Source organism: Anoplolepis gracilipes, chromosome 2 (assembly GCF_047496725.1).
Source record: "Anoplolepis gracilipes chromosome 2, ASM4749672v1, whole genome shotgun sequence".
NCBI lineage: Eukaryota > Metazoa > Arthropoda > Insecta > Hymenoptera > Formicidae > Anoplolepis > Anoplolepis gracilipes.
Window position 1 is genome coordinate 21,079,627 of NC_132971.1, and position 458,134 is coordinate 21,537,760.

General features: G+C 32.9%; 34 protein-coding genes, 2 long non-coding RNA genes and 1 pseudogene across 113 annotated transcripts; 18 read left to right on the forward strand and 19 right to left on the reverse strand.

The window, feature by feature from the left end:
- The first annotated feature begins 1,867 nt into the window (after window positions 1-1,867).
- On the forward strand, window positions 1,868-5,536 carry LOC140662934 (uncharacterized). Of its 3 annotated transcripts, none has more exons than XM_072886677.1 (11): window positions 1,868-2,138; window positions 2,272-2,412; window positions 2,490-2,647; window positions 3,039-3,287; window positions 3,358-3,422; window positions 3,496-3,901; window positions 3,985-4,168; window positions 4,245-4,365; window positions 4,456-4,739; window positions 4,815-5,021; window positions 5,104-5,536. In XM_072886677.1, exons 2-11 carry the CDS (start codon window positions 2,332-2,334, stop codon window positions 5,221-5,223), a joined length of 1,875 nt encoding a protein of 624 aa, XP_072742778.1. In that variant the 5' UTR covers window positions 1,868-2,138; window positions 2,272-2,331; the 3' UTR covers window positions 5,224-5,536. The 3 variants fall into 3 exon arrangements, with proteins under 3 accessions (XP_072742778.1, XP_072742779.1, XP_072742780.1); XM_072886678.1 differs by having other exon boundaries at window positions 1,868-2,067; XM_072886679.1 differs by having other exon boundaries at window positions 1,868-2,025.
- A 553-nt stretch (window positions 5,537-6,089) lies between these two features.
- Window positions 6,090-17,780, forward strand: LOC140662933 (uncharacterized). 7 transcript variants are annotated; one of them, XM_072886671.1, is made up of 17 exons: window positions 6,091-6,512; window positions 6,793-6,838; window positions 6,947-7,220; window positions 8,170-8,310; window positions 10,889-11,228; window positions 11,658-11,702; window positions 11,773-11,898; window positions 12,074-12,232; window positions 12,299-12,427; window positions 13,440-13,624; window positions 13,833-13,941; window positions 14,406-14,630; window positions 15,456-15,682; window positions 15,915-16,122; window positions 16,767-16,950; window positions 17,301-17,403; window positions 17,479-17,780. In XM_072886671.1, exons 3-17 carry the CDS (start codon window positions 6,966-6,968, stop codon window positions 17,554-17,556), a joined length of 2,514 nt encoding a protein of 837 aa, XP_072742772.1. In that variant the 5' UTR covers window positions 6,091-6,512; window positions 6,793-6,838; window positions 6,947-6,965; the 3' UTR covers window positions 17,557-17,780. The 7 variants fall into 7 exon arrangements, with proteins under 7 accessions (XP_072742770.1, XP_072742772.1, XP_072742774.1 ...); XM_072886673.1 differs by having other exon boundaries at window positions 6,091-6,420; XM_072886672.1 differs by having other exon boundaries at window positions 6,091-6,410.
- On the reverse strand, window positions 10,811-18,530 carry LOC140662935 (uncharacterized). Its single transcript, XR_012046195.1, has 2 exons — window positions 18,408-18,530; window positions 10,811-11,207 (listed from the first exon to the last, which is right to left on the reverse strand). It is a non-coding gene; the product is annotated as an uncharacterized lncRNA (long non-coding RNA).
- A 73-nt stretch (window positions 18,531-18,603) lies between these two features.
- LOC140662931 (uncharacterized) lies at window positions 18,604-38,549 on the forward strand. 2 transcript variants are annotated; one of them, XM_072886647.1, is made up of 19 exons: window positions 18,605-18,829; window positions 25,356-25,455; window positions 25,707-25,759; window positions 26,165-26,345; window positions 26,562-26,693; window positions 26,818-26,974; window positions 27,257-27,461; window positions 29,480-30,006; window positions 30,090-30,387; window positions 31,039-31,557; window positions 31,909-32,092; window positions 32,913-33,209; window positions 33,781-34,216; window positions 35,011-35,139; window positions 35,642-35,772; window positions 36,678-36,936; window positions 37,059-37,155; window positions 37,492-37,602; window positions 38,172-38,549. In XM_072886647.1, the coding sequence occupies exons 2-19, from the start codon at window positions 25,451-25,453 to the stop codon at window positions 38,258-38,260; spliced, it is 3,810 nt and encodes a 1,269-aa protein (XP_072742748.1). In that variant the 5' UTR covers window positions 18,605-18,829; window positions 25,356-25,450; the 3' UTR covers window positions 38,261-38,549. The 2 variants fall into 2 exon arrangements, with proteins under 2 accessions (XP_072742747.1, XP_072742748.1); XM_072886646.1 differs by lacking the exon at window positions 25,356-25,455 and having other exon boundaries at window positions 18,604-18,829.
- On the reverse strand, window positions 36,933-78,314 carry Lap (phosphatidylinositol-binding clathrin assembly protein lap). 19 transcript variants are annotated; one of them, XM_072886654.1, is made up of 19 exons: window positions 77,357-78,314; window positions 59,599-59,741; window positions 59,447-59,522; window positions 57,387-57,401; window positions 56,712-56,814; window positions 56,410-56,618; window positions 56,180-56,286; window positions 56,058-56,099; window positions 55,447-55,541; window positions 53,642-53,813; window positions 53,270-53,383; window positions 53,051-53,186; window positions 52,812-52,901; window positions 50,615-51,400; window positions 49,607-49,727; window positions 48,770-48,878; window positions 48,199-48,333; window positions 47,036-47,311; window positions 36,933-45,521 (listed from the first exon to the last, which is right to left on the reverse strand). In XM_072886654.1, exons 1-18 carry the CDS (start codon window positions 77,484-77,486, stop codon window positions 47,045-47,047), a joined length of 2,850 nt encoding a protein of 949 aa, XP_072742755.1. In that variant the 5' UTR covers window positions 77,487-78,314; the 3' UTR covers window positions 36,933-45,521; window positions 47,036-47,044. The 19 variants fall into 19 exon arrangements, with proteins under 19 accessions (XP_072742755.1, XP_072742753.1, XP_072742758.1 ...); XM_072886652.1 differs by having other exon boundaries at window positions 53,045-53,186; window positions 57,387-57,398; window positions 77,357-78,313; XM_072886657.1 differs by having other exon boundaries at window positions 53,045-53,186; window positions 53,642-53,762; window positions 77,357-78,312.
- A 1,260-nt stretch (window positions 78,315-79,574) lies between these two features.
- Window positions 79,575-83,818, forward strand: Selr (methionine sulfoxide reductase SelR). 3 transcript variants are annotated; one of them, XM_072887083.1, is made up of 3 exons: window positions 79,575-80,001; window positions 81,070-81,242; window positions 81,902-82,868. In XM_072887083.1, exons 1-3 carry the CDS (start codon window positions 79,916-79,918, stop codon window positions 82,042-82,044), a joined length of 402 nt encoding a protein of 133 aa, XP_072743184.1. In that variant the 5' UTR covers window positions 79,575-79,915; the 3' UTR covers window positions 82,045-82,868. The 3 variants fall into 3 exon arrangements, with proteins under 3 accessions (XP_072743184.1, XP_072743182.1, XP_072743183.1); XM_072887081.1 differs by lacking the exon at window positions 81,902-82,868 and adding an exon at window positions 82,886-83,818 and having other exon boundaries at window positions 79,593-80,001; XM_072887082.1 differs by lacking the exon at window positions 81,902-82,868 and adding an exon at window positions 82,922-83,818 and having other exon boundaries at window positions 79,611-80,001.
- Window positions 83,819-83,939: 121 nt separating this feature from the next.
- On the reverse strand, window positions 83,940-94,008 carry Pak (serine/threonine-protein kinase PAK 3-like protein). 4 transcript variants are annotated; one of them, XM_072887066.1, is made up of 9 exons: window positions 92,354-94,008; window positions 91,390-91,585; window positions 90,013-90,181; window positions 89,786-89,927; window positions 89,594-89,702; window positions 89,203-89,486; window positions 88,620-89,115; window positions 88,330-88,548; window positions 83,940-88,234 (listed from the first exon to the last, which is right to left on the reverse strand). In XM_072887066.1, the coding sequence occupies exons 1-9, from the start codon at window positions 92,407-92,409 to the stop codon at window positions 88,151-88,153; spliced, it is 1,755 nt and encodes a 584-aa protein (XP_072743167.1). In that variant the 5' UTR covers window positions 92,410-94,008; the 3' UTR covers window positions 83,940-88,150. The 4 variants fall into 4 exon arrangements, with proteins under 4 accessions (XP_072743167.1, XP_072743168.1, XP_072743166.1 ...); XM_072887067.1 differs by having other exon boundaries at window positions 89,594-89,711; window positions 89,786-89,912; window positions 92,354-94,007; XM_072887065.1 differs by having other exon boundaries at window positions 89,594-89,711; window positions 92,354-94,007.
- Window positions 94,009-94,477: 469 nt separating this feature from the next.
- Fntb (Farnesyl transferase beta subunit) lies at window positions 94,478-96,888 on the forward strand. 2 transcript variants are annotated; one of them, XM_072887079.1, is made up of 7 exons: window positions 94,478-94,620; window positions 94,853-94,960; window positions 95,123-95,248; window positions 95,369-95,607; window positions 95,714-96,014; window positions 96,092-96,333; window positions 96,419-96,888. In XM_072887079.1, the coding sequence occupies exons 2-7, from the start codon at window positions 94,856-94,858 to the stop codon at window positions 96,606-96,608; spliced, it is 1,203 nt and encodes a 400-aa protein (XP_072743180.1). In that variant the 5' UTR covers window positions 94,478-94,620; window positions 94,853-94,855; the 3' UTR covers window positions 96,609-96,888. The 2 variants fall into 2 exon arrangements, with proteins under 2 accessions (XP_072743180.1, XP_072743181.1); XM_072887080.1 differs by lacking the exon at window positions 94,478-94,620 and adding an exon at window positions 94,627-94,753.
- Window positions 96,889-97,281: 393 nt separating this feature from the next.
- Window positions 97,282-100,867, reverse strand: Abi (tyrosine kinase Abl). 6 transcript variants are annotated; one of them, XM_072887070.1, is made up of 5 exons: window positions 100,729-100,867; window positions 99,567-100,235; window positions 98,802-99,128; window positions 98,186-98,443; window positions 97,282-98,032 (listed from the first exon to the last, which is right to left on the reverse strand). In XM_072887070.1, exons 1-5 carry the CDS (start codon window positions 100,739-100,741, stop codon window positions 97,869-97,871), a joined length of 1,431 nt encoding a protein of 476 aa, XP_072743171.1. In that variant the 5' UTR covers window positions 100,742-100,867; the 3' UTR covers window positions 97,282-97,868. The 6 variants fall into 6 exon arrangements, with proteins under 6 accessions (XP_072743171.1, XP_072743172.1, XP_072743175.1 ...); XM_072887071.1 differs by having other exon boundaries at window positions 99,567-100,232; window positions 100,729-100,853; XM_072887074.1 differs by having other exon boundaries at window positions 100,520-100,822.
- Window positions 100,868-102,214: 1,347 nt separating this feature from the next.
- On the forward strand, window positions 102,215-104,872 carry LOC140663133 (TELO2-interacting protein 2). 2 transcript variants are annotated; one of them, XM_072887076.1, is made up of 6 exons: window positions 102,215-102,566; window positions 102,805-103,520; window positions 103,606-103,734; window positions 103,856-104,017; window positions 104,101-104,307; window positions 104,408-104,872. In XM_072887076.1, the coding sequence occupies exons 2-6, from the start codon at window positions 102,984-102,986 to the stop codon at window positions 104,678-104,680; spliced, it is 1,308 nt and encodes a 435-aa protein (XP_072743177.1). In that variant the 5' UTR covers window positions 102,215-102,566; window positions 102,805-102,983; the 3' UTR covers window positions 104,681-104,872. The 2 variants fall into 2 exon arrangements, with proteins under 2 accessions (XP_072743177.1, XP_072743178.1); XM_072887077.1 differs by lacking the exon at window positions 102,215-102,566 and adding an exon at window positions 102,571-102,691.
- A 2,374-nt stretch (window positions 104,873-107,246) lies between these two features.
- Cyp304a1 (Probable cytochrome P450 304a1) lies at window positions 107,247-112,728 on the forward strand. The gene is made up of 8 exons (XM_072911420.1): window positions 107,247-107,273; window positions 108,097-108,274; window positions 110,010-110,261; window positions 110,493-110,665; window positions 110,733-111,002; window positions 111,368-111,657; window positions 111,980-112,236; window positions 112,408-112,728. The coding sequence occupies exons 1-8, from the start codon at window positions 107,262-107,264 to the stop codon at window positions 112,584-112,586; spliced, it is 1,611 nt and encodes a 536-aa protein (XP_072767521.1). The 5' UTR covers window positions 107,247-107,261; the 3' UTR covers window positions 112,587-112,728.
- Window positions 112,729-113,133: 405 nt separating this feature from the next.
- On the reverse strand, window positions 113,134-115,402 carry LOC140676403 (uncharacterized). Its single transcript, XR_012048557.1, has 4 exons — window positions 114,890-115,402; window positions 114,603-114,657; window positions 113,654-113,836; window positions 113,134-113,214 (listed from the first exon to the last, which is right to left on the reverse strand). It is a non-coding gene; the product is annotated as an uncharacterized lncRNA (long non-coding RNA).
- Window positions 115,403-119,683: 4,281 nt separating this feature from the next.
- Window positions 119,684-124,194, forward strand: LOC140676293 (probable cytochrome P450 304a1; annotated as a pseudogene).
- A 589-nt stretch (window positions 124,195-124,783) lies between these two features.
- On the reverse strand, window positions 124,784-128,018 carry Twr (signal peptidase complex catalytic subunit SEC11 homolog C twr). Its single transcript, XM_072887062.1, has 4 exons — window positions 127,757-128,018; window positions 127,557-127,666; window positions 126,463-126,612; window positions 124,784-126,374 (listed from the first exon to the last, which is right to left on the reverse strand). Exons 1-4 carry the CDS (start codon window positions 127,802-127,804, stop codon window positions 126,140-126,142), a joined length of 543 nt encoding a protein of 180 aa, XP_072743163.1. The 5' UTR covers window positions 127,805-128,018; the 3' UTR covers window positions 124,784-126,139.
- A 1,676-nt stretch (window positions 128,019-129,694) lies between these two features.
- Window positions 129,695-131,813, reverse strand: LOC140662874 (phospholipase A1-like). Its single transcript, XM_072886562.1, has 7 exons — window positions 131,473-131,813; window positions 131,251-131,395; window positions 131,043-131,170; window positions 130,512-130,822; window positions 130,293-130,395; window positions 130,061-130,132; window positions 129,695-129,973 (listed from the first exon to the last, which is right to left on the reverse strand). The coding sequence occupies exons 1-7, from the start codon at window positions 131,643-131,645 to the stop codon at window positions 129,799-129,801; spliced, it is 1,107 nt and encodes a 368-aa protein (XP_072742663.1). The 5' UTR covers window positions 131,646-131,813; the 3' UTR covers window positions 129,695-129,798.
- Window positions 131,814-133,216: 1,403 nt separating this feature from the next.
- Hibch (3-hydroxyisobutyryl-CoA hydrolase) lies at window positions 133,217-136,402 on the forward strand. 3 transcript variants are annotated; one of them, XM_072887058.1, is made up of 9 exons: window positions 133,217-133,369; window positions 133,808-133,965; window positions 134,076-134,169; window positions 134,408-134,478; window positions 134,584-134,825; window positions 134,924-135,165; window positions 135,239-135,461; window positions 135,535-135,722; window positions 135,789-136,402. In XM_072887058.1, the coding sequence occupies exons 2-9, from the start codon at window positions 133,864-133,866 to the stop codon at window positions 135,932-135,934; spliced, it is 1,308 nt and encodes a 435-aa protein (XP_072743159.1). In that variant the 5' UTR covers window positions 133,217-133,369; window positions 133,808-133,863; the 3' UTR covers window positions 135,935-136,402. The 3 variants fall into 3 exon arrangements, with proteins under 3 accessions (XP_072743159.1, XP_072743158.1, XP_072743160.1); XM_072887057.1 differs by having other exon boundaries at window positions 133,218-133,408; XM_072887059.1 differs by having other exon boundaries at window positions 133,218-133,396.
- A 608-nt stretch (window positions 136,403-137,010) lies between these two features.
- Window positions 137,011-140,418, reverse strand: Sar1 (Secretion-associated Ras-related 1). 2 transcript variants are annotated; one of them, XM_072887060.1, is made up of 6 exons: window positions 140,261-140,418; window positions 139,570-139,685; window positions 138,418-138,537; window positions 138,043-138,108; window positions 137,716-137,951; window positions 137,011-137,606 (listed from the first exon to the last, which is right to left on the reverse strand). In XM_072887060.1, the coding sequence occupies exons 2-6, from the start codon at window positions 139,610-139,612 to the stop codon at window positions 137,490-137,492; spliced, it is 582 nt and encodes a 193-aa protein (XP_072743161.1). In that variant the 5' UTR covers window positions 139,613-139,685; window positions 140,261-140,418; the 3' UTR covers window positions 137,011-137,489. The 2 variants fall into 2 exon arrangements, with proteins under 2 accessions (XP_072743161.1, XP_072743162.1); XM_072887061.1 differs by lacking the exon at window positions 140,261-140,418 and adding an exon at window positions 140,076-140,203.
- A 417-nt stretch (window positions 140,419-140,835) lies between these two features.
- Window positions 140,836-147,502, reverse strand: Zmynd8 (Zinc finger MYND-type containing 8). Of its 11 annotated transcripts, none has more exons than XM_072887042.1 (8): window positions 147,210-147,502; window positions 146,516-146,813; window positions 145,560-146,032; window positions 145,097-145,430; window positions 144,807-144,987; window positions 142,748-144,727; window positions 142,381-142,661; window positions 140,836-141,846 (listed from the first exon to the last, which is right to left on the reverse strand). In XM_072887042.1, exons 3-8 carry the CDS (start codon window positions 146,015-146,017, stop codon window positions 141,718-141,720), a joined length of 3,363 nt encoding a protein of 1,120 aa, XP_072743143.1. In that variant the 5' UTR covers window positions 146,018-146,032; window positions 146,516-146,813; window positions 147,210-147,502; the 3' UTR covers window positions 140,836-141,717. The 11 variants fall into 11 exon arrangements, 9 of the variants coding, with proteins under 9 accessions (XP_072743143.1, XP_072743144.1, XP_072743146.1 ...); XM_072887043.1 differs by having other exon boundaries at window positions 146,516-147,315; window positions 147,393-147,492; XM_072887045.1 differs by having other exon boundaries at window positions 145,097-145,415; window positions 146,516-147,502.
- Window positions 147,503-147,580: 78 nt separating this feature from the next.
- Window positions 147,581-151,839, forward strand: LOC140663124 (myotubularin-related protein 9). Its single transcript, XM_072887051.1, has 7 exons — window positions 147,581-148,137; window positions 148,214-148,379; window positions 148,454-148,746; window positions 148,830-148,933; window positions 149,020-149,324; window positions 149,861-150,184; window positions 150,314-151,839. The coding sequence occupies exons 1-7, from the start codon at window positions 147,976-147,978 to the stop codon at window positions 150,715-150,717; spliced, it is 1,758 nt and encodes a 585-aa protein (XP_072743152.1). The 5' UTR covers window positions 147,581-147,975; the 3' UTR covers window positions 150,718-151,839.
- Window positions 151,840-154,921: 3,082 nt separating this feature from the next.
- On the forward strand, window positions 154,922-164,581 carry Spz4 (Spaetzle domain-containing protein 4). Of its 4 annotated transcripts, XM_072887055.1 has the most exons (12): window positions 154,922-155,144; window positions 155,405-155,571; window positions 155,837-156,189; window positions 156,536-156,824; window positions 156,908-157,113; window positions 157,512-157,722; window positions 157,930-158,430; window positions 159,789-159,970; window positions 160,994-161,143; window positions 161,277-162,176; window positions 162,473-162,595; window positions 164,012-164,581. In XM_072887055.1, the coding sequence occupies exons 7-12, from the start codon at window positions 158,401-158,403 to the stop codon at window positions 164,262-164,264; spliced, it is 1,638 nt and encodes a 545-aa protein (XP_072743156.1). In that variant the 5' UTR covers window positions 154,922-155,144; window positions 155,405-155,571; window positions 155,837-156,189; window positions 156,536-156,824; window positions 156,908-157,113; window positions 157,512-157,722; window positions 157,930-158,400; the 3' UTR covers window positions 164,265-164,581. The 4 variants fall into 4 exon arrangements, with proteins under 4 accessions (XP_072743156.1, XP_072743154.1, XP_072743153.1 ...); XM_072887053.1 differs by having other exon boundaries at window positions 156,536-157,113; window positions 157,492-157,722; XM_072887052.1 differs by having other exon boundaries at window positions 156,536-157,113.
- Window positions 164,582-165,533: 952 nt separating this feature from the next.
- Dlg5 (MAGUK family member discs large 5) lies at window positions 165,534-186,950 on the reverse strand. 9 transcript variants are annotated; one of them, XM_072887353.1, is made up of 13 exons: window positions 186,035-186,950; window positions 185,592-185,773; window positions 184,728-184,745; window positions 184,179-184,329; window positions 183,607-183,958; window positions 183,060-183,479; window positions 180,868-181,932; window positions 178,452-180,531; window positions 177,238-178,189; window positions 176,828-177,081; window positions 176,491-176,720; window positions 175,326-175,545; window positions 165,534-174,962 (listed from the first exon to the last, which is right to left on the reverse strand). In XM_072887353.1, exons 2-13 carry the CDS (start codon window positions 185,632-185,634, stop codon window positions 174,856-174,858), a joined length of 5,892 nt encoding a protein of 1,963 aa, XP_072743454.1. In that variant the 5' UTR covers window positions 185,635-185,773; window positions 186,035-186,950; the 3' UTR covers window positions 165,534-174,855. The 9 variants fall into 9 exon arrangements, with proteins under 9 accessions (XP_072743454.1, XP_072743459.1, XP_072743458.1 ...); XM_072887358.1 differs by lacking the exon at window positions 186,035-186,950 and having other exon boundaries at window positions 178,452-179,756; window positions 179,910-180,531; window positions 185,592-186,001; XM_072887357.1 differs by lacking the exon at window positions 186,035-186,950 and having other exon boundaries at window positions 178,452-179,759; window positions 179,910-180,531; window positions 185,592-186,001.
- A 4,284-nt stretch (window positions 186,951-191,234) lies between these two features.
- LOC140676092 (rap1 GTPase-activating protein 1) lies at window positions 191,235-329,506 on the reverse strand. 5 transcript variants are annotated; one of them, XM_072910771.1, is made up of 12 exons: window positions 275,401-275,847; window positions 273,177-273,901; window positions 240,873-240,969; window positions 240,603-240,695; window positions 207,697-208,011; window positions 200,449-200,631; window positions 197,627-197,865; window positions 195,577-195,855; window positions 195,253-195,418; window positions 194,798-195,100; window positions 193,297-193,854; window positions 191,235-193,197 (listed from the first exon to the last, which is right to left on the reverse strand). In XM_072910771.1, exons 2-12 carry the CDS (start codon window positions 273,443-273,445, stop codon window positions 193,036-193,038), a joined length of 2,664 nt encoding a protein of 887 aa, XP_072766872.1. In that variant the 5' UTR covers window positions 273,446-273,901; window positions 275,401-275,847; the 3' UTR covers window positions 191,235-193,035. The 5 variants fall into 5 exon arrangements, with proteins under 5 accessions (XP_072766872.1, XP_072766871.1, XP_072766873.1 ...); XM_072910770.1 differs by lacking the exons at window positions 273,177-273,901; window positions 275,401-275,847 and adding an exon at window positions 328,996-329,506; XM_072910772.1 differs by lacking the exons at window positions 273,177-273,901; window positions 275,401-275,847 and adding an exon at window positions 311,058-311,620.
- On the forward strand, window positions 278,054-282,169 carry LOC140676096 (fatty acyl-CoA reductase 1-like). Its single transcript, XM_072910778.1, has 8 exons — window positions 278,054-278,168; window positions 278,507-278,626; window positions 278,720-278,813; window positions 279,090-279,335; window positions 279,406-279,551; window positions 279,891-280,190; window positions 281,278-281,568; window positions 281,746-282,169. Exons 1-8 carry the CDS (start codon window positions 278,155-278,157, stop codon window positions 282,008-282,010), a joined length of 1,476 nt encoding a protein of 491 aa, XP_072766879.1. The 5' UTR covers window positions 278,054-278,154; the 3' UTR covers window positions 282,011-282,169.
- LOC140676101 (uncharacterized) lies at window positions 312,582-318,093 on the reverse strand. Its single transcript, XM_072910788.1, has 2 exons — window positions 317,934-318,093; window positions 312,582-314,656 (listed from the first exon to the last, which is right to left on the reverse strand). The coding sequence occupies exon 2, from the start codon at window positions 314,649-314,651 to the stop codon at window positions 314,421-314,423; it is 231 nt and encodes a 76-aa protein (XP_072766889.1). The 5' UTR covers window positions 314,652-314,656; window positions 317,934-318,093; the 3' UTR covers window positions 312,582-314,420.
- Window positions 329,507-330,089: 583 nt separating the features above from the next.
- Window positions 330,090-333,248, reverse strand: Cytc (mitochondrial cytochrome C). Its single transcript, XM_072910787.1, has 4 exons — window positions 333,096-333,248; window positions 331,221-331,278; window positions 330,906-331,047; window positions 330,090-330,732 (listed from the first exon to the last, which is right to left on the reverse strand). The coding sequence occupies exons 2-4, from the start codon at window positions 331,257-331,259 to the stop codon at window positions 330,587-330,589; spliced, it is 327 nt and encodes a 108-aa protein (XP_072766888.1). The 5' UTR covers window positions 331,260-331,278; window positions 333,096-333,248; the 3' UTR covers window positions 330,090-330,586.
- Window positions 333,249-333,660: 412 nt separating this feature from the next.
- On the forward strand, window positions 333,661-335,077 carry Tfb5 (transcription factor B5). The gene is made up of 2 exons (XM_072910789.1): window positions 333,661-333,798; window positions 334,897-335,077. Exons 1-2 carry the CDS (start codon window positions 333,764-333,766, stop codon window positions 335,075-335,077), a joined length of 216 nt encoding a protein of 71 aa, XP_072766890.1. The 5' UTR covers window positions 333,661-333,763.
- Window positions 333,788-336,140, reverse strand: LOC140676098 (meiotic nuclear division protein 1 homolog). The gene is made up of 5 exons (XM_072910784.1): window positions 335,992-336,140; window positions 334,603-334,842; window positions 334,423-334,528; window positions 334,187-334,333; window positions 333,788-333,993 (listed from the first exon to the last, which is right to left on the reverse strand). Exons 2-5 carry the CDS (start codon window positions 334,827-334,829, stop codon window positions 333,856-333,858), a joined length of 618 nt encoding a protein of 205 aa, XP_072766885.1. The 5' UTR covers window positions 334,830-334,842; window positions 335,992-336,140; the 3' UTR covers window positions 333,788-333,855.
- Window positions 335,140-335,714, forward strand: LOC140676099 (zinc finger HIT domain-containing protein 1). The gene is made up of 2 exons (XM_072910785.1): window positions 335,140-335,278; window positions 335,343-335,714. Exons 1-2 carry the CDS (start codon window positions 335,140-335,142, stop codon window positions 335,666-335,668), a joined length of 465 nt encoding a protein of 154 aa, XP_072766886.1. The 3' UTR covers window positions 335,669-335,714.
- A 297-nt stretch (window positions 336,141-336,437) lies between the features above and the next one.
- On the forward strand, window positions 336,438-341,693 carry Ipk2 (Inositol phosphate kinase 2). 5 transcript variants are annotated; one of them, XM_072910779.1, is made up of 5 exons: window positions 336,438-336,542; window positions 337,913-338,108; window positions 338,762-338,941; window positions 339,207-339,467; window positions 340,072-341,693. In XM_072910779.1, the coding sequence occupies exons 2-5, from the start codon at window positions 337,946-337,948 to the stop codon at window positions 340,785-340,787; spliced, it is 1,320 nt and encodes a 439-aa protein (XP_072766880.1). In that variant the 5' UTR covers window positions 336,438-336,542; window positions 337,913-337,945; the 3' UTR covers window positions 340,788-341,693. The 5 variants fall into 5 exon arrangements, with proteins under 5 accessions (XP_072766880.1, XP_072766882.1, XP_072766884.1 ...); XM_072910781.1 differs by having other exon boundaries at window positions 336,453-336,648; XM_072910783.1 differs by having other exon boundaries at window positions 336,453-336,595.
- Window positions 341,694-350,847: 9,154 nt separating this feature from the next.
- Dally (division abnormally delayed protein) lies at window positions 350,848-402,749 on the reverse strand. Its single transcript, XM_072910776.1, has 8 exons — window positions 401,720-402,749; window positions 398,463-398,603; window positions 392,527-393,103; window positions 391,848-392,049; window positions 371,097-371,380; window positions 356,307-356,454; window positions 352,913-353,108; window positions 350,848-351,382 (listed from the first exon to the last, which is right to left on the reverse strand). Exons 1-8 carry the CDS (start codon window positions 401,949-401,951, stop codon window positions 351,276-351,278), a joined length of 1,887 nt encoding a protein of 628 aa, XP_072766877.1. The 5' UTR covers window positions 401,952-402,749; the 3' UTR covers window positions 350,848-351,275.
- A 502-nt stretch (window positions 402,750-403,251) lies between these two features.
- On the reverse strand, window positions 403,252-406,875 carry Mcm7 (minichromosome maintenance 7). Its single transcript, XM_072910775.1, has 10 exons — window positions 406,694-406,875; window positions 406,312-406,520; window positions 405,941-406,104; window positions 405,665-405,845; window positions 405,394-405,531; window positions 405,117-405,302; window positions 404,831-405,044; window positions 404,205-404,682; window positions 403,911-404,062; window positions 403,252-403,767 (listed from the first exon to the last, which is right to left on the reverse strand). The coding sequence occupies exons 1-10, from the start codon at window positions 406,731-406,733 to the stop codon at window positions 403,352-403,354; spliced, it is 2,178 nt and encodes a 725-aa protein (XP_072766876.1). The 5' UTR covers window positions 406,734-406,875; the 3' UTR covers window positions 403,252-403,351.
- A 2,720-nt stretch (window positions 406,876-409,595) lies between these two features.
- LOC140663048 (uncharacterized) lies at window positions 409,596-413,457 on the forward strand. Of its 2 annotated transcripts, XM_072886908.1 has the most exons (3): window positions 409,596-411,302; window positions 412,848-412,947; window positions 413,093-413,457. In XM_072886908.1, the coding sequence occupies exon 1, from the start codon at window positions 409,788-409,790 to the stop codon at window positions 411,117-411,119; it is 1,332 nt and encodes a 443-aa protein (XP_072743009.1). In that variant the 5' UTR covers window positions 409,596-409,787; the 3' UTR covers window positions 411,120-411,302; window positions 412,848-412,947; window positions 413,093-413,457. The 2 variants fall into 2 exon arrangements, with proteins under 2 accessions (XP_072743009.1, XP_072743008.1); XM_072886907.1 differs by having other exon boundaries at window positions 412,848-413,457.
- A 1,248-nt stretch (window positions 413,458-414,705) lies between these two features.
- Window positions 414,706-416,731, forward strand: Bys (Bystin). The gene is made up of 3 exons (XM_072910672.1): window positions 414,706-414,968; window positions 415,107-416,032; window positions 416,111-416,731. Exons 1-3 carry the CDS (start codon window positions 414,825-414,827, stop codon window positions 416,349-416,351), a joined length of 1,311 nt encoding a protein of 436 aa, XP_072766773.1. The 5' UTR covers window positions 414,706-414,824; the 3' UTR covers window positions 416,352-416,731.
- Window positions 416,732-416,762: 31 nt separating this feature from the next.
- LOC140676040 (uncharacterized) lies at window positions 416,763-427,230 on the reverse strand. 5 transcript variants are annotated; one of them, XR_012048524.1, is made up of 10 exons: window positions 427,047-427,230; window positions 425,968-426,080; window positions 425,693-425,810; window positions 425,239-425,612; window positions 425,004-425,151; window positions 424,639-424,924; window positions 424,327-424,555; window positions 424,118-424,214; window positions 421,789-424,038; window positions 421,304-421,478 (listed from the first exon to the last, which is right to left on the reverse strand). XR_012048524.1 is itself a non-coding variant. In XM_072910669.1 (8 exons), exons 3-8 carry the CDS (start codon window positions 420,948-420,950, stop codon window positions 417,557-417,559), a joined length of 2,916 nt encoding a protein of 971 aa, XP_072766770.1. In that variant the 5' UTR covers window positions 420,951-421,044; window positions 421,304-421,478; window positions 421,789-423,968; the 3' UTR covers window positions 416,763-417,556. The 5 variants fall into 5 exon arrangements, 3 of the variants coding, with proteins under 3 accessions (XP_072766770.1, XP_072766769.1, XP_072766771.1); XR_012048525.1 differs by lacking the exon at window positions 427,047-427,230 and adding an exon at window positions 426,563-426,581; XM_072910669.1 differs by lacking the exons at window positions 424,118-424,214; window positions 424,327-424,555; window positions 424,639-424,924; ... (3 more) ...; window positions 425,968-426,080; window positions 427,047-427,230 and adding exons at window positions 416,763-419,151; window positions 419,223-419,424; window positions 419,510-419,737; ... (1 more) ...; window positions 420,099-420,369; window positions 420,468-421,044 and having other exon boundaries at window positions 421,789-423,968.
- A 523-nt stretch (window positions 427,231-427,753) lies between these two features.
- Mrf1 (mitochondrial translation release factor 1) lies at window positions 427,754-429,233 on the forward strand. Its single transcript, XM_072911454.1, has 2 exons — window positions 427,754-428,181; window positions 428,259-429,233. Exons 1-2 carry the CDS (start codon window positions 427,842-427,844, stop codon window positions 429,158-429,160), a joined length of 1,242 nt encoding a protein of 413 aa, XP_072767555.1. The 5' UTR covers window positions 427,754-427,841; the 3' UTR covers window positions 429,161-429,233.
- A 328-nt stretch (window positions 429,234-429,561) lies between these two features.
- Window positions 429,562-433,115, reverse strand: Hdac1 (histone deacetylase 1). Its single transcript, XM_072911453.1, has 9 exons — window positions 432,932-433,115; window positions 431,904-432,016; window positions 431,673-431,790; window positions 431,199-431,572; window positions 430,964-431,111; window positions 430,604-430,889; window positions 430,306-430,534; window positions 430,030-430,132; window positions 429,562-429,916 (listed from the first exon to the last, which is right to left on the reverse strand). The coding sequence occupies exons 1-9, from the start codon at window positions 432,969-432,971 to the stop codon at window positions 429,849-429,851; spliced, it is 1,479 nt and encodes a 492-aa protein (XP_072767554.1). The 5' UTR covers window positions 432,972-433,115; the 3' UTR covers window positions 429,562-429,848.
- Window positions 433,116-434,507: 1,392 nt separating this feature from the next.
- On the reverse strand, window positions 434,508-457,373 carry Stj (voltage-dependent calcium channel subunit straightjacket). 2 transcript variants are annotated; one of them, XM_072910636.1, is made up of 17 exons: window positions 457,074-457,373; window positions 455,521-455,722; window positions 454,856-455,395; window positions 453,182-453,589; window positions 451,894-452,190; window positions 449,287-449,367; window positions 448,303-448,377; window positions 447,974-448,078; window positions 447,700-447,771; window positions 446,446-446,593; window positions 445,389-445,440; window positions 444,060-444,220; window positions 443,788-443,926; window positions 441,058-441,332; window positions 439,756-440,102; window positions 438,637-438,885; window positions 434,508-436,624 (listed from the first exon to the last, which is right to left on the reverse strand). In XM_072910636.1, exons 1-17 carry the CDS (start codon window positions 457,154-457,156, stop codon window positions 436,238-436,240), a joined length of 3,621 nt encoding a protein of 1,206 aa, XP_072766737.1. In that variant the 5' UTR covers window positions 457,157-457,373; the 3' UTR covers window positions 434,508-436,237. The 2 variants fall into 2 exon arrangements, with proteins under 2 accessions (XP_072766737.1, XP_072766736.1); XM_072910635.1 differs by having other exon boundaries at window positions 445,389-445,455.
- Between the last annotated feature and the right edge of the window lie 761 nt (window positions 457,374-458,134).

A 458,134-nucleotide genomic window follows, 5' to 3' on the forward strand; every position in this document is an offset into this window, starting at 1 on the left:
CAATTTATTTAATTATACTTCAGGTACTGCTGATATGTTTGGATGTCTTATTTTAATAGCAGATGTCGATGCATCGTCGATCGCTTCTTCGACATTAGTAAGCTCTTGAATTCTTCGTGGTTTCCACGGTTTCCGAAATTAATGATTTCTCTCTGTTGTTCTCATTAGAGGTAACCCTCAGAATATAATGGGTCCCTTTGGTAAAGTTTGCGGAAATTCGAGACCTTCCTGATGAGTCCGGAAGTTACTGAACTCAACTAGATCCAGACCTGGTCGGTTATTATTCGGCTTGCAAAATTCCGTTATAGTGATTCACTCGTGATCTGTTAATACAAAACAATTAGGTTTTGTTATTTGTATTAAAAACATAGACTTCTTTCTCTGATAAATTTTTATAAAATACTAAATATAGCAAAAATATAAGAGGGAATAGAAAATAAAAATATATGTTATATTATTACAAAATATTAATTTTTTATTGTTATCTTTTAAAACATTTTTTATTGCACAATAATAACTCAAAAAACTAAATGCAAATGTTTTATATAACAAAATTAATAATTAATTAGTAAGTTATGTAAATTTTTAAATGCTATGTATTAATTATAAAATGTATCCCTTGGTGGAAAACGTGCGTTTGCAGGCAGCCTTTCCTGAAAGACATCTTTGGTTTCAATCAATTCTTTAGTTCTATTTTCATTCGATATGACTTCGTTATTGTTATAGACTCTACGGTAGCTCAATTTCTCTATGATATTGTACTTTTATTTACTTCGGACAATGCTTCCTTTTCTAGGTGCGGAGATTGTTCTGGAAAGAAAGAATTGTCGTAAATTCTTCGTCGCAGTTGAATCTGCGGTATTTGTTTTATTTTCATTTTGCTCGTTGTAATAATAATATACATATATTATATATTGAATATTAATATATTTATAGGCCTTGCTATTCAGTCCTTTCTTTACCTGTCAGGTATACAAAAAGTCAAGTTGTAATTAAATAAAATATTAAATTTAATCAAAACGCTAATTTGAGAAAATTGATACAAGAAAAAAATATTTTTTTAATACATATAAATTATATTTATTAAATATTTTTTCAAAAAATAGAATATATTTATATATTTTATAAAGATATAACTCGTTCTCATCATATTTTATTGTATTAGTTTATTAAATAAAATATAAAAAATTTTGTAAATTTAGAATATATTTGTGCAATGTTAAATTAATTTGTTTGTCACATATTTGAAGGCATTTATAAATTAATTTAAATTTAAAATTAGGAGGCAATTATTTTATATTAAATATAATGAGACAAAAACTTTTAAAAATATATTTTTTAGAGAAAAAAAATGTGTTTTTTGTGAATATATCATGAAAAAATTAATTTTATGAATGAATTGAACAAATGTACCAGAACACATAATGAATATAATAGAGCAAAAACAATTATTCTGCCAAAAAAATTAATAAAAAATATTTGATATAAAGTTATAAATTGTAAAATAGATTGTAAACAAACAAAAAATAATATTTTAATTATATATAATTGAATATTCCTGGCGGCTCTTAGCAAGAAAATCTTTGCATTGTCGGTAATTTTTTCCTGTCACACTAAACTCCAAGGTCGACGGTTCAGTATCTCGTTGCAGTGCTGAAGGTAAGAAAATCTTTGTACTGTCGGTAATAAAATAATGATTGAGTCAAAACGGTCGATAATGTCATAATTCTACAATTACCTCCGGGTCCATCCAGCCCATTTGCCAGTCACAAAAATTTATCCAGAACCGACGGTCTTTATAGTATCTCGTCAGTGGCAGAGCTGACGGTCTTAATATCTCGTTGGTGGCTTTACTATATATTTTATCATCTATGCCCGAATCCCTTCCTCTCCTCTAACAATAGAAAGTGAATAGGTACGATAGCTAACGTTGTTGTTATCGTGAGGTTAAGTAATTGGATGTTTTCGAGTGATCTTTGATAAAAGTGCGTGCAAAATCCTTGTGAAAAAAAGAACGTAATTGAAGTGAGGATATTGAATATTTATCGTATCCCTTCTTTCTGATTAGTACGTGTCTCGATGTGTTGCTAACTTACAGATAAAACACTATCGCTTCTACTTGGTTTTTCCTTATTGTTGTAAGATATTTGTGTTGCATTATTTTTTGTGAATAGAAAATGTTTATAGTGGCACATTTCCATCGTTTTTTCTTAATCTTATAAATATCAATGTGAAAAAGTATCAGTGACGCTTTTTTTTATTTTTTTATAGTGATTGACACAGATTTATGTTTCCTATGCGGACTATCGTGAGATTTATTAGTCAACAAAGATGGTTACCATACAAGATATTGGTCTGCAACTTACGAAACCAGTGAAAGAGTTGGCAAAATGGAATTTTCCCTTCTCGCAAGTATGTTTATGTTATTAGTTTTTTCAATCATATAATAGTAATGTTATGTGTATTAAAACTGTATTGTATTATTGCAGACTTTGGAGAAATATTATTCATTATTTAATACAACATGCAATAAAAATTTTGGCGAGGCTGGGCTTGTCTTACAAAACTCTGCAGCTATATATATACATAGACTCGATTCCCTTTGGGGTACAACAGAAAACTCTAGAAATTTATTATTGAATTATGAGTGAGTACTTTAATTATTAATATACTGGCCTTGTTTACACCTATTACTTAATACACGTACTAACAAGGAAAGATAAATAAAAACTGATTTTTCTCAAGAGGGTGTTTTACCCCCTTAACGGCTGTATGGGCACGTGTAAAAAAAATACACGTCTACTATTTTGACCTATACTATAACATATTCAAAGCACATTAAAATTGGAGGAGGACATTTCCATATCTTTCCTTGTAAGGATTATACTAGTCAATCATAGCTATTCTTCTGAATGAATGGAATGTAATTGGCCAGTAATATTTAGTACGCATATCAAAGTATGTTGGTATAAACAAGGCCATTGAAAAATTATTAATATAATTATTATAATATATATATTAAATTACTTCTCTTTTAGACATAAAGAAAAAACACACAATTCTACCAAGAGAAAAGATAGGAAGACTGACATGTGTTTTCAAGACTTTAAAATTATCAACTTTGCCAAAGAAATAGACAAAAATGTCAATATTAAAAAGAATCATATAACACATGTCAAATCAAAAAATCGCTGCTTTACTCAATTAGAAAAGGGTATCGCTCAACATGTTTCTATTGACATTTATGATGTAAATGGAGAAATTATTGGTAAAAAATACGATTTTCGGTAAGTAACTAATTATTTTTTTAATGCATCTATTTTATTCTAAGATAATAATATCTAATAATTATTGTAGATGCAATCAAAACATAAGTATAGATGGCGTATTGGTTGATACTTTGGTCGAGTTTGCGCCTCAAGGTATATAATTGATTGTGAGAGAGAATAAATTTCTGATTTAGTCTAATATTTCATAAAATTATTTCTGTTTCAGATTTTTGTTGCGACAGTGATAATTCTCAAGTCTTATCGACTACTGATACGACTTGTACAATACATGACGACAATAATCAAAACGATATTAGTGATGCTGAGTCTGAAAGGAATAATGACAATTCACTAGAAGAAGGAATTTCTGATTTATTAACACCTTTAGAATCGAGTAAACAAAATCTGTCTTTTGAAAATACTGGTACCAACAGGACATTCAACGATATCTCGAATGAGATGTATCCAAATACACCAAGCGATACCAATTCATTGATGACTCACACCAACAGCACTATTTTGTCAAATAATAATGATTTGGATAATAATTATTTGAACGATATCAGGAGAAGTATAGATGCTAGTAGTGTATTAGATAGCCCACCCGAGTCGGTAAATTCGAAAGATAGAAGGTATTTTTAATGTTTTTTTTGTTACTCGTGACATTTTACTACAATAAACTTGTGTGAAAATTTTAAAATCAACGATATTTTAGAACGTCATCGACGGACGATTTAGGCTTCATAAACGACATAAATGATGATAATTTAACTACCAACATTATACAAACTACTCCTTCAAAAATAAATTTAACTACCAGCATTATACAAAACACTCCTTCAAATAGCAGTACAAAAAATAAAATAAAATTGCAGTCTCCGAGATCTACATCAAAATCGGTATGTAATAGCGCTTACAACTTTGTTATTAATTTTATTATTAATGATTTAATATTTCTGACTTACTTATATATAGATTAAGCGAAAGTTTAATCGAATAATAAAGGACGAAATGCTTACACCGAGTAAGAGAGGACAAGGTATAACAAAGAAAAATCTTGCGCATATGTGGGAGGAATCGATTTCCTCGCGAAAAGGTAAATCCAGTATAGTCTAGAGAAATTATTTGAGATACAAATTTATAGATATATATTAAACGATGAAATTCGTTTCTTTTTTTTTTTCAGATAAACCAAATATGTTCAAAAAAAATTTAAGTACCTGCATAAAATATATACGAGAGTACAATCCTTTGCAATATAACGATGTAACGAACGTAGATATGGATCTCTTAGGATTTCAGTTATGTGTTAATGTGGAAGCGGATACAAATATTAGCGATAACAACATAACGGACACTTCGATTAATGACATTTCCGATCTTCGCAGCCCGAGTCCCATGGATATGTCGCCTCCGCATGAAAATTTCTGCGACATCTGGCTGCAATCGGACTCGCCGCATTTCTTACCAGTAAATCGACGATCAATAGAATTGTCCATAAGAAATATTAATTGTAAGATCTAATAAAACGAATGATGATTTCAGAAAAACGTTGACAAGTGGCACGAACTAATACAACCCAAGTTACACGAAGCCGAAAAAAGATCGACGTTTTGCATTCGCGATTATGCATCTCGAATTATGGAGACTCTGACGATGAATGATCAACAGAAACTCAGTTTTGACGCCATCATTCAAAAGGGCGAAAGTGGCCACGAAGTAGCCAGATATTTTTTAGCATTGTTGGACTTGGTAAGAGACGATATTTAGAAAAAAAAAAAAAAGAAAAGTGTTTATGTAATTGATGATTTTTGATCAAATTTTTTGTCCGCAGGCCGCGAAACAAAATATAGATATAAACACGGGTAAGGATCTCGAGCATAATATAGAAATTGTTTTATGCAAAGAGGATAGACAGTGTTTTACCAATAATCAAATGGATTCACATGATTAACGAATATAAATATTCTAGTTTCAAGAGCTTTGCATATATAAATTGTATATATTACATATATGTATATGTATATATATATATATATATATATATATATATATATATATATATATATGTGTGTGTGTATATATATATATATACACATATATATGTATATTAAAGAAAATCGATTTTTTTATATGTACCTTCGACTATCGGGGGAACAGAAAGCCCTGTTTGTACTGTGATATTTTATCGTAAGAGTGCAATTAAATATCTTCAATAAAAGATATATATCTTGTATTTGTGTATTAAATACTTTTTGGATGGGATACCTGTATATATCTATCTTTTATTTCTGTTATTCCTTTTATTATTTTTTATTTGTTGAATTTTAGTAATATATAATTATATGTATATAAAATGAAAATATTTTGTACGGTAAAATCGTGCGTATAAATTTCCAATAAATTGCAGACGTATACAATTTTACAATAATAATTTTAATACATATATGCACGTAAAATCGTGTACGCCTGCAATTTATTGGAAATTCATTATACGTTTCAGCTGCATGCAATATTTTAACTTAATCATTATCGAGCGGTAATTCGTTGCCGGGCGAATCGTAACGAGGCGTTACAAGAAAGCAACTGTTACAGCATGAGAGATTGATTTTTTTTAATTGATACTGGAACATATCCGTCGTCTACATCGCATATACCCGTGGCGGTATGTAACAAAATGACACAGAGCGTGTATTCACAAACATGCGGATCTCTCTCTCTCTCCATCGCACCCCACGACGCCACGCACATCTCTCACACGTGCAACGTATGACAATTGGTCGTAGTGTAATAATACAGGGAGAGAAAGAGAGAAATGCTCAACGCATGCGTCTCGTCTGTGCCGAGCCGACGACGGGCGCACCGGCTCACGGCTCACGGTTTATATTAGTTTACATTAGGACAGGCACATAGACACCGCAAACGCAGTGTAAATTGTGTTTCTGTTGACGCGCTGACAATTGCTTTCCCGCTTGATCGCGTTGAAAGAAAATCGTTTAGCGTCGCGTTCCGCGTGAAATCAAAAACGTCACGGAGTATAGACTGTAAGTTTTTTTTATTTTATTTGTTCTCTCTCGCCGATGAGTGGCCCGCGAAAATATAATTGTTAACGTTTAAGAAAATTAGTGTCAAGTGATTGCGGTATGTGTGTGTATGTGTGATAAAATTGCAAGTGTAAAAGAGTGGCGGAAAGATGTAGGAGAGATGGAAACACGCGGAGATGTTACAGAAGTTTAATATAGAGTTAATTCCACTTGATAGTAACCAATTAGACGACACAGATCTATACGCTTCTATCTCTTGATCTTTCTCTCTCTCTCTCTCTCTCTCTCTCGCTCGCTCTCTCTCTTTCGCGGTGCGGCAGAGATATTCAATTGAGATAGTTGCGTTCTCTCGTGCGTCTTCGCGTTCATACACTTGTATTATCATTCACATATTTGTGTGTGAAAAATGAATTACTATCGATCAACGATTTGACGAAAATTCGATAATTTAAATTTAATTCAATTTTATTATTTTATAGCGTCTCTGAAAGAAAGAGAAAGTATAGGAGTGAGTTATCTTATCGCGTTAGTATTTAAAAAATTTTTATTATCTTTCTCAATTTTTTCCTCGAATTTTTTTTAAGTACGAAATTGGCATAATTTGCTCGCTTTTTCAAACATAACTTTTCACAGGAAAATTAACTACATCAACATGAACGGCAAAAGTGCATTACTGGTGCAACGATGGATGCTCCAACCGCGCGTGTTACTCGTTCTCATTTTACTGCAATTTATCATTCAGTTTTTCACCTCTGTCTATCTATATAAGTACGTCACAAATGTAGAGAGAGATCTTCGCTTAGTAAAAAGTCAGTATCCACCGGAGACCGTGGCACTTCCGCGGCGAAGACGCAGCAGTGCATTGCCGACCGGCGAAGACAATGCCGTTTCTGACATATCAAGTAGAGTATGTATATATATATATATATAAATTATAATAATAATTATTATAAAAATTGTTTTTATGAAAAGTAGAAACTTTTAATTCTTTTTGTAAAAATAAAAGTCTAATTTTTGAAAGAGACAAATGGCTTCAAAACATTGGAAATTTTTTTATATTATCTCATAATAAAAAAAATATATCAATTATATACCATGTTTGATTTAAATATATATATATTTTTTAAAATTAATTTTTTAAGCAGTAGAATTTTATAAAAAAATATTCCAAGTAAAAGTTATTTTGTTTTGAAAAGGTCTATTTAATGATAATACTAAATAATTTCTATATTTTAAATAAAAATTAATAAATACTTTTAATGTGTTTTGTTTTTCCGTTTATATCTAAAAGCAACGCTATTAGTAACAATATCTTATGGTTATTTAAAGTCTCATATTATTGCACATTATCGAATTTATCAGATTTTATTAAATTTATTAGATTACCTGTACAAAATTATAGTATAAATAAATAAATACATTATATGTATATTATTCATTTGAAGAGTAAAATAAATATATTATTTCATTTGAAAAAATAAAATTTATTCAAATAATTGAACAACATCAAAAAGAATTATTTAAAATTTTTATGTAAACTAGATATATGGATCTTCTATTCACAAAATAACTTTTATTCGCAAAATATTTTTTTATAACTCTGTTATTTAAAAATATAACTGAATATATATACATTTAATCAAACACACTATATATAAAGAGAAAGAAAGAAAATGTTAACTTTGCAGTCGAGATAAATTTGATTTGTTAATTCTCTGTGAAATTAATCCTCAGAAAATTTTCTAAGAGAGTGAATTTCTTGATTTTATTTCATTTTAAATATCTCGGATCTCTCGTATACATATAATGAATTTCGTATATAATATCGCGGAATTGTTTGGATCACTGAATTACAGATTCGAGAGGATAAGGAAATACAAGGTACAAAGAAGGTAACAGCCTCCCCCATAATGGTATCTGGCTCCGCGTCTTCGCCAACGGCAGCCGGAGGTCAAGATCCAAGCTGGGTCTGGTTGAACGCCGACACGCGAATACAAGTGAGTTCTCTACGATTGTTAGAACTAGTTACCTGCTTCGCGATACCTACATCCTTCTCAACGCTCTCGTCAAACTTTGAACTTTGCCGCAATGTTCCTCGCCATGAGTTCCGTCACTTGTATAAAGCATCGCGTATGTATAGGATACGTGGAGATAGGAGACCTAAGTGTTCTTTAGACCTATTTCCCTTATTACAACAACGATAAGGGTTCGTACAAACATGTGAACACGCTTATATGAGCTTCTTATTATTTTAACGTGAGAATTAGATCTACCGGATGAAATATTGAGCTTAATATATTTTTTATAAAATAACTTATTTTATAATCCAAATATATATAGTAAAAGAGGGTAGATTAGGGGTCTGCGCAAAATGTGCTAATTTTTGCCTAGAAAGTAACGTAAGTAACATATTTTTTATAGTCTTTGAGTTGCTGAGTACGAAAATACCCGTTTTATTGATCTAAGTGAAAAAGTGGTCAAATTTCGCCTTAAAGGGGAATAAGTCACTTTTAATAGTAATTCAATTAATGTGTCGATTTTGCTATTTAATTATTTAATTATTTATATTATAGTTTAGTTTTATAATTTCTTTTACTGGAAACTGAAAAGAAACACTTTTAGTAAAACACTTTTTATGCTAAATCTATCATAAAAAAATCAATATAATATAAAAATTAAGAAGTAAATAGTCAATTTATTCAAAAATCTTAAGTCTCATCAGATACGCTTATCAAAATAATTAAATATTGAGGAGAGAATTTCAAAAATATAAAAGGAGATAGATATTTCCACTTTATACATATAATAGCGGATTCGATCAACCAAGAAACAAGATTAAGATTCTGATGACGAATAAAACGAGAGACGCTACACAGAAAAAAAGTAAGTGTCAAATCAAAACTTATATACTCATATGAACGGGTTCATTGTTTCATATATACGCAACAATTTATAATCTTCTTGGAAGAATTTAAAAATCTTAAATTTCAACGATATTATAATCTCATTTCAATATTACAATTGCCATTTCAAGAATAAAATAATTATTTCAACTCTAAGAAAATGATAATCTTCGATTTGAACATGTGTTATTTTCTATCCAACATTTTTTCCTCTCCATTCAAGAAAATTATTCTTAAATAACAAGAACATATTTTTCGTGGTTAAACAATATAAAATGTCTTCATCCAAGCAAATTTTCTTTGTTTAACGCGATATAATCTCATTTCAAGATTTACATTTTGAAACTAAAGATATTGTCAAAATAAGAATATTCTTTTTTTCTGTGTGTACAGTATAATAAAAGAAATATAATAGGGCTCCAGGCAAAGGTCTATAAAAAACTTAACGCGTCTCTAGGTGGAATTTCTATGATAGTGAAAGTCCATTTGAAGACATTTAAATCTGTACAATGTATACAGTTGCAGCTGATGAGGCTTAAGATTCTTTGAATAAATTGACTATTTACTCGAAAAAATAATTTTGCAACTTCAACAAAAAGTTTATAGGTGTAAAAAATTAACTAAAACAGATAAATTATTAGCAAATACTGTGATACTGCATATATTTTGCACTTAATCAATTTGAATGACAGAGACAGAATTTATATCTGTATTATTAATGTAATTTAAACAGAAAATTTTTCTGTGATAAGGCTTATAATTCAAGGACAATTATATTTGTGATTAATATTTGACAATGGGATCTAAATTTTCTAGAGGTATTGCTAGAATATTACTGCTATAGATACAAAAAGTAGCAATAAATTTTAATTGAGACATCTAGAAATCTATCTACATTAGCAAAATATTAACATGATGATAGGATATACTCGGCAATGAGAGCCCATGCGCGGATGTTGATGCGTAAAGAAATTAATTCTTTTCCCGAAAGAATTTTTTAAAATTAGTGCACAGAGCACATATTTTTAGATTCTCATTTTTGAGAGCTCTAAAAACCCCTCTATACCCCCCTAAAGAGATGTAGACGAGAAAAAATATCGGGGCGAAGTCGCTAAATCGGGAATTGAACCCGAGTCTTTCGCTTGCCGGGCGAAAGCCCATTAGCAAAATATATTTTTGACTATTTATTTTTTAATTTTTATGTTATATTAATTTTGCTATGTTAGATTTAGCATTTCTAAAGTGTTTTTTTAATTTTCAGTAAAAGAAATTATAAAACTAAATTATAATGTAAATAATTAAATAATTGCAACAAAATTGAATTAATATTAAAAATGACTTGTTTCGACCATTTAAGGCGCATTTTGATCACTTTCCCATGGGTTTAGGCTAATAAAACAAAAACTATAAGAAAATATATGTAACTTATGTTACACTTTCTGGGCAAAAATTAGTTTTATCTATCCTCCTTTATTCAATTCAAGATTATACAAAATTGAAAGCAACTATTGAACTAGACAATAAAAATAGTTAAAAAAAAATTATTAAAAAATATATAAATTTTACTATACGGTGAAAAGAGATTTTTTATATATATATATATAAACAATTTAATATAAAATAGCACTATACAATATTCGAGCATCTTGTATATCTACTCATCCTGTTTCAGTTTGATGCAATTGAGAACTTTTGCCGTTCATCCGCAAAGTACTGTCCACCGGGCCTCCCTGGCGCTCCTGGAAATCCAGGTCCACCTGGTGAACCGGGTCTGCCAGGTATCCAAGGACTAGTGGGACCGAAGGGGCCTCCTGGACAACCTGGCCATCCTGGCAACAGAGGACCCAAAGGCGACATCGGCCCACCAGGGTTTGATGGAAGAGACGGTGTGCCGGGTGAGCCCGGTTTGGATGGCATTCCCGGTAGAAGTGGTCTGGATGGCATACCCGGGACCAATGGTAAGCCGGGTATAAACGGCTCACCCGGATCGCCTGGAAGAAATGGAACGGACGGTACGTTCAGCGCAGTAGAATCATTTGACGAATATATTTTATAATTAAAAATTTGATGCACAAAGAAGGATGTGCAGGTTGAAGATAAACATGTGACTAAATGTAAAATACTTGATATGAAAACGAATATATGAATAGAGAAAAGCAGCTCTCTCTTAAATTTTTATATTTTAGACGAGTAGATATATTATACTTAATAAAAATGTTGCTTTTTAACTATTTTTATTTCTTATTTTTTTTTATTATATAGAGATAATTTTACCTCGCTGTTACATAAAAATGTCGGTTATTAATATTTTTATTATTTATTTCCGTAATATAGTGGTAAATTTCGTAACACGTCGTAATTCTACAATATTTTACAGCAAAGTCGTAAATTGTTCGTTACGTCGTAAATAAAAAATACATTAACATTTTGTATTTATTTAGGAAGACCTGGCCAAATGGGGCCTCAAGGACCAGCGGGACCTCGTGGTGGGTAATAATAATGTTCCAGTGATTTCTTCACTTCATCTATTTCACAAATGAATTTTTTATACATCAGGAAATGTAGGTCCGCCCGGTAGTCCCGGAACGCCGGGAAAAGACGGTACGCCCGGTATACAAGCTTACAAAGTGAATATCAATGATCATGACATGCGTGACATATTAATACCACCATCCATCCTAGGTAGGATAAAGACTCTATCGATACTTCACTCTTTTAAAGATTTATATATTTATTTATTTTTTGTTCCTTTTACCCAACTTATTGAGTTTTCAATTTTGACAAATCGTGATATTAAATTTATAAATTTATAAAAAATATCACAAAAGAAAGTCTTTTCGAAAATTCGACGTTTTAGAGATTTCATCGTCATTGGGTCTATTGAATGCGAGCAACGTAATTTCCGTGCATGAAGGCAACAATATACGACTGAGATGCGCCGCTGGAGGAAAACCGCAACCCGTTATACAATGGACCAAAACAGACGGTTCCGTGATACCTATGGGAACTTGGCATGGTATAATCGAATTTTCTAATCTAGATTAATGAGCTTTTACATAAAAAAAATATCTTACGATTCTAGTAAATTCGATTACGAGCCATACTTTTAATATCAGCGTGGTAACTCGGGAACATATGGGCGATTATGTGTGTAACGCTAACAACGGAATATCACCACCAAGTTCCAAAAAGTTTAGACTTCAAGTCAGATGTAAGCATGTTGTAATTTTATTAAAAAGAAAATTATGATATAAACATTTTTTTACCATCTCTCTTTTCAATATTATTATACTTTACAAATTTATAATAAAGTTTCTTTCGAATTTTATTTATCTCTGTATTAACTGCCCAAGTAGCAACCACACGACATTTGGACGTCAAAATATGGTCAGTTTGAACCAAATATGACGTGATGTAATGATGGACTAATATCAGACCGATGACGACATTTCAAGACGTTAAAAAGACGTGACCATTTTAGACCTATTAGTGACGTTTCAATGACATTGATCATGAATCTTTTCCTCTAGCTCGAACTCGTAAGAAATGAAAAATTTATTCACAAATATTGAATTCGTTAATAAAACTTCTCACTTTTCACGAGTTCACGCTAGAGGAAAAGATTCATGATCAAAATGTCACGATCAAGTCCCAGGTTAATAGAGGAAATTCATATTAGGGCCCTGAGGTATAGAGAATTGTGAATATCAAAATTATACACAAAATTGTTTTAATAATTTAAGATATAAAAAATTAAATGAGTTTTAGTTAAAAAATAGTAATACTTAGGCGATTTATAATAACGACTTAAGAATCATCACGATATTATGACGTTTTTTTACAACATTATTAAGACGTCAGAAAGAAGACGTTTTAAATTAGACATTATTTGGTCACGTCATTGAATCAGAAATGACCGGTTTTCGACGTCAAAATGACATGTGCTTGCTACCTGGGTGCTTCGATAAACGGTACACAAGTAAATAAAATTGTTATATCAAACTTAATACATTTTATTATGAATATAGATGATAATGCATTTAATGATCCTTTTTTGTAAAAAAAAAAAATTTAATAAACCTACTGAACTGTAACATAAACGAATATAACTTGTAGGTTTCAACATTATTATTAGAGTGAGTAATTTCGAAAGAACCGATATTTGATTCGAATCGATATAGATACAGGTAGAGACGAAACTGAAATAATCGATCGCGTTCTAGTTCCGCCATTTATTCGTATACGCAACCAAGTGGTCCTCGTGCGAAATCAAAATTTAGCGACGTTGGAATGCGAGGTGGAAGCCTTTCCCGAGCCAGTGGTACACTGGGAACGCGGTGACGGTCGCCGTTTGAAAATGTCAGATAAATACAGGCCGGAGGTTTATGACAGACGAGATAATTATAAGGTAATCTTTATCGAATACGTTGCATTATTTTTTGGACAATTCTCTTCTAGCCATTATGATATTTCAAGTGGAAAATGTGTATAATATTTGCATATTTCAAATAAATTCGATAATATGCGAAATCGTTCTCTTACTCGCTTGATAGTTATTTTTCATCGTTATAATAATTTGTGACTTTTTGTAATGCATGTAAAATTTATCCCAAAAGTTGAAGATGAAGCTAAAACTCATGAGAGTGACGTCGTCGGATCACGGAATTTACCACTGTGTGGCGAAAAATGATCTTGACATTACCAAGGGATCCTTTATAGTAGACGGTTTGTCTTATCATGCAAAATTTATTTTATTTTACTCAATATAACTTGATAATAAATAACAATGAACCATCGCAGGATTTACTAATTAATTACAATACTAAAATATAAAAGGTAGAGTCATGTTCTTCTATTATATCTTGATATCGAACCAAACGTTATTATTATAATTCTACAGAAATATTCGTAAGCAAAACTAATATTTAATATTTCTAATTCTCTCAATACTCAATGAAAAAGTACAATTTATCAAATTCAAATATAAATGAAATAAATTCTAGAAAATGTCGAGAACATCTGACTCTTGCTTTTTTATACTTCTTGAATAATTTTTTAAAGAAATTCAAGATTTAATTTCTCTTCTTAATTTAACTTCTTTCTTAAATATCTCCTATCAATATTTCCGAATATTAATTTTATTATATATTAAATTTCTTAATTAATATAATAATGATACATACTTCTAGACGATATGAGAGATGTAGAGAAACTGAAGTTAGGGAAGGAGCAACATGTTACATATGGTCATCCTATGCCCCAGAGCGTCGATCAGGAACAAGAATTATGCAGACAGCAAGAAACCTGCACCACATGCCCATCCACGTGCACGTACGCAAATATAATGGATGCACACGTGCACGTTCAAGCATTGCGTGGTGTTAACATTACGCGGCCACCGCTGCCTTTAGCCGGTACGTTTAATCATTTCTAACTAATGTATTCTAGCAACGTATACTTGTGTTCGGAGACGGTAGCTAAATTAATTTCAAGATGTAAAGAGAACGATAAAGTTGCAGCGTAAACACAGACAATAGTGTAAGTCAAATTATTACATACAGTCAAACTACGACATACAAAATTTTTATTTCAAACGTAACACTTTTTTGCAAATTTTTATTAAATAAAAAAAAAAAAGAAATATAGCACACAATAAAAATAAAATAAAAGTAATAAAATGTAACGAGTAATATATCCGTGCAACTTTATAAAAAGTAAAATCGATAAATTGCTTTTTTATATTGACTTTTAGCCATTTCAATATTTACATAAAAAAAATAAAAAACTTGTTTGGAATCAAATTATTTATTATTATTATTTTTATATGTTATTATTATTTAAATAATTTTATTTCAAGCAAGCCTTCTGTTTTTCTTACGTAAATATTGAAATGGCTAGAAATCAATATAACAAGCAATTTGCCAACTTTACTTTTACACATTTAATTCATATTTTAATTGGGTTTTAACTACAAGTTCTTCGAGAGCCTTTCAATTTATTTTAATTCACTACTACTTTTTCTACAAATATGAATAGTAGGTAGGTGAAGTGTAACAGGAAAATAATATAATTAATGAGTAAAAAGTGTAGTGTAATGTTTGCGGAAGTTTACGCAATTAACCAAGCAATCGTTAAACGAAAGTGCTGACGAGTGTCGCGATGAAAATTAAAACTTCTTCATGTCGGTTCTCCAACTTTCGAAACTCGAAAATTAATAATTGACGTTGGTAAATTCGCAGAAGGTATAATAGAAGCCGTGGGAAAACCTGTATTGAAAGGAAGCATGGACGACTACTATGGAAGTTGGATGCACGACACGTTCTCACGAGATCACGATATCATGTCCGATAAACTCTTTGTAACTCGCAATAATACTCGCGATATGTCCTACATCTACGAATACAAATCGAAGGAACATTTCAAGAACGAGACAGGTTTCCCGATAAAACTGCCTTATCCTTTTCAGGTCGGTAGTTTAAAAGTTCAAAAAAAAAAGACTCTTTCTCTCTAATATTACATTTATAGAATTTCTGAAGAGTTACAAAAATATAAATGATAATGAGAATATAAATATAAGTGTAAATGAAAAATATAAATAATAATAAGATAATAATGTAAATTTTTGAAACTATTATGTAATATTTGACGGATGGTAGAAATTTCACGTGAGAATTAAGCTTGCCATCGATATTTTTTAGGGCAACGGACATGTAGTTTACAACAAATCGTTCTTTTACAATCCCCAAAATCAGGCGAGTATCTTGCGATTCGGTCTCTATTCGGATTCCGAATGTCATCGACATTTCGACAATTGCGTGAGAGAGCTACCGGGCTTGCTGGTCAATAATAAGGATTTCCTCTACACGCACAATTTCACTTATGTGGATTTCAACATAGACGAAAACGGTAAAATGATAGATTATACCCGGTAAAAAATTTGTTATGTATAATCATATATAATATATGACCATATAAAATTATATAGAAATATTTAAATATTATATAAGTTATGTATAATTATATATAATAATATATGACTTATTGTATAATTATATATAATTTTATATTAATGTTGGCTAGACGTCAGTCAACGATAATACAAAATTATGCATACTATGCATACTATACATAACTATACATAACTTATACAGAATTTTATATATTTCTATATACTTTTATATTGTTATATATAATTATATATGAGAAATTTTTTACCGGGTAGCTTTTTCTTTCAATATATTTTTCGGATATTATGTAGATTAAAATTTATATACACAGATGTATAATTTAACTTTATTTAATAAAGTATTTAAACGTAAATAAAATATTTAATATTATAATTGAATTATAATAATATATTAAATACTTTATTTAATTATATATACATCTGTGTGTGTGTATAAATTTCAATTTACATAATATCCGAGAAATATATGGAAAGAAAAAGTCGATTTATTGTAATTATAATAAAAAAATTAAATTTATCATATATATATATATATATATATATATATATATATATATATAAAATATGTGACATTTGCGTACAGGTTTGTGGGTTATTTACGGATTATCGAACAATAATACGGCAGTAGTAAAACTGGATCCTACAAAGCTGACCATTCAGTATGCGTGGAACATCAGTATCGATCATCATAGATTCGGAGAGATGTTTATCGCGGGAGGGAAACTTTACGGTATACACAGTGTCACCGAAGAAACTATGAAGATACGGTAACGCGAGAAATATAAATTATTTTTAAAGTTATTTATATAAGAGCGCGACTATTCCGGAAATTTTCTTGAATATTCTTTTGACATGAAATACGAAATATCTTGTAAAATATTAATTTTTCGACTTTTTTTTTCAAGAAACAACTATGTATTTTCTTTATGATTATTATTATGTGCTAAAAGTATTAAAATAAGGTACAATAAAGAAGGACAATTGTTATAAATATTATTGCTGGAAATAATATGTATATTCAAGAAGCAGTTTCACGAATAATCGCACTGAATGTCTGCGCATCGCTTTTTCCAACTGCAGAATTTATCGTTTATTACAAGTCGACCCAATTCCGTAGATTCGCCTTCGATCTGTACCGAAATACAATGCGGGACGTGTCATTGTCGTTCACCAACCCGTACCACAAGACCACAGCGGTTAGCTACAATCATAAAACCAAGGTATACGTGTCAGATACCTTTCACCATTCCATTTATTTTTTACTCATTTTCTAAGAATTTTCCTTTCCTTTACAGGAGCTTTATACATGGAACAAAGGCAACCAATTAGCCTATCCCGTGAAATATCGTGACGAAATGGGAGGAGGCAATTAAGAGATAATTTTCTTCGCTATATGTATATTATTAATCGCCATTAATTAAGGAATTTCAACATACGGCATAACGTCTTTGATATTCTTTAGAACATTCTATTTATCTTGTATACATGCCAAAAATAACAATAAACAACATCAGTCAATGTGCGTAATTATTGTTTAGTTTATCGCATGCGCAGATATATATTCTAACGAGGGATCACTAACAATAAGTCTATATTTTTATCTAATTGTAGAAAAAAAAATAATATAAAATTATTTAATTGTACTATAATTATGTTTTGAAAAAGATATCAATAAAAAATATCAAAGTGTAATACTTTTTGTAAATAAAAATATCTTAAACTAACTCATTTATCAATAGCCGTATATCTACTTCATAATATTCACTTTTTTTCTTTAATTTTAAACGCGCTTCTTGCTTAAAATTAATGGAATTATGATCGAAAACAATAAAAAGATTGCTTCTAAAGAAATAAAAAATTAATATAAGAAACCCATTTAAATATATACTACTTGCAAATACGCAAATTTATATTCAATGTATATTCATTGCTTTTTTATCGCGCGAAATATAAGTATTCAGTCAGTTATGCAAACATAAGCATGTCGTAAATAGCGGTGAATTATCTTATGCAGCCGTCATCGTTTAAACATTTCGCTCTCAATATATTATATATATATTTTCCAATATTTTTCCGTCATATTAGACAATATTATTATGTGTCATCAAGAACGAATTAAAGCGACATCCATGATCAAGTTCAGATAAAAGTCATCAAAATAGCGATACGAATTCGTTGACACATTTCTTTCGTAATTATCTCGAAAATAAAAATAGTAAATTACTTTGTTTCACGAATAGATGAGCACTCCGAGATACGACGACGAAACATAATGCAAATAGCCTCTGGAAAGTTATGATAATCGCAATACCTGCACAAGTATTCCACTTTTATTATCTTGGAGGGGTAATCGGAGTACGTGGTAGGGAAGCGACAGAATAAATGCCTACATCAAACCATTTTGAGCCTGAGTGCGATACATTTCAAGGAGCGGATACATTCGTTAGCAGATTCGATACCTTTAACAATGATTGTACGGATTGGTGGTCATTGGTGATCATTAAAGACGATTAAGAAGAAGAAGAGAAAGAAATTATCAGTTCAGCCTTGTCTACATTAATTGTCAAATTAATTGTTTCTGCGGAACCATCGCATCGTATTCTCGACACCAGCAATGAGCGCAGCTGTCAGCACTAACAATTTGTGGTACGTCACTGTGAAAGTGAATTAGAGTGATATAAGTCGTCCCCCGGTGTATATTTTACGTCATGATAAAGTTTCCTCGTCTATCGCTCGATAACATTTCAATCAATAAAAGCGCAATAATCAGTTCTGAGTTCTCTCAATGATTTTCGAATGTATCGTAATCATTGAACACCAAGTAATTATATTGACCGATCACTAACAAAGTTTTAACAATAACGAAATTATCGCAGACTCATTGAGTTTATCATTAGTAATATTATTAATGTTGCGACGGAATACTGTTTGTTATAGTAAGCATTTAATCCAAACAACAATAACTGGCTTACCCCTAGTGTTTACGTTCTCAAAGATATTCGTCGTCCGCTTTATTTTGTCTAGACTGTTTATGTTTCTTCGTGAAAATTTGCGCGATCAAAATATATGCGGAGAGAATTTTACAGTAAAATTTACATGTAAAAATATGTATATTCTTTTTCGTAACATTTATTCTAAAACTGGAATATATAACGACATATAAAATATTTACGATTATAAAAATTGTAAATTATGCATTTGTTTGTAAAAATATTTTCGTAATTTCAATACTACTTTTTCTAATATGTATGTAATGTATTAATATTATTGAATAAAAATATCGCGTGGTTTTTCTGATATATTTTAGTGTGTTCTACGATTACAAAAATTATATTGTAATTTTTACTGTAATAATTTCTCCGTGTATAAAACAGCTGCTTTGCAACGTTACGCATCGTGTTGTACATCAATACAAAATTATTAATGCTGAATGCGTAGCATTCCATTTTTTTCTTTTTCCGCTTCTTCTTCTTTACTTCTTTTATTCGTGCTATTTTTTTTCTCGTCATGATAATTGCTTTCGTGAAAAAGACGGAAAGCTTCAAAGAAATAAACATAAATTACGCCCCCGCGATATAACAGTGATATCTACTTTGTAATGTCATGTTGTGTGATTTTAATACTGCTGACACAAGTGTAATATCGTTTAATTTCTACTTCCTTTATTCTATTCTTTCATTCTGTTTGTTCTATTTCTGTTTGATTACGAAGACGGTTTGTATAAGATAAGAATGAAAATAAACATATTTTTGTTTATAGAATAAATCACCAAATAAGTGACTTGCAATATTACGTTGTATGATTTTACCACCGAGTGCAAAACATCGTTTAAATCTTTTTGTTTTATTTATCTGTTTGTCGTGAAAATTATTTGCGTGACAAAAAGATACGAAGAAACGTATTTACGGTCACAAATTTATGTAATCAAAGTGGACAACAGAATGAGAGTTGCTTTACGATTTTAATGCGATGTTGCGAAGTATGTTACGTGATAAAGAAAAAGAAAACGTCTAATTCTTCTACATGACATATTTTTCTAGACGACCGTTGGGCAACCGGTTTGCTTGTAAAACCAATTTGTTAAGAATTTAAATATTATTAAATATTTTCAAGAAATTATGTTTTTCGAAATAACTATTCAACATTTACGATCGAGGGAAAAATACAGTCAGTGAAAATAGCAGTGAAGCGATGCTATTTTTACTTCATTGATACTGGTGGTATCTTTATTAACATCGATACTTCTTTAAATTTTTATGAAATCAACACTTTAATATCTTTCTTTTTCCATCACAAATGTCTGTTGGTTTTAGTTTGTCAATCATAGGAAACCTTCAAAGATTGCAAGCGATATTTCAAATGGTCAAGCCAACATTAAAGCCCGACATTTGTTGCCTCCTAAACGGTACATGGAAAAGATAAAACTACCATACAAGTCACTGAGTGAAATCGAATGCTTGAAAGTAGTCCAAAGAGAACTCTTGAAACATTGATTTTGACGATGCATATCAAGATACGAGAAGTTTACGTAAACGATAGTGCAGATAATGAAATTGTATTATTTTTATATAATTATATAATATATTATATATTTATATATAATATATAATTATATTAGTTGCTGTTTTTCTTTTTAAAATTTGGATTACGAAACTCAATTTGTCCAATATAATTTTCCAATTTATTTTTCTCGTTGTTTCCTAACACAGAAAAAAACTTTCTGATATACTCTCTTAATTAAATATTTAGAGAAAGGTGATGCATCAAGTATAACCATAAAAAATTGAAATTGAGATATATATATATATATATATATATATATATATATATATATATATATAAAATATATGTATAATGAAGCTGGATTTTTTGAAATACAATAAATGTAAAAAAATCTTTCTATAACATATCCAATACTTTTTGCTATACTTATAACATCGAGAATTGAATTGATTCGAGATGAATACCAATATCTATTTTGATACAAATTAATAGTTTAACAATTACATTTCTGTTTGTCTATACAAAGCTTGGCAAAGTGAGAAAAAAAACCGATACAATGTCCAGCAAACGCATTGGAAAAGTTACACACTCGATATATTTCGCAACAACAAGTTTTACGAACAAAAAAAAAAAATACTAAACTTACAGTTTAGTAAAAATTTATAGCTATTCCATTTAGTTAAAAGTTATTAAATTTATAGTTATAGGTATTTTTAAGTTAAAAAAAATTATGCACAACAAGTTAATAATAGCTTCCAAGAATTTGGTCGCTCTTCGAAGAATTGTTCTTTTTTTTTGTCTAGAAGTTTTATTGCTTAAACAGTAAATAAATGAAAATGAAAATTACACATCATAATTATAGAGTGATTAATTAAATAAGAATTAATTATAAATTTCAAATATTAAGAGTTTCATAACAATTCAAACGATTTAAAAATGCTTTAAGGGATAACGCTGAAATAAATAATGATTGTGAGTTGAAACAAATACGCAATAAAAATATGAGCAAAAAAAAAAAACAATCCAAAGATTGGAGACATAATATAGATAATATAGAAAATTTGAAAAAAAACTGCACATTAAAAAAAAATTTATTTAGGCTTAGCCTAAATAAATTTTTCAAATTTTTTGCAGTGTGCTTTAAACTTCAGTGCTATAATTACGTTACGTAAATCCCGCGAGTACACGCAGATTAGACACATCATGTGCATGGATGTTAGATATCAACGCATCTCAATCTTTGACGTAATAAATTATTTCCGTGTACAATAACGTTACACGCGTGAATCTGAGTACGCAATGTAATGAAATAAAATTGTAGATGATGTGCTAATGACATGTTACGCGAAACAAGCTTCTTCATTATTGTCGATTTGCCGATGGCAAAATGAACATTACAAATTACGGAGGAAAGACAAGAAATTGCCTCATTATATGTTAATAACGATTTCCAAGATTGTTAATCATACGAGGTACATAATTCATCTCATTGCAGAGATTTACGCGAATAAAGGAAATGCTACCTCACAATAACAGTATAGATAGATAAGTCCCTCATTGGTTCTACTCGAGTGCGATCTTCATCGTGTACCTATTTAAGAAAACTTGCAACATCATCGTACTTTTGCTGTCAAGATTCTTACGCAAGATATTGCAAATATATTTCTCGCATAACGTAAGCGGCGAATTATTTAAATTTCGCACGGTTTTTCTTAGTATTTTTAAGAAATAATTGTTAATTCATCTCTCGTATTTTCGTTGTTAGTAGATTTCTTGTTATATTATTCAGATTTGTAAATCTATGTAAATATGTGTTGATAACTAATTTTAATTTTTAATAAATCTTTCCATTACATTTTTATTCAGGAAAAATCGAGTTTGTCCAATAAATTATATAATTGTATTTCTTTAAAATATTGTCCATGCATATTTTGATATTTACACCCTCTCTAGATGCATATATAATCTATGTATATTATAAGTTTTCAAAATTATATCCGAAAGTATTAGTTGATAAAAGTTTGTGTTAAAAAGACTTAATAAAAATTCTTGAATTTAACAAAAATAAAATTTAAATTATTATTAAAATTGTATTTATGTATATAATTTTATTTTTGTTAAATTTAAGAATTTTTATTTACACTTTTATATTCTTTTATTACTTATATGTATATTATATTCAGATATCCAACTATCTATGAGATTCCTGTCATGTTGTCAACAATGATATTATAACAATAATACAATTTTTTTTTGGTTAGTAACATGACAGCAATATAATTAATCAATATGATTAATCACCGTTATCTGAATAGTTTATATGCGATAAGCTTTCTGCAACATCATCTTCCTACATAATAAAAATATTATTTATTTTTACTCGTTGAAGAGCATAACAAAAATCGCGATTTCTCCGATTTTATTAAATGCAATCACAACAAGTACCCTGACCTGCTTATTCGACTAGTTCTATAGTCGTAACGTACTGCTAAATGCTATTATAGATTTGCTAATACACTGTAAATAGTAAGTCAGTGTAACAATTAATTTTACACTGATCGATGATATAAATTTGATAAATTTTTATATTAATTGTCAATATTTTATGAAATAATCTTTTTATTTATATCTCTACTTGAAGATAATGTAAGTAATTTACATTACTTCCGCTGCTTTTCTTATCTTTTAATCAATCAATTAATGTTAATCTCTTTCTTTCTCCTCTTTTTACTAATCAATGTTTTTCTTTCTCTACATAAAACTATTAAAAAGTTATACTTTTAGCAATTGAGAATTTAAAAGTTATTTTAACTTTAAATTTGTAAAGCAGCATTTGGCATTTTTCAAAAATAAGATAAAAAAATGACTGAAGTATGATGCACTATTTGAATATTTTTTATTATACAATAAATACAGAAAAAGTACAATCAAAAATCAAATTAATAATTTTTTAGAGATATTTTCTCGCATTTTCTTCATATTACTAAGATATTATAAAACAAAAATATAAGTTGAATATTACATTAATTACTTTATTATGGCAAAATATATTCTGCGTGAATATTGCGAGATATTTCATGTTCACAAAAAACAACCTTACTAACAAGCATAAATGTACAGAATATATAGAAATCTACAGAAAAAAGAGAAAGTATAAATCCGGTAATGACGAGGAAAATACTATTTTCAAATTTAAGTTAAAATAACTTCTAAATTAATTTTTAAGCATAATTTTTTAATAATTTTATATAGAAAACTGTATCGATTAGTATATCTAATAGTATAGTATTAAAAAAAATATAATTAACTGCATTCATGTACAAAAATGCATAAAAATATAAAGCGTTTAAAGCCATTTTATTTTACGTTACAATCTTATCTTTAATCATTTTAAAGATATAACTTCATCCAGTTGCATAAGATACATCCTGTGCATGTATGTAATCTTAAACTTTCTCTTTGCCTTTTAAAAAACTAAGTAATTGCATACTACTTATGCATTTATACATAATAATTTTAATAATTTTAATTATTTAACTGCTTTTATAAATATATAAGTAGCGTGCAAGCTTTTTTTTCAATTCTCCTATTGAACTGACATTGGATATAAATATATCTCATGGCAATAAGTTATCACAGTTGTTTTTATCTTCCTATACTAAATATTTTTGTCTTACGTAAGAATGTAATTCTTTTATTTTGCGTGTTTTCATATTAAAATTGTTTTACCCAACAGAGTGTAATAATTATGCATATGTATAAATTAATTAAATATTTATACATATGCATTTTAATATAATAGCAAAACCCAATAACGTATATTCTGTAATAAATAATTCTTCAAAATGCATTGAAAAAAATAATTTAAAATAATTTAATACAAAAAGTTATATAAATAAAAATAACATTGTAACTGAAAATGAATTATTATTATTATATCCAGATATTGCGTACAAAAATTAAGATGTATGAAATGTTTATTATTCTGAAAGAGAGAGAGAGAGAGAGAGAGAGAGAGAGAGAGAGAGAGAGAAGGAGAGAAGAGGAAAAAAAGAAAGAACTGATACAATGTAAATATATAATAAGAGTTAGAAAAGAATATTAATACTTATTTCAACACATGATACAAGTCATCTATGCAATAATAATCAATCTGTTATTTAAAAACATGAGATCTATTGTGTATCAGCCTCGTAAGTGATAGCATGATTTGATTATTTTTAACTAAAGAATTCATAAATCTCACTTGTCACGAAAAACGTTTTTTTCTCTCGAGATAATCAACATTTTTTTTTCAACAAACAGAATTACTAAACGACACTCCTATATTGCTTTTTATGTAATAAGTGTATAATCAAGGCAGGAATTATTATATATCCCATGTCATTATGTAATAAGTGTACGATCAAGACCAGAACTATTATATATTTTGCTTGATCATTTAAATCGTTTATTAAAACGAAAAACGCCTTTCGGCTCTTCTGTTTTACAATCATGCGAAATCACTTTAATCTATAATTCCAATTTCAAACGTCATTGTAAATCATAGTAAATCATTTATCTATAAGTATTACCAACACAATTTTATCATCGTCATTTGCTTTCTTTGAAATACAAAAAAAATTATTATCTGATAATACTATTTTTGTGTATGTTATTATTATCGTAGAACGACGCTCGTATATCGTATAAAAGAATCTCGGGGGCAAAGGATTTTACTATTTGTGCACGTCAGTGCGATTACAACTGACAATCCCAACGACAATGATGTAAGTTTTGATTACCTCTATAAAAGGACGTCTATAAAATACGCTGGCGTACATATTTTATGCGTATAAATGAGATAAACAAAAATCTAGCATAAAGCTTTATGTAAATTTAGAAGCTTTTGACTCTTGATTAATTTTTTTATTATGATCATACTATATCAAGTATACGAAATATAAAATATAAATGAAAATAATTCAATTCAATTGATAACGTTGCAATTCCATCTAGTCTAATTTACATTTCGTTGCAGGGAGGATGGCAAAAATTCCGTCAACTTCACGATTAATGGAGTATCACACAAGGGTGTTGTATATTTTCTTCGGACATAATTTATATAGACATTATAATTATAAAGATGAAAAAGTTTCGACTCTACTGAATAGTAAAATAAATAATTACGATACAACTGAAATTGCAAAATTTAATTACAAAAATCTAATTATGATAGCGAAAATGATAGAACTTAATTATGACAATTTAATTATAATAGTAATAATGATTACATTCAATTATGAAAATTTAATTGCAACTTGATGGAAGCTTTAGCAATCAATTATGAAAATTTAATTTAACTTAACAGCTTTCAGAATACAGAAATTTGAAATATTAAAGTCGATACTATACATACATGTATATCATTTCGATGGTTATATATCTATATCGTAACTTTGACGTGTTCAAATTTTATAATTGCAAACTCGCTTTCAGTGTCTGGAGGTATACCAGCGAACACGTCCCTTAACGTTTACATTCGCGACTATGCGAAACTCCGCGGCACAAAAGCCATGTGCCACGAGGGTGGCTGCGGTGCCTGCATCGTGGCTGCGAAAATCAAGGGTGAAACAATGGCTGTGAATTCTTGCCTCGTACCGATATTAATTTGCGACGGGTATGCGCGTAATTTAATCGAAAACTTGTATTCATATTTCACTCTTTGTCAAAGAAAAAAAAAAAGAAATTATGCAATGAAAATTTTTAACGCACGACGCATTTGTCGTACGAGGTGTCTCGTCTTCAATATTGATTTTTGATCTTTGACGTTTTGAATTTTTTTTCTTCTTTTAATCTTGTCGATTTACTTCCTTTATCATATAATTTTTTTTAGATGGGCAATTAATACGATTGAAGGAATAGGAAACAGACGAGATGGCTATCACTCAATTCAAGCTGCGCTCGCTGGAAAAAATGGTACACAATGCGGATACTGTTCTCCCGGCATGGTGATGAATTTTTACAGGTATGACGAAGAAAATTAAAAAAAAAAAATAAGAGCATTCTTCCTAATAAAACATCGCATTCGAATATCCGTGTTTTAATGCGTCTCCATATCTATCTGATTTTTTTTCATATGTTATTTTCAGTCTCATGCAAAACAAGAAATTGACAATGCAAGAGATTGAAAATTCGTTCGGCAGTAATATTTGTCGCTGCACGGGTTATCGACCAATTCTGGATGCGTTTAAAGGATACGCCAGCGACGCGTCCCCTGCGATGAAAAAAGACATTCGCGACATCGAGGTAATTGCGCGCGATTAAAAAGTTTTGCTTCTAAAAATTGCATTAAAATTTATTCACCTCAATTTCAGAACATTATTCATTTTAGTTTTATTTAATTTTATTTCATCTTTATATACAATTTGTACTTTCTTGTAAAATTATATTTTATTTTTGTCTAATAAAATTCTAATAAATTAAGAAAATAAGATATTATTATTTTTTTTTTTTTTTTTTTTGATATTACAAGGCAATGCTTTTTATATCATTTACGGATTACAAGTGCAATAATATACACTTTTGTAGGAGCTTTACCAGATCAAAACCTGCCCGAGGAACGGATTGCCGTGTACAAACAGTTGCGCCGATAAACAGTCAAACAACGTAAAGTTGGATATAAAGTTGGAAGATGCGGAATTCTATAAAGTTTACACAGTCGAGGATCTGTTCGCGGTATTTCAACACAAACCCAGTGCTACATATATATTAAACGGCGGCAATACAGCGCACGGTAATTCCCAAGAGATATTTTTTTCATTTATACAAAGTAAATTAGTAAATTATTTATAATAGTTAATAAATAATTTATTAAAATTTCATACATAAACATAATAGAAAAAGTACAAAGCGTCAGTCAGTGTTTATCTATTTGGATAAATCTACATTGGATATTCCAAGTACGTAATAAACATGAGACTTATCATCATTTGCATTATTATTCATGGCCTATGTTAGAACTTTCTTATCATGTATGTTTCTTACAAGGTTCACTCAAAAAAATTATTTTACAACTTCAAAAATTTTCTAGGTGTAAAAAATTAACTGAAACAGACAAATTATTAGCAAATACTGTGATACCGCATATATTTTGCACTAAATCAATTTAAATGACAGAGACAGAATTTATATCTGTACTATTAGTGTAATTTAGACAGAAAATTAGTCTGTGATGCCTATCTTTAATTATATTTGTGATTAATATTTGGCAATGGGATCTAAATTTTCTAGAGGTATCGCTAGAATATTGCTGCTATAAATTCTATACGTGACAAACAATATTCTAACAGATACGAAAAGAAGCGATAAATTTTAATTGAGACATCTAGAAATCTATCTACATTAGTAAAATATTTTTTAATTTTTGAAGGATTTAAAAAAATTTAATTTGAAGGATTGAATTTTCGAATTTTTGAGTTTAAAGTCTTAAGGTTTGAATTTTAAAAGTCTGCAGTGAAAGAAATTTTTGGTTTTTCGAATTTTGTGTGTGTGTGGATTTTGGATTCTGGAATTTAGAATTTGGAATTTTGATTTTGAATTGAGAACTCGAATTCGAATTTTAATTTTAATTTTAATTTTAATTTTGATTTTAAGTTTAATTTAAGTTTAATTGTCATTTCTGATTTTAATTTGAATTTTGATTTCAACTTAAAATTCTGGATGAAAATAGATTGACAAGTTTTGTTTCAAGAAATTATAGATTATATAGTTAATGTATGTATATGTTTGTATATATAGATATTTATATTTTTATTTAGATGTTTATATATATATATATATATATATATATATATATATATATATTATATTTATTATATTTTCTATATTTTTATGGAATTATAGTTAAATTTCAGTTTAGTTAATTTTATTTTATGGGATATATTTTTGGATTATATTTGAAAGAATTAGTAAGCATATTCAAATGGTTTATAGAATTCAAGATATGAAATATGTTTTATGTAAATACATAAACCGTGTAAGCTGGAAGCCATCCTAAGCCGAAAAGCAAGGATTAAGAATAAATAATAAGCAGATAGATAATTCACGGATTAGCCAAGAATTCAATGTTATGAAAATTATCGTATCGTGTTAGAATTTTAAAATAAAAAATATTGAAGAAAGCAATTTTAACCATATTTACCAATCTATTGAAAGTAAACTAACAATGAGAAAATTATTTCATTAACATTTACAGAATCTAAAAGTATTTAAGAAAATTTGTTTACACTTTTTTTCAAAAAGTTTCTCTTATTTAAAATAATTTATTATTATCAAAATTATTACACATATTCATACATTTATATCAATAGCGATATCACTTATCAAAAAATTATATCATTTTGATTACTGTGAAATAATGTTCAAAAATTTTTAGTGTTTAGTGCAAAAATTGTATACAAAAAAAGTAACGAAAATTGTAACGATTCCTTACTTTTTGAGTAACAGTAACGAGTTACTTTTATAAAGTAACCTTCCCAACTCTGGTTCCTTACTCGTATTAATTCAAACTAATATGTTCTAATGATAAAATGAAAACCTTTCATTCGCGAATAGAGAGCTAATATACAGAGTATTTCAATTCTATCGCATTATTTTTTAACGACAGATTCTGTAATATATATATATATATATATATATATATAAGTGAGATATTTTGTGTATTTCAGTATATATACTTAATAATTTTCTTCCAGTCATTTCAATAAATGTTTTGTCGATCACCAATTAAATATGACATCTAAAAAAACCCAGGTATTTATCGAACGGGCAAAAACGATCTTCACATCGATATAAACAACATCCAGGACCTGCGTCGCATCGAGAAGACGAAAGAATCTCTAATCTTGGGCGGGAATATATCCCTTACCGTGGCGATGGAGGTCTTTCAGAAATATTCGTCCGATGAAGGATTTAAGTACCTGCATCACCTGGTCCATCATATCGATCTGATCGCTAGTGTGCCGGTACGCAATATCGGCACCATCGCCGGCAACCTGATGATCAAGCACGCGCACCATGATTTTCCATCCGACTTGTTCCTGATATTAGAAACCGTCGGTACCCAAATACATATTCTCAATAAACCCGGTAACAAGCAAAGTGTGATGCTGCAGGATTTCCTCAAGATCGACATGAATCACAAGATCATCTACAGCGTGGTGCTGCCGGCTCTGTCCAACGAGTACGAGTACAGATCCTACAAGATCATGCCAAGAGCGCAGAATGCCCATGCACATGTCAACGCTGGCTTCCTCTTCAAACTCGACGGCGGCGGCAAAGTAAATATATTTCGTAAACACATATTATGTTTCTAAATCGTTTTATTATCCATTATTTGTAAAAAATGATATTTCTCTCGAAGGTGCTGGAGAAGCCCAACATCATCTTCGGTGGTATTAACGAGCATTTCCTACACGCGAAGAACACCGAGGAACTGCTGGTGGGTAAATCGATTTTCGATAAAACCGTGCTAAAAACTGCCCTGGAGACTCTGCACAACGAACTCCAACCTGATCACGTGCTGCCGGACTATTCGCCAGAATTCCGTAGGACCCTCGCTGAAGGATTATTCTACAAGTGTGTGCTACACATCAAACCGGAGAACGTGGATTCCAAGCTTCGCAGCGGTGGCACTATTTTAGAACGAGGACTTTCTTCAGGTAGAATGATCAATAAATTTCGAAGGATATATTTTTTGTTTCTCTTTCACGCTCTCCAGAATTTAATTTGCTTCTCTAAAATTTGCAAGGATCGATTAAAAAGTTTGACATTTACTTCATCTATAAAGAGTGACCCCAAAATTCGCCTGTTTTTTTACCCTTGAATTCGGACCTAAATGTGATGCTAAATAATAGTTTATCATGAAACATTAATCCTCTGAGATTTTCAAATTGAGCCTACTTTCAGATTTTTAAAAATTGAGAGGAGAGGGGGAAGAAAATTTTTATTAAAGTTGCAAGATCATTTTTTTGAGTGTGCCTTTTCGGCCGTTAAGGGGATGAAACGCTCACTCAAATAAATGATCTTGCAACTTCAACAAAAATTTTTTTCCCCCTCTCCCCTCAATTTTAAAAAAATCTGAAAGTAGGCTCAATTTGAAAATTTCAGAGAATTAATGTCTGTGAAGGGTGAAAAAACAGGCGATTTTTGGCCTGTTTTTCAGGTGACTTTTTATCTTATTAAATTTTTGAAACTTTAAATCAAACTGTTAATGTTGAAGCAATTTTGATATTAAAGATGTAGAGAAAGATAGATGTACTGAATGAATCTGTTGAAAAAAAGTCGATAAATCGCGCATGAAAAAAATTCAGGTACACAAGACTATGACTCGGACAAGAACATGTGGCCGGTGAACAAGCCGACGACGAAGCTGGAGGCGATTCAGCAGACGTCGGGCGAAGCCCAGTATTGCAACGATCTACCGCCGTATCCTGGAGAAGTGTTCTGCGCCTTCGTCACCACAGAAATCGGTAACGGCAAGATCGAGAGCATAGACGCGAGCAAGGCGTTAGCCATGAAGGGCGTAGTAGCGTTCTTCAGCGCCAAGGACGTGCCCGGCAAGAATCTGTTCTCCGCGGCCGTCAATCAGATGATGATGCTGATGCACGATGAAATTCTGTTCGCTGAGAAAGACGTTCTCCACGCCGGTCAGCCAGTCGGTGTGATCGCCGCCGAGACACACAATTTGGCAAACGAGGCCGCGAAATTGGTGGAGATCAAGTATAGCGAAGCTTTGAAGAGGAAGCCGGTGATAACCATCGAGGATGCGATCGCAACGAAAGACGATAACAGAATCGTAGCAAGCATCAGCGTCCCGGCGAAGAAGAAAGGTAGAAACTGTGTTACACAGAGTGCTTCTAAACATGGCAGAGTCCTTGGATAATTTCTTGAAGAAAAGTTCTAAAAAATTTTTTAAAAATGATACTGATGCTGAAATCATGAACTTTTCTTCAAGGAAGGATCACCCTCTAAAATTTTTCCTATATATTTAAAAACACTATAAACAATGATAGAGATATTTAAAAGAGTTTCAGACTTTTCAATATTGGAAAATTATAAACAAAGAGGATATTAAATTAATTAATAATAAATAAATATATATCTAGGAACTCTGTGCAAATTCTATCGAGATTAAAAAAGAATTCATATAAAAACGGTGGCGGTTTTTCGTTATTTTACAGGAGAGAATATTAAGCACGTGATAAAAGGCACCTTAAAGTTGGGCAGCCAGTATCATTACACTATGGAGACTCAGTCTTGCGTATGCGTTCCCGCGGACGATGGTATGGATGTCTATCCAACTACGCAATGGATAGATTGCGTTCAAGTAGCTATCGCGACCGTCCTTAATGTCAAGAATAATAGGTGAGTCTCATTCATCTCTCGACTATGAGAAGATAGTTATCTCAAATTCCTATTAATTTCTGTTATAACGTGCGAGCAATGCTTTCAAAATACACCTTCTCCATTTCGTCATATTTATAACATTGAATTTCGTAATATAATCATGATAATTTTATGAAAAATATTTTATAGGGTAAACTCGGGTAAGATGGCCATAGTTCTTTAAAATGCAAAAAACATACTTTTATTTTTGTTATTTTTTAATAGTGCTTGGCATATTATATATATATCTTCACTCAAGCTTCAATTACGTAATATTATCGAAATTAAAAGGAAAATGTTTCATAAAAATTTTATATTATCAAAATAGTACTAACTTTTAAGGAAATAATGACCATAATATTTATAAAATTTATAATATGTCTAACGTCGATTACGATAGCTTAACTGTAATTTATTCGACGTTATAACAGTTTTTAGTGGACAAATGAAAAACTTTGCGGATAGTTAAAAGTAAAAATATAATATAAGATTCACAATATCGTTATTTCGAATAATGTATGCACATAAACTACTGTAAATATCGATCATCTTTGATAATGACTAAAAAAACGCCCTATGTAGCGATTATTGAAAAAAATTACAGCCTATGGCCATCATACCCTAGTTTATCCTATTCAACTGACGAGGAAAATGTGATACGGTACAAAAATTGACAATAATCAAAATAGAAATTTTTTTTCAATTCTCTCTTGAAATAAATAAATTAAAATGAGTTTAGGAGAAAAATATTTTGCCAAATTATTTTGTAATATAATCAAGTAACTTTAATTTTCATCAGCATCAATATCTCCGTGAAACGAATCGGTGGTGCATACGGGGCGAAAATTTCGCGCAATACACAGATCGCGTGTGCTTGCGCCCTGGTATGTCACAAGCTGAATCGCCCGGCACGTTTCGTCATGTCAATCGAGGGTAATATGCAATCGATAGGCAAGAGAATCATGACACGTCAAGAATACGAGGCCGGCGTCAATGACGACGGAGTTATTCAGTATCTCGATTCGAAAATTTGGTGCAACAACGGTTGCAGCTTTAACGAACCCCATACTTGGGTGGTAACGCATCATTTGGCTAGGTGAGTCGTCAAAATTAGAGCGAATGATAAGCAAAAGTGCAACGTTTCTCTGATAGTGATATTAGCCTCATATTTTAATTCTCTCATCCGTTTTTAAAATCTCTTTAAAATAGTTTAAAATTTAAAGAAAATTTTATTTATTTACGTCTTTTGATATTTTTTCAAGTGAAAAAAAGTTGAAAAAAAGAGAGAAAAATATTATAAAAATAAATTGAGATTTAATTTATTTTTTATTTACCTCTCGCCAAATTTTAATTGTAGTTTTTTCATACATAAAATTTTCAATAATATCTCCATAAAATAAATCGGTGGAAAAAAATAGGAAGACGGAGAGAGATTAATTTAAATAACAATGTATTAATGTATATATTTAAATAATATTATGTATTTAAATCAAATATTAATATGTTAATTAAATGTAATAAATATGTCCCAAGACTAGATTTCTCTAAAAAAAATAGCAATAGTTGTTTGCAATTGGAAAATAGGTTGTTCGAATATGAGGCTCGGAATACTTTAACAAAGTTTAATTAAACTACATGTGTGTGTTTAAATCACCGTTTGTTAACAGCTGTTACGCGGCCGACACTTGGACAATAAACGGATACGAGGTGCAAACCGATATCCCGTCAAACACGTATTGTCGAGCGCCGGGCTCCTTGGAAGGAGTGGCCATAAGCGAGCATCTAATGGAACACATTGCAAGGGTGACGAAGAAGGATCCGTTACAAGTCAGATTCTCGAACATGAACGATGACGACAAAACTGTGATAGAAACAATGTGGCGCGAGCTGTCAAAATCGGCCGATTACGAGAATCGAAAGCGAGCCGTCGAGACATTCAACAACGAGAATCGTTGGAAGAAGAAGGGAATCGCCATCGTACCGATGATGTATCCTTTCATGTTTTGGGGACAATTCAACGCTATGGTGTCGATTTGCGCGCGCGATGGTACGGTCTGCGTGACACACGGCGGGATCGAATGCGGCCAGGGTATAAATACCAAGGTATGACACATTTTTTCAAGAAAATATTCCTCCCTTCTTGTGGGAGAGAGGAGCATCGAAAGAAATTTATATTATAATTTGTTAAATAGTTATTAAACTAACAGATGCATATAAATTAAAATTAATTTTTAAAAAAAATACAAATTGGCTATTCAATTTGCAAAGAGATTGACAACTTTTTATCGATCAAATGCAATTTTTCCAACTTTTGTTTCATTTCAAATGCTTTCATTGTCAGCTGCATAGAATTACAAAATAAAAGGACGTATTCTCATACATTGCAATGCTATAAATGTCAATTTATTTCCAGCTGTTGTCTATTGTATTTTCTCTATATAAAGTTTCTGGGTTTATACATATATGTACGAGTAATTGCAATGCAAATAATACAGATAAAAATATTTCTCTTTATTTAGCGGTACTAGTTAATTATTTATAAGAATAATTTAGATTAGAAAAAATATTCTAATATATACGTATATCTATAAGTCACTGGCCAAAAGATTTTTTTATCAAGGAAATTTAATAATTTTCTTTATAATTTAAATAACAATTAATATAATTTAAATTATAGAAATTGAATTAAAAAATATAAAATTGAATTTAAAAAAAAATAATTGAATTAAAAAAATAGTTAAGAATAAAATTGGATTACGATTCGTAACTTAATTTGGAGGATACTTATGGAATCTTTTTAAACTATGTACTTTTCACAGAATGCAAAAGTTACGATTAATGATTAATTATTTACCTCTGTTGCACTTTATCCCTATTCATATCATTCTCGCTTTTAGGTCGCTCAAGTGGTAGCTTATACTCTAGGGATCGACCTAAAGTTAGTCAGCGTGAAAGCAACTACTAACATAATAGCACCCAACAACGCGGTTACCGGAGGAAGTGTTACCAGCGAAAGTTGCGCATATGTAAGAAATCATTTAATCCATCTTCAACGCTTCGCGAAAAATATCGCTCAAAAAAATATTTTGCTAATGTAGATAGACGTCTCAATTAAAATTTATCGCTAGAATATTGCTGCTATAAATTCCATACGTGACAAACAATATTCTAACAAATACAAAAAGTAGCTACCTCTAGAAAATTTAGATCCCATTGCCGAATATTAATTATACAAGGACAAATATAATTGTCCTTGACAATAGGCCTTAAAGATAGGCATCACAAATTTTCTGTCTAAATTACACTAATAGTACAAATATAAATTCTGTCTGTCATTTAAATTGATTAAGTGCAAAATATATGCGGTATCACAGTATTTGCTAATAATTTATCTGTTTCAGTGAATTTTTTACACTTAGAAAATTTTTCTTCAAGTTGCAAGATCATTTTTTTGAGTGTAGTGCAATGCGTTGATTACCAATAATACTAAATTGATTAATAATAATCAGATCCGATGTGTGATTTCAGGCCACAATTCAAGCTTGCAAGGAGCTCTTGAAAAGACTCGAGCCAATCAAGAAAGACTTGAAAGATCCGAGTTGGCAGAAGCTCGTTTTTGCAGCGTATCTAAAGGATGTTGATTTATGCGCGCGACATATGTAAGCATCGCATCATTAATTCATATTTTTAATGCTAATATCACGCAAATAAAGCTCTTTGATATCTTTCTGAAAATATAGGGTAAACTCGGGTAAGATGGACATAGTTTTTTAAAATGCAAAAAACATACTTTTATTTTCGTTATTTTTTAATAGTGTTTGGCATATTATCTTCACTGAAGCTTAAATTACGTAATATTAAAAGGAAAATCGAAATTAAAAGAAAAATATTTAATAGAAATTTTATATTATCAAAATAGTACAACGTAAGCATTGGCCATCTTACTCAACTTTTAAGGAAAAGATGGCCATAATATTTATGAAAAAATAGTGAAAACGAAAATCAAAATTATAGGTCGTATAACAATTTACATATCTTTATAATATGTCTAACGTCGATCACGATAACTTAACTGTAATTTATTCGACGTTATCAGTTTTTAGTGGACAAATGAAAAACTTTGCAGATAGTCAAAAGTAAAAATATGATATAAGACTCGCAATATCGTTATTTCGAACAATATATGAACATAAACTACCGTAAATATCGATTATTTTTGATAATGATTAAAAAAGCGCGCTACGTAGAGATTATTGAAAAAATTACAGCCTATGGCCATCTCATACCCTAGTTTACCCTATTATATCTCATCAATTGTCCAAAAAAATCAATCTTTTTCTTTGTACATAGTTATTAATGAAGAATATTATAGTTCATAAAGATTTCACTTGCAATTTCTTTTTGCTTTGATTGAAACAACATAATCAATATAATAGTTTCCGTTGAATTTCGACGGAGCGATTAAGCTATATTAAATTTGATATCTATAGAATGCAAAATATGTGTGGCAATTTTCATTCATTAATTTCTATTTATTTATTATTCGTCGCACTTACCTTGACAGGTACGCGCCCACGCAGGACAACACGTTGAAGCCTTACAAAATTTACGGTCTCACCATCGCTGAAGTCGAGGTCGACCTGTTAACCGGCCAGCATGTTATTAGAAGAGTGGATTTAATGGAGGATGCTGGTATGAGTTTAAGTCCGGAGATCGACGTCGGTCAGGTGGAAGGTGCTTTCGTGATGGGAATAGGATATTGGACTTCCGAGGATCTGGTGTACAATCTTACAACAGGAGTATTGACAAATGACAGAACTTGGGTACGTGAGCTTTATTGAGTTTTGGTAACGCTTCTAATATCTCCAAAACGCGTCTTCCCGCGATTCATCGAATGCTAAAGGGGGAAGATTAAATTATCACGAGTATTCTATTCTTGTCGTAGAACTATAAACCGCCAGGAGCAAAGGATATTCCTGTCGATTTCCGTGTGTCTTTCTCCAGAAACACGAGCAACGAACTCGGTGTCCTCCGTTCAAAGGGTAAGATCCAGAAACCGCGTTAATCCTTTCCGATTTGCGTTTATTATCAAAGAGAGATTTAATTTTTCTACATAATGGTCGCGCATAATTTAAGAATTTTTGGACAATCTCTTTGAAAAATTTTAGAATAAAAAAAAAATTATATTTATTTGTAGAATGAAATTTATGCGTCTTATCAATTAAAAATTTAATTAGCCAGTTAACAGAATTATTAATAATTGCAAAGCCTAAAGAGCTCATGATTTTGTCTCGAACATTTCTCGTGGCAGAAATGAGAAAATGTGCAAATCTAAAAGGATTAAAGATTGTCGATTAATCACGAATATCCCTTTGTAGCGACCGGTGAGCCACCACTCGCCATGGCTTGTGTAATTCCGATCGCGATCCGCAAGGCATTGAACTCGGCCAGAGCGGAAGTCGGAAATACGGACGACTGGTATCAATTGGGTAAGTCCTAAGCGAGAGGATGTAAACGATATACTCGTGCACTTGACAATGTACAGGGTGAATCGCCTACTTTGTGGCCTGAATACAACATGCACAATTTTTGCAAGTTGTAGTCTCGCCATTGTATTCACTTCAAATAGCGCTTATATTAATATAGAAGATGTATCTTTTCATAATTGTGCTCGTTACATTCTGATATTTTTTTTCTTCTCTTTTTTGTAAAGCTTAATTCGACATACTAATAAATTCCTCAATCGAGAAAAAAAATAATAGTTTAGAAAAAATAATTGATAAACTTTTCCTAAGTAATTTCACTTAATTATTCCTTCCAAACTATTCTACGCAAAGATTTAATATTATTCGCGATATGTGCGTCACTCAAAGCCATACAACGAATAATATAACAGTTTTCATTTGCAGCAAAAAGTAAAATAAAATAAAAAAAAAAGAAGTTTTCTAGATTATAGAATTAAGAGCGTGTGTGTGATTCAGCCTGTATATAAATTCTTATAATGTATTATTATATTAATATATACTCGATTATTTTTATCGCTCTCTTAATTTCGCAGATGGACCTTTTACCAACGAACGTATACTTCTAAACAGTTTAACCAGCAAGAACAACATGATGCTTGAGAGCAAAAGTGTCAAAAAGTGATATTTGCTCGCGCGTGAATATAAAACAGTGCTTAAAATAAATCCTATAATTATTGTCGTTCGTCTCTTTTTAATCGCTCTTTCTAACCAGAATAAATTTAAACGCCTCGTACGACTATACAAGACAATTTTAACATCCGCGTTTTTCGCCGATACAAGTGATTTCAGGATAATAGCGGCGCGATAGTGTAATGTGTAATTAAATTAGTTAACAGGCTTTTAACACAACTAAGGCACACAATTTCTGTTTTCTGGTAAATAATTTCAATAAATATCTCTATTAAACGCCATTGATGTGCTACATAGTAAATATTACAACATATCTGCGGTGTATAATTTGTAATTAATGGTAATATAATATAATAAAGTATATGTCGGACAGAGAAATAATAATCTCTCGTATATATATATATATATATATATATATATATATATATATATATATATATATATATATATATACCTCTCTCAAGAGAATCTACAGCAACGATTACCATATATATATATATATATATACATATATACGCGGACATCAAACGTTAAACACGTCGACATCGTTTGCATTATTTGCACTTGAGGGTGGATGAGAAAAAAAATTTGGAGAATAAAAAAAAAAAACGGAACGAAACGAGATTATGGCATTTCGGAGGTTTGATTCGTAAAATCATTTAATTAACGCATAATGTGCATTGCCGCAAAAATGGAGAAAAACATGGAATGTATTCCTTCCACGGCACCACTCACGCCATTCTCAAGACGTCCCGTTCGCTCGAAATAACCGCTATTTATGTGTAGCGAGGGGGAGAAACATGCCAAACTTAACTCAGAGCGCGCAGCCTTAATAATTAAAAATTCTTAGCGCGCGCGCGTAACAAATATACCGAACATTAAGCATAAATAGCGAAGGTGTCGAAAAGACCGATGTAATTTCGAAGAAATAAAATTTCAACGCTGCGACGCGCGTATAGACATCGTGGGTCTTATCATGTTTCCCCATAAATATACAGAGATAGAGATCATTTTCACGATAATTATATATATATATATATATACAGCATTGAGATTCGAATTTCTCGAGATTAAATCGATTTTTTCCTCCCCAATAACTAGTATCGCGATGCACGAGCATGTATTCGTCGTTCTTAACATCCGTTCTCTGTCGTTCTCGTCACTCCTTGATAATGCTGATCACGAAGAGACGGAGTAAAGATTTCTTCTTTCAGCTGAACACAAAACGCTCAGAAGCAACGCCGCCTCTCCCTTCTTATACATCTCTCTCTCTAATCCGATAATCGTCGCGAGCTACCTTAAACGCCGTGTACACTATATAGAAAGTAGAGCGGTCCCTTTCGTTATTGTTTGAACGGAGGATAGTGATATATTTTTCGCGCTTGTCTTTGACAGCCGCCAAGCACGTGGTCGAACAAGAAAGCAGGCGGCTGTGACGACTGTAGTCGCGCGACTCGGACGAGACCGATACAATGAGTTTACGCAGACAACTTTCTGTAGAAATTTACACTTTTTTTTTCACTTAGTCCACTTACTCGGATAATTGTGATATAATGAAAGAATCGATATTGCGACGAGTAAGCGCATGCGTTAAAAATAATGGCCATAATGAGTAACACATTAGTCGCATTTTTGCACGAGCGTTTGATTTTTACCACTTGTAGAGCACATGTCCTCCAGAAGCCAAGAAAACGAATTTAGAACGACTAATTGTAAATTTTTTATTTTCTCGAATATATTTTCTTTTTCATTGCCTGACCTAAATAGAAAATAACGTTTAAAATTAATTGAAAGAGAATAGTTATTTATATACTTTACATTATTCGCTTCAAAGCTTGATTCGTTAAAAAAAATAATCGTTTTCAACCACAAATTGCTTTCTATCGCCGTTGAATAAAACAGCCGTGACTTTTCTCCTAATTTAATTCCTATATTTTCTATATTTAACAAAAAGTGTCTCCTGATTTTCAGAGAAACATCTCGTATGAAATATATATACATGCATATATAATTTATTTAAAGATTAATAAAATAAAATTAATTTATACAAGATTTATACTATTAATTGCTAATTCATGCTAATTAGTATTAATAACTATTCGATTTATTTCAGTCCCATCCAAGTCGCGACTCTAGTCACCACTTAATTATACTTTTTTTTTGCCTGTCGCAACACACGGCTATATATATATATATATATATATATATCATATATATCATCTTTTTTGCATACTATCTATGGATCTCTATGCATATTCTTTCATTTCTTTTCGCCTATTATTACAGCAAACACTATGCTGATTTGTATGTGTGTGTGTATATATCTTAAAGTAAATATACGCCGCGAAAGATACTGTGATATTACGATTTTTGCGGTTTTCTCTCTTCCTCAGCTTTTCCTCGACATTTGTACAACGAGAAGGCATTATCGTCATTATACGCTCACTCACATACGATACAGAGATCGCTCTGCCCTGTTATTGAAACCGTTTAACGATGACGCCCGGCGGGTCATCATGCAAAGGCTGCCATTAATAATCAGCGTCACGAGTCAACGATAGTAGTACATCACGCAGTACGTGTACGCACACGCGCGCACACACACACACACATACACATATATATCGCGTAACATCGTTACTACAATCACAAGGTAAACGCTTTCGGCGGCGGACTTGTCTCAATTTTGCCAAACGCATCGTATAACGTGAATCGATCTGAGTAACAGCTAGTCTCTCTTACTCACAAAATTACAATAAAAAAAGAAAAAAAAGTCTATATACATTTTTTTTCTTTTTTAGTAGAGTATAATAAAAAGGAGAAAGAGAAGAAGAAAAAAGCAGAGACATATTAGAATAAATTTTACAACTTATATATCTTACATTATAGAACAAGATTTTGAATTTTATATATTTATGAAATATAAAATATAATGTGACTCTCTCTCTCCTTCTCCCTCCCTCCCTCTCTTCCTCTCTCTCCTTAAATAATTTTCGAGACATTCGATCAATATCGTGACATATCGTGTACGTGCGTGTACGTCTGGCGTTTGTACGTCTATGCTCTCGTCTCGGAATAATTCTCGCATTCTAAATTGAAATTATTTAATATCGTCTTACGATTCAGGATCTTTCTTCTTTCGTCTCTCTCTTTCTATATATATATATATATATATACTACAATGATACATATACAAGCAAGATGAAATTACATTAAAACTAAATAACAGTAAATTTCTCTCTGTGGAAACTTCGAGCTCTTTCTTTCTTTCTCTTTGTCTGGAGAGAAACGTGAGAAGCGTGAACAAGCCGTCCTTAGAGCAACAAGAAGACATCTCGATTAGATTACGATGAAAAAAACATTGGAAATACGATATATAGCGCTAATTTTTCATTTTCTTTCTCTCTCTTTCTTTTTCGTTCCCGGACTGTTATGAATAAAATTTTTATTAGCTCGTCGGACCGGTTAGCTATCTTATTCTTGATAAATATATAAGATCCTTTCTATAAATACTAACAATATACAGTGTGTACCCTTACGGCCGAGAGGCTTTACATAACTATGCGGGCCGATAAGGAGTTGCGACAAGAATATCTTACTAGTTTACAGCGAGAGAGATAGAATACAGTTGGACTATCTCGTTTTACACACCTTTCTATAATATACATAATAATCATATATACGTAATATTGTCCTGTTACGCTCGGCGACGCCGGTAGCTTTAGGCACGAATGTCTCGATCTCGATGAGAAAAAATAAAGAAAGGAATAATCTAAAGATATTATACAACGAGGATAAGCGTGAAAAAGATACTAGAATGTATCGATTAGCATTGTAATTCGATATCGCAAACCACTGTTCGTTGGGTAAGCGAGGAAAATTGTGTGTTTCACATGATAAGCAAGAAGCATTAAATTATTGAATTTATTTAATTATTTATAAAAGCGTGCATTAATCGATTAAAGTCAATGTATGATACATACAATTATATTAATTATATCAGAAAAGAGATTTCTTCCAAGTATATAATATACTCTCAAATATATATGTTAAACCGCACGAATTTTCCTTTGCTTAATCGATATAAATAATATAAATAATTTTAATTACATTAATATACATTATGCATTATTCATTTTTTTTCATATTACACTAATGCGAGCATTCTAAAGCTACCGGCGCTATCTTTAAAGAACTCGCGCGATCTCTGCTCGACTCGAAGCTATCCCGATTTACAGACTAACTAACTAACTAACTAACTGTCCCCGCGACGATCATAATTTACTGTTTTTTACGCTCTCAGAGAAGATCCTATATACGTTCATATATTTATATTATATAAAAGATACGCTCGCGAAAAGAGTGAGAACGCAGTCGGAACCTAGTGCGAGCGAACGGAAATATACATCGACGAATGAAGGGAAGCGATTCGTTGATACCAAGCCTAAATATCTGGCCGCTTCCTCCGCCTCGCATCTGCATCCGCCCGCGAAACGATATTTCATTAATCTTTCTTCTTCGCACAATTCGATTTTGCAGATATATACTCGTTTCCTTCGAGACAAAAATGCTTCTCATCTATATCTGTGTTGTATATACAGCTATATTTATGCTTATCGAGATATATACGTACGCGCTAGCGAAAGTAAAAATATCGAGACGAAGAGAGTGAGAAAGGTTCGCACCTGAAAAGTGTTACCTCTAAAAAAAAAAAAAGGAAAAAAAAATTAAGAAAAATTCAATACCTACAACGCGCCAGTCAAAGTCCCTCTTAATAGTCGATCAATCCCGCTAACGTTGATTAACATTAATCGTAACTCAACTGAATCTTTCATTCCTATCTGTATTATTAGAGTATTGTAATCTAGAAAGAAATAGAAGAGTAATCAATTTACAGTGAGAGTTAATCACGTTGGAAGAATTGATCTTGTGTCAGTCCTCGATGCGGGATTAATGAATAAGTGAATAAAAAAATGGAAAAAAAGATTAGAGACAATATTAAAAACGAATATTTGAGACCGATAACGCATTATCCTGTATGTGTGCATACATGTGTGTGTGTGTGTGTGTGTGTGTGTGTGTGTGTGTGTGTGTGTGTGTGTGTGTGTGTGAGAGAGAGAGGCCTCAACGAAAATCGAACAGACTTTCATCGACTAGTACTGCGTACGTTACGTAAATATCGTCATATTTTTTTATTTAATTCCTTCTTTCAGCCGCGGTCCATTCGTTCATTCGAGCGAGCGATCGCGGATAAATAATAGGATCGATTAAATACAATATACACGCTACATTGATAGATTTTTCATTTTCTCAGTTACGACGACATTTATATAATTTAACAGGAATCGCGAGTGTGTGCCGACAAAATCCCAAAACGAAACGACCGCAACAGGATATTGACTGCATCGATAGTACCATGTACATTCACGTTGTTGTATTTCATAATTATTTTGTGTGAGCGTCGTAGCCTTAACTCGTTTTAACATACTTCGTTAACTATCTAATTAAGATATCCTCAAACATTATACGGATAAAGAACATTTAATGAGTCCACCTATTCGTTTCATACATATATATATATATATATATATATATATATATGGTGCATTTGGTTTAAGTGTACATACACTCAATTATTTTTTTAAATAATAGAGTTATAAAAAATGTTTGGAATAAAAGTCGAGAAAAATTTTTAATTAATTTGTGTTTTTTTTTAATCCTGATGACAGTTTTATTTTTTTAATGAAATAATATATCTATTTTAATACAGTTTTGTACTACTCGAATATTTTATGATATTCGATAATATGCAATAAAATGGTGAGATTTTTAATAATCGTTCATAAGATATTGTCATTTGTGTTGTTTTTAGATATGAACGGCGAAACAAAATAACTTTATCATTTAAAAAAACAAAACTTTATTATATTTGAATTATTATTATTATTATTATTATTTAAACAAACTTATATTTTTCAAAATAATTATTAATTATTATCGTTAAGTATTATTCAAAAAAACAGAGTGTGTACACCCTTAAACCAAACATTGTATGTTTATATATATATGATAATAATTATCGTATATCTTTTATCATATTAATATTTAATACTTTTCTCGACAGGAAAAAGAATATGCCTCAAAACTCTCTCTCTCTCTATTTCTCTATTTCTCTCCTTCGCTGCATCGTCCCGAAACAACATATCCATACATATCGCAGACCTCTGCGAATATTATTTATTTTATATTATATTATATTACAACGAGGATATGTGCCCGATGTGCGAATCTCTATTTCGATTTTTTCTGCTTTGCGCTTTTTTTTGCGTTATTTTTACCGATTTGAACATTAACGCGATAACATTGGTATACGTGCAATCGTCAGCTACGTGTGTGTATATAATCTAACGCGATATTACGTTTAGAACCATGACGAACCACCGGAAGTGCTCTTTATCGATAAACGCGCTCTTGCCAATTCACGCACCATCGATTACGCACAATCTCCCCCCCCCTCCCTCCCTCCCTTTCCCAAATGTTAAAAAAATTAATCTTTACCTAAATATCGCTACGTAATTACGAAAATTCTTCATCGAACTTAGAAAATGCATCTTCGATAATAGGCTTGCTCGACGACGAAGTATCAACGAAGAAAAACTGCTTTGCGCTTACTAACAACACGAGCGCAATACTATCACAGTTCATCCTCATGAGGAAGATATTCACCGCACGCGTGCACGTTCGTGTCATTCTAAACGCAACTCGCGTCCGGAACAACTAATTCATCTAAGCTACATAATTTATGCTCGGCTACGGATTTACAAGACGGAAAAAAACGTCGCCTCGCTCTCTACGCTTCTATGGATGTTCCCGCGAGCATTGGCTCGAGTTAAGAATTCAGATTCGATCGCCAGACTCGATTTGTTGTCTCCTCGAACAAAGAGAAGGATATTAGCTTAAACGACGTATTCATAATCATCGACGTCAATGCTCACGGGAACCATATACATTATATTATTGGAGTAATGCGTACTGCATGTTGCTCGGCGAGCATATTACAGGAAGTATGATACAATTTGCCGATCGTATTTCACAGTGATTTGATCAGATGACAATCAATGATTCAAGATCGCGATCGGGCCATGCCTAACGGAAATAAGCGTGATACATTATCCTTGTTTCTTTTCTCTTTCTAGGCATATTACACGGTATTTACAAAACTCCGCTCCGTCTTCTTAATTCCATTTGAAATCCTGGAACATTCATTGGTAGTGTGCTTTACTACATAAATGCAATACCTTTTTATATCAAGATACGTCTATGTATATATCTATTTTTTCCATAATAACGATAGATATTTACATGACTATCGAGACAGAGTTAATTATTTTTTAAATAATTTATAATCATTGTACATTGATGATAAGAGCTGCATAAAAGATGAAGAAAAGATGTGTAAACATACGTGTGTGCATTATTAGTAATATAGAATAGCCAGATTTCGTTCATTGTAAAATTCATTTCAGTTAACTTGTAATTCACGACAAAATTAATATAAAAAAATTTTTTTTTAAATTAATAATTACATCACGTATATGTTTTTATAATAAAAATGTATATAATTTTTGACACTTATTGTTAGTAATATAATTCTGAGATTTGAAGAACTGTCTAATTACCAGCGATGGGAAAGTTACCTTTAAAAAGTTACCGTTATTCGTTACTTATTATCAAAAGTAACTATTCGTTACTTTTTTAATGTTAAAACAAAATTAAAAATTAAATAAAAAATATACTTTTGTAATATATTTTATTAAAAAAATTAATTATTAAAATATTAATAAAATATCAATGAATTTTTTATTTTATTAAATTTGTAAAACCATAAATAATAAGGAAACAATTTTAAAACATTCAAAGTATAAATAAAAAAATTTTAATTTGCATTAAATTTATAACTAATCAAATACACAATATATTTTTTACTCTCATAATTACGATTCGTATTCAGAACGCGCTTACAAAGATGTTAGCGCGTTCTAAATACAGATCTATATGAATATCTGTTGATAATTGAAGATTGAATACGAAAATAGGAAATATAATATGTCATAAAAATAGGAAATAGGTTCCATATATAAAAAGTAACGATAAAAGTAACTCTTAAATTCGTTACCGTTACTAAAAAAATGTAACTACGTTACCGTTACAGACAAAAGTAGTAACTGTAACGATAACGGCGTTACAAGTAACGCTTTACTTCCCAACCCTGCTAATTACTATATTATTATAATAATTATATTTACAATTTCGTTAATAAATAAAAATTATAGATGAAATTTTGTTTCACGTTATAAATCATCCAAAAATCAAATGAAAGTTAACAATTCAGAAATGCCGGCGTTAAAAATGCTACATGATATTCATTATTAATCACAAATACATATAAGTGACAAAGAGATTATTTTACATTATTACCCTGGCTTCACAACGACACCCATTCAAAAAGAATTTGATAAGAAATATAAAGCTCGTTTGTGTATAATATATATACAAAATTATCCAATGTTTAAAATTAGAGAGTAATCTGATAAAATCTGCTCTAGTAAAACGTGGGGTAAAATTCAATCCTGTCGCGCGGATTTCGGAATTTATTCGCGTTATTTTTAGCCGGCACAGATCCCTATTATAGATCGTTCCATTATGTGCCACGAGGTTCTTGACAACGATAACGAATGGCGTAGAAATGATAAATGAGGATAGGTACCTAATCCCTTCACAGAGCACCAAAAGGATCGAGTTGAACTGCATTGCCTTGTGGCTGAGCGGGTGCTACAGCGGCTTGAGGCTGAGATTGCGGCTGCTGCAGATTAGGACCAGTCATCATGGGATTTGCACCGGGCATGGCCATCATCGGCGCAGCTCCTCCCGCAACCATCATACCGCCACCGGCGGCGGAAGCACCTGGGATAGTACACATCATCGGCCTCATACCCTGCATACCCTGCATGCCCTGCATGCCCATCGGCATACCTTGCATACCCTACAGACACCAGAGAGCGAGAGAAATAAGATGTATGTACAAAAGGAAGCATATGTGCCTGCGAAAAAAAAAATTTTCTTTTTCCTTTACGTCAAAATATAACTGACCATCAATATTATAATTAAACTAGAAATTTGGATAAAACTAATTTAGGCGCTGACTGGAAAAAAGATAAATGCATTTAAACCCTATTTGATCTTATAAAGTGTTTTAGAAGCGATTTTGATTACACTAACATTGGATAGAATTGCATACGTCGTCACACGAGATTGGATAAGATAAGTACTTTATATATAATAAATACATTTTTTTTTTCTAATAGAGGCCACTCTCCCTAGAGATTCTTTTTCATTTTACATTTGCAAGGACTCTCTAGAAACATATAATGTAGCTTAATCTAATCTACCTTTGATAACACGTATATATTACTTGCCTAGGTAACAGACGTTTATAATCAACTTGTCTACATTGTCTACATTAATGTCAAGCAAATTACAGCCAACGTACGTAGAAAAAACAAATCAATCTGAAATGTAAATCGCTGCGATAAACTATATACTACATTCTAGAAAAACGTGCACCAAAAGTTACATATCTATGCACAAGCACACAATGCGAGGAGACGCAATGAGATGTCTGAATGTCGAGCTGGAACGTTATCTTCTTCAATGACTTTCGCTTGTCGCTTCAACGAAAAGTGGAGAGACCGGTACAGTGTATAATTTGTATAATACAAATGACAATTATTGACAAAAGTGAGTTAGTGACAAGTCATGTTATCACACATTATCCAGTGTGGTGAATTTTGATGACGAATTATGGGGTTTATCGTGTTAAACGAGACTCGTTCGTCGAAACAAAGACGCTCGTGATCTCGTGAAACTTACCATGATTGCAGGCTGTGAGGGAAAACCCAAAGTGGTGGTGGTTGTAGGTAGAAGTTGCGTCATTCCTTGGCCCTGTAACACAGCCGGTAACATGCCATATGCCGGTGTGCATGCATCACACTCACCTAAAAGGTGCTAACTGACCAGAAAATTACTTATGGTGTTACACACAGCGCGAAAAAGTCCCACGGCGGACGATGACTTAATAATATACTTAAGGGTTTAAACAGAAAGCGCTGAGGGATACTACGTGAACACTATACGTACTTAGCACGCCGCCTAATGAGCTAAAATAATTCACTGAACCGTGTGATAAAAAATTTCTATGACAATTTCTATAACAGGGCGGCAACATTGAAAGAAATCCTGTGAGAAATAAACGACCTATGGATCTGCATCGGTAACTTACATTTCATAGTGTTTTACCAGAAACTAAACAGTTGTTTCTTTTTTTTTTTGAAAATAATGCATAACAATGATAATGTGTATATGTGCGTATATTCTTGTGTACCAACAATCAAAAAAAGCGTGCTGAGAATAATTAACAGAGGAAGAAACCGTTAAGACTTACCATGGGCCGATATCCAGCACCGGTGGTAGCTGCCATTGGCTGAGGTGACCATCCGCCAGCTGAGCCGCCCGTTTTCGCGGCGTTCTTCGGTGAGTTCCATTGCATTCCTCTGCAAAAAGAAGGAAAAATACTCGTTAATTCAGAAATGTCGTAAGTTGTGTATACAAACCCGATTTTAGATACATCACGTATTGTATTATTATTACTATTATTATTTTTAAATTTATACCATTTTGAAGATTTATGGAACTGAACTTTACATCGAATATGTTCTAAATAAAATTGCTTTTATATTAGAGAGTATTTCAATAAATAAGATAACATGAGTCACCAGAGTGGATACATATTCATATAAAATTACAACCTGTAACATGTCATTATACATATTATTTTTCCATATATTCCCTATATGTGACCATGTATTTGTTCCACTGATGCACCAAGGCATCGACTTCAATAGCGAAAAAATCAATGTCAAGATCTTGAAATCAAGGAGGCAGGTGCTGAATCATCCACTCACAGCCCTGACCTTGCATCAAGTGATTTTCATTTGTTTTGAAGAAGCACTTGGCTGAAGAGTGATGCAACTGATGCCACAATTGAGCAAGCTGTAGTGTCTTAACTGTAGGACTTTGACATTGAGTTATTCGCTGCTGGAAATCAATGCCTTGATGCATCAGTGGAAAAAATAGACATATGGAGAACATGTAGATAAGTAATATGTGCATTGATATATTAGTACAGTTATATATGAATACATATGTTCTCATGACAGGTCTTGTTATTTATCGAAATACCATCCTATATATGAAAGCGTGGTCAATGTGGTGGACTTACTTCACTTGCTGCTGTGCGCTTTTATTGATGGTCAAGTTCTGCGCAAGGCTAGCGAGACTACTGTCCAAGTCTCCGGTCAAAACCTTGCCAGTGGCAGCTGCGCTAACCGGTTGCCCCGCGGCTGAAATAACATTTAATTCAAAATCAATTCATCATCGCATCGGTATCAAAAAATTGTTAAAAATTGTAAGCAACATCTACGTCAGGCAAAGCTCTTCAAATATAAAAACCACGTGAGGATTAAAGCAAATTGTGAAAATTATTTAAATTTACAAAATAAAGCATAATATTCAAAAAAACATATTTTCTAATAAAAAAATAATTAAAAATTTAATCTGTCAAAAAAACTTGTAAAAAGACCAAAATCGTCGCAAAATTTGCAAATAGCAGCGTGCAAAGCTTCTAAATAAAATAACATAGAATTATGTTTGTACAATTGTACAGTGATTCATGAGCATGCGGATTATCATAATTAAATTATAAACTAATAAAGTAAACTAACGATCACATACACATATAATACAAAGGTTATCGCGCGTTTTAAATAAATATTAGCAATGATTAACCAGAGTGATGTAATTATCTATTTTTCTCCAATGATTTTTACGGTTATCTAAAATGCTATAAATAAAAGCACAAACACGTTTATCTACTAGTGCAAATGGCTAAAATTACATCACACTTATCTATCGTTCTCATCATATCTCTAAACATAAACATTCAATGTGACCTTATTGCTATCGAATAAAATATACATAAATTGAACGTGCGATATCCAAACAATATACAAAAAATATCCGACAGATATCCAAAAGACGTATCTTAAATCTAGACGTATTTTTCTTAATTATCAGAGATAGATTTTTACATAGTTGGGATACGCAATATTGTGCTGACGCAAAAAAAGCTGAAAAAGAAAAAAAAATGTACAAAACTTGGAAAAGAACAGAGCAAATGAGTAACGACACTCATGCAATTAGCGTGGGTTAGTTTAGGCATTCCCGTCACCTGACATCGGCTGCTTTGCCGGCGAGCCGTACCCCACGGGGACTTGGGCTTGGGTAGGAATACCGTAGCCGACCATCGGCGCGCCGGTCATCATGGATTGTTGGCCGGCAGCGTCGTTTGCACCGCTGAATATACCGGCACCCGCCGGCGGTATTTGTTGTTGCAGCGGCTGCTGTTGGCCGGCCACCGCAGCTTGTTGCTGGACCATGGGCGCTGGACGTGACGGAGACCCGCCCAGTGCCATGCGGATGCTGTCGTTGAGATCATCGAAGGCGCTCTTGTTAGCGGGGGGGCCTGGGGCCGCCGCCGTCGCCGCCGCTGGTCTACCATGTGATACTCCGGTCGGAGATAATGCACGCGGTGCGGCACCAACGTTTGCGGCAGCAACGGCGGTCGCGGGTGGCGGTGGTCTAGGTGGCGGCGTGGCAGTAGAGGATATCTTGCCGACAGCGGAGGGTGCCGTCGACGCCACCACCTCGGCCGCCGCAGCGTCCCCGTCGCCGTTCGTCGTGGTCTTCAGCATCGCGGCGGACCCATCGCCCCCCGCGAAAAGATCCGCTTGACCGGCACTGAAGAGGTCTCCGCCTGGCGCCGTTGTTGTTGCTGCTGCTGCTGCTTGTGCCGCCGATTCGTGCGCGCCGCCAACAACACCACCGCCGGCGTTTTGATCGAAGAATCCGAAGGCGCCCGCGTTCGTCGCCGCCTGTTGACCGCCGGCGGTACCGAGGGACGGGAAATCGGACATGAAGGGATTAGGTACGGACGCGGCCGTTCCTGGGACGCCAGCTTGCGCAGAAAGTGATCAAGGTGCATAAGTTAGCTTTTTCTTCCGTTCTCACATTCAAACAGCAATTCGCTAACAATTTATGTAATGCCTTGCGATTATTATACGGCCACCCGTTAATACGTTAGTAACAGAGAGAACAAAAAGAAGAGATACGTATTTGAGTACAACGTTAACGCGACATGACATTGTATTCTTTCCTACTGTCGCGCGTTAACATTATACTTTGAATGCATTCGGAGAATGTATCGAGTAATCAGCGCTTATCAAAAAAAAAAAAAAAAATCATTTCACATATAAAAGAAAAATAATACATAACAGGGTGAGGAAAAAATACCGGAATCCTGAAAAATCTCGAAAGTTAAAAGTTTTACAGAAAAATGTTTCAGGTAAAAGTTGTATGGTTTCAAGGGGACCATAAGAAGGTACCATTGGGTTGACCTTGAATAGTCATGTGAAGGTTACGTGATGACAATCTTTAATTTCTTAAATGAAACACCATACATATTTTTACAGATTTTTACACATTCCTTAAGAGCTTTCTAAAACACTATAATAAAGTATTTTTTTGTTAAACACTTTTCTAGTTATAAGGCTTCAAACACATATTGTCTTTAGGATAAAAATATAAATTTGCAACTAGCAATACACATTTTACTTTAAGATGATTATCTGTTTTAATTACAATAATCCGTCCAATTGATCCGTCTCATTATCCTGTGCATAAAATTATTAGGGTAAGACTATCGAAAAAGGAATATTTTCTATTTAATATGAAAATACAACAACTTTGAAGCCTTATAACTCAAAAAATATATTCGATAAAAAAATATTTTATTAAAGTATTTTAGAAAGCTCTCGAGGTAAGCTACAAGAATATCTAAAAATATATAGGATGTTCCATTTAAAAAATTAAAAGTGTCCTTCAAATGACTATCCAAGATCGAATCAATGGTATCATTTTATGGTTCCCTTGAAACCATACAACTTTTGTCTGAACACTTTTCTATAAAACTTACATTTTTCGAGATTTTTTAGAGTCCCGGTATTTTTTTCTTCACTCTATATAAAAAGAATACACTAATACGTATTATTATTATTATCCATATAGTAGCAAAAATATTTGTTATAACGGTATAATCGCTGTTTCATTCGATACATCTCTGCCCATAGCGTTAAACGGCACGTGTGATTGCTCAGGCGCGTTCCAAGTATCTAAAGTATAAGATGTATGATGCAAAAATATCATAAAAATGGCCGCAAAAATTCTACCACAGAAAAGGGAGAAGAAATATACAGATGACAGAAAAAGAAAATAAAGGTGCACAGAATCGTCTCAATCGCATGTGAATGCGCTCATATATATGTATAATCTCTGCCTATATCAATTTCACTAATTTAATAAGCACTTACTAGATTGCTGATCCTGATTTCCGAATACGGAGGAAAAACTGTTATCTGTAACAAAGTTATTATTTGCTGGTGGCGCAGCTGGCGCGAAACCTAAAAGAAAAAAGAAATAAAGAAAATGAAAACTAAAAGAAGAAAATGATAACTAAAGAAGAACATATCATAATCAAGCGCAGTGATAAAAAAAAGCAGCAATGATCGAGACTATAATACTGAGACTTAAATGCTGTGCTCACCAGTACCGTTGGTCATCCACATGTTGTTCTGAGCGGCAGGTTGCGCGCCTGGTGCGGCCGGTTGCGGCGTCCCGAACATGTTCGCGAACGGATTACCCGCCAGTTGCAGCAGATCATCCGATGCTTTTTGCGAAACTTGCTGCTGCGACAAATAATCAATTATGGTTGCGAAAATTGCGCATAAACTATCGCACTAGTCAAATAAAGAAAAAGACATAGATATACCTGTTGATTTTCGGCCGTTGCTGCACCAAACAAATCTACGATAGGTTGATTGGCATTATTGGTCGGTGAACTGAGGAAGGGATTTGTACTACTCGATGGCGATTGTACTTTTGCCTGCAATATATACATTGAAAAACTTAATATCATGTGTATAGATACAAAAAAATATGCGTGAGTTGCGCGCTACAAAATATAGAAAAATATCTTAGTACTTGAAATGTCAAAAAAGTAGACAGTAAGCTGAAGGAATATTTTGACATTATAATAGCACAAATTAATCAGAGCAATCTCAACTTTGTCCATTTAAAACTAAAACCTTCTTTCACATCATGAGTTCTTAAATATCTTGATTTCTAATAGTTTGCCTAATACCTTGTATTGATTCATGGCGGCTTCCTCTTCCGCAAGAGCTTGCTGTCGCAGTGCCTCGTCGATATGGCCGTTCCCGGTTTGGTCGAGCCGTGCATTGCTGGCTGCTGTTCCGAACGCGTTACTGGTGGAAGACAGGGCGGACACTCCCGACTTTACATTGGTTCTATTGCTGCTTTTGGGCGATGATAGGATGTCGGAAATGTGTGGTGTCAATTGGACGGAAGAAAAAAAAAAAAAAAGAGGACGGACAAGAAGAATACGGAAGGTCCGTTTCAGCGAGTTCGTAAAATGTGGCGAGAGAGAGGAGCATAAAGGAAAATTGATAATTGAAAACAAAGGAGAAGAGAGACAAACAAAAAAACAAAAATACAAACAGTGTAGTACGTATAGATGTAACAATGCGCGTAAAAATGCATAGTGTGCATTAGCCATTCGTACACTCACATACACCCCCTTCTCTCTCTCTTTCTCTCTCGCTCTCTCTTTTTTTTTTTTTTTTTTTTCACTTGCTATTTCGCTCTCCAATTTTTTACTATATGTCCTAATATACACATGCATTTATTGGTGTTCTACTTTCTGTAAGGAAAAGTAGCGTCAAGCTTGCGTACCAAATCAAATCATATTATATGATACATTAATGTGTAAATATATCACTCACAATTATTTTATATAATAATTGCGTGAGTAGTGAAGTTGAACTTGCTACAATAATAAAAAAGCCATTTTGTACAGATAAATACATGTGCATTAAAACATTACATAATATCTTTTTCATTATTTCAAGATAAATTATTTTAACAATTAACGACGTACATCTGATTTCAAATTGTTGTTTAAGCTATATGAGTTTTAATCTACTACAACAAAAAAGTAATATAATTTTGTATTTAATAAATTTCACTATTAATTAAAGATTAAAATATGATTATAATTGAGAATTAAAATATGATTATAATTTATAAGCAATAAAATTAAATTATTGATTTACCATCAATCGCAATTAAGACAATTTATTTATACAACGTGCTTAATATCCAATAAATAATCAATAAAACTACAGGAAAACTACGTCAATTATCTGAACAGATTTCTAAACAGAAATTTTTTCATGCAATATATACAAATGATAATATAAAAATTACAATTACAATTTTCGACGAGAAATACATAAATTGTACATATATTATACATATATGTAAAAATTAAATACCAAAAATTTAGAGACGTAACATGGATACCTTAATGGGTTAGGATATAAAAAGAAATTTCGAAATTTCTAAATATAACTAAATGTCAAATGTCAATGGAAAAAATTAACCTTAAGTATCCAGAAGATACCATGGATAAACTTTTGACAAATTGATAACGATTGAAAAACATATTTTTAAAAATATTGGTCAACATTTTTTACGTTTATTTAAAAAAAGAACATGATGTATTAATCTATATGTGGGTTCAAGATGAATTAATTGGGAAATGATATCCGATAAACAAATGCAATTTTGTGTCATAATTCTTGTGCATGTGCGATAAAACATATTTTGTTCGAGTACTCGTATTAAAAAGCTCGTAAAGATGTGTATAGAAAAAAGTGTTTTTGATCTTAAAAAAAAAAAAAAAATGTACAATGAGACGAAAAACGGTGGATTTTGGGAAAAGTAGAGAAGGAGAAGTATATCGATTTTGATAGCATTCAGCGTAAGGAACGTTTTTCTTTTTTTTTTTTTCTTTTTACTTATTCCTACGTCGATCATTATGTGAGATTTAAATGAGTCGAATAAAAATGAGAAAAGAACTTAGCATACCTTGCTGATTGCGTCGGTGTGTTCGCGGCGGATCCCTTCTTTCCTTCCAAGGAAGCGAGATGTTGCTCCAAAGCGTCCAATAAACTACTCGGTGCCTAAAAAGCAATTTGTCAGTTATTCATTCATAGAGCATCGTTAGAATCGTCGAGTGAGGTGCAAGATAGAATGAATCAGCTGTGCATTGGACTCGGAAAACATTTTTCTGCGCTAAAACGCATGCATTTATATTTTAGAAGATTTCGTGAGTTTGACATAAATATTTTCAGAAAACATGATAAATTAATTTTTGAGACAAAAAGAATAATCGACTCACAAAATCTGCCAAAATAAATATCGCCAATTATCTCTATACTGCTCTATACTAAATCATACTAATTCTACCTCGTTAGATAATCAGTGATGTTATTACCTGTCAGTAATGTACAATAGGAAGAAACAAACGAAAATATTACTTTATCGATTGGCTACACATTTTTTTTTTCACTCATTGTTAATTATTCTTTAAATAACCGATAATTATATACAGATAATCAATATTTCTTCTTATTATTATAGGAGTATATAATGTAATAAGATAGAGAGATAATGAATAGTATCGTAGAAGTACGTACCTTCGTCAGATCTGGTATGTCTCCTTTATCGATGCCGACGTTCTGTAAACAAAAATATATCTCAGTTGTGTCAATTTAATGTTACCGGCCGTTTTTACGTTCAGATCATATGTACAACTTACTTCCGCGACTTTCAGGAATTCTCCGACCCTATCCATACGTATGAGGAACTTTTTGTAGAGATCTAAAGCGTCCCGACATTGTTTCTTGTTCATGTCGAAATATTTCTCTGAAAGATCACAATCGCAAATCGTCCGATTAGAGATTACATGTAATTAATCATTCCATCCATCCTCGAATATGCATTTATTACACGTGATTAGGAAAAGCGACTATATATGTACTGCGTTACCTAACAGATTAATGATGCCGTCATTATAGCAAGCGAATAACCGGATAAGATCTCGAAAGAGGAGCATGAAGGCCATGTTTATGACGCCATTCGTGAGGTCGTTAGCCGTGCAATCGAATTCCAGCAACGCATCGAGTTGGGACTGCAGTACTGGCAAAGTTTTCAAAAGTTTCTCGGCATTCATTGTGCGTAAAGTGCCATCCTCCTTCCTACAACATCGATTATTATGTAATAAGGATGAATTATCTCGCTCTAAATGTAAATAGTAGAATAAAATTATGACAATATTTCTTAGCACATACCCTCGTTTCACTTTGCAGAAGTCGAACGCTACCGTCCTGTAGGAAAGGGCCTTCTCGTTGAGATACTTGGCGTATCGCCTGATGAACGGCGACATGTCATATCCTGATCGACGCACAGAGAACAAAAACGGCAATTACTCACTTTTGTTCACATACCGTGGAGATATAATGAAAGCACTAATAGGCAGTGCGACGCAACAATGCGTAAAAGTGAAATTAGAAAGTCGGCAATATACACCCGGGAGATGCGATAGCATTAATTTGATAAAGTTATATAAGCATGCGCGTGTCGGACCCGATTGAAAATTGTTTTTTATCAAACATGTAATGATGAAACTTATAACGTCCGCTCTGAATGTAATTAATTTACAACATACATCAAATTATGCACACATGTACACATGTATATAGGCATTGACAAAATTATTAGGCACTCTTAAATTTTTTAATCTTTTTAGTATTTATATACTATTAACAGAATAAGAAATACGGAAAATTTAAGAGTGCCTAATAATTTTGTCAATGGCTATACATTTATTATAATTAACGCGCGTAAAGTTTAATTTCAAAAATTTAAAGTCGAACATGTATGCATGAAACTACAAAGCAACGTTAGTATATTAACAAAAAGAACAAGAAGGAAACAACATGTTTTACAATATTATCAGAACTCACCCACACGTATTCCTGCTTCGTGTCCGAAGAGATAGAAAGTTAGTCCAGGTTAGTAAATCGTATACACAGGTGTCAGACACATGGAAAAAGAGAAAGATTTTCGCATTTTCCATATGGATGATGCGAGGAAGTTAGCGAGGCGGAAAAAATTTCGCGTGAAAAAATTCGTAGAAAAACGTTCACGTCTCGTTTTAAAAATTTATGATTATTCTCTAAATGTTATCTCGATGATCGATCTTACGTATTATAATCTCCAATCGATGACTCGAGTTCATGTATCTCGTAAACATTCTCGGCGTCAAGGTGTCCGCGATTAGCTATTCAAATTACGACATGTTGCAATTTTCCATGCGACGCGTGCATATTAAATCAATTCGCTCGAATATTGACATACGAGCTTTTAACTGAATTGTTGTAACGAAAATGTTAAATGTGTGCGAAAAGCCGTGCGGTTCGTGCTGCGTTCTTCACGATGATTTTGTTAATACGGAAACAAGTGTTAATTCTTCCGCTTTTCAGGTAAAGAAAATGCATTTTGAAATTTCAAATGACGAATCGTCACGAGAGCGGTTTTTTTTTCCATTCAGGATGACGCAAAATTGATGGAAAATAAACACGTGGAATTTACAGTCAATTGTAACAATCGTAACAGAAAAATCAAATCTGTTAATATATTACCAGGATGTCTGCTCAAATTTTGTAAAAAAAATTATCTGAAAATTCTTTGATTTTATATATTTATAATATATTATAAGCATATAATTCATAACTTGATTTATCGACAGATTACCGATTGCTTTCAGTGTAAGAGCAAAATTATTAAAAACATTTTTAAAGACTATAGCCGAATAAGCATACTAAAAGTGCCCCGACAAGTTTTCAAATAACATTTAGCCAATCACGTTCTCACTGTAAAAAAAATGTTTCAAAACTTCAGCTCCTTAACTTTTTTATTTTCTAAATTATCGAGAAAAATGTCATTTTCAGTTTTTATTTTTCTTTTCTGTAAATATTTGATCCCATATCAATTTTTTCTGAATATTTATCAACAAAAGACACACAAAAAATTTTTTTTTTTATTAATCTCAAATAAAAGCTCGATTCAAAATAAAAGAATGGCCTTTTTAACATGTTTCTTTCGAGATTCAATCATCAAACTTTTATAGAGTACTTTTTTTACATGTCGCAATACTCTCAAATTTTTTCAATTTTTTCGAATTGGTGCAACATGGTGAAAAAAAAAATAAAAATCTTTTTTTTTATTATTTTTTATAGGAAAATAGGACAGAAAATTGTTTATTTTCTTGTAAGAATTATAATAATAATTATAATAATTATAATAGTTATAATTATATTGCAAGATAAAAATATTTTTTATGCAAAAAATTTAAAATTTGTTTAAAGGTTGTATTTGTAAAATTTATTTACTCTCTAAAGTTTGATGATTGACCCTCGAAAGGAACATGTTAAAAGGGCCATTTCTTAATTTTAGTCTTTTTTTTTAAAATCGAGTTTTTATTCGAGATTAATGAAAAAACATTTTTTTTGTGTCTTTTGTTGATAAGTATTCAGAAAAAAATGGATATGGGATCATCTAAAATATTTATAAACAAGAAAACTGAAAATGACATTTTTCTCGATAACTCAGGAAATAATAAAGTTAAAGAGCTGAAATTTTAAGGAAAATTCTTTTTTACAATAAGGAAATGACAGGCCAAGTGTTATTTTTTGAAAACTCGTCAGAAGCACTTTTTGTGTATATTTTTATCCGGCTATAGCCTTTCTTGAATTGCTCAATAAAATTCCAGATTTTTCCAGGGAGTAGACAAATCCTGATTATTATACGTATGTGAATTATTACATATGTATAATTATTTTTTCTTAAATTAAATTTAAGAGATACGAATAAATAATGATAGAACATTATTTGCTCGGAATTTTAGAAAGAATAACGTTATACGTATCAACGTGTCATCATTTTCCGTCATCCAATTCCGGAATATCTTACGATATACCGAGAAACGCAAAGCCGCCCGCTGATATAATCGTAAAATAATCACCTTGTACGCCGCTCTTGTCGAGAAAATTACTAAGCTGAAATGTGCTATTGCTGGAGGCAAGATACTGTGTGAACCTCTGCAAATAGAAAAGTCATTTTAGAATAATACACAGACGTCTCGCGATTCGAACAAAAGCGAAAAAAGGTATTTACCTCATTGCCATAACACATCATATGATGCACGGTGATCAAAGCTTTGAAGACTACCGTCCAGTTTGTGTTCTGCGAGCGTTCTATCAGAAGATTAGCGAGCTGCGGTATGGAGACGTTCGGTTCATTGGTACAATGGATTAAATCTGAAACGAAAGAGGGTCATTATTTTTGACATATATATTTTGGCAAAAAACGTCACTAAAAAAAAATATATTAATATATTTTTTTAATTAAAATATATCGCTACTTTTCGTATCTGTTAAAATATTGTTTGTCACGTATAGAATTTATAGCAGCAATATTCTAGCAATACCTCTAGAAGATTTAGATCCCATTGTCAAATATTAACCACAAATATAATTAAAGATAGGCATCACAGACTAATTTTCTGTTTAAATCACACTAATAGTACAGATATAAATTCTGTCCCTGTCATTTAAATTGATTAAGTGCAAAATATATGCGGTATCACAGTATTTGCTAATAATTTATCTGTTTCAGTGAATTTTTTACAGCTAGAAAATTTTTGTTAAAGTTGCAAGATCATTTTTGTGAGTGGTTGGAAATATTTTTTCGAAATTAATCGATCTCTCGTGCATTCTTGACTCCGAGAGAGACGAAATCTTGCATCATATGCAAGCCACAATGAGAGGCATCGACCTCCACCTTATAAGATTACATCGTAATTTACATACTACGTATGATTCACAATCATCGTCGGTGATGATATTATTGTATTGTGAGAATCTCTCACAAATGTGTGTCGTTTCGTCTCGTATTTCTTCACGTTGCAGTTCTAATGAAACTATACTTTTATACATTCGTAAACTCTTTTACGGATACGTTCAACAATTATACGTAAAAGTGCGAGGTAAAAGCGAATTAATATCCGAATCGCGAATAAAATTACAACTGCCTAGCTTAACGATCTATTAAGTGTAATTAAAAACCACTGACCTCTTTTTATCTCTATGAATTCTGAACTTAATAAGAAACAAGTATATCATTATAAGTAAAAGACGGATGTAATTTCTAAAGTGAACCAACCGTTTTCATTCTGTAAAATCCAAAAATGAAACAGAGACCTGCTAAAATAATACTTGTTTTAGATTGTAGATATATCATATGATATCAACATGATTAATCGTGCCTCCCTCCTTTGTATTTACGATTATTTGATTTAATTTCTATTTTTACTGACTTGTAAACTCTTCGCCTATTAATAATCTGTTTTTATGTATTTTTAATATTTTTATAAATTTAATATTTATATATTATTCATAAATGTAACATTTTAACGTATTAAATTTAGTCTTTTAAATTCGATTTTATTTATTTATTTATATTTAGTTTGTTGCTCTTTAAGCCCTTGTATATCTCGATGATTAATTGTGTGAAAAATTTTTTGTAAAATAATTTTCTCATGGAATTTCCAGTTAAACTTTCAGATGATTCAGATATGTAATTCAAAGAAATCGAATGATTCAGATTCGTATAATTCTCATCATTATTCTCTTTACTAATTATTAGGCGTAATAAATTAAACGATAATCATAATGCACGCTTCATAATTTTAAATATATATGTAATTTTATTTATATATGTTATTAAATATGTATATTTATATTATATATAAATTTATTTCGAAAGCGCAGACAAATATATAATATGCAGTATATTAATAGAATAAAAACAGAAATATAACTTTTATCCAAAATACATCTATACTAAATTATTGTGTACAGACGTAATTTAATAAGTCGGCCAAAAAATACAAGCATAATATAAATTAAAAGAAAAGGATATATTTTTATTTTCACACTCGCATATAATTATAATTTAGATTAACGATTAGTTAGACGATGTTTTTCTTACCCATAATTATACAAAATTATATATATAATTTTATATATTATAATTATATACATATAATATAAAATTATGTATATATAATATATAAAAATTACTATATAGAATTATATTATTGATAAAAAAAGAGAAAGACACACACACAGAGAGATTCTATCCTCGAATTACAAATTATCTAAAAACGACCGAAAAATTCGATACTCTACAAACGATCGCGGTCCATGCTACTTTGTATCTAAAAATGGGAATATAGGGGATGCTATCGATTTTCGCAGCTCGACTCGGCTGACTCTGACCTGCATATGAACTGAACTCGACGTTCGCACAAATATGTCGCGAAACTGGCCATGAAGAAAATATGCACCAATCCATGAAGTAGACGGCGGCAATCTACGTGACGTCGATCAATCGCGATTGATTGACGAAAGTAACAGCCACGTCAGAAGAATACCATTTAACAAGATTAACAATCACGTCGTCGCTCGATTTCGAACGCAATGACGTTTAGCATATTATACTACTATTACTGAAATCGTGATCATATATTCAATTGATTGCGAAATTGGCACATGGTTGTTCTATGAGCTCTCAGATGGCCCAGAATACATATTAGCATATCGTTAATTGAACACTTTAATCTCAAGGTTGAACCTTTGATTAAAATGTAAAGGCAATTTACCCCGAAAGTAAATCTTCTCAAAATTGATCAAAGAATTATTAATATATTAACATGTCGTTAATTGAATTCTTTAATCTCAAGGTTGAACCTTTCATTAAAATGTAAAGGCAATTTTCCCCGAAAATAACTCTACTCCATATTGATCAAAGATGGAAAAAAAAAAAAAAAAAAAAAATGCAGACACTTTATATAAAATACAAATAATATATTAGATAAACTACACTTGACAAAATTTTAATATATAAGAGTTGACATATACTTAACCCTCAAACTGAACACGTGGGTTTTTCGTGCCATTTTTAATCCATTGTTTTAAAAAAATATTAATAAAATCTCGAGGTTGGAAACTTATCAAAAAAAAAAGTTTGTGTCAAAAAGGACTTATAACTGAAAGGACAATTTAAATAGTTTATTCAGTGCAAAGTGCTGGCAAATCTAAATCTGAAGCGGACACAAATGACCCACGTATTCGCTTTATGTACATTAAATAAGAAAGGATCAATAAGTAAAATTTAAAAAAAATATTGTTACTGTTAATCGTTTTTTATAAAAATAAGTTATAAATTTACAATAATAATTTCCTTAAAAAAGAAACAAATTGCTTTAATTTTCATGCTAAAAATATCTTTTATTAAATCAGCATGATAACGAGTAACAAACAGGGGTTGTATGTATTAATCAATTTTGATACTGTAGATTGTAATGTAAATTACATTTTCACTTTTCTTTCAAATAAATTACCTGAAGATTAAAAAAAATTTTTCCTCAGAAAAAAAACACTTTTTTTTTGTATACTTGAAAATTATCCATTTTCGCTCATGCAAATAATCATATTTTTTTAAAGCCGTGGACATATAGTATTTTTTTTTCGTAAACTTTGAACTTTGAACTAAAAATTCCTAGAAGCCCTTTCGTTCAAAATTATTTTTTCAAATTTTTATTAATTTTTATATAAAACATCTATGTTTCCAAATCTTGATCTAACAAATAACAAAAATATAGTATTTAAAAATATTTTTTCTTTAACTCTACTGCATAAACTTTTAGTTTAAACTTAAAAGAAGATGTGTAAATTTTTTAAGAATTTTTTTTAAGTAATTTTAGAGTACAAAAATTAACTCGGACTCCAGTTACCCACGCGTTCAGGATTACGGTGCGAAAAAAACGTGTTCAGTTTGAGGATTAATAATGTTTTAGCATATGAAGAAAAGAATTTCTTATCACACATCGAGTAAGCCTGCGTTCGAGCTTGTGACGACCGGCTATCTGTTATCATATCTGTTTATAATTCGCTAAACGTATTTTCTCTTCGTAATAGGAGAAAGATCAACGCTTATTCGATCGACGTGAAAAACGACGGGTGTTAAACAACATTTTACCGCGGACGGTTTCCCACGGCTTTAAAGCGTCTCTCTCTCTCTCTCTCTCTCTCTCTCTCTCTCATCTAACCGACCGATGATCCCGCAATATCGAAGTCACGACAAGAGGGCTTCGAATGAAAGTGCAACGCGAACGGGCGGAGGGGAGCACCGGATAAAGGCGCGAATGAAGCAGTGAATCAGCAGCGAGCCTTCGGACTCTATCCATTCTATGAACTGCACAACATTTCCATATGGTTATCGCGCGACAAATATATTCAGTGTTATCACGAAAATATCTTCTAATTGGCAGACTGTTTTTGCAAACAAAAACATGATAATTATTCACGCGTGAATTATTATCTGCGTGATTGATTTTAATCCAGAGTAAGATAGAAAATAAATTAAATTTCTACTTTCTTATTTTTTTCGAATTATTTGATCCCCTTTTCTAACTTTATTATTTTTTAATACACTGTATATATAGTGCGAAAAATAATAAAAACTAAAAGAAGAAGAATTAAGATTGATAGTGTCTAAGATAAATATAAGATGAAAGACATAAATATAAAGACTTAATAATTTCAAAACTCATTTTAATAAGAAATCGCGAATCCAGAAAGTAATTCCAGGATGTCTGCTCAAATCTTGTAAAAAAATTTTTTAATCGTCCAGGCATTTTTGTTCAAAATTCCAGATGAAGGAAATATTTTAAAAAATTTTTAATGTAATTTTCTAAAATATTTTTTATTGTATGCGTTTTTCTAATACTTTGCATTCATGCAGGAAAAATATAAGGCCACTTAAGTTTCAAGTACTAAATTGTGCTGAAAAAGCTGAATAGCTTTCGTAAAATAAACATTTTTCACTTGCATAACATTTTCACTTTTTTATCATAAAAAATTACAACAGAATAAACATGTACTGCATATCCAATATTTTGTTAGACATTAAATTTAAATATATAAATGTATAAATATATAAATTGAATATAGAAATAGATATTATAAGTATGTACGTTCAACTGAAAAAAAGTGGATTAACAATAAGATCATTGTGCCATAAAAGTTTCAATCTATATTTTAATTGAACGTATATCACATATTTTAAACATAATTTCCAACTTGGCTTATTGGCAGATTGTCGAATGCTTAATACAATATAAGAGCAAAATTAACAAAAAGAGAATTAAAAAAAAATTCTCCGAATCCCATTAAAATTCTATAAGAATTCCCTAATTTTTTCAATACAAGAAAAATTTCTGAGAATTCCATGTTTTCGAAAAAGTAGATATCCTTAATTGAAATAAAAAGGATATATTGTCCTATGGGATACATTGCTGTGTAGAAAATAAATAGTTCGTAACGAATAGAAAAACTGCATGCAATGAGTAACTGCAATATGTCTCGAACGACGTGTAAATGTGACCTTGCGCGGCTTCCCATTCTAATTATAATCTCCCAAACACGGACGGATTTAGCGACCAAATGGCGTCCGCGTTGGCATCGTCATAGACTGTCAAAAAGAACGTTTCTCGAACGCGTTCATTCAAAACCTCGTGGCTGATTCACAAAAGAAACGTGGGTCTCGATTTTTATCGCTTTGACGTACGTAAAACAGGTGCAAACTCGAATGAAAAAAGTGTAGCGTAACGGAAAGCCAATTAACTTTGACACTATGATGTATCACCCGCAATCAAACACAAATCAAAATGTTGATATTCCCAAATATTATGTAATAAAGATTAATATATATTGCAAAACGTATTAAAATATATATATCAAAATAATCATATATATTAATATGATATTAATTCTTGTATTTTTATACATTAATATATTTTCAATTAAACATTATAATATTACTAAGATTAATATAGATATTTTAAAACATTAGATATATTTTAAATATTTGTTTTAATATTGGAAAATATATTTAGTAGCCGCAAATGAAATTTAATGTGTTTAATTGGCATAAGTAATGTATGTTTCGCGCGACACACACAGCTGATAATACGCAGAGAGCTTTTAATAAATCTTGCCGATAAAGTCACGCGATTGGCAATCGTCGGAGGATGTTGAATGTGCGTGCGCTGGTGAAAAACACAACCGCTATCTAGGCTGTATTGAAGGGGTGTACACCGACCGACTGACACTGCATGTGTATCTCCAGACGCGGACGGGGGCGTGTGCGATAACGCGTTTTGGCAACACGAGCGATTGCAGCTGCGAGTTACAAAAATCAGCTTTACACCGAGCGAAAACATTGCAGGACTTTCCCATCAAAATTCAAGTACCGATCATATATCGTCAAATATTTATGCGTTTATGCGAGATATTCTAGGAAATCTCTCCGACGCAAAGCCTCGGTAGATTTTCCGTGTATTTGGTCTATTTTTATTCAGAAGAGAAACTTTATTTCTTACAATATGTATATATTAAAATATTATGTCACCAAACATAAATGTAAATGTGTGTGATATACATATAAATTATTAATATAAATATTCAATTAAGTTGTTCATTTAATTAATTTTTCGTTGAATTAAAATTTTAATATCTCGAATAAATTGATATTAAAATACTACATGATTAGAAATTTTATCTCAAAGAGCAAAATGTAGTGAAAAAATTAAATGTATATAAAATTAATTAAAAATTCAATCTTTTTCGAAAGTATCAAAGGGAGCTAATTTAATATACGTATATACATATGTATACGCTTTCACAGGATAGAAATGTTTTTTTTCCCCCCCCCCTGTACACATATAGTGAAAGATATTTACACGTGCGCACACACATACACACAGATAAAATTCTTGCCATTTACTGCGGAAAATAATTTTATATCGCATACTTGGTGCTCTACGCTAAACACGATACTAAGAACGTAACTGGCCATTCTCTTTGGAGAATCTTGGCTCGCGCGGCCATCGTCCTCTCGGGGTCGCGACTCGTCCCTGGTATATATTCAATTTCTGTTTCCCTTTTTCTTTTTATTCGTCTCTCACCTCCACTTCCTTCTCCCTCTTCGTTCCCCACGTGTTCTCTCACAATCAGTATCAACAGTCTCCGGTTCACAAAGGCCTCTCGTCAAAGGCGACACACGTGCACTTGACGCGATGAATATATGACACGTTAGTTATATGTAAATTTAATCACGCAGAGAAAAAGGAGGAGGATACACCTATATGCTCGAATTCTCTCGCGATTATAATCGCGAAAGACTCTCTCCCCCCCCCCCCTCTCTCTCTCTCTCGGAGTATTCGCCTCCCACACACTGTTGAAAGACAGCTTTGTTTGGTTTGCGCGTTGAATCCTAGTGGTTAGAATAGACTGAAAAATAAACAAGTGCTTTAGCGGGTTTCGGAACAAAAGTGATGAAATCTCACACTGTTTAACGCACCCTCAAAAGTGAGAAAACCGGTGTAAAATTATCTTTTCTTTTCTTTTTTCTCTCTCCCTTTCTGACTTTAGTTACGTAGACACATGGCCGAGAATAAAATGCGCATAAATTAAAATAAATTTGAAAAAAAATACACATGTTATGACATAATATAGATACATTTGTAATTCTTATAAGGAAATTTTAAGAATTCTAAGGTTGAGTCTGATCTAGCTTTTGTGATGTTATTTTCGACGAGAATTTGCCATTTTTTCGTTGCGAAATCTCCGATCAAATTTCAATATGTTTTATACTCGATCGATTCTATTAAAAAAATGCGTCGTGCCGGAAATTGGTAAAAATGTATTCGAATATTTCGAGTAAATAACGGCGACGAAAATGGCAGAAATAAAAACAAACGGACTTTGTGTAAACGCGCGAGGCATGCGTGGATAAATTCCATTTTGGAGTAAGTGGAGCGTACGATAAGGCGATCGTGATTGCAAATTCAATTCGATCGCGGACAGTCGTAAATTGCGAAACGTCGGTAGGGTTTCGTATATATAATATATCGTACATGTATCGCGATGCAATCGATGTTTCATGGACAATTTCTACATCGTATGATTAATACATCATGTTTATCTTACTATAATGCAAGCGATTTTTTTCTCGTCTTGCGAAATAACAATATTTTTATAACATTTCGCTGTCTTTAGAGATCCTTCTATATTTTACGTTTCTAGAAGGTAAAAATTTTCAAATATTATTAAAGAAATGTCAAAGAAATTGTACATGAAATTCTTTTCAAATTAATAAAAAATTATAAAAATATCTAAAATATCTATAAAAATGTCTATAAAAATTATAATTATATACAACAGAGAAGATTAGAAATAAAATTCTGTTAAAGTAGGCTTAAAAATATTGAAATAATTAACTTTCAAAATGTTAATTTTTATCATTACATTTATATGTGTCCAATAATTAGAATAGAAAAATTTGAGAAATGCGGCTACCCATTGCTCGCGCTTTATCAAAGACTCCTTTTATAAATGATTGCCGCGTGTACTGAAAAAACAATATTCGTCGAATCATATCTCGCATAATAGATGCGCTGTTGTTTTTCCGAGCGAAAAATAGAGGTGCTATCGATTGACCTCTCGTGTGCATTGATACACGCTACGCAACAGAGGGAGAGAACATTGACCGTGACCGGATAAGTTAATCCTCAAGGCAGTACCTAACGTTTATTTGAGAAAAATTTCAATTCCTTCTCCCAAAAATCATATTAAAATAATGTCATTACATTCCAAAGTGGATCACTTTTAAACTATATGCATATTATAAATATACAAAGAGCTGTAAGTCACAAGATTATTGTACGATAAAAAGAGATAAAAGATAAGTTAAGAGATAAAAAAAGAAAAAAGTCAAGTGGTTTCGAGATAATTGATATTGTTTCTTATCACGAGCATACTTTTATTTTTATTTATTCGTATCGTAGACGATTAAGTTTCATTTTTATTTCGAATCCTTGTATGTATATCATTCATTGTAACAATTCTGACTAGCTTTTCGTTTTCGTTTAATAAAAAGATATTATGCAATGTTTATGAAAAGGGATATAGTAAGCTGATTCAAGGAAATTAAATCAGATCAAATCGTCGCGGGCAAAGTGAAATTAAAAGATCCACTTTCCTACATCGATACATCGATGTAATCCTCGCATTTTTTACGTGACATTGTGTCAGATTTGCAGCGTTTATAACAAGCGCGATATTATTGTCTGTATCGATTAACCCCTCTGAAACGCTGACACGCTGTTCAGCGAAAAGAACATTGACCATGAGGGACGTGAATGACTTTAAAGATCCATTTTCGCCAACAATCTTTTTAAACGCTCGTCTACATACGCGAACATGACGGTACAACATCGATCGAAAGCATCAAGGTTGTGCAACGCAGAAAACGTCGGCCTTGAAAGATGCAAATCACTTTAAGATCTCTTTTTACGCCAACTAACGAAATAGCATTTTTTACGTAACATTTTGTCTGTCGAACTTTAGAGATTTAATAAGAGGACATGGGCTACTTCTTGCTGATTGATCAAGAACGAAAATGGCGAACCTAAATAAAAAGTATATAAAACAACCAGTCATTTTTAATAAACCCTTATATAAATATTACAGAAAGAAAATTAGAAATCTGACAAGCAATATAAGTACATTGAAAAAAAAATCATCAAATATAGTTGAAATTTATTTTATTAATTCAACAACATTATTAATCAAATCAATACGTGGCGTATTAATTTGATTAATAATGTTGTTGAATTAATAAAATAAATTTCAACTATATTTGATTATTTTTTTTCAGTGTAAGCGTTATGTAAATATAGATGATAATTTTATTTTTTTAAATTGATATAAAAATATTAAATATGTGCAATTATTAAAAAACAAAAAATATTTATATTAATTTAAATTTTATTTATCTTTAGTGTAAAAAAAAAACCTTACACTTTTCACATTAAATCTTGTCAAAAAAACATTTAACCATTTTCCAGTATCCAGATCCAGATCCAGATTCTTATTAAAGAGCTCGATCGAATCCTCGCTAATACCTCATAACAGGAAAAAAATCTTTTGGCAAAAATCACAGGAATCATAAATAGAATGGAAAAAATGAATACAGCAAAAAAAGGCTCTGATAACCAAAAAAGGCTTATATATAAAAAAGCTCTTTTTACAATCGATACTTAAAATAGATGACCTTAAAGGTCCCGTACAGAAAAACAGGCATTGTACGAGTCTGAAATATAGGAAGATAAAAATGGACAAACTTAATGTGATAAAAAATAAGAATCTTTAGTTATAAAATGGAATATAAATTGAATATAGAAAATAAATTTCTGGAATATGTGAAATATAATTGAAAAGATTTGCATCGAATCACAGCGCGCGAGAGAGAAAATATAATTTTTTTTGAATCTGTATCACAAAAATATATGATCTAGTAATAATATTCAAAACATAGGGTTGAAAAAATTATAACTTTATAGAAGATAGAAAAAAAAATCGATCAACAGATCGAAGGTTTTGAAATTATTTGACTTGCAAGAGAGTAAACCTACTTTTATATATTTCACCAATGAGTCATCGGGAAATCATTCACAGTATATAACTTAGCACCCGTCCTTTTACTTAACTGCAAAATGACAACTGTTGTTCTACATTCGAGTCATCTCGAGGAGATGGTTGGTTATAGCATACAATTAACGTACAGTTTAGCACATGGCACTTGTCCTTCTGTCTTCGTGTCGCGGAAAATGACATTGACTGTTTCTCGATTTGAACGACATTCTCGAAACAACAACTATTCTCATTAGTGACAACGAGATGGAACCGCAACGTGGTTTTCATTATCTGACGTGTTATCCCCCACGTGAGATTTTATATAGAATAGAACGTAGGCTGTCATATAAATAACCGCGAAAAATATCGCGCAATATCGATGTGTATAAAAATTGTTCATTATGCAGTTTCGTATTTTTATTCAATTATAACCGCTGCGGTTGCAATATACATATGCATGTATATGCACGCAATGATCATAAATATTGACTCGTATTATCGTTCCATATATAACACTTATTTTAGAATATAAAAACTCATATATCATGACGGTATCGAAAATAAAGATTGAGACAGGTATAATTCGATGAATTCAATAACGCGATAGCGGCAACTTTTTCTCACAAGTATAAGAGTGGAAATAATTCTAATTTGTAGTAAAAAATTCAATTTAATTAAACAATATCGATTTCTATTTTCGTAATGAAAATCACGTGACGTAAAGACTGTTATTCGATAATTTTTATATAGAGCAACACAACGAACGGATGTTTCATCATTCGGTGAGATTATTGATCGGCCGATAGTGGCTTTGTGTATCGGTCTGGCAAATCAGCAGCCCGAGAATCAGGGGTTCTTCGAGGAGAGAATCCGGCTCTTTTATTAAATAATTCTTTGAATTATCGATGTAAGTCACGAATCCCTGATTTAATTGCGCGCTCCCGTGTTAATATAAAGTCGTTCGTTACGCGGATCTCCAAGGATTCGTGCTACAAACGGAAGAAATTACTAATTGACATTGCGACATAAGTTAATAACGAAAAAGAAACTCATGTGAAAGCTCATAATTGCTCTGCGACACGATAATTTCTAAGTGCGATAAAAAAGACAATCGTATCTTCAATGATTATATTATATTATATATTATAGATATTACAATATATATTACGACACGTATGCTTATGCAATCTATAAGTTGTAAAAAATATATAAAGTATTATCTTTTATATCTTAGTATTAAAAGAGCTAAACCGTCGTTTTGATAATACATTAAGGAATTTTAATATTTAATCCTCAAACTGAACATGTTTTTATGGCACCGTAATAATCCTGAACACGTGGATAACTGGAGTCCGACTTAATTGTTGTACTCTAAAATTACTTAAAAAATTCTTAAAAAATTTACACATCTTTTGTTAAGTTTAAATTGAAAGTTTATGTAGTAGGGTTAAAGAGAAAATATTTTTAAATACTGTATTTTTGTTATTTGTTAGATCAAGATTTGGAAACATAGATGTTTTATATAAAAATTAATAAAAATTTGAAAAAATAATTTTGAACGAAAGGGCTTCCAGGAATTTTTAGTTCAAAGTTCAAAGTTTACGAAAAAAAATACTATATGTCCACAGCTTTAAAAAATATGATTATTTACATGAGCGAAAATGGATAATTTTCAAGTATAAAAAAAATGTGTTTTTTCTGAGGAAAAATTTTTTTTAATCTTCAAGTAATTTATTTGAAAGAAAAGTGATAATGTAATTTACATTACAATCTACAGTATCAAAATTGATTAATACATACAACCCCTGTTTGTTGTTCGTTATCATGCTGATTTAATAAAAGATATTTTTAGCATGAAAATAAATGAACACAATAGAAATTAAAGCAATAGAAATTAAAGATTGGCAGAACATTTTAAACATATCATGTGTCTGTGATTTATAAAAAAAACGATTAACAGCAATAGAACAATATTTAAAAAAAAAAAAAAAAAAATTATTTAATTACTCTTTCTTATTTAATACATAAAACGAATACGTCATTTGTGTCCGCTTCAGATTTAAATTCGCCAGCACTTTGCACTGAATGAACTGTTTAAATTGTCCTTTCATTTATAAGTCCCTTTTGACACAAACTTTTTTTAGATAAGTTTTCCAACCTCGAGATTTTATTAATATTTTTTTAAAACAATGAATTAAAATTGACATGGACACGAAGGATTCACGTGTTCAGTTTGGGAGAGTTAATATCATTAATATTTAATAATCCGATAAATTATATTATTGCTATAGATCTCACAGTTTAATAAAACGAAAAAAAATCCTCTTTAAACTCCAAATTATTATACAATCAATATTTAATTAATAATAGTAAAAAATTAGTAATTGTAAAAAAAGCATATATATATATATATATTATTTCAATTATATTTTTATATTTTATATTTATATTTATTTTTATATAACGCATGGAAATATCGATGGCAGATTAATTCTATATATGATGGAACGAAATTCTCTACATTCCTGTTATATATTATATTCTTACCATCGTGGAAGTTTCATCATGCAAAGCTTATAACACGTTTCTCCCTCTTTCTCTCTTAATTTCTATCAATAACAACAGATTTAAGTTAAATTGAAAGGTCTATACTGACAAGGACTCGATGGTAAATATTATTCTATCGCAAATATATATATATATATATATATATATATATATAGCTAGAGATGTTAACAAGATATGATCAACAGAGTCAAAATGGAAAGTCGATAATCGCGCGTGGCATGAAAAATGCTTGGACATGCTCGTTTAAATTAGGACAAACTCATAAATTAGGCCAAATGCAAATTATCACACAAGTCTCGTGTATACGTGTCTTAAAAATAAAAAAGGCGTGTAAAACTGAAAATCTAGAAAATTTGTTTTATCATGATAAAACGAAGAAAGAGAATATGTACAATAATTTCGGCATTTTTTACAGCAACGAATCAGAAATGTTTTGGCACACCCCGTAGATCTATATAATATGAAGCGTTTCGTGCAACTACGCGCCAGCAAAATCGATAATTAAATGGAACTCGTACGGTTTCGCGACTTATCAGGTCAGACTAATACAGTTTTGTCGACGACTATTCGTGAAATATGTTTATCTATTTTTATCAAGCCGTTTCTTCGATATTTGCAAGACGTATTGACAACTTAACTCGTTCATGAAAAATATTGTAAAGAAAGATACGCAGACAGGAAGGAAATATGACAAATTCTTGACATATATGAGTTCGTAAAACAAGAATATGAGATATAAATACGAGAAAAAGGAATGTACATATTACTTATATATCGGAAAAGAGATAGAAATTTTTTTATCATAAAAAAAATAGTCATAAAGAGAGAATTATCTACTCTATTGTTTTTTTTTTTTTTTTTTTTTTTTTTAATTCTGAACTACATGATTTCAATATTATTATACATAATACACATTATATATTTTTTAATTTTCATTTCGATCATTCATATACTCTCACGTATCATAAATTTACATTTTGCACATGAATCACGAAACTATAAATACTGTTAGGCCGCAGTGATGAGAAGATTCATTGACGAACCAATGTCAAAGAATGACATCATGCGAAAGCATTTATCTCAATTACGGACATATGTAAATTTCAAATTTCTCGCCGTTAGCTCTCTCTCTTATCCAGACATCGACATCTATTTTTTGAATTAAAACAAATCTATCCGTCAGATTTTATCTTCTTCATTCAGCGTCCGCTGATTCATTCTAAAAACTCGTTTCAACGCGCGTGTATGCGCGCAATATGATATCTCTCTATTAAATAATGAGGAAAGGATTACCTCTTCCGGCTGATCGAAGAGAGAAAAGTCGAGCCCCGGTAAGGGCGAAGGCTGAAATAGACGTCGATCGATTTTGCTGAATGCGGAATGGGGTTCATTGAGATACGCGCTCGCGCCGAGGTCAGATCGTAGGAGGGACGGAGAGGGCGGTAGAGAAAAAGAGAGAGAGAGAGAGGACTATCAATCGACTATCAAAGTCGCTGTCATCCGTCCACCCCGGCACGCTTTCGTTCGCAACGGAAGGAAATTACCAGCGCGATATGTAATCGGTCGACATGACTAACGACAGTTGCCGCTACCGCGAAAGGTTCGTCACCTTGTGAATTATTCCATCTTTCGTTCAAAGAAGGAAACCCGCGCGAGGTCTTTGTTAATTCTAAACACGATGTATAGGGTAAACTTGGGTATGATGGCCATAGGCTGTAATTTTTTCAATAATCGTTACATAGCGCGCTTTTTTAATCATTATCAAAGATAATCGATATTTACGGCAGTTTATGTGCATACATTGCTCGAAATAACGATATTGTGAATCTTACATCATATTTTTACTTTTGACTAGCAGCAAAGTTTTTCATTTGTCCACTAAAAACTGATAACGTCGAATAAATTACAGTTAAGTTATCGTAATCGACGTCAGACATATTATAAAGATATGTAAATTGTTATACGACCTATAATTTTTATTTTCGTTTTCACTATTTTTTCATAAATATTATGGCCATCTTTTCCTTAAAAGAGTTGGGTAAGATGGCCAATGCTTACGTTGTACTATTTTGATAATATAAAATTTCTGTTAAATATTTTCCTTTTAATTTCGATAATATTACGTAATTGAAGCTTGAGTGAAGATAATATGCCAAACACTATTAAAAAATAACAAAAATAAAAGTTTTTTTTTTTTGCATTTTAAAAAACTGTGGCCATCTTACCCGAGTTTACTCTACTGTTATGTGTGTATACGAAATACTTGTGTTTACGTAGCTAATGTATGTGTGTCTCGTAGTCGAAAGATTTACCGTAGATAAATTTCACCGGAACAATACTGTATTGTACATTTAATTAACGTTATACACGATGCGTGATTTCGTACGTTTAAGTTTTATTAAAATTATTGTAACTTGTAAATGTCACTTCTTTATATATAAATGATGTTTGTTCGGGTTATGATACCCGATTACGAAAGTGGTTCAAAGTCACACATCTTTCATTTTGAAATAATCACCCGTTGCTCTTTGCGTGTGTTTAAAATACACTTGTTGGCTTAGCTTAAGAAAATGCATAGATATCTGTTTCGTGTTTATCTTTGAATAATGATAACATTTATTTTGTTAATATGAAAAAAAAAATATATAGATTAAATAATTTTGTTTATAATTACACAACAATCACGTAATAATTTAGATACGTATATTGAAGCAACAGTTGAGGAAAATTGTGAAATCTTGTTGCTCTCATTCTGCACCATATTGAATTTGTAATTTAAATGTAAGTTTAAAAAATGTAATTTGTTTGTGAAATTGTTCTGAGAAATATGTGTACATAATCTATAAAAATTTACAATTAAGGGGATGAAAGTGCTCTTTAACGTTGCAAACTTTATTTTGAAAAATTAACTTCGATCAGATTAGGGTGGTAATTAATTAAGCCGAGAGTAGAAGGTTCTTATTTGGATCGCGTGTTGATGATATAAATGAAAAAAAAAATGTAATGAAACTTCATAATTTTACATGTGACATAATTTTATATGAAAAATTCATAAACAGCTGTTTTAGATGTTCTAAGCAAAATTTACTGTTTATAAAAAAAAATACACGCACATATAATATAAAATACTTGTACATGACAAAACTTTCTTAATATTGTTCTTATTGTTAGCTACGTTCTCTTGAATATCGCTTGTTTCTTGAAAGATAATAATTTAAATGAAACTTAAATATAAGAATCAAGCATTGTGTAGCCTTAATTGAGTGTACAATACATTATTGTTCCAGTGAAATTTATCTAACGTAAATCTTCAGACCATGAGAAGATACATACATTAACTTGTGTAAACACAAACGTTCTTGATATTGTATAAAGTCGAATGCGCACAAGAATTCATGTCTCTTTCGGACAGATACAAAGTTCTAAAATCGAATTCCTTGCTCGAGAATAATGTCCTGCTAATAAACCAGAATAGAACAAATCGTCAATAAATAGGCGATTCCATCCTTTTCCACCGCGCATTCTACAGCTTTCTTCGTTTCTCTTCTCTAGTAAAAAGAAGGAATCTTTGTCACAATCGTAACATAAAAATGTGCGAAAACTTTTCGTGAAAAAACAAGTAAAAATATCTGCTCGTGTATGAGATTTTAGTACAAGTGCTAAAACTATGCTATATTATTATAACATAATGTATGCTAACATAACATCTAGTGCATAATAATAGCAGAAATATAATACTAATTTTGTAATTATAATAATTAATGTTTCTGCATATGCATGACATGTAATTAACAGTAACTGACGTTCCGTATCCGGCTGTCAAAAGTAGTGTTAACGATCGCGCGAGTGGAAAGGCCACTTTCAGGAATGGAACATACACCGTGAGTAAAATGTCTGTGTCCTTTTCACACTCCCCACATTTTTCTACAATTCTTTCTTTCCCTCGTCTCTTTATTTCGTAAAAAAACATACATTTGTTTCGCCTTTAATCGCAAAAAGATTGCTAAAAAAGCATTCTCTAAACGGACTCTTAGATTCCACCTCAAGATACTGCACGATCACTGTTATTATATCGTGCAATGTTTCAAGATTCTATCTTCCGCGATGAGTTGGCCAACACACTCATCGCGTTTCTAATCGCTTTTCTGATTTGCACACATTTGCATTTTTATTCGAATTTTTGAGCAAACGAAAAACGTAGGATAAAAATATATTTTCAAGAAATGCGGTTTAAAATACATGTTAATTATTTGATTCAGAGTAGAAAGGAGGGCTTAAGCTGCTCTGAAGTCAGTTTCATGCGATTATGCTCGTCAGAGAATTGATTCCCGTCAAAGAGAATGCCGGGGTTCGCGCCAAGACAGTGGGGAGGTGTGAGTCAAGCACGAGTCACCTTCTTCAACGGCAGACAAATGGGAAAGGTGAGCGACTCGTAGCTTAACTTGCGGCCCCTCTACACTCTTTCGCGCGTACCTACTCTCGCAGTGCGTAGACAGTGGAACGAACGTACTCGAAATCATCCGAAAACTCAGAGTACGCGGGTACACCCTGCCTGTTTCACGCCGAGAATTTCAATCATTCACCTTTCTCTCGTCGACGATCTCGAATGAATTTTTTTTTCCTCTCTTTCCTCTGATACGGATTTTAAATTTAATTAAACATGAGATAAAAAGGAAAAAAAGAAAATGCCATCTAGTTTGAATTGGCAAATTAAGCGAGCGCCGGCTCGATATATCCAAGGAACTTTCACTCTCTTTACTTACAGTCAAGATGCTTCTTTTTGGGTCCAATCATCTCCTCCGTGGTAGCCTTGCAGACGGACTTGGCAAGGCCCTGGCCGGCGATGCTGTGCCTCGCGGCCAGCAGCCTGTCGTTGATGGTCTGTCCCGCCATACTGTCCCACTGTCACACAGTGAATATCAGCAACAGTCAGCAATAGTAATTGACGTAGAATTCGGCAATTTATCCGACACGACGGAGTTACTCCCTTCGTACACAGGGAGAACGAGAAATGCGGGCGCGGGCGCGGACGAGAGCGAGGGCGAAGGCGAGGGCGAGGACGAGGGCGAGGACAACGCGAGGAATCTCGACGGTCGCGAGAAACGGGGTGAAGTCGGCCGTCTTCGGCGCGACGCGGACGGACGGACAACGGGTTTTCGGCACTGCAACTAACTTCACCGTACACGATGACACGAGAATGACACTGGAGCGGCGTAAACGAGAGCCGAGAGACGAGGCGCGACCGCGCGAGGCGCCCGCAACGTCCCGCTCACGTTCCGATATTATACTTTGCCCGCCGCGCTGCTTTTCCGGTACCTCTCCTCGTTCTCGTTCTCCTTCTCTTCCTCGTTCGCCACCTCCGTCTCTCCTCTCCTCTCCTCCTCCTCCTTCCTAGCCGGTATCTACGTTCGCGCGACGCGAACAATAAGCCCGCCGCGATTTCTCCGTGTTCACCAGCAGCGGAGCCAGACAGCTCGCGCTTAGCTTTGGCAACGGCTCAGCTGGACGGTGTAACGTCGGCGGCTGACGGCCACAGCAGGCTGCTTCTATCTGCCAAGATGGCGGCGGCGCTCATTGCCGACCGTGCATCGTGCCGACTATCGCGCCCCCACTCCGCCGCACCGAGCCCAGCCGACCAATCACGAGCGCCCGCCGCGACACTTGGCGCCTGCCGTGACGTCATGCCGACTAGTCGGCGTGACCAAGATTTGAGAATCGAAGATGTATACTTAAAGGAAACCGCATGCTCGTTCGGATCAACGATGATTCTTAGCCCTTGATCAATTTAAAGAACTACTTTATTTATCGAGGGACAGATATTTTATTTATTCGCTCAGTTTTATCGCGATATATGTATGATAACGATATCAACGTGATTTTCTAAGCCGTTCGATCATCGATTAAAATATATAACGTGAAGTTATGTACTCGTCGCATGGACATTGCTACCAACGTGAAGGATATTTTCCAAAGCCAACAAGTCTCCATATGGACACTTTTTCGAATATTTTGTGAATTTTCTCAAGCAGAAAATGTATTTGGTCAACATAATTTTGTAGAAAATTGTTATGGAAACAAAAAGAAATGAAACGTTTGAAAGTTATTTTATTATATTTGATATCTGTTTTAATCGGAGAGACGCGCTTAGAGGATGCTTCGAGAAATGTATTACATTAGCCAATCAAAATAAAGAAATTTTTAATCTTTTCATTCTGATTGGTTCAAACGCATCTCCAACGTTTTTCCGACCGCAACCATTTACGTATTCATCCCTTTGTTTACGTTTTACTCACTTTAGAGAGAGGGCGTTAGTCCACGGAGAAAAATCTTCAAATTACGTAATTCGCATAATATATAAACGCAATTTATTCTATGTTATATCAATGTTTTTCTTCGTTATTATTTAATATATATTTTTGTGTGAAAAAATTTTATTAATAAAACAATGATAATAATAAGAATAATTTTGAAATATAAAGGTTGACTGCCTAATGGAATTCATATTATACCGGCGGTAGATAAAATAGATAAAATATTCCTCAAGTAAGCCGCCAGTATATTAGAAAATAATTAGAAATTGACATAACCAACGATCGTTGATTAAATTTATGATGTTACAGCAACTGACAGTAACACACGCATATGTTAGAAAATTTGGCTCAGCTTCAAATGTACCCAAAAAATACAAATTTAATATATTCTATCAATTAGAATAATCAGTTTTATTGTATATACTTTTTAATTTCAAATTAAGTTGTAATCACGAACTAATATTTATTAAAGTAAAGTAATCTCATAGCAAATATTATAATCAATCATATAAAATTATATATACTTTATTGTTCAAAATAATTACAAAAAGCCTTATTTTAAAAACTCTCGTGTTGCATAAGGTATCCATTTTTTAAGGAAGGAGGTCGAGCTTGTGGATGACTTTTTGTAGTTATCGCGCGGGACACCGTCGTCGCGTTCCGCGGCAGTGCTCGTATCGGTGACTGGAACGTGACTGGAGCGCCAAAAGCTCGCGAGTTATCGCAGGAAATCCGGCATCGCCGGTTCGGAGCGCGGTTCAGTCGGGTCCGGTGCGGCGAAGTTGGCCGATATCTATAAGGGTGCGCGTGTACGTACTCGAGAGAGCGGCTTCGATGCTCAAAGTTCGAGCAGAAAACCTGACGAAAGCGCGGCAAGATTGTCCAACTCTCAAGCTCCGAACTGTCACGTGAAACCGCGTGGCTTCGCGCGCGTGTATTCGCCTCTAGCGAAATCCGATCGAGACCCGTCTCAAGATTCTGCGACTCACGCTCTCAAGCGCTATCAGGAGGATGACGACGATGATCGACAAGGAGGAAGCGCGGAAACGCTTGACACCGCTGCAGTGGCATGTGACGCAGGAGAAGGGCACGGAGAGGTGAGGTTGTTTCCACGAAGAGGCGCGAAACTAGAGTCAATTTTTTTCGTAGAAACCGTGTCAGCGAAAACCACGACGATATCGGTTTATTTTGACGTTAGGTTCATTTTCGCGTATCTACGTCATCCGAAAATAACCCGAATGAAAATTGTACGAGAGCTTCGAATGAAGTTTTACGTCGCGTGGTAGTCACTTAGCTTTGCCTTGATTAATGAACGAGTGTTGGTCATCAAATTATGTGCTCGCGAGAATAGATCTTATTCGCAGGCGCGACCAATTTCCTGTCATCACGCTCCGATGACATTTGATTTTCCTTCGTCAGAGAGAGAGATGATGTCTGCCGATTCTATAATAGTCGAAGCGTATAACATATACAGATAGTTGTGCAACAGCGATAACATAATAGAGACTTCGAACTATGCTAATTATATTGGTGACATAAACAGATGTTACTTGCGTCGCGATCCATATTTACACATCTGCCAGAAAATTTCACCCCACTCCGTATTTTTTACATTTATTTTACCATAATGTCATTTAAATTTTTAAAGCAAGTTTTCATTTAAAAATATATTTAATATTTGAAAAATATAAATAAATTAAAAAAAAATAAAATACCAATGGCACAGCATTTTATGGTGCTTTTCGAACCAAACAACTTTTATTAGAAACATTTTTCTCTAAAATGCTTTATTTTCGAGATATTCGACCGTTTCCGGACTTTTTGAAAACCCTGTATATCTAGCGGTTAAAACGTGACTATCATATCGATATCTGATTTTTGTAAATAGGCTCGCGATATGACGTAATTTACTGCAAGATATATGTTAGAAAAATAGAAACGCGTAAAGTCACGTTCCCGCGCGATTAAGTACTTCAGTCTTATTTCTTATTGTTATAGATGACGTAACACCGAAATAACTTTTTCAAGAGCGCCTCGCTTTGAGCTGCCCCTCACGGCCAGCAAGTTTAAAAATAAACTATATGTGTCACGTACAGTTCGCTCCCCTTTTATTTCCCCCTCACGCCATACCAACTCACCCTCATTCTTGTTCTTTATTTCTGCAGGCCGTTTAGCGGTTGCTACAATAAGTTTTACGAGAAGGGAACCTATACCTGCATCGTGTGCGACCAGGAATTATTCTCCTCGGACACCAAGTACGACAGCGGATGCGGTTGGCCTGCATTCAATGAGGTTTTGGATCAAGGACGCATTAAACTGACCAAAGACGCCTCTCATGGTAAGCAATTATGGTCTTCGTTAGTGTATCTTTTATAATGCAATTCTCACAGAATGGCATTCTCTGGACGTAATATAAACATTAAACATTGCATAGTTCCTTTATAATAGTACGCGGGTACACTCGAAAATATATACATTGTAATAATTATTAATAAAGTCCTGTTGATAAATTCTTGTACCCGTTTACTATTTAAAAGTTATAATCATAACGTATCTCTCATACATTATATTATACACTTGCATAACATTATTAAACCTATCCTAATTATTTCACCCGTTTATTTTCTGCTTAAAGTGTAGAAATCTCTTTATATATTCTTGCAATATGTTTCTCATGTAAGATTAAATTTTTTCATACACGATAAAACTATCGCAAATTTCACAAAAATTGTGTAACTATAATTTCATTTCCACTCGCTCTTGTGTGCCTCTGATAATGTATATTCACGAATGTAGAAACTTTTTTTTATGCACATATATATTATGTTTAAAAAAAATATGTAGATATTTAAGAAAAAAGCAGAATCTACATGATACATTTACATGTTTTTACATAGTTTTATTGTACATATATAGAATGTTATATATATTAGACGAAAATTCTTGTTCTCTCTCTCTCTCTCTCTCTCTCCCCGATTCCTGCATGTACTTGCTTAGAGTGTGATTGTGTTAGACTTACATCATTTTTTATTAAACTAATGTGCTACAGTATATATGAAACATTGAAAAAAAAAGTACCATTAAAAAACACGATTAAAAATATTTACTTATATACTATTACTTTAGAATGCTGTACATAACTGTGCTACAAAGTTTTCGATGATTGTTCAACGAACGTAACTTATATTCTTGCAATGTGAATAATACGTATCTCTTTTTTTTATCAGCTGCAAATTCTTAATGTATAGATATTGCTTTTTTTACAGCATATCTTTTTGATGCAAATAAAATTCCTTTGCTTTGATGTAGCCGGTAACAGTTGAGATAATAATTATATTTGATCATTTGTATGTTTTAATGCTCACAGCTAAATATACAAGCTAACAAATATTTCTGCTTTTGCAATAATATAAACACATTTGATATAAAGAAATATATTTATATATACATTATATATTATATAAACAAAATATGATAGTTAAAAATAAAATGTAGAACGTGTAGTATATTGTAAAGTTGCGTAACGTTTTTTCCAAGTAAACGAATACATCAATCGGTTAATTGATAACGATTAACGCGGTCGAAAAGATCAATTTCATCTATAAGACCATAGAATAAAACCGTTTCGTATATATGTACGCACTTTACCATTATTATTCTTTTAGTATCATATAAATGTTACTTATTTTTCTCACGATCGGGGATCAACTGTTCTTCTCTTATTATAATCCAATAGCTCTCTTTAGATCACTTCTATTACTTCTGAAAAGTGTATCGCGAGAAGGGTGTCGGTCTGCGTCTAATCACACTCTATTCTTTCTCCTTTTGCCTTCCTTGATCACTCCTTGGCTACTACTACTACTACTACCACCACCACCATCACCACCACCACCACCACCACCACCACTCTTCACTCTCATCACTGAAAAAAAAACACCACTGAAAACCGCGCGTCACGTCGAATTAAACGACGCCAACTAGTCGGCGGCAATCTACTACTGCTGATCGCAAACCCAGATATGGTGCGGACCGAAGTGACCTGTTCAAAGTGCGACGCGCACCTGGGACACGTGTTCAACGACGGGCCGAAACCTACGAGGAAGCGTTTCTGCATCAATTCCGCCTCCATAAGCTTCCACGCGGCAGGAGAGGAGAAAAAGTCTACGTAAAAAGAAACAAAAAAAAAAAAAAGAAAACTGTTGTCCTCTTATTGTTTTGTAATACTTCCGAAATTTATTATGTAATTCACATGTGTGAAGTCATATATATATATATATATTTATACCTCATGTTAATTATAACAATTATAAAATACCTCCGATTTATATTTATATGCATTGTAAAGAGATAGAGTATAATAATTATTATCGCCAATACCGAATAGGCTGTAAAATAAAAATTTGTTATTAATATTATTATTATATATATATATGTATAAGGAATATTTAATGTTTCATAACTTTTGATGCAATATGGATATTATATCGTCATTAACTAATCTTTCCATGTCAATTATACTATGATATATATATATATACTATTTTATTTTAATATTTGATTATATATGACTTTTGCATATAATATTCGCGAATATTCTTTTCTACGTTACAGCTTCTGCAAAAATTACTGAGTATTTTCCTATTTATATGCAGAGATAAAACGTTTCCGACCGACTTTTCACACGCGACGAGAAACTAATTCTATATTATCAGTTCTAAAATCTCTGCATTGTGTATCGCTTACCCTCTCAATATTACATATACAGCATGTACATATCTGTATTAAAAGAGAACAAAGTTTAACTCCCACACAAGATGTATGTATGTTACGAGGAAGCGCGTGATATTGAAAGGATGATGAAAATGTCTAATCGAAGAATGTTATTTTTTCAATAAACGCCACATGTAAAATATACCCCACGTATTCTAATTTAATCAACACATTATATCAAACGAGAGATATAAAATAGAAAATCATTTTTCTTAATATTGTCAGGTAGGGAGGATGATATTTTTCATACGAGAAGAAAAACATGTTTGTTATAAAATGTTTCCTTATATTGTAACGTTTCAAAACAAACTGAAAGGTGTTATAGTACAATATATGCGCAAAATTCTAGGCATTATTTTTTACAATTCATTACTCCTTCTGTGGTTTTCTTTTTGCACTCCTTTTACTTTAAAACTTTTATATCGTTACACAAAAATTTCAAATATTCTTCCTGAGAGACCAGATTTCTGCCAAATATTTTCCGATAAATGCGTTTCTTTCTTACAAAAGTTAAAGTCGAACGAACCTTCCTCCGTCGGGGAAGGGTCGAAGCTTCTTTTTTTTTTTTTTTTTTTTATTTCAATCTCAGCAGTAAAATAGCGACTTTGTTACTATAGGCCTACTACTTCTTTCTTTCATTCGGAGATCACAAAGCATTTTCAAAAACATCGTAAAACGTTACGATAAAACATGCATACACACACTTGACATGATTCACATATCAGGAACCTATTTTTAAGAACCTAAAAATAGAGACGAGATAATACACGTAGTATAGTCCACGTAGCGTAACAATTAAATGCAATTGGAAGGATCATCAAAATATGGATGAATAATCGGATGCAAAGATGCCTGCATTTTCTTTTACGTTGAAAAGATTCGCCTGCTCGTATTTTTACTCAGAGCCCTCGGTACGTTTGCGATTCGTTTGTCAATGTCAAAAAATAATGAGTACTTTCGTGATGCATCACTTATTATTATTACGATAAGGCATGCTTGGTACAATTTTTGTACTTTTGTTCACGCGATAAAAGGATCATTCGGTACCATTATCAGCGAACGTCTATCTACATGCTAAGATGCGCTTCAATCAGGGTGTGCATCGATCGGGTGATGATATTTCATGCAGGCAGTTTTGCATCTCGCGCGACCCGATTCGCGTAAGTAAAATTAGACATTAATTATAATAGCTGCTAATATATATATATTATATATAAAGCTGTAGTATATATTTGTTAAAATATAACTGCCGCGAAAAAAAAATAAAAATATAGAGGAGAAAGTCGCGCGATATTTGTGAAAATGCAGGACCTCGCTCTTTCTAGTGCTTCTGATCGTCAACTTTAACCCTGGGGATCGCACCATTCTTTAGTTTTATATTTGTTTTTTTTTTTTACACACTCATACTTTTTTTTTCTTTCGTTAATACTAAGACGTGCGCACGTTATTTTGTCTCTTGTCGATCACAATCCGATCGATTTTAAGAACGGACGCCGAAGCAGAGATTAATGCGAAACATGTTGCGATATGTTCGCGGAATACTGAAAAAAGGAGAGTTTAATTAATACATTCTATTTCACATAGGTAGTTCCTGAAGTTATTCTAAAAGACTGCATCGAGTTTCCTTCAGGCATACCGACCTTAAATTCGATCGTGAGTGTCGATACAAACTGAGCTGCTTCCGCTTTTTCTCGATCAAGAACAGTCAAACATTATAAAAATCTAATCAGGCTTTTCTTCAAAAGATGATACTATAAAAAAAAAGGAAGAAGAATAAAATAAACTTGTCGAAAAATGGATATCGTACGATTATCAAATAATATATGGGCTCCTCCTTTTCCTTCTTTCGTCTCATGTCGTATGCAATATAAGTATATCGTTAATTTCTCGATTTATAACTATCATAATTATATTTTCACATGGTTCAGTTAATATTAATTTATATACGAGTCCTATACATACATGTATAACGAAAAAACCTGTCGACCGAGAGTCATCTATCCATCGCGTGAAAACTGGAAATGGCACAAGCACGTGCTACTTGCGTACTCTTTCGAAACTCGAAAGGAGGAAAAAAAAAATGTCGAGCTTGTGTTATCCGGAATGGAACGCGGATGTTCGTTTAAAGAAGTTTTCTTTTTTTTCTCTTCTTAATTTCGACATTTCTTTTTTTTTCTCCTTGCCATAGAGTCAAAAAAGCTCACAAATAATTCTCTCGCAATTTCGACATTCTCGCATTCGAAATCGTCTTATGATTGTATTAATGTTACGATAAAAAATTTATTTACGTCAAGACTTGCAAATTGGCTTGTATTCTATCTGCGCTTTTTATCATGATCTTTATCGACAAATCGTCGCCTTTCTTTGCTTTTTTCACGCGACAGATATTTCAGTCGAATAACGGACGACGTAAAATGAAAAAAAGAAAAAAAATAGAAAAAAGAACAATACGTAAATCTAATAATCACGATATTACCTAAGATATAACTAAATGTATTTCTAAAGATATTCGTTTTTTTCGATGACGCGATGACGCTCGAATGATATATAATACAATATTAGGAAAGACGTATCTCGATAATGTTCGATGCAAATACAACCATACATACGGAACCACAAATCGTTCTACACAAAACGTACAATACAACTCAATTTCATTATATGTATGTGTGTGTATTCGATTTTGTTTCTTTTTTTTCCTTCTCTCTCGTGGTGCTAAAACGAAATATTACGTATCGTAATACGGTGGTTCATAAGAAATCTAACGCGAGTTTTCTTTTTTTTCTTTTTCACGTCTCTAAACGACAAGACAGGCACTTTATAGTGTCACAAAATGCTTCTACGTCTGAACCTTGTTTTACAGTTTCACATCAATCATCCGTTCGTTCTATCATCTTTTCTTTCTTTTTTGTTCCGCAAGACACGTTAAAGACAGTTACGTTGGACTTACAGCGAAGAACACACGTGATGCGGACAAATTTTGCCCTCGGAAAGATGTTCTTATCGACTAACAATAAGTAGTAAATCTTGGTAAGTTTTATGTCTTTTAACGTGTCTTTCTTCTTTTTTAACGGCGCAAATGAGAAAAAGTCCCTCATCCCTTCGTCACAAGAGTTATAAGCTCTAAGTTAGCGGCCTCAAACGAGATATGCAATTCTTACGCAATCAGCATCAGAGCACATGTGAACCAATTTTTTTTATATTGTAAACGCCAACATATAAATTGTGATACTTTTAGGGAAATAATTGCTAAAATAATTTCTCTCTTCAGTATAAGGAAACTGAATTAACAATCAAATATAATCAATGATCAGTACGCGATTCTTGAAAACGTTGGAAACAAATTATATTCTATCGCTTACACATCTATTCGTCGCGCTAATCGGATCAAAACACACCAAAAACATATTGCTCTGCTTCACCGCGTAATCTCTGTCGAAAAATACAAGTCCGACACGAAGACCAATCTTTTTCTGTCTACGATCTCTCATTAAACAATAATATATTAGAATAGGTCCTATGCACTTGTTCACACATTTGTTTGTGGTATTATCTATTAAGATTCTCGCGCTATAAATAATATGCGTTTCTTGCTAACTCTCTCTCTCTCTCTCTCTCTCTCTCTCACACACACGCACACACACTTTCTCTCTCTCTCTCTCTCACACACACATACACACACACTTTCTCTCTCTCTCTCACACACATTTTCTCTCTCTCTCTCTCTCTCAGATTTGAATTTTTTTCTTTTTTTAAAGAGAGAGTTAGTATAATACTAGTTTTATATTTTTAGAAAATAACTGACAATCGCTTGTATTTCCTCGATGGGAATCTATCAAAATTGCGGCAAAAGCTCATCTCAAGCAACAGTGCACACGTTATGGAACACGTTTCATTTTTTTTTATTTACTTCAAAGACTAAGCTAACAATAAGACTTTTGTGACTCCAGTTTTACACGCCCCAATTGTAATTAGATTTTTTATCGAGGAAAACAAGATCTCTGCCATCAGATCGCTCATAGCTCTTTCTGATTTAACTTTGTTGTTCGCGCTCGCAACATGCGAGAATCGAGCATTTTTTTTTAAAACTGTGCAACCGCTTTCTCGATACTCCACGGTATCGAATATGTTCTATCTATCAATCTATATGTATACGTAATGAATATATGCATGCGTATGTGTATACATGTACATGACGCTGCAAATAAAATAATATTCACACACGATATACACATATGTATGCATACATGTGTGTATATATATATATGTATATTTATTCATTTATATATTCATATTTATATATTCATATATATATATACGTTTATATTTATTATTTATTATATATTATTGAATTATTGTGCCGTTTCCGTTTTGGGAGGGTGATTCATTATTTCTTCCTTTTTTTTTTTCGCGTCGCATTCGCATAACCGCATCATGTCTCTTACGATTACAATTTCATCGCATCACTTGCCTCTTTTAATGACCTTTGGCGGCTTCTTTCGCTGCCATTATTAAAGGTGTTAACGAAGCTAGTGGCCTGGCTAATTTCAGAAAAGGATGCTGCAATTTAATTTAAACACATTTCGAATTAAATCAACTCGAGAAATATGAGGAGAACGTTCGCGTTCTGTATCAACAATAATAATTTCACTTACCTTTAATAGTTCGGAAGCTGCGGATCGTTTTTCCACCTCAACCTCCAAACATTGATCTAAGAAATCTTGAAATATGCCCGATAATTTCTCCTTTTCCTTGATTTCCGGCTTGCCATTCGTCGCGATCAAATACAACGCTCTCAACGGGTTTTCATTCAGATACGGTGGTTCCCCTTCAATCATCTCGATCGCCATTATTCCCAATGACCATATATCAACCTGCGACACCAAAGCACGATTGATTATACGCTTTCAATTAATTTTCAATAATAACAATTGATGTGATATACCTTAGGTCCGTACTGCTTTCGTGTCACCACTTCTGGAGCCATCCAATACGGCGTGCCGACCATCGTTGTTCGTTTACTCTGCTCCGGCGAGATTTGCGCGCAAAAACCAAAATCTGTCAATTTCACACCTCCGTCCAGACCCAGGAGGATATTGTCGGACTTAATGTCCCTGTGTATAACCTGATTACAATGAAGGAACTCAAGTGCCTGCAATACCTCTCTGCATACCGCGGCAATTTGACCTTCGTCCATACAAGTTTCGGTCACAACATCTGTCAAACTGCCACCTGGCAAATATTCCATGACTACCCACAGTTCTTCCCCGACTAAATAACTATCCAAATAATTTACAACATTCGGATGCTTGTTCTCCCGCATTACCAGAATCTCGTTTATTATAAGCTCTTTCTTTGGCTGTTGTGATAGATTCATCTGTTTTATTGCAACTTCCATGCCAGTGGACGTTTCTATCGCAGTATATACTGTTCCCGAAGCACTGCAAATTGTTATCATCATGTTAATCAGTATAATATACTTTCGGTATAATTATTCATGTATAAACCATTGTCCTCTCGTCTCTTACCCTTGTCCGATCTTTTCCATTTTTGTGTATTTTCTATTAGGATCTCCTACGCTCACAATTGTTCTAAGTTTTTCTAATATTTCGTCGTCTGACATTTTCTTCTTTCTAGCTTTGTCACCTTGTGCCGGTCGCGTCTGATCGGTCGTTGTTGACGTCGGGGTCGCTTGATTCTTATTTCTATCTAACTGAGACTGGGGTTGTTGCTGTTGCATACCGTTTCGTTGCGGCGAGCCTAGTGTGGTCGTCAGAGGTGGTGGTGGTTCCTCTTCTATAGGTTTCGTATACTGCGCGATAAAAAGTAAAACGTTACAAATAGTTGTTCAAAATAGTCACCAAGTGGGCTAATCAAAATCGTACATTTTTTTTTTAATCACAAATGCACAAAACTTACAATCGATTTCGTACGTTCCGGTCGGGCGGAGATCGGCGGAGGCGGCGGCTCGTCCTCTTGCTCCGAGCTGGTCGCACACGCGTCCGTCGGCGTGCTGCTCGGACTGCTGCTGCTCACCCTGTAATCGTTGCCGTTTCTCAGAAAATATTTAAACGATCAAAGGACAAACGCGTAAAAGTGTAAAAGACTCACCTGCTCAACGAATGCTGGGAGTGAGAACTTCCAGATGCCTGGGACATTGCTTGGCCACGAATATTTCCCACACCCGTGCCGATACCAATTCCCATACTTCGAGGACTACTCGCTCTTTCGATCGGAGCTAAAGAGGTTTTATCTAATCATTAGTATAATCACTAGTAATGTACTTTTGTTAAATTCAATTTATTTCTTTGCAAACAAACTGACATCTCGATACTTACCAACAACTCCTACCATTTTGGTTGTAGTCATGTACTTGGAGCCCTTTGCCTCCTTACTGCTACTATCATACCAATTTAATACGTCCAACACAGCCTGCGGGTTCTTCTTCTGTTCCTGCTTACTAATGTTACTAGACATAAGCAATCTTGCCCATGCCTCCGGCATACCCTGGGAAAGGAACGCATACCGTGAGACAATGATTATTGCATTTACATAAAACAGACAAGTGATAAGTAATTCAGCAAGTCTGGCAAATTTAATGCTACTGCCTAGAGCGTACCTCTATAATAATCTTAGATTTTGATTTTCCAACATGCACTATATGACGTGTAAAGGAATAAAGATTAAGAAATATTTCTGTGTCATGTATATTTGTAGATATTAATAAATTTAATTCAAGATATAATCAGAAACCTATATTTATTTTTTGTCATTCATAATTCAAAATTTTTATGTATTTCTTTTTTGAAAAATTTTGTTAATTTATTTATACAAAAAAAAAAAAAAAAAAAAAATTGAAAAAATATACTCTAAATTTTGATTATTTAAATATTTTAATGTGTGTACATATATTTAAAATATAATGTGTATTTTTTAATATAAAAATCACCATTTAATTTTCTCTCATTTCTATTTAAATACATGCATAGTTTCATAATTTGAATAGAGAGAACTAACATAATATATAATTAAAATTTACAAAATTTTATACAATTTAGTTATCTTATCCGCTGTGCCGAAAAATCATTCTGTGAGAAAGAAATGAATACTGTTGAATGCAACGTCGACTAAAGCTTGTATCAATCTACAGAAGCGACTATGTATCGACGAAACTCGACGTACTCAATGGAAAGTAAACATCTAATCTCATAAAAAACCGCAACGGAAAGAAAGTGTCGACCACGTGGTGTATATGTATGTACAACAGGCACAAACTAAGCGATATTAATTTACTTACTTTTAGTGGCAGCTTGGAAAGAAATACGTGTCTTGTTAGTTTATTTATGTGAAAATAATAAGGTATAAGAAGCGTCGGACAAATTACCAAAGTACCGTTCTCGACACATTTGAATATATGTATATGTGAACCAGTGAACTCATATCTCATTTCAATCAGGTACGGAAAATCCATGTGATTCTCACAGACAAAAAAAAAGGATACAATAGAAAAATTAATATGCAGAAAGATAGTAATTTACATGTAGAGATCTCTTTTTTTTTTTTTTCTTTTTTTCTTCCTCCATCGCATCTCCCTTCTCATAGATAATCCGCACCGTGATACAACAGCGAAGCGGTAAGCGAGTGCATTTTGAACAATAGGGTGTAGAGAGGCGACTGTGCGAACCGCGTGTGGAATCGTGGAGAGAAAAACCTACCGTGAATTCGCCGGTGACAGCGTCAAATCCGACGTGCACGGTGTGCTCGAAGTTCGTGGGGTAACTAATATTCGGTTTGTCCTTGTTCTCCTTCACCTTTATTTTGCCCTTTAACGTCTTCTTCTTGCGTTCATCAGAATCCGGCTCCTTAGGCAGCGGACGCATGTCCACCGGTAAATTAGGCGCTGATTCCCCCCTGAAAAATGTAAATAATATTAACGGATCTCAATCACAAATTAATACTTATCCAACTATCTCTAGTCTTTTGCTATTAATCTTGTAATTATAGTTTAGATTTTATTTTACCAAAACTTAAAAATTCTTAATTCATTATTGCCGATTAATTTTTATATATCTTATAAGCATTATAATATATATAAAAACTTGAATGTTTGTGTATATATATATATATATATATATATATATATATATGTATGTATATATTAAATATATTGGAAACAATGTTGGGATTACTAGATATCTTTTATGATGGTCTCCCACAGAAGAAAGTCAGCAAGAGATATTATTTTTAGCAACCTCTAGCTTAATACCTCTCTATTTTTGGAGAATGTAGACTTTTTATACATATTGCATAAAAGACATGAAAGTTATGAGGAAATTTATAATTCTGAGAATTACATGTGCATTATATAAATTGTTTTTTTTTTTTTTTTTTTTAATTATCTATAAATTCTTAGAATATTTATAAATGTTGTAAAACAAATTGCAATTTTACACTATATTATAAATTACTGATTAAATGATATACTGATTAAATGATTGTTATCTGGATGATCTTTCTTTTGATGCAAAAAATGTCTAAATTTTATACATAAACATATGCGTAAAGATCAAGACAAGACCAAGTAGTATCTCGCAGTATCCAATGACCTCTCGACAAATTAATCATCAATACAAATTTAAACTAGATGAATAATAATATGAACAATAATGCAAAGTATACCTGTTTGATGTCAATCGAACAGGGGGTGCCGGGGGTTTGTCTTCCTCATCTGACATGTTGTATCCGCTTCTGTTCCTTTGTTGCCAGTCTATCCTCCGTTGCTGCGTCTCTACGTTTTTAATTGAACCCGCGTTCTGTCAACGCGTGCGTCTATATATACTTAAATAGATATACCGCACCTCTTGTTGTTCAACTTTCACTTTTAACGAAAATTTCCTCAGGAAGAAGAAAGCCTTGATCCTCGACGACGATGTTGCCACCAAGTTTCCAGACACGACGATCGTCCTCGATCGTCGAAAGGCACACCCGGTGGATTTACAGGTGTAGGTATCCTCTCTCTCTCTCTCTCTCACGGTGCTGCAACGACCCCCTTCATCACAAAAGACTCGATACCGGAACCTGAACGAAACTAATCACGATGACCGGTGACGGCATCCAGACCTGGAAGCTTCCTCGTGGGTGTCCCTTGGCTCGAGAAGGAGAGAGAAAGAGCGACGCCGCTTGGCTGGCCGCTGCTCTCCCTCAGATCAGGGTGGCCGCTGCTGCTAACTGTCGTCGGCGATGGCGTCCGGCGGTGACACGGGTCAATGTCGTGACGAGCACGGGGGACGCATTCGAGGACGACGAGCAGGAGCAGAAAGAGGGAAAAAAGAAAGAGGGAGAGAGAGAGAGAGAGAGAGAGCGTTTCTGAGGCGTGATTCACGCACGGGTGCCAGACACCCCGCCGTATCCACGGATCTTTCGCACGCCTCGCTCTCCCTCTCTCACTTTATCTATCTATCTCACTCGATCTGCGCCTCCCACTCTCGCTCCCTCCTGCGCGTGCGCCCTTTCCCTTTTTTTCCTTCCTGCCACTTTTCGTCCTGCACGCTCCCGACCCTCTCGACGTCGTCGCGAGTCGCGACGGCAACGGTGACTCTTATCGCGTTCCTCTTCGCGCGCAGACAGGCACTCACTCCTCGCGCTTGCGAGTGAAGAGATGTAACTGCTCGACCAATCGGAGTAGAGGACAGTGGAGTGGAGGTATATATGGCGCCCAATCACGGATTTAGACAACAATACCGAACGAACAGCGCTCCCTCTCGATGCTAAACATTAGACAAGTATATCCTCTCCGCGAGATATGGAACGAGAGGACCTGTAAACAGCACCTTGTTTGGCATATATATATATATATATATATGTATACGTATATGTATGTAATCCGGCTCCGATGGCGCCACTTTACGCGTTCGGGATTCTTCCTTTTACACGAGATTCCAATCTCTACGTATCATTTTTTTTTCCTTCCCTTTATTCCCTTTGTTCGATCACTATCCTGACGTCGAATTTGGGGTTCTTTGCGTGTCATCAGGGGTTTGACAGTTCTCGGTCTCCACGTTGCGCGTACGTAACGTTCACGGAAACGCACACGGTATACCTATGCGCGATTAATCAACGCACAGGTGCATTCTCGTCGTCGTCGTCGTCGTCGTCATCGCGCGACCGTCGCTCTTTGCGAGGATGGAATTCCACGACGATACCGACGACGGAACGAAACCGTACCGGACACTCTTGTCTCGCGATCTCTCGCTCTCCGCGCACCCGGACAACAAAGTCCGCGATTCACCACCTCCGTCGTCGCCACCCGCCGTTAGCGCTCCTCACCCTCGCCCTCGCTCCTCGTGAGAGAATGCGAGACCTAAGACTCGAATCGCATGATCGAACCTCGCGATTCGCGATGAAAACGTGAAACTTTCACGTGACAATATTATGTTTTATTGTACTTTTCTATGAAAATTAAAAATTAAAAAATCAAAGTTAATATAAATTTACAAAATTTTAATTTACAAAACTGGCTTGTAAATTGGACAATATATGCGCTAATGAAAATTGACAGGTATCAAATTTGTTTGATTAAATTTTTTTTATTTTGTATTGTGTAATTTTAATTTTAATTAAAATTAATTTTAATTTTTGTATATTTTAAATTTATATTCCCATCAAGGGTTACATTAATTATATAAAATTGGAAACAGATTTACAGTAAAAAAAGAAATGAAATTTTTCCGAAGAAAATATGTATAAAGGGAATTTGCAAGTTTCTCAGCCAATCAGATGACTCGCTTACTCGGTGAATTTGACAGTTGAAGCCATGCGATTCCGGCTTTACATCGCACTATGCAAGTGACACCAAAATTAGATAGGTTATGAGTATAACCGTAATATGGTCTGATTAACATTGTATATATAATAATATTTAGTAACATATTAATGTAATTTTAAGCGTGAGTACGGCATAATAATGTATTATATAAAAATACACGAGCCAAAATTTTATCAACTTTAATATGTAGAAAAAAGGGTTGTTAACCTCTAAAGGGTCTCTCCCTTTTGGCGGATATTTTGTAAAATTATAAAGTAAATTATCTGAATTATCGAAATATTTTATTTCGAACAACGAGATTATTTTTATTAAGGGATCGTGACACAGATCATTAATGCTATTGTCATTCACAGATTATGTCGGACTCGGAATTAGGCCTACACACAGGTCGAAGTTATGAGGAAATATTAAAACAGCGCCAAGATGACGAGGGATATAAAACTGCAACCACAAATGAACAGGTAGGCAGGTCTCTGTGCACAGAAATATACAAAGTAAACACACGCATTAATTTCATCAAATATATTATTTTCTTGCATTATATGCGGCTTTGAATGCTCTAACTATATATTATTTTATTAATATTTCTTATCTCGTTATTTACTATTGTAATATTCTTTTAGGCTCGTGTCGAGGAGACAGTGTTAAAATTTTACCGATCATGCAAAGACACAGATCCCATTTTACTTAGGCCGAAACATATTCAGTTTTTAAAGAAAGCAATCACTCATTTAAACGAAACTTATGAGGTATTTATTTGATATTTTCAGTACGAAACATTGTCTATAAACGTTATTCCCTGAGAGAAAATTTAAGATGTTTTTGTTTGTAATGACAAAGGATTTATCAAGTATTTATAACAATGGTAGTGCTTAGACTCCAGCAGACCATGGCTTTGTTTCTGGATATTGCATTCGCTTGCGATATTAGGAGAACGCTTGGAGGACGAGGAATATTCCAAGATAGCAGGCTTCCTAGCCAAATGTCAATCGCCGTCAGGCGGTTTCGGAGGTGGTCCAGGACAATATCCGCATTTAGCTTCTACGTATGCAGCGGTGAATGCGTTATGCACAATCGGTACACAGGAAGCATACGATATGATAGATAGGTAAAGTATACTTTATTATATTTTTTGTAATTTTGTAATAATTTGCAAAACTTGTCATACGCATCTTGTACATAATATCGTTAAGATTGTTTGATAATTTTTTTAGGAAGAATTTGAAACGCTTTCTATCTTCCTTACGAGGAGAGGACGGTTCTTTCTGTATGCACGAAAACGGCGAGGTAGACATACGGGGAGCGTACTGCGCCCTTGCCGCTGCTAAACTTACGAATGTATATACACCGGACATGTTTAAGGACACCGCCGAATGGATAGCTAAATGTCAAACGTGGGAAGGAGGTTTTGGCGGTTGTCCGGGAATGGAGGCTCACGGCGGATATGCCTATTGCGCTCTGGCGGCACTTGTAATGCTCGGAAAAACAGAGCTGTGCCATTTACCAGAGCTCTTGGTAAGATTTTTTTTTACAATCGCGATTTGATCTTTGTACACATCTTTATCAATTTTTTTTTTTTTTTTTTTTTTCAGAGATGGATAGTAAATAAACAAATGCGTCTGGAAGGTGGTTTCCAAGGACGTACGAACAAACTGGTGGACGGTTGCTATTCATTTTGGCAAGGTGGAACGTTCCCATTAATCTCTGCTATTTTATCAACGGGAAAGGCGTTCAATATTTCCGACCACTGGTTGTTCAACCAAGAGGCCTTACAAGAATATATATTAACTTGCTGTCAGAATCCGCATGGCGGTCTTTTAGACAAGCCGGGAAAGTACGTAATATTCCACATATTTAGGATCCATTATATATGATTTTAATTACTCAATGTAATGAAATAATTTTTTTTTCCTTCTCAGAAATCGCGACATATATCATACATGTTATGTTCTTAGTGGATTGTCAATCGCGCAAAACTCGCCGACAAAATCGATTATCGGAATGAGAACTGCAAATAAGGTGGAAGTAATCCATCCTGTTTTTAATGTAGAATATTCTGCTGCAAAAAAAGCGCAAGAATATTTCCCTACTCTACCAATACCCGATTGATTGAGTATTTTAGCTATTTACAAAAATATATTCATCATGTTTGTATGTTTTTCCTAAAAAGAAGAAAAAGGAAAAAAAATCCCAAAAAGGTGAAACACACTTGAACTGACCAATGTGTATTTAGAAAGTTATTTATATATGAACTTCCGCGCATAATTTTGTGATAAGGAAACATACAAAAGCCATGTTATTCTGATGCATATTGTTCAACATTAAAAATTAAAAAATTGCATTTTTTTCCTATTCTAATTTTATGTTAATAAAGTCTATGAAGAAATTATACAGTTGTTTATTTACATTCCTTCTATGGGATGTTGCAATTCTCTCATCTGAAATTCCTGTTTTCTTTTAATAATCGCATGTAATTATATTGCAAGTAATAAAACACATTCATAGAGGTAAAAGATCTATTGCAACATACAATCTCTTATACATAGGAATATACATACATATATATATATATATACACATATATAATACGGAGAGATACATAATGGAATATTTAGAATAAAATATACCACCACTATATATAATTTAATACCTATTCTCACGAAGAAATACTTAAAATGCAGAAAAATACATCTTTTTACGTTAATATAAAAATTTAATTTCTCGGTATTTGATTCGAAACTCTTGACTAAATTATTTTTGTCGCTAATCAAACATCTTATCATTTCTTTTTTGTTCATTCTTACATATTAAGATAACGTTATGATGACCAATTATCACTTGGCATTTCGCACGACTATAGGCGCGGCAAGAATCGAGGACGTGAATAAAACGTAGAAATGACGTAAAATCTATAAAGGAAGTATGTGCTACTTTGGATTTTTTCGCTCTCTCTCTCTCTCTCTCTCTCTCTCTGCACCGACTACTGCACGCATGCAGATTATTGATTGATGCATTTAAAGTGCTATACCACTTTTATAGAGCACTGATATTTAAATCATTTTAATTCTTTTTGTACATTTGTCAATAAACTATAAAATAACGCGTATCAAAAATACCACAAAAATAATATTTTCAATGAGCTTGAAAATATTGTTTCTTGTATACTTATAAATGCAAATCAATAAAATGATTGATTTGTCAAAAGGAGAAGTGAGATGAGTAACTCTCGTTTACATTATCGCGATGTTGATGATTAATATAAATGCAATGAATAACATGTACATGTATGATAAATGTTTAAAAATTGCAGTCTTCCGATAATTATTTTGATAATTAATTTCGATAATTATATCCAATTATTGCATGTAGTTATACACATGGTTCGACATAATTGCCTGGAAATAGTCCTGTAATTCCGTCCATAACACCTTCCCACCAACCGTCGTCGTTTTTCTTGAGCACGTAAATCACAGAACTCTCTTGAAAACTTAGCTCATCTTCTTTATCCGCATAATAATCATAAATGGCCACAACTGCAATTACGATATTTTTTTATCACACACACACATATTACGTTACTTACATATATATTATTACATTTTATATTTATATATGTACCAGATGGAACGTGTGTGTCATTGTAACAAATAATTTTGTTTAACGATGAAAGAAAGATGAAACGTTACCTTTCTCAATATAATTTTTTGGCACCCATCCGGGCAGATCTTCCTCATCCGGCACGATCGGCATTATAGCACCAGAAGACGGAGTCGGTCTCCCGAATTGTGGATGTTCGTCCTGTTCCGGTGGTGGAGGCGGCGGCAAGGGCGGACTATTCGCACCGCTGCTACGACTAATCTGATGTGATAATCGGTGTGGTAGAGTATGATGTCCAGTGTATTCCGTCATATCGCTGCCTAGTCCGACCAAGGGAGAGGGTGGAGCTGGTGCAAAAAAAATCACAATATATTTAGCAATGCATAATACATATTATACAGGGTGTCCCATTTTAAGTGTGCACCCCAAATAACTCATTTTTTATTTTAGAGAAAAATGTTTCAGACAAAAGTTGGATGATTTCGAGGGGGCGTGTTCCTCAAATGACTATCCAAGGTCAAATTAATGGTACCATTTTATGGTCCCCTCAAAACTATCCAATTTTTGTCTGAAACATTTTTCTCTAAAATAAAAAATAAGAAAGTTATTTAAAATGCACATTTAAAATGGCACACCCTATATAATTCTATGATGATATATATTACGTAATATTATATATGTAGGTCAATATTATCTATTACTTACGAGGCATACTATTATGCTGCTCCTGTACATAGCCCGCGGTAACACTAGGCGGTGCTGGCGGTGGCGTCTGCGGATGACTCTGTAGAGGATGTACCGTTCCCACTTGTGGCACGGTATGTTGATTGATGGTATTAGTATGCGAGTTATGATTGGCGTTGTGGCTCGCGTGGGACGTATTATGAGCATGTAATGGTAGAGTACTGTATCCTGGACCGCGATCTCGCCTGGGATGGCCGAGCGGATAGTTGGGCGCGTAGTGACTAGGAACTTGTGGTGGGGCTACCGCTGGTGGCGTCCTATATTCGCGCGATCCTTTACTCAACGTTCCTATACAAAGAATTTTAATATTATTTGCTGTACTCTTAATTCATATGACACATACACTTAACACATTGATTGTAACAGGTAGAATGGTGTAACATTTAGAAGCCGAAAGAAAGAGACACACATGCGAGCAAAGAAGCAGTAAATACCTTAGCGAAATTTTTAATTTTTTTTTATAACCGCAACTGAAAAAGTACACCTTTACAAGTTTGTGTAGCACTTGTTCAATTCCTAACACTTACGCAGGGTGTCCCAGAGCGTTTCTGGGACACCCTATACATACAGAATGTTTGACAATTTGTAGTGCATTATAGATTCTTATAAATGACAATCAAAACAAGTATATCTAGGTATATTCTATTTGTAACAAAACTGTAAAACTTGTATCAAACGTTCTGTACACATTATGTATATGTACATATATATATATATAACTCTTACCAGTCCTCACTGTCTGAGGTGGTGTAGGTGGTTTAGTGGTAGGAGCAGGTCCTACCATAGCAGTACCTAAGCCTGAACCAGTAGAAGCAGCACCTAAACTTTGAACACTGCCTTGACTACCACCTCTCTGCTTGCTCCGCGGTGTACCACAACTACGGACACCATGTCCAATATCATCCAAGATTGTATAATCAATACTCTTTCTGACATATTTAATCGGCTTTTCAGGATTCGCAGGAGCGATAATTTTGTACTGACGAGTCGTCATTTTGTTGGCTGTCAAGACGCCAATTTCTCTCCTAGCAACCTTCTCCTTGTGAATCATGACCGTCTGAGCAATATGATTCATCTGACTTTCCATTTCGGCAAGCTGAGACGTTTGCAAGTCCAACAGTTGCAGAAAATTGTAAGCCAGAGTATTTATCTGATACGCAACACTGGCTAAAGACTGAGTGGTGTAATTTTTAGTTTCCTCCAGTGCGATTCTCTTGTTTTCCGCTTGGAAGTAGTTCGCCTCGCAATATTCAGCCACCCTCTCCAAATTCGTATGGCTGTCGGCCAGATTGTTTCTTCCTTCAGGGATTTCATGTCGCAGAAGCGCTGCCAGTTCAGCCATGACTTCGGAATCACTGCCAACTCCTGATGACACGCAATAGGAACCTGATCCTTCTTGCAAATCATATAAGAGAAATATATACATATGTATCATGCAAAAAAAATTATACTATAAATAATTATTATTTTTAACGATAAAGCTTTAAACGATAAATAGAAATGATTATAAATTAAATGAATTAAAAAGACAAGCATACACACACCTATATATATCTTTAAAATATTTTTATCGCTATAAACAATTATTCTACGTTTACAAAATTAAATTACTTCATTTTTTTTGAGGTGGATGCAAAAGGGGAAATAGGTCAATTCCTATAAATTAATATACTTGCCACTCTCTTCTCCACGAAGGGAGTTGAATCGAAATATTAGATTATGACAGGGGCGGCGTCTAAAGGGATACGGAAAACAAGATGGACACTGCTAGAGGTGATCAGAGGGATAGAGGAGAGTAATGGACAGTGTTTGCTGTCACGCGAATTAAGGTACGTACAAACGCGACCAACGATCTAGAGAGAGATAAAGAAATAGAAAATCAACTAACGGTACTCAGCCATATTGCAACTACCAGCTACTACACAGCTTCATTAATTCATATATAATTACCGAAACTCTCGAAATTTATACATATAAAATATATGTATATAAAGTACAGAAGAGCAAAATGGCTACGACCTATCGTGCGAGCGATACAATCGAATCGTTGCGATATACATACGCGATGTTCACGAGATGTTCGCGATACAATCGATATCATCAGATTTGATCCATTTTTAAATTCAAATTCATATAAAAAAAAAAGTCAATTTTCAAGTAGTTGTAACTTTCTTAAAAATAATCGGAATAAGGCCCGGCTAACATTATTTTGGATCTAAGTGTTAAACATATGTCTATCTTTATTTTTTTTTTTTTTTCTAAATGAATAAAGACAGACGTGTATTTAAGTCTCGCTTAAAGCCAAAATAATGTTGATGCAATCGGATCTAAGATCAATAAAAAAGCGTTTCGAAGCTCAAAGTTTCTGCTTTTAGAATCTTTAAATGAATTTTAATTCTTTCTATTCGTTACAATTCGATGTCCATCGATTGAATAAATTTTTCAAAAGTTTGTCCAAGAATATCGAATTAAAAGAAAATCCTTTTGAACAAACTTTGAGACAAACTTTTGAAAAATTTGTTCAATCGACGGACGTCGCTTTTTTACAATGTAATTTTGTAACGAATAGAAAGAATTGAAATTCATTTAAAGATTCTAAAACTAGAAACTTCAAGCTTGAAGCTTTCTTATTGATATTTACATTTTGCATAATTAAAAAGTTACGAAAAATATTTGTCAGTAACTTTTGAAAAATATGGATATTAATGTAAAATCATTTTATTAATTTTGTAATAAATGTTATAATAAATATTATATTAAATGTTATAATATAATTGTTTAAAATGTCCAATTATTCGCTTCCAAACATTTGTTAATTCTTTCATTTTTTATCATGGAAGACTGTTTCCTAAGTTATATCAATAAGTTTCTGTACAAATCTTTAATTACGCAAAAATATAAAATGAAAAACGTTTTAAGTAAACGCCTTGTGATATTAAAAGAGCAGATCAATTCAAAAATGTGTGTGTGCAAAAAATAAAATTTAAATATATATTATTTCATTTAAAAAAAAAAGTGATAACTTTTTTATAATTGAATAGTATATTTAATTTTCTTCTGAATAGATTTCTTTTAATTCGATAATATAATATATTTCTTGTTCCTTTTAATTTGGACATTTTTCAGTCAGCTACGTCGTATCTAGAGACTATTTGTATGTCCATGACTATTGATTTAAAAAAAAGAGATTCCAAACTATTCTTCGCATCTATCAATTTAATATCTATGTTTATTTTTTATATATATTATTTTTAATTTATTATGGTCATATATAAATATATATATATATATATATATATGGAAAAGGAGATGGTTCCGTTTTTTTAGCTTGAACAAGACTCATGCGAGAATTCAGATTACGAGGCTGAATATATCGTAGCGACGTATCGATCGTCGTGTCGCGAGAATCGGCGAGAGGTTGTCATGCGAATTACAAACGGTACGTATATGTGCCTGATGGTGCACATACGTATAATAATGTGGATACACAGCGATCTCGACCTGTTAGAACGCTGAACCTTTCTCGTGCGCGTGATTCTTTTCGCGAGAGATGCGTGCATTTTTTGCGCATCGCTCTCCGTGATTATTCGCCAACCCGTCAACTGTCAATTTCGCGCGCTCACGTTCGTATCTGTCTCTGCCTGCGTCGCATCCAGTCCCATCAACACGTCACATATATACGCCGTAGACGAGACCGACCTAAAAATCGAAGCCGGTGCAATCTCGGTAAGTACGATTCTTCCAAGGCCGAGGATATGCGTAATTGCATCTTGTCGTCGAAAAATCGTCGCGATCCCGAAAATCCATTTTATCTATAAATCGCGCACGAATTATTATTATTTACATGACAGGTGAAATCTAATCTCGTCGTGGAAACTTAACTTTGATCCCGGCGATCAATTTTTCGCGTACTTACCTTGGGTACCTCCGATGATCCTTAGCTGGAAGATTTCGATTTTTTCAGATGACAGAATGTCCTTCAAACGGCTGAGGCAGATAATTGTTTCGGGAAACGATTCGCGAAATAATTTTCACGTGTGAGATACACGTTTGAAAGGGATTGCGACTACAAGGACCTGTGGTCTCGTTCGAATTTGGAGTCGTCGAGGCGTCTTGAAAATCTACGACTGAGTCGCCGCAAAGATGGATGATCTGCTGAAGCAGCTCGAGACGTTGAAGATCAGGGGCGATTTCTGCGAGGACAATTCCTGGACACCCTGTATAGATCTGGTTCAGAGGAGTCTCGCGCCCCAGAGAACAATCGGGACGGAACGTCCATGCGAGGAGAAGGATTTCAGGGAATACAGGCTCGTCGTGGAGAGAAACCTGCGAAACATCAGGTCTATGCTGCAACATATCTCCAACAGTTGCAGGGAGAAGAATTTGCAGTTATGCAATGCCACAGGGACGGTTAAAACATTCGGCTTGAATTTGTTATTACTTATCGGTGAGCACAATGAGAGGAATATTTGGAATACAGCCGAGTGTGTCTCAATTTCAAAAGAATTACTCGCCGGCTTCTGCAATCTGTACTCCTGTCAAAATGTCTCCCAGTTTTTGTCAGAGGATGAGAATTTGATTAGCTTATTGTTGTTGCTAAGACCAAAGTTATTAAAGGATACTTGGAAAACTTATCCATCAGCTGTGGCATGTTACAGATGGATTTTACACGAAGCAGAGGTGAGTTTAATTTTTTCTAGTTTGGATTTTATATTTTATACTATTAGATTATCTGTACACTTTGCTTTTTTCTGTTCTTTTATAGAAACCAACTCTATTTAATCATATTGGAGATGTTTTGCCAACTGCGCTAATCATTCTCGATGACTATTTTCCTGACAATGTAGCGATAGGCCTGGAATGTATATACCAGATTATACAGCACTCCTATATGGTAATTATTAACAAGAGTTTACTCTTATTACTTAGCATTTTACTAGATATATATATATATATATATATATATATATATACATATACATATATTTTTGTATTTACTTTATAAAATATTTTAGAAAAAAGGACTGATAGATACTGGCTATGCTAAAGCAATCTATCATACTCTGGAACTTTTATCCCGTCAAAAGGAAGTAAGATATGTTATTCCTTTGTATTCCTGCATGGCTAGTCTTTTAGCTACTATCGAGCATTGGGATAATACTATAAATCTATTTGAGGTAAGTTTAATTTTGCAAGTATGGATTATTCAGGAATCCATGTAGAGTATCATCGCAATTTTTATTTTTTTTTCATTTTGTAGTGGACGACACGCGATGATGTTCTCTCCACTTTAATAGACAATATGGAATTTGAGCAGAATATTGAATTACGACATGCATACATGTCGAGTTTACCTCAACTCATTACAAATATAGGCTGTGCCAAATGGTGCGAAGCGCTCACTCGGGTACTCGCTGAATACTGCGAACATCACACAGATTTAAGAACATTGAAGGCAACATTGGAGGTATAATATACTTTAAAACACCATGCTAGACTACATAGGGTGAAATAAATAACAGAGCATTTGTGAGATCATTTTGCATATTTATCTCCTCTTATTTTAGACTGCGAAGACGTTCCTCTTGATGTTCCGTCTGCGAGTGGCAGCCCACTGTGCTCCACTTTACACCGCGTTTTTAAAATTGCATTTTGATCTGACGGAGACACCAGTGTTCGATCGTGCGATTATGCAGAACCTGGAAGATTGCATCTGCATGCTATACCAATTGTCGCCGAACGTAGGCTATGCAGTAATGAACGACGTTCGAATGCGTTCGGTACTCAGCAGTACCTTGCCGGTGGTATGCCAGGGTGGTGATATCAAGTATTTCGAATAAACTTATGTGACGCGGGTGCAGTTGCGTATTTGTAAATAGAGTGTTCTATATTAATGTGTGAATGCCGTTCTGATAAAAGTATTTTATTCTCTCGTGTAAAACTTACGTAGTATAAAACGCAATAGGTACTTAGATATTTTATTTAGGATGTAAAAAAATTATTCATATGAATATAATTATTTGTAAAGTAAACTTTCTTTTTACATATCCTTCTTTTCCGCGAGTAAATATGTAAATGAAAATCGAGTTAGAAAAGATCTGTATATTTTTCAGATATTTAACATTGAATATATTGAATTTTTTTATGTATGTGTTATATATTTGTTCAATTTTATATTATATATATATATTATTTATATATATATATATATATATATATATATATATATAAGTAATATAAAATTAAACAAATATATATATTATAATACATACATAAAAAAAATTCAATATAAGTATGCTAAATATTTAAAAAATATACAGATCTTATATGTATATATACTTTTTCCTCAATTGAATTGCAATTGCAGATAATAGTTCAATTTGTATGTATAATCGAAATATTTGCATATATGTATGTGTATTTATAACAATTTAAAAACTATTATAATATTGGTTGTATTCAGAAAACAATGAAACAATTACAAGTAGTAATATTATCTGTAAAGCTGCTACACTATAAGACTATCAATATATGTAGAAATAAACATAATATTTTGAATGGATTATCTTGGAAGAAAAATAAACAGAATCAAATCAAATTATTTTTCTCTTGTTTTTTTTTAAAAGATCAAAAATATATTTATTTTTCTTCTGAAGACTTATTTCATTATATGCTACATACATATAAGAAAATGCATATTTCAAATTTTATATTAACAGATGACTATATTAATATGTATGTATATCTGTAATATAGCAGACTTTACTGGAAATATTATTTTCATTATGATTTCCATAATCAATTTTCCGAATGACGCCAATATCGTAACAGTCTGTTGACAATATATGTTAAAAGCAACACATATATATATATATATATATATAAGTAGGCATATAAATAAACTTATATATATGTGTGTATGTATATAGCGTATATATATATATATATATATATATATATACATATATATATATATATATATATGAATATGTATATAGATTTTTATAAAATTGAACAAATTATCTTGGAAGAAAATAAGCATAAGTTATTTTCTTCCTCGTGCAACTATTTTTTATAAAGGAAGAAAAACTGTGACAGATACGTTAAACATGTAATAAGATGATATGTTCCTTATTATCTTTTTCTTGTTGAAACACAACTTATTATTATATACATATATATATATGTATGTATTTATATTTTCCTTAATCCATGTTCTATACATGCTGCATGTGTTACATATAGGATGAGATATTTAACTTGCATGCCTTGAATAATTTGTAAATTATATGTTTTATGAAAAAATGTTACATAATTTCAAGTATATTATTACATGTAAAATAAATCTTTTTTATAACTACTAGAGATGTTTCAGTGATTTGAAAATCAACTTAATTTTTTAAAATGGAATCATCCCAATTTGTTTATACAAATCGATTCTTTGATATTTGGCATAAAAAGTTATAGGATAGGATGATCAAAAATTAAATAGTTTATAGAGACACTTTAATTTGACATAATTTTATGTAAACTATGAAATGTCTCGTAAACTATTAAATTTTTTATCATCTTATTTTTATAACTTTTTATGTCGAATATTGCGAAGAATCGATTTATATAAACAAATTAAAGTGGTTCCATTAAAAAACTAATTTTTAAATCTTCGAAATACCTCCATTTATAAAAAAGTACATGCCCAGATAACACAAGCTATTCGAAAAATATTCATTTTTATGTCACCAATTTTGAGTCCCTTTTAAAATACATATAGAATACATTTTATAAAATGTCCCTTTTGAAATACATATATAATACATTTTATAAAATGTATTCTATATGTATTTCAAAAGGGACTCAAAATTGGTGACATAAAAATGAATTCTTTTCGAATAGCTTGTGTTATCTGGGCATGACATTGGTAAAAAATGAATTCTTTTTGAATAGCTTGTGTTATCTGGGTGTATTCAATGATTCTTTGAAATTATGCAACTTTTATATGTAACAATTATTCATAAAACATAATTTACCAGTTATTGAAAACACACAAGGCAAGTCACTTTATATATTAAAAGCAAACATTTCTATATCTTTGATTCAATGTAGTCGAGATCGAAGGTCGAGTAGTCGTTACGCATTACTTTATAGCTCTGAGAAATATTCTTGTAATTTTATAGTACTTTTCTAGATAATGATATCTAAAAACAGTGTTTGAATGTAGGAGATATAAAATTATACAAACACTTATTTGCCATGTTATGTCTCTGTTTGACATTTAAATGAAAAGATATAAAACGAGGGCAGCCTATAATCTCTATTTGCTTGTTTTCTTATAGTTTTATACAGGGTGTCCCAGAATTAGCGAACACGGATTGCACAGCGTGATTGTCCAAACAAAAAGAAGGAACTTTTTCCTCAGCGAAAATGTCGAAAAAAGTAATTTTTTGCTAGTTTCTAAATTTTGCTATTATATATTTCTGTAACTAACAAGGAAAGGTATGGAATATTGATCGATCTGTTAATTGGTTTGTTTTTAAACAAAGCAAAATAACATAAAAAATATTATATATTAATACATATAATATGAAATATTATATATTGATATTTTAATCATCTATATACTCGTATATGTATTTATGCAATATTAGATATAACATATACATATACAAATGGCTAATGTATTAATATTACACTTATAAATTTTTACACTTATAATATTACGCAATAAATTTTTTATTTTTTATTTGTTATTCTTTTTTTGTAGAATTATGTCTCCTTTTTCATAATTATTAGGTATATAGATCTTTCTTACTTATTTTCGACATAAGATAATATCATATATAACGAAAAATAAAATATGAAACGAGAGATAAATTAGAAGAACACAATCATTAAATCAGTAAAAAATAATCTTAAATGTTATAAAAAACAAAGAAAAAGAAGCAGTAAAAAATAAAATTATTAAATTATTAACAGAAAAATTTTGGACTACAATATATTCAAAGCGCATTAAAATCGGAGGAGGACACTTCCATACCTTTCCTTGTAAATCCTAAGTAAAAATTTTAATAAATAAACTCCACCTGAAATTAACTGAAGAATATAATTGTGTTATTTTTTTTAATTTTACAAAGTTTGGTTTGCGAAAAACCCGTTTTTTTCAATTGCTTATAACAGGGAAATTATTGATGCCTCGACATTTTTGCTGAGTCGCTTTTTTTGTACCGACAATCACGCTGTGTATTTCCATGAATTTTAGGACACTGTATATCTACTGCACACTTTTAAAAATAAGATAGGCTTAAGAACGTTCCTTATTCAGTATCTACCACTCGTCGCGACAAGAATGTCTCCGCTTTTGATTGTGATACTTACGTTACTCGTGGTATATAAATTATACAGATTCGTTTACGATAAACCGCCCAATACACCTCCAGGTAAGCTAATATCAAATTTGCATACATTTGACTTATATATTAAATTTTTTATATTTAATTTCGATTTCTTTCAATCTCCAGTATCGATTATTGGATTCGTTATAATAGTGTATATTTTATTTTATTTTTATAATGTTACTCTTTTATATATGTTATGGACAATGTGAGAAATATGACATTATTCATAATGTCTGGTCATTATGAATAATAACTAAAACGGGCAGGCAATTTGATAAATATTGATTCATTTATTAAATTGACTAGACATTATGAGTAATGTTACATTGTCTTTCGGCAATTTGATTAAAAAAAGAAAATTTTTTGCGGCGGTTTCGTTTGGTTTCTGAGATACGCGACTTTAAAATATTATAATTTTCCTACATACATGTGCAATAGTACTAATGATAATTTTCATTTTTATTCGCATGGAGTAATTTCATTACACACACACACACACACACACACACACACGCGAGGCCTTCGGCCTTCCCCCTCCCGCACCTATCCCGTTTACCTCGTTTCGTATGGAAAGTTGCAAATGAACTTTGTTTTGTCTTGCAACGTACATGCAAAGCGAGATAAACGGGGTGGGTACAGGAGGGGGAGGGCCGAAGGCCTCTCGCGCGTGCGTGGTGTGTATGTGTGTGTGTGTGTGTGTGTGTATGTTACGAAAATATTGCAAATATTTTATTTCTGAATATGAATCCCGATATGGTCTCACTCCTTTTCCCAATCTGTCCCACTTCTTACATTGTCAAAAAAGTATTATTTATCACTTTGTCTAACTAGATGATAGCAATATTTATATTGACCAGTCAATATAATAAATTATGGTAATAAACAGCATGAAATTTACTACATTGCTCAGTTTCATTCAGCATTATTCATAATGATTAGACATTATGAATAATGTCCGTATTTATCACATTGTTCATAACATATATATATTGACACATTATTATAACAAATTATGGAACAAGAAATTTGGCGCTTAACTCTTATTTGTCTGTTTTTTTATAATTAATATTTTTTATTTCAGAGTTTTTTATTTATTTTTAATTTTATTGTTTGAAAAAGAAATTTTTATACACATGCATATAGACATGTATGTATGTATATATATATATACTATTATACAGGGTATCCCAGAACACTTGTGCCAACGCTGTGAGCAAGTAGGGCATAGTAAACTGAGCAAAAAAGTATTAGGTAATAATCACCCCAACTCTCTAGGGCAGATAGAGCAGGTCAAACTGAACATAAAAGTCCTAAAAAATATTAATTAAAATCGCTCAGCGTATAAGCGCGCGCCGCATATAGCGCTCAGCATACCCTGAGCGTCTTTAATTATTAGTTCAATAATTATTGCGCTAATCGCAAAATAATACAGGACTTTTATGTTCAGTTTGACCTGCTTATCTGCCCTAGAGAGTTGGAGCAATTATTACCGGACATCTTGTAGATATGTATAATATTGTTCGCTAAGCGTTTTTAATTAATATTTTAATAATAATTGCGAAAATCGCAAAATGGTAAATATAAGACTTTTTTGCTCAGTTTACTGTGCTCTACCTGCTCACAAGCGTTGGCACAAGTGCCTTGAAACACTTTGTATATGTTTTATATTATATTTATGTTTAACGAATATTCTTGATGAATAGAAGTCTACTTAGTGAGATCTATTTTATCGTGATAACTTTGGTTAATCGTTAATCTTATTTATTTGTTGACTTAGGTCTTATCAGAATTCCAATAGGAGGATCTTACTGGCTGTTACTATGGAGAAACTACAAATATGTGCATCTGGCTCTTGACTATTATGCGAAGAAACTAAAATCAAAGCTCTTCAGCTGCTATTTTGGTGATTATTTTGTAGTGATTGCGAATGACTATGCAAATATAAAGGAGATATTCTCGAGGGAAGAGTTCGATGGCCGAGTTACAAGCGCAGATTATATAAAAGATCGAGCTTTCAAAAAGGAGCTAGGTAATGCGCGTGAGAGTTATTCATATTCATTCGTTTATTTCCTGACCAATCACGATATTTTTGTATAAAGAGAATCTTTTATTTAGTTTTTGTTTTTCTTTCAAAATAAACATTTCACATTTACGTAACAGAGTAAATAATAGATAGTTATCAGATAAGTAAAACGTAAGATAGATTTCTTAGAAATATGATGAGAGAGATGGCAAATAAATATATTGTAAAATTTTACAGGTATATTTTTCATCGAAGGCCCACAATGGCAGGAACAGAGAAGATTTGCTCTCCGACATATGCGCGACTTTGGATTTGGCCGACGTCAAGACACGCTCGAGAGCGAGGTCATGGACGAGATGACCCTGTTCATCGATATTCTGAAAAACGAACCAATTTATGACGAAGAAAAGGTACAGATCTGTTTAAAGAGATATACGAATATTATCTTTTAAAATAAGGAAAAGTTTATTTTTGTAGAAAATAATTAAGGGTAACTTGGCGCTCTTCCCGGATATTTTGTACGCCTCGGCAGCTAACAACATATGGACTATAATGTTCGGTTACCGATTCAACAGAAGCGAGCACGATATCTTGCGGCATCTCTGTCGTTCGGCTTTAATGATGCAAAGAGCGAACGATCCGAGCGGCGGTGCGCTTTTTCAACGTCCAATTCTGAAACACTTTGGCAATATGTTTGGCTATAAGAATCATATAACTGGAAGTAACGCGATGATAGATGTTGTCAAGGTAGAACCTTTTATTGAATACAATTACGCGTAATATAAAATTTAATTTTGATTTAAAACGCTTTTGGAAAAGTTTTTAAAGTTTAAATAATCTAAATATTTCACTCAGAATTTTTAAAAAACAGCAAAATTATATGTTTATATGTGAACCGGCTCACATATTTTATTTAAATCTAAATTAATTTTTTTATTCTATATCAACGTGATATGCATGTATCAAACTTATATCTAATAATTTTATTAAACTAAAACTATCTCCATTTTACTAAAATTGTTAGATATACGATTTATATATCGATTATAAAATAAACAAAAAACTTTCTTATTCTTTCGAAAGATACGATTACATGTTTTACGATTTCGTAGAAAGCTCTAGAGCGTCAAAAAGCTACTCTAAGCGAAAACGTTAATCGGGGATTCGTCGATATTTATCTGAAAAAATTAAACGAAGATGACAAGTCACCTTATTTTACGGAGGAGCAACTGATCATTTTGCTGATCGATATGATGTTCCCCGCTTACTCCGCGGTACCAACCGCTATTACTCACGCTATCAAATACTTGATGCATCATCCCGAAATTATGAACAAAGTCCAGAATGAAATAGATAGCGTTGTTGGGACTGGCCGTTTGGTAACGTGGGCAGACAGAATAAAGTAAGTTAATGCTATATATTACGCATTTGAAGATTACGATATTAATTCTCAAATATACTCCATATCTGATTTCTTATTACATATACTGAATTAATTTTTTAACAAATTTCTTATCACATACAATTGAATATATACACGAATTATCTGCGTATAATAAGTGACAATACCAATTTTTTAATACTACACTGAATTTGTGTATATATATTCAATTTTATGTGATGAAAAAATTTGTTAAAAAATTAATTTTTTTTCTACGACACTTTGAGTCTGATTAAGCCACAGAAATGCAAACGTTTGAATATGGATTCGCTTTTTGTTTCAGTTTGCCTTATACGGAAGCGGCAATTCGAGAGTCATTAAGAATCGAGACTCTTGCTCCGCTTGGCATAATTCATAAAACTATGAAGAAAACTACATTAGGAGGCTATAATATACCGGCGAATACGCCGGTTATCGCCAACTTGGCGGCAATGAATAATGATCCTGACATGTGGGGTGACCCCGAAAACTTTAGACCTGAAAGATTTTTGAAGGAAGACGGGCAATTAAGTAAAGACTTGACGCTTACCTTCGGTTTTGGTGAGTCGATATACAACGATATGTAGATGTATCTAGAAATGTAAAAAGAGAGCACATCAATTTAAATTTCTTAATAATAATATACACATATATATATATATATATATATATATATATATATATATATATATAATGTAAAAGAATAATTATAAATTATTTCTATCTTTACAGGCCATCGATTATGCGCAGGGGAAACTTTTGCGAGATTTAACATGTTTGAGACGATAGCTCTCTTATTGCAAACATTTAACTTTTCTTTCGTTGACGGCGAGCCATCGAGTCTCGACGACAAGGTACCTGGCCTAATCATCAGTCCCAAAGAGTTGTGGTTACGCTTAGAATTACGTTAATTTCTATTTTGATCCCTATATTTGAATAAGATAAAAATGTATGTGTAAGAATATACATAATATATATTGTAGCAAAAAAATTTGTACAAACTTTGGAGGAGAGTTTTATACAACGAAATAATAAAAGAATATTATAATCGAACCACGCTAACTCGAATATGTCATTTGTTAACACAAAGTTTAGTTGTTTTAGAAACCAAGAAAAAAAAAGGAGAAGAAAAAGGGGAAAGTTGATAAATCTTTTTATTTCAAGTTGTAGAATTTATTGAAACTTCGAAATATAGAGGTCAATTCATATTTAAAGATTAGTTTTTTTTAATGAAACCTCAATTTGTTTATATAAATCAATTCTTCGCAATACTCGACGTAAAAAGTTCTAAGAGTAGGATGAAAAAATAATAAAATAGTTTAGAAATGCTTTAATTTGACATAATTTTATGTAAACTATGAAATATAAATTTTTACGTCGAGTATTGCGAAGAATCGATTTATATAAACAAATTAAGGTTTTGTTAAAAGAAAGAAAAACTTATCTTTAAATCTCCAATATACCTTTGTTTATAAAAAAGTACTTTTCAACGTATTATACAATCACAAATGAATCCATCATTCGGTATTCTGGGAAAATCTAGAAAAAAAGTTTTGTACAATTAAATATATATTTAATAAAATATATAAACATCGTCAATTATTCATTAAAAGCTGCAACTTTTTATTTCTATTATAAAGAAAAGATTGTTTTATTTTCATCGTAAGAATATAAGAAATTATCTTTAACAGTGTACAATGTTGTAATTTTCAATAAAAAATACAAATCTACTTTAAAATATGATTAGACATTTTTATAGTCTTAACCTAACTGTTTCATTCTATCATTTCTTTAAATTGACATAATCTATTTATATGTTTTATATAATAAGAATTTAATACAATCTAAAATTGTTTTACTTTACAACGCTCTTGAAAACAAAATTTATAAATATAATATTTAATGATATTTTTTATTCTATGTGTATTTTCAACAATTATTTTCTATATTTATTATAATTCAAAAAATGTTGAACAACCTTATCAACAACGTGTGCTCAAAAAACGAAATAAATCCTTCATTTGACAACCAATTGTTAAATTGAGGTAATGAATGTATTACAGTATCTAACCATTCATAGATCACTTTACGAGCTATTAAGCGTACTATTTTGCGTTTCTCCCAAACAGTGACCTTCATATCAAACATTACGTCTGAATCTCTAAAAATTATTGATAAGTAATGAATTTGTTGCAAAAGTTTCTGCTGCAAACTTGTAGTTTAACAATTCTATTCAATAATATTATGTAATTTAATGCGCTAATTAAAATGTACGAACGATTGTTACGATTATCTTCTTTAATTTAAAGATATAAAAAAAAATTTGATAAACTTTGATAAGAAAAAATAGAGTTGACTTTTATTGGTAAGTATAAAAAAAAATTTGATCAATTTTAAACTATAATAATAATAAAGATTTAAATCGAATTTTTGACAAGTGTAAAGAGAAATTAATAAACATGGCTAACTAAAAATGAACAAAATTGCTTCAATTATGTCATCCAAAAATTCATCTTTGCTGTTATAATTTTAGCTAATTTTTTAATAATAAAAATTTTATTAAGGAATATTATTAAGGATCTATTAAGAATTTATTTTTGGAACTATGCTTGTAGAAAATTGCTTGTTTAAAATAAAATTTTCTATAAAATCGCGTAGTCCGGCCGTTACATTGGCGGTGTTCTGTTTGCCAACCACCGTTTTGTTTAATCACATCATTTAACCACTAGCTTCGACATGATTCAACCAATGTTACAATGCGCACAATAATGTCATGTGTGCAATATGTATTTGCGCAATATATCATATGCGCAATTGTACTTTTGTATTTTTATTTTTTTTATGTGCGCCATAATGCATCTAGAAAGTCGAGATATAGACAATCGAAAATATCGATAATCTAAGCTGACGAAAATATATGCACATACGAAGCAGTTGGCAATCGGAATTATAGCCAATTGAGACCTCTCCTTTGCAAATATTCTACAAATATTAATAAAAAATATAATATAACATGCGTTTGTAACAGCATAAGGTAGGCACAAATAAGAGAAATATGCATATTTCTAAATTTTAAGGTACATATTTTTGCTTAACTCTGGCTTATTCTAAGAACAAACGACGTATACTTTTAAATTTAAAAGTTTTAAATGTCAAAGAAATAATATTTTATTAAATAATATAATATTTTATTCTAAAATTATATGGTACTTACCTATAAACAACGAGCTCTACGCTCACTGTAGATACATTTTTAAAAAGTGAGACTGGGATGGCGATATAATCTACTTTCGGAACTTTTTCAATATACTTTCATTCGTTTTTAAATACACTGTCATACGAATAATAATATTGTACGCAAATTCTGCGTGTGCTTTTAAAGGCCTCCGACATCACATTTGAACAGTCGTCTTTTCATCACGAATAACAACGAAATTAGTCACAACAACTGCCATAAGGCAAGTGGACATTACTGGTGTGGTTTCGAAATATGTCCAGTGCATATTATTTTTTTCAATTATCTCTTCCCTTATCAGCATATTTGATATAACACTGTAATTTCCATGATGTTTTACAGAAAAATGTCAAAGGTGACCAATGAAAACACATCAAAACATGGAAATAGTTGTCGGACTAAATATAGCTGAAAACTCGTTGCGGACAAGCATATCATAGATCTAGATCACATTTCAAAAACACAAATTAAATAACAAAAAATATTTTACTATTGCTGATATAAAAATATTTAAAAAACTAATGTATTGCGTGTGAATGTGCGAGTGTGTTGTGTATGTGTTTGTGTGTGTATTTCAAAGACGATAAAGTCACATAAAATCAAACAAACATTACGCTTTTAATTTGGACCGTCTTTAGCATAAATAAGTAAAATTTGTGTCTAAATAATAATAAAATTTTATTAATTATCAATTATTAATTATTTCTAATAGTTTATATGGAACAGTAACATGAATATGATGTTTCTTGTGTAGTAATTCATAACATCTTAAAAATTACTTACGAGAAATAATCCGTTTCATTTATATAAAAAACTCTAAATCCTCCTACGTTATCAGCTATAATGCCGCCAAAATTTATATACAAGACGTAGTCACCAGGTGATAGTTCATTTGCGAAATGAGCATTTGTTATGTGCCTTTCATTGTTATACCAATATGTTGTGGGGGGTTCAGTCACAATAATTTCTGTTTTATTTTTCTTAAAATTATATGTATCCTTAATTAAGAACATGTTAATTATACCCAGGTTTTCAGAAAAAAAGCTTATGTTTCTCGTTGCATTTAATATATTTATGGAAAGTGTGCATTCACCATAAAAGAAGTCTTCTTTAATAAATGGTATAAATTTAATATTATAATGGCGTGGCATTATCATATTGTCGGAAACAGCGGATAAAGGATCATAAGCCACCGCGATGCTGAATATTAGACTGCCACTTAATAACAGTTTGAACAACATTATTTCAATTTTTCCTTTTAACATCTGCATGAAGATTTCATATCGTTAGAGAAAACAAATAGAAAAGTAATACCTATAACATTAAGCATCTTCTAACTTAAAAATAAATAAAATATATATAAAAAAAGATATTTAAAAATAGAAAAGGAAAGAAAATCTTTTTCATTGTTGATTAATTAAATATTTTAACCAAAAAGGTCAAATATAAAAGACAAACATCTGTCAACCTGGCAAATAAGAACAGCGCGCAGATATTAATGCGTCATTAGAAATTAATTTTTTCTTCGAAAATTGAAACATGCACAAGGCATATATTTTTTTTGGTGTATTTACCAAGAAATTGATTTTCATTTTTGAGAATTCTATACCCCTAAGTTGATAGTTGTTTATTTGTAAATATTAAGAGCCTTATATTCGAAATATTAAATATAAATAAACATAACTATGTTTTTTAAAGACAAATATAAATATGAAAGAACATGACTGTTTTGTAGTTTTTTTTACATTAAATACATTTAATATGATTTCGGCTATTAAATTGTTTCATCACAGTTTTCAGAAATTTATGTGAAATTTCATGTGTGTTTTATTATAGAATTAATTTAAATACTTGTTGTGTATATAAATATTTATTATCAAATGTTCAAAATAATATATATATATATGACAAAATACATTTTTAGGCATTTAATGTAACAATGAAATATTATATAACAATTTTAAATTTTCGAAAATATTAATTTATTGATTTTAAAATTGAGTTTATATTTTAAAGATAATCTAATACACAGTTGAAATTTTTTGTTTCATTATAATTCCCTATGCTGCAAGTTAATAGTCTTAATTTCTTAAAAAAAACGATTAGGGATAAAAATATTACATTATTTCTACTTTCCAGTTTGTTTTGAAATTATTCAAGTTGTCCTCAACGTATAAATTGTAGATATTTTATTTATTGACAAAAAATATATATAAGTATTATTTCTTTGTGATAACTCACCTTGTATATTAAAATTGTCTGCTGATGAGAATTCAGTTTTGAAATAACAATTTAATTGTTTAATTACTAAGTCTTTATCTCTGTGAACTGTTAATGTCGAGAATATACCTGTATCTGTTTGATTTTGCTGTTCTTCAAAGCTGTGGAGATTTAACAACACTTGACATCATAATAAATATGATATATAAACAATTTTTAAAGTCAAAATGATAAAGAGGTCAGGTCAAGAAACGCAATCGACTATAGTAATAAATCAATATATGGTTTAATTAACTTTCTCACTATACATTTAATTTTAAAATAATAACTTCTGGAAAGCATTTAAGAGGAATTAAAAACTATTCTATACTTTTATCTTCTTTTATTATAAACAAATAATTTGTCAAAATTTCTGTTCTTTACTAATTTAGCATTATTTAATGATGTTACATTTATATAGTTGCAAATAATAGCAGGATCTTTAAAGCACGTCAGAAATCTTAAGACTTCATTCTTAGATTCGTTCATAAATATATTAAAAAGTTTCTTTTAAGTCATCATATTCGCCATCATCATACCGTTGCTAAATATCCATTCCTTCCATTTTGGCCAAAGCGGGCTAGATTTCCAAAAAAAAACAAATAATTTTTTATAAAAGTTCAAATCTTACATCTGTAGCAAAATATTTATGAAATACTCCTGATAAGAATAACAAAAAGAAGACTATTAAAAAATGGTGATTGAAAAAAGATTACTTGATTTTAAGACATTTGCGGCAACCATAGAGATAACGTGATAACATATATTTGGCCTTTTCTAAGCATTTTGGATGACCCATGATACATGCCCATTTGGCAACTTCTTGCATCAAACTATTGGCAAACATATCGGAATATTCCAGTTCTTTTTGAATAAACGTAAATAATGTTGCTCCTAATAAAACCTAAAAATTATAAATTAATGTAAACTTTGTATATTTATACACACAGCCACACTTTCTTTCTCTCTCTCTTTCTCTCTCTCTCTCTCTCTCTCTCTCTCTCTCTCTCATTCTCTCTCTTCTTCTCTCTCTTCTTTTTAATTAATAAGTAATAAATTTTTTGTATAAGTTTTTATTTATTATTAAGAATTTTGACTTATTGATAGTATTAAGTGAACTTGTTGCATATACAAAATTTATGTCAAAACTTTGTACTTTTTGCAACGCTTTTATAAAATTAACATATGTTTCTTTACGTGATTAAGACACTTTATGAATTTTGCAAAAAATAAATAAAAAATAATTTCTTTACAAAACAATGTACCTTTGGGTGTTTTAATAACGGAATAATTTAATAAATCATGTATCTTCCATTTTAGAATTTGACAGAATTTTATATAAAAATATCTAATAATAAGAGCATACTAGTATTTATTGTTGAGAGAAATATTAATAAATTAGTTTCATTTGACATATGCGGCGTCTAGTATTTAAAATGTTAAAGTTTACAGCATATTTTTTCTCTTATTTTTTAATTTTACATACATAAACGACCATCTATAAATGTAATATATGTAGATATATAATAATATATATTACACATATTTCTTCATGCACAAGAAAGAAGTCGATAATTATACCTTGATATTGTTACTTGCTTGAAATGGAAAGAAAGATGACGTATATTCAATAGCTTTCAACATAGGATACCATACAATATCATCTTTTTCTCGCGGTATGTATCTTATAATTTCTACGAAAATTGATAAATCGAGCTGGTCCGTCATCAGAAAATAAAACGCATCAACAATAATTTGAGCACGATTAAGAGCATGTATTTTAGTGTAATCCTTAGAATTCAAATACACGACAATATTTCTTCAATTTTCGTCATCGTATTGAACGCGATAGCATCCTGTCGCGACAATAAATACATTGTACGGATTATTAAACAATATTTCATCCAAAACATAAACTATTAAAGATATTCAGAACTACTGTATTTTTTTTTCTTAATTTGGAAATATTCAAAGCACGCGTTATACATAGAAATGCTACTTGTAGTTATAAATACTAAATTATGTTATATTAAATGTAAAAATAATATTATGCAAAATATTTTATCAGCTTAAAATAATCTTGTCTACATAAATATACATTACAAACCACATTGTATGGCATACTTTTTGTTACGTTTTTATGTAATGTGTTTTTGTACATATTTTTGTTTAATCTTAATAATATAATATAATAAGACCCTTTTTTTACTAGTTTTCTATCTTAGCTTTTACAAACGTGAAATTGAGTTTTTGCAATATAGCAAGATAAAAATTTCACGTTATATATTAACATATTAATATTAATACTCATAAAATATAAAATTAATGTTTTTTCATATTATTTATGATAAAATAAATTACATCAACTGTTATAAGTCAATTACGCAGGTATGATTTATCAAGATTTATAACTAAACATAAACATATAAAAAATGTGATTATATTTATGAATAATTAAGCAATGTAAGTTAATTGACTTACATGCATTTACATGATATACGTATGAATCTAATCATGCAGTTATGTAAGTATGTCATCAATAAAAAAAATGTGTTTTCGAACCAAAATGTAATATGAGATCTCTTTCTTATATTTAATCTTATTTTAAATAACATAAAAGTTAGCTATGTGCAGTAACGAATAATACAATTTGTAATAGGGCATTATTCCGTATTATTAAAAATTTATACGATGTAGCGAGTATAAAAAATATGTTTTAAAATAAAAATGTTATCAAGATTTACTAATTAATTTAATATATTGTAAAATAAATCAGTGTAATAATTGTTTTATTTAAAATTATAAAAAAATGTTCCAATCAGTGTCATTGTAGAATTGGAGTATTTTCGTCTTAAGTATTGTTTCATTTTCTTCTATTGATATGTGTAATAACCAAAAAAAATTTTTTTAAATGTTGAAATTACTGAAATCGGAATGTATCTGAGTCGTAGAGGAAAAAGGAATGACAAATTTTCCTTGTGTGTCAAAATCTTTAAATCTGATATTAATGATATTCTTTTCATCATAATCTCGTGTCACATTTAACGTAATACAATATTTTAACACTTTTCGATAGTTAACTTCATCATTTAAAATATAGTCCATGTCAGGAAATTTTTTATTAAAGGCAGACTGCATTAATGACCAGAAATTATCCATGAATAAAGAGTTATATCTGTTCAAAATGTATAAAATTTAATTTCAATATTAAAAATGGTATAATAGAAAATATATGCATAAAGTTAGGAAACATATAGGGTAGAAAATTGCTATATTATTAAAATATAACTTATTATTATAGTAATTTTAAATTTTTGGCAAATAAAAATATTAAATTATTTAAATTATAATTTTTATAATAAGAAATAATTATAGGTGTAAAAAATGAAGATCTGAATGTTTTCTAAATATAAAGTTATATTTTAAAGAGCCTGTTAAACGATTTATAATTTGTGACAAAATTTAAAATAAAATTCTATTAATAGAGTTTGTGTCGTGATGCAAAAAAAAATTTGTGAACACAAAGATACATACATACAAATTAAAATATATCAAAAAATACGTATAAGTACATTAAATTATTATATATTATATATTAAATTTTTTATTTTTAATTTCGATTTCTTTCCATCTCCAGTATCAAATATTCGATTCGTTATAATAGTGTATATTTTATTTTATAAATTTTATAAATTTTATAAATTTTATTTAATTTTATAATTTTACTCTTTTATACATACATATATTGACACATTATTATAACAAATTATGAAACAAGAAATTTGGCGCTTAACTCTTATTTGTCTGTTTTTTATAATTGATATTTTTTACCTCAGAGCTTTTTATTTATTTTTAATTTTATTGTTTAAAAAAGAAATTTTTATACACATACATATACATATGTTTGTATATATATATACTATATATTTTATATTATATGTATGTTTAACGAATATTCTTGATGAATAGAAGTCTCCTTAGTGAGATCTATTATATCTTGATAATCTCGGTTAATCATTAATTTTATTTATTTGCGAATTTGTTGACTTAGGTCTTATCAGAATTTCAATAGGAGGAGCTTACTAGCTGTTACTATGGAAAAACTACAAATATGTGCATCTGGTTCTTGACTATTATGCGACTATTATGAGAAACTAAAATCAAAGTTCTTCAGCTGCTATCTGGGTGATTATTTTATAATGGTTGCGAATGATTATGCAAACATAAAAGAAATATACTCTCGAGGGGAGAGTTCGATGGCCAAGTTACAAACGCAGATTTTATAAAAGATCGAGCTTTCAAAAAGGAGCTAAGTAATGCGCATGATAATTATTCATATTCATTCGTTTATTTCCTGACAAATTGCGATATTTTTGCATAAAGAGAATCTTTTATTTAGTTTTTGTTTTTTCTTTCAAAATAAACATTTCACATTTACGTAACAGAGTAGATAACGGTAGTTATCAGATAAGTAAAACGTAAGATAGATTTCGTAGAAACATGAGAGAGATGGCAAATAAATAATATTGTAAAATTTTACAGGTATATTTTTCATCGAAGGCCCACAATGGCAGGAACAGAGAAGATTTGCTCTCCGACATATGCGCGACTTTGGATTTGGCCGACGTCAAGACAAGCTCGAGAGCGAGATCATGGACGAGATGACCCTGCTCATCGATATGCTGAAAAACGGGCCAATTTATGACGAAGAAAAGGTACAGATCTGTTTTAAGAGATATACGAATATTATCTTTTATAATGAGGAAAAGTTTGTTTTGCAGAAAATAATAAACAGCAACTTGGCGCTCTTCCCGGATGTTTTGTACGCCTCGGCAGCTAACAACTCTCGCTCGGCTTTAATGATGCAAAGAGCGAACGATCCGAGCGGCGGTGCGCTTTTTCAACGTCCATTTCTGAAACACTTTGGCAATATGTTTGGCTATAAGAATCATATAACTGGAAGTAACGCGATGATAGATGTTGTCAAGGTAGGACCTTTTATTGAATACAATTACGCGTAATATGAAATTTAATTTTGATTTAAAACGCTTTTGGAAAAGTTTTTAAAGTTTAAATAATCTAAATATTTCACTCGGAATTTTTAAAAAACCCCAGCAAAATTATATGTTTATATGTGAACCAGCTCACATATTTTATTTAAATCTAAATTAATTTTTTTATTCTATATCAACGTGATATGTATGTATCAAACTTATACCTAATAATTTTATTAAACTAAAACTATCTCCATTTTACTAAAATTGTTAGATATACGATTTATATATCGATTATAAAATAAACAAACAACCTTTTTATTCTTTCGAAAGATAAGATTACATGTTTTACTATTTCGTAGAAAGATCTAGAGCGTCAAAAAGCTACTCTAAGCGAGAACGTTGATCGGGGATTCATCGATAATTATCTGAAAAAATTAAACGAAGATGACAAGTCACCTTATTTTACGGAGGAGCAATTGATCATTTTGCTAATCGATATGATGTTCCCCGCTTTCTCCAGCATACCAAGCGGTATTACCCACGCTATCAAGTACTTGATGCATCATCCCAAAATTATGAAGAAAGTCCAGAATGAAATAGACAGTGTTGTTGGGACTGGCCGTTTGGTAACGTGGGCAGACAGAATAAAGTAAGTTAATGCTATTATGGATTTGAAGATTACGATATTAATTCTCAAATATACTCCATTATGATAATCATATCTGATTTCTTATTACATATACTGAATTAATTTTTTAACAAATTTCTTATCACATGCAATTGAATATATATATATACGAATTCAGTGTAGTATTAAAAAATTGTTATTGTCACTTATTATCTGTGTATAATAATTATTTAACAGGGTGTATACTCAAATTCTGAAAAAAAATTCCCTGAGAATTCCAGGATCTTCCAGCTATTCTTGTTCAAAATTCCAGGTAAAATTCAAATATTTTTAGATGCAATTTTAAAATAAGCTTATTTATTTTAGCGTATCATTTTTTGACATAAACAAAAAACATATATTTTAAACAATTCTATATAGACATGAAGAAAAAATATATATTTTAAGCAGATTTTAAACTTAAAATATTTTAAATTTTTATTAAAAAATTTTAAAATAAATACTTCATTGACATTTTTTTAAATTCCCTGAATCCTAACGAAATTCCATGAGAATTCCATGATTTTTTAAGGTATAATAAAATTCTCTGTGAATACCAGGTTTTCCAAGTTTTTTCCGGGAGTATACACCTTGTTTAATATCACACTGAATCCATGTATTCAATTAGATGTGATAAAAAATCTGTTAAAAAATTAATTTACATATATATATATATATTTTTTTTTTCTTTAGTACTTCGAATCTGATTAAGCCACAGAAATGCAAATGTTTGAATATGCATTCGCTTTTTGTTTCAGTTTGCCTTATACGAAAGCGACAATTCGAGAGTCGTTAAGAATCGAGACCCTTGCTCCGCTTGGCATAATTCATAAAACTCTGAAGAAAACTACATTAGGAGGCTATAATATACCGGTGAATACGCCGGTTATCACCAACTTGACATGTGGGGTGATCCCGAAAACTTCTTGAAAGATTTTTGAAGGAAAACGGGCAATTAAGTAAAGACTTGACGCTTCGGTTTTGGTGAGCCAATATACAACGATTTGTAGATGTATCTAGAGACGTAAAAAGAGAGTCCATCAATTTAAATTTCTTAATAATAATAATATATATATAATATAAAAGAATAATTTTAAATCCTTTCTGTCTGTACAGGTCATTGATTATGCGCAGGAGAAACTTATGCTAGATATAACATGTTTGGAACGATAGCCCTCTTATTGCAAAATTTTAACTTATTTTTCGTTGACGACGAGCCATCGAGTCTCGTCGACAAGGTACCTGGCCTAATCATCAGTCCCAAAGAGTTGTGGATACGCTTAGAATTACATTAATTTCTATTTTGATCCCTATTTTGAATAAGAAATAGTATATATTGTAACAAAAAAAAATTTTTACAAACTTTAAAGGAGAGTTTTATGTAACAACATAATAAAAAAATTATAATCGAACCTCGTTAACTCCAATCTTAAGAGAACAGAAAATAATTCGAGTGTTATCGAGTGTTTCAAGTTATAGAGGTGGGAAAAAAATTCGGCTTATAAAAATTTTGATGGAATTTAATTTTTCGCTGTATTATTTAAGATGTTGATTCAAGGAGATTACTGACAATAAGACTCATTATTGTCATTTATTAACACATTTAGTTATTTTGGAGAATGGATAAAGAAAAAAGAAAGTAGAAGAAAGAAGCTGCTGCAGAATCTTGTTTTTACTTCGAATAATAAAGATTTTATTGCTCAATTCATATTGACCTCTATATCTCGAAATAATTCGAATTGTAAAGGTAGTACTAACTAAGGTTACTATAAAGTAGCTCAAAAAATACTTCGAGTTAATCTCCCATTTTTCTTCGATTTGTAGAGGTTTTCTAAAAAATAAATAAAAATTCGAGTTAGCAAAATTCGACCGTACATGAATAAAGCTAGAGAAAGTAATACATGTAGAATTGTATAAGAAAATAAAAAGGCTTTAGCAATACATATCATGTTGGATTCAAATATTACAAATTTATTTCACATTTGAGACAAAAATAATTACAGTGTGCCTTGTTAAAAACAATCGACATACGCTCATATAGACACGTATGTTGGAATATTTAGAATACTATCTATCCTTAGTTCTCACAGTGTTTTTCTCTTTCCTCTCATAATTATAACAAAATTTACTCATTTCACATTTAAGATTTTATATTTATATAATACACACATTGTCGTTTTATTTTTTCAAGTAAAAGCGGAGAAAAATTAATGATAATTTGTCTACTGTATAAACACTATACGCGTTACAAATACGCTTGAACAATGACGACTAGTGTCACTTTTATGAACTGTGTGATGTATAATTACCCGAGAAACAGAAATATCCGAAGGCCGCTCTTCTAAGAAATTTCTAAAAGATTTAAAAAAATATTTCTGTTATCCAAACAAAATGTGTAATTGGTTTACGAGATATCTCAAAAATTCGCAATTGTGATCCAGATTATCAGCAGCATAAAAATAGGGAGATCTCTTGTGTAAATAATCCGCAGTGATCTAAACATTGGATTTCATCGTAGTAGTAGTAGTAGTAGTAGTAGTAGTAGTAGTAGTAGTAGTAGCAGTAATTGTTCTCGACATCTAATCACTTTCATATCGTTAATGATCATCAGTAAAGGAAAAATAAAGCAAGTCACATGCTTCTTTTGCGTTTGAACAATCAAACGCAAAATCGAAATTGCTTGCTTTTCATTTGAGATTCCCAGAGCACTATCGATGATTTGTAAACAGAACAAATGTAGTCCCATATTTCGCGTATGTATGTACAACTTGCATAACAATTTCAAGTGCGGTTAATGGCCAGTTTCACACTTCGCATCGTATGCGTATTTATGTGACTAATACCTTCTTAATTGTACTGCAATTTTATTACAAAAAGACAGAATATGTATATATGTATATATTGTACATAACTTTTTAAACTAGAATACTACATATCGTAATTAATTACAAATAGATCCAAACATGATACATCTTGTATCGATCGTTCGTATAAACAATTTCATATCTTGATATGAAAATCAAGACAAAGTGTTGCGAGTATAAATCTATTCCCGAATAATTCAGCAAGGTTTTTAAATTCTTTTTCGGATTATTGATTTGAATACGCAAATATATGTACAGAGAAATGCACTTAGACTTGAATGTTTCCATAATACCTAATTAAGTTCAATGATGTACGTAAGAATTCTTATCGTACATAGCTCTTGCGTTTATATATATATATATATAAACAATCAAATCATGCATTTTCCTGGACATTACGATTTACCACAACATAATTCTTCAATTTATCGAGAGCATAACTTTATTCTCTATGTACCAAAACATACAGTCCAAGACATGCTAATACTGCATACTTAAACTTAGGATATTCATTCATGTATATAGTGACCATGCCAACATACGGTAGAAAGCCCCTCGCCCGACCGACCACATCCTTATGCGTCAGCCACAGCTGACCAGGGGCATACAAGCCTCGATCGTCCACGGAATTGTTGTCACCTTTCGTGAGGAACTTGACCGTATTATTTTGGTCACCCCTAGAAATTTGATGTTTTTTTTTATTTATGTTATGTTTAATTGATAAATAGTTTGATATATTTGTATTCCAAATTGTATGAATCTTACTTTTCATGAAGTTTAAGTACTCTGTGTACAATAGGTATATCTCTGCCTTCGACTTTGAAAACAACGATTTCGCCCACTCTCACTGGTTCATCCTGATAATTAGTAAGGAAGAGCAAATCCCCTCTGTGGAATGCAGGCTCCATGCTACCACTGTGTTAAGAATTAGCGCAAATGGATCAATATAAATTTATCATTTTATTCTACATGGATGTCTGCAAGTTTACTGAATTATCCTAACATGATGTGCAATGTAACGTTTGCTGTTATCAAGCTTTCTGCTAATATACATGTATTTCTAATTTTTAAATATCGTTTTACATGATAAGACACTTGTATTATACATGGTGTTTTTAAAGTGATTTCTATAGTGAAATTAGAAGTATTTTACAAAATTGTTACACTGGCATAATGCTACATCTATTGTTATATAAATTCATGTATTTATAAAAAAATGATCAATGCTTTTCATAAAGGATTTCAACCAAGAACAGCATGTTTATCTGATTTAATACTACTAGATTTTTTGCCTAAAATTTCATTAAATTTAAAACGTACTATAGAAGAATTAAAAAATGTAGCTGATCTTCAAAATTATTATTGTAACGGTTTAAAAGATAACACCTTTAATGCTAAAACATGTGTTTTATGAAAAGATTATAGAAGCTAATAATTAAATTACATCCATAATATATTTTATGTAATATATTTAATATGTATATTTATTCATCTATCTTAGAAAAATATGTTTTATAATTCCTAATATTTCGTAAAATAAATAATCACTTTAAAAGGTAACACCTTTAATGTTTAAACGTATGTTTTATGAAAAGATTATAGAAGCTAATAATTAAATTACGTCTATAATATATTTTATGTAATATATTTAATATATATATATATATATATATATCTTTTCATCTATCTTAGAAAGGTATGTTTTATAATTCCTATTATTTGGTAAAATAAATAATCACTTTAGGAACATCCAGTCAATTAGAAATTAACAGCTCTTATAAAGAAGAATTAAAAATTAATTCAAATACCTAGACAGTGGGGGAAGAGAAACTAGGTTAGATTTAGGTCTATTTCTATACCTTAACACCACGACGATAGGGCTCTCGCTGCCGGTGACGACCATCAGACCCTTCCATATCATCAGGGCGGACGAGACTATCATGCCAAAGCTCAGTACTTGATACAGAAACTGAAAATCAAAAAGCAGTGATATGTGGCCACCATATGCGATCTTTTGCTCGCGCGACACGATAATGATCGTGGAAGAGAAAAAATTTACCTGGCGTTTATTCATACGTCGCACATCGTCGAATATCGATTGCAACATGATGAGATTTTACAGAGCTCGAAGGTGAATCGGAGAGATAATAGCTTCCAGTTTCGTTGATTCGAATATAACCGGCACCCTGTACCTACCACCACAGGTTACATATAAATATGTCCACCATTGGCACCAAGATTCACCACGAACCACGACTATTACCACGTCACGTAAACAATGAACAGGGAACGGCGAATCGATAGAAAAAGCGGAACAGCCGGAGCAACTGGAGTGTCAAACTTGGATCATGGAATACTAAGCTTAGATAGAGCAGCCTGTTGATCAGTTGATCTTGATCAACTCGTATTAAGGTGCCTTTTCATGGTGACGCTCGACCCTCATTTTTGGCGTCAAAACAGATCACGTGATCAAAATTGACAAATTGGTATTTTTATTTTTGGTCACGTGATGTCTTTTGACGCTGAAAATGAGCGTCGAGCGTCAGCATGAAAAGGCACCTTTATGTAGACTGCGTTCAACAAAGAACTTTATTATAATTGGTCAAACGCATCATCAAGAATAAACGTGGTCGATTACAATTATGTAATTCAATTATGTATGTATATGTGTGAAATAAAAAATAATATATATGTGTAGTATATATTTTTAGTAAAAAAAATTTTTTAATTTAAATAAAAATGTTAAAATAAAATACTTTTTATAAATAAAATAATAGATTGTATTTTTTTAGTGAAGTGCAACTAACTTTGTATATATGTATATACTCATCGAAACAAGATTTAAATATATTCAATAAATTTAAATTAAATAATTTGATTTATTTATTGCATTAATTGCAAATAAAAAAATATATTTAGATAAGTATAGTATTTTTATAATAATATAAGTATATATTATTAAATTATGTATTTAATATAATTTATTGTTAGTAATATAATAAAAGTATGTTATATTTAGATTATAGAAATTGTAAATAAAAATAAATTAATAAAAAAGCGATATTATATAATAGCAAAATAATATGTCAATACATTGTAAACTTGAATAAATAATATAATTTCGTATTTAACATTTAATTTTCATTATTTTTAATCAAATTCAAAAGTTTATAAAATTTTACTAGTTTGCCTCATCCTGACTGAATGTTTTTTTCTCCCTTGAAAATCCCTAACACACAACTATTTACAGTGATCGCTGCTTAGGATTTTTTACTAGATTGAGCCAATCATAATGTAAGATGATCACATTATTACATCACGAATCCAATAATACATAAATAAAGTACTTATTATATAATTCATGTTTTTTTTCTCTCATTCTTATAAAAAATTGGCATAATACATTCGTACAATTGAAATGGCCGCGTAGCGTGGAGTCAAAATGGTGGCTATTTTTCCCCTAGTTGCGGTACTTTAATCTAGTAACTTTAGAACGTGAGCAATTGAATGTCATTTTTCTGTGAATACTTTTGCATTTTGTATTATGATTGTTCATAATTAATGAAAACTATGGTGTAAATTCTTTCCATCATGGAAGAAAACATGAGGTTTGTCTTTTATTCCTATACTTCTAAACTAGGGCAATATAAGTTAGAATAAGACAAATATACTTTTTCTCGTTCTAACTTACTGCACTAGTTCAGAAGTGCAGGAATGAAAAACAAACCTAGTGACAAGTGATAAGTGACATGGCTACTGTATGTGTTGTGATGATGGTGTTTCTCGCGAAATGTCACGCAAATTTTGATTTAATAGTTGATTAACAGTGATTTTTTGACAATGTTCTTTTATAAAAAAAGTTTACATTTGCATTTTACACACAAAAACAGAATGCATCTGCTCAATATTGAGCGAGGCGATCATCTGGCTTCGTTGCAGCCGATTCCCTTCTGTCAATAATAGAATTTGAGGATATCAAAAAAAGAAAAAGACAATATGCTGTGCTATCGTGCGATTTAATTGCTGATTTAAAACAGTGCCATTTGTGAAACTTTGTTTCTAATACAATAAGATAAGTAATAAGCTGAATTTCAAACTCGGTTACTGTTCTACTATTAGTGACTTGCAACTAAAAGAGTCTCGTGAACCAAAAGGAGGCTCCGAGTTAACAAACATATAATAACTGCCTTTCCTGAGTTTATCTTTTGGCCCAACATTGAAAATCTTGTAATCCAAGATAATGCAGTCGGTTGTAGTAGAATCAGGATAGGGAAGACTGCAAGAAAGATAAGTCATGATAAGTAGAACAATAGTTAAACAAGACAGAATTAATAAGTGATCTTGAGTAATGACTTATATTTACCCTCTGTAATTTTCAAATATATCTTCAACCATATTTTCAACTTTCGATATTTTGAATACATTTTTCAAAGTTCTGAAAAAAATCAGATAATGTAACCTTCATTTTTTCTGTTTCTTGTATTAAATATATATAATTATAAAATTATATATAATAATTGGTAAAAAGTATTTTTAGTTCTCCTTATGTTCAATTAAACATACTGATCAATTATTAAAAAAAAAAACAGACTTACAATGAATTTTCATTTTGAACACCAGGAAATACATAATTATTGAATAAATCAGTCAGGTATTCTATGGATCTGCTATGTGAGCACGGAATATTTTCCAGTAAACCTAAAACATAAATTTATTTATTCACAATATTTCCAGTGGATATTTTACTTTCTGTCATTTTAGTAACATTTAACATCTTTGAATTTATTTTAATTAAATATAATATCTTATCTCACCACAATCTGGTTGTTTTTTTCCACCATTAAACCACAAATCGATACGACCCATACAATATGGGATTCCGAGAATAGATGTGTGAAGAACTATTACATTTATGGCATCAGTTTTACAGAGCCTTTCATCGCAGCAATTAGTAGCAAACAACGGAGCCGCGGGATCAGCACCGAAAATACGCACAATCGTGTAGCTCGTCTCCTCCTGGATGTGCTTTGCAGCAAAACCACACACATGCGCACCAAGGCTGTGACCAACAAACGTGATTTTATCGAGCGGTATTTTGCATTCATCGATCAGCTGTATAACATATCTGAAAAAGAAAATTCATACGCTGAAGACATTTTATCTTCTTTATTTTATATAAGTAATTTCATTATTGAATACTATGTTTATCTAGCATTATTATATTAATTATTCTTGTTATATATTGTAATAATATTGGAGCGCATATCATTTGATATAAGAAACTCTGTTTATTATTATATTTATATCTCAATCTTTTTAACATAATGTATATAAAATAAGTATACTTCGCCATAAGTTTGCCTATTTCACGAGTATTCTTCACTGCTACGGGATATTCCAACAACTTAAGAACGGGTATTCCATTTTTGCACGCTGCATTGGACCAATCTAGTGAAAATACTGTATAGTTGTTCTATAAAAACAAAAGAATTTTTAAAATTTTTATTGAGTTTCATACTTTTACACTTGATTTTAATATCGTGTAATACCTACCTTGACCATTTGCTTGGCCAGTTCATAAGTGTAAGTCGAATTTGCATCGCTGATAAAACCATGGACTATAAAGACAATTGGTTTCGATGTATTAACATTATCGCAGCTTTCTGATACACCAATATTTTTGCCCTCAAGATTATCACTGAAAAAAATGTATATTGTATAATCAGCGTGAATATAATCAGCGCGTGAGAAATGGCAAATTTATTTGCGCTTTACTTATTGTATAAAACCATCGACATGGATGCAGGGGCGAAGATACAGTCTTGATTAGTGATCTTTTTTATATTCGACAATATATCGGGTAACATGATACTCGTCCCTTCATCTGCAGGATGTAAATACACGCATCGTACGAGAAAAATTACAAGTATCGTAGTAACAGTTCTCATTTCGATACGAATAAAGATATTACTGGATACTGATAAGAAACTGAATCAATTAATGAATTTCGCGATATTAAAAGCTAAACTCTTATATAGATAAGTTAGGTTTTAAAAAAAAATATTGACATTCGCAACATATTATTGGCGGCTGTGTAAACTGTTTAGCGAGTGCAAAAAATATGGAAGCGTGTTTTACAATACTAATGTATAAAATGGTAAATGATGAATAAATATCGCTACCGCGTACATATTTCTTCTCTTTGCAATTCGCTTTTATTTCTGACATTATCCGACAATAAAAGTGACATAGTGTGGCAAATATTATTTCATAACGATCTTGCCCTTGGTTTGACAAATTATTGCAACATATATATCACTCCATTATGCAGCACATATGTTAAACGTAATATGTTATACGTTTTGCATTAATTTATATTTTATCATAAAGTTTTTATTGCCAATGTTTCGAGGATTACGTATATTTTATGAAGCAGTAAAACTGTATCGAGACATGTAAAAATCGTGCGCGACGAAACCTTGAAAGATTGATTGAAAACCATAGGAAAAATTGAATCTTTGATGGAAATTTATATTTCTATAAAAATTTACAGAAATAACTAGATATACATTTGCGAATTTTTCTTCGTTTTTTTTTTAATTTGTTGAATAATTGCCGAAAGCAAAATTAATGGTAATCCATTTGCATTATATGTATTGTAAGAATGATTCTTCTGAAGGTATGTATATATATTTTTGAATTTGTTTGAATGGAATTTGATTATTTGATTTAAAATTTATTATTAATGTTTAATCTTCTTAAACTAATTTTTAAATATTACAATAATGATTACAATCATGAAGAATAATTATTGAATATTTTACTCGTTTCTTTATAAATTATAAACACATGAGTGTAAACAAGAGTAGAATATTTATGAAGAATTTTCAATGGAATGTTCCCTAACGTTACATATTCAAAAGATGTTTATAAGAGAAAATATGTTTTAACATTCTATGGATCTCTCATAAACATCTTTTGAACATGTGTGCTGGTTAATATAAACGTGCGACTCGACTCTTCGATTTCAATATCAAAAGTAGGTTTAATTAACTTTTGTTCCAGTTAAAAAACAATTGTAACTAATATATAATTACGTAGTTATAATTTAAATCTTTTTATTTAAATTTTTAATACAGACGGTTTAATCATTTTAATAATATAAATCTATATAATTTATATAAAAATAAATTGTATGTGTGAAACTGATTAGAGTAGTTTGGCACAGCATATACATTATTTTATGCGCGCGAGAATTTAAAATTCGATTGACTAATCAGAACAAAGAAATATTTACTGTAATTTAAAAATCATGTAAACTTTTTTACTAGTTCAAAAATAACACATTTAATTGATTGAACGTTTTTTTTTTTTTTTTTTTTTTTATATAGTCTGATACGGGTTATAAACAAGCTCCAGTTTCGTGAACAGTCTGGCGTCATTTCTGGATATTCGTACATTATGGTTGTTCAGATTTGAAAAAAACAGCGACTACTCATGATTACTATGTATACCGTGGCGACAGTCTTTCGCGATTCCGCGACTCGCGATGAGTGGTTATTTGTCGGTAGTTCGTACTTCGTAATAATAGTTTGAGTTGGCTCGAGTTGACAGTTGATTGACTTTCTGACAGTTATATTTTATAAAAAAGATAAACGGAAATTTTTATTAAGTTCGTATTTTTCGAAACTATGCAAATGTTTGTATTAACGTATGTACATATATTGCAAAAGAATATCATGCGATAACCTTTACGAATTTTATAACGGATGGATCTAAATTGCTAAATGTTCTTATATATCTCTCATAGTTTTTTTTAGACTGATTTAGAATCTTTCTTCTGATTTTTTTTTTTTTTTTTTTTTTTATGAAAATTATCTATAATTTTCGAGCAATTATTTAACAATTTAAATTTTTTAGCGGATTTAAGTTCTTCAAAAAAAAAAAAAAAAAATGGTTAATATAAATCGTACTCTTCAATCAATTTCAAATATTATTTTCTAATTTTAAATTTGTCGTAAAATTTACAACGTTAAGAATAAAAGAATAAGTAATGATTAATCTTTTCTTTTCGAGATTTGAAAATTATTCTTAAAAATATATATTTTAGAAGAATATATTCAATGGTTCTAAGACACCGTGTATATTTAAATATTTCATACACATATGAGCACTTGCGTACATAGAACATTTACGTCAGCTTATCTAAATCGACAAAAAATAGTCAGGTTTTGTTACATTGATTATCGCTTTATTATGCAAAAAATGGTAATTTCGACTTTTATAAATATATATGAATTAAATTTGCATCAGTTGCAATAAATATTATAATTACAATACAAGTACATTATAATTAAAATAAATATATAATTATCTAGATACAAAATATCTCAGGAAAATTACATCATTCAAGTGTCGCTGCAACTGCTATACGTGCTACTGTTAGATGGCTATCGACAAGTTCTCTGACAGGTGAGAATATAACTTTATATTATAGGGACAAATAGAGGAAGAAATAAGAAATGTACCAATAATATATTGTTAATTCATGTTATAAAAGTTTTTACAGTTTTTAAATATTATAATATTTTCTCTCTTTAATTCTTAATTTAAGAATATAAAGTTACAAAAATTAAAGAATCCTGTAGATTTTGGATAAATTATATACATGTACTGTCATTTTTTTTTAAATACAAATTCCATATTTCAGCATCTTCTAAAGATAGAAAAAAAGCAGCCAACATGCAAACAAACGTCGATGATGAAATCCTTTTAAAAGATGTATGTTTGCGCATATTATGTTTTAGAATTTTTAATTCTTGTTGAATTCTCTATTAATTTATTAGAATTAATTAAAATTATATTAATTAATATACATATAAATAGGTTGGAGATAACGGCGTAATAGTTTTAAATCGGCCTAAAGCATTGAATGCCTTAAATTTATCCATGGTACAAAAGATTTATCCCATTCTCAAGGAATGGGAATCTTTGAAGAAACTGGTAATAATAGAAGGTGCGGGTGAAAAAGCATTTTGCGCAGGTGGCGATGTCAAATCGCTCGTTTTGGCATTGAATGAACCAAAAGGAAATAATCTGGGCGCAGAATTTTTCAGAAAAGAATACACGTAAGTCATAAAAGAAAAAGTATCTGTTTAAATACAAATCAGTATCTTTTAGATATTTGTGAATAAATTATAAAGTATTTTTTTTCTCTTTCTTGTAGCTTAAATTATTTGATTGGAACATACAGTAAACCTTATATAGCTATAATTAATGGGATAACAATGGGAGGTGGCGTTGGATTATCTGTACATGGCAAATACAGAGTTGCCACGGAAAAAACGCTCTTTGCTATGCCCGAAACAGCGATAGGATTATTTCCTGATGTCGGCGGGAGTTACTTTTTGTCAAGATTGAAAGGAAAATTGGGCCTCTACCTAGGACTGACGGGACATAGATTGAAAGGTAGATGATCAATTAAATTTCAAATTGTATGAAACATATATACGTATATATAATAAATATATATTTTATCAAGGTGTTGACGTACTTCTTGCTGGGATTGCGACGCATTTTGTCCCGTCGGAGAAACTCGCAGATTTAAAACGCGACTTGTTAGCGTTGCAAAACACAACCGACACAGTTGACGAGATCTTAAATAAATATCAACCGAAATTAAATCATGAATTCAGTTTGGCGCCTCATATGTCACAGATAGAACATTATTTTTCTGCTCCGTCCGTCGAAGAGATAATTGAGAGGTAAAGCGCAGACATTTACAAATTGACATTTTTTAAATTTATAATTCAGGAATGTGTAATTTTTCTTGTAAAGGCTAAAAAAGGATAATTCAGAATGGGCGCAGAAGAACGTAGAAATGTTGCTGAAAATGTCTCCTTCTGCTCTCAAAGTTAGCAAGAAAGCAATCGATGAAGGAAAGGGAAAATCTTTGGCAGAGTGCTTAGAGATTGAATATAGATTGGCGTATACCGCCCTGAGCAGAGACGGTGATTTCTATGAAGGTAATTAAATAATTAATTTGCGTCCAACAAGTTTTCTCTTTGTTCTTCTCTTATATCTCATTTTAGGTGTCAGAGCTCTCCTGATTGACAAAGATCAAAAGCCGGTATGGAAACCGACATCCTTGGCCGATGTTACTGATGAATATGTAAATAAACGATTTGCAACACTTCCCGCAGAAAAAGAATTAAAATTGCGTGCTAGTAAACTGTGAAAGAAAGCTTTACTGTGAATATTGTTATAAAAAGATGTGCTTAGAAAATTTGTTATATTTTATAATTTTTTTGTACAGATTGTAAGATTTATATTAAAGCCGTTGACGTTATCTTCAGATTCAATTTTTCATATTTTTTATAATAGATCAATGGAATGTATTGTATAAATCAATTTATCAGATTATTTTCTAAACAAATGGCATAATATATAACTATATAAAATATAAAACATTTTATTTGTGTAAAATAATGAAGAAAACATAAGTACTTACAACTAAGTACTATCACGTAAAATATATTTCATATTTTTAATTTTTATTTTGGAAGCGACTCTAGGATTTATCTATGTAAATTAAATTCACCAACCAAATTTGCAAAATTTGAATAAGCCACTATATTTACATATTTATGAATATATTATGAAATTTTAACTTTTAGCAATAAATTAATTTACAGACAACATATAACTGTGTGTTCTATAACATGCAGCACGTATTTTATATATATATATATATATATATATATATATATATATATATATGTACATATGTATATATATTTTATACACATACATACACACATATCCATTATTTTTCAACTAACATATCTCATTGTTAGCTATAATTGAGATATATGCAATTTCATCATTTCCTATCTAAAAAAAAAACAATATAATTAAACATAATTTAACAATATCAGTTATTTTAATGGACTTTTATAACTATTGCAAAACAAAAACTGATCACTTGTATTCTGCATTTTCTGAATAATAGATTTTAAGAAATATACAAAATATTGGCACAATACAAATACAAGACTATGTAAGTAAAAATCAAATATAAACGCCTGCAATTAAATATAAAATACCATTCAGTAGTGTCAGACATTCATTGATATATTATTAATTTCATAAATTATTCACACAAAAAACAAAATATCAACCTGACTTTCATAAAGTACGTATTACATTTTTTTTTCAATTTTCCAGGAGCCATAAAACATACAAATAACTATTCACCGTTAAATAATACCATTGACCAAAAAGAAAAAAAAAATCTACAAAAAACACTTGGAATTCTTAAATAATTTATTAGTTTTATTTATCAAAACGTTTTTATTTCATTTTTTCAGCACGTATTAATGATATTCGTCTAATGTGACTTGCAAAATGATAGGAATTCCATGAAATCTGTATTAGAATTCGAAGTATTCAGAAAAAGGAATGACACTTTCCCCAAGTTGTATGCATGTCAATGTCAAATAAAGAAAATTAAAGTCCTATCATTCGCGTCTTATATTGGTACAATATTTTCAAGAATATTCGTCTCTATTTATGGAAAATCTTAAATTTCGTTTACTGCTTGGAGTCTATTTTTCTTTTCTTTTTTTTCTTTTTTTTTTTTTTTTTGAGATCGGTGAAACGATATTCCTCTCCTATGTTGCTGAATTCGCGTGAAGAATATTACAATTTCGGTATCAATACCGTTATTAGAGGAAAGATAAATGTATGATGAAACTGTCGAGAATCTGTCATGTGTACAATAATAGATACGTTCAATCGATATACTGTGCAAGCCAACGGAAGCCTTCCCCATATCCCTGTCGTTTCAGAACTGAGCACATAAATAGTTCCAGTGGACGGCCGGGTATCTCATTACGAGCGATTTTACCCTAAAAGCAAAAAATTATTATCGCGTAAATACTATAATAATTTAGCGCGTTTCTCTGTTACAATAATATAGCTTCAAAATGTTATCGTCATTCTAATTTATAAAACTACCTTTCCTGTTGTCTGCCCATACAAATTGAAGAAATTCCTAAGTTCATCCTCAGAAGCAGCAGATGGTTTATCAATTTTATTGCCTAGCACAAGAACTGGACATGCGCTGAGTTGTTCGTCAGTTAGCAGTGCATCCAGTTCGGCTTTTGATTCTGGTAATCTTGATCTGTCACTTGCATCGACGAGGAATACTATCGCGTCAACAGCCGGAAAGTAATCCTTCCATACACGACGTGCTGAGAAGATTCAATTGGCACAGATATAAAAATAATTGAACAATTATAAAAACAACATTTCATAAGGTGTGCATTTTGTTTGTATGTATACCTTGAGTATGGCCCCCCAGATCAAAAGTTGTAAATCTCATATTTCCAATAGACAATTCTTCGGATGCTAGAACATAAAAAAGACTAATGATAACTCAGCAATACAAGTTTAACTTTCATAATTTATTAATCAGTATAATAGAAATGTATAATCTATATTTTGTATTTTGAAATAGAAAAAACTACACATAGGAGGCTTTGTTATATAAATTTAGAAACTATAATAAATTACAAGTTTTTATTATGAAATGATAATTGGATTAGAAGAAGTTGTCATTCATAAAATATGCATTTTTTAGAAATTACAATATAAATAGGATCATAGTATAAGTAGTAGGACACAGAGAAAGAGATAAATTAGTCTAAATTTAGTTACTTGGATGCAACGTGGGTACATGTTGAGCTAAACGATCATCCTTGAGCATATGAAGCAATGTAGTTTTGCCCGCGTTATCCAAACCTAGGAAGAGAAGTTTGCCACTCTTCTTCCATAGTCCTGAAAATTACAGAGGAGAATCATGCAGATTAAAATCACAAACTTATAGGGAAATAGAATTTCTATCGAAAATTTATGTGTATAAATGTCATTGGAATTGAGTAAAATAATAAATATTACTTTGTCAGATAACAAATATATATGTAAATATATAACACAAAACACAAGTAATATTATCTCCTAAATAATGAATAAAATTTATTTTTTAATTATCTTTGTAATTAATTTAATTAAAGAAATTAGTTTAAGATTATTCCAATCAGACAGTCGTAATAGAGTTCTTTTAAGAAAAAACATGCATACAGGTACATTATCTCTCAACTTTGTATTATCATAGTATGATAGAATTATAGTATCATATACAGGGTGTTTCAAAGTTTAACAATCAAATTTTGCCAGCATGTTCCATGGGTAGAAATAAAAAAAAGATATCGACATAATACAACAAATTTTTCTATCTTGTTAAACATAGTCCCACAAACATTTTATTATCACATGATATTGAGAACAAAGAAGTTTATTTATCTTCCATTTCAAAATACTGCCCCTTGTTCCTAATGCAAGACTGACATATTGGAAGATTAAATTTAACATTTATCTTATGAATTTCATATTTATTTTGCTTTAGTAAATACATCCTTTCTATCAAATTTTGGTCACATATTGATTCTTGTACGGTACATTATCGTTTTTACATTTTTTTTCGTAGATAAAAATTATATAAGATCTGGCAGTATCGAGAGATAAACAAAGTAAACAGATTAGATTAACATAATTGACTTACTCTTACATCATAATGTATAAACAGCAAATTTGCTATTCATATTTGACATCTTCTCTGTTATAATATATTAATAATGTCTTCCCAGGCCTATGTTTGTATAATATTTTTGTCTCATTTCTATCCGTAAAATATGCTGGCAAAGTTAAACACTCTGTACCATGAAACCATACAATTCTCTTGAGATTTTTGATACAATTCTTCCAACAGTTGTGCAGGAATACATGAATGCAAAAGAAGATTCTACTCACCAAGATAATTCAGCACTCCGGCGAACCAGTCCCAAATAAACATATTTATAGCTGCGATTATATGTCTTCTACACCGTGTTGCGTGTGTATGTATGTGTGTTAACTAACGAATGACTCTGCAACAATAGTAAGATAAGTTAACGAGATCACCGTCTGCCAACGTGACCACGCGCGCGATGCAGCTGATTCTTTTAAAAACTCCTCCTCGTAACCCTGATTATTATGCCACGAAAGGGTGCAGGAGGTGCAAGGATAAACCGGTGGGTCGTCGTCGACCAACACGTTCGTGTTTCTGCGATTCATTCCCCTTTCTGCAACACCTACCTTTGAGCCTTAGTCTCTTCTCTGTCTCTCTCCCTCTCTTTCTCTAATTACATATTCATTTTAATCTTACACGCGAGGAAAGTGTAGTAAAAACGGAACGTGATTTGAGGAAATAACTTGAATTTTTCCTTTGACATATACGATACCGATGAATGATCTAGAAATCGAAGACGACGACTCACCGGACCTCCTTTCCTTCACTGACACAAACACACTTTATCGCACCGTCTCGTGCAAAGACTTTTGACACGCGGAGGCATGGGATCGACGGAGCGAACGTTCGGAAAAATCGCATACGGATAGCGTTAAAGGAACCAGCCGATTCGAGACCCGTCAGCTCGTGTCGGCAAATGTGTCTTTGACATACCCACTGTGAAAAAAGCGTACGGAGGCCGCGGGGACGGAGAAAAGTGATTTTCCTCCCATAGAAAGAGCAGCCCGACCACACTCAGAGCCCCGTTGGCTGGCGATCACTGGCAGTTGGCACTGGGTGACGTCTACTTCCGTTCGCCATGTTGCTTCTGAAATCAAATTACGTCACGGCCGCGAAACTTTGAATAGCCTACATTTTTTTTTTTTTTTTTTACTTACTCGGTTTCCACTTTTCCTGAAAAAAAAAAAAAAAAAAAAATATATTTGCGAAATCACGCTGCAAAAAGTTTCAAATAATGTCTGTATATGACATTGAGAGAATTAATCTTTGGAAGATTAAAAATATATTGTCTCATCTTTTAGTATATATTAATAAGAAAGAGATATACAGGATTTTCGAAAAGTTCGAAAATGGAATATCTCGAAACGCGAAAATAAAGCATTTTAGAGAAAAATGTTTGAAATTTTCTAAAATAGTTTATTGTCGAGATATTCGAGCGTTTCCGGACTTTTCGAAAACCATGTATGATGTATTCATAAGGAAGATTAGTAAATATAAATTCGGATGTGTCTTTGCTTAATAATTTTATTAATAAACGCGTTGCGAGATAACTTCAATTAGAGGTTTATGAAATTATTTCCATCTGTAAATCCACACGCGTTAAACACGTTGCTCAACGAAAAAAATAATTTTTTTTTTATTATAATTGCTTATTATACTTTATACACCATACGATAGTATCTTAATTCATTTTACGACAAAAGTGCGTTTATGAAATTGAAAAAATAATCTTCATCTCTTATATTTCGCGTTTCAAATGCATGTAGAGGAACAGAGGAACGAAAACGTTATGTGAAACACGTGACTACATACGAGACTAATGTTATTAAATTTCAATACGAATGAATTATTATTATTTATATTAATACTTAAACTATCAAATATGTATAATTACATCGCAACAAATCAGCCTAAGGATACTTGACATTTTCTTACTCGTATCATTTTGTAATTGCTACATCTTTTATATCTTGTATAGTAACTATTTAATTATAAATATTATTTAATACTAACGAATTAAATTAAAGAAGTAGCGTAAATTTATTACAAAACATTAATAAGATGTATGTAACATTATATTCAAGTCTTTTGTAACTTAATGTATCAGGAGTCATGATGTCAAAAAAATTGCACGATATCAACTACTATAATTATTTACATTTGCAGAATTAAAGATGTCTTTTTCAAGAAGAAGAGAATCGAACTACGTGTCCATTGTGTGATCTCGGGTTATAAAGAATAAATGTTTTAATGTAAGTTTTTGTATCAAAATTTACTGGTGTTTGCAACATTGTAAGATTGTTTATTTAACTGTAATGTAAAAGCAAAACTTTCTTTATCCTACAATTGCTACCGAGTCAGTTATCCATCACAAATAAATCATAATTTATCTAGCGTATATCCTGAATAGTTTCATTTTTAAGGGACGAAGCAGGCCACGATGACGGAATCTCGCTCAATTTGCTGGGTGGTAAAGCATACACCCTGCCCGCAGGGTCGTGCGTCATGGTCTTACTGCTCTGAAAAGTAAAGAATGCTGCTAAACCATTGCAGCACAATCAGTTGAAAAAAAAAAAAAAAAAAATCGCGCATTCAATCGCGTCGTAAGAATAAAAGTTTGAAGCGTCCAGAGCGTCAATAGTGTAAGTCAAATTGTAAGGATCGAACTTCGATAGGGGAATCGACAAAGTGTGAAATGTGCCAACAAATATATTGGTTTAAATATTTATCTATCTCGATATTTCTTCCTTCGCGGATATAATCATATCCTTGTATCATTGTTGTTTAACTTGTTTCATCACAATTTTCTTAAATTAAATTCTCAATTGTCATAAATTGACTTAAGCGCAGTATACTACCTAATCCAATTCGCTTAAACTACACAAAGTGAGCGAAAGAACTTCTAACAACATAGATTACATTAATATTCCCTTACGGTATTCTCGTATTATCGAACTTCCTCTTTGAATCGTCGGGACTTACACCAATCCACTCTAGGCCTTCCGTACGCTCGAGGTTGCTTGACGTGTGCTTAACACGAGTTTGGGCATCACCTGCTGCGCCCTCGAATTTGCGACGACGGTGGCATACGTGGCCTGCTGAGAACACGTTCGCATATGAACCGACCAATGTGACTGTTGACACGGATAATCGCAATAAGCCGTGTTCCAGCAACAGTAAAACATCGCTTCCCGTCCACATTTGGCGCACCACTGCTTTCGCTTCGTCTCCTCGATACATCGAAGCTTCTCCTCTTCGGCCTCTTTGCGAGCTTCCTCGAGCGATCGCAACTTTTCTGCCTCTAGACTCGCACGCATTTCGCGCAGGGTACGATCTGGAATTATTTAATAACCATAGTTTTCCATAGTGTTTTTATAGTGAAAAAATTCAAAGGAGGAGGGGGGGGGGGAATTAACATACCAGTGTTGTGTTTCAATTCGGCCAACTGTTGTTGATGCTTCCATTTCAGGTGTTCCATTTGCATCTTCAGAAAGTATATCCCCTGACAATTTTCAGCAGAGCCGTTTTCACCGTTAATATAGGGCTGAGCCGCCTCCTTGTACGCCTCTTCCATCAACTGGCCCATTCTTCTCGCGAGCTCGTTCGCATTTTGATACAAACGCGCGCTAATCGGTCCGGCTTGCGGAGGCAGTAGTTGATAAGTGGGAGATGTTTCTTGCTTATTCGGAGAAATCTGGATAATCTCGTCTGTATTGAACAACGGACGTGGAGTCATGTTTTGTAGATTACGTGGTTTGCTGGGGAAAGTTTTCCTAGCTTTACTTTCCTTTTTTAAAAGTGAGTTGTGCTCTTTCGTCACAGAAGACACGTCCTTGTTGCTCTGACAGTCGATTGTCGACGGTGAAGCTTGTTTCGCAGCTTCTGTCTTTCCGTTATTCACCACAAAAAGCACAACGGATTTATCCGCTACAGGATTGAGTATATTTGGCGACGAAGACGACGACGACGACGATGAAATAGTGTGACTAATCTTCGCACTCGGCGTCGTTGAAATCGGTGATAACGTTATGTCAATCTCGGGCATCTTTTGAACACTCGACAATGAATCTTTGTTGCTTAACAGCGATGCCCTGTTCATTATCATGGTCATATTCGCGCTCGGCGAATTCGGTGACGACAATTTCTCATTTTCTTTACTCGCGAAAATAGATTTCAGCGCTTTCTCTGCGTTTAGTTTATCGACCATTCTCGTTTTTGGTTTGTAGACTTTACTGCTCTTCACGACGCTCTTCGACGCGTTTTCCGTTTGCGAGAACGCCAACTTGGGGTTGATGATATTCTTCAAAAGACTTCTTTTTTGAGTACGCGTCGTGTTGGATACTTCATTAGCCGGCGGTGTCGAAGGCTTAGGCGAATTATCTGTGGACGATTTTGTTGTGTCGTCCTTCAATTTTGGCGAATTATTTTTCTCTGAGATATGTTTATTAAGATTAGAAGTCGTTGTACTACTACTTCCAGGGACATTATTCGTAACCAAATTATTTACTCGAGACACTAACGCCTTTGCATTTCTCGATTTCTCATTTTTTATCGTTTTATTTTGAGCAACTGTTTCAACTGGAATTTTCTTTTTCAATTTATTATCATTGTTTAAATTCGTCTGCAAGTTTTGAGTATCCTTAACGTCAACGATATCTGTTTTTTGTACTTTTGGTGTCGTAGTTTCGCTCGCTTTTTCATGTTTATCATCGTTTACGTTTCCTTTCGAACTAGTGTTTGTTTCGCCACTATCGATTGACTCATCATTCGGCGATTTCTCTTTAATCGGAGGATTCCGTCTTCTCAAAGGCGTCTTTTTCTTTGGAGTCACAGAGGGTTCAGAATTGGAAAAATAATTGTTAGGTTCAAGCGGATCGTAATTCGGCAGCATCAGCTTTATCTGCATCGGATCATTCGGGTTGTACTGCACTTTGGGCGGCGCAAACTTAAATTGACCGTACATAAGCGCGAGCTTTCTACAATGTCGAGTGATTTCACGCACGCATTCATCCATGTCGGATTTTCGTTTACGTGGAGACGGCGCAGGTGGTTCCTCAGAGTACAGATAAAGATCCTTCGGTGGTACCCAAGCGCGATCGTGCTCGCCGAAGAAGCGTACGTCTACGAATCCCTGAGAATTGACGCGTGGCATCGCCTTTGCCGGCCAGAACGGGAAACCCTTTAATTTCGCCCACACAAGCGGATGCGGTCGACGACAAGGCTCGATGAACCACGTCGGTTGAGGCCTCGGCAAATTTCGGCCATGCGCGTAACAATCGGGACAGGCCTCGATCTCCGAGACCTCCTGACGAGCTACTTTGATGATCTGCTTTGCCGCGTTTGTCAGCTTTAATGTGTCCGCATAAACACCACCACCTGCAAGATAGATATCGATATTGTCTACTCTTAATATTTAGAAATTTAAAGTTAGATTAGATTAGACACAGAATTTAAAAACAAGTGCAACAAGTAAACATACAAGTGTTGAACACGATGCAATTATGTTGGATCCATTTCGCGTCAGCCATAAACGCGTCAGTGCTGCCATAGAGCTTGGCTCGCACGTTCGATTCCAAGAGGCTCAAATCCATTGGCTTGACGACGTAATCCAGATAGTTTGGCACTTCCGCAAGGTCCACTGGTTTGGAAAATGGTTCAGACTGTGCATCGGAAATAAAAGAGATATTTAGAAATAAATATTTATTATATATAATGTAATAATATTCACATATTATGCATGTATTTAATGAAAAGTGATTAAGTACGTACACCAGGATAGTCGCGCAATCTCTCGACCACGTGTTTGAGCAACATGCACAATTGATCCACGGATAATTGTGCCATGGCCAGAGAACGCGTCACGGCATTCTCGGCTTTCAAGATGGTCGCACATTCCCCGCATATCCATTTCTCCAAAGAAGACGGCATGCCACCTATACATTTACGATGCCACGAGCGAGGACACGCGGTGCAATGAGCATCGACGTTTTCCTTGTGACATCGCCAACAGAATTGGTCGCTTGTGTTCTTTTTCTTCCTCTTGCTCCTGGTGTTGTCCTCAACAGAAGATTCCGTTGTCGTCAAAACGCTAGAAATATTAACACTTCTCTCTTCATATTCAAGATATAATATCTATAATTTCATTTGTTTTATACATCAATTATAAATCAAGTATCAATTGTTTTTATAAAGATTTAAATGCAATTTTCCCATGAAAATATATTATACTAACCTTAAAGATTTTCGCTTTCGTTTTAAGGCAGATCCTACTTTTGTCACAGAATCTTTATCATCTTCATTTTTAATATCTTTCTTTTCATCCGTCTTTTGAGAATCTGCATTTGATGTCTCCTGCTTTTTATCCACATTTTGTACCTCTTGCTTCTTTTTATTTGCCTCACTATCGTCCAATTCATTCTTAACAGTTACCGGAGTTTGTGAATTTGGATTAGGTTTGCTTTCACTTTCTACATCCTTGGTATCTTTCTCCTGTACATTTGTACATTCATTGCTTACATTCAGAGTTAAATTCTTCTTATCTTCTGTATCAACAGCATTAGTTGGTTCATTATCCTGCTTAACTGACAAATTGATCGATGGTTCTTTCTCATCAGCTTTCTCAGTTGTATCTATTTTATCTGCGGCGACAGATTTTTTCACAGGCTCTTCACAGCTTTCATGGGACGCCATTTTGGTTATTATTACCTTCAGCACAAAAAATCTAATTGGAGAAAAGTATCGGCATGCATCATACATACGTCTATATATATAATATATATATATATATATATATATATATATTTATATATCTGTTTATGTAATCATAATGATATTATCAGTACATTATATTATATAGTTAACTCTAACAGATACTATAATTACCAGAATAAGTTTTCATGAAAATATAAAATACATATTTATTGCAGCAACACTCAAATACAAAGATAAGCGGTAACAGTGTTATCTCTCATAAATTCTTAACGCCTATAAACGCTTCCTAGAGTGATAATGATGAATGCTCCTGTTAATAGCAGCAATTTAGGTGACTGTACATCTGGACGCAACATATTGCAGGACACTCTGACAGAGATTATCCCCTTTGTAGAACCGTCCAAAGTGCTGCTATTGGCAGAGGCACGCGAGTATACATGTGAGAGAGAGCTGTGGAGAAATAAACAGGAACTTTACCTTGTAAGGGGCTCTCCCCCAGGTGAACACGAGGTGCTCAGTCTGTTACCGCGTACTCTCAAAACATATTCGGCACCGCGAGCCGCGTTCGACGAACCGCCAACGATGGTAAATAACAGTGGTGGGAATCTTCGTCGTTCGTTTCTTATTCACTCATATCGGAGAAGTTTGCCTTCATACGCCAGCCTCGCTTGACCCATCAGTGGCGCCATCCCTCGGCAATTGTTCCTTCACGACGCTGGTCACGTGACACGTTCCTCTCCGGTCTCTCGCTATGTTTTATTCGCGTCGCTCGTCTCTGTTGACAGAGGAAGGAAACGCATGACAGACGAGTGTCTTACTTACACGTTAATTTAGATTTTTCTCTCTTCTTCATCTCATGTCATCGCCCTCTGCATCTCTATGGCATTTTTATCTCTCTTCCCCTCCTTGAACGTAAATTAATAAGCCGTTTCACTTGAAAGAAAAATTCTTCAAATTCACGCAAGACGAGCAATCTATTTTTACTTACCGTTTTTTTTTTTTTTTTTTTAACGATGACGAGGATGATGATGATGCTGTCGCTTCAGGCTTTTTTCGAACATCGCGATAATAATTCCCGAGATACGTCGTACCGTCGATAGTGGCGGAAAATGAGGTTAGACGTGGCATAGCTCACGTCTAGAGGAAACCCTGGACTAATTGCTATACGTACTGTTTGTCCGCCTCCTCCAGGAAGCGTTAATAATCCGGCTTTCGCGGGAAATTAAAATTCCGTCCCGACGGTCCGATCTTCCCCCGTGATCGTTCGATCTCGGAAACTACGCCAGAAGCAGAACGTTTTATGCGTAAATAAACTGACTATAAACAAGTAATCATACGAATATTAACAACGAACTGTCAATTCGTCATAAATGTCAAACTAGAGGCCTTCGTCATTTACGGGTAAAATACAGCCGATTTGAAATTGTACGATTATAGTATCACCTCCTTCGCCAGTGTTTAAATAGGTTATGTCATGCTCGGTCACGTGGTGTACGCATCGAGTCTCTCCCTCTCTCTCTCTCTCTCTCTCTCTCTCTCTCTTTCTCGGCAAAGTGATATCACGACCGAGGGTCGAGGCGATGTCAAGACGAACGGCTGTGACGGATTATGATTATGGATCGCATAGATAGTAAACAGTCGTTCGTATATACAACATCTGTGAAGCTTTATCTAGTCAGTTTGAGGTAAATGAGGATTATTATCACACGGATAGTGTCCACAATATGAGGACCGATCGTGGAAACGTCAATTAATCTCGAAGAGCGAGGTCGAGGCTACCGGAAAGGAATTATGTCTCGGAAATTCTCTCGTGACAGCTCGATGAAGTAGCCAGGGCCTCCTCTAGGTTATGTTGTTCCGTCAAAGTGTTCGTAGCCTATCGACGAAGCTATCGTCGACCGCCACGTAGAGAAGAGTACGAGACTGTATAATATAATATGGGCGACCATATCGGCGATAACATATTGATCCCGCAGGTCGACAATGTCGTGTTGATCAACAGGAGTGATGGCAGTAACAAGAGCATGGATGGGACCCTGTGCATCAGCGGTCACCATCTCATCCTGTCCTCCAGACAGGATGACGGGCAGGAACTCTGGGTAGGTATATTTATTGCTGGTTGATAGATTCAAATCAGTGCACCAATTTAATCGAGTTTTTTTTTATTCCCATCAGCTGATGAACCGCAATATAGACGTCGTAGAGAAGAAACTGAACGCCCAGAGCCCAGGTGGTAGCGTAATATTGAAATGCAAGGACTTTCAGATCCTCCAGTTAGATATTGGTTCTACTAATGATTTAATCAATGCCATATTATCCATAGAAAAGCTGATATCATTAGGTAATTTGATTGAGCACAATATTTATATTATTCACAGAAATGGGAGATATATAATTTTGTCGCTTACTTTGCAGATCAAACTCTACAATATCCATTCTTTTATCGGCCGCAAACAACCAACAATGCCATGGTGCAAATAGAGGATGGATGGACGGCATTCGCGCCTGTCTCCGAGTGGTCCAGGTTGTTGGCAGCACATGGGGATGAGTGGCGCATCAGTTACTTGAATAGAGACTACAAAGTGTGCAATTCGTATCCATCGGCGGTCATAGTGCCACGTCAAGTGGATGATAAAGTTGTCATAGCTTCCGCTGGCTTTAGGGATGGCGGAAGATTTCCTGTTTTATGTTACAGGCATGAGGGAGGGGTAAGTGTAATGAAAGTGAATGTTGTGCTTTTAAAATCATAAAATATATAAATATATACTTGAATGCGCATGATTCATTGTAGAGTATATTGTTGAGAAGCAGTCAGCCGTTATGTGGTGCTACTGGTAAGAGATGTAAGGAAGATGAAAGACTGTTGAACGCGGTTCTAGGTCCTGGAAGACGTGGGTAAATATAATTGACTACACGACTGTCTAAAAATTACAGCTATTATTTTTCAGACAATCATTAAAATCATTGTATTTTTCTTATAGTTACATAGTGGACACGAGGTCTATTAGTCAAGCGCAGAGTGCCAGAGCTAGAGGCGGAGGCACGGAAATGGACACTGCTTATCCACAGTGGCGAAAAGTACATAAACCAGTTCCTCGACCGCACGATTTAGCGGATAGTTTCTACAAATTAATAGAAGCTTGCAACGACGTGAATAGTTCCACTTCGCAGTGGCTGTCGCGATTGGATAGCAGCGGATGGCTAACCGCTGTACAAAGTGCTTTAAACGCAGCTTGCGTCACCGCACAATGCCTGCATCAGGAAGTCGCGGCTGTGCTAGTGCATGGTGTGTGTGCGTGTATATATTAAGGAGGAACTGGGTGGATCAGCTATGTCAAAAGTTCATATATTTAATAATTTCGAGATTCATAAATTTTATGTTACATAAAGTTTTATTTGTTTTTTAAAATATAAAATTAATAATTTGTAAGTTGAAGTAAAGATTTGCTCTGTAGAATTAAAATTTTAATTTTCTCCTATTTTTTATGCACCTTCCCTATAAAAAAGTTAATTTGATATAAGATAATGTTTATGGTTTTCGGATTAAATTGTATTCTACAGAGCAAATCTTTAACTAATAAATTAATTATTAATTTTATGTTTTTAAAGGATAAAATGACTGATAATTTCATGAATCTCAAAATGTATTAGATTTATAAACTTTTGACATAGCTGATCAATTGCAGTTCCTTCTTCAATATTAATAATATATTATTTAATATATCGTGGAAGTTTATATATTTGTATGACTTGCGTTTACACACCATCAGAGATCTACTTTGAAGTATAAAAATTGTATATAATAATATTTTTGATTTACAGGCAGTACAGGTAGAGATTCTACGTTAGTGGTAACTAGTTTGGCCCAGGCGATATTGAATCCCGATTGTCGAACGGTACGAGGACTTCAGGCGCTCATAGAACGCGAATGGTTGCAAGCGGGCCATCAGTTTTTTAGCCGAACCCGTTGCGGAGCATATCAGTCCTCGAGCTCGCAAAATCCAACGCACGCACCGACCTTCTTACTCTTCCTCGATTGCCTGTACCAATTGCATCATCAATTCCAATTCAGTTTCGAGTACACGGTAGATCTACTTATCAGATTGTACAAGCACGCCTATTCCTCAAACTATGGTACATTTTTAGGTATGTATGTAAATGATAAATTGTGTATTTCTGCTTTATTTACTTTATTTTAATTGTATATCATTAAAAAATATATATAATTTTCTTTAATACGCACATAACATATAAACCTGTTATGCTTTTCTACAGGCGATTCGGAAGCAGAGAGAATAAAACTACGGTTATCGGAACGAACTTACAGCTTGTGGTCCTATATGAATCAACCGGACATTTTAGAACAGTGGATAAATCCGTTATACGAACCGAACCCCGGAGTGATCTGGCCCAGCGTTGCCCCCATCAGTATTAAACTATGGAGAGAATTATATCTCGCGCATACGAACGCAGCTTCGTGGGACGGTATGCTTTCCTACGCGAAGCAGATCAAACAAAATCACACGGCGGTGCGCAAAGTGGCCGGACAGTTGCACGCGCAGATGAAACAAGCGCTGGAGGAGATACGATCAGATCCGGACATGTCGCGAGGGGACGTGGACGGTCAGGAGGAGCACCCTCGTATCGCGCAATTGAGTCTAGGATCCCAGAGTACTTGATATAGATTTGTAGAAACCGAGAAGATCTAAAGTCCACGCTGCTGTTCAACGATCTTGTCAATATGCCTTCGATTATACAATAGTTAGCTTTAAGGATCAACGGTTCCCGCGAATAGCCTGCCACGAATGCCGAAGCCTTGGTAATGAATTCTCAATTAATTCTTTTTCTTAATCTCTTTGAGATTAACAAAAAAATATATCTCTTCGTCTATAAAAAAAAAAAAAAATGGCTGTACGGTTTTATAAAGCGGATTATCTCTGTCGATATATAAAAGTCAATATTGTATATATATATATATATCTACATGTATGTGTAAAAGATATTTCCTATAATCGACATTACATCACATTACGATCTTCGCCTGTATAGTAAAATTCGCATCACTAAAAACGTGTTCTATGTAAACGATTCAAACAAGACGAGATGAATTGTGATATTTTTTATTTTACAAAACGCATACCTTGTATCATATATAATAGTTTTAGCAATGTATATATATTATATATAATAATTTATCAATTATTATATATAATACTTATATATAATTTTTTTCCCTCTATAGATGTATAATTTATTTATCCAAAGGTAATATAAGAGCAAATAAAAATAGACTGTATATTATTAATCCATCATTAAAGAGCATAATTGCGAGGGTAAAACTGCAGATTTTTCACTCGAGCGTACAGGCACAGTAAAGGAAATCTCGTTTGTTCGGGGGTATGGACGAGTTTTTACCGTTATTCGGGAAGGATGGCGGGAGAGGGCGGCGGACCAAAGAGAGAGGAAGAGAGAGAAAGAGAGAGAGGCTAAGGGCGGGATTGTTGCCGCTGCTCAGGCAAAAGGGGGAGAAGGTTGGAGGGGAAAGCGCGGCAGGTGTTCACACACAAAGAAACTGAAAGGGAATCCCACGGCCATTGGCTCCGCACTCAGGAATGCATCGAGTTTCGTCGGCATTCGCATTTCGCGATCAAATATACATATGTATGTACACATACGTGCATCGTCTTAATACAGTCATAAAACGAAAGGGAGAAAATATGTATGTACACATGTATGTTAAATGTGTGTCGAGTTGTGTAAAAATTGAGAAAGAGAGAGAGAGAGAGAGAGAGAGAGAGAGAGAGAGAGAGAGAGAGAGAGAGAAAGATAGATGAGGCAAAAATAAAAATTTTCAAATTACTTTATACTTTTTAAATTAAAATTTTAATTTTTAAATAACGATGATGTTTTCATAATTCTAAGACAAAGATGTAAAATAACTTGGGAATTTAATTTCAAATCCGTGTAAAGTGTAACAGAGACGAATTTGCGCGAAGGAGAGGATCCTCTAAAAATTTTTAAAACTTTGAATCCTCGAGATGAAAAAAAAAAAAAAAAAAAAAAAAAAAACGTTAAATTTCGATTTCTTAAGGCGCCTCTTCAACGCGTCGCGCGAATCGAGCGTAAAAAATACGGGGGGGTGCATTTGGGTAGACGCTATTAGCGCTAACATTGTCATTCTACCTTTGTTACTCATTAAAAGTTGAACAAAGCTAGAACGACGCTGTTAGCGCTAATAGCGTCTCCTCGACGCGTCCACGATCTTATTTACTCCCGCGTTTATCGCGCGTGGAAATCTAAACTCGGCCGACGACAAGGATGGAAAAAAGGAGGGCTCTACGTATATGCAAGCATAAATATAGGCATAAATAGTCTCTCTCGCGCGCGCCAAGAGACTAAATATCTCAAAGACTAGAACGTCCTTCGACGCGCTCGTGACGCCATTTAGGCATTGTGTCTCGGCAGCGCGCGCGCGCGCGCGCGCGCGAACGCGAGAGCAAACGAGCGAGCGCGCGCGCAGAGATCATTATACCGGTTTCGAATCTGCGCGATGGAGATCCGTGAGAAATCGCGACCTCGCGTCCGTGCAGACCGTTATCGCGTCGTACTCGTAATAAGCGAAATATGCTTTTTTTTTTTCTTTTTTTTTTTTTTTTTCTATGCATATATATATTTTTCCGCGCGTCTTTCTCATTTACCTCACAATTATCACTTTTTTTTTTTTTTCCCAGACGAGGCTTCTCGAGGAGACGAGAGATAGAGAGGGGAGAGAAGAAACAGGTGTCTACCACACGCGCGCGCGCACGTTGATCGGTCCTGATCGCCTCGAAGACAGGTCCAGTATCCTTGGATGAGTGTGGATCTAGTCACGCATATAATCGTGAAACGTGGACTGAATTCAAACCCATCCAGGGCCGCTGGACGGTTCGATCGACGACGGCGATGATGGCAATCGGGATGATTCTTTCTTCCTTCTGTTCGGCGCCAATCTTGTTCGGACTGATGTTGGCGGAAATTTTTCCCTCGTTCTCACGTCCAAGGGACACAAACGACGTTGACGGAGCCGGAAAGCGAAGTGATGCGTTCGTTCGGGAATGGCATTAGTGGCCTCAACTCAACAGTGGGGGCATTCTCGGAGAAGGGGACCTAACTCCGTTCTCCTGTCTCTCCCTTCTCTTTCTTGGTCCCGCGATCTCTCTTTGTCGTTCTCGCCCCATCGTCTTTCTCCCTTTCCGTCTCTCTTTTCTCTGCCTTCTCTTCGCAGGCAAGCACTTATACCGCCCTGGTGGGGCCCTTACGAGGAGGGAAGAGAAGGGTCGCTTTTTCCCAAGGCGTCCGGGGATCACAACAAAGAAAGATGCGATTTTCGAAGCGAAGAGCGGAGAACGAAGCGACCGCCGAGAGACGTTTCTGAAGAGCAGCCTGTGTGTGGATATATATATGTATGAGAGCGATAGAATATCTGTTTTTCTCTCTTTCTCTTTCTTGTTAGAGAGAAGACTTATACCGGAAGGCGATGCCGTTTTCTTGAATAAAACGTGCTCGCTCGCTCCGCTTCCGCGAATCAGCGAGATGAATGCCGGATTATCTTTTTTATCAGATCGCGAAAAGAAAGTAGTATACCTTGATGGAAATATTTTATTGAAAATTTAATGAAATTTTATTGAAAATTTCTCTCAGTCGATCCCGTTTCATCATTTCATTAATATTTCAATATTTCAACAATTTTTCATTTAAAACTACACTCTTTTCAATTTATTGATTCAGTAACATTCATGTCTAATATTTCTAAACTTGTCATTTTTATTACTTTTCAGCAGTATATATTTTAATTTTCTTTATATTCGCAATATTAAATTTCAAACGGAAAATTATATGAGTCATTTTAAAATATATTTTTCAGTAACTTTCATTTTTCATCGATTTCATATTAGTTTCAGCAAAATATTTCCATCTAGTTGTTATAAATAATCTTATTATAATCATTGCAGATCTATAAGCGTCAAAGTATAAATTCAGCGGACATTACATAATTTCGAGTCTTGATTTTGTGAAAAAAAAAATTTGTCGAGATGAGCACCACTGTCGAGAACAAAACTTATAAAGCCGACTCTGAGGACGTTTTCTTTTTACCTGAAATAATTTGAAAAATTTTGGTTACTATTGTAAGTGAAAAGAAAATTCGTCGACGAGAATGTAAAAGGTTGACAAGAATGCACAAGGCATTTTGCCTGATTTCCTAAAACGGAAAACTTACCTTTATGTCAAACCTTTCCTACGCTACACGGTAAAAAATTTTGTGTTAAATTTAAAACATTTCTCGTGTCCCAATTTATCCACTATAATTTTAATGTTAATTTAACAAAAGGCAAATATGTAAACAAATAACACAAATAATATGTAAAAAATTAACACAAAAATATGAATTAGTGTAAGATTTACTTGTTAATTGTTTTAACTCTTAGAAACGGTGAATATTAACTTAATGCAGAAAAGTTAAAATAACATAACGACAGTATGTTAGATTAACATAAGAGTATGTTAAAAATTTAACACAAAAATTTCTACACAAGAAACTTTCAACAAAAATACAAAATATTTTTTACCGTGTACGAAAAAATAATAAAAAAATAATGCATTTATATTATTTTATTTTTTTAAATAAAAATATTTAAGAGAGAAAAACAGAAAAGTAAAGAAAGTTGAAATAATTCTCGATAAATTTTGATTCGTTTCAATAAAAAGTTGGAAGATTTAATAATTATATAGAACGCGTATATAAGCTTCTTCAGAAATAAAATTTAAAAGTGTTTTATATCTTTTGTGCTCTAAAGATTTAATTTTAACACGATTCTTTTACGCTATATATATATATATATATATATCTTATATTATAGTTATGTTATTCAAATGTGACGTTTTATATTGGCGAATTCTCAGGTATAGGATGTCGATTGTGTTGCGCAATAGCGAGCGTGACCTTGAACTTCATATTCTTTTATCTTTCTCCCACAGCATCTTGAGAGAAAAGCTATCGCAGCGGTGGTTCGTCCAAGGAGATCACCGCGTCGTCAATTCGTCAATTCGTATTCAAATCACGATAGAGGTTTGCCCTTTTATTTTTGTCTAAAGGTTCACATTAATATAGTCGTAATTTCAATTGATTAAATTTTCAATCGTAAAATTATGAACAAATGTGTCTTGTCTTTTTTTAATTTTCATTTCCAACCTTGCTCTTCAGTGAAAATATCGCAGAAACTTGCATTCTTAATTATTAATTGATCGTATATCTTTTAACTATACTTTGCCTATCGAATATTTTATTTCATTATTACAAATCGCGTAACAGGAATATATTATTTCTAGATCCGGTTGCGAACCGCTTGAGACTAGAGGAGAGGCCGCTAGAAACCGAGAAAATTGTCTTGATAAAAAAGAAAAGAAAAAAAGGCAACGACAAAACGCACACAGGTAGCTGTAATCCAAGAAAATACTATACAGGTATCGCAAAGCAGAGTACAATAGCAGTTTTCGTAAGTAAAAAAATTTATTCTCGCTTGATTGAGTTTGAAACGTTATTTTATGTGGAAGGAATATTATTTCAAAATTTTTATATTTTACGAAAAATGCACAAAAAAAAAAAAAAAAAAAAAAAAGAAAAGACACGTAGTCGATGTAAAACAATTTCACGTGCGAGGGAAAAAATCGCAATTATCGATTTAAAGTTAATTAACGTATTTTTTTCGGATTAAATTGAATTAAAATCGGTATCCTTGAATTAGAATATTTTTTTTACAGAAAGTGAATGGATTGTGAATTGAACATCGTGGCTCGAATTTGACAAGAAAAATCAAGGCACCTCTACCGAGAGATAAAACTTTAAAGACGATTGCGAATCGAGAAGAGGAATAGCGAGAGAGAAAGAAATAAGAAAGAGAACGCTAGGTCATGGAAAGCGAAGAGGAAGGAGAAGCTCGCAAATTGTCGTTTCCATAGTGATTTATACGCTGAGCTCGACCTGAAGTGTCTTGGAGCGAAAAAAAATCGATGCCAAACCGATCTAAAAGTCTGATTTGAGCGCACTCTATCGGTCACAAAGAGAATCTCCAAGAGAATTTGCAACGTTATCTAATGAGAATGGATGGTAAAAGGTATTAATGAGTTTATCATCTGAAGATAAATTTTAGTATTGCTTCATGAAGTGAGTTATAAGGACTACAGATGACTCTGGTCGTATTAATGTTGAGGACGCGGGAATTGAAAAAGTCTGTGTTGCATACTTGAAAATTTTTTATAAAATTGTATTTTATTCGATCCATCTTCATCGAATGATTTTATCATCTATTTGTTTCTCTTTGATTCATCGTTTGTCAAATTGATGTATTTTGATGTATTTGACCAAGTTCTTAAATATTCACTTCATTTTCCTTTCATAATTGAAAAATCTGAATCAATTAATCTCTAAATTTTCTTTACGAATACTCTTTGTCTTTTCAGATAAAGAAGAAAGAGAATTTCAGAGTAATATTCTCTTCTCATAAAAGCGACTGACGTGCGCGCGAGTTACTACCGCCATATCTCGGTGATTAGCTTTCCTTTGCCTCGAAAGACGAAAGAGAGAAGACCTATAGTAGCACGTATGAAGCAGCGCGTTCCTTACATCGTGGCAAACTGGTATTTTGCCAACCAACAGCAATCGTGCAAAACGATGCTCCAATAATTCAATGCTATTCGGAGCTAACGGAATGCCGTTATCGTCTTCAACCGTGGTCGCGAATAACGTCACGTATTATTTATTATTATATTAATCGATTGTAATTAGCGAATTACGTTTGCGAAGATAATATATAATTACATAGCAGTTTTTAGGGAAAAAAAGAAAACTTTGCCAATTGATGAATTGTGAGTCGAGAAAGAGAACTTGGTCTGCGAATTCTAAAAAACAGGCCGTTCGATCAAAAGCGAAAGACCGATGAGAGGAGATACCGACGAAAGGCTCCAGAGCATCGCCGGCGCCTTCAAAAGCGAGAAAATTCAGTGAAAGAGTCACTTGATGCAGTGACAGTGCTTTCCAGGTTAGTAGACCACGCACGGCGAGTCTCGCTGTAAACTTTAAATCGTCGTTTATACGACCGTCTCTCCCGGCGCCTTTTTGCAAATACACGCTCAAGTCTCAGCGGCGTAGCCGGCTGACTTTTCCCCAAAAGTTCAACGACCACGTGTCGTGATTTATGCGACAGCAAATAATCTACGCGCAAAACATTTATATTTCCGTTTTTCGATGAAAAACCGCGTTAACTCTTCAGGTATTTCGGGGTAATTTAAAAGCAGCGCGAATTTACTATATATATATATATATATATATATATTAATCGTATACACGTGTGATTGTGAAAATATTAGGGGAGGAGGACGAGTGTTTTTCTCTACTGAGGAAGAATGTGCATCAACAGGTTTTTCCTCGTTTTTAAAGAGTAACACGTGTCGCAAAACCCAGGCTACGTCACTGGCGGGGTCTACCTCGTGACACAGATCAACGACGGCAACTATAACGGTATCCGTCAGTGACCTACTCTCTCGACGAAGTCTCTCGCAATCTCCGTCCTCCACCTTCGTCCTCTCTTCGTTTTGCGTCTTTCCTCTGGACTCTCCTTTCGTTCAGGGCCGAGTAGCCAGCAGGGCCTGTGCGTAAAATATGTATATTCAATCAATTTTACATAATTACACCAAAAAGAATAGGCGATTCCGTACTCTGTGAAACGAAAATATTCAACATCTTCCACCAATTTATAAAATACGCGATACAATATTAAAAAAAAAAACAACTCTACATATCCTCGCCCGACAATATTTCAACATCCAATTCTGTTCCTTCGGAACGATCCGAACAGGAGTATCGGACACCCGGCGTCTTCCGATCGCTTCGTCTACTCTTCTGCCCGACCGGAAATCACTGGAATCAGGACGTGGGCGAGGCAAGATGATCGGCCGCCACTGCGTGCCGTATAGCATCTTCTCTCCCGTACACGGCGGGCTACACTTTTTCTTCCACGTGAGAAGCATCGGTACGGGTCGTATGGGCGGACAACCGGACCGCGGCTGATTACGGACAGTAATGAAAGCGGCCTGCTTGCGCACGGTGGGTAGATAGGTAGGTGCGCGTCTCCTTCTGTCATGTAGCCGCCTTCCGCGCCTTCGTCGCCGAAGCCGTCAATGAGACCGACCAGCCATCGCCGTTGTTGTTGTTGTCGTTCCTCGCGCGTAGCAGGGTGACGTAGAGCCCGAGACCTTGCCCGAGAGAGAGATTCGAGTAGTTGATTGTCAAGGTTCAACCGCGGGTCCAACCGCTGGACCAGCGAGTTATGAGAGCGATCGCGCCCTTCGTTTTACAGGTGAGCTCCTGTTTCAGGTCGACTCTTTGTTTCTTCCTTTTTTTTTTTTTTTTTTTTTTTTTTTTTTTGTGAAGACGAATGAACAAAGTGTCCCAGTAAACGCTAAATATTCCTGATATATTATTTATAAAATGTTCCTAAAATTCAAAATTAACTACTTCCAAGGTTATTCCAAAACATTCCGGAATATTTAAAGAATCTTCGGAGAATATTCAAATAAGCACAGCGTCATTCTATCTTTGTTAATCATTAAAAATTGAACAAAAATAGAACAACATTGTTAGCGCTAATAGGGTCTCCCCGAACGCGCCCAAAATGTTTTGATTTTTTTTATCATTTTCTATACTGTTTTATTCTATTTTTTATTTCATTTTTACGTTCCATACATTACATCAAAATTTACACTGAATGTACCTTATTACAGGTAATGTTTATAGAATGTTCCGAATATTTCACAATTATTTGAACGTTCTATAAACATTTTTCTACTATTCCAGGATATACAGAACTTTTGGAATACAAATGGAATATTTAGTGTTTTACTGGGGTTTGTCCCGTATTAATTTGCCTGTAAAAGATGTATCAATCGAAAGAGGATAAGAGATATTCGTTTCTATGGTTTTGCCTAATTTGTAGATTGTTTGATTTTAATTGCTATTTGATTCTCTCCCTCTATCATTATTTCTAATTAATTCCGTTTAGTCATTTAAATAATTGTCAAATCTGTGTGAAATATGAAAACTTTTATTACAAAATGTGTCAACTTCAAGACAAATTAAACTTTTTTTTTATTTTCCCGATTTCGTAAATTTTTTTGCTAAGAATTAAAGTGAATGGATAAAGATAAAGAAGTGGTTCAGCGATTTTAATGTCGATTTCTGATTCAACAGAGCCGAAAGCTTCTTTAACCATTTATTAGAATCTTTTTTTCAAGTTTCAAAGCTCGTTTACTTAGTTAATTTAATGTATTCAATTTTATTAATCTTTAATTAATTAATTAGATTAATTTTTACTGAAAAAATAATTAAAACAGTTAATCGTACAATTAAATTATTCAATTTCATATTTTTTCTATTCCTGCCTGAAAAATGCGTCACTTTAATTTTTTTAATTACAATGATTTTTTCGACAATTTTAATTTCCATTACGATTTTTTTTTCTAAATTAAAGAAACTTCTTTAAAGATCGAAGAAACATCTATTTATTTATTTATTTCTAATCTATATTTAGCATGATATTATATTTAATAAATACACATGCATTGTCAACCATGGTAGTCATTTATTAATTGGCCTTTCTGTGTTTTAAGTTTTAAAATCAATTACATGGCAAAAGATACTTAACCATTCGTGTTGCAGGTGATTGCATTGCAGTTGACGAAATGTCAAAGCAGCGGCGGCGGGCCGAGCACGTTCGGATACGACGCGTCCTCGGCCTGCAGCAAGCCGTACTCGCGCACGGGACGCGCGCACCACGAAAATCTACCCTGTGACTTTCGCCGACAGAACTGGTGCACGATCGCCGGTAGCGCGTACCCTTGGTACTGTGTCCATTTGCGTATATATACGTCTCTTCCGCTTTTAATGATTGATATTCTTTCAACTTTCGCCCGTCCGACATTTGTCCGCTCGCATATGTACGCGCGCGCGCACGATGGTGCGGGGAAAGTTTCAGCGTCACGGGTCATCCAAAAGTAAAATCAAAATAAAGAAAAAAAAATATCTGATTTGGAATCGAAATCCAACAATAAGATTCGAAAGCAAGCGGTTAATTTTGTAATTTTTTTAAGTCTCCTCTCTTTTTCTCATCACACATTTTTCTCTATTTCGGATGTAAGATGTCACTTTGACATATCTTAATTTTGAGTAATTAATTTTTATTTTTTTGTCCCGTAAATTAATAATGGAGAAGAGGAAAAGTCTGTACATGAAAGTGTCAAAAATAATATATAATCTTAGAAAATTAGAACGTAACATGAAATACGTTGATTCTATTTTTTTTCAAACATTAATTTTCTAATACATATTATTATCTTCATTATTACTCGAAATAAACCACTCAAAAAAATATTTTGCTAATGTAAATAGATTTCTAGATGTCTCCATTAAAATTTATCGCTACTTTTTGTATCTGTTAGAATATTGTTTGTTACGTATAGAATTTATAGCAGCAATATTCTAGCGATACCTCTAGAAAATTTAGATCCTATTGTCAAATATTAATCATAAATATAATTGTCCTTGATAATAGGCTTTAAAGATAGGCATCGCAGACAAATTTTCTGTCTAAATTACACTAATAATACGGATATAAATTCTGTCTGTATCATTTAAATTAATTAAGTGCAAAATATATGCAGTATCACAGTATTTGTTAATAATTTATCTGTTTCAGTTAATTTGTTACACCTAGAAAATTTTTGTTGAAGCTGCAAGATCATTTTTTTGAGTGAAACTATGATATAATTTTCACAGTCTAATTAAGAGATTTTTATATGCGAGAAAATCAACATCGCTTTGTCAACTTGGTCAGTACAAGATTATGCTCTGTTGCTCGTTTACAGGCACGCGGTACGTCGGTTCGTGAAGGAGAATCAGGGGTTGATGAGACGCATGTACGGCGACGAGAGTTACATCAATATTCTCCGAGCGGAATTCGAAAAAAATGATATTGATTTTAAGTACGACGATTATCATCATTACGATGATCTAAGGTGAGTCTCCTTTCTCTTACGATTTTTGACAATTTTGTATCACTAGTTTTTTGGAATATTTTTGAATTTTAATAAATTTTAATATTCTCTTTTATCTCATGGGGATGAATATAAATTCTCGGATGATTTTCAGACACTTTCAATATGATGATGATTACGAGTTGATCGACAACTATCAGTTGAAGTTTAATGCGAACGAGGACGAGAGTCCTCGCGGATTCACCAGCCGCTCCTTGAACGATCCCATCGCCAAACGACTGAACAAATTTCCAAAGCTCAGCGAGTACACCAGGCCGCACTTTAGACCCACCGAACGCACCACCAGTTCGACTGCCTCGAGCACAAAGATTCCCTCTTTGATTTCGTCTTCAACGTCGACCAGTGCCACGACTTTCGATACACATACGTCAACCTCGACGACACCTGTGTCGTCTAACACTACTGTAATGAGTATAGTTGAAAAAAAGGAAGAAGAGATCAAGAATCAATCTCTCGTAACATCAATCTCTCCAAAGATTTCAAACACCACTGTCGAGAATGCTGATGGTGACGATGTTGCGGTGAACAACACGACAACGACGACGTTGCCGAGCATCACTGTAGCTCAAATCGTCAGAGAACAAAATTTTAGCATCAACGAGATTCCTGGGCAGAATGACAGAATCGACGAGGACCTGGAAGAACTTCAAGAAGTAGTCGTACATTCGGAAGAAACAACGATCAGGGAGGATACGACTTCGGAATCAGGCGAAACGACGACGACGAATGCCTCATCACCATTAGTATTGCAATCATTAGTCGATCAAGATGAGGAAGCGGAGATGCTTGATGCTACTACAAAGTCAACCATACACGAAGAAATAATAGCTGCAGCAAGTAGCGAACAACAACAACAGTTCAGACCGCGTCCCGAGTATCGACCATCGAGCGAATCACCGGCAAATGTCAATGGACAACTTTATCAGGATGTCGCGGGCAAGGATCATCATCATCATCATAATCACGAGCAACCGGTCCTGAAGCTAAGGGGAGTGTAAGTATGATAATCTCATATTTCTTCATCTTTATAGAAATTTTGGTTTATTATAAATTAAACAAAAATTGAAATAAAATACAATTTTTATTTAAAGAAATTTTAATTAAATTTTATAAAAAAATGTTTTTAAAAATTTATTAAAAAATTACACGGAAAGAAATTAATAAACTTTTTAGAGAAGGGAAGAAGAAAAAGATAAAAACTACAGAAAAAGTATATAATTAATATTAAATATCAGAGTCTTACAAGAACGTAAATTCATATCGAATCACTAACTTTTACTAATTATGCAGGAACGCTTGCCCCGTCAAGGAAGAAGTAGTAGCACCATTCTGGGCCAACAATACTCGCGGCGAGGTTTTGGCTCTCCTCAACCTCTATCCTTTCGAGCAGTATGTACATTGGGAAAAGTGCACGTAAGTGTCGTTCTTAGAAGAATGTTAGAAACAAAAAAATAAACCCGTAAAAATATTACTTGTCAGATACTTAAAATTATTTTAAATTGCCTACAATTTTTAATAAAATTTAAAACGACTAAGCAATAAAATTTTCACTCTACATTGAATTACCCACTTTTAATTTCTAAAATAAAGTACTTTAAAGAATAACTTTTTAGAGAGGTGTTTTGTCCATTTTTCACCGAGTTCTTACTCTTCATTTAATCTTAATTTTTCTGAATGAATTTAATAACGACACGTGAGTGTCGTTCTTAGAAGAATGTTAGAAACAAAAAAAAATAAACCCATAAAAATATTACTTGTCAGATACTTAAAATTATTTTAAATTGCCTACAATTTTTAATAAAATTTAAAACGACTAAGCAATAAAATTTTCACTCTACATTGAATTACCCACTTTTAATTTCTAAAATAAAGTACTTTAAAGAATAACTTTTTAGAGAGGTGTTTTGTCCATTTTTCACCGAGTTCTTACTCTTCATTTAATCTTAATTTTTCTGAATGAATTTAATAACGACACGTGAGTGTCGTTCTTAGAAGAATGTTAGAAACAAAAAAATAAACCCATAAAAATATTACTTGTCAGATACTTAAAATTATTTTAAATTGCCTACAATTTTTAATAAAATTTAAAACGACTAAGCAATAAAATTTTCACTCTACATTGAATTATCCACTTTTAATTTCTAAAATAAAGTACTTTAAAGAATAACTTTTTAGAGAGGTGTTTTGTCCATTTTTCACCGAGTTCTTACTCTTCATTTAATCTTAATTTTTCTGAATGAATTTAATAACGACACGTGAGTGTCGTTCTTAGAAGAATGTTAGAAACAAAAAAATAAACCCATAAAAATATTACTTGTCAGATATTTAAAATTATTTTAAATTGCCTACAATTTTTAATAAAATTTAAAACGACTAAGCAATAAAATTTTCACTCTACATTGAATTACCCACTTTTAATTTCTAAAATAAAGTACTTTAAAGAATAACTTTTTAGAGAGATGTTTTGTCCATTTTTCACCGAGTTCTTACTCTTCATTTAATCTTAATTTTTCTGAATGAATTTAATAACGACACGTGAGTGTCGTTCTTAGAAGAATGTTAGAAACAAAAGAATAAACCCATAAAAATATTACTTGTCAGATACTTAAAATTATTTTAAATTGCCTACAATTTTTAATAAAATTTAAAACGACTAAGCAATAAAATTTTTACTCTACATTGAATTATCCACTTTTAATTTCTAAAATAAAGTACTTTAAAGAATAACTTTTCAGAGGTGTTTTGTCCATTTTTCATCGAGTTCTTACTCTTCATTTATTCTTAATCTTTCTGAATGAATTTCCTTGAATTTCTGATTCTCGGTTACAGGAACGAGAACAAGCAAATGTACTGTCGTGATGGATGTAGATGCGAGCAGCAGTATCGGCTGCACCGGCTGCTGGCTTACGATCCCAACAACGAATGTCGCGGAATCTTCAGCGATTGGTTCAAGTTTCCCAGCTGCTGCGTTTGCCGTTGTTATGATCTGCCATTAGAGTTTCGAGTGGCATCACGTTCACCACGCACCTCGCGCCAGCGACGAATCAAGGTACAACCATTATCACGGGACCGTTATCCGTGATCCAATTGATTTCTGTTCGCTGGCCGATCGCCAAATAACACAGCGTAAATGTAAGAATGTCCCGCTAGATGAAATCGTATGCAAAATTCTAAAAAATACAGTACAAATCAGTTCTCTTATTGGAAAAAAATCTCTTCGTTCAACTCAATTTATAAAGATTGTTAATATTTATCTTTTTGTTAACATTTACCCCTTTGTTGAAATATCTTTATATATTTTTTACATGTACCAAATATTTTTCATATGTTGAAGTTTTACGAAGTATATGTTTGTGTAAGAGATTTTTTTTTATATATTTATAAATATTTATAAAAAGGATATTATTTATGTAGCGTTAATGTTTAATATTTTTATAATAAATTAAGCTAGAACAAACATATTTGTAAACGAGATGTCATTCGAGAAAAAAAAGTACATACACTAAATTCTAATATTATAATAGAAAGTTTATGCTATATATGCTTTTATACATATGTATGTATGTATGACAGAAAAAAAATCTTTTTTTATTGTTAATATATTTTTATTAGAATAATCTATTAGTTTATATAAAGTGATTTATACAAGATTTCGTTAATCCGGCAAAATTATTTTTACAAACATAATATGATAAAAAATAATAAAATTAAGTTAAAATAAAATCATCTTTGTTTAAAGAAATTCAGTTTATAATCATTTATAGAAATTTATGGTTTATGAAAAGATGATATATACATATATGTACAAATCTAAAATCACTGGAATATATTTACTGGTTTCAAAGTATATGTAGCTTTATCTTTTATATGATTATTGTATATTTAGAATGATAACAAGTGTAATAGTGAAAAGTGCATAAATATTAAACTAATTCAATGAATAATAATATACTGTTATACATTCTTTGGCAACTGTTATATACTAATCCATATACTTTTTTGAGATTTTAAGATCATGTACATATATCAATTTCACGTTATTTGCTACTTACGTCAGCGCCAAATTAAAAACTTCGCTCTATATATTTATATATTCTTGATACATAATTTAGTTATAGTACAAATAAGGCTCGTGAATAAAGTACGCCATTTTTATACTACTCATATATTCTTCTTGTTTTCGTAATCGTTATTTGCGCATTGTTTAATAAATATCCTCGTAATTTAAACTTATATAAGTTATTAATAATTACTTGATTTATTCTCTCACAACTTAATTAGTTGTACTAATAATTAACGTACGCGCGTTGGTATGTGGATTATCCCGAAATAAAGTAAAATAGCGTGCTCATTTTGTTATATATATCTGACTTTTATTTTTCTTACTTCCTTTACATATCTCGACAACGTTGTGTGTCTTACAAAGAAGAAGGTTCACAAACAGTAACGATCTTGAAAACGTTAATACTTTTTTTTTTCTGTTTCGGGCATTAGCGGGTGGCGCGGTGAATACAATATATAATACCGATTATATATATTTATATCTTATATATTACTTGTCGTAGACATTCATTACATGGTATTATAAACGTCATATTATTCGTATTCCGTCGTAATATATATGTATATATGTACATGTTATATATAGTACATATACAGGATGTTTCGTATTCGGTCGATATGCGACACTCTGTAATATTTACGCATAGAATATACGCGTTTTTTTCTTTTTTTTTTACGTATATGTAATCGTGTAATAACGCGTCGTATAGTAGTAAGAGATGTGTGTATATTTATAAATACCAGCTAAAACATTTGGTATCAAAACTATTGCAGGAAGAAGAAAATCAAACGTCTTTGACAAGTTAATCTCACTCGTCAACGCCCTTCTCGCGTTAGAATTTCATAATAAATATCAATATTAATTATTAATAAAAGGAAGTAATTCAAGTCTCTTACTTTTGAGTTTATGCCGAAAATGGTTTATCCGATTCTCTTTGGAAAAATAATTTAAGAAAATGATAAAACGTAAAATGTGTAACGAGATAAGACAATCAAATTTACAAAACGAAATCACTGTTATATATTGTACGCAAAAAGATTTAATGTAACATTTTAACGCTTTAATTTTGATGAATGAAGAAAAGTTTTTTTTCTTCGTTTCTTTTTTTTAATTAGAAACATGGCAGAAGAGAAGTGAAAGAGGGGAAGACGCGATTCTACAATTCTACGTATAATTCTAATGAAAAGAAAGACGTTTCATTTTCGACGCTCGGGACAAAGTATCCCACGATATTTTCGAGTACGTTGAAATTTTCTCGCAGCATGAATCAGCGTGAAATAATATTTTACAGTCAGATTGTCTACACACTAATTTCGCGCGTTCCGTCAAGAGTCGCAACGTTTCCTGCGGAAGACTATATATATAACCAATTTGTATAAAAAATATCTTTATTTCTTGGCACAATCACAAATCTCTGTTCGTACTGTGTGTTTCGCACTTACAATCATTATAATGCGTCGATATATCGATCATTGCACTTTTTTGACGAGTTCTATAAATTGCTTACGTATTATCGAGCTGCCTATTATTTGACGTCTTCACTCTTATCCATCCAATAGAAACGATGAAATGTTCTTTGAAACTATGCTACATACATCACTTTCGCAAATATAAAAATTACTTGATGATTGACGATTGCAAAATGAATAATCACATTGCTCAGGTTTCTCTTTAGAAAACCAAAAATACGCGGGATGAAACGTTTCTTTTTATTTTTTTTAATTATTGTGCACTATACGTAACGTCAAATATTCTTATGTGTATATATATATATACGTAAGTTTTATAAATATCATGTGTTCATTGCTCCATTTGAGATCCATATAAGAATATTTCATGACATTATATTGACATGACGTATAGTTGTGTATACATCTCTTTATTAATTTAATTTCTCCCAATATCCAAAAAAATGTATATATTAATTTTAATATACCCTCAACCTTAAGAATGTATGAATTAATTGGATAATAACAGGGTGTATACTCAAAATCTGTAAAAAAAATTTCCTGAGAATTCCAGCATCCTCCAGGTATTTTTGTTCAAAATTCCAGTAAAATTAAAATATTTTTAGATGCAATTTTAAAATAAGCTTATTTATTTTAGCGCATCATTTTTTGACAAAGAAACATATATTTTAAACAATTTTATATAGACATAAACAAAAAATATATACTTTAAGCAGATTTTAAACTTAAAATATTTTAAATTTTTATAAAAAAAATGTTTAAATAAGTACTTCTTTGACATTTTTTTAAATTCCCTGAATCTTAACAAAATTCCCTGAGAATACCAGGTTTTCCAGGTTTTTCCCGAGAGTATACACCCTGAATAAGAATACTTTTTCGAAAACTTTTTAATATAAATGCAATTAAGTAAAGAAGTATTTTTTAATTATATTGCACACCTATATGTGATATTAATTTACGAAAATTAAATAATTTAAATTTCTCACACACATTAATAGAAAAGATTTATAATTTATAAGCGAAACTTTCTTATATCATTATTATATGTAATAATGTCGAATTTTAATGAATAGTAACTTTGCGTATATAAGTCGATTATTTAATATAAAATCTCATAACTGTGAATATATGTATATATGTTGCTATATCAACTATGATATCATATATGAAATTGTGAAACACGCGTCGAGAACATTGGATAATAATTTATCAACATTAGCAGGAACGATGAATTCGTCATAATTTCGACGATATGTGTGAGCAGTTGTTCAGCAAAATTTTATTATATATTCCTTCATCTATTTAATAATAAAATCGGCAAAAAAATGTGACATCTCGTTATCGAGATCCTGCACGGCAGCGATGTTTCATTCTTATTTGTTATCAACGTTTGTCGGATTACTGATTAACTGTTATTAATTACGTGATGATACTTTACGTAGCACGAACCCCGTACTTTTTCCCCATCGTACCAAGTTAATTAGAGCGGAATATTTTTGCAAAAAGTACACTTGAAAGTTAATCGACCGTACTTCTTTCCTTCTCCTCTATAACTTGCGACGATATTTACGATTAAAACGGATACGAAAAAAAAAAATTAAATTCTCAGCTTTCTGCTTACAAAAAAAAAAAAAAAAAAAAAAAGACAAAGATAGAAATACTTGCACACTGGGATTCCGAGTTACTGGGATTTAACTGTGACTAACATACGTAAAAAGATCGGAGAGTCTCATCAGACATTTGTGTTGTCTCAGAAGATAATGATTTTTTAGAAAGTGTCGGTGAAAAAAATTTTTCAAGCAACGTAAGAAATGTCGAAAAAAAAAATCCTAATGTTTGCTCACAAATCTTTCCAGCCACGTGCTTCTCGCGCATAAACATTCCTGCCTCTAATAAATTTCTATTTCTATCTAATACATTTCTCAAATTCATGCGCGTTTCTTTGCGCGTAAAAGGCGTCTCGTCTCTCGTTACTTTCGCCTGCAAAAGTAATGATAATCTAGTTAATTGCATATACATATGTCCTTTTCTCTTTATTACACGAGTATAGCATCTCGGTATACGGTTTATTCTTGATCCAAGGACAGCTAACTTTTTTTTTTTTTTTTTTTTTATGTCGACACGTGAGAAGTGAACGCACCCTGCATATCCACTTAATAATTGAGTTAATATTTTAATCGCGAAACTTCTTATGTTATTCAGTATAATCCGGATAAGTTTAACTTGGATAACTTTGGTATTTCTAATCATCCCTAATATTTCCTTCCACGTATTTTCACCCACACTAATATCCGTGTTATTTCCATATTATAATAGGCAGAACACGTAACGACGAGTTTAATCTCGCATGCTTGAGCAGTCTCGTTTGTGAAAAACCGGATAAATAATTCTTTTCTCATCTTTTTTCATTTTCGCTCATACACTGCCAAAATTATCCGGATCCTACTGTAAACAAAGAACAGTTTAATGCGAAAATTACGAGCGTACTTAATATGTGTGTCAATATCTTCAGATTATGCATTAATTAATATCACACTTCAAACTACGAACAAGTATTTTCACTTAGCGTAAGAATCCGTCAACTGGCAAAATAATACACCACTTTCGTATAAAAACAGACATTTTTCCTCAAGTTTCTCTCTTTCCAAAAAAAAAAAAAAAAAAAAAAAAAATACTAATATATCGAGAAATAATATTTCGCTCTTTTGATTGCAACGATAAAAGTATAAATAAAAACATTTCGTTTCTAATGATTAATATAATAATTAATATAATTTAGTAAACTTTATATATACAAGGTACCTACTCAAAGCTTGTAAAAAAATTCCCTAAATATTTTCTGATATTTTAGTTTTTTTTTTTTTTTTTTTTTTTTTAAATTGCAGGAGAATATTTTAAAGATTTGTTGGTGTAGTTTTCTTAAATAAATTTTTCTAACACTCTTCACTCATACAAAAGAAAAAACAGAGACTCGCTTAAGTGTCAAGTACTAGATTCACAAATGTACTGAAAAAAAAAATTGAATAGCTATGTAAAATAAATATTTTTCATTTGCATAACATTTTCATTTTTTATCACTAAAAAATACAAATAAATAATATGCCCTGCATATTTAATATTTTCTTAAGACATTGAATGTATAAATAGAGACAAGTATATATTTATAATAAATTTTTACAAAGGTTCACAACCTGGTTTATCAGAAGATTGTCGACTGCTTATAATATAATAAGAGTAATTATCAAAGAGAACATTTTCTTAAAAAATTCCTAGAGTCCTAATAAGACTCCCCGATTTTTCTACGTACAAAACAAATCCCTGAGAATTCCAGGTTTTCCATTTTTTTTTTTTTTTTTTTTTTACGGAATAGACACCTTGATATACATATAAAGCAAATAATACATATATATATATATATATGTGTGTAACTAGGTACACGTTAAATAAAAATATAAATTACAATGATATATGTTCATCAATGTGGAAAATATATAATAAATTTTAAATTATTACGAAATTTATAATCTATGTATTAAAATTTTTCAATCACTAATCACGATTATTAAGACACTTGTACAATTCTCTTTTCGTGGCATATTCTACATGCATCTCAAGACATAAAAAGACAGAGAAAAAAGAAAGTTACGTGTATCATTTTGCCCGTTTCTTTTACGGTAATATGTATAGATGTAATGTCAATATAAACTGACAGGACAGATAAACAGTACGACGAGGAGATAGTGACGCTACAGAAAAAACGACGATAGAAAGCACTGATTATTATTTATCGTATATCGGACGATTGCAGTGCGATCGAGGCAGGTGGCAGGTCTTAGAGAATACTAATAAAGATCAGTCGTGATCTGTGCAAAGCCGCATTAATAATAATAACGCGAATAACGCGGCTTCGCGATTGTTGCTCTCAGCGTGAACGAGGGCAAGGAATAAATCGAACTCTAGGAGATAAAATACATACATGGAACAACTTTTGCAATTCTTACTGCGAAGGACTATTGAATAGTTTACTGTATTGGCTCTTGGTTCGATTAAGTGAGTCACAACCGAGCCATTGCAATTTAATGTGACATATTCGTGCTGGATTTTACCTGTCTTCAAAATTACTGATATCGATATCTGTATTATATATTCGCATACATTCGGTTAATCTTTTTTTTTTTTTTTTTGCATTGGAAAACCACGTGCTTATGATGAAAAATATTGAAAGTGCATTGTTACACACATTTGTGTATAACGTATATATCTATATATGTATAAGTATTGCCCAAAATATGTGTTTTATATATCGCGTATATGTATAATATATATTTATATATGTAAAAGGATTGTTAAGTTGATATGTCATCGAAGGAGTAATATGCTATTGTATCACAGTGCTGTGTGATTGTGAGAGTGATTATAATAACAGCGCCAAGTTTCTTTATTTTTTGTTCGTTTGTTCTCCTCGTTCTTCGCCTCTGATCATCGCGAGTGTTTCCGATTATTCCTCGATCTTTCACATTTACTGAAATTTCGTTTTCGCCATACGACAAACATATCCCATACAGCACAGATCATTGCAATTACATTGCAGAGATATAAATCCACAAAATATCAGCACAGTTGTTGCAACATAACATAAATATTTCGGAAAAATTTCAAAATCAAAATTTTATAATTATATTTTTTTTAGAATAAAACATGTAAAATATGAAAAAGTTGAACTTAAAATAAATGTTTGTAATAATATTTATCTAAGAAATATTATATTACAGGGTGTATACTCAAATTCTGTAAAAAAATTCCCTGAGAATTTCAGAATCTTCCAGATATTTTTGTTCAAAATTCTAGATAAAATTCAAATATTTTTAGATGCAATTTTAAAATAAGCTTATTTATTTTAGCGTATCATTTTTTGACATAAACAAAAAACATATATTTTAAACAATTTTATATAGACATAAACAAAAAATATATATTTTAAGCAAATTTTAAATTTTTATAAAAAAATTTTAAAATAAATACTTCTTTGACATTTTTTTAAATTCCCTGAATCCTAACGAAATTCCATGAGAATTCCATGATTTTTCAAGATATAACAAAATTCCCTGAGAATATCAGGTTTTTCCCGGGAGTATACACCCTGTATTATAAATTTACAAATAAATTTTATATATATATATATATATATATATATATAAATTACATATATAATTTTATATAAATTTATAATATTTTTTAGATAAAGAAATTATTACAAACATTTAAGTTCAACTTTTTTATATTTTATGTGTTCATATGCTTCTGATATTTATCTATCAGAAACAAAAATTCTTATATGCAACATTAGTCGACGATTGCAGTAACAATGCATTATTGCAAATTCAAACATTGCAATATTGCTATAATATTTTGTTGCAATCCCACAGCAATGATGCAGCAACATATGGCAGTGAATTTGCAATATTGCGGTGAAAGATTGTTGTAAAATGTGTATACAATCTTTCTGTGCTGTATCAGATTATTCGAAAAGAGAGAGCAATACAATTCCCAGTTTAAAAGAGACAATTTTATGTATGATACATATATATACTTCATATCACATACTTTACTCTCAACTCATAAAAAAAAAAAATATGTTCTTTCCATCAGAAAAATAAAATTTCGTTTTTAGAGATCGTTCGTTGGTATATAAATTTTGATGTCCACTATCTCTGAAAATATTCGCGTATAAAGTGTGATTCCTTTTTCCATTTTTCATCGAAAAGACACCAACCAATGCCTTGGTCCCTATACATATTTAAAATACACAAACGCGTCCTACACGCACGCGAAACATTTGAAGAAAAACATTGATTCCACAGGGCAAATACTCACCCTGAATATATCAAAAAGTATATAATATCTATTGCTTCTCTGTATTAAATGCGCCACACACGCTATTATAATGAAGTACCAGTAAATTTAATCACAATCCTTACGAATTAGCATTAGTATCCCTTTAGTTTTTGGTCTCGCTTCTAACTTATGTCTAGATATTGTCTCGTTGGAAAACAAAATGTCTCGCATGAAACCAACAAGCTCGCTTTTCGCGTTTCTTTTCTTTGTTCTTACTCTTCGTTATACGATCCGTGACAGATACATATATATATCCTTGTTCACGTAGATGATCATTATATCGTATTATCACAAGTACTGAACTGCTTCTAATTGCATTTATAGAAGATGATTTGCAATGAGGGAAGCTGATTTCTCGTAATGTCGAAAAGGTTTCGAACAAAGAAGAAAATATTTCATCGTGTATCGTGTATAGATTTTTACGTATACACCTTCTCACACGTGTATTCTTATTTGTCCCGTAATAATAAAAGAATCACGTCCAAATTACTATCCTCAAAGTATTCGGACGTATCTATTATGACAAAAAAAAAATAACAGTTCAGGTACAGATACGGTTAACTCATACGTACTAAACGATCGTAAATTATATAATTACATTGATTTAAAAAATATTTCCTAAATCATATATATATATATCTTTCTCTTTTCTTTGTAGAAAAATCGTATTTACAAATAATATTATATAAGAACGTACAAAGATACATGTATCCACTTTTGTGGATTTCTCTCGATCTGTAATTTTTTTTCATTTCTTTCAGAATACATGTAAATCAAACTCGTATAACCGCACCGTACGAAACGCCTATATATAAGCTCGTTTAAGAATAGCGTAGTGTAAATTCGCGAAAATTCCAATCTCAGGATGTACGAAAGCAATCGTGCGTATTGTTAAGAAAGAGAATTACTCGTCATTAAATATAGCAAGTGTTAGTTTTTCAATTTCATCGACTTCGCGTTTGGCTATTATTAGATATTACAAATCGATATTTACATTTCAGTGCACAAGAATAAAGTATTGAGCGTGCGTCAATTTCATTTTTCGACATTGACATTTTACTCTCTTATCAATTCCTTAATTTAATAATTCCCTTAACCCCTCAAACACTCGTTTAAAAAAAAAAAACGTACGCGCGGCGTACAAAGTGTCTCTCTCTCTTTCTCTCTCAATTGTTACGTAGTTAAAAAAAGTATAGCAATATACAAAGCTTAAATTATACAAGACAACTAAAAATTAATGTTATTAATTACAAATAAGTAGCATCTTCTTTTCTTTATATATGTGTATATAAAAGAAAAAATGCTATTGTGTAAATTGCTGAAAAATATATACACATATACTTTTAGCAATTTACATAAGATAATAAATTTTCCGTTAACTTGTTTTCTTTCTTTTCTTTTTGTATATCAGTTTTGGTTTGAGGAGTTAATTAATAATATAAAATAGCCATCGAAAAACGGCTATGTAATTTATTTTTTAATCGACAAACGGTTCGTCAATATTAATCCACCAATTTTCTAACGGGCCATAATACGACGAATGTTTTTATACCGATCCACTTATGGTCTCGTACGAATTATTGGTTTCATGAACCATTAGCTGCATTTCTCGTTGCATTGCTTGATTATACGCGATCAAAGATCGAAGAGCAAAAATTGAATATTGATTGTTTGATATATTTATCTAATGAGTAACGACGATCGAGTATTTACGAAAAAAACAAGCACCAATTATATAATGTTTCACTGGTTATCTCTTTAAGAAAGCCAATTCCGAAGGAAAAATAATCTCTTTCAATAATGAATTTATATACTTTAAGTGTAAATCTGATAATCACACATGTGCAAACGAACTCTATATATATATATTAATATAGCGATAATGCAAAACAAATCCACATAACTAAAACACGACATGATGATTTAGTATTTGGAGTAGCAACTTAAAGAAATGCGATAGAAACTGAAATACGATAATTTAACGAGCTAAATGCGCTAAAGCAAAATGGATTGTAGAAATCTTCGTATTATCACAACCAAATTGAGCGATTAGCACAATTAAAAGTTCTTCGTTAAGCGGAGGATTTTTGGATTGCGTCGCATCCTCCTCCGGAAAATTAAGAGACCATAAATAATACAAGTGATTTTGCGTAGCAAATCTTTTCGCATATGTGCACGACGTAAGGGCCCCCTGGTGGAATTTAGATTGACTTCCACTGCGGCTTGTGGGGGCCCCCCCTTTTGTGTCAGGGACCCCCTCTAGGAACCCACAGCGCTTTGCTTTGTTCCTCATCTACCGAGGCTTTCACTTGCGTGCATATATACGCCACGCTCACGCCTGCCGGAATCACGGCTGAAATATTATTAATTATAGAGTAAACATCCGCAATATATATGTTGATACATTTCGTAATAAACAATCTCTTTCCATTTGTTTAAAATTTTATATATATAACTTTCATTAATCTATATCATAAAACTAATAATGCTATTTTATTTTCATAAATTGTGCTGCAATAAATCGATGATATATATTCGAGATAAAAATTGGAGAAAAAACTAAAAGATATTGTGAAATAATCAAATATGAGAACACATGTTTATTAAATTAATCTGCTCTATAATGCATGCCATTGAAATGATAGCAAAATATGTATAAACTGCGGACATTTCTCTTATGCATAAAAACAAAATTAAAAGTACGATTTTTGCTTACCAGAAATATAGTGCTTATATTCTGCTTCTATCTTAAGGGCATGCTCAAACATTTCCTTTGCGGCTTTTGTACTGATTTTGTCGCTCGGATATCTGGAATCTTTTACCTCTTTAATTTGTGTTCTATCCTTGAATTTTATCAACAAAACGATAGGATAAATTTGATGTCTGTGAAGCCTCTCGATGGAAGCCATCGATACATCCAAAATACAGTGTGTATTCTACAACAAATATATAGATTGCACATTATTAAACAATACTACTATTTAATAAAATAATATTATTAATTACTCTATTTTTTACTATTATTATCAATTAAATACTATACAATATAAAGAAATTATTATTTATTTTCAACAATAATACAACACTAGTGATGAGCGATCTTTTTCTTTCAAAAATCGATTTTTTAAAATCTTTCTCCGATTTTTGTATAAATCGATCCTTTCAATAGAGAATCAATTTTCGTTGATATGCTTAGGGCCACTTCGACTAAATTCCGATTAATTCGTTTTCCTTTTCTCTCCAAGGACAGAAATCCATAGGAAAGAAAAGGAAAACGAATTAATCGGAGCTTGATCGAAGTGACTCTTATTCATCAATGCCTCTTGTCACGCGGTAATTTTCTTCTATTTTTTGAGAACCGATCTGTCAAATACACTTAAAAGAATACTAAAAAATGGCAGTAAATAAAAAAAGAAATTAAAAAATTAGTAAAAAAAAAAAAAAAATGAAAAATTTTTTAGTCTATGGTTACAACAACACTTTCTTTGTTTTTGTCAACTTTTAATTGACAACAATTGAAAGTAAAAAAGAAAATTGACCATGCATGACTTTCTAAATTATTGTGATGAAAAATGTTTCCACTATCATTTTTAAAACATACTTTATATGTAAATATACATATAATCATTTTTATATGTGCTGCCAATTAATTTTAGATTTAGTAGATTTATTAGATTTATAAAGTAAGAAGAAACATGAATGCTCATTATACGCGTTTTTAAAAAATCGATTTTTAAGAAATTAAGTCTTTTAGTTTGATTCTTTTAGTAAAATCAATTTTACTTATTCCGATTCAAAATTGATTCAAAAATCAATCTTTTTCTAAAAGATCGCTACTCCCATCACTAACCCACGCACACACACATATTTGCATATTTTACCTTCTCGCATATATCTTTAACGGCTTGTACAGTTGTGCATTCAAAGTAGCTGCCTTTTTTCCTGTAATCTATGTAGAGCGAATCGCGCAAGCCTTGCTCCAAAGTCGACTGCGAGCAATGCATTGCTTCCGCTAGACATCTAGTAAACTGTCCTGGATAATCCTGCAGAAGTTTCGTTACTACGCATTCGCTAAGAGGACCGATTATCAGCACAGGTCTCAAGGTAGGATCTGTTATTAATAATAAATCATTATTACATGTGTATAAAAGATATACTTCATAAACAATGTCATAAAATTATTACCCTAATCGTTATGATTAAATTAATAATACGTACAATCGAGTCTCTCCACACGTTGATAACTCGCCGGAAGAGTATCTTCGTTCAACGTTCCACTATCGCTGTACCATCCCAAGTTGACTCCGGTGAGATGCGACGATATTTCCTTGGTGCTGTCTCTACTACTGGCCGAACGTGGTTGCTGCTTCTTCCGTCGGAAGAAGCTTCTCCTTGCACTCGTATTGCTACGTTTGCCAGCATCCTGTTCTAAGTCGCCCAGAGAGCGTCGTAAGAGCAGCTCTTCTTCTACTCTGCATAATAATAATAATAATAAATTATGTATACGTGGTATCTCTCACTTTAAATTGCGTATCGATTAAAATAAATTATTATCCATAATATATATTATTTTCTCTTTTCTCTTTAAATATTGTATACAATGTTGATTTTATGAAAATATAACTTACTTAAATTTGCTAGGGATTATCCCACAAGTTTGTCTACGGCCGGTCTGATCGACTATCCAAGCACGCCAATGGCCTGGCGTGCCGTTAAACATAGTGTTATCCACATATAGAATGTCATCCTTGCTGAAACGCAGTTGCAGACTGTCGCCCACCTCAGCGGTTCGATCGAACAACGCCTTCACGTAGAAACTATCGCCCGGTTTGTCCTTCACCTCGTTATACCGTTCGGGCATGTACTGGGCGATCAGGGTCACCTTATCCGCCGGTCGAGCTAACTCGAGGGCGGCTTGCTCAGCGGTCGCCTGTCTCAAATCCACGCCGTTATATTCCAGGATTCGATCGCCGGCAAATAGGCCGGCTCCTTCGGCAAGACAACCCGGTTGAACGGAATGCACAAAGATACCAACGCCATTTCCGCCCACCAGAGATATACCGAGATTCGAGCATTTCCTGGTTTCGATCTGCAGATATCTAGGCTCGCCAGTCGGCGGTGGTGGTTTCCGGTTCAACTCCTCCTGCGTGGGACTTCTCATCGCGGTTTGCCGCTGCAATTGCGCACGGCTCAAACGATCCAGCGTGGCAGCGCTGCGTAGTTCCGGCTTGCGAATGTTGATGTCCAGCGACGCGGATGGTCGCATCTCGCGCTGTCGCTCTTGCGTGCTCCTCACGTCCAACGAGGCGGACGGCCGCATGTCCCGCTCGACACGTAGTGAGCTCATGACGGGTGCGGCGGTAGTGACGGCGGTGGCGGTGGCGGCGGCTGACGTAGTGGTGATGGTAATGGTAGTAGTGTCGCGCTCCGGTTCCACAGGCTCCAACGTTTCCATCGTGCTCTTTCGCGGCGCTTCCGGACTGTTACACGGTGTCGGTGAACCACTGTGACTTCTGGCCGCGGCTCCGTCGCCAGCTTCCGACGAGCTCGAGGATGAACCCGCCTCTAATTCGGTGTATTCTTGCAAAGAAAAATGCCGGTTATATGAAACACAAATCCCATATTGAAAGCTGAGCAGAAAAATATCCTGAAAAATTTCAATGTTTTTATAATCGAAATATATATATATATATATATATATATATATATATATATGACTACAAAGGAAATTGAGAAAGTGCGCGCAATCATGCCGTTAACGTAAAACATGCTAGAGATTCTGAAGTACGCCTTTCAGCGAAGATTGTACTATTTGCTTTGGTGCACAAAAGACAATACTCACTGTCCGGACTATACTGCACCAGCATTGTAATCGAGTTACCGCACTGACGTAGAACATTGGCAGCCAGCTGATAGGTCGCGCTCCGCATGTTGATGCCGCAAACCTCTAGCAACTGATCGCCAATCTGTAGACCAACCTGCGCTGCCAAGCTGTGCTCATGCACGGTGGACACGAACACACCGCCACTATTCAGACATGAGATTTGGATGCCCAGCGGTTCCACGGACTTGTCTATGTGCACTCTGCGCAATTCCCCAGGTGCCGGACGCGATTGCGAGTAACAGTAATCCGGCATACTGGCGCGCTTATGCTGATTGCTTCCTCTCACGGTGCCACCGCTGCTTTCGGTCCCACTGGTGCTGCCAGCGCCAGGGCTCAACACTTCTACGTGGAATGTCGGCATCGGACTGCCTCGCTCTGACGTTCTCTCTATGCTACCGGTGGACAATTTGCCGACACTGCTCTTGGATGTAACGCTGGTGTTGGACGGTATGCGAATCCGCTGATCTTCCTTTCGACCTGGCAGGGTGCCGCCTTCGTATGCGTGTCCATAAGTGGACGTGTCGCAGGGTATACCGAGCGTCAGTGCGCGCGACTTGTGATAGTGCAGATCTACGGAGGGAGTGTGCAGATGGCCAAAGGTGGCCACCGGGGTCACTGTGGTCTGCGAACCTGGTCCGGGACTGTACGGGGGCTCGAAACAGTAGGTACGTGCGTCAGGCAAGCCTATCGATTCGCCGGACTGCGCGGACGGCAGCGACGGCGGCGATGGATAACGCGAGGGTAAGGAGTGATTCTGGTGCTGCGTAGAATGCGGATGGGAGTGCGAAGACGTGACGTACGGATGATGCGAGGGAAACGGAAAGTTACCGGGTTGCCGAGACGCCGGGCCGCTGGTGGTCGATGCGGCGGACGTAGACGAGCCGCCGATACCCGACGAATAAAGCTGCGAGTGCACGCGATTGTGCTGCAGCGTGTCCGTCGTCATTTGCGTGTCGCTGCTGCTGCCACCGACGCCGCTTGTATACTTCTGCGGCCGTTTGGTCGCAAAGAACAAGTCGAGATCGCGGCTGACGCCGCCGGACTTGACCGAGAAGTCGATGCTGGTCTCGGACGGCGCCAGCCCGGAACCGAGTCGTCCAGTCTCCGAGGCGCTGCTCTCGAATTCCGTCGACGGTGGCTTCTTGCTGCCGCCGTCGAGCGGGATGTCCTTGAACTGCACCGCCGGAGTGAACGACGGGGATGACGACTTCTGATTAAAGAGCTGCTGTCCGGTCTTGGTGAAGGTCGGTAGCGGCGTCTCCACTGCTTTGTAAACGGTATGACGATTATTGACATTGGAAAAGTTGGTGAGGGAAATGGGATTGGAAATACGATTATAATTATAATTATCGTATTTCGGTAAGAATGCACTGAGGGGGAAACGTTCTTTCGATTTGCGTGGGTGCAATATAGTACCGGTCCCATTTTGTATGAGGGGCACGCCACGCGCCTTCGGCCACGTGCCGCCGTTCTTCTCGACCTTCTCTGTGTTGCGTCGCTTGCTGCGTTTCAGTACGCCGTTGTTACTGTTGCTCGCCTTCTTGTGATAGCTGTCGATCACCGAGTCGAGTTCTGCTATCGCATCCTGCTCCTGCTCGAACGTGTTCGGACTAGAATTGCGGTGGCTCTTCTTCTTGTTGTTGTCATCGCGCTCCTTACTGTGCTTGCGTCCCCGTACTATGTCAATCTTCTCCCGGAAGTTGTCCCAAGCGTTGCTGATGCCGCTCGACTTTTCGCCGCTCACAGATTTTGCGGCTTTATAAACATTTCGGTCGGCGAAATTCGTCGACAGATATCGCCTCTCGTAGTCGTCCGACGAAGCTTTCAACATCATTCTCTCCTGCTCGGTTTGCGAGCAGCTGTTTACCATTTTTTGCTTCTCCACAAAACCATCTATCGTGACTGTTTCCGAGCTGGCGGCAGACGCTATCGAAATACCCTTTAATGTCGTGATCGTTAACACATCTACGGTATCATCGTTTAAGATTGCCATCGCTTCGTGCGCCGTAGTAACAGTATCCATCGGTTTACTATTAATCTAAAAATAAATTTTTAAATCTAGTGTAAATTAGATGTCACAGTTTTAGACATAATGTATGCGTGCAAAACATGTATAGAATATTATATATTCCATCATAGAATCCATTTCTTTCTCTTTTTTAAACAAAGATAAATCATTCAATTTAAATCCTATTGATTTTAATTAATCTCTTTTAATCTAAGAAATAAAAAAATAGAGTATTTATATATGCTAAGACATTGAGATCTATCTTATTATATTATATATGAATTTGTATCGATAAATTAATTTATCGATACAAATTCATATATAATATAATAAGATAGCTTTATAACAAACTTCTATGTAACTTACGTTTAATACTCTATCTCCTACGGCAAGGTTTCCATCCTTGGCGGCTAAACTGCCAGGCGATATCTTCGAGATGTAAATTCCGAGTTCCAGAGTGATGCCATGTGGCACTGTGCCGATTGACAACTGCGTGGTTCTCAATGGTCGCCTGGTCATCCGGCGTCGTTTCACGATCAGGGTTGCCGGATTCACGGTAGACGAACGCAAAGTTTCCAGGATCACACGCGTCGACACGGATGTGCAGTCGACGTTGTTCACACGCACGATGCAATCGTTTAGCCGTAGCTTACCGTCGAAAGCGCTACCCTGCGCCACTTGTGCGACATAAACACCGGTGTCATTTGGATAGTACGGATTATCGCGGCCGCCGACGAGAATTAATCCCAGATCGTCGCGATCTGAATCTAAGCAAATTCTACCGGGCTCCACGTGGATCGGAATCATCTCCCAATCGTTGCTCTCATCGATCTGCGCCAACTGGCTGGTTCGCAACGCATGATCACTGAACTCGATCTTTTCCTTCAAATCCTTCAACTCCTTTGACGCCTCGTTTCGTTGCTTTTTGATGTCATCGGAGTCGCGCAGAGCGCCAGCCAGTTCGGAAACGGCGCGATCGCGTTCCTTTCGCAATCTGTCGCACAAACTTCTTATGCCTTCTCGCTCCAACACTATCTTGTCGCGTTCACTGAAAGCCCAGTCTCTTCTTCTTTTCGATACTTCGGCTTCTTGAATGGCCTCCTCGAGCTCCACCTGTAGCGTATCCACGGTTTTTCTGAGTTTATCCAACTCCAGGTTGGCCTGCTCCAGATTGTCCATGCGCTGCTTATCCCGTGTCGCGTAATCCCTCGGGTTTGTCTCCTTTTCGGCTTCTTTGTTAACGCTATCGCGTTCGCGACTGAGCGAGTTCAACTCCAAACGATGCTTGTAGTCTCTGCTGGCACCTTCGCTGGTGTATTCGCCGAATTTCTGTTGCAACTCATTGCACAGCTTCAGAGCCTCGTCCCTGTCTTGCAAAGCGGACGAGATCTCTCTCTTTAACGTCTCCATTTGATAAGACAACGTTTTCTTCTGCAAATAAATCGGCGTCGATGTAATTGTGTAAAAGATATGTCGCATTCATTTTTTTATAAATAATACAAGTCTTCGATTTTTTCTAAAAAAATCTTATTCAAATTTCTTTCATAATCCACGGAAATAAGATTTTCCTAGTTTTACTAATTTCGGAAAATAAATATGCGTAGTAATGCAAGGATTCGTTTCTTTTTATCTTTGATTTAGGGGACCCAAAATTACCGACAGAACATGAATTACAGATTTTTAAAATCTCTTTTTTGGCTACAAGGATTGACGCGGGGGCTAATAATTTCATATAAAAATGATAAAAAATTAAAAGATGACAGTTACATCATAACAATATTTATTTAATATAAAAAGTTTTACAGTATGTTTGTGCAAGAGATATAGCGTCTGCGTTTGGAATAACATAACAGAATATTAGTAAACTTTTGTAAATGACTTTAGAAGCCTAGTAAAAAAGATTTTCAAAATCTGTAAAAAATTACTCTCGTGCATCTGTGAATGTGCAAGATTGAAACACAAACTCACGTCAGACGTCATTTCAAACAGTTCACAAATATTTCTTCATGCAATTTCTAGCAGAAACCTACCTTATTTTGTGTATATAAATTGTAAAACTTTTATATTAAGCAAATATATTGTCATGTTAGATTAAATTTTAATCGATAATATAAAACAGCTTTTGGATCCCCTTAAGCATAAATACTCAATTTCTACAATGAATCACATAAAAGTTACGTGAACGAGTTTTGTGACAAGTGATTAAAAAAATGATTATAGAATTATAAATTTGTTTTAAACTCGTGTTTCGCAATCGTTCGCGATAAAGTGGGAGAGAATTAAGCTAAACGCTTCAATAATACCAAAAAAGTGCATCAAGTAGTCGAACTGTTCGAAAAAAGATTAAAGCTGATTAAGGTTAATATGAAGCTATCTTTTCCCATATGAAAGAAAAAAGAATCGGAAAAAGAAATATATGAAAGTTTTACTAATTAGAAATCTAATAATTCGTAAAAATTCTAATAATTCTAAAAAGAAATAAAAAATGTATACGATTTTCTATAAACATTCCTAGAAGGGATATATAAATAGTAAGAGAAAAATAATATTTTCATTACTTCATCCATGAGCTGCTTGTTCTGCGTTTCCAGATGCGTGACTTTAGAATACGCTTGCGTGAGATCGTCGCCCAACTTCTCGATCTCCTTGTGCACTGTGTCTCGTTCTCCCATAATTAAACTGTATTCCTGCAGAGCGGCGTTTCGTTCCTCGGTAAGTCGTTTCATATCCTTGCTGGCTTTCATGCGCAGCACCATCGCCTGGTTGATCTCCTTCACCGCTTCCTCGTGCTGCTGCTGCACCTTGGCAAGCGCTTCGCGATACTCGTTTCTTTCTCTTAATGCAATGTCCCACTGACGGATCGCGGCGGTACACTGTTGTTTCAGACCGTTGCGCTCACGGGTCGCGCTGTTACGCTCTTCCAAGACGGTGTCGTATTGTTTCTTGAGCCTCTTACCTTCCTCTTGCGATAACTCTAACTGCATTTATCACACATACAATTTTTCATAAATTTTTATGTCAGAGTAAAATGTGAGATAACGTGACATAAATTGGATATACTTGTTACAATTAAAATAACGCTATCGGATGATGTTATATACTTGCCTTATTAACTGTAGAGGAATGCGACGCAATCAAATCGTCGTATCGCTTCCTGAGAGAATCGTATTCGTCCTTAACAGCTTCGTATTTTCGTAACGCAGATAGATAATGTTGATTCATAGCATCATTGCCGGCGGCATCGGAGACGAGAACATCCTGGTTCTGTATGCGCTGCAATTCCGACAGTTCCTTTTGTAAAGTCTGCACCTCCCGGTCCAGTCGTTGCTTGTCATTTGCAAGATCACTATATTTCGCCCGTAACGCGGAGCTCTCTTGAGATGTAGCTTCCAATTGATTCATGACTGCTATATGTTGCCCGCGATAATACTCCAATTCCTTCATAGTATGCTCACACCTGCATTTTGTATATTTTTTTTTTAATTCACTTGAATTGCATTTATCCTAAAAGCAAAGTTTCAAGCGTATGTGAGAAAAATATGAAAAATGTGCATTTCAATGTAAAAAAAAAAATATATATATATATATATGTACACTAAAATAAAAAATGAGATGTAGAGAAAGGGATACAGCAGCAGAGAGCGAGACAAAAGGTGTGAAACAAAATCAAAACAAACCGTCTTATGGTATCGGAGTGCTTATGTCTAAGTAGCTGAAGCTGACGCATCGCCTGATCACATTGAGCCTGTAAACCGTCAAATTCGGCGCTACGACACTCCGGGCCACCGACCGGGCTTCCAACACTGCCGTAACTTCCGCTATCCCCCTCTGGTTTTATGCCACAAGTGTCAATTCCAACAGCAAACACGTTGAAAACATAATTGATGTAACCAAATATATAAAATGTGCGCATAAAATTAAAATACATTTTGTTTGATGTAATATTTTGTGATAAATAAAAATAAATAAATAAATAAAAAAAAATATGTATATATATATATATATATATATATATATATATGTATAAAAAGAAAGACTGAGGAAAAAGATATGTGTTGTATACCACTGTAATTAATTTAATCATTCTTAAGCAATACACATAATAATATTAAGACAAAAGGAGATCACATTGGGAATCTATTGAAAAAAAGATGCGATGTACATAGAGATGTGTGTCTATATATGCACATGTATTTTTATAACTTTGGTTTAAAAATAATTCTTACCCATGTTAAGTGCACCATCTGGAAAATTAATTATAAACACCTGTATTACTTCAAGACATACATACCGATCATGTATAAAGGGAGAAGAGAAGCTCAAAGAGAAGAAAAAAAAAGGAGCACAACAAGTAAAACAAGTAAAAGTAAGAATAATAATCGAATAGAACGCGTTAAAATTTCACAATGAAATTTAAAAGTCTGATATCTGCTTGTTACAATAGATGGAACAACATAATCAGATGTCTCGCTAGCTTTCACCAGGAAAGAAACTCTAGGTCACGCATTTAAGTATAGTATGATTCATTAATTTCCTTCAAGCAAGAGAGATCAATAACAATTGAATGACATAATATCTTTATCTGTTTTATCTTTAACGCCACTGCATCCAACATTTATTGGCAATAATATTCTTTCCTCGACACATCCACATGTGTGCAAATCTTTTGAAACAGATATATTAGATCGTACATTAAAAATCAATAGGATCTTGAACAAAATTGAAGATGAATTAAAATAACAATTACATGGAATACAAAAATTCTAATTTTTAAAAATTACTCTCTGAAATGAATACGCCTTTGATTTCAAAAGGCGCGTACATGCAAGAGAGTCCTCGACAGCCTTTCGCAGAGTTTAATTTTCCGATAAAAATATTTCTGCGGCGGCGACGACGAGAGCGATAACGCGTCGTCCTGACGTCGTAATTAAAAATACAATGACGCGCTGACGTTAGCCGTACGCGACGGAGAGACATTATCGAGCGAGCGTGCGGTGACCGTTTTCCTCTCAAAGAAAAAAAAAAAGGAAAAAAAAAAAAAAGGAGAGGCGAAGAAGAAAGAAAGGCGTTGAAAATAAAAATTGTCTCACCGCTACTTCCAGCACTGTCCAAGGAGGATGCACCAGAAGCCATGGTTCTCCGCGGTGAATCTTGCGAGCGCCGCGAGGAGTGAGAGGGAGAGAGAGAGTGCGAGCTGGGCGATTACCATCTACCAATACGGGCGCTCGTCCTCGTACGCCAGCAACCGAGTACGAAGCGGGGCAGGTATCGCCTGGAAAAGTAGTGTACACTGTCGTACTTCACGGAAGAGCGAGCCCTTTGTAAATTACTAAGAAGCAGCCTTCGGGATGACATTATGGCCACTATGCGCGACAGCGTGTACGAGTGTGTGTATATCGCTGTGTACATATATATATATATATATATATATATATATATATATATATATACAGAAGAGGGGAAAGGGGGGAAGGAGAGATATGCACCTGACGCGCGCGCACACACACACACACGTGTCGACTTATATACATACCTCCTCCCGTATCGCAGTCGGCTACATCCCAACACACGTGTCGCGCGACGTACCATCCAAGAGATTTTCTTATGCATCACTTCTCCCGCGCGAGCGAGTGCGCGTTTAGCGGAGGATATATAGGGAGTCGGAGAGAGAAAGAGAGAGAGAGGGAGAGAGAGAGAGACGAAGCTCTCTCTCGCGCGCGCACACACAGGCCCGACTAACTGACCGAGCAACCGAGCGCGACACACATGGGACGATGGGAGGGGAAAGGAGGACGTATGTTTTTCGAATGAACGTAATAGATGATATCTACGCGCGTCGATGGATCCAAACTCGTCGTCGGGTCATTCCCGCGCCGATTTCTCGTCGAGCTCCGTCCGCCATCTACCTATCTATTCTCAATCTCGGGAAACGTTTTTCTCCCTTTTTTTTTTTTTTTTTTTCCCTCCCGAGCTCAGCGCGTTGCACTCGCGACGAGGAAAGTCATCGTCATCGCGGGGTGGGTGGAGGGGGAGGGGAGGGGAGCACTCTGGGAAGCGACGTGTATCGATCCCTCGATCCCGCGTATCTATCGATGTGATGTATCCGTCCGTCGCGATGACGTCTCACTAATTATTTTCACGCCTTCCGAGCCGCGTCTCGCGTCTACCGTGCCCGACGACGATGACGTACGCGCGCACAGCGCACCGCCGTCCGATCGCTCACCTGTCGCACCAACAAGAGGATCCAGTCTGACAGTTGGCCATTTTGGTATCCTCGTATGTTGTCTATGCGCGTGCTTACCGCACGCTCTCTCTCTCTCTCTCTCTACACCCGTCGTCGGTATATATCTATGGTACGAACAGGCAACGCAAACTCCGCGGACGGCGAACGCCGACTGCCGTCGGTCACCGAGGCACCGCTATCGAGATAGCGCTCTACCGTCGAATCTCCCTATCCTGGAATTATCGAAACCGAGTTCCTATTCCCCTATTCTGGAATGGAGTCTTTCCGATCTCGCTCCGCTTTAATGCGCATGCGCGCTAGATGAACGTCATCGCGTTCTCCGTCCCCCATTCGCTTTCGCTCTTTATGTATGGTCACGTGATCGCACGGCACATGCGTGGCGGGGAGCAGCGTGAGAAAGGAAATTTCAGTTTACGGATAAACAGCTGATCCAGAACAATGGAGGATGCAGAATACAGGAGTGTTTTTTTTTTATGAGAGTGTTAAGTACGTGTATATCTTGTAAAAATGTTTGTACCTATACATTCATAGAAAATATCGTAGAATAAGAAAAAAACGGTGACGTAAGTAAGTACGGTAAAAATCAAAATATAATAATTTCACAGACATATAAAAAGAATAAAATAAAAATATTTAATTTAATAATATATATTATATATATATATATATATATATATATATATATATAATTATGTAAGTTGTAAGTACAAATGGAAAAATATTTTTAATATGTATTTAAAATATTTTCTGCTACGTACATATATTTATTAATGGATACTTTGGCAAATCCGAGATACTTTCTCTAAATAGATGTCTGCAATTTTCGCTTAATCAATATACGTAATTATAAGATGTCGATATATATTTTAAATCCCGCTCGTCAGGCAGTTTATAATTCAGGATAGAATTTTATTTATATAATTTTACGTATCATGCAATATATATATATTTATAAAGAAATAAAATATACATACACACGTATAAAATATGTATTAGAAAATATAAATAAAATTCTGTCTAGAATTTTGTCCGCGCGAACTGGACAAGAAAACTAAAAAATGGAAATTACTTCTCTTCCTAAAGATCGAAAAATCAAATTTCTTTCTTGGTATTAAAATTTCGCTTGAAAAATATTTCGCACCAACTTTAAGCGCTTACGTTTGTAATATTTAATGTAAAAATATGTAAGTTGATAATGAAAAAAATTTATATAAAATCTTCGATAAAAAAAATTAAAATTATTGAAAAATAAGTAATAACTTGTTTCACCTATTATTTTGCGTTTCTTTATTTTCTTTTTTTTTATATATAATATGTAAGCTTATATATATATACATATAGACACTACTCCAATAATCAGAGCTCATTACAATTTTTTTTCATTTAACATATAATTTCAGAATTGGAGTTTAATCACATTCATTTTGAAATATTTTCTGTATAGGACTGCGTTAAATATGGTTCTAATTTTTATTTAGTGACATTTACCCGGTGCATGTTTCCTTATAATAATTGTGCTTTGAAGAGAGTTACTGTTCGCCGTAAAAAGATTAATCACCGGATGTTGTGTAAAAAAAACAATTGGCGCAATTGTTGCATATATATTCGCGACTTTATCGTAAATTCGTCAAAATTATTATTATTTTTTTTTTTTTGTTATATTCTTTTCATATAGCGTCAGGGAAAAAAAATAACTATTGCACGTTCTTTTCCATTATTTCATACAAGGGTTTACAATAGATCTGTAGGATTCTACAACACATCGTTTTCACATTTTGCGCCAATTGTTTGAAGAATTGTGGATCGATAGACTTTCAATCAATTTCCTGAAACAGTTTTCACATTTGGTCCAAGTTTCTTGTAGAGTTAGAAGACGTAGAGTCCTGATTCTAAATGCAAATCTTTAGTGCAACAACGACCATTGAAAGAGTTACGCTAACGTTCCCCCATGTATGCGTATACGTGCATTTTTTATGCAGGTCGCGATACAATAAATATATATTATATAAGAGTTACAGGTTTTTTTTTAAATGCACGACCGCGAAAGAAGCGCTTTACGTATATATTCGAGAGCATGGACGTATCTCCCATCATTGTATATCATTGATATATTTTCTAAGACAGTTCAGTAAATATTGAAGTACTTTGAGTATTTGTGTTCAGTAGGAAATATACATTCTTCATATCGGAGAGTAGCTGTAGAGACAGATGAATGATTATAATGTCAGATACAAAATATATTTATATATCTGTAGCAATAGTATTTTCTATCTTTCTCTCCCTCTTTCCTGCCTTCTCTTCTTATTCTTTTCGCTTCTAATAATATATATAATATTATGAAAATTTCTCTATAATATAGATAATTTTTTCTTTGACTCTTTTCAAGGCCAGCATAAAAATCACACTACAGAGTGATGAAACTTAAGCCTCTAGAGATGTTGGACAATGATCTCTATGACTAAACGCAATTCTCGATGTTATGTATTTATGTATTTAAAGTAAGGAAGTCCCTCTCTAAATTCCTCACGAGTCGCAATATAAATTTCTTTAGATATCTAACAGTAGTTAGAGAGAACACATTTCCGAAAATATTCGCAAATCATACACAGAAAAAAAGAATATTCCTATTTTGACAATATCTTTAGTTTCAAAATGTAAATCTTGAAATGAGATTATATCGCGTTAAACAAAAGAAAATTTGCTTGGATGAAAACATTTTATATAGTTTAACCAAGAAAAATATACTCTTGTTATTTAAGAATAATTTTCTTAAATGAAGAGGAAAAAATGTTGGATAGAAAATAACACATGTTCAAATCGAAGATTATAATTTTCTTAAAGTTAAAATAATTCTTTTATTCTTGAAATGACAATCGTAGTATTGAAATAAGAGTATATAATATTGTTAAAATTTAAGATTTTTAAATTCTTCCAAGAAGATTATAAATTATTGCGTATATATGAAACAATGAACGCGTTCATATGAGTATATAAGTTTTGATTTGACACTTACTTTTTTTCTGTGTATACTCTATTATAATAATGTCCACAGTAACAATCAATATTCTTTTGATACTGGGTGGATCCTTGTCCAGTTAGTCACCCCTTCCACTAAATAAGTAACTAATTTTTAAAATTAAAAACTATTTCGAAAATTTTGAATTCTACAAGTTGAAAATTTTGCGCTCGTCATCCAAAGTAGAATTTTTTTTTATGAAGAATGATGAATGGCCACCTCTATTAGGCCACAAAAAATATTTCTATTTTGAATGAGGAGCACAAAATTTTTAATGTGTAGAGTCCAAAAGTTTCTAAATATTTTTTTTTTAATTTTAAGAAATTAGTTTCTTATTTTGTGAGATATAATATGCGTGCTCGTTGTAGACTCGATCGATACGTCGATTTTCCAGTATTCTTTGGTTTATCTCTCACTTATCTCGGATATTATCTTCGTCAAGTATATCACGATCGAATAATATAACATCAACAATCGATCGAAACAAATCGCGCATATTATTTTATATAGATCAACGATGTGTTTAAATTTTGTACATTTTTAATTTAATGTACTTTGAAGAATTTACAGATTAACTTTTTCCTCTTTTTCCCAAAGCAATATATAATCTCTTAACTGAAAAATACCCACAAATCTTTGACAATCTTTGTACAATGATATATATGTTATAAAATCACTACTAAGTGTCCTTTTAATGACAGTTTTTAGCAATTTTGCAAGAAAATAAGTTAATCATTTTTTAGATTTAAAAATTGAAAAATCAGATCTTTGCAACTTTCCAAGTGTTTTTACAATAAATAACTAAACAAATATGTACATATATATATATATATATTTATCATTAGCTTTAAACCAAAACAAAATTTTATGAAAGTAAATTCTACCTACATTTGATTAAGAAATGTAACTTAAATATTATTTGGCTCCAAGTTTTTTAGCAAAAGTTTTCTTTTCTTAATCGCTTATGACTTGAAAATTTAATTTCGAAATAAAAAAAAAATCGTGTCTAAATTGTCCAAAAATTCTATCATTAAATGGATATTCGGTGGTTTTCAAATATCTGTATAAAAGTTTACTTAATTTATTGGTGCTACGATAATCAATTGGTTTTTTGACTAATGAATGTACATACAACATAAGTACATAAAATATCAATCTGAAAAGTATATTTTCTATCCGATTGGAATGCTGGTTTTAGTATAAATTCGTCTCTGAAGTACTGCGCTTTAGCATCTGCAATTATTATACAGGTACGTATTAGTTTTACCTTTTTTTCCCTCGTATATACAATAAAATTATAAAATACACAAAACTATTAAAAATATATTTCGTCCTTTTCTTTTTTACAAGTTTTCTCTCATTTTAATAGACCAAGGTTTTATATATATTTTTATTGTAACAAAACCCAACATTTATTTTTACTATGAATATCGATACTATAGCGGCAGTATATCAGAAGTTGTTTTTTCAGTATTAAAGTCATTGATACAATCATGTTTTTTATAAGCAGTAAAATTGATGCGTGTATTCTCGAAAGAGAAATGTCGAGGCGTATAGGCAGTGATATATAAACGTGGTATTTTGTCAATCTAAGTAAAAAACGATATTTTATATTTTTTTTTTTTTTTTAACGAAAGCACGTTAGACAAAATAAATTTAATTTTCAGCAATTTTTATGGAAAGTGGGGAAAATAAGGAGAATGAGGAAGAAAATAAAAAGAAAATTGTGAATTTTTTACTACATTAAACTTTGGTATTATATATGAGTGAACGTCGTTGTTCCTCCTCTTTGTGCCGGTCTATTTAGCGCCTTTGAGTGTTTGCATATATCAACGATTATTTACAAAGATCATACAAAGTACAACGTAATCAAAGTTAATAAAAGTACTAATAATAATAATAATAATGGTAAAAATTGTATTAATACTAGTTGTAAGAGATAACAGAAGAATCGATGTTTGTCAACCAAGAGCAAATACAAAAGACTTAACTTAAACGGTGAGTGAGGACACACCTTTTGCTTGCGTGTGCAAAAAAGAAAACAAAAAAAGTCTACGCTTTGTGAAAATGTGTGATGCATGTACTTAAATGATTTGGTGCAATTGTTTAAAAATGGTTAGAAACCCCCAGTTGTTGCTGAAACTAGCACGCGGGGATAGCGTTTAAACGACGATTAAACCTCGTAGAGGTACTCTCTATAAAACTATTCTCTGGTATCTAATACTAGGAAATTAATAAACGGATAAATGTATGTCGCGGGTAAGTCTACCGTGACAAATACTGTTAACAAACTAGCGATACATATTTTTCTTTCTATAATCGCAATGAAAGATTGCAACAAGATCTCCCGATGTAAGAGCTCGCATTATTCAAGTTTGAAAGAGAAATTTTTCACAATTCTTTTCGATAAATTGCGCATTCTACGGAAGAATAAGCGGGAGTTATATATCGTTAGTTTTCTAACACGTAATCGATATACAGATGTAACACTTTCTTCAATGACCTCCAGTAATTTTTGTTTTTCCTAAATGTCAAGAATATTGAATTTGCCTTTCTAAAACAACTAATATTTCAGATATTTCTACTGTTTTATGTCCATATACGTATATTGACTACGAGTGGTCAACTTAAATCTATTAATAAATTAATAGATAAATATTACATGTATGTGTCTTATATAAGTCAAACAATAAGAGCTCCACAAACAATCTTGAGTTTATACTGCAAGTGTCCCGAGGACGCTTCGGTCACTATACACAATTTTTTGCAAGATTTTTTTACTAATCCTATTACTTCGTACATGACTTACACAACTTGTACCGATTTCTATCTACGAGAAAGAAAGCTTAATTTAAACAATTAATCTTTACGCTAAAGTATTTAGTTGCAAACTCTACATGCTTTTATAAAGCACTAACGGTAGACCTTTGGAAGTGATAAACAATTCCTGACGAATGAAGGTACGTGGTGTTTAAGTATCGAAACTTGTCAAGCGTCGGAAAGACATCTTTCGTTTAATCCTTTAGATTTTAGATTATTGGCATTCGGCATAGTCATTTGAGTAATCTCGATCTCCGGCTGTGCGCGAAAGTAACGTAAAACAAGTAGCGCGTGCATGTGAAGCTAGATGTTGCGACAGATTTCTAATAAAGATGAAATATCGCGCATTAAAGATAACTTCCCGAATCTATAACATACATAGTAATAACAACACAAGAACCTTTCCATCTCGTACTATAGCGTCTCGCAACTGCGCCTTAATATCGCGAGCTCTTTACACGGTGGAGGTTTGCTGGTTATTGTTGTCCAACGGAATGCTGCTTGAGCACTCCTTTAGCATCGCTCGCAGCCGTAGAATCTCTTTAGACGCTGCCGCTAAATCGGATTCCAGTTGCAGTTCCTTTTCTCGACGACGTTTCAGTTCACGTTGGCATGTCTGTGACATAAATTATATAATTATGAAATTTTTTTCCTTTCATCGCAATCTCTTTACAATTTAAGTATGTCTTCAATTCAATCTACTTCTTTTACCCACCACATTTTGTCGTAGTAAATCCAGCTTGTCGCACTTGAGCCTGGTGACCTCCATCCTCAAGGTATCGTTCTCCACGACCCCGTCCTTACTCGTACACCTGGCGGTATCGTGAGTTTCTGCAGAACTCATGGATTCGAGACCCGTGTCACTGTCGGGATATACGGCCTGATCGAGCTCGAGTTCGCTGTTGAGCGAACTGTCGTCGCTCTCTGAGATCACTCGTTGCGTTACTTCTGTCGTCACCGTTTTCTCCTGTGTACGCAGATTCTCGTGTGTCAGTCGCTGCACCGTTGTCGTCGATGTCGATGTCGGTACTGGGTTCTTGTCAACGACAGTGGCGTCACTATCGAGACAGACAGCGCTCGAACTCTGCTGCGATTCCCTGCGATCGTATTCGTCTTGCTGCAACGTCACTAAACTGCTATCCTGATTATCGGTATTGGACAAACTGCTATCCTGGCTGCCAAGGCTGCCGCGTTCCGAGTCCCTCCTCAGTGTTAGATCCGGCGAGCCGAGAGGACTGGACGGTTCCACCGAGCGCTTGCTATTACCACTCACCTAATTGTACAAAAGTATAATTTTTAATGTATTTCAGCTTTCTTTATTTATATATTAAAATAGTTGTAAAGGGTTTTCAAAAAGTCCGGAAACGGTCGAATATCTAAAAAATAAAACATTTTAGAGAAAAATGTTTCAAATGAAAGTTGTTGTTTGGTTCGAAAAGCGCCATAAAATGGTTTGACCTTGGATAGTCGTTTGAAGGTTATATAAAGGTCACCTTGAATTTCTTAAATGGGACACCCTATATATTTTTGCATATTCTTGTAACTTACCTCGAGAGCTTTCCAAAACACTATAATAAAACTTCTTTTGATTAAGTACTTTTCGAGTTATGAGGCTTGAAGGTTCCAATATTTTGACATCAAATACGAAATATCTGGTAAAATATTAATTTTTCGATTTTTTTTAAAGAAACAACCATGTATTTTCTTTATGATTATTATTATATGCTAAAAAGTATTAAAATAATACAAAATATTGAAACTTTCAAGTCTCATAAGTCGAAAAATACTTGATGAACAAATATTTAATTATAGTGTTTTGGAAAGCTACAAGAATATGCAAAAATATATAGGGTGTCCCATTTAAGAAATTCAAGATGACCTTCATATAACTTTCAAACGACTATCCAAGGTCAAATCAATAGCACCATTTTATGGCTCCCTCGAAACCATACAACTTTTGTCTGAAACATTTTTCTCTAAAATGCTTCATTTTCCAGATATTCGACCGTTTATGGACTTTTCGAAAAGCCCTGTATACATATTTTAATCTCTATTTATCTCTCTGTCATATAATCTCTATTTATCTCTCTGTCATATAATCATTCTGTAAAACTGTATTCCTTTTCTTATGCTCATAATCAATTACTTTGAAAGAATTTGATCCTATTCAGGATAATGAATACACGCTATCGCTCACTCAATTGTTCATTCCTCACCTTTATGGCGGTCGACTGTCGATTGCTCGGCGGACTGGACTCTGTCTGTTGACCTTTCTTTGCCAGTTGCTGCGGCACACTTTCCGTCGACGCGTTCCTCACGCGCGAGATCAGCGCCTTGCGTACGGTGTCGATGAAACGCGAGCCACTGCTTCCCGAAGCGGATACGTCGCTCGTCGTTGGACTAACCGGACAGACGGTTAAACCAGAGTTTCCTAGGCCGACCGGGCCGCCGAGAAATTCGCTCGTTTTAGTCTGCAATTCCTCCGTTAGAGATTCCAACAAGGCCGATCTAGTCCGTAGCTGCAAAGTGCGTAATTAACTTATTTAACACAATGTTTCTCTTCACGTTTTCAGAAAATTAACAGCTATTAGATGCCGTTACGCGGGAACACGGACGCTATCCGATTACACAGGACAAAGTAAGCAAGATGTTCGAAAACAGGAAGGCTTACCTCCAACTTGGAGAACTTTTCAGCTTTGTACGCAGCGTTCTCAGCGTTTACGAGCTTCGTGAGCAGGAACTCCTTGAATTCGACACCTCTGAGAAAGACCGCAGGTGTCGGCAGGGTTGGACCGAACCAGGGAACGTCGTCGCGCGCTGTCACGCTGACTTTATACCTTTATCATATAAAGTTAAATTCAATTATTATTTATTGCTCCTTGGACGAAAGATATTTAGATAAGTGGTTCGATAATGAACCGTTTGGACCAAGACCTCAACGGCAGAGCACAGAGGCAGCGCGTAGAGAGAGCAAACTACAAATCTAAGAATATACCTCGTATTAGGAGTGCAGGGGTCGATGACTTGTACGACGATAAAGGCGTGCAAGAAGTGGCTGGCAATCATGTCCGGACTGAAGGGCGTCGGTTCCTCCTGGAATATAATAGCGACGATGTCGTTGCCGATGTGCCGTTTACGTTGCAACTGTTGCGAGTCGCCTGGACTGTACGGCAACAATGAGGCCACATGAAACAGCACCTCCCGGCCCCGGAATACTTCATACACGGCCGAATCGCCGGTCTGGCCGTGTCGAGTGTCCAATCCACCGCGATAACTGAAATATTCCGTCGAATTAGAGAAATACAAATTATCTCGTTATGCGAATCGAAGCATGCATTTGGTAAATATTCAACAATTTAATTAATTCTTTTTATTATCATATACTTCATAGGGGAAAGGCGGGCAACTCTGGACATTTTTAATATCTCTAATATTAAACTGCGTAAAAAAACCAATAAAACGTTAAAACATGAGCAATTGCAAGTCAGTAATAATATGTACGCCAAGCGAATCAGATGTTATAATCAATTTTATTCCCGTTAAGAGTAATATTACGACGCCCGTCAAATTTTGTCGATGCTTATTGTTCATTAAATGTAAGTGCCGTTACATGTCTTATTGATTTTAATATTAACAATTAAATATGATTTAAGATTCTTATATATTTAATTAATTCTTTTTTTACATTAAACAAATTAATTAATAAATATATTAGATCGAGTCAATCGGGTACCTCCGGACATATTTATTAACTTTAAATTATAAAAATAATCCATTTTATTATTGTAATTATCAGTTTATACTATTTTATTATTAATAAATTATATACATCGTCTTCATATATAGATGAATTTGTTGTAAAAAGATACTAAAGATACTAAAGGTGCTAAAAGTTACTAAACAACGCAAAACAAAACAATCAAAATTTTGTTCATCAAGACACTCAATGTATCGCTTGCGGAAAAACCTTCGAAGAAAACTGGATCCAATGTAATAAATGTAAAGAATGGGCACACGAAGAATGCGTAGACATTGATCCTTCAAATATATATTTTTATTGTGATGTTTGTAACAACAAAGAACGAATAGATAATTGTTAAAACATATGTCCGGGGCTACGCGCCATTTTTTGACTGCTCGAAAATAGCAGCAATAAGTTATTGATTTTTTTTTTCTAAAATAGTTTAAGAAAAATGTTCTATATTTTGTTTATAATAAATAAAAATAAGTACAAAGTTTATTTTGCAAAAGAGTAATTTAATTAAAATCTGTTGATTATATATTATTTTTTGCGTTTTATTTGAGTGTCCGAGACTAGGGTAAACTCGGGTAAGATGGCCATAGTTTTTTAAAATGCAAAAAATATACTTTTATTTTTGTTATTTTTTAATAGTGTTTGGCATATTAGCTTCACTGAAGCTTAAATTACGTAATACTATCGAAATTAAAAGGAAAATATTTTATAGAAATTTTATATTATCAAAATAGTACAACGTAAGCGTTGGCCGTCTTACCCAACTTTTAAGGAAAAGATGACCATAGTGACGGAAAGATGGCCACAATATTTATAAAAAAAAAAATAGTAAAAACGAAAATAAAAATTATAGGTCGTATAACAATTTATATATATCTTTATAATGTGTCTAACGTCGATTACGATAGCTTAACTGTCATTTATTCGACGTTACAACAGTTTTTAGTGGACACATGAAAAACTTTGCAGGTAGTCAAAAGTAAAAATATGATACAAGATTCACAATATCGTTATTTCGAACAATGTATGCTACTAATAACGTAAACTACTGTAAATATCGATTATCTTTGATGACTAAAAATCGCACTTGTAGCGATTATTGAAAAAAATTACAGCCTATGACCAATCATACCCTAGTTTACCCTACCCGCCTTTCTCATATGTAAAATTTATTATTTATTTTTTTTATAATGACGCGCTCAAATTTACGCCAAGAAATAAGAATTCTAATGTAGTATATTTATAAAAAGAAAGAAAACAAAAATCCCATTTCTTGAAAAAGTAACTTTACCCCTTGTGATCCTTGAGATCGATCTTTTGACCGAGCAAATCGAGAAACTCTTGGAAGGCCGGTGTGATTTGCCGATTGCCAAAGAGTTGCTCCTCGGTGACTTGGCCGGCTCGCTGATGTAGAACGCCAAACTTGAACCTGGAGACCAGAGCATGCTCGTCGTATCGAGCAATCAGGGTGCCGGCGCCGGGACACATGACCGGCATCAGGGGGCTCACGTTCAAAGACTCGTTGATCGCCTGCGAACAATTTTGTTCTTCGATGAGAAGAATGATTATGCGTCCGATGCATAATCGACGAGCGAATTACGAAAAAGCAAGGCAAGGTCTTTCCTATATTTTATCGCGCTCCTTCCTTTTCTTTCCTTTCCTTCTCGCTTCCTCCTTCTACAGCCACGCGATCGCACACGTAACAGCTGAGAGATAAAGCATGCACACACGACAGACGTTAAATAATTCAGTCTGTTTATGCGTTTTTTTGCGCATTGGCGGAATATAGACCTCAAGGCCAGATATAGCCTTTCCATCGACCGGAAATAATGATTTTTTAACGATATTTCTTCGTAAAATATTTTATCCACATTTTTAAATGTCTCAATTCTTCATCGAAACTTTTACAAACAATATAAAACAAGACCAAATACATAAATGGAAGAAAAAATAACAATTCTATTTTTTTAATTTAATTTTTATTCGATTCTTTTTTACCTAATATTCAATCCTTTTATTTTTAATTTTAATTTAATAGCTACTTTGATTAAATGATATACTTTGCATAGATATAAATTCGAAAATTCTGTAAATTCTTGTTTTGATAAATGTTGATTTTCTTCCTTTTTAATGTGATTTATATTTTAATAGCTTTTCTAGGCACTTAGATAAGAAAAAGTGTGCAGGTGCGACTGCACGTTGCGTAGATCATCCGACTGTAGTAGTTAATTATTTAAACACACATATCGCTTACAGGGAACGAAACTCTCATCGTCGAGTTCGTTCTTCGCTGCGATGTATTCGATTGCACGAGCGATTGTTTGATCTTAAAACAACTTTGAAAAACTGGGCCTATAGTAAACGTTTCACATTGCTCGTGTATTAATATCGTTCTCCGTAAACACAGCGCGACTGTTGCCCCAGAAGTTTCTTATTATCTCTTCAAACATATAGGTAATCGAGTATGCCTGTCTCGAGTGCGCCACCCAGTATAAGCAACGTCTCCGATACGTAAACAGCGTATGATATATTGCACAATAGCTCAAAGTAAAGAAAGCATGGTTCTTTTGAAAAGTTTCTCTCTCTTTCTCTCTCTCTCTCACACACACACACACACACACACACACACACACACACACATACAAGTTTTAGAAATTGGGACAGCCTTTCCAAAAATATATTGTATACCTTACAATATATTGGATTTTAATTTTGCGAGTTTTATATTTTTTATGAAAAATAAATAAAAATACACTACGCAAAAAAATTAAAGGGCCACCTTTTTTTTCCAAATAAAAAAAGGCCAATTTTCAAGTAGTTGCAACTTCCTTCAAAATAATCGGAATAAAATCAACAGAAAGGCCTTTTAAAGCTTGAAGTTTTTAGTTTTAGAATCTTTAAATGAATTTCAATTCTTTCTATTTGTTACAGAATTCTGTTGTAAGAAAGCGACGTCCGTCGATTAAATAAATTTTTCAAAAGTTTGTCCAAGAATATCGAATTAAAAAAAATCCTAGCATGATTTTATTAATTGGGTGTTAAAGAGCAATTTTAGATTTAATTTCTTTTTTTAACGAATGTTTTATGATTTTTTTGTCGAGATATTCATTATTAAAGCATCAAACTATTGACTTTGAACGATAATAGCTAGTGAAAAAATGATCGTATAATAATCATTAATTTAAGTTTTTGAAATGTGTAGAAAAAACACTTTGGCCTTTTGTACGAGTAACTGGAACGCTTTTTACTTATAAACGTTGTAGAGTTTATGAAAATTTTAGCGTTTTTTCGTTAACTTTCATTGATTTAAATAAAAAAAGATAAAAGTGCAATTTTTACTTGATTTTTAAGTAATAATTACGCTTTAAAAATGAATAACGATTGAAAAAACAATAGGAGCATTTTAAAGTGCTAACTTTTCTCTTTAAATTGCTTTTTTAATGATTATTATACGCTCATTTTTTCACTAGTTATAAGCGTTCAAAGTCCACAGCTCGATTTTGCTTTAATAATGAATATCTCGGTGAAAACAAACCATAGAACATTCGTTAAAAAAATAAATTGAAGTTAAAACTCTGCTCTTAAACACCCAATTAATGAAATCGTGCTAGGATTTTTTTTAATTCAATATTCTCTTGGACAAACTTTTGAAAAATTTGTTCAATCGACGGACGTCGCTTTCTTACAATGTAATTTTATAACTAATAGAAAGAATTGAAATTCATTTAAAGATTCTAAAACTAGAAACTTCAAGCTTTGAAACGCTTTTTTGTTGATCTTATTCCAATTATTTTGAAGGAAGTTGCAACTACTTGAAAATTGGCCTTTTTTTATTTGGAAGAAGGTGGTGGCCCTTTAATTTTTTTGCGTAGTGTATAAAAAATAAATAAATAAAAATATGTTAAGAAAAAAAATTGTATAAATGCAATTTTACATAACTAACAATATAACATAAATTATAATTAATTTATTCACATTGTAATCCTCCTTAGAATTTCCGACAAATTTATATGTGTGCGTGCTTGCCTAGATGTCTCTAATTTGAATTTTATCGCGTGACGTTATTCCAACTGGTAAGGATGATTGTTGTAGGAGAATGATCGTTGTCATTACCTTGACCATTTTTGTCGGCGTAGGATTCGGGTTGAGATTCGAGGCGGGGACCAAGTCGTGCGTCGATCCAGCTCGTAATCGAAGCAACACCCGCCAATGTTCCTGTCCGGCGACCGTCTCGGCCTTCACCGAGACCAGAATCGGGCCGTTCTCACCGTCCCTTCCCACGAAGTTCACGTGTTCCTGTAGATAAAAAAAAAAGAAGTCAAAGCGATAAGACGCGTATTTCACGCTCGTGTACGGTAATTATGGCAGCAATTAGCCACGGTTTCCGGTACCTTCATTAGAAACCACACGTCACGTTTCTCAAGAATTGTTAAAAAGTTGAAAAAGTCATGGGATTCAACGTTGCAAATCGGTGTATTAAGAGCTCAATCTACTCTAGCAGTAAAAATTTATAATTCTGAAAAAAATTATTTTTAAATATTAGAAATTTATTTTTTTTTTGTTTTACAACATATGTTTTTACTGCTGTTTAAAACAGTACATTAGTATTTTTAAACCTTGGCTATTTAGTTTTTTTTTCTTCAATACGCGCCTTTGCGTGCAGAAATGTATGATTCGATAGTGTGACATGCCACTCTTCATATAATTGTCTGAAATGAATGGAAATTCTGTCTGGTTTTAGTCCATATTAGGACTTTTTGAAATGACTGAATCTAATATCATTAACAAAATTAAACACGACAAAATAGTGTCATTTTAAAATTAGATATTTAAATTTTGCTGAAATGTTTTCATTTCTTGAAGCTCAGAAAAATATCAAAATGTTAATTTTTTTAAATTCTAATTAAATCCCTGGTAAGTATCCCTGAAAAATATTTTACGGAATAAAACTAGACCAATTTTTTTTCATTTCAGACAATTACACGAGGAGTCGCACATTTTTGAACGTGCTACGCGCAGAGTTTCGCACTAAACAAAAAAACCATTAATTATCCAAAATTTAAAAATATTAATGTACTATTGAAACATGAGTAAAAATATATGTAAAACGCCAAGATCAATTTGTAATATTGTTCCAAAAAAAATTCTAAAAATCAATTTTTCATACTGCTAAAGTAGACTGAGTTCTTAAGGAAGCCTCGACTCGATATAAACATGAATAAAACAAAAATTTATTCGCTTGCAACAAGTTTTCTCTTCAGCTTCACAAATTAAAAAAATTTTACACTTTCAGAATTCTTCAATATATTTTCTACAATCTTAGCAAAAGAATTGGTAAATGTCTATAATTGCTGCTGCAGCGAAAAATCAATTTTTTTCAATACCACTCAACAAAACTACCATAGAAGTGAAATGTATAAATGTTTTAGGGAGGGGCATAACAATTTAATGAAAAATGTTACATAAATTTATTTATGTAATTTTGTTATTTATAACTTCTTAAAGAAAGACTTGCCCCTCCCTAAAAGCATTTATACATTTCATTTCTATGGTGGTTTTGGTATTGAAAAAAATTGATTTTTCGCTGCAGTAGAGAGCAATTATAAACATTTACCAAAGAATTATTAAAAAAAAGATCTAGAAATATATTTTCTTTAAATTTCGTTTATCGTAAAACTCAAGTAAAAAAATTCTCAGTTGGAAAAAAACCTGTAGTCGACGAACCATGTTGCAGTGCGCTCAATGTGCGACAGACATTAGAACAATTATGGTAGTTCGCGCGTTCCGGATTCAATTAGGCATTACGAAATTGCCGCGAGTAAAATAAGCGTATACACGTATGTAGGTGATTGCGGCCCTGAAACGCCACCGTATTACGCAGTAATACATCAGTATGTTTTTGCAAACAATACAGTTAGCGCGATTTTGCGCATGTACCCGGTGTCTCGCGCGAGACGTATCGAGGACAATGTATTATTACTAGGGAATACAATCCTGAACTGCATCTTCGATCCCGAGATTTCGGGATGTGTAAAATAATTTTCCGGGATCCCGGGATTAAAAATATTTTTTCGTTTAAAATTTAGATATGCCATTTGTACCAGATTTTTAATATTATATAATAAAATTAAACACGTTTCTCTGAACTTTAGAAATTTAAATTGATCTTTGAAATAAAAACAAACGTAGAAATAAAAAATATACTTACATGTATATCAATATTATTTAAATTTCTTTTATAAATTATATAATTCGTATAATTATATAACAGAACTAAACATTTGCGTTTGTATCTTAAACTTTAGAAATTTAAATCTTTTTAACAAAAATAACCTTAAAAATAAAAAAAAAATTGCTTACGTTAATAATTAATTCTCGTAATTGGTAGTAACTATTACTCATATATTATTTAGATTTTTGAAAATAAGAACGCAAAAAATAGAAGAGCATCTAAAGTTAAGGATCTATGAATGAAGATTCTACAAATATTTATATGCGAAATATAATTTAAACAATTCTTATAATTAATTGAAAATTGTTTCAAATTCATAAAAAAAAAAATATTTTAAATAGATGATTCTTAAAAATCCCGGAATCCCGTATCTCGGGATTATATTCCCTAATTATTACGTAAAGAGCGAGTTTATCAAAAAGATTGGTCGATTTACAGCTTTTCACGGGAATCTAACGTCAAATGTAGGCCAGTGATAAGCGCGTGATAGTATAACAAGTCCAAATTATTATCTGTAGCTTCGCGCGTAAAATGCAAAAACAAACGTGTGTTGTGCAATATATATGCGTACAAGTTATGCAAAGCTTTTTAAACACGATTATTTTTGAGGCTGGTACATATGTATATATAATAAAACGCTCAGTGTCCCTCGCAGAGACATCGGAATTCTTGAAAATAAAAAGCTTGCCAAAAAGCAAACATATCGGGTATGCATGACCTTGTTTCACGTGCAGATGTCGAGTCGGCTAAATTTATACGCCGGTTTCTTTATTTAATTTATCTGGAAAGCGCGCGTGCGAATTCTGCACATTTTGCGATGTTTCTCGTCGCGTGCAAAAAAAAAAAAAAAGAAAAGAAAAGAAGAAAAAGAAAGGAAAAACCGTATACAATCTCTCCCCGCGGACTCCAGGCTTCTCTCTTTACGCTTCTCGGATACGGAACGGCGGACAGCCATAAAAATTGCGATGCGAATAGCAAGTGTTTCCTTCGTTTTACGAAGCCGCGCGCGGGGAATAAAAACGGTGCATCGTCGTCGAGCGTGCATAGCACGCGAGCAAAAATCCGCTCGGCTTAGAGAGATACACGAAAGGTCGGGTCGCGCATAGAGAATGATGCACGATGAAATGCATACACCCCACTCCCTTCCCCTCGTGGTGTTTCACTAACCTTCGGATAGAATGGATGGCGTGGAGGGAGGGGGGAGGGGGTTGGAAAGGGCAACGCGCCCAGAGTTCACAAGAGTTCACGCCATCATTGTACGTACACATTTATTATTGTTACCATTATTGTTATTACCATTACCGTTACATTAATTAAATATAATAACAATATCACGCGTGTACTTACAAGCGTCGCACTATATGGCGTGGATCTTTACGCGATTAATTAACGATTGAATTGTAAATGAATTATGTAAGCTCGAAATTAATCGTACATTAAATAAATAAAATTCAAGAAATTTTAATTATAAATTTAATCCGTATACATGCATATGTATGTGATTGATAGAACCGAGTGTCTGGAAAAAATATGGAAAACTTGAAATTCTCAAGGATTTATTTTCTACTTGGAAAAATCAGGGAAGATTCGTGGAATTTTGTTAGAACTTGAAGAATTTTTAAAAAAATTGTCTCTAATAATTTTCTCTCTTATATTATATAAACAGTTGGCGATTCGTCGATAAATCATGTTGTAAATTATGTATTTAAAATATATTATAAATATGTATCTTTATTTATATATTCAATGTCTTAAAAAAATATTGAATATACAGTACATATTTTTTATTTTAATTTTTAGTGATAAAAAAAATGAGAAAATATTATGCAATAAAAAATGCTTACGAAAGCTACTAAGTGTTTTCAATACATTTGCAAATCTAGCGTTTGAAATTTAAATGGCTTTGTATTTATTCATATGAGTGAAAAATATTAAAAAAAGCATACAATAAAAAAATTTGTCTTAGAAAGCGTGAAAAATCCTAAAAATATTCTGTTGATCTAGAATTTTGAACAAAAACACCTGATCAGGGAACTTTTGGAAAATTTTTTACAAAATTTAAGTATAGGCTTATAGAATAATACGCTTACAAATTTGAAGAAATATCTCAATATCAATTCCAGACCAAGATAAGACACGAAGGAATACATGCTATTTATTTTTTTTCAGGTTTTTTTCCTCATAGATTTATAGAGATTTTTGTCTTCACGCGCGTTAATTCTTATCGAAATGTCTATACGCGTGCTCCTTTTCCCTTATCGAGCGTAATCCATGTCTCAAATGGCAAGTATAATACCTGTCTTGTGATATTACACCAACTCGCCGACGGCGCACCCTTCTCTATTGTAAGCAACGAGTTTTTACTCTGTACCCGCACTCTGTACATCTCCTTTGTTCCCTGGCTCTCGATTGATATCGTTAGCCGTTACTATCAGCTCCGAGGTGTGTAACGTTTGCTGTTATGGTTCGAATTACTCGCGCACCGTTGTAATCTCCCACAAGTAATCGCCTCCTTCTTCCATACGTGTAACCTCTGCGATTTCTCCTTCTTTTCTTTTACGCGTCTAACAAACGGCAATTACGATAGCACGCGATATCGGTATCGCGTACTAGCAAAGGCGGACGTCTCTGCTTAAAAAGTCCGACAAGAAATGATGGATTTAACGTTTATTGAAATTTTGTATAAATTTCTTGTAGCGTATCATTTCAATCGGACCCATTTCCGATGTGTGAGATATACAGAAAAAAAGAATATTCTTACTTTAACAATATCTTTAGTTGCAAAATGTAAATCTTGAAATAAGATTATATTGCGTTAAATAAAGAAAATTTGTTTGCAAATTTGAAGACGTTTTATATAGTTTAACTAAAAAAATATATTCTTGTTATTTAAGAATAATTTTCTTGAATGGAGAGGAAAAAATGTTGTATAGAAAATAACACTGGTTCAAATCGAAGATTATAATTTTTTTAGAGTTAAAATAATGATTTTATTCATGAAATGACAATTGTAGTATTGAAATAAGATTGTAATATTGTTGAAATTTGACATTTTTAAATTCTTCCAAGAAGATTATAAATTGTTGCGTATATATGAAACAATGAACGCGTTGTCATATAAATGTATATAAGTTTTGATTTGACTTACTTTTTTTCTGTGTATATAGAAAAGTTATTTACGAATAATATTTACAAATCAAAAGCACGATAAGATACAATTAATTCTGATAAAAATGTAGCAAGACAAATATTAACTAAAAACAATAATAATTTTTATGTAAATAAATGATAAAAAGCTTATCACAAATATATTAGATAGAAAATCTGATATGTACTTATGAATCACAGGTCGATTATATAAACTTTTTCTTTGATTCTATCGAATTTTTTAAACAGGAGTATTAGTCAAGTATGAAAAAATCAAGAATTCAAATTTTTGACAAATTAAATATATACTACTCCAATTAATTACAATTATCAAATAACACGTACAAGTTATTCTGTTTAGTAGGTTTTTTAATTTTTTAAACTAACAGGAAATTTAATAGATTTGAAATTTTATCTTTCTCCACAAAATTAATTACGGAAATTGCGGAATGAAAATTAAAAAATTACACGTTCCATGAATTTTTTATTTTTATCCAACTTTGAATTATATGTCTTTAGACAGGGAAAAATATTTCGAAAATCACAGTGTAAAAGTATAATTTATCAAATTCATGGAATTTTTAGAAGTCATTTTTGATCTGATTTTCTCATCGACATATATCGCGTTTACGTGCGTTAGATATCGCAAGCTGTATCTTACTTCGTACAGTTACGGATTTCATCGTTAATGTTGTAAAGCAGAAAAAAAAAAAAAAAAAAAAAAAAAAAAAAAAAAAAAAAATTACGAACCGGGCAAAAGGTAACACCGTCGAGTAACAATAGGCGGAACGGGAACTCATCCGTCGAGCCTTATCTAGAAAAACCGCGCGCACGCAATGCCGGAAGCGGAAAATAGTGTGCTCTTTTTCTTACAAACTATGCACGGCTTAACGATTCACTAATTAGCAGACTTTCCGAGCAGATGCACTCGTAAATACTCGTAGTATAAAATATTAGTAATATAATATTCTAAACAAAGACTTGAGTATAATAATAATTTATAATAATAATAATAATAATAAATAACGAATTTCTTGACTAAAAATTCTCAAACTTTTCCGCAAACTTTTCCCGATCTCACTTAATATTTTTCACATTTTCTCGACTGCTAATGCGCTGACATTTTTTTATTTTTAACAATTTTTATTTCTCTATGATCGCAAATTTTTATTGTCAATAATGTTTTTAAATCAAGTATTTTTTTTTACTTAATACGCGTATTAAGTCGCGTCTCTTTTTATTGCGTTTCTTATTATTCTCAGTATAAATTTTTCGCTATATAATACGATGATGCGACAACAGATAGAAAACGAAGAGAAAAGAATCCAGAGACAAGAGAGAAGAAGCGGAAGAAAATTGCGAATGGGGATCGAGAAAACGATCGACGACGATGTATGAATATCAGAGAAGGAGAAGAAAAGGATTCCCTCTTGGGTCTCCAGGCATCGGAGAGACCCTCCGGTGAAGACTATGAGAACGTTCCCACTCCCACGTCCAAAGTGCTCTTTTCCTTTTCCTATGTGCCTGTTTTTTCCCTCCCTCGCCCTTCTCGCCACCGCTGTCGCCCCGACTCATCCTTTTCTCCCTCTCGTTATCTCTGTCTTCTCCGATGCATGCGTCCTTCTTTCCTCGTACACCTACGTGCGTCGGTTGAGCGATCGCAGTTCATCACGGTTCTCGAGTTCTCGAATACGGTTGCAGGGACGGCGGAATAAGGTACGCGAAGCGCCCTGATCTCGATGTACAGGGTTTTCGAAAAGTCCGGGAGCGATCGAATGTCTCGAAAATAAAACATTTTAGAGAAAAATGTTTCAAATAAAAATATGGAATGCTTCCAAATAAAATATCAACGCATTTCTTGTTAATTATAAACCCGTATTACATTTTGATCGTTTCGTCATATTTTTAATTTCCTATTTTCATAAAGAAAAAAAAAAATTCCACAGATGTCCTATTCAGGAACGAGACGAAAAAGCACTTACCCTGCCGACGAAGAAGCGACGATAGCACTTGGCCGTATCGTCCTGGTCTATCCTGGGCTGCCAAGCCGGCTGCGCCGGTAGCAACGCCCTGCCAGCTGAGTCAAGGGTATGTCGATGATCGGTACCATCGACCCAGTATCCGGACGGCGTGACGACTAAGGGCGGTTGGGCGCCGGTCGCGGCCTGTTGTTGCAGGGCCGCTTCCATCAGCGCCCTACCCAAGGGCGCGTCGCCCACCGGCGACGGTGACAGCGCCGGAGTGTGATTGCTGGGCGCACCGCCGGGACTCGACGTCGTCCTGTCATCTCTCGGCGTCTGCAACAAAATTATAGATCGCCCAATTATTCATCCGGTCACATGTCATGTCCATGATTTATTTATATCGGTAGAAGGAAGGTGGAAATTCATTATCGCGCCCACTTTTGATATAGAGATTGTTAAAAAGTGGACTCCGAAATATTAGGAAACTGAAACAATTATTTTGTACAACAGTTTTGTTTCATTAAAATGTTTCTAGTGTATTTAAAATTTTGTAACTTTTTATTCTTAGTTGACACATAATTTTTGTAAAACATTTGCATAACTTTTCTTTATGCAACAATTTTTTTAAATTAAAATAAAATTAAAATGTATGTTTTTTTCATAATTGGTACCTTTTTTACCTTTTTATTTAACCCCCCTAATTAGGCGCAATGTTCCATGGGTATTATTTTTAAATTACTAACACATCGATTTCTTTATCCATTGTAATATTAATCAATTTGTTTTTTACATATTTATTGTTTTTTTTTACATATTTAATACCTGGTTTGTTAGCCAAGCGCTAAAGAAATTGTTTTAAAAGCAGGGAAAAATAACGGGGAAAATATTGCGCCTAACGGAAGGTTAATTTTGTTATTTTTAGGAATATATATATGCACAAAAAAGGTGGAAATTTATTATCGCCCTGTTTTGATAAAAAGAAATTGCTAAAAAGTAGACTATAAGGAGTCCTAAATTCATCAACATACTTTTGTCCTTCTCGACTTAGGTGAAATTTATTAAGATTAATTGATTTACTTATAATTACTTGGTATTACTTATCATAACATTATAGTTTATATTTAACATTAACAAATAAATGGACAAATTATTTTATTTAAAATAAACAAACTTAAGAGCTTAACATGTTTAATATTATGCGAACGTTTCGGTTAATGTTTCGATCTTTAGTAGATTTACAAAGTAAACTGTGGTCGTAGATTCAATAAATATAAGATATAAAATGTAAAACATTGTAAAAAATAAAACGCTTCGTAAAAATTCAATTATTACAATATCTTATCGCATGATAATTGTTAGCAATTTAAAAATATTTTTAAAAATATTTCCTCAGAGTTAGTAGGTCAGGAGGATGTTATGTATATTTTGTCGAAAACATATATCTAAACAATAAACATTGTCTTATCTCTTATAATAACCTCTTAAAATCGAAATTGTTAAAATTAGCGAAAAAAATGTAAAAAAATTTTAAATATCTTGGAACTCATGTGAGAGAATTTAGCGATTATTATAATACAAATATTTTTTAAGTTAATTATGTAATTGTCGGTAGGTTGACGGTGATAATACGATGATAACTGACAAATCAGAGTAATAACAAACAAGTAATAAATCTGTGTATGTATGTATATATATATATATACACACACATATATATATATAATGCCAACACACAAATATTGACATTTAAAATTTAGACATATCTATTACAACCTATCTATCCTGCATATACCGAATGTAAACATTCAGTATCTGTTTGCAAATTGAAGCTGTTTTTGTCATTTAGTATAAAAATCATTTCCGATATTAATATTTTTGTTATAAAAATATTTTTTATTATAAACTTTCAATTTCTTCTTCAATTAAATTTATAATTAAATTCTAGTCTATGGTTGGTAATTACAAAATTATTTGTTGTGTTTCATCTAAGACTGACGAAATTCTTCTAACAATTCTGTTTGTTTGTCCCAGATATGAAGCTGTACAATTTTTACAATTAATTTTGTATATTACATTAATCTGTGAGACATAAGAATAAGATTTTTATATGTTTTAATGGTATTGCTTGATTTATGAAAACTGTAATAAGATAATTTGACATTAACATTAAAATAAGATTTTTTTTATTAATTTACAAAGATTTTATTTTTATTTTATTTATTACTTATTCATTATAGACATTATGGATAAAAGTAATTATTTAATATGCACTGATAATCATGGTCAACCAATATTGGACGAAAATGGAAAATTAATATATTATTATATATTATATAAAAAGTGTGAAAAATTATGCTATAGTTAAATATTAATTTCATCCTGAAAATAAGAAAAAAATCATATTTAGTGTATAAATTCACTCAAATTTCAGAATATAATTCGGGACGATTATAATTTTTTTCCCCTTTATTTTCATTAAAGTTTTAATTTACCTCTTCTTTGCATGAAAGAAATGCTTATAAATTTCTACTAATGGTACCTCATCATTTTCGTCAAATACTTCATTCATTAAACTAGACAAATACCTTTTAAAACTCATATTTATTCTGTATGTCTCTTCTATTCGCGGTAGAATAAGAAAATATTTAATTATTTTTAAATAGTTTTGAATTCGTATGTTTTAGCGTGCTGGTGTGGTACATATTACCAGAATAAGTTTCGCCTCTATAAATAGCAACGTTGGTAACATGTACCAAGCGATCGGCAAAAATCGTCTATAATATTACCAATATTATTGTGATACAACCTGATGGAAAATAATCTCTACGAAATATCTCAATGTTTTCGCACAGTTAGAATGTCGATACTTGTACGTTCGTGTCACGAACTGGCTTTATCGGCCACTTGTTTATCAGTCGCCAATTTAAAGTGTTGAATCGTCCATTCTCGCAGCGACGTTGATCGCCTCGTGCTGTTCGTCTTTCCCGAGGCGAACACGATCGATCGACACAAGCGGAAGAAGCGAGAAGGAGCCTCAACGCGTGTTGCAAACATCGAGGAGAGATCGAGGCGAGTAGGTCAAAATGGTAGGCAGTCGGCGACAGTCCTATATACGGGTGCGCGTTCGTCGGGGAAACGGAAACGAAATACGTCCACGTGTCACCGAACACCGTGGGCACCCACGCGGAGATCTTCATGTGGACCAAGTCCGAATATCGACCGTTACCCGATAGATACTCGGGGACACGCGTCCCCCCGATGAAACGCAAGTAGGGTAAACTAGGGTATCATGGCCATAGGCTGTAATTTTTTCAATAATCGCTACAAGCGCGCTTTTTTTAATCATTATCAAAGATAATCGATATTTACAGCAGTTTATGTGCATTGTTCGAAATAACGATATTGTGAAGCTTATATCATATTTTTACTTTTAACTACCTGCAAAGTTTCTCATTTGTCCACTAAAAACTCTTGTAACGTCGAATAAATGACAGTTAAGCTATCGTAATCGACGTTTGACATATTATAAAGATATGTAAATTGTTATATGACCTGTAATTTTTATTTTCGTTTTCACCATTTTTTTATAAATATTATGGCCATCTTAAAAGTTGGGTAAGATGGCCAATGCTTACGTTGTACTATTTTGATAATATAAAATTTCTATTAAATATTTTCCTTTTAATTTCGATAATATTACGTAATTTAAGCTTCAAAATTAAAGTATGTTTTTTGCATTTAAAAAAAACTATGGCCATCTTACTCCGAGTTTGCCCTATCGATGTGTGCAACACAGATTTATTAATTATTATGGCCTTATTCACTATGAAATTTTAATATCCACTTGCGGGATGTCAACGATAAATTTCCTACGCACACATTTAATAATGAATGCAACTAAATTATTCATAGCGCGTATATTATATATACAGCAATTGACATGTTTTCTTAATTCCTTTGAAAATGAATAATAATGTAATTTGATTCAATTATTTTAATAAAAAGAAAGAGAAATAGAGAAGGGGAAAAGTGGATTAACAATGAATGGAGCTTTCGAACGAGTTTTCCACTTGCGATTAATTGCGCATAGTTGAACTATCATTCATGCATTAATGTAAATCGAGAGCATCAACGGATTTCTCCGCAGCTGCAATGAGCGCGTAAAAGCGGTCGCGTGTAAACGCGCATTTTCTCCTGATCTTCATTAGGGATGATTGCGACTTATTCATGTCACGTGGCTGTGTAATCGGCTGTTTCACACTCAGGTGTATCTGCTGAATTTGACCCCGATTCCCTGCTTCTGAAAAGTTTAAATATTAATGGCACTTGTCGTGCATCCCCGTCTCGCATTACTTTCTGGAATTTAACTCGAGTTCTGCATACTGCAATTAACTACAAACATTTCCGGGGAAATGCATTTCATTTCTATATTAATCATCGCTAATAAAGATAGAAAAAAAAAAAAAAAAAAAACATTCAAGCCTTGTAACAAGGTCTAGGTTTCCCACACAGATATATCTGGACTGGGAGAATTTAATCATAATCGAATCTTGGGAGTCCCGCGTTCCACGATCGATCGTGAAATTGATTTTATTATGACCTCTTTCTCCTTCTCTCTATCAACGGAATAATTCTATCTTCGTGGAAAGGTGCAATTCCGCGATAGCTTCATCGATCAATGACGCGCATCGCGAGCGGGATTACATTACCACGTGTATTATACACGCGCTATCGCACACAGGTGCATACCGCTAAATGCACGTGCCACTGTATGCACATCCGTTGCTACCGCGACATCGAAATATCGACGCGATTTAGTTATCGGATATCGCTCCGAAGCGAAATGGCGTAATTCGGTCATCTCGATCAAATCTCAATAGGAAATTATTAACGTGTCGATCGCGAATTATATGCGCGATGATTTCCAAAACGTCAAGTTACAACTCAGGATGTTTAATCTTGTACAAAATTCCTTGAAAATCCTTTCAGCTATTTTTTTTTCAAAATTCTAGACAAAGAGAATATTTTAAAGATTTTTTTGTTGTACTGTTTTAAAATAACTTTTTTCATTGTATGCGTTTCCTTTGGTCTCATATACAAAGAAAAAAAAAATATATATATATATATATATATATATATATACGGAACAAAATTGAATAGCTTTTGTAAGACAAACATTTTTTTCCTTTTCATCACGTGCGTAACATTTTCATTTCTCTATTACACTGGAAATTACAAAGAATAGGTACTGCGTACTCAATACTTAAAATTAGTTAAAATGTTGAAATATATAAAAGGAAATAGATGTACATATATATTTATAATATATTTTTAATTTTAATTTAAATACGTAACTCACAAACTTTGCTTACAATGTAAGAGCAAAATTATGAACGAGAAAATTTTTTAAAAACATTCCAAGGAAATTCAGAAGAATTTCCTGATTTTTCCAGAAACAGAAAAAATTCCTGAGATTTTCAGATAATAAATATCGAAATTGTTTCGTGCTTAAAAATGCTAATCGATTCTAAGAATTTCAAGAATTAAAGGTACTTTGAATCGTTATTATTTATTAGAAGAGACTGATTTTTTTTTTGTCTTAGATGAAATGCTCTTTTTTATATAGTTCTTCATCTTATACGTGCGAAATCGTTGCGGTCATCGCGGATTATTATTCAGACGCATCAAAGTTGCCTCAACCGAACGTTCACTCGAGACTCGATCTCGATGAAACCATTCTATTTCGAGTTCGGTTCCATTTGAACGGCGTGACAGAATGAACATGATAACGAGGCACGAGGCAAAGAGAAAAAACGCTAGAGTGATGTAAAACGCGGTTTAAAAGTAATGCGGATATGGCCTCTCGGATTACGTTTCTTCGAGGTCTTCTTCCTCGTCGATTTTTCTATGCTCTTCCTCTTTCTTTTTTTCTTTCTCTACCTCTCTCTCAAGAGCATGTTCAGCCATCGCGTGTCTTCGAGGAGAAACTCTCCTTTCGTCCGCTAATTTTAAGTGTCTCTAATTTCGAATGTGAACAGGATAAAAAAAAATTCCAAAGATGTAAAAGCTCGAAAAAAAAAAGTTAAAGAGAGACAGAGCGCAGTCTCCTCTGCCAAATATAAACTCTAGCGAGGCGAAGGAGTCCGGATAAAAGACTGGAGAAGGAAATACATAAAGCAAAACGCTTCGGTTTCAGCTATTAAACGAATAGACCTGCTCGTTATATTTAGAATATTTTCGAGGTTTGAACACGATCGTGATTTTAAATGGATTAGAGTTGACCGAAACACTCGAAAGAGTATATACATATATGTTACATACAGGGTGACCCAGAATTTTTAGTAAAAAAAGAGGCATTATCTTGACATATTTTACATTCAATAAAATATTTTGCTAATGTAGATAGATTTCTAGATGTGTCAATTAAAATTTATCGCTACTTTTTGCATCTGTTAGAATATTGTTTGTCACGTATAGAATTTAAAGCAGTAATATTCTAGCGATACCTCTAGAAAATTTAGATCCCATTGCCAAATATAATTGTCCTTGAATTATAAGCCTTAAAGATAGGCATCGCAGACAAATTTTCTGTCTAAATTACACTAATAGTACGGATATAAATTCTGTCTCTGCCATTTAAATTGATTAAGTGCAAAATAAATGCAGTATCACAGTATTTGCTTATAATTTATCTGTTTCAGTTGATTTTTTACACCTAAAAATTTTTCTTGAAGTTGCAAGATCATTTTTTTGAGTGCAGTCAATTTAGTCGAAATAAGGTAAAATTATTTTATAAACATGTGTCCGGAAATTCACTTCTTCTGAGCTACAGCCTTCCTCAAATTTCCCGAAAAAAATTCCTCTCAAAAACGATTTATCACGTGAAAAAAATCAAAGAGTGAAAAAATGTTTATTTTTTTATTCTCTATCATAAAATGTTAACGTATTTCAAATTTAGTGCATCCACACATAAGTTTTGGCTACACTAAAATGTAGCTTCTCTGCCTAAAACTCCGTTCGAAATTTTTTTAAACAAGTTTTGACACCAAAAATGAATAATACGTAAACATATGTATATGTACCAATTTTCGTAAAATTCGAAACCCAAGTTTAGACAGTTAGAAAATTCGAATTTTTTTGGGGAAACTGTGGAGAACTGTAATGCAGTAGGAATGCGTTTTTCGGACACATATTTATAAGACAATTTTATCTTATTTTGACCTGTAGAATATACCTCTTTTTTCTATCAATTCTGAAATATCCTCTATAAAGATAAATAAACATTTGTTTTAAATCAGCACAAGAATCATCAACATCGTTCGAAACTATAATTTCGATTAAATAAAAAATAATTTTATCTGTCAAAAATAAATCATTACTTAATTAAATAATTATTTTACGTATATTCGTCCTGCATATTATAATACTTTTTTTTATAAAAACGTGTAAACGTATTATTTTTTTCTCGACAAACTTTCCACATTAAAGCTGTTTGAACGAACGAGTTATTGATGAATGTAACATCTTTTGAAACACTCGACGTTCCAATATTGAATGGGTCTTGATAGGTCTCGAAAGTGTCGAAATAAGGAGAGCCAATCGCGACCCCGATAAAACGCACACACACGTTGCAATATTCAGCACATAACAGCTGCCGATATATTATTACCGGTACCACCTGCTGCGACGCCATGTGTGCTCGTATTATTTACACCCGCTGCCCGTTTTTTGTGGTGGCCATATTCACCATAGAATCGTATAACGGACGTATTTTACAGGTGACTTTTTAAAAAAAAAAAAAAGATTAATTAAATTGCAACGACGAAATCTCCAACAACGAGAAATACTTTTAATTAAGCGATTCTACAAAGAATATTAAATTAAAAATATAATATATAATTATAGTAATATTATAACATTATTCAAAGTTCAATTTTTAGAAAGAACATAAACATGATATATTCCACATTCACCGTATAATGTTTTCCTTTAGACAAACATATTTAATGATTATGTAATTAAAATGGTAGATAAGTTAAATAAAGTCGTGTGTCAAATGACCTAGTATTCGCAAACTTATCGTAGTAGAGTCCATGAATCTTTAATGTGATTTACTTCTTCTGTGTTCAAGTAATTTAATTTTCCGAGTTCTTGAAGAATTATATGCTGATGATCGATAAAATAGATATACAGCCATCGACAAAATTATTAGACACCCTTAAATTTTCCGTATTTCTTATTTTATAAATACTAAAAAAATTAAAAAACTAGCGATAGCACTTTAAAACTGAAATTTCAAGCTTTAAAATGTTTTTTTAATTTTTCATTTGCGATCATTTTTCGCCCAGTATCGACAACATGTCTGAAAAATACAGATTTAAATTCAAAATTATGTATCTCGGCCAAAAAAATTGTAGGATAGTTTAAAAAAAAACATTTTGTAGGCAAAATGTTGTAGTTTATGGAACTTGACTTCAATTTTTCGAGAGAAATTTTTTTATCGAGCTGCAGAATGTCAAAAATAAAATAAAATTTTAAGAAATAAAACAATGTTCTTTTTTAAAGCACAGAACAAGGAAAATACAAAAATTTTTTAAATTAACGATAGCAACTTTAATGCGTTATCAGTACATTAAAAAATTTTTGTAATAATTTCCTTGTTTTGTGCTTTAAAAAAGAACATTGTTTCGTTTCTTAAAATTTTATTGTATTTTTAACACTCTGCAACTCGGTAAAAAAATTTCTCTCGAAAAATTCAAGTCAAGTTCCATAAACTACAACATTTTGCCTACAAAATGCTTCTTTTTAAATAACTTTAACTTTCCTACAACTTTTTTTTGGCCGAGATACATAATTTTGAAACTAAATCTGTATTTTTCAGACATGTTGTCGATACTGGGCGAAAAATTATCGCAAACAGAAAATAAAAAAAAAAAAAAACATTTTAACGCTTGAAATTTCAGCTTTAAAGTGCTATCGATAGTTTCTAAAAATTTTTTAATCTTTTTTTAGTATTTACAAAATAAGAAATACGGAAAATTTAAGGATACCCAATAATTTTGTCAATGGCTGTACATGCCTCTCCGTGTAAAATTTCCGAATAATAATAATAATAATAATTCAGATATTAATTATTCATATGGAAATTCTGTATGACTCGAGCGCACCAATGTTGTCTAATACGATGTGTGTGCACGTGTACCACGCACTCTATTTCCGACCTGAAAAGAATCCGAGGTAAATCGCGTGCGCGTCTTCAATATTTACGGCAGTTTATTAGCGTGAGAGCCAACAGCACGTACGGTTACAAGAATAACGAATGGAATAATGTCTCTCGTTATGCGCTTTTCGTTGCGTACGTTTGCTTCTGTCAAACGGCACCTTTTTTTTCCACAAAATTAATTGAGTAATTAAGACAATACGTGTGAAATTAATTAAATAGGAAATTAACGCGCGGAATATCATAATATAGTGTATGTCATGGTAATTTAAGCACCTGTAACAATGTTATGACTCTTAATTATGCAATTAAACAATCTTAGGAACTTGAACAAGTTTATTCTAAAGTTGAGAGAATTGGGAATGTCTGAATTAATTTGAAATAAAATTGAATTAAAACTGAATAATTAAAATCAATTTTGTTCAAATTGATTAGATAAACGAGTTTGACAGCAACTTTTGCAATTTGCGAATTTTTTAATTATTGATTTCCCAGTGATTATTATCGCGCACAATTGCGAGAATTGACGTCGCTTATCTGTCTGTAATTAATTGATCTTGATTTAACAGGAAAACCGCACATCGGATTCTGGAGAAAGTTGCACTCGCATCTTGTAAGAACACAAGGGCCGATTGTATTCGATCGCCTTATCTAAAGTGATTCACGTGGCTGAGTCACACACGTGCGAGAGAGTGGAAGAGTCTTAAAGAGAAGACCTTTTTGGACCTCTATCAATTGAACGAAAGTCACACTCGGTACATAATTTGTATATAAGTTTTCTGTCAAATTTACATTTACGTTAAATTATTTAATCAGAAGAGAGAGAGAGAGAGAGAGAGAGAGAGAGAGAGAGAGAGAGAGAGAGAGAGAGAGCGCAACAACAGGAAATCTAAAATATAATCTTATTATATAATATTTCCTGTCTTTCGACAAACGACTTACATACTATGTTTGTGATTTATAAGTCACAATTTTTAATACATGTCATTATATAATATAATTAGAAATAATAATTGTAATATATAATTACATATAATTATAATTATTTATAATTATATATAATTATATATTAATTTTAAATTCTTCCCAAGTATTATTTTACGTTGAATACGAGTAAAATCATATTTCTATCTTCACTTTACTCGAGTCTTATTATTAGAAGCATCGTCGCGATTTGTGAGTTTAATTACATGCAATAAAAATGAAATTCATACGTAAGATAAAATAATAAACCAATTTTATCTCTTAGGCAACTCGGATGCTCAGGGAACCATATTGTTAATTAGCGTTCGTCCTCGGCGTGACGTATGTACAATCGCGTACTATCACCCGCCCATATCCGACTTACATAATATCTCGCTTCATGTTTATAAATATCCATGAGCGCGATAGAAAATGTGGAAAGCCGCGTGTATACGCGAACAATAATTATACCCTTCCGAATATCACTGATTGCCTCCTTTTGTTCGATCATTACTGCATTTTGAAGGCTAATTTGTGTGCATTATTCGCAACGTATAGAATTATAACAAACGTCGATTTTTGTGTAAATTCTACATAGAAAAAAAGTAAGTGTCAAATCAAAACTTATATACTTATATGAACGCGTTTATTCTTTCATATATACGCAACAATTTATAATCTTCTTGGAAGAATTAAAAAATCTTAAATTTCAACAATATTATAATCTTATTTCAATACTACGATTGTCATTTCAAGAATAAAATCATTATTTTAACTCTAAAAAAATTATAATCTTCGATTTGAACATATGTTATCTTCTTTCCAACATTTTTTCCTCTCCATTCAAGAAAATTATTCTTAAATAACAAGAATATATTTTTCTTGGTTGAACTATATAAAATGTCTTCATCCAAGTAAATTTTCTTTGTTTAACGCAATATAATTTCATTTCAAGATTTACATTTTGAAACTAAAGATATTGTTAAAATAAGAATATTCTTTTTTTCTGTGTAAGTAGACTCTTGTGAATATACTTCCAACTCTTTGGTATTTATAAGTTTTTCTGTATTTTGCGAAACGAATATATTAAACTATAAATTGACCATATATATATTAAACATTATAAAAAATTTTATCTCTGCAAAAGGATATTTTCGTTTTAAATGGTCTTGAATTATTAATGCGTTATAAATAATTTTTAATAAATATCATAATAGTACATTTTTTTAAAGTGTCTAAAGGTTTTTTTTAATTCTAATGAAATTAAATTTAACAAAAAATTAAGCCTTTCCTTTTTGCAGAAATGTATAAATCTTTCGATCAGTCCATATATCGGAAACAGCATTTTTATTATTAGAATTCAATATTTATACGCTATATAAAATAAATTATATATAATTATAATTTTAATAAATTTTTTAAAATTTAAATTTCCTTAGCTCTTATAACAAAATTTATCTCTTACGTTCAAATAAAGTTTTCTTAAAAACAATCTTTTTGAAAAATGTCGATGAATTTATATTCTTCTATATTGACATATTTGATAATTGTGATGATTGATTGATTGATTGATAGATTTATATTTTCTTGACGATTATTTGAAACTACATATTTATATACTTATACACATACGCATTTATAAATAGACTTGTATGAATATACTTGCCACTCTTTGGTATTTATAAGTTTGCTTCTGCAATATAATCGCATTTCAAGATTTACATTTTGAAACTGAAGATAATGTCAAAGTAAGAATATTGTTTTTTCCTGTATAGTAACGCCTTTAAATTATAAATTAACACTTTTATTAAAATTCCTGGAAATTATAAATGCGTGCGATTATTAGTTCGAAAGATCAAAGATCGGAAATGATAAATGTTAGCCGTAAGAGACTGACATTTCAATTAAATGATCAGAGTATCAGACAATGATTCAAGTTCAAGAAAGAAAGACAAGAAGAATCCCATGCATGGAATAGTTTACCGTTTTCCAAGGGCGGAAAGTTCCGAAACAGCATGACGCGTTTTCTCGTTTGTTAACGGCTTCCATCATCAGGGGAGTCCTTCATCGTTCAATAGTGCTTAGGTATGCCTGTATCTATATAGCTAACTAGCAATATCATCGGCAACCTCGATGTGATTGCGAACAATCGTCGGTCGGTAGGTAATGTCATTAGCGCACGTGCGTGGAAATTATTTGATCCGGATGAAACGTAAGGGGAAGAATGACGGAGGGATAAAGTGACAGGTTCTTGAGAAATAACAGCGTCTCTCTAGCGTTTGAAGAAACAACTAAATAATTTTTAAATCACAAAAAATATTGTAAAAAAAAAACAAATTATAAACCAAGTAAATAAATCGATCGTCAATCATACCATACAATTCGAAATCCATTTAATTCAATGGTACAAAGTTATACAATAGAAAAATTTCATAGATGCATCATGTGTACTCACAATGTTATAATCTGAAAGGAAGCATTGAGCCTTGAGAGGAGTGGACAAAACGGAAATATAGAGAGGCAATGAGCAGACAAGGACAGAGAAAAAGAGAGAGGATTTTATTATACGAGTAGGAGAAAAAGAGATAGTGAAAGTTGAATTACGGAGGTAGGAGTAGCATATACCAAGTTGTGAGTCATCGAGTTGTGGGCAGTAGGAAACCCTCGATTGAGTCAACAAGAAGAAGCAAGCGGATAGGTAAAATTTAAAGGATTCCAAGAATCGTAAAGATGGGATGATACAAAAGTTGACAAAATCCCACATTTTTTAGATTAAATGTATGCTAGTGATAAAAATCGATATTTTCCGGGACAAAAACTCGGTAAAAACTCTGAAAAGACTAACTTTTAAGAAAATCTCTTTTTCTAAAAATTAAAAATATTAAAACAAGTGGAAAGTCCTTTTATTGTTTTACGTTCATTAATTAAAAGAGTGTCTAATTTAAGCTTTATCCAAAATAAAATCTGCAAGAAATCAACGTTGCAAATAAATTATTTTTTTTTACAAAATATTGAATGATAAACGCAAATTAGGTCTATAAAAGTAAAAATGTTTAACTGTGTTACTATTACATTTTTCTTATTAAACTAAAAATTAATAAAATTTAGTAACATTTATATGTTCAAAATTCTTGCTTTAAAAATGTATTTAGCATAGTAATTTGAATTAAAAAAACTTTATTACTATAAATATATTACTTTCATTTTTTTAAACTACAGTAAATATGACTTTCCTATTACTTAAAGCGGAAATATCTTTTTTCATAAAGTTATATAAATTATATTTTAGTGTTACATATATTAGTCATATTTTTATAGTTTGGTCGTTCATTCCATTGGAGAAAGGGACAATAAAAGCCGAAATTTATGACAGTTTTTTTCCACTCACTGGACTTTCCCAGCCAACCGTACATAACTAATTGTTTCTAGAAAAAACTCGGCGAGAAAATTAAACTTGGATACTGATTAACTGTATAAAAAATGAATCAATTGATAATATAATAGTCTATATGTATATAATATAATTATACATATATTTTTAATAACAATACAAGCTATCTTTAAAATATAATCGTAAAATTTAGTCCTATATTAATTTTTTCTTAAAAAAATTAAAAAATAGATTAAATTTTCTCAACTTGAAGATTAATTTTCCCTTCCTTTCTTCCAGCTCGACAAAATTAATTCAAAATAAACTTTCTCAACTTTGTAGATTAATTTTCTCGAGTTCGTGAAAGAAGGGGTCGTATTGAAGACTTAGACGTTGCTCGCGATCGTTACAAAATTTTATCGTAACATTTAACGATTAAACGTAAAAGAGAGATCAAAGAGCAACGGCACTGTTTAGCAAAGATTGGCCACGCTTCTCAGGAAATGAAACACTCGGTGCGTTTCGCAACGTCCGACAAGCTACTGTAGCTAACGTAGCTATCGGGACGCGGAAGAGCGAAACACGTGGGAATCTTCCGCGTGCGCGCATATACCTCATCCCCATGTCGTTCCTCTCTTCAGAAACCGCGAAAGTGCTTGCGGATATAAAGGAGCGTTTCAAAGATAGAAAAGGGCGGACGCAACCCTCAAAATAGAGAGACAGAGAGGCCGTATATATTTTAACGGTATATCTTCTCTCTCAGAATTTTCAGGGAACGAATGCAAACTATCGCCGCAGGTGAACGATAGGGGGTCGAGAAAGCGAGAAACCGAGAGATAGAGATAGAGATAGAGAGAGAGAGAGAGAGAGAGAGAGAGAGAGAGAGAGAGAGAGAGAGAGAGAGAGAGAAAGGAAAGTTTCCTAGAGGCGGAGGCTGCGAATCTTTGCACGTATACGTTTCTTATACAATGAAGAGCCGTCAGTTTGCATCACCAGAATCGATCGGAGCAGAGCTAAGACTAGTTACGATAAGCGCGAGAGCAATTTCGCCTCTCCCCGAGTCATGTGTCGATCGCAATAGTAATGTCGGAAGGGCGTATAATGCCACGCTCGATGACGTAATTTATCGGTGGGTCGTAATGAGTCTTCCTCCGGACGAAGACGAGAGAACCCATAGCCAAATTCTTTCTTTTCCCCATATAATGGTACAAGGCCGGTAAATATGTGGACGGTTGCCAAAACGGTTCTGCTTTTATGACGTCAATTCTGCTTTATGGTATCGTCTGATTATGATTACATTCGGGGAAATATGAATTATTATTTCAATTCCTTGTTCAAGATCCGTGACATTTTACGATACGGCAAAAGAAGGGCAAAGATAGCTCCCAAGTTTGTTCTTATTAATTAATAACATATTGTTGCCTCTTTTCCGAGATGCTAATTGGTTGTTCTCGATGTCTCGTTGTCAAGTGCGTTATTGCGACTTGCTTCGCGCGTGTCGTCTGTAGCTGTCAAATTTTGACAGTTTATGTGACAACTTGTAAAAAAATTAAAGCAAAGTTAAAAAAAAGTTAAAAAAAACGAAGAAGAGAAAAAGAGAGACAAAAAAAGGTACATGTATTATATATGATGAACCTATGTATATATAAACTTTTCCCATGATTTTATATGTATATTTAAGATGTAATTTACATTTATGTAATTAATAGAAAAGAGAAGAGATGGAAGAAAGAAGGAGAGAGGATGTAATATTAAATAAAGAAGGAGAAAGATAGAGAAAGAAAGAAAAAGAAGAAAGGATGCTTTCTTAAAGCCAATTGTAAAGATTAAAATTCAATATTCAACAATCAATTAGCATTGCGAAAAAGAAACTTTAACATGGACAATGATAACCATACAACACAATATAAACATAACATAAAATAAATGGCGCGCGCGCGCTTAAAATGTCTGGTCTTTATAAATAATGCAAAAAGTATCGAGATCTTATATTAGCAAAATGATGCGTAAAGAAGAAGTAGAAAGTTGTCGTAATTATTCAATTATTCATCCGTTATGAAAGAAATTTGATAAACAATCAATAACACGTACAATCATATACATATTATACTTTAATAGTTGCTCTCCTCCTCTATAATTTTAATACAATTATAATTAATATATGCTATATTCACGCGGATAGCTCTGTTGTTTATATGAGTTTACTCTATCAGTGTTTGCCTCCGTTATACTAACGAACCGCTGCTCGGGCGTTAATGAGCCTACCTCCGTCGGGCTGATTAGTTGCAATAGTTACATCCTACTTAGTTACACAAGGTGGAATGAAAGCCCTTAAGTAGGAAGCATGACGCGTTCGTGTGTAATTACAAAAAGCGATTTCCTCATAAATGAAATAATGGGATTAATAACAGCTTAGAATATAGTCAAGTTTAACCAAGCTTTATCAAACCTGAGAAATTTACATTGAAAAAGTTTATAAAATGTAAAGTAAAATTGCATTAATCGAATGATTATATAATTTATACAGCATATTTATTTAATTATTACTAATAATTATATTTTGTCACTTTTTAATTTTAATTAATTATATAATTCTATTTTTGGTTTTGCATTTTATTCTTGAATAACTGATGACAAATTCAGTCTATATAAATTTCAATTTTTAATATATACTTTCACATAGATTATATCCCCTTTGATATATATAATACGATAATAAACCTTTCTAAATCTGTGACAAACGGGAAATTTCAGTCCGTTATTGCCTTTCACGAACTAACCGCGAACGACCAATTCATTGTCCTAAATGTTCGTCATCGCAGATTCATAATGTAAACGTGCACACGCACGTGCGTTACGTAAGACGTATAGGGGATGACTTTATGTGCCGCATGCCTTTCGTGACAAAGTGCCGTTCGTGATTAACCTCGATAACGATATCGGGCGATCCTTAACGCGGCCGCGGAAAATCAATTCCTCGTTTAGTTTAGAGTGATTCATTTCTTTCATGATGAGGGGGATCTTACATATTTAGATAAAAAGTTATCAGTGTAATAGGGCAATGTATAATTTATCATTTTTTATATTCTCATATCATTTGATATATTTCGAAAATAATAAAAAATAATTTGATTGTCAAGTATAAATTATAAAGAATTTTACATATTATATCGAATATTATTACATTTATTTTTATTATATTTACTTCTGAATATATTTATATTCAGAAATTTGTATGAAATTATATTTACATTCAGAACTATTTTTAAAAATTATTTCATATCCAGAAAAAAATATGTAAGCATTTTTCTTTCGATTAATTAATTGCTCAGCATAAGTTATCAATATAATAATCGCAAAATTTACGTCTAAAGTTAATCAAGACACCTACACATATCGGACGCTTAAATATATAAAAGAAATTTCTGTACATTCGACAGATTTTTGATCCCTAAAGTCAGATACGTAGCTGGTAGATTTTGAAATGTAACCGACATCTAATTCTCTATCGTTATTATCGCTCGTCCGAACACGATTACGCCTCGTGTCAAAGAGACGGTAAAGTCCGAGAACCGGTTACGACACGCAGAGGCAAACGTACTCTCTTTAGCGTTCGCGATAGAGCACGTACGCGTGCGTCGGAGGCGCGAAATAACCGTGCATCATGCCTCGCGTTTAAAATCACGTAAGCGCGATGATGTAATACGCGCTCGCGATGAGAACAATTATATCGCTCTGCCGACGCGCCGCAACTATCATTAACCGCCGCTCATCTCGGTGCAATAGACTCGCGCATAATCGAAGGAGGAATACGGGATATGTGGCAAGTCGCGACCAGACATTTCGAAGTTTCTCGTATAAAACAAAAATTAATCCCGCGATTCGAAATTACAATGTTATTGGACCGAACAGATTGACTATTTAAATTTAAATAATGTCAAACAAAATTCCTCAATTTTCTAAGTATTTTTGTTCAAAATTTCAGGTAAAGAAAATATTTAACGATTTTTTTATAACTGTTATTTTATTTGTCTAATTCTTTTTATTCATATATGAAGAAAAAAGTGCTAGATTTGCAAATGTACTGAAAAAAACTTAATAGTTTTCGTAAGAAAAACATTTTTCATTTGCATAATATTTTCATTTTATCACTGAAAATTACAATAAAGAATACGTACTGCATATTCAATATTTTCTTAAGACATTGTACAATATATATAAATAGAGATAGGAATATATTTATATAATATATGTAGTTTAAACACAACTCTGCTTATCGGAGGGGATTGCCAATTAAGTATACAAGCAAATGATCAAAGGGGGAGAGTTTAAAAAATTTTTTTGAGTCCCTATAAATTTCCATGAAAATTTTCTGATTTTTCCAGATACAAAAGAAATTCTGAGAATTTTAAGTTTATCCATATTTTTTCACAAAAAAAAAACACCCTAACAAAACTTTTCACAACTCATCGAAATTATGAAAATATGATATACAATTGATGTCATAAAAATACTTGAAATCGTTAAAATTATTACTCACATTTCTATTATTAGCAAGAACAAGAAGGAAATATTTTAAAACAATTTACAAGTTTTTCGCTCAGTGATAATAATAGTTAAGATTACAGAGAAATATTTGCCGTCTTTAATCTTTTCACGCATTCTTTTCTTTTCTGACGCTTAAAAGAGATCTTGTTCCAGAGAGGAGTGTTTCGTATCCTGTCGCAGAAAATGAGACATCTGTCGAATAAAACGCGATAATTTCGCGATACTTCTCTCTCGGCGACGACGAGACGGGTTATGAAGGGTCAAGGCGCTCGTGATTTTTTCATTCATCGCTTCTTCGTCGACTGGCGGTCTGCATGCGCGGATGAGGAGGAAAAAAAAGAGACGAAAGAGGACGGGAAGTCATGGAATACAGGAATCCCCGTCTCTATACGCGAGAAAAAAGAGAACCGAGTAGGCAGAGGAGACGGTGTATGAGGGAAAGAGGAAGATGAAGACGAAAGAAAGAGAGAAAAGTCGCTGACTTTCTCTCTCTGTCTCTCTCTCTCTCTCTCTCTCTCTCTCTCTCTCTCTCTCTCTCTCTCTCTATCGCGGGAATGAATAATTCAGTGCAGGCGTGCATTGTTGGACGCGCCCATGTACAGTCCCGTATGTACACGGACTCGCGAGGTGTGCCAGGAATGAAATTGCTAGATGTAGTCGGTGAGACTCCGATCATTTTCGTATGTACAACAATCGCACTTTTGTAAAAATCTCACGAGATAGAATCGCGCGAAGAAATTCTAACGAAATCGTGAAAATTGCAGTGTATTTCCAACGAAGTATCTTTGTCTAAAATTACTTTCTTAAAATTAACTATGAACTAAACTAACTAATCGTTCAGTTCAAATGTCACTTGAGAAACTCTAACACATTTGACAGTTTATTATAAAAATTTAATATAAGCTGTCAATCAAATTTTTTATATTTTATTATATAAAATTTAAATCAAACTTGGAGAAATGTTTGCTTCACTGTGATAAGAGTGGAGTTGAAAATAAAAAAAAAAAAAAAAAAAATACAAAATTTCATTAATTTATCCTTCGATTCTGTGTAATAGAAAAAAAAAAGATTTCAAGTTTTCTCAGAAAAGTGAAAACTGTGTTGATATACGCAGGTCAAGTTAGAGATATTTATCATCAGGCCCAATTTGTGTGAAATAAACGGTAAGAAATTATTTGTGATAAATGCCGTTATCGCGTATTGCTGCGCTAACGAGTCATAGAGCTCTTATATAGTAAATTATCGCTGGTTCATCCTGTCACCGTTAGGAATGGTCAACCAGGATTGAGAAGCAGGTCAGGGTATGCAACTAGATGTTCTCCCTGTTCTCCTTGTTTTTGCAAACCGATGCGTATCTGCCCGACTTTAAACATGACGTGAGGACAAGAGTGATGATAAACGTTAATTTACTAATTAAAATGATCTCTCAATTTTATATTTTTGACATGAAAATAGTATCTTATTAATAATTCAATTTAAGGTCATTGAAAGACTCGTATACTTTTAGATGAAATTATTGACAAGATCGATATATGTGAGACACATAATAATTTGATATGCATTTTTCTGTTATATCGAAAAGGTAAAAAATAAAAAATAATTGCACATTTCAGAGGAAGATTATTATTATTATATATCGTTACAATTCGTTCCGCTCCAAGTATCGCCGAGAATGTTTAATCGTTTGCGAGACTCTCCGCGGGTAGTTTAACCTAATCAAGCCTATCTGGCTCGAGAATAGATGCTTTTATCGCGTTTAACGCCTCCGATTCTACGCACGCGAAAACCGGGTTAAGGTCGAAAACACAAAGTCGGCAACCAATGAAACGTACAATCTTCCGAAAATCGATATACGTTACGTTTGAAAGAAATCTCAATTATTCTCACATAAATCTTTTTTACGATTCATCTCACGACAAAAGCTTAGTTTGGAACTACGGATAATAAATGCGTTTGGTTTTAGTACGAGTGATAAATGTTATTTTAAACACTAATATTTTGCGAGTTAAATATTAAAGAAGTTAGTGTTGAAGATCGAATTCTGGATAAAATAGATCGATTTTTCGTTAGCCGGAAGCCAGACGACCCGACAGCTGCGAAGTGAACGATACACCTGGTTGTTTATATAGGGTGGTGCCTCGTAACGTTCGCGCACCATTTCCCACCCAATCAAATCTAATTTTGTTTCTAGAAAGCTGGACAAATATTACGTAAAGCGAATTTTTTTATATATTTACAAAAAATCACACCAATCTTCACATATTACCAACTATATATTTATTTTCTCTAATTTTCATAAATTTCTTTATGTTAAATAATAAATCGAAATTCACATACCTATACACACAGAAAAAAAGTAAGTGTCAAATCAAAACTATATATACTCATATAAACGCGTTTATTGTTTCATATATACGCAACAATTTATAATCTTCTTGGAAGAATTTAAAAATCTCAAATTTCAACAATATTATAATTTTGTTTCAATACCACAATTGTCACTTCAAGATTAAAATCATTATTTTAATTCTAAAAAAATTATAATCTTCGATTTGAATATGTGTTATTTTCTATCCAACATTTTTTCCTCTCCATTCAAGAAAATTATTCTTAAAGAAGGAGAATATATTTTTTTTTGGTTGAAATATAAAATGTCTTCATCCAAGCAAATTTTCTTTGTTTACGAAATATAATTTCATTTCAAGATTTATTTTGAAACTAAAGATATTGTCAAAGAATATTCTTTCTTTCTGTGTAAGTAGACTTGTGAATATACTTCCAAATCTATGGTATTCATAAGTTTGCTTCTGATATATTACATAAATTGACCATATATATATCTATATATTAGACATTATAAAAAATTTTACCTCTGCAAAAGGATATTTTCATTTCAAATAGTCTTGGGTTATTAATGCGTTGTAAATGATTTTTAATAAATATCATAATAGTACATTTTTTTAAAGTGTCTAAAGATTTTTTTAAATTCCAATGAAATTAAATTTAACAAAAAATTAAGCCTTTCCTTTTTGCAGAAATGTATAAATCTTTCGATCAGTCCATATATCGGAAACAGCATTTTTATTATTAGAATTCAATATTTATACGCTATACAAAATTAATTATATATAATTATAATTTTAATAAATTTTTTATAATTTAAATTTCCTTAGCTCTTATATATGTAACAAAATTTATCTCTTATAATCAAAATAAAGTTTTCTTAAAAACAATCTTTTTGGAAAATGTCGATGGATTTATATTCTTCTATATTGACATATTTGATAATTGTGATGATTAATTGATTGATAGATTTATATTTTCTTGGGGTGATTATTTAAGACTACATATATTTATATACTTATACGCATTTATAAGTAGACTTGTATGAATATACTTGCCACTCTTTGGTATTTATAAGTTTGTTTCTGCAATATAATTGCATTTCAAGATTTACATTTTGAAACTAAAGATAATGTCAAAGTAAGAATATTCTTTTTTTTTTGCGCACACACATATATTTGAAGTTTGAAATAATCCTTAAATATGTATCTGCCTAATCCACAAATTCACGCGTAAAAAAAAATTTTGTTAACACCGGTATTTCAAAGGGGCACACTCTATATGGACACCCCTTAGAGTTGCATCATTAGCGATGATAATCGACCAAAATCTCCCTTCGGGTGCGCATCCGTACGAGTTTGTACATCGCGAGCTTGCTTTGGCTTCGAGAGCCTTATACGTCAAAACGAGGGGAGGACGAGAGAAAAAGCCGAGAGACACGCGAACAGCTGTGCGGTCCCTTTTGCGGAGTGTCTTTTAAAACGAGCTCGCCCTGCGATCTCGTCTTTCACGGTTACGTATGTAACGTTTTTTTCCTCGTGACTTCGAGCCGAATCTCACCGAAATCGTTCGTCTTTATTCAAGATTCGAATCGCTCTTTCCCGTTTGTAAGTATGAATTATGCAATGTCGGGGATGGGACGGAAGAGAGCTTTCGCGATGAAGATTGACGAACCCGTTTAAAGTTGCAACGAATAACGATCTTCTCCGTCTCGAATATTGAATAAATTTCATACAACAGTATGCGGTAAATATGTTATACAAAGAAATATCAAATTGACTTAAAAATATATCAAGTCTTTGATTTGTATAATATACTGCATGAATCATGATTTCTCGAAAGGTATTCAAAATTTTAAACAGTTGAACAGTTCGTTGATTGGATATAAGCACGTGTCACTGATAAATGAAAGTTTTCAAGACATGTTCAAGTACATATCTGAATCTTCGATGACGTTTTCAAGGATATCGAAGTAAGTTTCTCCGATCTAAGAACTACTTGATGTCTCAAAAGTAGAACGCTGTGAAGATCGCATAAACTGACACTTCGTTGACGAATTAATAATGATAAATGAATATATATCCGAAAATATAATTTTTAAAATACCATTTCTTGGTAATATTCCTCGTTTGTTTTTAATTTTGTCTAAATCTCCATACATCTCCGATCGAAAATCCTCCTCGACTTCTTAATTAAAACACTTTAGATCATCAGCGATAAGTCTCGTTTAATTTAACATCTGCGAGCCGTAATAGCCGATTACAAATTTCACGATGGAGTTGAGCACGAAAAAAGAGGGAACGCCACATAACTGATCGCACGCGGTTAAATCGTGCGTGGTTAAATCGGGCGACAAGTGTAATTCTCGGCAATCGGAGTTCTCGATGCCTCTTCTGCGGGGAATTAAAATGCCCGTCGTCGAGCACGTGCTGGCCGGTCGTTAAGCGAGCTTGCCTTTTAACTGGCTGCTCGAGCGCCGCGTCCCTTCGAATGTAATTACGATTGCGGTGCGTGCGCAAAGACTGGCGGTCCGTAACCGCGGACTTTTAAAAGACAGACGAAACGATCGAAATAACTATGGAGCGTCTCTCTGTAAATATCAGTTCAATTTCATCGACGTTTTTCATTGAATTTTCCGTTTCTTCTTATCAAAATTATTATCTCTAGTATTTGATTATCTACTTTATGAGAGAATCACAATTTCTTACTCTCTCTTAACGTGTTAACACCCCAAAAAATATTTTGCTAATGTGGATAGATTTCTAGATGTCTCAGGTAAAATTTATCGCTACGTCTTGTATCTGTCAGAATATTGTTTGTCACGTATGGAATTTATAGCAGCAATATCTCTAGAAAATTTAGATCCCATTGCCAAATATAATTATCCTTGACAATTATAAGCCTTAAAGATAGGCATCGCAGACAAATTTTCTGTCTAAATTACACTAATAGTACAGATATAAATTCTGTCTCTGTCATTCAAATTGATTAAATGCAAAATATATGCAGTATCACAGTATTTGCTAATAATTTATCTGTTTCAGTTGATTTTTTACACCTAAAAATTTTTGTTGAAGTTGCATGAAATACGTTGATTCTATTCTATTTTTTTTTTCAAACACAGGTCATCCAAAAGTAAAATCAAAATAAAGAAAAAAAATATTTAATTAGGAATCGAAATCCAACAATAAGATTCGAAAGCAAGCGGTTAATTTTGTAATTTTTTTAAGTCTCTTCTCTCTTTTCCTCATCACACATTTTTCTCTATTTCGGACGTAAGATGTCACTTTGACATATTTTCATTTCGAGTAATTAATTTTCATTTTTCTTGCCCCGTAAATTAAAATAGAGAAAAGGAAAAGTCTGTACATGAAAGTGTTAAAAAATATTTAATCTTAGAAAATTAGAACGTCTCATGAAATACATTGATTCTATTTTTCTCAAATATTAATTTTCTAATACATATTATCATCTTCATTATTACTCGAAATAAACCACTCAAAAAAATATTTTGCTAATGTAAATAGATTTCTAGATGTCTCCATTAAAATTTATCGCTACTTTTTGTATCTGTTAGAATATTGTTTGGTATAGAATTTATAGCAGCAATATTCTAGCAATACCTCCAGAAAATTTAGATCCCATTGCCAAATATTAATCACAAATATAATTGTCCTTGACAATATAATAGGATGCCTTAAAGGCATCGCAGACAAATTTTCTGTCTAAATTACACTAATAGCACGGATACAAATTCTGTCTCTGTCATTTAAATCGATTTAGTACAAAATATATACGGTATCACAGTATTTGTTAATAATTTATCTGTTTCAATTAATTTTTTACACCTAGAAAATTTTTGTTGAAGTTGCAAGATCACTTTTTGAATGTAATAATAATCTAACTCGTGTCTAACAGTTAATGATGAGTAACTGTTATCCAGAAATCATGGCAGGATTAAAACGTCGAGCAACAGACAGCGCTGGTCTAGAAAAAGATATATATCCACATATGGGAATGCCCTTTTTTCCTTCTATACATACTGCAGAAATCCGCACGTGCAGAAAACTGCTATTACTCGTGAGAAAATGGGACTTTTTAAGACGCACACGCCGTCTAAGGCGGCCTCGTACGCATATAACGGGCTGCATTAAGAAAATAATCAAAGCATCTGACCGACGTTACAGTTAACGCTCTCATTTCAGGATTTACCGCGTCTTTCTTCTCGCGACGTCTTTTCCGCTTTTTGTGATTTCAACTTTTTATTAATTTTGAAATTTTTGCTTAAAAAGAGTGCTCCGATAATTTTTCATTTACCCAAAAGCGATTCTTTGCTGGTTCATGTTAAAAAATACTCGTAGATTCCTATTTCTCATTATTAAATATTCCAAGTATCAATTTCATGTCTTTGACATGTTACAATAATATCATACTGTATAATTTATAATCTCCCTATATTCTATATCGTCTCATTAGTCAGTATAATATTTTGCTGTTCTCTATGTTAAACTATTCATTTATAATATGCATCGAGAGCTTATCAATCTCATTAAAAATGTAAAAAGAAAAACAAAAATTAACAAATTTAACGTACATAAAATTAGAACTTCTAAAACGTGTGTTTTAAAAAATACATATTTGCCTGACTTTTTTCTAGACTGGAAGAGACACCTGTATTGTATATTTAATGACGAAGAGGGAAAGGAGGGATGACTCACCTGCGATAGGAGCTTCGGAAAAGTGTGCGTGTGATTGTTGTGTCCAACCGATCGTTCCGATCTCTGTTGCTGTTGTTCCTGTTGTTGTTGCTGCGTCGCGGCCTCCGATCTTAGATCGTGCCTCCATCTCAATACCCCCATCATAACCGCGGATCACCGGATAAAAACCGTCCCGTTTAAAGAGACCACCTCTCTAGATCGCGATCAGAGTAAACGAGAAACGCTCGTCGATAATTTCACTTTGTCCGGCGATAACGCGCGTTCTACTTCAACGTTCCTCGCTTTCAATCCACTCTACCTTCGATTGTCGGCGAGAACTCTCGAGATCGAGGATCGCCGGGTTGAGAACTCGGACCTTGCCTAGTCTCTTGGAGTGGATAGGATTTACTTTCTATCCCGCGGCGTGTAGGTGGATAGGTAGGTGGGATAGGTGCAGTCTTGTCGAGGATAGCGTGTCACGAAGCACGTTGTCATAAATACTTTCAGGAAATTTGGGCCCGACAATGTAGAACGTACTATCACTAGCTACTTGGAAGATCAGCGATGTCCTGATCTATCTACTTCGCGCCTAGAGAGTCAACAATCTGTGCGTGCGCTTGTTGACGTTACTGCAAGATCTCGTCTGCGATTACATTCTGTTTTTCGACTCGGGAAGTTCGAAGAAATTCTTCAAGAATATACAGTCCTGTTTAAAAAATGGAGTACTACCCGCCGTACGACATACAGACTGATGACGGTCCCGAAAACGACGTAGAATCGCAGGGTCCGAACAACAAGTCTGAATTCAGACGATCGTCGTCGCCGATCGCGGTGGCTGTCATCCTGCGCTCTGGATTCCAACAAGTTTTTTCAGTCTTTCTCACTCTACTTTGCAGAGACAGGTCCCTTCGTACGAGTGTCGTTGAGCGAGGTCAGAGTAGAAAGCGAGCCAGATCGCGGAAGACGAAGGCGCGAAGAGATCCTGCTCGTTGCAGCGCGCGGGAGCAACTGATAGAATGCTGAAGGTAGGCACGCTCGAACGGTACCACGTGACCTTACGCCGTGAGTGCAAAGACGCGACTGAGCGCCTGGCGCGTCTGGCCAGTCTGGCGGAGCGTCGCGGTGAGCGCGTTTGCCGTCCCGACAGTAACGGACGAAGAAAACCGGAGCGAACGCCTCCTACTTTTGCTCCATGAGAGAGAAATAACTCGAATGAAATGAAATACGATTATTATCGACTTTATACAATCTTCTCATACAAAGTTTCGGTCGAAACTTTTCGAGAGGAAGAGTCAATCTCTTAGAGTATCTTTGTCTCTATTTTTAGTTGCACGTTCTTGTTAGTTTGAAATATTTATCCAAAATGATTCTTACATTTATAGAAGGTTTTAAGTAAACGTGTTTTAATGATATAGCATTATTATTTTGAGTATAAATAATTAAAAAAAAAAAAAAATATATACGAATTCTAAAAATACAAAAAGCATGCAATTTATGTCGCCTTCTTATATATCTTATTAGTTTCTTTTGCACGCGTATTTTTTCTTATTAAAAATAATTATTGTAAATTATTTTCAAGCAAACAAAAATAAAGAGATATTAAAAATAGAAGCCAATAAAGCACCTTCCTCTCTACATCCGTCATTGCATCGTACACACTGCGCCATACCACTCGTCTCGACAGTCCTCACTGACAGCTCCCCTTCTTCACCCCTCGGCGCATCGGTCTGTTGTCCAACCGTTCTTAAAACTACTCCCACCGTCGAACCACAATCGTTGCCATGGTCGTCTCATCGAGCACGTAAACTCGATTCTTCGCGTAACCGTATTATAAACTTCTTTCTAACCGCCCTATTCCCAATCAATTAGGTCAGGTCAAGTCAGGTCTCGTGTGTTTCAACATTTTATAGTAGTTTTCTCGACTCTTTTTCCCCGAAAAAGTCTAGACGGATCTGGCGACTGGCGCCGTGTTCAGGATTTTGAAAACAGAGATCTTTATCCAAATGCAGAAAGCCTTTCTTCACTTTGCTTGTTTACATGATTTGAAGAACCTTGCAGCTTTTGTGTGTAAATTGGCGTGGAAACGTGCTTCCTTTTGCGATGTCAATTTTTTTTGTTCCATCTATTTCGAGTTTATCGCAGTAAAATGTAAAACGTATATGTCTTAGGTTTTTACAGAATATTTAAAGTTCGTGTAATAATTTTATATTAAAAAAGAAAAAAAAAAAAAAAAAAAACCCAACACATTGCATATGTCTTGTAGTTGAGAGAAGTCGATTACATATAAAATTGAATCATCAGGGAAAAAGTTTCATCAAAAGACCTCTAGACCTCATTTTATTTACAAGATAAAAAAATGTATTTTTTAATCGGAAACGGTGTCCGCTAACGCAGCATTAATTAAACTTTAAATGCAACAACGAACATGCTGCGTGGTTGAAATTCGTTCACAAACACGGGAACCTTTCAAGAGCAAGGTGAACCCTTGGCATTCGCGTGGTAAGGACAGGTGGTGCGGAAGGTGAAACCAAGAGGAAACGGACGCCGAGTTTGTGGTAATGTAGGCACAGAAAACTAAAGGGAGAGATACGAAGAGAGAGAGAGAGAGAAAGCGAGACCGGATGTCCTTTCGTGGTCGACTTACTTCGTTGTCGACAAGGCTTCTCATTTCTTTGTGTCCACGTCTCTTTGTTTCGTTATTTCGCCCAACTTCCCGTGCTCAAAAAACGCGAAAGCGTCAAACTCGTCCCCTCCCACTATTTACATACGCGACTCTTCAAAATTGTATAGGCTTTACAAGTAGGTAGGTAGATGAATACAGATGAATACCGCCTCATCCAACCTAACGACCAACTATGTATATTTCTCTTTTTCTCTAGTGAAAAAAAAGGAATCTTTAAGGATTCAAACGCGAACAATATGTTGCGTTATATGTACGAACATAATGCCGAATGAATCGAATTTGAAGGAATCGGATTAGAGAGAGAATAGAATTGTAGATTCGAATAGGATTAGCGAGTGAATCGGATATTAAATTGTAACTCGCTTTATTCGATTTCAAATTATCCTCCGATAAAATGTGTGATTGTACCGATATCGTGCTATTAATTATGTACCGATCGCCAGAAGCAGTTGCGTCTAAAAGCGTAGTGATTGCACTACACATATTAATCTTTTATTAAGCGGAAGATTAGTTGAAACTCGAGAGAGAATTAGGGAGAAAGAAAGAGAGAGAAAAGAGAAGAGAAGAGGGGGAAGAGCTGATAGTCGAAAATGAATGTGAGCGCGCGTAGTAGATATCAATATCAGTTTTTTTACATTTGAGTTTAGTGGGGAGATAACGTGTATTAATGAGCTGTAACAGCTGCAGCCAATTTAAATCGCTATCAATGGAAACGATCATACGTTTGACATAACACCGCTTGTTATCAATGAGTCGAAGGAACAGAAAAAATTTTTGAAAAAAAATTTCTATTCAAATAAACTATCATAACTATCATTGTAAAAAAAATTGTATAATAAAATAGTAATACGGATTATATATAAAAAAATAAATCACTAAAAACAGGGTGTATATTCCCGGGAAAAATCTGGAAAACCTGGTATTCTCAGAGAATTTTATTATACCTTGAAAAATCATGGAATTTTCATGAAATTTCGTTAGGATTCAAGGAATTTAAAAAATGTCAAAGAAGTACTTATTTTAAAATTTTTTATAAAAATTTAAAATATTTTAAGTTTAAAATCAGCTTAAAATATATTTTTTTTGTTTATGTCTATATAAAATTGTTTAAAATATATGTTTTTTGTTTATATTAAAAAATGATACGCTAAAATAAATAAGTTTATTTTAAAATTGCATCTAAAAATATTTTAATTTTATCTGGAATTTTGAACAAAAATACCTGAAAGATCCTGGAATTCTCAGGGAATTTTTTACAAAATTTGTGTATACACCCTGAAAAAGTTTCCCCTGAAGATTCGTTCTTTTTTTAAAGACCATTTGATCTTTCCGAGTTTCTATAATGACATATTTTTGTTGGTAAATGTAAAACATATTTATTCATTCTTCTCTCTCTCTCTCTCTCTCTCTCAAATGTAGAACTATTATTAATTTATCCTTCACTCAAAAAAATATTTTGCTAATGTAGATAGATTTCTAGATGTCTCAATTAAAATTTTAAAATAAGTACTTCTTTGACATTTTTTAAATTCCCTGAATCCTAACAAAATTTCATGAAAATTCCATGATTTTTCAAGGTATAATAAAATTCTCTGAGAATACCAGGTTTTCCAGATTTTTCCCGGGAATATACACCTTGTTTTTAGTGATTTATCGCTACTTTTTGTATCTGTTAGAATATTATTTGTCACGTATAGAATTTATAGTAGCAATATTCTAGCAATACCTCTAGAAAGTTTAGAAAATCCCATTGCCAAATATTAATCACAAATATAATTGTCCTTGACGATAAGCCATAAAGATAGGCATCTCACAGAAAAATTTTCTGTCTAAATTACACTAATAGCACGGATATAAATTCTGTCTCTGTCATTTAAATTGATCAAGTGCAAAATATATGCAGTATTTGCTAATAATTTATCAGTTAATTTTTTACACCGAGAAAATTTTTGTTAAAGTTGCAAGATCATTTTTTTGAGTGTTATTTTTTTAACTCATACGCCGCGCGTTTCCCTGTTCATTATTCCCAGCCGTAATTCAAGAGAATACAATAATGACGATCTTTTGTGAAAAAAAGGGACCCATGCACGAAATCTACAATCTTCACGGCCACTGCGCAGAGGGCACAGATCTGAAAATCTTCCCGTTCGTTCGGTCATAGTACGACGACTCGAAGCGGCAACTTCCGGCGCTTACCTGGCCGAACGGAAGCACCGCGTCCCCCCTGCCTCGCCCTTCGAATAGTGCGTCTCGTTTTATCGCGTTGTGCAAAGCAGCGACGCGTTTCAAAGTTTCGGTTCATGCATATAATAAACCATACAGTTTGTTACTACTTGCATAAATGTTTAATTTTCCTATCGCATAATAATTGATAAATAACAAATTGATAGACGGTAGATTATGTTTGTTATTAACTTTTCTTTAAGTTCGAGCAAAGTTTTAAAAAATATTTTGAATAAATGAGACAATATTATAGTTGTTCAATAATAAAATTATAGTCACTACTAAAAAAAAAAAAAAAAAAAATGAATACTCGTCTAATAATTACCACAAAGTCCTTAAAAAATAATAACATAAAAGAAAATGCAATTATCTTAGAAAGTACTATAAAAATAACGAAAGTATATAATTTTCCCTCTGTTTTAAATTAAAAATTAAACTGTAGGTATAAACAAATATTTAATATAATGTCATTTAATATAATCTCTATTTTCAATTAAATGCAAATATTTGCTGAAATATATACGTGCGATAAAAATGTAAAGACACACTTGAAAGTACTGTTCGTAACATAATTCTTCTGCCATCTAGCGGTAGTATAAATCCCATAAAATACACTTTCTTCTCTAATGTTAATTAAATTTGATTGACAACAAAAAGAATTTAATTTCAGTAAAATTTTCGATTTTATGTTTATGTATAAGTATATCATTAATTAAAAGACAATTAAATTAATTTAAAAATTCTTTAAATCTACAACATAAATATATAGAAAGCTAAACACTTTTAACACAGTTCCTAATTATTTCTGTTATTTAATTAAATATATAATTTCTACTTTACATAAAAAATATAACACAGTATTATTTCTTTAGTTGTCGATAAGAAAGAAAACCTCATTACCAGCCTTTTTCTTATCCCAAGTCGATATCGACACAACAGGGATTTTCTACTATTTCGACCAAAACGTTCTGTATTATCGGCAGCAAAAAAATATCTACCGATCAGGCAGATGCGAAGTAAAGGCGGGAGAAAAAGAGCGAATTCGGTAAGTAAAAAAGAGCGAATGCTTCTCACGAGCTCGTGAGATAGCATGTGGCACACAGATGATTATAGCCCGTGTGTTGAAATCCGGATCGCGAATCGCCGACGAGAAAAGAGAACGAGAAACGTGTAATATTTCTCAAAAGTAGTTCCCATATGCGTAATTTCCTGCAGACGTATTATTTTCTTTTTTTGCCTATTCGCAACTTTTCCCACGAGTATAAAAGTCGCTTAATTTCTACCATTAAGAGAAAAGATCCAACTTAAGTCGACAGTAAAACGACGAACTGCAACATCATGATTGGTTAAATAAAGTGTGATTGATTCAATTTAGTTCTTGCCGTTTTACATATTAAATTCAAAATTAATTAAATTTTGAAAAAGCAAAGTTTTATTTTATATTCCAAGACTTTATTCGCTCAAATGTCAATTGAACTTTAGTATTAAATAATTCTTCAACCGTCGACACTTTGCCGTTAATTGCCAATTTATTAATTATATAAAAAGAAATCTCTTTAACTTCAATTTTAAATTCTAAAAACTGCGCCAACTGGTATTTCTTCTTCAATATTTATCGTTGAGAGAACATGGCGTTTTTTTTCGGAATTCTTTCTGTGTAACTCTCCTTTTGCAATATCATTTAGTTCTCTACATGTCAAGCGTTCGATCGATCATCGTGGAACGGTAACCCAAACGTGAAAAGAAACGCTTCTTTCTCTACGCCGATGTGATCTGGAGAGTGTGTTTTCTTCTGTCATATCAATTTACCACACGACTGCTATGATTTCACCTTCTTTCGAGACGAAAACGAATTGTCTCAGTCCGATCGTAGAAAATCAAACAGCGCGCGATCGAGCGATTCGTCTCGAGTTTTTCGTTTACATCCCGAGCAACCGTGACGGATCGCGTTGTTCATTCATCTTCGGTTCTTTCTTCCTTCTTGCTCGCGTTGTCCATTCATCTCCGGCTTGTTCGCGCGCGAACGTGCAGGCCGTCGTCGAATGCGTATAACGTTACGCGAAATTTACATAAGCGACTCCACGATAATTGCGCGCAAGAAACGGACAATTAAGAGTAATTTGAATAAATGAGCTTGAGAAAAGTGCGAGTTATCTCTGTTAAAAAAAATTAAAGAAGCTAATCGTTCTTTTTAGTAAGCTGTTACAACGAATGTAAAAATATATAATAGTTAAAAAAAATATTCTTTTTTTTATAAGATTTTTTTATACTTCTAAATTTTATAAGACTTTTAATAAGAGAATATTTGAAAAAAAAATGTTCTTTTATTCCTGTATTAATTTATGCGTAGCAACATTGTGATTATTTTAATTTTTAATATTTCAAACTATTAATATTTCTTATAACATTGGTCACGCATGATGTTGAGACTTTGGAATGATTGTTGATCTCATGTCAGGCGCGTCAAAGTGATTATTTAAGATTAAATTGGCTGTGAAAGCGTGAGATAGAAGCAAAGTGTCATAAAATTAGACGTAGTTCAGCTTTTGAGCTATTCGTTTGATTGCCGTTAAACGCGTGATATTTGAAAACCAGGGGCTAATAGTTTTATTCTTTCGAGATATACGGGCACCGGTATCGCGCAAGTATCATATGTCATAAGTAGTTTTAAATTGAAAAATAACGATCATGTCATAAACATTTTTAGATATAAATATATATGGTTATATTTATAATTAAAAAATGCGATAAAAAAACCGCTTGTTTTTGTAAAAATTGTTGTCACTCGTTTCATAGGAAGAATTTTATCCCGAAAGAAGAGCTTCCTTCTATGTTTAATATAAATTTTTTAATATAAAATAATCTCATCACACATACCTGAGAAAAGTATGATGGCAGAACGCAACGTTGATCATCGAGACGTGAACTTTGCACTCGCTCAAGTAACTCGAACAGATCCTGCGTTGTACTCTGTAAACAGATTTTGCAGAATGTCCTTGAATCTGCGGCTTATCTTTTTCCTTTCTCTTACTTCTTCCATTTTTTTTTTTTTAATAATTACATTTACATCCAATTAAATATAATCACTAAGTGTTTGAGAAAATTTCAATTAGAATAGACTTAATTAAAATAATATGTTTAACTCACTTTGACTTTCTCCGGATTGGAGCTTTGCCTGTCATCTTCCACGGTGGTGGTTCGTCGCGACTCTGACTCGTATACAGATTGTTCCAACTGCTGCCTTCTGTAAAATAAATGAGTCAGGTAAACGATTAGTAAGTAGTCTTTTCATAATCAAAACATGAAATCGTAAAAATGCAATATGACACATGACAAACACTGACACTTCAGTATGGTTTTTATAATTTATTATCAAGGAATAAAATCTCTACTTAAACCTTGTAAAAAAATTTCCTGATATTCCAGAGATTTTTATTCAAAATTTTAGATAAAAAGAATATCTCCAACAAATTTTTTGCTGCAATTTTTTAAAGTAACATTTTTTATCGTATGCGCGTTTTATAATACTTTTCAATTATAGAAAGACACAGAGCCACTTAATTTTCAAATATTAAATTTGTAAACGTACTGAATAGCTTTTGTAAAACATTTTTCGCTGCATAACATTTTCATTTTTTATCACTAAAAATTACAATAAAAAATATATGTACATATTCAATATTTATTAAGATATTGAATATGTAAACAGAAACAGATATATCTTTATAATATATTTATTACACAACAGATATATTTATATATTGAAAAGAATAATATGTTGAAAAATCAAAAGTAAGAAATCATAATATTTTTTAACGAAAAATTTCGATCACTAAAAATTATAATAATGAAAATATGTATATATTCAATATTTATTAAGATATTGAATATATAAATAGAAACAGATATATCTTTATAATATATTTATTACACAACAGATATATTTATATATTAAATTCCATATATTGAAAAATCAAAAGTAAGAAATCATAATATTTTTAACGAAAAATTTCTAAATAAATTAGTTTTTTGATATGCTACGCCAATCTTGTAAATTAAATTGCCATTGAAAATATATCAAAAGCCTCTCTTCTTTTTATTATTTCGCATCAGCAAATGCATGTGTAATTCGATAGTCAATTTTTTCGTAGTCGATCTCACCGGTACACTTCTTAGCCGAGTCTATCTCGAGAAGTGCACCAGGGTTAAACGCAGCCAGCGGAAAAACCTAGCTTATCTCTCTTGGCGCGAGGTAGATATTGGTCGTTTCGAAAACACGTTTCGATCGATCGATCGATCGATCGATCGATCGATCTGCCTGCGCGCGATCCCATAAGGCAAAGTGCATCATTACCGGTTGTTGTATATTAAAAAATAGGCGTATTAACATATTTCCGCGCGCGGAGGCACATAATAACTCGTTCCGTATGTAAGTTACACCGATATTATTATGAGACATACGTCTCTCTCTCTCTCTCTCTCTTTCTTTTTCTTTTTCTCTCTCTCTCTCTCTCTCTCTCTCTCTCGCGATCTCTTCTGTAGGCCGTAAACGATATTGCGGCGACGCGTGAGTAAATCTTACGGTGAAACGCTTTGTGAGACTCGACTCGGAGCAGCCATTTATGGGAGGAAAACCTGCGGTAGACACAACGCGCGATAAATAACGAAGGTAAAAGGTAAAGTGAAATATATTGTAGCGCGCATAAGACGCCATAATTCGCACACTATGTACGCGTATGTATGTGTGTGTCGCTGATAATGACGAGGTATTATCAAAACGGATAAATTAGCCACTTTATTGTTTAGCCAATTTTTTTTTTTAGCGAGAAATCGATATCAATAATTATACCAGATCTAGTATAAAATTATAAAAATATTAATGAGACTATAAAGGCATTTTAGTATGAAAGAACTAAAGGTTAAATTATTCTCAAATGAGCTAATTATATGTTGATGAAACTGTATCATGAAAGTTCATAAATTATCAAGAGTTCTAGCTTTAATAATTCTGTGGCTGAAATCTGCAAGTTTTTCATCTCAGTATATGTTTGATATTTCTATTTTTTTTTTTTTTTATTTTTTTAAAGGTGAAACTTTTTTAGAAATGAAAAATATAGAACCATAAATTTCTTAACGTCTACAAAAATTATACGAAAAGTCTCGCAAGCAAGGAACGAAGCGAGACACTATTTCGCGCCTCAAGAAATTTGAGGCAATTTCTTTTTTTAATGGCCAGAACAATTTGTCTAAATTAACAAAGGCTACATAGAGTTTTTCTTTTTTTTCTAATAAAAAAATAAAGAAAACACACTCTCAATAATTTACGGGTTTCTATAAAATAACATGTCAGCTTTATGCGTTAATTACACGTGTGCATTCGAAAGTTTGATGTTGGAGATTCAACGGTAAAAAGAGTTGCCGACAAAACCAACGATCTTTCGACAATGAAAGAAAGCAAACTGATCCCGGATTCATTAGGAAATACCCGACTGAAAGCGGCAACGTGCAATTTTCTGAAATACTCTGACTATAAATTCTAATAAGGCACCGGGACCCAGGTCGAATTGAGCCCGAGTAACTACTCGGAATGCTCTTCTGCATAACGTAAACTCTCTGACTGCGAAACGAGTATTCACTTCAGAGGCGTAGGTTAGTCCTTTTTTTTCTTTTTTTTTTTTTTTCATAAGAAGATAAAAACCCGGAATAGAAGCGTAAAAAAATTTCTACCTAAATCCTCATTTAATATTAAAATATCTTCTTTAGATTCGAAATTTATTATTAATATGAGCATTAGTAGCTAAATAGCTAGTAGTAGGTAAATAAATATTTCGTGCAAATATTTAGCTTTAAAGCGCTCCATGTAATTAAAAATTTCTATTTCAATATTATATTAAAATGTTTGCTTTAAAATAAGGCTAACATTAATTAAAAACAAAATCAATCATTCAATATACATTTCTGAGAATCGATAATACATCATTTTTCATATTCTGTACATCGCAATGTTATTCTCATGTTATTATACAGGGTTTTCGAAAAGTCCGGAAACGGTCGAACATCTCGAAAATAAAGCATTTTAGAGATGAAAAATGTTTCAAGTGAAAATTGTTTGGTCCGAAAAGCGCTATAAAATGATGTCATTGATTTGATCTTGGAAGGTCATCTTGAATTTCTTAAATGGGACACCCTATATATTTTTGCATATTCTTGTAGCTTTCCAAAACACTGTAATTAAATATTTGTTCATCAAGTATTTTTCGAGCTATGAGGCTTAAAAGGTTAAATATTTTGACATGAAATACGAAATATCTCGTAAAATATTAATTTTTTGATTATCCTATTTTAATACTTTTTAGCACATAATAATAATCATAAAGAAAATACATGGTTGTTTCTTTAAAAAAAATCGAAAAATTAATATTTTACGAAATATTTCGTATTTGTCAAAATATTGGAACCTTGAAGCCTCATAACTCGAAAAGTACTTAATCGAAAGAAGTCTTATTATAGTGTTTTGGAAAACTCTCGAGGTAAGCTACAAGAATATGCAAAAATATATAGAGTGTCCCATTTAAGAAATTCAAGGTGATCTTCATATAGCCTTCAAACGACTATCCAAGATCAAACCAATGGCGCACCATTTTATGGCGCTTTTCGAACTGAACAACTTTTATTTGAAACATTTTTCTCCAAAATGTTTTATTTTCGAGATATTCGATCGTTTGCGGACTTTTCGAAACCCTGTATACGCGTTGATAGAAATTTATAATGTAAGGATATTAATGTCAGAAAAACGGTTGATGAAAGCTTCTAGAAAAAGCTTTTCCTTCTCCTCAATTGTGCTTAATTCTCCTTAAATTGTATACAATTCAAAAACTCGAGCTTACGCCACTGCGTCCATTCCAAATACTCGCTGACCAAAACGCAACGAGCGAGATCGAGAGAGGCGCAATAAGCGAGATAGCAATTATCCAAGCTCTGTGTGCCGCAAAGAAATAATCGCTTCGTACGATCGTATTTCTATCGCGGAGAGAACTCGGCCTCGCCAAAGGATCCGAGAGGAGCGCACGAGAAAATCACGCGTAAGACGTAAAGCGTAAACGGCCGCCGTCGATTCATTGGTCATTCTTCGAAATTCAAGGGCGCGAGCCGGCTCCATCCGAGCGTTAAATTGTTGAATAAATCGAATATGTATATATGCGCGATGTGTGCAATCCGATTAATCGAAATGCTGTTATTAATTGCAATTAATTCAGCGAAATAAAACAGCAGAATTCGAAGAATAATTCTTCGATCGAATTAAATAAAATCACGAGTTGAAATAAATGCTAATGTGTTTGACATTTAGATGTTATTCGTCGACATTGTCCAAGTCTACAGTGAGATCGTCTAATTTGGGGTATTTCTAACGAACCGGGAACGAGCAGCCGCATCTGGCGACAGCTGCGGACTTTTTGGGACGGCAGCGATGACGACGTCATCTCGGCGGTGGCATCCTTTCGTTCGTGGTTCATTGCATCGTCCTCGTTCGAGGAAAAAGAGAGAAGAAGATTGTCCCACAATTGCGTGTTCTAAATGCGCCAACAATTACGCAAGCGTGAGATAAGAAATAACAACTTATATATCATTTTTCAAAACGTGTAATGTTGGTTAAAACGCAAATTTTATCTAACATTTAATTTTTTTAATTAACAATGCGCGTGTGTATATACTTATTTAATATTTTCTGTTTCTTTTTGTAATATTTTACAATAATATTAAATTTTTATTTATCATTTTAACGAGTTACGTGCGCATAATATATATAATTTCTAATATTTTTTAATATTGCAAATATTATTTAATTTTTAATAAATATTATCGTATATATTAAATATTTCTCTCTCTGTTTAACAAATGAAATATATGTTCAAGGATGCTCGGGTTTTTCGAACGCTAGCTTGCAAAATCGATGCAATTTGGATCAGTTTGGTAATGCCATCATCCCGTTCTAACATGCGGTGCATGTGGATGCAACGAGATGAAAAATGGCAAGAGTTCTTCGCGCGACATTGTGAAAGAGATTTTGTGAAAGCGACGATCTCGCGCCTCTTTCTCACTCTCACTCTTTTTCTCTCTCGACGGAATAAATCGCGCTTCTAAAACCTGTGATCTTTCCTTCTGCGACTAATATTTATTGTCGTATATCCGCCGATAATTGCGTATTTCGCACACCCGGTCGAAAATAAAGGACCGCCTCGGAACCTAAATTCTTGTCGCGCCACAACCGGGTTTAATGTCGGCTCCAAGAAAAAGCAACGGGAAAAAAATAAGCAAAAAAAATTAACGTCTCGTACTGTTGCTCCCCCCCCCCCCCCAAGATGAGTTATTTGCGAGTTTTATCCTTTGAAAACGACTACCCTTTTTTTTTTTGAAAAATGATACTTTTACAATATTAATAAAAAAAACATTTATTAAATGAAAACAAACATAGTTTTATAGATTAAATATGAGTTGAAGTATGATATTTCTTGATATACAGAGAGACCAACACCACTTTTCATCTTGACCCTTTTTCTCTTTTTTCACTGATTGTACGAACGACAAAGCTTCTTTGTTTTCTTCTTTTTTTTACAAGTTCAAGTTGAATAATGAAAAGGGAATGCCTATCAATAAGTCTCTTCGAATGTTCTCCTGCACTCGTTCTTTTTCCGGTTCCAATTGATTTTGCATGTTGATTGATAATCTCTTTGATCAAATGGACTCTGACATCACCAAATTGATTCTATTTTCAGGAAACTTTAAATTTTCCAAGGAAAATGAATGAAAAATATGGACATCTATTGGTTAAATTTAAAAAGTATACAGGGAGATTCAAAATAACCTGATGTCCTTAAAATGACATATTCCTGAGTAAATTCTGAGGCGATTTTTCCTTTTACAAAATTTTGTCTGAAGCTTAGTTTCTGAGTTATAATTAAAAATAGTTAGCTATTTACGAGCCAAGTACAACATGAAACAAATGACTCTTTTAGACAGTTAATAATATCATACAATAATAATAATAATTATTATTATTATACAATATTATTGTGCACCATCGTTTGAATTATTCATGCATTCTATACAATATTATACAATATTAATGACTGTAGGAAAGCCATTCGTTTCATAGCTAACTATTTTCAATCATAACTCAAAAACTAAGTTTAACAAATTTTGCGAGAAAATTTTGTAAGAAAAAAGTAAAAATCGTCTTAGAATTCGCTCAACAACGTGTCATTTTAGGAACATCAGGTTGTTTTGAATCACCCGGTATATATTCGCTGTCTTTTGAAAAAAAATCTGAAAACCATATATGTCTGTCGTCCTCAGAGTTAAATCTTAAATCAAATATCGCCTACAAACGTCGATTGTGAAATCTCAAATAAATCTCGACACGTACTTACCGACTGCACTAGATTTAACGATCGTAAATACCCTCGATCCTTCTCCGAACGATGGTATTCGTTAATTCTCGAGCGGACAATACAATCTCGTCTTGCGACTGACATTTATCGTTTATATCTATCCGTCGACAAGCCGTACATTCCGCCGCGACCGCCATTGTCGTTTTCCATTCCCAAGCCGATTATTACGCAAACGAGAGACCGCCGCCCCTCACCTTTTCACGTTAACCGGTCCGCTCAAATAATAATGCATAATTTCGCGCATGCGGATATTTTTATACGCTTCGCTCTTAATTTCCATAAGCCTAATATGTCGTTTAAATTTTTTCGATCGCAAAAAAAAAGCAAACTCCTGCATACTCCTACATTAAAAAAATAATGAGAAACCTCTTAACAATATTAATAAAATAATAAATGTGATGATATTAACTTAATGGAAAGTTTATAAAGTGCAATTATATATACTTTATGTATTATCTTGAATTCCCTCACATTTTCAGATGCTAATTTTATCCGATCTCAAACCTCATCTGAAAAATCTGAAACTTTTATGAGCCCGCTTGTCGATTGAAAAAGTTGGCGGTTTACGTCATTCGTATTCAACATGGAATTGCGCACACGGTTCTCATTGGGGGATCGTGTTTCTTCGAAATACTCCACGCGCGTCCGGGATCCACGGAATAATGGACGCGCCCAATTAGACGAGTTAATTTAATAAAACGCTCGAATGACGCTTCTCGGTCGAAAACCGTCGACGGCCGGACGCTCTCGACACAGAACGGACAAAGGAAAAATTAGCACACGCCAGGATGAACGTCCTAATAATTGCTGCTCGTAATCTAGTGAGTACACTCACAGAGATTACGCTCCAGGAGTTTCGTCCGTCTCTAATGTCTAATTTAGACAATGTGTTCCATTTTAAGGCCGCCACTTTTCATTTCAAACAGGATAATCGTGACAATCTGCAAATTATTAGCCAGATATAATATAATCTATTTTATCGTAATACAATAGCAAATAAACAGTGTAATCGTTGCTCGTTATACTCATTTTACCATCATTTTTATAAATTTTCTCTAAATGTAAACTATGTAATGTTGACAAAAATAAAATGAATAAGTAACGAAGCGATTTCACGGTTTTAAATCGTCAGTTTCTGCGTTTCAGGCATCAATATGCAAATACAGAACTGACGCAGCGTCGGCGATTGAAACGTCCAAAATCATTCACACATTTCGGTTCTGCGTAATAAAAAATTGGCGATAATTTTAAAAATGACACGCGCGCGACAGATTAACGGCACGAGATTTTTCATCTACCGCTTCGAGTCGTGCTCGGGCGCAAGAAAAAAAAAAAAAAAAAAAAAGAGGAAAGAACGATTAACATCCCGACCGTAGCCTCGCACGTTTACGGAAAGCAAGATAAAGAAAAAAAAAAAAAAGAAAAAAAAAAAATGCGAGCAAAGTATACACGCGAATGGAAAGTAACCGGACAAACGAGTTCTCCGCGGCAGACGCCGTGCCACTTGCGTGTTGCAAAATCAATTTTGCAATGCGCGCGCAGGATGACAACCAATCCAAAATCCCGAGCGAAGCTATCAAAACCGTAATCAATTTTCGCACAACAAACTACAAGTGCGCTAGCACAGTCTAAAAAAAGTGCGTGCAGCAAAACGAATAGGGTAAAACTCGGGCAAGATGGCCGCAGTTTTTTAAAATGCAAAAAACATACTTTCATTTTTGTTATTTTTTAATAGTGTTTGACATATTATCTTCCCTGAAGCTTCAATTACGTAATACTATTGAAATTGAAAGGAAAATATTTAATAGAAATTTTATATTATCAAAATAGTACATCTTTACCCAACTTTTAAAGAAAAGATGACTATAGGGACGGAAAGATGGTCATAATATTTATAAAAAAAAATAGTGGAAACGAAAATAACAATTATAGGTCGTATAACAATTTACATATCTTTACAATATGTCGATATTACGATAGCTTGACTGTAATTTATTCGACGTTACAACAGTTTTTAGTAGACAAATGAAAAACTTTGCGGGTAGTGAAAAATAAAAATATGATACAAGATTCACAATATCGTTATTTCGAACAATGCACATAAACTACTGTAAATATCGATTATCTTTGATAATGGCTAAAAAAGCGCGCTATGTAGCGATTGAAAAAATTACAGCCTATGGCCATCATACCCCTAGTTTACCCTATTATAATAACTCGAAATATTTTACTATTTTTTTTTTTTACAATTTTAAATAGCTATATTTGTTGTGCAAATATAGCTATTTAAAATTGTATTTAATAATTATAATTCTAATTATAATTCTTGTGTAAGATAATTATAATTCTTGTGAAATCTATTTTTAGCGAAAATTTATCTACGTAAAAAGTGAAAAAAAAAATACGCGTCATATTTTTCAGTAGAAATCAAAGTTATACATTTATTCGAGCGTGGAATTAAATTTCATGCAGAAACATGTATTTTTCTGCAAAATCGAGAATTACTCGTTTTTCGTGCATGTATCTCGAAAAACTAAATTGATTGCGCGGCATATTAGACAATATAAAGCAATCCGAGAACTCGCGGATAGACTCGCCACCGCGGTTGTTGCGTCTCGATTACTGCTCTATAAATCGCGCCCAGGCCCGAACGGGAATTTTATCTCGTGAAAGTTATCGCACGAGACTGTCTTTATTTAATAGATACACAACAGGTTTATCACTTTCGACAAAAATATTGTACAAAGACTAGAATAATGTTGGTAGGCGCATTCGGGAAACGTACGCGATTTGTATCTTATGATCAACGACTTATGATCACTCTATATACGATAAATTAACGATAAGACATTACAATGTGTTCTACTTCTTTTCAATTTATCGACGTGTAATTACACAGCTTAAGCAAGAGAGTTGCTACACTGCATTTTATCAGATTACAAAGCGAGATTATTCATTTTAACACGCGCATATCGCGCTATTTAATTTTAGAACAATTTATATTAAATTAGAATCGCGTTAAAAAAATATAAAAAATTAATTGGTAAATTAATTATATCAGTGACTTTACATGAGCGATATCTCGTGTATTATTACGGTAAATACCGTACGTCTATAGAGAGGGCTTCAGCTAATCGATGAGTATATATGTGTATATGTCCTTTACGCATTCCCAATACATACTCGATACATTCCATTACGTAATACGTCGGCTATTCTATGGGTCAAGTCTGATGTATCTCATCGATACATCGATCGAATCGATGGATCGATCCAGACGCAGTAAATCTCCAAGAAATATCATAGCAAGTTTATCGATATGTTATTCTAAACATATATCTTGTTTGATATATAAATGAATCAACTTAATGATCTCGAGTGCTTTTATGATGACAAATAAATGGTAATTTAAATGTCACGCGTGTTTAAAAATTTTAATCTCTCAATCACGCATTCTCTTTGCTTCCGCTGTCTTCTGTCCGACCGCGATTAAACTATCGTAAAAAAATATAATAAAATAAATATTTCTTTTTTTCGAAGGCGATAACCTCGCCCATCCGGTGTCGCACATTTTGCGACACAGAAAGGGCCCCAAAGATTGATGGACAGATGTGTCCAGGAAGTAATTCTCGCGCGAATATCATGCATGAATATGTTAATATACAGCACGTACACACACGCGTGTACACGTAACAGTAACATGTGTGTGCGTCATCCCGTGCGCAAACGCTTGTGATTGATCGCGCGACCGAAATCTTTCCCTTTTGATTTTTATCCCTCTCGGTTTGATCTCAAATGACCATACGGGCTCTTTTTGTTTTTTTATTCCTCAAAAAATATTTTTTTCGCTTTCATCTCGATTTTTCAAAGGCCGCCCATAAACTGTACAATCGACTTTTTTTTTATTGATATTTTTTTCCATACGTTTGTCTCGAGTCTCATAAAATCTTTTCTTGTTTCTTTATTTCTAGAAATCTTTTATGAATATTATTCGGAACCATTCGGTCGAATGTTGTATGTAATAAACGGGTTAGATTAGATAACGTGAGGGTACCCTTTGTATCGGTAAGCAACCGGGTCTTAGTAATTCGACCCACGTGTACCTGTGTCTCGGATAAACGCGGTAAATAATCCATTTGTCGTGCACAAGCATGACAGCACTTTTATTTACCGATTCTATTTGGCCGAGAAAAAAATTCAAAATTCGTGTAAATAAAAATAAAATTTATGTAAGTTTCAATTTATTTGGACTCGTATTCAAAGTATTATGTATTTCGACCCATTTAAAACATGCAAGTACACCGTCGTGTGAAATTGAACTTGGAAACTATTATAAATATCGCTCAAAAAAATATTTTGCTAATGTAGATAGATATCTAGATGTCTCAATTAAATATTTATCGCTACTTTTTGTATCTGTTAGAATATTGTTTGTCACGTATGGAATTTATAGCAGCAATATCTCTAAAAAATTTAGATCCCATTGCCAAATATAATTGTCCTTGACAATTATAAGTCTTAAAAATAGGCATCACAGACAAATTTTCTGTCTAAATTACACTAATAGTACAGATACAGATTCTGTCTCTGTCATTTAAATTGATCAAGTGCAAAATATATGCAGTATTTGCTAATAATTTATCAGTTAATTTTTCACACCTAGAAAATTTTTGTAGAAGTTGCAAGATCATTTTTTTGAGTGTTATATTATTCTAATATAAATTAGAAACAAGAATAAAATTATTAATTTAATTGCAAAGAAACCTATAATTATAAATTTATAATTTTTCTGTATACAAGTGCTTAGTTGCACAGAAAATTAATATTCTTATCATCTGTTGTATTAAAATTTAGTAATCTTTTCATCACGTCACGTTTGATTGTAAATATAGGTGTGTACACGTGGGCACGTTTAGTTTACTTTGTCGAAAATTTCATCGGGGCTCTCTCCCCTACGTTTTTGTCGACAACGACTTCATCACGGTAGCATGGAAATTCGACGAATCGATAAATCGGCGACGATGCGTTGACAACGTCAGTCCATCGTGATTTATGGCATAGCCCATATTAGCGTTACTGTTTTTTTTTCCTCTTACCGTCGGCAGAGATTTTCGAAGGCCGCGCCGCGCCGGAGCGATCGTTCATCAACCCTCGATGAACAAATCGAGCAACATATGCGCGAGCGAATTCACTATATTGAATATTCAGTCGTCCGACGATTATTATTTGTCAATTGTCAACCGAGGATTTTTTTTTTTCCAATATACATTTCCAATCAAATGATAAAGTAATTCCGCTTAAAAAAAATTTCGCAATAAAAGTGGTATTTCATTCAATATTCATTGTAATTCGCTTTGATGTCACATAATTTGCATAAGTGAATAAAAATGCGGAGAAATAAAATTTGGCTAAACAATTTTCTTGGTCAAGGCAACGGGATGTTTTTGTTCGAAAATTCTGAATTGTCAGAAAAAAACAATAGGTCGTCATCGACGATTACGAATATACTATGACAACGTCACGTTCGTGGGCGCAGTTTTCTGTCACACCCACGTGCTCGACTTCAAATGCAGTTTCGTGATGCGGAATAAACGCTCGATCGTAATGCAGACTCGCGCATTGTCCGACTGTTTGCATTTAGGTAGTAGTATATATATATATATATATATATATATATATATATATATATATATATATATATATATATATATATATATATATATATATATATATACGAGGCAAAGATCGAATAAGAAAAGGGACATATTTCCCATTTCCAGACTCTGGTGCGACTGTACACGAAATTTGAAACTTCCTTATTTATTTAAATACAAACTTTTTCACGAAAATATAGCATAAAATGCTCTGTTATTAAAATACCTAAATTTCGTTAAATTTGTTTAAAAAAAAACTATATGTATTCTAAAATATGTGTACGTCTGTGAGACTCACATGGACCGAATATATCTCAAACATACCATAAAAAATTGAAATTAACGCAAGTATTAATTATTGTTAGTAATATCATTATTTAAATTATAATAAATCATCTTGTAGGATATTTTTTTTTCTCGATGCCAATTAAGATTTCTTAAATTTTGCTTGAAAAATAAACATCCTTGTCAACGTTTTTTTTTTCCAAACTAATATGCAATCTCTGAATCACTTTATTTATTTTCAGAAAATGCATCGCGCAGAGAAAACAATTAAACGAGAATTAATACTGTCGCTCGTGTGGTGTCGCGTGTGTTTGGACAGAGGCCAAAAAGACAGGAGAGAAGAAAAATAATAAATAGAGTCCCTCGTAATTTAGGGGGTTCAGGGGCCCGCCCGCCCGTTCGAGGGGTTGACAGCGACGTGATATATGCGCGACAGCATATGTTGCGACTATACGTGTGTGCGTATACGTTGATACGTCTCTACACGCCGAGAAAATGTGCGACACCCTGTGCATAAGCGCGCGAGATACATCTTTCAGGGACGCAATAAGGCAGCAATAAAGCAGCAATAGAAAGCAGTTTTCGGACACATCGAGCAGCACGTGGAGTCATCTAAAATTTTATAGTTCCCACATTTCTTTTTTTTTTTTTTTGTCCACACAAATTCCTCAAAAAAATTATGCACATTTTCTTTTTTACTAGAAATTATTTTTCTCATAAATTAAATATCCTATTTTTTTTTTAAATCTCGTAGTAACGTTGTGCTGACATTTATACATAAAAAAAAATACATTGTATATTTTTATTATAAAAGTGCAGTAAAATATAATATCACAGAATAATAATACGTAATAGAAAGATAATTTAATTTTGCTACGCAAGAATTCCGTTACATAAATTGTATTTACGGATCCAGAAATTCTGCTTACACGCCTGCCGAAACACGTGGAGACTCGTCCTTTCATTTGCATAGCCGTATTTCTCCTCTCATTATCATTATTATAAGCACACTTTGGCATTGTGCATCGAGCATAATACCGTTGCACCCTGGCGTGGTGTCGCGTTGACATTTGCATTTCGACAAAGATAGCATTCACGCCTTCTTTTTTCATCTTCCTATATATATATTTCTCTCTCTCTCTCTCTCTTTTTCGTTCTTCCTATCTTTCCTCCGATGGCACCCTCGAAATTCTACACTCGAGAGAGCACTCTCGTTGCCGATTCACCGTGCAAAAGCGCCGCGTATAACGTATTATCGTTGCCACGCACTTTAGAAAGATGCATTTATACGCACGTGGTTCCTCCTACGTGCCGAATAATTGACGCAGTAACTAAAAAAAAAAAAAAAAAAAAGAACATTTCTTTTTTTTACGCGTTCAAAGCATTTATTTTACCTCTCGTGGAATTTTATCTCGACGCTGTTTAGCTAGCCATTAAATCCACTTTACACAATTCGTGATAGAATTCGGAAACTGACATTCCATTTAGAATTTTATGTACATTCGCGCGAAGATCAGAATTCTATTTATAATTTCACGCACCGTATATTCTGATATATATATATATTCTGATTTTTTTTTCTGCATTTTACACCATGCGCATAAAATTATAAATAGAATCTCCGTCGCGAATGAAAGCAATAACAACTTTTAATCGAATATCTCTCCCTTGTCGAAAATCCACAACCGCATACGTACGTACATCCAGATAGGATATATGTCCAGATTTTTATTCAACAGAATTGAGTGACATTCGTGGACGAGATTGTTTTTACAAAACAATGTTTCGGCTCGCCGACCAAGATACGTAGGAATGCAAATCGGACGAGCGAGCGAGAGTCGAATACAAATACTCACTTGGCGGTCAGCGTCGTAAACACGGAATCGTATTGCATTTACATGCGCAACCATGACTATACATAACGATATCTTATTAGGCAGCTTTCCCAAGCAGATGACATGGAATACAACGAGGGCTATACGAACAACACGCGGTATGGATTACATATCTCTGGTTTCTATCGGGATGTACGCGCGGAGTTTCTAGCGAAACGTACTTTCGTATGTGCCACGTGCGTGAAAAGCTCCCCTTTCTCGCTCGAATTAACGTCAGGTAAGGGGTTAATCGATTCAGATGTGAACCGAGTATACCGCGATATTTTCTCGATAATAAATGTTTATCGGAAAGTCACGTATTATATTAATAATTTCCTATTATCTCAATGGATAGTCATCACCTTTAACGGTTATTTTATTTAAGATCATTTTTTATATAAAATACGTAATATAATATGCTTATAATAGAAACTTGATGTATAAAATATTTTATATTTAAATTTCTAGAAAAAAATAGAATCTACACTTTGAAAATTATTTATCTCGTGTGATAAAATTTCTACAGATATTTTCTCTCTTTTCTAATTTTTTCTTGCTTTTTAGAAAAATTATCTTATTATAATTTATGCAACAAGAGAAAATAATAAAAATGTAATAAAATTATTTGAAAATTGAGAATAAAAAAAATATTTTATTTAATGTTTTATATATTATTATAAATTATTTAATTAATGTATTAATTTTCCATGCACAATAAAATATAGAGCGATATTGTCACCGAATCAAAGAAATAATTTTTTACTTTATTTTTATCACGATAAATATCTAATTTCTTAATTTTTTCCTTCTTTAATATATTATAGTTTTTTGGCATTCTATTATAATTAATTTTTCAGACTCGTACTGAATTTCGCTCAACGTGATTCACGCAAAAGATATTCTTGCGCATACTTCTGACATAGTACTGGACCAGCATTTGGTCGGTCGACTTATTCAACGATATATCCATATGGCAATGGGATTAGAATTAGAGTACTTATGTCGCACGTGCCGCGGAATGTGCGGTGGTAATTCGCTTTGATGCCCGCTGACGTTTTAAACACGACCGCATCGACACGCTCCGATTTCCATCGGAGACGCGTGCAAATTTATGGTCATGTAATACGCGTGTAATTCACGATTATTTACACTTGGTTTCCCATCCATATGGCGAATTTTGATATCTTTCCGTTAAAAGTCTCGAAGTCTCAATGTTGAATTAAAACAAATAACACATACGCATATAAAGTAGGGTAAACTCGGGTAAGATGGCCATAGTTTTTTAAAATGCTAAAAACATACCTTTATTTTTGTTATTTTTTAATAATTGACATATTATCTTCACTGAAGCTTCAATTACGTAATATTATCGAAATTGAAAGGAAAATATTTAATATTATCAAAATAGTACAACGTAAGCATTGGCCATCTTACTCAACTTTTAAGGAAAAGATGGCCATAATATTTATGAAAAAATAGTGAAAACAAAAATCAAAATTATAGGTCGTATAACAATTTACATATCTTTACAATATGTCGATTACGATAGCTTGACTGTAATTTATTCGACGTTGTAACAGTTTTTAGTAGACAAATGAAAAACTTTGCGAGTAGTGAAAAGTAAAAATATGATATAGAATTCACAATATCGTTATTTCAAATAATAATATTCACATAAACTACTGTAAATGTCGATTATCTTTGATAATAACTAAAAAAAAAAGCGCGCCATGTAGCTATTATTGAAAAAATTACAGCCTATGGCCGTCATACCCTAGTTTACCCTACATCGACATTTAAAACAGACTGAATTAAAAATAATTCATTGTTTTAAAAATAACAGAAGTTAATTGTTTAAAATTATCCATGCGCGATAATAAAACGATTACGAGAGTCCAGTCGTTTAGTCTTACAAAGCAAGGGAATAATTATTTTCCAATCGAATCGGACAACATGTAATTGAAATAATTGCGATAAATTAATTTGATTCGTACGCTCGGATCCGACAAAACAACTGCTACTTAAATACCGCGCAAGTAACGACACGGTGAATGAATATCGCCCCCGTTTTATCCTCCTATGATCGCCGGTTAAGAGATTAAATGCGCGCGTGGCGACCGATGATATCGCTTGATATGTGCATCGGTAACGCATCGCCTTACTGTCTTTCTCGTTCCCTGCCAAGCTGTTGGCGAGCCCTATGTATGGCATAAACAAGGCTACGGCTATCATTATACCGAGGCACGCACGCTTATTTCCACATAGTTTAACCGGTAATTTCGAAGTTTACGCGCCCAACACGGATTTCCCAGCGGAATCGCATACCTCCAGCTGTCTCGGTATAAACTGTTTGGAATTTGGTAAATGGGTATTTTGTAATTAAGCCAAGAATTTAGCAATTAATCGAATCATAAGGTCGCTTTGTGCAATTTAAATAAAGTCGGCGACCAGTGGATTGATGTAAGGTATATATATTTATTTTTTATTTTAAAATTTTATAGACTAAAGAATATATATTCTCTTGTTTAAATTTTCTCTGGAAATAAAGGAAGAGCGAAAAGGAATCTCGGTGGATTTTAATTATAACATCTCTGTATATATTTCGCAATAATTTTATCTTGATGCTTGTCGACTTTGATATAAGTACTTGCCGAATATTATTCTGAAAATAGAAATAAAAAGAACGCTCGAGTTTTTTACTCATGTAAACTAAAAAAAAAAAAAAAAACTTTGTTATTATACCCGAATTAAGTAATCAAAATTCGCCATATGAATGGGAAACCAAGTGTAAATAATCGTGAATTAAATATGATTAAAATTAAAATTGGTTATAAAAAATGTAATCAAATATATAATTTTGAATGAAAACCCGGATGTAAAATCGAATTAATATAATAACATTAAATAGGATGAAGTAAAAATTAATAATAGAATAACTGAAAAAAAAAATGGACGTAAATTTTGATTTTTTTATGCAATATTGCAGAATTGATCTATCTGCAACGGTTTTTGCGTGGGTTAATTCATGCGATCATATTTGCGATTGTCGCAAACACCAGATGTTTGATAAAACGAATACATATATTCGCGAAACAATATGACCGCCGAAGGGCGAGCCTGTTTACTAACTATACACAAAACGCATGACAAATTGATAAACGCATCCGGCGCGCTTTGTATATGCACGCTGTCGATACTCTAATTGATATTTGACTTCGTGCTGGATTCGCGAGCAAATAACGGATCACACGATTCGATGGACGTCCATATCCGTATGGTGACTCGTGTTATTAAAACACGAGTTCGAGAGAGCGGCTCTTGAAACGAATTACATATCGTGCGGCAATAATCTCTGGGATTGATTCCGGTCAAAATTTCAATGCACCGTATGCACCCCGCTTGTTACCGGGAGCGCTTAAAAAGGGTGCGACCAGTTCTTCTGGTCCATTACGTAACCGGACATATCCATTCCGGTGTATTTGTATCGCGCGTATATTTCTGGATTAAATCATAAATCATCTGAGAGAGTCGCTTACAAAACCGACAGACGGGTATTTATCTGTTCATATACGAACAAATAAATCTTTTGTAGGTGCGAAAGTGCATGTGTAGTACGAACCATACGTTCAATGACATTGATAAATTTGGAGAGATTAGTGAGAAATATTATCAATGAAAAATAATTTCTTTGGCGGTTTCATTGGCTCTAGGAACTTGTTTACTTGAAAGGCGTGAAAAGAAACGTAATAAAACCAGGAAATATTGGAGTTTTTCAAGATTTCGAGAAAATAAAAGTTATTTTGTTTAAGAAGATTTATGCGATGACTTGAATGCAAATCTTTTAATTATATGTTTTATTAATTACATTTAATATTAATTAAATTATATATTATTTTTTTTACTAAAATATTTATTTCACTACAATTTTTGTAAGGTATTTTTAAATTCGATAATGTGCAATAAAGTAAGATTTTTCAATATCATTTATAAAATATATTGTCACTTGTATTTTAGTATAATATGAAATATTGGTATAAGACCAGAAAACAATTTCTAATAAATAAATAAATAAATCATCTCCAACGAAAATTATAAAAATTAAAAAAATTTTTCGTTTACGTCATTATACAATATATATACATCTTAAACCTTTTATTCGAAACAATTTTTTATAATTTTATTATTTAAAAAAATAAATAAATGTATATATATTTCAAAAATGTATCGTTCTTCTTTCAATTGTGTAAAAAACATAAACAAAATATAGTACTCTAATTGTAAAAAATATATACAAAGAAATAAATAAAAAAAAATCTAGATATTTTCCAACTCGATATTTCATACGAGTATATAATAGTGCATCGTGAGTATAATACTGCATCAAGCTAGGCAGCGGCAGAGACATAATTAAAGAGTAGGTAACGAAAAAAAAAAAATTGCAAAGTATCCCCACGTGGAAGCGATAAAAACGTGGCCAAACCTCGCACCACAGGGGAGCGAGGTAGGGGCGGGGAGAGAGAAAGAGAGCGAGATCCCGATGATGATCTCGAGAAGGGTGCATCGCGCCAGGCGGGACGGATGACGCATGACTCACAAAATGCCCACTGTCCCGCACACCCCTCCGATTACCATTGCGACGCTATTGTATACACATACCTATAATATATGTGTGCCATTCGAAACGTGGCCCTCGAAACTTGGCCATTATGTCGGAGCTTCCACATGCGATGGAATTGCGGTTACAGCGTATGACTCCATTCAGACAGATTACGTGCTCGATAACGTCTGTTTGGCGCAAACACGAGCTCTCTTTCTCTCTCTTTTCTGTGCCACCGCTCGACATTAGTAATCGGATTGATTTAATAAAGCGTATACAGCAGGAAGCAAGCGGCGCGTGTCGCGTTCCCATTACGGACTGCGGCGGAAATTGGCATTTTGCTCTCTTTCTCTTTCTCTCTCTCTCTCTCTCTCTCTCTCTCTCGTGAAAATATAAAACCGCCTTGAATTCCTAAAGTATAATATGAAATATTGCAGACTCGTGTAAAGTTGTTATCTACCGGTTTTCTGACGCAGAGAATCGTCCGGATTAGAAGGAAAGAATTATACATCCGTTGCAATGTAAATAAGAAAAATAAGATGAAATTTTCTCATCTTCTCATATAATATACAAAGTATTTAAAATTTCAGTCACATTATTATTTTATTATCTCTCTCTCTCTCTCTCTCTCTCTCTCTCTCTCTTCTCTCTCTCTCTCTCTCTCTCTTTATCGAAATGCTTTTTAATTTAAAAATAAATTTAAAAAATATTAAAATTAAAAAAATTTTTTAAACAATCTCATTCATATATTACAGATCAAAATATAATTAAATATCTTATTTAAATATCTAATTATCAATCTATTGCCCAAATAAATATATAGTTATTTTGTTTAAAAAATTTAGATTATACAAATATATATAAAGGATAATAAAATTCTTACAGTATAAAATATTGTAAATAAATAAGAAAAATAAGATGAAATTTGCTCATCTTCTCATATAATATACAAAGTATTTAAAATTTCACTCACATTATTATTTTTATATCATAATCTCTCTCTCTCTCTCTCTCTCTCTTTTTCGAGATGCTTTTTTAATTTAAAAATGAATTTAAAAAATAATATTAAAATTAAAAAAATTTTTTAAACAATCTTATTCATATATTACAGATCAAAATATAATTAAATATCTTATTTAAATATCTAGTTATCAATCTATTGCCCAAATAAATATATAGTTATTTTGTTTAAAAAATTTAAATTATACAAATATATATAAAGGATAAAAAAATTCTTACAGTATAAAATATTTCAAAAATAAAATTGTAAAAATATTCCAAACTGATAAAATGTTTATAAAATATACTATTTACAATTGATAAAATATTTCAAACTTTTCACTGAAATTCCAAGGAATTCTATAACGATGAATCAATAATATCTTTCGTCAATTAACATTCCCTCGTTTCCGACAGTGCAATTCAAACTGGCTGATGTCTAAGATAAGTAATGCAGGGCTCTCTCGATGAACGAGCTAAAGTTTCAACTAAAAAAGTCGGACGTTTAACGCCAGTTGAATCACCAATTTCTCCCGTCATTCCGTCACATTCCAATGACGGCGATGATGTTACAGCGAATAACGTCTCAGGCCTCGTGCCGATTCTCGCATATATACGCATTTACAACCTTCTCCCTTCCTCACCCCTTCCCATACAGCATCAAGAAGCCGCCTAGCATGCTGCTCGCGCGAGATAAGGTCGCTCTGGCCTCTTAATTGCTCGTTTCCTGTCCAGAACGCTCCTTTGCCTCGCCTCGGCTTCGTCTTTGACTCGTCTGATGATCAACCTTCTCTAGACAGCGCTCTCGGTACCGAAAGAAACTTTAGGATATTTATAATCATAGATCATAAAATGCTTATACAATAATATTGAAATAATGACAGTTTTGATATTTACATTGCCCATTCAAATATTTTGTCGTGATTAATTTTTTTCAGTGTTTTTAGAGAGATACATATACAAAATTAACATTTAAAATATTGAAAATTATAGTTTTTACAATATTACAATATTATAATATTAGAATAATATTTTGTAAATTTTTTTTCAAGATTACGAGTTGAGCATTAAAGTTTTGATTATATGAGGCGTTTTAATTATTGATTAAATAATATATTTATAAAAAAAATTTTACACGTATATAAAATTTTAACTAATAAACAAATTTCTAGTACGTATATAATTCTGTATGAATAGATGATTTTCTATAAATATATTATTTAATCAACAATTAAAACGCCTCATATAATTAACAAAACTTTAATGTTCAACTCGTAATCTTGAAAAAAAATTTACAAAATATTATTCTAGCGAAAATTCAACAAACCGCGTTATTTTGCTTCATCAGCCGCCGATGGAGTTTACGTAAATTGCAATTACACGTTATCCTCGCGAAACCGGTTCGATCGCGTGCCAAAGCACGTACGACGAACTCTTGACACAATCGTGTCCGCTCGCTTGAAATATCATCACGTCCGTAAATACGGACATTACACGAAACGACGGATGACGCATTTTCAGCATAATCTCCAATTTCGTTCCCCCTCGACAATCCCCCGCATCTTCATCACGGTCCCCCATAGATTGCCCAAAACTTCCGATAATTTACCCTCTCAATAACCCCACTTCGAAGGGTCGACGTTTGTTCGTCAATATAAAGATCGATAAAGAGATGATTCCGCAACTATCTTGTTTTGAGGGAAACCGCATAATTTTGAGCTACATGGATGTAACGCAAAATATCAATATCTATGTAACATTTACTTGGCCAAAAAATGGTGTAAGAAAATTTTATTTTATTGTAGATTTTTATGTATTGTTATAAATATATTTTTAATGTATTACACTGTTTCTCTTATAAAAATTAAATGATGCAACAATAAATAATTTAATATATATTTGTTATTATATATGTATTAACAACGTATATTAAAGAGAGAGAAAAAGAGAAAGAAATTTATAATTATATTTTTATTGCTACTTGTTTTCGTATAAAATTAAGGCCAGCGTTTCACAACCGAAAAGTACATAAACTTCGAAAGATTTATGAAGTCGCGATAAAATGTGATGCAACGGTATATTATCTAAGCTTGTGTTAATCGTCGAGAAGTATTGGGCTACAGGGACCTTTCAACGGCTTAAAGATTTAATAGAGGAAAAAATAGACTAATGTATCATTGTCGGCGCTGTATAAATAAGATAGATAAATAAAAGCTGGACGCAGCGGAAAAACATTTCAATTATATCTGAGCTGAAAGCTAATCAATTTCAGAGATAAATTACAATTGTCTATTATTCTTTTCCGAGATTAGTTTACGTTTGTATTTAATAATAATTTTTTAATTTCTATCGACACGCGCGACGCTAATTACAGCATAAAGTATAAATTTATCAACAATACTTTACCACTATTTTCCAAATATTTTTATCCACATTCCGTCATAATTAAAATTAAATATTAATATACCACATAATTTTTTTTTTAATTTATAATAGATGATATATTTTTATGCGAGACATATTTTTATGTTACATACACATACATTTTATTTCACATTAAATGAAATATACCCTACGCAAAAAAATTAAAGGGCCACTTTCTTTCATATAAAAAAAGGACAATTTTCAAGTAGTTGCGACTTTCTTAAAAATAATCGGAATAAGATCAATAAAAAAGCGTTTCAAAGCTTAAAGTTTCTAGATTTAGAATCTTTAAATGAATTTCAATTCTTTCTATTCCTTACAAAATTACATTATAAAAAAGCGACGTCTGTCGATTAAACAAATTTTTCAAAATTTTGTCCAAAAATACAAAATTAAAAAATCCTAGCACAAATTCATTAATTAAATATTAAAGAGCAAAGTTTTAGCTTTAATTTCTTTTTTTAACGAATGTTTTATGATTTTTTTGTCGAGATATTTATTATTAAAGCATCAAACTATTGACTTTGAACGATAATAGCTAGTGAAAAAATGATCGTATAATAATCATTAATTTAAGTTTTTGAAATGTGTAGAAAAAACACTTTGGCCTTTTGTACGAGTAACTGGAACGCTTTTTACTTATAAACGTTGTAAAGTTTATGAAAATTTTAGCGTTTTTTCGTTAATTTTCATTGATTTAAATAAAAAAAGATAAAAGTGCAAATTTTACTTGATTTTTAAGTAACAATTACGCTTTAAAAATGAATTATGATTGACAAAGCGATGGGAGCATTTTAAAGTGCTAACTTTTCTCTTTAAATTAATTTTTTAATGATTATTATACGCTCATTTTTTCACTAATTATAAGCGTTCAAAGTCCACAGCTCGATTTTGCTTTAATAATGAATATCTCGGTGAAAAAAAAACCACAGAACATTCGTCAAAAAAATAAATTAAAGTTAAAACTCTGCTCTTAAACACCCAATTAATGAAATCGTGCTAGAATTTTTTTTTTAATTCGATATTCTTAGACAAACTTGTGAAAAATTTGTTCAATCGACGGACGTCGTTTCTTTACAACGTAATTTTGTAACGAATAGAAAGAATTAAAATTCATTTAAAGATTCTAAAACTAGAAACTTCAAGCTTTGAAACGCCTTTTTGTTGATCTTATTCCGATTATTTTGAAGGAAGTTGCAACTACTTGAAAATTGGCCTCTTTCACGTGGAAGAAAGTGGCCCTTTAATTTTTTTGCGTAATGTATGAATAAAATTAAATTAATATTTTTTATCGTTTTTCACGTTCATATACAAGAATTTGGTCGAGGAATGATTAATGATCGACTTCCGAAGACCAAGACATTGTACTCCACTTTATCGTTCGCTGTTATTAACGTTTTAAAAGGCTACGATAAATGAGTCATTTCCATAACATAATGTCTCGCGACAATAAAAAAAGGGAAAATCAGTCAGATTGCAGATTTGCATGCGAGTGTAGAAGTTCGCTCAATCGGACAATTTGCATAGCATTTTGCCGACACGATAAGAAACGAGTTTTGAACGGTGGTCATTTTGTATCCGCGTTGTTGCATTTATGTCCCAGTTATCCTTTCGAGGATCGGCGGCCTTAATGAGGTGCCTATCGCCGACGGACACGCGGTTATCTCCGCTCGCTCTTACTTTCTCTCTTCCATCTCTCTTACAAAGTGGTAGATGCTACCGAATGAACCGCTTCGCCAACTAATCACCGTACAAAGTTACGCGTTCATAATACTCTTCGTGTAACGATTATCATTAACGGTTATTAATGACTCCTCTGGTTTCGATGACTACTCATCAGCAAAGATTACGTTATATAAAAAAAAAAAAAAAAAAAAAAAAAAAAAAACCGTTTGAAACATCACATAGATATAAAGCAAAAGGAGATCAATATTTCAAGAAGCAAGTACAAGTAGACCATATTATTTAATTTTAAAATATCTTACAATTTCTGCTTGAATTGATCTGAATTTTTTTATTCTCGCTCGCTGGAATTCAAGTAACGTGATTTTTGCCGCTTCGTCTGCCAACATAAGCAGCCGTGGGCGAGAACACCCGCATCCTTCTTAACTTTATTGCATCGCGACGTTATCGGTATCGCGCGAGAGCCTTCGCGGAAACGAGGAATAATGAAATAGAATGGGCCATTGTATAATAATAGTAGCGACGATATTGCCACACAACGCGTACTACACGAATGTTGTTCGAAGATCAGGAGATTCGAGCATTCTCGACTGCTTCTTCTCAAAAGCTTCCTCGAAATGCGAAAGGTTCTCTATGAAAAGCGTTGGTGCAAAATTAGCACTTTATTTTTAGAATCAAGTTGGAGTTCTGATGTTAATGCAACGTGGAAATTACAATTAAATACGTGCGATGTTAAATATTAATTTAAAAAAAAAAAATTCTTTAAAAAGTAGTAATATTTATTTTGGCATCTTTAACCCTCAAACTGAACACGTGGGTAACTGGAGTCCGAGTTAATTTTTGTACTCTAAAATAACTTAAAAAATTCTGAAAAAATTTACACATCTTCTTTTAAGTTTAAACTAAAAGTTTATGTAGTAGAATTAAAGAAAAAATATTTTTAAATACTATATTTTTGTTATTTGTTAGATCAAGATTTGGAAACATTGATGTTTTATATAAAAATTAATAAAAATTTGAAAAAATAATTTTGAACAAAAAGGCTTCCAGGAATTTTTTCTTTTCAGTTCAAAGTTTATGAAAAAAATACTATATGTCCACGGCTTTAAAAAAATATAATTATTTGAATGATCGAAAATGGGTAGCTTTCAGGTATAAAAATGTGTTTTTTCTGTGGAAAATTTTTTGTTTAATCTTCAAGTAATTTATTTGAAAGAGAAAAGCGAAAACAAAATGTTATTCACATTACAATCTACAGTATAAAAATTGATTAATTAATACATACAACCCCTGTTTTGTTGCTCGTTATCATGCTGATTTAACAAAAGATACTTTTAACATAAAAATAAATGAACACAATAGAAATTAAAGATTGGCAGAACAATTTAAACATATCATGCGTCTGTAATTTAGGAAAAACGATTAACAGCAAAAAAAAAAAAAACAATATTTTTAAAAAATTTATTTGTTCACCTTTCTTATTTAATATACCTACATAAAGCGAATACGTGAATCATTTGTGTCCACTTCAGATTTAGATTCGCCAGCACTTTTGAATGAACTGTTTAAATTGTCCCTTCAGTTATAAGTCCCTTTTGACGCAAACTTTTTTTTGGATAAATTTCCAACCTCGAAATTTTATTAATATTTTTTTAAAACAATGGATTAAAAATGGCACAGACACGAAAAACCCACGTGTTCAGTTTGAGGGTTAATAATAATCTTTTTTTCCTTCTCTAAAAATTCTCTAAAAATACTTATTTAAAGAATGCGAGTATTTAGTTGTAAATAAAAATAAATTAAAATTCCCAGGAATTTCAAAATAACAGCGTTGATGTCATATATTTTCCGTGAAACATAATTAATTTCACGATAACTTGAGTGACTCGGCATTTAAGATAAAGAAATTATAATGTAGCACAATACTATTTTCCATTTAACATCTTGTTATTAATCCATCGATTTGTATCTATCGTGTTTACGTTACAGCAATACCGGACGAGTGTTTCATTGAAAGGATTACGCTTCTAGTATCCATAAGTCACGTTTAAAGCCGCTGTGACTGGGCATTCATTTCCATAACTGTACCCGCCACTCCGATATGATGATCTGATAATTCTTCGAGCGAAACGTCGGCACGCAACGTGAAAAAACGGAAAAGATCGAGCGAATCAACCGTTAACGACGTAAGTCTTTCGCCGATGAGATATATATAAGAAGAGCATCTAATCGCAAATCTGTTGCCGCAATATCCCGCGCCGCACGGTATATTAATTACTTCCGTATCAAAGATCTCAGATAACAGCAAACTCGCGTATAATTGCAAAATGTCATAGATTTTTTTCATTACTTAATTTTTTATCATGCGTAAAATACGATATATCTTTGCGTGGGAAGGACACTTTTCTCTCTTTTCTGTATAAAGTTTTACTCAAATAGATAAATCAAAGAAATAATTAACAAGATTGCAATTATACTTAAGAGACATTAGATAATTGCACAATTAGAGTGAGCAAGCGAAAATAAACAATTACGAAATAAATAATGTAAAAAAAAAAAAAAAAAAGAAATTAATCCATTTAATGAAATTGATCATATGAAAAATGATCATTGAATATCATGATAATTAAGAAATACTTTCTTCTCTCTTGTATAAAATATCACTCGAATAGATGAATCAGAAAAATAATTAACAAGATTGTAATTATACTTAAAAGACATTAGCGATAATTACAAACTAGAGTGAGCGAGGTATATAAACAATTGTGCAACAAGGAAAAAAAATTAATCGATGTATGAAATTGATTAGATGAAGAAAATGTAAATAGTCGTCGAATATCTCATGATAATTAACGTAAAAGCGTAAACGCATTAAGTACATGTTTAGAAACATTGCAAGTTCGTGTTATTCCACGCGATTAAAATGATTAAGATAGCGACAAATGTGTTGCTAATATACGGGTCAGAACACCGCTACTAGACGCTGTTCTAAAGTCTGAAAGTGTGATACACAGTACTTTGATTCATTATTAGAGGGGTTCCAGGAGAAAACGAGAAGAGGGCTAGAGAGAGAAAGAGAGAGAGAGAGAAAGAAGACCAGACGACGACGACGACGACGACACACGTGTAGACTGTAGCGTGGCAGCTGCAACACGCGTGAACCCGTATGTATAAGAAGACCGAGATGAAAGAAGAGAAGAGGGGAGGAAGAGTAAGCAAAATGATAGAGAGGAGAGAAGGAATAGTCGGAGATATCGCGAACATACAGTCACTTGTTCTTGGCTTACGTGTTAATATACGGCATGTATGTATCTCGCTATCTTTTCTGAACAAGACTGTAGAGTTGATTTTCGACAGAATCCCTTTTCTTTTTTTTTTTTTTTTTTTTTTTTATCACATAAAATTCAGCTGAAAGCAGCCTTGCTCGGAAACTTTCAATTTACAAAATTAATAAAGTTCCATTAAAAATATTAATGTAATCAGAGTTGGGAAAATTACTTTATTATAACTCGTTACCGTTACTGTTACTCAAAAAGTAACGAATCGTTACAACTTCCGTTACTTTTTTTGTATACAATACAAACTTTACACAATAATTTTTTTTAATACAAGATTAAATGTTTACATTAAACATTAAAAATTTTTAATCATTATTTTACATTAAAGTAATCAAAATGATACAATTTTGATAGTGCTATTGATAATAACGTGTGTAATAATTTTGATAATAATAAATTACTTTAAATAAGACAAACTAAAAAAAAGTGTAAATGAGCTTTCTTAAACTCTTTTAAATTCTGTAAATGTGAATAAAATAATTTTCTTATTGTTATAATTTACTTTCAATAGATTTGTAAATATGATCAAAATCGCTTTCTTCACGTCTCTTCAATTTTTTTTATTTTAAAATTCTAACACAATGCGATAATTTTCATAATATCGAATTTTTGACTAATCATTGACTTATCTGTCTACTTAAATTTTTTTTTTTTTTTTTTACAAAGTAGAAAGATACTAGAAAGAGATTCTATGCAGTTACTATGTGATACTGCATTTTAATACTCTTATCAATCCCAACTCTGAATATAATCACATTTCAGATTAAATATTTATTATTTGACATTAAAAAGATTTTTAAATACATTTTCTGCTAAAGACAAATTTCAATTTCTTTTTTAAATAAAAAAATTTGCTGCAATGAATACGAGATACCCTACAGACGTACGTCTCTTTTTCGTAGCCGACATGAGCGGAGAGATTCGTCGGGAAAATATCTGGGAATGTAATCTCAGACGCTGGAATGCGACACGAAGCAGACTATCGAAGTTATTCAAGAATAAATGAAGCGTGGAATAAAAAAGAAATGCGCGAGGTGCGAATTATATCTGTCGTCATACGGAGTTAGACGCGACGTCAGAACTGTTTATGCTTTGGGGGGACAGTGCCCCCAATTGCCCTTGTTCGAATATGTACGAAGCTCATTGAAGTGATAGGGAGACAAGATAAAGAAATTCTTGTTATGTGCTTGAGTCAATCGTAAACTTTAAAACATAATTTAAATTTCCTCGCGTGTATGTGGCATAGGAATCAATTTTATTATACATATGTATTATATGTATTGTTTATCTTCAATAATACAGGCATAAATAATAATAAAAATTTCAGTATTTTATATATACAAAAAAATATATATATATATATTAGTAATCATTTCAAATACATAAACTTTTAGAAAAGGCTATCATTTAAATTATTTTTTAAAAGAGACTATTTCGGAAATTTAATACTTTCAACATATGTCGCATTTCTTATCGAAAACTTTGTTTTACGATAAGAAACTCCCTTTTCATCTCCCATGGGCAATAAATATTCCAAGCTACTATAAATTGTTTTTCAAAGTTACATCCGAGCGATTGTAAGTCGTCTCGAATTACAAAGGGAGAGATATTTGCCTTTATACCTGCGTATCCCTAGGGATTACCCTTTTTATCAATCTCATTTTCGTATCCCTTTACTACTTAAATCAGTATTAAGAGTGACATTATGGCCTCGACACTACTCTTCGATTTTATAATTTTCATAATACAGACACAATGCATTGCTTAATATATATTTTGTACGATGTATAATACACGATGCATAATATTTATGCACTCTACGAACATTATAGCGTTAATTAGACGTGATCCAATAGCAGTAAATAGTAAACACAAATGTTAAATATATGTTATAATTTATTTATAAAATTAAATTAGATTAACAAAGCTTTTATTACTCAAATAAAAATAATGTACAAATTAATAAATACATCACTTTTTACATTTTATTACGTAAATATAAATTCAATATTTTTCATGTATCGTAAAAAATTTTTAAATAAATAAAATTTCAACATATAATTCAATCTTCATTAAAATAATTGAATTTTAATTTTGATTTTAATTTTGATCTTTTATTATTATTATTATTATAAGGGTCTGAAGTTTGAAACTATGAATTTATTATATGGTATTCTTCCATCGTCTAATTTCAGAAAAGTCTCGTTCTCGATTGATTATCGCTGAATCGATCACGTTAATTACGAAAGATATGATAAAAAGAATAATGATTCATCTTTGTTTGCGAGAACATTTACACGAAATATACAGAAAGTTTCCAGTCGTTATCTGTCAACGGTAATCGGATACTAAAAATTGTAAGAGGGTTGTTTAGAATTATCCATAACGTGACTGTGTGTAAATAATCAAAGTACATGGCTACGCGCGAATTAATATTTATGACGACTCGCCATGAATTATTATAATTCCGTTCGCGCGATGAATGCGCGACGGCTGAATATACGTCTCGCCGCTTGTGGACATAAAGGCTTAAAAACGACGGCCGATTTTCATCCCGGGATAATCGAGCTTGTAAATATTCCGGATTACGCAACAATCGTTAGACACTCTCGTGCGACTTATGTGACTCGCCTCGTATTTTATGTACCTCCATCGCGCGTTTTAAACCAACTAAGTTATTCATATCCGCGGGCAAATTGTCCCTCTCCCTCTCCCTCTCTCTTTCTCTCTCTCTCTCTCTCTCTCTCTTGAAACTACCATATAAATCGATCGTTGATACAGCTGAGGAAGCTTAATAGAGTATCGATCATTTCGGTGTCGAATACCAACGAGTATCACCTCCTCGCCCCCTACCCCTCTTCTCTGCCGCCCCTATTTATATACTATTTTTCTTCTAAACGTGATTACGCGCCGCAAGCGTTCTATGATTTATGAATGCAAAATAGTGTCGTAAAATTGCAAATTCGTGTTTAGTTATACAGTCTAAAAGGATAAGTATAAAAAGATGCAGTGTATATATATATATATATATATATATATACAATTCTCAATACAATAACCGGTAGAAAGTAATACAAATTGCAATGCAATAATTTCTAAATAACACACACACACGTACGAGAGTTAATAATATAAAATATATTAATAGGGAAATAAATGAATCAAATAGAATATTATTAGATATTTAATATCTCGCGTAAGATTAGGAGATACTAAAATAGAGAATTTGCCTGAAAAAAATATTACACTTTTTTGCGTTTAAATATAAAGTAAATGGTATTACAAATCTATTCGTCCTTTTTATTTTTGATTTCCATAATTTAATTTATTAAGTAGAAAAAATTAAAAAAATTCAAAATATTTGAATTTTTCTACGTGAAGGGAAAACAATTTTAATAGCTCACAGTGCGTGACGTCACATATTACATTCGGGTAGACTTGGGTCTTTCCGGATCGTTTTCGACACTTTCAAATTATGCAATATTTTAATATTTATTTTCCCGGTCTATTTGCACTAAAAAATTCCGAAAAAAAAATTACAATAAAAATCATATATAAATTATTGAATATAATTGTTTTTTTTTTTTTTTTTTTTTTTTTTTTTAATTATGTAAATTCCCTATTGATTTAATTCAGCCAATAGCTCAGTCGTGGTAAAAATATAATTTTCAGAAATTTTGGAACAGGTCGTAAAATTTCAGCTCTGATAAAGAAATGCATATTCACATCGACATTCTTTCCGTATATGGAGATTGTTCAGTGTCGTTCAAAGTTAAAGTGTACCCGTTACACGATCCCGCACGACCGGACTCTGCTTCTTTCTCTCTCTCTCTCTCTCTCTTTCACCCTTGATATTGCACGCGCGCGAGTGCAGCCGTGTAACGAGCCGTAATCTCGCGGTAATTTACGAAATGACAGTCCATAAATATTTCGTCCGTAAATTGTGATTACGGGTTTGATCGACTCTTGTGTTCCTCCCCCCTCTCCCCCCCCCTTCCCTCTCGCTGTCGTGTCTCTTCTTTCCGCTTTCGTACGCCTTAACTGTAACCACGGCCGCTGCGTCGTTCGACTTTAGCGAATCGCTAAAGGAGAACGGACACCGTTCAACGGAAATCGGAATACGGGATACGCGGATACGCGTGTTTAACGCGTCACGAATTCGCGGATTATCTGAAACGAGATCCGCGATGATGAGAGAAAAGCCCAAGAGAAACCGCGCGAAATCGAACACGTAAAGATTTCCATTTGCGTTCGGTTAATTTTTTATAGACCCAAAGATTTTACAAATTTCATACGAATATTGTAGGAAAAGCAAAACAGAATGTTTACTCAAATCTTGTAAAAATATTCCCTGATTTTTCAGATATTTTTGTTTAAAATCCTAGATAAAGAGAATATTTTAAAGATTTTTTTAGTACAACCTTTTAAAATTATACGTTTATTTAACGTATGTGTTTTCTAATATTTTGCACTCGATGAAAATACGATAAAAACTAAAATCTTTAGAAGACAAATATTTTTCAAGCATAATACATTTTTATTTTTTATTACTAAAAATTACAATAAAAATGTGTACTTTCTCTTTGTTCAATATTTTGTAAAAATATTGAACGTATGTAAAGAGAGATAGATATATATTTATAGTTCATTTTGAACACATAATTAGCTTATCAATTGTTTACAACACGAGAGCAAAATTATCAAAGAGCGAAATTTGATTTTTCCGACACAAAAGAAATCCCTAAAAATTTTAGATTTTTTATGTTTTTCCAATACTTTTATGTATTTCTAACACTTTGCACTCGATGAAAATACGATGAAAACTAAAACCTTCAGAAGACAAATATTTTTCAAGCATAATACATTTTTATTTTTTATTACTAAAAATTATAATAAAAATGTGTACTTTCTCTTTGTTCAATATTTTGTAAAAATATTGAACGTATGTAAAGAGAGATAGATATATATTTATAGTTCATTTTGAACACATAATTAGCTTATCGATCGTTTACAATACGAGAGCAAAATTATCAAAGAGCGAAATATGATTTTTCCGACACAAAAGAAATCCCTAAAAATTTAAAATTTTTTATGTTTTTCCAGGGAATAGACATCCTTGCAAGATATGAAATAGAGAGAAAAATTTACCGTTTCTTCGAGAGGAGCGTATAGGACTCCTTGGTTGCGGCGCAGATCCTCATCCGCATTTTGCGCACGGCCCTTTTGCGCACTCCACCTTCGAGAACTGGCATCCAGATGAACGGTCCCACTCTCCCACCACTTCCTCCTCCTCCACCGCTACCCTTCGCTTCACCCTCTGCCCGGCGACGGACGATTGCCGCGACGACACCTTCCCGATCACTTTGCGCCACGGGCGCGTTCTCCGCCCCTCGACGACGACGTGGTGGACCTCGCATTCGACTCACGTCGCGATCGGCATGACGCGATTAATCCACCTCCCCCTCGTCTGTGTGTGTGTCTCTCTCTCTCTCTCTCTTTGCGAAAAGAAAAAGAGAAAGAACGCGCACAATAATTATTTCGTCCGCTCGGCTGATTTTTCCGTCGCGGTCGCGGGTGAATATAATTTACAATCGGCGAGCTCCTCCCCGTTGCTGTCCTCCCTTATCTCGAGGTCGACCGTCCTCCGCTGGCGATTCTCGCGGTTGATTCTCGTTTTATTCTTCTTCTTCTTCTTCTTCTTCCTCTTACGCTCGGCTGTTCGCCTCTCGTCTATTCGATAACCATTATCGAGATAAGAGCGTTCTCCGGCGTGCGCGCACAGCCCGCGGGCTCGAAAGTACTTTCTTGATGGATCGCGCGACGTCTCTCGCTGCTTTCGTATGCTTTTGGCACGCGTGGATCGATCGAAGATCCTATCATCGGAAGATGGTGATAGATTGCGCGAGACTTAGATCTGATTGCATGGACAATCTATACGTATATTCGATGAGTCTGATTATTTGCTATTTGTTATTTAAATTAATAGCAAAGCTTCGTAGAGGGAGACGTGTAAAGAGTGTATGCATATCTTTTAATTAGATAAATTAAATTGAATTTTTTATCATTTTTTTTTTTATTTATTGACTTAAAATTTTAAACATCCTTTTTTTTCACAAATAGAAAAAATAAAATAAAATTAAGAAAAAATAATCTCTATTTCATTTTTATTATTACACGAGGTATTTTGTGTGAATCTCAATTTTATTAAAGAGGTTATTTGAAAAGAGTCTTTACCTAAGTACGCGATTTTAATTCTTGTAATTTCAACTTACAAAAAATATATAATTTAAAAACAATATTTTTAGAAAAACTGTTTATAATTTTTATCTTTCGCTTCTCATAAATCTTGAATATGTTTTTTCTTTTTGCAAATTAATTTAAAATTTTAAACATCCTTTTTTTCACAAATAGAGAAAATAGTGATGTAATAATAAAATTAAGAAAAAATAATCTTTATTCCATTTTTATTATTACACGAGGTATTTTGTGTGCATCTCAATTTTATTAAAGAGGTTATTTGAAAAGAGTCTTTATCTAAATATGTGATTTTAATTCTTGTAATTTCAACTTACAAAAAATATATAATTTAAAAATAATAATTTAAAAACAATATTTTTAGAAAAACTGATTGTAATTCTTATCTTTCGCTTCTCATAAATCTTGAATATGTGTCTTTTTTTGTACATACGTTTATACTATTTCTCTTAAAATTTCTCTTTTCAATTTCTTTCTGTTTCTTTGTAGTCTTTCAATTTCTGGAGATTTATATAGAGATAATAGATGACGTCTTAACATACACAAAGAGATTGCACATTGTCGGATTCAAAAATCTGAATGATTAACGATGTAATAAAAGCTCTACCAACAACTTTAATTTATTACACTGCTTTATGGCAAAAACAAAAAATATTTCTCAGAAGCGACATAAAACCTGAAAAACTTTTCCTGTTACATTCGATATATAAAATATGTATTTATAAATTGACAGCTACAAGAGAATTAAATTCAATAAATAATATTTTAAAATAATATTTATAAATTGGAAACTACAAGAGAATTAAATTCACATTAAAATAGTTAAAATGCACACACTCTCTTTCTTCGAATATATGTATATTTATAGTAATTGAATAATAATGAATAATAATACAATAATTGGAATTCAACATATCTAAACTTTCATAAAATAAAACGATGTTACATTAACATTCTACTCGATAATCAAATTCCAGTAATAATAATAGCGAGAACATCAAAATTCGAAATCGTAAAAAGAAAAAGAATCGTACAACATACAACACGTACGTAATAATAACAAATTGTACAACGTAAACAATGTTGATTTCCAAGAATGTACAGTCGAGTTACTTACGATCAACTTAAAGAGAGGCGAATAATCCTACGGGTGAGAAGAAAGACAACGCGCTATTATCTGCGGCTCTTGTATCTCCCAGATTTTTCCGAGAAACAAGAAGCTCTCGATCGAGCGTAGAGAGAGACCTTTGATTCGAACGCGCGTAGTTCACTCGGGTTCGTAATCGAGATCAAACACCCTATCGATGACAGTTGACCGATTAGCTGGCACACGTATTTGGTTAACAATTTACCACAACGGCATTTCTCACTGACAGAGATGGAGATTGAAAGACGAGAGAAGTGTGCGATCGGAAAGCAGTAACCGACTGTAACTGCTATTCGACGCTGTTATCGGCCTCGCATTGTCTTTGTTCGCGCGCCGGGTTTCGATAACAAACGGAAATATCTTTAGCACTGGATCGACACGCACTTTCATAAGAGACGATCACCCACGATCGCGTTGCAAAAAAAAAAAAAAAAAAAAAAAAAACTTCCGATTTCAGATTTCAAAATCACTCTATACGATTACACACATTTGCGGCGAAAAGGATTGTTTGCACGTCAATGCGGAAAAATGTGTACATCTCACCGACATGGCACGCGGGACGCGGGACACGCACGATCGAGAGTAAACCGAGACGATAACAAGAGAGATCGGTAGGACGACGCACGTGCGCGCGGACGGCACGACAGAACGAGTGTGACGGAGGAAGAAGCATGCGTCACGTCACGCACCGCGCGCCCCTCCACAACGTCGTAAGACCCCGGCAGTGCTCGCCGGAGGGGGTAAGAATGACGCGGTTGGAGGGGGAAGGAGAGCCGCGCGCACGCACACAGGCCCCCGGGGGAGAGTAACGTGCCCCCTGTTTCTCGCGCAACGAGTCTCGCCTCTCGCCTACTTACTTCCTTCCTTCTCCGTCTTTCGACCTACGTTCTGTCGCGTCTACCTTTCCTCCTGTGTTGTACGTGCGTTTTCTTTTTCCTTCTTTCCCCTCGAACCACGGGTACACGTTTATAACGCACCTACGCCTCTTCCTCTAGCGATATTACTTCGGGCGAGACAAGACGCAGTGCCTCGTAGTCGTTGCAAGAGCGTTGCGCATTCTTCAATGATTTCAGAATTGCAATCGTACATACTGTATATACTGGAGATTTACGTAAAGATTCGATATTAATTTGTATAAGGATATCTAGCTATATTTGTAGGTAAAAGAAAAATATAAAAATGTTTTTTTTTTAATTTTTATGAAAAAAAAACTTTTAATAATTTTAGAAACCTCTTGTCTTCCTGTCATCTATATATATTTCATGTATAATTGATCAAAAAATGAGAAATTAGTAAGGTTCTCAATGTGAAAATACAAATTTAAATTTACTGTGTTAACACGAACCGGATACGATGATAATGTGTCTGTTTAAAAAAAGAACACTCAAGAAAATATTTTGCTAGTAGATAGATTTCTAGATTTCTCAATTAAAATTTATCGCTACTTTTTGCATCTGTTAGAATGTTGTTTGTCACGTATAGAATTTGTAGCAGCAATATTCTAGCAATACTTCTAGAAAATTTAGATGCCATTGCGAAATATAATTGTCCTTGTCAATTATAAGCCTTAAAGATAGGCATCGCAGACAAATTTTCCGTCTAAATTACACTAATAGTACGAATATAAAGTCTGTTTCTGTCATTTAAATTGATTAAGTGCAAAATATATGCGGTATCACAGTATTTGCTAATACTTTATCTGTTTCAGTTAATATTTTACATCTAGAAAATTTTTGTTCAAGTTGCAAGATCATTTTTTTGAGTGAATGATTCGTTCTAAATAAATTTTATTAAAAATCATGAGGATCTTGAAATAAATAATCATTCAAAAAAATATTTTGCTAATGTAGATAGATTTCTAGATGTGTCAATTAAAATTTATCGCTACTTTTTGTATCTGTTAGAATATTGTTTGTCACGTATGGAATTTATATCAGGAATATCTCTAGAAAATTTACATCCCATTGCTAAATATAATTTTCCTTGACAATTATAAGCCTTAAAGATAGGCATCGCAGACATATTTTCTGTCTAAATTATACTAATAATACGGATATAGATTCTGTCTTTGTCATTCAAATTAATTAAGTGCAAAATATATGCAATATCACAGTATTTGCTAACAATTTATCTGTTTTAATTAATTTTTTACATCTAGGAAATTTTTGTTAAAGTTGCAAAATCATTGTTTTGAGTGAAACTCATTATTTTCAATGACACATTATCAGTCGTTTAACTCGTATAAAACTTGGATAAATTTAAATTTTTTGATAAAAAATATATTTTATACGGAAGAAAAGATTTATAGTAAGAAAAATAGATATTTTTAATTAATATTTAAAAAAAGGATAAATTTGATAGATAAATGGATAATTTTTAGAAACAATTTTTACGTCTTGCGCACGATTTTATGTTTGTGGTAACGTCAATGCAAGAGTAGTTTGCAATCGCCTGAGGAAATTATGATGAAACGAAGTAATATCGTTAGACAAGTAAATATCGATACTCGATTGACTTACTTAGAAAATGTCGAATCATCATTGCATATAACTTCTATTTAACTTGCCAATCGTCTGACACCATTCGTCCGACTTGGAATACATTATACACAATGAGATTTCAAATTCCAACAAGGTGATTTTCGTCAGTCAAAGTTTGACACTGATAACAGTGACTTCGAAAATTACGAGAACTCTCGAAGCGCAAGCATTTCCAGGAACCGCGATGCTCAATCAAATGTAAGATATATATTGCGACATTATTTTATTAGTTAATATACGTGCACGTATATTACGTATTATATTAACATATTTTTGCATGCAAAAAGTTTAATGTTGTAATTTCTGAGTAAATTACAGCTCTTGGATATCAAATATATATCGCAAAAAGCTTTTCGTGATTAATTCTAATTTTTTTTTTTTTTTTTTTTTTTTTGCTGATGATGTAATCAAGTGTTTCTACAGTAGCAGAGATTTCTATTTCAGGAAATAAAAGATTTAAGAAGAAAGTATGAAGGTTAATTATCATAATGAGTTATAAAAGCATAAATGTGAGAAATTATTTCAATGTTTTTCAGCGACGAGTCGTCAGTCAATACAGCGGAAAGTGAAATCGCGCAATTTTTCTCAGGCCGCAAAGTTCTCGTAACAGGTGGCTTGGGCTTCCTGGGGAAGCTTCTAATCGAAAAATTGTTACGGTAAGCATAAATCACCTACCGTCAAACTTGCAAAGAACTTTCTACCATAGATTATCATTATTTTATGCAAAATGTTGCGCATCTCTTGCATAGATCCTGCCCCAACATCGCAATATTGTATGTATTTGTAAGAAGGAAAGATGGAAAAAGTCCTCAAGAACGCGTACAGCAACTTGTCGAAATGCCCGTAAGATTTTCCTCTTTCTATTTATTAGCGCAAATATCTCATAAAAAAATATAATCTTTCCTTTAAAAAATAAATTATAAAAATGATACAATAATATTTATCATATTTTATATTATTATTTTATTAATATTTATTTTATTGTTTATATAATATTATTTAAATATAAAAAATTGTCGATATAAATATTACTATTATGTTTATTATTTATGTATGTATGTTATCATTATCTTTATTTATTTTAAAATTTGATTAATAAAGACTGTAATATTCTTTTAGTTATACGAGAGACTGAGGAAGGAACAGCCGAATTTCTTGCAAAAATTAAGGGTGATTGAGAGTGATCTGGATTCGACAAATTTGGGTTTGTCGCCGCAAGATCGAACCAGACTGCTCGATACGAACGTTATTTTTCACGGTACGACGATCATACGATCCAATCAAAAATTTCGTACCATGGGGAACGTTCATGTGCAGAGCACGAAGCAAATGCTACTATTGGCGAAAGAGATGACTGATCTCAAGGTAATAATAATTTTATATTGTGTGTAAGAGTTACATTGGGAATTCGTAATAACGATAAGTAAAATTTCAGGCCTTTGTTCATCTGTCGACCGTCTTCGCGCATTCGGCAATCAAATCCATCGAAGAGATACATTACCCCCCGCCCATAGAAACCGATCAATTATTGTCGCTGTTAAATATCTTGAACGACAACAAGCTGGAGGATATCAAACCGGCGTGAGTGTCATGTCAAAATTTAGGAAAAAAATTAAATATTTAGACAAAAGTACCAGAAGTTTTCTTCACGTCACATGGTTTGAGCAAAATAAAATGCATATTTTTCACGAAAAAATGCACAATTTTTCAATCGATCAAATTGTAAATACCTTGCAAGGAGCCTTTTTTTCAGAGAGTAGATTTTCTGGATCAGAATTGCTTCCACGTTAATTAAAATAATAACAACATGTACAATCAAACCGTATTTTTTCAGAAGACTAGAAAAAAAATCATATTTTTCCTATTTCTCCCCTTCCTCTGCGCATTCTCTTACGGGAAATTGATTGATTCATTCGATAGATTGATTGGCAGCTGGCCCAACATCTTCACATTTATGAAAGCAGTTGCGGAGGACACGGTACTGCGATACGGTAGCGGGATACCGGCGTGTATCGTGCGACCGTCCGTCGTGACTTCGACCTGGAAAGAGCCGATTGTGGGTTGGGCCGACAGCGTGTACGGGCCCGTTGGCCTCCTGGCCGGCTCGAGCCTCGGCTTATTGCGCACGATACATTGCCACACCAACAAAAAGCTCGATTTCGTACCGGCCGATTACGTGACGTCGAGCCTAATTGCCGCCGCCTGGTATACCAACGTGAGGTGAGCTCATTAACTCTTGAGTCTTTCAATAATTATTTTTATTAATTTTTTATAGGCGGCTGCGAAATAAGCACGAATAAAATGAAGAGAAGGCGATACAATAATAATATAAATAAAATAGCGAAATAAAATTTCATTGTCAACGAAAAAAGGCATATTAAATTAATTACTCACTCAAAAAAATATTTTATTAAAATTTATCGCTACTTTTTGTATCTGTTAGAATATTTATTGTTTATCACGTAATGAAATTTATAGCAGCAATATTTTGGCAATACCTCTAGAAAATTTAGATCCCATTGCCAAATATAATTGTCCTTGACAATTACAAGCCTTAAAGATAGGCATCGCAGACAAATTTTCTGTCTAAATTATAATAATAGTACGGATATAAATTCTGTCTCTGTCATTCAAATTGATTAAGTGCAAAATATATGCAGTATCACAGTATTTGCTAATAATTTATCTATTTCAGTTAATTTTTTACATCTAGAAAATTTTTGTTAAAGTTGCAAGATCATTTTTTTGAGTGAATGATTCGTTCTAAATAAATTTTGCTAAAAATCAGGAGGATCTTGAAACAAATTATCATTCAAAAAAATAATTTACTAATGTAGATAGATTTCTAGATGTCTCAATTAAAATTTATCGCTACTTTTTGTATCTGTTAGAATATTGTTGTCACGTATGGAATTTATAGCAGCAATATCTCTAGAAAATTTAGATCCTATTGCCAAATATAATTGTCCTTGTCAATTATAAGTCTTAAAGATAGGCATCGTAGACAAATTTTCTGTCTAACAATAAATTACACTAATAGTAATATAACGGATATAAATTTTGTCTCTGTCGTTTAAATTGATTAAGTGCAAAATATATACGGTATCACAGTATTTGCTAATAATTTATCTGTTTCAGTTAATTTTTTACACCTAGAAAATTTTTGTTAAAGTTGCAAGATCATTTTTTTGAGTGCTAAACATGATATTTTTTCTTCTTTAAACACGAAATTTATAAATGCGATGGAGATCTTTTTAAAGGACTTTGACACTTGAATACAATTTTTGAATACTATTTTTGCCAATAGGAACGTGAAGAAAGATTTTAAAGTAGACGTGAAGACCGGCATTGTACCGGACGTGGAAAGGATACCGGTGTACAATTGCGTGTCGTCGTGTCAAAGACCGATAATCTGGCAAACGTTCCGAAAACACGTACGCGACCAAGGATCGAAGATACCGGGTGCGAAGAATATACGGTTACAGTGTATGTTTTGGAACAGTAGACTATGGATACACAAGATTCTCATGTGGCTGTTCCACTTGTTGCCCGCGGTGACGATGGACGCGGCGGCCATTCTCACCGGCCGAGATCCAAGGTTGGCTATATTTCTTTCATCTTTTTTACTATCTAAATACACGTTTTATTGATCGCGAGAGACATTCCTGCCGTATAACGAAATTTTTACGACTTAGCGGTGTAAAAGTAAGTGTAACACAAGGATGTTTCTCAATTCTGCAATTCCCTCGGACGTTCTCCGTCATCTCTTTTATAGATGGTGCAAGACCTACGATCTGATACACGCTCATCTCTCGGTGACGTCTTATTTTATGACGCAACAGTGGTACTTCACGAATAACGCGATGGTCAAACTGTGGGAACGAATGAACGCGGTGGATCGCGAGATATTCGAGTTCGATATGAGCAACTTTGATTGGGTTGAATACGTGAAACGAATGACTCGTGGTATTTGTGAATTTGTCGACAAAACTCCATGGAACGCTGTGAAGGAAGGACTGGCTGAATATGTCGAACTCTGATCCCACATGTTAAAACTCCACTTGTATGTGGAACGCGCTTTCTCTATGTAATTTATATAATCAAGAGCTCACAATTTGCAACACCTAATATATTCTTTTCTCCTTAAATAATAATTAAAGATATATAGTGTGATAATTATAATAAAAATATGTATTATAAATGACACACATTAAGAATCAAATTGTCATAAGTATAAAAAATATAATTATAATTTATATATAATTATATATAAATAATATAAATATAAATATAAATTATATAATAATATAATAATATATGTAATTATTATACATAATTATATAATAATATATATAAATTATATAAAATTTCTAATTCTTCGTAATTAGATTATAATTTGTATTAGATTTTGCTCTCCACCTTATTATAAACAAATTGTATTTTCTTATCAGCGCAAAGACATCAATTAGAAAAAACAAGAAAGCAGGAAACAAATAATAAACGACGCGCGAGTGTCAGCCAGTGAAAGTGGAAGTATTCGGAAAAATCGGAAGCTATACACACACGCACCACGGTGGGGAACGTCACGGCGGTGATTTACCGATAGTATTTACGATAGCGTCGACCCCGTTCGGGATCACCGGGTGAAATCTACTATTCACCAGAAATGCAAGTATCGCGTATCTGCTGATATTCGAGCATATGTGCTGTACGCTCGTAAACCATGCCGACAACAATGCGGCCTCTTCGGTCTGATTGTCACTGTTCCAGAACGCAGGAGAGCACTTATGGAACGTCAACGACCACGAGGGACTCTCACGAGAGACGATAGATCTTCAGGAATGTGTAATCATCGTTATCGTAATACATATCACGTTCAGATTTAAGATATATGACTGCTTAAATACTGATAGCTTGGCGTATAAAATAAGATCGTATTAAGTCGTGGAAATCGTTAAATGAGCATCGTAATCTTTTGCACAATAATTAAACGTAATAATTAAAATCGCGCTAAAAAAAAGATGACGAGAAAACATTGACAGGAATATTAAATTTTAATTTAATAGTCGTCATTGAATTATTAAAAAAAACATAGTTATTCTTATAATAACATTGTCATGTTATTCTACTTATTACATTTTAATCTATTCTTACTAATTTCGTTACCGTTTCAAATAATAAACTTACAATCAATCTTTTCTTTTCAATTGTAAAAAATCATTACACTACTATCGTTTTATTTTCTCAAATATTCTGATTACTGTACTTGATCATATTAAAAACCCAATCTATTCGAGCAATTATGAGAAATTGAAAATTTTTAAGCAACTTTTTGAAGAATATTAAAAATTGATTTTTTTCAGCGTTTTGCGGATGTTTTTATTGTTGTTTAAACAATAGATCAGGGTTTTTAAATCTTGGATATTTAGCTTCTTTTATAAAATACATTTCAATGATTGTGTGACATGCTGTTCTCATACCTACAATTGTTTGAAATAAAAAAAAAGTCGGTCTAGTTTTATTCCGTAGGATATTTTTGAAATACAACCTAATTTCATTAGAAATTTAAAATTGAATATTTCATTTTTAAATTAGATATTTTAATTTTGCTGAAATTTTTTTACTTCTTGAAGATCAAAAAAATTTTTAATATTAAATTAATATTATATATTAATGATAACTTTAATTTATAATTTTAATTTGATTAAATATTCCATATTAATTATAAAATAATATAATCAATATAATATAAATTTTTAAAATATTAAAATCGAATTTTTTAAATTCTAATTAGATCCAGTATCTCAAAAATATTCTGCGGAATATAAAACTAGATAGACATTTAAACGAGGAGCAATATATCGCAACGTTGCGTCACAAAGGCTCATAATGAATAAAACAACTAAATATTCAAGATTTAAAAATACTGACGAATTGTTTAAACATCAATAAAAACATATGTAAAATGTCAAAAAGATTAATTTCTAATATTTTCAAAAAAAAAAAATTACCCTCATCAATTTTTCTCGCTGCTAGAGTAGACTGGGCTCTTAATTAAGTCTGATTCTATTACCGTAGTGCATTATTCCACTCGGTAACTGCATCTCGTGCATTCGTTTTAAAAAGAGCAGTGCAGTTGCAGTTGCAGCAGCATCTACCTACACGCGGCGTGAGTTCGACCATCTATCTATCTATCTATCTATCTATCTATCTATCTATCTATCTATCCATCTATTTGCCTACCTACCTACCTACCTACCTACCTACCTACCTACCTACCTACCTACCTACCTACCCACCTACCTACCTATCTACCTAGTCACCTACTCGCGCGAGCGACTTGTCCCGTTTCCGCGGCGTTTTTGCGCGTTCCGTTGCTTCGAGGCCGGTTTCTCGCGTGACGGATATTAAGACTCAATTTCGTAAAACCATGTGAACTGTTACAACTACTGTTATAAACTAAATTCCCGATTTGTCACACGAAGAAGAACATTACGGCCAATATTCGGTCGCGTCACAGATAAATATGTAGGAATAATTTTTGCATCGAGTTCAACCAAATAAAATTCCTCCGAATCATCGCTGATAAATAAATAAATAAAATATAAAAACGGTGTTTCCCGTGATGGGCGAGAAATACATTTCGCGAGAGAAACGCGATCGGTGAAACAGATCGTGTCGGATATTAAACAGTGCGAAGAATGGATTCTCGTTACGGAAACAATGTTCTGGAAAAAAATTGCCTGGGTACAATGGCAGAGAAGCATCACGAGAATTATACGTAATATATGCTAATATTCGGATAATATTTCCGAACGAAGAGAATATTTGCACATTTGTAAGTTCAATGGATACCATTACTACCGTCATAAAGATGTGCCTGATAACCGGACGCACACAAAGCCGATCGTTAAGATGATAATGATATTCTTTCTCTTATTGTTAGCACGGGCGCCCGCGCGCGTTAAATAATGACGGCTGAGAAACGCCTTGTGAAAAGTTGTCGACTCGGTTATTAAAGAAAGGGAAAAAAAAGAACGGAAATACAATGGCGGGTAGTTACGTAACTTAACGTATTGCAAATATTATGATGGACGACATACTTGCCATTGCGTGCGACCAACGTATTTACACGTGATTAATACATGAAACGGACAAATGTATCGATGTAGATTTTTCTTTTTATTTTTTTTTTTAATGTAAAATCACGTCACGCTTTATTGCAAAAAACGTTGCGAATAAAACACACGAAATACATTTTCATTAACGCGGTTATAAATAAATAGATAGCGAAAAATAATGCAGCGCAGAGAAATAACACTTTAATTTTATTTAATACATAGCTAATTGCGTGTCACGTTTGTCGGTTGCAACGGTATTTCGACAGCGAATTTGCAATTTTGCGAGCCGAAAATACTCGGTTGAAAAACGAGATGTACAAGAGCAAACAAACAACGCTCGAACGTTCGACAATTCTCTGCCTCGAGCGAGACTAATCGGATATAAAATGAAAAAAAAAAAAAAAAAAAAAAAGTGGAATACGGCGCGATGCGCGAAAACAATAAAAAAGTATCAAAGAGTCGGCCGATATACTCTGGCCCCTTTGACAGCAACGTCGTTTTGACAGAGCTTGACGAATCTTGACACGAGGAACGAAAGGAAACTCCCGAAGAGGGTTGAGGAAGACTGAACGAACAATTGAAATAATAAACTGACGCGCACTCAACGCGCATGTTTGGGCTGCAAAATGCATCGTCACATCCGATGTGGAAGTTCTTTTATTTAAATAAAAGAAAAGTTTTATTTTTATGTTTAGACAAGCCCTCTAGGTGTACCGCCACTTTTCAGTCGAAGAAGTGTTACCATATGCGTACTATTTATTATTTTTTTACTGATAGAATTGTTAACAAACATCACGTTGCTTTTTCATCGAAATTAAGAAGAATTTGTAGGTAGAGGAAAAAATTTGAAAAAAGCCCGCAATCTCTCGTAAGTATTTCAATATTTTCAATAGAAAATAAACCTTGAAACGCGCGGACGGATTTGGTGAAATAATGCGAAAATTTCGATAAAAAGGGAATAATGAAAACGCCCATCTGGAAAATGCTATCGAAACGAAGGGGAAGCGAGCACGCGGCCAGATTGGTCGGAAGGGTGCCCCCCTCCCCAGAAAAACCTGCCGCACACAAAACGCGTACACGGGACACTCGGTTCTTTCATTCACCCCGTATATACCGCGATCTCGTGCGGAGCAACTCGAAAAGAGCGATGCGTTATTATTAATAGCACATAGAAGAGAGACACGCGAACACAAAACTCCCCGGTTGGGGAGAGATTTTTCTGTCTCTTAGGGGTTGAGGGGTTGTCCCATTTCAATTTGGCGCACGCTGCAGTGTCAGAGTTTATCTCGAGAGGATTAATTTCGCGGCTTGATACGTTTCGAATAAACGAAGAAATTTTATCATTTCATCTGTCTTTTTCTGGTAATTGTGTCTGCTGGAAGATTCTAATCTCCAAAATATATACGGAAACGCTAATTTATATAGACTACAATCTCATATAATTAAAAAGAAAATCATAAATATATTCTAAACGTAGGCAGATGTAAATTATCAAAAAATGTATTTACTTTTAATAAAATAATTATATTGAAGATTTAGTAAATTCCTTTTTCTTTCAAACAATGAAAAAAAATATATTAATCTTTTGTTTTGCGGGATTTTATTTATTTGCTTATTTGATTCCTAAATCAAGCGAGTGTATTCTGAGATAGGATTTTACTCGTGATACGATCGCTAGATAAACTCAATTATGTAATGAATATCTTCCATGACACAGAGGAAAACCGCTTTTGTCACGTTTCCGCCGTTGTCACATCATATTTCGCGATTCATTCGACATTTATCATCTTCTCGAAGCATTGCAGGAATATTGATAAAGTCGAGATATTTTATACGTTTTATTTAACATAATGTCGCGCGTAAAAATAATCATCATAAAAAGATTAGCGTCTTAATTAAACGCTTGATCAAAAATGTAAAAAAATTTGCAGTTCTTAGACGATTTTAACAAAAATATAAAAGGATTTCATATGTGTGTGTGTGTGTGTGTTCAAGAATTCTAAGAAATTAAAAATTTACAAACCTTCAATCTTAAAATTTAAAAAAATTTAGATTAATTTTATAAAAAAAGATAGATAATATAATGTTTATAAATAAAAATATTTTAAGTTTTTATTCTTAAATTTAAATTTTTTTAAAATAGTGGACTTCTTTTACAATAAATCTTTCAATTAATAATAATTCAATTGAGTTAATCAATAATAATTAAATGTTCCATAGAAAGTTTTGTCTGAGCTACTGTGGCACTCAATTACTCAACTGTTCGACGCAAAGCAACCACGAGCAAAACGCATCTAATTGCTACACTTGCAAAGTTTAACGAGGGTTAACTGGTACACCTAAAGCGTACTATATATCCACCAAGGAGACCAAACGTTAGAATATCAACGACGCGTCGCAGCTCGTTTCTCCCGTTGTTACTTCCGGCACGCCATTTCCGGTGAATTAAATCTGAGAAGACCCATCAAGATATATCCTCGTGCCGCGCCAGGGAACTGGTAATTACAGTTAGCAACGGCGATAAGTATCATTGCTCGCATAAAGTATGGATCTCTCTTTTCGTCGCGTGTATTTATATAGTCCGGAACTGCTGGAATTAAATTATATGTAATTAATTACGTAATACGTAGAGTTTAATAGGCTCTTTTTAAAGGGAAAGATGCGTCTAATTTATTTTTCAAATTCGTTAATACAACATTTTTTTATAATGCTATTTTTTTAATACAGAGTGTCCCATTTTAAGTGTGCACCCCAAATAACTTTCTTATTTTTGATTTTAGAGAAAAATGTTTTAGACAAAAGTTGTATGGTTTCAAGGGGGCCATAAAATAATGCCATTGGTTTGACCTTGGATAGTCATTTGAAGGTTATATAAAGGTAACTTTGAATTTCTTAAATGGGACACCCTATATATTTTTGGATATTCTTGTAGCTTACCTCGAGAGCTTTCCAAAACACTATAATAAAACTTCTTTTAATTAAGTTATGAGGTTTGAAAGTTCCAATATTTTGACATCAAATACGAAATTTCTCGTAAAATATTAATTTTTCGATTATCTTATCTTAATACTTTTTGGTACATAATAATAATCATAAAGAAAATATATGGTTGTTTTAAAAAAAAAAAATCGTATAATATTTTACGAGATATTTCGTATTTAATGTCAAAATATTGAAACTTTCAAGCCTCAAACTCGAAAAATACTTAATAAAAAAATATTTTATTATAGTGTTTTGGAAAACTCTCGAGGTAAGCTACAAGGATATGCAAAAATATATAAAATGTCCCGTTTAAGAAACTCAAGATGACCTTCAAATGACTATCCAAGGTCAAACCAATGGCACCATTTCATGGCCCCCTCGAAACCATACAACTTTTGTCTGAAACATTTTTCTCTAAAATCAAAAATAAGAAAGTTACTTGAGATGTACACTCAAAATGGGACACCCTGTATAATGCTATCATTTCCCCTTATCTTTAAATATCTCAGAAATTTTCTTCAACTTTCAAAAACTTTAATATTTAATAAATAATAAATATTAATAAAAATTTTGTTCCGAATTTGACATGATATCGCGACAATCGGATTTATCGCTGGATGCGCAGTTAGAACGAGGCTGAAAAGATTTTCGAAGGTTGTAATCTTGACACACACCGTCAAGTCTTACTCGACCTGTATACAATGTTGTATTAAGGTATTGTAGATTCCATGGGATTAACATCGCGGCGAGAAACGTCGACAAAGCCGGCTATAGCGTGTGAACGTCATCGCGTCCTTTCCCCCCTCCCCCCCCCCTCCCCGCCTCTACACGACTAAAACGAATGGAAATCCTTCTTTCTGTCGACGCTTCGTAAATCGAGCTGATATCCCTTTCCATGGAGACGTTGACTAACGACGTATAAAGACAGGATGTAAAGGTATGTGCCGTTGCCGCACGCGCGCGAAAGGATAAAGGAGATCAAAGAAAACGAGACGCGCGCGACCGTCTTATTATCCGCGAGAAGTCCATTTATTTAAATCAATAGGCGTTTAAAAGAAAATTTTGCCGTTTACACCTCGAAGCATTTCAGTGGAAATTGAAGCCGTTATGTAATCAGCTTTTTTTTTTTCAGTATAATTAAGTTTTATTGTAATTATTTTTTTGAATTATAGAATAATCTTGAAACATTTTTCTCTCGATTTCCTTACAATTTCCGGGTTTTAAATTAGTTTCCTTTAGAATCTTTTTCTCTATATATTTGAAATTCCATAAATATTTTGCATGCCACCAAATGTTTCTCGCCTCTTAAAATAAAGATTTCTTTAATTAGTACGTATATAAAATTTTATTATTTTACACAGAATATATTATTGAAAAAATATATATTATATATATATATTTTTTTTTAAATTCCAAGTGATGATGTAAATTAAAGCTTTTATTTAATATTTATTACAATAAAATTTGCTCTATTTGATTTCTTGATGAAGATTACTATCCCATCTCGAGAAAAGTAGGTATTTTAACGATCAACTCAAGTGTTTCAGCGCAGATGGATATAATACTGATAATTACATCAGCCTACTTTTATCTATTTAATTTTTCTTTGCTGAGAGAGAAAGAGAGAGAGAGAGAGAGAGAGAGAGAGAGAGAGAGAGAGAGGAAATCTTTCATAAAAAAATAAAATAAATAAGAAAATAAAATAAAAGTTTTGTAAAATATATATTTAAAAAACTTAAAATATATATTTATAGCATTATATTATCTATCTTTTTCTATAAAACTAATCTAAATTTTTAAAAATTTTAAGATTGAAGGTTTATAAATTCTTCATTTCTTAGAATTCTGGAACACAAACACACACACACACACACACACACACACACACACACACACACACACACACACACACACACACACACACACACACACACACACACACACACACACACACACACACACACACACACACACACACACACACACACACACACACACACACACACACACACACACACACACACACACACACACACACACACACACACACACACACACACACACACACACACACACACACACACACACACACACACACACACACACACACACACACACACACACACACACACACACACACACACACACACACACACACACACACACACACACACACACACACACACACACACACACACACACACACACACACACACACACACACACACACACACACACACACACACACACACACACACACACACACACACACACACACACACACACACACACACACACACACACACACACACACACACACACACACACACACACACACACACACACACACACACACACACACACACACACACACACACACACACACACACACACACACACACACACACACACACACACACACACACACACACACACACACACACACACACACACACACACACACACACACACACACACACACACACACACACACACACACACACACACACACACACACACACACACACACACACACACACACACACACACACACACACACACACACACACACACACACACACACACACACACACACACACACACACACACACACACACACACACACACACACACACACACACACACACACACACACACACACACACACACACACACACACACACACACACACACACACACACACACACACACACACACACACACACACACACACACACACACACACACACACACACACACACACACAGAAATCCTCTTATATTTTTGTTAAAATCGCCTAAAGAACTGCAAATTAATTTTTTTACATTTTTAATCAAGTGTTTAATTAAGACGCTAATCTTTTTATGATTATTTTTATATCGCGCGACATTATGTTAAATAAAACGTATAAAATACCTCGAATGTATCAATATTCCTGCAATGCTTCGAGTAGATGATAAATATCGAATGAATCGCGAAATATAAAAATAAAAAAAAAAAACTTACGAAACGCGCAAGTTTTTTTTATTGCAACTTTATATATGTCGCTTGGCGTATCGTGTACATGCATGCCACTTTGTAGGCTGATTTTCATGCATTATTTCTATCGCTTCTCTCGTATCGTCGCGACACGCGAGATTAGGAAGGCGCGCCAGGATCGAAGCACGAGAATATACACCCCGTGGATATTTTCGTATTCAACGATTACCTGCGTGCAGAGGAAAGCGAATTCTCTTGCAAGTATTCACGGCAAGAGCTCGATATTCCTCTGTACGTTGTTTGCGAAACAGGCATGTATTTACGTATAAATATGCGTATACGCGCGACAGTGTACTGGGTGTCGACGAGCAACTGAATATTCCGTATACAGCCATTGACAAAATTATTAGGCACCCTTAAATTTTCCGTATTTCTTATTTTGTTAATAGTATATAAATACTAAAAAGATTAAAACATTTTAAAAACCTATCGATAGCATTTTAAAGCTGAAATTTCAAGCTTTAAAAAGTTTTTTTAATTTTTTGTTTGCGATCATTTTTCGCCCAGTATCGACATGTCTGACAAATACAGATTTAGCTTTAAAATTATGTATCTCGGTCAAAAAAAATTGTAGGAAAGTTTAAAAAAAAAGCATTTTGTAGGCAAAATGTTGTAGTTTATGGAACTCGACTTAAATTTTTCGAGAAAAATTTTTTTACCTAATTGCAGAGTGTCAAAAATACAATAAAATTTTAAAAAATAAAACAATGTTCTTTTTTACAAAAAATTTTTAATGTACTGACGACGCATTAAAGTTGCTATCGATAATTTAAAAAATTTTTGTATTTTCCTTGTTCTGTGCTTTAAAAAAGACATTGTTTTGTTTCTTAAAATTTTATTGTATCTTTGACACTCTGCAACTCGGTAAAAAAATTTCTCTCGAAAAATTTAAGTCAAGTTCCATAAACTACAACATTTGCTTACAAAATGCTTTTTTTAATCTTTCCTATAATTTTTTTTGACCGAGATACATAATTTTGAAACTAAATCTATATTTTTCAGACATGTTGTCGATACTGGGCGAAAAATTATCGCAAATGAAAAATTAAAAAAACATTTTAAAGCTTGAAATTTCAGCTTTAAAGTGCTGTCAATAGTTTTTTAATCTTTTTAGTATTATATACTATTAACAAAATAAGAAATACGGAAAATTTAAGGGTGCCTAATAATTTTGTCAATGGCTGTAGTCCTACATTAATATTATCGTATGACTTAAGTTATTTTAAACATTCTGAATAATTAACGTGTGAAAAAATTTACCTCCAAGAAATACGATTGGCATATCGTTCGGAAGCGATAAAAATGGAATCGATGACATTCGTGCGGAATTATAATTTATTTCGACGCTATTCATGAAATTTTTCAAGAATCGAGAATCGTTCACGGTCGCGGTGACGATTATATCATTATATGTATATTTCATTCGATTTCAGATATTTCAAAGGAAAACCATCGCTGATCTTTTTAAAGATAATATCGACGTATCAGAAGGCACAGACGACGACAATAAATTAGCTTTCCCCGGGGTGACCTCGATATTTAGCATTAATGCTGTCCGTCCCAACGGATGTGGTAAAGGTGGGTTTGCGAGATCGTTTAAAGGGTAGGTCGTACCATTACTCGCGAAAAGTACGTGTTTATACCTCAAAGCTGGAACAAACCGTGCGTTTCTAGGGTTTGAAAGTGGAAGGTCAAGTGTTCTTATCATTCGCCTCGACGGCGGATTAAAACATCTCTCTTCGTCGAATAACAGTAAACGTTAAAAAAACATTTCTTTAAGATGACGACGAGAGAACTTCTTTTAATGCCAAGCTACTGCTTCGTTAATTCACATTATAATAATATTGAGAGAGAGGAACAATTTTACTATCGCTTCATTTTAGATTTACAGGGTGTCTACTCGAACCTTGTTTGAAAAATTCCCTGAAAATTTCGTCAGCTTCCATTTTTGTTCAAAATTTCAGATAAAGAGAATATTTTAAAGATTTTTTTAGCGTAATTTTCTCAAATAAATTTGTTTATTGTGTTTCAAGTACTATATTTACAAATATACTGAAGTAAAAACCGACTAGCTTTCGTTTCGTTAAGATAAACATTTTCATTTTTTATCACTAAAAATTAAAATAAAAAATATTCAATATTTTGTTAAGATTTCGAATATGTAAATTATAATTTACAGTATACGAGTAAAAATATCAAAAGAGATTTTTTTTTTAAATTGCCTGAATTTCAATAATATTCCACGACTATTCCCCGACTTCTCCAGATATAAAAACATTGATACAACAATAGTAAGGATTCCAGGTTTTCCATGTTTTTCCAGTATAAATCCTGGATTTCATAAATATCGATATAAATAGCGCATATTTTTTTTTCTTATTACATAAATCCTAGCAATTCAAGATATGGACGAAACAGAACACCCCGTACATTCGCGTGCATAAGTACGCACGCGAAGAAAGTCCCGCGTTCACGTCGCGAGTGTCAAGAGATTATTGCTCGAACTCACGAATGTGTCGGGTCATAGTACGTTGCGTACTATAGTCGACTTCAAAAGCGATTGCCCATCGGCGAGATACATGTATATATGTATTTTTCATCATTTACATCATTTACGATCATTATTAAAATATGCATTCATTTTACATGTATATATAATTAGTAATGAATAAATAATCCCTCCATCTATATGTAAACTTGAATAACGAATATAAAGTGACAAAAACAAAATTAATTTGTCAAAAATTGACGATATATCACAACTATAATCTTAAATAAAAATAAATTAACAAATATACAGCAAAATTATAATACATTAAAATTAATGATCGTAATGTAATTTATAATAATGATTTTTCTGTGAAAATTAATTTGTCAAAAATTGACAATATACAAAATATAATTTTAAAATAAATTAATGTATAACGAAATTATAATATATTAAAATTAATGTCCATTAAGATCGTAATAGAATTTATAATAATATTTTTTTCTATGAAAGAAGAGATAAAAATAAAATAAAGTATGATGATAAAAGATGCAATATATCAGTTAAATAAATTAAATTCAACATCTTGCGAAAACCGATATATTTTAAAGTGATATTCTGTGTCTCATACGTGAATCGACGATAGAAACATCAAGGACAGAGGGGAAAAAGCGTAGCTTAGGCAATCAGGGATTATCTAATCGTGCAATTTTCTTCGCGTCTTACTTTCATCTGCAACTGGTTTTACCACTTTAACGTATAAGGTATACAGGCACTTGGAGCACGAGTCACGTCAGTCTCGATAATTATTATCACGTTTTAAGTACAGCCATCGTATCGTGTTGCTACCTAGTAATCCTCGGGATTTTAATATAATCGACAGTTTGTTAAACTTTTATTAACATGAAAAGAAAAGGTCTACTGGAATATTCCAATGCTTTCAGCCACATAATAAATAAATAAATAAATAAAAGAGAGAGAAAGAGAAAGAGAAATAAAAGCCCACGTAAAGTGGTTAGAAAAATTACACGTTTTTCTTTTTCATTGTCCGAGATAATAAAAGTCGTCTCAATAATTGTTAAATTATACAAAATAATTTTTTAATAATTAATAATTATAAAGCGTGTACAAGAACTGAGATTAAGAGTATGTAAGAAGAGATTTTACATTATTTTGTGCAAAATATTTTGCGATCTGTATACTTTATCGAAATATTCTTGACGTTGAAAAATTCTGCGATGGAAATATTTTACAGTTTAAATATTATCCTTTCCTCGATATCGAGAAACACACAGTATTGTAAATACTGACAGTAGCTTGTTGTCCTTCTACGTTTATATCAATTTTTCCGTTACATTATGGTACCTCGGCTAAAAAAAAAAATGTAAACGCCGGTCACACGCGATTCACCCCGACGGTTACATCCTTTTTAAAACGTCGAAAGACGAGGAGACGATTCTCGCGGAAGTAGGCGTGTACATGCTCATAGATCGAGAACCTGATTTTCTTTTTTTAATAGTCGACACGGCACTGATTTCTTATGCGCGACGGTTAAATTCACCAGTTTCTTTCATCCTTCCGGCATTAGCATAATTTTTCATTCATGTCCTTCATTTATTATAATTTGCATTACGTACACTTATAAATAGCGAAAGAAATAAAGTGTTTCAAATCATTTCTCTATTCGCTTTTTAAATCTACAAGAAGTTGGCTCGAAAGTTGAATAACAAATTTTCTACAAAGATGACATAATTTAACGAAACTTGAAATATTCAAAAACCTAGAGAGAAAGAGAGAGAGAGAGAGAGAGAGAGAGAGAGAGAAACAAGAATGCAGCAAGCTTACACAACTTGTAACATTCATTTAAATATTAATTTGCAAAGGATTAAGGTATTCGCATAAAATGTATCCTGCAAATTATAATTTTAATCTACTCTCTCATGCAAACTCTTTTCTAAAGTTTTAATGTTTTCCTCGAGATATCGCGAATTTTGTAAAAGTCTTTGTTGTAAAATCTGATTTAATAACAAACTAGCGCGAAAAAAAAATCATTAATTTTAACAAATCTTTTTAAATATTTTTTTACAAAATTATACATAAATATATATAAAAATAATAATTTATTAAAAAAAATTGTTTTAAATTGTTAATTAAATAACATTTCTGTCTTGATATCCTTCACTCAAAAAAATTATCTTGTAACATATTTTCTTTTAAATACCAAATCTAGTCAGATTTTAAAATTCTATAATAATTTATTTATTTCAAGATTCTCATGATTTTTAGTAAAATTTATTTAGAACGAACCATTCACTCAAAAAATGATCTTGCAACTTCAACAAAAAATTTTCTAGGTGTAAAAAATTAACTAAAACAGACAAATTAAAATAAATACAAACAAATAAATAAATAAATTGTTAACAAATGCTGCGATACTGCATATATTTTGCACTTGATCAATTTAAATGACAGAAACATATATTTTGTATTTGATCAATTTAAATGATAGAGACAAAATTTATATCCGTACTATTAGTGTAATTTAGACAGAAAATTTGTTTGCGATGCCTATCTTTAAAGCTTATAATTGTCAAGGACAATTATATTTCGCAATGGAATCTAAATTTTCTAGAGATATTGCTGCTCTAAATTCCATACGTGACAAACAATATTCTAACAGATACAAAAAGTAACGATAAATTTTAATTGAGATATCTAGAAATCTATCTACATTAGCAAAATATTTTTTTGAATGATTATTTATTTCAAGATCCTCATGATTTTTAATAAAATTTATTTAGAACGAATCATTCACTCAAAAAAATGATCTTGCAACTTGAACAAAAATTTTCTAGATGTAAAAATTTAACTGAAACAGATAAAGTATTAGCAAATACTGTGATACTGCATATATTTTGCACTTAATCAATTTAAATGACAGAAACAGACTTTATATTCGTACTATTAGTGTAATTTAGACGGAAAATTTGTCTGCGATGCCTATCTTTAAGGCTTATAATTGACAAGGACAATTATATTTCGCAATGGAATCTAAATTTTCTAGAGATATTGCTGCTCTAAATTCCATACGTGACAAACAATATTCTAACAGATACAAAAAGTAACGATAAATTTTAATTGAGACATCTAGAAATCTATCTACTTTAGCAAAAATATTTTTTTGAGCGTTATTTGTTCGCTTGATTTGAACGTGGATTAAGTGATTGTCTGAAACACTCTGTACATTCACGTACGTAGGTAGTCCCCGATGTACACGGAACCCTGCCTGGCAGAGAATCGTTTCCACGAATAAAGCGTCTCCAAGCACTGTGTCTATAAAGGAGAGTCCGACGCGGAAAACGGAGGAGAGAAAAGAAGGCTACATTCGCGCGTGAGATATAAAGAAATTTATCCTTGTGTCCCTGGAGGGAGGGTGCGGCAAAATATACTCGAAAGAATATAAAACCGAGGCGAAGTCGCCGATTAATCTAACGGACACGCCGGTGTGTAATAAAAGAATTCGTAATGGGAGCGGAATCTGCCATATATCCTTATAAGGATTTGCGGAAATGAAAATTTATCGAGCCGAGAAATTAAGAATTTATTATGATATACCCACGCGGAACTATCAGTCCAAGAATCTGATCGTGAAATTGAACAACAATCGTGAATTTAGAACAGTATGTTTGCGGCCGGGAATTTATGAGCAGACAGTTTTATGAAAACAAGGATGTTTGTGCGAAATCTGCGGGATTCGCGAAAACGAATATATCTACATATCTGGGAAAATAGGTTTCGCAAACTAGTGCAGAGAAATCTCTTTTCCCAAAAAGTAAAGTATATATACGCATTCGACCGAAATAATTGATATGTATTTTACAGATTTTCACGAGATATTATTCATGTAAAATTGTCATATATAAATATGATAGACTAATTTAACATCGCAATCTCTTTGATCAATGATTCAAGCATCGTTATAAATGACCCATGCGGGACATCGCAAAGCGATACATTATCGTCACATCATGTCGTTATCAACGTTCGTCATGGCATATAATCGCTCTTATTGCGCCAGTGTAACGTTGCGTATCGCCTTTCTTTGAAATCGTAATAAATAGCGCTCTCGGGAATTTTCATGCATTCCGCGGTTGCGTTTCCTGACTTGTTTCCTTGTAATTTCCTGTATCGCGAGGAACATTAGGACGAACAATACGATGACACGTTAATTGAATCGCATAAGTCGATCGACTTCCTACTGTCGTGTGAATCTAACAATAGATAGAAAAATAAGACATTTTTCAAAAGTAAATATCTAACATATTTTCTTTTAAATATCAAATCTAATCCGACGTATTAAATCAGATTTTTAAATTATAATAATTTATTTATTTCAAGATTCTCATGATTTTTTAGTAAAATTTATTTAGAACGAACCATTCACTCAAAAAAATGATTTTGCAACTTCAACAAAAATTTTCTAGGTGTAAAAAATTAACTGACACAGATAAATTATTAGCAAATACTGTGATACTGCATATATTTTGCACTTAATCAATTTAAATGACAGAGACAAAATTTATATCTGTACTATTAGTGTAATTTAGACAGAAAATTTGTCTGCGATGCCTATCTTTAAGGCTTATAATTGTCAAGGACAATTATATTTGGCAATGGGATCTAAATTTTTTAGAGGTATCGCTGGAATATTGCTGCTATAAATTCTATACGTGACAAACAATATTCTAATAGATACAAAAAGTAGCGATAAATTTTAATTGACACATCTAGAAATCTATCTACATTAGAAAAATATATTTTTGAGTGTCTACAATGAAATTTTTCCGGGAAATTATACCAAGTAAAGTTTTCCTGCAAATTATAAATATGTAATTTTACATGTTCAATAGTATTATTAATTTTATGTATAGACAAGGTATATATAATTTTATACATATTATTTTAATAATACAATTTTTTACAATACATACATGAAAATAACTTTACATCTAATTTTCTACTTTAATTTCTCGCTTAGAATCTGTCAACGTACAAGTGTTTCACACTTTATTTTATTTATTGAAAGAGATATATATTACATTTATATTCATTATTATTTTAAGCAATTAAATTTTTCCAAGAAATTATCAAATAAAATTTTTCTACAAATTAGGAATAATTTCACATATGCAATTGAATTATTTAATTATTTACATACATACATGTAATTTCTACTTTCTAATAAAATAAATTATATATATTTATATACGTATACATATAATTTCAATATATTATCTATTTGCATAAATTTTAATAATACAAGCAAAATATTAGGAAAATATTTTTTTAAGTATTTAATTACAAGTCTTTGAAATTAATATTATTGCAATTTTGCATATTTTAATCTCTAGTAAAGAGAAAATAGTTTGACGAAACTCCATGAACTATTTTCATGGCGTTCCTAGGCTATCTTTACTTGTCGAGTCGAATTGCTGGCACGGTGAATAACAAGCGTGTCGGCGAGCACGCGTAAATACGATGTTGGAAAAGTTTCACCGCGAGTGAAACCTTATTTATGATTGCCCGCTCGCTCGAGATCCGACGCTCGACCTCGTTCGATTAATTTGCCAATGTTTCGCACCCACGAGGCGCCCTGTCATTATATCCCGGATGAACGGACAGTGTGGGCCGACGTGGAATAAGCAGGAAATTAGAAATATATCCGCGTCACTGTGTGCAGATATGGCCGCGGAGAGGCAATTGCATCATTCGTAATGACCGTGTGTGTCGGATGCATTTTTTCTGATCCAATACAATACGCGGAAAAATGACGTGTGCGTACACGTACAACGACGACGAAGAAAAGAATGTAAATGATGGACTTGTCTTGTTAGAATTTTTATAAATTATACAATCGAATTAATTTAATTTATTATTTCATTTAATTCATAATACATAAACATGAAATAAACATAGTGTGTTGAAGTCATCAAATTATCATTAAAATATTATGAATTGATAAATATGCCCATTCGATCCATTCGTTTTTAAAGAGGCTGCATTGAAACCGGATAAATACGTCGATCGGAGTACGGTTCAACGTCGACCAAATTAATTCGTCGACGATAAGCGGCAGGCGGTAGAGCCTGGTTCCTCTCGAGGAGGACGAGAGTGCTCTATAAATTTCGTAGTTTCTTTTGTCGCTTTCGCTATTCGGTATATCGCCCCGAGAGCTGCTCTTAGGCCGTTCCAATTTTATCCACCAGCTCGGATCTGCATTAAACGCGCTCGAGAGGCAAGCGTCATTATACACCCAAAGCGGGAAAGAATGATCAGCCTTGTTCTCCCCGCGGTTACGAGTTCATTGGTATTCCGGATGCGCGCGTGATACGCGGGTCCCTACTGGCCGAGATCGGTGGCTACTCGCGCGCACCAACGTCAGCCCTAACGATTGTAATTTCATAATAAATTGCCGATGCAAGCGTGTCTTTCGTCGCGACGAAATGACGCGCGGCGATTGGTAGAAAATGTATTTAAATACGGCAATTTTTTTAAACGCGCGTACTTAATTTAATCAAACATTTTGCTTCGAAATTCCAGATATTATATAAATTAAATTTCAAATTATTAAATTAAATTGAAAACATGTTTAATTATTTTGAAGATTACGTATGTATAATTAGATATTAAATTATCACATACAGAGTGTCCCTAAAGTGATTATCTACGTTGGTGAATTAGAGATATTTTAACAAATTATTATACCGATATGTTTTTATAATAAATCTTATATAATTTTTTATTAATTTTTTTTATTTCCCTTTCAGATACATATCATTGATGATGAATGTGCAAGAAACAGGATTATGTAGCAACATGCAAGACAAATGGAATGAAAAACAATTAGAAAAAAATTTAAGAGAAAGTATCGTAAAACAAGTCTAACAAGTTATTTGTGAATTAATAAATAAATTTATGACTCGATCTATGTATAATAAAATTATGTAAAAGTTAATAATTAAATTAGGCCTGCAAAATATTTTGTTTAAATATACATACATATACTTATATTTTCATATCTTAAAATTTCTTTATACATAATTCCTATTATTTTGCAAAATAAGTAGGAATAGATAGTTCACTCTATATTATAATACCTCGAGCATCTTGACCAAATAACAATTAATAATTAACAAAACATAAACAAACAAGGTAAGAGTTAATACAAGTTTGATTAAAAGCTGCTGCGAAAGAGGATTAAGTGCATCCTGTGTATTCCTAGTAGTTACGCCTTCTAGATGCACACATACAACACTCACCCAGTATCGCCGATGTAATCCAGCATACGTATCTTCAGCATGTCGTAAGCTGCATCGGTCGGCGGCCCCTTACACGTGCGAGACCTCCGGTCAGAGATTGGAATCGTCGTCGATTCGTCGTCGATGTTGAAATAATCGCACGTCGCCGTCGACCGATATTCCGAGCGAGTCTAACGCGATTTATCCAACGGTATCACGTCCCCGATCCCTCGAAATCAAGCCGCGCGCGTTTTACGCGAGTCACCACCTCGCACAGGATGAGACACACATTTATTTGATCGATGCACAAGTCTGAATTTTTACAAAGTACTTGGTATGGAAAATTTAATAAATATACTGTAACACATTAGACACACATGGATTCGTATACGTCGCTTTTGATTACCGTCAATTTTGCCTGCTATTAAAATACAAATTCACGTTCGATATTTATATATATGTGTATATATTTGCATATATCATACAGCCATGGTCAAAAGTATCAGGAATCCTTAAATTTTCCGTATTTCTTATTTTGTTAACAGTATATGAATACTAAAAATTTTTTAAAACTATCGATAGTACTTTAAAGCTGAAATTTCAAGCTTTAAAATGTTTTTTTAATTTTTCGTCCGTCATAATTTTTCGCCGAGTATCGACAATATGTCTGAAAAAACACAGATTTAGTTTCAAAATTATGTATCTCAGCCAGAAAAAATTTAAAAAAGTTGAAAAAAAAGCATTTTGTAGGCAAAATGTTGTAGTTTATGGAACTTGACTTAAATTTTTTGAGAGAAATTTTTTTACCAAGCTCCAGAGTGTCAAAGATACAGTAAAATTTTAAGAAACAAAACAATGTTCTTTTTTAAAGCACAGAACAAGGAAAATACAAAAATTTTTTTAATTACCGACTTTAATTAGCAACTTTAATGCGTCATTAGTACATTAAAAAATGTTTGTAAAAAAGCAAAAACATTGTTTCGTTTCTTAAAATTTTATTGTATTTTTCACACTCTCTGCAACTCGGTAAAAAAATTTCTCTCGAAAAATTTAAGTCAAGTTCCATAAACTACAACATTTTGCTTTCAAAATGCTTTTTTTTAAACTTTCCTATAATTTTTTTTAGCCGAGATACATAATTTTGAAATTAAATCTGTATTTTTCAGACATGTTGTCGATACTGGGCGAAAAATTATCGCAAACGAAAAATTAAAAAAAACATTTTAAAGCTTTTGAAATTTCAGCTTTAAAGTACTATCGATAGTTTAAAAAAATTTTTTAATCTTTTTAGTATTTACATACTATTAACAAAATAAGAAATGGGGAAAATTTAAGGGTGCCTAATAATTCTGACCAAGGCTGTACATATAAATATAAAGCGCCACTTAGTATCAAATACAAATCCGTGTTCGATGTTTATAAAAAATTTGTATATATGATAAAGAATTGTAGAAAAAAAAGATGTGTTAAAAAATTTTGATAACAAACAGAACCGTTATTTAAAATATAGTAACTTGCCTGTTGGCAAGATAATATTACATTTGTTCTTTTCGAAAGGAATGTGCATTCAACGATATGTATAGGACGTAAATACTGGTAAATTAGGGCATTAAACGCAATTAGAGCAACGTAATAGCCACCGTGGCTCGTTAACTAACGTAAATAATGATTTTATCGAGAAATTGGTTTCCCGGGGGAGAAGTAGGCGAGATCTCTTCTCGAGAACCGACGCCGATCGAGTCCCGGGACATAATCTTGGGGTAAATTTGCAACGTGTGCACATGTGTTTCGATACGATTACACCCGCCGAGATAACACGGCCAGTCCCGTTATCATTCGCGATCGATTAATTCCCCTGATGCATTTCTTCGAGGCGTACACGGTCACCGCGACGCGGAAGAGAGGTGTTCGCGGATACCTTTTTTTTTCTCCCGTCTCGAGATCGTCTCGTGAATCCCGTCTCGCGAGCAGGAAGCCCCGATATGTCGCCTCCCAATTAACGGCATGCGTTCCTCAATTTCAAGTCTCGTTTCAAATTATCCGTTATATTAATCTTTCTCCAACTAACGTGCACCGTGATAATTTATGTAAATTTCCTGCAAAAGTAGATTAAACTATTCGCGTATCCATGTAGCTCTATTTCTTATTTACTCTCTTTTCGATATTTTTAATATAATTACTATAATTTTGAAGTAATTTCCATTTAAAATAAACATTGAAGAAAAAATATTTTACAGTTATCAAAATTATAGAGCGTATATTTTTCAAGTTATTATGACGAATAATAATCCAGGTCACGAAAGTGGTCTGCCTCCAAACTTGGACGGGTTCGAAAATATTCCTGTAGAATCTATGTATAGTCATCATGCAGAAACGGTTCATGAAAAATTCAATTCTTTTTCCTGATGAATAGACTCACGATCTTTAAAAGGATTCGCAAGTTCGTGACATCATCGGAAATCCGCATTGTTTTAAAAACAAATCAACGTGCGACGAACATTATTATTATGTCGTGAACATATAAAGGCAGGAATTTTGAACGATCTTAAAATTGAAACGAGTCATTAGCACGACGGCTTTCATCGTTTTTCCCATTCCCGCTCGCGTAATCCACGTGGGTTATTTGACATTTGACGAAGGTGGTTTCCCTCCCAATTATATGCGGTTGTTACGTGCATTCGACAACAATAAAATGAAACAAAAATCACAGAGCATTATTCGCGATTGCCTCTCGGCGACTCACGTGTAATTTACACCAAATACAACGATATAATAATAATGCCGATATAATGATAATCCTCCCCTCGACGCTTCGGCAAGCTTTTGCGGACGTATTCCATCGCGCAAAACTCGAATATTATTACATGAAACTTTTCTCTCTCAGCTTCGATAATAAACCTTTTGTACTTCAAATATATATTTCAATTACCCGATTCGATATATTAACTTTCACGTGCGTAGGTGATACGTGTGTTTTTTCCGGTTGATTTTTTCGCACCGAAAATCGACACCGATCGAGAGATCTTTTTCGCGCGCGATCGACACTTGGAAGGAAGAGACGACGAGACGCGACGGTGGATCGAAGCGTCCAACAACTGTTTAACGAGCCCGCTCGTACTTGCATCGTCAGTGGCACTCGTTCTCCCACCCGCAACAGCCTCCTCCTCCTCCACCATCTCCTCCTTCTCCAACGCGCTCTCTTCGCTCGGGTCTCGGGTCTCGGGTCTCGGGTCCTCCACCACCTCCGTCTTCCGCTTCTGACCGGGATCCTCGAGAGAAGGACTCGCGAACCACTCGCTCGCGAGAGTGAGTCTCGCCGGTCTTTCGCATCGTGCGATAAGATGTTTGCGCTCTTTCAGGAGCCATCAACGTCGACACTTTCGAGTGCGCTCGATTATTATCAATGATTCGCGCTACGATAACGATATTGCTCGGTTCCTTTTATAAGAAATATTTTTGAAAAGTTCTTGCAAATTACATTGTTCGTTTTTCTAGATTTTTTTAAATATATTTCGTATCTTTTTTATGTATTAAAATATGCTGTGGCGTAATAATTGAATTCGGAATATACGTGCTGTATAATTACTTGAATGCAACTGTTCCGTCATTTTTCTGTCCCGCATTATTTACATAAAGAAAAAATTATCCCGTTCAATAAATAAATAAGCAGAAAGCATTAAAACAATTATCCCGTTCAATAAATAAATATGCTGAAAGCATTATTCTATCTTTATTGTTCATTATATGTCAAATTTTTATTATATATCAAAAAAAAAGATAGAATGATACTTTCACTATGAAAGCGAACATTTGCAGTAATGATATGTCGCATTTTTTTACAGATACAGAATAAGATTTTTATTAATTATTATAAATTAAAATTTCAAATTCATTAAATTAAGTTTATTATTTATTATATAATATTAAAATTTGAAATTAAGTTTGTTCAAATATATAAAATTTATTAAATTAAGTTTGTTAAATTGTTGTGAAATTATTTGTTAAATTAAGTTTGTTGAAAGTTATAAAATTTATTTAAATAATAATGCAATAATAATAGAATAATATATATATATATATATATATATATATAATTATATTTTAATAACATTTTCATTTATTTGAATATTATATTAATGATTGACTCATAAAAAATATTAATATTTTTAATTTTTTTTTATTTCTATATTAAAAATCAATATCTATTATTAATAATAAAATTGATATTTATATTAAACAAAATGTGCGCGCTTGTAATGTTCTAATTTACATAAAAAAAAATTATCCCGTTCAATAAATAAATAAGCTAACTGTCAGACCGAGCGAAGGCTTTTAATCAGTTTTGATTTTTTCCCGAAAGAATATCGGTAGAAATTTTTTAAGATTTGTTAAGGGATCTTTATTTGTTGTAAGAGATTAGCCTAGAGGAAGGGTCAGATTAAGTTTAGGGTTAAGACGTTCCCGGTCCCTAGGCGTCCTCCTCCACGTTGATGCCATTATTCCGCGGCAAGACCGATCATTTTCGACTGGGATAATAGCACGGGGAAGAAACCGGCGGAAAATCACGAGACCAGTTACCGAACGTATATACTAATAGTATGCCCCGTTGTTTGACCGCGGAAGATCGCTTAAAGCCCCGAGAGCCAAAGTGCATTATAAATTTCACAGCGTTTGGCCGATCGCGCAAATTTTTCTCGTGTACAAATTTCGCGCGAATTTTCTTGGAGGATTTACAATGGCGGAAGAGAATGGCCAATTGGAATTGATTATAAAGTTATTATCAAATTATCGTAGGATAAAATTCAAGAACAAACAAAACACACAAACGGTAGATTGTTCGCCAACATGTGCGCCACGTTAATTCATTTATCATATGTATATTTGCGATAATATATTTATTCGCGATAAATTCCTCCAAGAAACCGCACTATTCGATAAAGCTTCCGGGAAATTTCGAGCTTCCTCAAGCGCGCAGGAAGCCCACTTTCCTTCCACGAAATGCCACGAACCACCCGCCGTTGTTCCACCAGTTTGATAAGATTGCCGCTTGAATGAAGTCATACATCTTTTATTCGCACCGTAACGAACCTGGAAGTCTAATGTACGAAGCGCCAGAATATACGAAACACCGATAAAGCTTCACTGATAATTGCATAATAATAATAATCACCCATTAGATATCGTCCTCATATTCATAAAACCATTAATAAATAATGTGTCATTTTTAATTAATCCTTATTGGTAAAGGTTTATACATTATAATTATAAATTATTAATGTTAATAATAATATAATTGTTGTACCTTTGTAATAAAATACATATAAAATAAAGTATAACATGTGATAATAATATATATAAATGTTAAAATCATTTATCATCTTTTGATTTTTGTCCTTGTATATTTTCATTACGCGATAACGTTATTTTAATTATGTCCCTTCGCCTTTTAAAATTTATAATTTTAACACACAGAAATATATCAATTAATTATAATACAAAAGATGTCGAGAGGCGAAGTAATATACAGTTGAGAGAGTGCTAAATGAAGATGGTAGAGGAATAGAGATGATGAGAAGAATAGAGAGAGAAAGAAAAAATAGGAAAGGAGAAAGTTAAACGAAAGTAAAGTGAGAAGGGTTGAATTTAGAAATTCAGTTGGGACTGTGCATTTTGATTTTGATCTTGATTTTAATTTGAATTTTACAATTTTTAAGTTTTAAATTTTTAAATTTTGAATTTTGAAAGTTTAAATTTTGAAAAAATTTTTAAATTTTAAGTAAGTTAATTTAATTTAATTTGAAGAATTAAGTTTTCGAATTTTGGATTTTGAATTGAGAGTTCGAATTTTAATTTTAATTTTAAATATGACATTAATCTTAATTTTAATTTTGATTTTAATTTTAAATTTAATTTAAATTTAATTGTAATTTCTGATTTCAATTTGGATTTTGATTTTAACTTAAAATTCTGGATTATTTTATTATTATTTTATTTTATGGGATATATTTTTGGATTATATTTGGTAGAATTAGTAAGCGTACTCATATGGTTTATAGTTTTATAGGATTCAAGATATAAAATGGTTATATGTAAATACATAAAACACGTAAACTGGAAGCCATCCTAAGCCGAAAGGCAAGGATTAAGAATAAATAACAAAAAAATAATATAATACAAAAGAATAATTTTTACGCTTAAGTTCCGAGAGGACAATACAGTTATCCCCTTCCGTTTTTCCCTAACCGAAGAAAAATAAACCCTTCACAGGACTCAATCGAGAATGGTTTTCAGTAGAAGGGATACAACCCCCTGAAGAGATAGTTAGGTCAGGATAGGGCATCCGGGTGCATCACGACTAGAATAGCCAATTATCGGCGCACGTCGCGCACATTTTTTTCTCGAGCAATCCCGGGTACCTCTATTGTACCCGTCAAATTTAGCGGAATTATTTTACGCGACCCTCTATTGCCATCATTAACATGCGGTCATTAATCTTCGTTCGAAATCGATGCGCGAAGAACGCACGCGTGACACCGGCAATACGTCAATTTGCATCGGATTCTTATTGTTGCAGTTGCAAACGAGGAAAGCCCTCGATAACGAACGAACCGACTTGTCTTTTAGCCTTGAGAAACATACTGATAAGGAAGACATTCGCATGTAATATTAAAGCTAACGCTAATTTTTAATAAATTAATAATTTTAAGAATTTTTAATTTTTAATATTTTAATAATCTTTCTTATTAAAATAAATAAAAGATCTTTTCATCGATATTGATGAATTGAGAGTGTTTTCTAATTTAAGCTTTATCCAAAATAAAATTCATAAAATATATTAGGAATCAACGTAGCAAATAAATTAGTTTTTTTTTTGCTACAAGCTATTGAATAGTAAACTAGATTTATATCAGTAAAAAATTGTAATTTTTTTGTTACTGTTACATTTTTCTCATTAAGCTAAAAATTAATATAAAATTTAGTAACGTATGTATTTATATCTCTAATGTTTTTTTGTTTTAAATATTTCACATATTAATTTGCATTTAAAAAGATTTTATTATTATAATTTTTTTAAACAAAACCAAAATATTATGGTAATTATTATGATTTATTAATTAAAACAAAAATATCTTTTATTTAAAGTTATATATAAATATACTTTAATGTTACATATTAGTTACTTTTATAGTTTTTTGTCAGTTTCCATTGAATAAAGTCTGGGACAGTAATAGCCGGAATTTATCATGGTTTTTTTTTTCATTCACTGAAAACTTTTCCGACCAACCTTACCCATTGGTATATCTATCATTGATATAACGTTAAGTTTACGAGCGTGAAAAAATATTTTTCAATGTCATGTGCCGTATGTTAAAATTTAGAAAAAATGTATTTATAAAAGTACAGAAAAAATATATAAATAATAATTACAAAAATCAAAGAGATAGAATTACATTTTCTATAATATTTCGTTTAATATAATTTTTTACATTTTTGTTTCTCTCTCTCTCTCTCTTTCTCTCTTGAGACTGCAATATATTACGAGTCATGATGGGAATCTTGCGAACTTAATCTTATTGACAGGATAATCAAATACGGCAGAAATCTATTTATCGAAATAATATTGAACGTCAATATCTCTCTCTCTCTCTCTCTTTCTTCTCTTATAGATATCTTCCGTGAGTTCATACAAATATTCTATATTGTACTATATATATATATATATATATACAATCAGACATTTTAATTCCATAAAAAACGTAAAAGAGATAAAAATTGAACGCTAGAAATTTTAGCATATTCACGTACCTACATCCATTATTATATCATTATTATTCATCAAATGCAGTAGGGCACTTGTGTGGATAAATAATAATGATATAATAATGGATACGTGATGAATTACATTTTCTTCCAAGCGAACAACACATTCTCTCTATCTGTCTCCCTCCAGGTAACAGAAAAAATAATTTCTAATTAAAATAATTGGCGGCATGTTTTTATTGATAGCGGGATCTCTCTCGGCTTATTTATCGCTCGGCGAGTTTACATAACGCGCCTCATTCATTCATCGTGACGAATAAGGATGAAAAGGGTGGAGGGGAGAGGGGGAAAGAGAAAAAGAGAGAGAGAGAGAGAGAGAGAGAAGTGAACGAGCGAAGCCTTTAAAAACCTAGCTGACCCAGTTCCCGGTGTTCCGGTCGCGCAACGAACGGCAGCTCCGTTAGCTAATCGAAATAGCGGGGTCATCCAGCCGATGGAGGTAGCGAGAACGCGCTGCTCCTCTCCTCAAGGTCGTTTCCGTTCCTTCTTCCGCCCTACACTGCCCGCTCTACTTGCCGCCGCTGCCTCCGCCGCGATCGCATCATTCCCGGCACCTAGCGAATCTAATTTATTACTCAACGATCATCTCCGCTCGACGGTCGATCGACGATCGCCCGCTAGGCCGACGACGTAGGCTCTGGAATGAGGATGTCCTCTCTCTCTCTCTCTCTCCCTCTCTCTCTCCCTCTCTCTCTCTCTCTCTCTCTCTCTCTCTCTTTCATAACCCCTCCCTTTTACTCTCCGCATAAATGATCCCCTTCGTTATGTAAGGCAAACATCACGGTATTTTGATGTATGTTAACAGATTTTATGCGAGAACTTAGATGTGGCATAGAAAATTAAGTACATGTAATGTTATATTCATGTGCATATTGCGGCCAATTGTATTATTAGAATTTATGCAAAATGATAATATATTGAAATTATATATATATATATACATGTATATAAATAATTAAATAATTGCATATGTGCAATTATTCCTAATTTGTAGAAAAATTTTATTTGATAATTTCTTGGAAAAAATTTATTCGTTTAAAATAATAATGAATATAAATGTAATAATATATCTTTCAATAAATAAAATAAAGATTCTAAGCGAGAAATTAAAGTGGAAAATTAGATGTAAAATTATATTCATGTATGTATTGTAAAAAATTGTATTATTAAAATAATATGTATGAAATTATATATACCTTGTGTACACATAAAATTAACAATACAATTGAACATGTAAAATTACATATTTATAATTTGCAGGAAAACTTTACTTGGTATAATTTCTCGGAAAAATTTCATTGTAGACCACTCTCACAAAAAAATATTTTGCTAGTGTAGATAAAATTCTAGATGTCTCAATTAAAATTTATCGCTACTTTTTGTATCTGTTAGAATATTGTTTGTCACGTATGGAATTTAGAGCAGCAATATCTCTAGAAAATTTAGATTCCATTGCGAAATATAATTGTCCTTGACAATTATAAGCTTTAAAGATAGGCATCGCAGACAAATTTTCTGTCTAAATTACACTAATAGTACGGATATAAATTTTGTCTCTGTCACTTAAATCGATTAAGTGCAAAATATATGCGGTATCGCAGTATTTTCTAATAATCTTATCTGTTTCAGATAATTTTTTACATCTAGAAAATTTTTGTTAAAGTTGCAAAATCATTTTTTTAAGTGATTATAGAATTTTAAAATCTGATTTAATATATGGGATTATATTTGATATTTAAAAGAAAATATATTACATATTTTTTTACAGCTAGAAAATTTTTGTTGAAGTTGCATGATCATTTTTTTGAATGAATACTAATGAATATAAATATAAATATATATATATATATATATATATATATATATATATTCAGATGTACATTACTTTTAGTAAATAAGATTAAGGACATGAAAGACGAAAAACAGAGTTTCAATAATAAAGCTTATAACCTTGTCGTAACGACACCTATGTAAGTAATGTTGATCGTAGCGATTGAATCTCATTCAGTCGCATGTAAGATATTTACACTCGGCCTTCGGAGAATAATATTAACGCCGGAAGCGTTCGGCTCAAGAGATATACATATAGGTAACACAATACATTAATAAGCCACAATGGCGATCTTGTAATGGCGTGGCTTTCTAATAGCTACGTCAGCGATATTATCGGAAATTCACTTCAGGTAAAATTCGAATCGCGCGGTTTTCCAAATATGCAATGTACAGCCCATTACCGTATATATAAAACGGCGGTAAACGTGCGATACAACAGGTATATATATGTATATGGGGGAAGCTGGAAAAGAGGGGCAAAAGGTAACGGGGTTAAGCACCCTACCTGTGGATCGCGACGCTCCGGAGCTCCGGGGAGATGGTCGCGCGGCTACGGCACTCAGCCGGGGGTGTGGGGGTCTTGAGAAGGTCGGCGAACGACAGGTGATGGCTGTAATCGCGACAGGACCAGGTGTATCCGCGCTCGTCGCCGCCCTCCTTCACGGACGTACGTTGTCGCCTACCGCCACCGCTGTCGGCCGTAGCACCGCTGCCGCCACCCTCGGACAGATGACGGGTCAAGGGTCGCCGCATGTCTCATTCAAAGATCGTCGACGATAATCTGCGCGAGAGAGTAGACGAATCGGCCGCGGGGCGACGAATATCGAATATCGTTTCTTCGCACGACCGGGTGTCGTCGCCGGATTCTCGTCGTTTTCGCGTGTCTCGAACGCCGATCCGATTTCTTTCGCGCGCGCGCGCGCGCGTAATCGGATATTTTTCTTGATACAAAAAAAAAGTCACTCGTCCACCGCGATCCGTGAGGCGCGCTCGCGCGCTCCTCTCTGCGATACCGGGAAAAGCGTATGAACGCGATACCGAGATGCGCGAGGAAAGACTGCGTGCGCGCGCGACCAACCGCCTACCGCCTCCTCCCGCCTGCGCGTTGCGCGTCACGCGTCACGCGTCATACGTCTTGATCCACGTGGCTGCCGCCCCCCTACGGAGATTCGCCACTCGCGACTCGCGACTGACTTGACAGATAAGGCAGGTCGCGCGGACCACTGTGTGGTGCGTGTGTGCCATTCGTATTAATAAATTATCCTTCTTTATTTCAGATTTCAAAAATAGAGATTGTACATGTAATATTTTATATTATATGTACAGAAGAAGAGAGAGGATCCAGAAAGAAAAAAGAAAAATTATTATAATTCAATTATATGTATTGTGCGTATAAAGACTATTTCTATTTAAATCTTTTATGCATGAAAATTCAAATTTTATATTTCTGCTGTTACCATCGGTACTTATTTTGCCTTAATGTTTCTTATTTTAACCACAGTATTTGCTGAGGGCGTTAGCGCATGCCACGTGTTTCAAAAAGGCCAACCATATGTACTTAATTATTTCGTCGATATTTCTATTAAAAGAATATAGAATTTCCTTATATTCTATGCAATTTTCATGCAATTCCATATATCATATATCACTCGCCTATACATATATTTAATTTTTAAATCTACCAATTATAAGCTTGAATTAAATTTCTTTTTTTCAATGAATTTTTTACTTTTGAATGTCGTTAATTTTTATCATATTGCTTGAATAAAAATATACTACTTGGTATTAATAACGAAGAACAGATTTATAATTAAAGAAATTATCGGCACAAAAATGAGCGCTCAGTAAATCATGTGACACTTGTAATTTTTATATATCTAACAATTATTTTTACCATAATTATATGTAATTCCTTTTTATTCATAATTTTATTTGTTCGCTGTATTTTACTTGCATGCTGTATATTTGAACGAGTTACGGGAATTGTTTGAAAAGGGGGAAAAAGCAACGGCACTCAGAGACACACGAGTTAAAGCAAATATTTTAATTTATTAGTGAATCTGCGCAATCATAAAATATATTCATGTAACGATCAACGAGGTATAACATCGATAGAGCTCGGCGTTGAACGTGACGAGACAATCAACGGGGGAAATCGGAATCGGACGTAATCGCGGACACCCTAGAGGAAGTCACGTGACTTCCTCGCGGACTCGAGCGGGGCGAATAAGGCGGAACAGGGGGAGGGAAGGGGAAAGGGGGAAAAGGGCGGGGGGGGGTAAAGGGGCGCACCTTGTTAACCGGGTCTCACCATTTTTTCTTCCGCTTGCAACGAAGCACGGTGCTTCGCGAAAAAAACGGCACATCTCGTCGTGTTTTTTTTTTTTTTTTTTTTTTTTTTTTTTTTTTGTGTGTGTGTGTGTACACGCTATATAAAAATAGAATCCACGGTGCGCAACTGTGGTGTACGGTAACGTCGTCGTCGGTTGAACAATCCAGGGCTACGAGAGAAACTGAACGGGGAAGATCCGCGGGATTAACAGATGGAAAAAAAGAAAAAAACTCAAACGTCAATCAGCTGTTCGCAGGGACGTCGCGACGCTGTAACATTCGTATATGTATATATATTATAGTTCGACTACAGGTCAACATCGCTATGGCAGACGTGTGTATTCAACGCCCGTAAGGGTGAACGAGCGTTTTTTTTTTTGTTTGTTTTTTTTTTTTTTTGTTTTTGTATCCGGAAGAGAAATCACTCTCTAAGCAACGAATCCATCCCCGATTACGAGGTTTAACGCTAAGTAAGGACCGACCGACCGATCGGTCGATTAATCGGGCTAATCGCGATTCATATTTCGCGAGTAACGTCACATATCTTTCTCGCCGAGGCGCAACCTTCTCCCCCCTCTCCCCCCCCCAACCCTCCCCTCGAATAATTTGCGAAACTGTTAAAATTTCACGATAGCGTTGCGGTTTCGCGCAAACTTCGAATTCCGTAACTCTCTCTCGTAATCGATTCATACATATACATATATGTACAAAAAATATACGATGTTACTCGCGGGGACATACGCGCGTGTTCTGCTCTGCGTGCGGCTGCGCGTGTTACTCGGGCCGCGCCAAATTCCTGCGGGAGAGGGTGAATTAGTTTATTGATTAGATCGATTAGATTGTAAAGATTTAATACACGCTCGTACGACTAAAGGTAAACCAGAGAAACAAATGTGATATATGGATGGAATAATAATGATAATAATAATAATAATAATAATAATAATAATAATTAGACCCTTCTCGCGACTCTAAATTAATCGAAGGAATCATTGAAGATTAGGATCGGGGTAAACGCATATCGTAGAGACGAGAAAATACACTATAAATCGCCACCTCAAGAAAGAGGGGGGGGGGGGGAGGCGGCGCCTCTTTATATTCTCGAAAAGACCCCTACTCGCACCAGGATGGCGATGCTACCCGGGCGCGGCCCAGTTTACGACATCTCTACGCGGCGAATCGGATCTCTACGACTCGCCATTCGCGTAACGCACTATAATCGAGCTACAACATCGGCCGCGTTCCTACGATTTATATTAATGACTTGGCCGTGTATAAATATATATATATATATATATATATATATATTTATATATATATATATGTTATATATATATATATATATATATAAATTGCGATGCGCGAAGGGGGACGAAACAGGACCGCCTGTGCGCTACGCGTGTCTCACGATATTAATTATTTAATCTGAGATTGTTTAAGATGTACGAATTCTTCTATCGACTTTTTTTCCTCTCTCTCTCTCTCTCTCTCTCTCTCTGTTTCTCCCTCGCAGACTCCGCGCTCGCGGAGGAGGACCTTAGCAGCCGACCTGGTGCAGCATCGACGCCAGCCGGAACACCCGCATCCAGGCGAACATACCGGTAGACGGCGAACGGCAAACAGGGGCCCGCGTCGACGACGACGTCGACGAGGTCTTGCGCTGCTCCTGGGCGACGGACGGCGACGTCGCGTCCATGGATGCGGCGTCACTGCTCTCCGACTTCCTCTGCTTCTGCTGCTGCTGTTGCTGTTGCGGCGAGTACTTCATGTCCGCTGTTATGCGATAGGAAAAACGATAAGGTGAGATTGGAGTTCAAGTGCTCTCGCGGTACTTTGTCCATCAGAGATGGAACTTGGAGAGCAATTATTTATTGTGGCATATCGGAAGAGGAAACGCTGCTATTTAAATATTAGATTTACAAATTTAAAAAAAAAAACGCACAAAAATTGTTTTTAATTATTTTTCAATATTTATTTATTTATTGTGGCATAGTATTTTATGACAGAAGCCGAAACGAAATTCAAAGCTGAGTTCTCGATCGTATCGTTACCATTTCAAAGATCGGAAGGGAAAACGCTGCTATTTAAATATTAGATTTACAAATTTAAAAAAAACGCACAAAAATTGTTTTTAATTATTTTTAAATATTTATTTTATCTACATATTTTTATTGAATTCATGTCAAAATATTGCATCCAACAATTTATTTAGTGCAGCGAATGATACGATTTTAATGCAAACAATTATTCGGCGACCAATCTCTACACAAATGCAATTATTTCGTTCGCGATGAACTTCGACCGTGGAAAGAGATTTGCGGGTCTCTTTGCGTAAATGTCGTATCAGCCTTGACTATGTTTAACCACGTCTATTCGGTCATGGTCGTCTCTCACGCACACACGTTACGAAGTAAAAAAATAATTACAAGGATAATCTCGCTCTGACGATATATAACAATCCTTAATTTCGAATAATAATGTTTTCCAAACTCAATTCAATTTTCTCTCAATTTTTACATAACTTTGTATTCCTATTATATAAGGGATACATATTTACATTTTTTAATCGACAATGCTTCATCATCATCTTCATCTAATGATTAATAAAGTCGCAAGTACTGAGTGTTCGTTCCTAAAAAAAATTATTTCTTGCTTTGAATTTCTTATACGCATGTCACACATGTCAAAAGAAACGCGATTCAGCATTACTCTGTATATTATACGGCTCTGTTTATTATACTGTTACGAAATCGCTGTGTTTCCAGGAGCGCGCGATTACGAGGTGGGCGTCTCAGCTGGCGCACGCGCCTCTTTCGACCAGCTGATTCCCTAGACCTACTTTTCGTCCGATGATGTGCTGACGAGCTGACATCATATATATGTATACACACGCCCGTGTCACTTTCGATGCCGCCTTTTCCTTCTACTCGTTCTCTCACGAACTGAAATACCATAATATATCGCTTCACAATCTGTCTTTTTTTTTTTTTTTTAATTTATTAGAGCCAACTGACTGAAAGTCTGTGATTCTCTATCTCTTTCTCGATTTGCCTCTACAAATAATCTGTTAGCTAAAATAATCGGTTAACTTTGACTCGCGTTTACGAGCACGATTGTACAATTCGTTTATGACGAGGTGGTCTGGATATCCATTAGTTTTCTGTGAAGATTTCTGTTTATGTCTTCTTTTTCTCTCTCTCTCTTTCTCTCTTTCATTCTGTATATAACCGACAGTCATCTGCATTACGCGATCGTGATGTCACACATCTCTAATAGCAGTAAATGCGTACGTCGTCATATATACACCTCGCAGCTGCAATTGCAATTAGATATAATTTTGATCGCTTCAAATGCAACCTTCAGAGATACTGCACATTTCTCGCTTTTTTTCTTTCTCTTTTCTTCAGAATATATAAAGAGAAAATTAATATAAAAAAAAAAAAAAAACAACCAAAGATTTCCCGGCCTTTATATTTTAGGATAATCTACTCTTGAAGATTCATTATTTTTCCGTACATTGACTTGAAGAAGAAATTATACTCGAGAGAGAAATTATATGAGCGCATTGTTCGCCATAGTACATGACATTTTTCTCTTCATCCATCAAGATTATTTCTATTTCGAGTAAATGAATTACTCCAGGGAATAACGTTATACGCACGCACTCGTTTTACTTTTGCAAAACAAATATAGATGTATATATTTGCACATACGTATAGTTGAGAGATTTCGTGCCCTGAATCTTGGTCGTTGTTCGAGGTCGTCCTTATACCTGCACGCGCTACTTCATTCAATGAGCTTTACTTGGTGCACGCGAACAACAAAGGTTACGAGTCATTGGCACCAGCAAAATATCAGTAAACATTATACAGCTGCCTGCACGTTGAAAAATATCATCACGGAAAAATATTACACGTGTAGGGTATGAAATCATAGAGGCGAAGATTAATTTTGCACACTCAGGGAAAGCAGAGGCCTGGTAGCCACCACTCGTCATGTTACATAAAAACACTCTAATAAAGAGAAATCATTTTCGTTATTATACGATATCGAAATTTCAACAATACCAATTGCAATTGGCCATTAATATGTCTGAGAGATTTATAAGATTAAATTTATATATTTATTAAATTAACAGAATCTTTTTTTCGATCGTACGCTTTAATAAGAAGAAAAATAATATATAACAGAGATTATTACGCATATATTTATCCCTCTCATCTTCGATTGTTGGGTTATTTCTGCATCTCAATAACGCGATATAATTATTTCTAGTATCGACAGTTCTGAGAATAGGTATTTGTTCGAGAAAAAGAAAGAGAGAGAAACTTTCTAGAATACAGATCCTATCTCGAAGAGTCCAAACGCTTTTCGAACCGTCCATAGTTGTCGGCCGATCATCTTAATTCACTAACAGCAAACCTAAGTCCTCTCGCATAAATTATTGATTAATTGGTAATCTATGATAAGCTGATAAGGAGTTTACCATGACAATTAGAACGATCTGAGAAGTGACTCGAGATATCTAAAAAATTAAAATTTGTTTTTTCTAGACAACTAAAGAATTAGAATCGCGATAAATATCTTTATGAATTTTTTTTAGTTATACCATCTATATAAAATATTATTAAAAATAAAATAAAACTATTCCAATAGCGTTTGAGCTTTAAGTAATATGGTGATGGTAACCATCGTCGCGCTCATAGTTTGCTATGATGGTTTCAACGGGAATAGATCAATAGTCATAAAATGTCAAAACCACGTTAAATCGATTACTGTTAACAGTAAGAATGTGATTTAACAGCTTAAGTGAAATATATTTATTCTGACACTTCTAGGATATGAAGCAAATATAAAACGGTGAATGTGATGAAAGAATATATATTGAACTCTACAACGTAAACGTTTTCTTATACAATCACTATATTGTATATATATTGTTTATTCTAGCTGGTTGTCTCTATAAATTTGTTGGATTCCGGAAATCAAATGGTTCTCCAAGTTCCCAGGACAGAGAGTCGACAGAGTGAATTTAAACACCGTCACTCACCTGATCGACTCGTGTTTGGTTGCTGCAGCTCGTTCGCCGAGCTCGGACGTCGATTTTCCTCTAGCTGGTGAACGCGCGACGTTCCACAGTGATTGCGTGCGCGGCGCGTAGCGTTCTGCGGAACACGACGGCGACGAGGTGCATCGAAACCGAGGACAGGAGAGGACAGACGGGGCACCTCCTCTCCGTCTCTCTCTCTCTCTCTCTCTCTCTCTCTCTCTCTCTTTCTCTCTCTCAACTTGTACGTCGACGCGATCGTTCGGACGGTGGGTGCTCGCTGATGGTGGGGTCGCTCGTCTTCGTCGTTGGTCGCGCATTCCGCAGCGCCGGCGCTGTATCGACCCGGCTTGGTTGGTAGTTTTTCGATGATGTACGAAAAAGCTCAAACACCCACTGCGACTGTCAAAAGGGGAACTCCGCAAGGATCGTTTGTCCCTTTCTCTCTCTCTCTCTCTCTCTCTCTATCTTAGGCTAAACTCGGGTAAGATGGCCATAGTTTTTGAAAATGTAATAAACATACTTTTATTTTTGTTATTTTTCAATAAGGTTTGACATATTATCTTCACTGAAGCTTCAATTACGTAATATTATCGAAATTAAAAGAAAAATATTTAATAGAAGTTTTATGTTATCAAAATAGTACAAGCATTGGCCATCTTACCCAACTTTTAAGGAACAGATGACCATAATATTTATAGAAAAATAGTGAAAACGAAAATAAAAATTGTAGGTCGTATAACAATTTACATATCTTTATAATATGTCTAACGTCGATTACGATAGCTTAACTTTAATTTATTCGACGTTGTAACAGGTTTTAGGGGACGAATGAAAAACTTTGCGGGTAGTCAAAAGTAAAAATATGATATAAAATTCATAATGTCGTTATTTCGAACAATGTGTGCACCTAAAGTACTGTAAATATCGATTATGTTTGATAATGACTAAAAAAGCGCGCTCTATGTAGCGATTATTAAAAAAGTTACAGCCTATGGCCATCATTCTCTAGTTCACCCTATTCATCCTTGAAATTTTTGAAATCTGCCCTACTTTCGTTAGTCAACTCATCTTATTCAAGTGCTACAACAAAACTCCAAATTGACATCGTTAATGTTATTATTCAATTTCAATGTAATTTATTTTAATAAAATTTGTGTACTCAGCGAAGGCTACGTCGCTTGTTTATTTCGAACGATTGCATTAAACGTCTTGAATTAGGTCAGATTTAAAATATTTAGGCCAATACTTTTTCAAAAAAAAAAAGGAGACAGATTTTTGTGGATTTCTGAAATTTGTCCCAATTTTGCGATAGAATTATTTTTTTTTTTTCATAAATAAAATTATATATAGTTATAATAACATAAAAGAACTTGTAGTTTTATCTTTCGCGTAAGGATAACAATTCTTAACATCGTTCTCTTCATTAAACTGAAGCGCTTAAGAAAAACTGACTGAGGCGAAATCATAAAACTTCGTCACCCTCTTTCGCCGCTTTGTTTGCTTTATACGAAGGCGATTACCTTCTATATTTGCATAGTCAGATAATCCCGTCCTACGTGACCCAGAGAGTGTACAGCACACATTTCCGACACGAGTCATTCAGATAATCCCTAGATCACCAGCTATTTTGCTCGACGACGAAACTTTGATCGTTACGTTGAGCCTTTACCATCTCTCTGATCTTTATCTTTTGTTATCTGACGTGGAATAATCGGTGTTTGATTCGACGCAAACATAATAGGTATCCATCTCGATCGATACATCTGTTCTTGGACTTCTTCCTGTATGTGGAGAGCCGCGCATGATTATGCATGAAACTCCGCGGTTACGTTGGCCACGAAATACGGACAGAATACTTAAATTCTTATTGTTAGATAACGATTTCTAAAAGCAATGATGTAATATAGATATCTTTTCTTGAATACTAATGCAAGAATAGAGAACAAATTTCTATAAATAAGAGGTACGTACTTGAATATCTCACTATATATAAGATTCATTTTTCGTTGATTCCTACATTTTTCAAGCAATTTTAACTCTCAATTTTAATATAAGACAGTTTTAATAAAATCATCTGGTTTCACGACTTATCCTTTTGAAAAATTTGGACAAATTTAATTTTTTTAAATTTTATTATTATATATTGTATTTACTATATTTACTATATATTAGAAAAATAAATAAATAAAGTGACGATATAAAACTGCATCAATTAAAGAGACATAACTCTCAGTTTGATTAGTCTAATATGAGACTCGCGTCTTATCATGTGATGCGAAAGTCATATAGCCACATTAGCGAAACCTGATTAGACAGCTTACACAGTGTGTTTTACAAACATTGAGCAAACGCTACTAATGTACACAGCAGCAAGTATATTTATCTATATTCCACGGGAATAATCTTTCATTATAGGTGTGTCGAGCGCTTGTCGGAGGTAAAAATAGTTCGAGTTACCCTTTGACAAACGCCATATTGTAGTTCCAGGTCAGCGAAACGCCCACAAAGAGTAAAAAAAATTATTCGTCGTATGATTTTATATTCGTGTTATTATAAATACCAAAGAGTGGGAAGTACATTCATACAAGTCTAAGTATATAAATATATGTTGTCTCAAATAATCACCGAGAAAATATAAATCTATCAATCAATCAATCATCAAAATTATCAAATATGTCAATATAGAAGAATATAAATCCATCGACATTTTCCAAAAAGATTGTTTTTAAGAAAACTTTATTTTCATTATAAGAGATCAATTTTGTTATAAGAGCCAAGGAAATTTAAATTATAAAAAATTTATTAAAATTATAATTATATATAATTAATTTTATATAGCGTATAAATATTGAATTCTAATGATGAAAATGCTATTTTTCATATATGGACTGATCAAAAGATTTATACATTTCTGCAAAAAGGAAAGACTTAATTTTTTGTTAAATTTAATTTCATTCGAGTTTAAAAAAAAACCTTTAGACACTTTAAAAAATGTACTATTATGATATTTATTAAAAATCATTTTACAACGCATTAATAACTCAAGACCATTTGAAACGAAAATATCCTTTTCAGAGATAAAATTTTTTATATTGTTTAATATATATATGGTCAATTTATAGTGTAATATATTCGTTTCGCAAAAATACAGAAGCAAACTTATAAATACCAAAGAGTGAGAAATATATTATTCATACAAGTCTACTTATAAATCCGTATGTATATAAGTATATAAATATATCTAATCTCAAATAATCACCAAGAAAATATAAATCTATCAATTATCAAAATTATCAAATATGTCAATATAGAAGAATATAAATCCATCGAAATTTTCCAAAAAGATTGTGTTTAAGAAAACTTTAGTTTGATCATAAGAGATAAATTTTGTTATATAAGAGCCAAGAAAATTTAAATTGTAAAAAATTAATTGCTAGGCAACAGGTAATAGCAACAGAGAATAACACAAGCAAGAAAGAGAAAGATCTTCCTCTTTCTTTTTTTTTGTCTGTTACTCCCTGTCCCTATTGCCTATTACTTGACAATTTGCAAGAACCTTAAAACGTCATCATTTAATTCAGCTAAATAAATTGTTGTAAAGGACAAAACTATCCTGTGGGCGTAATACATTAACAAGTTCTTTGAATAAAAATTATATTGTTCTAGCTAAATATTACGTTCTTTTGACAAATTCTTTATTCCGATAAATTAAATCTTTACTAATTGCACAACAACTTTATTCAAATCAATCCAGAATTTTGTTCGTTAATCTTAATTAATGGACTTGCTGATCATATATTTAATTCGTTTAATAAGATAATTATTTATACTAAGCGAATATTTAGTTATTTTTATTTAAAATTTGGTGAACGCTTTATTTTTTTTGGTTTTTTGTAATGAAAATTTAGTTGTTTCAACTCAATTTAGAATTTTCTCAACAAATTGTTTCTATCAACTAAATAAATCTTGATTTTGCTCTATAAGAATTATTCTATTAAATGACAAAACGTATTAATGCACCGATCACTTACATTGTTTATTGAATTACATCAGTAAATATAGGAACTGTGAATTGAAGTCATTTTACAAAGCTTTCAATTAAATCAAATGTATATTTTGTCATCTCTGAGTTTTCAAAACAAAATTTTATTTCCTTTATATTTTCATAAATATAAATATTAACTGTTTTTTTAATAAATAGAACTCTGAATTTACACTCATCAAACTATATATGTTGCAATTTTATAGTAATTATTTGTTTAAATACAAAGTAGTTTTGTTGTTCGGATTCAAGATTAATTTGAGAAAAACTAAAAATGAATCTTTATTCAACAGGAATAAGTTTGCATACCAAAAAAATATTACATTACAATATCTGTGTATGTTTTTATTAAACTCTTTATTTTGCTGATTCAATTAGTACTTTGTTTATAATAGCAACAAATAATTTTGTATCATTGAAATAATATTTGTTTGAATGTATCGGACTAAATAATTGGTTGGATGAAACACATTTTGTGTTTTTCAACAAATTTTTTTCTTAGCCCAAGGCGCCGAGTAGGTCTAAGTGAGCAGTTTTTATGGCCTGTCTTATAGCATCGAGATCAATTGGTGTAGCTTCCGCCATCAGTAGCATAGCAGCAACAATTATTACAACAGATGCCGAAGATTTCTATAATATTAATAGAAAATTCAATATAAATATTCTTTAAATTATTATTTTATTCATATTTAACACCTCATTGTAATTTTAAAGAAAAAACTTGCTTATAGCTTTAAATATATCGATATACTTTCCAAAATTAGGGTAAACTAGGGTATGATGGCTACACCGAAAAGATGGCTATAAGCTGTATATTTTCTAATAATCGCTACATAATACGTTTTTTATTCATTATCAAAGATAATCGATATTGTAAATATCGATTAAAGATTAAAAAAGCACATTATGCAGCCATTATTAGGAAAATTACAACCTATGGCCATCTTTTCTGTATGACCATCATACCCTAGTTTACCCTAACAATTCACCCTAAAACATCTAAATACTTTAATTATAGAATATCAGATTTTGAAACTTTTATAAATTTTTCTACCGCATAATTCATCTAAATAATATTAATTTTCTCGAAAATTTTAAGATTTTTAGATATATATTTCAAGATTTTATGTTTCACATTATTGATTAAATATCATGACATTCAGAAATTTAACACAGAAATTTGCACAGGATTTTCTCTCTTCGGGAATAATCATTCGATATAATGAAAATCAATTCTACTTACAAGGAAAGAGTTGGAAGTGTCCTCCTCCGATTTTAATGAGCTTTAAATATATTGTACTCTAGGTCAAAATAGGAGACATGTATTTTTTTATATCAGCTCTTACGGCCGTTAAGGGAGTGAAACACTCTCTTGAAAAAAATCGGTTTTTTATATTTCTGAGCGAATACCGAAACGATAAGAGATATAAAAAAAAGTTTCTAATAAAAATTTTACGGTTTTTAACTTTAAAACGGCATAATCAGATTTTTTGAAATCCCCCTTCCCCCTTCAATTTTTAAAAATCTGATTATGCAGTTTTAAAGTACATTAAAAACTATATATCTTTTATTTGAAACTTTTTTCATATCTCTTATTATTTGGCGGTATTTGCTCAGAAATATAAAAACTGATTTTTTTCAAGAGGGTGTTTCACCCCTTTAACGGCCGTAAGAGCACATATAAAAAAATACGTGTCTCTTATTTTGACCTAGACTACAACATATTCAAAGCTAAAAATCGGTGGAGAACACTTCCAACCTTTTCCTTGTTAGTTATCGGATAAATGATTAATCGGATTAATACTAAGTACTTACTATGAACATGATTGCACAATTTTCTCTTAAACAGTCTTATTCAGTTCAGGACTAACAATATTAATGCTTGTACATTTGTGTTGCTTCGGATTTCGACGAACATATTTATACGATACGTACCTGTATACGACGACAACTGTGCAAGCAAACACGCGATTGATTAATAATTAACAAAGATTACGTCTTTTTAAAAATTTTTTTTCGCCATTTTTCGGCAATCAGAATAAAGTTTCTGCACACTTCTTTTCAAATGAAGTATAACAATTTTTTTTATAAGACGCAGAATACAGCGTGATTACAAATGTAAGAAAAAAAAAGTAAATGTCAATTCGAGCCGAAATCGACGGCAATTCTATCGGTGTTAATCGGTAAATGATCTCATGCAAATCTGCAGTAGCACCTTCAAAGAAAGAAAACAAGAGGGAAAAGAGAGCCTAAGAGAGAGTCTTTTTTCTCCGCCCTCGAGCGTTGTGCTCGAGATGAAATCTTCGCTGGACCACGATCTCAATACACGATCGCGTTTATCTCTCGACACAGCACGACGAATCGCCGGTTTCTACGACAATTATTTACGTCTTTCTCTTCTGCGTTAATCAATGTGCATCGATATTAATATGTAAATTATTTCAGACTTAATAAAAAATGCATATTCAGTATTTATAAACATCTCTCCGTCTTTTTATGCATTTATTGGAAGACAAGGAATATTTGTCATCGGACTCCTGAAATACGGATTCCTGATGAATCCGCACTTTTCATGGGCTCTTAGATACGCGAATTTGGAAACTGATGCAACAGACTCGAAATGAGAGCACTGATTTTTTTTCGGACTTTTTCTTAATCATTTAATCTGAAGCTGTGAATCTGACGAAACTTTTTCGAAGATTAAAAAATCTGGACGCTGTTTTACTTTTTCGCTTCAAAACATGCAGATATATAGTTATATATATAAATAAACGGCCGTAAGTTATATATATATAATAAACATTTCAAATAGTTATTTGAAATGTTTATTAAATTATAAAATAAAAATATCTATATTAAATTATTTTATATATGTATTAAATTAGAAAGGGAAAGATTCCGCTATTTTTGTACATATAGATATTTCGAAATGTCAGAATATTAGTATACATGTGAAAAAGTTTTTAATAAAAATTTTTTAATTCTTAGAGATTTTTCAGACTTGTGGATTTTTAAATATTTAAATTTCTAAGCATTAAATTAAGAGGTTCTGTATGATTAATAAAATGAGATGGGGGAAAAGGCAATAGGAGCCAAACTCTGTTGTTGGTGAGCAAATTCTTATTTGTACAATACTTTAATTATGTTGGAATATAAAGTATAAATGTTATTGTCATTGATTCTATAACTGATACCATGTGAATCAATGTAAATGAGCGTGTACAACAATTTTACAAAACGCAAATGACACGAAATATATAAAAGCGTATGACAAAAAATATGTAAATGCGGACGTTTCGGTCAATTTTTTGGACCCCTTCAGCTCATAAACGAAACTTTAACACATAATTAAAAATGTTCGCAATAAATCATGGATTTGAAAAGATATGATAGATCGAAATACTAAAAATCATGGTCATAATAACAAGTTGTCATCTTCCTAGTTGGTAGGCCAGGGGTGTGAATCATGTCTGTTATGGAAATAAATAAAATTAATGGTAAATTACCTAAGTGTATATATCAAAGAATTCTTTTAAATATTTTGTTAGAGACACGTATTTACCAACGATTCATGGTTCTTAAATGCACAGATTACATTACATAACTTTATCTGTATTGTTGCATTTGAAACGCTTGTTGAAGACTAAAAGTCGACAATAGAAAGAACAATAATTATTATGTTTATTATTATATATTTTTTGAAAATCAAATTGTAGGTATTTTGTCTAAAATGTCATTATACATCGAAGGTAAACATTCGGAATGAAAATTAATTTTTTAATAGCATTTTCGTCAATATCCTGTAAAACAATATCTGCAATGATAGGAGAAAGTGAGGAGCCCATCGGTGTTCCGAATGTTTGTCTGTGTGCGTCCGTTAAATGTAAAAAAGGAGGAATCTACACAGAAAAAAAAGTAAGTGTCAAATGAAAACTTATATACTTATATGAACGCGTTTATAGTTTCATATATACGCAACAATTCGTAATCTTCTTAGAAGAATTTAGAAATTTTCAATTTCAACAATATTATAATCTTATTTCAATACTACAATTGTCATTTCAAGGATAAAATAATTATTTTAACTTTAAAAAAATTATAATTTTCGATTCTATCCAACATTTTTTCTTCTCCATTAATGAAAATTATTCTTAAATAACAAGAATATATTTTTTTTGGTTAAACTATATAAAATGTCTTCATCCAAGCAAATTTTCTCTATTTAACGCAATATAATCTCATTTCAAGATTTACATTTTGAAACTAAAGATATTGTCAAAATAAGAATATTCTTTTTTTTTGTGTAGAACGAATTTTACAGCAGATAAAAATTCTTGTTCTGATACTCATTCACATACTCCGGATGTGTGTCCATCTTTTCGATATACTAGATAGAACTAAACTTATAAGGGTATTCGTGAATAGAGAAATAACGTCTAAAGAAATTAAAATCTAATCGTTGTCTATCTGTGTGTATTCTAATTTTCGCTTTAATTCGAAACAGTTAGGGATATGACTGTTAGCAGCAGGAAAATTTTTAACCATAATGTTGTGTAAGAATGAAGTGAAATTATGTAAAGTGCTATTTGTTGAAGAAGCTATTATTCTAAACGGATAGTTTTCTTTGTGGATTTTTGGAAATCCGTAAGCTCTTGGTAACAGGCCGTCGCTGTTGTAATGAATGTGTTTATTTTTCTCTGGTGAAATGTATCCTTTGACTTTCCCTTTTTTTTAAATTGTGATAAATTCAGCTGTTAATTTTTTAGATGGATCTTTATTAACGATCGAATATGTTTCTTTATCGCTAAGTATTTCCTCAATTTTGTTGTAGTCCGTTTTATCTAATGCTACTGTGACATTCCCTTTGTCCGCTCGTGTGAATACGATGTGTTTATTGTCGTTTTTATGAATTTTTTAATGGTTGAAGATAATTTTTTTATTTCATTAACATCTACATTTTTAGGATAATGGCAATTTTTTAGTTTTACTATTGTTTTCCTGGCCTTATCTCTAACTATCATCTGTTTTTCTACAGGAAGTTTTTTTAAATTGTTTTCGACATCTTATGTATTCAATTAATATTTTATTTATGTTGTTTTCAGGTAAATTAAAATTGTGGCCTAACTGTAATAGGGATTGGATTTTTTCAGGCATACTGTGTGGGTAGAGAGATTCTTAAATCAATTCTTCTTAATATTTATGATTGTATTATGATGTTATTATTACTAGCTATTATTGGTTCTATATTAATCTTGGTGTGGAAGTAATATCTGCTATTTTTATGAGGGGACTTTCTGAGAGTAAAGGAAAGGTCAATGTTTTTTTGACAATAATAATAATTATTAATTGGCTCGACATTTTTCAACAGATATTTCCGTTGTTTGACTATTAGATATTCTAATTTTTTATCTAATCTTTTCTTTTCTTTTTTGTAAAATGCCCATAAAGACTTGTTTTGTTTGTAAAAGAAATTATTGCCAACAGACAAGTTTTTTTTTGCACAAATTACACTTTACACAAAAGAATCAAAAGACCCGTGTATGCATATATAATCAGTTGATTGAATATGATGTATTCGGTACTGGTCGCTGAATACACAGGTGTTTCTAGCCATTTGTACGCATAGATTACCCTCATTCGTCGTCGACTCTCGGCGACGACAGTATACTCGCTGACAATTCTCCAGTTCCACAGCCGAATGCGTATATGATAAGTATATAAATATATGTAGTCTCAAATAATCACTAAGAAAATATAAATCTATCAATCAATCAATTATCAAAATTATTAAATATGTCAATATAGAAAAATATAAATCCATCGACATTTTCCAAAAAGATTGTTTTTAAGAAAACTTTATTTTAATCATAAGAGATAAATTCTGTTATATATATATAAGAGCTAAGGAAATTTAAATTATAAGAAATTTATTAAAATTATAATTATATATAATTAATTTTATATAGCGTACAAATATTGAATTCTAATAATGAAAATACTGTTTCCGATATATGGATTGATCGAAAGATTTATACATTTCTGCAAATAGAAAAGACTTAATTTTTTGTTAAATTTAATTTCATTGGAATTTAAAAAAAAAAACCTTTAAACACTTTTAAAAAATGTATTATTATGATATTTATTAAAAATCATTTACAACGCATTAATAACTCAAGACCATTTGAAATGAAAATATCCTTTTGCAGAGATAAAATTTTTTACAATGTTTAATATATATATGGTCAATTTATAGTGTAATATATTCGTTTCGCAAAAATACAGAAACAAACTTATAGATACCAAAGAGCGCGAAGTATATTCACATGTCTACTTACACAGAAAAAAAGGATATTCTTATTTTAACAATATCTTTAGTTTCAAAATGTAAATTTTGAAATGAGATTATATTACGTTAAACAAAGAAAATTTGCTTGGATGAAGAAGAGATTTTATAAAGTTCAATCAAGAAAAATATATTCTTGTTATTTAAGAATAATTTTCTTGAATGGAGAGGAAAAAATGTTGGATAGAAAATAACACATGTTCAAATCAAAGGTTATCATTTTCTTAGAGTTAAAATAATGATTTTATTCTTGAAATTACAACCGTAGTATTGAAATAAGATTATAATATTGTTAAAATTTAAGATTTTTAAATTCTTCCAAGAAGATTATAAATTGTTGCGTATATATAAAACAATGCATGCGTTCATATATAAGAGTATATAAGTTTTTTGATTTGACTTACTTTTTTTCTGTGTATAAATGCGTATTTGTGTAATGTATAAATATATAAATATATGTAGTCTCAAATAATCACCAAGAAAATATAAATCAATCAATTATTACAATTATTAAATTGTCAACATAGTAGAATAAATCCATCGACATTTTTAACAAAAAGATTGTTTTTGAGAAAACTTTATTTTAATCATAAGAGATAAATCTTGTTATAAGAGCCAAGGAAATTTAAATTATAAAAAAATTATTAAAATTATAATTATATACAATTAAAACTTACCTATCGGCGAGATACCACATCGAGCAACAGGGGCTTTTCGGCGTAGACGGATTTTTTGGCGAGTATGTCGCATTGCTGCTGATCGACGATGACTTCGACGACGATGAAAAGATCGAGATTCCGCTTTCCGGCGTACGCGGTGATCGATTCTCTTCGCTGTCAAATATTCCCGGTTGCCACGAATATCTCATTTTGGAGGCGCGAGGACTGCCGTGACTAGGACTCGAGCCGCGCGAGCTAGACACACTCTTTGGACTCTTGGGACTTTTTAGTCCACTAGAACTTAAGATGCGACCTAATCGTAATCTCAGAGATGTTTTATCTTTCGGCCTTACGACACAATTATTATCGATGCTCGAAATAACAGCCCGATCGGGCGACTCTGATTTGCTCATAATTTCGAGAACAATTTATTCAAGCGCACTTTAATGTTTTATATATAAATGCTCATCTAATTAGAAATAAAAATTTATTATCATATACTTGTAAAGAATTAAAGTATTTTCTCGATACACACGAACCAAAACTCGACACTATCACAGAAAAAGAGAATAAAAGCACGAATTTTAAAAATAAGAATATAATAAATATGTAATTAAAAAATAACAAACTATTTTAAAATTTTTCCTCTTACGAATAACTATCATCGACAAGAATTAAAACAAATTTTGCGATTATCATTTACGTGTTAAATTTAATTGTAACAGCATTCGAAATATTCGATTATGTGAATCGCACGCACAACGCGTTACATCAGAACGATGTACCGAGAACAATTGCTATAAAATTTCATCAAGGAATCGGATAAAACGCCAAGTAAACCATACACTTCCTGCCGGCGTTAACCGCATCCTTCCTATTTAGTTTTTATCAATTTTAAAATTCCTTAAATAAAGAGGAAAGAGGTAATAAGATAGAGAATAAGAGTAATAATAGGATAAGGAAAGTATAATTCATGAAAGCGTTAACATAATCAAATATAGCATCGTTTGAAAATCATAACTTGTTAATGACAGCTAACGCCTCGTAATACTCAAGAATCAGATTGTTATAATCCGCTGAAAATAATTTGATGGATTAAAAGAACACAAATATAAATTTTCAATTGTCTAGTCTGTATTCTGTTCTTGATTTACAGATCAATACTCGCTGCATGATACAATTGGTATAATGAAAATAAATAATCAGGAACGCGCGCGGCATCCGCGGGATGCGAAGGAGTGGTTAAACGAATCGCACGGCGGGCTTTAGCATTCCTGAGAATAATTCTTCGATGAAGAAAAAGAGGAGAAGCAAGGTCTCAGCTAAGCTAAACCCCTGTGTCATGTTAATGTACATACTTGCAATTACCTACTTATATCAACAATAACAATTCATTACTATTTGACCACGTATTGCGAACGTTTTAAATATCATCGAGAGGAGAGTCCATGAGATGAACACGAGTGAGATGACGGGATGTGACGAGAGATGGTAATCATACTAATGTCGCGCTATGTGCCGTGCGTAAACATTTCGCGCGTGTTCGCTCGCGTTCGTCGTGACTTTCACGATCGGTGGCATGCACGCGAGAGAAGGGGTGCAGGACACTTTATTTCGTTGCTTGTTCAAGATAAGCAATAAGATCAGCTCGTTCCTGTGGCTTCTTTAATCCGGCAAATACCATCTTTGTGCCGGGAATGTACTTCTTTGGATTTTCCAGGTACTCGAATAACGTATCCTTATTCCAAGTGATACCTGAAAAAATAGTTTTACGCACGAATTAGAATTGAACGCCTAAATAAAAATTATATTTTTAAATATATGTAGTAATTAGAATTATAGATAATAAAACAATTAAATTGAATGCTATTTATAAGTTTAGTGTCTTAATTTATTGTTTTGATAAATTATTAAATATATATATATACCTTTCGCTTTATTGGCATCAGTGTATAGGTAACCTGGAGCTTGACCAGTTTTCCTACCTATGAGACCATGTAAATTAGGACCTACTTTGTGCTTGCCACCTGCTTCGACAGTATGGCACTGTGCGCATCTTTGGACAAAAAGCTAGAAAAACAAAATATACATCAGTAAGGGACTATTTATAAAACTATTATTCGTTACATTATCATTTATAAAACTATCCTTCATCACTTATCACATCCATTACAATATTGCTAACATATTACATCATGCTCACAGGACATTTAATTATAAATATTTAATTACATGCTAATTACCTTCTTTCCTTTCTCTGTATCACCTGCTGGAACACCCATATTTGCTTAATTTTTTAATCTGAAAAAAAAAAGTTCAATTATCTTGAAAGATTGTAAATAAAGAAATTAATCCTTATCACCTATGCTACATATTTTAGCATTATTGTTTAATAAAAATTTCATTATAAACACCATTTGTAACAAGTGTACACACATATACGATATAAAAGTAATATTAATAACAAATATATAATTTTATTGAATGAAGCTAAAATTCGAATTAAAAATTAAATTCTCTCAAATATAAATTCTTTCAAACAACAAAGATAGTCCTCGATAAATGACGACATTCGATTACAGATATGACGATATGTCGTTTCGCAAGAGCGATTTCGAAAAATTGGCGCCAACGGTAGAATAATTTTTACTACAATTCCGTGCGCTTCGCTTTGCCAACGCGAACGAAATACGCGGGCATTGATTGATATAAAACTAAAATATACTCTTAACCATTCTTTTAATTCAAATACAGCTGCATAAAGACGTCTCTTTTCTAATCTCTTCTCTCCCAAATTTATTTATAATTCTAAAAAATATTTATAAATCTTGAATCTATCTCTCACTTTTGATTTTAATAGCTTAACACATATATATAATTTAATTATATAACGATAAACTCTCTATCTCTTTCTATTATATAATTTAAAATTCTAATTTAAATTATTATATTATAAAAATTGTATATATTTCTCCCTTCATTTCTTAAAATATATTTGTAATATTACTACAAGTAGTCATTACGTAAGAAATACAACTCTTTCGTCACAATGTCAAAGCATGACGTGTCTAGAGAATTTTGAAAGCCCGTCACGTGGAACGTTTAAGACGAAGCAATTGCAATGCAGTATCGCAATATCAAGAGAACATTCGCTTTAAATGAAAGGAACTGTTTGCTGCACGTGACCGTACGTAATCTATCAAATATCACATTCATGCAAATCCATTCAAAAATCCCGACGAATACAAAAAATTATGTCGTAAGATAAAGAAAAAAAAAAGTATAGCCACGTACTAAGATAAACTTTGATCCTAATTTATTAACATCGATTAAGTCATCCGATTCCTGTTCTAAAACATTTATGACTATAGCAACAAGCTGATAATCACGATAGATTAGTGCTATTGAATTAAAGCGACCAGATATTTAGTGCTTCGATGCGGGACGCGTCCAAGAAAGCAAAAAAAAAAAAAAAAAAAAAACCTTAATAAAACACGTGTTTATATTTTTATATATTTAAAAATGTGTTTTAAAGTTGGAAAGATTAAATCTCTTTCTCTCTTTCCGGGACATTTTTAATGCTGGACAAAGAGTTAAAATCCGGGACGTCTGGTAACTTTATATTAGACCGAAGTCTCTCGAATGATGACCGTATTTTCGGCATCCCCCGGGACGACCTCCAGTTGTACCCTGTACTATCGTAAAGACAACTGGTTGGAATATTCTAACCATTCTAACACTGGCTCACGGCCAGGGTTAGACGTATTACGTAAGTCGCTCTCGTTTCACGCGCTTGCACGACAAGGTCGGAAACGAGAGAGAGAGAGAGAGAGAGAGAAAGAGAGAAAAATGGCATCGCCTACTTTTCAAATTTCTTTTCCAATTTTCGTAAAATCGTGCTTTCGAACTTGACAACTTGACAATTTGACAGACTCTGATTTTACGATCGACTCGGATCATATTTCATTGGCGCGGGAGGGAGCGAACACGTGGTATAAGTCATCGAGAGATCATTTGAGAAAAGCGAGATCGGAAAATTCGGAAAAGAAAAAGATGCTCATCTTCAATATATCGCATGGTGCGTTAACGCTTCTTACGTGCGTGCTTGTTCTACTCACCGAGTACTCTTATCAGAAAAATTAGCTAGTTCGACCGTGAACAGAGCGGTCCCGAGCGATGTAGAGCCACTGGTCTCCCACTGACTGGCCCCAAATGAGAATTCGGGATAATTCAATGGCTGACGCAACACCGACGCACGCGCTGCTCGTTGAGGACGAACGCATTACGATACGGTCACCGCTAGATGGCGACAAAAAATTGACCGCCAATTTTTGATTTTTGTTATTCATATTGTGTGTATTTGGTCTTATTTGTCTATTTATTTGATACTACATATTTAGTTGTATATAAAAATCATTAAACATGTAATTCATAATAATTATTATATATATATATATATATATATATATGTGTAGTACGTATACATGCAATTACGAGACGGTAGTTTGTGATTGATCTGCCATTTTTTATTCCCTAGATAGTTTTATTGATTGACCAATCAAAATAAAGCAATGGATGGTTTACCTATTTTAGTAGGAAAATCATGAATACCATTTCATACCATGTTTCTTTTCTAGTAAATTTTGTTTTATGTTCAGTTCATCCGATGGCAATCCAGAGTAGTAGTAAATCAAGTTTCTTTCGAGGGAAAGTATACTGCACTAAAAATAAAAAAAAAAACCGGTAAACCAGACACTTAACTTTTTAAAAAAGATAATTTTAAGACATGGTAAATGTCACAAAAGGTATCTTAGTCGAATGGTAAGTTTATTTATATAAAAAATAATTTGTTAATAATAAATTACAAACTAATAAGAATTATTCAATGTAATCCAAGCCTTCAGGAATATTAAATTGTTTATTGAGATCATTTTCCGAGATGTTAAATTTACTTCTGCACCAACTCCGTATAGCAAAAATATTGTCCATCCATATATTAGCTAGATCCTTGTTCCTCTAACAAAACATTATACGTATGATAAATGTAAAATAGTAGTTTTCTCGTCAATTTGAATAAAATTTAATATATTATTATGTATTTTATTAAATAGAATATACAAAAATCAAAATTATTATTAAGCAAAATTGTCACTTGATATTTATGAGAAAAACTAAATTATTAATTATTAGATTTATTTTAATGCTGTACCTGTGCTTTCTGTTTCATTTCTTCAATTGCTTCTGGATTGAAACTATTGAATTTGGCAATTTGATTCTTAATTTCTTGTTCCTCTTTCTTTAAGCGTTTCACTTCCTCTAATAAGTTTCTCTTCTCTTCTGTATCATTCTTTAATTTCTATGTAATAGATGATAATTATAAGATATTATAGTTTATGAATATATGAACCTAGTAAATTAATATATAATGTTAAATTTTTACATCACCTTTTCTTTTTCTATCTCTTCTTTTAGCTTTTGAAGCTTAAATTCTGCTTCAACTATCTTTTTACTCGTGTCAGCTATTTTGCGTTCTGTTGCAGCAATAGTTTCTCTGTAGAAAATTATGTCTTAAGTATTTTTTTTCTCATGGTTTGAACATAATATGTGATTGTCGTGGAATATTACCCTGGAAATTTCCAATAGTATATGGAATTACCAATTTTTTCAGATTTTACTAAACCATCATCCACCAATGCTTGTAGTACATCTGGGACAGTTTGCGCCACAATTTTCTTTTCCTTTGATGCAATCTTTTCAATTTCCTTTAGCGTAAAGAATTCTTTTTTTTCATGAAATATTTGTATCATTCTCAAACGTTTCTCATCGAGAGAAACACCTTTTTTCTTAGACATGGTATCTATGTATCTACAATATTACAAAGATCATTAAATAATTAAACAAAATTGTATGTATATTTAGTGATGCTGCTATGAAACAGTTTCTTCTACATTTGGATGAAACATCTGCACTGGGAAGGAAGTTTATAATTCAAGATCTGGATGAGAGACATTTATTTATCTCTGCTGATATATTGGAAACTTTGCAAGCAAAAGTAGACGATCTAATGGATCAGATATCGTTTACATTGGTGGAAAAATAAATGTGAACGAAGAAAACGTAAAAATTTGCTCTTTAAGATTTTTAATATTTTAAATACATAAAATGGCTCGAGAATCTGGTAGAATAAAGGATGCATTTCAAAAGAGAATCCTTGATGATGCTGCTCGTAAACGTAGGCAAAAGAAAGCTCTGGAAGCATTGGAACAAGATAATTTTCACGATGATCCACATGCCGATTTAGGTACGCCATGAAAATACACCTATCCTAAATATTTTACATAATTGACATTACATTCTTATTTTAGTGATGAGCAAAAAGGTACCAAAATTTCAAGAGACGCTAGACAATAGAGGTGGTAGTAGAAAAAAGAAAACCCGTTCTGCAGAATATTACAAGCAACGCTTTCGTAAAACTTTTGCTCAGCTTGTCGAAGAAGATCTTAATGTGAATCCTAATCCGCCAAATTATACCTGCGCTCAGGTACCACCATCTCGATTTCCCGAGAGGCATTTTTGCGCAGTATGTGGTTTTCCCAGTAATTACACATGTATACCTTGTGGTGCCAGATATTGTTGCATAAAATGTTTAGGTACGCATCTAGATACGAGGTGTATGAAATGGACAGTTTAAGAATTGGCGCAATTTACGTTGAAATAAACACAAATTATTTCTTTCACCGATCTCTCAAAATCTATAGTCACACTCTGTGACATCTGCCAACAGGTTGTTTAGAAAATATAAGATGCGCTATATTTGATGAAATATAATTGATAAAAATAAAATAGAATAATGTGCGACTGTAAAAATCGTGTGACTTTTGTGTTTAAAATTTGACATCTATTATCCGAATTATAAATAATTCTAAATTATACAATTTGTTTTTTTTTTTTGTCCAAATTCACTACATATAAAGTATTATTTAATTACAAAAAATAACTCTTAAATAAACTTACATGAATTTATAACGTAACAAATATTTGAACTGAAGATAATATATAATACAACTGTAATCAAAGTCACATGTGATGTTTACATGCGGTATCTTTCATCCAATCTTATTATAAACTTTTCATAACAAAGCTCTCTTTTTAGTTGCACTTTTTGCACTTAATCGCACCGCGCATTGAAAATTGAAGATTAAAGATGTGAATTTGACGAAGTAAAATTTTTTTATTCCGATTGGTCAAATTAGAAAAGGACTACAAAGTCGCTGATTTCTGATTGGTGGTTCCACCATCTAAATTAAAAAGTATTGATGATTCCACCAATGGCTATCGGCAGTCACGTTGAGCCTATAGCGGACGAGGCACCCTGTTGGGCACTTACGTCAATGGTTGGGCACATCTATGTTTACCACTACGTTTATGGTCTATGCTGTGTACATGGCAGAGCACTCTGACGGCGGCGAAGGCAAGGCATATATAACGGAATGGTATCGTGACGAGGGCGGACGGACGCAACGCAACGGAAGCTTTGGCAAACATATAGTCGATATACGTGAACGGTATTTTTGCTTATCGGGAGAAGATACGCTCTGTCGTCTTATGTGCGGTCACCGTGCGTTTTCGCGTTATCATTGCATTCGCTGTATAGGTTATAATGGCGCGCGCGTAAGATCGGGCTAATAACCGTTTCTAAAGAGAGAGAGAGAGAGAGAGAGAGAGAGAGAGAGAGAGAGAGAGAGAGAGAGAGAGAGAGAGAGAGAGAGAGAGAAAGAAAAAAATATATGTGCACGGCTAATATATCGATCCTTTGTTATTTTCACGCGAAACGTGCACGCGAGCGAGTAGAGTGACAGTACGGGAGAAAGAAAGAGAGAAAGAGAGAAACAGAGAGAGCGACAGAGAAAGAAGCAGAGTGAGGTTAGACGCGATTTTTTTTTTCTTTTATAAAACAGCTAATTTCAAGGTTGCGCGCGCGCGAGATTTATATTTTACAAACTTGACGTTCACGAGGCTTCAGAGTTGCCTGAAATTATTCGCGATATGGTCAGGCTTATCTCGTGACACTCACGTCAGCTGTCGGTGAACAATCACCACTCATAATCTACTTTTCATATGTCAACAATTCGATTCGAGAATTGCTTTTCATCAGAGACACATAACTTATTTATTATGGAGTATCGCCGGCGTGTAAGAGCGCGAAAATTAAACTAGCGTTTCCTCCGAACACTAAACGAAATATTTTTATATATATTATAAAATATATTGTAAAATTTATAATTATATATTATCACAATATATAATTATATATATGCGTAAAATAATTTTCAAACACCTACGATAAAAGATAAAAGAGCATCCGTAGGTTCCATAATATAATGCAAAAGCACGACGTTTGAGATTTATTGTATAATCCTTCATTGTTATTTGAAATTGTTATTTGATCACCGATACGTTATTATATATATCTATCGCGATAATTGCTGACTCAAAATTTATACTAGGATGCAAAAATCGATTAGAGCGATAGATAAAGAGATAACAGAAAGATAGAGAAGAAAAAAATAGATTTGTAGAACAGGGTGATTAAAGAGTGGAAAAGCACCGCTTCGAAAATTTCGTCCTAAATTATAACAATAAAATAATGAAATTAAATAATTAAAACCGTGTTAATTTCGAGATTAATGTAATATTACGATAATATACCCGCGATAAAAGACCTCTCGCATCGATCGCGTTTTTCTCTTTCTCTCTTTATCGTTGAAGTCACGGAAAAGGAAAAAAAAAATATATTGTATAACGTATTAATATAAATTCGAAATATCATAAATTATTTTCGCACATTTGTGGTATCGGATTGCGCGTTTGACGGAAGTGCACCGCCGAAACTCCCGACGTGATCTACGAGAAACGCGCGACTATTTAATTGCAGAGGTAATTGTTGCCGCATCTTCCGCTATTAATTATGACGACCCTAGAATCAGATGAGGGCCATCTCGATAAGCTGCCACATGTGGAATGGGACAATACGACCTCCGGATTGCCCGGGTGTATGTTTCCTGATGGACTGAATCCTCTGGAATGTCAGATGGCTGGCCATCCCTTTGATGGTCATAGACACACTATTGGTAAGGGCAATCGGTAAAGTTTTCGCACATTCCATTTGTGCAAGATATTTAAAAGTATATTATAAATTGAGTATGCATATATTTTTTAAAGAAAGAAACAATTATTATATATAATTACTGACACAAGTTCAAAATTTATAAAATATATTATTAATATAAAATGTAATAATTAATATAAGTTGTTAAGAGTGTGTTTTCAAGAATATAAATTTTTTTATTCTCGATATGTTAAGATTAAAATTAAGATCTTTTATATTCAGAATTTAAAATGTAAAAAATAATTAAAATATTTTTCTCTCTTTTTTTTTTATGGAAATGTGTTTTTCTCTCTTTTTTTATGAATATGTAAAATAATAAGAGATAACACATTATGTCACAATATTTTAAATAAAAAATGAATTTGAAAATTCAGAATTTTCCGAATATTGATATGATTGATTTAATCTGTTGGTTTAAAGCATAAACAGAGAAGTGTATTTTACTCTGTTGATTGTAAAAGACAAACATATAGAAACATTAATATTTTATATCAGTCGAATGTAATTACAATTATTACACATTTTTCAATATTTAATATTTATCAATATAATATATTAATATTTGTTTATATATGTATTTGACAAAGTTATAAAGGATCGTGTACACTTTTGCAGGCATGTTAGTATGCAGACAAACTGGACATATACTGAAACCAGCGACTAAAGCAATCCTCGGGGAAAGAGAAATTGCATTCTACGAGTACTTGAAGAATTCTCATGATCCCATGATAGTGCAACTAAAAAAATTCGTTCCACGTTATTTTGGCACGACAGAACTACGAGTCTTTAACAAACGTAAGGATTTTTCTACAATCCAAACACGATACAATATCTGTGACTAATATATGTTTAACTTTATCTCTTTTTTTCTCAAAGTTTTTTTCTTATATACAATGTATATAATGTAAATAATATAAAACATTAATAAACATAACTGAATTATTTAAAATGTACTATTAAGATTATAATAATTGATCACTTACTTTTTTATCTTGATTTAATATTTAACTGTACCCAATCGTTACATTTAATAATTACTAATCAATTTGTTTGACGACAGGCACGAAGTTTCTCAAGCTTAGGGATATCACGGAGGGCATGGCAGAGCCATGTGTGATGGATATCAAGATTGGCCGTCGCACGTGGGATCCTTTAGCCACGAAAGAGAAGAAGGCAACGGAAGAACTCAAGTATGCCGAATCGAAGCGTGCTTATGGTTTTTGTATAACCGGTTTTCAAGTATATTGTCTCTCCACTGGACGATTAAAAAAATTTGACAGAGATTATGGCAAGAAACTTGATGCCAAGGGCGTCGTAGAAGGTATCTGCTTTAGAGTTTTAGGAGACATACAAAGTCGATAAGAAAAAAAAAGAGAATATCCGTCTGTCACCCGATGCAAATGAATCCAAGATTTACAAATACTAAAAGTCTATTTCAGGACATAGGGAGTAGTGAGTTTTCTTAAATCGAGATAGCACGTTGTCCGCCTCCGATTCGAGCATGGCTAAGGCTAAGTTCTTTAACTCACTGGTGATCGATCGGAAATCAAAATTAGTGTACTTTCCAATTTGCAAATACTACACGAACGAAAGGAATTTTTACTCTGGAACTTTGATAGGATTTATTAGTAATTTTGTACATCTTTTTAAAAATTTGAAATAATTACGCGCATTCCATGATCTTTTCGTACATTGTATAATTTTTTCTTATTGTATAGGTTAAATCATATTATTATATTAAGCGATAATAATTCCACGTCAATGTTCTAGAGCGAAAAGTATCCAGTAGTAAATTAGACGTTAGTTTGGACGCATTAGTGAAAAGAAAAATCTTTACGATGTGTTCTATGACTTAGTGATAAGAAACTGTTAAGTTTTATTTATTCCAAAACCGCGTTAAAAATCTTCTTCTTATCCTCACGCAGCACTGAAAACTTTCTTGAACATAATACCTGAGAGGCCAGCCTATCGGCAGTTGATCTTCGAACTTCTGTCATTCTTGGGGAGAATCATGCTGTTCTTCCGCATACAACGGGCATATCGCTTTTACTCCAGTTCACTTTTGGTCGCCTACGATGCCCGAAAATTACGGCAGTGTTGTCGTTTTGACAACGAAGATTCCAACGATCAGATAGACTCCAGAGTTAAGTCTACCTACTCTCCGTCAACAAGTCGTACCAGTTCAGGCACAAATGTATCCGAGCAACCTCCGTTAATCGGGTCCGTTTCCAACACGGGGACGAAGAGAAATTGGATAGAGGCGCAAAGAAGTAGACCGCTACTCAAAAGGAGCGTCAGTCTCAGCGGGCCCATGCCAATAGCGCGTGAGCAGATATTGAATGGAAGCGGATTTTATAGTTCAGATTTCAAGATAAACCGCCTGTGTCGATCCTGTCCGAGCCAATTTTCGTTTCCATGCACGAACAACGTCACGATTAAGGATATCCGTAACATAGAAAACAAGTGCAATTGGATCAGAGTGAACATGATCGACTTTACTCATGTCTTCCCTGCAGACGACTCCGATTTGGATTTCAATTATTTGGAAGGTATCGAGAACTTGATCAAGCTTTTAAGTACGTTCGTCAAGCGTGTTCGAAAACGTGAGCAAGGCAACTCGTGCGCAACTATCGCGCAATAAAGTTTTCTTATCAAAGGATGATGTATTATTCGTGGTGATGTTTTCGGAAGCGAACGGACAAGATTAATTCAGCTGAAGAGTAGAATTGGCGATGTGTCGGCCTTATTACCGGATGATAGAAAGTAGAATAATCAATAGCGCCAATAAGACCTCTAACAACGACAATCGTCAAGCTGAAAGAGAGATAGAGATAGAGAGAGAGAGAGAGAGAGAGAGAGAGAGAGAGAGAGAGAGGACGCTGTTCACCAAGGAAGGCTATTACGAGAAAAGCGATTAGCGAGGTGAGCTTTTGGGAGAAAGAGGTGACTGAAGAAACATGAAAGTTATCGAATGTAAACGGGTAAAATACCCAAGAGACGGAAATTTTATATGAATTTGCAGCGACGTGTTTCTCTCGAAGGTTGGATTTCAGCAACAATTACTCGATACAGAGACAAGTATCGTGAAAAGAAGACTTTTCTGCCGAATTTAAAGAGGCAGCTCTTCAACCAATCAAACACACGATCGTTTCTGAATCTAAACGGATTCCAAAGAGAGAACGTCTTCTCTAAAATACAATAATTAAGACTTTTATACTTTGCCAAAAAAAAAAAAAAAAAAAACTAACATATTGTATAAAGCATCTAAAAATTTCGTACACAAGTTTTCTTTACATTTGTCGTATTATTAAAAAAAATTCAGAGCCGATAAAAAAAGATTGAGATACACCTCATTATTCGAGTTCATACTGTTACGACAATAAGTCGCACTTTATGAACACTACTGCGATGATAAAAATTTCTCTAAAATGATGTTACTTTATTACTGATTTTGCCGTGTCACAGATATTTATATTGTACGTATTACATGAAAGTGCAGAAATTATTGTAAGTATAACAGCAATAAATCATTATGATGTAAAGTGAATGAATTATTGAACGCTATTAATTATCGAACTATTGATTCTTGCGTTAATAAAATGAAATCTATGGAAAACAATAAGAATTTTTCTTCTTAGTTACATTTACATAAAAAAATCATTACTAATATAACTATTTGTAATTTAATATTCTGTATATGTATATATGTGCTTACTTTCTTCGATGAAAAAATTTAATCCCTAATTATGTTTCTATGATTTTATCAACATAAAATATAATTATCCATCATCCTCTTAAGAATGATAAAACGCGATAATTATCTCGATAATAATTTCTAATAATATTGTTTATCTCCTACAGCCGTTTTCGCGCGAAGGATGCATCAAGCATATACAGACAAGCTCTCGTGTTGTATAATATTTTATTCGCCATTCACTCGTAAACAGTTTTTACAGATCGTCGCCGATTGGCGTGCGCGACCGAATTTCAACCGCGATAATAATTAATAATAATTTGTTTAATCTCTCGTATAACACTTATAATAACGCGCAGGTACACGTTGTTCCTGTACGCGTGCGTGTGTAGGTGTATGTATATAAGAATGCGCAGACACACGTATGTACGCGCAGACACATGTATATACATATATAGATTGCTCACGATCATCGTTCGCATTTTTCTCCCTTTCTGTTACATTTTTTTTTCTTCTTTTACTTATTTACGGTCACTTTGCTAATGTTTTCTTGTCTTCAATTTGGGTTAGTGATTTAATCGAGGACTGTGCGTGTGATTGAAACTATATTTGACGTACACTGTGTATTTTCGTATGTCTAACTACGAATCGAAGGAGAAGGGAATTACTTTCACAGCTTGAATCTTGTTAGTTTGTCCATAATTTTACCGATGAAAAAAAAAAGAAAAAATGTCGAATTTAGAATCCAAAATAATAAGGCAAAGTTTTACTTTTATTACAAACTGATAGTAATGGAATCGTCACAATAAAATGAAAGAAAAAAAAATTAATCGGTTACAATCGCGATTGTATGCATATATAATTAACGTTATATCAAGCGCAACGAGTTTACAATCAGATCGGATGATCTGACGTAATTAAAAATAAAATAGTGTAATAAACGCGAATAAATTGGTTTCCTTTGCCCGATGCCACATGTCGGGAAACGCGCAATTAGATAATGAAACAAGAACGCGACAATAACGAGATAATAATATAAGTAGCCCTATATCACATAATAAACGCAAGGCGCAACAATAAATATTGCAAGACGCATTAAATAGCTAAGTGTGTAACGCAATAATTCCGTAAAAAACAACGGATCTTGTTAGTATATATACGATAAAATATGCATCATGCTAGACTAATAATTGTTATACAATGTAATCGGAACAGACACTCTCTCTCTCTCTCTCTCCCACACATACACAAACGCGCATTCTTTTTCATTCTTAATTACATAGGTATAATTACAAAGCGATTCGATCGAACGATTATAAGTTTGTTCGTGTATTTCGTTCGCGTCTCGTTCCCCGGATTCACTCTCACAAAATAAACGAAGAAAACCTTGATAAGGGGACAAACCGCTTCGCTATTCGTGGCAAATGGCAATAACAACGAGAGATGCGATACGCGCATTTATGGAAAAAAAGAAAAAAAAAAAAACAAAAAGAAAGCTTTCTCTGCTCCTTATCGATCACTCGAGTTTCCTTCCGCGTTCGCATCTTCGCACATATGTTTCCTTTACGCACATCATAATATAATTAGACTCGCTTCAACATTATAATTAACGATTATTTCGTCGACAATTACTTTAGTTGCTTTATTTAGCTGCTACTTTCATTTAGGTCGATATTTTTAACGTATATAACTATATAAATACAGTAGGCATTCGTCATGTATTTACAAATCGATCATCGCATTTCCCTCTTCTTTTTCGCTCTCTTTCTCTCTCTCTCTCTCTCTCTCTCTCATTCTCATTTCTATTTTCTTGCATCGCAACTCTCTCGTTTTCTAGAGCACTCGCTTTATTTCTCTCCTTTTTCTTCGACAATTTCGACGGCGAAAGAGCGGATCATTGTCATTAAATTAGCCATTATTAAATTAAAGCCGTATCACCGACATCATCCCCCCCTCCCCCCTCTCACACACACATTTTCAGTCTTATAAACCTCAATTATCTGATTACATTAATGACTTAAACGATCTTTAACGCGTAATTTTAAGTAAATGTATCGATATATAAGTGCTTTATAAAATCAACACGTATGGTGATTGTTATCTCCCCAATATTTGGATAATAATACAATATAAAATAAGGAAATAAGAGCGTTATTAATAGGGTAAACGCGGGTAAGATGGTCATAGTTTTTTAAAATGCAAAAAACGTACTTTTATTTTTGTTATTTTTTAATAGTGTTTGGTATGTTATCTTCACTGAAACTTAAATTACGTAATATTATCGAAATTGAAAGGAAAATATTTTATAGAAATTTTATATTATCAAAATAGTACAACGTAAGCATTGGCCATCTTGCTCAACTTTTAAGGATAAGATGACCATAGTGGACGTAAAGATGTTATAGTATTTATAAAAAAATAGTGAAAACGAAAATAAATATTATAGGTCATATAACAATTCACATATTGATATATTATAATCGATTATAACAGTTTTTAATGGACAAATGAAAAACTTTGCAGGTAGTCAAAAATATAAAAATATGATATAAGATTCACAATATCGTTATTTCGAACAATGTATGCACCTAAACTACCGATAAATATCGATTATCTTTGATAATGATTAAAAAAGCGCGCTATGTAGCGATTATTGAAAAAATTACCATCATACCCTAGTTTACCCTAATTCGCGCCGTCCGAATTGTTCGAAATATACATTATTATTCGTAGGTACGATGACAAATTAAATATCTGTACCGTCGAGATCGTGTGCATCACGCGAAACCGATATCAGCAACGTCGACCCCCAAGCCCAAGACGCTGTCGACGGACGACGGAGTCGCGCGTGCGTGCGTGCGTGCGTGCGTGCGTGCGTTGAGAGATTCATCTGAATACGCTGGCTAAATATGCCCGACAAAAGCCCGGCTACGAAATTGACGAATTACGACGGTAAAGTCGAACAATTGCGGGCCTGGCCCACGCTAAATTAGGGCTCTTTGCGCGGCGAACATCGCCGGACATCGCCGGCTTGCCGAGGCTCGTTCTCTCACCGGATTTCGATCTTATTAGCGCTCTGAAAGGAAGGAGATCTCTCTCGGACAATGGCGGGTCCGAGAGAGTGAATCGGGGTTCGTCACGGGCCGTTGTTCATCGAATCAATGGATATAAATGATCCAATTGGATCACCGTAAAACGGATTCAAATGTCAAATTTCCTTCGCTATGAGCAACTCGACGATAACGTGCCATTGTAACTTCATTCGGAAGAGAGAACGCCTAGATCCTTTTAAATTTATCATATATCCTATATACAGGGTGTTTCTAAAGTTATTATCTATTTTGGTGAAATTTGATACGTATTTTTTTAAAATTGTTGTACTGGCATAATCGTGTCCACTGTTGTACAAATTTATGTCTCCCTCTTTTAAAAAAGGCAGGTTTTTTACATATTGTTACCTCTTTTCCGAGATGCTGATTGGTTGTCTCGATGTCAAGTGCGTTATTGCGACTTGCTTTGCGCGTGTCGTCTGTAGCTGTCAAATTTTGACAGTTCATGTGACAACTTGTAAAAAAATTAAATTAAAGAAAAGTCAAAAAAATAGTTAAAGAAAACGAACAAGCGAAAAAGAGAGACAAAAAAAGGGTACATATATTATATGTATATTTAATATGTAATTTACATATATGTGTAATTAATAGAAAAAAGAAGAGATGGAAGAAAGAAGGAAAAGGGATATAATATTAAATAAAGAAAAAGAGAGAGAAAGAAAGAAAAAGAAAAAAAGAATGCTTTCTTAAAGCCAACCGTATATAAATATTAAAATTAAATATTCAAAAATCAATTAGCATCGCGGAAAAGAAACTTTAACATGGACAATAATAATAACCATACAACACAATATAATAAACATACATAAAATAAATGGCGCGAGCCTAAAATGTTTTAGTATTTATAAATATTCAATTGCTCGTGTTTCACGAAATAGTTGATTGCTTTAAGATTTATAGATATTGAAGTAATAATTAAATTAAGTGTCCGTAAAATATGTATTTTGTTTAAATATATAAATTTTTCATGTCGTAAAAGTATTTTTTTTTTAATAATTCCTATTATTTCGCAAAATATTCACTTTAAGAACACCCTGTACATTCTTTCTTTTATTTTTAGTATCTAGAGACTTACTATCCAATTTTGAGATCTCTGAAGAAAAAAAATATTGCTTTAACGTAATACTTGGAAAATTTCGTATATACAAATATCTAACAGTATACATCCATGAAGAGAAACATCTTTATTTTGAGATGCATATGCACATATTTTGCAAGGTAGAATCCTCAACACACTTTAAATCACATGGAGAACGCTTTTGGATTCTACGCCGCAAGATATCTCAAAATAAAGGCTATTGGTAAGATGTTATCTTTAATAGATATTTACTCAAGTAATTTATAAAATATATATTTAAAATAGTATATCGAATATTTTATATCGAGAGATCTGTATCTTATTGGCCAAATCGGAAACGAGATATCGTCCCAAAATAATTCAAACACACATCTCGTTACATTCTTAATTTCAATCGCATTTCTATCAACTCGCAAACCATCCGCTCTCTCGCCCACGTGGCGTGTTATCCTAACACAATGTTGGAATAAATGTTTGCGTATACCTGCTACAGATATCTTCGGAGAGCTCACTTAAAGGCGAGTATACGATGGAAGAAAATTACAAAAGGAGAAGAGAAGCATTTTATATATATATATATATATATATATTCTCATACATACACGTGTACGTTACGGCGAGAAAGAGCTCGATTCCGCACCCTTATTCGCGCACGGGTGGCCACTCGGGTTACTCTTTCTCTCGTCCAAAGAGCGACGACGCGACGCTACGGCCAGGGATATTCAGAAAGGCACTCACTCATCCTCAAAGATATCCGAAAATCAAATATACAAAACGAATACGGCGTCGCCGGAGCGTCGCGACTCTTTGCCATCTCGAGAAAACCAGCGGTGTCTCGTTTGTTGCTAACTATCATTTTTACTTTCTTACATAGAATCAATCAGAATATTCCACAACATTTTTAGATATTGTAAATTCGCAAATAAATCGAAACGCTTTCTCTTTTTATCAAGAAAAAGAAATATATAATTTCAGATAAAAAATTTAAAAATTGTTTTGATTGTAAGAGAAATATGAAATGATATGTAAAATGAAAGGCAAGGATATAAATCACTATTTTCTCGTAATTCTACGAGTTATAAATAATCGTCATTTATTAATAATATATTAAAGTAGTTAATATCATGTTAATTAAAAAATATATAATCATCATGGAATCTGAAAGGTATTCCGATTGATTTAAAAAGCAAACCAGATTCAAGTATCATGTACACGAAAAATGTCGAAAGTTCCTCGGTTTCGCGTATGTAACACAGCGGAAATAGTTTACTCTTCCGACTTTTTCCATCAAGTTAAATGTGCGAGTCACGTGCGCGCGAAAAATGACCCTAATCTTAATAATCAGATACAGCTCGGCTGGTTAATATCGTACTGTCATTGCTATATAAGAATTAGGATATCGATCCAACAAATCTTTTGCGTCATGAAACGCTCTGGATACTAAAAAAAAAAAATCAGTATTCAAGAGCTAGTTGCCTTTACTGAATCGCGATCGTGGATCATCGACGACAATCTCAATCTGGAATTATCGTCGAATTAATCGCGAAAATTATTCAAAAAATGCAAAAATCTCCTGTGACGAACAAGAAGTAACAATACAATAAAAGGGATCCAAAATCTTTAAAAAACGTTCCTCTTAAAAATAATCAAGAACTTGTAAAAATGTGTATAAATTCAATTTTCTATTGTTCCTTCTATAAACATACAGTATCATGATTGAAAAATACCAAGATTGTAATATTCACCAGGCTTGTGCGTGCGTTTGCACTCTTATTAATTATTTCTAGTCAATTTGTGCGTGGGAATTGAGTGTAGAGAGAACGAAAGAGAGGGTAGGAGTGTAAACCGATTTGGCACGTTGTTTATCTTCCAGTTGGTTAATACGTTGACGAAATTTGTGAAAATCACGTCTTTTATACAATACAAATAAAAATGTCACCGCGTATTACTTAACAATCGATCGCGCGTGTTAACGTATCAGTTCTGAATACATTAACAAATATCTTTTTTAAGAATATCTCTCTCTCTCTCTCTCCTCTCTCTCTCTCTAATAGAGGATATAAATGTAATCATACCATTAAATTTAATACTGTTCGCTATTGTCACGATACGTTTTGCGATCAATATCTCTAATGTTATCACACTAGGTATTGTGTGAAAAAATAATTATAAATAAAAAACTTTATTGTTGATTAGATTTTATTTTATACGCTAAAAATTATCAATTACGTAATTAGTTGATGGAAAATTTAGTTTCCCCCAACTTGTAAATTAATTAATAGTAAGAAATAAATAAAAAAAAAATATATATATATATTAATATTAATAAAAAAGAAATATACATATATTATTTTTTTGACGCAGATGTCGAATGATCCACGATGTCGATGATTTTTCGAGAGATTATTAATTACGATCTATACAAAAATGACGTACATATTTACGTAATTTCCGGCACATTTACTATCAATATACCTACTAGAAAAGTCGAAAATATTTCAGCGGGAGCGAGTCGCGTTTCTTTTTCGTTTGTTTGTTCAAATTTGTGTCTGCTGCATTAAAAAGGCCCCTTTTTCTAGGAAGGAAAAGTGAAAGATAAATCACAGAAGATTGTATACGCACACGCAGAGAAGACGCATCGCACACTATAGTGCATAGTACACCTAGTACAAAGGATCTCAGGGTTCGCGCAGTGAATAATAATCACCATTTCGAGTAAAAATCAGCTCTCGATTGCATATATAACTGGCATTTTGGCAGTTAACTTTCGTACGTATATAATGTATACATATGTATATATATGTATATATGGCATATATGTGCGTTATCACGGACGTCCGCGTGATAATATATGGCCTCCTCCCCCCTTTATCGTTTTCTAATAATAATATATCGACGACGGCATCCGCCGAGGCGGGCGAAAAAGACACTTTTCCCTGCTTTATACAGAAAACGGAGAACAGCGCGCGCGAGAAATACACGAGGCACACACGTTATTATTAACGTGCGACTGCTGTTTGGTCGGCGCGCGATTCGCGGCCGATTGACTCGAGGAATAATAGCGATATTTGCGTGCGAGTCGTACAAGAGCAAGTGAAGGTAAAATACTTTCGTTTCCACGTATATATGTACATCTGGTATTCGGTGCACTGAATGTAATTCATCGCACGACATCGAATCTGGGACTTTATAATTCAGTGATTTCGAAAAAAATTAATTAGAAATAAAAAAAGGATATGAAGGAAAAAATCTTAGATTCGTAGTAGTGAATAATATCAAGATTGAAAAAAAAAAAAAAAAAAACTTAATATTAGTGTTAAAAAAATTAAGACGCCTTGTTGTTCAAATAGTTGCGTAATTTTTCCAATATATTCCATGTTTTCTTACCTTTGTAATTAATGAAAGATGAGACGTAAATACCGAATAAAATATTCTTACAATTGTCGGAATAACGTGTTTTTCAATCAAAACATCTAGCTAGATTCCGTAAACAGGTCGATCCGCCGTATTTCTGGCGTTTATCATAAATATCCTACGCAGAGGCGAGAATACGGAGTCTGTCACCGGTTATCTATCAAAGTTATCGGCGCGCTATCAGCTCTCTCTCTCTCTCTCTCTCTCTCTCTCTCTTCATGAATCCTCCACGCGATTACAGTCTTTTCTAGGCGCTTGTTAGCAAATTTCATACATTATGTGTACTTGCAACTAACAAAATATACACCCAATGTAGCAGAGAAAAGACTACGTTCCTCGAAGCCATTTCTCAGAGCGGCGCGACATACTTTTCCCCTCTCGCGAAAGATAAACGGACAGCGAGACTCGTCGACCTTCGGATCGGAAGTTTCGTCCCTCCTGGAGCCGTGGCGATCGATGGCTGCCCGCGATCATCCTGCATTCTTATGTAACGCTAGCACGACCCGAAAAATTCTCCCACAAGCACGGAATAATTTTTCTCGAGAATTCACGCGATTAGGCTTTATTACATTATTCTATGACGTTTCGCGAGAGAGCATGCGCAAAGTCAATCGGTAAGAGATTTAAACGTGCTTGGTATTTCTAATTTAGAGATGGGGATGGTTCATATCCCCTGACCTATACCTTTTTGACTTTAATAACATATTATTTGCGCGCGATTCACAGCAATTTCTCGGGACAAGAGTTTTTTTTTTTTCTTTTTGTTTCTGGCTTCGTATTTGAGCAACGACGAATACTCTTAATACTTTCCACTATTAACTTTGGTTTACGATCGTATTTTGTTCGTGTAATTCTATCGCAAAATAAAATCGTAAATTTCTTTTGGAAAATTTACCGTAAAAAAAAAAGAAAAAAAAATAATAATGGAGAGAATACTGACCTGCATTCCTCTCAACAACCTAGATGGCGATTCTCGATCACTGTCTCGATACTCTGAGACTGAAACCAATATCCTGACTTGTTCCTTCAACTAGGAAGGATAAATATTTCACATCATCGTACAATCAATATATCTAGATTTAAAAAAAGCCCGCAAGTTTCTTCCCGAATACATTTAACTCTTGCGAAAAATCCTATTTAAATTTTAGATCCATAAATCTTGAATTCCACAGAGCAGAACATTACACGTTCCAGTTCCACGGTATCGGACTTCTATATATATATATATATATATATATATATATATATATATATATATATATATATATATAACGAACTAGCGAATTTTTTGCCGAAAAATTTCATCTCGGTAGCATCGCAAGATTTATCATCGCGTTTTACAACATCGCGACATCTCAGACGCGACTCGCCCGTCGCTCCTTTCCATTTTCTTCCGTTTTCGACGTTTTTTTTTTTTTTTTTTTTTTTTTATTTCTCTCTTTCTTTCTCGTATACTTTTACCAATCTGTCACCCTCACTCCCCGCGCATCGATATATCATTTGAAAACCGCCGCGTGCTTCCAGCGGGATCGCGGCAGGAACAGTACGCTTCGCTGCCCAACACGCCACCGATAAATTATCAATAGTGCGTTATATACGATTCCGGCGAGCATTGAATCTCTCCTTCGTCGACGTACACGTCGGAAGAGTCTCGTGTGAAACGGATCGGTTCGATCTGCTAACGATCTTTCCGATCGCAGTAAGATCTAGTCTATATCATTCCTTATCTACGTCTCGTCTACGTGTTGGCTATGGGGGGGGGGGGTGGCGGGGCAAGGGGGAAGACGATTGAAATCGTCCCTTCCTCTCTTCGTCTCAACGAGATATGGCCGATTAAGCGATAAGCGATGCGCAAATAATAGCGAGGGCGATTGGTAGCAAGATCGTCGACGATCTGGTGGCGCGATTCGGATCGGTATGGTGAGTTTTCGTCGATGGATCTGAAACGAAGAGAGATATGCATGCATGATATAATCTTGACGACTAATTCAATTTCAATCTTGGCGAAACGAGCCTTTTTTTTTTTTTTTTTTTTTTTTTTTTTAATTTAGCAGCTTGATAAGGAATCGTCTTGTTTATTTCATTATCGTAAATATGCAATCGCAGCTGCCCTCCCCCAGTTTTATGTCACTTGCTTTATCTGGAAATATTTAAATGTCACTCTGCGACACATATTCTCGGATAATAATACATGATTCATGCTTGCAAAAGTATGCACACGGAATTCATTTGATAATGGAATTTGCTGGAAATATATTTTGCAACCGCTTATCCGATAAAATTTTGATTGACAACTGAATTAATTCTTTCTTTGTATTTTTTTTTTTTTTTTTTTTTTTATCAAAAAGGCTCCTTTCCTTTCGTTCGAACTTATGTATTCTCAGACAATATATTCGATATAGGGTAAAAGTGCCAATTATGAGATACTTTTTTTTTTTAAAGCTTATATTTTCTTTAATTGTAATTTTTAACTCAAAAACTTTAAACTTTATGTGGTTTAATAACAAGTATAATACATTCAAGTTTTACCACTAAAAAGCATTAATAGCTCGAATGTGTATTTTATTTGCTACAATAATTTTCTTGGCTTAGAAGAATTTTGTTTTGAAAAAGGTATCCTAATATGAAATAGTAAGGTTTTCTAATATGAGACGGTCTTATATTAGGAAATTAAATGCAGAAAAACACACTTTCAATTAAAAACCGTTTCATTAATTTTTATTACATAAATATAACATCACAGGTACTTTCTATTATTAGTTAAACGATATAGAACTGTACTGCAGAACAGAAAACAAAAACTTTACTTTTTGGTACAAAAAAAAATTATAAAATATTTTTAAGATATTTTGTATATCTATAAAAATCTATAAAATTAAAATAACATATGTTAGAGATTCAAATAAAAATTTGTCTCTCTAACAAAGAGCGCACAAAAATATAGTGCAATATTAACGGTTTTAATATTTCAAAAGAACAACAACAAATAAGTCTTACTTTTGGCATAAAAAAATTATATCTTTCAAATATTTTTTACATCATGCGTCTATAAAATTAAAATAACATATCTTAAAGATTTAAATAAAAATCTATTATCCCAACAAAGAGCACACAAAAAGATATTATAATTAACGTTTTAAATATTTCAAAATAAAAAACCAACAAAAAAAAATAGAAAAAATAGAAATTTACATTTTTGATAATTCATTATTTGTGGGAGAAAAGTCCTAATAAGGTATCTCATATTGCGTTTGTAAAATAATTAGAGGTCTCATATTAGGGACCCCTCTCATAATTGGCTACTTTACCTTACATTGCGAAACCGCCCTGAGAACGAAGCTCCGTCGAATAACGATACGCATTGTATGCAGAAACCATCCGACAATGGAGTTTCACCAGGAATATATCGGCTGGATTATCGAAATGCAAATCAATGCAAGACATATAATACAGTTTACAGGATACAGTACCTGATGTGGTCGGACCCATTCCGGAGCCGGATGCCTCGTCGTCGTCGCGATCGTCATCGTGACCATCCTCGTCGTCGTCAATCTCGCTAGTGTGCTGCCTCCAAACCGGGCTGTCTCCGCTTCCGGAACCGTCCAGAGCCTCGTCGCCCAGGAAGGCACCGGCATCAGGTGACGACGCCAATTGCGTTTGTACCAGCTGTCAGGAGGACACAAAGGACGTCGAATATACAATCAAGTGAATTGTTAGCGCGTAAAATATCCAATAAGTTTTTTTTTTTTTTTTTTCTTAACAAATATTTATATATTTCTAAATTATTTAAAATTATTTTTCGAAATAATTTATATATATTTATAATCTCAAGAGAGGTGCTCGTATTTTATTTTTGAAAACAAATATATATATATATATATATATAAAATTATGTAACTGTCATCAATGAAATATGATTCGTTGCGTGTGATAGTTATAAATTATCTGTTTAACTAGACATAATTGAAATCATCGAGCAAGTAAGATAAAACGTAACAATTTTCTCAAATTAGCTGTTATCATAAAAAAGTCATTCATTCAGCTCAGTTGTATAATCATGAGAGAAATGACGGCGATTAATTTTGTCATTGGTAACTCGTTAAAGTGTCCCATTTACAAAGATCTTTATTAACCCATTTGACTCTAGATATATAAGTAACGTCCAATTAATCACCGTCACTCTCAATTTAAACCTAACTACATCCCGCGCACAATGTGGCGTAGATTTATATTCTGCTAAAATTTGCCGCCAACACAAGCCTTTAATTCCGCGTCCGCTCCATAATCATTACACATTATACAAATCTCACACCTGCCAATAATATCTCTAGCTCTATTTAACGGTTTTCCGACTTATATCGTATAGATATCGCGCCACGTGTTGCGTAGATATATATTATATGTATATACACGGTGGGTATCTCAATCTACCACGTGAATTTTTTTTTACAGTCGTTCTCAAGCATCCGGGAGATTTCGAGGGAATAATTTCGCGAGGTGAAAATTTCATCCCTACAGGATTACGAGATAACGAAACTATTTGAACGAGTCGTTTTTATCGGAGAAAATAGCCGCTCGCGCGACGTAAGCGGCAAAATTGATCGTAACACCGTGTATACATGCGTGTTTCACGACACTCTAATCAGAAGTAAGCGGCCCGATTTCTCGGCACGCGAATTAACATGCGTGTGGGCGCTATGCGTCTGTCCCACACGCGATGGTTGCCAACTTTAACAAGGTTTCCGTCAAAGAATACGAAACGAAGTTGAAAGACGGCAGCTACAACCACAGAATTTTTCTATAAAAAAAAGCGTTATATATTTCGAAATTTATCCCGTGTATATAATCTTCATTTTTAATATTTTCCCGAAATTTATATATGCACTCGATAAATTGACTTCAAACATTAGTTTTTTATACATAATCTTTTATTTATCAATCGTTTCTCGGGAAATATATAAATACAATACTTACACGTCTGTAACCATTTTTTTCTCGAATTAATCATTTTCTATAAAATTATTCGTCGTATAATTACTTCCTAGAATCTTTGAAATCTAAGAAATCTGATTGTATCGATTAGTTTAAAAAAAAAAGTCTTATATATTTAAAAATTTATCCCGTTATATAATCTTAATTTTTAATAATATTTTCCCGAAATTTACATATGCACTCGATAAATTGACTTCAAACATTAGTTTTTTATACATAATCTTTTATTTATCAATCGTTTCTCGGGAAATATATAAATACAATACTTACACGTCTGTAACCATTTTTTTCTCGAATTAATCATTTTCTATAAAATTATTCGTCGTATAATTACTTCCTAGAATCTTTGAAATCTAAGAAATCTGATTGTATCGATTAGTTTAAAAAAAAAAAGTCTTATATATTTAAAAATTTATCCCGTTATATAATCTTAATTTTTAATAATATTTTCCCGAAATTTACATATGCACTCGATAAATTGACTTCAAACATTAGTTTTTTATACATAATCTTTTATTTATCAATCGTTTCTCGGGAAATATATAAATACAATACTTACACGTCTGTAACCATTTTTTTCTCGAATTAATCATTTTCTATAAAATTATTCGTCGTATAATTACTTCCTAGAATCTTTGAAATCTAAGAAATCTGATTGTATCGATTAGTTTAAAAAAAAAAAGTCTTATATATTTAAAAATTTATCCCGTTATATAATCTTAATTTTTAATAATATTTTCCCGAAATTTATATATGCACTCGATAAATTGATTTTAAACATTAGTTTTTTATACATAATCTTTTATTTATCAATCGTTTCTCGGGAAATATATAAATACAATACTTACATGTCCGTAACAATTTTTTTCTCGAATTAATCATTTTCTATAAAATTATTCGTCATAAAATTACTTCCTAGAATCTTTGTAAGAAATTTGATTGTATCGATTAGTTTTGAGCACCCGTATGCATTTTCAGACGAGATCCGTCCACGCAGCGCGACACGTGCCTACTCGGCACACCGTCTGCGATCTCTGCCTGACTATGAATAATTCTAGATTAGACGAGAATTTATGATTCGTCTGGTACGTTCGTCTGGGAGTTACAGGTCACCGAGCAGGTTTTCTAAATCAATGAGTTATTGCGATAAGCGTTACGAATCGTTAAATAAACTGCATGCTGCGCGGTACAATCCAACATGGAAACAAAAAAAATGATATTTTTTTCTCGCATACGTCTCTTTAGGGGGGGGGGGGGTAAAGAGGGATAATAGAATTATCAAAAATGAGAATCTATTTCTTGGTAAAATACACCAAGTAAAACATGTGCCCTGTGCACGTTTTAATTTTCGCGGAAAAATTTAATTTCTAAGAAATATTAAAAAAAAAATGAAATTAATTTAATCAAATCGACCGACATTTCCCATTTTATTAATAATAAGAAAAATTTAATTTCTAAGAAATATTAAAAAAAAATGAAATTAACTCAATTAAATCGACCGACATTTCGCATTTTATTAATAATATAAATAATTATTATTCTAGTTACTTAATTATTTATCAAATATAGTTTTATAATAATTAAGACTGACGTAAAGAAATGTTTTCAGGAAACCTCAGGCAATTTTTTCGAGTCATACGTGACAGGTGTCTTCACCACCGAAAGCTCGGAGAGAAAGGAGGAACGTGACTTTTGCTTCCGCGCTCTTCTCATTCGAGAACGTCGCGGATTCGACGACGATCGACCGCCCGTCGTTTTCGTCGCACGGTATGTTTGAATCGACGAGCGAATGAAAATTGCCGCACGATTTAATCCGGGGGAGACGAATCCACTCAAGACCGAGCGATAAATTACGAAACTTGATGCACTCACCTGATTAATGTGCCTCAATTGGTCAATGAGCGCGCTGATGTTCGTGTTGCCGGCGTAGGTAACCGACGTCGACGATGTCGTCGTTAACGTGATTTCAGGATTGTATCTCTGGGCATTCGGACTGGAATCCACCACGGTTTTCGTGTAACTGAAATCATATACAGAAAATTGCGCGATCGTTACGAGATCGAATTCATTTCGCAAAATTACATCATAAACAGTAAGTGGGATAATCTTGCGGACACGGAAATCTTTTCCTCTTTCTATCTTTTTTTTTTTTTTTTTTTTTTTTTTTACGAATCCAAGCAATCTTCCAGAGTCTCCATTAGACTCGGAATTTAGCACAAAAAATTTAACTAAGGACATGATTAAGGGGTTACACCTAGTCATAAAATTCGAAAAATCGCATTTTTTTTTTTTTTTGTTTTCATAAAGTACACTGTCTCGAAAATATGTGTTTAAAATTTTATGTTGATGCTGGGAAAGGTCGACGAAGGCTTGCGTTCCTTTTGGACGCTGACGCGCTGAAAGCATCATTCTATCTTTTTTACTCATTATACATCAAACAGAGATAGAAGGAAAGAATGCGACGCAGACAAGAACAAGTCGTTGTTTTAGAGGCTATAACTATTGAAGAGGGATTACTTTATGGTATTGGAATAGATGATTCTATGTAAGATTAAAAAAATAATAAGTATCTTACTGTAATTATAACACAAAACTTTAAACGTTACTTTAAGCGTTTTTCAAATCGGTGACCACGATTATGCAAAACCTACTGAATCGATTCTCTTCAAATTTTGTGAACTTATTTCTTATATACTTATGCAGAGACTGGACAAAGGATTTCTTTTTATAGTGTTTTTTTTCCTTTTTTACCAACAAAAAAACAATCCTTTTTTTAAGATGAAAATCAAACTTTTTCTTCAGACATTTTGAAAAAAAAAAAAATAATTTTTTATAAAACCCTTCGTCCAGTCTATAGAATGTATATTTTTCAATTAATAACCGCAAAAAAAGTTTACTTTAGATGAGCCAATTCCAAACTACAGTGGTCACCGCAAAGCACCAAAAAAAAAGACCCATCGGGAGAGCGGCCATAATTCAAAAATATTTTGAAATTTTTAAAAATATAAATACACTAAAATTAAGTCCAAATATTGTATTATGAAATAAAAAATAATTAAAAACACCATTTTTCCTGCATTATGACTAGGTGTAACCCCTTAATTTAAATAAAAGAAAAATAAATGTTAAAAAGAAAAAAATAATTTTATACTTTATAGGAAAAATAATCACAAGTTATAGACTATCGTTTAGATGGCCAATATTATTTCGATATCATGCGTTGCTTCTATCTTTATTTATACGATAAATCAAGCATGATATAATCATGTATATTCATTAGAAACTTAATCAGATGTAATATTTCGACGAATAATTAAATTAAAGCGCTTTTAATAACAGTGGCAATTTCTCATCCGAGACCAACAAACTTTTCATCAAATGTAGAACTAAAAATTATAGTCCTCGCGAGTAATCTAAACGCATGTCGGTGTACTCTTTTCATCAGCACGTTCGCAGAAATAGCGACGTGAGAAACATCGATACACGTCGCATTTATAAGCGCGGTTATCTTCCGCGCTTCTATCTTCATTAATACAGCAGGGTGCTGACCGACAAAACAGACAAATCGCACACATTTCGCGGAATGACTCCTTCCGTTTTCGATCGCTACGCGATTAAGCGCCTATGAATCAATGAACCGGGAACATGTATGTCCGCGAATAGTCCAGAGGCCAGCAATACTTCATTATCACTTCACGCGAAGAGAGAGAGAGAGAGAGAGAGAGAGAGAGAGAGAGAGAGAGAGAGAGAGAGAGAAAGAGCGGCTATATTTATCATTATATTACATTTATTATTGCGATAGATAACTATCGTGATACGTGCGTTACAAGATAACGCATAGAAAATGATATGATAATTAATTCATCTGGTATATGCTTGAGCGACATTATTATCACCATTATTTTTATTATCTCGATATCGCCTCATATATATTTATATAACTTTTCTCTCTTTTATTTATACTCTATATCTCTCTAAAGATCTCCGTTACTTCATTTTTCATCTATTTTGTTTCGCTATTATTTCCGCCATCCGCTGTGAAAAATAATACATGAAGCGCCAAACAGGCGTTCCCCGAGTATTCAAGCACAGCGGTGGTAGATATAGTTGAAATTGAAATATCGCCAAAGTCGGAGATTCCCGAGTCGTCTCTCGGTGCTCCTGAATACCAGCCATTCACCGAACGAGCTTCTTCGAGAGGGAGAGATCGGCCCTTCGCCCCTCTTTCATCCCTCTCGCCACCGAGCACATGTCGCGCGCCTCAGTTTTCCTGCACCATCATCTTCCAGCGATTTTCCTTCCTCCTCCCGCTCCTCTTCCGCTAAATCGCACCCTGCGGCGACTCCCATATTTTCTATTAAAGTTTTATACAAGGTGCGCAAGTTTTCTTTATACATGTAAACTCTTGGGTCAATTCGTGGTGTTTGCAATTTTGAAGATGCGAAATACGATCGTGATTATCAAATTATTACTTATTTAGAGAGAGAGAGAGAGACGACAGAGACGAGACATGGCGTCCCGTTCTCTTTCGCACCCCACCTGTCGTTCCTTTCTCCTCTCTCTCTCTCTCTCTCTCTCTCTCTCTCTCTCTCTCTCTCTCTCTCTCTCTTTCTGCTCGAGTACCTCATCATCCCTAACGAGTACAATCCGATCTTCGATCTCGATGGCGCAGAGACGAGGAACCGGATAAAACGGACCGACAAAAACTGGTTCTCGAGCATCAAATGCGAAAACTACTCAGGCGAAAACTGTATTTCCACCTCGATGCACGTGTACAAGATATTTGCTAATTGACGTCGCAACCGAAAAAGAAACAAGAAGGAAAAAAAACCGGAAATAAAGTGGATAATTCTTCGTCAGGAGTATATTATACTTTACATGTTTCGAATGAATTTAGTTCCAGAAAATAATCTTGTCCCTTGATGCTCGACACTTTTGATCGACGCTTTTGTAATTAAAGCTGAAATTAAGCTTGCATTCAAACAGAGTTTGCCCGAGAGAGAAAGGAGTTGAATAAAGGGCATAAAGGCTTAAAACTCAATTCATGAAAGCTTTGATTTTCAATACGCTCATAACTTGGAAGCTCTTTTAAAACTCTCGACTCTCCTTTCTCGCGGAGGAACGCTCGCTGCAAATTGGTCAAAGAATCTGTGAATGAATGAAAGGGGGAACATTCTCTTTATATCCCGTATATAGGTGGTTCAGCTAAAAGCGTATATGCTCGCATCGATTTGCAGCTCGGCCGAGAGATGGAACGTGCTTTGGGGCAGATTAATATTTCAATGCCGGGAAAGAGCGCCGTTAGAGATGCCACCATTATTCACCGCGAATTCCAAAGGCATCCACGTGTAGAAGCTATATCATCAGCGTATACGTGATATGAGACATTAGAAAATTTGGTACCTTGTTTTTCATTTTAGCGGACAAAAAACAAATCATTTCTAGTATTTATATTTTTTAATACGTCTTTGAATATATTGCTAAATCAAATTAATAATTGTGTTTATTTCATTGTTTTACATTAACCCTCAAAAACTGACCACGTCCGTTCGCGCCATTTTTAATCTATTGTTTTTAAAAAAATATTAATAAAATCTCGAAGTTGGAAACTTATCCAAAAAAAAGTTTGTGTCAAAAGGGACTTGAAACTGAAAGGACAATTTAAACGGTTCATTCAGTGCAAAGTACTGACGAATCTAAATCTGAAGCGGACACAAATGACCCACGTATTCGTTTTATGTATATTAAATAAGAAAGGCTGAATAAGTAAATTTTTTAAAAAATATTGTTTTTTGCTGTTAATCGTTTTTTTTACAAAAATAAGTTATAAATTTACAGTGATAATCTCCCTAAGAAAGAAACAAATTGCTTTAATTTCTATTGTGTTTATTTATTTTCATACTAAAAGTATGTTTTTTGTTAATGATAACGAGCAACAAACAGGTTAGGTGTATGTATTAATCAATTTTTATACTGTAGATTGTAATGTAATTACATTTTGTTTTCACTTTTTTCCAATAAATTACCTAAAGATTAAAAAAAAATTTCCTCAGAAAAAAACACATTTTCTTATACCTGAAAATTACCCATTTTCGATCATTCAAATAATTATATTTTTTTAAAGCCGTGGACATATAATATTTTTTTTCGTAAACTTTAAACTTTGAACTAAAAATTCCTGAAAGCCTCTTTGTTCAAAATTATTTTTTCAAATTTTTATTGATTTTTATATAAAACATCTAGGTTTCCAAATCTTGATCTAACAAAGAACAAAAATATAGTATTTAAAAATATTTTTTCTTTAACTCTACTACATAAACTTTTCGTTTAAACTTAAAGGAAAATGTATAAATGAAAAAAAAAATTTTTTTAAGTAATTTTAGAGTACAAAAATTAATTCGGACTCCAGTTACCCACGCGTTCAGGATTACGGTGCCAAAAAAACGTGTTCAGTTTCCGGGTTAAGTAATTGTTATTCAGATAATTGATACGATATTAATATTTTATACTTTTGCATTCCTTGCGAAAAAGGATGGTCAAGTTTTTTTTGTAGAAGAAACTAAAGAACTATGAATCGTATAAAATATAAATAAAAATGGAATTTAGATTAATTCATCTCTCTTTGTCGAGTAGCATTTAATTTAACATTAATATTTTCGCAAAATTCAATAACGCGAACGAAATAGTAATTTTATAAAAGACCAATCCAATCAAGATAAGAGTGTCGTAAGTAACGAAGAATAGCTTCGTTTTAAAATCGCCTTAACTAAGCTTATTTCATGTAAGAAGAAGCGCTTTCGTAATTGAGCGAATGAACAACAAGAAGTTTGCTCGATTATCGCGGTTCGTTGATCACATTGAAGCGCTAAACTAAAGCAACTAAATTAATCGCGGCTAGTCTTCTTAATAGCCGGATACAACGTGTTCTCACGATTGTTAGCAGATACGTCCGATCGTTCGTTGAGGGAATTACAACTTGACAGGAAAGAAAGCCGGATGTGTGTCGTGAGTGAGAAAGAAAAATAAAGATTATTATTTATAATTTAGATAAATGTATAAAAAAATTAATTTTGACGTTGCGTCATTAAATAAGAAAAGGAAACAGTTATTTATTAATTTTGTGATGCGCTTTACAATTAAATTGTAAGGTGAAATTAAAAATCTTTACTTTCTATTCGAGACAGAATCCATTGGAAATCAAATCAAGTTTATCGTCGAAGCCGGATCCTCGGCTTACTTTTGAAAGAGGAGCATTTTTATTGAACGTCCTTGCGACAAATGGACCGAGTAGGCTCTCTATGAATGATTCTGCTATTCGTGCATGTTGCTGCACTAGAACATTGATATTCCAGCGGATGCTATCTCTAGAAGTCTTGGCGCATATACCGTCATCCGTTGGCATCACATTGCGAATGCATTATTTATAACATATATCGTCCGCGCAATTCGTTCCCATTCGAACGATGTATCGGATAAACATATGCTAATATATCGCCCGTGGTGTCCAACGTCAACCGAGCGTGTCGATGAAGCTGCAACTAAATTAGAAGTACGATCATATCGTTGATATGCGCGTGATACGCGTCGATGACGCACTGTGCGTGAGCATTTCTTACAAAGTCTTATTAAAAAAATAATAAAAAAGATAAAAAATGACTTTACACAATCAAAATAAATCATCGCGAAAAATCGCCATGTTTTAAAAAATGTTATATTCAATCTTTTCATTAAATCTTTTTATATTTAATCTCTTTTATTTATGAATAAAAATAAATATATATTAAAATATACACATTGTGTGATAATAAATAACAGATACATATAAAAAAAAAAAAAAAAAAAATAAATAATTTTTCTCCACTTAATTAACGCGTAGAAGCCTGCAATATTTTACAATTCATAATTGTGACGGTAAATGGATGAAATGCATAAATAAAAACGTAGTTTTGTCCGAAAAACGAATAAATATGAAACTTTTTATAATTTTACCGGGAGAGAGAGAGAGAGAGAGAGACAAAAACTACATTAATAACTAACGGATTACCGGCACAGTCTCCCCGACTACTCTACAAAATAAAAAGGACAATTAATAAATATTGTTTCGGGCTCATCTCGACTTAATTATAAAGTTTAATCTTCTCGCGAACCATGTCTTTCACTAATAATATTACTTGACTTTTTCTGTCGCACGTAATTGGCATAACATACACGGTCCAATTAAATCCCATCGTCCCGAGGCACTCGCTTGTTTGTCAGCGATCTTTCCTCGCGGCACAGGACGAGAAATAGAGATCGATGAATATGCGCGTGAGCGCTCGGCGCATCGTCATCCCGTCGTCAGTCGCGGAGGAGAGGTGTCGCGGGGGCAGAGCGAGAGAGGGGGAAGGGGAAGGGGGATTTCGCGATGTTAGATTGTACGTGCGTATGTATTCGTCTCGTCGATGATCCAGTCATCGTCGGGGAACTCGCTTTCCGAAGCGAGTACGTGATTGCCGGTGGCCGGTGGCCGGTGGCCGGCGACCGGCGACCGGCCCTCGCTTAGCGCGCGTCGCGAAGCTAAAAGCGGGGCGAGAGGCGAGGGGCGAGGGGTGAGGGACGAGGGGCGAGACGAGGCGCTCTTTCCGGCCGTATCGGGCACAGACGATATACGGTTTCACAGCTCGCGATTCAGATATCAGGTTCCGCGGTTCATCACGTCGCCGTCGATCGAATCGACACGGAGCGCGTGAAGCGTGGGACGCGCTTTCATAACGGAATTAATCGGATTAAACGTTCCTGCGTTTATTTAACGGACGCGCGTACCGCGTGCTTTACGCCCGCTCGCCGCAGGTATTTTAACGATGACATATCGAATTATCGCCAATTATGCGCAATTATTCCGAACGAAGAATATCATTGGCCGAATAATGAAGAATTTACCTCGCCATATGTCATGTTAAATCTGTATTTTCAAAAGTAAAGGCGATATAGAAAAGTTGTTTTGTCGTATACAGGGTATTTCTAAACACGTGCGAAAAATTTCAGGGGAAGATTTTCTGAATAATTTATCGAAAAAAGTACATATACGCTATAATGTCCTAAATGACGTAGTTTTCGAATTACGGGACATTTCCGGATAAAAAATAAGATTTCAGAAATTATATTATTTTGACAAAAACAGAATTAAACAAAATTATAGAAATTGGTGGAAATTACTACCTTCAGTCATGGTACATGAATCTGTTTTTTTTTTATTGATTGAGTATGTTAAAAAATACCAATCTTTAATTTTTTAACTCGAGTATAAATGAAGGATTTAAAACCCAAAATAAAAATCCAAGGCGTTCAATTCTGAAAACCGAGGGGGTCAAAGACCCCCTGCCTTATTTCGATATTTTTAAAACATCCTGTATTTCGAAAATAATGTCATTTAAGACACTGATATATGAAACCTGTCTTCAAGAATTACCTCCGAATTTTTTCGCACATCCTACACGTATGTATTTTATAATCTTTGTATTTAAAAAAAAAATACTTTAGCGGTGCCAAGACGCTTTAAAAATCCCTCCAACGCTCGCCCCTTAATTGTCTCGCGCAAAATCAAGGCTAACGAGGACTAATCTCACGCATTGCGGCGAAATGTGACTCGTTGAAGCGATCAACTCTCAAGAGCGGCACTCAAGCGGCAGCAAAGCGACGAGAAATAGCAGGGCGGATGATCTTGCGACATCGTGACCTCGTGGCTGAGATGTTTGGCTGGCTGCGTCGTTCAGCCGACGCATCGCGGACCGCGCCACGTACATATACACACACACACACACACACACACACACACACACACACACACACACACACACACACACACACACACACAAGGATGTAAACCTGTGTTGTACATTGTCCGTACAGTATCCGCACTCACACGGGTGCCGTCAGGTACCCGGCGACGCTGCGGCGCCCGTTTGCTCTCGTTGCCAGACTCTTTGGCGGCTTGGCGTCCTACAGGCTACGCCGCCGTTTCCTCTCTTCGTCACCCTTACCTCCTCATCATTCTTTTCCTCTTAGCATCGATCTCTCTCGCGGCTATCTCCCTTTTCGTATACCGTTTCCAACGACATCGTCTTCGCGTAGATGTCTCGCGTTCGAAGAACACAGCCAAGTTTTTTATTTTTTCTTTAAATTTTCACGCCTCTCTTTTCACTAAAATTTACAAAGATGATTGTCATCGAGCGATGAAAAAATTACTTTGAATTACACTTTGCGTGATTTTTGTTTAACTGAAAATTCAAATTATGTTAATTCTTTTAATACGACACCCGTTTCTTCACCCGTATCATTTCTTTATGCAAATCTGTTTATTGAAAAATATGAAAAACGTGCGCGCACTTTTTCAACGGTGATTTCAAAACAGCATGTTTATTCAAATCATCGTTGAACGTGTGACGTATGTGCGTGATGATCGTCAGACCAAGAAAGAGCACGATTAAAATTCATTATTGCATCTCAATTAATTGAATTCATATACCCGCGTGTAATGTCCAAGGTTAATTAAATTCGGCATTACGTAACATAAATTCATTCCGGGCGGCCCCTAAATATTACGAGAGGCTTTTTCAATCAACCCCTCGTGGAATCAAATTACCCGGATTGGCGAGCTTGCTCGATCGAGGGAGAGTAGCCGGTTTCACTTTCCGCTCCGGATCGAAATCGTGCGGAATCGCGACGGCTTCCTCGACGGATCGAATCTCATTTAGATTTCCACCGTGAGATACTCTATACTTATAGTACGCCGCTTGAGAGAGAAAGAGAGGGGGAGAGAGACAGAGAGAGCTCTTCCGGTGGAAGCCGTGGCACGCGAACGGCGCGGGCGCGCGCGCGCGCGCGCGCCCGCGTGCATTTCTGCGCTTGTGTGCGACTGTGCATACCGAGCGTGGTGACCGCACGGAAACTTCGCGTCAGCCTGAGTAAACCGGAATTTCAAGAGATTTAACAGCCACGTCTGCCGAGAATACGTTATCGGCGGTCCCTCTCTCGCGATGACTGCTGCAGCTGCAGCTGCTGAGGAAGAGACTCTTACGGTGCGCTGCCGTAAAATTGCATTCGCGCGAGATTCCTCCGCGTATCTCGCGCGCGCGCGCGCGCGCGCGCGTGATGTTTACACGAGGCCTTCCGCCTTGCGTGGAATACAAAGAGAATGAGATATGCGAATGAGAAGGGACGAAATTTCGCGACGAGCCAAGTGTGCGAAAGGTGTCGCGTAACATTTGTTAATGACTTCTTTTGTGCCTCCGTCAAGCGAGATGTGTTATTTTCGAGTGTATGCAGAAAAATAGAATATTCTTACTTTGACGATATGTTTAGTTTCAAAATGTAAATTTTGAAATGATATTATATTAATAATTTTCTTGAATGGAGAGGAAAAAATGTTGGATTGATAATAACACATGTTGAAATTGAAGATAAACATTTTTTAGAGTTAAAATAATTATTTTATTCTTGAAACGACAATTGTAGTATTGAAATAAGATTATAATATTATTGAAATATTTAAGATTTTTTAATTCTTTCAAGAAGATTATAAATTATTGCGTATATATGAAACAATGAACGCGTTCATATGAGTATATAAGTTTTGATTTGACACTTTTACTTTTTTTCTGTATATAAAAAAAGGGATATTCTTACTTTAACAATATCTTTAGTTTCAAAATGTAAATTTTGAAATGATATATCGCGTCAAATAAAGAAAAATTGCTTGGATGAAGATATTTTATATAGCTTAACAAAAAAAATATATTCTTGTTATTTAAGAATAATTTTCTTGAATGGAAAGAAAAAAATATTGGATTGAAAATAACACATGTTGAAATTGAAGATAAAAATTTTTTTAAAGTTAAAATAATTATTTTATTCTTGAAACGACAATTGTAGTATTGAAATAAGATTATAATATTGTTGAAATATTTAAGATTTTTTAATTCTTCCAAGAAGATTATAAATTGTTGCGTATATATGAAACAATGAACGCGTTCATATGAGTATATAAGTTTGACACTTACTTTTTTTCTGTATATAAAACACCAATTGGCGGCAATTTAGTTCGAAAGGATTTTTTCTGATTACGAGACAAAAAATATTCTTGATGTGGTTTAGTCGTCGTCACAATTTCATGAAGTAAAATTAAAACAATTTTAAAATTAAATCAATTAATCCTATTCTTCTCCCTTGAATTAAATAAGACTGTCTTACTATTTTGAGAGAAGAATAACATATACAAATCTAACAATAAGTTTATATATTCTTGGATTTAGAATAACTTGTTTTATGTTAGCACCAAGCTCATTTTATTTTAGATTTAAGAATTTTCCAACAAGATTAAAATATTGTTTCTTCAATAATAAATATAATGATATGTCGCTATATCGAGTTTATGATAGATCGAAGAGTAATAGCATTAAATCGGGAAATCTTTTCTCTGGATGTCCGGAATTTTTTTTTTGTAATATAGCATTCTTGTTTATTCGGAAAAAAGATGTCACGCATATATTTCATTATACATTTTGTAAAATAATCTTTGTGCTAAATACATATTTACATTCCATAAAAATTCTCGACGTAATTAATTTGCTTAAAAAATTGATTAATTTAATTATGAATTTAATTAGTTTGCTTTAAAATGAGATAATTTCGCTTCAAAAATGCTCGGTATGAGAAGTTTCTGTTTCTGTAACTGTCTGAAATGAAAAAAACTCGATTTAGTTTGGTTCCGCAAAATATTATTTTTATTTTTAGGGAATACTGTGAAACTAATTAAAATTTGAAAAATTAATATTTAATGAAATAAAAAGTCGGAAGGAAATATAGTTAATAAGAGTAAAAAATAAATGCATTTCTCTTGTATAAAAATTTTTTGATAACAATGAAATGTTATATGTATACTGAGGATGTGGTCCAAAAGAAGAACCGAAACGTTCATATTATTAAAAAGAGTTTTACACAAGATAAATGTATTTATTTTTACTGTGTTCAGCTTTTATTAGCTCTATTTCCAATTTAATGGAATTTATCAGAGTTATTTTGTGTTTTTACTTGTTTACTATTTTTTTGATTTTTCAAGAAATAAACAAATTTTTTTCAGCAAAATTGAAATATCTAATTTTAAAATGATACTATTTTGTTATTTTTCAATATTTTAAACTAAATTCAGTGTCCCAAAAACATCCTACGAAATAAAACTAGACCGAGTTTTTTTATTTCAGACAATTATACGAGAAACAATACATCACACTTTCGAACAATTTTAAATATTTTAAAATATTTTTAAATACGCTACGCCTTCATACTAAACAAAAAAAAATGTCTAAAATTTAAAAGTACTGACATACATTAAGTTTAAACATTTAATAAAAATACATGTAAAATACTAAAAAGATCAACTTCTAATATTCTTTCAAAAATTTTCAATTTTCATATTGCTATTACTTTTGTTAAAAAGCATCCGTAAGAGAAAATATCTCAAATTTTACGCAAAGGTAATATTTAAGAAATTTCACTTAAACGTTCAGCTGATATTCGACGTTCGATTATCTTTCGAATTATCTTCCGCGCAGTGAGTTATATATTATCACTGGAGCGAGTCCCGTTTAAATGCTATTCTCATTTCACGGTCGAGTAGCAGTATCTCGAATATCGGCCGCGGACAATAGTAATGACAAAGGCAGAAACGCCCATCTTTTTGAATCGTCACTAGTCAGCTGGCTCCTGTCCCTATTCGTCGTCGATATGGAATTAATTAATTAACGGACGCGTCTCGATTAGACGATCGGTCAAATTGGCACGACGGGATAATTTGACGCGAGAATCGATCGGTCGATCGGTCGATCAGACTCTAAGCAGGCTGTCACGAGATCCGGAGGGAAGAGGGAAAAGAGAAGTCCCGGTGTGAGGGGCACTTTAAGACGAGGCCACCCGGCCGTTGATTAATAAAAAAAAAAGGGTGCGAGAGAACTACCTTCGCGTTCCATTCTCTCCGAGCTGCTCCTCATCGTTCCCGCTTTCGCGTCACGATCGTTCCCACGCATTCCGCGGCGGCTCGGATTTTGAGCGACGGCGGTTTCGATTAACGAATCGCGCGCCCATTTATTCGCCATCGTTCATTCAGCCGCTTCTCTCTGTCTCTCTCTCTCTTTCCGCATTATATCATTTTCCTTTTGTTGCAATACCTCTCTTTTGTAACGCAGCATTCTTGTTTATTCGGAAAAAAACCAGATATTTTTAATTATATATCGTATAAAATAAATTTTATAAACTAATCTTTTTGTGCTAAATTGTTACATCACAGCCATTGACAAAATTATTAGGCACCCTTAAATTTTCCGTATTTGTAAATTATTTTGTAAATTCTAAAAAGATTAAAAAATTTTTAAAAACTATCGATAGCACTTTAAAGCTGAAATTTCAAGCTTTAAAATGTTTCTTTAATTTTTCGTTTGCGATCATTTTTCGTCCAGTATCGACAATATGTCTGAAAAATACGAATTTAATTTCAAAATTATGTATCTCGGTCAAAAAAATTGTAGGAAAGTTTAAAAAAAAGCATTTTGTAGGCAAAATGTTGTAGTTTATGGAACATGACTTAAATATTTCGAGAGAAATTTTTTTACCGAATTACAGAGTGTCAAAAATACAATAAAATTTTAAGAAACAAATCAATGTTCTTTTTTCAAGCACTGAACAAGGAAAATATAAAAATTTTTTAAATTACCGACAGCAACTTTAATGCGTTATCAGTACATTAAAAAATTTTTGTATTTTCCTTGTTCAGTGCTTGAAAAAAGAACATTGATTTGTTTCTTAAAATTTTATTGTATTTTTGACACTCTGCAACTCGGTAAAAAAATTTCTCTCGAAAAATTTAAGTCAAGTTCCATAAACTACAACATTTTGCCTACAAAATGTTTTTTTTTAAACTTTTCTAAATTTTTTTGGCCGAGATACATAAATTTGAAACTAAATCTGTATTTTTCAGACATGTTGTCGATACTGGGCGAAAAATTATCGCAAACGAAAATTTAAAAAAACATTTCAAAGCTTGAAATTTCAGGATTAAAGTGCTATCGATAGGTTTTTAATCCTTTTAGTATTTATATACTATTAACAAAATAAGAAATACGGAAAATTTAAGGATGCCTAATAATTTTGTCAATGACTGTGTATAAAATTTTTCCATTTAATTCGCTTAATTTTTTTTGAATAATAGCTTTACTAAATAACGTCCGTAAGAAAGAATCTCAAATTGTATGTACGTTTATAGAAATACACTACGCAAAAAAATTAAAGGGTCACTTTCTTTCATACAAAAAAGGCCGATTTTCAAGTAGTTGCAACTTCTTTAAAAATAATCAGAATAAGATCAATTAAAAGACGTTTCAAAGCTTGAAGTTTCTACTTTAGATTCTTTAAATGAATTTCAATTCTTTCTATTTGTTACAAAATTACTAACTAATAAGAAAGTGACGTCCATCGATTGAACAAATTGTTCAAAAGTTTGTCCACGAATATCGAATTAAAAAAAAATCCTAGCACGATTTCATTAATTTATATATTAAAGAGTAGAGTTTTAATTTTAATTTTCTTTTTTTAACGTTCTATGATTTTTTTAACCGAGATATTCATTATTAAAGCAAAATCGAGCTATTGACTTTGAACGCTTATAACTAGTGAAAAAATGATCGTACAATAATCATTTAAAATGCAATTTAAAGAGAAAAGTTAGCACTTTAAAATGCTCCCATCGGTTTTTCAATCCTTATTCATTTTTAAAGCGTACTTTTACTTAAAAATTGCATTCTTATCTTTTTTTATGCAATAAAAGTTAACGAAAAAACGCTAAAATTTTCATGAACTTTACAACATTTACAAGTAAAAAGCATTCCAATTACTCGTAAAAGGTCGAAGTGTTAAGTTCTTTTCTGTACATTTCGAAAACTTAAATTAATTATTATTGTACGATCAATTTTTTCACTAGTTATAAATGTTTAAAGTCAATAGCTCGATTTTGTTTTAATAATGAATATCTCGGCGAAAAAAATCATAACACATTCGTAAAAAGAAAAAAATCAAAGCTAAAACTCTGTTCTTCAACATCCAATTAATGAAATTGTGCTAGAATTTTTTTTTTTAATTCAGTATTCTTGGACAAACTTTTGAAAAATATGTTCAATCGACGGCTTTCTTACAATGTAATTTTGTAACGAATAATAAGAAGAATTGAAATTCACTTAAAGATTCTGAAACTAGAAACTTCAAGCTTTAAAATGCTTTTTTATTGATCTTATTCCGATTATTTTTAAGAAATAAGTTACACCTACTTGAAGATTGATCTTTTTTATATGGAAGATAGTGGCCCTTTAATTTTTTTGCGTAGTACATTTTGTATATTTTTACAACAAGTTTTACATCGTTTGAAGAGAGACGCACTAAATGGACAAATTATTTTTTATCATTACAAAAGGCAACGTATATTTCCAAAGTAAATTTATATATCAATGCACGGTAAGTCTTATTAATCTTCTACAAATTTGCACGATCCACCATCCTTATTAATATTAATCTCTCTAATCCTTTTAAGAAGACAAATCTCGAGTAATTACGAATATATTACGAAAAAGATTATGTACTTACTCTCCGACGTGTTCGCCGTTCCAGCAATGTTTACGGGGGTATTCGTTGCAGATCGTGTCCGCCAGCATCATGTAGAAAAAGCGGGACATCTCGAGGCCCGCCATAAAGTTACCTATTTGCTTGTGCAAGTTCTCCAGCAGGTTCTCGTGTACGCGTAACGTTAACGACGACGCAGCTGTATGCACCATGCCGGGTGACACCAACGATTTCGCAGCTGCATTCGAGGACGCTGGACTCTCCTCGTCCGAAGGCAGCAATTCCGAACGACCGCACACCTTTCTCACCTGAAACGCAAACATGATCCCGGTTCAAAAAATCGTTACACCTATCTACATGGGATTAAAGTATTATGAGAGTATATATATCTCTATTATATGATGGTATCGAATTTATCGAGACATTTGTGGTCTCTGCATTATTTAATAAGCGACAAATATATAGAATTTTTAAATATTATGAACATGATTTTTTTTTATGTAAAAACTGAAGAAATATCATATTATCAGAATTGGCAAAAAATTTCATATTATTTGATAAAATTCATGCCAGTAATGAAAATTGTTATTTTCCAGAAAAAATCAAATAAAAAATTGGTCTTTTCTATGAAAAATATTAAAATAGATAAAAAAAAAAACCATTTTTATCGATATTCGTTAATTGATAGTTTTCTAATTTAACCTTTATTCAAAATAAAATTCCAATTATAAAACAATAGATTAGAAATTTACGTAAAAAATAAATTGGTTTTTTATTACAAGTTGACTGGCAAACAAACATTAGCTCCATGTTGATATAAATTTTTAATTCTGTTACTTTACATTTTTTTGTTTTCATTAAACTAAAAATTATAAAATTTACTAACATTTATATATATATATATATATATATATATATATATATATATATATATATATATCTCCAAAGTTTTTATTTAAAATTAATTTGAATGAAAAGAAAACTGTATTAACCAAAATATCTTTTCGCAGTATAAAGCGGTATAAATATATTTTATTATTACATATTAGCTATTTTTATAATTTTTACCAACCTATTCCATGGAATAAGATCCGAAATAATAAAAAAAATCGATATCATTTTTTTTCAATTCGCTGTTGCGAGCTTTCTTTGCCAACTCTAAATATTAATAATTAATATTACGAATGACATTCTTTCGTTTTAGCTGAGAAGAAGATAGACTCGAATGGTAGATGGAAAAAAATCGCGAATGAAGAACGAGGCTCGCTGGGTGTCTGCTCGTCAATGCTGCTGCACCTGGCTACGCGTGTACGCACAAAGTCTCGCCACAAGAGAGCCAGGCACGTTGGAAAGTGTCGCCTGCGAAACGACTCGTTCCCGTTTCGAACGATGTCAATAATTCCTCGACGATTTAATAGGCGACGCGCCCTGACAGTTTTTACACTCGACCGCGTCACGGCATGTTTCGGCGCGTTCACGCGTTAATCAAGACATACGCACGCATACACTCGCATTATGATTGCGCCTTGAAAAGAGTGTCGTCCGTTCGAAAAAGCACCGCTCTCTTTTTCTCGCTCACATTTTTGCTGAAGCGTCGAAAAACACGTAAGAAACTTTACGACAGCTGATGATGATATTTCTATAGCGTCGTTTTAGGATTTCGCAAGACTTGTCGGAAAAATAGTAACGCGCGGGTCTTTTTATAATGTAATGTCTGTCTGCTGTTCAGAGCCCGAAGCCCGAAGCCCGAAGCCCGAAGCCCGAAGCGTGGCTTGCCAAAAGCGCAACTTTTCTCGTCTTCTTCTCCGCACGCCAACCTCGCCTACATATATGTATATATGTGTGTGTGTGGGTGTATGTCTGTATATACGTGCACGAACCTGAGATAATCTAAGGTACATTCACAACGATCACGTACAGGGACTGGCGATATTTCAAGCAGCTTAAGTTGCAGATTGTAGATTGTTATTTGTGAATCATGCACGAAACGGTTACGATTGCGATCATGTGTGCGAAATTATCAAATTATCAAATACTTATTTCAGTAAAAAACAAAAAGCGTAATTTCAATGGAAAAAAAAAAAATTAGAGACCCATATGTGAAGCTCCGAAAGTTAAAACATTGTCGCTTTAAAGCATCGTCGAAAAATTTAATCGCAAAGATAAAAGCGTTTTTTCCACAAAGCGAAAATTCTCTACTATTCTCTATCGAAATAAAACAAATTGTTTTACTTAGTTCAAATAAAAAATAAAGTTATCCATTTTTTTGAACAAACATTTGTACAATGAAATAATTTTTATAGAACAAAAATATATTTTCCAATTTTTTATTTCTTTTTTTTTTGTAAATTTGTTTAAAATGTAAAAAGCTTTTCTTACTTTCTTTGCAATTTTATTTTGCTTAACGAGACATCGGAATTATAAAAAAAAAAAAAATGATTCTTTATGAAAAGAAATATGCATCGAAAAATTTAATCGCAAAGATAAAAGCGTTTTTTCCACAAAGCGAAAATTCTCTACTATTCTCTATCGAAATAAAACAAATTGTTTTACTTAGTTATCCATTTTTTTGAACAAACATTTGTACAATGAAATAATTTTTATAGAACAAAAATATATCTTCCAATTTTTTATTTCTTTTTTTTTTTGTAAATTTGTTTAAAATGTAAAAAGCTTTTCTTACTTTCTTTGCAATTTTATTTTGCTTAACGAGACATCGGAATTATTTAAAAAAAATGATTCTTTATGAAAAGAAATATGCATTTCTGAGGAACTGATATACGTGACAGAAAATATTACAGAATCATAATATTTCGCTCATAATTTTAATCTTAATGCGTTTTATGACATATAAATGAGAGAATTTATTAGATGATTTAATATAAAATATTTCTTACAATAATTCATCTCTCATTATCAATTTCATCAGTCTTATTAAGCACATAATTCCTTTTAATTTTTTTAAAACGCTTTCTTTCATTAATCATTATTATGAATATCATCAATCAGTATAACAAAGACATAATTTTTATAAGAGATTTAGGTTTCTTTACTATACCTCTTTACCATCATTATTATATCAAGTCCATTAATGTAATTAATTAATTGTTATTATCTTTATTATCGTTTCTGAATTTTCCATTTCTCTCGCAACGACATAATATGTCGCGTTTTAAGCAAAGTGTTTCGATTGGAAATATTCCGCTATGATGATAATTGCTTAAGAATTAGTTTTGTAATGTTACGTGATAAGCAACGTGACCTTCCTTCTTCTCGTCTTGATCGAATCGCGCGAATCCAGCCTGTTTTTATCATTCTATCAGCCACAGCGCGCCGCGCCGTTTATACAATAGTCATTAAAGTTATCGTTGACATCGCGGTTCCCGCGCCGCCTTTCTGTCCTAATTACTTTTTAACGCGGCCCATAAAAGGAGCCGGGCACCGACGGTACAGCGGTCGGGCTCTTCGAGGCGGCATAATCGTAAAACCGGCCGGTCGAGCGTAATTAAGACGGCACGCGTGGGCGTTCAAACGTCGCTCGCCCTCTCGTCTCGTCTTCTCGATATTTTTTTTTTTTCTCTTTTTCTCTCTCGGTCGAGAAAGAGAGAGGGAGAGAGACAAGCGCGACTCTTCCTTTCCTCGATCTTTTCCCTTAACTACTCGAACGAAGCAGACGAAACACTGAGGCGAGTTTAAAAATGAGCTGATCTACCGAGAAGACTTTAATCAAACTCGATACAGCCTCGTTATGATTTTGTAAATGGTATTCTCCTACATATTGTCCCCCACAAACGAGTCATAAGTCATCACAAATAATAATACAGGGTGTGTGAATTGCATTGATTGAGCCTATAGAGGCTTTTCAATGGCTTCTTATTAAAAAAAAAAAAAAAAAATGAAGAGTTCTCAATGACATATTAATTTTATGAAAAATGAAGCACCAGTTGGGAATTCTAAAGTGCACTGTGTAGACAACGCTTGCATATTTGAAGCATATCAACGCTTGCATATTTGAAGCATATCAACGCTATAAACTTAATGGTTTAATGGCTTCTGTTTTACTTGTTTACTCTCGTTAGGGAGGAAGAAGAAGATAAGAATATTACGTGTTTCTTGGTAAGAAGTTACTAAATAAATTGCGCGCCAATTATATAAGCAAATATAAAAAATGTAGACATTTTTGTTACAGTGATTGAGTATCTGAATAAAATTTAAATTGCAAAAAAATAAATTACGAACAGTAAGACAAACTCGTTAGTAGTATATACAAAAAAAGATATATCTACACGTTTTTTTTTAAAACGATAAGATAAACTTTAAGAAATTTCCATTTTTGGGAAATATTGCCTTTCAACCAAAAATTTTTATCTCATCGTGTTGTCGAGTGAAAAATTTAATTTTGCGACTGACAATTTAATTAATTAATTTCGGGAGCCAAGATACTTCAGAACATATTCTTTATTAATTCTGCCCTCTTATTGTAGTCTTCGCTACATGTATTAATAATATGATTCTCAAACTGTTTTTTCAATTCTTTAAATTTATACAGCACAGATAGCATCGCAGCTTCTAAAAAAACACATCTGAATTAATGAGGGAGATCTCTGCTGCAAAAGAGAACCCTCTCATACAAAAACGCCGCTACAATTCCATCGTGCGAGAATATGACGTAATCTAGAACAAGGATTATGACGAAAGAGAGCGAGAGAGAGAGAGAGAGAGAAAGAGAGAAATCCTCCGAATTATAAACGGACAAACGAGGTGACACTATCAGCGTGAATAAATCGTTGGTGAAGCGCGCGCGGAATCTTATCGAGAGAATAACTTTCGCGCGCGCGTTCCCCCCCCCCTCCACCCCTCTCACATTCACCTACACGCAAAGCTTTGCTCCCCCGACGCGGGACCGGCTTTACCCTTGACCCGTTCCGCGACAAGTGGCGACAATGAGTTCCGCTTCTCACTCGTGGGACAAACGAGGCGGATTAGAAGATTAGGATGTTATCGCTTAACGTGCCCGGCTGCGCTCGCTCGCACGCATCGAATAATATCGCGGCGATCTCGAGGCGCCTGTGCCTGTGCGATGAATAATAACCGGTGGCCTCCCGAGCCAGCCAGGAGCTAAAAATTTATAACCCACGGAAAAAATCAAATAATATTAACAACAAATAATAGGGTAATCTCGGGTAAGATGGATAGTTTTTTAAAATGCAAAAAACGTACTTTTATTTTTGTTATTTTTTAATAGTGTTTGACATATTATCTTGACTGAAGCTTATCGAAATTAAAAGAAAAATATTTAATAGAAATTTTATATTATCAAAATAGTACAACGTAAGCATTGGCCATCTTATCCAACTTTTAAGGAAAAGATGACTATTGTGACCGAAAGATGGTTATAATATTTATAGAAAAATAGTGAAAACGGAAATAAAAATCATAGGTCATATAACAATTTACATATATTTATAATATGTCTAAGGTCGATTACGATAGCTTAACTGTCATTTATTCGACGTTATAACAGTTTTTAGTTGACAAATGAAGAACTTTGCAGGTAGTCAAAAGTAAAAATGTGATATAAGATTCATAAATATCGATTATGTTTGAAAATGACTAAAAAAGCGCACTATGTAGCGATTATTGAAAAAATTGCAGCCTATGGCCATCTTTTCCGTATGACCATCATGCCCTAGTTTACCCTATCATTCCAAATTATGCGTTTTAAAAATTGCGAATCATCCACTATCGGAATTTGCTATGCTAAATCTAATAAATTTAAGAGTCAAGTTTATTTCAGAGGAAAAAGATCGATTTTTTTTGCATTTTTTTAAACGCGACGAATGTCTGAAGAATGTCTCAAAATTGAAAAATTCGTAAAATTGACAAAGTTACAAGACTTGAAGTAGGGTAGCACGACCCTAGAAATAGACCTGCAAAACTTTAAACTATGTTTTTCTCAAAACACAATTTTCAAAGTTGGTGTGACGAATATCTAAAATTAATGGACTGAATTGCATCAATTTTTTTTTTACATAAAAAGGAACTTGAATGAAAGAGAACTCTTTTGAGTTTATATTAAATTTAAATGGTTTCCTCTCTTTCTATTTAAGTTTATACCAAGTTAAATATCAGGATAAAATTGAGCTTTAAAAGCAAATTTATACTAAACCTAAATAGAATTTAAAAAATTAAAAAATAAGATTTTTTTCATCTTTACAAAATAAATAATTTTAATAAAATTAAAATAATACTATTTTTCATTTTTAATTAAATTTTTTCTAACATAATAAAATTAGATTCAATATTCCATCCAAAATTAAATATCACGGACTGTTTAAATATTGTATAAACAGAAACATATATGTAAAAGATCAATTTTTCATATTCTTAAAAACAATCTTAATTAATTTTTTACAGAAATCTGCTAGAATAGGCTGCGCCCTTAAAGAATTGAAGAAATAGCATGAGACAAATCATATTATTAATGCACAGAAAAGATAATAAAAGCAGAATAAGTAAAGAAAATATATTTCCAAAAAACGCTCTTGGCTCGCTTCCAAATGAATTTTAAATTGTTATTCAAAATTAAATTTTACACTCAACATGACGATGATATAAAAATAGAGCATGCTAGTTTCGGTTGAAAGGAAATATATCTCCCGATGATATATCGATCTTTTACCGCGCATTCGGCGACGAGGGTGGTAATTGAGGATATCGATACCGCGCCGTCGATATCCATGTCAGCGATAAACTGTATCGATAACCGGGCCACCGAGGGAACGAACGCGGATGAGAGAAGAGCGCTCGAACATGCCCGTGAAACTGAGCACGAGGAGATCTCGTTCGTCGGATAAGAGACGAGAGGCCTCCTTTCGCGAAGATAGCAACCGGGTAATTGATATACAATGTGTGCGTGCGATTCAAATATACATGGAATGCGACAACTATTCCGCTGGGAAACAGATTATCGTTTGAAAGAAAAATGTTTGGGGTGACAAAATCGCGATATATTCATCGAAAAATAAACAGTACAATTTTAATTAAATGTCAGGATAAAATTGAGTTTTATAAAGCAAATTCAATTTTAAGAAAAGCAAGCTCTACTATAATTTATTATTCGTTTATTCAATTATTCTCATAATTTAATTATATACAATATGCAAACAATATCTTAAATTATATATATTAATATATTATAATATTTTAATTATATAATATATTAATATATATATTTATATCAAGACAAAAATAATATATATATATAATATAGATGAAAAAAAGATGTATGTATATATTTATATTATTTTTTTTTATTATTTATTCTTAATTCTTGCCTTTCGGCTTGGGATGGCTTCCAGCTTACATGTTTTACGTATTTACATATAACCATTTCATATCTTGAATTCTATAAACCATATGAGTACGCTTACTAATTCTACCAAGTATAATCCAAAAAGATATCCCATAAATAAGATAAACTAAATTAAACTATGAAATGAACTAAATAACTCTATAAAAATATAGAAAATATAATAAATATAATATATATATATATAAACATCTGAATATAAATATAAATATCTATATATACAACCATATACATACATAAACTATATAATCTATAATTCCTTGAAGCAAAACCTGGCAATCTATTTTTATCCAAAATTTTAAGTTAAAATCAAAATCTAAATTAAAATTAAAATTAAGGTTAATATCACGTTAAAATTAAAATTCGAATTCTCAATTAAAAATCAAAATTCCAAATTCTAAATTCCAAAATCCAAATTCGAAAAACCAAAAATTCACAACTTCAAAGTCCAACATTCCCACTGCAGACTTTCGAAATTCAAATGTATATATTTATACTGTCAACTTTTAATGTGCTAAAATATTTTCTCGTTAAAACAATTTATAATCTTAATATTTCCTTTGAGAAAGGGAGAAATTTCAAGTTGATCAAGGAAGTTGTCATTTGCAAATTCGAGAGATCGAGGATTCCTCGAGACATCGTGCTTGGCTATACCTAGATCGAAATTGAGATTTCCTAGATTGACAACAAGCGACGTGGGCAATAATACTCCTTCGGTGGAGAGAACATGGGATCGCGCCTCAACCGCTGATGAATAATAACGCATCCTGTTCCACCTACTACGAGAGACAATACCGATTCCAAGGATCCTCGAGTCGGCACACACATGCCTATACGTCGTACATCTCTCTCTCTCTCTCTCTCTTTTGCGTACGCGAGAAGAATATAAAATGCCTATACCTATTTTGTGCGTTCTTCCAGAACGTGCGACGGCGACGTCTACATCGAGTGGACTCGCGTCAGACGTCTCCTGTGCACTCGATATCCCGGTGCGATGTACTACGAATGATAAGCGGCCATTACGTCGAATCATTTTTTTGTCAAGTTATTAATTCAGGTGCCTTTGAATTTTTGTAAAAAAATTCCCTGAATATTCTCTGATTTATTAAAATATTTTCGCTCAAAATTCCCGATAAAGAGAATATTTTAGAGAAAGATTTTTCTCAATAAAATCTTCTAAAATAAGTTCTTTCCTTGTGTGCGTTTTCTAACGTTTTTCATTCGTACAAAAGAAAAACACAGAGCCTCTTGAGTCTCGAGTTTCAAGTGTTAGATTTGCACAAACGTGTGTACTGAAAAAAACTGAATAGCTTTCGTAAGATAAATATTTTCATTTGCAAAACACATTTTCACTTTTTTTATTACTTAAACTTGCAGTAAAAATATATATGTACATACACATTTAATATTTTGTTAAGACATTAAATATATATATAAACAGAAATATATATATTTACATAATTCACAATTTGATTTATCAGCGAATTTGAGTTTGCCGATTGCTTACTATATATATTAAAATATGAAAGCAAAATTATGAGAGAATTTTTTGAGCCTCAATAAAATTCCACCGGAATCCCCTGATTTTTTCCACAAAATCCCTGAGAATCCCAAGAATTTTTCAAATAAAACAGACACCTTGTAATCTCTCGCCATTTCCTCAGAAACAATTTACAGCAAAAAAATTAATTCGTTATTAAATACCGTTCTCTTTCTCTAATTTATTTTACTGCTGTCGGCGCGTGTGATAATAAAAGATAAATAAATAAATAAACACACAAGCGCAATATCCGTGAGATGAAGCTTGAAATAACTTCGATATCTGACGTACAACTTATCGAATCTATCACCTCCCGTGCCTGTGGTTGATATAATTATCCGACAAAAAGAGTTCTTCGCGCACGAAGACACGCGACAGATTCCACGAGCAGTTGGTCGAAACGAGCAGGGGACGACGGGGACGACGACGACGACGACGACGACGACGATAGGGTGATCGCTTGGCGGCTCAAAGTTCAACCAATTTAGCCGCGGTGACGTCAGAAGCGCGTGTTCACCGTTCGGTTGGAGCTCGATTAAAGAAAGAATCGTAACCGCCGTCGTCTGCGGCGGAGATCGCAGATAACGCCGGGATATTCAGCCTCGCGAACCTTACCAGGGTTGTGCGGGGATGGGTCGGTCGTGGCTGATTTTCAACGAAGAAATCGAGCGGTAACTCGCGATTCCCACGGAATCGATTAGCATTCAATAATCTCTCTTTCTTTCTCTCTCGGGAGGAGTTATCATTTATAAATATGTATGTAAAAATCTAAAAACAAGTTTTTGTAAATTTTCAGCCATTCTAAAATTGACAAGAGTTAACGCTAAAAGTATCCAGCGGTTTTCCTGATCAAATTATAGGGAATTTTGAAATTTTATAATTTTTCATCAATTATTTCTTTCATTAAACGATCGATAAAAAGTTACGAAATTTCAGAATCCTGTCTTTTACATAAAAAGTGGAATATTAAAAAATAGAAACAGTTAGAAATGATCGCTGATCCTGCAGCGTATAAATCTAAATAACAAAAACGTCTGAGAATAAAAAAAAAAAAATTAAATTAATAAGACAAAATTGCAGGATAATGACATTAGTTTTATATTTACACTTGTGATTATAAATTATAGAGAGAATGAATACTCTATTTCTCTTTCTCTCTCTCTCTCTCTCTCTCTCTCTAGGCGACGGATTCGAACGATTCCCGAGGTGGATCTTCCTCGAATAAGACGCACGAGCGAACTCGGGTCCCGCAAAATGACTACGATCGATAGTATTCGAGAGAGTTCGATTCTCGGACACTCGGCCGGGCCGGTCCGGTCGGCCCGAGTCAAAGCGGCCCGCAAACGGCGAAGGATGCGTGGAATGCAATGGGCGCGCCGTGAGGTGGTGCGCGCCCCTCGCCGCCTCCACCACAATCGTCTTTCTCTCCCTCACGACGAGCGACCCCGGAGAGAGAGAGAGAGAGAGAGAGAGAGAGAGAGAGAGAGAGAGAAAGAGAAAGAGAGAGAGAGAGAGAGAGAGAGAGAGAGAGAGAGAGAGAGAGAGAGAGAGAGACTCCTTCCGTTTTCTTCTAGCGAATTTCGTCTCGTCGCCTCGTCCTTCTCTCTGTTTTAAAACAGCTTGGTATTTATACGTTCGGCATTAGTCTTCGCCCTGAACATTTCGCGAATAAATTGTAATATTAATTTTTTTTTTAACACGCATCCCTCTTTTTACGATTCTTTCAAGTTTCATAATATTAAGGGGTTACACCTAGATCGTAAAATTCGAAAAGTCGCATTTTTTTTTCATTTTCATAAAGTACAATATCTCGAAAATATGTGTTTAAAATTTTATGTTGATCTGGAGAAAATAAATGTTTCTATATAAGTTTAAAAAAATAATAAGTATCGTACTGTAATTATAACACAAAACTTTAAACGTGTTTTTCTAAAAAGTGCATTTTTCAAATCGGTGACCACGATTACGCAAAAACTACTGAATCGATTCTCCTCAAATTTTGTAAACTTATTGCTTATATACTTATGCAGAGACTGGACAAAGGATTTTTTTTTATATTGCTTTTTTTCTTTTTTATCAACAATAAACCAATCCTTTTTTTAAGATGAAAATCAAACTTTTTCTTCAGACATTTTGAAAAAAAAAAAAAATAATTTTTTATAAAACCCTTCGTCCAGTCTATAGAATGTATATTTTTCAATTAATAATCGCAAAAAAATTTCACTTTAGATGAGCCAATTCCAAACTACAGTGGTCACAGCAAAGCATAAAAAAAAAAAGAAAAAAAAGACCCATCGGGAGAGCGGCCATAATTCGAAATATTTTGAAATTTTTAAAAATATAAATACACTAAAATTAAGTCCAAATATTGTATTATAAAAAAAAATAAATTGCAAAAAAAATTTATTAAAAACTTCACTTTTCCTCCGTTATGACTAGGTGTAACCTCTTAAAAAAAAAAAAATAAATAAATAAATAATCTTTTCAACCGACTGTTTCTTCTTTTTTTCCCGATATAGGGTTCCACACCTTCTCTATAGTATAATTTAGCGAAGATAAGAGGATTTCGCGAAAAAAGGTCGGATTAGGTGGATTTATGGATTTATTATTTCGCGAATAAGCGTATGCGCGCGCGAGTCACGCGTGGCGCATAATAAGCTACGAGACGCTACAGCGTAACGCGGAGATAAGGGAGGACGGTAAGAAAAAGAAGAGCGGTAGAAGAAGAGATGGGAGAAGGAGAGGGGCGGAGGTAGTCGCGACTTCGGTCCAGGACATCGGTTCAGAACAGAAAAATTGTCGTCGTTGCGTTGGCGCTCGCTCGCTCGTTCAGTTCAGCCGACCGGTACACACATAGCAACAGAGAGCCCTCGCTCTGCATTCCTCTCGCCCTCTCTCGATCGGTGGTCTTCCTTCTTCGGCTATTCCATATTCCGTCTCGCTCCCTCCCGATTCATCCGAGCCGACGAGATGCAACGATCGAGTGGGGAAGAGAGGAAGAGAGAGATACGGATTGAAAGAGGAAAGGGAGAACGCGACGAGCAAGAGCAGAAACGCATGGAAGGGACATACTGAGAAGAGAGGAGTAAGAAAGAGAGAGAAAAGCGGAAAGATCAAGAGGCAAGAGAGAGAAAGAGAGACGAAAGATGCACACAAGGTTTCTTCAGGTACGATAGGTTCGCTCGAATTCCCTTTTAGGAGCACCGTTCCAACTCTTCTCATTCCGATGATCTTTTAGAGATGAATCCTTCTGCCATTATCAATTTTGATGGCTTCTCTTCTTGATAGCTTCATCTCTTATATACGATTATTACGAATAAGTTCAGTAACATTTTTATCAACGTGTATCTCTCTCTCTCTCTCTCGTAGGATCCTCGAACAATGCTTATACTTTTTTTTCTCTCATCATTTTGGCTTTCGTTAAGGATGTATAAAGCATTTATAGATACAAATTTATTTGATAGAATTTGTTATAAAATGTATATATTTTTGTAAAATTTCTTTTTATATATTTTTAATATAAAGAAAGAGAAAAAAAAGTTTACAAAAATATATCCATTTTATAAAAACCTTTATAAACTTTTGTCATATTATTTTTAATAAAAAATTATCGCATTTTTTAGGATTCTCGAACGATGCTTATTTTTTTTCTCTCATCATTTTGGCTTTCGTTAAGGATGTATAAAGCATTTATGAATACAAATTCATTTGATAGAATTTGTTATAAAATGTATGTAAAGTTTCTTTTTACATACTTTTAATATAAAGAAAGAGAAAACAACTTTACAAAAATATATCCATTTTATAAAAACCTTTATAAACTTTTGTCAAATTATTTTTAATAAAAAATTCTCGCATTTTATATTTACAAATACTCGGGTAATAAAAGTACCAGAATGGCGTTCTTTGGTAGCATATATACCTATCGAGTTACGAAATCTCCCTTTCTTACGCGTTTCACATTTGCCAAACTATTTTCAGCGGAAGCGTCTGTCGTGAAATTTCGCAAAGTTTAACGACGATACTCCGAAGAAGGAAATGTGCATCGCGGGAAATAGATGGTCATGTTGAAGACAGAAAAATAAAGCGTTTCTTACAAATTTCCTCGATTCTACGACTGCAAAATCACTTCGAGGAATCGTAGTCAAAGGAGAGATAGTATCTAATACCATCCGCGGAAATAAAATCGTGACATCAGCCTGGCGAACCATCGACTTCTCGGAACATATTCCGATCACAATGGCACCTTGACTATAAATCTTGCGAAACGATTCATATTCATGCACAGAGACGCCCGATCTCAGATCGTTATCGGAGATTTTCTGTTCGCGGAAAATCGATATTGCGTTTGTCTCGATTTTAACCAAGATCTAAAAATAGCATCGAGCGCGAGGTGCACGTAACATTCGAATGTTCGCGGAAACGAGAACGATAGACACCGCAGTGTCGAAATCTAAAGCAGGAGTACCGCGGGCACGTGTTTCGTTTATGCTTGTCATAAGTTCGGTCTGTGGATTGACAAGTAACGAGCCACGTGGGCTTGCACGACGCTCATGCCTCGTATAAGCTCGCAGAAATATTAGCGAGTAATAGGCAGAAGTCCTCCATTCATAATCATTCTCAATATATGTATATCTTTATCTCTTTCTTTCGTAAAGATTATACAGGGTGTCTATTTAAATCTTGTAAAAAAATTCCTTTATCTTTTCGAGGTATTTTTACTCAAAATTCCAGGTAAAGAGAATATTTTTTTAAAGATTTTTTTATGCAACTTTTTGAAATAAAATTTTTGTTCTATGGGCGTTCTAATGCTTTTATATTTATACGAAGGAAAAATACAAAGTTATATAAATTTTAAATTTCAGGATTTTCAAATGTACTATAAAAACCTGGATACCTAACTTTCGTAAATATTTTTCACTTGCATAACATTTTCATTTCTTTATCATTAAAGAATACAAATAAAGAATATGTACTGTATTCCATAGTTTATTAAGACATTGAATATTTATATCATGAATTATCAAAGAAAAAATTTTTTAAAAAAATCCTCTGAATCTTAATAAAAATTTCATCAGTTTTCCAAATATAAAAGAAAATCTCTGAGAAATTCTAGGTTTTTTTTACGCGGATACTCTATACTACTATTATTATTATTATTATTATTTCATTTCAACGAGATCTGAATACCCCAAATTAAATGTCGAGATTGTCGAGAATGCAATTAAGAAACTCGTGGGCAGAACTCGTTCGCTAGAGCTTCTTTAGAGCGGATAACTTCTGTTAGAGTTGGCTCTAGTCAACGACGCCAAACGACGGAGATGATCGAGGGTGAAGAGGGGAGGACCAAGGGAAGGAAGTCACACGTTCGTCGTGCGTATTCGCGGCCGGTGGAACACGCAATTATCCGAAGTAGGCACCGAAAATACTGATGGAGGAATGGGTCATTGATTCCTCGCCCGGCACCGTGCCAATGCCTCTTTTCCACTTCCTCCATCATCATCATTATCATTATCATCATCATCATCATCATCATCTTCCTCTTCTTCTTCTCCCCCCCTGTCCCCCTCCCCGTTCACGGTTCTACAGTATGCACGCGTTGTTTCTCGTAGCTGGATGATTATATCGACCGCGTAGGAGGCTGGGTCGAAGCCAAAGAAACTGTGGCTCGCTCGTATATCTATCTTCAGGAAGAAAGAAGAGAGAGAGAGAGAGAGAGAGAGAGAGAGAGAGAGAGGAGAGAGAGGGAGAAAGAGAAGACCAGGATCAGAAAGGTCGAGAAATATTGTGATTTCCGCGCCAATACAGATGTTTATCGACAAAGATACACATAAATATGGATACGTGTGTCATCGATATCGAATCACCACGCCGTCGTCTAATGTCTGGACGGGCTCGCCAAGAACATGTCTTTCGTCTCCGACATCCGGATTACCGGCACGTATGAGCATGAAATGTATCATGGGATCGACGCGACTTTTTTATCCGATGATCTAATAATACGATATATAATGCATCTCTTTTATAAAATAACATTTTTAGAATGTTTTTGATTTTTAAACTTGTGTTTTTTTTTTAACCTACTCGTCTCTTAAATGTATAATTCATCAAATTTTAACCCTTATTCCGTACTGATGGATCATTTTTGTCTGTGATTTTTCCAACAACGTGTCAATTTCTCGAAAACAAATAATCATAAAATAATATATTTAAGTAAATTATTTTTCAAATTTATTATTTTAGTCTTTATTTAGAATGTTCAAAGAAGGTATACACATTTTTTCAGATTTTCTAAAACACTTTTACATATTAATAAACTTATCGAAAATACGCTGACCCACTTGTACAGTTAGAAGGTGCCAAAAATAACAATACGGAGAAAGGGTTAATTAATACTGCTTTTGCTTCTTTTTTTATTATATCAATTATATCTTGTATTATATTAGTATATAATGTGATATAGATACGTTTAAAAGCATAAGCATTATTAATGAAAACATTTACTTTGTAAACAATCCGTTTAAAGCCAATTACATGTCGTATTGATTATTTAAGTAAACTGTGTCTGTCGATACTATCGTAAATGTCAGGAGGCTATATAGAAATAACGAAAAAAGAGCAAGATAAAATTTAACTAAAATTGAAATTTATTAAATTATCGCTTCGAAGGTAATTATTTCAAAATTGACATTTAGCTATCGGATTTCATTAAAGTGGAATTATCCAAAATGACATGTCGCGAATATCCAGACTAATCAAACATATTCCCGAGATCGAATTAAGCGATTGAATTCGATAACATGTAAATACGTTTGCCTAAATTACACGGTAATCTGTCCATCACCGATCTGGGTCAAGCCGGGTAACCATGTGCGAGCTAAATCGAAATTCAAGCGATTTACAACGTCATAAAAAAATCTTATTATCGTTAAACATCCTCAAAACGTAATAATAAATCAAAATATCAGAAAAGCAAAAAATTGTATACCAAAATGGATTTTAATTAAATATTAATAAATTCTGCATTTATATGCGACACTTATGTATTGTACGTATCTTCTTCACGTTCTTCGAGTGTTAAAAAGAATTCGGAGGACATATATTACATTTACCCAAGTATTGATAATTTTCGGATTAGCGTTTTTCGGAAATAAAAAAATTCCAACGGATCGTCCACGACCTGGAACGAATGTCTTTGTGTCGCGAAATGTAGGTGTGAAAAAAGAGGATACAAGAAGAATATAACGACGAAAGATTAATTCCGCTTGAGAAGGGGACCGTGAGAAGAAAAGAGAGAGAGAGAGAGAAGAAAGCGAGACGACAATGCCTCCTTTTTCGTGTTCGCCCAATTATGGAAGCGCTCGAGCGAGATTGTAAGGATCTCAGGCGCCACCCGGGGATAAAGAATGTTTCTTTGCGAAGGATCCGCGAAACGACGATCCTACGTAAGGACGGATACTCGCTCGTCCTCGTCACTTGAGACAAACAGATCGCGTATAGAGGCTTTTAGAAGGAATTCTCTGCTCTCAAACAATTCAGTTAAATAGCGCGATACTCGAGAATAATTTGCATGTACTATTTAAACGAGTCGCTTGAGAAAAGAGAGATATATTGCTTTAAAAGTTTCATTTTTCTATAAAAGGAGGAAAGAAAATCCGATGGCACGTAAAATCACATAAATTAATAAAATTGTATAAAATCTTATTCCATTAATTTCTTTCTTTTTTGTATCAATAAATAAAATGGAGACTTTTCTTCCTACGTGCAACATTTACATAAAGAAAGAAACGTCATATATAGTAAAATCTGATTTTAAAATAAAATTCTTTTTAAATAGTTTCATTTTAAAGTCCGAAGAAAGAAAGAGAGAGAGAGAGAGAGAGAGAGAGAGAGAGAGAGAGAGAGAGAGAGAGAGAGAAATATATAATTTGACTAGAATTAAAATTTCGACAGAGTTTAAGTTCAGCAGACCCCAATGTCAGATTCATGCAAAAACTCCAACATTTTTATTCTTGTGCATAATTCAACGACCGTCGTTACAGCTGGCACAAAGTAGTAAGATATCCTTCCCTTAAATACAACTCAGTTTCTTTAGGTATTACTAGAAGAAAAAGTTACTGGCTCAGAAGAGATTCATTCATCAATAACAAAAGATATATTATTTTTTTCACTAACCATCTATATGTATATATGTTTGAGAAATTCCTTTTCCATTCATTATACAATTTACACGATTTACAAAGAAAAATAACAAAATCCTTTGTAGATTCAACAGAGAGATTACCAGATCCGTCAGGTTCCTCCCGCTAATCCCTTTTACTTTGCCCACTCTCTCGCTTTCGTCTCCCAGAATTCCCATGCTAATCCGGAACTGAGGGAGGAGTCGGTACAAGAGTATAACGTGACTTTTGTCGAACTGTTCTCGATAGAAATAAAAAAAAAAAAAAAAAAAAACAGAGAGAGAGAGAGAGAGAGAGAGAGAGAGAGAGATGGAGAATTATCCATCGGCCGGGACGGAATAAGTTAAACGCTCTCGTGTATATATAAGGGCGCGCGGGGCGCCGCGGGATGAATAATAATGAGGGACATTCACGGGGTTGCGGGGGAATACCTCGTCGGGCGCCTTTTCGTAAAAAGGCCGTTAAGGTGCTACCTTAACGATCCCCGGGGCCTCCACGGCCGCCGCGGCGGTGAAAAAGGGAGATCGAGGGCCTGCACGTGGAATGCAGACACGTAATGCTCGCAGAATGCGCCCGGGCCGCCGACCGCCGGGAATTATTAGTGCGAGTGAGAGAGACAGAGGTAGGACCCTCTGAATGCAGCGGGTCGAACAGGTCTATACGTGCGGTATCGGGTGTAGGTAGGTAGGTAGATAGGTATGTATATATACAACACGCATATAAACGCATACACACATATACATACACACGGAGGTACGAACAGGTACGAACAGGGGACCTGCCGCCGGTCTCTCTCACGGGGGCCCGCCATTCGCCTTCGCCCCCTCCCCCTCCCCCTCCTCCCGGTCCTCCTTCTCGGTTCGTAAGGCAGACCTTTGTTCGCGATTCGACGAGTCCGAAATCGATGTGCGATAAGACTCTCGCGATTAGAGGATATATAATAAAATATATCCTTTCTCTCTCCTGTCCGAAAAGAAATACACCGAGACGAGGGCCGCACAATTGGCTACGTCAAGTCGAAACAAGGTATCATCGACATTTCTCGGATATTATCTTTATATATATTCAAAAATCAAAATTATTTAAGTATCGAGTCTTCGATTATAAAGTCTGAATTAAATTATTCAAGGCGATTCGTACGAAATAATAATACGGCGAAGAAATGGCGAGAGGAATCAGCGAGATATGGATAAGAAAATGACTCGTTAATGAGAATCTATAACGTAAGATGATAAAGTGTTTCATATTGAAAGCGCACACGCACACACACACACACACACACACACACACACACACACACACACACACACACACACACACACACACACACAGCGAGAAGTGCAGCGGGTTAGTTAAGACGAAATGGGGTGACCGAGGACAATCGGCAACCGCGAATCGATTTCGGTGGGAACGGAAAGGAAGAACCGCAGAGAGACGACAAGCGGGAATCTGGCTTCTAAGCGAAGGATCGATTCTGTCGTCGCGACGCGGCATGACCGCCCGTGTGAGAAACTTTTAATTGCGTTCCGCGCGCGCGCGAGCGGAGCGGCCCATTTCGTCGGGACTCGGGGTCGAGAACCGGAACGAAGGGACGAGAAATAATCGTGGTATAGGTAGGTAGGTAGGTAGGTAGGTAGGTAGGTAGATAGGTAGGTAGGTAGGTAGGTAGATAGGTAGGTAGGTAGGTAGATAGGTAGGTAGGTAGGTAGGTAGGTAGGTAGGTAGGTAGGTAGATAGGTAGGTAGGTAGGTAGGTAGGTAGGTAGGTAGGTAGGTAGGTAGGTAGATAGGTGGAAGAGGGAAGAGGTGGAAGGCAAGAAGGGAACGAAGGGAGAGCGAAGGAGGGCGGCGAAGGCGAACGATGGCGCGAAGGCATAAGTTATGCGTGTTCACCGAACGAAGAATTGTCTCGAGGAATGGTAATATGGGGAATAAGGTGGTGGCGCGTTGTATGGAAGACGAATGTTGGGAAAAAAGGGGTAACGACTGCGGTGAAACCGAGTGAAGCGGTATATATGGCTCGAGGAATGCATCCGATATTGTGGGAAATCACATTTTTAACTTTTCCAAATTATTTATCTATCAAGTATAGGGTAAACTCGGGTAAGATGGCCATAGTTTTTTTAAAATGCAAAAAACATACTTTTATTTTTGTTACCTTTTAATAAGGTTTGGCATATTATCTTCACTGAAGCTTCAATTATGTAATATTATCGAAATTAAAAGAAAAATATTTAATAGAAATTTTATGTTATCAAAACAGTACAACGTAAGCATTGGCCATCTTACCCAACTTTTATGGAAAAGATGATCATAGTGACGCGAAAGATGGCCATAATATTTATAAAAAAATAGTGAAAACGAAAATAAAAATTTTTAGTCATATAACAATTTACATATCTTTATAATATGTCCAACGTCGATTACGATAGCTTAACTATAATTTATTCGACGTTATAACGGTTTTTAGTGGACGAATGAAAAACTTTGCGGGTAGTCAAAAGTAAAAATATGATGTAAAATTCACAATATCGTTATTTCGAACAATGTATGCACATAAATTACTGTAAATCTCGATTATCTTTGATAATGACTAAAAAAGCGCGCTATGTAGCGATTATTGAAAAAATTACAACCTACAGCCGTCTTTTCCGTATGGCCATCATACCCTAGTTTACCCTAATTTATTATAAATTATAATTTTTAGTTATATACATAGTTTTTAAATTATTTATCCCTTAATTAAAATTTAATAAACTTCATTTTTAATTATAATGTAATAAATTTTATTTTAATTTTTGTAATTTAATAAATTATAATTAAGAGAAAATAAATGGTTTGAAAAACCATTCAAAATTTTATAATGCTGAATTAACTGTATCATATCGATAATCGTAAACGTAGAGAAGGATATAGAAATAATAAAATAAAAGCAAGATCAAATTTAAATAAAATTGAAACTTATTAAATTATTGGTTCGAAAATAATTACCCCGAGATTGAGTCCACATATAATCTATTATAGGATTATCAGTATCATCGATATATTATATTACTATTCGCTGGAAAATCATGTAAAATGTTCGCGTGTGAAAATATTGAAATATTTTAAGCTTGTCTCCCGAAATATATTATGGATATATTAAAATGGATCAAATGGATTAAATTGGATTATTGTGTTAAAATATAAGCTATGATTACATTTTAACTTTTAATTTTAATGATTACTTTTTAATTTAGTCTTTCAAGTATGACGTTATCGCGAAGAAAATTCACAATTTTCTTTAAAGTCTCTTCAAATTGTCTTTCTGATGATGTAGCTGTATACAAAATACTTCAAGAATGATTTAAACAAGAGTCGGAGTTTTATCGAGAGAAGAGAATCTTTAAACTCGTGCCAAGATGGAACAAGTACAACAATCTTCCCCAAGTTTATATTGAAAAGTAGAGTTATTAGCTTCAGAAACACTATAACATAACAAGTCGAATTTGTGCAAAATTTGTAAATAAAATTTGTCATAAAAGATTTTGGTTCGCCTAAAGACATATTATACATATTCAACGGCACATTGATCCCAAATCCGGACGCTAGCATTCGTCATGAAAATTCTCCATCGGCCGAATTAGCCGTAGCAAATTGAGCTAGCCTGTTGAATATGAATATAAAGTGCTCTCTCGCACTTACCTTCTCCCCGAGCTGCGGGCCGTCCTCCATCGTGTGCATAATGACATCCGACATGCGGGTGTCCAACTCTCTGACGGCATTCTTGATGTTCAGTCCCAGAGGATTGTTATCGTTGTCCACTGCCCCGACCAGCCTGCCGACCGTTTCCACGTAGCCGGACCATGCGAGATCCAGTTCGTACGCCGATTCTGTCAGACAGCCTCTGCAACGTTTACATATTTGCATTTTTTTTTTCTCGTCGTTTCCTCTCGGAGGACGTGAAAACGCGGCGACGATGATCACGAATTATTACACGAGTTTATCAGAAATCGTTTTCTCCCTCTCTCTCTCTCTCTCTCTCTCTCTCTCTATCTATCTAGTAATTATATCAATTTCTCTATAATAATTACAAATAATTACAAATCTGACAAACTGGAAAAATATATATAATTTCTCGATTCGCAGGACATTAATTATAAAATAATAATAATAATAATAATAATAATTATACAATAAATTGAAATAATTATAATAATTATCAATTCAACAAGAGCAAAATTAATCAAGGAAAAAGCGTCGTTATTCGAATGATTCAGTGGACTGCCCACTGCGGAGAGAAACACGGATTTGCCACATTCATTTCGACACTCACAAAAAAAATTGGTTTCAAAAATTTTTCTAAAAATCATCCATGACTCACCTTACTACGTTTATACAAAAACCGTTGCAGGATTGCACGTTGTATCTGAGTCCTTTACATTTTGGACAATAGGTCATCCTGAGCAGGGCATTGTGACACGCTTCTTGCTGAGGACTATTGCTACCGCTGGTGAATAGCGCGCTATCGATCTTGTCAAGAAAGGACTCGCCGAGATTTAAAGCCTGCACCAACACTCTGATAGCCTCTAGACTCTTGCTAATTTTTTTAAATATATCTTGCGGCACATCGCCAAACGGCTGTATGTCGTCCATCGTCTTGTACAGGCAGGACTTGAATTTTTCGGTGAAATCCCGACGGTCCTGGTGCTGATAGAGAACGTGATGATAGGCGATGGGGAAGAGATAGGTGAAAAATTCGCGGAAGCGTTCCTGCAACCTGTCCCGCGTCAACGATTGCTGTAGATCGTCCAGGGTGTCGGTGGGCGACACGTAGTCCACCATCGCCTGGTAGAGTGCCCGGATCGACGGCATTGTCAGCACCGCCATCGACTTGTACACTTGCTCGAACATGATCAGCGTTTTGTTCTCCGACTTTCGCAGCAGAACAATCACCGTATCTGCAAAGATACGCGCGCTTTCTTTAATATTTGATGATGCGAGAGAGAAGAAATCTGCATTCCCTCTTTCAATATCGCGCGACTCGTGTAACTCGGAAACTGCGGAAATGCTGAAAACTTTTACAATTTTGTCCAGAATCCGCTTTTTCCACAGCAACTGTATATATTTAAGAGAGATAAAATCCAAGGTTTTTCCTGACAATAAAAGTAAAAGGTACGAGATAAAAAATAATTCTTTCAAAGCGGAGAACAAAAGTGTAGCCTTTAAAGGTTTAAGATAATAAAACGATAAATCCTTTTTGAAATATTATCTCTTGATAAAATAATATAAATCAAATGAATATATACTTTCTTTAAAAGACCTATCTTTGCCTTGAAAAACAAGTCGCTTATATTTGTCGTTGTAAAAAATATTACAAAGAAATCTCCATATAAAAATTATACTTTAAGAATATTTAAAAATTATAATATTAAAGAAAATTGCTCGAGGGATTCAAAGAGTTGAAGAGAGCTATCTATCTGGAGACTATTGATAGCATTTTACGTACATAATTCACCTGCGGTTTATCCTTCTTTTCTCCCCTTTTATCCGTTCTTTTCCTAATCTAACTCGATCAAATGATTCCTCATGCAAATGCGCCCACTTGAGATTTCGTGAGTGTGACAAGAAGAGCGTGCTTAAGAGACGGGCCAAGAACAAGCGCGGTCGCACTTAATCGTGAAGGCGTAAAACGAAGAAAACGGACGAGAAGAAGTGCTTCTCGATTCTCGCTTCAGTTTCAAGTGGCTCAGGCAAGAATTTATGCATACTTCTTTCCATTCAAAAGTGTGCACCCTACGGTTCTAATGATCCTATTAAGGAACGTGACGAATAATCAATAGTAAGGACGACAGTTATGTTTATATTAATAATATCGATTTTTGAGAATAAAAAAGTTTGTTATAGACAATTTTCAAGCTCTGACAATTTAATGCAAATGTACAAGTATTGCGTACGTGTAAAAAGAAGCATTGTAATATATAATGTACGAATATATTATACAATATTATAGCATACAATTATATATCATTAATAAATATTACATATTTAATGTAAATATTTGTTACAATACATAATAAATATTATATAATTTCATAAAATTATAATATAATTATTAATGATATTATTTTATTATTAATTATAAGAGAGAAAAATAAACAATTATAAGATATGATATTAAAAAAAAAAAAAAAAAAAAAAAAAACATAAGATTTCGGAAATTATGCTCCATGTAATTTCGATATAACCAATTTCAGAAATTATACAATTATATAATTAGAAAATCATTCGAAATGTTTCTGTCGAAATATCGATTTCTTTTCGCGAAAAAACATGTACAATACTAAAATTGGACCTATACCGAAAATATACCGGTTTCGATACCTGATTTGCGACATATTACGCCTCGGAATTATACTTCGCGAACGAAAGTCGTGCCATCGTAATTTAAGTTATTTTTCAGGCCTTGTCTCCTTTAATTAAAATTAATGGCCATATATAAAAATACACGTTGCGATATCTCGCAGCCGTCATCGCTGTCTCTCATTCTTTCGAGAGAAAAGAAAAACAAATGGTAAAAAAAAACCTTTTAACTTTCCTTGTGTGAAACGTTATTTGTCGAGGCGGATTATGCCTGTGTTAATTAAGACTTCAAAAGCGATGTGGCGCGCGCGACTATTCGGATTCTGTTTTCCTTCAATTACGGAGATTCGGACGCTGAATAGACGGAAATAAATCCGCAATGACAATGACCGCAGGTATGTAATCCCTTTTCGTGTCTATTAACTTACGTCAATCTTAATTAAGCCGAGTGTAAAATGAGACATTTTACCTATATTAATTTCTTCGTATCCGAGTCTCTCCGTTTATCGAAAAATTTTGTCAAGATCTTTTTTCTCGATATATTTATGTAAGTGATACTGTGTAACACATTTTAAAAGACAAGTATTTAAAGAGATAATTGAGAAATTTGTAAAATCTAATATTAAAAATTTCGAAATAAATTATTAATAAAATAATAAAACGATTAAAAGGAAAAACTTTCTTAAAAGTTTGTTGAAACATCTCTAATAGAATATCTAAATGTCAAGCAATATAAAAAAATACTTTCTTAATAATTTCTACGGCTAATAGTGCAGATTTTTTAAAATAATCTATTAAATTATCTTAAGAAATATCGTTTTTATAAAAGGCAAAAATTTAGGCATATTCAACACTAAATCAGTCAATAAATTTACTGATTTAAAATTATATTCGTCACAATTGGAGGTTCCAAAACAAATGAGATAAAAATTAAACCTACCAGTAAGAGACAGCGACAAAGTACCTCCTCTCAAATATCATCGTTCGAAGAAATGAATAGTTCTTTACTTGATCTCGTCCGAAAAAGTTTCTTAAAAATAGGTACACGAGTCAATAAACCATGCGACTTGAATCAAATTTGAAGACTCGAAGATCGAAGAGAGCTCAGTTTCGGTAAGAGAGAGAGAGAGAGAGAGAGAGAGAGAGAGAGAGAGAGAGAGAGAGAGAGAGAGAGAGAGAGAGAGAGAGAGAGAGAGTGCAAAAAATGTCGACGTCATACGCGAGACGCTCGTTCCCACAAAGATGCAAATACTTGGCGCTGCAGGGAGAAAGAGAGGGAGAGAAAATAAGTTTTTCGCGGCGTCGAAAATAGCAGAGAGCGGAGCCTGTGCTTGAATTCTAGACTCTAGATACCGTGTTACCGAGGCAACGACACGCGCTTTGCGAACACGCCTCGCGCGTTGCCGCTATCTTCTTCTGTCATATTTTCCGTTTCTGTCATGCGTGTAAGTGTGCGTGCGTGCGTGCGTGCGTGCGTGCGTGCGTGCGTGCGTGCGTGCGTGCGTGCGTGCGTGCGTGCGTGCGTGCGTGCGTGCGTGCGTGCGTGCGTGCGTGCGTGCGTGCGTGCGTGCGTGTGATGCGTATCGGTTAAGCATATACACAGGTATAAATACCGGACTGACCACGTAATCGAAGTGACTAAAGAGAACTACCGTGTGGATATTGAAAATTAACGTGAGGAAATTATATTTCCAGAAAATTAACGAAAGAAAAAGAAATTAAAAATCTTGCGCGATTAAGATAATAATATAGGGTAAACTGGGGTACGATGGCCATAGGCTGTAATTTTTTTAATAATCGCTACATAGCGCGCTTTTTTAGTCATTATCAAAGATAATCGATATTTACAGTAGTTTATGTGCATACATTGTTCGAAATAACAATATTGTGAATCTTATATCATATTTTTATTTTTGACCCGCAAAGTTTTTCATTCGTCCACTAAAAACTGTTGTAACGTCGAATAAATGAGAGTTAAGCTATCGTAATCGACGTTGGACATATTGTAAAGATATATAAATTGTTATATGACCTATAATTTTTATTTTCGTTTTCACTATTTTTTTTATAAATATTATGGCCAATGCTTACGTTGTACTATTTTGATAACATCAAATTTCTATTAAACATTTTTCTTTTAATTTCGATAATATTACGTAATTTAAGCTTCAGTGAAGATAATACGTCAAACATTATTAAAAAATAACAAAAATAAAAGTATGTTTTTTGTATTTTAAAAAACTATGGCCATCTTATCCGAGTTTACCCTATATATATATATGTATATAAGAAGAGATATGAGGCAGCGGGCAATCTGTTTTGTATTATACTTCAATAGAAACGTTGTAGAATAATTTACAATAATTTATAGTAACGAGATGTAATATGCAAAGCAATAAGGATGTGAGTCACGCGAGTTGACATCGCGGCGTTAATTTCTCGCATGCGAGAATATTCAGATCTGTCGCTCTGTCGAGATAAGCGCTCGAAATAAGGAGTGACATGTTTGCGGCATCTGAACGCGAGGCCGATGCCCAGGAATTAAAGAGATGGATCGAGAGAGCGAAAGAGAGAAAGGGGAGAGGGGCGGGGGGTGGGAGGGAGAGGATCAGAGAGGAGGGATTCGCACTCTCTCTCGTCCCCGTATATGGCGGCACGCCGAGAGCGGCTTCGATTCTTCGTGGACCGAAGACCGAAGACCGGCAAACACGATGAGGGAGCATGTGTACCCCCGGTACCCCGCGGTGAGTTCTCCGAGTGCCGGATGTCGGGCCCTCGGGGCCCCGAGGCCCCGGAAAACCGTCGACCTCGCGATCATTTTCGACCATCGTTCTTGGAATGTGCAAGCGGAATTCTCCGATAGAATGAACGCGATGGAGATCTGATTTCTTTTTTCTTTCTTTTTTTTTTTTTTTTTTTCTTTTTTTTCAGGAAGAGAAGAGCATCTTCTTTTCCTCCTACCTTTTTGTCGAGCCTTCGCCGATATAACGACCGATGAAAAATTCCATAAGTCAACGTGTCGAATAAGAGCTCCTTAGTGATTTTAACGTCGGAAACGACGGATAAACCGCAGGTCATTTTAAGAGAGTGCACTTTTTTTTCCATTACCTGGGAAACCCATTGGAAAGTTCAATACATTCCAAAGAATGCGTATTGTAACGACGAATTTCTTAGGCCGACGAACTTTTCAGTGTCAACGTCTTCCAGTGAAGAAATTATTTTATTATTATTTAATAAATAATTTTTTTTGTATATACTAAACTCTGTCTTATAAAAAATATAAAGAACATTAATAATCAAAGGCCTAAATCCACTTTACAGTCTTTTAAAAGAGTTTATAATTTAATAATGACATTTTGCTCTCTTGTATTTATCTCTCTCAAATCATTCAAAAATTTTCCTTCGTTATACATTACATAGGATTCGAAACTATATTTACTTGCTGTAACATTAAAAGTGCGATCTACTAACATTTGTGTCGTTGACTACGAAATATTATACATATATCAATAACTCGATATTAAATGCGAATATCACCTGATATCTGGAAAAAGTCATTTCAACATTCTATGACACTAAAAAAAAACATACATTAAAATATGCAAAAGTCACAGTAAAGTTTAATTTTTATTTTCCAGCGCAAAGTTCTAAATAAATAAATAATTTAAAGATGGTAGAGCCAATATCATATTGAGAGCAATAGATTATGCACACGCGTATATAAGTAAGCTGAATGATCACTTAATTATTTGACTTTCCCTAAAATATAAATTAATCGACGATGGAAATAATTTTAAATTGTTTTTACCGAGAAATGTAGATACGTTATCACATTTGTAGAAGTAGTCATACATATTACGAGTTTACATATGCATATAGGCATCCTGCTTTTCCTACGAAAGCACTATTGCTCGGTAATGCGAACGTGCTAGGAAGCGAGGAGATAAAGTATCCTACCTTTAAGAGTGCTGGCGGTGGTGACGAGGAGACCCTGCAGACTTTTGCTATGAAATTGAATCAGACTGTGGAAGTCTTCCCAGGCTTTTTGCTTTAAACGCTCCTCCATCTCCTTGCCGCAGCACTTGCCATGGCACGTCGCTGGAAAAGAAAAAAAACGAAAAAAGATGCTTCGCATTATTATTACGCAACGTCACCCACGTTTCAACGCTCCCCCTTCGACTGGAGCTAAATCAAATTGGAGCACGATGAAGGGGAGGGACTTGAGCTGAACGTCAAACTGCATATAAACTCTACCGCGGCGTAAAAGCTCAGTAATCCGCCCTATTTGTGAGATCGCTTGAAAAAGACTAATGTAATCGAAATGCGATCGCGTAATCTCTGTAACTCGATCAAACGGAAATTTTATTATATCAAATATTGTTTCATCACACAAGCGCGGAATTTCGTTTCGTCGAATTAATCGAGTTTCCACGCGCAATTTTACATTTCGCTATACTCTTTCTATCACTGTTTGTCAAATTTTCATTATATTCCGGTATAACACGTACATAATTCATAATTTTACATTTTCCACAGGGAAATATCGACGTTCGAATGAACTTTTATTAATTTAAGATTTCGATATAATTGACAATTTCTCGCTATATAAATTCATAAATTCTTTTTGACGAAAAATTTTTTATATTTTTAAAACAGCTTTGACAATTAAATAAAAAAGGATAAAAGTGCTAATATTACGTTTTCTTTATATAAAAAAAATTGATTTGATTTTTATTTCAATATTTCTGTAAACAAGATCGAGTCATGATACTTTTTGATAAAATTCTCTTTATCTCTCTGTCTCTGTTTGTATGTCTTTCTCTCTTTTGGGACGCGCGTTATCTAAAATTCCGAAGAAAATAATTCCCAAAAAATTGTTTAGTCCACAGAGAAAATTGAGAAAAATTCAGACAGCTATTCTGATTCCAAGTCGTTGCGCGCTTTAATCTTACACATTATAAATATGAAAATATTAAATAAATAAAAGTCATCGCCTAATATGTATGCGTTTAGTGTTAATAGCAATGTTCGGGAACGCTAATAATAATGTTTCCGCGCGATAATTTCAACCGAGATCAGAAAATATGCCGCGTCGCAATCGATCGAAATCTCGCGGTGACGTGCATTCCTCTTCGCCTCTGGGGGAACCGGTTTAGCGAACGAAGCTACATCGAATTTAAAGACCGAGCTATATATGTACGAATAAAAATATAGATAACCATAGGGATGGATTTAAATATAGAAATATAAATTTAAAAATGAAAAAAATATGATATATAAATAAGTAGATACAGAAATATATATATTAAAAAAATAAATATGTTTTATAGAGATATATTGAAGATTAAAGGAAAAATTTTATATATAAATAGATTTTTGGAATATTAAAATATCAAGCTTGAGAGAGAGGGAGAAAAATAAAAAAATTGAATTGAAGGCTAACAATGTTCAGATAAAAAACAAGACACATGTTGATCAAGTTAATAGTGAAATAAAAGAAAGAAAAAAGTAAAACATGTATTATTATCTGCGTGACATTAATTTAAATAAATATCTAATATACATGTGTAGAAAGTCAATACTTTTTTTTCTGAAAAGAACGAAAGAGAACGTTAGCGTCACTTATCGGAGAGAACTAGATTTGTAACGATATCTTTCTTATTTTTAGACTGATAAAAATAAGTTTCACTATACACACGCGCGCACACACATTTGTTTCGTAAACGAGTAACTTGTAAAATTGATGGAAAAATATACGCGGACACGCATGTTATGTAATGTGCGTCACGTAGAGTCGTATATTTGCCAATAGGATTAATAGTTTCAAAGTTCTAAAAAACATCATAAATCACAAAATCCACAAGGAAGTAAAACATGTGTGAATAGAGAGAAGACGAAAGAAAATCTGTAAAGATAATAGTCATACTACGATGAACGATATAGTCATGCAAATGATTGATTCTTTGACATCGCAGAATCGATAGACACGTTAAATTTCTCTCTTGTTAAATCTTCTCCCCTCTTCAATCGCACGAAATAGACGCGATATTAAAAAAAAAATGTTTGCCTAATGTTTCAAAGTATCTTGCAGTTATGCCAATATTTATAATTCCAATTCGTTTTCGTAGAAAAATATTTCCGGGAAACTCTTTAATTTAAATTTTTTGCGTCACGTAATAAAAAAAAAAAAAAAATAGCATTTGCTAGTCATTATTTTCAATCGTCATTCGCGAAAAATTAAAAATTTACGCGTATAAAAAAAAAGATACTTGCAATAATTTACGCGTAAATTTGTTCACAAAAAATAACTTTTAATATAAAATATTATTATTGTATACCGAATGAATGTCAATATCGACATTTTAATATTGACATTGGATATTTAATATTAATCGTAATATGAATTAATAATAATAAGTAATTTTAATAATCACTTGAAATCGCACAGTATTATTAATAAGTGTAATAAGTGTGTCAATATCGGGAAGAGACTATTAATATCACAGTATAATACGTAATAATAATAAATCAATCAATCGATCAATCAACATATTAACAATTAATAATAGAAATATAACAACAATAATAATTATTATCAAACTAGAAAAAATTTCATTTGATTATCATGAATAATTAATTATATTCGAAAATACTCTTTGGCTGACACTAATTATCCATTAACAATAAAATGACTTTAGAGAATGAGAAATTGAAACACTCGCAACATTAAAATAAACTCATTAAATATTACATCAAAGAAACTATTTTGACAAACGAAACGTGTAGCTTCATTTCGCAACGAATATCAAAAAGTTCATCGACCAATATAAATTCGTGATTTTTGAGAGAGAGCCCTACATTCAGCTAAACGTGATTGCACTAATAATCTCAATTATGTATCTTTTATTCAATCAACGTCATATCCGGTCGATCGCTTTTTCTCACCGCATCTATATTTATCTCTCTTGTTTTTCATTTTCTATCTCGGAGCAAAGTATATCCATGTGAGAGAAATGTCAGTTTCACCTGACTTCGATATTGCTTTCCAACGGTATTCCCTCGAGGGACGCGTTCACTCGTAAGTAAATATCTCGTGTGAAAGGTGTGACAAAATATAACAGAATACAAACTTAAAACGATAATAGAGGTGTGTAAAAAGTAACAAGTAATTCGATATAAATTCCAGTCTCTCGTGCGAGGAAAAATCCACTTACTGTTCGAATAATCCTCAGAGCCCGACACGAGCGTGATGTTCTTAGATTCAAAGTACGGCCTGACCAGCTCGCAATTGCCGACGATCTCGGTGACGTTGTCCACGGACGTCGTCTTCGAGTGGTGCAACGATTTCGCGTACACCGAGCATAATACACAGTGGCACCACACGAGGAGGATCGCGAGCAGGGTCGAAGGCGCGGAGAACGCCACGGCTCGCGGTATTATTTTCATTTCGGCAAAATGGCCCCGGATGGCGACGAACGGCAATAATATACTTAATGTGTACGAATGCAGAGAGGCAGAGGGAAGAAGAAACCGCGAAAATTCGCGAGCGATACCTCGGGGATCTCTTTTTCTCTCTTTCGCGCGTGCGATAGAGTTGCTTAGTTTCTCCTCTCTTCTTCTCGCGTTCCTCCGCCTCCTCCTCCTCTTCTTCTTCTTCTTCTTCTTCTTCTTCTTCTTTTACGGATTCGTTCCTGGCGGAGTCATCCACCGTATCGGAACGCGATGATTGTTTGCCGAACGGCGGACGCGCCGTCAGACGGCACGACGACGACGACGAAAACGAGCGACGGCAGTGCTGCGAGCACTCGGGGCATGCGGCGCGAACATTTGGTGCGTTCGCGAAACAGGGGAGGAAGAGGAAGAGGAGGAAAAAAGAGGTGAAGGAGAGAAGAATGAAAGAAAGAGAAAAAGAGAGAGAGAGAGAGAGAGAGAGAAAGAGAGGTCAGAGACGGCGATCAGCAAAGCGCGATCCAGGCGCGATCACGTATATCCAGCGATGCTCCCGGCACATGCACGCTCGACCACTTTGCTCCTATCGCACTGTGTAACGCACATATGTGATTCTACGTGTGTGTCGTATGTATATACGTAGATGTGTGTGTATATATATATATATATATATATATACACGCACACGCGCGACGTACACTCGTGCACGTTGGATCGCACCGCGAACGCGTCGCGAGAGCGAAATGGGAGCGAGATGGGCGCGCGTCGACACACCTCCCCTGAACGACTCGATGCGACTGAAGCGCCGGTCCAGAATCGCTCGAATATACTATACTCGGCCGTATGTACGCGAACGCAGCGCCCCCAACAGTCGAGTCCATATAACCGCTTGAATTCTTGAAAATGTCGATAATTTATCGATAATCGGCAATAATTCTTTGATATATATTCTATTTTTATCTACTTTTGTTACATCTAGAAAAAAATATTAAATATTAAATATTAATATATTAAATATTAATATATTAATATATTAAAAATATATATATTAATATTAAATATTAATTTAATTAATAAATTTTTAAAAATATTTCCATTAATCATGTACATATATATTTTATATTTATAAAATATAAAATATGTGTACGATTAATTAAAATATTTCTAAAAATTTATTAATTTAATTTACTAATTAAAATATTAATAATCATTAATTTTAAGATGGTATATATTAGATATATTAATATAATATAAATAAAATAATAATTATATAATTATAAGTATATATAAGAACAAATAAATATTAATCATTTATTGTCAAAATATCTTTCAGAATACAAAAAAGAAAAGGAATACATCAGATTCTGCAAAAGATATTGCGCCTTCAAGCACAAAGTTTATATAAAAGTGATCAATCTTCTGGTCTGATTGACCTGCCACACGTTCAACGCCTCGTATTCCTCGATACATCTGTACACGGGATCGGGTTTAAATCCTTTGCTCGTGCATCGCTCCAAAATGTCCGACACTTTAATTGTCTTCTTATCGCCGGCAAGTTCTCGTATCAGGTGGAAAATTCTATTAATCGGATTCTGTTGCGCGTTATTTGTACGTTGTTCGGAATAGTTGATTGAATGCTTGGACATCTCTACCAATCTGTTCGCTTCTGCAATGTCATCTTTGTCGACCACATTTGATAATCGCAGTCGTGCTAACGCCGTTGACAACCGAAGAATAGCTAGCAGATTACGAGCGGAAGTAAACGTTTTGTCGTGGCTGTTACGCGCTTCTTTTCGCATTTCCACATAAGAGTCTGCAATAGTAAGATTTTGAATTACATATTTGTTGTTGAATAAAAATTTGATTTAATATAAAATGTAATAATATAAATAACACTAATAATATTTTATATTTTATATGTATAATAGTTTAAGAGAAATTCATGCTCATACACACCTACAATATATTCCGTTAATTCTTCTGATACAACAGGTTCTTTTGTCTTACACAAGTTTATGTATTTTCTTATCAATTTCATATCTATAGCTTCCGTTTCAGTCGGAGGTTGCGAGCAATGTTGATGCACATATGTGATGTGTTGCGCTAATCTATGAAAAATTATTTGTATTTATTAACATAATACACAAAATAATAATAAAGTAAAAATAAAATACTAGAAATAATTAAAAAATAATTAAATGAAATTAAAAGAAATATCAAATTATAAAAATAATACGTGGACATGCTTACTTAAGATCGTTACTTCGGTCTGCGCGATCCTGAATAAGCCACAATAAGTCAAACCGCGACAACAATGCGGCAGGCAATTGAACATTTTGTTCTACCGTTCTCTGCGGATTATATCTGCCATATGCCGGATTGGCAGCAGCTAATATGGATACTCTAGCGTTTAAACGGGCCATTATGCCGGCTTTAGCAATAGATATGGTCTGTTGTTCCATCACTTCGTGAATCGCCGTTCTGTCCGCGTCTGCCATTTTATCAAATTCGTCGATGCAGCAAACCCCTTGATCCGCTAATACTAAAGCTCCGCCCTCCAATATCATTTGACCAGTTAAAGGATCTTTCATGATTGCAGCGGTTAAACCCACGCCAGACGAGCCTCGTCCTGTGGTATACTGTGATCTTGGAGCTAATCGTGTAATGTAGGATAATAATTGCGACTTTGCTACACCAGGATCTCCCATCAAACAGATATTAATATTGCCTAAAAATAATGAGAATAAGATTATTTCATCAGATTGTATCTAAAATATTTTAAAACCAAAATACATATATTAACATTCAATTTTTTAAAGTAAATATATAAAATTTATAATATAATATACAAAATTTCATTAATTACATATCCTCACCTCGAATTTTAATGTCGCCTTTCTTCTTGTCCGTTCCACCAACAAGAAGCAAAAGTAATGCCTTTTTCACATCCTCGAGACCGTAAATTTCTGGAGCCAAGGAACAAGCCAACTTGTTGTAAAAATCATCTTGCATCAGCAAACTTAATTCTTGATCGGTCAACTCGGTATTACTCTCGTCTGCCGTATCTACGTTATTGAGACATACTATTTTCTAAAATCAAAGAAAAGATTAATTTAATCAGTCAAAGAAAATCGTACAATTGTAAAATTGAGTTATTCTTACATGTGCATCCAAATATGTCTCGCTAGAAAGAGCAGGTCCTGATCTAGCATTGAAACCTGTTTTCAGAAAAGGCAAAAATACACCAGTGACGATAACGTGATCACCAGGCAAACAATTTCTCGTTGTTTCACCTCGACAGAAGATAGTTAAGGATCGTGGTATATGGCCAACTGGAACTTGTTCGCTCTATAAAAAAAAAAAAAAAAAAATCAATAGCATCTCAAGAAGAAGTATATAAGTATTCATAAATAAATTTAAGATGTTTAAATAAACTTACGTGTTCCTGCAATTTCATCTCTTGAAATTTGATAAACTTGGAACCTTTGGTCTGCAAGTATAATCTGCCACCAGATTTGTTCACACGACATCCCTCGCTTGGACATGTCCGCAATGGCATAAAACTTAGAGAATGTACCTACAATTAATTAGTTCATATGTAATTTTAAAAATTTTTATATCTTACATATAAAAATTATAAATTATTGAATTATACAATAATTACTGCATATAAAAATATACAAATAAAATATAAAATGTAATTTTTTTACCGGTTGGCTCACTTCTGAACCACATTCATCGCATGTATATGTCGCTACAACAATCATTGGCTTAACTTCGGTAGTTTTAGTAACAATGCCTCTAACTGTCACCAATTTTCCAATCTTGTCTGCTTTAATATCTCTTACAGAGTATGCCTTAGTTTCAGAGAAATTTTTAAAATACACTTCACTATAAAGGTATTGAAACTTTCATTAGCCTTGATTCTTACTTTTTATTTTAAGAACCTAATTTTAAATATCTGAATATAAACTAAGTTTTCTTACAAACGACGCATCAATTCGGGAGCATATTTAACTCTGATGTCTTGAGCTTCACCTTGTGCCCTGGTACGATTCTGTATTAATAATCGATGCTCCATATAAATATCCAATGAATCTTTAGGTAAGACAATTCTTTCCTTGAAGTCAGGTAATATTTCTTGAACCAACTAGATTAAATAAAAGAATCAAAATTTAATTAATTTTCAAAAATAATTGTAAAATATATGTAAACTCCAATATATATTTATTATATTATTTAAAATAATGCTATATATTTGTAGTTTTATCTCTGTCAAATAAATTTTCATATAGTAAACAGAATATAGTAATAGCTATGAATATAGCAATACATATGTAAGCAATGTCATACGTACGTCCAAAACTAAATTAGTGTATCTTTTTGTATTATTAGCGACAGATGTGGCTAGTTCCTCATCAAATGATTGCACATCATCCAAATCGATCTCAAAACTAATTTGTTCTCTGTGAGCTATCTTGGTAAGCTGTTGTCTATATTTAAAGGTCTTATGTTCTGTCTTATCATCCATTGTCACAAATTCCAGGAAAAAGGTTTTGAATTGTTCTGAAAAAATTACTGTATATATGTGTGTGCAATTTTGCCTATCCAATTTATTATTTAATAGATTTATAGATTATTAAAAACAATTAATGAAACAAACTGGTTATACAGATACGTAAGCATTTTCTTTTCTATTCATAGAATAAAGCAAGTCTATAAAAATGTAAAGGTCTCACCTTTGTCTTTAGTATAATCTCTCGTCACTTTATTCGCCATGTTTTACAAATATTAATATACACAATCTTAAATTTGAAAGCAGCAAGAACTCTTATTTTTTAACGAATATTACAGTTAAAGAAGGCTCCTCTATGTTTGCCTCCCTTTCCCGCGCAAATTAACACCATAACTTATAAAATATATTGGAGAGAAACTAAAGAAATAATATGAACGACAAGCGTGAAATCTCCAAAGATCGCTATTGGTCCAATTTGTTTTGGACGAGCATATCATATGTACACGATTAAAGGCCACTTGCACCAAACTCCGATTAGCTTAATCGTTGATTAAACTATATCTTTGTCTCTTTCAGATAAATTCAAGAGAAAGAGAAAAACATATAAGTTAATCGGTGATTGAAGTTAATCAACGTTGGTGTAAGTGGCCCTAAATATAAAATTTATGAAACTAAATCCTTGAAAAATTTCCCTGCAGCTATCTATTTCTGCTAAAGTCACTAGATTACCAAGTACTGCAATTAAGAGAAACATAGCCGCCATTTTGATTCCATGTTACGCGGCCATTTCAATTGTAGAAATGTATTATAATTTTTTGTAAAAATGAGAGAAAATAAAACCATAAATTATGAGTAAATAAGTATTTTTTATTTATGCTTTGTATTTGTTACAGACATTTTTATTGCAATATTTCTATATTTATTATCTATATTATATTTATTGTAAATCTATAATAAAATTATCTATTATAAGTTGCACGAAATTAAACAAACATGTACAATAATACAAAATTCATTAAATTAACATATTCTATAAAAATTGAATTTGTTAAATTAACACTTAATATTAATAACACTTATAATTATAAAATATTAATCTTTTATTCGCGAAATTTGTCGGTCGCGCTTTTGATATTGATATCGATCGCACAAAAATATGAGTACATTCTAAAGTAAAATATTACAAAGTTTAAAATTAAATATTATCGATCACGCTTAGAAAAAATCTGCAGCAAAACAAGATAATTTATCCTTTTAGTCGTATTTAGCGAATTTTATTTCGCGTTAACTAGTGTTTTACTTGTCGGAAGAATCTTGATTTGATCTAATCGATGGGCTAGTTATCCTCTATTGAATGCGACGATAAGTCGATTATAATTAAGGATTATAATTGTCTGCCAAACAAAATATCTTATTTTTATCACGAATACATTATATCTTATTTTTGATTGCCAAAGTCGTATAAAATTGTACATTTAAAAATAAATCGGTATTATAGTGTCTACATCCGCGTTCGATTCCTTACTAATATTATAATTACAGATTCTGAAATATGCTCCATGTCGAAATATTTTTATTGTTGTATAAAATATTAATAATCGTATATGGTGCGCACGCACCTTGTGTTCCAATTATTATAGAAATAACGTGTATTACAATTAAATATTATAACCGTCAATTTATTGTACTTATTCATCGTGTACAACGCAAATGCATTTGCAAAACTTAAATCACTTTATCTTCTGATTTAATCATTGGATTAACATTGAAACTTTGTGCATCCTTTAGCGTCGACGAATATTTTCTTCAAAAAGTCTTACAAAATATATTCAAATTTTTTTCATTTAATTCAGATATATAATATTTTTTTTTAATTGAGAAATATAGATTTATTAATAATTCTTTTGGCCGCGATAGGCTATTATAGTTACTATTTCGACTCGGTAACGAGTAGCGGTAATTATAGTTACTTATTAAAAGTAACTTTCCCATCCCTAGAGATATCCATATAAAAGGAAACGATGAAAATGTACTTCTAAATTACGTAATTCAGTTATTGTTATTATATACTGCTTGCATCTATATTCGGCAATTGTATGATGGATCGCAGTAAAATACATTCTTTTTCACACAGGATACAGTATGAATAATCAGAAATTAAAATGAATATTGATATTCATCGCGTAATCATTACTGCTTCTCAAAACACCAATATGTTACATTAGACAACATATATAAATTTGCGTCGTACTTAAAATGGTATTTCTATTTAAAATCGCACTCAATTTGTTTTATTTTATTCAATCTTTCTATGGATTTTCTATTGACAAAAGGGATAATGATCGCAATTTGGGGTTTATTATCATTCAAAAAGTATATATACATTCCGTAAAAATAAATAGTTGTAATGATCTAAAATACGAGTAAAAACGAAAGGAATCCTAAACAAATATCAATATTTTAATATCTGCGATTCCTTCAATTTCACGATATCACGATGCACGCAACCTTAAAATTTCGTGTAATAATATTACGTGTGCGTTGAAGAAACCTTATTTCTATGAATCTCATAAGTATATAACTCTAAAATTTTTAAACGGTAATATTGGACACATAACTTTTGCATTATTATTTAATTGTCATTTTTTATTGAACCTATATCCTTATATGTGTTATCTTCACATTAATTATAGGATTTAAATTTAATATTTAAGAAAGAGCAAATTTAATGAGTTTATTTAGTAAAATGTGAGACGTCTTTTTTTTGTTCTTATCTTCCACTGTAACTGAATGCTATTTTATAAAGTTTCTTGAGCGTTTCTCTCAGTGCGTTACAATTAACTTTGCAGTTCGTTATACTTATGATATAATTCTGGTACGTTTATTAAATCGCCGAATCATTAATTTCGGATTAATTTTTTTTATTCAAAAAGTACCAGGTGAAAAAGCGACGACACTATTGATCATAATATAAGTGAAATAACAAAACTATATATTATTTACGTCAGCGATTATATCAAATTTATTACCTAAATTTTAAACATAAATAGCAGATATCACTATACGTAAACAGTAAACATCGAGAAAGCGAAAATATTGCCGTTAAGAGTGGATACATGACTTTCAAACAATATTTTTATATAGTTTGGAAAATTCTTCTCAAGAGCAACCACATTTAGTTGCTAGTATAATTTTCAGCGCTTTAAAATCTCATATTATATTGCAAAAAGTTTTCAGAGTCTCTCTAAAGTCAGTAATAGTGAAATAAAATTTTGAAATAAAATACAAATAATTTTAAATAATATAAAATACTCGTCATGTCATCCAACCGCGAAAGGAAAAGGAAAAGAATCCATCTCACGCACCAACAGAAAATTGAAATTCATCAGAAAGCGAATGCAGGTGTCAGTCTAAAAGAAATTGCTGTTAAATATAAAATTCATACATCGACAGTTAGAAAAATAAAGAGGACTATAAAATATGAATCGGTGAAGGAAGGAATAAATCTACAAAGAAAATCATCGCACTCTGTCTCTAATAAGTATAAAGATTTGGACGATATATTAAACAAATGGTATGTAGAGGAGAAAGAATCAGGAAACAAAATTACCCACGAGCTACTTTATACGAAAGCAAAAGAAATCATAAATAATGTTGGGACATCATCACCAAAGAATCTAAGCAATTGGCTGGAAAAATTTATACATCGTTACAATATTCAATTACACTTTAGTGAATTTAGTGACTTCCCGTATAAACAAGTGGATCAACAATTGCTTAATTGGTTGCTAGAGCAAATAATAAAACGGGATAATATTTCACAAAAGAAGCTTAAAGAGGAAACACACAAACTTATGGACAAGTTTGGTGAAACATCAATATATGATAGAAGATACAGGTGGCTGAATAGATTTAAAAAATGTCATGAGATTCTAACAAAACCTGATATTTTACAAAATTTCGATAAAAAAAATGATGCGACCAATCTACCTGATTTAGATGAACAACTACTTAAGTGGTTAATAGAACGGAAAAAATCAGGAGATATAATTTCACATAAAATGCTTATAGATAAAACATCGGAACTTATGGGCAAATTTAGCGAAACATTAACAGAAAAGAAAAAACAAAGCTGGCTGTGGAGAATTAAGAACCGTTACCAAAGGTTTAGAATTAAGAAAGAGATTTTGCAAAAAGATAATGATATCGATCAACCTGATGCTGAAACATCAATTGAAAATGTAATAGAGGAAAACATCGTTCTTGAGGAAAAACCTAAAGTGCTAAGTTTTAGTGGAAAATCTGGAAGAGAAGAATATCCAAACCCACAACAAAATATTGTAAGTGTTGAAATTACTGATCAATCTGATGCTGAAACATCATTTAAAATTGTAATAAAGGAAGACGTTTTTCTTGGGGAAATACCTAACGTGCTAAGTCCTAGTAGAAAATCTGGAAGAGAAGAATATTTAAACCAACAGCAAAATATTGTAAATGTTGAAATTACTGACCAATCTGATGCTGAAACATCAACTAAATATGTAATAGAGGAAGACACTGTTCTTGAGGGAATACCTGAAATGCTAAGTCCTGTAGTGGAAAATATGGATGTGACGGAATATGAAAATGTATTTGTCCAAAAAACCTAACAAAATATATCAATTTTTACGGAATAACTAAAGCGAGAAAATATTAACAACGACTGGGAACAATAATGAAGCAATAGATACGCAGGACATCGAAATTGTTGAAATTTATCTGAAAGTTCAGCAGAGATTTATACTAAAAATTGCAAACATTTAAGATTATATTTACGCAGAAAAAGACTCAAGGTAAGTTGGTAAAATTTTATGTTTCAATAATAATATTTAAGTTTTTATTATATTATTTTATTATACAATATTAGTTTCATATGTGTAAGATAAAGTATGAATATTTTATACGTAAAACTTAAAATTTAAGCTTTTATGAATATTTTTCTTCGCATTGTTTAAAAATGCTGATATAAAATAAACAATAATTTTTTATACTGTTTGTAAATAATTTTTAAATATAAATTTAATTTATATAAATAGTAATATTTAAAATGTATATAAATAATAATATCTTTTAACTAAAACTTTTTATAATTAATAATTTCAAATTTATGATAGTGTCTACCTGCCAGAAAAAATAATTCAAGAAAAAAAGCTTTTAAAAAATATTAAATTCAGATTTTTTCTCAAACTACTTTCTATACACATATGTTTAAAAAAATAAATATGTTTTAATCGACAAAATTAGAATTTTTAATGTATTTTTAATATTAACATTTTGACTGTCTGAAATGAGAAAATGTAGAAAAAAATTACATACTAGTCGTATATATAAACAAAATAATTCAAATCTCTCAAGTTATTTTCAAGACGGATAAGTATTAAATTCATCAAATTGATATGCAAACAGATGATATATGTATTTATTTTAAATTTAAATAAAAGAATACCTTTTAGGTATTCAATAAAAAAATCTATAATAAAAAAACGATAGATACGCCGACTTTCGTATAAGAAATATAACCTAGTTTATAAATGGTTCTTTATAGTTTTTTAAGAATGCTGAAATCGACAGTATCAGTTTGTCTAATCTCATAGAAAAATGTTAAAAATTCGTGAAAAAGTGAAAAATATATATTTTGGTCTCTTTAAAACGAATTTTGATTATTTTTCCACGGCTTTAAACGAATAAAACATATACTTCTATCATATTCAGCAGCTTCATAACTATAAGAAAACACCTATAAATTACGTTACACTTCTTAGGGCAAAATTTAGCCCATTTTACTTTTTTGTTTTTAAAAATTTTAGTACACAACTGAGAAACTCATTATAGACTTTAAATGTATTTGTAAAAGTTTTATTAAATATTTTTGTGGCACAAATTATATTACTATACAAGTTTTCTCTTTGCTTAATAAATAACGAGTATGTTTTCAAGTTTAAATATACATGGAACATATAATTAGAGCTTTAGAAAATTTAATTTGGCAAAGGCTGCCAGATCTATACAGAATAAGATTTTAAGTCAATAAAGGCCAATAACAGAACCAAACAGCAGTTATTGTTAGTATGAGCGACTCTGTATTCAACAAAATGCTTAATACATATGAAACTAAATGAATATAAACTTACAAAAAACTAAACGTTTCAATCTCTATTTTGAGATCTCCTCAAAATAGAGTTAAATACTTATCTTATACGCATATATCTTTGATAAACAATTTTTCTTAAATATTTTTACTTTAATTGTGGACTTTGAATCTAACAAATAGTAAATAATTTTTAAAATAATTTTATATATAATATATATGTATAATTTATAATGTGTTATATTTTTAGCCGACTCACGCTGACGATATAAACTGACAAGACAATTGAAGAGATATATATAAATTTCGCCGAGCTATATATAAATTATGTATCAATGAAAATTATATAAGTAAGTTTATGTTTGATATTGTATCATGATTTCGATAGTTTTAATTTTGACGATTTAATAATTGTTTAATTGAGCGGAATTTTTGGATGATGAAATTTACTTCAAAACTGTACGCACTTTGTCTTTGTATTTTGCGTTTTGTAAGGATTTTAGACCTGACCGTTTCGATGAATTCTGATATTTATTTGGAAAGCAAGCTAAAAAATACATATCGTGTTGATGTCATTAATATAAAGAAATTTTCCGTAAGTGTGACTTTATGTAATATTGAGTTTTAAATTAAGAACGCATTGAAAAATTATACTTTGAAAAAATAAATAAATTATGTAAATAATTAGTTTTTAAGTAATGAAAAAAAAAACAAAAAATGAACTATTTATATAAAATATTAAAAAATTTTAAGTATCTTAATTTTAACATATTGCGCCAAAATAATTAAAAAGTGATAATTTTGTTGTTACAAACTAGTTATTATTATTATATTATTTTAATTACTCTAGGAAATAGATAATACACATAAATAGATTTATTAAAAAATTTAATTACATTAATTGTTCCTTGATTAAAATTGTATTATTACTGTATAATTCCTATTCAATTTCTATTCGATTTGTGCTATAATGTTTATATTATATTATTAAAATATTTGTGCTTTTCGTTTTATGTAAGAAACAGACACATTTTTGATTTGTTGAAAATGAATGCTTGAACTTTGAGAAATGTTTTGTATATTTTCATAAGAAATATTTTACCATTAAATAAATGCAGATAAAGTAGTTCCTCAGATATTTATTTGTTGAGAATAATACTTCATAAAATTTGGAAACATTGTGAAAATTCCTATCGCCGATCACGTAAGTGCGCAATATTTTCTATCTAATAAAGATAGTTTGCCCAAAAAATGTGGACATTAAAATCAAACTTTTTATAACTAATGATTTGAAATTTATAATAGTCCCTACTTGCTAGAAAAGATAATTCGAAAAAAAAAGCTTTTAAAGTATATTAAATTCAATTTTTTTTCTCTGATGTTTAAAGAAATAAATATATTTTAATCGACAGAGTTAGAATTTTAATGTCTTTTTAATATTAATATTTTTACTACCATCTGAAAGAAAAATACGCAGAATAGATTTTATGCTAGTCGTACATTTAAGCAGAAAAAGAATTCAAATTTCTCAAGCTAGACGGATAAAATGACGAGTAAGTATGCTTTCAAGTTTAAATGTAAATGGCACATAATTAGATCTTTGGAATCTCTTCCTGAACTCATAACGCTTTTATTAAACTTGATACTAATATTATCTTGTCTTATATCTTTGATAAACAAATCTTTGTAAATATTTTTTAGTTTAATTGTAAAAGCTTATTATAACTCTGAATCTGATAAATAGTAAATACAATAATTTTAATAAAATAATTATTTATGTAAAAGATTACGCGCAATTAATAATATATAATATAAAATATAATACTAATAAATAATCCATAATGTTTCATATATTTGAGATCTACAATTGTGAATCTAGCACGGACTCGAACCAATTGATCGTTTTACCATGGCACTGAAAGTAGATTCAGCCATGTAGTTCCATTGATCCATAAAATGGATCCAGTTAGCGCCACTGTCCCGGGAGGGAAAAGCATCTGAAGAAAAACATAGGGCATGGTGCCTCTCTCAGGTTTCTCTCTGGTCACACGATTGGCTATCAAATTTTCGGAACTAGACCCATGAAAAATTTCCCTGCAACCATCTATTTTTACTATACACAGCTTCAACTGTATAAAACACGTGTTTTCCGAAAGACACATGCCGAAACTAGGCTCCGTTCTTTTAAAAAGAAAATTTATTTTCTGTTTGACAACGTGCTGAAAAAATGGGTAAAGCCAAGAAAAACAAAGTTTCTAAAGGCGGGAGCAAAGAGCCGAAAATAAGTTTGGTGGAACAAATAGAATGTGATAAAGTTGTAAAGCCCACAACTAGGCAAAAGATCAGACATCGAGCTGACGACGAAGAAGAAGTTAGTTATCATCATTTATCTCTTTTGCGTTATCCCATTTTGCTGAAAATCAAAGATGATTAATTAAATCCCTTCCAAAAAAATATATTTTTTATTTTGCTTTAATTATAATTAATGTGATATATTATTTCTTCCTAGTACGTAGCTCCTACTCTAACGAAAAGGATCTTGTCACAAGCTATACAACAGCAGCTAGAAATTGAAGAAGAAATTGGTCTAAATGATCCTAAGGCTGTCAAAAAGCCAGTTGTGAAACTCGGCTCAGAGTTGAGCGATGAGGATCGATCCAGCGGTGATGAGGAACCAGTAGATAATGTACATTATTATGAGAACATTGAAATCGACGAGGATGATGAACGCGCGTTACAGATGTTCATGTCCAAAGACCCGATACCTACGAGAACCCTGGCCGATATAATAATGGAGAAATTGGCGGAAAAAAAGACCGAAATCGAAACGCAATTTTCCGATCCTGGGACTCTCCAACTGCAAGATTTAGATCCGCGAGTAAAGGCGATGTACGAGGGCGTCAGAGACGTTTTAGGAAAATATCGTAGTGGCAAACTGCCAAAGGCTTTCAAAATTGTGCCTAGTCTAAAGAATTGGGAACAGATACTGTATATCACAGATCCACCAAGATGGACCGCCGCTGCTATGTATCAAGCGACAAGGATTTTTGCTTCAAACTTAAAAGAAAAAATGGCCCAGAGGTTCTACAACCTGATTCTATTACCGCGCATTAGGGACGATTTGGCGGAATACAAAAGACTAAATTTCCATTTATATCAGGCGTTAAGGAAAGCATTATTCAAACCGGCCGGTTTCATGAAGGGAATTCTGCTGCCGCTCTTAGAATCTGGCACGTGCACGCTCAGAGAGAGCGTCATCATCGGATCTGTAATTGCGAAGAATTCAATACCGATGTTACACTCTTCGGCAGCTATACTGAAAATTGCAGAGATGGATTATACAGGTGCAAACAGCATTTTCCTCAGGATATTCTTGGATAAAAAATACGCGCTTCCATACAGAGTAGTGGATGGAGTGGTATTTCATTTTCTTAGGTAAGATATATAATAACAATATCTCTTTTATAAACAATATTATTAGAAACTGCAATTATATTAAATGTAATCTATTAGGTTTGAAAGAGACACTAGGGAGTTACCAGTGTTATGGCATCAAGCTCTCTTATCTTTTGTACAACGATACAAAAGCGATATCAGTTCTGAACAAAAAGAAGCTCTATTAGGACTATTGAGGAAACAGTCTCATCATTCAATCACTCCCGAAATCAGGAGAGAATTACAACACGCGAAATGCAGAGATGTAGAAATGACAGAACCTAAACTAGAACCAATAGACATTAAGGATGCAGCTTAATATGTATATATCAAAATATTTAAATGAATTGTATAATTATTATTATAAAAAGTGTTTATATTAAAATATACTAAAAATGTACTATCTTGGAAAACTGTATAATATACAGTGATATTCAAATAGTACAATTTCCAATGTAAAAATACATTTTTATTTAATTTTACCTATACATCGATTCCTTAGTAAACTAGTATGTATATTTGCATTTTTTACAATTTTTAAATTTTTAAAGTTTATGATAGCCTAAGACAACACATATAACACACTTTTAAACATCACACTCGTACATACAAGCATAGGCTGAATCATTATAATATATTTTATAATATATATTATAATCATTATTATGTTATTAAAATATATTTTACTCTTAATACATACATACAGAAGCAAAAATAGAGAATTTTCTAATACTTAATGATAATAAACTTGATAATTTAATATTTTATATAATATTATACATGTAAAATTTTCTCTATATTAATATACTTATATAATATATATATTTTTTTTTATGTTAATTATATGGTGCGTACAAAAAGTTTCCTGATTTTTCATAGGATATAACAATAACGCTATTACTCGGACAACTCTGTGGAACTCGATAGAACAGATTTTCTTCTATAACATTTAAAAATTTCAGACAATTAACTCTACGCAATGGATTGGAACATGTGGTTTTGCGATGTGTTGTTTGTTGTCAATGTTACAATTTTATCCTACGAAAAATCAATCCGAGAACTTTTTGCACACACTATATATATAATTAATATAAATATATACAGCATTATTGAAAAATAATATCCGATTTATAAATATTCTTATCTAATATTATGCTATAAAAAATTCAAGTAAAAGAAGTGGGCTAATAAGAGCCAAGCAGTAAGTAGACGCTACTAAATTATGTAGAAATCTTTTTTAATTATAATAAATGTATCTGTTCATTCTCTGGGCCAACTTCAAATGACAAAAAATTCATGTGTCGCTCTTGTTGAGCTTTAATTTCCATCTGCTTTTATTTTAGTGAGTTTCCTAAGAGACGTTAAGATCATGCTGGCCAAACTGCATCTACTTACTGTGTTCGATTCTTATTAGATCACTTCCTACTTGAATATTTTATATTTAATATATTTAGAGCCTTTTCGTTTTGCTATTTGTAATATTATGCTATATGAATTCTATCATTTTCAAATCACTGGAAATTTTTATATCTCTACATTATTTTTAGGATTCAGAACTTTCAAATCTTTCTGTTTCATATTCTCATACTCCACATTAAGAGTGTCATCACGTGGATTCATAAAAATCATCTTTGTTATATCCTGTTCGGACAAATAAACATTCGTTTTAATCAGAGGCAGTTCAGTTGTGCTGATTTTAGTTATTCCTTTATCAAACTTTTTATCTTCATTCTTAGAATTCTTAGAATTTTCCTCTAATTTTAAGCAGATTCCGCTATCCTCGTCATTGATATTTTTAATAACAGACTCGGATTTTTCAGTTAGATAATTACTGAACTTTGTATCATTTACATTCACTTCCTCGATGACGTCTCTCTTCTCACGTTCATTATTCTCTAAAATATCTCTATGTATGAGAACCTCTGGTTCGCTTCCGTTTGATGGTGAAACACTCTTGTCTGATTTTGATTGATTCATCATTTTTAATGCTACAGGTACAGAATATCTATCATTGTATTTTCCTTGCAATTCCTCTGACATATTCATAACTCCATTCGTAAGAGCCTCTTTCTTCTCTTCTTTCATTTGACGATTATCACTCTCTTTAACAAGTATTTCTTCCGCAATTGATTTCTGTAGCGCTCCTTTTGATAAGATGTTCAAAATAGGACCTTTCATATTTTTCGAACCATTAAACTCTACTCTTTCAACTTTCGCCTCCTCTCGTTTTTCCTTCTCCGGTATTTCGCGATTAATGATTACACCTTTGATGTCGTTAGACATATCTGGTAAATTTCCTGATATTTTCTGTAATGCTTCTATATTTTCGTTGTGAGGAACTTCCTGAAAGGAATTCAATTTTTTCTTACTGCTTTCACCTACTATATTGTTCTTTTCTTGAGATTGTTGTTTTTCATTGATCTTTATTTTATTCGCAATCTTGTTTTCGACAGCTTTTTCACCATTTTCTTTCAAATCGGTTTTGCTCTCTGACAAAACGTCCTCTTTATCAATCTTATCAATCTTCTTTTCACTTTTCTTAAATATTTCATCCTTCGCCATTCTCTGTTTTTCTCTTTCGAACTCCTGTTTTTGTTCCTTGATATCCTTTAGAATTTCCTTCTGTTCCTGCATCATTTGACGTTGCTCCAATTTATGCTTTTCCAGTGTTTTTCTAAGTTGCTCATGCCGTTCCGCAGCTCTGGCGTTAGCGACATCTCCATCAGCCGCCAATTCTGATTCCTCCTTCTTTATCGCGTCTAAATTAATTAGATTATCATTCTTCTGCAAATCCGCAGATTGTTCCTTCTCCTCGATTATCTTTATCTTCTCCTCCGCTTTCAATGTAATAGATTCATCGATTTTAACGTTATCAGTATTCACAGCAACGTGCAGTTGCACATTTAAATTCTCGTTTAAGGTTTCAACTGTTTTAATTTCCATTTCTTTTATTTCTGGCACAATAGTGTTTACTGCTGATTTATCAGATTTTTCGATACTCTGTTTTTCGGTCACAATCATACGTTCAACGGGTACGGGCGGTTCTTGTCGAATGTCCTTCGGTTTCAACTCCAATGTTTTATCGAGAACATTAATCTCGGGTAGCTTGTTAATTTTGTCTGTAATAGAATGTGAAATCAGAGAATAAGGTAATAGTGAGAGCAAAAGATAAATTAACACAATAGTATACCTTTTGCTCTGGGAATGAGTTCCAAACTATTAGGAACATCAGGAATGATATGTAAATCGTCCTTAATTATGTTTAACGGTAGATTGATTTGACCGAGCGGCTTATTCGTTATCGCTAATTTTGCATTTGTAGATTCTTCCATTGCGTATAAATTGGCGTACGTACCGAGCACCATAATCCAAACGCCGATAATTAAAATGCCCTGTAGACAATAAAAAAATATAACATAGAAAAAAATGACAAAAAAAAAAAAAAATAAAAAGAATTGCCGGTAAAATTAACTTTACCTGTGCTATCAGTCTTTCATTAGTATTTTTGCTATTTATAGATATAAAAAATACTGCCGGGAATATTAAGCAAATCATTACTCCGATCGTCGATCCCACGATACCAAGAACAAACTCTATGTTTGGCACTAGAATACCGATTATCAGAGAAATACTGACTATTGCGATAGTAAGACATCGAAATCTGGATTCTGGCAAATAATTAATAGACGCTTCGTGGGTGTGCACCTAATATGTAACAATAAAATTTAATATCTAAAAAATGTGTAGATTAAAAATTAAAGCGATAATGTACTCGAGCTTTAAAATTTTTTTCTTCTCGAGAAACATACATACCCGGCGAAATAAAAGGGAATTCAAGCTCGCACGACATGGGAAAATGACTAGAGGGAAACTGAATGCAACCGAAAATACAAATCCCAGTTTAATCAGTTCGGATGTTATGCTAGGCTCGAAACTCAGTAAAATATTTCCTGTAATACATAAAAAGAGCAACTGTTTACAAATTAAGAACAGTAAAATAATAATGTGACAATGACAATGCGACAATCATCGTTTATTGTAAGATACAGTGTATCTATTAAATTACCTGTGAATGATTGAGTACAGAAAGCAATATAACCGAACAAGCCAACGCACATATATACAAGAGTACATATATTTAATGCTCCTCGTACAACATCATTCATTTTCTCTAAGGATACATTTGGAATGGTTTCGTATATTTCAAATAGTTGAGTTTGACAGAAGAGAGCCATGGAGAATATTGGCAGGCACTGAAGAATACCAGCTGGTCTCCAATAGTTAACATTGTCAAGCCAATCTCCCGCAAAGATATGTAAAGTAGACTCACCCATTATCTGTCGATTAAAGGAAAAAAAGTATATAGCATGTAACTAACATTTATACATTTTAAATTCAACATTTTTATCAATGCATACTACAAGTTATATTATACCTTTAATACAAGACAGAGATAGAAGACAATAGTAGCGGTGCAAATGCTGGATAGACTATCGATATTTCGAAGCAGTCCAAGAGGTAAGACTATAAAGACTCCAGTAATAATTAGCAAACTGGTCCGTATTTCCCCCGGTGTCTTGTCCATCAGCTTGTTGATTATCTGTGGTCCCAGGTCGCCGACAACGACGAAATAGGCGATGCATGTGCCCAACATAAAGCCAATAATTAAAAGCTCCACAAGAAACTTCCCCATGTAACCAAACGCATGAAAAGCAAGTAACTCAAAGTTGCGTCTTCTTGATATCACAGCTGATTTGACCAGGAAGTGGCATGCTAGTCGTGACAAGGTGCTACACAAAAGTAACATCAAAACGGCCAATACGATGCCGCATTGCTTGAAGCAGAAGGGCATAGCCAGGACGCTCACTCCTATGATGCTGTTAGCAAGAGTCATCACATATGACATTTGGGAAATCATTCTCGAAATCTCTAACTGAAGTGTAAAATCATAAATCTTCTCTTGTATTTCTATTCGACACCGTGTAAAGTTCCTTCGAGAGTTTCACATTTTTCTGTAAACAAATATTATCGGTCATTCAGAAAAGTCATCTCATGCAATATATTAATTTTTCTAGTAAAAAATCTTTGGACTATTCTCGTAAAGTACCTCGCAAAAAAAAAAAAAAAAGCCGTTTTCACATGCTAATAATCGCAGCATAAGTCAGAAAAATATTATTCTCGTGAATAATAAGGTTAGAATGATCAAATCGCCGATAAAGCGATAACGCCATGCGCTACGCGCTAAAATACTTGTCATCCTCGATAGATTACATTTTACGAGTTACGCTTTTGCAATAACGCGGACGTTCGTGGACAATAAATCGGAAATGAGGAATCATCGAGATGCCTGCCGGCTCCTCAAAACTGTCCATCTTGAATTGAAGTTGATAATACAAATTTGTTCTTTGTAGCTGAACTTTTTGCACTTTTCGTTTCCTCTCTTTCTCTTCAAAATTTTTAAATATATTTTTATCTCGTTTCTAGTGTATATAGTAGTATAGACAAAAATAAAAATTTCAAGTCCAATTTAAAAAAAAAAAAAAAAAAAAAAAAAACTTATATACAATAATCTCTTCATGTATGTATATAAATCTATGACAATCAAAAACGTTTTTTATCCCCAAGTTTTCTAAATGCTTTAAACTTTGTTTTTTTTGTCCAATTTGTATAACTACATACATTTCATTTTTTATATAAATATAGATATTAATTATATAAATATAGATATTAAAACATAACAATACATATTAACTTACCCAAGATATTCTTATCCACCTCTTATTGTTCACCGGATCACGAATTTTCTCCTGCCTCTTTGTTAGAAAAAAAAAATCAAAATAAAACTCTATTGTAATAATTTGTTATGTGTATTTTTTTTACTTGTATAACCCTTCCCCTGCGAGAAACAATGATGAAAACTTTTAAATATTTTCAAATCTCAGATTCCACACAATTTTTTTTCTGGATTTATAGAAGAATCTGTAGATTTCACAAAACTACACATATATAGAGATATTTTTTATTTTTTTATTATAAATATTTAAAAACGTCCATTTATATGTGTACTTTTTATGCATAAACATAAATATATATATTACTTGATATTTATCTCAAATAGACTTATACAGGATGTATAATGCATCACTTTGAATTTATTTTTGTGTGCATGATAAGTGTCGATCAATTATTACAGATTGTTATGGATGTGTAAAATCAATGAAAGCTTGTTCTAATCGAGAATTTGAAAGAATATCGCGATAAAAGGATAAATTTTATTTACATAAAATTGTCAATGCATAATTTTTGTTTCTGCACAAAAAGCTAGTGAAAATAACTGTGGGAATGTATAGTCTGAGGAAAGAGTTTGCGACAAAACATTTCTTATTGTATAAAGATCGTGAATGATAGGCTCGATCTTTGCTCAATAGCCACAATATCTGACAATATCCAGTTTTTTGTTGCAAAAATCGATCCAGACGCCACGAACAGATTTTATATTTCTTAAATTAGTGTCTTACTTAATATATATTTAAGATTCTACACCTATGCTCGAAATGGATATATACATATATATATCCATTTATATATAATTCCTCAATTGTATTTATTACTCGTACTTTCTTCTAGATTGTTTTGTTTCTCTCTCATGCATTACTCAAAAATATCAACGGAATATCTTTTATTTCTTTTCTTTTAGACGCCCCTCTAGTTTATCAAGATTTAGGAACTGACTAATATACAATAACATAAAAAATTGAGACTTATGATAGTTATACATACAAATCAAATAAATTGAAGTAGATGTAAATTTCTAATTCTGTCAAGCCATATATGTTTAACTGTTTAAAGTATATAAGTATTACAAGTTAAAAATATTCACTGCAATCTATCAGATAAAAAACTAGAGGAGTGACTAAAGTAATATAAATATCCGGATATCTCTTGAATAATGTAAGATAAAATAGACTTTACATTTTCAAAAAGAATATTATTACCACTCCAGTATTTTTATTGCATGCAAGGGATATTTGCTTTAAGATTAATTTCTGTATGTTATGTACACAGGAGTAGGAAGCAAACAAATTCATTCGACCCATTTCAAAAGAGCAATCTGTTAAAATTTAGTCTAAGTGTTGTCTTTCTATAGCGCATAAATTGCACATTGGTCTTCATCAAACAGATCAATTAATTATGAGTAATGAGTAAGAAGACGTACGAATTTATATACCTAACCAAGCGCGTGAACAAGATACACGTGGTCAGTACATATGTGTGCATATGTATCGAATTTGATTACAATATTGAGACGATAAAGTCTCGGTATAATCTAATGCCTTAAAGCGGTCGTCAATATCTTATGATCTGATTTTAAAATTTGTCAAATTAATGGATGCTTATAAAAATAACATAAAAATCTGAGTAATCTACGAAGGATCTTTCGTACGAAAATTGACTGATTTACACTGATTTATACTTCATATACATGGTGATATACTGTAAACAATCTGTATAAAAAGAATTGTGGTCAGATTATAAAATTCTGACGAATCGATTGAGACATCATTCCGCGCGAGCATGGATGTTTTTAAACATTTTTGTGCGGTATTTTCCATCATCTTTCCTTGAAGAACGTTCAAAAATATGTTTTGGAATTATAATAGTTTACGCTCTCATTTTAAACTACACGCTCATACGTGTCAATTTCAATGAGATTGCCACAATTAGGGTGAAAGATTTATCTAATATCTCTAAAGGTTTAAACATTTTTAAGAATTTTGATAAAAGAAACAAAGATTTTGAATTATCGAACGAGATAAAAGTAGCTATGACATTTATGTGTCATGTGCTGCCATCATTTAAGTTACTTAAACTTATCTGTACTTAATTTAAATAAGGATTTCTCCATCTTTTCAGATGCTCCGGGGCAATCATCTATCAGGGATTCGCACCGCTATCCTTCTTGGCCTCCTCATTTGTAGAATTCGTTTTTTCGTCTTTTTCATTTTCTAAATAAAAGAATTTTCATAATTATTAACGTTTTTCTTTAATGTACGAACGTAGGAAACAATAATATTCAAATATTACCTTTTGGTTCAGATTTTATATCTTCTTCCTTCTTTATATCAGTGTCAATGGCCTCTTGACCTTTTTCCAAACGCGGTCGCTTTCTATCTCTAGATCCCTTCAACATATAAAAAAAAAATGTAAAAATATTTACATATCTCACTTATATACTTCATTTTTTCTACAATAAACGCATATAACGGACATTACATATCACAATAAACTCATACCTTATACGACCTATTATCTCTTCGTGCACCTTCTCCTTCATCTTCGCTATCGCTGTACTCATTTTCATGCTGCATTCTCTTGTCCAAGTCGCGTTGAGGTAATCTGTCATCCGGATTTACCTTTTCTTCAGCTTCCGAATCCTCGATGACAGCACCATCTTCTGGAATTGCCTGAACTTGTACACCAGGTGCATGAGGTAGCATTCTTAAATTTTCAAATAGCCTTGTTCTACAATTAAACACAGTTATGAATTAATTTACTTATAATATAAAAGTCAGGACATGTGTGTATAGAATTACTAAATTACTTACTTTATTTTCTCGAGATATTCGGGAGTGTTTTGGTTCGCCATATTTGAAGGACTAATATGCAGCTTAAAGTCAGGGCCAAAGTACTCAAAATAATCGTTATATGGAAGTTCATTTGCGATTTCAGACCCCAGAGCCACAGATGTCTCATATGTCCAACATCTCGATACATTCCTAATTGTATAACCACCACCTCCCACCATCAGAAATGGTAAATTATACTTTTTCACAAATTCCACGCATTTACCATGACCTCGCACGGTCAAATTAAAACATCCCAGTCGATCGCCTTCATAAAATTAATATTAATTAATATTTATATTGTAAAACTTTGTATCTTTATTACAATTTTTTTTTAAAAATCGTACCCGTCAATGAGTCGGCACCACATTGTAAAACGACAGCAGAAGGTTGGAAAGTTTCCATTACTTTTGAAATGATAGGAACAAATATTGACTCGTAGCTTTCATCATCCATACCATCTCTCAAAGGTATATTAACCGCATAATACTTTCCCTGATGGTAATAAAAAGAGAGTCATATATAACAATTAATTATTACAGATAAATGGAACATTATAAATAAACACTTATAACGTTTTACCTTCCCAGCTCCAATATCGCGGAGATCTCCAGTTCCAGGGAAATATTCGCCATATTTGTGAAATGAGACTGTCATTACTCTATCTGTTGTATAAAAAGCTTCCTCTACACCGTCGCCATGATGCACATCAATGTCAATGTACAAAACTCTCTGATGATATTTCAGCAGTTCCAAAATTCCAAGTACAATATCATTTACATAGCAGAAACCCGAGGCTTCGCTTTTTTTCGCGTGATGCAAACCACCACCCCAATTGATACAGATTTCTGAGGCTTGTTTGTTGAGTTTTACAGCGGCAGCTACAGATCCACCAGCCGATAATTGACAAAATTCATACAAACCATCAAAGACAGGGCAATCTTCTCCTACATTAACTGTTAAAAAAAGAAAAAAATATTAAAATGTGCTTAACAGTATTTAATCATATTCTTCTTATCCAAAACAATAAACTTACATCGTTGCATTTGTTTGTTATATTCAGACATGTTGTCTGGTCTTATTGATCTTAGAAATCTGATATACTCATCGCTATGGAATTTTGTCATTTCATCTGCTGTGGCTTTATGAGGCCTCTAGATATGATAAATATAATTATATTAGATGAGATAAAGTAATTATATTGTAATTATATTATAATAATATTTTTAAATATTCAATTAATGTTTAATAATATAATTACAATAATAGCAAATCTGTTTCTTATATATGATTTTCTAAAAATATTCTTACATATATTTCCATTTTTCTATAAAGACCATAATTCAAAAGTAGATTGTGCGTCATCCTTATACGATGTGGTTTCATAGGATGTCCTTGGCCATAATAGTAATTTCCGATATCACCTAATTGAAGAAATATAACGTAAATAAACCAAGACAATACTTAAAAAATGTAAAAATATAGCTATCATTGAATAGCGCTCTCAACTGACAAACTACGGTGCGCTGGAGTACACTTGAGAATCTGTCGCATTTACTCGCGAAAAACTATATTAACATCCATATTATTCGCCAAATTGCGGATTTTCGCAAAAAATATTTTCAGTGAGCATAAATTATATTCAGAAAATGATTTAGTGTACTTCACATTAGTCAATAATCTCATAAAATTTCGCAATATTCTTAATGACTTAACCTAAAGCCATCTCAATCTCGGACCTTGCTTTTCGTTTCTATGACAAAACATTATTTTATAATAAAGAAAAATTACTGTTTTTAAATGTAATGTATACAATTATCGCCACATATGAGGATATATACTTGAAATTCCATGACTTGTAAAATGTCAAATGATAATGCACAATTCAGTTATAATATAAATTTACCGCTAAAAAATTAGACGATAATCAATTACAATCTTAAGGAAACAAAGACAGACTACAAATTATTAACTATAGTAAACTACATTGATTCGATAAGAAAGAAAAATTCTCGTACGAGTTTATAACGACCATACATATATATATATATATATATATATATATATATAGGCATGGCGCCGACGCTTTTGCTCCGCTTGGCTACGGTCGCGCGAAGAAACGGCTAAGAATCTCTCGGCTTAACGTCGTGAAAATCGTATTATTTAGTACGAGAAGCATGCAAATTTCGGTAAATCGCATGTCAACAGTCGCGATTCAATGTTTTTAATCATCGGTGAAGTACAGGTAGACCGATGAGCGATCGGATGTCAAGTTAAATCACTCGAAATAAACGCGGTAAGTGCGAATGGCGCAAACACATTTTGACAAGCTTCTCATGTACGTGTATGATATTTTTTTTTTCCGTGAACATTTTTCTGTGGTAACTTACTGTCGTAATAGTAGCAGACACGTTTCCTACTGTGCGGTTGCATGGACATTTTTACGGGATCCATTTGGATTAAATCGACAAAACACTGTGAACGGAATTAAAACAGGACCGCGGAGTGATCGCTGTCTCTCACCAACGGGACACAGCGTCATTAAACGACCTCACGCACATGCGCCTCACATTCGCATGCGAGTTGCAAGCTTGTCGCGAAGATAGCGCTGTAAAATGATGCTATTTCAACCATAGATATTGTATTCTCGAGAACAGAAATCGCTCGAAATCATAAATATAAAAATAACCATAAAAAATAAAGATATAAAGCCTTGATTAATGTTATTTAAAATCACTAGATTATAAAGTACCGTAATTAGAGGAAAAATAGCCGCCTTTTTTACTCGAACCGCTACGCGGCCATTTCAATTGTACAAATGTATTATAATTTTTTGTAAGAATGAGAGAAAATAAAACCATAAATTACATAAATAAGTATTTTATTTATGCTTTGCATTTGTTACAGACATTTTCATTGCAATATTTCTACTGCTATAACTCGCTGCTTGTTTTATATTTGACATTACGTAAGTTAACTGATTAACCAATTAGAGCAAGGAAATTTTTACTCTTTTCATCCTGATTGGTCAATCAAACACTTCGAAGTATCTCTAGCATCTTCTCGACCGCAGCCGTAACCTTCATTATTATTTTGTATTTGATAGCAGACTACAAAAGTTGTCATCTCAAGTAATTTGGCGGCTGTAAATGCAGTCGAGATTTTGACATTTCCATGCTGATTAGATGACACAAATTCGCAGAATGTCTCTGCTAATTCGAAAATGTGGATTCGATAATTATTGGCGATATATGAAGCTCGTAAATCCTAAGAAGATTCGTGAAATATATTTCGTCTCGTCATTAATTAACCTAAGATCTGTGAGAAATTTGTGTAACTCACACGTGAGTCCAAATATTTTGGACGATAGAATTAGAAAATGCTTAGATTATATCACAAATAAGTATAAGAATAAATCCTGGGAGAATAATAATTTCTTCAAATTTATCGATTTAAATAATTTTGATGGCTTATTGAGCGAAAGATTGCATTTCGTAGAAAATATTCAGAATTTACAGGATTTAGGTAAATAGAGAATGTACTCAATCATTGTTTTGTTATTAAGTTTCATATCTATAACATATAAAAAATTTTTTTTCTAGCGAAACAGGATGCAGAGATGAAAAAGTTAGCCGAGGAAGAAGAAGCGTTGTACAGGGAACAGTTGAACAAACTTGATGAGAAATTGTTAAACAATATATTGACCAATATATGTAAGGAATCTTATGATAGTATTATCGTGGAAATAACGGCAGGTGTTGGTGGTCAGGAAGCGATGTTATTTGTTAAGGATTTATACAACATGTACACGGGTTATGCCGACTATTTAGGCTTAACTTATGAAGTAATCCATATGGAAAAGAATGATAATGATGGCATCAGACACGTCAGTGTTATGATGTCTGGTGATGAAACCTACAAATTGCAATATGAAGGTGGTGTACACCGAGTACAACGGATACCAGCCACCGAAAAATTAGGCCGTGTACATACTAGTACCGCCTCGGTAGCGATTTTACCAGCGCCATCAGAAGTACAAGTCGTAATTAATGAAAAGGATCTAAAGATTGAAACAAAAAGAGCGTCCGGTGCGGGCGGCCAACACGTGAACACCACCGATTCCGCGATAAGAATAGTTCACTTGCCAAGCGGGCTGAATGTGACTTGTCAAGAAAACAGATCGCAAATCAAGAACAAGGAAATAGCAATGATTAAGCTGAGGAGTATCCTGTATGAGCAAAAATTAAACAAACAGACGACATTCATAAGCGAGCTACGACAAAAACAGATGGGAATGAAATCAAGAAATGAGAAGGTCAGAACATATAATTACAACCAGGATCGTGTAACTGATCACAGGGTAGAGAATGGGACTCTCTACAACTTATCAGGGTTTATGCAAGGTGGACAGGCGCTAGAGAAGTTAGAGGAAAGATTGTACAAGGATGTACAGATGAAAACTTTGTTGGAAGTAATTAATAAGTTAGAGACACAATTAAAATGACATTAACTTTTTCTCTAATTATTCTGATACGAAAATGTCTGTTTTATGGGCAACTCATTGTGTATATAGCGAATTGTAATAAAATTTATATAGTAGAAACAAGAATCACATATACTTTTTAATCTTATGACGAAAATATCATTTTTTTTCATTTTTTTTCTAGTAATAATATAAATTTATTTGATAAATTACCACACAAGATTTTTTTATTTATTTTATTTTTATTATCTTAATATAAGATAATCATTTTTATTTTCTAAATTACGTGCTTAAGAAAAAACACGTAAATTTATGTATTTTTATAAATACAAAAGTATAAATAGAATAATATACAAAATTTTCAGATAAAGTTTATAATTTCATCTCATTAGTAGATTATATATGATGGCTTCCCTTTATTCTCTCTCTCTCTCTCTCTCTTTCTTTAATAGTCACGATAGAACAAGTTGCTTGTCACTGATATACACATATATAGATAAATGTCTCTCCATAAGTGAATTCTCATCTATCCTGGCTATGCCCAAGCAGATTGCACAAATTATACTGCTCTCTGAAAATACTTTTCAGTATGCAGAATGATTGCGCTCCAAAAAAATTTATCAATGTTCTTTGACTTAATTATCTGAGATTATTTATATCTAATTTCTTAATAGGGGCTTTTGTACTTTTGCAAATCCTGAAACAATCATCAGAGATTACCCCCGTCTTTCTTTATTTCCTCATTATAAAGATTTGTTTTCTCGTCTTTATCATTTCCTAAATAAAAAATGTTATATAATTATTACATTTTTTAAATATTAATTTCAATGGTGATAAAATAGTAACACACACACACACACACACGTGTGTGTCTGTGTGTGATTTAATACCTTTTGATTCAAATTTCATATCATCCTCTTTTTTTATATTAATGTTCATGATATGCATGTCTACATCCTGTCCTTTTTCCAAACGTGGTCGCTTCTTAGTACCCTTAAAAAAAATAAGGTATAAAAACTCACAAAGTCATTCATTGTATCATATGTAACGAATCTTCTATAAAAGTTGATTAAATATATATATATATATATATATATATATATATATATATATATATCAGATATATTATTAAAAATATATTAGAAAGATATATTAAAGAAAATTACTTTATATGATCTGTTATCTCTTCGTCCACCTTCTCCTTCATCTTCACTATCACTATATTCATTTTCATGTTGTATTCTCTTGTCCAAGTCATGTTGAGATAGTCTTTCATCAAGATTCATCTTTTCTTCTGGTTCATAAACATCGACAATAGCACCATCCTCTGGAATTGCCTGAACTTGTACACCAGGCGCATGAGGTAGCATTCTTAAGTTTTCAAATAATCTTGTCCTGCAATTAAATGTAATTAATTTTGATTATAATACAAACAAGAGAAATAACACTACAAATATGACTTACTTAATCTTTTCAAGATATTCGGGAGTGTTTTGATTTGTCATATTTGAAGGACTAATATGCAGTTTAAAATCAGGGCCAAAATATTCAAAATAATCATTATAAGGAAGTTCATTCGCGATTTCAGACCCTAGAGCTACAGATGTCTCATATGTCCAACATCTGGATACGTTTCTGATTGTGTAGCCGCCACCTCCTACCATCAAGAAGGGTAAATTATATCTTTTTACAAATTCCACGCATTTACCATGACCTTTCACAGTCAAATTAAAACATCCCAATCGATCACCTGTATGGATTAATGTTTAAGTTAAAGACAGCTTTGTAATTTTTGGATAATTTGTTTTTTTAAAAATATTTTACCCGTCAATGAGTCGGCACCACATTGTAAAACGACAGCAGAAGGTTGGAAAGTTTCCATTACTTTTGAAATGATAGGAACAAATATTGACTCGTAGCTTTCATCATCCATACCATCTCTCAAAGGTATATTAACCGCATAATACTTTCCCTGATGGTGATAAAAAGAGAGTCATATATAACAATTAATTATTACAGATAAATGGAACATTATAAATAAACACTTATAACGTTTTACCTTCCCAGCTCCAATATCGCGGAGATCTCCAGTTCCAGGGAAATATTCGCCATATTTGTGAAATGAGACTGTCATTACTCTATCTGTTGTATAAAAAGCTTCCTCTACACCGTCGCCATGATGCACATCAATGTCAATGTACAAAACTCTCTGATGATATTTCAGCAGTTCCAAAATTCCAAGTACAATATCATTTACATAGCAGAAACCCGAGGCTTCGCTTTTTTTCGCGTGATGCAAGCCACCACCCCAATTGATGCAGATTTCTGAGGCTTGTTTGTTGAGTTTTACAGCGGCAGCTACAGATCCACCAGCCGATAATTGACAAAACTCATACAAGCCATCAAAAACAGGGCAATCTTCTCCTACATTAACTGTCACCATAAAAAAAAAAAAAAAAAAAAAAAAGGAAATATTTTACTTCAAAATGTTTTTAATATTTATAATGTAGCTTATTCAGTAAGAATGTCTTACATCGTTGCATTTGTTTGTTGTATTCTGTCATATTATCTGGCCGTATGGATCTCAGAAATCGAATATAATCATCGCTATGGAACTTTGTCATTTCTTCTTGCGTAGCTTTGTGAGGCCGCTAGATGCAATAAATGCAATAAATATATTTCATGCTAAGTAATTAAATATAATTGCATTGAAAAAAATTATGCTTTTTCACACGAATAAAAAATAATGATAAACAATTCTTACATAAATTTCCATCTTTCTATAAAGGCCATAATTCAAGAGTAAGTTGTGTGTCATTTTTATACGATGAGGTTTCATGGGATGTCCTTGACCATAATAATAATTTCCAATATCACCTAGAGAAATAAAAGGCACATGTCACACGTTGATACAAGAATCGAGGCGTTACTTAAATAATATGTAATATAATACAACAAAAAAAGAGCATTTAAAGAGATACTACGGTGCGCCGAAGTATACTTGAGAATCTCTCGCAATTTCCTATAAAAACTATATAAATTTTCATCAAATTTGCAAACTATCGATTTGTATAAAAAAATATTTTTGGAGATTAAAAATTACATCGAGAAACAGTACACTGAAGTCTATATTGTTTAATAATTTCGCTAAATTTAGGCATTTTTTATGATTTCATTCAAGATCTTCAATTATAAATTTTTTTTTCTACATCATTCCATAATCATAAATTACAGTTTTAAATATAATTAATTATTAATTATTGTTTCAGACAATAATTTGGAAAATTACGTGTAAAATTGTTCGTTCATTGACCTTTTCCCGTACGATAAAATTGCTACGTAAAGTCTATATCGAATTATATTATGTAATTATCTATTATATATATAATCATAGGTTACTAATGTATTATAATTATTAAGATATGATAACCGGAAGTGATGAGGAATAACTCGATAATGTCATGAACTCTCTTATATACACGGTGGCTGTGCATAAAAATATGGCTGACGCTACGGTTGCGCGATAGCGAAGCTGAGAATCTATCGGTTTAACTCTGCGAAAATCGTATTATCGAGTAAAAAAATGCAAATTTTGACATATTGCATTAAACATGATCGCGCATCGTAACACTTATAAAACAATGAGGCATAAACAAGCCTGGATGATCGATTAAATGTCGAATTAAATCGAAGGCATTATATGACAGGAGGGGTACGAACGCAAGCTGAACATTTCACAAACTCCCGAAATATAATTTCACAGATTTTCCCTTCGATTTTCTCAATACTTACTGTCGTAATAGTAGCAGACACGTTTTTTAGGCTGCTGCATGGCTTCGCACAGATTAAAATCAGTAAAATATGTAGTATGCAATTAAACGTGTAGGAATCGTTAATGTGACTAGAATTAAAATTCCTCCTGCAATTGCTTCTATTTGCACTCGAATCGAACGATTTTGTCAGAAGGGGAAAACTCCCCTCTCGAAAAGATTGAGGTGAGGGATTAGTTTTAGCGACATCTGTTTCAGAACTAAATTTGGTCACGTGATGACATAGCGAAAAATTGCGCTAAATTCAAATTTATCTGACAGACATATCTTTAGATTACTTCGTTATATGTCGTACATATATACATTCGAATTATACAATAATTTGCCGTCTTGAATTTAATTTAGTTAAAGCCTGAATAAAAAAGATAAGAATCATCTATCATCCACTCTTAAAAAAAGATGTTAATCGAAAGGTATAGATTAATTAAAAGTATCAGAGTTTATTATTATCTCCCCAGATAGCAAACATATGTCATTTTGACGTCGAAAACTGGTCATTTCTGATTCAATCACGTCACGTGACCAAATAATGTCTAATTTAAAACGTCTTTTTTGTTACGTTTTAATGATGGTGTAAAAAAGCGTCATAATATCGTGATTTTTAAGTCATTATTATAAATCGTCCAACTATTACTATTTTTTAACTAAAAACTCATTTAATTTGTTATAATATCTTAAATTATTAAAACAATTTTGTTAATATAATTTTGATATTAACAATTCTCTATACCTCAGGGTCCTAAAATGAATTTTCTCTATAACCTGGGACTTGACATTTGATCATGAATCTTTTCCTCATTAGTCCGTCATTTTTACGTCATTACATCACGTCATATTTGGTGCAAACTGACCATATTTTGAAGTCAAAATGTCGTGTGCTTGCTACCTGGGTCTTTAAGGTGTATTTTTTTCTAGCACTTGCCAAGACGGATGATGTCCGTATCCAGAATTCAGAAAGATATTTTGTGATATTCGATTTTTATTCGTTTGTTTTTTATGAATATGAAATAATAATTAATTAAAAAATTAATTATATGTAAATAGAACCATATAATTTTCTTAATACAAAGAAATTTGAATATGCTTTGAAACACTATCAACGCATCGACGTGTATAAATGACAAGAGGAAATAGATGATAATGACAAAATTTATATTTTTATATATATATATATATATATATATATATATATATCATATATATCATATGCGTATAAAAGGGCTTAGAACTTTATATATTCGTGCGTGCATATGTGTACATTAACAATGATTAAACAAGTTAATTGTTTTGAATTGCAATAAATATGAAAAAATAAATAGAAGAATATATATGACCAAAAAAACAAAAAGATTACAACTGCAATCAAAGTATCGCATATAATCGGCGATTGCAAAATCAAATTTTTTTACGATTTGAAAGAATTTGCGTAGAAATGAAGCGATGCTGTAGGAAAGAAGAAAGGATACGCATAAGAATGCGAATAACGTGCTGGAAGTAATAAGAAAGTTGGAGACGTAAATTGAAGTAAGTAAAATCTGTTTTTCTCTTGAAAAGTTGTCATTTTGATACGAAAACGTTCTCGTTTTACATAGGCAAGCCATTGTACATAGCAAATTGTAATAAACTCTATGTAATACAAATAACATCCTCCATTCTTCAACTTGTGTTCTCCCCTTTCGCAATGAGATCACTGTCTGAGAATCGGAGTTTAGTTTCATGTATATATATATATATATACATATATATATATATATATATATACATAATATTCAATGATTTATTTTCGATAAACATACACAACAAGAGATTTTGTATTTTTTTTTTTCTCTTTTTTTCTTTTTCTTAACCGCGTGTCCAAAGGCACACACTTCTTTACACATACATCTCGTATATAATACAGTAATATACAAAATTAACTTTTTATAATCTTCTATAAATGGCGACGCTTTGTCTCTTCCGCGTCATTAATTTATAATGTACAAAGCGCGTATGCGAATGTATCGTAGTGTATTCGTAAACCTGCGCCACGTGTGATTTATGCGACCCTGCTCCGACAGCTAGAAAAATTCAGTTTCGACAAATTACGAATAAAATTTTATGCTGAAACTCGAAATTCCTTCTCAGAACACGCAGAGTTATATCGTTTCTTCATACCGTTCGATTGTTTCTATCTATATATTTGGCGCCAAAAATGCTTTTTCAAACAAATATATTTGCATAATTTTATCTGTCGAGGCATTCCTGAAATCATCTGTCATTCAGATCATCTGTCTATTCGAGCGCGATATATTGAAAGAAAGATGGCTAGATTGTGTGGCTAGAAAAGAGTTGAAATAAATCATTAATTTTAAAAGGAATGAGTTTTTAATGATTTTTTTTTTTTCAATTCATCGATTCTTTACGTATTTATTTACTTAAGTGCACCGACGAAAATCTCTCGTTATCGAATTATATGAAAATGTATCTTAGCAAAAAATGCTACGCTAAACGCATCTAATTCTGATCTTCTAATATTGATTTCTTGACGACCGATGACAATGGAAAACAATTTTGTATCTTAGCACACATTTTGATATCGATTGCGTTTCGCCACGTTTGATTGATCGCGTTACTCGCATAAAAATTGGGCGCACCGGGCAGGATCGGATAGCACGTTAAATTCGTTTAGAGTTTAGAGTAACTCGACTGCGTCCGTATAAGAGAGTTTACAGCCTGCTGATCGCAGTAACGAGAGGTAGAGAGCATAGAATATCTCAGAATAATTATGATCAAGGTTGATACATGATTAATTCGCAATATTTATAAAGATGTTTTACTATATTATTTATTATTTCAAATGTTTCTCTCTCTCTCTCTCTCTCTCTCTCTCTCTATCTCGTATATTTTTAGAAAAATGTATAATAAAAAACAATATTTTTAATTTAATTGAATTAACATTGTCAACATATTCTCACACGCAATATTTTATCTAACATAAAAAATATGTTTAAAAAAAAAGCAAAAGAGAGAGAGTGAGATTTATTTTACTTTTATTATTTCTTTCTGTTTAGTTTAAAATTTTTTTTAAAAACAAATATAATTAAAATCGAATTTACGTGTAGCAACCCCGATCGCCGAAAAAGACAATGGAATGTACAAATGTCCATATACACTCGTCAGGCGAGGATTCATTCAGATTTCACAATGCGACAGTCGAGAGTTCGATTCGCGGCGAATATAATTGTCGACTAATTTGACACCGATTGTTGGCTAAGAATTCAGCTCGATCTTAAAGAAAGACGGTGCTTCTTCCAGCCAGCGCACATGTCAGCAACAATGTCATCACTAGAAGACGTAGACTTGATCTAGCGTTTGTCGCCGAACCGCACTGTTCCTTGATCTCGCTCTCCCGGGGATGCGATCGTATACAGGATTGCGGTCTCTTTCGCTTGAGGGCCGTGAACGCCTTCTGGCAGACCAGACTGCTGTTATCGTACATCACCTCCTCGGGCGTGATGCTCAACGTCGGCGACGACGTGTCACCGCAGCCTATGTTCACCACCACCAGTAGCAAATTGCTGAAGCTCACTTGCTGCACCACATACGGCCGTATGCACTTGTCGTCCGTGTCCACGTCGTACATGTCGAACGAGGTATTGCGCAAATACAGATACACCTGTTTACACCAAATTCATGAATAACGATGCGTAAATGTTGAAGAATAAAGCAAATCAGTAAAAATTGCCTTATTGTATTAAAGTTACAAAGTTATTTATAATGGGACGTTTTCCCAGGTAGCAAGCACGTGTCATATTGACATCGAAAACTGGTTGTTTCTGGTTCAATGACGTTCACGTGACCAAATAATATCAAATTTAAAACGTCTTTTTTGTGACATCTTAATAATGTCGTAAAAGAACGTCATAATATCGTGTGATTCTTAAGTCATTATTATAAATCGCCCAAGTATTACTATTTTTTAACTAAAAACTCGTTTAATTTTTTATAATATTTTAAATTATTAAAACAATTTTGTTGATATAATTTTGATACTCACAATTCTCTATACCTCAGGACCCTAAAATGAATTTTCTCTATAACCTGGGACTTGGAACCTAACCATCGTGACATTTGATCATGAATCTTTTCGTCATTAGTTCGTCATTTTTACGTCATTACATCACGTTATATTTGGTTCAACTCACTATATTTTGACGTCAAAATATCGTGTGCTTGCTACCTGGGTTACTATATTATTTATTATATAAAATGTTTCTCTCTCGTATATTTTTAGAAAAAAGTATAATAAAAAACAGAGTTGGAAAGTGACGCGTTACTTGCAACGTCGTTACTGTTACAGTTATTTTTTTTCGGTAACAAATTTTGGTAACAAATTTTGTTTGTAACGAAAAAAGTAACTTTGTTACATTTTTCGATAACAAGTAACGAAATTTACAGCTACTTTTATCGTTACTTTCCAGATAGCACGTGTTTTTAAAAGATGCTTAAATGACAACTTAAAGACGTCTTATTGTTTTTTAAATATCTTTAAAATGATGTAATTTCTAATTAATGATCTTTTGGCCTTTCTGTGTTGTCTGAGATTTTTTTCAAGTATACTTGAATATATTATTTTTTTTTTACCAATATAATTTTCAAATAAAGAAACGTAGATATTTTTCGTTTCATACATATGTGCGCATTTTATATAGTACATGTAACGTATACTATAGATACATGTGTACATATGCGTGAAATGGAATTAGGGATTAATATGAATATTAAAATGCAGTATCACATAGAAACTGCATAGAATCTCTTTCTAATATCTTTCTACTTTGTAAAAAAACATTCAAGTAGATAAGACAGATAATTCAATGATTAGTGGAGAATTCGATATTATGAAAATTATTGTATCGTGTTAGAATTTTAAAATAAAAAAAAATTAAAGAGACGCGAAGAAAGCGATTTTAACCATATTTACAAATTTATTGAAAGTAAACTATAACAATAAGAAAATTATTTTTATATTATATTTACATTTACAGAATCTAAAAGAGTTTAAGAAAGCTTTGTTTACACTGTTTTTTTAAAGTTTGTCTTATTTAAAGTAATTTATTATTATAAAAATTATTATACACTTTATATCAAAGTTGTATCATTTCAATTACTTTACTGTAAAATAATGCTCAAAAATTTTTAGTATATATTAAAAATTTGATTTTGTATTAAAAAAATTGTTATGTAAAGTTTATATTGTATACAAAAAAAGTAACGGAAACTGTAACGATTTGTTACTTTGTGAGTAACAGTAACGGTAACTTTTAAGTAACGAGTTACTTTTAAGAAGACTTCTTTACAATTTAAATTCTTCTACATTGTTGATATGAAAATTACTCCTACTAAATTATTAACTATTGAATTTTCACAAATGTGTACCTATTTTTTAATTACACTTATTAATTATTTAAATAAATTTCAACTCATTTATTTTGTTAAGCATTTGAACGGAGATTGACATATTTTGTTGTCTCTATTCAAGATTGTCTTTTCTTGATCATCAACTATAACGACACATTTGCAGATGTTTTAATCTCGCTTTATGTCTCGGTATTGATCGAACACAACGGATTATAAATATTAATAGATTATGATATAATGCTTAATAATATCTGAATTCAAATTTACCTCTTTATCGCACACTTCTAGACGGGTACGATTGATCAGAATGTTTTGGCTGAAGAGTCGATCTTCCTTCGGATCAACTGGCGAAGGTTTATCTTCGCTTTCGTGATCATCGTCGTGGACAGCGGTCTCTTCGTCATTGACAAAGCCATATGCCCCTGCATAATCAGGCTCCAATATGCCCGTCTTTGCCCAAGCCCAAGCGGCTTGACTAACCATCCATGACATTGCCTTCTGGAGATGCTTCCACGGCTGCGGCACAACAATTTTGGAGCAAATAAAACTTTGCAGAAATAATTGTTAGAGTACTGTTTTTCAATTATATTTCTTCAAGTAGGAAAAGAAATATTTGCACACACATATGTTTTTAACCAAGATTTTTTCTTAATTTTTCAAACAGGATAGCAGATAGAGATTTTCCCAGGTAGCAAGCACACGACATTTTGACGTTAAAATATGGTCAGTTCGAACCAAATATGACGTGATGTAATGACATAAAAATGACGGATTAATGTCACAGATGACAATGACGACATTTCAAGACGTTAAAAAGACGTGACTTTATGACCATTTTATACCTATTAGTGACATTTTAATGACATTTGATCATGAATCTTTTCCTTTAACGTGAACTCTTTAACGTAAAAAATGAAAAATTCATTCACAAATATTAAATTCGTTAATAAAACTTTTCACTTTTCACGAGTTCACGCTAGAAGAAAAGATTCTTGATCCAATGTCACGATCAAGTCCCACGTTATAGAAGAAATTCATGTTAGGACTCTAGAGGAATAGAGAATTGTTAACAACAAAATTATATTAACAAAATTGTTTTAATAATTTAAGATATTAAAAAAAATTAAATGAGTTTTTAGTTAAAAAATAGTAATACCTGGGCGATTTATAATAATGACTTAAGAATCACACGATATTATGACGTTTTTTTTACAACATTATTAAGACGTTTTAAATTAGACATTATTTGATCAAGTGACGTCATTGAACCAGAAATAACGAGTTTTCGACGTCAAAATGACATGTGCTTGCTACCTGGATTTATTTATCGGCTTTTCTAAAACCGAAATATTCAATGTAAAATATTATTACAAGTGAAATTCTTACTGTGAAGAGTGCATTGCCTGCGTTTTTGGTCTGCGTATTCTTGCAGCAGACCGCTTGATAATCGAAAATTCTTATTCTCTCGAAGACACCTTCCTTGACTAAGTTGATCATTATCGAACCTCTGACCTTACCGAAGAATTTACCGGCGTCCGTTTCGTCTTCGGCGGCGACTATGTAACCGTTATTGTCAATTAAATAACATGCCCAGGCATCATCGCCGCAATGCCTGTTACAATTGCCAAGTCCCTCGCAGCTGAACGTTATGTTCTGAAAAAGCGCTTGCAAGGCAGTGTGCTGGAACTGAAAGCCGACCACTGCGACTGGCGCCTTCTTCATCTTCTCGGTTCCTGTGGATTTATTTTTTTTACAGATTTAATATATTTTTTTGTCAGTCATGTATAATTTAAATTATTATAAATAAGTAATAAGATCTTCTTTACAATTTAAATTCTCCTACATTGTTGATATCAAAATTATTCCTATTAAATTATTAACACTATTGAATTTTCACAAATGTGTACTTATTTTTTAATTACACTTATTATTTACTGAATTTCGACTCATTTATTTTGTTATTTGAATATAGAAATCTATCATTCTTGAATAAATCTATAATTCCTAAAATTTGCTTTAGACAATTTAATATTTAATGTGAATTATATACATATATATGAATTATTAATTCAAGCTAATTTACTGAACGCCTTATCTTGATGTCCAGAAAATTTTGTAGACAACTTGGATAAAGAATAAATTTTATTGTTTAAAATTTAACCTAACATGACAATATATTTACTTAATATAAAAGTTTTGCAATTTATACACACAAAATAAGATAGGTTGTACTGCTAGGAATTGTACGAAGGAATATTTGTGAACTTTTAGAAATGACGTCTGACGTGAGTTTGTGTTTCAATCTCGCACATTCACGGATGCACGAGAGTAATTTTTTACAGATTTGGAAAATCTTTTTCATTGGGGTTCTAAAGTCATTTCCAAAAGTTTACTAATATTCTATTATGTTATTCCAAACGCGGACGCTATATCTTCTTGCACGAACGTACCGTAGAACTTTTTATATTAAATACAATAAATATTGTTACGACGTAAACTGTCATCTTTTAATTTTTTATCATTTTTATAGGAAATTATTGCCCCCCGCGTGTTGTTTTTTATAAATACTTTAATTGTGAAGTAGGATTTATCAATCTTTGTAGCCAAAAAAGAGACTTTCAAAATCTGTAATTCATGTTCTGCCGATAATTTTGAATCCTCTTAAGGACAATTTGAATATTAACTTACCAATAAATACCGCACGACTGGCAGTGACCAGGGTAATGTTGTCGGCACCATTCTCATCGATCGGGATGGAGAAAACAAAGCTCTCCCCATTCACGTAATATTGCTCGACTGCCCGTTTGTACCATACCTCATCGATGGCTCGAGGATACAGCTTGCTAAAATGATCATCCGGTAGTGACACGTTCTCATCCACTGGGAAATCCTGCCACCTGGTCAGCCCGCTGTGCGTGGCCACAAACGCCAGGGTCACCGCGAAACGTTGTTGGAATTCCTTCCTGCGAGAGAGAATACCTTAGAAATGCTGAATCGAGTCGCCTGCTAATCGAATTGGCATTTACTCGCGCTTTTACAGGAGCGTTTTTACATATATATAAATATATATATATATATATATATATATATATATATATATTTATAAACTTGGTTCTATACGATGTATATATAAGCCTCTCAAAATCGTACGCAAGCCCGTACTAACTCTTTTGCGTCATTTTTGAATAATATTTTATGGAAATTCAAATTTGAGTAGAGAACAAGAGGTACTGTAACTATTACTTTGTTTCAATAATTTTGATTAATTATACCGAATAACGGACCACCTCCCCCGATGTCAATGACCTTGACATTGATATTATCAACCCGGAAAAAAAAGTTGGTCATGTCTTACCAAGTATAGTCATATATGGTATTAAATGATAATTAAATAAAGTCATATGATATCATATATGATTTTATTTGCTTATCATATTATCATAAATAACTATATTTGGCAAGATATACTCAGATATTGACAAAATTCATATATGACCAATTTTATATGGACTTTTTTTCCCCGGGAAGGTCATGGCTGTGAGTAAGGTTCTGAAGGTTTTAGGCGGCGTTGGTTGTTTATTAAAAAGCTATTAACAAAAAATGCATAATGAATAATAATATGTAATTTTCGGACACCGCGTGTCCATGTTTCGTATTATATTGTTCAGGGTCGTGACCTTGATAAAAATATATGTCAAGGTCATTGACATCGGGAGGTGGCCCGTTATTCTGTATAATTACCTAATTTTGTATTCGACAATTACTATCTAGAACAAAAACTAGAAAATTTATATTAAAAATCATGACTATTTTCAACCATTAAAAATAAAATTTAACTTTTTTAAATCACTCTATTATTCTTTATTAACTTTTTAATTATCGAATACAAACTAAAACAGTTGTATGTGTGTATGTATGCATTAAAAATTTCTACGACTAAAGAAAAAATTACTTTTTACTTTAATGAATGGCGCAAACGAGCCGACGGATATTCTCAAAAACACTGTTACAACAATCAATTAATCACACGTCAGGAAAGTCCTCTTGCTTTCGCAGTGTTGCTCGCAAAAAGCGTTCCTCCTCTTCAGGCTTCCATTCCTAAAAGATGACGTTTGCCCTACGACAGCTTGCAAGCTAATTTGTGCCGATCTCCAAGTGTCGAAAAACAAGAAGAGAAAAAAAAACAGAATAAGGAGAAGAAAGAGAAAAAAGCCAAGATTATATAATAAAATATATTACTTTACGAAAAACATAGCGAATTAACATTTAATCAAATAAAGGAATCGCGAAAAAATAGTGAAAGATTCTGACAACTTTTCTACGATACTCGAGACAAAATTTCTTTTACTCCAACGCAAGCATAAAGAGCTAAAGAATACAATTTTACAATTTTTGTAAAGGAGAAATGGAAAATAAGAGAGACAAAGTTTAAAACGGATTCTGCGATGGAAAGAGCGAGAGAGCTAAGAAGAGAGAGAGAGAAAGAGAAAGAGAGAGAGAGAGAGAGAAGAAAGATAAGAAAAGAGAGAAGAGTCGGCGCTCGTATTATAGTTTACAATACGAACGATCGCGAGAATTAACTTGTTACTTTCTAAGAATGTAAAGTGCGTTGTGATGGCGTTACCTGGTCATCTGATTCATCAGCCTAGCTAAAGGTCTGCATGGCGTCAAAGTGGTAAGTACATTAGTTAAAAGGAACAGGTGCATTTTCTATCCTCATAAAAATAAGAGAAACAAGACAGATAAATAGAGAGAAAGAGTAAAGAATTGTGCATAAAATAGAAAAACAAAGTAAAACACGGGACGGAGTATTCGTGTGAGTAAAAGTGACCACGTGTAAGTTTTAATTCTGATAAGGAAATAATGGTAGAGAAAGAGTGACGTTTCTCCGTCCTAAAGACGCGCCGAGCAGCGATTAGTCGATTAATCTTTTTTTTTCTACAAAACTTTTTTGATACATTAGTTTTTTTTTTTTTTTTTTTTTTTTTTTTTTTTTTGTAATAGACAATTATGTAAATATCATAATCAAATCTCTGTTTGTTCTAATTTTGCAATACACTTTAAGAATTTATATAACGTTCTGTTAAATTTTTATTACAGTTCCAATTGATATAATTTTTACATTTTGACAAATAATAGGTCTTTGAATAGACTCAACGCCACGTGGCTATGAAATGACGTTTGTTCCAATACAAGTGTAATGTCGATTTCAGGTTGATGATCGATATCACATCAGGATAAAACATTATAAAACGTGAATAATAATAATTTTATTGGAAAATTCGATTGACTAATCGCGTACTCGTTTAGACGCGAATATAACGGAGAAAGGAAAATTCGATCACTGTTTTCACAAGTAGCCTGGCCATGCTGTGTAGAGCTCTTTTACGCCGGCTAATAAATCGAAATTATGCTCACCCTGATTCATCGCGAGTGGAGCTGGGATACGCTGGGGTTTGCTGGGCAAACCACTCGGTTACCTTAGCGTCATACACCAGACTGAGCAGCAAATTCCTGTCGCAGTAGTATGAGAATTTGTCGGTCTTGGAGGGATTGGCTGTCGAATTGACAAAAATATTTTTAGACGCGCAATTAATTTTACAAGCTTGCAAGAATTATAAAAATTAATACATAATAAATTAATTTAATAAAAAGACACAGACATAACGATTTAAAGGATTGTAACGTACTATGAGAACTGTGACTAGAAGCTGCAGCGGAGTATTCCGGCGGCTGGGATCGCTGCTTCATGTCGATCCACTTCCAGCCTGGTTGGCGGGTACGCTTCAAAAAATGTCGGAGCCGCTCCTCCGAGTTATTGAACTTGTTGTGTTCACCCTCGTAGTGGTACCTAGCGTTTGCAACAAGAGATTAGCAACAAGAACTAGCAAGGTTGGGAAGTAACGCGTTACTTGTAACGTCGTTGTTACCGTAACGGTTCAACTTTTTTTCGGCGTTACAAATTTTGTTTGTAACGAAAAAAGTAACTTTGTTACATTTTTCGATAACGAGTAACGAAATTAACAGTTACTTTTATCGTTACTTTCCAGACAGCACGTGTCCTTAAAAGATGCTTGAAAGACAACTTAAAGACGTCTTATTGTATCTTTTAAATATCTTTAAGATGATATAATTTCTAATTAAAGATGATATTTGGCCTTTTTGTATTGTCTGGGATTTTTTTCAAATACACTTGAATATATTATACTTTTTTCGGATATAATTTTCAAATAAGGAAAAGTAGATATTTTTGGTTTTATGCATATGCGCGCATTTTATATAGTACATGTAACGTATACTATAGATACATGTGTACATATGCGTGAAATGGAATTAGGGATTAATATGAATATTAAAATGCAGTATCACATAGAAACTACATAGAATCTCTTCCTAGTATCTTTCTACTTTGTAAAAAAATATTCAAGTAGACAGATAATTCAATGATTAGTCGAAAATTTGATATTATGAAAATTATTGTATCGTGTTAGAATTTTAAAATAAAAAAAAAAATTAAAGAGATGCGAAGAAAGCGAAGAAATTTTAACCATATTTACAAATCTATTGAAAGTAAACTGTAACAATAAGAAAATTATTTTATTTACATTTACAGAATCTAAAAGAGTTTAAGAAAGCTTGTTTAAACTTTTTTTTAAAAGTTTGTCTTATTTGAAATAATTTATTATTATCAAAATTATTACACACTTTATATCAATAGCATTATCAAAATTATGTCATTTTGATTACTTTACTGTAAAATAATGCTCAAAAATTTTTAGTGTTTATATAAAATTTTTAGTATATATTAAAAATTTGATTTTGTATTAAAAAAAATTGTTATGTAAAGTTTATATTGTATACAAAAAAAGTAACAGAAATTGTAACGAAAATTAGTAACGAGTTACTTTCATAAAGTAACTTTGCCAACTCTGACAAATAGATATGTAACGTGTCCTATTCTCTCTAATCGCACTCTTTTGCACTGCCCTCTCATTTTTCCCTTTCTTCTCGAGACTTACTTGCAATACATCCAATAGGGGTGCACCCGCCAGTTATTACCCGCGAAGTAATCTGTCACGTTTTTCCCTACAATAGTTCAATTCATTCAACTTTAACATAAAGGGTCGAGAGGCAGATAAGCGACGAAAGCCCCTTATCTGATTACGAGAAAAATTGAAAATCGAAACACTAGAATCACTTTGATAACATTGATTTTCAATGTTATAAGTGTGTATAAAAGAAAAATTTTGCGTCAATTATCGTGCTCTTCCATTATCGCCAAATATAAATATCATTTTCGTGTATCTATAGTTTCAAAAATTAAATTCATTCGGAAATTGCAATCTTTAAAGTACTACAATAAAATGTGTGAGTTGCAGATTATTTATCGCAATAAATTGAATTTTAATTAAATTTAAAAAGTGTATGATGAGCGTTGAAAAATTTTCCAAATTACATAATTTACAAGATGTAATACTCTGCTTGTTAAAGACGATACACCAATCACTTTTTGCGAAAGCAAACTTTTTCGGAAAATTTAATTACATAAAGCGTCTGGTAATATTGTAATAATCAATTCAACACAATAAAGTTCACTTTCTTTGTCTTTTCGAATCGTATACGGAATAAAACTTTATGATTCGCTTACAACCATCGCATACATGTATATATTTTACATAAAACGAGATTTTAAAGGATCTTTCTTTCTCTTATATCTCAGCACTATAACTTTTGCGAAGGTTTCCACAATTATTGAATATGTCAATCAACTGTGTCAAATATTACTATCTATTTCATTCAATTCTAAAATAACAATAAGTAAAATATTCCCATAATTCATTTGTCAAAATATGCTTAAATATACATATATACAATATAATAATAAATTAAAAATTAAATTTTTACTCAATATTCTGCACGATTAATGTCAGACCTTGGTGTTTGTATCTTCAAGTTAAAAAATGTAATGTTGGCGTTTTCGGAAAAGGATCGATTTAATTTTAAATTGTTTGATAATATTTTATGATTGGGAGCTTTCGTCGCTATAGAATAATGCCAGAAATTTAAAATACGTACCTTTAGCGTGAGATCGATGTATTTCCTCGACAGCATGCATACGATAACTTCCGGTGTGCTCGTGCACGGGTAAACTAACCACCACTGTGAATGGTGTGTCTGTGATTCCCATGTAATCGTATTTTCTCTTCATTCTACCGACGCGTTTCTAAAACAATATGTGATATCAATTGATTTTTGATAAAAAAATTTGACAAAAAAAAAATTATAATACGAATCGAGGGTCTCAGAAAATATGTAACTTAACCCTCAACCTGAACACGTGGGTAACTGGAGTCCGAATTAATTTTTGCACTCTAAAATTACTTAAAAAATTCTAAAAAAATTTACACATCTTCTGTCAAGTTCAAACTAAAAGTTTATATAATAGAGTTAGAGAAAAAATATTTTTAAATACTATATTTTTGTTATTTGTTAGAGCAAGATTTGAAAACATAGATGTTTTATATAAAAATTAATAAAAATTTGAAAAAATAATTTTGAACAAAAAGGCTTCCAGGAATTTTTAGTTCAAAGTTAAAAATTTACGAAAAAAATACTATATGTCCATAGCTTTAAAAAAATATAATTATTTAAATGATCGAAAGTGGGTAATTTTATAAAAAAAATGTCTTTTTTCTGAGGAAAAATTTTCTTTTAATCTTTAGATAATTTAATTGAAAGAAAAGTGAAAACAAAATGTAATTTACATTACAATCTACAGTATAAAAGTTGATTACGAAAGTTGACAACCCCTGTTTGTTGCTCGTTATCATTAACAAAAGATACTTTTCGCTTGAAAATAAATGAACCCAATAGAAATCAAAGCAATTTGTTTCTTTTTTAGGGAGATTATCATTGTAAATTTATAACTTATTTTTATAAAAAAAAAACGATTAACAGCAAAAAAATAATATTTTTAAAAAAATTCACTTATTCACCCTTTCTTATTTAATATACATAAAGCGAATACGTGGGTCATTTGTGTCTGCTTCAGATTTAGATTCGCCAGCACTTTGCACTGAATGAACCGTTTAAATTGTCCTTTCAGTTACAAGTCTCTTTTGACATAAACTTTCTTTTGAATAAGTTTCCAACCTCGAGGTTTTATTAATATTTTTTAAAAATAATGGATTGAAAATGACACGAAGGACCCACGTGTTCAGTTTGAGGGTTAATTAAAAATTTTTATTTCTCTAGAAAGAAATTAAACAGAAAAGAGACACCTGTTTCTAAAATGTAAAAATATCGTTTATCGTTCGTTGTAGTACTCACCATATCGTCATAATGATACTTTGTGTGAAGCATCACGCTACCGTTCGTCTGATTCACCACGTCGTTGCGAAACTACAAATGAAAACGAAATAAACTGGTATAATGACTTATTAATTGCTAGCGGCACGTCAAACGTCTAACAACGATGTTGCTCAAGCTTCAAGCGTGCGTGTTATCATTAATGTGTGATCTACGACTTTTATTACAGAAATAACTTTCTTCATTTGCGCTGAAAGTCTACGAGACTTTACAAAGCGATTTCTCATTTATTTACCATAATGATTCCTTCATCGAAATCCCTGGGGCCTCTATCGTGATCCATTAATTCGACCTCTGCCATGTCGACGCTATTATACGCCGGTTTTAAAATGCCCTGGAACTGTTTTTACATTACTTATTTACATCTTCATTTCTATCACTTGTTTATTTTTATTTTATTAATAAAATCAATAACTCAATGTCAATAATAAAATAATGAAAATTGTGACACTCGGTGTAATGTTATATAAATACTAATCAATTTTCAAAATTTAAACACGCCCATATAAATTTATACATGCCCATGCAAAAAGCTCTAAATATAATTTAAAAAAGCATATTTACCACTGGTCGAAGATCGGGATGAATCAGGATAAAACCATTATTGGTCACGATAAAAGCGTAGCCGTTGACGCCGAGCTGTTCCCACGTGAAAGAAATGAAAAAAAAAAAAAAAGAAATCATTGATTATCGTGATTTATATTCATCATATCGTCAATTGATGTACCGTCGGCTTTGTAAAGACCATAATAGATATTAATAGCGTTTTCATGCCACTCTTCTTAATAGAGTCATCATGTTCAAAGTGCCCAAAGGGGCACTTGACCTCTCATTCAAGTAATTTATTTATCACTTTAATATCGTATTGTGTGATCAAACCGTGTACATTTATTTGCATCTTAACTTTGTAATCCCTAATGAATTTAATTTGTATCCACGAGATAATCTCAAGAGTGAATAATAAAGACAGAGTTAAAATAATATAATAAAAACTGTGTATTTTATTTCAATTACTTTCGAGAGATAATATATAATTACTATAAATTTTATATCATTTTTAATCTTAATTTCTATTTTCAATTATAAATCTTTGATATTTAATTTATATTTCAGCTGTTAAATATTCTGGATTGTAATATATCCTTCTTCCTTCACAATTCATTAGTCAGTATTGTTACCAACAATTTATTACAATGATAAAATTAAATCTTTTGTAAAAATAAAGGTAAAATTAAAGTAAAAATTAAGTTAAAATAATATAATGAGAACTGTGTATTTTATTTCAATTACTTTCGAGAGATAATATATAACTACTATAAATTTTATATCATTTTTAATCTTAATTTCTATTTTTAATTATAAATCGTCCAATTATAAATCTTTGATATTTAATTTATATTTCAGCTGTTAAATATTGTGGATTGTAATATATCCTTCTTCCTTCACAATTCATTAGTCAGTATTGTTACCAACAATTTATTATAATGATAAAATTAAATCTTTTGTAAAAATAAAGCGAACTTAATTCGTGTAATATATATTGCTCACCATGTGTGGTATCATTAGCTTCTCGATCTCTTCGATCGGTACATCCGTGCCGGCAACACCGAGGAGATTGGCGATCATCGTCTGCGCAGACAATTATCGACACATTTATTAAAGAACCTGTCGCGTTGCGTGACACCGCTATCATGTCATGACAACGTTGATATGTCGAAATAAATTACGAATTATCATCATCACCAAGTCGCATAACCAGAAGCGTATCTACCTTCTCCAACAACGTTCTATCACAATGAGTTCGTCTACAGAAACACGCTTTATATGTATGTTAAGAAACCATATGTGCGAAAAATAATCACCCCCTCGCGTGTGTATGATAATGATAAGTATGCAATTATTTTTAATTGATGATAAGGTATATGTAAAACTCTTTTTAAAAAAATGTGAATATTAAATGAGAAAATGTTTGTCTGAATTATTATAGATGTTGATAAATTTTTAATTGTCTATTATATTATAAATTTCATAGCAAAATAATTATTGCAAAATATCTTGAATAAAATAATTCTTTTTAAAATTAGAATATCTGTTACGTATGTATTGTACAAAACCATAATGGAAAAAATAATTGGAATAATTGAAAAATAAACTAAAATTGAAAAATAAGTAGAATAATTGGAAAATTTATTAATATTATAAATATATATGTAAAAATATATATTGTGAATATTGAAATTGCATTTGTATTTCTTATCGGAAATGTGTAAAAAATTGCGCGCGAGAGGGACGAGCAATAAAAGAGTGTGAGTCTCTTGCGATTAGACGCAATAACTAGTTCAACTACTGTCTCAATTGTGTATGATATAATAAGAAAATAATAATGATACACAATAAAAACTATAATAATTAAACAACAAATTCTCTCTATAATTAATTAACAACATCGGACCAGGCTATCCTAAGTGTTAGTTCAAGTAACAATTAGCTCTGTTCTTTCAAAGTGACGACCTTCCTCTCTCTCTTTCTCTCTCTCTCTCTCTCTCTCTCTCTCTCTCTCTCTCTCTCTTTCTCGTTCTCTCTCGTTCTCTCTTTCTCTTTATTTTTTATTTCATAAAAAAATTTAGAATATTTTACGTGAATATCATATATGAATACGATATTATAGAAATTATATTATAGATATTATAGAAATAATGCCAATCGCGTGCATATCATATAGAAAAAAAAATTTTTTTATTTAATTAATTTCAATGCCACACTAAAAAAGATTAATTACGATACTTTTTAAAGAGACAGAGGTCATCGCTTGAATTAGTTCTACGAATGTCTCTGACTAATGAAATCTAGCACTCAATAAAACTGTCAAATTCGTATTCGTGTACTCGTGCGTGTCTGCTGTTACTCGCGATGGAAGAAGCAAGTGACAGGAAGAAGTAATTAATTATCATCATCGTAATTATCATCAAAATAAATTATTGCGTTATTTTTTCGTGTTGCATCATTAAAGCGGAATCTTTCAAAAGTCCAATCAACTTGAAAACAATTTGTGAATCTCCTTTTCGGAATTCTTTACTTGCTTCTTCGATTCAATATCTTTCTCTCGCATTATAGAAATATATAGTTATAATCACTGCAGAAACGATCTCTACGAATCAATCTTTACGAGGATTCTTTTTCGTTGTACGCAATCCAACAGGCGGGCAGGACTTTGCCTTTTTTTTTTTTTTTTTCTACTCGTCTCGACAGGACACAGGGTAGACTAACGTACCTAAACCTACCTAATGACTTGAAATAATCCCAATAACTAGTATTATAGATTAACACAAGATACCAGAGAGTTGAATGTGGACCTAAAAGAGATCTATGCGCGTCAACGACCTCGTTCCAACACGCTTTTATATCGCGATTATATATTTTTACTGTCATAAATACCGATGGTTTAAAAATCTTTTTCTCGCCAAAGTAGAAGGCCAAGGAAATTTGGAAATAATCGCGAAATAAGTATTCTTCGAAGTTTGAGGAGTGTTTAACGAATAATGAATTAAGATTCGTTAAACGAGTACAAGTTCAATGGCAAAGATGAGATCGTAGGTCGTCGGTCGCGCGAAAAAAACGAAAGATAAAAATATACAGGTAAAAAATATACTATATATGCATCATAGAGCAACGTTGCTTGAGCTTTTTGTTTTAGCTGCCAACCTCTCTTGTCTCTGTCACCCAGTATGCTTCGTTCACCAGCACCTGCCTTGTGATGTTCTGTGGACAAAGAGGGACTTAAAACCGAAGCAAGTGCAGGATAAATCTATACCTCAAGGATATGTGATTCGCGAGGGACTTTTATATCTCTCGTATATCTGTCGTTTTCGTCAACAAATCATTTCGCATTTAGTCGTATTTTCATAATATATATTTCGAAGAATTAATGAGAATGTCGCGACGAATGTGATTCGATATATGAAAGTGCAAAGAGCAGACAAGGGGAAGAAAAGAGAGAGCGAATGATATTTAATAATGATTGCTGAAGAGAAGTTATTTTGATTCGAACTTGATCCTTTATCGACAACGTATGAACATACGATTGTCGCCTTTTCGCCAGTAGATTTTTCACGTTGTACGATATCGAACGATATAACGGACGATTGGAAACCTTACCGCGTTCTCACGTCGATCGAACACTGGCATGCTGACCGAGGTCATCAGCTTGTACTTCTGCAATTCGCTCGTCTGATCGTGCTGCTTCTGCTTCCTCAAACATCGCTGCTCCATGTTGAGGTTCTTGTTCTTGTGGTGCAGAAAGCGATCTTCTTGCTCCTTACTCTCACGCTGCTCCCATAACCAATCCGTCATTTTTGGATCCGTCACGTCGGCGTAAACCGGCGTCCAGATGGCCGGGTGATCCGTGCGGCCCAGTACCAGAGGCCTCGCCATCACCGGCACGTACTTTAACACCTAACGGATCCGAAAAGTCTACGTAATCTCACAAACATTTCACAATTTGTTTAAATAAATAAATTTGCAAAATACCCTCTTCTAATATCAAAATAGCAAGTATAATCAGCTAACGAGTCATACTTCAAAAAATATTTATCAAATATTTAGCTTCCCAGGTAGCAAGCACGTGTCATTTTCACGTCGAAAACTAGTCATTTCTGGTTCAATAACGTCACGTGACCAAATAATGTCTAATTTAAAACGTCTTATAAATCGCCCAAGTATTACTATTTTTTAATTAAAAACTCATTTAATTTTTTATAATATCTTCAATTATTAAAACAATTTTGTGCATAATTTTGATATTGACAATTCTCTATATCTCAAGGTCCTAACATGAATTTTCACTATAAGCTAGGCCTTGTTCATGACATTTGATCATGAATCTCTTCCTCTAGCGTGAAGTCGTGAAAAGTGAAAAGTTTCATTAACAAATTCAATATTTGTGAACGAATTTTTCATTTTTTACGAATTCACGCTGAGAGGAAAAGATTCATGATCAAATGTCATTAAAACGTCAGTAATAGGTCTAAAATGGTCATAAAGTCACGTCTTTTTAACGTCTTGAAATGTCGTCATCGGTCTGTGACATTTTTACTTCATTACATCACGTCATGTTCGAACTGACCATATTTTGACGTCCAAATGTCATGTGCTTGCTACCTGGGTTATTATACTTGTGAGCTGAAGAGCGATATCTTGCAAAGTAAGACTCTTTAGCTCATTATTTACTTTTTTTCACTATTTTTATAAAAATTTCTTGAATAATCTAGTCTTTAGTATTTAAATTTTGCACATCGTGACATTTTATTTCATTAAAGTCCCGATGGTTTATGCTATTTTTCTATCATTTTCTGCCGCACATAATAATATTTGACAAACGTTTCTTATACCATTGAATTCGTTACATTTGCAAAATCTAAAGACAATGATCTTTCGTGCAACTTACCTCTTCTCTTACTTCTGCCGGAGTGCATAGATGCACGTAATATCCTCTGTTCGCACAAGCCATCCACTGCACCTCACGCACATCCGCGACCTCGCGGCCGATTAAATAAGTGAATACTCTAACGGGCATGTCGGCCTTCAGCGGCTCGTCCGGGTTGTCTTTCCAATTGTACGCTTCGAAGATCTCCTTGAAGTTGTATGGCACTCCATCGGTGATCAGCATAATCGCCTGATTGCATCTGGCACCCTCTCGTTCGACGCGAAATGTTTCGAGTAGTTCAAAAGCATTAGTCAGGGCCAAAGAAAAGTTGGCGATTCTCTCCGTTTCAACCTCCGCGAGGAGGCGTTTCAATTCGCGCACATTTGCTAGATTCGCCTGGACCAGAGTGTCGTTGAAGCACGGCACTACCTGCAAATTTGTCAATTAATTAATAATTTAATATAATAATTACCACTTGGGAGAGTTGCTAAATGAAGATGGTAGAGGAATAGAGGTGATGAGAAGAATAGAAAGAGAGAAAGAAAATATAGGAAAGGAGAAGGTTAAACGAAAGTAAAGTGAGAAAGGTTGAATTCAGTTGGGACTGTGCATTTTGATTTTGATTTTGATATTGATCTTGATTTTAATTTTAATCTTGAATTTTTGAATGTTAAAATTTTTTTTATTTCGAAATTTTGAATTTGAAAAATTTAAATTTTAGTAAGTTAATTTAATTTAATTTGAATTGATTGGACTTTAGAATTTTTGAGTTAATTTTAAGTTGATTTTAATTTTGATTTTGATTTTAAGTTTTAATTTTAAGTTTAATTTAAGTTTAATTGTAATTTCTTATTTTAATTTGAATTTTGAGTTTAGCTTAAAATTCTGGATAAAAATAAATTAACAGGTTTTGCCTCAAGAAATTATAGATTATATAGTTTATGTATGTATATGTTTGTATAAATAGATATTTATATTTATAGTTAGATGTTTATATTTATATATATATATATATATATACATATATATTATATTTATCATATTTTCAATATTTTATGAAGTTATTTAGTTTATTTCAGTTTAGTTTATTTTATTTTATATGGGATATATTTTTTGATTATATTTAGTAGAATTAGTAAGCATATGGTTTATAGAATTCAAAATATGAAATGGTTATATATAAATACGTAAAACATGGAAGCTGGAAGCCATTCTAAGCCAAAAGGCAAGGATTAAGAATAAATAAAAATAATAATAATAATAATATGATAATTTAATCTGATTATAATATTTTATAAAAACGATATGCTCACAGAAGTTATTTTTATTGGATCTGTAAAATGTGCAATTTGAATTAAAGTTTGTTTTTAGATTTATGAATATTTAACATGTCAAACTTTTATTTAAATTAATTTAATTATTGATTTAATTTAAATATTGATTGATTTAACTTTTCTTATAGATATCGATTTTTTTCGTAACATGTTTGAATTTTCCTGCATTAAACCCGTGTTCTCTTATCGAAATTTTGTGACATATTATCTTCAATCTTTCCGATATTTTCTCCATATCTCTTCTAAAATTTCAATCTACAATTACTTGAGTAATTAATTTTTCAATTTTCCAAGTATGCTATTTCTTGAACTAACATTAATTCCTTAACTGATTGAATAATCTCGGATCAATTATCGTTACCTCTTTGGTCACGTTTGAGAACGTAATGATGTTGACAAAGTCGTTGTTGCCGAGAGTGTCGAGGATATTGTTGATCACGTGTCTAGCGATCTCCCGCCGTATACCCGTCATACTGCCCGAAGTGTCCATCAGGATGAGAATATCTTTGGGACTGGTGGCCGCTTCGATATACCAGCTCCTCGTCCTGCAGTCGAACAGATCCACTGGCTCCATGTACCAATTCATAGCGGGATACTGGCGCATGAAGCCTGTCGCGCTACCAAAGTACTGCCAGGACAATGATGGGTCCTGCTCGTAGTTGTTGGCGAAGATAGGATCGAGCTTTTCGGACCAATGGATCGCTCGGATGACGTCTGGCGCGCGCTCGTACACATTCGTCGGCACATGCACTGCCGACATACTGAGATTCACCTGGCCGCCAAAGTTAAGACTATACGTCACTGCGATGCTGTTGTTTTTTGCGTTAATAAACTCGTAGGATTCCAGTGGGTCAGTCTCCATGGACGATAGCGCCGACTGCTCCGCTGTGTCCATTATTCTCTGAAAGAACCAAGGTTAATTAATCACACGTGCGGCTGTAATTTAAACAAATAAAGCTTCCGAATGGTTCGTACACGGACATTAAATAACTTTACGACTGATAAAAGAGAGAGAGAAAGTCGCACCTTGATAGCCGAGATCTTGGACTCCATCATAATCTTGATGTCCTTAGCGATCTCGTGGACGAGGGCAGATCCGTCACGTGGCGTTAACTTGCCATTATTTTCCAATTCCTTTTTGTAGTTCTCTTGAAATTTCTCCACCTTCGTCACGAATTTGCCTAATTGCGACAGCTCGAAGCCCAACTTGTGCGCCCATGTCTTCACCCTATTATGTGTAAAACGGAATGAAATAATTATAATAATATAATAATTATTATCGTAGGAATTATATAATTTTTATTAAAAAACTATTCTGGAATCAATATATTTTTATCATTTTATGTATAATTAAAAAATTTGAATATATATATTATCTTATATTATATTCTCTTATTTTATATTTTCAATAATGTACAATGTATGCCATTTTGTTAGATGTATCAGGAAAATACTTGCAATATATAGAAAATTACATCACGATTATATCATCCTTTACATTATCGTACCTTTTACGATAATAAACATATTTTTCATATTTATATGAATAAATTAAAGAATTTGTATTTTTGCTAAAAAAATGTAAATTTAAAAAACACAGTAATTAATCATATTTAAATCGAACACGCTAATAATGAATGAATACGATTGTAGTAATTTTTGCTTCTCTCATCTTATGTTTTCAATAATACGCAATGTGTACTATTTTACTAAATATCAATAATATGTATCATGCAGAAAAATATTTATATAAATATAAAAGTTACATTTACGTTTATATCATCATCATATTTCTTATTTAATCATCTGTTTCTTTTCGCGTAATATTTACTCATATATAATAATTACATAAGTATGTAAATATATAAATATACAATATTTCAATTACATTAACAACATGTTACATTTATAAGATCGTACAATAAATAAAATGCAAATCAAAAAGCAGTTTGTAGACAATAAAAATTAAGTAATCTAATCTAATTGAGCATGACAATAATTTGATAAAGCAACGATAATCTCATTCAAAAGAAATCTATATTATCTCTCGAAAAGAAATGACAAATATAACATTGTAATAATCTGATTCAACATGATAACAATTTGATAACGATAATTTTATTCATGAAAAAAATTCACTTTATCTTTCAAAAAGAAATGATGAATATATAAGTATATATGAACCACTAACTATTTTCCGTACATATCTGAATAAATGAAAGAGTTTGCATTTTTTCTGAAAAAAAAAAAAAAAATATAATAAATTTAAAAACACACAGTAATTAACCACATTAAAATGGAAGGATTGTAGTAATTTTCGCGATAACAAGTATATCTTCAATATAATATAAACGACCGTAAGATTTTTCTTTATTCCTGAAAGTCCGCCTTCTATGAAACGTGTCGTCAACATGACAGTTTCATCAAGAGACACAAGTCCTTCACGGTTGACCTAAATATTATTCGTCATCTCACTAGCGTATATATGAGTATGGCAAAGTCGACCAGAATCGCTTTCGCGCCGTCGTGTTATTAAGAGAATACTATTAGAGGAAACGAACAGACCACGAGGTACGTACGTTTTAAAGGAGATGCTGTCGCTACGATCGGGTGCCTCGATCAGGATCAGGATGATGACGATAGGTATGAAGCAGGGCTTCATAATTTTCCCTGACCACCTTTTCTGGCCACCTTGTTGGTCCGTTCCTCAGATGGAAAAATAGGGGATTGTTTCGCGCGAGGAAACAAAATTGAGTCTCGCGTCTCACATCAATGACAGTCACGTCAATCGTCCTTGTCGTCGACGTCGTTGTCGGCGTCGTCGTGTACGGTGCGCACTCACTAGCTCCGTGGCGACTCACTCGGAGCTTATGCGCCTTTCGGGCTTTGTGCGCAAGCCTAGTTATCGATTTTTCGATAACTAGGCTTGCGCACAAGATGAAACCGAACGACGCGCTGACCACACCGACTGTCAGGTTGGAATAGAATTGTTTGCCCTTCGACTGCGAGTTCGGGAAAAGTTACTAATAATACTCGTCATGCTTTCTGACAGTTTGCCTCAAACTTAAAAATTTTAGTCAAGTATGAGATTGACTTGAGAGATGTGCCTGAAGAGCATATTATATCATATCTTCTATGTCGAATTTCTTATGTGTAATTGTTTTAATAGGGTATGATGGCTGTACGCAAAAGATGGCCATAGGCTGTAATTTTTTCAATAATCGCTACATAGCGCGCTTTTTTAGTCATTATCAAAGATAATCGATATTTATAGTAATTTATGTGCATACATTATTCGAAATAACGATATTGTGAATCTTATATATCATATTTTTACTTTTGACTACCCGCAAAGTTTTTCATACGTCCACTAAAAACTGTTATAACGTCGAATACATTACAGTTAAGCTATCGTAATCGGCGTTAGACATAGTATTATAAAGATATGTAAATTGTTATATGACCTATAATTTTTATTTTCGTTTTCACTATTTTTTTATCAATATTATGGCCATCTTTTCCTTAAAAGTTGGATAATATGGCCAATGCTTATGTTGTACTATTTTGATAACATAAAATTTTTATTAAATATTTTTCTTTTAATTTCGATAATATTACGTAATATAATTTAAGCTTCAGT

Excerpts from the sequence above, each read along its gene's own strand:
- LOC140662934 (XM_072886677.1), top strand. The coding sequence starts at position 2,332 with ATGGTTACCATACAAGATATTGGTCTGCAACTTACGAAACCAGTGAAA. Across the intron at positions 4,740-4,814 it reads ACTCGCCGCATTTCTTACCA|AAAAACGTTGACAAGTGGCA; the intron begins GTAAATCGACGA and ends TGATGATTTCAG. Across the intron at positions 5,022-5,103 it reads TTTTAGCATTGTTGGACTTG|GCCGCGAAACAAAATATAGA; the intron begins GTAAGAGACGAT and ends TTTTGTCCGCAG.
- LOC140662933 (XM_072886669.1), top strand. The coding sequence starts at position 6,490 with ATGTTACAGAAGTTTAATATAGA. Across the intron at positions 13,942-14,405 it reads GGGATCCTTTATAGTAGACG|ACGATATGAGAGATGTAGAG; the intron begins GTTTGTCTTATC and ends ACATACTTCTAG. Across the intron at positions 14,631-15,455 it reads GCCACCGCTGCCTTTAGCCG|AAGGTATAATAGAAGCCGTG; the intron begins GTACGTTTAATC and ends GTAAATTCGCAG.
- LOC140662931 (XM_072886646.1), top strand. The coding sequence starts at position 18,798 with ATGAGCGCAGCTGTCAGCACTAACAATTTGTG. Across the intron at positions 33,210-33,780 it reads GTAACGCATCATTTGGCTAG|CTGTTACGCGGCCGACACTT; the intron begins GTGAGTCGTCAA and ends GTTTGTTAACAG. Across the intron at positions 37,156-37,491 it reads CGGTGTCCTCCGTTCAAAGG|CGACCGGTGAGCCACCACTC; the intron begins GTAAGATCCAGA and ends ATCCCTTTGTAG.
- Lap (XM_072886648.1), bottom strand. The coding sequence starts at position 77,486 with ATGGCGGGACAGACCATCAACGACAGGCTGCTGGCCGCGAGGCACAGC. Across the intron at positions 59,742-77,356 it reads CAAAAAGAAGCATCTTGACT|ATTTAATCCATTGTACCAAT; the intron begins GTAAGTAAAGAG and ends CTTTCGTTTCAG. Across the intron at positions 53,384-53,641 it reads CCGCCATGAATCAATACAAG|GCAAAAGTACAATCGCCATC; the intron begins GTATTAGGCAAA and ends TATATATTGCAG.
- Selr (XM_072887081.1), top strand. The coding sequence starts at position 79,916 with ATGACGACGATGATCGACAAGGAGGAAGCGCGGAAACGCTTGACACCG. Across the intron at positions 80,002-81,069 it reads CAGGAGAAGGGCACGGAGAG|GCCGTTTAGCGGTTGCTACA; the intron begins GTGAGGTTGTTT and ends TTATTTCTGCAG. Across the intron at positions 81,243-82,885 it reads GACCAAAGACGCCTCTCATG|TCGGCGGCAATCTACTACTG; the intron begins GTAAGCAATTAT and ends GACGCCAACTAG.
- Pak (XM_072887065.1), bottom strand. The coding sequence starts at position 92,409 with ATGTCAGATGAGGAAGACAAACCCCCGGCACCCCCTGTTCGATTGACA. Across the intron at positions 91,586-92,353 it reads GTTCGATTGACATCAAACAG|GGGGGAATCAGCGCCTAATT; the intron begins GTATACTTTGCA and ends TACATTTTTCAG. Across the intron at positions 88,549-88,619 it reads GAAAGCAGTACGGACCTAAG|GTTGATATATGGTCATTGGG; the intron begins GTATATCACATC and ends TTGGTGTCGCAG.
- Fntb (XM_072887079.1), top strand. The coding sequence starts at position 94,856 with ATGTCGGACTCGGAATTAGGCCTACACACAGGTCGAAGTTATGAGGAA. Across the intron at positions 95,249-95,368 it reads ATTTAAACGAAACTTATGAG|TGCTTAGACTCCAGCAGACC; the intron begins GTATTTATTTGA and ends TAACAATGGTAG. Across the intron at positions 96,334-96,418 it reads CTTTTAGACAAGCCGGGAAA|AAATCGCGACATATATCATA; the intron begins GTACGTAATATT and ends TTTCCTTCTCAG.
- Abi (XM_072887070.1), bottom strand. Across the intron at positions 98,444-98,801 it reads GCAGCATAATAGTATGCCTC|CTCCACCCTCTCCCTTGGTC; the intron begins GTAAGTAATAGA and ends TTTTTGCACCAG. Across the intron at positions 98,033-98,185 it reads AAAAAATTATATTGAGAAAG|TTGTGGCCATTTATGATTAT; the intron begins GTAACGTTTCAT and ends TCGTAATTGCAG.
- LOC140663133 (XM_072887076.1), top strand. The coding sequence starts at position 102,984 with ATGGATGATCTGCTGAAGCAGCTCGAGACGTTGAAGATCAGGGGCGAT. Across the intron at positions 103,521-103,605 it reads GGATTTTACACGAAGCAGAG|AAACCAACTCTATTTAATCA; the intron begins GTGAGTTTAATT and ends GTTCTTTTATAG. Across the intron at positions 103,735-103,855 it reads TTATACAGCACTCCTATATG|AAAAAAGGACTGATAGATAC; the intron begins GTAATTATTAAC and ends AAAATATTTTAG.
- Cyp304a1 (XM_072911420.1), top strand. Across the intron at positions 110,262-110,492 it reads AGCTTTCAAAAAGGAGCTAG|GTATATTTTTCATCGAAGGC; the intron begins GTAATGCGCGTG and ends AAAATTTTACAG. Across the intron at positions 110,666-110,732 it reads CAATTTATGACGAAGAAAAG|AAAATAATTAAGGGTAACTT; the intron begins GTACAGATCTGT and ends TTATTTTTGTAG.
- Twr (XM_072887062.1), bottom strand. The coding sequence starts at position 127,804 with ATGTTGCAATCGATATTCGACGATGTGCGACGTATGAATAAACGCCAG. Across the intron at positions 127,667-127,756 it reads GACGTATGAATAAACGCCAG|TTTCTGTATCAAGTACTGAG; the intron begins GTAAATTTTTTC and ends TTTGATTTTCAG. Across the intron at positions 126,613-127,556 it reads CCTATCGTCGTGGTGTTAAG|TGGTAGCATGGAGCCTGCAT; the intron begins GTATAGAAATAG and ends TTCTTAACACAG.
- LOC140662874 (XM_072886562.1), bottom strand. The coding sequence starts at position 131,645 with ATGAGAACTGTTACTACGATACTTGTAATTTTTCTCGTACGATGCGTG. Across the intron at positions 130,396-130,511 it reads AAAAAAACAACCAGATTGTG|GTTTACTGGAAAATATTCCG; the intron begins GTGAGATAAGAT and ends TTTATGTTTTAG. Across the intron at positions 129,974-130,060 it reads ATATTTGAAAATTACAGAGG|TCTTCCCTATCCTGATTCTA; the intron begins GTAAATATAAGT and ends TCTTTCTTGCAG.
- Hibch (XM_072887058.1), top strand. The coding sequence starts at position 133,864 with ATGAGCACTTGCGTACATAGAACATTTACGTCAGCTTATCTAAATCGA. Across the intron at positions 135,462-135,534 it reads GTCGAAGAGATAATTGAGAG|GCTAAAAAAGGATAATTCAG; the intron begins GTAAAGCGCAGA and ends TTTCTTGTAAAG. Across the intron at positions 135,723-135,788 it reads AGACGGTGATTTCTATGAAG|GTGTCAGAGCTCTCCTGATT; the intron begins GTAATTAAATAA and ends ATCTCATTTTAG.
- Sar1 (XM_072887060.1), bottom strand. The coding sequence starts at position 139,612 with ATGTTTATTTGGGACTGGTTCGCCGGAGTGCTGAATTATCTTG. Across the intron at positions 138,109-138,417 it reads TGTACCCACGTTGCATCCAA|CATCCGAAGAATTGTCTATT; the intron begins GTAACTAAATTT and ends TTTATGTTCTAG. Across the intron at positions 137,607-137,715 it reads ATGGGCAGACAACAGGAAAG|GGTAAAATCGCTCGTAATGA; the intron begins GTAGTTTTATAA and ends TTTTGCTTTTAG.
- Zmynd8 (XM_072887042.1), bottom strand. The coding sequence starts at position 146,017 with ATGGCGTCCCATGAAAGCTGTGAAGAGCCTGTGAAAAAATCTGTCGCC. Across the intron at positions 145,431-145,559 it reads CGAAAGCGAAAATCTTTAAG|TGTTAATATTTCTAGCGTTT; the intron begins GTTAGTATAATA and ends TGAAGAGAGAAG. Across the intron at positions 142,662-142,747 it reads CGAATTGAAACACAACACTG|ATCGTACCCTGCGCGAAATG; the intron begins GTATGTTAATTC and ends AAATAATTCCAG.
- LOC140663124 (XM_072887051.1), top strand. The coding sequence starts at position 147,976 with ATGGGCGACCATATCGGCGATAACATATTGATCCCGCAGGTCGACAAT. Across the intron at positions 149,325-149,860 it reads CGCGGCTGTGCTAGTGCATG|GCAGTACAGGTAGAGATTCT; the intron begins GTGTGTGTGCGT and ends TTTGATTTACAG. Across the intron at positions 150,185-150,313 it reads AAACTATGGTACATTTTTAG|GCGATTCGGAAGCAGAGAGA; the intron begins GTATGTATGTAA and ends GCTTTTCTACAG.
- Spz4 (XM_072887053.1), top strand. The coding sequence starts at position 158,401 with ATGAGAGCGATCGCGCCCTTCGTTTTACAG. Across the intron at positions 159,971-160,993 it reads GCCGGTAGCGCGTACCCTTG|GCACGCGGTACGTCGGTTCG; the intron begins GTACTGTGTCCA and ends GCTCGTTTACAG. Across the intron at positions 161,144-161,276 it reads CATCATTACGATGATCTAAG|ACACTTTCAATATGATGATG; the intron begins GTGAGTCTCCTT and ends GATGATTTTCAG.
- Dlg5 (XM_072887353.1), bottom strand. The coding sequence starts at position 185,634 with ATGGCTTCTGGTGCATCCTCCTTGGACAGTGCTGGAAGTAGCG. Across the intron at positions 181,933-183,059 it reads ACAAGCAGCTCATGGATGAA|AAGAAAACGTTGTCTTATCA; the intron begins GTAATGAAAATA and ends ATTTATTTGCAG. Across the intron at positions 177,082-177,237 it reads ATAATCCCTAGCAAATTTAA|AGTAGAAGAAGAGCTGCTCT; the intron begins GTAAGTTATATT and ends ATTATTATGCAG.
- LOC140676096 (XM_072910778.1), top strand. Across the intron at positions 279,552-279,890 it reads CTGGAGGATATCAAACCGGC|ATTGATTGGCAGCTGGCCCA; the intron begins GTGAGTGTCATG and ends TTCATTCGATAG. Across the intron at positions 281,569-281,745 it reads CTCACCGGCCGAGATCCAAG|ATGGTGCAAGACCTACGATC; the intron begins GTTGGCTATATT and ends TCTCTTTTATAG.
- LOC140676101 (XM_072910788.1), bottom strand. The coding sequence starts at position 314,651 with ATGAAGTACTCGCCGCAACAGCAACAGCAGCAGCAGAAGCAGAGGAAG.
- LOC140676092 (XM_072910770.1), bottom strand. The coding sequence starts at position 329,390 with ATGAGCAAATCAGAGTCGCCCGATCGGGCTGTTATTTCGAGCATCGAT. Across the intron at positions 208,012-240,602 it reads TGCCATCATACTTTTCTCAG|ACGCCGAGAGATGACAGGAC; the intron begins GTATGTGTGATG and ends ATTTTGTTGCAG. Across the intron at positions 195,419-195,576 it reads CCCTGCACTCCTAATACGAG|GTATAAAGTCAGCGTGACAG; the intron begins GTATATTCTTAG and ends TATATGATAAAG.
- Cytc (XM_072910787.1), bottom strand. The coding sequence starts at position 331,259 with ATGGGTGTTCCAGCAGGTGATACAGAGAAAGGAAAGAAG. Across the intron at positions 331,048-331,220 it reads ATACAGAGAAAGGAAAGAAG|CTTTTTGTCCAAAGATGCGC; the intron begins GTAATTAGCATG and ends TTGTTTTTCTAG. Across the intron at positions 330,733-330,905 it reads TGATGCCAATAAAGCGAAAG|GTATCACTTGGAATAAGGAT; the intron begins GTATATATATAT and ends CTATTTTTTCAG.
- Tfb5 (XM_072910789.1), top strand. The coding sequence starts at position 333,764 with ATGGTAAATGTCACAAAAGGTATCTTAGTCGAATG. Across the intron at positions 333,799-334,896 it reads AAAGGTATCTTAGTCGAATG|TGATGCTGCTATGAAACAGT; the intron begins GTAAGTTTATTT and ends ATGTATATTTAG.
- LOC140676098 (XM_072910784.1), bottom strand. The coding sequence starts at position 334,829 with ATGTCTAAGAAAAAAGGTGTTTCTCTCGATGAGAAACGTTTGAGAATG. Across the intron at positions 334,334-334,422 it reads AAGAGATAGAAAAAGAAAAG|AAATTAAAGAATGATACAGA; the intron begins GTGATGTAAAAA and ends TCTATTACATAG. Across the intron at positions 333,994-334,186 it reads AAATGAAACAGAAAGCACAG|AGGAACAAGGATCTAGCTAA; the intron begins GTACAGCATTAA and ends ATGTTTTGTTAG.
- LOC140676099 (XM_072910785.1), top strand. The coding sequence starts at position 335,140 with ATGGCTCGAGAATCTGGTAGAATAAAGGATGCATTTCAAAAGAGAATC. Across the intron at positions 335,279-335,342 it reads TGATCCACATGCCGATTTAG|TGATGAGCAAAAAGGTACCA; the intron begins GTACGCCATGAA and ends TTCTTATTTTAG.
- Ipk2 (XM_072910779.1), top strand. The coding sequence starts at position 337,946 with ATGACGACCCTAGAATCAGATGAGGGCCATCTCGATAAGCTGCCACAT. Across the intron at positions 338,109-338,761 it reads TGGTCATAGACACACTATTG|GCATGTTAGTATGCAGACAA; the intron begins GTAAGGGCAATC and ends ACACTTTTGCAG. Across the intron at positions 338,942-339,206 it reads ACTACGAGTCTTTAACAAAC|GCACGAAGTTTCTCAAGCTT; the intron begins GTAAGGATTTTT and ends GTTTGACGACAG.
- Dally (XM_072910776.1), bottom strand. The coding sequence starts at position 401,951 with ATGAAAATAATACCGCGAGCCGTGGCGTTCTCCGCGCCTTCGACCCTG. Across the intron at positions 393,104-398,462 it reads CACCGCCAGCACTCTTAAAG|ATACGGTGATTGTTCTGCTG; the intron begins GTAGGATACTTT and ends GTATCTTTGCAG. Across the intron at positions 371,381-391,847 it reads GCCCGCAGCTCGGGGAGAAG|GTGAGAAAGGTGTGCGGTCG; the intron begins GTAAGTGCGAGA and ends TTTGCGTTTCAG.
- Mcm7 (XM_072910775.1), bottom strand. The coding sequence starts at position 406,733 with ATGGCGAATAAAGTGACGAGAGATTATACTAAAGACAAAG. Across the intron at positions 406,105-406,311 it reads ACACTAATTTAGTTTTGGAC|TTGGTTCAAGAAATATTACC; the intron begins GTACGTATGACA and ends TATTTAATCTAG. Across the intron at positions 404,683-404,830 it reads AGGCGACATTAAAATTCGAG|GCAATATTAATATCTGTTTG; the intron begins GTGAGGATATGT and ends CATTATTTTTAG.
- LOC140663048 (XM_072886907.1), top strand. The coding sequence starts at position 409,788 with ATGTCATCCAACCGCGAAAGGAAAAGGAAAAGAATCCATCTCACGCAC.
- Bys (XM_072910672.1), top strand. The coding sequence starts at position 414,825 with ATGGGTAAAGCCAAGAAAAACAAAGTTTCTAAAGGCGGGAGCAAAGAG. Across the intron at positions 414,969-415,106 it reads GAGCTGACGACGAAGAAGAA|TACGTAGCTCCTACTCTAAC; the intron begins GTTAGTTATCAT and ends ATTTCTTCCTAG. Across the intron at positions 416,033-416,110 it reads GTGGTATTTCATTTTCTTAG|GTTTGAAAGAGACACTAGGG; the intron begins GTAAGATATATA and ends GTAATCTATTAG.
- LOC140676040 (XM_072910670.1), bottom strand. The coding sequence starts at position 420,950 with ATGATTTCCCAAATGTCATATGTGATGACTCTTGCTAACAGCATCATA. Across the intron at positions 420,370-420,467 it reads ATCTCTGTCTTGTATTAAAG|ATAATGGGTGAGTCTACTTT; the intron begins GTATAATATAAC and ends TTTAATCGACAG. Across the intron at positions 419,425-419,509 it reads ATGAAAGACTGATAGCACAG|GGCATTTTAATTATCGGCGT; the intron begins GTAAAGTTAATT and ends TATTGTCTACAG.
- Mrf1 (XM_072911454.1), top strand. The coding sequence starts at position 427,842 with ATGACACAAATTCGCAGAATGTCTCTGCTAATTCGAAAATGTGGATTC. Across the intron at positions 428,182-428,258 it reads TCAGAATTTACAGGATTTAG|CGAAACAGGATGCAGAGATG; the intron begins GTAAATAGAGAA and ends TTTTTTTTCTAG.
- Hdac1 (XM_072911453.1), bottom strand. The coding sequence starts at position 432,971 with ATGCAGCAGCCTAAAAAACGTGTCTGCTACTATTACGACA. Across the intron at positions 432,017-432,931 it reads TGTCTGCTACTATTACGACA|GTGATATTGGAAATTATTAT; the intron begins GTAAGTATTGAG and ends TTATTTCTCTAG. Across the intron at positions 431,112-431,198 it reads GCGATATTGGAGCTGGGAAG|GGAAAGTATTATGCGGTTAA; the intron begins GTAAAACGTTAT and ends TATCACCATCAG.
- Stj (XM_072910635.1), bottom strand. The coding sequence starts at position 457,156 with ATGAAGCCCTGCTTCATACCTATCGTCATCATCCTGATCCTGATCGAG. Across the intron at positions 452,191-453,181 it reads CGGCAGAAGTAAGAGAAGAG|GTGTTAAAGTACGTGCCGGT; the intron begins GTAAGTTGCACG and ends CGGATCCGTTAG. Across the intron at positions 448,079-448,302 it reads ATCCCGATCTTCGACCAGTG|TTCCAGGGCATTTTAAAACC; the intron begins GTAAATATGCTT and ends ATGTAAAAACAG.